Source organism: Pristis pectinata, chromosome 1 (assembly GCF_009764475.1).
Source record: "Pristis pectinata isolate sPriPec2 chromosome 1, sPriPec2.1.pri, whole genome shotgun sequence".
NCBI lineage: Eukaryota > Metazoa > Chordata > Chondrichthyes > Rhinopristiformes > Pristidae > Pristis > Pristis pectinata.
In genome coordinates this window covers 104,861,427-105,438,142 of record NC_067405.1, presented here as the reverse complement: position 1 = coordinate 105,438,142, position 576,716 = coordinate 104,861,427, and the positions used below count along the sequence as shown (strand labels likewise).

At 39.9% G+C, this 576,716-nt stretch overlaps 3 protein-coding genes across 6 annotated transcripts in view; all 3 read right to left on the bottom strand.

The window, feature by feature from the left end:
- The window catches only part of LOC127570143 (neuronal PAS domain-containing protein 3), an 886,300-nt gene extending 752,802 nt beyond the window's left edge, over nt 1-133,498 (bottom strand). The window contains exons 1-2 of the mRNA XM_052015421.1: nt 133,079-133,498; nt 129,200-129,238 (exon numbers count right to left, since the gene is read on the bottom strand). Of these exons, the coding sequence (XP_051871381.1) occupies nt 129,200-129,238; nt 133,079-133,248 (209 nt within the window). The 5' untranslated portion in view covers nt 133,249-133,498. The remainder of the gene's footprint in view (nt 1-129,199; nt 129,239-133,078) is intronic.
- A 6,411-nt stretch (nt 133,499-139,909) lies between these two features.
- Nucleotides 139,910-443,361, bottom strand: akap6 (A kinase (PRKA) anchor protein 6). Of its 4 annotated transcripts, XM_052027008.1 has the most exons (17): nt 443,299-443,361; nt 402,304-402,405; nt 399,353-399,666; nt 358,837-359,088; nt 352,132-354,135; nt 328,574-328,696; nt 324,973-325,069; nt 320,193-320,356; nt 254,072-254,220; nt 248,855-248,975; nt 224,996-225,142; nt 210,440-210,664; nt 178,329-178,544; nt 151,324-155,001; nt 144,024-144,173; nt 143,259-143,293; nt 142,339-142,368 (listed from the first exon to the last, which is right to left on the bottom strand). In XM_052027008.1, exons 3-15 carry the CDS (start codon nt 399,662-399,664, stop codon nt 144,027-144,029), a joined length of 7,635 nt encoding a protein of 2,544 aa, XP_051882968.1. In that variant the 5' UTR covers nt 399,665-399,666; nt 402,304-402,405; nt 443,299-443,361; the 3' UTR covers nt 142,339-142,368; nt 143,259-143,293; nt 144,024-144,026. The 4 variants fall into 4 exon arrangements, with proteins under 4 accessions (XP_051882959.1, XP_051882953.1, XP_051882950.1 ...); XM_052026999.1 differs by having other exon boundaries at nt 139,910-143,293; XM_052026993.1 differs by lacking the exon at nt 143,259-143,293 and having other exon boundaries at nt 139,910-142,368.
- Nucleotides 443,362-504,486: 61,125 nt separating this feature from the next.
- Nucleotides 504,487-553,482, bottom strand: arhgap5 (Rho GTPase activating protein 5). Its single transcript, XM_052020148.1, has 7 exons — nt 552,917-553,482; nt 547,630-551,540; nt 546,821-546,956; nt 522,541-522,618; nt 514,781-514,912; nt 514,093-514,198; nt 504,487-506,486 (listed from the first exon to the last, which is right to left on the bottom strand). Exons 2-7 carry the CDS (start codon nt 551,353-551,355, stop codon nt 506,174-506,176), a joined length of 4,491 nt encoding a protein of 1,496 aa, XP_051876108.1. The 5' UTR covers nt 551,356-551,540; nt 552,917-553,482; the 3' UTR covers nt 504,487-506,173.
- Nucleotides 553,483-576,716: the final 23,234 nt, after the last annotated feature.

Below are 576,716 nucleotides of genomic sequence, written 5' to 3'. Positions count from 1 at the left end.
TCTCTGCTGGCTCCAGTTAGCACAATGGCAGTTGTAAAACATCAATAATACAGCCATGCACAGATAAACTGGGCCATCAAAATCAAAGTCATAGCTGCACTATTTGCTGTGCCTCTATCTCCTTCCAGACTAGCAAAGCAATGAGATGCCTAGAGGCATATCAGTCCAGCAGACTGACACATAGGTGCGAAGTAATATTCAAGTGCCAGGCAATGACAATGAAAAGCGCCTGGCACACAAGTGCCAGGCAATGACAATATCCAATAAGAGAAAATCCAGCTATCGCCCTCTGACATTCAATGGCACTACCATCACTGAATACCCCACTATCAATATCCTGGATGTTACCATTGACCTAAAACTGAACTGGAGCAGCCATATACACAATGTGGCTACAAGAGAAGACCAAAGCTAGGAATCCTATGGTGAATAACTCATCTGCTAACTCCTAAAAGCATATCCACCATCTACAAGGCTCAAGTCAGGAGAGTGATGAAATACTCTCCAATCTGAAGCTACTTTGAGGATTTTTCAAGGATTTGCAGCATTGAGTCACTTCTATTTTTCTCGTTTCTCTCCTCATATGTTGCATCTCTCGAAATATGTTCTGTATCCATAGAGCAAGGTTTTGAACTTCCCCAAGCCATAACACTTAACCAGGGTGGATAGACTAGAATATTTTGGTTCCTGGAACAACTATCATCAAATTAAGTTAAATGTCAATGAATTTGGTCAATGTTTCTTTGTACACCGAATCTTTGCTTCCTGAAATGCTGCTGCCTGGCAGTAGATTTTCAGTCAATCTATGGTGGATTGTTATATATTCAAACTGCTCAATCACCCAGAATGTGGAGTAACAATTATGTGAGCTTTATTAGTACTGAATAACAGTGTGTCCAAAAATCTTCTCTTCGACCAGTGACATTGATAACACAGGATGATTGTAGTTAGAAAGAAAGTGGATGCATGATTTTCTTTAATTTGGTTATTCAAATAACATTAAAGAGAATAAAATGTTTATGTCTGCATTCTTGTGAAAATAAAGACCATCACTGACTTCATCACGACCTGCATGGACAAGTGTATCCTTTGAGAACATACCTAGTCTTCCCAAACTAGAAGCCCTGTAATAACTAGGAGATTCACAGCCTGCTGAGGGCTAGATCTGTGGCATTCAAGACTGGCGATTCAGAATCCTACAAGAAGTCCATGTATAACCAACAAAAGGCCATCGTGAGAGCGAAAAGACAATTCTGAATAAAGCTAGAGACACAATTGGATGCATGACAGCTGTGGCGGGGTTTGCATGCCATTACCTCCTATACGGTGAAACCTGACAGCAGTGATGCTTTGCTCCCCGACAAGTCAATACTTTTTATGACCTCTTTGAAAGGGAGAATAACACAACACCTGTGCGAATCACCGAGACAGAAATCACAGGGTCATGCTTCCAACTGACCCTGTGATTTCTGTCTCGGAGGCCGATGTCAGAACATCCTTCAAGAGGATGAACCCGCGCAAGGCGGCAGCCCTGACAGTATACCTGGCCAGGTACTGAAAACCTGTGTTAATTAACTGGCTGGAGTGTTCAAGCACATCTTCAACCTCTCACTGCTGCATCTGAGGTTCTCACCTGCTTCAAAAGAGCAGCAATCATACCAGTGCCCAAGTAGAACAGAGTGAGCTGCCTCAACAACTATCGACCGGTAGAACTCACATCTACTGTAATGAAGTGTTTTAAGAGATTGGTTATGACTAGAATTAACTCCTGCCTGAGTAATTACCTGCACCCACTGCAATTCGCCTACTGCCACAACAGGTCTACAGCAGATGCAATCTCAATGGCTCTCCACTCTGCTTTGGAGCACCTAGACAACTGCAAAACATATGTCAGGCTGATGTTTATGAATTACAGCTTGGCATTCAACATCATCATCCCTTCAGTACGAATTACCAAGCTTCAAAACCTGGGCCTCTGTACTTCCCTCTGCAACTGGATCCTCAACTTCTTTATTGGGACACCACAGTCAGTGCAGATCGGTGATAACATCTCCTCCTTGCTGACAACCAACACAGGCGCACTTCAAGGATGTGTGCTTAGCCCACTGCTCTACTCTCTCTACACTCATGACTGTGTGGCTAAGCACAGCTCAAACACCATCTATAAATTAGCCGATGACACCACTGTTGTTGGTAGAATCTCAGATGGCGTCGAGGCAGTGTACAGGAGTGAGAAAGATTAGCTGATTGAGTGGTGTCCCAACAACAACCTCATATTCAGCACCAGCAAGACAAAGGAATTGATTGTGGACTTCAGGAAGGGGAAGTCAGGAGAACACACACCAGTCCTCATTGAAGGGTCAGTGGTGGAAAAGGTGAGCAGCTTCAAGTTCTTGGGCGTCAACATCTCAGAGGATCTATCCTGGGCTCAATCACGAAGGAGGCACCACCAGTGGCTCTACTTCATTAGGAGTGTGAGGAGATTCAGAGGAGAGTCACCAAAGACTCTTAAAAGTTTCTATAGATGTACGGTGGAGGGCATTCTGACTGGTTGCATCACAGCCTGATATGGAGGCTCCAATGCACAGGATCGCAAAAGGCTGCAGAGGGTTATAGTCGCAGCCAGCTCCATCATGGGCACAACCCTCCCCACCATCGAGGACATCTTCAAGAGGTGGTGCCTCAAGAAAGCGGCATCACTAAGGACCCTCACCATCCCGGACGTGCCCTCTTCTCTTTACTTCCATTGGGGGACGAGGTATAGGAGCCTGAAGACCCACAATGATTCAGAAACAGCTTCTTCCCCTCCACCATCAGATTTCTGAACCCATGAACACTACCTCGTTATTCCTTTCTTTATACACTATTTATTTATTTTTGTAATTTATAGTAATTTAATGTCTTTGCACTGTACTGCTACAGTAAAACACTTCATCTAAGTCAGTATTAATAAATCTGATTCTGACTTGGAAAGAGATTTGTTGTTCATAGCAACAGTGCCATTCTTCATCCAACATTATCACATGGCCCCTCGCCAATTTAAATCCATGGATTTGCTTGTCATGTTCCGGTACTAAAAGCCATGACATTGTTCAGAGTTCATCCCAGTCATTTACCAATTTGACTTGGATATCTTCTGGCTTTCTTGGCATGTTGAGTTTTGCATTTCATCTACCAAATTAAACTCTAAAACATTCAACGGTTGCACTGGCTTTCCCAATGAGCATAACATTTTCCTGTGGATTAAGGCTAAGAAAGAGGAGTAACAGATGCAAGTGGCATCGTGATATACCAAGGCAAGACATCAGCAGTCTCAACCTTTCTTGGTAATGATGCATTCATACTTGATTTATGCCAACTCATTTCCTACTTCGGAGGAAATTTGGCTTTTCTGTGATTATATTTAGTACATTTTGGTGGAATTTTCAACCAATTGCAATCCAGGAATTTTCAGTTTTATTTTTATTAAACAGGGTAACATAAAGCAAATCAAATGGGAACAGGTAGAGAGAAAGTAGCAAGGACGTTGAGTTGGCAGAGGGAGAAATGAGTTCGAGAGAGAGAAGGGCATGAAACTACAATGTAAACAAGTTGGGGAAGAAGGAAAAGAAGGAGCAAGGATACCAGAATTGACATTGTGTATCAGAAAAGCATGATAGAGAAATGCAGAAATCAATTAGAATATATGTGACCTTGAAAATGTTAACTATAAAAGTTATATGAACTGCAAGAGAGAAAAAAGGACAGAAAAGGAGAGGAAAAAATTATATAAATAGGAAGGAAGAGAAAAGTATGATAACAAAAGACAATTTTAACTTTGTAACTTTACAACTTCTTTAACAGTTTACTTCATTAGCTTTTGGATCAAAGAAGCATTTATTGAGAACTACATCCAGAGTTCATATGCTGCATGAGAATCTGAGCAAAATCTACATACAATGGCCTAATGCAGCTTTCTTCTTGATACTTACTTGAGTAATATCACTTGTGCAAAATTCTACTTCACATACAAGGTTTGTGAACAGTGGAGGCCTCAAACCTTGAAGCAGGTTGGCTTCAGAGAGGAGTTGGCTCACTTTGCATTATTGAAAAGGTCCAATCCAACCTGAATTTCTGCCAGAAAGCCTTAAGATATGGATCTTTCTCCAGTATGATCTTTACCTTTTCTCCTCATTCTTTGTAAGCAAACAGTATAGAGCTATTGCAGTATAAATGTGATTTTCATTCAGGTTTATGACTCATTCTTGGTTTTACTCCATGTAGCTATGCTTGCCATGGAAAACTGAATGGGGGGGACTACATTGAAGTAGCAAAAGTGTTTATTTTTTTAATTGTGAATTTTGAAACACAATAATTAAATGTTAACAAGGTAAGGTATCTTTATTAGTCACATGTACATCGAAACACACAGTGAAATACATCTTTTGCGTAGAGTGTTCTGAAGCAGGTCACCTGTTGATGGCATTTATTTTTTAAAAGTTAATTACCATTTTATTCAAATTCAGGACCTGCTATTTTCAGGAAATGGAAAAGATGGGGAGGATGCAAGTATGCTTTAGTTGAGTCCAGATTCAAGGGATTAAACAGTTCTGTTACTTCCTCATGAGGGCCAAAAAAAAACAGACTTAAGTGTAATGTCTTCATATAACATCATGAAAACAAATATGCATCTTCAAGATGGCATAGACAGAATGTTCCAGACAGTGTGACGTTACATTAGGCAGAGCAGTACAATGCATAACTCTCCTTTCCAGTAGGATCACAAAATGAACACACAAGGATATAGAGCTAGTGGCCATGTTTACGGTTACAAGATAAACTAGATGAAGGGTCTGAGCAAATGAACCGATGAAGGATCAAGCTAAAAACTGTATTTGTACTTGGTCACAGAAAAAATTAATTGCAAAACAAAAATTAAAATAGATCCACTGTGTCATTATTAAATGGCATTGAATTGGAAAACAATAGCAGCATTTTAAGATCTTCCACAGAAGAAACACACAGCGTACCTCAACAAATTCCTAAAGCACAAACCAGCATTTAGAAAAACATCAATGCAACTGGCAGCAGTAAACTTCTATTTCTTGGGCTCTCATCAATTCTTTTATGTTTCTATTAAGCACTGGGTGTACACTTTTTCTTTATGGGAACTATCTAAATATAAGTTCTTGTTACTTCTGAACACAACAATATTAAAACAATTAAACTGTAAGCATTACCAGCTGAAACACCAGATAAAGGAAACAGAATATTAATTCACTGCTTGATGAATGCAGCTATTTCTTTAATAAGGTATTTTTTTTTATTTACAGCGCGGTAACAGGCCCTTTCGGCCCAACGAGTCCGCACCGCCCATTTTAAACCCCAAATTAACCTACCCATACGTCTTTAGAATGTGGGAGGAAACCGGAGCACCCGGAGGAAACCCACGCAGACACGGGAGAACGTACAAGCTCCTTACTTTAGTGTTTTAACTTATTACAACACAGAAAGAAGCCATTACAGTTCCCAGGATAACAATCCCATCAGTCCCTTTTCCCCTACAGTTTACCTGTAACCCTGCAATTTATTTTCTCTCACATGCCCATCAACTCCCCTTTGATTCTTTGCTATTTCCCTACTCCAGGGGTAATTTACAGTAGCAAATTATCTATCAGCAGATCTTTGGGATGAGGAAGGGAAATGGAGCACCTAGGAGAAACTTATGTGGTCGCTGGGAGAATGTGCAAACTCCACATGAAAAGCACCTGAGATCAGGATCACACCCGGATCAATGGAGCTGAAGGAGCAGCACTGACTGCTGCGCCACTGTGCACTTTCAGAAAATACATATCTATCCCTTTATGTATATATATTTATTTCTGTTTTATTTCATCTGTCATATTAATTGCTTCTGGTGCTTGGGTTCTCAGTGAAATTCCAAAGATAGTACAGACCTGAGACCTGCACAATTTGAATAAAGACTGAATAAACGGAACTAGTTTTTCATTAGGAGTAATATTATTTAAGAAATGCAATCTAACATTCTAAAATAGGGGGAGAAATAAATAACACACATGCAAATAAATAGTTTAACCTGGGCAAACACTGCAAGCTGCAAAGATAGTGTAAAGAACGACCCTAAAGCAATAATTATGTTGAGAAGGAATTTTCTTTTTCCCTGGCTGTAGATATACAGAGCAGCTGTAGATTTTGATTCATTTATCTTTTTATAATAATAAAACCAAGCTGGAAAAGAATAAACAAACAATTATGTAGGCAAATCCAAAGTGGCCAAAAGAACTAACTTTGTGAGCAGATAACTTAAGTACTGCTATTTTTGTTTGATGACTTTTAAGAAAAAAAGTAATGACAACCCCAGTTTCTGGTACTTGACATGATGCATCCAAATGCATGTTTCCTTTGCATTAGAGAAACAATCAGACATGTAAAGAATGTGGTTGAAGTAATACTCTCAACTTTATTACTTATTAAAATAGCTAAAGCTAGTTCAGAATTGACTACAAACAGACCTGTTGAAGAAGAAAAGTCCAGTTCTGACTTTTCTTTGGACCATGAGAAAATGAGAGCAGAGTGGAAATGGCAGCAAAGATAATGAAATTTTCAAATTCTGTACAAGTGTAGGAAGCAGCACCAATACAACAATTCTTCCATTTTAGTGTATTGTATTTGAGTTAAGGAAGATAGTTTGAATAGGACTGAAACATAAACTGTTCCACATATCCAGTAAAGAGACCAGAATGGCTTGGGCCCACGCGAGTTCACATAACTATACCTTTGTCTTGGAGAAAGTGAGTGAAGTCGAAGGAAAAGTTGCTCAATGTAAGAACCAGTTCAGCTAAGTGATGCAGAGTAGTGCTGGAAGGGCACTGGTCAGACCTCTGTTCACGGGAGAAGTGAAGGGCCCATAGAGTATCCAGATTTTGGCTGGAGGTAGAAAGAGATTGGATGTCCATGATGAAGGTTAGCCAGCTGAGACCAAGATACTGGGGACTGTTATAGTGGTGAAGAACATTACATGTGTTACAGATGTACATGAGAAGGGCTGGTCAGAGGAGAAAGGATGGAGCCATGGTAGGAAGAAAGGTTCAAAAAAACAACTCGCCAGCTCAAGCTTCATCTGTGGAAGCAAAAGGTGTAAGTTAACATTTCAGGCTGAGACCCTGCATCAGGACGAGGATGGTTAGCAACTGATATCCATTATAAGCCCACCAGCTCCCACAGCTAAGTCTCCCATATCTCCTCCTACCCTGTTTCCTGTAAAGCCTCCGTTCCATTCTGCTAGCTTCTCCCTCTCTGTCATATCTGCTTTGATGAGGAGACTTCTCATACTCATGCTTTTGAAGTGTTTTCCTTTGTCACAACTTCCCTACTATAGTTGATAGAATTCTCAAATGCTTCTCCTCTATTTGCAGCCCTTCTGCTCTCACCCCTCTCCTCCCAACCAGACCACAGATAGGGTTCCATCAACCCTATCTTCCACCTGACCAGTCTCCACATTCAAATCATAATCCTCCATAATTTCCACCACCTCCAATGGTATTCCACTACAGATGCATCTTCCACTTCCCCTTTCAGCACTCCAAAGGAGGCATTCCCCCCTCGGCTCCCTGGTCCATTCTTCTATTCCCACAAACCACTCAACTTTGCATGACACTTTCCCATGCAACTGTGGGAGATAAAGAACTTGCATTTTTAACCATTCCCTTCCCACTATCCAGTGACTCAAAGAGTTCTTCCAAGTGAAATAGCAATTCACTTGCACTTCTTCCATTTTGGAGTATTGCATTTGGTAGTCAGAATGTCGTCTCCACTTTGCAGAACTCTTCCATTCGGTCTGCCAGGTCAAACTTGAGCTTCCAGTTTCCTGTCACTTTAATTTTCTCTCCCAGTTGCACTCTGACCTTCCTTTTCCAGAGACTGTACAGACACTGTACAGCCCTCCAGCCGAGGGCTTCACCATCCATTGCATGGACCAGATGATGGCATCAGGTAAAGGCAGGCAGCGGCATTTGTTTCATAATTAACTCTTTCTGGTGCACAGACGTAGCAGTTATGTCTTCACCCTAGCTGGAACATTTGGTTGTCAAGTGTCGTCTGTTCTACCTGCCGAGGGAGTTCTCCACCATCATCCTGGTAGTGGTGCACATTCCACCTCTGGCAAACATCAAGCTGGCACTGGAGGAGCTGAGCACCATGATCAGCATTCATGAGACAACACACCCTTCCTGATCATTGCAGGGGACTTCAACCAGGCCAGCTTGAAGAAGTGTCTGACAAACGACCACCAACCTGTCTCTTGGGGAACCAGAGGACCCAACACACTCAATCACTGTTACACCACCATCAAGAATGCTTATCATACCATCCCGCGCCCGCACTTTGGCAAGTCCGATCACATAGCTGTACTTCTACTCCTGACATATAGGCAAAGACTGAGGACTGCAGTACCAGTGTGAGAACCACAAAGGTATGATCAAGAGAGATGGAGGAGTGTTTACAGGACTGCTTTGAATCAGTGGACTAGACCATATTCAGGGATTCATCTTCAGATCTGAATGAATATGCCACAGACGTCACCGATTTCATCAAGACCTGTGTGGACGAGTGCGAGCCTTCGAGAATATACCAAGTTTTCCCAAACCAAAAGCCCTGGATGAAGCAGGAGATTCACAGTCTACTGAGGACTAGATCTGTGGCCTTCAAAAGCGGCGATCCAGAATCCTACAAGAAGTACAGGTATGACCCCGGAAGGCCATCATGAGATTGAAAAGGCAATTCCATGTGAAATTAGAGACACAACCGGATGCACAATAGCTGTGGTAGGGTTTGCATGCCATTACTTCCTATAAGGCAAAACACAACAGCACAAATTGCAGTGATGCTTCACTCCCCGCTGAGCTCAGTGCCTTTTTTGCATGCTTTGAAAGGGAGAATAACACTACACCTGTGTGAATTCCCACATCCTTCGGCAACCCTGTGATCTCTGTCTCGGAGGCCAATGTCAGAACATCCTTCAAGAGGGTGAACCCTCGCAAGGAGTCAGGACCCGACTGTGTACCTGGCCAGGTACTGAAAACCTGTGCTGACCAACTGGCTGGAGTGTTCAAGAACATCTTCAACCTCTCACTGCTGTGGTCTGAGGTTCCCACCTGCTTTAAAAGGGCAGCAATCATACTGGTGCCCAAGTGAGCTGCCTCAACAACTATCTTGGAGGTGTTGGTTATCGCTAAAATAAACTTCTTGGAGGGGTTGGTTATGGCTAGAATAAACTACTGCCTGAGCAAGGACCTGGGCCCACTGCAATTCACCTACAGTCGCAACAGGTCTACAGCGGACACAATCTCACTGGCTCTCCACTCTGCTTTGGAGCACCTGGACAACAGCACAACATACAATAGGCTGCTGTTTATCAATTACAGCTTGGCGATCAATACCATCAGCCCCTCAGTATTAATCACCAAGCTTCTAAACCTGGGCCTGTACTTCCCTCTGCAACTGGATCTTCGACTTCCTCATTGGGAGACCACAGTCAGAATGGATCGGTGATAACATCTCCTCCTCGCTGACAATCAACATAGGTGCACCTCAAAGATGAGTGTTTAGCCCACTGCTCTACTATCTACACTCATAACTGTGTGGCTAAGCACAGCTCAACGCCATCTATAAATTTGCAGATGACACCACTGTTGGTAAAATAAATGGCAACGAGGAGGCGTACAGGAATGAGAAAGATTAACTGGTTGAGTGGTGTCCCAACAACAACCACGCACTCAACATCAGCAAGACCAAGGAACTGATTGTGGACATCAGGAAGGGGAATTCAGGAGAACCAGTCCTCATAGAGGGGTCAGAGGTGGAAAAGGTGAGCAGCTTTAAGTTCTTGGGTGTCAACATCTCTGAGGATCTATCTTAGGCCCAACACATTGATGCAATCATGAAGAAGGCACGCCAGCGACTATACCCCATTAAGAGTTTGAGGAGATTTGGTATGTCACCAAAGACTCTTGCAAATTTCTATAGATGTACGGTGGAGAGCATTCTGACTGGCTGCATCACAGCCTGGTATGGAGGCTCCAATGCACAGGATTCAAGAGGCTGCAGAGGGTTGTAGACTCAGCCAGTTCCATCATGGGCACAATCCTCCACACTATCGAGGATAACTTCAAGAGGCTGTGCCTCAAGAAGGCAGCATCCATCATTAAGGACCCTCACCATCCAGGACATGCCTTCTTCTTGTTACTACTGTCAGGGAGGAGGTACAGTAGCCTGAAGACCCACATTCAACAATTCAGGATCAGCTTCTTCCCCTCTGTCATCAGATTTCTAAATGGTCCATGAACCCATGAACACCACCTTATTGTTCCTTTTTTTTGCAAAATTTATTTATTTGGTAAGTTATAATAATTTTGTATCTTTGCACTGTACTGCTGCCTCAAAACAAGAAATTTCACATCATATGACATAGTGATAATAAACCTGATTCTGTTTCTGATTCTTACTTCGATCTACTACATTGCACCATTGGTGTTCAATGTAAGCTGAAGGAACAGCATCTCATCTTTCATCTGGGAAAATGAAAGTCCTCAGGATTTAATAGTGAATTTTAACAATTTTAGATAATCATCTCCCCTTTTTTTCTCTCTCCATAGATGAGACTGTATCTCTCTGTTTCAATTCATTTATTTTTTCTCTTCCGTCTCCAACCACCAGTTTATAATGTAAGTGTTATAATTTTGATCAACACCCTATCACAGACATTCCCTTTTTTCCGTCCAATATACCTCCTCTGTGTAACTTAAAACTTTTCTAAATTTTCTAGTTCTGATGCAGGTTGCTTGACCCAAAATGTCAACTCTGTTTCTGACCTGACTAAAGATGCTGTTTACCCTGCCAAATGGTTCCCATTTTTTTATGTTTTTGTTACTGGTTAAATACGGATGAACATATGGCTAAATATCTAAAAAAAATCAAACAGTAACTAATGTTATGAATATTACAACAAAAACAAAGCAAAGCCCTGAAAACGAGGATAGTCAATTTTTAGGTGATGTCTAATAAGTGGAAGGATATCAAATAACTAATAAAGCCATGGTAAAAAGAGACATTTCCAAAGAGAAAATTATGGATCAAAAAAATGCTGATTAGGTAAAGAAAGACAAGCCCAATATCAAGCACATTCAAAAACACTCAAGGATGAGGAAGGAATTCCCAATCTCAATAGAATTTTTCACTCTTCAGTTACCAAAAATGACAAAATCTGGGGTTTCATTCCATAGTTCGCAGCTTCAGCCTTCATTGTAGAAAAAGAAATACTGTGTTCAGTATGCACATGGATATTAAGAAGACTTCTGAGTTTTGACAAGATACCATGCAATAAAATTCATGCAGAACGTTACTCAGTATGTTATTAATAGGAGATAAGCAAATGGGACTTAAAATCTGATCAGAAAGAAAAAGTAGAAGTAACAGATGTTTTCCAGAATAGTTGGAAGCAAATAGTATTTTCCCAGAGAATTCAGTTTAAGTTGTATATGGACAAAGCATACAAGAGAGAATGGTATAAACATTTACGGATGAAACCAAATTAGGAAACATAATTAATTGTTTGGAATGCAGACGAACTTTCAAAAGAAAATTGAAAAGATTAGAGAATAAGCTACAAAGTGGCAGATAAAATTTGCTGTTTATTGTGATGTGATGCATTTTTATAAAAAGGAATGGCCTGCATTTTTCAGAAGTAGTGAAAACAAAGCAATGAGCATTAGCTACCAAACTGTCAGCAACTTTGCCATTTCTATGTTCATATAGTTCAACATGGAAATCCCAAAGTTGCCTTCAAAATTAACAGAGAGGTAAATGTGGCAGCATGAAGTTGCACCAACTGTGCTGTGCTTTGGAAGATAACTTCATCAAAGATTTTGCACTAGGTCTGAGGTGACGCAAGATGGTTTTTCTGCACAAAAAAATTTTAATGGAAGAGGATGGCTGACCAATCCAGATGTTAGACTTTAAAGAGACTGTTAATTTAAAGTGACATTTCAAAAATCTTTCAATAACTTGTGTTGGATTTGACTGTTTTTAGTCTTTCTTTAACATGTATAGTGTTTAACACGCCTGAAGTGGCTGTACAAGGTGTAACCGCTTTATAGCTTATTGGTTCGTCCATCAGGTGAATATGTGTTTTCTCATTGGTTGGTTTTGCCACAAGTATCTAATAGGTTTTCCAATTGGACTATTGTTAGCTAAGGAGTACCTCTTATCTCAGGTATAAAAGGTGTCATTTTTTTGTTAATCACTCTCTTGCTTCTCTTGCTCTCTTCCCCCTCCCCTTAGCTCATTTTAGTTCCTTTGTCTCGGCTCATCTCCTCGTAGTAAAGCTAGTGTCATGTGCTCTGTGACTTTCTTTGTTTTAAACTTTTCCAATAAAACCTTGTGAAGCACCAAGTTGTTTTCAACTCATCCTTGGACTCCTGAAAGGACCTGCGGATTCAAAAATAACCGGATCCAACACTTGTTAAGTTAAAAACTTTGAATTTTTGCAAGATTAATGGCTTGTTAATTTAAAGTTTCTAATGATTTTTATTAAAGCTTTCAAATGTTTTTCAATGGAATTCCTCTCCCAGCAATTCAGGATTTCAAGGTATCTTTTATCCTGTTGCCTTTATGTTTAGGGTCACGCTAATCAATGTGATATTACTTTTATTGCTGTACAAAACAGTCACATGGAAGGGCATGACAAGGAAAAATCTAGCAACAATTCATCCCAATACATTTTGGGAAGACTGCTTTAAGTATTTCTTTCCATTAAATTTAGTAACTGACCACAAAATTGCTCAGCCATCCTCAAATCCTCTAGAGCTAAATGATTGCAGGATCATCACATCATTCTGTCTGTAAGTCAAAATAAAGCTGTTGCCATATATCAATGTCATCTCCTCTCCTCAAAAGCATAAATGATTCTTTAACTCCCTCTGTTTTTATCCCGCTCCTAATTCGTCTGTAAACCTCATAGCCATGAATATTCAACTATCATTCCTTCTTCTTTTCAAGCCATATTTCAGAAATCATTAAGGTATCATTGTGTGCTTCAGTCCATCTTCTTTATTAACTATAAGTCTTGCATTCAAGTACATGCCATTGAGCACTGACAGTTAGGCACTCTTTTGTTATCTATTTTCCAACTTTGTTTGCTCCACCTTCTAAATTTTTAAAATAATTTTCTGACTTCCATTGGCAGCTCTGTTTATTGCCTTTCTGAATCTATGTGCAGTTTTCCATGGGGAATAAGGAAATAGCAGTGACATAAAACAAATATTTTGCACATGACTTTGCAGTGGGAGACATTAAAAACAAACCAAAAAAATAAGAAAGTGGGAGCAAAAGAAGGGAAGAACTTAAACCAATTATCACAAGAGAAAAATAAGTAAACTATTGGAACTGAAAACTGGCAAATCCCCAGGACTTCATGACCTTTGGGTTTGGAAAGCAGAGGCTGCAGATGTGGTGCATGCATTGGTTCTGAGCTTTCATACTTCTCTATATTCTAAGAACCCCTCGACAGATTTGAAAATCATGAATGTGACACTTCTTCAAGAAAGCGTGGAACTGCAGGCAAGTTAGCCTAACACCTGTCATTGGGAAAATGATGGAAATACCCAGCAAGTCAGGCTGCACCTGTGGGAAGAGAAACGCAGTCCATGTTTGAGGTCAGAGATCCTTCATCAAAAAATGCTGAGAATCTCCAGTATTTTTTGATTTTGATGTTATTTAGACATTAGGCTAATGAATTCTGATGTTCAGATAGATGTGGGTGTCCTTGCACAAGATTCACAAAGTCAATATGCAGTTATAACTGATAATCAGGAAGGCAAATGGAGTGTTTCCCCTTTACTGCAAGAGGGATAGGGTGCATCTGCATAGGTTTTGGTGAGACTATATATTGAGTATTGTACAGAGTATCTGATCTCTTTATCTACAGAAGGAAATATGTGCCTTAGAGGCCATGCATGGAGAAGGTTCACTAGATTTATTCCAACAATAAATGGGTTGTAATATGAAGAAATATTGAATAAACTGACCATTTTTTATACAGAACATAGAACAGTACAGCACTGGACAGGCTATTTGGCCCACGACGCTGTGTTGATATTGATGCCAATTTATACTATATGTCCTCCTCCTGTGTATCATCCATATCCTTCCATCCCCTTCATATTATTGTCTACCTAAAAGCCTCTTAAACTCCACCAAACTGTCTGCTTCCACCACTACCCCTGTAACCCATTCTAGGCACCTACCACTCTCTGCGTAAAAGACTTGCCCCTCACATTGCCTTTAAGATTCCCCCCTCTAACCTTAAATGTTTGACATTTCTACCCAGGGGAAAAGATTCTGACCGTCCACCCTATCTATGCCCCTCTTAATTTTAAAATCATCCGTCAGGTCTCCCCTCAGCCTCTGATGCTCTCAGGAGAACAATCCAAGTTTGTCTAACCATTCCTTATAGCTCATATCCTCTAATCCAAGCAGCATCCTGGTAAACCTCTTCTGCACCCTCTCCACAGTCTCCACATCCTTCCTATAAATGGGGCGATCAGAATTGCATGCAATACTCCAAGTACAGTCTGACTAAAGATTTATATAGCTGGAGCATGACTTCCTTACTCTTATACTCAACACCCCTACCAATGAAGGCAAGCATTCCATGTGCCTTCTTTACCACCTTAACCACTTGCGTAGCTACTTTCAGTGAACTATGGACCTGGACCCCAAGATCCCTCTGAACCTCAATGCTATTTAGGGGCCTACCATTAACTGTATATTTCCTCCTTTCATTTGACCTCCCAAAGCGCAAAAACCACACACTTGCCTGGATTAAACTCCATTTGCCACTTCTCCCCCCATATCTATAGCTGATCAATATCCCCCTGTACTCTTTAATAGTCCTTTACACTGTCCACAACTCCACCAATCTTGCTGTCATCTGCAAATTTGCTAATCCACCCATTGACATTTTCATCCAAATCACTGATACATATTGCAAATAACAGAAGTCCCAGCACCGATCCTTTCAGAACTCCACTGGTCGTGGACCTCCAGCCAGAGTAACAGCCTTCCACCCCTACTCTGTCTTCTAAGGGGAAGCCAGTTCTGAATCCAAACTTGCAATTTACCCTGGATCCTATGCATCTTTATCTTCTGAATCAATCTACCATGAGGGACCTTATCAAATGCCTTACTGAAGTCCATGTAGATACCATCCACTGCCTTATCCTCATCAAGCTCCTTTATCACCTCCCCAAAAAACTTGATCAAGTTTGTAAGGCATGACCTGCCCCACACAAAGCCATGCTTACTGTCCCTAAGCAGGCCATGCCTTTCCAAGTGTGCATAAATCCTATCCCTCAGTATCCTTTCCAATAGCTTCCCTACCACTGACATGAGGCTCACTGGCCTATAGTTACCTGGATTATCCCTATTTCCCTCCTTGAACGAAGGCACAACATTTGCTACCCTCCAGTCCTCTGGGACCTCACCTGTTGCTAGTGAGAACACAAAGATCTTTGTCAAAGCCCTACCAATCTCCTCACTTGCTTCTTTCAGTATTCTGGGATATGTATCATCAGGCCCTGGGGATTTATCCACCTTAATCGTTTTCAGAAGACCCAGCACTATCTTCCCCTTTATCTCAAAATGTCCCAGCACATTAGCATGCCTCATTCTGCTTTCACTATCCTCCAAATCCTTCTCCTCAGTAAATATCAACACAAAGTACTAATTTAGTACCTCAGCCACATGCTCTGACTCCAAGCACAAATTCCTTCTTTTTTTTATCCTTGAATGGACCTACCCTAAGTTATCTTCTTCTTAATAGAGGTATAAAATGCCTCGGGATTATCCTTGATCCTGCTCGCCAAGGACATTTCGTGGCCCCTTTTGGCCTTCCTAATCTCCTGCTTGAGCATTTTTCTGCTGTCTTTATATTCTACAAGGGCCCAGTCTGATTTTAGCTTCTTTTTCTTTCTGACTAAATTTAGAACCTCTGGGGTCATCATAGGTTGCCTTACCTTACCATCCTTGTCCTTACTCCTTACCAGAACATGCCAATCCTGAACTCTAATCAGCTGGTCTTTAAACAACTCCCAAATGTCAGACGTGGACTTGTCCGACAGCAGCTGCTCCCAATCAACACCCCTTAGCTCCTGTCTTATCCTGTCGTAATTTGACCTCCCCCAAATTAGTACCTTCCTGCAAGATCCGATTTTATCCTTGCTCATAACTATCCCAAAACATAATGAGTTGTGGTCACTATTCCCAAAATGTTCACCCACTATCAGGTCTGTCACTTGACCTGGCTCATATCCCAAAACAAGGTCCACTATGCTTTTGGAGATTAGAAGAATGAAAGGTAATTTTATTGAGCTATACAAGATTCTGTAGGGACTTGAAAGAGTAGATGCTGTGAGGATATTTCCCCACATAGAGGAATCTAGAACCAGGGGGCAGAGTTTCAATTACAGTGAGTGGCACAGTGGCACAACTGGTAGAGCTGCTGCCTCAGAGCTCCAGGAATCTGTGTTCAATATTGATCTCCAGTGCTGTCTGTGTGGAATTTCTCCCTGTGACCATGTGATTTCCTCCAAGTGCACCAGTTTCCTACTAAATCTCCAAAACGTGATTTGGTAGGTTAATTGGCTGCTGAAAACTGTTCCTAGTGTATAGCTTCATTGTAGAGTGGGGGGAGGGGGTGACGGGAGGAGGATTGGGAAGAGGGGGATTGGGGAGATGAAGTTGATCGGAATATGCATAGAATAAAATGGGTTTGGGTAGGATTAGTGTAAATGGGTACTTAAATGGTCACAGACATGGTGGGCTAAAGGGCCTGTTTCTGCGCTCTGTGACTCTATAAAGGATTGCCCATTTATGATTGAGATGAGGAGGAATTTCTTCTCTTGGAAAGTTATGATTTTCTCTGAGAGCTGTGGATGCTGGGTCATTAAGTTTATTCAAGACTAAAATAGTTTTGAATCATAAGTTTTATGAAAATCACCCAGGAAAGTGGAGTTATAGGCAACAATCAAATCACTATCAATCTCAAGGGATTGTGTAGCATACTACTGCTCTTATTTATTAAACAAGTTACATTAACAACTCTACATTGTTGATGTTAACATACCTGAGAAGTGAAGTTTGTTCACAACTGTTGGTTCTTGTAAGTCCCTTCTATCATCTCCAGATATTTCACTTTAGAAAGAAAGTTATTCTCAAAGCGCTGGTAGGTCTGTCTCAAAAATCCCTTCCCTCAGAGGCTAAATGCCTGAACGAAACTTCAGGATCGTTTTTCCTCATGTTTTCTTGAATAATCAGATATTTCACAAGTGTTCTAAAATGATCCTGAAGGTCCCAAGGGAATTAGTTTCCCAGGGATCCTTGCTGAGCCTAGAGATCCATTCGATTGGTCAGAAGAAAGTAACAATTGATAAGATTGGAGTTGACCATAGATCATTAGGTGCCCACAAACCGTTAGCTAGCATAAATAGTAACACATATTTTAACAGACTTCTCTTATAAAGATAAAACTGTGATTTCATATTTTAAGCATACAGACAAGATTCTACAAGGGTGTTTTAATACCTGATTGAGCAGGTGAATTGATGGAAGTGGATAGGAGCCCCACATAATACTACATTATTCGTTTCAGACTGAGAGCCTGCAAAGATTTAAGCATACATTAGTCACAGCTATAGCAAATCAACTGTTATGTGCTTTTTAGGGATCCTGTTAGGTAATTCATTCAGCCAAACCGTTTAACCAGGGAGTCTCCTTAGTGGCTATAAATCATGGGTACAAATTTAATAAACTTTTTCAAAGGGCCTTCTGGGCACAAGGCAGCTAATATGGCATACGGGTGATAATCATATGAAAGATTTGATGCGGTCAGAATTCCTTGAGCCATGAGGTAGATTTCACTCTCTCATCCCAATCATTATGTAAAGCATAACTTATCTGCAGGAAGCAACATGTAGGTGTTTTTAACTTTCAGCATTTCTCACATGAACATTGATAAATACAGAAGAAAATGTGCAGTGATCCTTACCAAGGCTTTTTTTTAAAAGAAGTGATGGATAATAGTTGTGCAGTCTACCCAGGAAAATCTTCTGACTTTTAAATCATGCCTGATGGCATGGCAGTTTTTGCTTGCTTCTGCAGAAAACAACATTACTTCAATGTTGCTCTTCCTTAGGCTCATCCTTGACCTCCTCCATGATTTTCTCCTGGTCTTCCTCTTGGTGTGGTGCCTCCTCTGGTGGCTATATTGCCTTTTGCATAGATTAAGCTCCCCACTGTAAAGCATACAACATACAATGACAAAGATCTGTTGGGTGTACATCCTGGACTGGTGGAGTTGGCAGAATCTCAGCTTGAGAAGGCCAATCGCATTCTTCACTGTTGCCCCAGTTCTGCTGCAGCATTCATCGGAGTGATTTCCAGAAGGAGTAGATGGAGTGTTTATGGTGTTAAAAGCAAGTTAAAGAATAGGTAGCCCTATTCACCCAAGATCCAGCTCTCAGGGGAATTTCATCTGCTAAGGTTGTCTGGTAAAGTGGATTCCCTTAGCATGAAGGAGCCACATGAGCTTCCAGAATAATGACGTGGACCATGAAAAAAATTCCATTCATAATCAAAGACACTTTAACACTGAGCAAGTAGAAGCATTCGAGAGCTTCTGAATTTTCAGGACAGCTTCCACCACTACAAATGCATTGGAAAAGCTGGCAAATCTGACACATCTGCCTGTGCAAAGCCATATTCTTATCACTGAAGGAAAAGTAGAGGAAGTCACTTTTCCTGGAGAATAAACCATCAGTAGCCTCCCTAAATCTGTGGTGTGCAAATTGTGAGACATGGCAGAGATCAGGCACAACGAAACAGTCTGATCCTGAAGCTCGGAAATTCAGAGGGATTGTGATCTCAACCTCCATCAACATGACTGGAAATCTGCCAGCAGAATGACACATAACTTGCATGTCTCAGTGATAACTGCTTTTATAAAACTGTACCTGCAGTGATATTCTATGTGACCACATGTTCATATCAGTGTCACATCTGTATCCCTTTGACTCAAAAAACACTACGAGAGCATGGCCACAGTAGTACCCTTGCTGAGCATTTAGCAAATATTAATTTTTTGAAACAGAGCACAAAGTAATTGTCTGAATGAGACTTTTGAAGCTATAGGAACATCCTTCTGAGAGATCTGCAGCTGCCTGCATGAGTTTCCTCATTATAATGTAAGAGGGCTTCAAATGATGTTGTAATGGAGCAAGCAAAGTATGGAGAACAGTTTTTTTTGAATGCCAAATTTCAGTCTTTGCCTGGACCTGGGAGCTCCAATATACGCCAGCAACAATGAGAAATGGCTGCACAGTTGATGTCAAAAATGTGTCTGTTGTGCTGGCAAAGATCCTGACCAGAAGCGCCCAGTCAAATTACCCAAAGAAGTTCAATGTAATCTGGAAATGGTGACAGTCTTGTTCTGCCTTGGGCAAAAACAATTTTCCATCATTGAGAAAACCAGTGCTGAGCAGTCCAATATCAAGGCCAACATATTTGGTTAGAATTAAAGAACAATTCAGCAGCTAATGGGCGACCAGAGGTATACAATATGCCACTGCAGAGCAGTGATCATCAGTTAGGTGAGGGAGGAATGGGTGGATAGGGAGATGGTGGTGCTTTAATTATCCTAATACAGACTAGATAGTCATTGTGTAGTGAACAAAGAGGGGAATGAATTCCTGAAACATAAACTTGGAACTTTCTTGATTTGTATGTTTCCAATCTAATGAGGAAGAAAGCAATTCTAGATCTATTTCTGGGCAATGAATGGAGGCAAAGGGATCCTGCACAGTAGTACAGCATTTGAGGAAGATCATAACTATCAGCAATTATGTTGAAGGGAAGTACAATCACGCATTAAAATACACATGAAAGAGGGGAATCTGGCCCAAGTGTATTCAAATGAAACATGATAAATTACTAGATACTGAACAATGAGAGCCTTCGAAAGGGAGATTGTTCACGCTTGGAGGGAACACATTCCTGTAAGAAGGAAAGGAAGGGCATTCAAAAGTTGAGTTCCCTAGATAGCTAAAGATACAGGAATTAAGATGAGACAGGTAAAGGAAGGCATATCACAATTGTAAGGTTCATAAATAAGTGGACAACATCAAGTTGACTGTGGAATATACAGAAAAGATCGAAAACAAGGAACAAGATAGGTGGAGATTATGAGAATAGAGAAGCAGCTAAATTAAAAGGAAGCCCAAAAGTCTTTTATAAAAAAATATAAGTAGGAAAACAGTAGATTATGATCCAAAATGGAGATAAGATTTCTTTATCAGTCACATGTACATCGAAACACACAGTGAAATGCATCTTTTGCGTGGGGTGTTCTGGGGGCAGTCCACAAATGTCGCCACGCTTCTGACGCCAACATAGCATCCTAACCTGTACGCCTTTGGAATGTGGGAGGAAACCAGAGCACCCGGAGGAAACCCATACAGACACAGGAGAATGTACAAACTCCTTACAGACAGTGGCCGGAATTGAACCTGGGTGTTTGGTGCTGTAATAGTGTTAGGCTAACCGCTACACTACAAGCAGAAGGCACGGCACAGGTATTAAAATAAGTACTTTATATCAGTGGAGGAAGGCTGATAATGCACCCAGTCAACACAGAGGCAATATTTGCAAAATCCGATGGAGCAAAAATGGATAAAGAAGATGTACTTAAAAGGTTAGCTGTGCTTAAAGTAGAAAAATACTTCATCTGGATATACTGCATCCTTGGATATCAAGTTAAGGATTTTGAAATTTCTTTCACCAGAGTCTTCCAATTCTTGGTGAACATGGGGTTGATGCTGGAGGATGGAAGCACTCTACACCTTAAACCCATGTTTAAGGGCCAATCAGCATATCATTGACAGTATTATCCAGGACATAATAAAGTGGCATTTGGAAAAGTAGAGGCTATTAAATGAAAATCAGCATTGATTTGTAAAGATAGATAGTGTTTTCTTTACTTGATTGAGCTCTTTGATTAATTAACGGAAATGGTTGTTGTGGGTAGTGTGATTAACGTTTTAACATAAACTTTCTGGGTGTTTGTCCAAATATCACACAAACGTCATAAAATTAAATTCCATGCTATTAAAGACCCAGTGGCAGCATAGATTCAAAATTAGATAGTTCATGATTATTGGCAATTTTCCAAACTGGAAGTTATCGTATTATATTTTCCATATATATTAAGATCATTCACTGATGTATATGGGCATGAAAACAATAGAAACAAGAGAGCACAAAAAGACTAGTAAAATAGATTGACACATGGGAGAAGAAATTTAATGCAGAGTAACCTGCTGATATATTTCTATTACACAGAATGTAATCTGGGATGCACAAAGAGAGAACTGGTAAGTAGATGTACACAAGTCTTTGAAGATGGGAGGATAAGTTGAGCAGGCTATTGAAAAAGTATTCTTTGATTTTATGTACTTAAAGGAAAGCTACATGAAGTAATAAGAGAAAAAGGTGTGGAGGGCCAGCTTAATGGGTTAGATTAAAGGAGGCTCATGTATTGACCTGTTGCATCAATAGACTATTACAATGATACAAATACAACTTTAAATTTTCAAATATCTGCTGAAAAGCTTGGATTGTATAGAAGCTGCACTATAGTTAAACTACATACATGATTTCTGATTTTTATAATAACATTTTACTAAAATGTTTATTTTTCAAAATTTAAGCACTGATTTTGAGAATGCTGATTAATATATCATGCATTTAATACACTTCCTATTTTGTTTCAGCTTTCCAGTATATACACTGTATTTATAGTATCTGCAGAAATGTTTAGTTTTGGTCATTGTGCACCATTGTATTAGTTAAAGAACATTCATAACATCTTAAAAGTCCTGTTGTTTTCTGTTCACCTATTTTTAAAAGTTATCCTGTACCTTGATCAAATAATGTGTCAAGATCTTGTTCAACTCAGTGACCAGAAAACAAACGGCTTACCAAGGCAAATCTATTCATAATATTTCTGAATAATGCTCACCACATTTTTAAAAATGCTCCAAAAATGCAGTACGCTTAAAGTACTGTTTGAACTTCACTTCTATCTTGGTAAAAGTAACATATATGCCCTGGTTTTTGTCCAATCATATTTTACTTATTCACTTTGTAACCGGTAAAAAATTACCACCTTAGTGAATTACTTCTCTAAAAAGTAAGGAAAGCTCTGCTGGTGCCTAACACTCAATTGGTATTGGTATTGGTTTATTATTGTCACTTGTACCAAAGTACAGTGAAAAGCTTGTCTTACAAACCGATCGTACAGGTCAATCCATTAGACAGTGCAGTTACATTGAGTTAGTACAAACTGCATTGAGGTAGTACAGGTAAAAACAGTAACAGTACAGAGTAAAGTGTCACAGCTACAGAGAAAGTGCAGTGCAATAAGGTGCAAGGTCACAACAAGGTAGATTGTGAGGTCATAGTCCATCTCATTGTATAAAGAAACCGTTCAATAGTCTTATCACAGTGGGGTAGAAGCTGTCCTTAAGTCTGGTGGTAAGTGCCCTCAGGCACCTGTATCTTCTACCCGATGGAAGAGGAGAGAAGCGAGAATGTCCCGGGTGGGTGGGGTCTTTGATTATGCTGGCTGCTACACCAAGACAACGAGAGGTAAAGACAGAGTCCAAGGAGGGGAGGCTGGTGTCCGTGATGCACTGGGCTGTGTCCACAACTCTCTGCAGTTTCTTGCAATATACACAATAATAAATAGAACCAACGAACAAAATAGCAAGCTGTAAATGCCAACAATCCCATGCAAGTAATGTGAGCGATTAATGCTGAGGTGTATCAAAGATGCAACACCAGGTATGAAAATGAGCTATACAATGCATTCACATACATATGAAATACGTGTGCTACAGTAACGTTAAACATACTGGCCAGACCTTAAATAATTAGTTACAAGGAGTCAAACCAATGAAAAGTGGGAAAGAGATAGTTTCAGGCAGTGTAGTAAATTGTTCCATTTTTGCAGGTAATCTAAATGCAAACTAGAAGCAACTTATCATGAGAATGGATTTTCCACCATCTGGTCAAATAACAGGGGATTTGTCTAGTGGCAAGCAAAGAATGGAATGATGTGAGAAAGATTAGCGGGCAAGTCTTACAGTTGGCTAAAATGTATTTTGTGCAAACAAGAACAGATGACGCCTCAACAATTACACCTGTCAAAAACTCCAGAAAGCAATCCATCTCTGAAGAGCCCAGTAAAAAACAGGCAAGTTCATAGGAAAATGAAATTTTTAACAATTGCCAAAGAACACTTTGATGCATGAAAAGCTAAAAATTCTGATAACAAGTACTGATAGCCTATTTCACTTTTACCCAATTCAGAAACAGAAAAATCCAGTTATATACATAGGATACTGCAACCAGGAAAAGTTTAAAACATATCGTCTTTGAACTGAATTAACACTACAAAAACAAATGTTTTTATATGGAATTTCAATTGTTTGCAAAGTGGCTGTAAAGAGTTTCTATTCATTGAACTGAATGAAAATTATCATGACAACAGTACAGATAAAAGATTCATTTTCTTGCTTGAAAAGCTCTCTTATTATGCCTGAAGAAAAAAGAGTAAGTTTCTTCTCCTGTTGCCCTTTCTCATTCAAATTCTTTTTTAAAGAATAAGTTTTTCAGAATAGAATAGATAAACTAGTCACCAAGTTTATAAAACAATGAATGACCCCCATGACTCAATAAAAAGAGATACCTCATGTATACCTTAAGTTTTGCAATGTTTTATAATGCAAAATAAATTCTCATTATAATTATTTTCATTGTTTATGTATTTAATACTTTCAGGCCATAACCGGGTTACGTATGCCCGACTCATGGACACCCCCTACATACAAGAGAGCTCCCGTGTTATTAAATTCAGAAGTCTGACGTACGTACATATGTTCATTCCTACAAATGGCGGAACAAGCTTCTGCTCTCTCTCCGCTTTTAACAATTGTTCTTTTTTATCAGTCTTTTGTGCTTTTGATGCCATTCATTACAATACCATGGAGGTACGATTATTATATCGAGTGATTTTTGTGTATTTTCCAACTTGTGAACAAAACCAACCTTAGACAGTTGTAAAAACAGAACCTGTTTGTGACCCAGGTACAGCTTGTTGTCACATAGTAACTGAACATTTCAAGTCAGTTTCATTGTTACAATTATATGATGGTATTTGGTACAATTTTGTAGTCTTTCAAAATGGAAATGCAAGGACTAAGACATGAAAAGATTGGTTGATTATAAGCGATCTATTGTGGTGTTCCCTGAGTTTTGAGGATTTCTTTGCATAAAGGGCTTGTGCTTGAGGGGAAAGTTGCTGCATTTAAAGCACTTTATCATGCCAATCACTGGCTCTGATTACTATACAGACAACCCCCGTATTATGGCTCTTTGGGTTACAGAAATTCACCCTTGCAAAATTCACAAATCACTACCCAAAAATTTCAGATACAGAGTAAAATTCAGTCTCATGGAATCTGTGTGTAAAAAAAAATAAATTAACACAATTTTCTTTCCAATTCACATTTCTTGACGCATGCACAGATGGCGCAGCCTCGTGTTTGCTTTTAATAGAGCATTTAGAGTGATAGAGTCGTAGAAACAGGTCCTTCGGTCCACCACATTTATGCCGACCATCTTGCCTATCAATACTAATCTGACTTGCCCGCATTAATTCCATGTCCTGTCATCTCTGTTCATTCAAGTACTCGTCAAGATGCCTCTTAAATGTTGTTACTATTCCTGCCTTCACCACCTCCTCTGGCAATTCATTCCAGATGCCAATACTCTTTGTATGAACAATTTACTCCTTAGATCTCCTTTTAACCTCCTCCCTCTCATCTTGAACTATACCCTCTGGTTTTAGACATCCTTGACAACGGAAACAGCTGGGCCTCCAGGGGCCCCCCTCTCTCCAGGCTTTGCCTTCTGTTGCCTCTGCTCTGTTTCTTCTCCCATCTACCTCTAATTCTGCAACCCACCTTGCACCTCCTCCAGACCACTCCCAACCCCCCTTATCCCCCTTACCCTGAGCTCTTCTCTTGCTTCCCCTCTTGTTCCCTCCCCTGCATCCACCTCTTATCATCATCCCACTCTTTATCCCTAAACCACTCCCAAACCCTCTCTCCTCTTTCCTCTCACCAGCCCAGACCCTCTACTCCCCCTCCCCCCACCCTTCCTCCTCTGGCCCCGAATCTAACCCCTGCCAGGTCTTTACCATCCCCACCCCCACAACCTCCCCCTCTCTGAGGCTGAGCAGTCTGTTCTCAGCAAAGACCTCACCTTTGTACCTCTACGCCCCCATTTCAGCGAATTCTGAGCCTGTCATGATGCTGAGCTCTTTTTCCACTGCCTCCGTGCCTTCTTCTTTGATAAGGAGTCCTCTCCCCCTTCCAATGACCCATTCTCCCACATCCAGCCTGCTTCTTCCAACTGGACTCCCCCACCCAGCCTGTTACCTTCCCTGGACCTATTCATAGCCACTGTCAGCGCGACATCAGCCGTCTTGACTTTTCTGCTCCCCTCACCCACTCCAACCTCACCCCTTATGAACGCTCTGCTCTGCACTCCCTTCGCACCAACTCTGACATAGTCATCAAACCAGCCAACAAAGGTGGTGCCATGGTAGTATGGCGTACTGATCTCTACCTTGCAGAGGCCAGACTCCAACTCTCAGACACTTCCTCCTACCAACCCCTGAACCATGACCCCACCGAGGCTCACCAGGACATTATCCCCTGCACCATCACAGACCTCATCAACTCGGGAGATCTCCCCCAAAAGCTACCAACCTGATAGCCCCACAACCTAGGACTGCCTGCTTCTATCTTCTCCCCAAAATCCACAAGAAGGATTGTCCCAGCAGACCTATTGTCTCTGCATGCTCTTGCCCCACTGAGCTCGTATCTTCGTACTTGGACACAATTCTGTCCCCCAGGTCCAATCCCTTTCCACTTACATCCCTGACATCTCCAACTCTTCCATAACTTTAAGTTCTCTGGCACGCACAACCTCATCTTCACCATGGACGTCCAGTCCCTATATACCTCCATTCCCCATCATGACGGCCTCACCACCCTCCACTTCTTTCTTGACCAGAGACAGAACCGGTCCCCTTCCACTAACACTCTCCTCCACCTGGCTGAACTCGTCCTCACTCTAAACAACTTCTCTTTCAATTCCTCGCACTTTCTACAGACCAAGGATGTAGCCATGGGCACTCCAATGGGCCCCAGCTATGCCTGCCTTTTCGTTGGCCACATTGAACAGTCTCTGTTCCAAGCCTACTCCGGCCCCATTCCCCAACTCTTTCTCCGTTATATTGATGACTGCATTGGTGCCACCTCTTGCACCTGTGTGGAACTCAATGGTTTCATAAATTTCGCCACTAATTTTCACCCGGCTCTCCAATTCACTTGGACTATCTCTGACACCTCTCTCTCCTTTCTCAATCTCTCTATCTCCATCTCAGGAGATTCTTTATCCACCAACATCTTCTACAAACCCTCTGACACCAACAGCTACCTTGATTACGGCTCCTCTCACCCTGTCTCTTGCAAGGACTCTATCCCTTTCTCTCAATTTCTCTGCCTCAGCCGTATCAGAGGACTGGAGAGATGGAGGACCAGCGGGTCCCTCACAGGTACGGGCTAACTGTTTAAAAAGCTTGTGTGTTTCCATGGGCTTTTTCTTGCAGAATCAGCCCGGAGAGATGGAGAAGCAGTGGGTCCCTCACAGGTACGGGCTAACTGTTTAAAAAGTTCATGTGTTTCGTGTGTTTTTGTGGGCTTTTTTTTGCAGAATTAAGAAGGGCCAATAAAAAGGAGGTCATGTAAAGCGGAGCGGCCATTGTCAGTGTGGTCTGAGTCAGAGTGGTAAGGCTTTGGCTCAACAGGCTTCGGTGAGAACAGGCAAGAGGTGAGGTAAGTGGGTAAGTTGACTTCTCTTTCCTTGTTATATTCTTTGTAGAATTAGGTGGCATGTCTGCAGGGTTAGTGCTTTGTTCAGAGTGTCAGATGTGGGAATCCTGGGAGACTTCCAGCCTCCCCGATCGCACATCTGCACCAGGTGCACCAAGATGCAGCTCCTTAGAGACCATGTTAGGGAACTGGAGCTGCAGCTTGATGACCTACGGTTTGTTAGGGAAAGTGAGGAGGTGATAGACAGGAGCTACAGGGAGGTAGTCATCCCTAGGCTACAGGAGTCAGATAACTGGGTGACTGTCAGGAGAGGGAAGGGAAATGCCCATATAGTGGAGAGCACCCCTGTGGCCGTCCCCCTCAGCAATCAGTATATCGTTCTGGATGCTGTCGAGGGGGATGACCTGACAGAGGACGGCCATGGTGACCGGGTCTTTGGCGCTGAGCCTGACTCTGTTGCACAGAAAGGAAGGAAGGAGAAGAGGAATGCAGTAGTCATAGGGGATTCCATAATGAGGGGAATGGACAGTAGATTTTGTGGGCCTGATAGACACCCACATGGTGTGTTGCCTCCCAGGTGCCAGGGTACGGAATGTCTCAGATCGGGTCCAGAGTATTTTGAAGGGAGAGGGCGAGCAGCCAGAAGTCTTGGTACATGTTGGTACCAATGACATAGGCAGAAACAGGGAGGAGGTCCTGAAGAGAGAATATGGGGAGTTAGGAAGGAAGCTGAGAAGCAGGACCTCCAGGGTAGTAATCTCAAGATTGCTGCCTGTGCCACATGCTAGCGAGGGCGAGAATAGCAGGATCAGGCAGATGAATGCGTGGCCGAGAGACTGGTGCAGGGGGCAGGGCTTCAGATTCTTGGATCACTGGAATCTCTTCTGGGGGAAGTATGACCTGTACAAAAAGGATGGTTTACACCTGAACCCGAAGGGGACCAATATCCTAGCAGGCAGGTTTAATAGAGCTGTTAGGGAGGGTTTAAACTAATTTGGCAGGGGGGTGGGAACCGGAGTTATAGGGCTGAGGAAGGGGAAAACAGCAATAAATCAAAGATGGCACGCAGTAAAGAGGACAGGAAGGACAGGCAGGTGGTGGGGCAAATTTGCAACCAGTGGGATAAGTTGCAGTGCAATAGAGTTGCAGTGAAATCAAAGCAAAATGTACCAAATACTGGACTTAAAGTATTATACTTAAATGCACACAGCATAAGAAATAATGTGGATGATCTTGAAATACAGCTACAGATTGGCAGATATGATGTTGTGGCCATCACTGAGACGTGGCTGAAGGATGGATGTCTTTGGGAGCTGAATGTCCAAGGATACACAGTGTATCGGAAGGATAGGCAGGTAGGCAGAGGGGGTGGCGTGGCTTTGCTGGTAAGAAATAATACTAAATCATTAGAAAGAGGTGACATAGGAACGGAAGGTGTAGAATCTTTATGGGTTGAGTTAAGAAATCGCAAGGGTAAAAGGACCCTGATGGCAATTATATACAGGCCTCCAAACAGCTGATGTGGACTACAAATTACGACAGGAAATAGAAAAAGGCTTGTCAGAGGGCAATGTTATGATAATCGTGGGGGATTTTAACATGCGAGTGGTTTGGGAAAATCAGGTTGGTACTGGATCTCAAGAGAGAGAATTTGTAGAATGTCTACAAGATGGCTTTTTAGAACAGCTTGTTGTTGAGCCCACTAGGGGATCAGCTGTACTGGACTGGGTATTGTGTAATGAACCAGAGGTGATTACAGAGCTTAAGGTGAAGGAACCCTTAGGAGGCAGTGATCACAACATGATTGAGCTCACTTTGAAATTTGAGAAGGAGAAGACGAAATCCAATGTGTCGATATTTCAGTGGAGTAAAGGAAATTACAGTGGCATGAGAGAGGAACTGGCCAAAGTTGACTGGAAAGGGACACTAGTGGGAAGGATGGCAGAGCAGAAATGGCTGGAGTTTCTGCGAGAAGTGAGGAAAGTGCAAGACAGATATATTCCAAAAAAGAAAAAATTTTCAAATGGAAAAAGGACACAACCGTGGCTGACAAGAGAAGTCAAAGCCAAAGTAAAATCAAAGGAGAGGGCATACAAGGAAGCAAAAATTAGTGGGAAGATAGAGGATTGGGAAGCTTTTAAAAACTTACAAAAGGCAACTAAGAAGTCATTAGGAAGGAAAAGATGAACTATAAAAGGAAGCTAGCAAATAATATCAAAGAGGATACTAAAAGCTTTTTCAAGCATATAAAGAGTAAAAGACAGGCGAGAGTAGATATAGGACCAATAGAAAAGAACGCTGGAGAAATTGTAATGGGAGACAAGGAGATGGCAGAGGAACTGAATGAGTATTTTGCATCAGTCTTCACTGAGGAAGACATCAGCAGCATACCAGACACTCAAGGGTGTCAGGGAAGTGTGTGCAGTCACAATTACAACAGAGAAGGTGCTCAGGAAGCTGAATGGTCTAAGGGTAGATAAATCTCCCGGACCAGATGGAATGCACCCTCATGTTCTGAAGGAAGTAGCTGTAGAGATTGCGGAGGCTTTAGTAATGATCTTTCAAGAATCAACAGATTCTGGCATGGTTCCGGAGGACTGGAAAATTGCGAATGTCACTCTATTTAAGAAGTGTGTGAGGCAGTAAAAAGGAAATTATAGATCTGTTAGCCTGACATCGGTGGTTGGGAAGTTGTTGGAGTTGATTGTCAAGGATGAGATTAAGGAGTACCTGGCGGCACATGACAAGATAGGCCAAACTCAGCATGGTTTCCTGCCTGACAAACCTATTGCAATTTTTTGAGGAAATTACAAGCAGGCTAGACAAAGGAGATGCAGTGGATGTTGTGTATTTGGATTTTCAGAAGGCCTTTGACAAGATGCCGCACATGAGGCTGCTAAACAAGATAAAAGCCCATGGAATTATAGGAAAGTTACAAGCATGGATAGAGCATTGGCTGATTGGCAGAAAACAGGGAGTGGGAATAAAGGGATCCCACTCTGGTTGGCTGCCGGTTACCAGTGGTGTTCCGCAGGGGTCCATGTTGGGGCCGCTTCTTTTTACATTGTATATCAACGATTTGGATTATGGAATAAATGGCTTTGTGGCTAAGTTTGCCGATGTTACAAAGATAGGTGGAGGGGTGGGTAGTGTTGAGGAAACAGAAAGTCTGCAGAGAGACTTGGATAGACTAGGAGAATGGGCAAAAAAGTGGCAAATGAAATACAATGTTGGAAAGTGTATGGTCCTGCACTTTGGTAGGAATGAGAGGGTTAACATATGAGGAACGCTGCACTCCTTGGAGTTCAGAAGAATGAGGGGGGATCTCATAGAAACATTTTGAATGTTAAAAGGCCTGGACAGAGTAGAAGTGGCAAAGTTGTTTCCCATGGGAGGGGAATCTAGTACAAGAGGGCATGACTTCAGGATTGAAGGGCGCCCATTCAGAACAGAGATGCGGAGAAATTTCTTTAGCCAGAAAGTGGTGAATCTGTGGAATTTGTTGCCACGGACAGCTGTGGAGGCAAAGTCATTGGGTGTATTTAAGGCAGAGATTGACAGGTATCTGAGTAGCCAGGGCATCAAAGGTTATGGTGAGAAGGCAGAGGAGTGGGGCTAAATGGGATAGAATTCATGATAGGATGTCGGAGCAGACTCGATGGGCTGAATGGCCAACTTCTGCTCCTTTGTCTTATGGTCTTATGGTATCTGTTCCACTTCAGGACATCTGAGATGTCCAACTTCTTTACTAACCGTGATCAAGAGAGCTCACACCACATCTCTGCCATTTCCCGCATCTCTGCTCTCACCCCCACCCCTCCCACACCCAACAGGGATAGGGCTCCCTTGTCCTCACATTTCATCCCACCAGCCTACGTATCCAACACATCATTCTCGTCACTTCTGCCATCTCCAACAGGTCCCCACCACCAAGCATATCTTCCCCTCCCCACGCCTTTCAGCCTTTCACAAGTACCATTCTCTCTGCGACTCCCTCGTTCACTCCCCACCCATCCCACTCCCATCCCAGGGACTTTCCACTGCCCCCGCCATAGGTGTGACACCTGCCCATACACGCCCTCCATCACCTCCATCCAGGGACCTAAACAGACCTTTCAGATGAGGCAGAGATTTACCTGCATCTGCCCTAATATCATCTACTGCATTTGGTGCTCCAAGTGTGGCCTCCTCTACATTGGCGAAACCAAATGCAGACTAGATGACTGTTTCGTAGAACAGCTGCACTCCGTCTGTAACCATGATCTGCATCTCCCCGTTGCCAGTAACTTCAACTCCCCCTCCCACTCCATCACTGATATGTCAGTCCTCGGCCTCTTCCACTGCCAGGAGAAGTCCCAACGCAAACCAGAGGAACAGCACCTCATTTTCCTTCTTGGGACCTTACAGCCTAACGGCATGAATATCAAATTTTCCCACTTTAAGTAACTCTACCCCCTCACACTATGCCTTTTTTCTTCCCTTTCCCAGCCTATCTTTTTTTCTCCTCGCCTATTTTTTTTCTCTCTTCCCATCCCCCCATCGGGTGACTGCCTCCTTACCTTTGACCCATCCCCTGGTGGATCTGCTCTCCCTCCTCCCCCCTGCATCAGCCTATCACTATCTCTGATCTGCATCTACCTATCACCACCTTGTGCCCACCCAACCTCCCCTCTTTTGTCCACCTAGCACTGCTCTGTTTCCCCCCTACATATTGGACTTCCCCTTTTTCTATCTTCAGTCCTGAAGAAGGATCCTGACCCAAAACGTTGACCCTCTGTTTTTCTCCATGGACGCTACCCAACCTGCTGAGTTCCTCCAGCATTTTATTTTCAAACAGTCATTGGCCATCTACCCAGCTATGCATCTCATAATTTTATATGCTTCTATCATGTCACCTCTCAGCCTCCTTCAATCCAGGGAAAACAGATCTATCCTACCCAATCTCTCCTAATAACTCAAGCCCTCCAATCCAGGTAGCATCCCTGTGAATCTTTCCTGAACCCTCTATAGCTTAATCACATCCTTCCTATCATGACCGTAATCTTACCTAGATAATGGTTGGTAAAGTATTGATCAGAAAGTAAATTCATTTCCAATCATTACAATTTTACCAGCAGCTGGAGTTTGTTGAGAAAAGCATTCTGAAGCCAATACTGAGAATACATGCAAAGTCCTGGCCAATACAATCTATGCATCCATGAAAAATTAATCATGTATTTCATTGTCAATTATGAGAACACTATGAGTGCAAACTGGACAGTGTGCTTCCCTACAAAACAATGGATACTGCACATGAATTACACAGGAATTAATTAGCTGTGAGAAGACACAAGAAACTACAGATGCTGGAAATCTGGAACAACACACAAAACGCTGGAGGAACTCAACAGGTCAAGCAGAATTTATGGAGGGAAATGGATAGTTGACGTTTCAGGTCGAGACCCTTCATCAGGAAAGAGGGGAGATAGCCAGTATAAAAAGTTGGGGGGAGGCGATGGAGCAAGAACTGGCAGGTGATAGGTGGATCCAGGTGATGGGAGATGATAGGCAGGTGAGGGAGGGGGAGAGTGGGAATGATGTAAGAAGTTGGGAGGTGCTACGTGGAAGTGACAAAAGGGCTAAAGAGATGGAATCTGATAGGAGAGGACAGTGGACCATATGACAAAGGGAAAGTGGTAAGGAGGGGAACCAGTGGGAGGAATGTGTGGGTGACTGGTCAATTGAGAAGGCAGTGAAGGGAAAAGAGATGGGGTGATGGGGCTGGTGGGATAAGGGAAAAAAAAGGGGTCAGAGGGAGGGGAGTGGTTACCGGAAGTTAGAGAAATCGATGTTCATGCCATCAGGTTGGAAATTACTAAGGCGGAATAGGAGGTGCTATTCCTCTAATCTGCGTCTAGCCTCAACTCAGCAGTAGAGGAGGCCGTGGACAGACATGTCGGTGTGGGAATGGGAAGTGGAATTAAAATGGCCAGCCACCGGAAAATCCCAACTGGTACAGTGGATGGACTGAAGGTACTCAATGAAGCAATCCGCAACCTGCATCAGGCCTCACCAATGTAGAGGAGGCCACACCGGGAGCACCGGATGCAATAAATGACACCGATGGATTCACATGTGAAGGACTGCCTCACCTTCTATTTAGGGCCCTAAATGGTGGTGAGGGAGGAGGTGTAGGCACAGGCGTAACACTTAGCATGGTTTCAGGGATAAGTGCTTGGAGAGGGATCAGTATGGAGGGAGAAGCGGACAAGGAAGTCATGAAGAGAGCCATCTCTGCAGAAAGGGTAGGGGAGGGGAGTGGAGGGGGAGAGGAAGATATGCCTGGTGGTGGGATCCCGTTGGAGATGGTGGAACTTGCGGAGAATGATATGTTGGATGTGTAGGCTTGTGGAGTGGTAGGTGAGGGCTAGGGGAACTCTATCCCTGTTATGTCTGGGGGCAAGGGACAGGGTAAGAGCAGACGTGTGGACAATAGAAAAGATGTGGATAAGGGCAGCATCGACAACAGTGGGGAGGGGGGGGATCCCCATTTTCTGAAAAGGGAGATAAAGGAGGACATCTCAGATTAGCTTTGAGGTTCTTTGGGACACTCGGTAAGCACTGAAGTCGCCATATAAATATGCTTGATCTTTCCATGTAGCTTTGATTTTAAGTCAAAGACTAGTGTTGTAGGAGTGGGTTCCAGCTCATGGGACACTGGTACTAATACTGAGGAAAGTGGGACCTGTTCCAATGCGATAGTCCACATCTGAATCATGCTCAGACAAGTATTCTAGCAAACTGCATAACTCAGGAGGCATATGATTTTTAACTAGATAGTGGGCAATGGATCAAAGTTGTGAAGATGTGATAAATCAACAAATAGAGACAAAAATGTAAAAAAGTTACTATTATGAGAAATGATGAACAGACTGTCACAGAAAGGGATAGAGAGTACAAATGTAAGAGTAACTGTACATAAAGTGAGAGATTACAATAATAAAAGAAGAACAAGACTGTTGTAAAAGTAACTGGAAATGTAAGGGTTAATAATGTACAGCTGTTATTGCTTCAACCATAGAACATACAACATTACAGCACAGTACAGGCCCTTCGGCCCACAATGTTGTGCCGACATTTTATCCTGCTCTAATATCTATCTAACCCTTCCCTCCCACATAGCCCTCCATTTCTCTATCATTCATGTGGCTATCTAAGAGTCTCTTAAATGTCCCTAACGTGGGCAATGTTATGTTGGCACCGGAAATGCGGTGATACCCGCGGGCCACCCCCAGAACACTCCACGCAAAAGGATGCACCCCACTGTGCGCCTCGATGCACATGTGACCAATAAAGATATCTCATCATCTCATCTCATCTCATCTCATCTAATGTACCTGCCCCCACAACCTCTGCTGGCAGTGCGTTCCACGCACCCACCACTCTCTGTGTAAAAAACTTACCCCTGACATCCCCTTTATACCTTCCTCCAATCACCTTAAAATTATGCTCCCTCGTGTTAGCCATTTTCGCCTTGGGAAAAAGTCTCTGACTGTCCACTCGATCTATGCCTCTTATCATCTTGTACACCAAGAAGCTCTTGTTCCATCTCCTGACTCCCCAAGGCCTTTCCTCCACCTTCGATTCCCAGGTCAAGAACATGAATGGATCACTCTCCACCTACCCTGGATAAGTGTGGGTCCAACAGCACTCAAGAACTCCACACTATGTAGGACCGAGCAGCCCACTTGAACGGATACCCCTCTGATCACTTCCCTCCACACCCTTGCTGCAATCGGTGGGGGTGCAATGCAACTGTACTTCCCAAAGCCACAACCTCTGCCATCTGAAGGACAAAGATGGCAGATGCATGGCGACACCTGCATCTTCCATGGAACGCACATCCTGGCTGTGGCATAGCCTGGCATTCATTGCCACAGGATCAAAATTCTGAAACTGCCTCTCTTTAAGGCTGAAAGATTCTTTTAGCTCAAGTCATTTCAAGAATCACTAGATTTAGGAATAGCTCTGGAGGACTGAAAAATCGCAAATCCACTGGAAAATCCACTCTTTAAGAAGGGAAGGAGGCAAAAGACAGGAAATTATAGGCCAGTTAGCCTGACTTGTGGTTCGTAAGATGATAGAGTCTGTTATTAAGGATGAGGTTTCAGGGTACTTGGAAGCACATGATAAAAAAGGCCGAAGTCAGCATGGTTTCCTTCATGGGAAATCTTGCCTGACAAATCTGTTGGATGGCATGACTATAGTTGTGCCTGCAAGATGTGCAAATACTTGGGTGAAACATTATTCAACAAGCTCAGATACCATCTTCCAAAGCACTCAGTTCTTCTTCATACTTCAGATCCATCACCAGGGATCAGAAATGTGGCCCCTTTTGCGCTGGACTCTGAGCTTCTGCTAACACTTGGATGAGGGGGTAGAAGGGTGGATTGGCAAGCTTGCAGACGACACAAAGGTTGGTGATATTGTGGATAGTGTGGAGGATTGTCGAAGATTGCAGAGGGACATTAATGGGATGCAGAGCTGAGCTGAGAGGTGGCAGATGGAGTTCAATCCAGAGAAGTGTGAGGTGGTACACTTTGGAAGGACAAACTCCAGGGTGGAGTACAAAGTTAATGGCAGGATTCTGGGTAGTGTGGAGGAGCAAAGGGATCTGGGGGTTCATATCCACAGATCCCTGAAAGTTGCCTCACAGGTGGATAGGGTAGTTAAGAAAGCTTATGGGATGTTAGCATTCATTAGTCGTGGGATCGAGTTTAAGAGCCGCGAGGTAGTGATGCAGCTCTATAAGACTGTAGTTAGACCACACTTAGAGTACTGTGTCCCATTCTGGTCGTCTCATTATAGGAAGGATGTGGAAGCGTTGGAAAGGGTGCAGAGGAGATTTACCAGGATGCTGCCTAGTTTAGAGAGTATGCATTATGAGAAGATACTAAGGGAGCTAGGGCTTTACTCTTTGAAGAGAAGGAGGATGAGAGGAGAAATGATAGAGGTGTACAAAACATTAAGAGGTATAGATAGAGTAGACAGCCAGCGCCTCTTTCCCAGGGCACCAATGCTCAATACAAGAGGGCATGGCTTTAAAGTAATGGGTGGAAAGTTCAAGGGAGATATCAGAGGAAGGTTTTTTACCCAGAGAGTGGTTGGGGCATGGAATGCGCTGCCTGGGGTGGTGGTGGAGACAGGTACATTGGTCAAATTCAAGAGATTGCTAGATAAGCATATGGAGGAATTTAAAATAGAGGGATATGTGGGAGGAAGGGGTTAGATAGCCTTATGCGAGGCTTAAAGGTCGGCACACCATTGTGGGCCGAAGGGCCTGTATTGTGCTGTACTGTTCTATGATTCTACGAAACAAAGAAGTGCTTATGGAATACCCTGTTTTGCTAAAGTTTGCTGGCTGAAAACAGTTAGAACTAGCTGAGCAGTTGTACTGCCGTTAACCACCTGGAACAAAGGATACGATAGCTAAAGTAAGCAACTGCCCAAGTATGTGCAACTCCGCATGTAGGCATCTTTAGATTAAGTATAAAAGGAGGGACACAAACATGTAAATCTCTGAGTGGGGATCAGTACAGAGCACGGATTACACTGTTTACTCTTTCTCTGTATCCCTCAGTCCCGCTAGCGTTAAATAATAAAGCACCTATTGTACGCTCCTTGGTTCTACTGTTGTCTATTTTATTACAGCGCGGATCGATCTTCACACTGTGTCCAAATGCATATATCATTTGAAACAAAGCAGATGAACTGAGAACACAAAGAGAAATAAATAACTATGATCTGATAGCCATTACAGAGAAATAGGTCCAGGTCCACAGAGCTTATGACCTGAATATTTAATGGTACATGACATTTACGGACAGGAATAATAGTGGTTCTGTTAATTAATGATGATCTTGCAGCAATAGAAAGGGATGACCTAAGTTCAGAAAATGAGGATACAGAAGAGGTTTGAATAGAGATATGAAATAATAAAGACAAGAAATTATCTTTCACACCTTTGCTTATCAGGAATCTATCTAACCCTGTCTTCAACATATTCAAAGCCTCTGCTTCCACTGCCCTTGAAGGAAGAGTTCCAAAAACTCATAATCTTCTCAGAGAAAAATGTTTACATTATCACTGTCTTAAAAGGGTGACCACTTATTTTTAAGCAGTGATCCTCAGTTCTAGATTCTCCCACAAGAGGAAACATCCTCTCCATATCTACCCATCAAGATCCCTCAAGACCTTGTATGTTTAAATCAAATCCTTTCTCACAATTCTAAACTCCAGAAGATAAAATCTAGTCTGTCTAACCTTTCCTCAGAAAGTAACCCACCCAATCCAGATATTACACAAGTAAACCTTCTTTGAACCGTTTCCAACACATTAACATCCTTCCTAAGTAAGGAGATTGATCTTGTATACAGTCCTCCAGATGTGGTCTCACCAAAGCCATGTACGACTTTCCTGCTTTTATATTCAGTTCCCTTAGCAATAAATAATAGCATTCTGTTAGCTTTCTTAATTACTTGAATACTAGGCTTTTCTGGGTGGATATGGAGAGTACGTTTCCTCTTGAAGGACCATCTAGAACTGGGAATCACTGTTTAAAAGAAAGCGGTCACCAATTTGTGACAAAGATAATGCAATTTTTTTCTACTCAGACAGTTGTAAGTCTTCAGAACTCTCTTCTCCAAAGGGCAGTGGAAGCAGAGCCTTTGAATATTTTGAAGGGATAGGTAGATAGATTCTTGATAAGTGAAGGGGGGAATATTACCACAGGTATATGGAAATGCAGAGATGAGGTTACCATAGATCAGACATGATCTTATTTAATGGCGGAGCAGTCTCAATAGTGGCCCATTTCTTCTCCTAATTCATACATTCATTACAAACTTCAATGGGACAATATAATGCAAATAGGTCAGCATTATAATTCCCCAAGAAATGAAAAATCACCTCGAGATGTGTTGGGTTACCTGTTTATCTAAAAAGAGGTTTGCTATCAACTACGAGTGAACATTTTGTATTGCAACGCCCAACCTGAAAGCAAGCAAGCTAAAGATTCTGCTTGTCATTATTGGTAATTGGTTTATTATTGTCACATGTACTGAGATGCAGTAGCAAACACAAGTACATCAAGGTAGTACAAAGGGAAAAGCAATAACAGAATGCAGAATCTAGTATTACAGTTACAGAGAAAGTGCAGTGCAGGTAGACAAATAAGGTGCAAAGGCCATGACGAGTTCATCTTTATCGTGCAAAGGTCTGTTCAAGAGTCTTATAACAGTAGAATAGAAGCTGTTCTTGAGCCTGGTGGTGTGAGTTTTCAAGATTTTGTATCTTCTGCCCAATGGAATGGGAGAGGGAGAATAACCAAGGTGGGAAGGGTCTTTGATTACGTTGGTTGCTTTCCCAAGGAAACGGGAAGTGTAGACAGAGTCAATGGAGGGGAGGCTGGTTTTCGTTTTTGTAATCCTTCCCAAATTATCAGAAAATATACTTCCAATTCAGGCGAGTAATGCCAGTCAAATCCACACTATGGCGTAAATGGAGCAAAGGACACGCAGATTTTAGTCAGGATTTTATCAAAACAATTCCAATTGAAGCTTTGCATACCAAGGAATTAGTACTACAGTAGATTACTGCTATAATGGAATATTAAAAATTGCATTCTATAAATAATCGACAAAAGCAAAATCCTGCTTTCCGAATTAAACACTGCATTCCTCTTTTAGACAAAAAAATCTGTTGACATGATATTGAATGTATCCTATTCATACTGCATTTCTTGTCTAAAACATGGACTGTAACAGAAGTCAAATCTTGATACCCATATTCCATTTCAATTCACATGCTAAGCGAACTTGCCAAAATTGATGGTGCTGGTTTTAGGGAAGGCATGTTGGATGACTTTTTTTTTGTTTGTGCATAACAGAGACACAGACAGCCCACCAGTTTTAATTAAGTGAAAGGTCTCCCTTGAAACACCCCTGAAAGCTTTGACAGTTGGTAAAGCCCTGTCTTAAGTTACGTCAGATGTCAAAGCTAATGGTCTTTAAATGTCTCTGAACTACTATTTAAAAGTTAAAACACTTGTAAATAATTAAAACTACTTTTAAAAGGGTACTTTTTCCTTTGTTTTCTTCTCCTCTGCCCTACAACGAATTTGAGGGAGAATTCTCGGCATAATTATATATGGAAGGTGTAAATGAATTGGAAGCAGTTCAAAGAGTAGGCGAGTATTATGTAAGTCCTGAGTATTGGCAGAATGAATGTGAAGAGGATAGCTCCTCTTGAAGGAAAACCTAAAACAAGCAGTCAATGTTTAAAAATGGACAATAAAAATTATTTTAGTCAGAAATGAGGCAAACTTTATTCCCTCTGAGGCCCATGAATCTTTGGAACTCTCTTCCTCAAAGAGCAGTGGAAGCAAAGTCTTTGAATATTTTTAAGGAATATGGATTCTTGAAAACAAGGGAGAGAAAGGTTACTATGTGTTAACTGGAATGCAGAGTGGAGGTTAAAATCAGATCAGCCATTATTTTATTAAATTGGGTAAATACTGTTTGCCCAATAGGAACAGTATTTAGTTACTGTTAACTAAATACTGTTACTACTATTGCTATCAATTTTAGAGTCAGCACTTGGACAGATTACTTCAGGCTAAAACAAACATTTAATCACTTCAGTATGGGTACCCTATATATATGATCCCCTCAATTTTCATTGAAATCTTGTATAGCTATATAAGGATGTCATTGCAGAAAGGATGGGATGTTCTGGAATATCACAAGAAACCAATTTATTTGTAAACTATATGTTGTACCAAACAACACATATGCAAAGTATTGTTGATCTCTAAAAATTACGTCCATCATTCTTCACTTAAAGAAGGGGAGTCTAGTGGTGAAATATCTTTACACATACAGCAGCTACTACTGCCAAGTTTGGAACTAAGTTATTTTATAACTGTCCATTTATAAACAGATAGGGTTGTTTTCCTAGATTATAAACAGGGATACATTAAAGTGAGTCAGGAGACAATTATACCCTTGTTCTTGCAAAGGCATCAGAATTAGATTTTTGCCAGCTTAAAACAAAAACAAGTCTGTGCTGATAGCGAGGAGAACTGGCTTCAGTGGATCTACAAGGTTATTTCTTCACCAATTTTAAATGTTAGCAATTATACAGAACATGAATGTAGAATGTTTTACCAGGAGAGCAATTTTTACAGCAGAACTTTTTGAAAGAGTTAAGAGTTACTCTTCTCAAAAAGGAGGGCTGTTTCTTTAATGTAAGTGGACAACAGCTATTAGAAAAAATTCCATAATATCTGCATCCAAAAATGCATGGGTGCACAACTTCTCCCTGTTATTGTGGTTGCCTTTGAGTTGCTATTGTGGGACAGGACAAAACAAAGGAATGTGGTCATCTCTGAATTAGAAAAGTGGGGCCAAAGCTGCTGATTAGTAGAACTGTTCATGCTAATAGTTTGCCACATTGATACCAATGCAATTTGCCTGGTATACACATTTATCCTCTCTAACTGACTTCCTCCTTCTTTAAATGCAAAAGTGTTTACATAATTTAGAGATCAACAATAGTTTGTGTATGTTTTATTTAGCACCACATCCTGAAAGCGCCATTCAAAGGGGATTGAGTATATATGCCAACAGTATCCTAAGAAGCTATGAAAAGCTTAAATGCTTGTTTCAGCCTGTAATAACCGGTCTGGAAGTGATGACTCTAAAATTGATAGCAACTGTATAAAAAACTGTTTACAATATTCGTCCAATTCAAATGGCAGAAACTACAACAGAAAGAATAAATTCCAGACAACCCATACATCCTCTAGATAGTAAAGATCTGGAAAAATGAAAACATAAAAGTGTGGCGACTCACCGTCCGAGCAGGTGAACCGGCTCGACGGTCGGGGCGCGCATCGTCGGAGCAACGAGGCCCAAGATGGCGCTGGGCCTTCGTCTTCCCTGAGCAATGGGGGAGAAACTGCGCGCGCGAAAAGACTCTAATGACGTAGCGCATACGTCATTTCCTCTCTCAGAAGGTGGGAACCGTTTCACTTAAAAGGCCTGCGCACGGCGGGAAATAAATCAGTCTTGTTCTACAACTCACAGACTCATGTCTTTATTTTCGCATCGCAGTAGCAGCCGCTACAAAAGAATAAATGTTAGATTTGCAGGAGGAATGTGTTGTCTATATTTATATTTTATTACAAGCCCAGTTCATACAGGTTAATTAAATTTGTCAGTTATTGCATCATTCCATGGCAGTAAGCAGACAGCCTTTTACTGTCTTCGGGGAAATAGAGCACTGAAACGTATAGATTTCACAACCACACTAAGAAGGAATTCTATTTAAAATCCACTCTAACACTTCCTTTCTTGCTACAAGATCATCCCAAGTACTTGGCAGTAGACAGAAAAGTAGCACTTCACAGCAGCAGACTTCACACTCTTCAGTAGCATTAAACCATCTATTCACTCAAGTTTCACCAGTTATACTGTAGATGTCCAACATTTAAACCATGATGTGAAAGGGACATTGGAGGTCCTTCAATTTGCGATTACCCTGAAGGCACAAACCTTTAATCACAAATCTATCTGATGCAGGAAAACCCCTCAAAAGGATTGATGTGCCAATTAACATACAGGTACTGGCTAGTAGTGCCTTGTTTTCCAAGACACCACTGTTCCAGAATTATCCAAAGGTAGCATACCTTCTGTCATGCATGGCCACCAATGAATTGGAGAGGGAATTCATAGAAAACCTACAGCACAGTTCAGGCCCTTCGGCCCACAAAGCTGTGCCGAACATGTCCCTACCTTAGAAATTACTAGGCTTACCCACAGCCCTCTATTTTTCTAAGCTCTATGTACCTATCCAAAAGTCTCTTAAAAGACCCTATCATATCTGTCTCCACCACCGTTGCCAGCAGCCCATTCCACGCACTCACCACTCTCTGAGTAAAAAACATCTGACATCCCTATACCTACTCCCCAGCATCTTAAACCTGTGTCCTCTTGTGGCAAGCATTTCAGCCCTCTATGAATTGTGCTGTAGGTTTTCTATGTTTCTATGAAAAGTGGAGAAGCACCTACTAAAGGGCAGTAAACGGATGTATTTATCACTGATTGTAACAAATTCAAAGATACCAACAAGCTTTCAAAACAGGAGCAAATGGCAAATGAACTTCATTGTAGATAAACAGGAAGTGGTGCAATTTGGTTGGGGAAATATGGAGACCATTAATCCCATGGAAAATGACAGTGTAAATGGGGTAGTGGTGCAAAAGCAACAGGGAATATGGATTCATAAATCATTATAAATAACAACTCATAAAATAACATTAAACCTCAGTTAGATTTACTTAAAGTATTATACACAGTTACTGTCTCGACATAATAAATAGAATATAAGAACCCTGGAGCAGTTTCAGAAGTTAATTTCCAAGAACAATACAAATGGATACTAAAATTGAGCAGGTACAACTTATCAGGATAGACTGAACAGGCTGAGTCTTTTCTGTCTGGAAAAGAGAAGATAGCAAGGTGACCTGAAATTATGAAGGGGTTTGATAAAATATACATAACGCTGATGTTTCCACTTATGGGGGAGGCAAAGATTGGGTACTTAAATGTAAGGAAGACCATAATAAATCAGTGCGAATTTCAGCAGGAACCTCTTTAATTATAAAGTGCTAAAAATGTGGAATATATAATCACAATCAGTGACTGAGCCGCTTAGCACAGAATCAGTAATGGGGAGGCTAAGTAAGTGAAACTAGTACAAAGGAATAGAAAGAAATGTTGATATGGTGAGAGGCAGTAGGGTGGGCATTGGAAATTAAATACTGGTACAGATCTGTAGAGCCAAATGATCAATTTCTGTGTAATAACTTTATATAATCTAAACAAACTAAGAAGTCACCAAGGGAAGCATGGTGACAAATATTAAGATACCCATAAGTAGTAATACATAGCAGCGGAGACTTAGGGGAGACCTGATAGAAATTTATAAGATTATGAGAGGCATTGATAAAGGACACAGCCAGTATCTTTCTCCCAGGGTCGAAATGTCTAATACTAGAGGGCATACATTTAAGGTGAGAGGGGGTAAGTTCAAAGGAGATGTGCGGGCAAGTTTTTGTTTTACACAGAGTGCAGTGATGAGAAATGGATACAATACTCCAAATGGATGTATGAAAAATGGAGGGTTATGGCTGTGTAGGAGGGAAAGGCACACAGGTGCCTGGAATGCACAGCCAGGGGTAATAGTGGAGGCAAACATGATAGAGGCACTCAAGAGGCTCTTAGATAGGGACATGAATGTACAGAGAATGGAGGAATATGGACATTGTGTCAACAAAAGGGATTAGTTTAGTTAGGTGTTTAATTACTCATTTAATTAGTTTGGCACAACATCGTGGGCCGAAGGGCCTATTCCTGTGCTGTACTGTTCTATGTTCTTTCCTCGTTTCCACTGTCCTCCTCTCTACTGTCAACCAGCTAGGTGGGACTCCATTCATTTGGCTCCATTCTTAGCTGCACAAAATGATCAGGATGTTGCCCTGAATGGAGGGCTTTAGTTACAAAGAAAGACTGGATTGGGTGGAGCAAAGGAGGCTGAGAGGTGACCTTCTTGAGGTTTATAAAATTATGAGGGGAATAGATAGGGTAGATTGTCAGAGTCTTTTTCCCAGGGTAGGGGAGTCTAAACCTACAGGGCACAGGCGTTATTAAAATAAGAAATTTAAAGGAGATCACGGGGCAAGTTTTTCCACACAGAGGGTAGTGCTTATATGAAACAAGCAGCCAAAGGAGGTGGTAGAGGCAGGTACAATTGCAATGCTTAAGAGGCAATTGTACAGATATTTGAATAGGAAAGGAGTAGAAGGAACAGACCTAATGCAGGCAAATAGGATTAGCATAGTTAGGCATCATGGAGTTGTGCCAAAGCTTGATCAGTGAGGTGCTCTATAGCTCTCTGACTCTAAGGGGAAATCATGCAGAAAAATTTGGGGATGGTGAAAGGGCAGTGCAGTGCTTAAGTTTTGGACAGAGGGTGGAAGTGGGTGGTTTACAGAATGATGAAGTGAGTTATTGCCAGACATCCCAATCCAGCACTGTTTTGGGAAGACCAGATTGCCTCAGGACTACCCAGGACAACAACTGAAGTCTCTGCATAAATACTGCAAAAGAGCATTACACATGGAATCATCCTGTCCACCTTGGAGCATAAATCATATCAGGGCTCAACAGTGATTCAAAAGTGACTTGTTGAATTTCATTGATGTGGAAAAATCCAATATAGACAATCTTACATTTTACGTTGTGGGGAAAAATACAATTTTTAATCACATATTCATGGACGTAAAAGCATTAATTGAATTTCTCGGCAATAGTTTGTATTTCAAAAACATTTCTGATAACAGAAATTTCTTAACTGTTGGGATTTCATAAAGGCAATCACACTAAGGCCAATACATTTTGCCCCTCTGAAGCCAATATTATAAAACAAAATGTTAAGAACAGTTAATACTTTATATTTATAGGCTAGCGTTAAGTTATAAAATCATAAAAATATGGTTTACAGATAACTGTACTAGAAAAATATCCATAAATTTATAAATGGTATAAATTAATTTGAAGTGTATCAAAAGAATGATTGATAAAAAAACTCTGAAGCTACTTTAGACAGTGTGCATTGCTAAACCTTGGCTGTTAATATCAAATACTGTTCAGCATGAATGGAGCAATCAAGGTCATTGAACAGTCCACAGGGAATGTTAGTACACTGATTTTAAACCAGGAATACAGCCTAAGCAAAGGCCCACTGCTCCTCTAGTTGATGTATTTCAGTTTACTTTCAGGTAGGTTGCATTTCAATTTAAGAGTGGAATCAAAGGGTGTATGGATTTCACACTCAGTAATGATGAATCCTGAACTGATACATTCTACTCATTCTTGACATCACAAATGCTCCTTCACAGAAAATTAGAACGTAACCAGACAGGTTGTAGAGACACCATTTGCAAATGGAAATAATCCAAATCAGTACAGTTGACTAAGATTAATTTGTGCTTTTAAAGCTAATGTGGAGTGATTTCTTAAGACTGTTTACTCTTAAGAACATGGTACTTTTAGTTACATCTTTGATCAGATAAATATATGTTTTATATATAAACAGACATTGTTAATATTTACTTCAGTTAGAAATAGTGCCAACAAAAGGCCACTTAGGAGTTGGCCCAACATTGCATAAACATAATAGAGTTTTGCTTTTCCATCTAAGGTACATATCTCAATCAATTTCAATTGTATGGAAACTAAATTACAAATCCTGCACTAGAAATCCTTCAATGTGAAATAACGTTAAAACAATGCTGTACAGGGTGCCCAAATGAATTTTGGTCAAGGATACAAGGGGAGCAAACTTCTAATGCCTTTGACATTGCTTGAACTGGTGGGAAAGTGTTGAGCAGATTTGTACTTCACTGGCAGAGGAGGTGGTGATGGTGGTAGTGTATGCGGGCAGGTACCATGCATCTCAGACAACAAACAGGACATTATTCAGTTGGTGGTGGCCACCTGTGTAAAGATTCTCACCAGAAGCAGAAAAGCTAACCTTTCAGAAAGTTGTACTTGGAAACATGCAAAAGGAGTGAAGGTGCAGCTAAATCAATCCATTAATTGATTTTGGAGCCAGTCTACAATCTCAGGGCAAGACCTGTGCCTACAGTAGGCGGCACTGCTCATGAAATGTAGAAATTTGTGACAGTATATCAATTATACATTGCACATTAGTCGATATCACTGCGCATGCCCAACACATTTCATATCTTAGTGCATCATAAACACAGAAGACTGCAATACAATTTCCCAAGGTTAACCACGTAGACAAGAGAACATAGGGTTTGGAATAAAATTCTGTTGTGTACCAGAAAAAATGCAATAGAATTTCTAGGTCCATATCTTTGTACAACTATTAAATGTACAACATTTATTCACATTTTAAAAATCAGAGAAATATTTGAAATTAATATAACTTGTCATAACTAGTTTATTCCAAATACTCTTCCCAAACTAACCTTTTTGATAATAGGTAAAGTAATCCCTCAAAACAAATACCTTCTAACATTCTAACAACTTTGAAATGATTGTGTTATTTCTGTTAATCATATGTAGGTCAAAGCTTACTTAATTCATTTACAGAAAAACAAATAAATTGGAATACACTGGGAATGCCTTTTCAGTAGCCTTCCACTTTTATTCAGAATTTATGGAAGAACTTTGGCTTGAATTACTTCTACTAGCAGAAGGTTATCTCAGATATAAAACAAGAAAAGTAGTAGTTGTGATTTTTTTTGATTAAAAATATTTTTTTCAACATTTCTATGTATGTAAGAGCAAGGTATTAAGTTCAGTTCCTAATCAGAACCGAGTTAGCTCATCAATGTTAAGTTGACAGTAAACAACTTCAGCATTTTCATTTAAGTCATCCTAATTACCATCAAGAAGCTTCTTGGAATCTGTGCACTCATCAACACCAAGTAAGAACAGCAAAGAACCATTACTCACCTCGCCCCTTTCCCACTATTTCAATGATAGAATAGACTGCTACTGCTGGAAAGGTCAATCATATTTTGTTTGCTAAAGTGCTCACTTGGGGCCAATGGCAAGATGGTTGCTCCTGTATGTGGAAATATAACCTCGCTGTAGAGGAAATGAGCAAAAAATTTTAAAAAATGAAAATTGTAAAAAAAAAATTCAAAAAAAATCTTTTTGCCAAGACTGGGAAATCAAAATCTACCTTTTTTTTCCAGTCAGCAATGCACGTGGCACACTTTCTGTTTCAACACTTAGAAAGTACAATTCTGTCACAATTGGATAAAACAGTTTCTTAAGTGGTAGATATACAGAGATGTGCAAACCTTTAAGTCTGAGGCACTGTTTCCAGTCTTCAGCCTTCAATTCTGAGGTTAATTCTGAGGCTAAAGAAATTTGGCATGTTCCCTTTAACCCTCACCAATTTTTATTGATACACCACAGAAAGCATGCTATTTGGATGCATCACAGCTTGGTCTGGCAACTGCTCTGCCTGAGACCACAAGAAACTGCAGAGAGTTGTAGACACAGCTCAGTACATCACGGAAACCAGCCTCCCTTCCATGGACTCTGTCTACATTTCTCACTGCTTCAGTATAGCAGCCAACATAGTCAAAGACCCCACCCACCCCGGACATTCTTTCGTCTCGCTCTTCCCATTGGGCAGAAGATACAAAAGCCTGAGAGCACATACCACCAGGCTCAAGGACAACTTCTATCCTTCTGTTATAGGACTATTGAATGGTCTCCTAGTACGATAAGATAGACTCTTGACTTCACAATCTACCTCATTATGGCCTGGCACCTTATTGTCTGCCTGCAATGCACTTTCTCTGTAACTGTAATACTTTATTCTGCATTCTGTTATTGTTTTCCCTTGTACTATCTCAATGCATTGCTCTAATGAAATGATCTGTATGAATGGCATGCAAAACAAAGTTTTTTCCACTGTACCTCGATAAATGTGACAATAATAAACCCATTTTATAGTGTCACAGGCCAATTTTATTTTAGTGCCTGTTTAACTTTATTTCCTGGACCACAAGTAAAACCAAATTGGAAGTTATTTGTTCAGTTGATTCTAACTCTCAAGTTTAAACCATTCATTATCACACCACCTATCCATTGGTCCATTCCACATGCCCACTTCACATGAGCTTTGACCAACTTAATCCAGCAGTGTTCACCCATGCGTAAGTTGTCCTGCTTTCTACTGCATTCGATTTTCCAACATCCAGTCATTAATAGACTACAAAAAATATAAGAACTTTGAAACTAAGTCAGCAGTTACCAGACATACAGAGGAAAACATCCAAGGCTAACTTCAAAGCCTCCTTGAATATATGCATTATTCCCATTGATTCCTTGTAATCTCTGGCCTATGACTGCTCAAAATGGAGAAGGAGCATTCAGGATGGTATTAAGAACCTTGAGTCCTTGCACTGGGAGCACACAGTAGCCCTGCATAACTGGCTAAGAGTGCACCACATCCAATGCCAGGCACCTCCTGCTCCATCTATGGAAATCTGCAGTCCTCAAACTGGCCGCACTAGCTACCTCGGAGCCCACAAAACCTGAGTGGAAGCAAGTCATCCTCAATCCCATGAGACTGCCCAGGAAAAAGAACAATATAACTGAAGCATAACCTCCCCATTGTTATTATTAACTCCCTGGCAATAGTTAATAACATTCTATAAAGTTTCCCAATGATTACTTGTTGTACCTGCATTTTGGCTTTTTGCAAACCGTGCACTGAAACACCTAGATCTCTCCGGCATCTCAGAGCTCTACAATCTTTCACTATGTAGACAAAATTCTTCTTCCTTAATTTTTCTACCAAAGAGATTCCACAATTTGGCAGGAAAAATAAAAAAGAAGTTTCCAAATGGCAAGAGGCTGTAGATCTCTGAAAAACTTAAGGACTGGATGTCCTCAATCATGATTCACAAGAGGTTATAACATCTTTAATAATAGCTTCTAACATTATATTCCATTTGCCAGACCTTTGCCAACTCACTTAACCTACCGACATCCCTCTGTAGCCTTTTATATCCTCTTCACAACTTACTTTCCATCATGTCCCCATCTCACCAATAAATTTATCAACCAGCTTTCGGTGCCATTTTTCAAGTCGTTTATATAAATTTTACAAAACCGAGGTCCATGCCAGTCAGTGTTGCCTCCTACACCATGGGCTTTTCTTTTCTGCAATAGCCTTTGAATTGGAACCTATCAAAAGTCTTCTGGAAATCCAAATTTACTACACTTTATTCACAACATATGTTACTTCTTCAAAGAACTTCATTAAATTGGTCAAATACAATTTTCCTTTTACAAAATCACATTGATTTAGCCTAATTATCTTGATTATTGTTATGTCCTCTGTTGTAACACATTGAATAACAGCCCCTGACATTTTCTCTTTCACTAGCTTGAGTTTCCTACTTTCTGTAACCCTCCCTTTTTGAATAAAGGAATTAAATTCACTATTTTCCAATCTGTTGGGGCCTTTCCCCCAATCTACGGAATCCTGGAAGACCAAGATACATCAGCTATTTTACTGGCCACTTCTTTTAAAACCCTAGGCTGTAGCCCAACAGAAACCAAGGACTTGTCAGTCCAAACAATTTCCAGCACTGGTACAAATGCCCCTTGAACTGGAACCCACAACAGCCTTTGAGCCAAACATTCACTACCTCAATTTTATTTTTCCTATGGTAATTTATATACGATTTAGGTTATAATCCATGGATTATTACCAGCACAATATGGATGGACCAAGTAAAGACACATTATTATCTTTTAGGATCTATGATGATCAGTCAGCCTTGGTTAACCTGATGATAGCCAGGTTTTTAAGCTTTTGAAAATGAATTCAAATCCAAACTGCCACAGTAGATTTTAGCTCTAGATTATTAGTCTAAATGCGAGGATTACTATTGCGGAACATAGCCACAATGCCACCCTATCTTGGTATTGGGAAGTCAGGCTTGCAGTCAGAACAGAGATGAGAAAATAAGTAGGAGAAAGGGAGAGAAGGAAGAGAGGAGGGAAAGACTGAGAGAAAAAGAGTGGGGAGGAAGAGGAAGAGAGAGAGGACAGACTGAAAGGAGAGAAGAATGAGGAAAGACAAGGAGAGTCAGCAGAAAGGGGAGAGGAAGAGAAAAGGGGGGAAAGGGAAGGAGAAAAAGGGAGGGAGGAGGGATGGAGTACAGAAAAGGAGTGGGAGAAGAGAGGGTATAGGAAAGAATGATAGAGGGGAAAAGAGAGAGAGGTTGAGAAAAGGGATAGGGAGAGAGAGATGAAATGGAAGAGAACGAAAAGGCAAGGGGAATAGGAGAAAGAGGAAAGTGGAAAAGAGGAAATGGGTAGCAGGCATAAGGGATGAGAAAGAGTTGACAAAAGGAGAGGAAAGCAGGCAAGAGAAGGCAAATAGCAAGATCAAGAGTTGAAAGGGGAGGCAAAAGAGGGAAATAGTATAAGGAAAGAGAGAAAAGACAAGAAAGAGAAAAGTGGAATCAAAAATTGCAATGCCTAAGGTATTGGCTCTCTGGCACATTTGAAGTATGCATCAGGGATCCAATAACTGAATCACTGAGCCATTGCACCTAAAAGGGTGTATAAGATTTTCTGGGCACATTACTTTTGTCATAAAAGCTCCAATGGAGGTGAGCAGTAGAGTACAGTTGAAGGGAACATGACAGCTGCCAGGATTCTAGCCACTGACCAGCATAATTCATTACATAGTCACACACCATATAGACATTGATCAAGTAGAACCCATGCACACACAAAATGTGATTTGGGTCCAATTAATGGTAATACTGTGATCCTCAGAAAACTATAACCAAACTGCATCTTTCTGACAAGGGAGAACAATGTTTATTCTGCATGCTTGGGATGAAGGTTGTGACTTTTCTTTTGCAAGAATGCAGCAAACTATACAATAATGCAGGTATCTCCAAGTCCAGCCCAAAGCTGAGCCTGACAATTAATTGTTGATGGCTACTATGACCTTAATAGCTACTGGTAAAGCAGTTCTTGTCCTGCTCTACTGTTCATCAGGGTGGTATGTGAATCACAGATGCTTCATGTATTGTTCCTCATTGAAACGTACACAGAAGAATCCCACCCTAAAATCCCTCTGTAGATATGATGTCCTGCTGGGAGCCCTTCTGCTCCTCCTCCTTCCACTCTGGCAACAGGTTTTGTTCTGTTCTGTTCTGCTCCAATGTCATTTCATGCTACACTCAATCAGGAACTTTGTCAAAATATGTTTCATGGTGTTGGCATATAAATGCAAGCCATAGAAGTGTTTCCCTTGGTTGTACAACAGCAATCCTTGCACTGCAGTTGCTAAATAAATTAGACATTTGGAGCTTTTAAAAACCAATTCAGAGGATCTATTTTTAAACAGCAAAACGTATATTAAGGGTTACAGCACAAAAAGTATTTCTTATTTTTGGTAGTAACAAAATATGGAAAAAAATTCTAATTAATGTAAATATATACTGCTCTTATTTCATAATCATTTAGAAGGAAACTATTCAACCCACTGGGTCTATGCCGTCTCTTAGCAATAGCCTTGAACACATGCCTTTTAACATTCCCCACCCACCGATTCTCCCATCAGCTACCTATACTAGGGGTAATTTACAATTGCCTATCAACTTGACAACTAGCACATCATTGAGATGTGAAAGGAAACTGGAGTACCTGGGGAAAACCCACTTGGTAAGAGAAAACATGCAAACTGCATGCAAACATACCAGAGGTTAGAATTGAACCCGGGCTGCTGGAGTTGGAAAGACACCTGCTGCATCACTGTGTCACAAATCTTAACTGTAAATTACCTCTAAGGTAGGTGAGTGGAAGAGAATCGTGGGTTTGTTGATGGATACAGGAGAGAGAATTGGTTGCAGGGAAATAAATGTAGGAATGGCATTGATGGGAAAGTTCCTAGAGCCTTCTCCTATGTCATAAGAATATGAGAATGAGAAGATATTGCTGCTACAAGCTGTATGGTCTTACCTGGCATATGAGCAATAAGGTTATCTATTGGTTTAAAACCTTGCTATGATTAACTCAAATATTTTCTTGTATGCTGGCATCAAACAATTACATTCAATAAGCTTGACTGCACTGATAAACTTTCTTTGTTCCACCTCAGAGTCTCGCTTCAAATTCACAGACCAGTGCACTCCAGTAAAATTTGTTTTGCTGACACAAATACAGTGGTTTGACTCTGCTATGACAAGCCATCCTGACAGGCTCATTATTACATGGAACACAGAACAGTACAGCACAGGAACAGGCTTTTCGGCCCATGATGCCTATGCCAACCATTATGCCAACCTAAACTAATCCCATATGCCTGCACGTAGTTTATATCCTTCCCTTCCCTGCCTGTTTATGTGCCTGTCTAAATGCTGCTTAAGCTTTGCTATCATATCTGCCTCCACCGCTTTCCGTGGCAGTGTGTTTCAGGCACCGAGTACTCTCTGCGTAAAAAAAATCTTGCCTCATAAATCTCCTTTGAACTTTTCCTCTCTCATCTTAAAGCTATGCCCTCTAGTATTTGACATTTCCACCCCTCTGACTATCAGCCCTAACTATGCCTCTCATTATTTTATATACTTCTATCAGGTCACCCCTCAGCCTTCACCTCTCCAGAAAAAGCAATCCAAATCTATATAACCTCTGTTTATAACTAATACTCTCTAATCTAGGTAACAGCTTGTTGAACCTCTTTGCACCCTATCCAATGCCTCCACTTTTTCCCGTAATGTGGCAACCTGAACTGCACACTGTAATGAGAGGGTTAAAAGCAGATCTTTTTACTCAAAATGGAGTTGTCAGCCCACTGTCTCCACAATCAGCAGGTATGTTAATCACAAAGATAAGTAAAACAAAAGGTTTTGATTCATAGTCCTTGAGGCCTTGTAGCATGCAGACGTTAGACATTAAGGAATGTGTGAAATGACAAGATAACTTGTTTTTTCTTTGAGACGAGCGAGACTGGTTCAGTTGACAATGTAAAATTCATTAAGAAATAATTAGTTTTAGAATTATAGCTGACTGAAATGCCCAGATTAGAAAAGAAGTGTGGGCTTTCCTGATTATACAGTATAAGTGTGAGTAGTGAACAAGCTCATAGGACTTGGTATTGGTATTGGTTTGTTATTGTCACTTGTACCAAGGCACAGTGAAAAACTTGTCCTGCGTACCGACCGTACAAGTCAATTCATTACACAGTGCAGTTACATTGGGTTAGTACAGAGTGCATTGATGTGGTACAGGTAAAAACAATAACAGTACAGAGTAAAGTATCACAGCTACAGAGAAAGTGCAATGCAATAAGGTGCAAGGTCACAACAAGGTAGATCGTGAGGTCATAGTCCATATCATTGTAAAAGGGAACCGTTCAATAGTCTTATCACAGTGGGGTAAAACCTGTCTTTAAGTCTGGTGGCACGTGCGCTCAGGCTCTTGTATCTTCTACCTGATGGAAGAGGAGAGAAGAGAGAATGTCCCGGGTGGGTGGGGTCTTTGATTATGCTGGCTGCTTCACCAAGACAGCGAGAGGTAAAGAGAGAGTCCAAGGAGGGGAGGCTGGTGTCCGTGATGCGCTGGGCTGTGTCTACAACTCTCTGCAGTTTCTTGCGGTCCTGGGCAGAGCAGTTGCCATACCAAGCCATGATGCATCCAGATAGGATGCTTTCTATGGTGCATCGATAAAAGTTGGTGAGAATTGAAGGGGACAAACCGAGTTTCTTCAGCCTCCTGAGGAAGTAGAGGCGCTGGTGAGCTTCCTTGGCTGTGGCTTCTACATGATTTGACCCTGGACAGGCTGTTGGTGATGTTCACTCCCAGGAAGTTGAAGCTCTCAACCCTCTCGACCTCAGCTTCGTTGATGTAGACGGGGGTATGTACATGCCCCCTTTCCTGAAGTCAATGACCAGCTCTTTCGTTTTGTTGACACTGAGGGAAAGGTTGTTGTCATGACATCATTCCACTAAGCTCTTTATCTCCTTCCTGTACTCCGACTCATCGCTGTTTGAGATACGGCCTACAACAGTGGTATCATCTGCAAACTTGTAGATGGAGTTAGAGCAGAATCTGGCCACACAGTCATGAGTGTATAGGGAGTAGAGGGCTGAGGACGCAGCCTTGCGGGGCGCCAGTGTTGAGAATAATCGTGCCTGAGGTATTGCTGCCTATCCTCACTGATTGCGGTCTGTTGGTTAGAAAGTCAAGGATCCAGTTACAGAGGGAGGTGTTGAATCCTAGGTCTCGGAGTTTGGTGACAAGTTTGCTTGGGATTATTGTATTGAAGGCAGAGCTGTAGTCAATAAACAATAGTCTAACGTAGGTGTCTTTACTGCCCAGATGTTCCAGAGCTGAGTGTAGAACCAGGGAGATGGCGTCCGCTGTAGACCTGTTTCGGCGATAGGCGAATTGCAGTGGGTCAAGGTTGTCTGGGAGGCTGGAGCTGATGCATGCCATGACCAGTCTCTCAAACCACTTCATGATGGTGGATGTCAGAGCCACTGGTCAGTAGGTATTGAGGCATGTTACCTTGCTTTTCTTTGGTACCGGGATGATAGTGGTCTTCTTAAAACAGGTGGTAACCTGAGATTGAAGCAGGGAGAGGTTAAATACTTCTGCCAGTTGATCAGCACAAGATCTGAGCACATGGCCAGGGACACCATCTGGGCCAGATGCTTTCCTCGTGTTCACTCTCCAGAAGACTGATCTTACATCCTCAACGGTGACCACAGGTTCAGTTGCATTGGAGTCTGTCAGGGTGGGTGGTGACAATCCGCTTCCCTTCTGTTCAAAACGCGCATAGAATGCGTTAAGTTCATCAGGAAGGGATGCGCTGTTGTTACCTATGCAGCCCGTCTTCATCTTGTAGCCTGTTATGGCATGTAAGCCCTGCCATAACTGACTGCTGGTCTGGGACTCTATTTTGAGTTGGTATTGCCTCTTGGCATCCCTGATAGCTTTTCAAAGGGTATATCTCGATTTCTTCTACACATCAGGATCACCAGATTTGTGTGCAGCAGTCCTCAACATCTGTCGGGAGTGGATCTCCCGGTTCATTCATGGACTTCTCCTTGGACCGGAGTCACGATCGGTGCCGAAGACCTCAGAGATTCTCCAGACCAGTCATCGTAACTAGGAGTGCCCGACAAGCAGAAGGGTATGAGATGTTCTTTCATCAATTATTTTACACTATGTTTTAGACTTCCTGTTTTATCTTTCTTATCTTTTATTATATCTTTCTTATCTCTTGTTATACTTTAATTAAATACCCTGTAGCAACCTTGAAGTGTTTTTTCTTCCTCATTGATTCGAATCATCAAAACCTGCTTACTTTCCATTACACACACAATATGCCAAAAGCAGCTAAACCAAAATTTTATACAGCTGCAACATGTCTTCCCCACTTTTATACTTAACATCCCAACTAATGAAGTATGCCGTACACCTTCTCTACCATCTATCTACCTGGGTTACCATTTTCAGGAAGCTATGGACTTGTACACCAAGATCGTAAGGGTCCTGCCATTTACTGTACACTTTCCTCATGAATTTGATCTCCAAAAGTGCAACACCTCACTCTTGTCTGGATTAAACTCCATCTGCCATTTCTCTACCCACACTTCCAGTTGGCCTATATCCTGCTGAATCTTTTGACAACCTTCCTGACTATCCACAACTCCACCAATTTTTGTGTCATCTACAAACTTATCAGTCTACCTACATTTTCATCCAAGTCACAAACAACAGAGTAAGGCTTGTTCTCTTTTGTTAGATGGAGCAGTTTTTCAAATTGTCATTTTGATCAAGTCGATCATTCACCCGATCTATAAAATACAGTCATTGACTTCTTGGTGTTAAACTAATATTTTTAACTGCATTATATACCATTTCAACATACAACCAATAACAAATAAGTAAGGGTGCAAAGTCCTCACTGCAATCAAATACATTCATACTGTGTTTTTCACCTTTCCCAATATTGATTGGGAAAGGTGAAAAACACACAAGGATATAATTTACAAATATATAAAATGCACAAGGATATAATTTGTAAATATGTTTATAGGGCACATGATGTCAGCTTACTGCAATGGTCAGTGATACATAAACTACTGTATTAGTACAATATGGTCAAGTTATTACAAATGTTTCAGAATTGCTTTCTCAAATTATGCAGCCAAAAGAAAACATTTCTCTTAATGCATTTATTCTAATGACCAAATAAATTTAAAAATAAAAGTTGTTGAGAGGTTTATTTGTGCATTAAAGCAGATATTTTGCTGATGTCCTTTATAAAATGAGCCTTCTTTATCCAGTCTTCAGTTCAGAAGGGAATACATGGCACCCTCACCAGTGGTGACCACATTGAATACCTATATAGAGAAGATAAATTGACCATGAGAATGTAGGATCTAATGGGTTAAGTTATGAGCACAAAATGCATAAACGTTCGTAAAAAAAAACTGATGCTGCTTGCAATATCATTGAACTTTGACAACCAAACACAGAGTCCTTTCTTCATTTTGTGGAGGAGCTCAGGTGGTCAGGTGGGATAAGGAGATACAGTGGAGTGAAGCTACGTGGTAGGATGAGTGGAAGAGGTTGAAGCATCAGTCATTTGGTGGTTGAAGCTGCAGAGAGTAGTGGATTCAGCCCAATACATCACAGGTATATCCCTCCCCACCATCAAAACTAACCACATGAAGCACTGGCTCAAAAAGGCAGCATCTATCATCAAAGATCCCCACTATCTGGGCCATGCCATCTTCTCGTCGCTACCATCGGGCAGAAGGTACAGGAGTCTGAAGTCCCATACCACCAGGGTCAAGAACAGCTACTTCCCTTCAACCATTCAGTCTTGAATTAACCTGCGCAACTCGAATCACTACCCCAGTATAGCAACACTGTGACCACTTGGCACTACAACGGACTTGTATTTTTGTTCTAATTGTGTTCTTTCTTGTGTAATTTATATTTATGACTTTCTTGTGAATGTTGTGTTTATAATGTTATGTGCCTGTGATGCTGCTGCAATTAAGTTTGTCATTGCACTTGTGCTTACTTGTATTTGTGCATATGACAATAAACGTGATTGTTTACTTGTATTTGTGCATATGACAATAAACGTGATTGTTTACGTGAATAAACGTGCAGTGGATTGGTTAGGGTGGCTGGAATGATGGTGTTGAGACTTCGAGGGTCAACTGGCTATGGGGGGTAGTCAGGGATTGCTACTCGATGATTATGGAGTGGTTAGGGTTTGGGATCAAGGTTTAGTGGTGGGGGATCCAATCGTGTAAGGAAGATCTCAGTGAAGGGTCATTACATAACTTTAAAGGGGATTCAACATCTGTGGGCCACATAAGGGTGACTGAATGTAACAGAAATGGCATTCAAGTATGCATTGTAGGCCTTTGGATGGCATTGCACTTGTCTGAGCAAGGCTATGTATCTGCACACCATATACGTAGTGAAAGCAGTTTGATGACCTGCAAGGAAGACGCAGTTAAGCATCCAATCACTACTCAGTTTCTGCTTAAATTTCTATCGCATAGAGCATGTAAATATTGCACTACATGGTTAAGAATCTCTATACCAAGGTACATGATATTAAGATAAAAGGAAAGCAGAGGAATGTGATAGTGAAAGCAGGAAGCAGGCCTTTATACCAGGACACCATTTAGCCAGCTGCTAGACTTTACATCTTCTAACTGCTTCCCTGGGCACTGTCGTTTCAAGTCCCATCCTATTTGAGCAAATCTACATCTAATACAAGGAAGATTTGGTACTGGCACTAGGCAAAGTCAGTCCACATTCTCTACAGCGTACAGTGCTTCAAACAATCTTGAAAATGACTGGACAGGAGGAAAGGTAATCTATCTCAATGATAAGAAAGGCAGAAAACTGTAGCCCTCTGCAGAACGAGAGACCAGATCGACCAATGTAACGGTGGTTGGAAGATTGGCATTTCAATAATTCACAAACAGTTCTGCCAATCCGGCCACTTTCCAAATGTAATTAAGTTTAAAAGTAGGCAGCTACTCAGCTTTAAGAGTGAAGATAAAATAATTTTAAAAATTACCAAAGATAAGTGACTTTCAATGTAAAGGTAGATTTCAAATTATCAAAAAGCTAGATATTTTCAAATACATCAAACTTATAGACTATAAGTTGAAGCAATCTCAAATACATAGTGATAATGGACAGATGAGGATGTTCAAAATGACAGCATTTGCCAAGACAAATCAAGAATTACATTTTTTTTTGTCAGGTGCCTTCTTTCGTAAGTTTCCCAAATGTCATACACATTAAGCTGCTTATTTCAGATATTTAAGAAATACTTCCTGCTTTTGAAATGTAATACAAGGTGCACAATTATTTGTTAGTTAAAAAGACTGAGAAAGACCACTCTGCACATTGGTATGATCAGAATATTTTAGAATATTTACCACTCATATCTCACCGATAGCAGTTACTGAGTACTAGTAATGAGCCTAGAGTTTGTCATCAGAGAGTTCAAGATGAAGCATATTAGAATTGATCTGTTCCGAAAGGAAAAAAAAATAAGAATAGCGGATGTTGAATGTTGCTGAGAGAAAGTAAAAAAATTGCAGGATCAGTATACTACTCATGTGGATGCAAAGGAGAGTGGGTGGTGTGGTGAAGGGAGGGTTCAGACCATGGAGAAAACTGCAGGGTGGAAGATAGGGAATTTCAGGGCCTTGGACCTAAGGTATTGTGGTTGTGGGTTCCAGGGGCAGCAAACTGAAGGGAGCATCTGCAGTGAGGTGGGTCAAAGATAAGTAATTGACTTAGCTAGCAGGCATCCCAGTACAGCTCTTGAAAGGCTAGATAGTCCTGAGAGTTCCAGATGATCCTGGGACATTCCCACTTTTAACAAAGGAGTGGTGCACAGGAAATGATATTATCCATCTGTCTCGAAGCAGAAATTTTGTCAGGGTGCACAGGATGAATCATGGCTGGAGGTGCTCAGTTGAATTTCCAGAATTGAGCAATGTGAACAAGGAGTGTTCATTTCACTCTGGAAAGTAAAAAAAGGAGTACAAAATTAAATTTCCAGACATAATTCTTTATCCTTATTAGGGTTTTATTGGTGGTCACTGAGTGCTTTAGGAATTTTGTCTTTAAACTGGCTATCCTGCTCACAAGGTTCGTTTGTATGGTATATTACTTTAATAGTATTGGATTTGGAGGCATCATCTCATCTCCTGCACATAATGGCAAAAAAATTCAAAGGCAGTTGTCCATGACCCAAACATCTTCAGCTGCATCCTTCATATTCTCTCCAAAATAAGGTCTGGAAAAAGGGATGTTTATTGATGTTGAATGTCCAAAAGACAATAAGACATTGGAGCAAAATTAGGCCATTCAGCTCATCGAGTCTGGTCCACCATTCAGTCATGGCCGATTTATTTTTCCCTCTCAACCCCATTCTCCTGCCTTCTCCCTGTAACCTTTGATGCCCTTACTAATCAAGAACCTATCAACCTTTAAATATACCCAATGACTTGGCCTCCACAGTCTGTGGCAATGAATTCCATAGATTCACCACCATCTAGCTAAAGAAGTTCCTCCTCATCTCTGTTCTAAAGGGACATCCTACTATTCTGAGGCTGTGCCCTCTGGTCCTAGACTCTACCACTACTGGAAACATCCTCTCTGCATCCACTCTATGCAGGCCTTTCAATATTCAGTAGGTTTAATGAGATCCCCCCTCATCCTTCTAAACTCCAGTGAGTACAGACCTAGAACCAAACACTCCTCATACGTTAACCCTTTCATTCCCAGGATCATTCTTGTAAACCTCCTCTGGACCCTCTACAATGCCAGCACATCCTTTCTTAGATATGGGGCCCAAAAATGCTCACAATACTCCAAATGTGGTCTGCCCAATGCCTTATAAAGCCTCAGCATTACATCCTTGCTTTTATATTCTAGTCCTCTCGAAATGAATGTGAACATTGCATTTGCCTTCCTTACTACCAACTCAACCTGCAAGTTAACCTTTAGGGAATCCTGCACTAGGACTCCCAAGTCCCTTTGCACTTCTGATTTCTGAATTTGTTCCCCATTTAGAAAACAGTCTACTCCTTTATTCCTTCTACCAAAGTACATGACTGTACACTTTCCTACACTGTATTCCATCTGCCACTTCTTTACCCATTCTCCCAATCTGTCCAAGTCCTTCTGCAGAATCCCTGCTTCCTCAACACTGACTGACCCTCCACCTGTCTTTGTATCATCCACAAACTTGGCCATAAAGCCATCAATTCTGTCATCCAGATCATTAACATATAACGTGAAAAGTAGCGGACCCAACACCGACCCCTACAGAACACCACTAGTTACCAGCAGCCAACCAGAAAAGGCCCCCTTTATTCCCACTCTTTGTCTTCTGCCAGTCAGCCAATCTTCTATTCATGCTAGTCCCTTTCTTGTAATACCATGGGCTCCTATCTTGTTCAGCAGCCTCATGTGCGGCACCTTGTCAAAGGCCTTCTGAAAATCCAAGTAAACAACATCCACTGACTCCCCTTTGTCTATCCTGCCTGTTACTTCCTCAAAGAATTCCAACAGATTTGTCAGGCAAGATCTCCCCTTAAGGAAACCATGCTGACTTAGACCTATTTTATCATGTGCTTCCAAGTACCCCAAAACCTCATCCTCAAGAATGGACTCTTTAACATCCTACCAACCACTGAAGTCAGGCCAACTGGCCTATAAATTCCTGTCTTTTGCCTCCCTCTCTTCTTAGAGTGGAGTGACATTTGCAATTTTCCAGTCCTCCGGAATCATTCCTCCCTCTAGTGATTCTTGAAAGATCACTACTAATGCCTCCACAATCTCTTCAGCAACCTCTTTCAGAACCCTGGGATGTAGTTCATCCAGTCCAGGTGACTTATTTACCTTTAGACCTTTCAGTTTCCCAAGCACCTACTCATTAGTAATAGCAACTACACTCACTTCTGCCCCCTGACCCTCTCAAATTTCTGGCATGTCGCTGCTGTCTTCCACAGTGAAGACTGACAATACTATCCCCAATCACAACCACATTTCTCTTCTCTGCCCCTTCTTGAGTGGCTCCACAGTGCCACAGTCCGGTTGCTCATCCTTCCTAAAGCTCCCATTCTCATCTGCACAGGAAGCAAGAATCTCAGACCTGTTGGACAAGCTGAAAGGCTGAGGCTCCTCCAGCACTACCTCTTGGATCCCCCTACCTGCCTCACTCACAGCCACACCCTCTTGTCCCTGACCACAGATCGAATTTGAAGTAGTTAATCTAATGGGTGTGACTGCCTCCCAAAACACAGCATCCAGGTACACTCTCCCCCTCCCTGATATGTCGCAGTGTTTGAAACTCAGATTCCAGGTTATCAACTTTGAGCCTGAGATCCTTGAGCAACCAACACTTGCTGCAGATGTGGTCACCAGGAACCATAAAGGAGTCCACCAGCTCTCTCATCATGCAGCTACAACACATCACTTGATCCTGCGTCCCTACTTTATTTAATTAGTTATAATTTTATATCTTTTTATTTAACTACCATAAAAAAACTTACTTGTTCTTACCTGCTACTCACCTGTGCCTCCTCACCAAAGCCTCTTGAGCCAAAGCCTCAGATTCCCACTCCTACACTGGCCCACTCTCATAATGGCCACTCCAAAATGTTATTTACAGCAGCTCAGATAATAAGGCAGGCTTGTGTCAGGCAATGACACCTCCAACAAGGAGTACCTAGCTACTTCCACTTTGCATTCAATGGCATTACCATTACTGAGACCCTGTTTCTAGCACACCAGTTGTGAGCAGTAACCATAAACAACCACAACAGATACAAATGCAATATGGCTACAGGACCAATTTGGAGGTGATGTATCCTATGGTAACTCACCAAAACACTTCCACCATTTGCAAGCTCCAAGGTCAGGAAAGTACTGGAATATTCATTACTTGCCGGGGCAGCAGCACCAACAAACTCAAGTAGATCTGCGCCATCCAGGACTATATAGCCAACATGATTGGCACGCAATTCTCTAGCCCACACATTTGCTGCCTCCATCATTGCTGTAAAGTGGCTGCAATGTTTACTATCTACAAAATGCACTTCAGCAAATTCTAAGGCTGCATCAATAGCATTCTACAAAACTACAACCTCTGCCATCTTTAAAAGTAATGGTCAACAATGGGTTGGCCCACTGAAAGATTGCACACCTGAAGATAAGGCCATGATTCTCCATTCAACTCAACACCCAAGGCATTGTGCATAACAGAGTAAGTCCTTCCTCCAAAATGTCCTACCTTTGCAGATAGTGGAGATTACGGAAGATGCATATTGCCGACAGGCTCACAAGGAGGGACCATGATCAGAGAGTGAATCAAGGCAGATGAATGTAAAAGCAGATATTGGGGATTGAGGAAAGGTCAGTTCAGACACATTGTGAAGGGAACTGAGGAGGCAAGTACAAAATTGTTGAGAAGAAGTGGTGAGGTTGCAGGCCATCAGTAATGATGCAAAATTAAAGATGACACTTAACTGCAGGATGATGGATACTTCTGTCCCTTACAACAGGGACAAATAGAAAGATCTCTTTAACTAACACCAAAGTTGCTCTCAATCCTCCAGTTAAGATCTGCTTCAGTTCTCTCATGAACCTGGTATATCAGCACCACCTTTTCAAGGGCATTTAGGGATAGGCAATAAATGCTGAACTTACAAGCAATACCAAAATGAAATAAATAAATACTGTTGGGTGATTATGTTTATTAGAGGTCATCACCTCAAGTAATATCAAATGAACATATTACACTGCACTGTGCAAGCCATAGCCTATGTACTTTATTCCAGTTCACAAATGGAAATGCCAGCAGCAATTTCAGCCCATGATCTTTTACTGCAGCCTGAAAATAGGCCTTCTAAAAATCCCACTGGACATCCCTAACCTTGAAGGTGAAGAGTAGTAAATGCCTTAGAATACCACAACTACAGGTTTTCCTTCAATTTACACATCATTCTGATTTGGAAATGTAACACAGTTTAATCATCACCATTGATTCTAAATAGTGGTACCACTCAATCAGTGGGACAACCATCACCACAAGGATTGCGGTAGGGCAAGGCAAGGAGGTGACCCATGGCTATGTCCTCAAGAACAATTAAAAATGGGAAACAAATACTGACCATATAAGTAAATAGCCACATCTCATAAGTGAGCAACAAACAAAAAGCACGGTGTTTGTATGGATGGTCCAATTAGATTTCTGGTCAATGATTTTAGGGTGTTAACTATGTGAGAATGGTGGCAATAACATTGACTGTCATGGGAAGATGGTTAGACACTCTCTTATTGGAGACGGTACTTTCCTGGGCACTTCGATGGAGCAAATGTTACTTGCCACTTATCATTTCATGCCTGAAGATTAAGTAGGCCTTGCCTCATGGAAGCATCAGCATTGATGTCACTCTTGATCAAATGCTGCCTTCACACATTCACACCTAAGGAATTCAGTTCTTTTGTCTATATTTACACCAAGGATGTAAGCCAAGTTTGAAGCCAAGTGGCCAGGCAAAAAGCAAACCTGGTGCCACCAAGCAGGTTATTGGGGGTAAAGGGATCCAGTAAGACACTGGGCACCTTGAGGCTCTACAGCATGAACACACAGAAGAAGTCTTGCACAAACAGTAAAAGGAGCCCACAAGATTCCAAACACCCTTACCAAAAAGCACAACCTTTGGCCTACTCTTCAGCTGCCTCAGAATTCATAGACCTGGAATGGAGTCAAGTCATAAGAACATAGGAAATAGGGGCTGTATAATCCTTTGAGCCTGTTCTGCCTTACAAGAAGACCATGGGTGATCTAATATTGCCCTTGGCTCCATATTTCTGCCTGTTCCTGTAACATTTGACTCTGCTGTAGATGAAAAATCTGTCTCAGTCCTGAAGATACTGAATGATTCGCCCTTCTCAGCTCTCAGGGTAGACAAGTCCAAAGGCACATGTACCTCAGAGAAGAAAGTCTGCCTCATCTGTCTTATTCAGAAATAATACTGGTAGATTTCCCCATGGGGGGAACATCCTCTCAGCATATTCATGCCCCTTCAGAATCTTGTGTCTTTCAATACAATCAACCCTAAATTCCATTGAGTATAGGCTTTACCAATGAACAGTAGTGTGAGTGTACCCTCAACACGCCAACAACCTGTACAGTTGGAACAAGATTTCTCTACCTTTATTCTCCATCTACAATGCAGTAAAGGCCAATGATACATTTGCCTCTCTAATTATTCTCTGTATTTCACACTAATTTGTTGTGTTTCATGTGCGAAAAAGCCCAGATCCCCCTCCACAACTGCATTCTGTAGTTTCTCTCCCCTTAAACAATCTGTTTATTCTATTCTTCCTACCAAAGTGGATAACCTCATATTTCCCAACAAAATACTTCCAGAACTATAATTCTGGCCCACCTACCAAACCTATCTCTATCTGGACTTTGACCCCACCTCACAACCTGCTTTCCCATCAACAAAACCTCATGTACTTAGCAAGCTCATCATTCTTTTTAGGACCTCTTCCTCCCAACAGGTATTTTGTTGTCCACCGCCATTCATGTCTGGACCTGACCGAACTGATCTGATCAGATCCATTGGTAGTGGGATCATTCATCTTTATCTATTCAATCTTTCTTTCTCGATTTAGCATGTATGAAGTCCTGTGCATGTTTTGCATATTCTGAAATGAAACAAAAATAAAATATTGCAGAAGTTGGAAAATCTAAATTTTAGACTGGGAGCTCTGAAAAGAGGTTTGTCTCTGTGCATGTGCTTGTGAGTTTCACCTTGCAGAGTCAGGAGTTGGAGCGAGCTTTGGGGCAGGAGCTTTGAAAAGACGTGAGTCTCTGTGCCTGTGCTTGTGAGTTTCACCTTGCAGAGTTGGGAGTTGGAGCGAGATTTGGAATGGGAGCTTTGAAAAGGGGTGAGTCTCTGTGCGTGTGCTTATGAGTTTCACCTTGCAGTGTCGGGAGTTAAAGCGAGGTTTGGAGCAGAAGCTTTGAAAAGAGGTGAGTCTCAGTGCATGTGCTTGTGAGTTTCACCTTGCAAGGGTCTAAAAGAGGCATATTTGCAAAATGTTAATCATTGGTTGGCTAATTAATATCAGCAAATAAAAGGAAGATAGGTATAAGCAGAGCTGCCATTGTGGGAGTGGGCCAGGGCACTCGAGATTTTGGCTCAAGAGGCTTCGGTGAGAGGAGGCGGAGGCTAAGGTAAATCTCTGGTAAATTTCTTTCTTTCTTTGATTTTTCCTTTAGTGCAAGACTATAGTAATTAGAATGGCTCCAGGGTCAGTGGTGTGTTCATCCTGTGAGATGTGTAAGTTCTGGGAGACGTCCAGTCTCCCTGATAGCTACATCTGCAAGAGGTGCATCCAGCTGCAGCTCCTTACAGACCGTATTCGGCAACTGGAGCTGCAGCTGGATGACCTTTGGTTCCTACAGGAGAATGAGGAGTTCACAGATAAGAGCTACAGCAAGGCAGTCACTCCTAAGCTGTAGAAGGCAGGTAGCTGGGTGATTGACAGAAGAATAGGCAAGTAGTGCAGAGTGCTCCTGTGGCCATTCCCCTGAAATAACAGGTGTACCACTTTGCATACAGTTGGAGGGGATGACCTATCAGGGGAAAGCCACAGTGACCAGGTCTCTGGCACTGAGCCTGGTTATATGGTGCAGAAGGGAAGGGAAGGGGGGAGAAGAGGATAGCAGTAGTGATAGGGCATTCATTAGTAAGGGGGACAGACAGGAGATTCTGAGTCCACAGCATTCTGAAGGGGGAGGGCAAACAGCCAGAAGTCATGGTACATTGGTACCAATGACATAGGTAGGAAAAGAGATGAGGTCCAGATGAGAGGGAATATAGGGAGCTAGTAGGAAACTGAAAAGCAGGACCCCAAGGGTAGTAATCTCTGGATTGCTGCCTGTGCCAGGCACCAGTGAAGGCAAGAACAGGTTGATTTGGTAGATGAATGCTTGGTACAGGGGGCAGGGTTTCAGATTTGTGGATCATCTCTTCTGGGGAAGGTAATGACCTGTACAAAAGGGACGGGTTACACCTGAAATGGAGGGAGATCAATATTCTCGCGGGCAGGTTTGCTAGAGCTGTCGGGGAGGGATTAAACTAGTTTGGCAGGGGAATGGGGAGGTCACAGGTTGGTGCATTTAGTGTACAAGTAGATGCAGCGTGTAGAAAGGCTGTGAGGAAGGATAGGCAGTTGAAAGGGCAAAATTGCAGTCAGTTGGATGGGCTGAAGTGTGTCCACTTTAATGCAAGAAGTATCAGGAACAAGGGTGATGAACTTAGAGCATGGGTAAATACATGGAACTACCACGTTGTGGCCATTGCAGAGACTTGGCTGTCACAAGGGCAGGAATGGCTGCTGGATATTCCAGGGTTTAGATGTTTCAAAAAGAACAGGGACGGAGGTAAAAGAGGTGTGGGAGTGGCTTTGCTAATCAGGGACAGTATCACAGCTGTAGAAAGAGAGGACATCCTGGAGGGATTATCTGCTGAGTCAGTGTGGGTTGAAGTCAGAAACAGGAAAGGAGATATCGCTCTATTGGGAGTATTCTACAAACCCCCTAATAGCAGCAGAGACACAGAGGGGATGATCGGGAGGCAGATTTTGTCAAGGTGCAAAAATAACAGGTTTGTTGTCATGGGTGATTTCAACTTCCCTAATATTGATTAGCACCTCCTTTGTGTAAAGGGGATACATGGAGCAGAGTTTGTTAGGTGTGTCCAGGAAGGATTCCTGACATAGTATGTAGACAGGTACTGGACCTGGTACCAGGTTATGAGCCTGATCAGGTTTCAGATCTCTCAGTGGGAGAGCATTTTGGAGACAGTGACCATATCTCCTTGACCTTGACCATAGCCTTGGAGAGGGATAGGAACAGACGATACGGAAAAGTATTTAATTGGGGGAGGGGGAATTATGATGCTATTAGGCAGGAACTTGGGAGCGTAAACTGGGAACAGATGTTCTTGGGGAAGTGCACAACAGAAATGTGGAGGTTGTTTAGGGAGTACTTGCATGGGCTTCTGGATAGGTTTGTCCCATTGAGGCAGGGTAAGGATGGTAGAGTGAAGGAACCCTGGTTGACAAGAGGTGTAGACAATCTTGTTAAGAGGAAGAAAGAAGCTTACCTAAGGTTTAGAAAGCAAAGATCAGACAGGGCTCTGGAGTTACAAGGTCGCCAGGAGGGAGCTTTAGAATGGACTTAGGAGAGCTCAGAGATATGAGAAGCCCTTGGCAAGTAGAATTAAGGAAAACCCCAAGGTGTTCTACACATGTGAAGAATAGGAGGATGACTAGAGTGAGGGTAGGACCGATCAGGGATAAAAGAGAAAACATGTGCCTGGAGTCGGAAGAGGTAGGGGCGGTCCCTAATGAATATTTTGCTTCAGTATTCACCAGAGAGAGAGACCTTGACGTTTGTCAGGATGGCGTACAACAGGCTGATACGCTAGGGCATGTCGACGTGAGGAAAGAGGATGTGCTGGAACTTTTGAAAAACATTAGGATAGATAAGTCACTGGGGCTGGGCAGGATATATCCAAGGTCATTACAGGAAATGAGTGAAGAGATTGCTGCACCTTTGGCAACAATCTTTGTATCCTCACTGGCCACAGGAGTAGTGCCAGATGATTGGAAGGTGGCAAATGTTGTTCCTTTATTCAAGAAAGGGAGTAGAGATAACCCTGTGAATTACAGACCAGTGAGTGTTACTTCAGTGATGGGCAATTACTGGAGAAGATTCTTAGAGACAGGATTGAGAGGCATTTGGAGAAACGTAGGCTGATTAGGGACAGTCAGCATAGCTTTGTGAGGGGCAGGTCGTACCTCACAAGCCTGATTAAATTCTTTGAGGATCTGATAAAGCACATTGATGAAGGTAGAGCAGTGGATGTGGTGTACATGGATTTCAGTGAGGCGTTTAATAAGGTTCCTCACAGAAGGCTCATTCAGAAAGTCAGAAGGCATGGGATCCAGGGAAACTTGGCTGTGTGGATGCGGAATTGGCTCGCCCATAGAAGACAGAGGGTAGTTGTAGATGGAGCATATTCTGCCTGGAGGTCGGTGACCAGTGGTGTTCCACAGGGATCTGTTCTGGGACCCCTGCTCTTTGTGATTTTTATAAATGACTTGGATGAGGATTTAGAAGGGTGGATTAGTAAGTGTGCAGATGACACGAAGGTTGATGGTGCAGAGGAGATTTACCAGGATGTTGCCTGGATTGAAGAGCACGTCTTATAAGGATAGGTTGAGCAAGCTAGGGCTTTTCTCTTTGGAGTGAAGGAGAATGAAAGGTGACTTGACGGAGGTGTACAAGATGATAAGCGGCATTGATCGAGTGAACAGTCAGAGACATTTTCCCAAGGGCAAAAATGGCTAACACGAGGGGGCATAATTTTAAGGTGATTGGAGGACAGTATGGGGGGGATACCAGAGGTAAGTTTTTTTTAAAGACAGAGTGGTGGGTGCATGGAACACACTGCCGGCAGAGGTGGTGGAGGCAGATACATCAGGGACATTTAAGAGACTCTTAGATAGGCATATGAATGACAAAAAAATGGAGGACTATGTGGGAGGGAAGGGTTAGATAGATCTTAGAGCAGGATAAAATGTCGGCATAACATTGTGGGCCGAAGGACCTGTACTGAGCTTTAATGTTCTATGTTCTATATTGTGGCAATGAGTACACAGTACTCAAGCTGTGGCCTAACCAAAGTTTTATAAGTTATATCGTAACCTCCCTACTCTTATATTCTATGCCCTGGCTAATGAAGGCAAGTAAACCATATGCAGTAAAGAGCTGGAGGAACTCAGCAGGCCAGGCAGCATCTATGGATGGAAATAGACAGTCGATGTTTTGGCAAATTAGAGGAACAGCACCGCATATTCCGCATGGGCAGTCTCCAACCTGACAGCAAGAATACTGAATTCTCAAACTTCCAGTAACAACTCCCCCTCTGTCCCTGTTCCCTTTTCTCTCTCCCCTGATCCATCTGACCCCCATCACCCTTTCCTTCGAGTCCACCATCCTTTCCATCTGCCTATGACCCACACACTCCTCCCACTTGTTCCCCTCCCCACCCCCCCCTCCCTTTATTTCATGCCTTTCCTATCAGATTCCATCATTTTCAGCCCTTCCATTCACTTCCAACTCCAGCTTCTGACATCATTCCAACTCTCCACCCTCCCTCACCTGTCTATCACATCCCTCACTTGGATCTACCTATCACCTGCCAGCTCTTGCTTCACCCCTTTCCTCCACTTTTTTTTTATACTGGCTATCTCCCCTCTTTCTTTCAATCCAGATGAAGGTTTTGACCTGAAACAGTGACTGTCCATTTCCCTCCATAGGTGCTGCCTGACCTGCTGAGTTCTTCCAGCACTTTATGTATTGCTCCAGATTCTAGCATCTGCAGTCTCTTGCACCTCCAAGTAAATCATATGTCTCCTTCACCACTTTGTGTAACAATATGACAACCTCTTCCAACAAGAATCTAACTGCCTCTCCTCTGTGATTTGCCGACTGTTTCCCAGCATATTATATCAAAGGACACACTGGGAAATTCAATCATGTATGAAGCTCAATGAAAAGACTTTCCTCTATATACTCTACACGATGTTACAGGAAATTGGGTTAAATGTGAAATCTAGTCCAGGGAATGTTGGAACAGCAGGAAAGCCCTGCCAATCCATAGACAGAGAAGTCAAGGCTCAGACTGATAAAGGAATCAGGCAGGTGGATGACAGTGGGGTTGAGATGAGGGTGCTGACCACTATTGTTGGATGGGGTTGTTGTATCAAGATGTCTTCTTGGGCAGTGGGGGTTAAAGGAATTATGTCCAGGGATACAAACTGATAGGAGATAGGGCTTTGAGTAACAGCAGTGCTGATTTGTATTAAGGTTGTTGTTGCAATGACAGCAAGAAAATAAAATTTATGGTTTACCACCTGAAGCTATAGAAAATTGATTTATTCAACAGCTGTAAACTTTAGCCAAGGTCAATATTTCTAAATATGAATTTAGCAAGGGACAGACTTGAAACTGTGTGCACAGCAGTTGAAGTCATATTTATGTTACACAAAAGAGAACCCTCAATAGTGCGAAGTTTCTCTCAACTCATTGACTAGTAACTTTTCAGGATAAGAAATACAATCTAACTTAACTCTACTGGTTGTAAGATTGTAACTCCTGTCTTTCTGTCCTCACTTAATCTGATGAAATGTCCTCTTCTCCAAGTAGGTGCCCACATTTCAGAATCCATACATTTGCAAATTTCTTTTTGAATAGTTCACAGGATTTTATTCCTTGAACAAGTAAAATTATTAAGAATTAAAAACATAGCTTGAAAAAATTGCAGTTGAACTTTCCCCGCACCTTTCCCTTTCCAGTTGTTTGCTAATAACGAGCAACACAACATTCCAATCCGGTAACCTGGTAAGGGATATTTCATGGCAAATATGATGTGCAATCTTTAACCTGAAGGTAATTATGTTAGAAAACCTAGAATTCCTTCTGAAAACATACTTCACCTTATTCCTTTGTGCAATGAATTCAAATAAATGATCATCGTTACTTGTCATATAAAATTAACTTGTTATTTTTACAAAATAACATTTCATTCTCTTCTTCAACATGAAATAAGATAATTAATTCCACCCCTTTTCATATTAGATCTATTTAGCTAATACCATAAAATAACAAGTCTGAAACAAAAAGTATTTTATAATAAAGAACAGTGGTGATGAACCTTTTCTTCATTTTTAGGAGTGAATGAGGCATGTGTTTGGACTAGAAATTTAGGCCAAGTAGTGGCATTTGTACTGATGTAACTCATTAGTTGTTAGACACTTCTCTCTAGCTGCCCTGCACTGCTTAAAATAAGTTATGAATGCTGTACTGTTTAGTTGTAGAAAGACTTGCTGAGGGGAAAGCTGCATGCATGGGTCTCTGCTATTGAGAACATGCCAGTCAAGGATGAAGACATCTTTTCATAAACCCTGCTTTACATTTGTCTTCAACTGTGCAGTATATCAAACTTTTTGCACTTGATTTCCATGCAGGAGAATTCCATTGTACTTTGACAATTATATTCCTTCACTTTTGAAAAAGCAGCTTTGTTTTAGTGTACTTTTTCTGAAATGACTACAGCACAATTTAAAAAGTTACATTATGAAAACGTTTGCATACCATCAATTTTAAACAGTACCCCAAAATGTTAGCGTTAAGCAAAACCAATGCTTTCAAAGAAGTTGTATAATAAACCAATCTGTCAAGTAATTTTGTTTCCAACTGCTATTTTATTTGAAAAGAGGTATGGATTTGTTTTGTGGACCAAAAAAAGCCTAGCAAATATATGTCCAAAGGATGGAGTTGCATCAAACGAAATCACATTGAAATTGTTTCCAGTTTTGCTATGCTTAGTTGTTGTAGTTAAATGGAGCATGAAAGAAAAGCTTAAATAATGGCACACATTTTGACTTAGCGAGATCACACCTGGAGTACCGTGTCATGTTTTGACATTTGTGCCAGAACTATGCACTTGTATGTTGGGTGTCACATACATTTTATCTCATATTTAAGAGGCAGAAAAAAAATAGAACTATTGATCTGCGAGACTAATATCAGTGGTAAAAAAAAGTGCTGGAAGAATATAACAGAATACCTTGAAAAGAAGAGGACTGAGCAGAACCATCCAAGATTTGTGAAACAAAACCTTGAAGATGGCTACAGGTAGGTAAAGTGGTGAAGAATGAATATAGTTTATTTTCCTTCATTAGCCCAGAATACAAGATCAGAGGTTAGGGTTCAACTTTATAAAACATGGGTTAGGCCACAGCTGGAGTACCATGGTACAGTTCCAGTCACCATACAATAGGAAAGACATGGTTACACTGGAGTTTAGACTGATTCACCATGTCTCCAGTGGAGCACTCCTTATGAAGATATACTGGATTGGCTTGGTTTATGTTCCTTGGAATGGAGAAGGCTGTGGGGTGACCTTACTGATGAGTACAAGTTATAAGGGCATAGATAGGGAAGAGAATAGGAAACTTTTCCCCCATAGCAGAGGTATCCAAAACAGAAGCACATAGGTTTAGGGTAAGGAGCAAGAGTCTTAGTGGGGATTTGAGAAATAACTTTTTCACCCAGAGGGTGATTGGAATCTGGAATATACTGCATGAGTGGGTGGCAGAGGAAAGTACTCAAAACATTTAAGTATCTAGATGAGCACTTGAAATGCCAGTGCATTGAAATTTATGGTCCATCTGCTGGTCAATGGAATTAGTATAGAAAGATAATTGATGGCCAGCAAAGACACAGTGGGCCAAAGGGCCTACAGTATATCTATGCTGTACAACAGCAGGACTGACATGGATTGAGCACTGATTACGAGACAGTAAGAGTAGAAATAAATGGATCATTCTCAGATCAGCAGGTTGTGACTAGTGAGATACTGCAGGAGTGAAGATTGGGTTCTTACTTTTAACAATCTATATCAACAATTTGGCTGAGGAGACCAATGTTATTTTTCCTTGTTTGATACCAATATTAAACTGGGTGGGATTGCAAGTATAGACTCAGAGTCAGAGCAATACAGCACAGATACAGGCCCTTCAGCCAACCAGTCCATGCCAACCACAGTGCCGTCCCAGCTAGTCCCAATTTCCTGCAATCAGCCCACATCCCTTGAAGCCCTGCCCCTCCATATGCCTATCCAAGTGCTTCTTAAATTATATTATTGTACCTGCCTCAACCACTTCCTCTGGCAGCTTGTTCCATAAACTCACCACCCTCTGTGTGGAAAAAGTTGCCCCTCAGGTCCCTTTTAATCTTTCCCTTCTCATCCTAAACCTATGCTCCCTAGTTTTGGAATCCCCTACCCTGGGGAAAAGACTTACCATCCACCTTATCTATGCCTCTCATAATCTTAAACATTTCTATAAGGTCACCCCTCATTCTCCTACATTCCAAGGAATAAAGACCCAGTCTGACCAATCCCTCCTTATAACTCAGGCCCTCTAGTCCTGGTGACATCCTAAAATCTTTTAAGATATCTTTATTAGTCACATGTACATCAAAACAGTGAAATGCATCTTTTGCAGTGTTCTGGGGGGCAGTCCACAAGTGTCACCATGCTTCCAGCACCAACATAGCATGCCTGCTGCTTCCTAAGCTGTAGGTCTTTGGAATGTGGGAGGAAACTGGGGCACCCAAAGGAAACCCACGCAGACAGGGGGAGAACATACAAACTCATTACAGGCAGTGGCTGGAATTGAACCTGGGTCACTAATGCTGTAAAGTGTTATGCTAACTGCTACACTACTGTGCCTCTTTCCAGTTTCACCACATCTTTCTTACAACAGGGTAACCAAAACTGTACACAGTACTCCAAGTGCAGCCTCATCAACGACTAATACAACTGCAACATAATATCCCAACTCCTATACTCAATGCCCTGGCTGATGAAGGCCAGAGTACTCCTAGGTCCCTGTTTCATTACACTCAGTGCTCTACCATTCATAATGCAAGTCCTACACTAGTTTGACTTTCCAAATTGCATTACCTCACCTGTCTGTATTGAAATCCATTTACCACTCCTCAGCCCACTTCCCTCGCTGATCACGATTCCCCATAATCTACGACAACCTTTTTCACTATCAATTACACCTCTTAATTTTATGTCATCTGCAAACTTCCTGAAGATGACTTGTGCTTTCACATCCAAATCATTTATAGAAATAATGAATAACAAAGATCCCACACTGACTCCTGTGGCACAACACTAGTAACTGGCCTCCATTCCGAGAAGTGACCTTCAACCACCACCCTCTGCTTCCTACCTCGGAGCCAATTTTGAATCCATGGAACCCAACCTTCCAGACCAGCTACCATATGGGACTTGGTCAAAGTCCAAACAGACATCTACTACCCTACCCACACCTGCCCTTTTGGTTACCTCTTCAAAAAACTAAACGATTCATCAAACATGACTTCCCACACATATTTGTTAAAATTTGTTAAAAATCCCACCTGTCTCCTGTGGCTTGAGACACAGGCAGCCCTGCTGATCTCTAAGGGGACTTGCTCTCTCCAGCCACCCTTTTGGTCTTAATATAGCTAAAGAACCTCTTGGGATTTTCCTTAACATTGCCTGCCAGATCCATCTCATATCCCCTCTTTGCCCCCCTAATTTCCCTCTTGTGTATTCTTAATCTTGTTCCCATCCTCCTAAACCCAGTGAATGCTTCCTTTTCTTGACCAGGGCTTCAATATCTCTCATCAGCCAGGTTCCCTAAACTTGCCAGTTTTATCCTTATAGGAACATGCTGCCCCTGGACTCTTAATATCACACTCTTAAAAGCATCCCACTTGCCATTCATTCCTTTCCCTTCAAACAGGCTCACCCAATCAACCTCTGCTAGATCCTGCCTAATTCCCCCAAGATTAGCCCTGCTCAAGTTTAGGACCCTAGCCCATGGACCTGTCCTATCCTTTTCCATCACTATCTTAATTAATGGAATTATGGCCACTAGAGCCAAAGAGCTCCCCGAGTGCCACTTCAGTTACTTACCCTGCCTCATTCCCCAAGAGGAGGTCCAGTATTGCACCCTCCCAAGTAAGGTCCTCTATATGTTGTGACTCAGGAAGCTTTCTGGGACACATTTCACAAATTCCATTCCATCCAGGCCCATAAAACTGTGGCTCAATCAAGACTGGGGAAATTAATCTCCCACTAATACAACCCTATTATTCTTACAACTATGAGCAATTTCTCTACACACCTGCTCCTCAAGTTCCCACTGACTATTTGAGGGTGGGGGGGGTCTATAATACAGCCTAACTAAAGTGATCCTCCCCTTTATTCTATGTTCTACCCATATGGCCACACTGGTCAATCCCCCAAGAATGTCATCTCGAAGCAATGCTGCTACATCCTTCCTTATCATAAAGGCAACAACCCCTCCTTGCCTACCTTACCTATTATTTCTGTAGCATCTGTATCCTGGAACATTGAGCTGCCAGTCCTGCCCTTCTCTAAGCCATGTTTTTTTTAAATGGCTATAATATCCCAGTCCCAATCCACACTGAGTTCATCCACCTTACTTGTTAAGCCTAGTGCATTGAAATAAATGTAGTTTAATAAGTATTCCTTTCCCACCCTTTACTGTGCCCTTGTCTATCCTGGTTACTACACTTGCTCTTGCTGGCTACTACTTTATCCCATGAATTGCTCCTGCTCAGAGATCCACCTCCCTGCCAACCTAGTTTAAACCCTCCCATGCAGCACTTGCACATTTCATTGCAAGGATATTGGTCCTTCTCTGGTTCAAGTGCAACCCATCCCTATTGTACAGGTCACCCTGACTTAAGAGATCCCAATGGTCCAAGAACCTGAATCCCTACCCCATGCACCAGCTCCTCAGCCACACATTCATCTGGCATTTCCTTCTATTTCTGACCTCACTGGCATGTGGCACTGGGAGTAATCTGGAGATCACTACCCTCAAGGTCCTGCTTCTTAACTTTTCACCTATTGCCCTATACTTATTCTGTAGGACATCATCCCATGTTCTATCCACATCATTTGTGCCAACAGATACCACAACCTCTAGCTGTTCACTCTCCCTCTCAAGAATGTTCTGCAACCACTCAGAGACATCCTTGACTTTGGCACCTGGGAGGCAGCACACCATCCTGGTATCTCTTCTGCAGCCAAAGAATCTCCTTTCTGTCTCCCTCACTATCAGGTCTCCTATCACTATCACCCTGTCCAACTACACCCTTTCCATCTGAGCCTCAGAGTTGCTGCTAGCCCCTCAAAAAAAAAAATCACCATCCCACCCCCAACAGTATCCAAAGTATACCTGTTAGTGAGGGAAATGGCCACAGGGGAACCTTGCACCTTGGGTGTGACCACCTCAGTGAAAGTCTCATCTATAATGCTCTCAGCATCCCAGATGACCCCAAGTACATCCAATCCAGCTCCCTGACCCAGTCTGCCAGGAGCTGCAGCTGGATGCACTCCCCAAATCTTGAAGGAGGAACATTCCACTGCTAAAACTGCCATCCTGCCTACAATGAGTCAAGTGCTAAGAATGAACAAGAAACTAAAACCTTATCCATTCTTACATGTATCTCCTTGCCAAAGCCTCTTGAGCCAAAAACCCCACTCTTACATTGGTCTTTTAAGCCAAAGACTCAATGGCCCACTCTCACAATGGCCACTCCACTTAACATTACCTTCCTTTTATTGGTTAAAGGGCCCTCCAATTAGCCAATCAATGAGACTTGCCTTTTTAAAGGATCCTGCTCTCGCTCCCAACTCCTGTAAAAGTGAAACTAATGAGCAATGAGACATGCCTTTTTAAAAGTTCCCACTTTAAAACTTTAAAAGTTTCATTCAACTTTATTTCAATCACTAAATTGGACAATGTTTTACATCATAATCTGCCTGCTGCCAACAGTCATTCAGTGCACATGTGCAAATCACTTTACCAAAATGCCATTTAATACACTTCCCATCAAAAGTTTGCATTCCCAACATAGTCACTATGTTCTCATATAAGGATGCCTTGTTGTACCCAATAGACTCTCACTGCCCAATATAGTCCAAAATATTTTAGAAAAGCTTAAGTGTACCTCCAGTGAACAAATTCTTGCTTTCTTGTGCAAGACAGCTGGACTGACATAAATGCATTTTATGTAGAATCTTTACAATTAGAATTTTAGCATGGTGCATCTTGCCAAATGTATGGCTCTTTTTATGACCAAGAAAAATAGCTACTTCAGGCAAGACAAAACACTGCACATCATTCTCCAACCTCTTCCATCTTAAGATCACCTTACAGTATGTTCCAGTAAGGACAAGGACGGCAAGGTAAGGGAACCTTGGATGACGAGAGAGGTTGTGAATTTAGTCAAGAAGAAAAAAGAAGCATATGTAAGCTGTAGGAAGCTAAAATCGAACAGGGTAATTGGTTTATTGTTGTCACATGTACCAAAGATACAGTTTTTATTATATAGTTCTTTTCTTCATAATATGCTGACTTGATTTTTTAAACATTGCCTGTATTTATCCCCAATGATAGTTCAAGACAGCATTCCAATATAATTGTTAGTGCACAAAAAATTACAGAAATTAGAGCTTTTGAGCATATATCACTCATTAACAGGGAACTCCAAAACACTCAAGTATTGTACATTAAGCAATACACCAGTAGCAAATGATCATAACTGAACTCGAAAGATAATGACAGGTTTTAAAGTAAATTCAACCAATCAATTTTCACACAGTGACCCTGAGCTTCCAGTTGCCTTTCACTTTAATTCTCCACCCCACTTCCACTATGACCTATCTGTCTGTGGCCTCTGGCACTGTTCCACCAAGGACCAACATAAGGTCAAGGAACCGTATATCTTCCATCTGGGCACATTGTAGCCTTCAGGACTCAATATCAAATTCAAAAATTTCAGGTAACTTGCTTTCTTTGTTCGTATCAATGTTGGTTTGTTCTGCTATAAGGTTATCCATTTGTAATATTTACTTTTTTTTCTCTCTCCACAGGCATTGACTGATCTACTGATCATCTCTTTCTGTGCCCTGCATTTCACAGCTCTGACATGTCCGTTTGTTTGTTTTCCTCCACTTGCCTCATTAACCAGAGGGCTCTTGAAAATTGCATATTGCCATGGTAACTCTGGCCTCACTAAATCAGAGATACTCCCTTTAACCTATCTATCTCACCTTCATCCTCTCTTCAATTTAAAACTAACTCGTTTTCTCACTTTTCCAGTTCTGATGAATAGTCTTTAACCTGAAATTTTAAATCTGTTTTTATTTCCACAGATACTGCCTAACCTGGTGTGTTTCCATCACTTTCTGTTTTAATTTTAGTTTCCTCATGATGCCTGACAATGCCATCTCTCTTTACTGTAAATACTGATGCCAAGTAATTATTTAATACATTTGTACTTTCTTTATTTTTGTTTTCAATCTAACCATTATAATTTGTAAGTTTTTTCTCACCATCCTCTTTTTCCTAATGTAACTGTAACAATTCTGGTGCTCCTTTTAATATCCCTCACATGTCTCTTTGGATTATAAAATTGGAAGATGCTGCAGATATTAAGGGAAATACAAAGAATAATAGAATGTAACAAAACAGGTAATAAGAACTACTTTACTTCTTTGCAATAGGATGATGAGGAAGTCTTGAAAACCATCATGGTGAAAACAGAAGTAGGCATGTTCCTGGTGATGTGGTGGTGGAAATAAATTATCCTGATGTTTATTCATTTTTAATATAATTATTTGAAATAATTATGAATTTTATCATTTCAACATATCATTAAGCTACCTATTTTCAAAGAGTACTTTTCACTAGTTATTGAAAACAGAAATGGAAATATATTGTGCAATAGCCCAGGATTTGGAAATATTTTCCCAGCTTAATTATTTGAAGGGGTTGCAAATTTGAATCATTCTCCTGTTTGTACTTTTTCTTCCAATCCTGTGCAAACTGAGCAGAAATAAACAACACTCTTAATAAATTCTTTTCACTAACTGGATTAGAAATTGAGAGCCTCACCATTCACTTAATGAATGCTTTGCATTCGCCAAAGAAACAAAAGATTCCCACCATGTAAAATAAAATATACTTCACTTTTCTTTTCAATTCACTTTTCCATTCAAATGCTTTTCTTAATATACAGAAATATTTTCACAATATTTTATTATATTGATCATCCATTTTTTTTTCATTTGCAGAACTGATAACCAAGTGGAGCAGGCACAAGGGCTCAACCACCAGTAACAAAGAAATACAAAGAGCAACCAATTCAAGCAGGCTTCTAAACAATTTACAACAGTTATATTTTCCTAGAGGATGTCCACTCTAGAATGTCTGGCCTGAATTTTACCAAACACGCTCTCCCATATCTCAGTGAGCCAATGGACATACATTAAAATAATGTAGATCCAACTTAGCCTACGAGATGACTGTTGCAGAATACATGTTACCCCCCAACCTTTCTTTCTCCATTTCTAAAAGGCTTCTGCCTCTATATCGATCTCATCCCTCCACTTCAGCTGCTCAAGCTAGAACATGCTGATGTTTGAACAAATATAATTTCTAATTATTTTCATGATACTGAATATGGAAATAAAACTAAGTCATTATAAGCAAACTGTCATCTTTATATTTGGATTTCCATAGAATTATGGAGTTATAAGACCAGACGTTTAAGTGAAACCAAGAACTGGGAATGAAACAAAGGTATTGCAAGTTCAAACTGGACATGGAATGGAATGCAGAAGGGCCTCTCAAGGGGAAGCCATCAGAGGAATACACACTGATTATAGTTCAGAGGCACTAATCTAAAAAAATTGTTTGAATATCTAACATTGGAAAATGATAGGTCATTATTTTATATTTGGTAGCCATCATCCTTCCCATTTGCTGAGGTCTATAATACGTTTTGATCTATGGTGGGTTGACTCTGTCAGATTCAATGTCTTATTTGTGAACTGTCTAGTTAATAAAAACTATTAGCCCCAACAAACTCATGTGCATGTTCTGTCACTTACAATTCATTGGTTAACATTCTACCAATTAAGGACAATGGAACATTAAAATCTAAAGAAAATGACTGACAAGATAAATGCTATTTTATTACAGGTGCAATATTTACTTATTTCAATTACATAACAGTAGCTATATTTTTTTGCTATTAAATCCATAATATGATCCAAATTCTTTTAAACATGCTGACATGTAGAATAATCACAGTCTGATGTGCATTTAGGCAATACAGTAGCGCTTCACAAATGTGCCTATTTACTATTTGCTTTCGTCATTAATTTTCAAAGACATCTAATCTGTGAATACACCCTTTTTATAAGGGAATAATAGATTACACTCTGGCTCTCTGGAGGTTAAGGTTTTCAAAGATAGTTGTAATGGACAGCTACAAACTCCTGGTGTTGGACAGATGAAGCTTGGCTGATTAGCTAGAGATCTAGCTGTGCAACCAAGCTTCGTCTATCCTGGGAAGGAAGTCATTTTTGCTGAACTTCCTCACCTCCAGATCATTTCAAGCAGCACCAGTTGACCTCTGCCAAATTTCCCAGTTTGTAGAATTTCTTAAGTTCAATATCACCCTGATTTTATGCGCAAGTTTCATTAAGAAAATTGGCCGATGAGATCAAGGGATGTGAGAATTGATCTGTGCAGTTAAAATAAATGTTTCAAACAATTTTAAAAAGAAAGACATTTATGTTTTGCTTTTCCAAGTCATTCATGTTTAAAATATTTGCTTTGTATTATTTAATTTCAGACTGTTTATTTTAAGGCCATCAAATTGTTTAAATGTAGACCTGTTAAAATAATTCAGTTGGAAAATACTTAAATTTTGGTTATTCTTCAGTTTGGTAACAAATGCATAGTAGAATTTTGCTTAACCCTTATTATCTCTACTGCTAGTTGAATGAAAATTGATATTAAGGATAAACTTTCTCAGTACAGATGTCTGTTCAATAAATATATATTCCACAAAGAGATCTTTTTATTTCTAAAAAAAAATTTCCGTGTAACATCTTGTATTCTGTTTCAATGCAATGTATAGTAACAGTGAAACAAATTTACTATCACGGAAATGCTGTTGGAGGTAAGGTGCTTACTATATTAGAATGCCTTCAACAGTCATTTTAAAGATAGACTAACCTAATGAGTTTGGGCAAACTCTGGAACATTTCTTAAAGTATCATCATCCTTATTAATTTTCAAAACTACTGACTGTGCCATGATACCTGTCACAGGCCTAAAACTACAATTATACCTTACTATTTTGCAGATATTTATGCTTTGTTGCACCACAAACAAATTTAACATTCAATGCATATAAAAATTAAATAACAAGAGTCTGCTGCTTTAAATAAAATGTATAATATCTTGTTTTTTTTCTATATTTTAAACCAATTTCCTTAGTTATAATTATTTAAATGTTTGTATATTTTTCATCTTTATGACAATCATTTTGTGCTACTCCCAGGGCACTGTTTTGTATGTTAATGTATTTGTGCAAGCAGAATCACAAAATAAATGACAACTCTTTAAAAAAGCTATTAATAAATTCATGCACACTTTCAGAAGATTTATTGGCTGTTGGAAATTCACAAAGGAATAATAAGTCAGAGAATGTTGCTGCATAAAAACAAATAAGATTACTAATGCATATATAAGGTGCCCTTGTTTACAGTCACCTACTTTCACTTAAGGCAATATAAACACTGAGTGTATACACTAAAGTTAAGATTAAATTTTCCTCACATAAATCTTAACAATTAGCAAGCTTAGCATAGCATAACTGCACAGCTGAATAATTTTCAAATAACGTGAGACAAAATTTAAACGTTCATTTTACTTTTTGAAAAAAAATGTTTGATGACAATATTGATGTGTGCTTCTAAATTTCTTGATCTGTGTAAGCCTGTGGTCCATCCCACCCCCACCCAAATCCTCTGCAACTCCTGGAAATTACAGCAGCTGTGACTGTCCAACTTGCAAACCTTCGCTTGTCACATTCCTGAACTAGCTGCAAAGAAAACTGCAAGAGCAACCTAGTGCCAATAGGAACATAAAATTGCAGAGTAATATTGGGAGATTAAATTTGAGTGGATAAAATTCTGGCACATGGTGTTCAATCCAGGTCAGCTGCAAGGTCATTCATTTTGGACCAATAAAGACATTTTAACGTAATTTTAAAATTATGAACAGTTAGGGACAGAAGTGATCTGAAGAAATTTGGGGACATGATGATAAATCACAAAAATGGAGCAGACACCAAAAATAATCACAGATACCAATGGAATGTTCATGTTTATGTCTAGAGAGTAACAGCTAAACAATGCCCTTGTAAAACTACATATGGAGTTGTGTGCACAGTTATGAGTAATGCACCTAAGAAAGAACATATTGGTTTTGGACAGAGTGCAGCACAAATATGACAATGTCAGATTGCTCCCTGTGTATTCTGTGGGACAACAGACAGATGTTTATCATATCAAAACCGCAAACTACAGAAGATAAACATGAAAAAGATGTTGTCCCTTTAGCACTTAGGAAAAATAAACCCCATGATGACACACAAAGAAAGTGAGAGAGGTCTAACTGCAAAGCAACTTTGCTGTTGCTGAAGATGATACTGTTTTCTTAATTCTTCTGTTGCTTTCAACTTCAACAATGTCTCTGCCTTTTATGGTGTCTTCCCAAGTGTCCACACATCATAGATATAAGTATTCTATTACACATTTATCTGTCCAGTCTCGTGAAGCAGTAACAATTAACCCTCCCTTCATAGTGATTGATACAGACTTTGCTTTCAATTTGTTCCACTACACAGATCATGAAATTTAGAAAGCACCTATCATTATTGACCTACAGTTTCACAGAGGACTATATGCAGCCAAAAATAATTATTAAATAAATGAGAAAACTATATCAGCATGAAACAATCCTCAGAAGCCACAGTGATATATGAATATATTTATTTAACTGAATATAATTAAGATGCATTTTATTAATGCAAGTACTTTGCTAAATTTCAAACAACAGTTTTCCTTCATGACAAATGAATGACTTTCTTTTAAACCCAAGCATCAAATGTTTAGTTTGGTAACCTGGAAATATATTTCAACACAACTGAAAGAAAATCAAAATGCATTATTTCTGTGCATACTAATGAGTATTCAAGTTTGTAGTAAGGAGAGCTGACAATCAGATTAAAAAAACACTAAACCAGAAATAGTTCTAGCTCTGCACAAAGTCATTATTCAGTCAAAGTAAGCAAGTTAATCGAAGAGTTCTCAAACATTCATTGCTAAAAGTCATTATTGTACATCCAGTGACTGCTGAAACATCAAAAGTTTTTTTAAATCACATATTCACACAATTGCAGTAACTATCATTTAATTAATGCACATTAATCACAAAATATTACACTACACAGCTAATCATGATCAAGTATTACAAACTAGACTGGCAGGAGAGTGGGACTCTAAGCAGGAGCAAGTCATGGGATAAAGCAGTAGCCAACCAGAGCAAGTTTAGTAATCATGATAGCCAGAGGGCACAGTAAAGGAAGGGAAAAGAATACTCAGTTAAACTGTATTTATTTCAATGTACAAAGTTTTAACAGGTAATGATGAACTCAAAGAGCGTGGATTGGCTCTGGCAACTGGGATGTTATAGCTATAACAGAAACATGGCTGAGAGAAGGGCAGGGCTGGCAGCTCAATGTTCCAGGATATAGATGCTACAGGCATGACAGACTTACAGGTAAGCACGGAGAGAGAGTTGCCTTTTTGATAAGGGAAGATGTAACAGCAGTGCTTAGAGACGACAGTCTTGAGGGATTGCCGAGTCAAGCCATATGGGTAGAACTTAGAAACAAGATGGGGAGGGTCACCCTAGTGAGTCTGTATTATAGACACGCCAATCGTCAGCAGGAACTTGAGGAGCAGGTGTGCAGAGAAATTGCTCATAGTTGTAAGAATAATAGGGTTGTATTAGTGGGAGATTTTAATTTCCCTGGTGTTGACTGGATCACTCAAAGTATTAAGGGCCTGGATGGGGTGGAATTTGTGAAACGTGTCCAGGAAAGTTTACTGAGTCAATACATAGAAGGCCCTACTCTGGAGGGTCCAATAATGGAGAATGAGGCAGCACAAGTGACTGAAGTGGCAGTCAGGGAGCACTTTGGCTCTAGTGACCATAATTCTATTAGTTTTAAGACTGTGATGGAAAAGGATTGGACAGGTCCACGGGTTAGGGTCCTAAACTTTAGCAGGACTAATCTTGGGGGAATGAGGCAAGATCTAGTAGAGGTGATATTAAGAGTCCAGGGGCAGCATGTTCCTATTAGGGTGAAGGATAAAACTGGCAAGTTTAGGGAACCCTGGCTGACAAGAGATATCAAAGCTCTTGGTCAAAAAAAAAAGTAAATATACACTGGGTTCAGGAGGTCGGGGACGTGAATCCCTTGATGACTTTAAAAAAGAATAAGAATACACTTAAGAGGGAAATCAGGAGGGCAAAGGGAGGGTGAGATGGATCTGGCAGGTAAGGTTAAGGAAAATCCAGAGAGGTTCTATAGCTATATTAAGTCTAAAAGGGTGGCTAGGGAGAGAGTATGTCCCCTTAGAGATCAGCAGGGCCACCTATGTCTCGAGCCACAAGAGATGGATTTTTAACAAATATTTCTCCTGTGTTTACTGAGGAGAAAATCATGGTTGCTCAAGAGATAAGGGAAACAAGTGGAGATGTTTGAGAGAACATTCATATTACCAGGGAAGAGGTATTTGTAGCCTTAAGGAGCATTAAGGAGGATAAATTGCCAGGGCCTGACCAAGTGCATCCTCAAACTTTGTGGGAGGCTAGAGAAGAAATTGTGGAGGCCTTTGCAGAGATATCTGATTCATCATTAGCCAGTGGTGAAGTTCCTGAAGAGTGGAAGGTAGCTAATGCTGTTCTGTTGTTTAAGAAGGGTAGCAAGCACATGGCAGGGAACTACAAGCCAGCCAGTCTGGCATCAGTGGTGGGGAAGTTACTAAAGGGAATTCTGAGGGACAGGATCTCCCAGCATTTGGATAGACAAAGGACAAGTCAGCATGGCTTTGTGCATGGAAAGTAGTGTTTGACAATTTTTTGAGTTTTTTTTGAAGAGGTAACCAAAAGGGTAGATGAGGGTAGGGCAGTGGATGTTACCTATTTGGACTTTAGCAAGGCCTCTGAAAAGGTCCCGCGTGGTAGGCTGGTCTCGAAGGTTAGGTTCCATGGGATCCTGGGAGAGCTAGTTGGGTGGATTCAAAGTTAGCTCGGAGGTAGGAAGCAGAAGGTGGTGGTTGAATGTTGTTACTCGGTTTGGAGGCTGGTGACTACTGGTATGCAGCTTGGGTCAGTGTTGGGACACTTGTTATTCGTCATTTATATAAATGATTTGGATGCAATTGCATAAGGTTTGATCAATAAGTTTGCGGATGACACGGAATTAGGGGGTGCTGTAGACAGTGAAGAAGGTTATTTTAGATTACAGAGAGATCTTGATCAGTTAGGGAAGTGGGCCAAAGAGTGCCAAATGAATTTCAATACAGATAAGTGTGAGGTAATGCATTTTGGAAAGTCAAACCAGCATAGGACTTGTACTATGAATGCTGGACCACTAGGGAGTGTAATGGAACAGGGGACTAGGAGTGTAAGTGCATACTTCGTTTAAAGTGGCGTTACAGGTAGATAGGGTGATGAGAAAGGCATTTGGCGCACTAGCCTTCCTCAGTCAGGGCATTAAAGATAGGAGTTGGGACATTATGTTGCAGTGTTATAAGTGGTTAGTGAGGCCAAGCTTGGAGTTCTATGGACAGGTTTGGTCACCCTGTTATAGGAATGATGTGGTTAAACTGGAAAGAGTGCAGAGAAGATTTACGAGGATGTTGCCAGGACTAGTGGGCCTCTGTTGTAGGGAGAGGTTGGCCGGTCTTTTTTCCTTGGACCGTAGAAGAATGAGGGATGCAGGATCAGGTGATGTGTTGTAGTTGCATGATGTGAGAGCTGGTGGACTCCAATGTGGTCCCTGGTGACCACATCTGCAGCAAGTGTTGGTTGCTTGAAGAACTTAGGCTCAAAGTTGATGACCTGGATTCTGAGCTACAAACATTGCGACACATCAGGGAGGGGGAGAGTAACCTGGACATTGTTTTCAGGAGGCAGTCATACTCATTGGATTAACTACTTCAAATTTGATCTGTGGTCAGGGACAAGAGGATGTGACTGTAAGTGAGGCAGGTAGGGGGATTCAAGAGGTAGTGCTGGAGAAGCCTCAACTCTTGAGCTTGTCAAATAGTTCTAAGATTCTTGCTCCGTGCAGATGAGAGTGGGGGCTGTCGGAAAGATGAACAACCGAACCATGGCACCGTGGTTCAGGAAGCCATTCAAGAGGGGGGAGAGAAGTGCAATGTAGTTGTAATTGGCGATAGTATAGTCAGGGGAATAGACACAATTCTCTATCGCAAGGATTGAGAGTCCTGAAGGCTGTGTTGCATGCCTGATTCCCAGGTTCAGGACATCTCATCTGACCTGCAGAGGAATTTGGAATGGGAGGGAAAAGATCCAGTTGTCATGGTCTATGTGGGTACCAGCAACATAAGTAGAACAAGGGAAGAGGTTCTGCTGAGGGAATTTGCACAGCTTGGGACTAAATTAAAAAGCAGTACCAAAAAAGTAATAATCTTTGGATTGCTACCTGAACCACATGCAAATTGGCACAGGGTCAATAAGATCAGAGAGTTAAATGTATGGCTCAAAGATTGGTGTGGGAGAAGTGGGTTTGAATTTGTGGGACATTGGCACCAGTATTGGGGAAGGAGGGAGGTGTTCCGATGGGATGGGCTCCACCTGAACCATGCTGGGACCAGGTTTCTGGGGAATTGCGTAACTTGGGCTCTGGATAGGGCTTTAAACTGAATAGTTGGGGGCAGGCTGCAGGTTCAACAGATTAGAAAACTATGAATAAAGTAAAAGGGAAGATGAATACAGGAGAGGTTACTGAAGTCTCCAGAATAAAGAATTAAGACAGAAAGTTTAGAAAGGGATAAGAATTTAATTTCAGGCAACATGGAGACAAATTTGAGAAGAGGAGTGGTGAATACAGGACAGAAAGTGTTGTATTTGAAAGCATGCAGTATACAAAATAAGGTAGATGAGCTCATAGTGCAGTTAGAAATTAGCAGGTATGACATTGTGGGCATCACAGAGTCGTGGTTGAAAGATGATCACAGCTGGGAGCTAAACATCCAAGGTTACACATCCTATTGAAAAGACAGACAGGTGGGCAGAGGGGGCGGGGGGCTCTGTTGGTAAAAAATGAAATCAAATCCTTAGCAAGCAGAAGGTGGTGGTTGAAGGTTGTTTCTTGGTTCAGAGGCCAATGACTACTGGTGTGTAGCATAGGGAAAAGGCAATTCTGGATTTGGTGTTGTGCAATGAACCAGATTTGATTAGGGACCTTAAGGTAAAGAAACCCTTAGGAGGCAGTGATCATAATATGATAGAATTCACCCTGCAGTTTGAGAGGGAGAAGCTAAAATTAGATGCATCGGTATTACAGTTGAGTAAAGGTAACTACAGAGGCATGAGAGAGGAGCTGGCCAAAGATGATTGGAAGGGGGCCCTAGCAGGGATGACAGTACAGCAGCAATGGCAGGAGTTTCTGGGAGCAATTGAGAAAATGCAGGATGAATTCATCCCAAAGAAGAAGAAGCATTCTAAAGGGAGGATGAGGCAACCGCGGCTGACAAGGGAAGTCAAAGACAGCATAAAAACAAAAGGGAGGGCATATAGTATTGCAAAAATTAATGGGAAGCTAGAGGATTGGGAAGCTTTTAAAAAACAACAGAAGGCAACTAAAAAAGCAATAAAGGGAGAAAAGATGAAATATGAAGGTAAGCTAAACAACAGTATAAAAGAGGATACCAAAAGTTTTTTCATTTATATATTAAGAGTAAAAGAGAGGAAAGAGTGGACATCGGACCGCTGGAAAATGTTGCTGGAGAGATTGTAATGGGGAACAAAGAAATGGTAGACGAACTGAATAAGTATTTTACATCAGTCATCAGCAACATGCCAGAAATTCAAGAGAATCGGGGGCAGAAGTGAGTGTAGCCGCTATTAGTAAAGAGAAGGTGCTTGTGAAACTGATAGGTCTAAAGGTAGATAAGTCACCTGGACCAGATGGACTACACCCCAGGGTATGAAAGAGGTCACTGAAGAGATTGTGGAGGCAGTGGTAGTGATCTTTCAAGAATCACTGGAGTCAGGAATGGTTCCAGAGGACTGGAAAATCGCAAATGTCACTCCACTCTTTAAGAAGCAAGGGAGGCAAAAGACAGGCAATTACAAGCCATTTAGCCTGACTTCAAAGGTTGGTAAGATGTTAAAGAGTCCATTCTTTAAGGATAAGGTTTCAGTGGTACTTTGAAGCACATGATAAAGTAGGCCAAAGTCAGTATGGTTTCCTTAAGGGGAGATCTTGCCTAACAAATCTGTTAGAATTCTTTGAGAAAGTAACAGGCAGGATAGACAAAGGAGAGTCAGTGGATGTTGCTTACTTGGATTTTCAGAAGGCCTTTGACAAGGTGCCGCACATGAGGCTGCTGAACAAGATAGGAGCCCATGGTATTACAGGAAAGGTACTAGCATGGATAGAAGATTGGCTGACTGGCAGAAGGCAAAGAGTGGGAATAAAGAGGGCCTTTTCTGGTTGGCTGCCGGTGACTAGTTGTGTTTTGTAGGGGTCGGTGTGGGGTCCGCTACATTTCACATTACAGTGGCATGCAAAAGTTTGGGCACCCCTGGTCAAAATTTCTGTTACTGTGAATAGCTAGGCGAGTATAAGATGACCTGATTTCCAAAAGGCATAAAGTTAAAGATGGCACATTTCTTTAATATTTTAAGCAAGATTACTTTTTTACTTCCATCTTTTACAGTTTCAAAATAACAAGAAAGGAAAAGGGCACGAAGCAAAAGTTTGGGCACCCTGCATGGTCAGTTCTTACTAACACCCCCTTTGGCAAGTATCACAGCTTGTAAACACTTTCTGTAGCCAGCTAAGAGTCTTTCAATTCTTGTTTGAGGGATTTTCGCCCATTGTTCCTTGCAAAAGGCTTCTAGTTCTGTGAGATCTTGGGCTGTCTTGCATGCACTGCTCTTTTGAGGTCTGTCCACAGATTTTCGATGATGCTTAGGTCGGGCAACTGTGAGGGCCATGGAAAAACCTTCAGCTTGTGCCTCTTGAGGTAGTCCATTGTGGATTTTGAGGTGTGCTTAGGATCGTTATCCTGTTGTAGAAGCCATCCTCTTTTCATCTTCAGCTTTTTAACAGACAGTGTGATGTTTGCTTCCAGAATTTGCTGTTATTTAATTGAATTCATTCTTCCCCCTACCAGTGAAATGTTCCCCGTGCCACTGGCTGCAACACAAGCCCAAAGCATGATCCATCAACCCCCGTGCTTAACAGTTGGAGAGGTGTTTTTTTCATGAAATTCTGCACCCTTTTTTCTCCAAACATACCTTTGCTCATTGTGGCCAAAAAGTTCTATTTTAACTTCATCAGTTCACAGGACTTGTTTCCAAAATGCATCAGGCTTGGTTAGATGTTCCTTTGCAAACTTCTGATGCTGAATTTTGTGGTGAGGATGCAGGAAAGTTTGGAGAAAAAAGAGTGCAGAATTTCATGAAAAGAACACCTCTCCAACTGTTAAGCACGGGGGTGGATCGATCATGCTTTGGGCTTGTTTTGCAGCCAGTGGCACAGGGAACACTTCATTGGTAGGGGGAAAATGAAATCAATTAAATAACAGCAAATTCTGGAAGCAAACATCACACCGTCCGTAAAAAAGCTGAAGATGAAATGAGGATGGCTTCTACAATAGGATAACGATCCTAAAAACACCTCAAAATCCACAATGGACTACCTCAAGAGGCACAAGCTGAAGGTTTTGCCATGGCCCTCACAGTTGCCCGACCTAAGCATCATCGAAAATCTGTGGATAGACCTCAAAAGAGCAGTGCATGCAAGACAGCCCAAGAATCTCACAGAACTAGAAGCCTTTTGCAAGGAACAATGGGCGAACATCCCTCAAATAAGAATTGAAAGACTCTTAGCTGGCTACAGAAGCATTTACAAGCTGTGATACTTGCCAAAGGGGGTATTACTAAGTACTGACCATGTAGGGTGCCCAAACTTTTGCTTCGGGCCCTTTTCCTTTTTTGTTATTTTGAAACTGTAAAAGATGGAAATAAAAAAGTAATCTTGCTTAAAATATTAAAGGAAATGTGTCATCTTTAACTTTATGCCTTTTGGAAATCAGGTCATCTTATACTCGCTTAGCTATTCACAGTAACAGAAATTTTGACCAGGGGTGCCCAAACTTTTGCATGCCACTGTATATGTTGATGATCTGGATGACGGAATTGATGGCTTTATGGCCAAGTTTATGGATGATACAAAGACAGGTGGAGGGTCAGTCAGTGTTGAGGAAGCAGGGAGTCTGCAGAAGGACTTGGGCAGATTGGGAGAATGGGTAAAGAAGTGGCAGATGGAATACAGTGTAGGGAAGTGTACAGTCATGTACTTTGGTGGAAGGAATAAAGGAGTAGACTGTTTTCTAAATGGGGAATGAATTCAGAAATCAGAAGTGCAAAGGGACTTGGGAGTCCTAGCGCAGGATTCCCTAAAGGTTAACTTGCAGGTTGAGTTGGTAGTAAGGAAGGCAAATGCAATGTTCGCATTCATTTCAAGAGGACTAGAATATAAAAGCAAGGATGTGATGCTGAGGCTTTATAAGGCATTGGTCAGACCACATTTGGAGTACTGTGAGCATTTTTGGGCCCCATATCTAAGGAAGAATGTGCTGGCATTGTAGAGGGTCCAGAGGAGGTTTACAGGAATGATCTCAGGAATGAAATGGTTAATGTATGAGGAGCATTTGATGGCTCTGGGCCTGTACTCGCTGGAGTTTAGAAGGATGATGGGGATCTCATTGAAACCTACTAAATATTGAAAGGCCTGGATGAAGTGGATGTGGAGAGGATGTTTCCAGTAGTGGGAGAGTCTAGGACCAGAGGGCACAGCCTCAGAATAGAAGGACGTCCCCTTAGAACAGAGATGAGGAGTAATTTCTTTCGCCAGAGGGTGGTGAATTTGTGGAGGCCGAGTCATTGGGTATATTTAAAGCAGAGATTGACAGGTTTTTGATTTGTATGGGTGTCAAAGGTTACAGGGAGAAGGCAGGAGAATGGAGTTGAGAGAGAAAAATAAATCAGCCATGATCGAATGGCAGAGCAGACTCGAAGGGCCAAATGGCCTAATTCTGCTCCTATGTCTTATGGTCTAATGGACCTTATAGAAATGTTTAAAATTATGAGAAACATAGATACAGTGGATGGTAACAGCCTTTTCCCCAGGGTAGGGGAATCCAAAACTAAGGGGCATAGGTTTAGGGTGAGAGGGGAAAGATTTAAAAGGGACCTGAAGGAAAACTTTTTCCACGCAGAGGGTGGAGAGTATACAGAATAAGCTGCCAGAGGAAGTGATTGAGACAGGTACAATAATATCATTTAAGAAGCACTTGGATAGGTACATGGAGGGGCAGGGCTTTGAGGGACATGGGCCGAACGCATGAAATTGGGACTTGCTGGGTGGGCACCATGGTCAGTATGGACTGGTGAGGCCGAAGGGCCTGTATCCATGCTGATTTTTTCTCTATTGACTCTAAGGAAACAACTGAGATAACAAAATGAAACATGTCACTTTAGAAGGTACCTGCAGTAAAACTCAATTCATGCAGCATGTTCAGGATTTTGGTAGTGTCGACTGCTGTATTTTCCGGACTACTTGACATTATTCTAAATTCACTTTCAATTCACATTTTTTAGATGTTACTCAGTAGCATAATAAACTTTCCAGAGAACCCAATGAGTTGCAAGGAAACATGGCAAACAGCCTCAGTGAGTTTAAAGGGAGAACAGGAAATGTGGCCCTGGTGAGTTTAAAGAACATGCAGGAAATACGACCTCGGTGAGTTTAAAGGGAGCGGTGGAAACATTGAGCCACATACCGAATCACTGGGATTCCAAACAATTGGACAGCCAGCAGATTATTGTAATTTTATTGTTCTGCCCTTTGATTATACAATGTTGAAGTTTTGCAAGTCAGCTGGTAAATGTAACAATAAAAATGCAGGCAAAAAAATTACTTGAAAAATAATCTCTGTGCAGGAACAACCTAACATCATACTCAGTAAAAATATGGTTAGAACAATAAACCAATACATTAGTTTGTTGCAAATCCACAATCCTAAATAGATGAGAAATACTTCAGTAAAACAGTAAAACCATACACAGTCCTATCTTTGCTGCTTCTGAAGCAAGATCTGAAATGCAAGAAACTTAAGCGTTTTTGGGTCTGGTAATTATTTAAAGCATAGCACTGATTGATTTCTAATTTATTCAAATGATTTGGTACCATTAGCATGGCCACTCAACATTGCTTATGCCTAAGTATTTGTGAAATGATCGCAGTCAGCAGCAATTTTTTTTTAAATTCATTTTTCAGGATGCAGGCATTGCCGTGATTATTGTTTATCCCTAAATGCCCTTCAGAATGCGACGTTGAACCATCTTCTTGAACCACTGTAGTCCTTCTGGTGAAGTGCTGGGGTTACAAGATTTAGATCCAGGAATGGTGAATGGTACATATTTTCCAGTCAGGATGGAGTGTAATTTGGAGAAGAACCTGCAGGTGGTGGAGGCAATGAAGGAGTTTTAATCAAGTAAGTTGCTTTCAATTGATGTTGAGCTTCTTGAGTGTTGGTGGACATGCACTCATCTTGAGAAGTGGAGAGAATTCAGCTTCTGGCTTGTGCCTTGTAAGTGGAGTTAAGGCTTTGAGATGTCAGGAAGCATGCCACTCTCTCCAGGATTCTCAGCCTCCAACATCCTTTTGTAGCCATTGGATGTATATGACTGGCCAGAGTTGTTTCTTGTCAATAGTGGCCCCTAAAATGTTGATGATATGGGGGTCAGCAGTGGTCAGATCATTGAATAGGTTGGTAGTTAGACTCATTTTAGAGATGGTCATTGGCTGGCACATTTGTAGTGTGAACATTACTTGTCAATTATCTGTACATGCTTGAATGCTGTCTAGCTTTTTCTGAGGAGTTGCAAATGGAATTGAACATTGTGCAAACATCAGCAAACATTTTAATTAAAGGTCATTATGAAGCAACAGAAGATGGTTGGGCCTAGTACATGGCCCTGAGTAATCCTAAAGCAATATCCTAATGCTCGGATGATTGACCTATAGCAACACAACCATATTCCTTTGTGTGGGACAGGATTCCATCCTTTGAAGTGCTTTCTCCTTGATACCAGTTCTACCAGGGCTCCTTGATGCTATTTGGTCAAATACCATCTTGATGTCATGGACAGTCATTTTCAGCTTCTATCTGGAATTCAGCTCTTTTGTTTGCATTTGGATAAGGTCCAGATAAATCTGAAAATGGGCATTGGTGAACAGTTTATTGCTACTTGCCATAAGAAAACATAGACAGTAACCTCTTCCATCACTTTGTTCTGGAACCATGTAGTGAAGGTAGTCCCAGAGTGCTGTTACAGAATTTCAGGACTTTCATCCAGCAACGATAATAAACTAACCCAGATAAAGGTGGAGTGTGATTGGAAGGGTGTTACGGACTAGGTTACTATTGGTGAATGTCCCTTTAAGACATAGCACAGTGTGCATGTGAGTGTGTGTGTGGGGCGTGGTGATGTCAACAGAAGGTAAGGACGTAATGACGTTTTTGGAACAGACAGTCGGAGTCAGTCAGGAGAGAGGGAGAGAGAGAGAGAGAGCGAGAGAGACCAGCCTGCTAGTCCCTATTGATGGATGAAAAACAATAACTGTGCCTGTCACTATAATCCACATATGGATTTTTGAAATAATCCAGTGGAGTCCACCTTGTCGTTAACCTGTAGAAGGAAACAGGTATTTGTGTGGACAGCCACGATTTGAGTGCCTTTCAGGGTGGCAGATACTTCGGAACAAAGCAGTGGAGTAGTCACTGCTGAGTAGACACTGCGGTGCCATATGGGTTCAATTGTGGAACATGTGGATTTCGTAATTACTCTCTATTTTCTCTCTACATTTCCTCTTCAGTCAATGGTGGTTTTGAAGAAGACTTTGCTCACGTTTCACCTTACGGCTTGCTGAACTGAACTTTGAGAACTATTCCTGGACTTGGAGTTTGGGAATTTGCCACACACACACTTCGAGTTTAGTTTTTGGGGTTAATGTTTAAGATCTAACATTTTTACTTTTATTTTTCTTATTATCGTAAGTAGTTATTAATAAAATAGTTTTAACACTTATACATGACTCAGTGTGTTTCTTTAGTTGCTGGTTCGTAACAAGGGGAACAAGCAAAGGTGTAGGCTGACAGAGTAAGGGAAGGATTAATCTTGGGCAGGAGGGAGTGAGTCCAATCAAACATACTGTTTTGTCTTGATGCTGTCAAACATTGTATGGCCTTGGAGATGCCTTGTTTTCAATGTTCCATCATACTTCAAGAAGTAAGGAGGAGGAGGTCACTCAACAGAATGTCCAGTCTCCAACCTGTCTTATAGCCACAATATTTATGCGGCCAGCTAATCATTGCACTAGTCAGCTACTTCTTGCTATCATATAGTGATTCAATTGACTAAATTCTGGCATCAGTGGAGGTGAGACTTCAGTTGGCGGCTGAGATGGATCAATCATTTGTCACCTCTAACAGAAGCTGGATGTAGACACTTCATTTTGGTGTTTTGCACTCAGATTTTGGGCCCCACCATAATTAAGAATGGAGCTATTAACGGAGCCTCTTCTCCCTTTTCGTTACTCTATTGTACACTACCATTCAAAACTTTGAAGAATTAGAAATGACTCACTTTGAACATACCGGAAAGTTAATTGAACTGCAATAGTACAATTAAACTTTGACTATCTGCCCTAAGTATTCAGAAATCCTAATGGTTCAGTATCTGGCTCACCAGGTGATGCTTATTGCGCTCCCTCCCAACACACTGAGGCCCCGGTTCCCACACTCCCTTTCAACTCGTCAGCATCCTTGTTCTCATATTCCCTTTTAATTCACCTGGGCACCAGTTCTCATGTTACCTTTAAATTTACCAGGTTCACTGAAAAATTTATTATAACGTTCAATCCCGGGTTCAATTCTGGCCACTGTCTGTAAGGAGTTTGTACGTTCTCCCCGTGTCTGCGTGGGTTTCCTCCAGGTGCTCCGATTTCCTCCCACATTCCAAAGATGTACAGGTTAGGAAGTTGTGGGCATGCTATGTTGGCGCTGGTGGCAACACTCTATGCAAAAGATGTATTTCACTGTGTGTTTCGATGTACATGTGACTAATAAAGATATCTTATCTTATATACAAAAACGTGAATTAAAAGTGTGTTTTAGGTATCCTCGACTTCCTCATCAGGAGACCAGTCATTAAGGATCAGTGATGAAGAAGGATCCTGACCCGAAACATTGACCATCTGTTTTTCTCCATGGATGTTGCCTGACCTGCTGAGTTCCTCCAACATCTTGTTTTTTCATCAATGATCCGTGATAACATCTCCTCCTCACTGACAATCAACACAGCCGTACCTCCAGGATGCGTGCTTAGCCTACTGCTCTACTCTCTCCACATTCATGATTGAATGGCTAAGCACAGCTCAAACGCCATGTATAAATTCGCAGATGACACCACTATTGTTGGTAAAATCTCAGATGGCAACGAGGAGGCGGACAGGAGTGAGATAGATCAGCTGGTTGAGTGGTGTCGCAACAACAACCTCACACTCAGCATCAGCAAGACCAAAGAATTGACTGTGGACTTCAGGAAGGGGAAGTTGAGAGAACACGCACCAGTCCTCATTGAGGGGTCAGTGGTGGAAAGGGTCGGCAGCTTTAAGTTTCTGGGTGCCAACATCTCCAAGGATCTGTTCTGGACCCAACACATTGATGCAATCATGAAGAAGGCACGCCAGCAGCTATACTTCATTTGGAGTTTAGGAAGATTTGGTATGTCACCAAAGACTTGTACATTTCTGTAGATATACAGTGGAGAGCATTCTGTCTGGTTGCATCACAGCCTGGTATGGAGGCTCCAATGCACTGGATTACAAAAGGCTGCAGAGCGTTGTCGACTCAACCAGCTCCATCATGGGCACAACCCTCCCCACCATCAAGAATATCTTCATGAGGCGGTGCCTCAAGAAGGCAGCATCCATCATTAAGGATCCTCACCATCCAGGACATGCCTTCTTCTCATTACTACCATTAGGGAGGAGGTTTAGAAGCCTGAAATCCCACACTCAACGATTCAGAAGCAGCTTCTTCCCCTCCGCCATCAGATTTCTGAACAGTCCATGAACATTACCTCACTGTTCCTTTTTTTCTTGCACTATTTATTTTGTAATTTAAAGTTTTTTATGGCTTTGCACTGCACTGCTGCCGCTAAGACAACAAATTTCACATCATATAAGACAGTGATAATAAACCTGATTCTGATTACATCCAAGAATCCAGAAAATTTGCTAGTCCAGCACCACTAAAGTCCCAAGCATACCAGATTTTCGGAGTTTTATTGTAAATCGCACCAGACCCATTTTTCAAATGCAAAATGGGCATGGCACAGCTCCTCATTAAGTATCAGAAGCACTCCACCTACATATTAGTAAAAGCAGGATACAAAGAATCCAGGGCCCTTGTCCCCATCGATAAAACTGGTCTGCACAGAACAAAGCCAATGCAGTGTTAGCGGCACTCACAAAGAAGTGACCAAGTGTCCTAACCAGTGGCCATTTAAGAAAAACAGTTGTTCCATTCTCAAAAATATAAAACAAAATTTGTCTGAAATGGAGCCAGGAAGTCCAGAAATGTTTGGAATATTGAAGGGGACCTTTTTTTAATCAAATCTCTACTTCACAAAAGAGATTTCTTTTGCCCCTGCTTCAGGTTAAAGTGCATGGTTCTTATCTTGCCAAAGAATACAGTTCCATCTTAGTTTATTGCTAGCTTCTGGAGCATTGGCACTGTTTATAGAAACTAAACAGTGTTCACAACTTGACAGGGATCACCTCAGCATTGACCCTCAAGTTCAACTATTTTTATTTACCCAAAAGAGTTATATGCTGGTTTTAAAGCAAGCTGTTCTTCAAAAAAACCACATTGCCCATTTTATGCAATCTTGTAGGAGACTTTACTCTGAATGACAACAAGTATTTTTAACCAAAGTTTTTGGATAGGCATGAAAAGTTTGATGAAGTATGAAAAGAGGCATGAAAACAAATAATAGCCCATATGCATTGGAAGCTTATTGACACCAGAAGCTAGACTGTTGATTTTATTTGAACTTCTGCTGGTATCATTGCCACAATCTGAGGTGGCTTACGGGTATGTCATGTACCACCTGTATTTGAATACGTACTTGCCAAAACTTACACAAAAGAAATATCTAGCCCATACTTTTCAAGCTTGGCCATGATTTGCTGCTCAATTCCAGGGGTTTCTTTCCTACCAAATGTCAATTATAGCTAAATGCTTGCAGCCACACCTGACTCCAAAGGTTGTGGTTTCAAGACTGAAGGTCATGATCTAGATTGACACTTCATTCCTGTTGAGGGAATGTTTCATCATTAAGGAAGTCATCTCTGAAGTAATAACACCATAGATGAGACATTAAACCACAGGCATTTGCCAGTTCAGATAAAAACAGGTCATTGACCTGAAGCTTTAATACTGCTTCTCTCACCACAAATATGACCTGACTTACTGAATCTCCCCAGCATTTATGTTTTTATTTCAGATTTTGAATATCTGTGCTTTATTTTTGCTTTCCATTTATAATTTGCTATATGAAAAATCACGTGACACTATTTGAAGACCAACAGGGGACTATTTGGACTGACATATTCCCCTCTACCAAGAACAGAATAGCTAATCATTGTTCATATAATGTTTGTGAGATTGTATGTCATATTTCACTACAAAATGGTTTAAAAATACATGTCATAATTTCCCATAAGCATGAAAAGTGCTAAATATAAGCAATTTCTTCCTTACTTAACCTTACCCTAGTTCCTCAATTGAATTTTTCAATTAATAAAACTGTCTTGAACTGTCTTTATCTTTACACTAAAAGACTTATTAGTTTATTCTTCCTTGCATTGTGAAAAAGATTAAAATATTCCAAATCACTGACAAAATCAGAATTGCAACACATGCTATATTTGTTGCACAAGATGAAGATGAAGCAAAATTTCACCTTGCAGTAAAACATTTTACTTCAATACGTTGGAAGAGTATTCTTTCTTTAACAGCATGCAACTTCACATGGACTGAAATTTCAAATATACAGAAATACTATTTGTGGAGATATGTTATTTTTCAGTAACCTGCTACAAATTGGGCTCCTGGAATTAGGTTTTAAACTTTTAAGACTGTCAAGGCATTGACTCCAACCTGCTAGTAAACTGTAGGCCTCAACCAACATCTTGCCTTAACTCACCTACTTCAGGCTCTGTGGTGGCAGGTGAGGGAGAGAAAAACTCAGGAGGAATCTTAAAGAGAGCAAGACCATAAATTCCACCCAGCAACACCTTGTTGCATTTTGATGGAGCGAGAAGGAACAACAAGCAGGATTTATGATACCCTGTTCCACCATTCAGTAAGATTGTGGCAGATCCCTGCCTGAACTTTCCTGCTCAATCCCTTGTAATTCCCTTCAAACTCAGCTTTTAAAACACTTAATAACAAAGCATCCACAGCCTCTGAAGAGAGAGAATTTCAAAGATTTACAAACATCTGCATGAAGAAATTTCTCCTCATCTACGTCCTAAATGATTCATCCCATATTCCGAGACTATTCCCACATACTGAAATGAAATTCAAATCTCCAGCAAGCAAGGGTGGTAGGGTTTTGGTGATTCCAATACCATATAGGAAATGCCTAGTACAGCATGTCTGTCAGTGGCTTTTTAACCAAGATATTATATGACTATATTAGTCCCATGTTTCCCAACCAATTAACTGAGCATGACAACCACCCATGAGGCAATTTCTGCTCCAGATTCCAGACAGCTCTGCAAACATAAATTTGACGAATGTTAAAAGGAGCACACAATTAATAGACATAAAAGTGCATATGCTCAAAGGCTGCATCTCATTTTTAATAAAGTTTTCTTGGAAGTGGCTACTAACAGGAGGATGAATCTTACTAGTGAAAGCAAAGTCCTGGCTAGAGGTAGCACATCCAGTTAACTGCTTCAGCTTTATGTCAAGTTCTTGTATCGACCAACCCACTCACTCTGATTCTGAAATCACTCCAGTGCATTAAGAAAATAACTGTCTTGAAAAGTTTTTATCTTCACAAAGAATTTTTACATTATTCTTGCTTGCATATAAATTTAACTTGCACACCAATGCATTCCTACTTATGCACTTTTTCATACTGGTCTGACCAACTACCATTGGCATTCACCTTCATCATTCCCTAATGTCATGCCTTCTATTGAATTCACCCTCAACGCTCATGTGATTACCCTCATTAATGTGTTGCTTCTTTCCCTCAACTTGCAAGAAAAGAGAACAAAAGCAAGGGAGATGCAGAAAACCAGAAGTGGCCCATCAGCCTAGAATCAAAACTGTAGATGATCCTGATTCCATGCCAGCTGACAGAATTAAGTACAACCCACCCATTGACTAATATTGACTTAATGTCTGCAGCTTGTGATGTGATAAATGAAATTTGAGAGTGAGGAGTTTGGCACAATGCACACATCAGGATCTATTTAAATATTCTCCTGTACTTGCCTTTCCTGCCCTATTTGTCACATAAAGCAATCAACTTTGGATATACAAATGCAGCTCAAAGCTCATGCTGCTGAACTAATGAGTTCCATCCGGCCATAAATCTGTTATTTCACTGGTCATGCTGATGATGTCAGCAGTAAGTAATAAATGAAGAGTAAAACTGTAAAGACATCCTTATCCTGATATTTCTAATTAATCTTTATGTTTTGTCTTGTTTCCCCTCCCATCGGGCAGAAGATACAAAAGCCTGCAAGCACATACCACCAGGCTCAAGGACAGCTTCTACCCTGCTGTTATAAGACTACTGAACGGTCCCCTAGGGCAATAAGATGGACTCTTGACCTCACAATCTACCTCATAACGGGCTTTCACCTTATTGTCTGTCTGCACTGTACTTTCTCTGTAACTGTAACACTTTATTCTGCATTCTGAAATTGTTTTCCCTTGTACTACCTCAATGCACTGCTGTAATGAAATGATCTGTATGGATGGCATGCAAAACAATGTTTTTCACTGTACCTCGGTACATGTGACAATGATAAACCAACTTATCAATTTACCATTAAGACATCCAATAGGAGGATGACAAGAACTCCTGAAGGTACCTTACTCTGAGGATGCATTATAGAACTTTTCAATACCACTGACCAGCTCAGACTTCAGTGAGACAGGTTTCAAATGGTCATTCATTCATCACAGCAAGAGCAGGAGGTAGAGGGGGATAGCAACAAAGAATCTGTGTCAAGAGGCAAAGAGCTATAGAAGCTATGATCAGCTGGATGTGGATGCCGGACCTCAGGCAGAGCCATCAATGAACAGCACATTTCATAAGAAGCAAAAAAGAATGTTAGATGCACTGGCAAGCACCCTACTGGCAAGCCACACAGTTGACACTTGTAAATTTGAAGAACTGTAAATCAAACATGAGTGATATGATGTCACAAACCATTACTTTTATATCTTTGCATATAGGCCCAACTTATGGACATCCCATACATATGATTGAGCTTCCATAAATATTAGTTAATTCAAACAAGAACCAGTCTTCAAGAAAAACTATTTATATGTAACCTCCCTGCAGTAATCAGACATCATTGTCTCTTAAGAACACAGGTTGCCTGTTTCACTGCAGGAGGCTACTTAAATTTGCTTTGGAAATTGACATGACAATCAATACTTGTGCAAAGATACTCTCTTAAACAATGTAACATCCACTAATACTTCATGGCCATTGAAATCAGCCATTGAGCATGGGACATCCTGATTCTATATCATTGTAAATAGGCAGGGGAAGATGTTAAATAAATGTTCATGTTAATTGGTCCTCACTGCAATCCCCAAGATGAGATCGGGGAAGGCATTAAATGGCCATCTCCTGTATTAACACATTTTTAAGACATATCCTTGCCACTTAATACACAGGTCATGACATGTCTGTTTTGTCACTTAATATTCTGGTTGTTTGTATATTCAGGGAGCCACCTCTCAACACTGTAACAGACATGCTCTCTCAAAGAGGTATATTTTGGGTGTCAGGGGTTTTGCAGTCAGAACCCCACAGACCAGCCAACAGTATTTGAATATTCAAAGGGATTCTGTCAGTTGAGATGTGCTCCCATTGTAAATATGTAATTCTGTAAAGTTAAATGTCCACACTCAAAATGTTAACGTAGGTAATTATATAACTATTGAAACTGCACTTAATTGCTTATTGTTATTTTTGTGTTTGAAAAGTTTAAAACCTCACTGTACTGAAGAGTGTGAGGAAAGGAGATATACATTTTCCAGGAGACCAGCTTGTACTGAATAAAGACCTTTTACATCTACCAGTTTCAATCTCCAGTGGTCACAACACAATTCATTTGAAAACTGTGGAAGTATGGTTACCATATCTGGTGATTTTGAGTATTTTCTGATTTATGGACGAAATTGACTATAAAAATTGAACCCATTTGCAACATGGGGATGGCCTGTATGCAACTCATGGCCTCCTGCATCAAACAGCAACCAAGTGAATGTATACAGGCCTTTACCAACTGCTTGCACACTTGAATGCTACCTTATAAAGGATACATGATACCCTTCGCAAAACACAAAGAGCCGGAGAAACTCACTGGGTCAGACAGTATCTATGGAGGGAAATGGACAGTTGACGTTTCGGGTCGACACCTTTTATCTGGCCCCTTTGTGAAGGCCATCTCCTGTGTTAGGCTATTCAGTCCAGATGAAGGGTCTTAACCCAAAATGTCAACTATCCATTTCCCTCCATAGATGCTGCTTGACTCCCTGAGTTCCTCCAGCTTTTTGTGTGTTGCTCCAGCCTTTTGTGTGTTGCTCCAGCCTTTTGTGTCTACATGATACACCTGCCTTAGGTTTTCATTATTCTATTTTTGGTCAACAAATACGAATTCTTCTATAACTCTCAAGTCTTCTTTCTTTGGTTGGTGCTTGGCAAGTGGCCTTCTACTTCTGATGAATTGTAAGACAAGTACTTTGTTCAGAAGTCAGTGGGGAGGGACTGTGGAAGACAAGCTTGAATATTTTCTGTAGGGCTTTGTGTGGGGAAAGGGATTGGAGGGGTGGATTTTTGCATGTGGGTGAATTTATGTAATTTAAGTGAACTTCACAATAATAAGTGCATTCTTTGCAGCAGCGTGCTAATGCACAGGCCACATCAAATTCTGCAACTTTCACCTCAAAAATATTCTCTGCACACGGTTCCTCTTGTAAATCCAAACCTTACTGGGCACTGATGTATAGAGAACAATATACTGCAGTTATTCTGGGGATCTTGCCAGTTGTCTATTGAAAGATACTTCTGTCCTGCCACCTGGAAATAGCCCACATCTGTAAAGGTACTTGGGGTTACCTTTAGCCTACCAGTAATTTACTCAATGACAATGAGAAAATTGATGAAGGCAGAGTGGTGGACATGGTTTACATGGAATTTAGTAATGCTTTTGACATGGTCCTGCATGGCAGACCACTCCATAAGGTTAAGGCACATGGGATCCAAACTGGATCTGAAATGGTGAGAGAAGACGGAGAGTAGTGGTGGATGAGTTTTTTTACTTATTGGAAATCTGTAATGAGTGGTGTACCACAGGGATCAGTGATGGGACTTGTCTTGTTTGTAATACATATAAATAACTTGGGTGAGAATGTAGGTGGTCTGATTTGTATGTTTGCAGACAACATGAAAATTTATTGAGTTGTAAAAAGAAAAGAAGATTGTTCACGGATACAGTGGGACATAGAGCAGGTGGAATGTTGCACGGAGTGATGGCAGATGAAATTTAATCCAGGTAAGTGTGAGGTACTGCACATTAGGAAGACAAATTCTGTTAGAACCTATAGAGTAAATGGCAGAGACCTTAGGATCAAGTCTATAGCTTCCTGTAAATGGAGAGACAGGTGCATAGGGTAGTGAAGAAGGCATTTGGATTAATTGGCCGAGGCACTGAGTAGGAGCTGGGACGTCATACTATAGCTGTACAAACTTTGCTTAGACCATGGAGTATTGTGTACAGCTCTGGTCACCACACTACAGGAAGGATGTGGTGGCAATAGCAGAGAGAGTGCAAAAGAGATTCACCAGGCCATTGCCTGGAATAGAGGGCTGTAGTTATAAGGAGAGATTGGATCTGCTGAGTTTGTTCCCACTGGAATGTAGGGGGCTGAGCGGTGACCTTACATTGGAATTGGTTTATTATTGTCACTTGACCCAAGGTACAATGAAAAACATGTCTTGCATGAAGTCCATACAGATCAATTCATTACACAGTGCATTGAGGTAGTACAAGGTAAAACAATACAGAATGCAGAGTAAAGTGTCACAGCTACAGAGAAAGTGCAGTGCAGGTAGACAATAAGGTGCAAGGTCATAACGAGATAGACTGAGGTCAAAAGTCCGTCTTGTCATACTAGAGAACTGTTCAATAGTCTTATAACAGTGGGATAAAAGCTATCTTTGAGCCTGGTGGTAAGTGCTTTCAGGCTTTTCTATCTTCTGCCTGATGGGGGAGGGGAGAAGAGAGAATGTCCCGGGTGGGTGGGGTCTTTGATTATGCTGGCTGCTTTACCGAGGCAAGTATAGACAGAGTCCATGGAGATTAGGCTGGTTTCCATGTGCTGAGCTATGTCCACAACTCTCTGCAGTTTCTTACGGTCTCAGGCAGAGCAGTTGTCATACCAAGCCGTGATGCATCCAGATAGGATGTTTTCTATGGTGCATCAATAAAAGTTTGTGACTGACAAGGGGGACACGCCAAACTTCTTTAGCCTGAGGAAGTAGAGGCACTGGTGAGCTTTCTTGGTCATGGTGTCTACATGATTGGACCAGGACAGGCTATTGATGATGTTCACTCCTAGGAACTTGAAGCTCTCAACCCTCTCGATCTCAGCACCGTTAATGTAGACAGGTGCATGTGCACCACCCCCCTTCCTGAAGTCAATGACCAGCTCTTTTGTTTTGCTGACATTGAAAGGTTGTTGTCATGACACCATGTCACTAAGCTCTCTATGTCTTTCCTGTACTCCGACTCATTATTATTTGAGGTATGGCCCACTAAGGTGGTATCATCTGCTAACATGTCGATGGAGTTAGAGCAGAATCTGGCCACACAGTCATGAGTGTACAGTAGAGTAGGGGGCTGAGGATGCAGCCTTGTGAGGCACCAGTGTTGAGAATAATCGTGCCAGAGGTGTTGCTGCCTATCCTTACTGATTGCAGTCTGTTGGTCAGGAAGTCAAGGATCCAGTTGCAAAGGGAGGTCTTGAGTCCCAAGTCTCAGAGTTTAGTGATGAGTTTGCTTGGAATTATAGTATTGAAGGCGGAGCTTTAGTCAATAAACAATTGTCTAATGTAGGTGTATTTACTGTCCAAATGCTCCAGAGATGAGCACAGGGCCAGGGAGATGGTGTCTACCATAGACCTGTTTTGACGGTAGGCAAATATAAAATCGTGAGGGGCATAGATAGGATAAATATTTAGAGTCTTTTTCCCAGGGCAATGAAATCTACTGATAGAGGGCACAGGTTTAAACTGAGAGGAGAGAAACTTAAAAGAGATCGGGGGGGGGGGGGGGGGGGGGGGGGGGGGCGGGGGTCCAGCTTTTCAAACAAAGGGTGGTGTTTATCTGGAATGAGCTGCCAGTGGAAGTGGTAGAGACAAAAACAGTTACAAAGATTAAAAGGCATTTGGACAGGTACTTGGATAGGAAAGGTGTAGATTGGTTCTGGGCCTAACACAGACAAATGGGATGAGGATTGATAGGTATCACGGTCAGCAGAGACAAGGTGGGCCAAAAGGGTTTGTTCCTATGTTGCAGAATTCTATGACATCTGACTGTCAATTGTATTTACTGTGTCACTCCTGGGGCTTAACAGTTGGGTTCCCCACAGATGTTATCAACCATATTTTAAAGGAATATTCCTTGTCACTGAGCAGTCAACCACTAAATTTGCTTCAAGGTACAAGGTGATCAGGAAGAGTAGATTACCACTTGACAAAAGCATTATGGCAGCTGCCTAGGAATTTTGTGCAGCAATGCATAAATATCCTTCAGTGCTTGCATAACAATGTACATTGATGTGGTGGAAGCCCTTCCGATTGTTAAAGTAATCCTTGGTGAGCTGGGGCACCTTAACACCATCTGCGGGAGGCCAGTTTAGGCTGTAAACCTGAGAGTCTGCTCATTAGGATTCGCATCATATCAGGAATAATGTGCATAAATGCCTCTGCCAACTGAAGATCGAAAAAATGTCTCTGACAGCTCTAAAGGATTCAGAGGAAAAAAGAAATTGAAAGTAATGGTGACCGTTACAGCCACCAATTTCATTAGGCAAAAGGTTTTGCAAATGCCAGCACCTGACACTCCTCTAAAAACACAAGTTCCTAATGTGGAGGAAACATCCACTGTCTTGATATCCTGTGTCAGGGCTATGGTCATAAGGGCTGCTGTTTTAATCTCTTCTGTGGAGCTGCAGATCTGTGAGCAATACATGGTTTATTTTCTTGCTGTGCTCGTCCTGCTCCTATTACTATTCACCTTTGTCCTCATCTAGAAATCCAAAGCAAAAGCAGTACCAAAGATGAACTAATAGATCCGAGCTCTAAAGTGGAGATGTGGTATGCAAACATCTTAAACTACCAATGCCATCACGAAATATTTTTGAAGTACTTTAACCAAAGATTTTTCTACAAGTAGTCAAAAAAAGCAGTTATGAGCTTTCACTATTGGGATCCTCTATTATTGTCTTGATTTCACTGGCAAGTTCCATGATGCCTGAGAAACTTGTGAATGTATTGTTAAATTGTAAAAGCTTTTTTAATATAGTTCTGATTAAGTTACAAATAACGCCTTCTGAGGAGGATGAATATTTGAACCTAACAAGCTGGACTTGCAGTCAAGAACTGATGCACTGCAATTTATCTGGATTTAAACCTCTTCCCTCCTACAACTTACGTGCTACTGGTCCTTAACAAGCTGTCCCACAAATGGTTTTGATCACCCAAACTGTGTCATATTAAGTCATGTACCATGTGACAGGATTTTAGTTAATCAATCCAACAAAATAGGGCAATCAAAGGAAGTGGAAAGCAGCAGCTAACCCCAATGCCTAAGAATGAAGCCACCAGTGTATCCAGATAAGGAATACTGGGAATCAAGGACAGGTGAATGATAGTTCCTATGGGACTCAGGATACAACATACTTAAGCTATGTCACTGCTGGAAATGTCTGGCCACACTGTGAATGTTAACATTACAATCATGCAATGGTAATCTGATAAAAATGAGGATCAGAGGAGAGGAGGAAGGAGAGGAGGAAGGAGAGGAGGATGCCACTGTCAATTATGTAAAATACTTCAGAGGGCAAAAGGATGAAGTAGCATTATCAGAATATTGAACTTGGGCATGAGTGGATGAAATAAAAAGGAAATATCATCCAGCAGTAATCAAACCCATCTGGTGACTGCAGGTAACCTTTGTTCCTACCTATCTTTTCAACTGTGTTGTTGTGGTATGCAGGAAATAAAATCAGAAAATGTTGGAAACCATCAGCAGGTCAGGCAGGATCTGCGGAAAGAGAAACAAAGGGTGATGAACATGGATCAGTACATGGAACTTTGATGTTCTGGCCATTACAGAGACTCAGTTGAGAGAAGGACAGGACTGAATGCTTAATGTTCCAGGGTTTCAATGTTTTCGAAAAGATAAAGAGGGGATGGGAAATGCACAATTAATCAATATCACAACTGCACTCAGAGGAGCATGATGGAGGGCTCATCCACAGAGTCTATATTAATAGAACTCAAAAATAAGGAAGGTGCAATCACTCTGACGGGATTATAATACAGACCCCCGCCCCCCCCCCCCCCCCAAATAGCCACTGGGACACTGAGGAACAGATATGCAGGCATATTAGGGAAAGGAGCAAAATCAACAGGGTTGCTGTCATGGTTAACTTCAACTCCCCAATATAGACTGGGACCTCCTTTGTGCAAAAGGATTAGATGTGGCAGAATTTGTTAGGTGCATCCAGGAGAGTTTCTTAAATTAGTATGCAAATAGTAAAACTACAGGAGGGACCATACTATACCTGGAATTGGGAAATCAGCCTGGCCAGTAACTGACCACTGAGTGGGAGAACATTTAGGGAACAGTAATCACAACTCCTTAAGTTTTAAAATAGCTATAATAAGGATATGTATGGACCTTGCAGGAGGGTATTAAATTGGGGCAGGGCAAATTACGAGAGTATTAGGTAGAAGCTAGGGAGACTTAATTGGGAACAACTGTTTCTGGGCAAGTCCACATCTGACATGTGGAGGGTGTTTAAAGACCAACTACACAGAGCACAGGACAGGTATGTTCCAGTTAAAAGGAGGGACACAGATAGGAAGGTAAGGAAACCTTCCACTGCGAGACAGGTGGTGAATTTAGTCGAGAAGAACAAGGAAGCATATGTAAGGTTTAGGAATCTAAAATCAAACAGGATTAGAAAGAAGCTAGAAAAGAACTCAAGAAGGGCATTAGGACTGCCAGTAGAGGTCATGAAAAGTCCTTGGCAAGTAGGATGAAAGAGAATCCCAAGGCATTCCATACATACATGAAGAGCAAGATGGTAACTTGGGAGAGGATAGGAAACTCAAGGATAAAGGAGGGAACATATGCTTGGAGGTGGAAGACAAGGGTGAGGTCTTAAATGCATCAGTATTTACCAAGGAGAAGGATGTGGAGGACAGTGAGATCAGTGTGGAGACTGCTAACATGCTGGGGTATTTTGAGATAAAGAAAGAGGTAATGTTGGGTCTCTTGAAGAACATTAAGGTGGATAAGTCCCCAGGGCCTGATGCGAGAGAGGCAAGAGATGAGAATGTTGGGGTCTTGACCAAGATCTTTGTGTTCTCTCTACCCTCAAGTGAGGTGCAGGAGGACTGGCGAGTATTTAATGTTGTTCTGTTGTTCACGAAGGGAAATAAGGATAATTCTAGAAACTATAGACCAGCGAGTCTCACATCAGTGGAAGGGAAGCTATTGGAGAGGATTCTTAGGGATGAGATTCATGAGCATTTGAAAAACAATGGCCTAATTATGGACACTCAGCATGGCTTTGTGCGGGACAAGTCATGAATGAGATATTCCAAGAGGTGATGAAGATGATTGATGAAGGTAGAGCTGTGGATGGTGTCTACATAGATTTTTAGTAAGGCATTTGACAAGGTCCCTCATGGTAGGCTCATCTAGAAGATTAAGGTGCATGGGACCAATGGTGACTTGACCATTTGGATTCAGAATTGGCTTGCCCATAGAAGACAGAAGGTAGTGCCCAATGAGACTTGTTCTGACTGGAGGTTTGTGACTAGTGGTGTTCCACAGAGATCCATACTGGGATCACTGCTGTTTGCGATATTTACTTGGATGAAAACGTGAATGGGTAGGTTAGTAAATTCGCAGACGATAAATTAGTAAATTGGTTTATTTTTGTCACATGTACCAAGGTACAGTGAAAAACTTGTCTTGCACACCATTCATACAGATCAATTCATTTCAACAGTGCATTGAGGTAGTACAAGGTAAAACAATAACAGAATGCAGAATAAAGTGTTACAGTTACAGAGAACAATACAGTGCAAGGTCATAACAAGGTAGATTGTGAGGTCAAGAGTCCATCTTATCATAGTAGGGGACCATTCAATAGTCTTATAACAGCGGGATAGAAGCTGTCCATGAGCCTGGTGGTACGTGCTTTCAGGCTTTTGTGTCTGCTGCCCAAAGGGAGCAGGGGAGGAGAGAGAATGTCCGGGGTGGGTGGGGTCTTTGATTACAATACAAAGATTGGTGGCATTGTGGATAGTATAGAAGTTTGCAAAAGGATACATCAGGATATAGATCAGTTGCAGATATGGGTGGAGAAATGGCAGATGGAGTTTAATCCGGCCAAGTGTGAGGTATTGCACTTTGGGAGATCAAATGCAAAGGGGCAGTACACAGCTAATGGCAGGACAGTGTTGATGTACAGAGGGATCTTGGGATCCTTGTCTGTAGCTCCTTTAAAACTGTTGCACAAGTTGACTGGGTGGTAAAGAAGGCATATGGTATGCTTACCTTTCTTATTTGAGGCATTGAATTCAAGAGTCAGGAACTGATGCTGCAGCTTTATAAAGCTCTGGTTAGGCCACATCTGGAGTACTGCATTCATTTCTGGTTGCCCCATTATAGGAAGGATGTAGAGGCTTTGGAGAGGGGAAGGGGATAACCAGGATGCTGCCTGGATTAGAGAGCATGTGATATAAGGAGAGGTTGGACAAACTTGGGTTGTTTTCTCTGAAGTGGCAGAAGCTGAGTGGAGACCTGATAGAAGTTTATAAGATTATGAGGGGCACAGATAAGGCAGACAGCCAATACCTTTATCCCAGGATCGAAATGTCTAATACTAGAGGGCATGCATTTAAGGTGAGGGGGTAAGTTCAAAGGAGATGTGCGGAGCAAGTTTTTTTTAAGTGCAGAGAGTGGTGGTGCTTGGAATGTGCTGCCAGGGGTGGGAGTGGATGCATTTAAAAGGCTCTTAGATAGGCACATGAACGTGCAGAGAATGGAGGGACTGGACTTGTGTAGGAAGAAGGGGCTAGTTTTGTTAGGCTTTTAATTACTAACTTAATTAGTTTCAGCACAACATCATGGGGTGGAAGGGCCTGTTCCTGTGCTGTACTGTTCTATGTTCTAAACAAGGTTAACTTTTTCATGTTGAAGATCCTTGGCAGAGTGGGAAAGTGAAAAAACAAGTTTGTTTCAAGTTATAGAAGGGGTGGGGGATGGCTCATATGGATAAAGGGAATTGCTTTGAGTGGTGAAGCCAGAATTTCCCAGGTGATCCAATTGTTTATGGAAATATCTTGCTAATGGATTAATAATGATGCTTGAGAAAGAGTGTGCTTGTCAGGGAGTTAAAACAACCACCACAGAATAGAAGAATGTAGAGTGTGTTTTGTCTTCATAGACATCTGGAGGTGACTACACATAGGGGTAGTTAATGGTCCATGAAGCTCTCTGATAATGTACAAGCAAGGAGATTGATAACAACCAATCAAAGAAGGAGTGAATCCCCACGACTGACTGATCGAAGTTAGCTTGCTTTATTAAGACCCATGGTCTCAGAGGCCTAATAAAGTGAAAGCAACGAGAAAGTGACCTTTCAGATAAGAAGCACTCAAAGTCATCTTCAATAGCATCTGGGGCCTCAGTGGGAGGCAGAAGAGCTTGCCATTACTATGTCCTAAGAACTAAGTAGAGGCCTAGTTTAAAATAGTGATGAGGCCTCGTCCTCATTTCCTCAGGAGATCTTCCCTCCAGAACCTCCAGCCTTATAGTTTCCTAACCCCACAATGCCAACTTCTAGTTCTTTCCCACAAGATCCATAAGTAACTGTTTCAGCCCACTCTTGCCCCACTAAGCAAGTTCTTCCTACCTTGACTCCACCCTTCCTTCCATGATCCAGTTCCTTCCCATTTATATCCGTGACACCTTTGAAGCATGCTGTGACTTTGACAGTTCCCAGCTAGCTCATCTTCACCATTCATCCTTCTACGCCTCCATCCCACCAGTATGGCCTGAGGGCCCTCTGCTTATTTCTTGAACAGAGGCGCAACCAGTTTTCCTCACCAATTTGCTCAATTTGAACTCTTTCTCACAATGAACAAGTTTTCCTTCAATGTCACTAACTTTCTTCAGATCAAATGTGTAACAATAGGAACTCACGAGGACTCAAGCTATGTCTATTTTTTTCTGTGGGATATGTGGAACTTTCCTTATTTCTGTTCCAGTCAGGATCCATACCCTAAATCTTTTTCTAGTACATTGACGACTGTTTTGATGTTGCTTCCTGCACTCATATAGAACTTGAAAGTTTCATTACTTTTGATGTCAATTTCCAACTTGCTTTCTCTTTCACTTGGTCCATCTCCATCTCTTCCCTTTCTCGATTTCTTTGTCTCTATCTCAGGGGACAGGTTAGCAACCAATGTCATTACAAGCTCACAGATTCCCACAGCTATCTTGACTATGCCTCCTACCCCCCTGTTTCCTGAATTCCCCCATTCCATTCACCCAGTTCCTCTGTCTTCATCATATCTCATATTTTCCTACAACATAAGAGGCCATTCAACCTACTGAGGCTATGCTGACATCCAAGGTATTCCCATCAATACCATTCCACCACCCATTTCCCAGTAACCTATTCTCTTTCACATTCTCTTTCATAAGAGGCATAGATTGAGTGGACAGTCAGAGACTTTTTCCCAGGGCAAAAATGGCTAACACGAGGGGACATAATTTTAAGGTGATTGGAGGAAGATACAAGGAGGATATCAGGGGTAAGTTTTTTTTACACAGAGTGGTGGGTGAGTGAAACGCACTGCTGACAGAGGTTGTGGGGGCAGATACAGTAGGGATAATTAAGAGACTCTTAGATAGACACATGAATGATAGAGAAATGGGGGGGTGCTATGTGGGAGGGAAGGGTTAGATAGATCTTAGAGCAGGATAAAATGTCGGCACAAATTTGGGGGATGAGGGGCCTGTACTGTGCTGTAATGTTCTATGTTCTATGCCCATCAACTCTCCCAAGACTCTCATCACCCCCAACATTTAGGGCAACTTACAGAAACCAATGTTGGATTTGACTGTTTTAAGTAGTTTTTTTAACGTGTATAGTGTTTAATACACCTCAAGTGGCTGCACAAGGAAAATGGCTGCTTCCTAGCTTAGTGGTTCGTCCATCAGGTGAATTTGTGTTTTCTCATTGGTTGGTTTTGCCACAGGTATCTAATAAATAGGTTTCCTGACTGGACTGTTGTTAGCTAAGGAGTTCCTCTTATCTCAGGTATAAAAGGTGTCATTTTTTGTTAATCACTCTCTTGCTCTCTTTCGCTCTCTCTTGCTTATCTCTCTCTCTCTTGCCACCCCCCCCCCTCCCCACCACCCAGCTCATCTTTAGTTCTTTTTGTCTTGGCTCATCTCCTAGTAGTAAAGGTAGTGTCATGTGCTCTGTGACTGTTTCTTTGTTTTAAATTTTTCCTATAAAACTTTGTGAATAACCAAGTTGTTTTCAACTCATTCTTAGACCCCTGAAAGAACCTGCAGATTCAAAAATAACCGGATCCAACACCAAGTAACTTACCAACAAGAATTTGGAATGTGGGAGTAAACCAGAGTACCTGACAGAAACCCACTCAGCACCAGTGAGAAATGCAACCTCACAGAAACCTCACAGCTTGAACCTGAGGAAATGCAACAGCAGAACTAACTGCTGCTCCAGTGTGCCAACTAGTTCTGCTAATGAGACTTTCCGCACAGGTGACTCAGAGATGTGTTCCAAGTTCCATAACTGTGACTTCCCCTCTTCCATTGTTGACAAAGCCCTCAACCACCTTACATCTGTTTCCCGGACCTCTGCTCTCAACCCTTCTCCTCCCAGCCAGAGAAAGGATAGGATGCCCCTGGTCCTGATCTTCCACCCTTCTGCCATCTACATGCAACAGATCATCCTTTACAATTTCTTTCTTCTTCAACAAGAATCCATCTCCAGACACATTTTCACCTTGTCTCCCTTTTCAGCATTCCATAAGAGACCTTTCTCTTTACAACTACCTGTTGTGCTCTTCCACCTCCATCACCAGTTTCCTTCTCATAACACTTTCCAATGTAACCAAAGGAGTTATCTCCTGTTATTCAAGCCATTTTTGATCATAATTCATTACTTTCAATGGGTGGTTACTAAATAATTAAACATTGGATATCCATGAAGTCTTTAAATAAGAGACAGCATTTAAAGGTATATTTAGTGTCATTTTAGTCCATCAATTTCAAACCCAATTGGATAAATGATTTCCTTCCTTCATTTCTTTCTTCTTAAAAGTTTAACATTTGACATCAGATTTTGACTCCTGGATCTGTAAATCTCAGTTCTAAATCAAATCGTTTGGAGACTTTCAAGCATAATGCCTCAATAGATTAATCTTTGAATATTTCCTCACAGTAAAGAATGAGAAAGTAAGTGCTTTCACTCATCATTTTAACAGGCCAGCTGAGATTGAGGACCTACCACTTAGTCAAATCACAGGCATAATCCCACATCATATATTAGACCATCAGTAAAACAAGGATGATCACTTTATACCCCTTCAAATCATAACTATGTAATAGAAGTATTATATGCAGTACAAATCCAATGCATATTTAAGAACAGAAAGTACATACATTCATTTGCTGAGAGAGGAAGTTACATAAATTATCAAAATCCTTGAAATAAAATCAAAAATGTTGGAATGAATTGAAACAAGCACACACTCAGTCAAGAAGGATTCTGCACATTTACTACATCTTTCCATACACACATACATACTATTAATAACGATAAAGTCCATTACCATATGTAACAGTACTCACCGTCTGCGGTTTTTATAGCTGCAAAATAATCAGGTCAAATATATAAGTTCTGAACTAGGTTCACAATAATATACTATTATCACAATGATACACAAGTTTTGAAGTTTGTAACTAATGTAGTCTCCCATTATTTGCCATTTCTAAGAACTGTTTGAAACATCCAGAAAGATATACTTTTATGCAGAGATGAGCTCAAGACACACAAATGATTTTTGCATTTTTTTCTCATTTTTTCCATTTCTATCAAAACACTGTGTCCAGATGACTTTTGTCAATAGCAATACAAAATAAATTAAGCAGAACATTATAAGAGCACTCTTTCATTTTGCTTTTAGTTCAGATGAACTTTCTAAAAGTCAAAACATAAATATTTTTATATTCTCTGATGGAGTTATATTCAATTGATCTGCTCATTTCAATATCTGCAAACTTTCTTAAGAAAGAATTGGTCAGCCTCATTAAAATGTCAAATACTTTAGTTATAATAATAAGCTTGTCTTTTTAGCTATTTTATTCAATTAAAGGAAGCAAATGACTTCCATTTGTACTGTGCCTTTCAGAACATTCCAAAGTGCTTTAAACAATGAAGTAGCTTTTTATGTGGACATGCTGAGTGACACCTTTGAGAAGAGTTACAACACTGCTCTCATGATGCCAAAATGTTCACACTGTGTTAGGTGTCATTTCGCACTTTTCAATGATGCAGCAGCTCTTAAGGATGTAAAGAAAGCTCTCAAAAGGTATTGTGCTGAGATATGCAGCAGGGTAAAGCTAGCAAGAAACATCCATACACTGGCTTGCTGGAAATATGAAAGATTCAAAGATAGTTACCCTAAACTAAAAGAGGCAGAGTAGATTGCCACAACTATCAACAAATATACTTGATCAGGGTAATAAGCAATGTGCTTTCAAGGGTCCAACTAAGAAGATTCCTAGTCTGCTGGAAGAATTGACGTTGAGAGCCACTGTGAATTCAGATCCAGATGCTCCATGACTGATGCTTGTTGCAACAAAAATGCTGCAAACAACATTTTACTGTGTGGCAGTTGTTGATCTGAAAAATACTACATAAGAAATAGGGGCAAGGGTAGGCCATTTGACCCATCAAACCTGCTGGGTCATTCAACAAGATCATGGCTGATGTTCTGTCTCATTACTATTTTCTTCCCCTTTTCCTGTCTCCCTTGATTTGTTTTCTTTCCATAAATCTTGTTTTCAATGCAAACAAATGACTCCACAGCATTTTGGGGATAGAGAATTCAAATGATTCACCACATTCTGAGTGAAGAAATTTCACCTCATCTCAGTTCTCAATGAATTATTCCTTATTTTAAGATCATGACCCCTAGTTCTAAACTCTACACCCAGAGCAAACATCCTCAATCTATTTACACTGTTGAGTCCTATAAGAATTTTGTAGGTTTCAATTAGGTCATCTGAACTCCAAAAAACAGAGGTCCACCCAATAATTATTTGCAATAAAATGAATGGCATCTACAAGATCCTGTTGGAAATTGATTGTCATCCCACTCAAGATTCTCTCCTTAATTCAGAAATCCCATTAAGGCAAATATTAACTATGAGAACGAAACATCATTTAAATTCAGCAATGATAATAAAGAGAAGCAAGACTGGATCCTAATGCTTATCAGCTTTGGCATTTTCTCTATTCTTCTCAAGTCTGCTTAATAAAATCATCAATCTGGCATTTTATTTGAATGAAGGATAGGTGCAAAAGACAACTTACTATTCATAATCGCTCTTTGCACATGACGCTCTATTTGTCTCCAACTTGCCTGACGAATCAGCAATCACAGTGAACAAGTTCTCTGATGCATACATCAAGATTATAATGGTAATCAGAAGAAAATAGTCGTCTCAAGGGGTACCAATATCCATCCAAAGTCCACATTGATAATAAGCTCTGGACAATATGGATCACCTCTGCTCTTCATCTATCAGACTTATGACTTAGCTTTCATAGTTAGAAGAAATAGGTTACTAAGAACTCCAAGCAGGAACAAAGATTGATCAACTTCAGCCTTCACTGTCTCAGAATATTCCTTGGTTCACTTGCGACCAATGATTCACTAACAATAAAATATTAGAGAGAAGCAGCCTTCAGACTATGAAGAATATGCTGGATGCTTACAGGCTTCACTGCCTGGGACAAGCCCTTGCCTTAAGATCAACTTCTAATTAATGCTTTACAACCAACTCAAAAACCAATTACAATGCAGGGAGGCAAAAACAACACAAATCAAGCAAGGTCTCAAGAAGTTCTACATTCCCTTTGACAACTGGGAGAACCCTGCCCACAACTACCCACTGAAAAGCTGGGTCAAGATTAACGCAGTCTTTTGCAGAGAGCACCAGAGAGCCCAGACTGAGGCCTGCAGGCTAGCCAATCAGTATACTCCAATCTTCATCAGCCAGGTGGACCTGCCAGAAGACTTGACACTTGTATATCAGCCTCTGCCACTGCCAAACACCATTGCCTAACCAACTTTGTAGCACCACCTTCCATTGTTAAGATGCTAAACACCCTTCCATTCCAGCAACGTACAGAATAGAACACATAATTTAGAGCACAGCAATTTGAGTTGCTGTTGACATACTGAATTTTGGCAAATATCAAAGTATTAGTTACAAAATTGTTTGTACTGCGCAAAGCTCTGGTTTGTAGAGCAATGTAAAAATACTTCACTGGAATTTCATGTTAATTAGTTATTTATGATACCCAAAAGGATAACAATCTTCTTGAAAGAGATAAACTTATTGCTGGACTATTAATCTGGAATCCTGGATTAAATTTCCAAATATATGAGTTCTAATATATCACGTCAGCTGCAAATAACAGCCAGGTTGGTTCTAGCTGCATTGGTAATGCTTCCTACACTCAAGCAAAACAGAAAATTTCATCACTTTTACAGTCAATTTCTACCCTATTCCCATGGTCTATTTCTGACTCTTCGCTTCCCTTTCTGGATTTCTCCATCTCCATCCACTACCACAGACTCCCACAGCTACCTTGATTATACTTCCTCCATGGCTGCCTCTTGTAAGGACTCCATTCCATTCTCTCACTTCCTCTGTCTTTGTCACATTTAATCTAACGATGAGACATTCTGCACAGGTGCTCGGAAATATCTTCCTTCTTTCTTAACTGTAGCTACCCCTCTACCATATTAAACAAATCCATTGACCGCATCTCATCTATTTCCTGAACCTATGGTTTCGCCACTTCTCCATCAGGACAGAGCAAGAACAAAGTTCCCCTGGTTCTCACCTTCTACCCCAGCAGCCTCCACATTCAATAGATCATCCTTTTCAATTTCTGTCAGCTCCAAGACCATCTTCAGACACATATTCCCCTCCTCTCCCCTTTCAGTATTTCAAAGGGATTGCTCCCTTCATGACTGCCTGGTCCGTTCTTCTGTTCTACCTACTACTGTTGTATGGCACTTTCCTGTGCAACCACAGGAAGTGCAATAACTATCTTTTCACCTGATCCCTTCCTACCATCCAGGGATTCAAACAGTCTGTCCAGGTAAGGCAGCAATTCACTTGCACTTCTTGCAATCTAGTGTACTGCCTTCCCAATTTGCATTTGGTTTCTTCAATGTAGAGAAGGCCTCATTGTGTACAGTGTTCACAATGAGGCCTCCTCTACATTGAAGAAACCAAATGCAAATTGGGTGACAGCTTTGCAGAACACCTGCGATCAGTTCGCAGGAGTGACCCCGAGCTCCCGGTTGCCCGCCACATTAATTCACCATCTCACTCCCATTCTGACCTCTCTGTCTGTAGCTTCTGGTACTACTACAATGAAACTCAATGCAAGCTTCAGGAACATTACCTCACCTTTTGCCTGGGCACACTGCAGCTCACAAGACTCCACATTAAATTTTTCAATTTTAGATAACCCATTCTTTCTTTCTGTTCTATAATGATTGATCATTTTTGTCTGCCATTCCCTTTTTTCTTTCCTTTATATAGTGTGGCCTGCAGGCTCACAAATGAAAGAAAAAGGGAAAAAGACTTTACAACATTAGCAACACGTTGCTCGAGCAAATGTCCATTAACATCTAATTATTTCACTCTATTAGACAAATTCCCTTTTCTCCCCCATTACCCTCCCCAATCTTTTCTGCTCCCTAGACTAACTTGTTCCTCTCATTCTCAGTTCTAATGAAGGGTCCTTGACCTGAATTATTAACATTTTTCTTACCATAGATGCTGCCTGACCTGCTGAGTTTTTTTTCCAGCATCTTCTGTTTTTACTTCAGATTTCCAGATAGATTCTGAAATTTGGAGACACAAGAGACTGCAGATGCTAGAATCTGGAACAAAAAAAAACTGCTAGAGGAACCCAGTTTTTTGCTCCGGATTCCAGCAAAGGAATGGAGGCAAATGAATGGTCAATGTTTCGGGTCTGGATAATTCTGAATGTTTCCAATTTCCTATCTTAATGATCTTGATTTAATTTTAATGTTCCACAATCTTGTCCTGGAATACCTTCCAAAGGAAAGAGCATTTGATCCTTTTGTCTTCCTTTATCATTGTGAATAGTTTAATCACAGTTTACAGCCCTTTGCAATTTCTCACTAACATTTCCACGAACTACTGAGCGCTTTATCTTAGAAACATCTGCAAAATTGGTTACACGTCTATTTCTTCATCCAAATAAAAAAAAGTGGTTAACGACAAAGCCCCAGAGAATTCCTGAGGTAGATGATATCAGCAAATAAACCCATTTCCCTAATATCTCCTATCTTGCAACTAATGGCTTTGTTTGTGGAAAGTTGTGCTTGACAAACCTTTTAGAGTTTTTTGAAAAGGTAACCAAAAGGGTAGACGAGGGTAGGACAATGGATATTGTCTATTAGCAAGGCAAGGCCCTATCTAGCAAGGCAAAGCCCTATTTAGCAAGGCCTTCGACAAGGTCCCGCATGCCAGGTTGGTCTGGAAGGTTAGGTCCCGTGGAATCCAGACAGAGCTAGTTTGGTGGATCCAAAATTGGCTCAGAGGTAGGAAACAGAGGATGGTGGTTGAAGGTTTTTTCTCGGAATGGAGGCTGGTGACTAAGAATGTGCCGCAGGGGTCGGTGTTGGGACCCTTGTTATTTGTTGTTTGTATAAATGATTTGGATGCGAATGCACAAGGCTTGATCAGTTGGTGAGGCCGCACATGGAGCACTGTGTACTCTTTTGGTCACCCTGTTAGAGGAAAGACGTGGTTAAACTCGAAAGAATGCAGAAAAGATTTACAAGGATGTTGCCAGAACTAGAGGGCCCGAGTTATAGGGAGAGGTTGGCCAGGCTAGGTCTTTATTCTTTGGAACATAGGAGAATGAGAGATGACCTTATAGAAGTGTTTAAAATTATGAGAGGCATAGATAAGGTGGATGGAAACAGTCTTTTCCCAGGGTAGGGGAGTCCATAACCAGGGGGCATAGGTTTAGGGTGAGAGGGGAAAGATTTTAAAGGGATCTGAAGGGCAATTTTTTCACGCAGAGGGTGGTGAGTATATGGAATGAGCTGCCATAGGAAGTGATTGAGGCAGGTACAATAGTATCATTTAAGGAGCACTTGGACAGGTACATGGAGAGGCGGGACTTATTCCTCTATGGGCCGAACTCAGAAAATTGGGACTAGCTGGGTGGATACCGTGGTTGGCATGGACTGGTTGGGCCAAAGGGTCTGCATCCATGCTGTATTGCTCTATGACTCTATAATGGCTCTTCAATTTTATACAACCTCATTTTTGAAACCTTCTCAAAGCCCACTGAGACAATGCAATTCATCCACCATGCTAAGAGCTTCCTTAAAAATAGCTCTATTACTTAAACATGATCTACCCTTAGAGTACATGCTGACTCTCTTCGATCAATGCGCGGCAATTTCTTCAGTTTCTCCATTTTTGAAGATAAATTCCAGTAACTGCATCACCCTTGATGTCAAACTGGTGGTGTAGTTACTGGAATTTATCACCAAAGATGGTGGACTTCCCCACTCTGGGGAAAAGACTGTTAGCATGCACCTTATCTATGCCTCTCATAATTTTAATGGTTACTCAATTTCACATTCCCTTGCTCAAAACATTGAGTTTTCTTATGCAGATCTTTGGAAAAATGTGACTGGTGACATCTGAAATTTCCTTACCTATTATGTTTAACACACCAATTCAATACACTACATTCAATGTTCATGAAATGGTCTCCTCTACAATGGGTAAACCAAAGGCAGATTGAGTGAATGCTTTGTAGAACACTTCCACTCAGACTCAAAAAATGACCTTATTTCTCCTTCCACTCCAACTCTGACATCTGTATAATTGTTCTTCTACATTGCTCCAACAAAGTCCAATGAGAATTTGAGGAATAGTACTTCATCAAGCATGTTTAGTATAGCTTTTTAAGGATTCAATGATTTCAAGAAATTGTCCATTTCAATAATTCATCTCACATGTCCAGCATTCAGATTAGATTAGGTTAGATTAGTTTATTGTCATATACTGTATACCAGGGTGCAATGAAATTCCTTGGTCTCACAGTTTGCGGTGTAAATAGTATACATCGTAATAATGAATAAAACAATAAATACAACAATGAGCACAAAACAGCATAATGGTGCAAAGATTGTAGTGCAATCTGAAGTAGTGTAACAAAAAACTAAGATGACAATAGTGGAATAACCAACAGAGGTAGAGTTAAGAGTACGAGAACATGGCAGCACTGCCGGGAAGAGAGTGTGAAAGAGGTAACTAGTTCAGGAGTCTGAGAGCAGTGGGGAAGAAGCTGTTCTTAAGTCTGGACATCTAGGCTTTCAAGCTCCTGTATCTTCTCGCAGAAGGTAGAAGAGAAAAAAGGGAATGGCCAGGGTGGCAGGCACCCTTGACGATATTACTAGCCTTCATGAAGCAACACTCCATGAAGATGGTCTGGATGGAAGGAAGTTACAAGCCTGTGATCGACTGGGCCATATTTACTACTCTCTGCAGGTTCAGTCTGTCAAGAGCAGAGCAGATGCCACACCAGGCTGAGTTGCAACCCGTCAGAATACTTTCTATTGTCCATCTGTATAAGTTCGAGAGAAACCTTATGGACACGCTGAAGAAAGTAAGAGTGTGCTTTCTTGATCACTGCATCAGTGTGAAGGGACCAGGTGAGATTGCTGGTAATATACATGCCAAGGAACTTGATGTCGTCGACTATCTCTATAGTAGTTCCACTGATGAGAACAGAATTTGTGTTCACCACCACTCTCTGCCCCCCACCCCCCAACCCCGCTTCCTAAGGCCAACAACCAACTCTTTCATCTTGCTAACATTAAAGGCTAGGTTGTTGTTCTGACACCATAAGGTTTGCGATCTCCTCCCAGCTGATAACAGAGGTATAATCGGCAAACTTAAAAATTGAATTGGCACTGGACCTAGTCACACAGTCATGTGTATACGGGAAACATAGCAGGGGACAGAGCACACAACCCTGGGAAGCACCAATGTTGAGGCTCAGGGTGGATGAAATGTTATGACCAATTCTAACCGACCAAGGTCTACTGGTCAGGAAGTCTAGAAGCTAGTTGCAGATGGGGCCACAAGGCCAAGGTCCAGGAATTTAGAGAACTTATTTGGTATTATGGTGTTGGAAGGCTGAGGAGTAGTCAATGAATAGCATCCTGACATAGGTATTCTTATTGTTGAGGCAATCCAGAGCTGAATGTAGTGCAAGGGAGATGGCATCCTCCATAGACCTATTTTCCCTGTATGCAAACTGCAAGAGGTTTAGATTGTCTGGGAGACCGGTGCTGATGTGGGCCATTACCAATCTTTCAAAACACTTCATTATGGTCAATGTTATAGCTACTAGTCAACACTTTATTTTTCTTGGGGACTGGAATGTTGGAAGTTTCCTTGAAGCACATGAGGATAGTAGACTGTTGAAGTGAGAAGCTGACGATGTCAGTGAAGACAGCTGCCAGTTGATTGGTGCACAATTACAGAATTCCCCCCAAGGGACTCCATCTGGGCCGACTGCTTTCCAAGAGTTTACTCTCGTGAAAGCACATGTAACTTCTGCCACCAAGATGTATTGGACAGAGTCAGCAGGGGATGGGAAGGTGGGGGGGCGGAGGGGGGGGGTTGGGGGGAGGTGGTGGGATGGAGGGATGGAGGTGTGGTGGTGATGCACCTTGATGGACCTTGTTTACTTTGTCTGCCTGCTCAAAACGAGCATAAAAGGCATTGAGTTCATCTGGTAGAGACGCATCGTTGCCAGTGATTGCCCAATTTTGGCTTATAGCCCACGATGATATTCAGGCCTTGCCACAGTTGTCTGGCATCTGCTCGATTGAATTGAGCCTTTAGCTTGTTCTGGAATTCTTTCTTGGTATTCGATAGCTATACAGGGATCATACTTGGCCTTCTTGTACAGTACAGAGTCATCCATCCTAAAGCCTCAGATCTGGACTTTAGCAGAGAGTGGATCTCCCTATTCATCCAAGGTTTCTGGTTAGGATAGACCCTAATTATGTTCATCAGAACACAGCTGCCAATGCATTTCTTGCTGAAACCAGTGATGACTGAGGTATACTCATTAAGGCTGGATCACCACTTCTGGCATTTCAGATTTCATTTGAATTCTCCTAGTTACAAGTCCTCCACACATAATTTTGCCACCCCTTTTTTACCTGGCACGATCACCATTTGTGTCATTCATTCTTTCCTGGTGTCCAACCTGTCATAGACCTTCCCCCACTTCTTCTTTCTTTGAAAACTTGTTTCATTTCTAAATTTTCCCTGTTGTACTAAAAGGCCAAGTATCTGAAATCTGAAATATCTGTCTCTCTCCACAGATACTGCCTGGCTTACTGAGTATTTCTAACATTTTCTATTTTAAAAGGCGGTTAAGTAATATTTGACTTTATAAATCAGAAAAATTGGAAGAGTTGGTCCATTAGAGCAAAGAAAGTTAACAGAAATACCCAATAGTATGAGGGTGTTTGAAAGAGAAAGCAGAAAAAGGCAGTTTCCACTGTTGGGTCTGCAATCAAGGGGCACAAATTTAGAATAATTGGCAAAAGATCTAGAAGGGGAAATGAGAAATTATTTCACATTTGGAATACATTACCTGAAAGGGTGGTATGATCAGATTTTCAAGAGAACTGTAAAAGGCAATTGAATAAGCATTTCAAGAGAACAAGTTTACAAAGTTAAGGAAAAAGGTAATCTATGGGACTACATGGCTTTTTCCTAAGATCAGTACAGGCAAAATGGACCATAGCACTTCTTTCTCTGCTTTTGTGAGGTGGAAATCATAAGCATTCATTATATTGGGTGCTATTATCTAAACTAACTGCATTTCACTGTGTCAAGGTGAGTTACAAGAAACACTGTTTTCTAACAGCCAAGTTGTGTTGGCATACAATGTAAGTTTACAGTGAATGAAGTCAAACTACTTTTTTTTAACATGGTATTTTGGGATTTTTAAGCAGTGTTTTGCAATAAATTTTGAATGCATTTTTCCATGTAAACCATACCATATTTTTCTTTATGTACAGAATATGTTCCTTCAGATTCTATATCCTTGGTGATATATGACAATCTCACAGAGCTTATAGCAAATTGGGATGAAGAATGTGTGGTTTATGGGAGGCGAGAAGAAAAGTAACAGTTTGCTGTAAGGTTTAAGGATTTAGGACCACCTGAAGAAAGGTTGTAAAATCTGAGGGAAATGGAAGGGCAGTGGTCTGTAAGAAATGATGTGGAAAATGATGAGACTGCAGGTGGTATTAAAAAATCCTGCCACAATCTAGGATCAACAGTTGTTCCAGGACCTAAAGGAAACAGATCAGAAAGCCAGGAACTTTTACTGAAGTAAGTGTGCTGGCATCAAAAAATATTGAGAAAGGCAAATCCCACATAGTTGGAGTGTCAATACCCAGGAAAAGAGCAAGTGACAGAGTGTAGAAATACTCACAGAGTCATTCTGCACAGAAACAAGCCCATCTGCACATCATGCTGATACGGACCATCAAGCACAATGTGAATGGAAAGGCAGTTGAATTAAGGAGTGATCATAGGCTCCGCGAGCCTGAATAGGTCAGTATGTCAATATTGAAAAGGAAGTAGTATCGTTGCCTGGCAAATTTTGAGAAATTTTGAGAAGGTGTAAGGTTTTCCAAAAAAATGGAAGTAGTCAGTCTTCATAGAATCATACAAGCCATCCTTCAGGAGTTTCACAACATTTGTACAACTGAAGTCCAAGTACCTGAACTGGTAGTGGCTGAACAAACTTCAACTATAATTTGATAATAACAGTGGTTTTATAATGGAAACAGCCAGTTTACATCATGTCAGGAAATGGACATTTTTAATATATCCTTGAAAATGAGTAAGGGCAGGACAGACAACTCCAGATTGTTGGATCAGGCTAGCACTAACCATGAGAGGAGAAACAAGAGAAACCAGAAGCAGTTGAATGAATCTTGGAATACGATACAGGCAGCAGCATGGGAAGATCTTGCATTTGTAGAAAGGTCATAAGAACATAAGAAATAGGAGCAGGAGGTGGCCACCTGGCCCATCAAGCCTGCCCCGCCATTCGATAAGATCAAGGCTGATCTGGCCATGGACTCGGATTCACCTACCTGCCTTTTCCCCATTACCCTTAATTCCCCTACTATGCAAAAATCTATCTGTGTCTTAAATATATTTAATGAGGTAGCCTCTACTGCTTCCCTGGGCATAGAATTCCACCAATTCACTGTTCTCTGGGAAAAGCAGTTTCTCCTCATCTCAGTCCTAAATCTATTCCCCTGAATCTTGAAGCTATGTTCCATAGTTCTAGTCTCACCTACTAGTGGAAACAACATTCCTGCCTCTTATCTATACCTTTCATAATTTTATATGTTTCTATAAAATCCCCTCTCATTCTTCTGAATTCCAGCGAGTATAGTACCAGGCTACTCAATCTCTCCTCACAGGCTAAACCCCGCATCTCCGGAATCAGCCTGGTGAACCTCCTCTGCACTGCCTCCAAAGCCAGTACATCTTTCCTCAAGCAAGGAGACCAGAACTGCATGCAGTACTCCAGGTGCAGCCTCACCAGTACCCTGTACAGTTGCAGCATAACCTCCCTGCTCTGCAATTCAATCCCTCTAGCAATGAAGGCCAACATTCCATTTGCTTTCTTGATACCCGTTGCACCTGCAAACCAACCTTTTACAATTCATGTACAAGCACTCCCAAGTCCCTCTGCACAACAGCATGCTACAATATTTCACCACTTAAATAATAATCTGATCTTCTATTTTTCCTTCCAAAATGGATGACCTCACCTTTACCAACATCATACTCCATCTGCCAGACCCTTGCCCACTCACTTATCTATACCTCTCTGCAGACTCTCTGCATCCTCTGCACAGGTTGTTTTTACACTCAATTTAGTGTCATCAGCAAATTTAGATACGCTACACTTGGTCTCCTCTTCCAAATCGTTAATGTATATCGTGAACAGTTACAGGCCCAGCACCGACCCCTGTGGCACCCTGTTCACCATTGATTGCCAACCAGAGAAATACAGAATTATCTCAACTCTCTGCCTTCTATTGGTTAACCAATCCTCTATCCACGCTAATACATTACTCCCATCTCCATGTATCCCCACCTTATGGATAAGTCTTTTATGCAGCACCTTATCGAACGCCTTCTGGAAATCCAAGTATACAACATCCATCTGTTCCCCTCTATCCACTGCACTCATAATATCCTCAAAGAACTCCAGTAAGTTTGTCAAACAGGACCTGCCCTTTCTGAATCCATGCTGCGTCTGCCTGATGGAACCACTTCTATCCAGATGTCTCGCTATTTCTTCCTTAATGATAGCTTCACTTTTACCACCGTTCAAGAGATTGGTATAATGAAAAAAATCTAACTTGGAACAAAAGCTTGAAAGAGCAAAGCAACAATAAATCAAATGAATATCTGCATCTAACAGTGACAGAGAAGTATGATGGGCAAGTGAAGGGTAGAAGGAGCACAAGAGTAGAAATCAGCCATTTAGCCCTGCAAACCCATTCCACCCTTCAATTACAGCACTAATATTTGGTATTTTATCTTCATCTACTGGCTTTTTTTGTCCTTTCATACACCTGCTGGAACATAAATTACCAATCTCAATGTAGCAGTCTCAGCCTCAACAATGTCCAATAACTTTTGTGTGAAGAGATACTCATTCTTCAATAATCTAACTATAATTTTAAAGTTTTATAACCTTCTTCTGTACTCCTCACCCAACCCCAGAAGAAAGAGGTCTTCATATATATATTTGTGTGTGTGTGTGTGTGTGTGTGTGTGTGTGTGTGTGTGTGTGTGTGTGTGTGTGTGTGTGTGTGTGTGTGTGTGTGTGTGTGTGTGTGTAATGAAAGTTCCTCAATTATAAGTCATGTACTTCTATACTTGATGGCAAATAAATGTAGTCTCAGAATTTGATGGAAGGACTGGAGACATCTTCCAGCTTCTCCTATTACTTTGATTTTTATTCTCAGCTTGCAATTCAAAATATTTACAGCTCAATTTGCTGAACACAAGCTCAATTGGGCGCCTGAGATGACGATAAAGAAGAAACTCTCTCTTTAACCTTTAAAGATTAAGAAAGTGGGAACAGCAGAGAATGAAACAGAGTGGATGTATCAGATCAACTATAGAAAGAGAAATAATGACAGAGAAAAGTGATTTAATTGAGAAAGATACAAATAAGAGAAAGGAAAAGAAAAAGTGTAAAGATTTCATGTGCTGAAAATCTACAATTTAGCATTGAGACTGCAGTTTCAATCTATCCTTTTCTACGCTGCAGAAAGTGACAGGTATTGAAGGTACATAATTCCCACCAATGTAAATCCTTGCATTTTTGATCTTAATCTTCTGCAATGAGTTTAATCAGTAATCAATACTTAAACAGCGATATTTTAAACAACAATTTTAAACAGAAAATCAAAGGGAAGTTGACAGCAAGTTAATACTTTCATAAGACGAACTGAGGTATAGCAAAAATTGGCAAACAAGTTTTGATGATTTGCAAATCATGGGTTATTTATTCCATGTTATAAATTGCTGGATAACTGTGTATGGTTTTAATGCAATTTTTCTGCCAGTTTATCCTCACTTACTAGATACTTATGGGAGATGAATTCATGTTTCTAACAATTAATCTAAACTTCACTAATTACGGCACTTGTCAAAAATAAACCACATCAAGCCCTTCTATTGTAATTGTTACCACATTTGCCTGTACAATGAGTTACCTTAGTTATATGCTGTTCCTGTTGATCAGTATAGAACAATCGATTCACTTACGCAAATCGGCAGACATTGCCACCTTAATTCCCAAATGTTAATGGCTGAAAATTTCAGCTGCTAATACTAAATATTTCAAAACTTATTAAAGAACAGTTGAAAAAAGATCTGTTCCTGTAAACATGGAAAGTTGTATGATCTATTTCCCCTCAGGACTACATGAGGATAGGAACATAGCAATAGTACATGCAGGAGAAAAGACTGCAGAACGAGGTTAATCTCAGTAAGACACAAAAGGAAAAAATATGAAATTTCCTGGCATGTGATAACAAAACACAATGTGGATATCAGCTAACATTACAAAACCAATGAAAAACACAGATGTTATTTTTTGACCTGTTGCATGTTGCTCAATCATTTCCTATATCACTATTTCCTCACAATGCTTTTAGAGTGTTTGGAGAAACAAAGCAAAGCACAAACGTATTTTCCATAGACTACTAGAAAATCATTTTAAAAATGTCCAACTGGGTGAAAGCTCTGACTTTGCAGTGCTTAAATGAATTAAAGCAACAAGTATTTATTTTTTATTTCAATTTTACTTTGTTGATCTGTTGTGTTGAAACATTTGAGTGATGTTTTATTATTCATTGCAAAAGCTTGCATTATTCTGAAATCCATAATACTAATATTTATTCATTTCACCCTCCCTTTCCCACCAAATTATATATATTTCCTGCGACTCACAACCCCTTCCAGTGCGCTGTTCTTAATCCATCTGTCAAGTATACAAGAGATACTTTAATTGTTAAGAACAAAAATTTCAGAAACCTTTCCCTTTAAGTGCACGTATTCTGCATCGTGCCTCCCTGACATAGCTGTGCCAAGCAAAGGATCCGCTTCTGGCATCTAATAATTGGTACGTGTTTATTTTCAAATTAAGGAAATATATTTTGCTTGTCAATTTAAATGTCAAAGATAATAGCATTAACCACACCAAATGTTTTCTGCAAAAGCATTAATGATCACAGGAAACAAATCTATATTTTAATTTAGATTCAACTTTCAGTACCAGACAGGCAACACTTCTTCTAATGTATTTATTTCAACAGAATATTAAAAATGAAAGAAAAGTTGACAAAAGATTTAAAATAAAATGTTGCAATAGTCCTCTTTCAAAGAAGCTGATATTTATCTGTGTGTCTGCTATTTTAAAACCCTTTTGTTATCTTTATATTGCATACTTTTGTAAAACAAAAGATAATGTTAAACTCTCATTGTTCAATATTTTCATATAGAACTTCATTAATCCTTCAATGACTGCAGTATTGTTGTGTAAAAAAATTGTTAGAAGTTTACTGTTTTGGTGATCCAAAGTATATGCAAGGGCTTTGAGTTCTTCTTGGGTTCTGTTCTATTGCAAAAGTTGTCATAAAAATACAAAAAAATAACAAATAATAATTAAACTACAAGAAGCATCTAGTGTTCAAAAATTAAACTAAAATATTTATCATATTATACTTGCTACTTTATGATTTAAAAACATAATAATTTTGCATGGAAGAATACTCACAGATAACAATTAAATGGTGAATTTCGATAAGATTATGAAAACACTCATGCCCCAATTACTATGCATGTCCCATCCAACTCTGATGAATTCAAGAATTAAAACTGAAGGCAAACTCCTCAAAATATGTCAGATACATTAATTCAATTTAAACACTGAAGGTAACAAAGGACATGAATACATTTTATCATTTTTTTCTCTTACTAAACTACATGATACAGACCAGCCTATTTCATTTTGAATAATTACATATCCCCAACTCGATGAGCAGAATCATTCAAACCAGCTTTTAAAATGACAGCATCAGTGCAAAGAAGAATATATTAAGAAGCATCAAATTAAATATATCCTCCTACAACTTCTATCAAAATTTCAAACCAAGTATTATTTAGTTCCACTCTCAAGTCGTGCAGAATAACAAATCACACTCTTTGATTTACCGTCTCAGAATACCAAATGGATACAGGTGATAAAAAAAGCACTTAGGCCAAAGCTATGAAGTTTCTCCTCTAAATTAATTCCATCTTGAAGATTCCAATCTCTGATAAATTCCCAGAATGGCATGAAAATTTACTTCTGTGCTCTAGTCTGGAAGATTACCAAGGTTGTCTTGCTATAAATGCACTTACTTTAATACTACTTCAGCAGAGGAAAAAAGGCACATTTAGAATAGGCACCTTCAAGCTTTACTGTCAACCTGAAGCTTTATTAGTCTCAATATTGCATTAAATAACACACAATTAACTGAAATTTACACATCAAAGGAGCACAAAATAATTTTGTAATGATGTATCAATCACAAAATTTTACCATTTTTATTGGCATAGATAAAATAAGCTTTCCCAAGGACTAACCATCTTTTCTCACTCCATGGTGATTATTCTGACTTTCAACCACATGTAAACTGCAAGTTAAGCCAATTCTATGCAGCGATAGTTGACTTTTCTATTAATGATGTCATTGTTGTTTTGAGCTATCGTTATCTAAAATGACAGTTTTTCAGTCCACTCTAGGGACCTAATTTATCCATTTATTTCTATGATGCTTTTTTTGTCTTAAACAAATCCTCCAATAACCAGACATTTCATACCTTGGCATGACTGAAGCTTGGTAGCAGAATGAAGGTCCTCTGAATAAAGCAGAAAAAATTAACAGAAAAACTTTGAGTTCTTCAGAAGGTCTACTGCCAGTACATTGTATGACATTATTTTTATGACTGAATGAATAATCCACGTCCACTAATCTTCTCTTGAAGCCAATTATTCTTCAGTTTTAGAGTTTACATCTATTTCAGAATGAGTTAAAATATTACTATTATTCATCTTAAATTAAAATTATCACATTAATTTGTGGACTTTTTTAAGATTTTATTTTTATGTTGGAAAATATGTACTTCAACTACATATTTTGTGTAAACTTTTCCTTTACCTCTTACACCACAATATAAAGAAATGAGAAGATAATTTGGAAAAGTTTAATACTATTTAAATACTAGGTTGTTAATATCCACCTTTAAATTCTATACATTTGTTATGTCTTTTTTGTTTTAAATGTGTCTGCTTGCTTGCCTGTTAATTTTGCAGTTTGTAACTATTTTCTGTTTGTTTATATAAATGTATATTAACCTTCGCCTCAGAATGTCCTATTACAATAGCAAGCTCCTGTCAAAAAAAAGCTTATTTCCAGTTTGGCCTAGTGAGCACCGAGCCGTAGAGCAATGGTGGCCTCTCTATACATAGTGTCATAGGCCCTGTCTCTGCAATATAAATGAGGAGAGCTGAGGAAATCAAAGAGTGCGCTTGCTTTCTTATACAAATTGAAGCGGAACAGGTAAAACTGTGAATAAGACTGTGGCTCCTTGCAAGGATGCGTCCTGTCGGTGACGGAAGAAAGGGGGGTGGTTACGAGCGGCTTTCAAGGCCGGCCACTTACCCCGGCTTTGGATAAAAGCGGGGGGAGGGGTGGAGAGGTCGTAGTGGCAGTCGGTAGCTGGTAGGTCAGAGCCAAACTCCTACCAAAGTAATATGGCATCCAAAAAAATAACCAGAATCACACCACAAAAACAACTGTCGTTACCGTTCACGTCTTGAAGGGTCGTGCTGGAAGCCTTGCTTGGTGGGCGCCATTTTTTTCGTCAGCCGCTACTTTGCTTTTTTTGTTGTTTGATTTTTGTTTTGCTTTGTCTAGCTGCGGCCCGGTGGTGCAGTGGGAAAGACACGGATACTATTTGAGGAAACCCATTGCAGAGTTACGGTTAAGTCCAGTCCAACTGTCTGGCTCCGGCACTACCAGCCATCAGAGAGAAGTGAGAAGCGCTGTGTACAGAGCACGAGTCGGGGCCAACCAGCATGCCAAGAAAAGTAAAGAGAGCCTTGGCTGCACCTCAAATAATCCGAAAAAGATTGCATGGCATTAAAGCTGCAAGTGCGGACTCACAAACAGCGATGGGCATCATCACACCACTGCACTTTCCCGTTGAACCTCGGTTCCCATTGCGAGAGAAAGTCTTACTGGATCTCTCCGTGCATTTTCCCTCCCCGTCTTTCGTTCGCTCTCTTTCCCAGGGACACATACTGTAACTGGCGCAACTACGCCACTCAGTTGCTGTTTCATTCACTTTATGGGGGAATAGCTGAGACCTGATACAATATCACCGCATATTGATGGGATCTTATCAACCAGATTTAAAACCTTTGTTTTTACTGTACAATATTAAAGCGATAAGTGACATTTAAAATATCCGTCGTTTTATTTAGAAAAACCGGTGTAATCTTTCATAATAAAAGCCCTATTCAGCCTGGAAATGTCACCTAAGCTTCTTGGCGTGCGCCCCAGAAATAATTGCTCGGTTCCAAAGGAACTTAGTGCCTGGCACGTAATTATTATTATTAGTTAAGCCTGTCTTTCCTCTTCTCTGTGATTTACAAAACTAAATAAAAACAATCGTTTCAATTGGAAGTACCAATGACTACTGTTGCTGCAAAATATTGATTTAAAGATGTTCTGCGACATGTTTGGTAACTTGCTTTGACATCACCCTGGCACTCCAGCTACTATAAATCTATGTGGGGAGTTTCATCACGCTTTTCATGGAAATGTATCCAAGCATTATATAAAGCATTTCAGTTAGTTGCGCAGCCAGAAATATTCTGATTTTTGGTTAAAACGTATCAATGCAGATTGGGGTTATTAGATGCATGCCATGTATCATATCTAACAGCTATTATTTTAGACTGTGATTTTCACAACGCCAACATTGCTTAACAAGCAGCAGAAAGCAACTAGCCATAGCGACAAAATATAGAAGTAACTTTCTTAATTGGATATTTGTAATGTTTGATTTCGAGTCATTTTTCCATCAGCCGCGACGCAAAACTGTACGCAGGTGGGTGGGAAAGTTGGTGGTAATTAAAAAAGATTTGTCCAAGTTCTCTTAATTGCATTCTGATAAATATTGGCGAATCGATTTATTCTCAAATTCACCAAATTTTATTTTTGAAACATTAAAATATATGTAGTCATATGACAATTTACTTCATTCTGTGAGCAGCGAAATGGAATCCAAGTTCATTTTGGAGTCCTCGGTGGTATACTGTGGCTTGCTTTTCACTGAGTACGAATTTTAAGGATGGTATGCTTAAATGCGAAAGTTCGGGATTTTACGTATTAAGGACAAAATCGCTGTTGCTAAACTTTTTATTTATTTATCTGATAATCGAATGTGTCGATTATTTGGTAAATAAGAAATTAATTGACAAGCCGCTAAACAAATTCGCCTATTTTAACTGTCAGGTACTGATCGCTTATAACAAAATGACTAAATGTTGTGGCCAGAATTCAAATGTTCTCCAAACCTTTCAGTTAATATTAAACCCTTAAAAGTAGTCTAGAAAAGTCTGCTGTTATGCGGATTTTTATAAACAAAACTTTTTAAACATGATTTTAAGCCTTAATCTCAGGAAGCTGTTATGTGCTTGTAATGGTCACATTATTTCAACATTTGTTTGCCCAGTGGCTAACTTATGATTCCAATATAGTCGCTAGTGAATGTTTAACAGATTTTATTGCACAAAAATTCTGCTAATGCATCGATAGTATTACACAGTATATAGCAAAACTGTATTCCCCAAAAGAAATGAAATCAATTCTATGATCTGCGAACACTTATATGACCAAAATAAAATTGCAGGGAAAAGATCTAGCTTTAAAACTTACGTTTTGTACTTTATATGCGAATAAATTATGGTGATCTTTGACAATAACAGAAATTTCTAGACGTGGAGTATTTCCGGCATTTTCAGTTTCAAATTATCAGAATCTTTTATTTTGGCTTTTGTTTAGAGTTCCTTGGATTTAAAACCAGTTGCTATAAAATGTCGGTGTTGCATTAAATGTGGCAAGGATACATAAATCAGCTTGACCCAGATCTCTGGTTTTACCAAGTGTACGTGAACTTATTAAAATTATGTTTCTGCTGGACCCTGGCTTCCGTGGTATTTTATGTGATATATCCCCGCGTGTTTGTTTTTCTTGCCTTCAATTGATGAAATTGGGGCATATTTACGAATTATTTCAATTCTCCCTCTCCCGTTGGCAGAACTGTCCGCGCTTCCTCGGGTTGCCGGTGTCAACCGCCAGATGCATAACCCGTTTCCACCACATGTTGGAAGTAGTATGTCAAAATTAACTTTTATGCACTGTTTATTATGGGAAACATGTGACAATTTAATCACGGGCGATCGTGCAAATACATGATGATTATTCCACCCACTCAGCGCGAAGGGGAATGGCAAATATTCCTGCAGACATGTGTGTGTGTGTGTGTGTGTGTGTATATATATATATATATATATATATATATATGAAATAAGATCGGAAGATTGAGATGGACGTGTATTTTTTAAGCAGCCGAAGACTTACTGCATGCTTTGAGACGCTGACAATGTGAGGATGTGTGAGAGACACTTACCGTTGCTGGTAAGATGTGAGCCCCACGTCCTGGGGTGTCCCATTAGCAGCGCTGGCGGCGGCGGCAGCGGCAGCAGCTCTTCCCACTCCAGGTGCTGCAGTAACCGCACCGCCTCCTCCACCAGTTGCTGCCGTTACTTGTACGCTGAAATCCGGGAAAATTCTGATCATCCCCGTACTCGAATCGCCGACGACCAGCTCCACGGTTGAGGCTGACTAAACTGCGGTTTTTCCTTGAGTAGCAAATTGAACTTCAATCCCATTAGTAATAACTTCCACGCCGTGAGGGTGTGCTGTCCTTTTATTTTTTTCCTTATTTATTTTCTACTTAAGCACTGCGGATGGCGAGACGGCGTGAGTCGGCATGCAGATTCCTCCACTGGGGGAGAAATAAATTAGGGAGGGACGGCGGGACGCTGGGGTTTACGGCTATCAAACTTGCTGCAATTTGCCCGGAGAAAGTGAAGACCAACTTGCCCCTCAACTGGAGACAAGCAGCTCGCTGCTGGTTCGCTGGCACCCAACAGCAATTCTGGCGCGCGGTGCCTCGCAGCCAATCGCATCGTTCGCTGGGCTTCGTGCCCTCCTCCTCCCGGGCAAGGTAGGCTGGAGTGCGTGGACGCGCGCGTGCGCGCAGTTTTCGACCGTTAGTTGTGGAACGTCGAGGGGGTGAATAAAAAATCTCGAGCGGGCGAGTTCGGAGGGGATGGCACGAGCTGCGCGGCGGGCGAAAACCGAGGCAAATCCTTCTAAATCCAGCCTGGCACTTTGATGCACAGATAGATAACCGATAATACCCTAGTTTTATTTTACTTTCCAGTGCAAATTTTTGTCAAACTGTTTTAACGCGTTTATTTGCACTGTCACGATGGACATCGAACAGAACCGTTGTCCGATGCAACCTTTGCTTGTGATTAAGCTGTACGCGGGAGTGTGCGCGTTCACTGGAACTAACGTGCATTCTTGATGCCTGCACAGGCACCACCTGTGAGAGCTGCTTCGGACAGTTGCAAACATTAACTTTTAATACTTGTTGGATGTCCCTAAAGGCCACAAAATGGCTTTCCGAGATCTGATTTCAGCTTTTTCCTTCATTAACACTGTCGGTATAGATATGTAACAATTTATGTATTCATAATAAAACTATTTATAGGCCAACGTGGACTGCATTGTATGACCAATTAATTGGGTTTATAAACGCTATCGAAATATTGGAGGAATGCGAATTAACTTTCCGTAGCTGGTTTATAGATTAGGGAATTAAACCATTCAAGTCAGAGCTACAGGAAAGGATGTCAGTGCCACGCGTCTGTGTGATCCCTGAATGGTTTTGTTACACTCTTTACCCCTACCACCCCCCTGGCTGGCCCACATTTCCATCACCCATTCAACACACATCTATCCTTCCCCATCTGGGTCCTCAAACGTGAACCCTCTGCTTCCCCCATGTCCAACCATTTTGACCGCTATTACATAAAATTACAAGAAATATGGATAAGGTAGATAATCAGTCTTTTTCCCAATGTCAAATACTTCAGGACACAGCTTTAGGGTGAGAGGAGAAAAGTTTAAAGGGGGTTTATGAGGCAAGCTTATTACACAGAGAGTGGTAGGTCCTGGAACGCGCTGCTAGAGGAGGTGGTAGAAGCAGATACGATAGCGCTGTTTAAGAAGCATTTAGACAGGCACACGAACCGGTAGGGAATAGAGACATATGGTCCTTGTGCGGGCAGATGGGATTAGTTTAGACTGGCGTCATGGTCGGTGCACGAAGATGGTTCTATGTTCTAAAAGTTTGGTGGCTGTCACCGTTTATTCATCACTCAGTACGGCCGAACCTGGCCGCTCCCGCATGCTTTACTTTCGTTTGGCAGTTGGATATCTGACTGCCCTTTTTCAGATTTCCGGCAAATCTTTCGTCTTTGCCTTATAAACGAGCAAACGAGAACACGCATTGGCCATTTCTTTCAAAGTATCGCATTCGTTCTGTATTCGCAATTGTCTTGGTCGTAATGTGGAATCTAATCAGCATACCGACCACTGACATATCTGTTCTGACAGTGGCTCCTCATTTTCTCCTTTTGGGCAACTGCGAGCTTCGTGTCCGCGGTAAACCGATACGTTTTGTGCATCAAAACATCAATTCAAGTGGCGGTATGCTTTGTTCCCCGAGGGAGGAGAATCTCTCTTTCAGTGAAAGTACTCGACTCTCAGAAAGTTTTAAACGGCCTGCTTGTAAACATGTTGTTGAAGAAGCTCGACTTTCAGTCTTTAACTAAGCATTTACTTAAGCATTTATTAGCTCAGTTAAATTGGAGAAAAAATACATGCTCCTATATGAATGTTTCAACACTATTTATTTGTAACATGATAACGATTAGCGGGTATCGGTTATGTATGCAAGTCTTCTTTTGGACTTGCATTAAAACTTAAAACAGTTAGAAAGAGGCAAATCTGCCAATCCGCGAAGAAAGAGTGTTTTAAATGAGATCGGAAACCCGTAGCACCAGAAACAAAAATACCTTGATTATTCCATAATGTTAGTCCAAGAAAATGAAATTATACTTGCGCAAATATAATTGTGGATCTGTTGTCATCCGTTTAATCCATTCGAATATTATGTGTCTGTGAAAATATATTAGCGCACTGGCAGACCGAAGGCAGACGAACGTTCAATAGGTTGGAGACCCCAGGCGAATAGGAAATAACGGTGTGTTTGCAGCATTAAAATTAATGACATTTTGGTTTGAACTCCCGCAGGAATTGAAAGTAACGGAACATCCTGAATGATCGGTTACGGACGATGCACATGAAAGCATGCACCCTATAAACTTTTATTTCATTAATTTCTGTATTTTAAATTATTGTAAATTATCTTGGCGTTTTGACTGATCTCCCAAAGCTTTGTATCTGCCTGTGCTCGCAATAAAAGATGGGCTGACTATATGCACAGCGAGAGCAACAGTGCGGGCTGCAAGAGTACAAGAGCCTCGTCAAATCAGAATCAAAAATCTTCATTTCATTAACATCAGCAATTTGTAGCAGAAGTTTTGTAGCATTAAGTAATGCAAGTATTTTGTGGAGTTCTAGGGAAGAAATATGCTAGCGGCGTCCGCAAACACAGAATGGCAATCACTGATGTAATGGGAATTGGATTAAGAGTGGGACATTCGATATGGAAGTTTGTGAGCCTCCAAATTCCCCATTTGCTACAGTAGTTCCCAAGAGCAGGTTTTGCTACCCTTGCAGTGTGAGAAGAGAAAATAAAGGATCTTTAACTCCATAGTTTTATATAGTCAATCAGGCAAACTTCCTTCACACCGTCAGTTCTTTTATTGATTAAAAATAACGCCTCATTTTTTCCAAATTTCTGCGTATGTCGCGATTCTATTTATTTTAATGTAGTTATCTTTATGTAATTGTCGATTCGGTCTACATTTTTGCCTGTCAATGAAAGAGCAACTTGCAATCAGCACCTGAGCAATTCATTCCATTCACATCGGGTTTACGCACTCACTGCTTCGCTGCAACTCACTGATTATTATTGGGTCGTCTCGTGAATGGCGCGACATACTTCAGTGTAAAGGATTCAAAATGGCACACCCTGCAACCAATTAAAGGTGACTACTTTGATAAATTCCTCGCATGTGGCCTTGAGGAGAACTGAGGATATCAAAGTGTCAAGACTAGAAAACACTGATCTTCGATCTCTATATATCCATTTTACTTTTGTGGTGGAATTACATTAGCTGCACAAACTAGCGAAGAGCATCACCCACAGATATCAAGAAATTGCAGTCATAAATTTAAAAATATTAAATATTGTTTCCAGTTATATGGCATCAGGAGTGGGATTCTGTGCCCTTATTAATGTATAAAGACACAAGAGACTGCAAATGTTGGAATCTGGAGCAACAAACAATCTACTGGAAGAACTCAGCAGGTGGAGCAGCATCTGTGGGAGGAAAGGAATTGTTGATGTTTGGGGCTGAAACCCTGTATCAGAGGAGGAAAACTTCTTCAAAGTTGGCAATACCTTGAAGAGACTTAGCAGTGGAGTGGTATAATGGAGGGTCCTACCAGGGTTAGTCCTGATGCAGGGTTTGGACCAGAAATGTCAACAATTCCTTTCTTCCCACAAATGCTGCTCAACCTGCTGAGTTCTTCCAGCAGATTGTTTGTTGCTCCTTATTAATGTGTAATGGATTGTGGCACCAAATTGGGATCAAAAACATGCAGATTATCAAGTACTATATCATTCCTTAACAAATAGTCCAAAAACATTTTTACTAATGTGGCAATAGTTTGTTAAATTTTTGATTGCTGATAACGTCAATGAAATGTTTCAACTATATACATGCATATATTTGGGTACACATTCAGGTAGTTTTTTATTAACTTAATTCATCTTCTTCACTTTGACCATCTCAGTAACTTTCCCAAGTGAAGAACCCTGCCCCCCGCCAATCATGTCACAAGCACTTATTGTTTGGAATTAACTAAGGAGGTGTATTAATTGGATTTCCCTCATCCTTTAGTTAGGTACCTCCTCAAGAAAGTCAAATATGAACATCAATTTAACTAATCTAAAATAATCTTGCAATTCCACTACCGAATATATTATTTTCTTTACATTTTGCTGAAGCCAGTTATATTTTTCAAGTCAATTACAAAATGGTAATGTTCACACTGTAGCAAATAAATTATTTTTGTTCTAAATTTGTAAACTATTATTGTTAGCATTGAAGTGAATGTCAACATGTAACAGCTGTGTCACTTCTACAAAAATGAAAAAACTTGAAAGTCGAATGCAGCTTTCTAATCTGAGAAACCAAATTGAAATCTCTTGATTTGGTGTCGTAATTACTTTTTGATAAATATTCTTATTTATAAATAAGTATCTATAGAGTACAATTTAAGTAGCTGGGATATTTATGTATCATGTTTAACAGAATTATTTTGATATAAAAACAGAATTGTATAATTACATTGTTCATCATCATATTGAAAACTATGATTGTAGAAAAATGAAAATGCTTCAAAGTCTCTGAGTTCAATACTTTGAAGCAAAGTGAAATATACAGTCAATTTTCAATTATTATTTTCAAAGTTTAATTTGTTGCACAAAAATGGTGCAATGATATACAAAGTACATTACACAAATGATTCTTATATTCCATTTTAGGGAATCAGTACTTTAGAGGTTTCAGGAGTGATAGCAAAACTGATCAGAAATCTGTAGGTCAATTATCTGATATTATTTTGATTCATGAATAATTGGCATAACAAGAAGCACCTCATCATTTGAGAAGGTAATTTTGTTGCTTAGGTATTTCATATATCAATAGAATCAATATATGAATGTGTGCATATTTTTACATAAACATGACTACTTTTAAATCATTCATTTTATTGCTCATGTTTATACTTATGGGTGTATTAAGAAATAAGTTGGATAATTTAAAATACATTTTGTGGTAACTGTATGGAGTTTTCATTTTCAACATACTAGGACTGAAGAATAAAGGCATAGTCTATAAATGCCAATGGATTCACAGTGTTGTGCCAACCAAAATGTCTTAAGAATGAAAAATGTAGTTAATTATTTTACGTAATATTATCTGATATAACTCAAGCATTCTATTTTTAAAAGTAAAAAGCTCAATTAAACAAAGTAACTTACATATCAATCGATGCAATTGCATCATTCATTGACTTTTACTGATTCATTGATGCTTAATAAACATATCAAGCTATATCAAGAATGAATGATGGAGAAATCCTATCAATAGTTTAATTGTGATGAAAGTGCAAATATCAACTATTCTGTTACAATACAAATACTAAAAAGATGTAGTTTAACATAGAAAATGTTGAGCTTAATTCAGAAACGTTATCTTTTTGAATTAAGCTCAACTATAAGCTTAATAATAATAGCGAGGATAACTTTCTACACAAGATGATATGATTCAGATCAAAAGAATCTACAAAGCAAGATCAGTTAGTACAATGCATTTTACCTATTAGATTGATGCTATGTACTCAATGTTTGTAAATGGTAAAAACACCTTTTGGGATGAAAAATAACAATTCCTTGCCAATTTTAAGGTCCTTTCACGCTACCCAGACATTTTTTAGACTGATTCTCAACCTCAAACTCTTTGATTTGTGTTTTTCTTTTCCACTCTATAGTATAGCTATCCCCCTTGCAATCAAAATTTTTAATATTTCTATGTATTATTTTGCACATCCATATTAAACATTAGTTGCTAGTTATTAAGTCAATTTCAGATCTGCCAGACCCTATGGACATTTCTTTCTGCTGTTACATATTATTTTGTTAGAATTTATGTTGCCAGGAAATCTATAAATACCGTTTTCTTAAAAAATGCCTTTCATCTTTTTTGACTTTGGTTTTGAAAAGCATGATATCTAAAATTCACCACTAATCATTTCATCCTGGAAATTGCTATGACTGAGGTGAACAGATGAATGTACAAGGGGGAACTTTATATATGTATACAGGTGAAAGGAATAGAAGGATTTGTTAATGGGGTATGATGGGTAAGGTGGGAGAAAGCTTGTATGAAGTTGAGAAACCCGTACAGACTGCCCTTTCATATTGTACGCTTTTTTTCTACAATCTCCTTTGATAAATTCTTTTGAGAGTCAGATTATACAATATGAATCAGACTGTCCTTCATCTGTAAGTTTAGACATGTTATCAAGGAAGTCAAATGTAAACATCAGTTTCACCAATTTAAAATGTCCAAGTCTATGCCATTTTTGAAATATCAAGTAGTTCACTAGTAGTAAATATTTCTGGCAAAAATCCTTTATTTTTTCACATTTCATGGCTTATAATGCAGCTCACAGCTTTAAGATTGTTCACAAAAGCTTCTATATTAAATATAGAATATTCTCAGGCACTAATGTAATACGCATTTCTTTTCATATGATATTTTCAGAGCTGTTTCACAAATTAGTATTTTACTTAATGGGCATGTCACATGGGGCATTTCTTGGAATGTACAATGTCTTTTGACTCAATTTTTTTTGCATTCTCAGTGCATTCTGTGGGTGCAGTGTAAAATACAATATATTTTGCAGAGGGATAATTTTTTTAATAACAACTTGTTGGTTCAGCATTCCTGTTCCAAGTCAAAGCCATTATGAAATAACATGTAATTAATTTTCAATTGAATTAAGAATTTACTACTTTAATTTCAAAATATTACAAAAATCTTCATCATATGCTAATTTCCACAGAAAGCCAAACCCTAACCAAAATGAAATAATTAATGATAATCAGTTCATCTTTATCTATTCAGCAGTCCACATGAAATCATTCAAGAGTGACAGATAGTCAACTTTCAGCAATTAATATTGCTAGGTATGCGATAACCTGCAGGCTGAGTATACCTTTCTATCTTGGCTCCCCAGAGGGATGCTTTTGATTTGCTTTTGAGAGCTTCTTCCTACTTCTCTATTGAGTAGACTATTAAAATACTAACTGTTCTCTTCCTTGAAGAAATGTAATATCCCCACTGACTAATGGGAATCTCTGACCCATTACTGTTCCAAGTGGAGAAGAAGCATTCAGGATGGTATTGAGAACATCAAGCTATGCATTGGGAGCACATATAGGCCCTGAATGAGTGGCAGAATCTACCCACCCACCTACCCCATCTGAGGAAGAATCTACAGTTCCTATACTGGCCTCGGACCCCACAAAACCAGAGTGAAAGTAAGTTATCCTCAATCCAAAGGGAATGCCCAAGAAGAAGATAGCTCATTGAGAATCCTTCTGAGTCAACCAGACAGATCCTGCTAATCTAAAATGGACCTAGTCGAGAATGGTATGAGAAACCTTTTGATAGTAAGTTTAAATGCCCCCATGTCATACCCAATGGATTGAATGAGTTAAAATTTCTTGCTCTAATTCCAATGTTAACACTGATCCTTGCTGATATGTAAAGCCCAAGAACATTACGGCACATTGTGGATGTCACATCATTGTTGAATCAAATGGCTTTTCAGCTTTATGAGAATTTGGCAGGTGATGTCATATCAATCTTAGTTGTTTCATGATTTTTAATTTTTGTGTTTCTGCACAAGATTTTTACTATAAACTGCAATATTATATTTTAAACTATGCAGGAAAATTTGCCTCTGAAAACCAATAACTCAGTCCATTTTGTTGTCTGATAAATTAATTTTTATTTGCCAACTTTAACTTTAACCCATGCAATCTAACAGCTTAAGGCTTAATATTTTCCACATCACTGGACGCATTAACACAATACAAGAAAGCATTGTATATCATTGTACATGAACATTAGCATTTTCTTGTACATATGTACAGAAATTATACACACAGCATAACCTTGCTACCACATTTCTTTAAGCCAGCTTTTTAACTGGGAAAAGCAGCTTTTTTAACAAAAGGTATAAGAAATACAGCAAGGCACACATTGTTAAAACATTTCTTCTCTTCCTTTTCTTAAGAAGCAGAAATAATAAAACTTGACTGTGTATTGAAATGAAATACATATAATTGCAATATACAGCACAGTAACATTGTTTTATAAGTTCCAGGGTTGCATAGATTGGATCTATGTATTCTATATTTATATTGGCTTAATATTAATTACAGAAAAAAAATCAAGATATGATAATTGAGATTCAACATGAAGTTCAAACTAATTCCTGTTATAAATATTATGCTCCTTCCCATCTATTAAGTTCAAATAATATTCATGGTTTCTCTTGGAATTAGCACATTTAACATAACAAGGCCCACTTTTCTGTGAAGGTGTTTGCTCCCAACAGATGATATGGATACATTCTCCCCTAAAATCCAAACGTTACTCCTGTAGGTTAATATGTGAAAGGGCATGACAAGAATTGACACAATATTATACCCCCGTACCTTTCCAAATGCTGTGGTTTCCCGTTCAATATCAAAAAGTACCTACACCAAGAGAATGAGGACATTTACAAGCTGTATATCAGAACGGAGGAGGTCCTTGGAGGTAGCTTAGGACAAGAGTCCATGAAGAACAAAAATGCCGGATTTTGCTGCAATCTGTTGGTATTACCAACAAGGGAGTAACTGCAACTGCCATACAAAGGATCAGCAAAAGCAACCAGATTACCACACCTGCATGAAAAACTCGCATTTGGAAGGAGCTTGTCTTCAAGATCAGTGAGGAAGAGGATGGTTCAATTAGATTAGATGCTACCTTGGGAATAGTTGGGCAAAAATGGAGCAAAGATATGGCCAGATTTCTGGAGGGAAAAAGAGGCAAATATACGTTTAGTCAGCAACAAAACAGTAGAAAATGCTTCCTTCGGTCAACATTCTAAATAGACAATATTACATCTACTTAATAAAAATGTAACATTATTAATTTGAACTGTAATTTTAATTGGACAGACTACTGAGCTGTTTCTGAACATCAATATCAAATAAAAATATTGAAAGTATGAAAGATTTTTTGTCAGCCACCAAAAATTTAATTACTATAACAGTAGTACAGTAAAATAAATTACAATGGCATTAAATCATTGTTGAGCTTTTATAAATTTTTTATAACAGCTTCACTAAAGGAGGTAAACTATCGTGTGTGACCTTTCTTTTCTTGCTTCATCCTCATCTGTGATCTTAAATATGCAGACAACACCCTCAGGTACATGTGTCAATATGCAAACAACATTGATTGAAGCAAAGCCCAGTGATAATGGATACATAAAGCAGCAATTGTTGGGCTTCACATGAATATAAAAACCTGAAGTCATGGCTATCCGTAATGCAAAAAGATGAAGATGGCACAGTTAAAAATATTCACTATAGATAGTCTTAAACCTAATTCATTCTATGTCTATTCTGCTTTACATATTTTAAACTTCAGGTTTTTCCTATATCTAACAGCATGAAAGCAATAACATCTGGCCAGCCATAGGGTTCGATTTTCACAGTGAAGACTCAGTCTGGGAATAATTAAACCATGCAGCAAAGAGCAGGAGCTTGTGATGAGGATTATGAAGAAATGACTCTCAGAATACAGTTGAAGAGATTAACGTAATGCGCATCCCTTGTACAGCTTCTAGGAGGCACTCCAGACATGCATTTATTCACCTTCTAAATTAGGCAGAAATATCTCGATCTAGCTAGTTACCTTTGCTTTTGATCTTGCTTTGTTGCTACTGACCTCTACATTTATATAGAAACATGACAGGTAAAAGAAAAAGAAAAGCAGTAAGCAGTGAATTCAGAAAGTAACAAGTGATACAGGAAGTTGTTTACAAAGACAATAGTATGTACTTCAGTGCATTAACTATATCTTTTTCAAAATAATTTTTCCAAAGGCACTTATTTATAAATGAAATTTGAACCAATAAAATTCAAGTCAAAGGTACAGTATTACAAAGCATATTCAGTTTGATGTCAAACAGAATAGTTCCTGGACGGAACTATTGAAAGATTTTGTTTTCTGTTGACTATTAGTAACTTTGCACACAATTGCAATGAATAGCTGGCAGTTATGCAGCAGATGCAAGTAATTGCTTATAGTTCAAGCCAGTTTATGGGATAGGAGGCAAGTGACTGATGTTGCAGCCCCAGAAACTTTCAAACTGAAATGCACTAAGGATAACAGCGGAGGAGGCAAGCCCATCAAGGAAACAGGAGCAGTGGACATTTTGTGCAAGCATAGTAATCTTATTCTCTATTTTGCAAAAAGATCTAAACTGAGTGAGGGTAGATCACAATCCAACAATCTCACAAGATTTTGAACCTTTTAGATCCAGTTTTTGCAAACACAAAATAGTACTGAAATGCTGCATAGTCTGCTGTACAGAGAGGGTTTTGCTATCTAAGGGCTAGTTTAAAGGATTTTAATCAGCCAAATATTTGCAAAGTAAAGAATATTTAATTGACTCACATCCTATACCTTGGGTACAGACTTGGCAGCGTGAGAGTCACTTGGAAGTTCACTGTGGTGGGATACACAAGCTGTAGATTTGGTTTCAATGGTTCTAGAGTTTTGATCTTTCCTGAGATTCCTTCCTACACTTTTTTGTGAGTTAGTGATCTGTAAATCAGAAAAAAAGTTTTCCACTTCAGTTATTAGCAGTTTTTGTTCAACTTCCATTTCCATCAAATTAAGTATAAAATGTAACATGTGACTAAGCCATGCCGCATTAAGACAATCATAACAAATCTCTGCATTTAATGTATCCTCCGCCTAACCTCTTGAAATTTCAGATGTCATAGGCATTACTGTTAATATCCAAATCTGATTATCAAGTTGAATTATCTTCACAATGTGAAAAATACCTTATATTTATTAATATTAAAAATATGCATGGAAGTTATGGCTAGTCTAGTCACAAACATTCTTCGTGAGCAAATGTGGAGTTTTACTGTTACATGTTCCTTATCAGCATTGAAAGCCAATGACCAAAGAACTGATCAACTGGGGAAAAAACAGATATAAACTGTTAACTGCTGCAATTTTCAATTTCGTATGAAATATTATTTATTTGTATTAAATGAAACAGGTGATTGATTTGTAAAAACAAATCCAATGGTAAAATACCAGGTTACAGGCAAACCTTCCCAATGATATTAAAAATGTCTGGTTATTATTTCAAATGTGTTAATTTAGGTCCATCTCCATGAAATCACTAGCAAAACACTAATGGATGCAAATGGACTGTCCCAAAGATCTATGCTTCAAATAAACAGTTTCTAAAGGGAACAGGAATAGAACAGTGCTACGAGAAAAAAGGGATTTGGCATTTGTAATTTTTTTTTGCCTTCTGTAATAACTTTCCAGGTTATGGTTATTGCTCACAAATCCAAGATTTACTGCCATCCTCTTGAAATTAAACCTTTAACTGCTGCGGTTCCTCTAGTGATGGTGCTCCCATAGTATTAGGAAGGGAGTACCAGGTGGGAGTACCAGGATCTAAATCCAGTTACATTGAAGGAACAGTGATCTACTTCTAAGCCGTGGGTGAAGTATAACTTGAAGTGGAACCTACAAGCAGCCCTTGTCCTGGTTGGTGGTAGAGGTTGCAGGTTTGGGAGGTGCTGTTGGAGTAGCATAAATGAGTTAACTGCAGTGTATTTTTTTAGATGGTGCACAGTACAGCCCTAATTTCAGAGATGGAAGTAGTACATGCATAGAACAGTGGATGGGATGCCAATCACGAAGGGTTCTTTGTCCTGAATGGTGTTGAGTTTCACAAGTGTTGTGAAAGCTGAAATCACCCAACCAAGTTCTATCACTGTTGATTTAGGTCTTGTAGTTGGTGGAAATTCGAGACGTTAAGAGATGAGCCACTGGCCACCACATCCAATCTCTGATCTGCTCTTGTATGGGTCTTTTTATGGGTTGGTCCTGTTAAGTTTTTGGTCACAATGATGCCTAGGATGCTCTTGGCTGGTGATTAAGCAATGGTAGGCCTTTGAATTTCAGGGTAAATGGTTAGAGATAGTCATTGCCTGGCATTTATGTGCTGGAAATGCTACTCGCCATTCATAAGCACATGTCTGAATGTTGTTTATAGTCTTGTGACAGACCGGGATAGCAACTTCTTCATTTACTTTAGAAGTTGCAAATGGATTCAAACATTGTGCAATAATTAGTGATCATCCCTTACTTTTCAAAGAAAGTAAGGTCATCTATGAAGCAGCTGAAGATGATTGAGCCCAGGGCACTGTCCAAAGGAACTCCAACAGCAATGCCCTGGAGCTGAGATGATTTACCTTCAACAACTAGAACTAACTTTCCTTTTACAAAGTATGAATACAACCAATTGAGAATTTTCCTCTTGATTTCCATTGTCTTCAGCTTTACTGGAGCCTCTTGACATCACACTTGCTGTATTTAATTCAAGGAAAGCCATTCTCGCCACACCTCTGGAATTCGGCTCTTTGGTGTGTGTTTGGACCAAAACTGGAATGAGTTCTGGAGTTAAATGGTCATGGCATAACCCAAAGTGAAGACCAAAAGTTGACAACACCTTCCATCATTTTGCTGATTATCGAAATTAAGTTGACTGGAAAATTATTAGCCTATTTTTACGGACAAGGCAAATCTGGGACATTTTCTACATTTAAGGGTTATCCTAGTGTTGAAACTGTGGAGGACCAGCTTGCCTAGAGCAATAAGTTCTTTTGCTATATAGCTAGAATGTGCTTGGTCCAATAGCCTTTGCTGATCTCATCTAATTCTCTCAGACATTTCTTGTCATGTGGATTGAATTGAATTAGCTGAAATCTGGCTTCAGTGATGGTGGGGATCTCAAGAGGAAACCGAAATGGATTGTCCATTTGATATTTCTGGATGAAGATGGTTACAAATGCTTCAGCATTATCTTTCAAAGTTGCCTCCTGGACTCTGCCTTGATGAAGATGGGGTTGTTCTTGGAACCTCTTCCTCCTGTTGGTTGTTTAACTATTTATTCATCACTATTCATAACCAGATGTGACAAGACTTCAGATCTTTTATCTGATCAGATAGCTACGTGGTTGCTTAATTACATCTCTTGCATGAAGCTTTTGTTGTTTGGCATGCATGTAGTCCTATATTGCAGCTTTGCTATGATGAGACCTCTTTTTTGGTTCTGTCTGTGCTGATCTTCTTCACAGATCATTGATTCCTGGCTTAATAGTAGTAGAAAGTTGAGGAATATGCTGGGCTGTGAGGTTACAGATTGTGACGGACTATAAATTTGCTGCTGCTGATGGCCTACAGTTTCCCATGGATCCCTGTCTTGAGCTGTTGAATTTATTTTAAACCTATCTCATTATCACACACAGCATGATAATAATGCAACACAACAGAGTGCATGGTGTCCTAAATAGGACTTTGTCTTGACAAGGATCGTGTGACAGAAATGTTGTTTAACATTAAAGAGTACTGACTCATCAGATGATGGTAATGATCAAAAGGCCGCTTCCTTGCCCATGTTGCCATGAAACATCATAGGGTCTGGAGTCAGCCATTTGTTTACCATTGTGCCACCATCTCTGTTGATCTGTCCTGCCAATGAAACAGAACATACTCATGATTTTTGATGGAGGAGTCTGACACACTGGCTGAAAGATACAATTGTGTGGAATAACTATGTCAAGCAGTTGCTTGACTTATCAATGGGATAATTTACATCTGGGATGTAAAATTTTTGGGGAGATGCCAGTGTTGTAACTGTACTGGAACAGCCTGGCGAGGTGCTCATGAAGAGGACTTACACATCTCTTGGACTGAGAGAGATTTTGTTGTATTTAGTTTCATTTATACTGTATTTCAATAGCAGTTCTAAGACAAGCAAATGGTTTACTGGGCCTTTTCAATGGCTATTTGAGAATCAACCAAATTTCTTTTGGCCTGAAGTCAAGTAGATCAGACTGGGTTAGGGCAGCAAGTTTTCTTTTCTGAGGGAAAGGAATTCAGTGAACTGTATGGGTCTTTATGACAATCTGGTAGTTTCTTGGTCACCGTTATCAGTTTTATTTTTAAGTCCTCAATTTTAATTTAATGAATTTAAATTCCCTGTTGACCATGGTGCAGTTTGCAGCTGGGGAATTTAAACTCAGTTAAGTAAATAAATAGTGCTCATATTTAATGCAATTAAATTTAAAAATATGTAATATATTAATATTATACAGGTGCACAGAACATCCCGGGGAGAGTGCAAATGCACAGTAAATACTTTGCCATTTGGTACTTGGGTATAAATATTATTAGTAGAAGGAACGAGGTGAAGTGTTTGTTTAAAACACAAGACTTCAGGGATTAATTAAAGTTGTTGTAATAAAGAAATAATTAAGCAAATTGGAGATGATTCAAGAGGAAGATGATACTTTCTATAGACTTAAGATCAATTATTTTGATGCATAAATTATTGATACTTTCATGCTGTTTTTAAGGTTTAGCCGACATCATCCATTTGCAAGTAGAACCATAGAACCATAGAAAACTACAGCATAGAAAACAGGCCATTCGGCCCTTCTAGTCTGTGCCAAAACATTATTCTGCTAGTCCCATTTACCTGCCCCCAGCCCATACCCCTCCAGACCTCTCTCGTCCACGTATCTATCCAATTTACTCTTAAAAGTTAAGAGCAAGCCCGCATTTACCACATCAGATGGCAGCCCATTCCACACTCCCACCACTCTTTGAGTGAAGAAGTTCCCTCTAATGTTCCCCCTAAACCTTTCCCCTTTCACCCTAAAGCCATGTCCTCTCGTACTTATCTCTCCTAATCTAGGTGGAAAGAGCCTACTTGCATTAACTCTGTCTATGCCGTTCATCATTTTGTAAACCTCTATCATATCTTCCCTCATTCTTCTCTGCTCCAAGGAATAAAGTCCTAACATGCTCAATCTTTCCCTGTAACTCAACTCCTGAAGACCCGGCAACATTCTAGTAAATCTCCTCTGCACTCTTTCAATCTTACTGACATCTTTCCTGTAGTTCGGCGACCAGAACTGCACACAATATTCCAAATTTGGTCTCACCAATGACTTATACAACCTCAACAAAACATTCCAACTCCTATACTCAATGCTTTGATTTATAAATTCCAGGATGCCAAAAGCCTTTTTTACAACCCTGTCTACCTGTGACTCTGCTTTCAGGGAATTATGTATCTGAACTCCCAGATCCCTTTGTTCCTCCGCACTCCTCAGTGCCCTACCATTTACTGTGTATGTCCTCCCTTGATTTGTCCTTCCAAAATGCAACACCTCACACTTGTCTGCATTAAGTTCCATCTGCCATTTTCTGGACCATTTTTCCATTTGGTCCAGATCCCTCTGCAAGCTTTGAAAGCCTTCCTCGCTGTCCACTACACCTCCAATCTTAGTGTCATCCGCAAACTTACTAATCCAATTTACCACATTATCGTCTAGATCATTGATATATACAACAAACAAAAATGGCCCCAACACATCCCTGAGACACACCACTAGTCACAGGCCTCCAATCGGAGAAACAACCATCCACAACCACTCTCTGTCTTCTCCCACTCAGCCAATTTCGAATCCAGTTTACAACCTTTCCATGGATAGTACTTACACAGGCTTAAAAGGTGCAAGTGTACTTCCACCTGCTAAAACAACCAACTAATTACTCTAAACGTCTGGTTATTAAAACACATTTTCTAGCTCAGCATAAAATTGGTAAAAGCATAGATGCAGATTTGTGGTGAGGATCCACATTATTAGCTATTTTTAATGACAAGTCTCACATCTAGAGCTTACTTCATTTTGACATCCACTTTCAACAGATTATTGTGCAAATGTTGGGTCTGTATTTTAGTGAGGCAAGGGCATCTACAAAAAGATGATTTAGAAAAGAATATCGATGCCCACATGGAAGAATTAGGATGAAAACTCAGATCATATTACTGATAAAATAGACTAAACATTTGTACAAAGAGCAACAAATTAAACATTTTATAGAATGTGTTGGGATTTGAAAGTACAATTTGCAATAAATAACAATTTCTTGAACATCTTCAGGTAGGATTACAATGGTATATCAAAACTTGATAATTCAAATTACTGGATGCCCTTACAGTAAAGAATTTTAATTCAAAGTCTCTAAAACTAGGTATAACAGTGGTTTGCTAACACAAGCAAACCTTTGTACATCAGCAGGAAAATAAGTTCATGTTTAGCAAAGTCATTTATTGAAAGCTCATACAAACAAAACAAAATGAAAAAGCAAGAGCAGTATCTCTTATAAAACAGCATGTTAAATAATTCCCAACAACATTGGGCAGCACAGTGGCACAGTTAGCGGAGCTATTCCCTCCCAACTCCAGCAACCCAGGTTCAATCCTGACTTCCAGTACTCTCAGGAGCTTGCATATTCTCCCTGTGACCACATGAGCTTCCTCCAGTGCTCTGGTTCCCTCCCAAAAATGTGCAGGTTGGTAGATTAAGTGTAAATTGCCCCTAGTGTGCAGAGGAGTGGTAGAATCTAGGGGGAGATGATGGGAATGTGGGAAGAATAAAGTGGCATTCATGTAAACGGTGTCTGATGGTCAAGATTGGACTCGGTAGACCAGAGATCTTGTTGTATCCCTCTCTGACACTGTGACCAACATTTATAAAACATTTACTTTCAACTAAATGTGGAGGATCTATCCCATTGACCTTTTGCACCCTAGACAGCAGTAACATGATCTGGATAACAATTAGGCCTTAGAGGATAGGGTGCAGAGGCCTCTCCCTGAAATGCCCCTGACGTGCGCAGGTTTCATGAGTGGGTGGTGGGCTTGATGGGATCAACTGGTCTTTTCCTCTCCATTACCATGAGTGAAGGTGGGGAGAGTAGGTGAAATGCTGACTTATTACCAAGAGGTACATTTGAAAGCCATGCTACATCTCCATTTTCCCTATAAACTGCATCTTCCAGGCTTGCATCCTGCTACAATTTGCTGCCCAATAGATCAACCCTACTAAAAGGCATGTGTGTCCAGACAAGGTCAATTACATTATTTACAGTGGAATTGAGGAGAGGATAATCTTGGTGGCATTGCCAAACATTATAATAATGAAGTTTAGAGGGAATTCTAGCTCCTTCTGTCCCCACAGAATAACTTCAAACATTTTGGTTGCTCTCTCTTCACTGCCTGGTTGAACTAGGCAGAAGGAGAATATGTGAGTTTCTCCTAGCTCTCTAAAAATATTGTTATAACACCCTGATATACATACAATAAGATGAGTAAACTGCCCCAATTGACATTCTGGCTGTCTAGTTCCTGTACTGTTGTAGTTTAATGCAGATTACAAACAAGTATGCATTGCTTCTTATACAGGGATTTTAACACCACTAACAATTCTTCTGTGCCAGATGGCCAAGAGGAAAATAGTTCTCTTTGTCCTGGGTCATTGAGCCAGAGGTCAGACATATTAATCACAGCAAAGACGGATAAATGAAATCTCCAACATTAATTCAAGTGACTTGTCAGTTATTTGAGATGAATTGAAAACTTATAAGTAAAGATCTGCTTTGAGAAGTTATATATAATTTTGTCACCACTAAAAAAATATGCATTTTCAGGAGGTGCTGATTTCAAAACTAAATTTTGTAAATGGCATGGGAATAAATAAAATGAATCTTTTATCTATCTATTTCAAAATAGAATATAGCTTGTATTATTATACAGTAGATTGAAATACAGTAAAATTATATAGTATTAATGCAGCAAGTAACCTACCTCTTTTTGAGACAAGTTAAAGATTCCATCACAATGATTTTCTTTCTTGTAAAGGATTTCTCTGACTTTGAAATCTGCACCTTGATAATCTTCATTAGCAGAATGTTCATTTTGTGAAAAATTTGTTTTAGTGCTAGGAGACAAATTGTCTTTTGGTTTCTCAAAATTAATGTTATTTGACTGTATGTCCTTCACTGGATTCATTTCCATACCATGGGATTGATTTCCTGAAATATTTTCATAATTCTCGCTGTTTAATGGTGATTCAATGGGCTCAACCATTTCAACATTTGACACAACAGAAAAGGACACATTATCTGATGAATATTTAGTTGTGTCTCTTTGTGCTATAGGCAGCAAAGAATTAAGGTAAGGATTTTCAACATCACATTCCACTGATTGAAATGTGTTGTCTTCTAATGTGATACTTGTCTGATTAATGGGAACAAAACATGTATCTTGATTCTTAGTAACTTTGTTTGTTGCACTTAAATTTCCACTACATGTATTTTGGTCAACTGGTGTCACGTGAATAGTGTTTGACACCACAATGTCTAGTCCATCATTTGGCAATGGTAATTCATCTGGAACAGGGTCCCTTTGTAAAACAGAATCAAATAAACAGGATCTATTGGATTGTTCTTTAAAATCTTCATTAAGAAAGTTATCATCTTCACCATTGTTTTCTAATCTAGCCTCTTCATTTACATCTAAAGGCAGTGGTGTGCTGCTTTTCTCATCTATGCAAGTGTTTACCTCACCACAGTCACTGTCATGTGAAGATATGGACAGGTAGGAGTAAAAGTCTCCTTTCCGAAGCTGCAAAGCTCGGTGAGAATGTTCCAACACTTTTTCCTTGATCTGGGCCACTGATGTTGGACTCACCATTTCAGAGTCATTCTGAGATATATTCTTCAAGGCTGAAGATGCCATATCAATTATTTCCTTCACAAAATTATGAACAGAACTATCTTCTTCTGCCTCACTTTGAGGAATATTAAACTGGCAGGTACAGTTTGAAAAATCTTTTGAACAATCCTTGTTAACTTCCTCCAACACTTTGTTTTCTGAAATATGATGAGATGAGCATACAACTGAATCTTTACTAGTAGTATCTTCATCACCATGGCAGTTAAACATCAATTCTGCTCTGGAATGATGTTGCTGGTTTCTCTCATATTCACTCGTGGAAGCTTTTTCCCCACCTAATATTTCAACATCATGAAACTTTTCATATCTTTTCATGCAAATAGGCTTCTCATCAATGTTAAAAGTAGGTGATAATAAATGTTTGTTTGCAATCCCATGGTCTTCCAAATATATAAGCTTTTTATCTTGTTGGGGTTGTGTCAGGGCCTGGGGAACTGGAATGTGTTGTGATTCTGTTTTTTGTTCAAATGGTCTATTAAATAATTTAGATTTCAAACATTCTGTCGTATGGGTTTTGCTAGTATTTTGCCCCTTTTCAAAAGAATTATGTTTTTTGCTGTCTAACACGCTATTTAGTTCCTTTTCATCTTTTAATACAGATTTTTCCACATTGCCATTTTCTACATCATCTTTTAAATGGTTAGTACAGTGTCTGAGAGTTTCCGTTCCAGTCTGCATGAAATGTCTTTCTTTTGGATGGAGAGAATTGCTTTTACAGTCTTTGGACTCAGACTGCTTCAACACTGAACTGTTTAAAAATGGATAAAGTGTGGAAGTATTTTTGAAAGCAGGCAATCTGATACTATTTGGATCTGTCCTGCACCGGTCCTTTTCTCTTGGATTCAATTTTGGATTCAGTTTTTTCTTTCCTTTCGGGGGGACAGAAAAGATTGGTTTAATCCAGTGATGGAATTCGTTCTTCATGTAGTCTCTATCTAAAAGACGATTACTTTCTTCATTAACATCATCATCTGTAGCAATACTGGAATCATCATCATCTTTAATGCACAGTTCCTCTTCAGTTAGCGTAAGGGTTGAACTGGAAAGCAAATCACTATCGTCTTCTTCATCCGTGCAAGCAGAAGTACAAGACACATTTACAATCATGCTTATATTGGTATCAGCTTCATCAGTCACTGAGTGATTAACACGTTTTTTGAATGATGCATTGGAATCCAAAATTCTGTTTTTATGCACAATTATGTCTTCAGAGCACAAGGAGAGATCATCACTGCTGCTTAGTTCTGTGAGAGAAGCAGCAGAATCTTCATTTGCTGATGACGTGGCATCAAATGATTGCTGGCCAGTGAATGACATTTTAAGAGAGTTACTCTGCAGTGTGATATCAGACACACTACGTTTCATTTTTGGGCTAATTGGATTCTGGATGTTTTCTAAACGTTTCAAAAGGTCTAATGTTCTCTTACTTAGCTCCCCCACTGCATCACTACTCATACTGATGTCCCCTGAACCTTGAAGGCTAAGTAGCTCCTCTGTGATTTTGCATGGATTACCCCAGCTGTCTAAGGAAGTACTGCGATGGAGATCACCATTTCTGTGATTGTTAGTTCCATGCCTAAATATGTCACCTGCAATTGAAAGTGACTCCACAGATGACCTCTGAGACAAAAGTGTGAGATCTGTGTCATTTATAATATCTGGAGATATTCCATTATCATCTATTTCACTATGACCATTTCCAAGGTTAACTCTACTTGATGATGCTGGCAGACATTCATCTGACATAGCACAATCTAGTTTGCCATCTGGAGATGAGAGTCCATTTTTACAAATAATTTCAGCATAATCTGGTTTCGGGCTCACATTCCCATCAGTAGTTTCCTTTCCTTTAGGCGAGTGAGTTACGCTTAACTCAAGCTCAGGGCCCTGCAGGTAAGAATAGTCATAAAATGTGAACACATCATATTGTGCCTCCAGATCATTTGAAAAATCCTTCGAACTGATTTTATTCATATGAAATGGCTGTAAATTGCCCTCATTACTCAGAGACAGTGATTGAAAATCTTTTGACAATTCTACTTCACTTTTTGTTCTTTGTATTTTTGCTATATTCTTTATTTCCTTTTTTCCAAATAAGTCTTGCCTTTTACAAATGCACGATTGAATTGGACAATCTTTATGTTTCAATTCTATCAGGGGGTGCAGAGGTTTGGTAGAAAGTTTAGTTTGTACTTGATCATCTTGATTTGACAGAGAAGTTGTTTCTGTATCACCCTCACTAACTATTCCACTCTCACTCTCAGGCCTCAGTGCTGATGGTTTGTCCTCTTTTACTGGAATCAAATCACCCAGTAAGTCTGGAAAAGAGTCATCAGATGAGAAAGAAGAATCTTTACTTGCACTCCTTCGTAAATTGGTTGGAAGCTTTGTGTTGGAAAAATTTGGTGCATTACTGAAGAATGATGAAAAATCTCTTCCAAGCAGCTGTAGATTATGTAGGCTATGATGCTGATGGGTATATGGACAAGAAGAAGAAGGTGGTTCACCAGGACTGTACAGTGATTCTCCAGGGCCACTGCTGTAATGGTCCAGCATAAGTTCATTCATGAGATTATTCATAGGCCCAGGCGAACATTTTGATGTTCCATCCTGCTCACATGCAAGATCAAGTGTTTCATCTTGGATACCAATCAAATTGTTACTCATGTCTGTTTCATCCCATTCCAGTGAATCTTCACCTGAGATATTTAAATCCATCAGGCCAGGTTCAATACAGCTTAAGGAGACCTAAAAGGGAACAAAAATGATTTTTAAACACTTTAGTTCTGTTTTAATGAGCACTGATCAGTTGATATGAGTAGCATTTTAAAATTATTTATTTATACTTATACAAGAAGGCTATCTGAAGTGGGATTCTTCAAGACCTAGCGCCATGTCCCTCATGTTTTATGATCTATATCAATTGTAGGTGATATGAAAATTGACTATAAAGCATAGAATAAGAACGGGGAAATTATTCTAGGACTTCATAAAACACTAGTTCAGCTACACTAGTGTATACTGCACAGTTCTGACCACTTTATTACAAAACTTTATTACAAAATGATATGACAGAAAGTTCAGACAAAGTTTACAGGGATTTTGTTTTAGTTATGGGAAAACATCATTTAGGTTGGTATTACTTTCCTTAAATCAGAGGAGGCTAAGGAGAGGTTCAATTTACGTCCTCAAAAATATGAGAAGGTGACCAGGAAGGGCCTATTTCCCTCGGCAATGAGGTTATTAATGGGGACGAGGGGCTAGAATCTGAAACCTACTGTCTGAATGGACAGTTGAGGCTGAAATATTTATCACATTTTAAAAAAATACCTGGATGAGCATCTATGTGTCATAATGTACAAGGCTCCAGACATTAGAGTGAAACTTCTGTAAATGACTAAATAATAAACTTGATTTGCCCATAATTGCATGATATTAAGTAGTGTGACTTCATTATATTTTACATAAATTTCTATAGACATAGTGTCATGAATATATAGGGGGATCACGAATTGACCATTGTTATTGGATAGGTTGTGATTAGTGCAGATAGCGCAATTGCTCAAAATCATCAAAGTGAAGTCTGGAACATTTTTACTTTTGGGCCTCAGTAAGAGTTGGATGGTGAGTTGGCCACCTGTTTATGTTGGTGTTTGGCATCCTGCTCATTTGGAGGGCAGGATTTCCCTGCAGCCTCCTGAAGACTATTTAAAATATGAAGTCACACATCTATTGAAGCTTGGTTGTGATTTTACTAGAAGCAATAAAATACTGAAGTCGGAAGCAAACCAAGAGGCTTGTAGGCACTTCCATTGTTTGTTGTTGAAGTCAGCACAAGAAAGGATGTTAACTTAGAAATTAGATTGGATAGGGCTATTTAAATAAAAATGTACTTATCATGGAGTGAAACACAATAACAGCCATTTCCAGGTTTTAATGCATCACTCTGGATGTTCAATTTGACACTTTCTAGCATGAGTCATGCTTATATGTCTGATGCGCATTGATTGCTATTCCTTTCTTGTTGGTGAAATCAATACACATTGTCCCAACAGCCACCATTGTTTGATGCTGCCTGGTCAACCAAGTCTTTGCTCCACTAAAAGTAAGTCCCACACCCACTGATCTCCCACTCAGCCAATGATGGCATGAGACAGAAACTTGCAAAGGTTGATTGAGAGAGTCTGTCAGCAGGTAAAGGGATGTCCAACAAGTGGAAGGCTTTTAAAAGTTATATAGGAAGAGTTCAGGGCCAACATGTTCCTGATAGAGTGAAGGGCAAGGCTGGCAGGATTAAGGAATGATTGTTGAGGGATATTGAGGCTTTGTTCAGGAAAAAGGAGGAGGCATATGTCAGTTATAGGCAACTGGGATCAAGATATTGATGAGACTGCATCCAGAATATTATGTGCAGTTCTGGTCACCCATACTGTAGGAAGAAAGTGATTAAGCTAAAGAGGCTGCAGAAAAGATTCATAAGATGTTGCTGGGACTGGAGGGCTTGAGCTATAAGGAACTATAAGGATAGGCTGGAACTGTTTTCCTTTGAGCAAAGGAGGCTAAGGAGTGACCTTATAGGTGTTCATAAAATCATGAGGGACATAAATAACGTGGGTGGTCATCGTCTTTTTCCCAGAGTAGAAGAGTCTAAAACTAGAGGGCATAGTTTAAAGCCAAAAGAGGAAAGATTTAAAGTGGACCTTAAGGGGCAAGTTTTTCACACAAGAGGATGGTGGTTATATTGCATGAGCTGTCAGAGAAAGTGTAGAGATGGGTTCAACTGCAACATTTGAAAGACATTTGATCAGGTTCGTGGAATGGATATGGGCCCAATACATCCAAATGGAACTAGCTCAGGTAGCCAACTTGATTGGTATGGACGAGTTCGGCCAAAGGGCCTGTTTCCATGCTGTATAACTCCATGACTCTATGACACTGTTATGGTGAATTTTATTGTGTTACAGGTGCTATATAACTAATTTTGCTGTTTGATAATTGGTGAATAGTTCCAATGTTCTTTGTTGAAAGCTTCAGTATAAAGGATGGTTGAACCATTAAACCTCCTATCCATTTAGAAGATGGAAAATACCACAGAATTAAATGATCTTAAAAAGATAAAATCACATAGCAGGATAGCATCCAATGATTGTGAACAGATTCAATAGGTTGGTTGTGGCCAGCAGTTCTGAACAGGACAACTTGAATGCACCCATTCAGATTGAAGTAAGTTCTGGACATACTGTGAAAATTTGGGAAAAGAGAGTTCAGCTGCAGGACTCAAGTGTTCAGGAAATCACCACTTAGATGTAGATGTCATTGATGTCAAAGGAGATTGTGGGGTGTACAATCCTAATGTAGGAGACAAAGAGGAAGATAGGTTACCTCTTTAAAATTATTTTGCTTTAGCATACTGCTCTTAATTATTTCTAGATCTCTTACGCATTTTGATTAATTTTATCATTTTTGAAATGTCAACTTTAAAACAAAATATTTAGCTTAATCTTAATGGATTTTAAATTTCTCTGAATGTTAGAGACTTTTAAAAATTATTAAAATGGCTTACAGATTTCACAGCTGATAAAGCTCCACCCCGTTAGCCTTTTCTCAGGAGCATTTCAGGGCTTCTGCACTATATTCCCTAAGTTCTCATCCAGGTCACATCACTGGAGTCCAGAGTGCAAATGGCCGATACAGGCCCTCCACATCCAGCCCAGTTAAGTGTGGTTGTGCAACAACTGTGGGCAGCAATTCCTGTCACTGGGCCCTGTCCAGCACAATCTAGCCCAGTGTACAAGCTTATTACAAAAATAATGATTCAAACAAAAACATGGGGAAGATTACAATCCAAATAAATCCATTATTTTCATAGCTTCTTGTCGCAAACTCTTAAAACTACATATTTCCTCATGAGAAGTGTGACTTTTGGAGCTCAACCAACTGTCACGTATATAACAGAGAAAATTAAAAGAAACTGATGAACAAAATCACTATATCTTCTCCTTTGAAGTTCAAAGAGTCACTTTGAAGATAGCATTGCCCGTCAATGTTTATTGCACTTTGTATCAAAGCAAATTGGAATCTTGCCCTATAACAATAATACCACTCATAAACTATATTTATAATGGTTTAATTTGCTGAGTAAGTTAAAAAATAAATGGCCATATGCTTCCAGCAGTAAATTCACAGGTGCTGCAGTATTTTTTTCTATTATTGACACACAATCCAAAAAAACCATAATTTGTCATAAATTAAAATGACAAATCCTTCAGTCTATTATTCAAATTTTAAAGTATCTGATTGGCACATGGTCTAAGAAATTGCACTACGAACTTATGTTTCTGAGAGACCACAGACAACACAAATCTTAAACTGATTTCTTTCTCAAATACCTTTGTTATATTATTTAAAACGCTTCTCTTTACATATGACTTTTACTTTGACCAACTTTTAATTAAAGACTTAAACAAAAACAGAGTAGCGCTTAAGCCTCAATGAAGCTGCACTGTCATTCAATATCAATGGCTCCAATTTTCCCTTATTCTAAAACAGCCAGTACCATATTTCTGAATTCTGGAGCTCAAAAAATGATCAACATTTGTCCTGAATTTACTCTTCACCTCATCACCCAAAGTAGAGAGTCCCAGAGATTCATGAGCATCTCACAGAAGGATCTTTTCCTCATCTCAGTCTTAAATAGCTGATTCTTTAATCTGAGACAATGATTCCCAGTTATAGATTCACCATCTATGCAAATCAATGTCTTGAATTTTATAGATTTTTTCTATTCATTCACAGAATGCTGCCATTATTGTCCATCCCTAATTGACCTAAAAGTGAGGAGGCATCTAAGAGTAAACAAGATCATCTGGGCTGGACGTGGAGAGCCTATCTCATCTGCACCATGAACTCCAGTTATGTGAACAACTGGGCCTCAGAGCATGTAGCGCAGAGGCCCTGCCTCTGAAATACCCCTGACAGAAGGCAAGCTGAGCCAGACCATTATCAACCATGAAATCTGACAGTTATTTTAATAATTTTCAAATGTTTCTAACGTTTAGTGACCTTTAAAGGCTGTAGGTCACACTGGGTAGAGATAGCTGAATTCCTTCCATGAGAGGAATTTATGAACCAGGTGAGTTCTTACAACAATCTGGTAGTTTCATTGATACCATTGATATGAGTTGTATTTTTGAAATTCCAGATTTACTTAATTACTTGAATTTAAACTCCCTAGCTGTCATGGTTGGACTTGAACCTGAATCCCTGGATCAAAGGTCAAGATCTCTGGCTGCTTGTGCAGTAACTTAACCAATATGCTTCTATAGTCCCAATCCAATGAAATCATCACTTATTCTTTGAACTCTTGAGAATGTAGATCTATTTCAACTCAATCACTATTCACAGTGCAACTCTTTCATCCCTGGAATCAATCAAATGAATCTTCATTACCAGGAAACCAAAACTACTCACAGTGCTCCAGGTCTGGTCTACATAAAGCTCTACATAATTGCAACAAGTCTTCCTTGATCTTATACTCTAACCCCCCTCACAATGAAGGTTAATATACCACTTGCTTTACTAATTGCTTGGCATATCAACTTGCTAGTTCTCTGAGATTCATGTGTAAGAATCCCCAGTCTCTCTATTGCTAACATTTACTAGCCTCTCACTATTTAAAAAGTACTCTGCTGTCTTTTTTTAATTTAAAAGTGGATAATTTCTCATCCCTTCCCACCATCCAGGGACCCAAAGTTTTTTTCCAGGTAAAGCAATGATTTGTTTGCATTTCCTCCAATTAGTGTACTACATTAGATGTTCATAATGTGGTCTTCTCTACATCGAGAAACCAATTGCAGATTGGGTGATCAGTTTGCGGGACACCTGTGTTCAGTCTGCAGGGGCAACCTTGAGCTTCCCATTACCTACCACTTCAGTTCTCCATCCCACTCTGACCTATTGGTCTGTGGCCTCCTGTACTGCTAAAATGAGAACCAATGCAAGCTTGAGGAACAGAACCTCATCTTCTGTTTGGACACATTGCAGCCTTCTGGACTTAACATTGAATTCTGCAACTTCAGGTAACTTGATTTCTGTCTGTATCAGTCATCTGTGATATTGGCTCAGCTTGTTTTTTTTCCCTTTTTACATTTTTTCTTCTAGGAAAGGAGCATATGTTCGGCCTGGTTAGCTGAGCATGCCTTCCTGCTCTGCATTTCACAACTCCCATATTATTTTGTCTACATTCTTTTGTTCCCACTCTCTAACTGCTCCCATTCACTCAGTAACGATAACATTGCTTACAGCTCATCTTCATGATCACCCAGGTTCTACCCTATCAGAGACCCTCCCCTACCCTCCCTGCAGCTTAACAAGCTTTTTATTCTCCTTCCCAGTTTTGACAAAGGATCTTCAACCCAAAACATTAACTCTGGTTTTCTTCGTACAGATATGACCTGACATGCTGAGTATTTCCAGCATTTTCTGTTTCCATTTTGGAAAATTTCTGAACTTCACAGAACCATGCTGCATCCACCACTATCTTGTCCAGTAATTGAACCAGTCTTGATACTTGGCAGCTTTTTGCAGCTCATATTCCATTTATCTTTGTGTCATCATCAAACTCAGATATATTACACTGTCCTCTCATCCTATCATTGATGTACATTGAAAATAGCTCTGTCCCAGGCATTGAACCTTGTAACACTCCACTTTTTACAAACTGCCATCCTGAAATGATTTTTTATTCCTTTTCTCTGTTTCCTGTCCATTAACCAAACTTCAATCCATGCAAATATATTAACTTCAAACCCAAAAATCTTAATTCCATGTATCAACCTCTGTGGCATTGTTGAATGTCTCCTGATAATCCATACACCAGTTCTTTCTTATCAAGACTACCAGCTATTTCTTCAAAACACTCTAACAGATTCGTCAAACACAATTTCCCTTTCTTACAACCTTATTAACTCTAATTATATTATGATTTTCATCATGTCTTGACATCATGTTCATAACAATGGATTTAGCATTTTCTCCAGTGATAATATCTGCCTAACTGTTGTCTTTTTCCCTCATTTAATGGACAATTGGGTTACATTTGCTATCTTGCAATTCCCTGGTACCATTTCCAAATCTAGGTAATTTTGGAACTTCCAAAAGATTATATACACTAACTTTGTGGATACCTCTTTTAATATCCTGAGATTTAAGCCATCTGGCCCTGGATACTTGACAGTCTTTTGTTCCATTAATATTTTCAGTAATTTTCTTTGCTAATTTTAATCGCTTTAAATTCCTCAATCTCATGAAAAAAACAAGATGCTGGAAGAACTCAGCAGGTCAGCCTGCATCCATGGAGAAAAGCAGACAGTCAAAGTTTTGTGTCAGGAGCCTTCTTTAGGACTGATGATAGGAAAAACGGAAGCCCAATATATAGCGGGGAGAAACAGAACAGTGATAGGTGGACAAAAAAGGGAAGGCAGGGTGGGCACAAGTTGGTGATAGATAGCAACAGGCAGATGTGGGGGGGGGAGGGGAGAGCAGATCCACCAGGGGATGGGTCAAAGGTATGGAGGCAGGTGGCATGGGGGGAGGGGAGGGGAGGAGAGAAAAAGGAGAGAGAGAAAAAAATGATGAGGAGAAAAAAGAGATAGGCTAGGGAAGGGAAGAAAAGAGGCAAGGTGGGGGGAGGGGGATTGGTTTACTTGAAGTGGGAGAATTCTATGTTCATCCCATTAGGCTGTAAGGTCCCAAGACGGAAAATGAGGTGCTGTTCCTCCAGTTTGCATTTGGATTTCTCCCGTCAGTGGAGGAGGCCGAGGACTGACCTCTCAGTGATGGAGTGGGAGGGGGAGTTGAAGTGACTGGCAATGGGGAGTTGCAAATTGCGGTTACAGACGGAGCGTAGATATTCTACGAAACGGTCACCTAGTCTGCGTTTGGTCTCGCCAATGTAGAGGAGGCCACACTTGGAGCACCAAATGCAGCAGATGATATTAGGGGAGGTGCAGGTAAATCTCTGCCTCACCTGAAAGGACTGTTTGGGTTCCTGGATGGAGGTGATGGAGGTGGTGTAGGGGCAGGTGCTTTTCTCCGTCTCTGCCGCATCTACTCCCATGATGAGGCTTTCCACTCCAGGACATCCAAGATGTCCAACTTCTTTACTCACCGTGGCTTCCCTCCGACTATAGTCAAGAGAGCTTGTACCGCATCTCTGCCATTTCACGCACCTCTGCTCTCACTCCCACCCCTTCCAGATCCAACAGGGATAGGGTCCCCCTTGTCCCCACATTTCATCCCAGCCTACATAACCAACACATCATTCTGCGCCACTTCTGCCATCTCCAACGGGATCCCACCACCAAGCATATCTTCCCCTCCACACCCCTTTCAGCCTTTCGCACGGACCGCTCTCTCCATGATTCCCTAGTTTTTTCAGCTAGATTCCAGCATCTGCAGTCCTTTGTTTCTCTCAATCTCGTAACTTGATGAATGTCTTTCCCTTTATTCCCCATTATAATTTCTCAAAGATGCATGCATTTATTGGATGTTGCCTAAGTTACTCATGCTCTATTCCTATTTTTAAATTTCTGTCGCTCATAATGCAACTTGATTTCACCAAATATGCTACTTCAGATCTTTAACTTGTTTCTTCAGATTTATTAATTTACTCTTACCTGGATATTACTTCTCCTGGATTAATATGCAGTCCAATCTTATGATGCAATAATCCATAAAACACCATAGTAGTTACCTTAGTTTAGCAGTGCTTTACAAAATTTCAGTGTATGTTGGTACCCTGCAAACTGCTTCCTGCTGACTGCTAATTTGTCATAGCACTTAGTGTCTTCCAGTCTGAACATCCCCTGTACTGTAAAGAAAGATACTTCCAGGCTGAGTAAAACTGTGCAGCCAAAGAGGGGGAGACAGCAGCTTCCATCACATCAAACAGGAGATGATGAGAGAGATTGTAGGATCCATACAGTCTGTCAACACATGGCACAAATGCTGCCAATCCCCAACAAGGGTCTTCACTCACCGTGCCAAGCAGCTGCCCTGAGCACCATATCTGAGCTCTGAGCACCTGCACCCAGTGCTGTCAGTAATAGATCTTGCTACATATAATGCTATAATGACCACTTTTAGCACTGATTCTGTTAGCACTCTTGTACCTAGGAACACATCCTGAGGGCTAAATAAGGTTTACAAAACAAAAATTAATGTTTTTATCTGACCCTCATCTTACTACATATGAATGTTTACGAAATATCCCATGATTATAGTTCATCAATCTTTTTAAAAGAAATGCAAATTATGTTTTTGGCAAGCTATTTTCTTTCTGGCTTTCTATATTTTGCTCCATTCACACACCTTAATGGAAATGTATAGAATAGAAAAGATGGAAGACAGCATTATGGAATACCTATTACATGTAGAATTATAGAAGAGAAATAATTGTAGACAACACATGGGACAGAATGTTAGTTCAATGAAACACAGGGCCAATGAATCAGCTATTAACCTGTCCTTATAATTATATAAAAGAACAAATTTGTATTGTCATAACAATAAAATTTGGAATCCTCAAGTGTACTTGGTAATTAATGTCTTCCATGTATTAATAAATGATTTGGCTGCGGTCTAAACATTTATCCAACACGCACATGCCATTTAACACCTCATAAAATGAGAAGTTTATCACTTAATTTTACATGGATTGAATGAAGAAGTGATAGATTGGTTTACAATTACATTATACAGTATAATCATAGCATTTATGTTTTAACCAACTTCAACCAATAAAATTTTTTGGGTCTTCCATGGTTTTCCAATTTGGAAGTTTTACTTTGTAAACCGATTAGCATTAGAATTTTCTGGTAAGCAGCTTATTCACAATTGGACCTGCACTTACAAAAGATTGATTCAATAGACCTTGTATATATATATCAGCTAATACTTTCTCTGGTAATATTGAGATAGAAAATGTGTCATCAAAAGGACTCAAATTTGAAAACCTGTACTTGATCTGGCCAAATGCCGAAACTCACTCCCATGCTAATCTTGCAGCCACACTAACCTTTTGTGATTACACGGATCATAACATTCTTGAGGCTGTCAGGGATTGAATGTCAATTTAAATCGGGAGTTGTGAGCATAGCAGCTAGTTAATACAAATGAGAATGAGTCTTCAGTCTAGGATAAAGATAGCTGCTTGAAAAAACACTATTTTCTGCAGAGAGAGCCATCTCTCAACACATTCCTAAAAGAAGACACAAAAGACTGCAGATGCTGGAATCTTGAGCAACACACAAAGCGATGGAGGAACTCAGTGGGTCAGGCAGCATTTATGGATGGAAATGGACAGTCAACATATCAGGTCAAGACACTTCATCTGGACTCAAAGATGCTGCCTGATCCGCTGAGTTCCTCCAACACTTTGTGCGTTGCTCCAGTCCTAAAAGGAGACACTTTTGGGTGTCTGGATTCCCAATAAAGTTGCCTGAATTTTCAGAGGTGTTCTTGTCTGTTGAGATGTACTCCCATCATTAAAGTGTAATTCCACACAGACACTTGGCTGCACCCAAAATATTGAAGTAAAATATATAGTTTTAACTACTAAAGCTGCATTTAATCACCTGATGTTATCTTTGTACTTAAAAAATGAAACCTCAATGTACTTTGAGTTCAGTGAGATTCTTCCAGAAGATTCTTCTGAGAGATTCTTCCAGAATGCTTACTTGTTGTGCTGAATAAAGACCCTTTACATCTACAGCTCAGGGCTCTGTGTGGCTCATTCAAAGCCACAACGTTTAGTGCATCTCCAGCAGTCTAAGGGAGTGTGTATTTTTAACTGTATAATCCCATAAATTAGATCTGTTTGGGCCAACAACCATGGATGTACAAATAAGAATAAGCCAGAGACTGGAGTAGCATGTGGGTTGGTGGCTGGAGCACCAGAAGGGGTGGGGAAGGGGGTGGGGGGCATGCGGCAGCTTTCAAAGCAATGTGTTTATTTGTAATGTGTGTGTGTGGAAGAAACCCTTCGCAAAGGTATAAAGGGGAAAACTCATAGAGTTTTCATAAACTCCATAAACTTGAGAAGGTTGAACGGGAGATGGACAATGCCAGGTGGGGTAAGACCTGGAGCCAGATGAATATTTACAGTGGTGGAAAAGGGAATCAAAGAATAAGGCAGATGAAGTGGTACTCATCTTACGTCATCATGTGTACTTGCAGGAGGGAACTAGTTGTAAGGTAGGCAAGAGGTACATTATGCATAAATAGCAGAGCTATTGAAGGAAATAGACAAATACAGTACACAGTTAGATGGTGTGCAAGCAGAACTGGATAGAAATGAGCAACAGCTTACAGAGAGAGAGATAGAGAGAGAGAGAGACAGGTGAGAAACAGGCAGAAGTATTGGAACAGTTTAAGGACAAATTAGTCAGGGATATGGGCAGACTGAGAGGTAAATAGGATAAGGCCTAGTGGGTGGGCACTTGCTGGGTAGCAGCAATGGGAATGGTCAAAGAGGAAGGTAAAGAGGTAGATTGGGAAGCGCTGGACTATTAAGTTGACAAGTGAGAATGTGCCAACAAACAAGAGAGGTTATACCCAGCACTGCCTGTCAGGATGGCACTTATTGAGACCAGGCAACAGCAGGCTCAGAACCTTGATCACCCGAGCCAGCCACTCACACTCACCTCCATCAATAAACCTTTCACCCCAGGGGAGAAGCAGAGCATTCTGTCTGAGCTGCCCTCACTTAGAGTTGCACGTAGGAAGACAATGCTTTGGCGTAAGTTAGAAGAAATGATTGAATTTCACCAGATGCACCCAAAGCTAAGTGCCCGAGGAAGATGTAGGACAGTGTGGCCCAGGGTGTGCGGGATGATAGTTGGAAAACTAATGGGAATAACAACTAACTGTTTATTCTAGATTTTTCAGTTATTTGCAAAGGCTCTGAAAAAAAGAAAAGAACAAGCATGGATTTTGTTTTCTCTTACCTTTTTTTAAAGTTGTGTTCTTTTATTTATTTTCTAATTGATATGGGAGAGAGATAAAGCCCTGGATTCTACACTGGCCATGTGCAATCCAAGTTAAGGTGACAGAAATGTGAGTGTCCCAATTCCAGATACAAGATTCTCATATTTCAGAAAGAAATTGTTATTTTGAGAAATCAATGATTATTGTGACAAACTGGAAATTTGAAACTGGTATTTTGAGTGATGGATTGGAACAATTGGGGATAATCTTAAAAGTTGCTTTCTTAACAAGAATGTTTTTTTCCCATAAGATTAAATAATATTGGGTACTGTTAACATACTGATGTTAAGGTTTAGAACTCTTTGGAAAGTTTGTTTTTTGATATATTTACAGTGTTTTGTCTTGTAAAATGCAAATATGAATTCAGCCCGGGTTGGGAACTGGGCCAAACAGCAGCAATCCACTCGTGACCATTGGGAACCAGAGAGAGAGAGAAGGAGAAAAATGGGAATCACTAACAATCTCAATGCTGGAAAATTGAACAATGAGCATCGGCCTCCCGTTTTTCATCTGACTGCTCCTGATAGAAGCAGACCCTTGAATACAAAGGATCAGGAACAGGAATGTGAAGGATTTAGCAGGAGCATGTCAGCTAACTGTGAAGGAAGCGCTAGAATGTAACTGTGACGTACAGGTTAGGAAGTTGTGGGCATGCTATGTTGGCGCTGGAAGCATGGCGACACTTGCGGGCTGCCCCCAGAACATTCTACTCAAAAGATGCATTTCACTGTGTGTTTCGATGTACATGTGACTAATAAAGATATCTTATCTTACTTTCAATAGTTGCATTTTGTTATGAAGGCTAATTGTGGGTGACAGATGTTTGGAGGAATAGATCAACATAGAAAGTATTGGGGTAGGGATCCAAATTACGGCAAGAGATACCAAGTTCCCCAACTTTGATGGCCAGCCAGACCAAGCCAAGAGAGAGGAGAAAAAATGTTACATTATATTAGCCTAGATGATGAAAAGAAAGCAAAAAATGGACCTACACTTGTGCAAGTTCAGGCACACTGCTATGACCAACCAACTCCAGCAAAACCGTAATGCAATTCATCACAGAATATCAGAAGCAGTTACTGCAACCGGATGAGAATGAAGACAAAAGTGTGGGGCACCAATCAGTAGTGGGGGCATCTGGCGACAAGAAACCAAGGAGTGCCATAAGGGTGAGATCCTTACAGCCACTTGGGTATAAGCCACCTCAAAATCCTCTGTAAACAGATTCAACAGAGTTATGGTAATCCTGACCTGGACATCTCTCTATCCTGGTATACAACACTAAATATTACCTGTGATCCTCAATCTCAGACAATTAACTTACTCAGTTGATGCTTCTTGCCCACACAGCAACTCTTGACAGCAATGTCTGAGAGACTCAAAGTCATACTGGGACCAAACAGGCGAAGATAAGAATTTTGATATATGCCACAATGAGCCAGCAGGGGAGAAGATGTCATGAATGAAACAGCTAACACTTTCAACAGCACGTATCTGGCAGGGATGGACTATGCCCTAAAGTACAGTCACAACATGTCAGGAAATACAGAAGAAGATGAAATGTATATAGGAAGAGGATCCAGAGGAGGATGTGTCAATGGTACATTCAAGTTATTTCCCCGTCTTCTTATAGATAGTCAGTTAGGAATAACAGGGAGTGTAGATGTAGATTCCACACAGGGACATGTTTTCAAAGTAGCCTTGGGATTTGGGAGGTGGGGGCATTTCCTTAGTGAAGGGCTTTTACAGCCCGATTTAACTAGAATCCCCTTAGACTTTGACCTCCATGGGACAGATTTCTGTCAGAAGCCAACAGGGGGTTGAATGTCAATTTAAATTGGGAATTGTGAGGGTAGCAGCCAGTTAATACAAATAAGAACCAATCTTCAATCTAGGAAAAGGATAACTGCTTGAATAAACACCACCTTGTGCAGAGAGAGCCAAATCTCAAAGCAATGGTAAAAGAAGGCTGTTTTGGTTGTCTGGATTCCCAACAAAGGTGCTTAAACATGCAGAGATGTCTTGTCAGTTGAAATGTGGTCTCATCATAAATATGTAATTCTACACAGCCACTTTCCTACATCCAAAATGTTAAAGTAAACTATGTAATTGTAACTAATGAAACTGTATTTAATCACCTGCTGTTATCTTTGTGCTTAAAGAATATAAAACCTCAATGTACTTTGAATTCAGGGAGATTCTGCTGAGAGACCTTCCAGAATGCTTGCTTGTTGTGCTGTATAAAGGTCTTTTAAGCCTACATCTTCTGTCTCCATGTGGTTCATTGAAAGTCACAACAAGGCCACTGTTCCACAAATAGCAACCAGGCCTCTAGACGGCACTTCCTGAGCCATTGTCCACTAGTATTGCTCTGACAGGCCTTGATAGCTCATTGTTGTGGTATGACAAAATTGTGAAGTACCACCACATATCTGGTAACAGTGCAATTACTGCTTCAGTCTTTTCAGAGATAGTCTTGGTTTAAGTGTAGGCCTGATTTTAATTTCTTCCTTATATAAATTTAAGTTGGCAACCTTATCACTAACTATATCTCAAATTGCTCCCCCTAGCCTCCAGCCAACCATCCTCAGACATTTTGACAGGAGCTGAATATGAAGGACAGGGAGAATGACCTAATGATAAATGCATCATGGGAGGTGTTCAATGATGCATCAGGGCCTTTAAAAGAGCTTGTTACCACTGCAGACACAGTCAGCTTTGCTCTCCACCTATCAGAAGCCTTACACAAGTAAGTTGTGGAAATTTGTCATTTTTATTGCAGCGGGCAAGGCTGTGCATGCTGTGTCAGAGTAGCACAACTCTAAAGTTCCATCTTCAGAGAAGTGCAGTCACCATACCCATTGCTGCTGTAAAAGCTTCAAGAAATTGATTCATCTTCTGAAGTCACATGTTGTGAAGGGAAACCAGCCACCCCTCTTCTTTCTGCATTTTTTTTTCAAATCCTCCAAGTACTCTGGTTTCCTCCCACTTTCCAAAAACATGCAGGTTGGTAGGTTAATTGACTGCTGTAAATTGCTCCTAGTGTGTAGATGAATGGTAGAATCTGGGGTGGTGGGGAGGGGGGTGTTGATGGGATATGGGGAGAATAAAATAGGTTAGGGCAAGATTATTATAATGATAGGTTATTGATGTTGGTGTGAACCAAGGGGCCTGTTTCCATGCTGTATCTCCCCACATCTATCACGATGACAAATACACAGCCCTTTTTGATGAGTTTTCTCCTTCTCCTCCAGACAAAGTGGTCACCCAACAACCACACCATGATATGAATCTGAGAGCTGGTAGAAGCCCTTTTTTCAGTGCATTAGACAATAGACAGAGTACCAACAATATCAAATGGTGCAGGAATAAATAGTTTTTTTTTCTCCATGAGTGCCAGCCTAGAATAGACCCCATCAAATTTAGCAGTTGGACCACTACCCACACAAATTAGCCACAAGTTGCCTACAGCTAAATTAGATTTGTTTGTACCTACTCTATTTTTGAAAAATGAGCATAATGCCCATTGACCTTGGAAATTCTAGAAATGATACCAGCAAGCTGCTGAAATTGGCCTGGAGTTTCTGCAGAAATAGTAGAACCCTTATTTGTGAATTGATGTGAGGCTCAGCCTGCAAGTAGGAGGAACGACTAATGTCTTAATTTGGGACTTTGTTTAAATTGTATCAGTTAGCTGTCTCTGAGCTTTGAAGGATGTGAGTCTCATCACTTTTAAAGCTGCTCTTACTTATTCTCAGAAATTGGAGTAAAAGAAAATTTATGTATGTTCAAATAAGTTTAATGATTATCTATGGCTACTGTTATGATTCAAATGCAAGACCAACAGTAAAAGGATTACTATAACTAAGTTTAAAATAGTGATGCCTTGAAATTGCACAATGCAACATTAGTAGTTCATGCATTTGTATAATAAAGACATTCACTTGTTTGTTTTAAAATAGACTATATCATGATGAAAATAGCAGCCAAGCAAATTTCATATGAATGTCTAAATGTGCATGAATGCTAATATTGCAAAGTACAATTTCACCCTATTTATGATTGAAACATATCATTGAAATGCAAGAGCTATGTGTATTTATTTTGTTCAATCTATAAGAGTTGATTTTATATGATCTTAAAGGTACAATGTTATATTTAAATTAGTGTTTAAATCACTACTAACACTATTAACTCATTTTCATTAAATATAGATTTCAAACTTAAAGTTACAATACGAATCCAATCTTTCGAAATTAATATGCACAGAGAATTTTGGATTGGTTCTGGAAATGGTTTAACAGATTATTTTATTTCTCACTTTATTCATGACAAAAAGGTCTGTCATAATGACCATGCAATGATTGTAAATCTAATGTAATGGCAAATCTAACACTTGCTTAGGTATGTTGATCATCTACTGTGATGGATTTTTATTAGATTGGATTTTATTATCTGCATGCTGATAAAGGAAACACTAATGACTAGCTTTGTTTGTTATTACATGATAAAAGCCACGACTGTTGGCTCAATCAATCAGTTTAATCAAATAAAACATTATTTTCTTCCAAAATGTTCATGCTGACCTTGCATTCTATCAGAATCGAGTAATAAATAATGTAACCAGTTTAGCTACTTCAACAAGCTTTTATGTTTCAACAACAATATACTGTTATAATGAAATTTGATAATAAATATGGATGACATTTTGTGATAGTTATTAGTGCACACCAGATTTAAAATATCTATCTGCTTTTGGTTGTTAGAAATGTTGGAAAAAAGTTGTTAGATCAGGGTAATTACAATTGCAAAATACATTAAAGAAGCAATATAACTGGAACATTAGTTTGACAGAAATTATAATCTGTCATCAATATATCTGTACGTGGAAAAATGGAGTTAAACTGCTATGACCTGATGGATTGTCACCTTCCTTTCAAATTACTTCTCCTTTTACAGATTCACATCATTAATTTTTCATGATATACGTTGTTTTCAGGTATTTCAGCATCAACAAAGAACAGTCTCAGACCACATCTGATCTGAAGTATTCATTTAGCAACATTCCCAAATCAAAGGTTGATAAACATGGAGTGAACCCCTGGAGGCAAGTGCATTCAAAGCACAGTGAATTAAAGATACTAGCTTCAACCACCAAAGAAAAAGACTAATTACCTGAGATTCAAGATCTCAAAATATATACAATGGGTGTGGAGGGGTGGGGATTTGATCTTCCACTAATCGGTGAGTTGCCAGAGACCACTCTTTCTTATGCAGTCTTCCACAGGACAGTTTATTCCCAACCGATTCACAAATGCTTGTGAATATCTTTGATATTCAGAAACATTTAAAAACACACAGGAACAATACATAAAAATACCAATAAAGTAATCAAAATAATTATTTATTTTCAAAAAAATTAAAACACTAAAAATTTCACTGGAATGAAATTAAAAGTAATGAATTATAATTAAATCAACTTAATGGAATCAAATAAAAAGGAAATTAAATTGTGCTTACCATTTTCTCATTTCTTCTCATTGAAGTCAATGACCCTTTGGATTTGCACCAGTTTAACTGGTACAGACTCAGCATGCCTGGGTGTGGGAAGTCTGCACTCTGTGTAAGAAAGTCTGCACTCCTCCACTGGACTCCATGAGGAGTCCAATATCGCATAGCAGGTGGAGATGGATTATTGAATAGCTAAGCGAGAGATTGGACTTCTACCTTGCTGCTCAAGCATCCTCAATTTCTGCCCCATTAAGTAGGTAAAAGCTGACAGATCCACTTAGAAGATCCAATCCAATTTAGCTTTTATATCAATTTTCTTTAAATTTATTTTAAAAAAATTATAATCAATATTATTCCAGAAATTTGCATGTTATGCACCAGCAACATTATCAACAATAAAGAATTTAATGTTTTCCAGGAAGCAACTAGATGTGATTTTCCACCTACACTATGTATAATGGTAAACCTGTTTACACCATTTAGTGCAAAGAGGAAATCTGCCTCATTCAGCCTGCAAGGTTGCTGTGGTGAATAGTACGAGAACAAGAGCGGGAAGCAGTTTCTTGTTGCTGTGGTGAGTTGATAGGCCTGTTGATTAGTTAATTGGATAATTAGGCAGCAGCTGCCAATAAAACGAAGTGAGGGTCAAGCAGGGCGGCTATTGTGGAGTGGCCATTGTGTGGGTGGACAGTGTTAGTGCGGGGAGCTGAGGCTTTGACTAAAGAGGCTTTGGCGTGAAGAGGCAGAGTAGGTGAGCGAAGGCTTCTGGTAGGTTCTCCTTCTTTCTGTTATTTATTATTTTCTTTGTATAGAACAGTGGGAATGGCAATCAGGGCAGAAGTATGCTGCTCCTGTAGGACGTGGGAAATCAGGGAGACCTCCAGTGTCCCTGATGACGACACCTGCAGGAAGTGCATCCAGCTGCAGCTCCTTACAGACCGCAGCAGGGAGCTGGATCTGCAGTTGGATGAACTCCAGCTCATTCAGGAAGCTGAGGAGATGATAGATAGGAGTTACCAGGAGGCAGTTACATCTAGGGTGCGGGATGTAGGTAGCTGGGTGACCATTAAGGAAGGGAAAAGGAATAGGCAGTTGGTTCAGGATACCCTGGTGACCATTTCCCTGGATAACAAGTATAGCATTTTGGATGCTGTTGGGGGGGGATGAATCACCGGTGGAGAGCCACAGCAGCTGGGTCCCTGGCGCGGAGTCTGGCTCTGTGGCTCAGGTGGGGGGGGAAGAGGAGTGCGATAGAGAAAGGAGATTTGTTGGTTATGGGGACAGACAAGAGATTCTGTGGACAAGAACCAGACTCCCGCATGGTATGTTGCCTCCCAGGTGCCAGGGTTAGGGTCGACTCAGATCAAGTGCACACCATTCTTAAGGGGGAGGGGGAGGAGCCAGAAGTCATGGTGCACATTGGCACCAATGACATAGGTAAGATATGGGATGAGGTCCTGAAGAGCAAGTATTGGGAGTTAGGAAGGAAGCTAAAAAGCAGAACCTCAAGGGTAGTAATCTCTGGATTGCTGCCTGTGCCACACACCAGGGAGGGAAAGAATAGGAAGATATGGTAGACTAATGAGTGTTTGAAGAGTTGGTGTAGGGGGCAGGGGTTCAGATTTGTGGATCATTGGGATCTCTTCTGGGGTAGATATGACCTGTCAGATTTGAGGATGGATCAGCTGGTGTAGAAGTAGATGCGATGTGTACAGAGAAGGTGAGGATGGACAGGCAAAGGACAAGGCATAAATGCAATCAGTTAGATGGGCTGAAATGTGTTCACTTTAATGCAAGAAGTGTTAAGAATAATGGTGATGAACTTAGAGCATGGATCAGTACACGGAATTATGATGTTGTGGCCATTACAGAGACTTGGCTGTCGCAAGGGCAGGAGTAACTGCTTGAGGTTCCAGGGTTTAGATGTTTCAAAAGGGATAGGGAGGGAGTAGAAGGGGTGGGGGGGGGTGGCTTTGCTAATCAGGGATAGTATCACAGCTGCAGGAAGTGAGGACATCAGAGAAGGATTGTCTATTGAGTCAGTGTGGGTGGAAGTCAGAAACAGGAAGGGAGCAATCACTCTATTGGAAGTATTCTACAGGCTCCCAAATAGCCATTGGAACACTGAGGAACAGAAAAGTAGGCTGATTTTGGAAAGGTGCAAAAATAACAGGGTTGTTGTCATGAGGGACTTCAACTTCCCTAATATTGAATGGCACATCCTTAGTGCAAAAGGTTTAGATGGGGCAGAATTTGTTAGGTGTGTACAGGAAGGATTCCTGACACAGTATGTAGACAGGCTGACTGGAGGAGGGGCCATGCTGGATCTGGTACTAGGCAATGAACCTGGTCAGGTGAAAGACCTCATGGTGGGTGAGCATTTCGGAGGTAGTGACTACAACTTGCTGACCTTTAGTATAGCCATGGACAAAGATAGGAGCAGCCATTATGGGAAAGTATTTAATTGGGGGAAGGCAAATTATGATGGTATTAGACAAGAACTTGGGAGCGTAAACTGGGAACAGATGTTCTTTGGTAAATGGACTGCAGAAATGTGGAGGGTGCTTAGGGACCACTGACATGGGGTTCTAGATAGGTTTGTCCCACTGAGACAAGGAAAGGATGGTAGGGTGAAGGAACCATGGTTAACAAGAGAGGTGGAAGGTTTAGTCAAGAGGAAGAAGGAAACATTTTTAAGGTTTACGAAGCAAAAATCAGATAGGGCTCTTAAGAGTTATCAGGTAGCCAGGAAGGAGCTTAAAAAGGGACTTGGGAGAGCTAGAAGGGGACATGAGAAGACCTTGGCAAGTAGGGTTAATGAAAACCCTAAGGTGTTCTGCACGTATATGAGGAACAAGAGGATGACTAGAGTGAAGGTAGAACCGCTCAGGGATGGGGGGGTGGGGGGGGACAGGGAATGTGTCTGGAGGTGAAGGAGGTAGGGGAGGTTCTAAATTAACAGTTTGCTTCAGTGTTCACCAGGGAGAGGGACTTAGACGAATGTGAGGTTAGTGTAGAACAGGCAAATGTGTTGGAGCATGTCAAGGTTATGAAAGCAGTGTTGGAGCTACTAAAAGGCATTAAGTCCCCGGGGTCAGACAGGATATACCCAAGGTTACTATGGGAAGCGAGAGAAGAGATTGCTGGAATGTTAATGATGGTCTTTAAGCCTTCTCTGGCCACAGGAGTGGTCCAGGAGCATTGAAGGAAGGCAAATGTTGTTCCATTGTTCAAGAAAGGTAAAAGGGATAATCCTGGGAATTACAGACCAGTGAGTCTTACATCAGTGGTAGGCAAACTCTCGGAGAGAATTCTTAGGGACAGGATTTATGAGCATTTGGAGAAGCACAGTCTTATTAGGGACAGTCAACATGGCTTTGTGAAGAGCAGGTTGCGCCTCACGAGCCTAATAGAGTTTTTTGAGGAAGTGATAAGACAAATTGATAAAGGTAGTGCAGTGGATATGGTATATATGGATTTTAGCAAGGCGTTTGACAAGGTTCCCCATGGCAGACTCATTCAAAGGTCATGAGGTATGGGATCCATGGAAAATTGTCTGCATGGATTCAAAATTGGCTTGCCCACAGAAGGCAGAGGGTGGTTGTAGAAGGGGAATACTCGACCTGGAGGTCTGTGACTAGCAGTGTTTTACAGGGATCTATTCTGGGATCCCTGGTCTTTGTGATTTTTATAAATGATTTGGGCGAGGAAGTGGAAGGATGGATTGTTAAGTTTGCAGATGACCCGAAGGTTGGTGGTGTAGTAGATAGTGAAGAAGGTTGTTGTAGGTTGCAACGGGATTTAGACAGGATGCAGAGCTGGGCGGAGAAGTGGCATATGGTGTTCAATCCTGAGAAGTGTGAAGTGATACACTTTGGAAGAACAAACTTGAAAGCAGAGTACATCGTTAATGGCAGGATTCTTAGCAGTGTGGAGGAACAGAGAGATCTTGGGGTCCAAATACAAAGATCCCTCAAAGTTGCCACACAAGTGGATAGGGCGGTTAAGAAGGCATATGGTGTGCTGGCCTTCATTAGCCTGGGGATTCAGTCAAGAGTCAAGAGGTAATGTTGCAGCTCTATAAGATTCTAGTTAGACCACATTTGGAATATTGTGTTCATTTCTGGTCACCACATTATAGGAAGGATATGGAAGCTTCGGAGAGGGTGTAGAGGAGATTTACAAGGACGCTTCCTGGGTTAGAGAGCATGTCTTTTGAGGAGAAGTTGAGCAAGTTTGGGCTTTTCTCTTTGGAGCGACGGAGGATGAGAGGAGACTTTAGATAGATATCTTTATTAGTCACATGCACATCAAAACACACAGTGAAATACATCTTTGCACAGTGTTCTGGGGGCAGCCCGCAAGTGTCACCACGCTTCTGGCGCCAACATAGCATGCCCACAACTTCCTAACCTGTACATCTTTAGAATGTGGGAGGAAACAGGAGCACCTGGGGAGTGGACAACCAGCATCTCTTCCCCAAGGCGGCAATGGCCAATACTAGAGGTCACCCATTTAAGATGTGTGAAGGAAAGTTCAGGGAAGATGTCAGAGGTAGGTTTTTTTTACACAGAGAGTAGTGGTGCCTGGAATGCACTGCCAGGGGTGGTGGTAGGGGCCGATACAATTGAGCCATTTAAGATACTATTGGGTAGGCACATGGACAAAAGAAAAAATAGAGGGTTATGGGAGGTGAAGTAGAGAGGGGGACAGATTGAATGGGGATAGGGTTTATGTAGGTCGACACAACATTGTGGGCCCGTACTGTGATGTACCGTTCTATGCTCTATGTTCTATGTTTAAAAGAACACAATGAGATTAATAAGATTTCTTAAATCTTTGGTGATGCTGAAACACTCAGAAATCAATTGCATTATGAAAAATTAGTGATTGAAATCTATAAAAAGAAAAGCAACTTAAAACTAATTAGACTGTTTCACAGCTTGCTGAGTAATTCAGATACTTCATATCACTGAGACTGTGTCATATACAGAAACATTGTTGTATATATCAGCCACCTTCTAATACTTGACTTTCTACTTGGTCCTAAAAAATTGTAATATTTCACAACATACCTTTAGTTGTTGAGTATTACTTGTTCACCATTTGATTATTTGTTTTACATTGTGCCAATGATACACAAATGTTAGAAATGCTTTTTCTTTTTTATGCTATCTACTCTTATTCTCTATCATTCCATACCTGTTCTTTAACATGTAAACACTATCAACTACTTCAGCCATAATACAACTTCTAAGACTGTTACAGGTCTTGGGAAGATGTCACATTACTTCAGTTGTTCAGAGTGAAAGAAGTTTAACATTAACACAGTGTAGAAAGAGACTTAAGTTTCTTTATCCAAATAGAAATTTCACACCTTCAATAGACACAAAAAATAGAATACTTGTGATGTTTCAAGTTCGTGTACAACAAAAACAACAGCTTCCATTTACCTATCACCTTTAATGTGGCAAAGTATCTCAAGGCATTTCACAAGAGCATTATCCAAATAAAAAAAATCTTGAACAACATGAGATGTTATTAAGCCGGATGACCATAGGCAGAGTCAAAGAAGTACATACTCAGGAGTATCTGAGAGGAAGAAAGAGAGACTGAGAATTCTAAGATTTCCACAAGTTCAGATCTTGTTGGTGGAAAACATGGATATCAATGACTGAGAGCTTATATCTGGAGATGATTAAGAAACCATAATCAGAGGAGCAGAGATAAACTCACCGTATTGTGGGGTTAGAGGAGATTTTACATATGAAGTGTCTTAAAGGAGGAAAGAGTGATGGAGAAGCAGAGAGGTAATGGGAGGGAACTCCAGAGCATTGGCCTTGGGAGCTGAAGTCAGAGCTGCTAATGGTGAAACAATTACATTCAGGAATTATCAGGGATGTGAATGGAGATGTACAAATATCTTGGTTGCTTGTGGGTTTGGCAGAGAAATAGTGATATGCAACAATCATTACAGAGATCAAGAGCTAATATCTAGATAACTTGATAGCCTGTAGCACTCACACGAGGCATTCAATTAGCAGGAACAAGATTTAAATCAAAGTCTTGATTGACATGCTCAGCCATGGACATCCTGTAGCTGTCCAGTTTGCTGCTTTGGGCAAGCTATCTGAGATAAGAAGTAGTGCATGTCACACTGTATCATTAAAGCAAATCTTCTCATCTACTGAACAAAGAGTAATAACTGTGGTATCAGTGGAACTGTTTGTAGATACTAAGCCAAGGCAGAGATGGGCTGAAGAAAAGACAATATAATATAAACGTTTCTCCCAGTTCTATTTTATATACTATGTAGCGCTCTGATATCGTCTACATTTCTGCTTAAATATTTGATCTCCTGTACAATGTTTAGAAATTGGTGTGGAGAATGTAAGGAAGAATGGCTGAATATTTGAGAAACAGAGAAATTTGATCTCAGTCAAATAGATTGCAGAATCTTTTACATTTCTGTATTTTGTAATATTTCATGTTATAGTTATCTTGTATCAAAATCTTACCTTTTCTTTTCCTAGTTGTTTTTGCAGTCTGTTCTGCCACTGGACAGTTTGCATTATTATGGCTTCCCACCTTCTCTCCAGGTTCACAATAACAAGTTGCATTGACTGACGATCAGCTTCCAAACAATTAGCATCTGTGTCATCGAGGAGACGTTGGCATAAGTGCAGTACAGAAATTATGCCACGCCGGCGTTGTTTAATTTCAGAGCATAGTGACTAAAAGCAAATTATTAAAATTAGTGACAAGTATTATCTTGTATAATTCATTCCAATATTGTTACAACAACTGACATAATATAAATGAGAAGAATGAAAATAAAACATGGCAATGGCCATCCAAAAAAATCAGACACAGGGTGCTTATTTAGAGAGCATGTTGCAGGATTAATAAAATTCATAGATTCTGACTAATTTATATTAGAAACAATTTACTTTAGTTGTAACTGAATAATATTTACGGGGCACTCTTCAAGTTTAAGTTTCTCCACGTAAAGACTGTTCTGTTAAATCAAGAACAAGTTATCATAATCTTTCTCAGGTGTGAAAGAACACCAGAATTTGCTGCCTTTGATTAAAGATTCCATAAGAGAGAGAATAATCTGTGGAAACTAAAGCAGATAGGTTTTATATTAATTCCAGAGAATACACGCTGTTGCTATCAACCGTGAAATAATGACTTGTCTGTGTATTGGGTTTATTTTTTCACTTGTGCAAATGATCACTCCATTGAACAGAATAATTATCACTCAAGATAATAGAATAAAACATTTAACTTTCCCAAATATCCAAGCAATCATCTGAAATTTAATCCTAATTTAAACAATAATCAGTATCAAATTCTCTTAATGTAGATTTTACTTAAAGCATGGAATAACTCATTTTAGTAAACTATAGCCTGCCTATGAGGTTATCCAGAGACCAGTGGAATTCCATGTGCATGCACAAAATGTTCCCTGTGTATTTATGTGTGGCCATCTTGTGATAATCTTGGACAGGAGAATAATAATAGTGCCAGCTTAATAACAAATAAACAATGACAGAGATGGGAACTCTCAGTTTTAGCATGAACATGAAAATCATGCAAGTGAATAATTTAAGTGTTCTACCTTCTAAATAAACTACTATCTCTTTTGATATAACACAAGAGAGCCTTTACCTTAGAGTATTGGGCTGGGTCAATTTGGACTCGGACCCTGCTTCACATTCACCTCTTGGTGATGTCTGCAGTCACACTGGTCCTTTAAGACCATGCAGCTGTCAATATCCTGCTGGTCTCACTGCTGCGGCCATTCCACAAAGGCAGGGTGACCTGCAAATGGTGACCTGTAAGTCCCATCTATGGTAGCCCTAATGACCTTCTCATATCTTGTGTTGTTAAAAGTCCTTTACCACTTTTTTTTAACAGTCTCTGATGATCTGAAGTATTTAGAAACAACTGAAATTCATGTGAGTCATCAAAAAGTAGGAAATATTAACAACAATTTTAAAAAATTAAACCACATTCAACTTATGTAAATTAATTCAAACAGTAAAATTAATTTCCCTTTTTAGTAAAGTTCAACAGCAACATTGAAATAAACAGGGCTGTGCTAGTTGCATCCCTGGACTCAGTAGTGAGTCTAAGCACAGAGTGTGGGTCAGATGCACCTGTATCTCACCCCCATGTGTGTTGTGTCATTCCGTGATGCAGTGTGCAGGCACATACGACCCAAATGTACTAACATTCAAGCTGCAGCTGGTCAATACTTCTGTTTGAAGCCGCCAGATTGCTATCATTACAATCCAGCCATGACAAATTGGCGATAAGGGTGAGATCTCTTCTAGTTTATCTTTGGGATTATTGAAGGACATTGATGGCTCTCACTTGATAGATTTCAGGTGATCTTTTTGCAACAAAACTGATTTTTTGTGGTGTTTACCTGTTGACACTCTCATTGAATCACATTTGTCTAAGGTCTCTGTGTGGACTAATACAAATGCACAGCACAGCAAGCCAAAATGGCAAGGTAAAGTGTTGCTGGGCATCACAGAATTATCACATGCACCAAATTTAGCCATATCCCTTTTGAATAGGACTGGAATAATACGGCTGCTCTGACACAATATCACAAGTCTCGGCGTGTAAGATAATTCAGCTTGTACATCAAACAAATAGGCATGTTCTTTAAAGCAAACAATCATGTGGAGGGTGAAGAAAAGGTGATATTGCCAGAGCCCTCGATGTGACATGCAAGCATAAAAATACACCTGACAGAAATTAGGCAAGAAGTATTATGGCATGCTTTCAAACCTTCTCGTGCCATGTAAGACAAAAAATGTCTTGTTTAAAGATGCTGTGCAGAAGCTGGAAGATTACTTTAATCTGAAGCTGTTAGGAACAGCTGAAGGCTATACATTTGGCATTAGGTACTAGAAATAGAGTGAAACATCATTGCATTGTAATTTTATTTTTACCTTTTTAGATTATACCTTATGTAGTAGGTGTATGTGTAGACTGTTAGATGAATTAATTCAGTTGAAGCTGTTGAACACACCAAACCTGACTTTTGAATTTACACGTTAAATTATTGAGTTGATGGAAATGGTATCCAAGAAATCTTGAGAACGTCATCCACCACATGCAACTGGTATAGCTGCAATTTATAGTTACAGAGGCGGAGCAAGGTCCAAAGCTATGAAACTAAATCTAAAGCACAGCGGTGAGACCAGTTCAGTCATTTGCTATTACTACCCTGGAGATCATGCCCCACAATCTTTTCATTCTGGAACAGCCAAGTTTTTCAGTGGCCGAAACAAAGTCACATTTCAGAAGCCTGCAGGTCCAAAGCCCAGACAAGGATCAAATGCAAATTCACTGGCAGTTCAAAGCAATAACAAAAGGAAGTACTTCATAATTTGGGACTTGTTTCAGACAATGAAGAACTGGAATTGCAGTATATAATATCTGTGTCATAACCAGTAACAGCAGCAAACAGATGGACTTTCAAGTAAAGGAGTTGATTAATGACCATGGACTGACATGGGAAATGATACTGCCACAGACTATTTGATAATGAATCAAGGACAGTTACTCTGGCAACTTCAGCCAGACATCATTGATAAAAGTAGAGCCACATGGAAAACCTGCTCTAGTGTGGTTTCACAGACATTAGGACAAATGGAGTGCACAGTGCAGCACAATGAACAGTAAGTACAGCTATCTGTCTCTATCGCAAACATTGAAAATAGGTTGATTTAAGTAGGGAAGGACTGGCTGACACAATTCAGGCTGGATTGGAAGTATGTTTTCAGTACTGACAAGTCTCATCTTGGCACATTTTTGGAAGGATGCAATATGTTTAAAGACAGCAAATGGCATAATAGGGCACAATGCACACATTTACATCAAACCAAAGCCAGTTTTTTGTAAGCCCAGACCAGTACCTTATGCTGTAAAGAATCAGAATGAGAATAAACTTGAGAGTCTGGAACAAAGTAGTGTACTTGTGAAAGCTCACCAGAATGAGTAAGCTAATAGTGGCTGAACCTCATGGCAGACAAAATGATACAACTGCATGGAAATTACAAGGTTACACTAAATCAAGCTGCAGATGACAAATAATATCCACTACCCACTTTACAGTGTTAGCAGGATCTCAGATATTCACAAAATTGGCCTTCTCCCATGCTTAGGCACAAAGGAAAGTTGACAAAGACAGAGTTCAAGAGATTACATAAGCCCCATGTAAAGCTGAACTGAAGAAAATGCATGTTTTTGCAATGAGATGTAGTATCCCTTGATTTGAAAGTTGATGCAAAAGCTTACAACCAGTGAAAGAAAAAATAGAGGCCGTCACCAATATGCCAAAGCCCAAAAATGGAGCAGAACTAAGTTAATTGTTAATGATGGTGCAGTACTGCATGCAATTCCTACCAGATCTTGTAGTTGGTAATTGGTTTACTATTGTAACAAGATATAGTGAAAAGCTTTTGTTCACATGCCATCCAGACATATCATTCCATATATAAGTAGATTGAGGTAGTACAAAAAGTAAACAATAACAGAATGCAGAATCTGGTGTTACAGTTACAGAGAAAGTGCAGTGCAGGCAGACAGTAAGGTGCAAGGATGACAAAGCTCAATATGATGAATATGACAAAAGCATAGAAAGTGAAGTTCTCCTCGTTCACTATAATTCCACGTGTGAGTTGAAGTTGGTATGTGATGCATCAAATGGTGGAGATGCAACGATAAGCCATGTGATAGATGATAGGCAAGAGAAATCTGTCATTTTCCCTTCTCACTCTCTCAAGAGCAAGCAGAAGTATGTACAAATTGAGAAGGTTGCACTTGGAACCAAGAAATTCCATCAGTGTGTACCCCAGCAACAGATTACAAACCACTATGAACAATATCAAATCAATGGGGGCACTAAGGATACAAAGATGGATAATCTTTTTGTGCCCCTGCTTTTATAATTTACCCCCTTTGTAATAAAGGCAATACTAATTTCCCCAACTAATTACTTGTTGTATCTGCATCCAACTTTGTTCTTTTTGATTGAGGGAAGTTGGATCTTTTAGAACATTAGCATTCACTAGTGTCACACTCCTCTATTTTCCTATCAAAATGGAGATGAAGTGAAGAAGGAGGTACAGCCGAGAGGGAATATGGGAATAGACCATAACTACACAATTGAGTACAGGAGTTCTAAGAAGGCTACTCCATCATGACTATCACATGAGAACTCTGATGCTGGAACTGAAAATGTGACTTACACATTAAATATAGTTAACCTCTTTGATGCCTTAACATATTTCTGAAAACATGACAATATAAGCCTAAATTATATGATTAAAATAATTTACAAGCACAACCATCATTATTGCAAAACATAAGAGTAATACGTCAATCATTGGTATACTGAGCTTACTTATTTTTTATTCATTGTTCGCAACGTGGACATCACAGATGAGGCCAACATTGATCACTGATTTCCCAAGGTGGTGAGACATCTTCTTGAAATGATACTGTCATTGTGGTTAAGGTAATCCCAAAGTGCTGTTGGGTGAGGTTTTTCAGGAAACAGATCCAGTGACAATGAAGGAACAGCAATATATTTCCAAGAGAGGATGGTATATGATTTGGATGGGAATCTCTAGCTGGTGGTATTCCAATATGCCTGCTGTCCTTGCCCTTCTAGGAGTCAGAGATTGCAGGTTTAGGAGATACCGTTGGAGTAGCGGAGGAAGTAAACATTATGCATTTTGTAGACGGTACACAATGCAGCAATAGTGGTTGAGGAAGTGAATGTTTAGGGTGGTGGATGGGACAGCCAAACAAGCAGACTGTTTGTTCTGGATAGTGTCAAACTTCCTGAGCATTATTGGAGCTAGCCTTATCCAGGCAAATGGAAAGTATTTCATTACACATCTGACTTGTGCCTTGTAAATGATGGAAATGCATTGGAGTTTGAGGAGGTGAGACATCTGTTCAGGATACCCTATCTCTGACTCATTCTTGTAGCCAAAGGTTATGTGGGACTGGTAAAGTTGAATTTCTGATCAATGGTAACACCAGGATGTTTACGATGGGGGACTCAGTGATGGTAATGCTATTGAAAGTAAGGGTGGGTGGTTAGACCCCTTCTTGTTGCAGGTGGTCATTACCTGGCATATTTTGTGAATGTTACATGTGACTTGTCAGCCCATGCCCGAATTTCTTGTTGCAGGCAGAATGGGCTGCTTTGTTTGCTGAGGAACTCCAAATAGAGTCATTAGTGAACATCTCCACTTCTGATCTGATGATTTCAAGAAGGTGCCTGATGAAGCAGCTGAAGATAGTTGTGCCAAGGAAGCTACCCTGAGAAACTCCTGTAGCAGTGTTCTGGCAGAGGGCTGAATGAGTTCCAGTTACCACAGCCATGTTCCTTTGTGTAAGGCATAACCCTAAACATTGGAGTGTTTTCCCCTTGAAGCTTCAGTTTTACCAGGGCCTCTTGATGATCTGTTTGGTTAAATGTTACCTGATTTCAAGGGCTGTCAGTCTCACCTCAAAGCTGGAAATCTTGATCCAGACTGTGATAAGGTCTGGAGCTGAATGGTCCCAGCAAAACTCAAAGTAGGCATTGGCATTCAAGTTATTGGTACTTGCTACTTGATAGCCCTGTTGAAGACTTCTCTCATTACTTTGCCAGATTTGCTTTGTGAGAACTGGGCATATGTGGACAATTTTCCATCTTGTTAGGTAGATGACTGTGTTGTAAACATACCGGAGCAGCTGGTTCTGGAGTGCAGCCCTTAAATAATACAGCCATGATGTTCTCTTGTCCCACTGTCTTTGCTTGATCCAGTGTTCCCTGCTGTTTCTTAATATCACATGGAGGGAATCAAATTAGCTTCTGTGATGGTGAGGATCTCAGGAAGACACCAAAATGGATCAGCAACTTTAGTCTGTCTTCATGCATGAACCCAACATAAAGATAAGGACATTTTTGGAGCCTCCTAATCATCTTAGCTACCATCTGCTAGATATAGGAGGACTACAGGACTGCACTGCTAGATATAGCAGGACTACAGAGCTTTGATTCTGATCTAATAATTATGGAATTGCTTTGCTATGTCTATTGCATGTTGTTTTTGTTGTTCAACATGCAGGTCATTCTGTATTTCAGCTTCACAAGTTAGCATATGTTTTTATGCTGACTGATGCAGCTCACGGTTACTCTTCTGTACTCTCCATTGAATCAGAGTTGACCCCTGACTCATTAATAATGGTAGAGTGAGGGATATGCCTGGTCACAAGGTTACAGATTGTGATGATATACATTTCTGATGCTGCCGATGGTCCATAATGCCTTGTGAATGCCAGTTTTCAGCTGCAGATTTTGAGTATATTCCATTTAGCATCATGGTATTGCCACAAGTCATGATAGGCAACCCCATGTCCTAGATAGGATTTTGCCTCCACAAGGACTATCTATACTGCTCTGGACGATGCATCTGCAACAGCAAGATTGATGAGGATGAGATCTATTAGGTTTATCCCTTGTGTTTGTTTACCCACCACCTGCTGCAGATCCAGTCTCAGGACTCTTCAGGAGTCCATCAGTTTGGTCAATGGTGGTGCTACAAAGCCATTTTGGTTAAGGACATTTAAGTTTCCCATCCAGTTACATTCTATATCCTTGCTACTTTCAGTGTTTCTTCCAAGGGTTGTTCAACATGGAGGAGCAATGATTCATGAGGAAGGCCGGTAGGTGATAATCGTGAAGAAGTTATCTTGGCCATGTCCAACCTGCTGCCATGAGACTTCATAGGATCTGGAGTCATAATTGAGGATTCCAGGGCTTGGCCCTTCTGTCTGTAAACCAATGTGTCACCACCTCTGGTGGGTCTGCCCTACTGGTGGGACAGGACAGGCTGTGGGATTATGCTGGAGGGGTTTGGGAATTATGATCCCGTAAGGTGTGATTCTGTGAGTATGGCCATGTCAGGATGTTGCTCAGTTAGTTTGTGGGACAACTCTCTCAATTTTGAAATCATTCCTCAGATATTTGTGAAGAGGAGTTGGCATTGGCACTTCAGTCAGTGCCAAGTATTCTGCCCATTTTTATTCCTTCTTTTGTTTTGACTTTGCGGTTTTAATACAATTGTGTGGCTTGTCAGGCCAATTCAAGGAGCATCACAGACTCAACCACATTATTGCAGGTCTGGAGTCACATAGAGGCCAGGCCACATAAGGGCAACAGATATCCTCCATTGATGAACATATTTCAATCAGATGGGGTTTTAAGGACAATTCGTAGTTTCCTGGTCATCATTGCTAAGACCTACTTTTTATTCATCTGGATTCTTAGACCAGATTGTTAGTCCTGTAACTTAAACACTGTGTCACTACTGAACTAGAATTAAATTTAATAGGGTGAGGATAGAGAAAAATTCAATGCATGTGTGCAGTGTTTATGTAAAAAATTAACAGAGCGCACTATAGGGCTAAAGCAAGGAATCTCAATCAGCAGTACGTATTTGGATTATTGGTGCAGTGTGTAAAGATTTATCTTGGCAACTAGCACTCAATCCGCATAAGCCAGCTGCAAAATGAAGGTTTACAGAACAATTATTTGACTCCTTTGCAGAATGTGTTGAGTTATACATCAGCAGGAAGATATTTACAGGGATATTCTACTTGTTGATATATTGCTTTTGTAATATTTCAAATTTCCATAAATTTATGATAGGTAGAATTTCATTATTTCTATAATAAGAGAATAGCGTACCTTTAACATTTCTGAATTTTAAATAAGATAGATGATAAATTCCCCATTTATTTATTGCCAAATATGGCTTTGTAGTGTATTATTCAATTTTAGACAGTAATGTATTTCCATCTACAATTCCTTAAGTTTCCTTAAAGGAGAAATATACTATTTTAATAGTGAGTTTAAATCATTTATTACAAGCACAATCATGGCCCATGAGTTTAGCCATGCACTGCTGTGCTAAAAGGAAATTTAGTTTGTAATATCTTTTTTACCACCTTGAAGACTGCTACATGCAATGCATTCTGGATAACATTACATTTTGGTGAACTACGTGTGCTGTGGAGGTGCCCTCTGATACTTTAAAATGGATCTGTACTGTACATTAAAAACAAATGCTCATTATTTTGTGAAAACAAAGACTCTGTACCAAAATCATTCCACAGTAATGCCATCGATGTGAAGAGAAATATTAGTTCAGTTAGCTTGGATTTTCTTAACGAGTAAGCACCTGAAATAAAGTTTTCTAAATGCTGTGCTTACTCTCCTTTACGTTCAAGTTGTCTGTGCACAGTCTTTATTTGCAAATGAGAATTTTCTTCCCACTGTAATGAAAACAAGAAATGCTTAAAGAATTCAGGAGCTCAGGCAGCATCTGTGAAAAGAGACACAAATTAACATTACTCTCTCCACAGATAATGTTCAACCTGCTGAGTACTTCACCATTTTCTGTTTTCAACACTGTTTTAGATTTCCAACTTCCACAGGCCTTTCCATCTCGTTGTAACTGACCAAAACAGATACCATTACATTGATGGCACAATGCACTCAGTATTTCTTTTATGACAGATTTTTAGAATTAGACCTTAGGATGTCACTTCCTTTTTAAATGTATTATTTTCATTGGTCTTCAATGGAATGTTATTTAAATCTATCCTTCTAACATATTTAATTTTAGTTTATTTTGGTGCATGAGAAAGCAGATGGAAACAAGGGATGGAAAGAGGCTGTTCTGACATTCAATAATTTCATGCTTGATCCTGCATTTTGAGTTCACTTTCCAGCCCGATCCCCATTTCCTCAGAACCCCCAGTTTCCAAAATACCTGGCAATCTCTGTCTTGAATATTACCAACAACTGCGTATCAACAATTCTGAGATCCCACATGGAAGGTTTGTCTGCAAGGTTAGACCACTAGGGAGCCAGGGAGAGCTAGCTAACTGGATTCATAATTGGCTCAATGGTAGGAAGCAGATGGTGATGGTGAAAGGTTGTTTCTCCGAATGGAGGCTTGTGACTAGTGGTGTGTAACAGGGATCGGTGCTGGGACTTTTGTTTTTCATTAGTTATACAAATGATTTGGATATTATTGGTTAGTAAATTTGCAGATGATACTAAAATAGGTGGTATTGTAGACAGTGAAGGAAGTTATCAAAAATTACAGCATGTCTTGATCAGCAAGGTAAGTGGGCCGAGGGTTGGAAATGGTGTTCAATCCAGATAAGTGCAAGGTGTTACATTTTGGGAAGTCAAACCAGGGTAGGACCTATATAGTGAATGGTCACACCCTGGGGAATATTGTGGAAGAGGGACTTAGGACTACAGGTACATCATTCGCTAAATGTGGTGTCACAAGTGGACAGGGTGGAGGAGAAGGCATTTGGCAAGCTGGCCTTCATCAGTCAGGGCATTGAGTATAGGAGTTGGGATGTTATGTTGCAGTTGTACAAGACGTTGGTGACACCACACTTAGAGCTTTGGTCACCCTGTCACCCTGAAGGACACCATTAAGCTGGAAAGAGTGCCAAGGAGGTTTACAAGGATGTTGCCAGGACTCAAGGGCCTGAGTTATAGGGAGATGTTAGGCAGGCAAGGACTTTGCAGATGTTCTTGTAACCTCTTTCTCCAGCTTTCTGTTTAATTGACCCACGTCATTCACAACTAGATGTGGCAGACTATAGAGCTTTGAACTGATCCATTGTTCACACGATTGGTTAGCTCATCTATTGCATGCTGTATTTGCTGTTTAGCACATAGGTAGTCCTATGTTGCTGATTCATCAGGGTGGAACATCATTATTTATCGTTATGCCTGATGCTACTCTCTAGTCAGTGGGACAGCTTTCTAAATTTAGAAAGCAAAGTCCAGATATTTGTGAGGAGGACTTTGCAAGGTTGACTGGTCAGGGAGTGACTTAGCAGTATCTGAATTTGGTGTCAAGTGTCCACACTGGGTGCTCTATCCAGTTTCATTCTTTCTCTGTTTCACCAGAGCAGTTGTGGTGCATTTGAGTGGCTCACTCATGCCATTCAAGAATCAACCACATTGATGGGTTTGGAGTAACATCTAGGCCAGACTAGGTAAGGACGGCAGATTTCCTCTCCTGAAGGACAGATGTGAACCAGCTGAGTTTTTATGATAACATGGTAAATTTTGTAGTAGTCATTACTCATGACTATATTTTTTTTAATTCTAGGTTAACTGAATTTAAATTCCATAGCTCCCATGCTGGCATACAAACTCAGGATTGTTAGATCAGGCCCCTGGATTACTAGTCCAGTAATTTAATCACTGTGCCATCGCCATGACTTGCACATTGTCACAGTACTCCAGCAATTTCTCCTCCAATGAGCTACTGGGATTGTTTACACATGAGCCAGAGATGTAGCAGGAGCTCTGTGAACCACACGGTAACTATTTTTTCTCAAGATGACATCATTTCTGATCTCATAAATCTGCTTGACCATTGCCTAGAAGGCTGTTGCTCAGTGCGAAAGGTTGCAGTTGAAAGTTGGGTTTCCAGGATCAGGGTTGCTCTGACTCATTGTCCTATTTCCTGGGTGGTTACTTCTCCTGAAGTCAGTGGCCTTCCATGGCCATGTGCAGCTTCTTTAAGCCAGCTCTGTAGGAGCAAATGTACATGGAAGCCAGCGCCTAGCAAATACACAAAGGTGATGAGTTGATATTTCTATGGTACTTTTAATGGTTTGATGTATAAATCTCATGTAGAATGTAGGCTCTATAGGAACATTTTTTTTCATTGTGGTCAAGTGGATATTGTAATAGACAGCAACAGAGGAATGGTGAAAATTAAAAAGTGTGATTGTGTTTACTGGGAGTGCATCCTGATGTGTTGTCTAACAACCCTGCCAAAAAGGGACTCTCTATATTGTCTCCTCCCTTCATTTTCCATTTCTGCCCTTCTGCTCTGAAGCTCCTGGTAAGGGATCAGATCCTTGTTTGTGAAATTGTACACAGTGAATTTTGAGATCTGCTTTATTCTTCCAGGTGACCCTTCACCGCATTATTTTTTGAGGTAGAACAGGAGAGATGTCCTGGTGCACGCTTATCCCATCAAACAACATCAATAAAACAGATTAATTGATCATATTTTTTTTGTTGTTCATGGCAGCCTGCTGTGCACACAATGACTGCCACATTTAGCAATCTCACAATCATAACTACATGTCAAAATACTCTTTTTAGACAGCAAGCATCCTGCATATGTGAAAAACACTGCAGAAATGCAGGTTATTTATTTTATTATTAAAGGCCATCAACATAATACACTTCAGAATTTAGGTAAATTATGTAATATTAATCATCTTTAAACACTAATCATCATGCCTTTGTCCATTGTAACCTTGAGAGGATTTGAACTGCCAAAGGGAAGCAAGTGTGACAAGAGAGAATGGCAATCCCATGCTGGAGTGCTGAATACAGGCCACTGGTTAGTTGCACAGCTTTATCTATTGGTAAGCAATAGCTGTCTATAGAACAGGATAAAACTTGGATGGCTTGGAGACTACCGATTGCCCTCTACCAAAAGCTTTCTATAGCAGGTTAGATCTTGGAGGAAGAGATTGGATGGTGGGTAAGGAGGGTGAAGGAAACCTTAATCATTATCAAAACCAACAGCATTAAAATCCCAGATTAGTGGGAAATGGAGTCTTCCCATTTTAACTTCTCTCCTGTTCCATTACCAGCAGGTAAGGAGAAGCAAAATCGCTCTTTGAACATCCAGCATGCCTTGTGAAAATCATATTTTAGGTTGTTAAACCCAGATTTAAATGAAAAACATGATTATGATTGCCTCTATTTCACCATACTTTTACTCCGATTATATCAAGGTTTGTTAAGGGGTTGGTTTAGTTTAGAAAATAAATCATTGAGCTGTAATTGCTCACAGCAAGTGCTCTTGTTCCATTTTATTTATTGCTGCCCTTTATAATCCTTTTGCTGACATGCGTTGGGAAATGTATCATTCTTAATAATAAGCAGAAGAAATGGAAACCTGGTTTGCATTTGAATTGCTCTCTGATCCTTTCATTTTCCAGTGGTGTCTCTATTTGGTAGACTGTCTGCTCAGATATGTCAGCAATACATTATGACCCACCATAACTGCAGATATTACAAATGGTTACCAGTGCAGCTATTTTTGGAGTTTTGCTTAACTTTGATTGTGACACTGTATGTGACAGGTTCCAATAATCATGATAATTTCACAATAAGTAAAAGTAACTTGAACAATGTAAGGAAATTTCAGTGAAGAAATTCAACAGACTGTTAAGCCGTCATTCTTGCAACTGAAAATATTATGCAAACAGAATCAAAGTTTTACTGGAAGAGTTCTTGTTTGAACAAGACTAACAAAAATATTAAAGATCAAGGAAACTGGACTCGGTTGCGATTCATTATCTGGTTATGGATCCAGGAAGCCTGCAAGAACTTAAGGTAGGCAAAAGGATTGGCTTCTCACAGAAAGGACTTCCAATAAAAGAAAATTGAGGAAGCAGGCAGTTGAGTGGAATTCTCTGCTGATATAGCCAGAGGAAATTATGTCAGCTGTACAAAATGAAAATAATCTCAAAACTGCGTAAACTGTATCTCCAGCTTAAAATGCAGCTTAATACACAAGACCACAAGAGGAATAAGTTTGCACATAGGTGGGGTGAAAAATCTCTGTCATTCATTGTTTTACAATCCTAATTTTCCCAATATATTGTACAAGTTATTTGAAAAATACACTCCAGTGAACTTTAGCCTCCTTTCAAATAATTAAAACTCCTTTGATCACCTTTGTACCGTTTAACGAACACCTTTGTACCGTTTAAAGAACAAGTAGAAATTGACCAGAAATATAAAAGCCATTTTTGATGTGTACCACGCTTTTGGAACCAGTATGTTATTTGTCTTCATTCTGACATAACTAACTCTTTCTTAATCGCAGGTCTATCCAATATTATCCCAAGATCTCTTTACTAGCACTACCAAGTTCTTTTGTTCCTATATTAATTATTTTATATTTATCTATGTTAAGTTGTCTCTACATTATTTAGTCTAATATCTAGAATATCTAAATCTTTCTGAATTTGATTTCATGACCATCATTACTTGTCCTTATAATTTCATCAGCACATTGGAAGTTTTGCTTATGACATCCTCATACAAATTGTTAATTTATGTTAAAAGTAGCATCACTAACATAAATGTCTGGCTTCCATCTTACTATCAAGACATTCTTGGTAAACGTCATATTGGATTAAAATAAAATTGCATGCATACCATGAAGTTGCATCTTATTTTGTCTATGTCATTCCTAAAATATGATACAGATGTAAAAAGTTATGATGAGATCATAAAAATAGCACCATAAATAAATCCATCTTGGAAGTATTTTTTCAAACAATACTTGGTATCTGTTTAAAATATGGAATCTGATGCCAGGAATACTTCTGAATTATGTGAAAGTGAAAATAGTGGTAAGTTTAACTGGAGATGCATACCAATTCCTGGGTACCAAATGGATTAATTGTCAGTCATTGCTTTCTACATCTTGCCTAAGATCTTAAAAGCTTCTGAACAAATTTACTGAAGATTTTTGGAATAGACAAACTTTTATACAAAAAGAAATGCACAATGATAGATAGCAAGTCAGTGCAAAATATAAAAAGAACTAAAATTGTTTATTCTTTGGACATGTAGTATGCGCAAAATATCCTAACTATTGGCATCTTGGATAGTACAAAGTTGGGAATGACAGAGGAAGTTTTGATTTTATTTGTATCTTTTTCTAGGGAATATTAATCAGTTCATACTTTGATGCACAAAATACATTATCCATTCTTAAAATATGCCACAGTAATCTTCATGGAGTGACAGTGTACCAAATAAATGAATGCTAAATGAAAATATGTGTATTTGTTTGATGATTTTTCTTTCCAATTACAGGTTGCATAGTAGAAATAAAACTTGTAAATATTGAAATGTATTTAAATAAATCATATCAACTATATTAGCTAATTATTTATTATATATATGTTCTACACTTAATTACATTAATTAACTGATTAATATTATACAAAATGAAAAAAATCTAAATATACATAAAATTTTATGAAATAGACTCTGCTCATTATTTTTAGGTTTTCCTGCATAAGTTCTTATTCATAACGTCAAGGAATGAGCAATATTAGAGAAATTGTTGTAAAAGAAAAAATGAAACTCAGCAAACGTTTGTACTAACAAAAGCTTATTGTTATGGGAACACCCAGAAATGATCAGAATGCTAGTCCAATGGAGGATATTTTATTTATTATTATATCGTCATAACTATCCCATCATAACTTGTTACTTTTGCAGCAAGACCAATAAGATCAATATTATTTTATAACATGTCTGTCTAAGGAACTGCTAATAAGAAGATTGACTGTGTACCTGATATATCATGCATCAGTATTTCCAACCTCCATTCAATAGTGCTGTTTTTTGACTTTACAAAGATTGTTAGCTTCCCTGCATCAGTGGAACAGGAAAAAGTAGGCCTGAGTGTAATATTATTCAGAAAATATTTATGCACAAACTGCATAAGATTCACTGATGGATGCCAGAGATTTTCCATAAATGCTGTTATGACATCTATATTGCTTCTATTAACTTAATGGAAACTAATAGTTTTTGTTAGTGGCACATTACACATGGTGCTGTATAAGCTTTAAAATAAGTAGCCCTGTATTCAAAACTCTGAAAGGGTAATCAAATGTATTAGTGAGAAGGGAGCAAATGCGCTGTTGGTGAGAAAAATAAATTTTCATAGTTAAGTAAAAAAGGTTGGAGACAGTTTTACGGAGAGATTTTAAAATCTTACTGAAGCAAGTCCACTTCCAGTTCTGTACTCTGTTATGCTAATGTGACAGTCTCATTAATAAAAGCACCAAAATGTACCTTATTTGAATGGTAGTTATGTATACTGTTCACTTCTGACATTAAAAGGAAAATTTATTCTTAAGCATAACCTAACACCAGACCAAGAGTTTTCATAATTTGTTTAATTAAGTAGCAACTGGGTTCTAGATTTTAAAAACTGACATAAAATGAGCAGCAGAGTGGAAATTTTTAAATGGGTGGCTTTGCTCATTGTTGATCATGTGATTTTCTGAATATTAATTGGAAAAAGTATGTCACCTCACCACAAGCAGCTTCTTTATTTACATATCTGGACATCGTTTAAATGCAAAATGGGAGTAAATACTTTGGGACAATTTCTCCTTCCAATAATAGCCTATTTGGTTTCACTATTTTGTTAATCACTGCTATAAAATATTTGTTTGTCTGCATCAAACCAAGAAGGTCACAGGTTTTAATCCACTGTTTTGAGGGTTTTTCCAGTATTAAGTTAATGCTATGAAACAAGTCTTCCAAATTTATACTATGCCATTTAAATTTTAGATTTGTGCTGCACTCTGAAAATGCACAGTTGCACTTCAGGCATCTGTAATCACTCACAGTTTGTTTGCTTCACCCTCGCATTTCTGGTTTCCATTATAGTATTAGTTAAGATGAAAGGAATAATTTTTTTTGCAATATTATGGTTAAAAGAAAGTTATTATAAAGGCACATTACAAAAATGATGCTCACAATTGCGAACCATACTCATGAAATTGCATTGATAATGGTAAATTAATAGGCCTCTAATTTGTATTTGTTAATGAACGAAATTCAATGCATTGCTTTTATTCCCTTGGTTATATTTTTCAGTAATAAACATGGTTCTGAAAGTTTATTAATTATGGATCCTTATGAATATTTCATCTGATTTTGTGCATTTTTTGTTGGGATACTATTCTCATCTTTTCAACATGTTGATGTCCTCTGTCTTGGTTCCTCTGATAATGAAAAAAGTCTGAGCCATAAAACTTCCCACAGATTACTAATGCCAGAACATACAGAACATTAACACAAGGGTGGGGCAGCAACTCCTGTACATGACAGACCAGATTTTTTGACATCGTACTGGCAATTACTCTCATACCTAAGCTGAAGCTGACCTTCTAATTTGCTTCATTCTGGTCCTGGAATGCCTACACTGTGATGCTAAGTTCTCCCCATCCCTTGATCATTTCAATCCCCTTGTGCCCATCAATCACAGCTGTGCTAACCTGCATTGGTCCTCCAGGTCCACGATTCACTGTTATTTCGACTGAGGTCACTGAATGATAACTTTAAGCACAGTAGTGACAGTTTTTCTATTAAGTGATTAGGTTGCCCACTCTCTTTTCCTCACCAACCTATATCAGCTCATAATGCACTGGCACCATGTGATATTAACCAAATCTCTGCTTACAAACCCAATGCTCGCTCTGAAGATAAACTGACAAGTCATCATTTGATTAAGTTAAAAAGCTGACTCACTCCATAGTGGAACACAATTTGAGTTCATATTCTGCCTGCACACTCTTATAAAATAAACATGCATGCATACTGTCTGCTTCAGAGAGCCCTTTACTGAACTTAAATTCACAAGAGAGTCAAATTATTTTGGAGGCAGAAGAGACTGCAGCAAAAAATCAAATTGCTGGAGCAACTCAGCGAGTCAGGCAGCATCTGCAGAGACAAAGGGATAGTTGATGTTTTGGGTCTGGACCCTGCATCAGGATTGAGAATGTAAAGGGGAGGTAGCCAGTATAGAGGTGAGGGGGAGGAGTGAGGCAGGAGCTGGCAGACTATAGGTGTAACCAGGTGAGGATGTGGTGATGGGCAGATGGAATCAGGTGGGCGAAGGGAAGGGTGGAGGCAGAGACTGGGAGGTGATGTGGAGACATCAAGGGCTGCAGATTCTGAAATCTGAGAAGTAAAGAGGGTGATGTGGAACCAGATGAGGGAGGGATGATGGACAGATGGGCAGATGGAACTTCAGTTTTCAGGTCAGAAATGGGCACAGGGCAGAAAGCGCATGCCACATCTATTTGAGCTGCTGGTATCCGTTGACCCTCCATGGGCAGCAGTCCTAATTCAAAAGATGAACCTCTGTCTACTTGCCTCAATGACAGTGGCCTGAAGACAAGTCCAAGCATCAGGGGGAGGTGAGGATATGCAGAAGGCTGGAACAGCAAAGTTGATAATGAACATCTGGAACAGCATTGACAGCTGATGTGTCTGGCAGTGGGGCCCCACCTTTCATGAAGGTCATTCATGGCAGAGCTGGCCACTTGTCGCTGGAAAGGCCAATGCTATCAGGGCCTTACCAATACACTGGGAACAAGCCTCCCATTGAAGGATGCACCAAGAAAAACACTGGTAGATAATGCATGCTCCAAAAGGTATGCAATTTGTGAATTTGGACAGCTGGCCAATTATCAGAAGTGCTCCACCACAGCAAAGCACTTCTATAGCCTGGTGAAACTTTCTTTGAAGTGCATAGAAACACAACAATTAAGTTTAAATAAAGGGCCTCAAATTTGGAACCTCCATTCAAGCTTCCAGTCTTCTTTTATTGAGATTCATGGAATACTTATCCGATGTGTTTTCCACTGCCTGTTTACAGTGTTAATTATTATTTCATCCGTGCCTTTGTCCTTTAAGAAGAGGCATGAGTGAGTGGAAATCAGGACTCCCTCAGAGCTCCAGTGCTGATATGGTTCACAGATGTGCTGGCAGGGGGTATGTGTTAAATTGGACCTCAGTGACAAGAGCGTTGAGGTTTACTTTCATCTCAAGAATTCATGTAATAAAAGCCAAATTCAAAAATCAAAACTGATGCACAATATTATTCACAATTTCTATATTTGAAACTATTTATTTGTGATGCTATGACATTCAAGTCCTTAGACAAGTCCACAACCTCAATTAAAGAGGGCCCTACTAGACAGGGTGAAACACTAGACCTCTTCTTAGGCAACAAGGTAGGGCAAGTGACTGAAGTGTCAATCGGGGAGCACTTTGGGTCCAGTAACCATAATTCTGTAAGTTTTAAAATAATTATGGAGGAGGATAGGACAGGTCCACATGCTAAGGTCCTAAACTGGGGCAGGGTCAATTTTGGAGGCATTTGGTAGGATCTTGCAGAAGTCGATTGAATGAGATTGTTTGCTGGTAAAGAGATGATTGGTAAGTTGGAAGCTTTTAAAAATGTGATAACAAGAATCCAGGGGCAGCATGTTCCTGCTAGGGTGAAGGGCAAGGCTGCCAAGCTTAGGGAACCCTTTTTGATGAGAGATATTGAGGCTCTGGTCAGCAAAATGAAGGAGGCATACATTGGGTTTAGGCAGTCAGGAACAAGGAAGCTAGGGAAGAAATTGCAGAGGTCATTGCAGAGATATTTACTTCATCTTTAGCCACAGAAGTTCCTAAAGACCGGAGGGTGGCTAATAATGTACCGTTGTTTAACAAGGGAAGCAAAGACAAGCCAGGGCACTACAGGCTGGTGACTCTGACATCAATCATGGGTAATTTACTGGAGGGGATTCTGAGGGACAGGATCTATCCACATTTGGATAGGCAAGATCTAATTTGGGATAGTCAGCACAGCTTTGCGCTTGGGAAGTCATGTCTGACAAACCTCCTAGAGTTCATCCAGAAGGTAACCAAGAGGTTAGATGAGGGTAGGGCAGTGGACATTGTCTATATGGACTTTAGCGAGGCCACTGGACAAGGTCCCGTATGGCAGGCTAGTCTGGAAGGTTAGATCGCATGGGATCCAGGGAGAGCCCTCTTTTCATTACTACCATCAGGGAGGAGGTACAGGAGCCTGAAGACCCATACTCAACACTTCAGGAACAGCTTCTTCCCCTCCACCATCAGATTTCTGAACTGTCCATGAATCCATGAACTCAACTTTGTCATTCCTCTTTTGAACTATTTTATTTATGTTTTGGTAACTTATTGTAATTTTTATGTCTTGCACTGTACTGCTGCTGCAAAACAACAAATTTCACGACATATGTCAGTGATAATAAACCTGCTTCTGATTCTGAGAAGGTTAATTGGATTCATAATTGGCTGATGGTAGGAAGCAGAGAGTGATAGGCAAAGGTTGTTTCTCAGACTGGAGGTCTGTGACTAATGGTGTGCCACAGAGATCGGTGCTGAGACCTTTGTTGTTCATTTTATAAATACATAAACGATTCAGATGCGAATGTACATGGCATGGTTAGTAAATTTGTGGATGATACTAAAATAGACGGTATCACAGACAGTGAAGAAGGTTATCAAAAATTACAGGGGATCTTGATCAGCTAGGTAAGTGGGCCGAAGATTGGCAAATGGCCTTCAATTCAGATAAGTGCAAAGTGTTGCCTTTTGGAAAGTCAACCAGCATAGGAATTATACAGTGAATGGTCGGGCCTTGGGGAGTGTTGTGGTACAGAGGGACCTAGGAGTACAAGTACGTAATTCATTGAAAACAGCATCACAGGTGGACAGGGTGGTGAAAAAGGAGGTTGGCACGCTGGCCTTCATCAGTCATGACATTGTGTATAGGAGTTGGGACGTTACGTTGTAGTTGTACTAGATGCTGGTGAGACTGCACTTGAAGTATTTGTCGTATAACTGCACTCTTTCCAGATTAATGATGTCTTTCCTATGACAGGTTTGGTCTCCCTCTTATATGAAAGATGTCACTAAGCTGCAAAGAATGCAGAAAAGATTTACGAGGGTGCCGCCAGGACTCGAGGGCCTGAGTTATAGGGAGAGGTTGGGCAGGCTAGGACTTCATTCCTTGGAATGAAGGAGATTGAGGGGTGACCTTATAGAGGTGTATAAAATCATGAGGTGTATAGATAAAGTGAATGGACATAGTCTTTTTCCCAGGGAAGGGGAACTAAAATCTAGAGGGCATTAGGTTTAAGGTGAGAGGTGAAAGATTTAAAAGGGACCTGAGGGGCAACTTCTTGTTCCACAAAAACAGCTGATTTTAAGTAGCACATCTGCCACTACTTTCCAAACCTCCAATCCAATCCCTTGGTTGACCTTATTACAGTAAGACATGAAGCTCTTTGCTTAATTGGAGCTGATGGATGTACCCCAGGTTGCTGTGGGAGGCAAGGGAGGAGATTGCGGAGCCTCTGACGATGATCTTTGTGTTGTTGATGGAGACGGGAGAGGTTCTGGACGATTGGAGGGTTGCGGATATTGTTCCCTTATTCAAGAAGGGGAGTAGGGATAGCCCAGGGTATTATAAACCAGTGAGTCTTACCTCAGTGGTTGGTAAGCTGATGGAGAAGATCCTGAGAGGCAGGATTTATGAACATTTGGAGAGGTATGATATGATTAGGAATAGTCAGCATGGCTTTGTCAAGGGCAGGTCCTACCTTACGAGCCTGATTGAATTTTTTGAGGATGTGACTAAACACATCGATGAAGGGAGAGCAGTAGATGTAGTGTATATGGATTTCAGCAAGGCATTTGATAAGGTACCCCATGCAAGGCTTATGGAGAAGGTGAGGAGACATGGGATCCAAGGGGACATTGCAGTGTGGATCCAGAACTGGCTGGCCCACAGAAGGCAAAGAGTGGTTGTTGAAGGGTCATATTCTGAATGGAGGTCGGTGACCAGTGGTGTACCTCAGGTATCTGTACTGGGACCCTTACTCTTTGTGATTTTTATAAACGACCTGGATGAGGAAGTGGAGGGGTGGGTTAGTAAGTTTGCGGATGACACGAAGGTTGGGGGTGTTGTGGATAGTTTGGAGGGCTGTCAGAGGTTACAGAGGGACATAGATAGGATGCCAAGTTGGGCTGAGAAGTGGCAGATGCAGTTCAACCCAGATAAGTGTGAAGTGGTTCATTTTGGTAGGTCAAATATGTTGGCGGAATATCGTATTAATGGTAGGACTCTTGGCAGTGTGGAGGATCAGAGGGATCTTGGGGTCTGAGTCCATAGGACGCTCAAAGCGGCTGCGCAGATTGACTCTGTGGTTAAGAAGGCATATGGTGTTTTGTCCTTCATCAATCAGGGAATTGAATTTAGGAGCCGAGAGGTATTGTTGCAGCTATATAGGTCCCTGGTCAGAACCCACTTGGAGTATTGTGCTCAGTTCTGGTCGCCTCACTACAGGAAAGATGTGGAAGCCATAGAGAAGGTACAGAGGAGATTTACAAGGATGCTGCCTGGAATGCGGAGCATACCTTATGAAAGCAGGTTGAGGGAACTCGGCCTTGTCTCCTTGGAGAGACGGAGGATGAGGGGGGACCTGATAGAGGTGTATAAGATGATGAGAGGTATTGATTGGGTAGATAGTCAGAGGCTTTTCCCCAGGGCTGAAATGGTGGCCACAAGAGGACATAGGTTTAAGGTGCTGGGGAGTAGATATAGAGGAGATGTCAGGGGTAAGTTTTTTACTCAGAGAGTGGTGAGTGCGTGGAATGGGCTGCCAGAAACGGTGGTGGAGACGGATACAATAGGGTCTTTCAAGAGACTGTTAGATAGGTACATGGAGCTGAATAAAATAGAGGGCTGTGGGTAAGCCTAGTAATTTCTAGGGTAGGGACATATTCAGCACAGCTTTGTGGGCAGAAGGGCTTGAATTGTGCTGTAGTTTTTCTATGTTTCTATGTTTCTATAATGATAGCCAAAGTCCATGAAGTAGAGAAAAAAATAATTCTAGACAATTCTGCTTGAGACTGCCTGACGATTAATTTGATTCTTACTTATCTAATGCATTTTTGTTTTAATATCTTTTTGGGACATCTGCGTCACTGCAAGGTCAACATTTATTGCCTCTCTCTAATTGGTCTTGAATTGAGTGACTGGCTTAGCCATTTCGGAGGGAAGTAAATGGTCAAATATGTTGCTGCAGCTCTGAAATTATATATGGGCCAGAAGGGATAAGGAAGACATATTTCCTATAGGGCATTAGTAAACCAGTTGGGTATTTATAATAATCTTGCAGTCTCATTGTCATCATTATTAAGACAAGCTTTAAGTTCCAAATTTATTTAATTAACTGAATTTTAATTATCCAGCTGGGATAGTAGTATTCAAACTCATGTCTTTAGATCATTAGAATAGATTTTTCTGAATTATTTGTTCACTAACAATCACTATGTGACCATAACAAGACACTTCACTCTTAAGATCATCAGTCAGACCAAGACCACAATTTCTCCTCTACAACTTGTAACTCTTCTGTACCTTGCATACCAATTTATTTCTACATTGACATCCAAAAAAAACCAATGGATTTAATGAAGTCAAAAACAAAATCGATAAATACTTGAAGGAAAAATAATTTTAGGGTAATTGGAAAGAGCACTGTGATAACCTCTTCCAAAGAGTCAATGGAGTCACAGTGGGCCAATTGACTTCTTTCCATTCCTAATTCTAGGATTTTGTTGTATTGTTTTCTGAACTTGAGAAAGTTACTATTAAACAAGATGAGTTCAGGCTTTGGCTGTTCAGGGTGTTTCTTGTCCTCGGGGTTACAGGATGATTCTTCTCCTAACCATTTATGGAGATTCCTATTATTTGCTCTGGTGCAGTGTTTAAAACAGGAAAAAAGACAGAGCCAGTCTAAGCTCCAATATGGGAGGTGGATCCAGAGGGTACCATTGCCTGTCCACACTGGCATTAAGCACTCTCCTGACCTTAACACTTCTTCAACAAAGATCAAACTGCTAAATTTCAGAGGTGAGGTAAGAATGACTGTCCTTAACATCAAGGTAGCATTTTACCAAGTGTTGCAATGAAAGGCTCGAGTCAAACTAAAGTCAGTATGAATCAAAAGAAAAACTTTTCATTGCCTAGAGTCATACCTCATGGAAAGGAAAGATCATAACCATTGTGCCTCTCAATGGACAGAATCCTCACTACAACTTGGGATGATTATTGAACAAGAGGAGGTTTAACCATACAATCTCAAATGCTCCTTCTCTACTTACACTGCTCATGGACCAGGGATTCCCATGATTGGTGGGGATGTTATACTTTCTCAATGGTGCTTTGAGAAAGTTGCTGTATCTTTTCCTCTGCTCATCCTGTAATCCTTTGCCATGAGAGAGTTCAGAATAATATGCTTCAGTAGTCTACTGTTGGGCAAGCAAATGATGTGGTGTGCCCATTCGATCCAACAAAATGGAACTAGGCCCCTTATGCTGGGGATGTTGTCCTCAGAGAGGATGCTCATGCTGACTTTTCAGAGACAGCATTGGTAGAGTCTCTCCAGTGCCAGCTGTAAATTGTCCATGTTTCAGAAGCATGCAAGATGCCAGTGATCACTGCTGTGCAACCTCACTTTGCATGTCTACAAAGAGGACATTCCACGGGCCCTCAGAGATGCTAGAAACATAATCATCTTCAATGAAGTTGTGGTAGCAACAGAGGGTATCCCTACAACCTGCCACAGGGAAAGACATTGCCAGAGACCTTCTCAGCTGCCTCTGGCTCCTCCCAAATTGTAGTACAGATTCTGTCCATTGAGAGGGACAATGAATATGATCTTTACTAAATAACAACTCCAAGAAAAATGAACCAAGTAACATTAAGCACTTTACATGGCCTGTTTTGACCTCTTAAAAACCCTTGCTTATATGAATGCAACTCTAACATCACTCAAGAATCTTGATACAATACATAAAACAGCCTTTTTGAAGGTAACCCATTCTTCAGCCTCTACCTTAAATATTCTCTCCCTCAAGCAGAGTGCATGAATGCTGTAAAGCAGCAACTCACCAAAGCCTCGCTGATTACAACTCCCAAACCTACAACCCTTACCACCAAAAAGAACAAGAGCTGCCGGACTATGTGGACACCACAGTTCTCCTTCAAGTCATAAAAGATTCAGATGTGGAAATCTATTACTATTCTTTTATTGTTCCTGGGCCAGATTCCCTATCCATCATGGAAAACCTTCACCACAAGAACTGAAATATTTCAAGAAGGCTGCTCACTACCTTCTCAAGCACAATAAGTCTGGCCTTGTCAGTGAAGCCCACAACCCGTGCATGAAAAAAAATTGTTCTTGCTCCTGTCCTCCAATTCAAATGTAAGAAGCTGTCTAGAGTGTACTGGAAATTTGTCAAGGCTATGCAAATAGCCCTGGCCAGGAACACACTGTCTGTTTCAACACCTATCAAGGACCCAGCAGGGTCCCAAAGAGAAAAATCACCTTAATGATTATTCAGAACTTCCTTCAGTTAAGCATTGGCAAAACCAAAATCATTCTATTCCTTTAAAGCATGAAATAATTTGCATTTATATAGCATCTTATTATGTCTTTCAGGATATCCTAAAACACTTCACAACAAATTACTTTGAAATGCTATGTATGTGAATGCAGTAACCATTTGCACACACCAAGGTCAAAAAGAACAATGAGATGAATTGATCAGTTAATCTATTTTTTTGGTGGTGTTACTTGAGGAAAGAATATTGGCTTGGACATCTGTTCATCTTCAAATAGTGCCATGGGATCTTAAATGTCCACTTGAATAGGCACACAAGATCTCATTTTAACATTTAATCTGCTGAATGCAGCTCAGACAAAAAATGCATGGAAGTTATAAAATGAAAACAGGGCCCTTGAACCAACCAGTTCATGTCAGTGTCCATTCACCAGGCAAGTAAACAGTTTTAATCACTTTTAATTTGCACATAACCTCAGCACCTTCTCCTTCATTGACTATCCAATCTAATTTTGAATGTTGGCAAAGCTTCTGCCTCAACCATTAACCCTGGAAATGAATTCTACAGCCTCACATTCTTCAAACTCTGTTAAATGTAATTTTGTACCAATAGCCCTTCAAATCTTGGCCAGTCTTCTTCTATCTATGCTGTCCCATCTTTGCATAATTTTCCATCCTTTTGTCAAAGTGCTTCATAATCTATATTAAACAGATCAAACTTTTCAAATCTTTCTTTGTGTTTTCTCATTGTTAGCAATATTCTGGCACCATCCTTCAGATCACTGGCCTGAAACGCTAACTGGTTTTCTCTCAATGGGTGTACTTTCTGTTTCTGTTTCAGACTTCCAGCATTCATACCATGCTTTTATTTTACAATATTCGAGATGTGTTCTCATCAAAGTCAAATGTAATTGCCAAAAAACTTCCTTACTCTTGCACTCCAATCTCTATTCAATAAAAGCCGGATCCCTGCAGAATACCACGATTCACAGACTTCCAGCCAGAATAAGTCCCATCAACCACTACCCTCTGTCTTCTATAGGCAAGCCAATTCTGAATCCAAATAGCCAATTCATTGTGGATCCCATGCATCTTAGTCTTCTGGATGGGCCTCCCATGAGGGACCTTGTCAAATGCCTCCATGTAGACAACAACCACAGCTCTACCTTCATCAATCACCTTCGTCACCTTCTCGAAAAACACATTCAGTAAGTAAGACACAACTTGCCCCACACAAAGCCATGCTGACTGTCACTAACTTGACCACAGTTTTCCAATTGCTCCTAAATCCTATCCTGAGGAATTCTCTTTCCCTACCACTAACATGAGACTCACCGGTCTATAGTTTCCAGGATTATCCCTATTTCCCTTCTTGAATAATGGAAGAACATTAGCAACTCGCCAGTCCTCCAGGACCTCACCTAGGGCTAGAGAGGACACGATAATATTGGTCAAGGCCCCAGCAATCTCATCTTTTGCCTCCCTTGGGGATTAATCCATCTTAATGCTCTTTAAGAGACCCAACACTACTTCCTTATCTATCTCGAAATGCCCTAGCAAATTAGCACACTGCATTCTGATGTCACTATCCTCCACATCCTTTTCCATGGTAAATACTGATGCAAAGTACTCATTTAGGACCTCATCCACATCTTCTGCCTGCAAACATATGTTCCCTCCTTTATTCCTCTGTGGTCTTACCTGCTCCCTAGTTATCTTCTTGCTCTTGATATATGTACAGAATGCTTTGGGATTCTCTTTAATCCACCTTGCCAAGGACTTTTCATGCCCTCTCCTGGCTTTCCTAATTCCCTTCTTGAGTTCTTTTCTGCTTCTTTATAATCCTAAAGGGCTCTGTTTGATTTTAGCTTCCTAAACCTTATATGTGCTTCCCTTTTCTTCTTGACTAAATTCACCACCTCTCTCAACATCCAAGGTTCCCTGACCTGGCCATCCTTGTCTTTTCTTCTTACTGGAACATACCTATCCTGCATTCTGTGCATTTGGTCTTTAAACAACCTCCACATGTCAGGTGTGGACTTCCCAAAAACAGCTGTTCCCAATTAACTCTCCCTAGTTCCTGCCTAATACTATCATAATTTGCCCTTCTCCAATTTAATACTCTCCCGCGAGGTCCATACTTATCCTCATATATAGCTATCTTAAAACTTAAGGAGTTGTGATCACTGTTCCCTAACTGTTCTCCCACTGAAAGGTCAGTCATTACCCAACACCAGGTCCAGTACAGCCCCTCTTCTTGTTGGACTATCTACATATTGATTTAAGAAACTCTCCTGGATGCACCTAACAAATTCTGCCCTGTCCAAACCTCTTGCACTAAGGAGGTCCCTGTCTATATTAAGGAAGTTGAAGTCACCCACGACAATAACTCCGTTGCTTTTACACCTTTTCCTAACCTGCCTGCATATCTGTTCCTTCATGTCCCGTTGCTATTGGGGGGTCTGTAGTATAATCCCATCAGAGTGATTGCACTTTTCTTATTCTTGAATTCTACCCATAATGGAGGACTCAGTGGATGAGCCCTCCATTATGTCCCCTCTGAGTGTAACTATGATATTGTCCCTGATTAATAGTGCAACTCCCCTCCCCCACCCACCCCACCCCACTTTTACCTCCTTCTCTATCTTTTCTAAAACATTGAAACCCTGGAATATTAAGCATCCATTCCTGTTCCTCTCTCAACCTAGTCTCTGTTATGGCCACAATATCATAGTTCAATGTACTGATCCATGCTCTAAGTTCATCACCCTTACCAATAATACTCCTAGCATTAAAATACACACACTTCAACCTGTCCATCCCATTGTGCCTATTACCTTGCTCCTGCCTGTCCTTCCTTACAGACTTACTAGTCATGATATCTTCCTTCCTCTTAATCCCTCCACTTTCCAACCTGATGTTCTGGTTCCCATCCCCCTGCCAAGCTAGTTTAAACCCTCCTGAGTAGCATTAGTGAACCTCCCAGCCAGGATATTAGTCCCCTCCAGTAAGGTGCAACCCATCCCTCTCGTACAGGTCACCTCTGCCTCATATGTGTAGCGGTTTTATTTTAGCACCAGGCACCCGAAAATCACTTGGAAATAAAGTGTAATACAGTTATGACCATTTCCTTTTCAAATTGCACCACTTTGGAATTTCACCCTTATGTACCTGTCAAATTTTGTGTGTGAGTCATGCATGGGACAACATTGTTCCAATGCATGGCTTGGGAATCGAGGCTGCATTGTACCAAGAAACATCCACCCAGTCCATTTTCCTGGAACAACCAGGTTTTCTGAAATGGGCCACTTTCAGCAGATCTTCCTGGCCCAGGGTTGGGAACCCAGTTAAGTTGACCTAGATTTTGTTTTAAATATTCCCTTTAACTCCATAGGCCATGTTATCAATTATTGTTCCAGCCCTACCCAAAATGCCAATCTCATGAACCTGGCACACATCCCAGAGCAACCCTTCCACACTCACTAGGCCCCTATCTCCAACTGGTCACCAGTCACCCATCCCTCACCAATTCTGATTGACCAATCCTCCATGCTTTTAATGTGCCTTCAACCACTCATCCTCTCCCCCCGATCTCCTGGTCTTCATTGCCTCAGGCACCACTGACTTCTCCAGAGGCAAGCTCTTGACCAAAACAGTCAGTGGCATACCTCACAATGACACATCAGCTTGCTTTTAGTGGCACATAACATTTTACAGGTCTCTGTCTTCACATCTAAGTTACTAATATAAATTGAAAATAATAAAGACCCAGTAACATCTCCTACTCCTAACAGTATGCCAACTTAAAAACTTAATTTTTATTCCTTGCTTCTTTTCTTTATCATTTTATTAATCTTCTATCCATGTTTATATGCTTCCCTCAATTCTATTAGCTCTTATTTCACATTACAACTTTTTGTGAGACACCCTATCAAGAGGTTTTTGAAAATATTCATGAACTACATCCAATGGGTCCCCTTTATCTATACTTCTAGTTGCATCCATATAAAAATCCTTTCAGATTTGTTGAACACAAAATATTTTATAAAACTTTGCTTATTCTGACTAATTATGTTACTTTCTAAGTGTTCTATTACTACTCACTAAAAAGTGACTCAAGCACTTTTTCAACAACTGATAGTGGTCAAGCTTGCTTCTCATTTTGCAAATTTCATATGTGTTTCTTGCTCCAGGTTCAAATCTAAGTTCAAATAACCTGGTCAGTGAGAGACCTGCTGTAAATTTGTCCACTGAATTATAAGGGTCATGTAGAGGAAGTATTTAAGATGGTTATAATGTGTAACTCATAACTTTGAACACCATTGCTTCTTCAAAGAACTGTGATACACTTGATTTCCTCAGAACTAAAACATTACATTTCAACATATTCTTCTGGGAATGATAGACTGATTGCTTTCAGAACTCCAGATACTAATAAAATTAAAAGTAAGGCCAAAGTGACAGCTCAGGCCATCATGAGAGACTTGCAGATTTCATGAAAGTGGGCAGAATCGGATTCCAGCAAGATTCCACCTTCTGCTTCTATCATTTTTTCTCAAGAATGCCATGGATAAACCTTCCATCTCCCCTAACCATAACCTATATTAAGGAGACAAATCAAGGAAATTTCTGGGTTACCTCAAGAACTTTGTCTGGTACATCCTTATAAAACCTTGGCTAATCTTATAGCTTTCTTCCTACAGGAGACCAGTTTATAAGAATTAGTCTTTCTAAAATTAAAGTTATATTATCATGCAAATATTTTTCATTTAATCAGTTAAAGTTATTTTATAAAGCATAAGTGAGTTTCACTAGTTCAGAGACACGAGATTCTGCAGATGCTGGAATCTTGAGCAACACACACAAAATGCTGGAGGAACTCAGCAAGTCAGGCAGCATCTATGGAGGGAAATAAACAGTCGATGTTCTGGGCCCAAAAACCTATCAATCTCTGAATTGCTAAAGTTATGTTTTTACCTCAATAAAATGACAAAACAAATTCCTGATCTGATTAGAACCCACTCCAATAAAATATTATCAATTTTGTAAATCATTCTTCAAGTTTCTCTCTTCCTTGCTACATGCACCAATTCCAGTCGTAGAGAAACAACTTCCTTCTTTTGCCAATACTGCTCAACAAGCTGCCAGGAGATTTGTAAAAGATGATTTACCCTATCATTCTGTTCTCAGGGAGAAACTACAAGCTTGTTTACCTTCTCCCTTGATGGTGTGGCTTAAACCAGCAACTCAAAATCCTACTTATAGTCTCTCACTTTAATATTTTATGATATGAATATTGTTTTTCCAAATATGCTGAAGCACAATGCTACCAGGACCAGTTTATAAGTACTTGGTAAGAAATAAAGAGATGTATGTTTACGTTTCCACTTTACCTGAATAAAAGGAATCGTAGGTGGTATATTGGTATTAGTGGAATAATAATGGGTCATAGATTAAAAAGTGGAATTATTTTAATAATCCACATTTCAGTTTTTCCAATAGAAATCACATATGCATAACAATTTAATAGGCAAATTGTCAGCTTGTCAAGTTCTTGATCAGTATAAAATTGGTAATAAGTAATTCTGGCATGATGTAGTTTTTTGAAAAAATCATCCTGATTTATTGGTATAAAATTATGAGGAGCCGAGGCAGTAAAAGGAACAACTTATTTCTCTTAGCTGAGGGATCCAAAGCCAGGGTGTACATATTTAAAGTAATTATTCAAAGAATTAGAGGGGAGATGAAGCTGAGGGGTGACCTGATAGAGGTTTATAACATCATGAGGGGCATAGATAATGTGGATGGTCACAGTCTTTTTCCCAGGGAGGGGAGTCTGAAACCAGAGGGCATATGTTTAAAGTGAGAGGGGAAAGATTTAAAGGGGTCCTGAGGGGCACGTTTTTCCCACAGAGGGTGCTGGATGTATGGAACAAGCTGCCAGAGGAAGTGGTAGAAGCAGGTACAACTACAACATTTAAAAGGCATTTGGACAGGTTCCTGGATGGGAAAGGTTTAGAGGCAAATGCACCAAATGCGGGTAAATGGAACTAGCTCAGAAAGGCACCTGGGTCAGCATGGACGACTTGGGCCTTAGGGCCTGTTTCCATGCTGTGTAACTCTGTGACACTATTGTAAATATAATTTGTATCTATAGTTCCTCTTGCATATTCCTTTATAATGACATGCTGGTTCATATGTTGTGAAATAACCACCAAGTTTTGAAGCTTGATTCTCACAATATATTCCATGTTTATAAAGATGTGAGAAAGTGTCAAAAATATTTACTTTTTCCTCCTCCCAGTTCCTCTTTTTCCATTGTCCTCCATTTTTCCTTGTTATTATGAAATATCCTAGTCAATAGAATAGGCAGGTAGCCCATCCCCTATGTTCTTCTGAATTTATAGTAAGAAAGTCTCCAGATCATGTGACCATTATCCATTCTGATGCATCCACGTCATTTTCACAATTTGTAGATGGTTAGTTTGTCTCCTAAAAATTTAACCAGCATGCACAGCATCTTTATTGGCTTAATCCAAACTATGAGAGGATAGGAAAATGAAAGAACTGCAGATGCTAGAATTCTAAAATACAAACAGTAGGCCAGGCAGCATCTGTGAAGAGAGAAACAGAGTAAATGTTTCAGGTCCATGACTATTCAACAGAACCTGAAACGTTAACTCTGTTTCACTCTCCACAGTTGCTGCCTGACCTGCTGAGTATTTCCAGCATTTTCTGCTTTTATTATAGAATCGCTGTGCTTCAGTTACGATTCTTTACCCAACCTACCCATCTCCTCCATACACAAATCTTGTTATTTCACCTAACATTTGTTTTGCCCTTCATATAAATGGATGTGCTTGATAGAATTTAATACTAAAATTTACAAGGTATGTCACCCAAAAGTATTGCCTCCATAATGTGTGTGACTAGAAATGAGACAAGTAGAAAGTTCAGGACTGTATTGGAATGCAAGCATTAAAAAAACGTTAGCCAACACTTGGGAAACCTAATGGTATCACTTGAATTTTCTGTGGTAAATATGGCACTACTATCATGCATGAGCTGAATTTCTAAACCTGATGTTCTCATTAGGATATTTTTATTTTTGCATGCATGCCTGATTAAAAAGTTTTAATGCAAACATTTTCACACATTACATGGATAATTTGAGATTTTGGTATATTATGAATCTTCAGAAAAGCAGGAAACTGGAATTTTACTGATGTACCTCCATTGTCATTTCTGCTTTTGTAACAAAAGAATCATTATAGGCAGCTTATCTCACAATTAGTTACGTGCAACTTGGCAGTGCTTCCTAAAATCCTCTAAGGTATCATGTTTGTTTTTTTCAAGTCCCAGTAACTATTTTTATTTTCCTACTATCTAGCTTTGATTGCCATAAAGCCTTCAGAAATTCCAAGTGTGCTTATCAAATAAGAGGCATTATAAAGTCAGCTATAATACTGCTACCTTAAAATGCTGAAGTTTTTTCTGAGTCTCTGCTGTTCCTTCTTTTTCTTGCAGAAGGCAGGAGTTAAAGATGAAAAGCTCTGTATCTCGCATCCAGCCTTTCAGTTCTTTGATCCTGACCTCCAGCTGCCTCACGAGGCTGCTGCTTTCAGGTGACAGGAGATTGCATGTTCCTGCCCCAGTTGGCCCCAATGCTGCATCCTGAGTCTTCTCTCCAAGTGTTCTCTGACACAACCAAAGGGAAACATCAATTAGCTTCATGCACTGTCCTCATTTTTAAGGTGACTATTGACAAGTCACCATCTTATTGATGTACATACTGGCTAGAATTGCCACTATCTTTAAAAGTCCAATTAAAATGATGTCCGAAACACAGTTCGGACTACTGCTGTGGAACCAACAAAAACATAGTATACCAAGAAATTACCAAATTACAAAATGCGGTATTAATTAATTACAATTATGATGCAAGTTTAAAAACAAAAAAAAGCATACTGAAGCCATCAATTGGACAGTAATCCCCATAACTAACTAGCCATTCAAAGCACAAGTTAATCTTTGGCAATATTCTGAGTAATAAATAGTTATTGTGTTGGTCGAAGGATGTGGGAACCATGGCATCCAGTCACAATTAAATCATTATATACAAATGATACCAGACTAATCTATTCAAGAAAAATGTTAGGTGAATAATTCTGGCAATTGAGTTTCTGCGATCACATGAATACTAATAATATAAAGCCTCACAGTGGAATTCAGGTTTAGCTATTGTTTTTTGCTGTGACAAATTTACCAGCACCATCAGACTCAATACCCTGAGAGAGTAGGTTGCAAAAAAGAATTTATTACCACTTTTTGTTCAGGAACACTTTGCAATCATAAATTCTTCATAAGCGGAATACTTCTGAGAATGGTCTGTCTTCATAAATATACGACAGAGCACATCAATTTCATTTAATTCACAATTTGTGGCAGCACAGCAGATGCCAATGCCTTTCTTGATAGGGTTGTTTAATATGCAATTGAGATGGAGTAATATGCAGCACAGGGGACAAAATTTCTTGGATTAAACTCTACGCACCACTGACATTTTATTTTATCATTTTCCGTTGTCAGACTGTTCATTCTAGATGAAAGCAACATTAAATTCTTTCTCATTTTAGTTTTAACTCTTTCTAAAGTATTTTTTGTTTCTTATTTATAATGTCAATTCAAATTAAATTGCAACAATGTTAAATACTTTTGTTTTGTGTTTGTAATATAATGCATCACTTTTAGCTATGACAGATACAAGCTGCGAAACATTTACAGCTACCCAGACTCCCTGCGTAATTTAAACCTTATAATAAAAGAAAAGGAATTAAATTCTGTTTCCTTCATATGAGTCAGATACAGCGCAAGTTACTAAAAGCATGCAATTCTCATTTTCATTTTTCTTCCATTATTTTGTTGAAGAGCAACTGGAACATTCTGGTACATTACTGTGAACTTATTTACTTAATTAAACAGTTTGTCTAATGTTGTAATAGAATGGGTAAATGAAAATAGAGTCAATGAGCAGAAAGTCTAATACTGCAGTGTTTTTCCTTTGTGCACAGTAATGATGTAATGACATGTTTGGATACAATCTGAGTATTTGATTATTATTCCTCTCTCTCTTCCTTTTCTTATCTATCACTGCTGCCTCCCTGTTACACACTCTGATTCAGCCAAGAGGCCAGGTTAGCATGAACTGTAGACTTTTTTGAACCTTCTGCCAGTGATTAAACCACAAAAGATGGTTCCCTTGCAGAACAAAGATGCACACGTTGGGTTTTCTTATGTGTGATTCACAGTGTTCTATTCAAGTTTCTGGGCAAGACTAGAAAACTCACTCAAAGATTATACATTTTCAGTTATGCAAAAATTCTAGCTTGTGCTTCTGGATTAGAAAACAATCAGTGTGTTAGGGACGAAGGAGCATAAGCATGGGAAGAATAATAATTATCGATGGGACCTCTTTTCTCACAAATCTGCAAAAGTATCCACACTATGTTGATTTGCTGAATATCAAATCTGCTGAACACTTCCAGCATTTCCTGATTTTCTTTCAAATTTCAAACATCTGCAAAACTGCTGCCTGATCTACTGAACATTTTCTGTATGTGATCATACGATATTCTTCATTGCATTAACCTCACACATTTGATCTGCTTGTTTTTTCTTCCATTATATTACAAGGAAGTTCAAACACAAAGATCATGACTTCTTCCAGAAGAAAATACAATAAAAGGTTTCCAAAATGGGCATTGTGCAATGCGTCAGGAGCTTATTAGCACTTCTTTACATTGTTGTGATTTAAATTGAGTGTGCAGCTCAAACAAATTCCATTCAGAGAAAGCATCCCACTGGAATGCAAATACACAAACCACTCAGCTGCAAGAATTCTAGGGTGAATTTGAGATATGGGAACATACATTGAACCATTCCTGATGGAAATTTGTAAACAAACTTCATATTTTATAAGGAGATACTTGTTAACATCAGTTGTGCACTAAACAAGTTGCAACTAACCTTAGAGACCACTGTACCTTTACTCTGAAAATTCTAAAGCCCTGAATTTTCTTAGCTTTGATGCATCCTTTGGTGACAATGAGTTGTATGAACACATGAATTCAGAGCTGGAGTAGGCCACTCAGTCCCTCAAGATTGTTCTACCACTTAATAAGATCATGGGTGCTTGCTTATAATTTCGACCCTACATTTCCCTCTGTACCACCTTGCTATTCAAGAAAATAAGAAACAGCAGTAGCAGTAGGCCAATGGGCCACTCAAATCTGCTCCGCCATGGCTGATCTAATCCTGGCCTCAACATCCCTTTCCCACTCTCTCCCCATACTCCCTGACTCCCCCTAATTCAAATGTCTGTCAACCTTTGCAAGGAACACATTCAATGTCTATGTTTCCACAGCTCCTTAGTTAGAGAATTCCTAAGATTCATGACCCTCTGAGAGAAGAAATTCCTTCTTGTCTTAGATTTAAGTGGGCAACCCCTTATTCTGAAACAACGTCCCCGGGTCAAAGCAACTCCACTAGGTAAGATGTCCTCACAGAATCCAACCTGTCAAGCGCCTCAGAGTTTTCAATAAGATCACCTCTCATTCTTCTAAACTCCAGTGCCCAACCTGCTTAACTTTCCTTCATAATTCATCCCAGGAGTCAACCCAGTGATCCTTCTTTCCACTGCCTCCAATGAAAGAATATCATGCCTTAAATATGGAAACTAAAACTGTAACAGTTCTCCAGGTACGGTCTTATCAGAGCACTGTGAAGTTACATTAAAACTTTCCTACTTTTATACCCCATCCCCCTTACATCAAGCACCAATTCCAGCATCAAGAATCGAGCTACCTCTGCCTTAAAAATATTCAAAGACTCAGCTTCTACCATTCTTTGAGGAAAAGGGTTCCAAAGGCTCATGACTCTTTGAGAGAAAATAATCTAAAAAACCTTAAAAACTGTTGTGAGGATTGTGATGTGTGGTTATTTTGTGTTCATTCAGTGAAACAAAAGTCACTTGCCACGTTTGAATTATCTGATCCTTTTCATGTCTATGACATCTGACAGGCACCAAATGTGCTATTTATGGCTAGAGGCTTGATCACTGATCTAGAGTGGATAGTTCCAGTTAAAACTTAGAGCTCACCTGCACCTCCTAGGAAGGACATGCAATTTGATTTCAGTAAGTGGCACATTTTAGTCTTTACATCTTAATTGAAGTGCAGATATCACAAACATTTCCTTATCGTGGTCCAGGTGGGAGAATTACTCTCTAAAAACTTCATGCTTATTTAGCCTGTGCTGGGTGCCCCTCTGCCCTTCCTCCTCCTTCCTCTTTCAGCAGTCCAGCACTCTGTCTCCAAGGAAGATGCCCACTAATGCACCAAGGCTGTTTTATGCATGTTCAGCCACCTACACTTAAGAAAGAGTGCATGCTTTAATGCTGAGCTCCAAAATGGTAGCTCAAATGTCAAATCAGTGTGACATTATGGTCTTCTTTTCCATAGTTCCAACTGGCATTCACCACAGGGTCAGAGTGGCACAGCCCAGAATGTCCATGCTGAACTTTTTGCCCATTCAAAAAAATCCCATTTGCCCACATTAGATCATTATCCTTCCACGTCTTCCCTATTCAAGTGCCTGTCTAAATGTGTCTTAAATGAAGTGATTATATCTAATTCCAAAACCTCCTCTAGCAGTGAGTTCCAGATATCAACCACTCTCTTTGTAAAAATCTTTCCCTGAAATCCCTGTTAAAACTCCTTCCTTTCACTTTAAACATATGTACCCCTTCCATGGGGAAAAAAAGTTCTGATTATCTTTGCCTCTTATATACCTCTCTCAAGTCACCCCTCAACCACTTTTGCTTCAGGGAAACAAGCCCAGCCTATCCAATCTCTTCTGATAACCAAAATCTTCTGATCTAGGCAAGATCCTGGTAAATCTCCTCTCTGCACATCCTTCTTATTGTATGGTGACCAGAACTGCAGACAATATTCCAAGTGCGTCTAACCAGTGTTTTGTAAGGCTGCAACATAATGTCCCAGCTTTTATGAAGGCAAACATGCCACATACCTTCTCCACCATCCTACCTACCTGTGTTGTCACTTTCAGGGAACTATGGAATTGAATCCCAAGGTCCCTCTGTTCATCAATATTCCTTAGTGTCCAACCATTTAGTATTATGTCCTAACCCAATTTAACTTTGCAAAATGCATCACCTAGCAGTTGCCAGGATTAGTGATAAGTTCCATCTGCCAACTCTCTACCCAACTTTCCACCTGATCTATATCCTGCTGTAGCCTTCTTTGCTATTCACAACACCACCAATTTTCATGTCATCCACAAACTTACTGGTCAAATCTCCTACATTCACATAAAAGATATCATAAACGAGGGTCCCAGCACTGATCACTGTGGTACACCAGTGGTTACAGACCAAGTTAGAAAAGCATCCTTCTACTACTACCCCCTGCCTCCTATCACAAAGCCAGGTTTGGAACCAATTAGCCAGCTCGCCTTGGATCCCATGTGCCTTAGCCTTCTGGACCAACCTACCATGCAGGACATTGTCAAGTGCTTTACTGAAATCCACATAGGCAACGTCTACCACTCTGCCTTCATCAATCTTCTCAGTTATCTCAAAAAATTTGTTCAAATTAGTGAGAAAGGATTTCCCCTTCACAAAGCCATGCTGACTATCCCTGATCAGCCCCCTGTCTTTCCATTTTTACATAAATCCTATCCCTTAGGATTTTACCCAATAATTTCCCTATCACTGACATAAGGCTCACTGGTCTATAGTTATCTGGCTTACATCTACTGTCCTTCTTAAATAAAGGAACAACATTAGCTATACTCCAGTCTTCTAGCAACTCATCCGTGGCTAATGAAGCTGCAATAATCTCCATCAGAGCTCCAGCTATCTCTTTCCTTGCTTCCCAAAGAGACTTGGGATAGATCTCAACCAGGTATTTACCAACCTTTATGCATCCCATGATATCTAATACCTCCTCCTTCTTAATATTGACCTGCTCCAGATTATCTACATATTCCTCCATGAACTCACTATCTTCCATGTCCTTCTTGGTGAATACAAATGAGGATTATTCATTTAGGACCTTGCCCACATTGCCCAGCTCCACACAAAGATTACAACCTTGGTCCCAAAGGTTCTTTCCCTGGCTACCATTTTGATCCCAATATACTTGTAGAATGTCCATATATCCAATAATGCCATCACAATGTACAACACATTTTGCACCAACTGAGCTCACAGACACCAAGGGCATTATTTTGGACTCTTGCAGAACCTAAAAATAAGTGAGTCCAGAACTATGTCCTTCTGCAAATTAGTACAAACCATGCCAAAGTATCAGTGTGAAAACTTTGCCATAAGGCATATTAATATCTAAGGTTCTGCAGATCCATATGGATTTTAAGAAAGATGGCCTTTGAATTCCATGAGAAATATAGTCAGCCAAATCAAGTGACAAAGATGGAGCAATACCATAATGCAGCGAAGCTGAAGTGTCAATGGCTATAAGTTACCTAATAAATCTCTGTTTTAAAAACAAATGGCACTTCTTAATAAATGGTAACATCATTATCAGATTGCCAGCAAGAAGTGGCTAAGAGGACCTGAATACTGAATGCTGCCTATTGAATGACCTTAATAATCAGTGTTGGTTCCTATGATTTGGGTGGGGCAACTTAATGGTGCTAGTGCCAGTTCGTGACAATGGTAAAGACTGGTTCACATGCCAGTGAAACAGTGCTATGTTGCTAAAAATCTGGTTAATGCAAAGCAGAGCAATTTTGCAGATATTTCTAGGAGCCCTTCATCTCCTCAGCCTTTGGTAGGATTTGTGTTCTCTCCAACAATTCTTCTCTGGTGTAAAACTTACCGAAATAACATCAGTAGTATAACACACAAAATTCATCTGCAGGGAAGCTTTCAACCTCACTGGTCTGAAAAACACCAGTTCTATTTCCCCTGACACTGTGCCAATTAAACAGCTGACACTTAATCTGCATTCATTATCCTCACAGATCCCTGAGTTTAAACACAATCTCACATGTACCTGGATACTTCTAGCCATGAAATTTTTCACCTTGGTTGGTTTTCTAGCCTCGGGATCGTTTCAGGCTGCTGTTGCTGATCTCTGACATGCTTTACATTTTCCTGCTCAATGCTGCATTAGAAAGGTCTTACTCATGCCCCATACTCAAATAGAGGAGACTTAATCTACTTTTCCTGGGAGGTAGCTTTCTCTCCCAGAGTTTTGAGCACCTGGAATGCACTGCTGGAGAGAGTGGTGGAAGCAGAGTTGCTGACAACATCAAAAGAAGTGTCTAGACAAGCTACGGCCTGTGGAAGTCAGTCCGCGCTGTAATAAAGTAGACAACTGCAGAACCAAGGAGCGTACAATTAGTGCTTTATTATATAACGCTAGTGGCAGTGAGGGACACAGAGAAAGAGTAAACAGTGTAACCCAAGCTCTGTACTGATCCCCACTCAATGATTTATATGTTTGTGTCCCTCCTTTTATACTTAATCTAAAGATGCCTACGTGGGGAGCTGCACATGCTTGGGCAGTTGCTTCCAGCAAACTTTAGCAAAACAAGATATGCCTTAAGCCCTTCTTTGTTTCACCCAAGCATCTGCACATCTTGCAGTCATAACTATAGTCACGCCATGGTTGAAGCAATAACAGCTGCACACCATTAACCCTTACATTTCCAGTTACTTTTTACAGGCCAAGTGTTGGAAGATGAGATTAATACGAATGGATGCCCACTGATCAGCGTGGATGTGTCATCGAGTCATAGAGTAATACAGCATGGATACGGCCCAACCAATCCCTGACGACCACGGTGCCCACACAGCAAATCCCAATTTCCTGCTTTCAGCCCATATCTCTCTAAGCCCCGCCCCTCCATGTACCTATCCAAGTGCTTCTTAAATGATACTATTGTACCTGCCTCAACCACTTCCTCTGGCAGCTTATTCCATATACTCACCACCCTCTGCGTGAAAAAGTTGCCCCTCAGGTCCCTTTTAAATCTTTCCCCTCTCACCCTAAAACTACGCCCCTTAGTTTTGGACTCCCCTACCCTGGCAAAAAGACTGCTACCGTCCACCTTATCTATGCCTCTCATAATTTTAGACACTTCTATAAGGTCGCCCATCTTCTCCTACATTCCAAGGAATAAAGCCTGGCCAACCTCTCCCTATAATTCAGGCCTTCCAGTCCTGGCAACATCCTCATAAATCTCTGTACTCTTCCCAGTTTAACCATATCTTTCCTATAACAGGCTGACCAAATCGGTGCACAGTATTCCAAGTTCAGCCTCACCAATGACTTATACAACTGCAACATAATGTCCCAACTCCTGTACTCAGAGCCCTGACAAATGAAGGCCAGTGTGCTAAACACCTTTCTCACCACCCTATCTATTGTGTTGCTGCTTTCAATGAACTATGCACCTGTACCCCTTGGTCACTCTGTTCCATTACACTCCCTGGTCCTCTATTATTCATGGTGTAAGTCCTACGCTGGTTTGACTTTCCAAAATGTATCACCTCACACTTCTCTGTATTGAAATCCATTTGCCACTCCTCAGCCCTCTCCCCTCACTGATCAAGATCCCCCTGTAATCTATGATAACCTTCTTCACTATCAACAACACCTCCCAATTTAGTGTCATCCGCAAACTTACTGATCAAGCCTTGCGCATTTGCATCCAAATCATTGATATAAATAACAAATAACAAGGGTCCCAACACCAACCCCTGCGGCACACCATTAGTCACCGGCCTCCATTCTGAGAAACAACCTTCAACCACCATCCTCTGCTTCCTACCTCTGAGCCAATTTTTAATTCACCTAACTAGCTCTCCCTGGATTCTATGGGACCTAACCTTCCAGACCAGCCGACCATGCAGGACCTTGTTGAAGGCCTTGCTGAAGTCCAAATGGACAACATCTGCTGCTCTACCCTAATCTATCCTTTTAGTTACCTCTTCAAAAAACTCTAAAAGATTCATCAAACTCAATTTACCATGCACAAATCTATGCTGGCTCCTCCTAATCAGACACGATCTATCCAAATGCTGGTAGATCCTGCCCCTCAGAATTCCCTCCAATAACTTCCCACCACTGATTTCAGGCTGATCAGCCTGTAGTTCCCTTCTTAAATAACGGAACAAAATTAGCCACCTTCCAGTTTTTGGGAACTTCACCAGGGGCTAACGATGAAGCAAATATCTCCACAAGGGCCTCCATAATTTCTTCTCTAGCCTCCCACAAAGTCCGAGGATGCACTTGGTCAGGCCCAGGGGATTTACCCACCTTAATGCACTGTAAGGCTGCACATAACTCTTCCCTGGTAATATGAATGTCCTCCAAAACATCTCCACTTTCTTAAGTTATCTCTTGAGCAACCATGATTTTCTCCTCAGTAAACTCTGAGGAGAAATATTCGTTAAAAATCCCACCCACCTCCTGCGGCTCAAGACATAGGTGGCCTGCTGATCTCTAAGGGGCTTCTCTTCCCTAGCCGCTTTTTTGCTCTTAATGTAGCTATAGAACCTCTTGGGACTGTTCTATAAATCATTGGTAGGGGCCAATACGATAGGATCATTTGAGAGACTATTAGATAGGCACATGGACGAAAGAAAAATAGAGGGATATGGGAGGTGAAGTAGAGAGGGGGATAGATTGAATGGGGATAAGGTTTATATAGGTTGGCACAACATCTTGGGCTGAAGGGCCGGTACTGTGCTGTACTGTTCTATGTTAACCTTACTTGCTAGATCCATCCCATACCCTCTCTTTGCCCTCCTGATTACCCTCTCAAGTGTATTCTTAATCTTTTTATAGTCATAAAGGGATTCACTCATCTCCAACCTCCTAAACCCAATGTATGCACCATGTGGTGGGCCAAATGGCCTTTTTCCATGTTGTATGACCCTGTGACTCTAATCCATTAAGTAACAATATATCTTCTTGAGCAAAACATGGAACAATCATATAAATTGGAAAGAGAAGATCAACTCAAGTCCTTATGTGCATTCATAACGGTTTTCTAGAACAAGGCACTCCAGAACCAGCGAGACAGCTAGCTATTCTTTCATTGGTAATGAATAACAAGTCATGAGACCACCTGAGTTAATACTTTAGCAGCTGGAGAGCATTTATCTAACAACGATCATGATATTATTCAAACATTGGGATGAATCAGTTGACCTTGGCAGCTCAGCATGTCTTGGACCTCCACATGTATGTGGTGAAGGACAGAAGTCCAAGAGAAGCTAGAAGCTAGATGCTTTTGATTGTCCATTCCGCTCTTGGACTCACTAAAGAGTCCAGTGGTGGAGTGGTGATTCCCTGAAAAGAGGGTTCAACTGCTCTTTGCATCCCTCCCTCAGCTTTACACCAGGGAGTGATGACACACAAACAGTGACCGGACTTATTTTAAAGGGATCACCAACCCCTGTGGAAAAAGGTAGGGTACAGGTAGGAGTTCAAATTAATTTTACTTGAATGTGTTCAATTATGTTATCGGTATTTTAATGCTTTTAACAATATTTTTGTATTAATTAACATCATTTTAATTATTTAAATCTACTTGGGTACTTTTTAAGTTTGACTGAGAATCAGGTTTAAAAATAGTGAACAAGCCTTTGACAGGTGGCAGATGGCTTCAGGATGATCCAAATCAATGTTAAGTTTGACAAAGAGAAACTTATCAAAGTGACCAAGAGTCTAGGTTTTGGTAATGCTGACTTTTACAAGACTAGAAAGATTCTGAAGGCACCAAACTTATTGGAATAGCTGATGGGTTATTATTACATTATATGTAGGAGATAGTCAGAAAAAAAAACTTTATGCTGGATTTGTGTCTATCTTAAGGGCAAGACTTCTACTTACCAAATAAATCAGCCACAATTGGAAATAGAAATAGCCAATAATGCAAAAAGAAAAGTGCGTGAAAAAGAGCAAAAAAATGTGTTGATCCAAAGTGCGTACTAGGATTGATGAAAAACCAGCAAACACTGACAATAAAAGAACTATAAAAAGGAAAATGAAAAGAAATTTCTGACATACATCAATATTAATTCAAAAGGTTTTTACAATTATGTTGAAAGAGAAAGATAGCTAAAGGTAATGTGAGCCCTTTAAAAACAGATGCAAATAATTTGGCAAATCAAAATAAGGAAATGGCAGACACTGAACATTATACTTAAGAATATAACTGCATTAGAAATAAGGCCCCTGAATAGGCCAATGTAACCCTTCAGGCCTGCACTGCCATTCAACAAGATCATAGCTACTCTTATATTTCAACTCCATTTTCCTGCCCTATTCATATATTGCTTGCCCAAAAAATCTATTAATATGAGTCTTGGATTTACTTTCTGATTGGGGTTGAGAATTCTATAGATTCACAATCTTCTGAATGAAGAATTTTCACCTCAACTCAGAATAAATGGCTAATGGTCCTCATGGGACAGCTCTTTCATCCCAGGAATCAATCTAGTGATTTTTTTTTACTGCAGCTCCCATGAGGCAAGTTTGTCCTTTTTTTTTAAACAAAGGGGGTAAAACTGGATAAAGTACTCCTGCTATAATCTCACCAAAGGCCCATATAACTACAAAACTTCTTTACCTGCAATATCCAACCACATTAAAAGACAAATAACATATTATTTCTCTCCCTAATTGTTTCTTTTACCTGCATGTTAATTTTCTGTGAATCACGTACAAGAACACATAAATCCCTCTGAATACCAATCCATTTGGCCTTTCACCATTAAACAAATATCCTGCTCTTCTATCCTTGGCTCATTGTTGATATTTTCACACCTGACGCACTTTGTATTCCACCTTCCATGTTCTTGACAAATCACTTAACAGAATCTCAGAAAGATTAGATCATGGAGAAGATCATTCATCCCACTGAATCCTTGCTGGCTCCATGCAAGAGAAATCCAGTTCCCCCACCTCTTCCCACACACTGTATTTTTTTTCCTCTCAAGTATCTGTCCAGTTTTATTTTCCACTACCATCCTTAACAGTGCATTCCAGATCCTAATCACTCGTTACATAAAATGATTCACTTATGTCACCTCTGGTTCTTTTGCCAATTACCTTCATTCTATGTCATCTGGTTCTTGACCTCTCCACCAGTGGGAACAGTTTCTCTCCACTTACTCTAGCTACACCCTTCTTGATTTTAAATGCCTCATCCAATTCCCTTGCATCTTCCTTTGTTTCAAGGAGAACAACCTAGATTCTTACATCTATACATACATATAAAGTCTCTCATCCATGGAATTATTTTAGTAAATCTCCTACACATCTTTCCTAAAGTGTGGTAACTAGAACTGGACACAACACTCCAGTTTTGGCCAAATTAGTGTTTTACACTAGCACTAACTTGGCACAAAATTTGGAGCACATTCTTTCCAAGATAGAAGCCAATATGATGTTGTATCAGACAGCCAGTCTCACTGCTTCTTTTGCAACAGTGACAGCTCTCATCAGGTGTAAGAGCTGCAGTGGAAGCTGTGACTCCTTCCTTGCAAGTTCAGTCTGCTGGTATGACTCTGGACATCAGGACTTCCAGGGTTTTACAGCAGTTCAGCAATCTGTTCTCCAACCAGTCAGTAAAATTATTAAGGTGCAATCCCAAGGGAGAGGTGGAGGTAGCAAGCAGCAAAACCCTGCTGTCCTCTCTCAGGACATCAGGATTTCTACTTCCACCACTGCCACTCTGCTGATATTCTTCATAGTGTCAGCCAACCAGCCCAGACTGCTACTGCCACTCATGCCAAGATAGTTCAATCTGAAGTAAGAGACTCAGAGTTACTTACAAGACCATTTGCAGACTCATGAAAATCTGCAGCCTTCTATCAACCATGCTGCAACTACTGAGTTAGAGACACCATGAGGGGCAAGAGCACATGGAAGACAGGCACTAAGTGAGTGTGAAAATTTGGACAGCGATGTTTACATTCTGGTGGTGTTTTTGTGTTGTCAGAAAGAGGATAATGTGATGTCAATGATGGGGCAGAAACACGTGGGACTTTTAGTGGCTGTGGAAGTGCGATCAAGGTTACATACTGTTCATGATTTATTTGATCGCATAAAGCCCAGGCAGGAAGCAGCTGCCTATAGTGTCATACTTCATTTTCTGCCAAATTCCTGTCACTTTTGCTCCTTTTCCACTTATGGTCTTCCTTTTCTGGTAATCCAGCTCCACAGTTCCTAACCGGACAGGTGGCGGCAAGAATTAGAGCCTCACAATGACTGACGTGTGTAGTGTGTAGGATACCACATTACATCTTGGTATCTGCTCAGCTGAGACTGCAGAGCTCCTTCAGGGTGATATAGGACATGGAAGCACAATGTTAGGGCTCTGATGGGATGCTCTATCATGTGCACTGTATGCAGCAGGCTTGTTGAATAGAAGGCTATGAATGTATAGATTCCCACAACTTTTTTTTCTTATCAACAGATTTGCCGGATACTCAGTGGTTAAAGTTGCCCATGGTACAAAAGTATAGAGTTTGGACTATTCATCCTCTTTTTTCATTCCAGCTTTACCAAACCAAACAGGATGATGGGGCTCAAATGAAAATTTGGGGAAAGATATTGGCCCAGACTTTGCAGCTAAAAGCCAATTGTTCCACACACGTCCTGGCCTTCCACATAACCGATTGCCGCTAACAGGACTTTGGATTCCTCATGGAGTTCTGTGAGGGAGTGCAAGCTTCCACAGATCTTCCAGTGATTCAGCTGGGATTTCTGCCCACTGAACCTACACAAAGTGCAGAGGGACCAATCATTTTAATGGAGAAAATTACTTTTTGAGTACACTTATTTCCTTTATTTAAAGAATTGAGTTGACCTAAACATATTTAATAATTTTAATTGCATCTTAGTGTTCTTCATATTTTTTAATTCTTTTATGAATTCCCTTTTTTCATACTTTATTTGACGGCAATTAACCCTGCAGTTGGGGTTTTAGTACAATTCTGGGACAGAGCCTGTCAGTTTCAATCAGAAAGACTGAGCCTTGCCAATCAACTAGAACCGCCTTCCCAATGGAATATTGTGCCTGGGGAGTTTGGATTAAAATCTATTAGTTTAGCAATAAATAACTTTTGGTAGAAGTTATCAAGGAATCTAAGCATTTGCCAAAACAAAGCTTTTCACAAGTAGATAGCAGATTCGTTCAACTACAGTCTACTTAGAAGACCAGTAAAATGATGCATTTAGTTGTCTTTGAAAGGTTAGTCTAAGTTTTGGACTTATAACCAGTTATAACCTGTAAGATTTTTAGCATTATCTGGAGTATACAGTACAATTAGGCCTGACAGACTGACATCAAATCATTAAATTACTTGTCTCAATGAGCTTTTTGATGTGACTAGAAAGGAACAGAATATTTTGAATGTGCACCTATTCTCTTATTCACTGGTTTATTTCAAATTAAACTGTGAAGCATTCCTGATAAAGAGTTGAACTATCAAATAAAGATTTTATTATGCAACATTTGTGCAGTTTAAAGTGAGAATAGTAATGTTGTTTGTTTAACTTCTTTTCCAGTTGATTCTGCAAAAATAGTGAATATGGATAACCACCATCATTACATCATTACATCCATTAACAAAGTGATAAAAATCATTCCTAATTATGGAAGACAAATTACCCTCAATTTAAAATTATTACCAGCTTCCAAACTCTACAGTGCTACCATGACTGCCTATTTATACAATAAGCAAACTTAACATATGCATTTTGAGAACTATGATTAGTCCTTTTCACCTGCAGAGTAAGAAAATTAAATATTGCCACAATGTTTTTGAAATATTGGAAATAGGCTACTTCCATAATAAAAAATAATATGGTCAATTGCTTAGAGAAATGAAGTTGGGAAATTTTAATTTATATGTATCAACAGTATTAAAATGAAAATGTATTGTAATCATTAAAAAGCACATACCTCTAACAGATTCCATTTGTCTTTAATTCCCTCTACTTTTTCAAAGATATCACAGGGTAATGAGCTACCAGATTGTCTCAGCGATTCAACCTTCTTTAATAAATGTATTTTCTTTGGAAGCCACATTGACATTTCTGTGCTGTATCCCTGTAAAGTAAAATAACCATAGCTTTGTATTTTCATTTAAAGTGCACACTTTTAAATCACAGGTAAACTGGAACTCAAACACAAACACTAAATCATTTATAGGACATAGCCCAACTTAAACTAACTTTTATTTATTTATAAAAGTGAACCAATATAACATGCCTCATAATGTGAATCTTGTTGGGAAACACGATAGGGAGAACAAGCAAAAGAAGTATTTATATAATGTTTATAAACAGTAAACACCTTTTTGGCATTTCTCTGACATTTTAGAAAAAGCTAAATTTGCTTAAGTTTACAGTGTGTTGGAGTGAATACTACACTGGAGATGCAGATGAAATACTGATCTTCACTGCACAACAACTCCAAGAAAAATTTAGGCAGCAGTACCAGTCACTATACATAGCCTTCTTTTACCTAACCAAAGCCTTAGACTCCATTAATCAGGAGGGACTGTGGATCATCCTCTTCAAATTTGACTGCCTGCAGAGACTGCACAAATGTGTAAACCATGGTATTAACCAACAAGTCTGTAACAGAAGCAATCTCAGTGAAGACCGGTGTCAAACAAGGCCACATCATTGCCCCAACACTTTTCTCAATCTTTCTTACCACAACATTGCACCTCACCTGCAACAAATTTCCTGTGGGAGTGGCGCTAATGAGAAACTACTCAACCTACAGCGACTACTCTCCAGAACTAAGGTCACTTAATCTTCAGCGGTTGACTGCAGTTTGTTGATGACGCATGCTTTTGGGCATGCTTAGAGGCCAAGCTGTAAGATATTGACCCATTAACGGAAACATGTTAGAGGATGTGTCTTTACATCAACATCCACAAGACCAAGGTCCTTTACCAACCTGCTCCTGGTCCACCATACTTTTTCAACAGTGAAGGTTCATCGTACTGTAACCCTAGAGAACATGGACCACTTTCTAGATCTCAGGAGGCACCTTTCAGCAAAGGCAGACATCAATGATGAAATTCACCACCACTTTCAATGTGCCTGCAGAGGCTTTGGGTTAATTGAGCGAAATGGTATTTGAATATCAAGACCTGGGATCTGCTACAAACCTCAGTATCCACCAGACAACAATGATCCCTGCCTTTCAATATGTCCAAATGCCCAGAATACCTCCAGCAAGCACATGAAGTACTGAAAAGATTCACTGGAAGGGTAATTGACCGATATCAGCATCCTCTTCCAAGGCAACATCTTCAACATTAAGTCCCGAATTTCTCTCAGTCAGCTGCTTTGTGGAGGCCATATCGTTCATATGCCCAGACTCCTGAAATAAGCTCCTTATTACTTGGTGGACAGGAAAAATGATTAAAGAACATGCTCAAAGCTCCTTGAAGATGTACAACATCTGAACAGACTCCAAGAATCTCTAGTTCATGACCACTCATACTAAACGATGAATACCTTTGGGATGGTATTGAGAACCTCAAGGCCATGCGTTGGGAGCATACAGAACTCTGCATAAGCAGTGGAAATAGCACACCACCAGCCACCCCAGCAGACACCCCTGTTGCAGAGTCTGAGATTCTTACATTGGCCTCATCAGTCACCTCAGAACCCACAGACCAGAGTGGAACCAAGTTATCCTTGATCCCAAGGGACTGCCTAACACGAAGAAAACGTTTTAAGAAAATTACTTTATTGAAATACCATTGCCCTTGACAGCAACTGGTTGCACAGAACAAATTATAAACAGTCAATTTGATTGATTTTAGATCTTATAGCATTATTTTTATAATAATTCATTCATGTGTCTGCCTAAATTGAGATGACTGGCTGGTGCTAACCAGCACATTATTCCTGCTTTAGTTAATCTGGTGATATTATAATTCACCTCTGATGTAATTCTAAACAACCTATTCTCAGCTAATTATTTTATTTAATAATTTGTATTTTGATCAATGACTAACTACTCTCCAGAATCAAGACTATTGACTGTGTACAGAAGAGATTTATAAAGATGATAGTAGAATGAGAGACTTCATTTACAATGAGAAACTAATGAAACTGGAGGAATTTCATTAGAATAAATAAAGATGTGGGAATTTAATAGCCTTCAAGAGAAGTGAAGGGGGTTTCAATAAAATCAATGGGAAGAAACCATTTTCACCAGTTTGTGAGTTAGGGACTGGAGGGCACATCATTAAAGTAATCACTGAAAGAAGACAAGGAGCTGTTAAGAGATTTCCTCCATCTAAAGATTGAAAACGGAATGTCCTAACAGAAACAATTGTGGAAGTAGATTCTGTAATTGCCTTTTACATGGAAGTGACTTAATATCTGACAAATAAAAACAAATGTTAAAAAGATATGGATAAAAACAGGTGAATGGAATCAAGTGGATAACCTCTTCAGAGAACGTACAGAAGTGCAGTGGGCTGACAGGCTTCCTCCTGTGCTGCAAAATTCTATATTATGTGAGTCTGAACAGGTCTATCCATGTTTCATAGAGACCATATTCAGACATAATGGGAAATTGAATTTGAAACATGCCAACTTTGTGGTGGGTATGAATCAAGTGGTGGGCCCTGTTTTTGCTGGAGCTTTGTGTCATTCAAATAGTGCCGGTATTTCCTGACGAGGGGTGGGACAGAAAGAGCCAGTGATCATTCCCTTGCTGTGCAACACCTAGGTGGAGGCAAGATCGTCTGATGATCTCACTTGCCAGCATTACCAAAAGCTCCAGTTTCTGTGCTCCCCGCATCCCACCACAGACATACTGAAAGGAGGAAATGTACAATATTTTGGTTGCCTAATAACTCAGAAAAACCTTATATGTGTGGTATGTTATAAAGTAAAATTCTTCCCCTGTTCTAACTGCAGAAAAGAATCATACAGTTCTGGATTGCACACTTCAACTCTCTGTTTAAAGGAAATTATATTCTTATAAATTTTGATAAAACATCATGCATTGTCCATTCTTTGGCTCAATTTTAACCTTATTTTTCACAGTATGCCACGGTCATTTGCTGAGATTGTGCATGTGACGTAACCCATGACTTAAAAGGTCTTTAATTGGTAGCCAAGAACCAAAGATTAGAGGGCACCATTCAGTCTTCTTATTTATGTGGTCCTTTACTCATAGAGATCATGTTAGGTGTAGACCCAGGTTCCTTACCACTCTAAGGTTACCCTATCAAAGAACACTGAATCTCATAAAGAATCTTACATAAGAACAGAGAATATTGTGCAGATGAGCAAACTGACCAAAGTGTTGTGGTTATGTGAATGCACACAGCATATGTTATAAGAGAGGTAAAATAATGGCACACATAGACATAAATGGTTACAATATACTAACCATTACAGGTTGCAAAGTGATGAAGATTTGTAATTAAATATTCCAGAAAACTGAACAGTTAGAAGAGATAATAAACCAATACCAATACATAAAACAGAAAAGTAGGCAGAGGTAGCTCCCTTATTAAAGAATGGATAAAGACATTTGAGGGAAAGGTTTATAGCTTAGAAAATCATGAAGTTTTGGTGAAGCTGAGAAACAAAAAGGAGTTGTATATAGATATCCAAACAGTAGTGACAATGTAAGACATGGTGTAATATCGAATATTACAGATGCATTTAACAAGGGTAATACAATATTCATGGGAGACTTTAATCTAAAGAAAGACGAGGCAAACCAAATTAGCAGTAATAGTATGGAGGATGAATTCATGGAGTGTGCAAGAATTGCTTTTTCGAGATCAGTATGTTAAGGCACCAATGAGGGAACAGGCTATTTTAGATCTAGTATTGTGTAACAAGAAAGGGTTAATTGATAAATCAGTAATTAAGGGAACAGTCATCTCTAAATAATAGAATTTTATATAAAAATTAAAAGTAAGTTAGTTAAATCTGAAACCAGATTCTGAAATCTGAATCAAGTAGGAAGGCAGATGGTATGGGTTGGCTATAGTAGATTTAAAAGGTATGACAATAAACTAGTAGTGCCTAACGTTCAAAGAATTAACACATAGTTTACAAGTGATATAAATCCTTTTTAGGTTAAAAATATCTAACAATAAAAGTGGTGCTAAATGGCTCTCAAGAGAAATTAATGATAGTATTAGAGAAATGGAAAAAACAGCACTAAATCAGAAGTTTGGATGAATTTCAGAGTTCACCAAGGTATCGATAAAGAAGGGAAAGTAGAATGAGAAAATAGTGCAGTAAGCAACATAAAATGCAATTGTAAAAATTTCCAGATATATATGTAAAAAGGAGAAGATTAGTTAAGCTTCAGGTGGATTCCTTCACAGATTAAGACAAGAGAAACTATGCTGGGGAATGATAGTGAATGGGCAAAGGCATGGCAGATGTAACATGAAGTGGAAAAGGTCATCCACCTTGGTAAATAGAGAATTGGAGTTTTTTTTAAATGATTAGGGAATGAAAGGTGTTCAGAGGACCTGGGCATTTTTGCACCTGAACCCCTGTAAGCTAACATACAGGTGTAACAAGTAATTAGAAAGGCAATATAACCTTTATTACATTAAGATTTGAGTACAAGAGATATCTTCCTCTAATTATATACAGCCCTGGCTAGACTGTCCTTAGAATACTGTGTACAGGTCTAGTCTCCCTACCCAGGGAGGGACATATGTGTAATAGAGGGAATGAAATGAAGGATTACCAGATTGAATCCTGAGATGGTGGGCTTGTCTTATGAAGAGACATTAAGCAGATTGGCAGATACCCTTACTGAGTTTAGGAGAATGAAGAGTAATCTCATTGAAACATATAAAATTCATATTAGGCTTGACAGGACAGATGCAGAGATGATATTTCTAGAATCAGGGATTACAGATTCAAAGTAAGGGGTCAGCCATTCAGGACCAATGAGAAGAAATTTCTTCAATCAGAAGATGATGAATCTTTATAATTCTCTACTCATTGGAGCTGCAGGGTCAATTCCTCAGTAGATTGAAGACAGAGATTGTTAGATGTTTAAATATTAAGGGAATTAAGGTATTGGGCATTACTGGAGGAAAGTGATGGAGAGGTGAGAGATCAACCATGAGCAGGTACAAGGGGCTAAATGGCCTACTCTTGCATTTAGTTCTTATATTCTGTATCACTACTACTTTGACTATTATTACTATTTAAATGCCAGAAGTGGATGGATTCCTTTTTTTTATTATGTGGACTAAGTGTGTTGTTATTAAGAAACAGTCCTTAATTACTTCAGTGAGGTGTGTCACTGATTGGTAGAATACATGTCTATGTCATGATGTGTAATGATTGAACTAATTGAGCAGCCATTACAAATTAGTTGTTAAGTAATTAGCTGTACTATCTTGGTTTCACACTTGTTATGTATATAAATGACCAGTGTGACAACTATAAGAGTGAATAGATTGAAACTCCTAATTATGTAGATTCATAAATGCTACAGTTTAAGTCCACAATTTTTCACATGGTGAGCTGTCAGACATATTTTTTTCCAAAGAAGGCAAATAGCAAGTCTGGAATTTCCCATAAGGTAAGCATAAAAACAAATCATGGAAAAAAATATCACCCTGAGAAATGTTCCTGCATTTTGGGCTTCACAGCACCATTGGCAGATGGCATTTAGCAGGTCAATTGCCCTGTTGTCATGCACAGTGTATTCAAGAGGCAAAATCAAATTAAAGAATTAAGGGAGCATGTTGATATTGTTTATGCTTAATAATCACTAAATTATTTAAAGATCAAAAACTACTGAAAGAAAACACAATAATTAAATACAAGAAAAAGTATTTGCCATTTGATACAAAGTGAATGTAGAAATACAGCATTCAATATTTTTTAAATCTAAACACTGATGGAAATGCTTGCATTATTTCTGATAGTCTCCTATAGCCCACACACTGTGTCATTAATTTGCAGTAAATTGCATAAAGTACAGGGCACATTCCAGGCACTCTTGAGTGAACATCAGTTCATTTGGGGGGGGGGGGGTGGAACTTTTATGTGCATTTGATCATTTATCCAATTGTCTCCAATCTGTTTGAAAATTCTCTGGACAATGCTGAGATTGTTTTACACATTCACACTTGTAATAAAACATGGATAAAATTATTATAACACACAGAATCTTTATTTTCAAATGTTGTGAATGTAATTAACATACCACCTTCTTCTCCTCAGGCTAAATACATGCTTTTGTATAGCAATTTTGTTGAAAATTGCACCAGGCAAAGCTGGAGAATCAGACAAAGCCCTGAAACACTGTTAATTGTCACCATGGTGACCAGAAGAATAAGCCATTTTCAAACTCTTACAGAAGACTCACTTTGACAGATTTGGGCACTTCTAAGTCTCCTTCAATGTTAAAAGAATATGGTGTCTACCCATATTTGAGTCAGAGAAGAAAACTATCATGGAGGTTTTCAAAATGAGTCTGACCTTGAACACGTGAAAAAAAGTCTACACATGTAAAATCTATTATAGTGAAAACTGCGTGAGATGACTGAACGTTATGAAGCAATACTAAGCAAGTCAAAAAGATTTTTAAATATCTGGTCTGTCAGGATAGAGACTGCATAGTTATTTTATATGAACTATGCCCCAAAGTTCCCCAAGAATTCAGCTGCTGTAATAAACTTCAGAGCAGGAGGATAAAAGGCTGAATGATGGTATTCAAAGTAATGCTTTAAAAGCACACATTGAAGCAAAAGTCCTTTCATAATTTCTCTGCTGGTCTGAAAGAAAGGCCATTTGATCGAGTAAATACATAGTGAAACTATAGTTACCTTACAGCGGTTAAAAAAAAACAAATTGCAGGTTATTTGAAACCTGTTGTAAACAGTAAATAAAAATAATTCAACAGAAATTAATGTAAAGAATACAACATAAATTGAATTACAAATTCTAAGAAAAACACCATCGATTTATCTGCAAACATTAAAAAAAATTGTAACCAGTTTTTATTATTTACAGCTTGTCTGCCATGTTGACTTCATAGGAAACCCGTGTTTGATGTCATTCAGTGACAAAGACATTTGGTTGGTCATGGTTCTAAGTACTGCTGCAAATAAATAAATATATATATGTGTGTGTGTGTGTGTGTGTGTGTGTGTGTGTGTGTGTGTGTGTGTGTGTGTGTGTGTGTGTGTGTGTGTGTGTGTTACTAATTTATTCAAGGCCAGTGTGTCACTTTCTGCAATCAATTTATAGGCCAGGATGACCATTTACAAAATTTTGTAAGTACTGTATGTACAGTTCTATCCAAAACTCTTATTGTATATAGCTGGTTGCTAGACAAAGATCTTCAGATACAAAATTTAGAAACAACTCAAGTTCTTTTTTTTGGAAAACAGAGAAATACGTCCATAAATTTTGAAAATGAGAACAACAGCACAAGATCCTACACATTTTCTTTTGTAAAGTAGTAATAGAATAACTTGATTCTGAATATATTTTCTTCATGATCTTTGAAAAGATTAAAGAACTGCAATGTCATTTAAAATTGCTAGAACTCACCAAGCAAATTACATTTGAAGCTCTGAATCAGTTTTTTTCTTCAAGCTGATTCCATTTACACGCATTGAAAATCACATTACATAGCCCATGCATTGTTAATTGGACATAGATTGCATTATCATCATTATAAATCAAACTCCAAATATCAAAATGAATTGCAAATTCACTAATAGGAGATCATGAAGCAATCTTTTTTAAATATCTTCCATTAATAATTAAATTCAAATTATATTACTTTGAAATTCTCTTATGAGGGCAGTCAGCTTATTCATTTTGACCCTGCTTTTAAACTGCAGAAATTTTTCAACCAAGTTGTTGTTCTGCACTTGTATTTATTTGAAAAGATCCGCAGTTGAATGCAGGAGTTAAAAAATAAAGTAATGAGCTCATTTACCTGAAACACAAACATCTAATTTGTTGAAGACAAGTACTGGTGGCAGTTAAGAGGTCAAAAGAGCACCTTCTTTACCTACTGTGAATGAAGAAAGCACATTGCAATGACAAGTACGTCATTTTTTTTTCCTGAGTCTTTAAAGCATGCTGTCCGTATATAAAAGTATTTAGAAGGTGACAGTAATTTGACAAATCAGAAGCTCTTTAAAGACTTTTGATAATATGGATTGCTGAAGACATGCAGGGTTATTTAACTTGTTGGAATTTTTCTCTGCGAAGATTACATTATGGTAGATTAATATTGCATTATAGCCATTTATCATTAGAAGAAACCTTCCTGTTGATTCATGTTACACAGCCAACAGTAAAAGAGTTTAGATATTAGACTGGAGTGTTCCCACTGCTCTGGATTCATAGAATGAAAAGAAGCAGTTGGAAAAAATAGCTGCAATCTTTTAATGCTGATGACCTCTGACAGGCTCACAGCTCTTCTATCTGCACAGAATTTGCATGGGGTCTGTGTGCATATGAACAATGTAACCTAAATGGTAGACAATCTTTATTCTAATGAAGTGGGTGTCAAGGTCAATGTAAAACCGCGATGATAAATGGAGCGCTACTAGGCATGAGGAGTCGCACATACAGAGTACTGGTTTCACTTAATTGTTGCCTGAAACACATTGAGTTAATAAAACATAGAAAACACTTTATGCCAATTAGTTTCACTTTAATGTGCTAATGTATTAGAAAAGGAATCTTATAGATGGATGACAGCATTTTAGTTCTGAGAAGCCTGATTACATAAAATTCCATTTTCAATATTGCTAGATGGAAGAGAGTAGGTTTCTGATAGTAATAGGTAGCAAAACTGAATTCATAACTTGAGCAAATTTTACAATTATGATGTAGTTTTCCTGTATTTCACTACTTCATTTTTAGATTCAAATTTTAGTTTACCTGAAAATACAATTCCAAGTACCAATTACAGGACAAAATAGCTGTCATTAAAGATGGTTTGACTCTCCCATAACCTCTTTTATTCAATAGGCTGCCCAGCAAGTGGTAATAAGGATCTGGAGGAGTGACAAGTTGGAAATATCATCTGTTGTTAATTTTCCTACAATTGGTTTATTAACCTTAATTTTTGGGGTGAATGGATGATTACAAACAGTAATGACTATGCATGTAAGACAATGCTCCTATCTTAATTATCTGAAAGTCAAACACACATTTTACTTTTGTAGACCTATTGTTTGAGCAGAAAATAATGAGCATAGCTGAGAACAATAGTTGCCAGGATGGGGGTTCATGCAGCAATGCAGAAAGCCACGGATTGATAAAAGACAAATGGACACATTTTCAATCCTATGCATTCTTAATGTTAGATTTTTCATTAAGGAAGGTGCATAGTGTAGGTGAAATGCTTTTTAGAGAGAACCTTCAGCCACATCATGCAAAGACTCCTTGCAAATTGACAAAAATCACGTCACTACATTCTTCAAACAATGAAGAATGTAGTGACGTGGAGCAGTGATTAGTGGTGATGAGACTGGCAGGGATAGGAAGAATTTAAATAAATTGCAAATTGCCAAGAAAATATAACTATTGATAAATGTAGGAATCAAAGGCAATGATAAGTTAAAACAATAGGCATATCCACAGGATAGAATAATGCACCACCTTGGGCCTCTAAGCACCTTCATGAAAATTGGTCAACAATCATATTGACAAAGAAAAAGGAGAAATCATATTCATAAAATAGAATCCAAAAACAAAATCAAATGTCATCAGACATAACTAATTAAACTTCTGGAAGAAAAACAGAATAATTTTAAAAAATACTATATGTTAATTAATTGACAAATTTGTTGCAAGAGGGTTTAGAGAAGAAAATATACATTGATAAACATTTTGATTAGAAACTGTGATATTTCCAAAGAAGTTTTATTGATTTTGTAGGAGTTGCACAATCCATATATTGTCATGTTATTCATCCCAGCATATAATGTAAAGAGTTTAGAGTCTGTACATGAGATAAAATAATTTCAATCCTGTCTTTAATTAATGTTAGAATTTTTTCATACTTTTAACATCAACAATGTGACCCACAGAATTTATAGCAACACAAGTCAAATAAGAAGTGCACTTTCACACTGGTACATTTCACCAACAAACACAAAAAAACTTGTCCACTTAAAAACTCGATTAATTAAAATATTTATTTGATAATCATGGTAGGAAAAGCTAGATACAGACTCGTCTGCATGCGATTTGTCAGGTCTGAAGTATTGACGTGCCCATGAGGCAGACCCCAGTGGGGTGTAGGCTGCAAAATTAAATAGCTGTAAAAGAAGTCTTAATGTGGGATGGAATTCAATCTAACCTTGACATGACCTTAGGAAAAATATGCATGAAGTAAAATTAATGCTCTCTATAAGACGCATCCAAATTTTGTAACCAAACAGGTTCGCAAGGGGAAAAATGTGAAACTACTTGATAAATCTTGGTGAGGTCAAAGTAAACAGCAAACTCTGGAAAAGAGTGGAGGCTTCAACAGACCAGATCTGTTACTGTGGAGGCATCTGAAGCATTTGGAAATGATCCAAGCAAAAACAGACACCAAGCAATATTGTTAGCTTGATTATTCATAGAAAATTGTTTTTATAGTGTGGCTATGGGTGGGAGAAACTGCTAATTGCTTGATTATTACTGCAAAGAAAAATTTAAAACTATTTATTTGTTCCATTGAATTACTGAAAGCTGTAAGCTAGCTCTGCCTCTGTAGACTAAGACAAGGTACACTTAGTAAGTTTTGGAAGTTGATAAAATTAACCATTTGTTTAATCTTTCCACATTTTCACTTAAAAAGTAACACTACCCTGATATACATGCAAGAATCACGTTTCAGTTTTCCACAGGCATGGGTTAGCAATTTAAATACTGAGTGTACTGATAAAAGTAATGATGAAGTGATGATGAAATAATGATGACTGAGCTGCACTGTTTGACAGTAAAACTGCCATTTACAGCTTTTGAACAGTCTATCTGCATCAAGATAAATCATTCCTACAGCAGAGGCTGGTTTTTTCTTCCTTGTGAACACGTTAACTTTGTAATAAGTAAACAAGTTCAACAAAATGTTTTTAACAGCAATATAACATGCTATATTATAAATAATAAAACTACTTATTAAAAGCACTAATAATCCTGTCTGAGATCATAATACATAACTATTTAACTATTTCCAGTATTTGTACTGCAGTCCAGTTTGGAAATAAGGCCATCTGGTGGACAATATAGGTAAGTCTAAATAATTCAAAGGACCATCAGGGAACTTCAAAGAATATTATGGACAGATATTTGTTAAGACTACTCCCAAAAACTGGTACTGTGCAGTTAAAATCAAGGTTAAACTAGTCTAGGGCAACCTTGTGCACATTTCAGGGTGCCTTAGCAAATGTTGAAAAATTTGTCTCCAAATTCTCTGTGAGAATTTTCTGTTGTAAAACTTGCCCAAATGATGTCAACAATGGTGCAAAATTCACAAAATGCATCTGCTGTGAGAGTTTCAACTTCACTGCACCGTACAACAACAATTCTTACTTACTCAAGGAACAGGTTTCACTAACCCCATTTCCCCTGAAACTGGGCCATTTAAAGGCACAACATTCAAACTGTATTCCTTGTTCACACTGAAATCTGTGAGCTCCTACAGCCTCAAATGCAACCTCATGTGTGTGCCTGGAATGCTCTGCTCAGGGTTGTCAGGGTCACAGTCATTTTCAGCTTAGGACCATTCCAAGCAGCAGCTGCTGCCACCTTTTACAGTTGTATTGGAGCTCCAGGGTGAGGGGTGTTCATCAAATTCCATTCACATGCAGAAAGAACTTCATCCACTTTTCCTTCAACCATTGAAGCAGGGAGAATGGGCTCGGCCATTTACCTGCATTTCAATCATCACCGAAGTGTTGACATTCAGAGATTGCACTCACTCCTTAGAAACCTCCCAGGCAAATTCCTGCCAGGAGTGCCTCAGCGTAGAGCACCATGGCCTTCCCACAGAACAAACACACTTCCTGCAGGCACTGTTTATCACCAGCCTCTGCAGGTCCTTCTGACCTTCCGGCAGCACTGTCCCATAAACATCCCCATCCCACCTTTGCGGCATCCATTCACTTATTGGCGACACTCTCCTGTAATTAGAAGAGTGCTGCTTATCCCTTTATGTGTTACCTGCAAGATCACACTGTAACAACCACCTGAATTTGCACTGAAACTGTTGGATGAGAAAAAAAGCACAGAGCAATTTCTAAGTGCATGGCAACACAACACAGTAGCAAAATGTTAAGGGTAACATCAAAAGTCTTCTAGTCTTAAGTATATCAAAGTAATATTAAGCTTCGTACTATAACAAACAATGTCAAATAACACAAATTAATATTTTTAAGTTACAATGTGCATCATGAAATGGCCTACAAAACCTAGTCATTTTACTTTTGGAATTGCACAATGATCAAATGTATTTATTTGAGAAACAAAGGACTGCAGATGCTGGAATCTAGATGAAAAAACAACAAGATGCTGGAGGAACTCAGCAGGTCAGGCAACATCCGTGGAGAAAAGCAGGCAGTCAATGTTTTGGTTCAGGACCCTTCTTCAGGACGGAAGATAGGAAAAGGGGAAGCCCAATATATAGAGGGTAGAGGAGATCCACCAGGGGATGGGTCTAAGATATGGAGGCAGGTGGCATGGAGGGAGGGGAGGAGAGGAAAAGGAGAGGATAGGCCTCTCCTCCTCCCCCACACCTGCCTATCACTATCTCTTACCTGCATCTACCTATCACCACTTTGTACCCACCCTGTCTCCCCTCTTTCATCCACCTACCATTGCTCTGTTCCCCCCCCCCCCCCCCCCGCCAATATATTGGGCTTCCCCTTTTCCTATCTTCAGTCCTGAAGGAGGGTCCTGACCCAAAACGTTGACCATCTGCTTTTCTCCACGGATGGTGCCTGACCTGCTGAGTTCCTCCAGCATCTTGTTGTTTTTTCAGATGTATTTATTTGCTTTTTTTAAGCAGATCTTTGCCCTTCACAATTAAAAACTTATTCCTCATCTGACAAAAAGTACAACTGACACTGTGAAACTGCTACTGCAATGGAAACAACCTGAAGAAAGAGTAACTTGTAGAGTGAGATTCTCAATGATTTACCATCAGAACATTGTTGTGTTCAGCACTATTTCAATGATAATTTTAATTTTGGACTTTATGTATAATACTAATGTCAAATAAAGAAAAAAACGAGCTGAGAGACAATAAGCAAAAATAACCAGAATTAAGTTCCTGAACAATAGATACAAAAGCCTTAGAACACTGGGATTTTTGCATGATTTCTCTGTAAGGTATTTAAAAATAGCAACAACAAATTAGACTGATAAGGAATTGAAAAATTATTCAAATTTTATTACCCAAAACATTCCAGTAATCAGCGTATTTGTGAATTTTCTGAAGTATATTTCAAGTAAATGGAGAAGATTAGAATTTGGTTAACTATAAGCAAAACACCATTATACTAAGAACCATAGCCAAATGAAATCACCCCAGACTCAATATCCACTCTCAGTTGAACCAACTGAAGAAATAAATGGAACCTTAACACACTGCTCCATATGATCAGAACTAAATAAACAAAAACATTTGCACAATATTTCTTCTGTAACCAATACACAATACCCTGCTGACAGCTAATTATCTTGAGACACATGATACATGTTATTTTTATTTGATTGATCACTCAGTCATTATATCAATGCTCACTACAGTTTTACACAGATTACACAGAAATACTAAATACTACAATCTTCCACAACCCACCTATTTTGACTTTTCTTTACAAAGACACCCTGAATAAATTATTGATGATGTTTTTTCTTTAGTTTGGGTGTTCTCAGATGTGTTACATTAATGTAACTTTTACCATATTGTGATATTAATAGGTTTTCCTGTTGCCAACTCACTTACTTGTAAGCATACCAAGAGAATCAGTTGATTGTCAGCCTGATCCAATAAGAAATTTAGTTAGAAGCAGAAGACAAACATGACAATATTTAAATGATAAAAGAAAAAATATCCAAAATATATATGGTAGATTCAAAAACAATATTTTTCTTTTATATATCACATGCCTGACAAGTTTAAAATATGTTGCTGAATTGGAAGTTATCAATCACTATTAATATTTATGCCAATACTGATATTACATAATATTTATGTAATCAGTTGCTATATCTAAGCAAGTAAAATTATTGTGCTTTTCTTAAGATTTTTAGTTCTTGGGAATTAACTCTTCTAATATAGTATTATTTACGCTTGCAGGACATACCATATTTTTAAACTTTCTAACTGCATGGGTAAAGCACAATGGATTTTGTAGTTATTTACTGTAGATACTTTAGACATCTGGTAGTTTACATAACTTTGATAAACTAGTTTTAGTAACCTTGCTAAATTATCTAATTTCAATGTTTGATATTTCCAAAGTTAAAGAAAGTCAAGCATATATTTTACTGAAATAGTAAAGTGGTTTCAAGATCCCAGTTTCAGTGTTTTTCCCAGTCCCAGCAAACACTCTTCAGTGCTTAGCACAAATTATACTGACTAAATTAAGAAAATTAAGATTTTGCAATAAAGGCCACTGGTCAGAAGATTATGCCATCTTAAACACATTAAAAAGGTTGTGGGGGTAGCAATAATGTAAGCATCATGGATCTAAAACATCATGGATTAATATATTCTTAGGAATAAATGGAATTGGTAATTTATTTTTCTTGCAAACTTTTTTTGGAAAGTAAATCTTGTTTTCAGAAGTATACTTCTATCTCCAAGGAAACCACTCTTGGCCTGCCACATTGGAGAAAAACCAACAGCTGCTTTTGTTTCTAGTGTAAAGCTTCCCCTTCATCTGAGCTCTTGCTTTTCAAAGTGTCTAGACCACACTGTGGTGTTTATATATCTGCACCTGTCTTTCAAAAAGCAGATAATTTTTATTCCTTCAGTATTCTGAGTTTTAATATGCCCAACTCTTTACAGAACATATTATCACATTAATACAAATGAAGTCATTATGTGGACATGGACACATTCTTGATAAGAGCAAGAATCCTGAAGAAACACAGCTGTGTGATGGATTACATTCTCGCACGTAATATATTAAGAGCTATACTTTGACTTTTCAAATGTAATATTGCATTCTAGCATTCATTCACATCAGTTTTCAAATCTTCTTTACCTTGTGATTCAAAGCTTTGTCTTTTCCATAAATGATTTGGGGGTTTAAAAGAAATGTCAGAGGGAGTTATGTCTTAACTGTTGCCGGGATTATTCCCAGTCACATGGCCACTCTGTGCCACAAGTAGAGCACAAAAAGGTGACAAAGGCAGTGATTTCCTGTCAGCAAAGAGCAGGACAGGGCTGTCTAGAAGTGATGCAAATGAGGGAAAGTTTCACCATGGTTTGTTTGATTCACTCAGGGTCAAAGCATGCCGAGCTGAGACACAGAGCAGGAAGAGACCCAAAGGAAATATAACCAAAGCCTCTCAAGAAAATACAGTAGGTCTTCAGAAACTGCACTCCAGTATCTTTTATGTATCCTTTTGCTAAATAGAACTGCACAAGTGCGATCCCAATAAAATATTGTTTTAACTGTAAAAAAGGTTTTAAATAATACTTGAAGTTCCTAGCCATGAAATCAATGTTAGACAGAATTGGTTTCACTCTTATGATCCACTAAAAGGAGACTTATACCAATTGTTCAAATAGAATAGGTATAATTTTTTTAGTAATTTGTCATTTGGAAAAATGCTCCATCACTGATACTCAGTTACTGTTTTGTAATTCAGTGCCTGATTTCTTAAAAGATACAGTAATTATTTTTCATGCAAATTTTTTTGAAAACATTTGTTTTGCTTTGAAATGATTTGGCAAATTACACACGGGGAAACAGACCTTCAAAATCTGTGCAGCAAATACAGAAAATATGATTATGCAATTATTCAATGACGACCATGGCAGGTTGTTGAATGATCAGAAACAGCATTAAACTGCTTTGTTGAAGCAGATTATGATCTGAACTATAAAATATAATTAGCATTAAACTGCTGGTCATGACTACCACACCTGTGAGTGCAATTTCACAAATTAGGGCCTTCTCTGTGAAAGCCTGAATTAGGTTTGAGAGATAAAACAATCCCAGAAACAACTTCCTGAAAATGAAGACCTGAATAAGATGGATGGAAGTTAAAAAAAACAAGCATTTGGTCCACGTATAGGTTATCAATTAATATCTGTCAGGGCTCAGAAATCACTTCCAGCTATATTTTTGGCATTAAAACAGAGGTTTGAGTCACCCCAGTACAGTGTGTGAAACTCACATTGCCTCAGTTGTGAGGTTCAATCACTGCGTAATGCCATGCTGAAACCAGCAGTGTTGGTTTCAGCATGGTATTCCTTGTTAATATGTTTAAAGTTCTTGCATTTCTAAATATATAGCTCAGCAGGTCAGATGTTTGCAGCCAGCTTTTAAAGAGACATACCACAATACAAAGAAGACTCTTCCAACTGCAGGGAGTGAATGAATGGATACTCCAATAATTGGAGGGGGATGGGAGAGTGCTCCCATTGATTTAGAGGAACTTGGACAGGCTGCTGAGAAATAATGTCTGGAAGAGGCATGTCCTTTGTGCAAGGGTGTCATCAAGACGCTCCGGGACTACAGTCAGGTATTCCGAGCAGAAACTTACCTAAGAGGCTTCTCTCTGTAAGGATATGAGCGCAGACTACAAATGGCTACACTTTAGAGAAGGCTGAGATGCAGTCAAATGACCTGTCAGCTGTGTCTGCGCCTTGGACAGAAGGGAAATTAGAGGAAAACTCCTCTCTTGAGTATGGAGTGGGAGAGTGCTCCCAGTGGAGTCAAAGGGACCTCAACTAGCTTGGGAAGAATAGTGTTCATCTCCATTTTGCAGGCAAGCCATGGAGATCCACAGCCAAGCGTTCCGGGCAAGAATTTGCTAGGGAGATCCAAGGAATGAATGCAATCACTGAGGCAAAGCTTGTGATGTAGGTATATACCCTTGCCCATACCACATTTTCAATGAGTTGCAATCTCCTAATATACAAGTTGACAGGAATGATCCTGAGACTAGGGAGCCAAGAGTGATTTTGACCTTGACATCCAAGAGTTAAGTATTCAAGGTACACAAGAGGCTCCATGGAGGTTACAGGAAGTGCAAGATCTGACTCTGGATAGAGAATACAGATGGCCCTTTAAATTGCACAGTTTCAGGGAAAATGGTGACAGTAAAATCTGCTTTTTTTCTGTGAGAAAATAAGAACTGTAATTTTTCCAACCAATGAGGTTGAAAATCTCACCACAGAAACTAAATGTTTCACTATGTATAAGGGTGAGTTTTATACAGAAAAGAAAGTCAGAGGGAGAATGAAAATTCTGTCAAAAAATGAATAGATAAATTTTCTGACGGGCACTCAGGCACCCTGAAATGTGTGTGATATTGCTCTACTCTGGATTAATCCAATTTTCAGCAGTATATCTCCTTTTTTTTGGGAACAACTGTGAATAAATTTCTCGCCCACAGTCTCAGCATCGAAAGGACTTGTCATAAAAGTTATCTGATCAACTGTCTTACTGTAATAAGTATGGCATAGTTTGTACTTCTGCTCAAACACTTGCACATTCTGCGAGGTTCATGGTGAATAGGGGACAGGATAGACAATTGTTTTATGTGTGTGACCATGTGCTGAGTTTTAATGTGCTTTTATGGCTGATGAAAATCTTTGAAAATACCTGGAATTTGCATTTAATTCACACCTCCAACGTAGCAAAATGATGGTGCACAGGAATAAACCCTCAGAACCCTAAAGATAGCCACAATAATGAAATAATGTCTTCCGGCTCAGAGTGTCCAAGTTTTAATTACAGTCTACAGTGAGCCTCAGTTGATCTGGGGCAGATTTCAAGCAGCAATATTGTAATTGATTTAAATGCTCCTGGGCTAGAGGGGAAAAATTCAGGCTGAGTACCCAGACCTGACTGATATCCATTTACTTTCCATGCACATTAAATATTGAGTAATGGTAGGATTTATGTTGTGATTCTTCCACTGCCACCCACCACACAACACCCACTTGCCCCCTCCCCACATCTCCCTGAAGATTAAATAAACTGTTAATGTACACCACATTCTCCATGTGAAAAATGGCTACTTGGTCAAAGCACCTAAAGATGATGTCACTGATATATGCCAAACAGGAATTAACATTGTCAAGAGGAGAGGAAAACAAAACTATAGAGGTTTTAAATCTTCATAATTAACTCTCCCTCCCCAGCATAAGACTCCGACCCAATATATTATGTTAAGAAGTGAATGTTTGGAATTTACAATCAATTCACTCAAACACTGACTATTTTTTAAAAATAAGGCAGATGGCTAACACATCTGGAATTCTACAAGATGCATGCTCATTTTTATTCTAGAATGAACAGGAGTCACATCAGTTACTAATGACAGCCATTGTTACATCCACAGGAAAAAATGCAATAATGTGGTTCAGTAGCTTGATGTGCGAAGGTTGGATCCTCAAGTCCAAACATCTAGTAGCATTCACGGTGAAGTTTCTGTTATGGGCAGAATTGATCATCTCAGTTGTTCCATCTGGATGCACCCATCTTTCGGTTAATGAACAAAGGAGCAACATTGGAAGGGTATTGTAAGTGTCCATCAACAAGAATGCACCAACTACCTGACCAAGATGTTTGAGGTGGTATGGGGTAACCTAGATTTCCATAAAATAGGCTGGATAAGCAGAGTCTAATGTAGTCATTAACACAAATTTAATAATTAAGGCACTCAAAAGTAGAAATGGCTGCTATAGCATGAGGCACCACCATGATAAATACATGGCTCCTCGAATGCCTGAGACACTTTATCCAGTTGTTTACTGAGACAAGAACTTTTTCACCCAGAGGTGGTTGCAATCTAGAACACAATGCCTGAACAGATAGTGGAGACAGGTGCTCTCAAAGCATTTAAGTATCAAGACAAGCACTTGAAATGCTAATGAATAGAAGGCTGCTGACCAAGAACAGCTAAATGGGACTAGTATAGATAGGTATTTGATGGTCAACATGGATATGGTGGGACAAAGGGCCTGTTTCTGTGCTGTATGACTCTATGCCTCTAAAAGTAGACCAGGAATATCACAGATTCAGTCATTTAGTCTTTAGTTAGCTTATCTCAGTCAATTGTCCTTACTTCCATAGGTTCGGAAGAGCTCTTTCCTTACTGCTATTCAGGAGTGAACTGCAAGACTGTTTTTTTAAGACATCAGCTGGGAAACTGGACAAAATAACCTGCTTACTGCTAAGGTTCGCACATAGCAGTTGGCTACCAGGTAAGATAACAAGAAAGGGAGAATGATAAGAGCCACATTCCAGTCAGGAATTAGAGACTTCAAAAGAGAGAAAGCAAGAATACCTGCAATGAAATTAAGAGGAAACATGAATCGCAGTGGCATCTGAGAACTGACCTCAGGTATTAAAAAGAAAAAGTAGATTCCACTCAATTTTAAATGTATGATTACAGTTAGATATGTATCATCTTCTAAAACATCCATTGATCAAAGCTGTAGTTGCAGATTACACATTAAAAATACATGTTGTTGTACATTCTGCAGTAATGAGATAACTGTTTATTATTGTGATCTCAATCGAATCAGGTTCTAAGAACTGCAATACTGTGACATCGAGCTTAAAAACACTCAGTTTTAAACGAATCAGAGCTAAATACTTGGAAATCTGAAATTAAAAAAAACAGGGAATACAGAGCAGACCAATCAGCATCTGCAACTGAAATGTAGGTTAATGTTTCAGACTGAACCCTAAACCACTGAATATTTCCAGCATTTCTGTCCAAGAATATGGACACAATAGCACACTAGAAATAGAGTAACTGGAAGGTTGCAGATAATATCTAATATGAAGTTTGGATATGATTAGACCTGTGCACTTGGTTTCCTCTCTCATTTCTTCCACAATGATTATTATATCTCTTGCCAAGAGATTATACTTTAATCCTTTTACTAGAGATGAGAAACTAATTAATATTGTTTTTTTTAACCTTTGACAGAATACTACCAACAGAAGTGCCAACTTTAGTGAAAAGCAAAATATTTCACAAATATACTTACTTGTGTCTGAATGTGTTTTGCCTGGCTTCAACCAAGCTCTTCCAACTGATGACACAAATCAAAGCTAACTCGTAACTAGGACTACATTTCTAATGTATTGGAATGTAATACATTGCAGAACATGAAACTGCACGGCAACTGTGTTGGATGTTAATGTAATAGTGAATACCAGAGGAGAAAATCTAGCTGCAGCTGGATCAGACTGCAGGAAATTGAGTGAAGTCAGAGTTAGTGGAGTTGCAGCAATATCACGCATTTGGAAATGACAATAAATTCACACAGCTGATAATAGCTGACGCTCTGAAAAGCATCAAAAACTGCATTAAACAAGCTGCTGAAACTGCAGAATTAGACAATGGAAACATTAGGCTTAAATACAATAAGTGAATAAATCATTGCATCAAACTATGCAAATATTTCTTCGGTGAAAGTCAAGCTGTTGGAGGGAAACACATAATCTGGAAATAGTTTTAAACCTGCTTCTAAAATCTGGCAAAGTAGCATGATAAGTGCTGGCCCACACCTTGACAAAACAAAATCAGATAAATAACAGCAGAGACTGGCAAAAGCTGGCAACTCAGTGAAGGTTTGGAGCCAGAGGAATTGTTCCCAGAGGCAGAGAAAATTTCCAAAAGTTTCAGACTAGCCTTTTGGTGACATATCAAAGATGACAGGAAACTTGGGGAAAACATGGCAGCAGAGCTATACTTCAGAGCTACTTAACTTTGAATGGATATGCTTCACTGAAACCGTAAAATGGAGGCAGGGCCCATTTTCAATAGGAATAAAGCCACTTGGGATTGGTGGTGACACAAACATCATTAAGAATGCAATATACAACACTGTCATTAGATCATATTGTAAAAACAAATCTATATCACAATTTTGCATCAAGATAAACAAAACAGCATCTTGCAAACACCATGGAAATTAAACAAACAAGTATATACGTTTATTTTGAAAAGGCTATGTTTTTTTCCATGAGCCTTGTCTTCAATTTGCTGTGGAGTATGAATTCAAAGGTTTACTATTAAGTGGATAGCTCAAGGATCTCATTCCAAAACAAAACCTTTGTTTTCTTACAATAAACCCATTAGTAGATGGGTCAATGCATGATTTCTTTGAGAATGTGGATGTTGGTGCATCTAAAATTCAAATGACAGCCTCAGAACACGGCACTATGCTATAGAATAATACCCCTCAACAGCCAATCACATTACATTATTTCAATAAACAAATCAACCTTTTATACACAGATGCAAGGCAACATCAGAATGGCATATCCTTAGGGGAAGTAAATTAGAAGTCTGAATTTTTTTTAAGATTCTCCCACCCCTCCCCCTTCAGCAGCACCACAAAATACCACAGGAAAAAAAATGTTGCTCTTTCTGGATTTGTCACAGATGGAAATGTAGTTTGAAAAGATATGACAACAGAGGGTTCTTAATGTTTGATGGAAAAAAAATACAGCCACAAAATGGTGGCTTTGTTTTAATATCACTGTAAACTTTAAGACTTATGTAGAAATAATTCAGTTGGAAACACAAAGGAATGGTGTAATATTCCTTTAAATTACAGAATTGTAATGTCAAAACACAGAGCTACATATCATTAGAGGTGAGCAGGATAGTTGTTGGTCAGCTGCTTTGAACTCCAGATTAGTTGAGCATGCTTTCATCGTTTGCAAGGAAGAACATGGATTAAAAGACTGCTTGTTACAAAGCTGATGTTAAAGCTAAATCTAGTCTTTATTGTTTTGCCAACATTCTGCATGTTATCAACTTGCAGAATTTCCGAACAAAATTTACTGATAAATAAGTTTTGTTCAACAAAACTTTCATCCACAAGGGATATAATACTGTAGGAGAAAATGTTCTGTCTTCTTAGAAAAAAGGGGAAAAATTACCTTTATATCAGCAGTTAACAAAAACAAGAACTAAGTGAAGGAGATTCTAAGGATAAAGTTCAGTGGAGGTGAAGAACGAAGCTGTGAGTAGATAGTGACAGCAAATGAAGCAGTGTGCTTGATTCTTCTGAACAAGCCCTCCTCTGCTAAGGGCTACTTTGAAGTTTAAAGAAATTGCTTCTTTCAGGAGTGTGTTTGTGCCTCACTGCCCACCACTAATTAGCAGCATGCCAGTTTCATCCAGGTAAAGGAAGGACCCCAAATGTGGTGCATTCAAATAAAAATCAAAGAATACACAAACTCCTTTGTGCTTACTACTGTGCTTCAAAAATTCTCTTTTCATGTATGTAGTTATGCCCCTGGAGAATGCATGTGTGATTTGCTCTCACAGCTACCCTTGCTTCTCTCCCAGGGCTGTTCCTGCATGTGGTCTGCTTTCTTTCCTCACGGTTTCTCGAAAATACAAAATCTTATTGCCCCTTATCTATCACCCACGTACACCAGCTATGGATTAGTGGCATTCACCCCCCACTGGCTGTGTGACAAACAATGCCCCTAGCTGCTTCTATTACTTTAGCTGATAATGCACAAACCTGGACTTGAGACATTTCTCCTGGTGCCACTCTTTAAAATGATAGTAAGTTTTGATGAAGCCACTAAGATAAGAGATACGCTCCTGTTTGACCTTGAATTTCCATTCCTTGTATAAAAATGAAAAATTACTAGAAGAGCCAGAGGGTGGTTGTTTCTTGTCATTATCCTGTTGTCAATTCTGATGGTGGTTATTAATTTTTTCCTTTACGATTCACAATCTGCTCTTTGAAATGTGCCATATGTTCAAAGCAATTCAGGGATGACAACTGTCAGAATTACAACAATAAAAAATAGCCTAAACGAGGCAGATTTACTGCTGTGGAGATTTGTCTGAAAATAACCCCAGAAATGCTCCAAGATATTACTCCTTCTCTGTTTTAAAATACCATCATATCTATAGTATAAGCTTTGAGATTTTTTATCAGTAAAAGAATAAAGTAATATTGTACAAAATAGAGAATTTAATAGATTATATAACTGAAAGGTGCTGAAATATACATTCCTCATTTCTCTCTTTGAAGGAATTTAAATTAATATTAGAGTCAAAAATATTTGTTTTAATCTTGTGTAAAATAACAACTCAAAGCAATAGAGGCTGCCCTATTTATAACTGATAAAAATTCATTGAAAGCTGACTGGTATCGATGCAGTGATAAACCATACTCCTGGCAAATTTTGTTCTTACAGCTTCTGAAGGGCAGACTAATCTGTCTGAAGCCTCAAATAAAAACACATGCTGTAAAGTAAAGCCCCTACTTGCATTGACTATTCATTTTGTTTCAGTCTATTTATTAATCCTGTCTCCTTTATTTCTGCTCCTCTATGGGAAGGATTCTTCATTCCTTTATAAAATTAAACTTAATAGAATGTGATAAAGGGAACTCTTTGGCAATTATGATGTCTGCACTCTCTGCTGGCATGCAGGAGATGGAAATGAAGTTGGGGACAGGGAAGGGAATTCTAATAGGCACCATGATATATACAATGAACGTCAAGATGTCCTCCGAGAGAAAGACTTGTCAGGATAATCAGATTTTCCATATCCACGTAAAGACAGTAACATAGGCTCTAACCTTGTAAAGATGCTGCTGCTGCTCTTCTGACATCATCAGGTCATGGCTGTCCATCACTATGGATTCCATGTCAATCAGCCAATCCCAGAGCTCTTGGTATTCTGATTCAAAGTCCAAAAGGCTGGAAAGCAGAATTAAAAATGCATTATGCATTATATAAATAAAATATATATTCCTGAATGAATACTGACTGGAAAACGTAATTGCTTGTTATAGAGAAAATTAAAACTTAGAACTAGTCAGCAAGATTTCATTAAATTCGATTATAAGTAGATAGCACAACATGATTAATAAAATAAGGTAATAATGCATTAGAGAGAAATACTAAACAACAGATTATTTGATTTCAACACTGATAACACAAGCAGTAATTTTTCACTATATCAACATGCAGGAAATAAATATAACAAAATATATTCTGCAGAAATGATTGACAAAGTTAGTCAATACCTATTTCATGTTTTAACTAGTTTAAAATTCTTCATTTCAATTTAGTCTTCTTCAGCATCATTTCAACAAAACAGATGAATATCAGGTATGCAAGAGAGACAATAGCACTGAAGGCAAACCTGCAGCCAAAGGTTTTATGAGAAGATGAAAGTATATCAGACAGACATTTTAGTTGGGCATGAGTGAGTATGCCAAAGCACTCAAAAGGCTGGATGCAGCACTAGACAGGTGATCCCTATAGACATGTCCAATGCAAAGGTGAGGCCAAAAAGTCAAAACAAGAAATTCTCAAAAAGGCAGTAATCGTTAAAATTCAATAGGAGTTCATTAGATTTCAGCTAAATAAATCATTAGAATGAGGAGCTTAGAGGGATTAAAGCCATGTTCAGTTCAAAGCCGAGTGCCTGAGCTAAGTCTTGAGTTTACAACTCAGCTCCAGCACTCTAATGCAGCAGAAAGTGATAATTGTGAGAAGTTCATACAGCAACAAGATAATGCATAATTCTCAAAATGTACTAAAATGTAACTCCTGACACTGTTTACTTATACCCCAGAATATTGAATAATCCTTGACACAAATCAACGATTATATTATGCTTGGTTTTAGAATGATGTCATTCAATGACAGTTAATGGAAAGAAAATATCTCCTTGAGGAGGATTTGCTGCCACTGGGTTCCAAAATCCGGCTCAATAAAAGTAGATCTAAGTTTAGAAGGAAATAAAGAAATTATACTCTGCAATTGCAATTTTTTTGCTAAGACTTCAAAGAGCTATTCATTGGGCAAGAGAATTATTTCTCTAAAATTTTGCATCAATATATAGATCCTTGACAATTGAAATCACGAATTTCATAGTTTTGCATTCAGATTCTATCTGAATAAACTAAAGCAGAATATTGGATTTATTAAGACATTTACTTATTAAAAATATTTAAATGCAAATACTTCTATAATTCCTGAATGAATTGATTTTCTCTTCAAGAATGTTCAAAAGTACAAATTGGTCTCTACTCCATGTATGTAGCTTAACTGCACATATATTAAATGCCCTCTTTCTGTTACACAATAAATTCAAATAAATTCAATTTATTTTGCTTGGTTAATACATAAACTGATGTATTATAAATGACTGATAATTTAAAAATTGAAGTACATAATTTTCTAAAGAAAAATAATGTAATTGAAAACAAATCTCAAATCAGATATATCATGTAATATTATTGTGTGCAATTCTGGTTGCTCCATTACAGGAAGGATGTGAAGGCTTTGGAAAGGGTACAGAAGAGGTTTACCAGGATATTGCCTGGATTAGAGGGTATGAGCTATAAGGAGAGTTTGGACAATTTGTGTTATTTTCTCTGGAGTGACGAAGGCTGAGGGGAGACCTGATAGAAGTTTATAAAGTTGTGGGAGATATAGATAGACAGTCAGAATATTTTTCCAAGGGTAGAAATGTGAAATACCAGAGGACATGCATTTAAGGTGAGAAGGGGAAAGTTTAAAGGAGAGATGCCAGGCAAGGTTTTTTTTACACAGAGAGTGGTTGGTACCTGGAAAGGGCTGTCAGGAGTAGTGGTGGAAGCAAATTTGATAGTGGTGCTTAAGAAGTTTTTCGATAGACACATGAATATGCAGGGGATGGAGGTATATGGATCATGTGCAGGTAGAAGAGATTTAGTTCAATTTGGCATCATGTTCAGCACAGACACCATGGGCTGAAGGGCCTATGTTCCATGTTATTTTAAAAATGTGTTCTTCTTTGATAAGTTTCTGCACCTCTTAGATCAATTTACATGCCTTAGATTCTTCACTGATGGCTTAGCTGGTTAAAGAGAGAGCAGCTGAGCCAGCCGATTTTGAACATCATGGTTGAATGGGAGCTGGTTAGTTTCACATTTCCTGGGATAGTGAGGAGATTTTTAAAATGTTCTCTCCCTTGACTAGTGTTTACTGACAGATTCATGACTAGACTTAGCTGTGTTAGACACTATAATGTATTGGCTACCTGCCACTGTCTATGCTCACAATAAGGAATGGGCAAGGTGCTGGAGGGAAAATGTAATTCCCTTCCTTGCAAGTTCTCAGCTGAGCAACCCTGCTGTGGCAGCTGACAAATTGGAGAAAATAACTCCACCACAAGACAAAGAGAAAATTTTAGTCACCTTGACCATTGTTTACAGATCTTCTTGTGGCTAGTTTAGGAAAAGTTGGATCAGTTGGTAGGGAGTTTTTCAGTTCTTGGGGAATTGTGCAGCAGATAAATGGTCCATTGCTCTAGAGCTTGCCATTTGGAGGCTGGTTTGCAGTAGCTAAGAGTTCCTAGTTTGCTTCCTTAATGAACCATTGCCACATTCAGCTAATCTCTTCTGATGATCCCGAGGGATAGTGCGAAATGTGGACTCTTGGATATATGCCAATAGTTGTTTTACTTCTTTTGTACAACCTTATCCTGCTTCCCTTCAACTTCTACTTACTCCTGTTCCATTTTCAATGTAAGGACACAGGGGAGACGCCCACAGAAATGTCTCTTGCTAAATGTCTGCAGTCAAGTTACATCTTCCATGTCTTCAGAACAGTCCCAAAGCATTTCACACCTGGCAGATTACATTTTAAGTGTAGTGCATTGAGATATTAATGAAGATTAAGAATTCTGGAATGATCTTGAATCTATGACCTGTTGAAGAATGGGAATGATTTTCCTGCTTTGAATTGTTGAATGGAAGTTTGAAAAATCCTTTCTCAGCCGTGTTGCTAAAATAATAGATTAGTTGATTGGTTCAAACAAAATTTGAAGAGTTTCAAAGGCTGGGCACTTAATCACTTCCTAGTTTGATAATTTATATAATTAATGTATTTCTTTTCTATATAGAATTTACACAAATGTGTTAATGTTAGGAACAACATAGAACCATACAGCACAAAACAGGCCCTTCGGCCCACCATGTTGTGCCGTCCATCAAACCACCCTCACACTATCTAACCCTTTCCTCCCGCATATCCCTCTATCTCACATTCCTCCATATGCCTATCCAACAAACTCTTGAACCTGTCCTATGTATCTGCCTCCACCACCACCCCAGGCAGTGCATTCCATGCACCAACCACTCTCTGGGTGAAAAACCTCCCCCTGACGTCTCCCCTGAACCTCCCACCCATAACCTTAAAGCCATGCCCTCTTGTCTTGAGCATTGGTGCCCTGGGAAAGAGGCGCTGATTGTCTACTCTATCTATTCCTCTCAATATTTTATATACCTCTATCATGTCTCCTCTCATCCTCCTCCTTTCCAGTGAATAAAGCCCTAGCACCTTAAGCCTCTCCTCATATTCCATATGCTCTAATCCAGGCAGCATCCTGGTAAATCTCCTCTGCACCCTCTCCAACGCCTCCACATCCTTCCTATAATGCAACAACCAGAACTGAACACAGTACTCTAAGTGTGGTCTAACTAGAGTTTTGTAAAGCTGCCCTTGTTTCCTTGTCATGCATATTGACACCACATCTGAGGTGGACATATCTTTCCTCAACACTGAGCTCCACTGGAATTTAATGCACATTATAAAGTAATAATTGGCATATCTGACCTCAATCTAAAATACAGCTCCTACAATTATCCATAAATTTAGGGTGTTGGCTATGATTGAGTCATAAGATTGTGAGTTTAAGACTCGTTCCAGAGAGTTGATCACTGGCTGACACTCCAATGCAGCACTGACTGTCCATCTTTTGGATGAGATATTTGACTCAGGGATAAAGGATAAAGGATCTCATACCACTGTTCAAAGACGAGCAAGGGAGTTCTGTCCGTTGTCCTGTCTAAAGTGTATCTCAATCAACTTCACTAAAGCACACTTTCTGGTTGTGATCATTTTCGCATTTTGTGGGAGCTTGCTCTGCACAAAATTGGAGATCGTGATTCCTGCCTAACAATAGCAACTACACTTCGAAAGCACCAAATTAGCTGTAAAATGTTTTGGGACACCCAGAAATGATGAAAAAGACAATATACATGAAAGCATGCTTTTTTTTTTACAACTTTTCTGCCTCCCAAAGTATTAAAACATTCAAACCCTATCTAATTTTCTTGTTGGCATAATCTAATAAGCTATTAAAAAAAGAGAAAATAACAGAGGCACATGGGAGGAGGAGCAAAATTATTTCTTTTCAACACATTTATGATGTTGCAACATAAACACCAGAGGAATAGGAATTCTTTCTGCAAGTGTGCACAGAATATGTGATAACACATACATGTTTTTATAGTTTTTTTAATCAATTCATTAATGAAGCTACATAACATGTAAGGCAGATCCTTTGGAAATGTTTATAATGTGATTGGGTTGCACAACCCGTGTTTCTCTCTCCTGTTGTTGAAACACACTGAATTATGAATCACTGAGGGTGACAACATTGAAATTCTCAAAACATACAAATAACAGCTATTTTTGGGTTACTATAGCATGTTGAAGTTGTTAACATATACAAATTAAATAGAAAGTGCAAATAAAGGTAAACCTAGCAAAGTTTTGTATTGATCAACAATTCAAAAGCTTTGGGTCCAGGAGCTAAGCTTGTCATCTGTTTTAACATCATGGGCAAGTTTTGATAATGAATTTGACCTGACGTGGGTCACTGATGAAATATACTGTACAGTTTAGTCATAAAAATTGATATATGTGTAGTTAAGTACAATGACATCGTGTTCACAAAATATTTAATCCAGTTAAACATAGATTAAATAAAAAGAAAAACTGAGCAATTGTGATACCTGTAAGTATCTACCCGATTGACTTTTGACATTGCAGCAAATTCTTGTTTCCGTTTGTTGCTGCTTGTATACTGTTCACTATAAAGCTTCAGTGACATCTGCTCCACAGCATCTCTTCTGGTTTCCAAGTTGATAAGCTGTATCTCTCCCTAGAAACAGTGCATGTAACCGGTAAACATAAATAGTTTAGCATTCATCAAACAATTCAGGATTTTCTCTGCAATCTTAGTCTCCAAACCTGGGAATTCAGATGCCATCCTTTGAGGCTCTTGCTAGCATGTGGGTATTGCATCAATAAAAGGGCACAGATAGATTTTTCACAAAATGAGTAATGAATTCTCTCTCCTTTGTGTGCTATTCAACTGTATAATTTTACAGAATGCAGGCTCAAATTTAGCAAGATTCAAATGAAATGCAGTACTCAGTGGGTTAACAATTAAGGTTGCTTACAATTTCTTGTCTCCAAGGCCAAGTCAGGGCAAAGTGTGGGAGTGATTTTACAATGTTCAGTAGGCTGGTATTACAATACTATTCATTCAACTTTATGTCACCAGAGTTTCAAGGGTTTAGATCACTTAATTCCATCAGCACAGCTCTGTTGCATAGCACTGATTGTTGCAAATTATAGGCAGAAGCAATTTACAACAATCACCTTGTAGTCTATGACAGATTTTTTTCAGGTAATCCCAGGCGTTTCCTCCGTTATTAATATTTTACCTGCAATGTTTTCCATTCTGTTTCAATTCTGTACTTTTTAAATCTGGCTTCAGACCAGAAACCTTTTCCCAATAGCATTCATTAGCATTTTCAATTCAAACTGCATTCCATAACCTCTGTTCACAATGCAATTAATTTATCCATATCCTAGGGTAATTCAGGACTTCTATCCCAAGACATACAGTAGGTACAATGGTTTCCAGCGTGAAGGCAAAACAAACTGCAGTTAAAATAATCAAGGTTAAACCTTCTTAAAAATCTCAGATCTGGTTTACCTAACGTGAAAATGCAGCTGCTCAGACTTTCTAATATAACTTGGCCAGCTTTTAAGCTCAATTTCTCTCCCCAACTTTGTGAGATTTTATGTCCTAATTTTTTCTGGATTTCTTTTCAATTGCCAAACATTCTTCCAACTGAAACAGTGGGGAGACAAAGTTACTTCCAGATAGCTTCCAGACATGATTGCATGTCACTTCATAAAATTCATTATGACACAGGAGATCATCATTAAGCCCAATGAGTACATGCAGGATTTCTGTACAGCAATCCAGACTGTCACTGACATCTCCCCCCTTCCCCATCCCTACCTTTCCCTGTGACCCTGCAAATTATTTTCTCTCAATTGCTATCTAATTCTCTTTTAAAAACCATGGTTGATTCTGCTTCTACCACCACTTTGAGCAGGGACTTCCAGACCATAACCACTGACTACTGAAAAAAGGCTTTACCTCACACTTGCCTGTCTCTTCTGCCCATCATTTTGAATCTATGTCACCTAGTCCTTGAACCATCCACTAACAGGAACAACTTCTAGCAATTTATCCCACCTAAATCCATTGCGATCTTGTACGTCGTTATCAAACTTGTTCTCAACCTTTTTTGCTCCAAGGAGGACAACCCCAAATATTGCAATCTCACCTTGTAATGAAATGCCTCATCCATGAAACCTTTCCAATAAACCTCTTCTTAATCTTCTCTGACTGTTATATTCTTCCTAAAGTGTGGTGACCAGAACTAGACACAATTCTCCAGTTGTGACCTAACTATTATTTTAAAAAGGTTCAACATAAATTTCCAAGTTTTTGCCCTCTATATCTCCATTAATGATCCCCAGGATTCCATGTGCTTTATTATCCACCCTCGCAACATGCCCTGCCGCTATAAAGGATCTATGTACATACAAACACAAATATTTCCGTTCCTATGCACCCTTTAGAAATGTGCTATTTAGTCTATGTTGTCTCTTCTAATTCTCTATGCCAAAATGTTTCAGTTGATACTTTTCTGTATTAAATTTCATCTATCACTTATCTGCTCATTCTGTTAACCCATTTATGTCATCTTGCAGTCCACAACTCTCCTCTTTTCTGTTTAGCACACCTCCAAGTTTGGTGTCATCTGCAAATGTTGACAAGCACAGCAGCTATTTTGGGCTCAACAAAGCCTTATCTGCAGCAAATAAAGTTAATCTGTTTTATTTGCTGATGTGGTTAAGGACATTGGCTAGACTACCAGGGCTTACAATGTTCTCTTGCAGCTAATGGGGCCCTAGTTTAGCATTTCTTCCATTGCATTCTGACAATGCATCATTCCCTCATTATACACACATACTGGTCCAGATCACATACAAGTCGTGGAGTGGACCTTTGAGGCATAACCTGTTGACTCAAAGCTGAGAGGGCAATCATTCAGGCGAGTGAGTAGATAATAACTGATAATGATAATTGTGGCAGTGCATACAGCAAACTGGAATCATAGACCATCAAACTGCAGTTAATGCTTGTGGTGCTTCATAGTTTAAAATTTCACTCAGAACACTGAGAAAAACTATTCTAAAAAAAGTAGGGAACATTGGGAAAAGAACCACATATTAGGACTGGATAATAGGGTTCACTTTGTGCTTGCCTACATTTAAAAAAATTATGAATTGTCCCTGATGCACAAAATTGAAATTTTTCTGACATAATATATTTAATAATAGAATTACATTTGTTCATTGTATCATATTGGGTACATATGATTTCATCATATGCACTCATCTTATTGTAAGCATTCACAAAGTGTGGGATTTGATGTCAAATAAAGAATTTATTTCCATTATTTCAGAAAATGTAAAAAATTTGCTTTCACCAAACACAAAGCTAATTCATGTATTAAAGTCTATTTATACCAAAATAATCCATGCAGAAATACTTAGCTCTAAAATGTGTGTTTTTTTTTGCCTGGAACCAGGTAGATTAACTGTTTGACAGATCAGCTTTTGCAATGTGAGAGCTGGGAAGTTTGAATGACATGAATCTCTCAAAGTAGTGACTTAAATGTAAAAATATATAGTGTTACAGCTCAAGTTTTGACTAAAGACTTTTGCTTTCTGGTCACACTGGAGAGGCACATCTCATACTTTTATGAAATAAATATTTACCAGCTGGTAAGACAATATGATGGAAATAGTATGATGGAATTCTCTCCACTTGCCCAGATGAGTGTAGCTCTACCATTACTCAAGAAGCTCATCATTGCTCAGAATCAATCATGCTTCATTAACACCATGTTCAGCACCCTGAAAATTTACTCCTCCACTAGCATTCCACTGTGGCTGTAGTGTGCGCCATTCACATGCACTGTTGCATCAAGCCAAGATTTTCCAACAGCACCTCTAATATGGACATAACCACCCAGATGGACAAAGACAAAAGGTGCATAGGAATACTACCACCTGCATGTTCTGCTCCAAATCACACAACATCCTGAATTGGAAATCATCCATATTCTTACTTTATCACTGGGTCAAAACCTGGAACTCCCTACTTAATTGGAACGTAGCAGTACCTTCACCACAAGGATTGCAGTATCAAGGAGCCATAGACATACAGCACCACGTTGAATGTCAATTCATTACACAGTGCAGTTACATTGAGTTAGCACAGAGTGCATTGAGGTAGTACAGGTAAAAACAATAACAGTACAAAGTAAAGTGTCACAGCTACAGAGCAAGTGCAGTGCAGGTAGATAATAAGGTGCAAGATCACAACAAGGTAGATTGTGAGGTCAATAGTCCATCTCATCATATAAGGGAACCATTCAATAGTCTTATCACAGTGGGATAGAAGCTGTCCTTGAGCCTGGTGGTATGTGCCCTCAGGTTCCTGTATCTTCTGCTTGATGGGAGAGGAGAGAAGAGAGAATGACCTGGGTGGGTGGGGTCTTTAATTGTGCTGGCTACTTCACCAAGACTGCGAGAGGTAAAGACAGAGTCCATGGAGCGGAAGATGGTTTCTGTGACACACTGGGCTGTATCCACAACTCTCTGCAGTTTCCTGCGGTCCTGGGCAGAGCAGTTGCCATACCAAGCTGTGATACATCCAGGTAGGATGCTTTCTGGTATTGGTATTGGTTTATTATTGTCACTTGTACTGAGGTACAGTGAAAATCTTGTCTTGTATGCTGATCGTACAGGTCAGTTCATTACACAGTGCAGTTACATTGAGTTAGTACAGAGTGCATTGAGGTAGTGCAGGTAAAAACAATAACAGTACAGAGTAGTGTCACAGCTACAGAGAAAGTGCATTGCAATAAGGTGCAAGGTCACAACAAGGTAGATCGTGAGGTCATAGTCCATCTCATTGTATAAGGGAATCGTTCAACAGTCTTATCACAGAAGCTGTCCTTAAGTCTGGTGGTACGTGCCCTCAGGCTCCTGTATCTTCTACCCAATGGAAGAGGAGAGAAGAGAGAATGTCCTGGGTGGGTGGGGTCTTTGATATGCTGGCTACTTCACCAAGACAACGAGAGGTAAAGACAGAGTCCAAGGAGGGGAGGCTGGTGTCCGTGATGTGCTGGGCCATGTCCACAACTCTCTGCAGTTTCTTGCGGTCCTGAGCAGAGCAGTTGCCATACCAAGTCGTGATACATCCAGATAGGATGCTTTCTATGGTGCATTGGTAAAAGTTGGTGAAAGTCAAAGGGGACAAACCGAATTTCTTTAGCCTCCTGAGGAAGTAGAGGCACTGGTGAGCTTTCTTGGCCGTGGCATCTACGTGATTTGACCAGGACAGGCTGTTGGTGATGTTCACTCCCAGGAGCTTGAAGCTCTCAACCCTCTCGACCTCAGCACCATTGATGTAGACAGGTGCATGTACACCGCCCCCTTTCCTGAGGTCAACATTGCTCTGCCCATTTATCAACTGATCAATATCATCCTATAACCTAAAATTCTCCCCTTCACTATCAACAGCACAACTAATTTTCATGTCATCTGCAAACTTACTAATCATACCTCCTGCATTCATATTCAAATCATTAATGTGTATACAAACAGTGAGGGTCCCAGAACTGACTCAATGGAACACCACTGTTCACAGGCTTCCAATCACAAGAACAATCTTCCCCGTTGTCTTTTATTACCAAGCCAATCTTGGATCCAATTTGCCAGCTTGCCTTAGATTCCATGGATTCCAACTTTTTGGACCAGTTCTCACGTGGGACCTTGTCAGAAGGTCATACTGAAGTTCATGTGAACCACATTAACCACACTACCCCCATCAGCACTCTTCCATCAACTCCTTGAAAAACCCAATCGAATTGTTCAGACACGATCCCACTCTAACAAAGCCTTAGACAGAATCACTTCCTAACAAAGCCAAGGATTTCAAGAAGGTTGTACCCTATAATATTCTCAAAGAAATTTACAGATAACTATTAAGTGTTGTTCTTGTCGGTGAAACCTACATCCAATATTTGCAAAAAATAAAGGTAAATATATTCTCCATTCCACCACAATGCCTGTCTTATCTTCTCTCTGTTACTGAGCATCCTCACATATGTCACAAGAGGAAGGTGTCTGAATGTTATCCAGGTTATGCTGCATAAAGGCACAGATTGCTTGTTAATCTGAAGAACTGAACAAATTACAGATCTCTTCATTGAAATTTCAGTATCATCAGTCATTCCCTGACCATCCTCCTAGAAAGCAGCTCCAGTTACTGCATCATCACCTCCATAAATCCCTCTTCATCATCCTGTTCCAGCACCTCATGCTCCCCAGCTGCTAGCAAGGGCTGATCCCACATAATTGCCAATTGGGAATGGTCATAAAATAGCTGTGCAACGAGGAGAAGATTTAATTGGCAGTTCTTGTACTTCTCAAAATTTTAGTACTGTGCCTTCAAAAAAAATGTGTGAGCAGGTCATGACTCCTTGGACCACTGGGCAGACTACTATCTTTCAGAATCCTGAAATCATGAATGCCATCTGCTGCTCTCTAGCTAAGGAAGAGGAAATGAACTTTCTGAATGGGGTGGACACCAGGAATCACGCCAAAAGAAATCTAGCTAAACTCCTTACTCTAGAAACTCAAGACAAATTGGCACTTGTATTCACAAAATCATGTGATCCAAACATAGCAGATGTGAGGCTGAAATGGAAGTCTGCCATTAGGTAATTACTATTTTATAGTTATGAAAATTTAAACCAAAATATGAGGCATTTATTCCTCTGTAGAACTCCTTACTCCTCCCACCAGCACCAATCTCAACAAAATAAATGAGTTCCTTACATTTCCATTCCATATGCAAGATACTGAATGTCCTGACCTATAGAACCTGCATGTAATATATAAATTCATGCCAGGCTAGCTAGTTTAAATTTTCCAGTCCAAAAGAATGGCTACCCAAAGTGAGTCTGTACGGCATCAAAGTCCCTGCTTCAAAGGCAACTGCATCCACAAAAAAGAGAGAAAAACGCACAACACATATGGGTCACATCCACTGCACTGAGATCCCTGCTTTCTGAGGTTGGCTTAAAACTAACACAGTGCGCTGATGCAGAATAAAATCAATCTTAAGTTCAACTGTTTGATGAATATTTACTTCTGTCTCCAGAGTTTTGGGTTCAGATTTGAAATCTGCTGAATCATGTCATTTATTTTCTGTGTATGCCAACACCAATTTACTATCTGCAAGAAAGTTCCTGAACTGGAAGTCCCTTGTGGATTCTCTGTTGGGTATTCTGTCAATCAGAAAAGGTATGTAAAGCACTGCCTGTAGGAACCATTATCATTTACTATTCATACCCTGTTCTGTATGCTCACAATGAATTTTCTGATTGCTGTAAGCTCTACATGTACTCTAGTGATAGCATATGTAAACATCAATCATTCATACATCATTGAAGATTACAGTGATATGTCAGTCAATTGTATAGTTAAGTATACTCTTATAAGATCTGTCAATAATTACAATTATTCTGCCTAATATTAAAGAATTGAATTTTAAAAGTTTATGGCAGGAAGTAGAGGTGCATCTGCCTTGCAAAATCAACACAAAAAGAATATTATATGAAATTACAGTTTTAGAAATAAGTAAAAAGCTTTTAAATCAAATCAATTAAATTAAACCTTTCATGGTTTATAAAGGCACAACAGCAACTCCTTCCTGGGCATTGTAACAGACAGATACAGTTTAAGAGGATTTTCCTGCTCAAGTGTTTTGAATAAAACTGTAATAAATTTCTAAATGTTTTCAGCCTTTGTACAGTTTGAAACAATGAATAATAAATCTTCAAGTGTACTTTAAAGCTAACAGAAAAAGGATTTGAAGAAAAACTCACCAGGAGTTAAGCAAGCAGGAAAGGACTATATCAGAAACAGATGGTCAGTGTATCATATATTTTTCAGGGAAAGAACAAAAAATTCAGTGCCTCCAGTGACAAGCATTAATAAACTCTTCAGAATTTTAAAATTACATGCTTGCATTTAATATATGCATTAGAAACATATGCAAAAGATGATTGAGAAACAATATGGTTGAATGTTGAATTCAAATTATAGAAAACTCATAACAACAGCAGCCTCAATTGAGATATTTGGAAGATTAAAGGCCATCGCTTTAGGCAGGTGTTACACAAGATTCCATTAATATATGTAATTAACATTGGCCTAAGCTTTAATGAACATGCAAACCTTAATTAGCAATGTATTAGATGACACGTAAAAAGCTGATCATAATGTCAGAGCTAAAATTTGTAAGCTGAGATTGTACCGAGAATAAAAATAAGTTCTGTTTCCCAATTATATCTTAAATTGGCAACAAGATTTGTTATGGCTACTGAGAAGTGAACACTGTTTTTGAAACATTTAGCAGGAATCCATAATCCTAACCAGTGTCACTCTTTATGAATTCATGATATGACTGCAAGACACATTGAAATTAATTTTGCACAAGGTACATATAAAATCCAGCCATTTTGGTATATTGAAAATATTTAATACCTTATAAAATATACTATTTTTTCAAACGAAAAATTGGCACCATTAATGAAGTACTCTTAGCACTGAACCACACTGTACTATTTAACTGTTACCAGAAACGTAAATTATACTGTTTTACACATTAATGCCTGCACATTCTTGAAGTCTACCAAAGGTAGTGACAACCTTTTTCTTTCCATAATAGGCTAAATCTATCAGGTTATTGCAGAATAAATTAATGGCTACGGGGAAAGAGGACTATAACAAAGATAGTGAAAATTATTGATTTTAAACAGTTCCAGTACATTAATAGGGATAGTAATTGTAGGAAATTGATGTTAATATCCGGTAATAAATTACAAAATAACTATTGTGAAAGATCAGTGTAAGAATCTGAATAAACGGATATACTTCACTGACTAGGAAGAATGAATAATGAAGTTAAGCAAGATAAAAGACAACAGAAAATTGTTTTAAAAACATCAAACCGACTTCAAGTAGCACACACTACAAGCCTCCAACAGCATACTGAACACAATGATTTTATACAATGGAAAATTACATATTTCTGACAGTACCAAGATCAGTTTTATTGAAATTCTATTCTATTGAAAAATGTTTTGGTTAATATTCTGAAACAAGGAGATGTTATATTAGTAATAAAGATATTCTGTGATCTATATGTGATGTATCAGGATCCTTTTTGATACATTTGTTATAATACAGGGTAACCTACATCTCCTGAAAACCTCATCTTCAATAGCATAAAAATCAAGAATTTTTGCTTATGTTATCAAACTATGAAAAACTTACATAATAAATCCATTAATTGATGTGTTATCTGTATTTACCATTGCCCTGAATTCAGAAATGAAAAATGGAAAATCCCTCCTAAATTGTTGAAATCCTAAAGTTTCTTTTAACTTTGCATCTGTCAGCAGCTAAATGGTCTTGACATGCAGTTTGTTTCCTTTTTTTTCTGCCTAATAATCTACCTTCAAAGTTCCTGTCAGGTAAATGACCTTGTATTTCATTAACGGATAATTAAATGGATTTATTCCACTAACAGCTTTAATTAAAATGCTAGAAATATTGATTACCCCTATCATCCTTATTCCCAAGGATGAAAAAGGTTTTAAGAGTGTTTATTTAGAAACAGCAAAGAATTAAATTAGATTGAATCTCTGGGAGACCAAAAGAAATGTAATACCTTCCTGCACTTCAAGCAGAAAATGAGATTTTGCTTCTTTGTTGAAACATATAATTTCCTTTAACAACAAGTACTGTTTATCTTAATATCATCGGGGAGCTATTTTAAATAAAAATAAATAAGATGTCATGGTAACAAAGCAAGCACCTTGATATACAGGTATGAACATTACAAATCTGTAAGTCCTGTCCCACAGCAATAAAGCTGTACAAATCAAACAAAGCAGTATATCAACACTGGTGCTCTTTCCTGTCCAGTGTCCAGATTTAGAACAAATAGCCCATTAATGTGGCCATAAAATGCACCATTTTTTTAAAGCTGAATACTTATGACTTCTTTATTTGGTTCCTGACAAATGCATGAGTAATGTTGCAACAAGAGAAGCCTTTCACAAGAGCATATATTGCTTCCACTCGCTCATCATCACACTGCAGCATCTTCTGAACAATAGACTAGCTGCGTTATAAAGAAAATGTAACTAGAGGGCACACATTAGAATTTTTAGATTGGTTGAGGTAGGGAAACAAAGATGTATGGAGCTATCATGTCATTCCCATAAGGTCCCCTAAGGAGGGTTAACACATGTGTTTTCTTTAAATCTTCTTCAGCCTGCTGGGCATGTTCCATCTGGGTAATGCTGGACTATTTTAAGGGAAACATTTTGTGACAATCAGATCATTTTCCCTTTTAGGGGTGAGGTTGGCTTAATGCCCTAATTGTGTGTCTGCCTGAGGAAGCATACACAATGTTTTGTAACTTTCATTAAAAACATAATTGACTCTTAACCCTTGAAGCTTCACTCACAGAATTTGTTGCAATAACCATAGGGTGTTTGGTTTACTCTACACAGTAAGAATTAAAACCTTTTTTGCTAAAGCTACTATAAAAGCATTCACTTTCTGAAACTTAATTTGATGAGCAGTTAAAAGGAACTGTCAGGTTTGAGTGTGAACTCTCAAGAATCTGGCAAGTTCCAAAATGTATGACAATTAAAGAATTATTTGGAAAGTTAAAGTAATCTGTTGGCACATTCCATAAATCAATAAGACTATTCAGATAATGACATAGCAACTTGATGCCAGTTTCTATCTAATATAGTGGAAAGAAATATGATCCTGAGTAACTTACACTCTCACTCATTTTCTTATCCTTCTGAAAGCAAAATCTGGCTACTGCAGAGTGCACCATCCCACCCCCACTCTTCCCATTCCCACTCCTTGGAACCATAGTTAAAATCAGGTGCCATTCACATGAGGATACAGCAATTGCATATTCATGTCCCGTCACTCCATGGCACAGTGCGTTCAAGGTTCCATCACATTACTAAAACATCAGCATTACTCATAAATAAGGGCAAAGCTTACTGCTCAGAGTGCTAAATGAAAATATTTTTTTGTGTTTATGAAATAATTCTCAAATCAAAACTGATCTGTTTTCTTTCTGGAAGAACTGATGCAGCAGTGTACTGTGGTATCATATATTGGTCAGGTTGCAGGTGTACAGAAACTTACAGTTGCAGTCCATTCAGCTGGAAGAAATATTGATGTTGTCCTTGATTGTGTATGAGAAATGCTAGTGGAATTTGAATTATTATTGTAATTCAAATTTTTATTTTAAATAGTATTAATTTTGACATTGACTGGGAGTTGTGTCATATCAATCCTGACAGTGTGAAAGATCATTAAGGCAAATATTCCATTGAATAATTACAAAGCAAGATTATTGAGAAACAAGAATGAAGGGTCTTGTTCATAAGTTGACCCCTTTTGGAAGTTAAACATTCTAAAGAAGGTAGCAAGGAAAATCAGGGAGGAATGATGAGACGATATCTTGCCTAGATTTTACAGAATTGATGAACCAAAAAGATAAGTGGATGAGGAAAAGAATTAAAGCTTTGTAATTTGAAGTGATTCCATCCAATATCAATAACAGATGGATTCCTAAATTAGGTCACCAAAATAACAAGGACTAATTTTGTAAAACCAGACTAAAATCTCCTGAGAATTGTCACCAAACTTGCTGACGAAAGTGGTGTTGTTGTTTGGCAAACCATCCTTTACCTCCCAGAGTTCTCTGACACTTCCTCATGTCTCATTCTGGACTAGAATGCCACCACTGACATCAGGCCACCTTCTCCCAATCAGTCACTGACCTCAGTTTCTCTGAAGATCTCTACTCATAGTTCCCAAAACCCCAAAGTTTGCTTACCTTCTCCCCAAGATCCACAAGCAGGATTGTCATGGTATATCCACAATTTCAACTGTTCTTGTCTCACAGAACATATTTCTTCCTACTTTGGTTCTATTCATTCTCTCCTTTCTCCTGTCTTGCTACTTACACCTGAGTCACTTCTGATGCCTTTTACCAAAGTTTTCAGTTTCCTGGACCTGCTTAACTTTGACCATGGATGTCCAATCCCTCCACACCTCCAACCATACCAGGATGGCCTAAGTGCACATCACTTCATCAAACCAATTCCAGCCAGCCGTCCTTCACCGCTACCCTACTTCACCTGGCTAAACTCATTCTCACATTGAACAACTTCTCCAAATCAAAGCTGTAGCCAAAGGAACGTGTGAACCTGGAAGCTATGTCTATCCCTTGGCGGGATATGTGGAATAGTCTTTGTCTCAATCATATTCAGGCTCCCTTCCTCACCACTTTTACAGTACACTAAAGGCCATACTGGCTTTGCTTCTGCTTCCATGCGGAACTCAAAAGTTTCATCACCTTTGCTGTCAATTTCTACCCTGCTCTCAAGTTCACATGATCCATCCCTGATTCCTCCCTTCCCTTTCTCAACATCTATCATGTCAATTCAAGGATTAGGTTGGTAACTAATACCCATTACAAGTCCACAGACTCTCACAGCTTTCTTACCTCATCTTCTCCCATGCTGCTTCCTGCAAGAACCACATGCCGTTCTCCCAATTTCTCCATACCTGTTCTGATGAGACACCTTTCATATCAGTTGCTTCCGAGATGTCTGCAATTTTCCTCAATTATGGTTTCCCATTTACCACAGTTGACAAGGCTCTCAACCATATCTGTTCCATTTCCCACATTTCTGCTCTCAATCCCTCTTGTCCCACAGAAATCAAGGATAGGGTTCTCCTTGAAGTCAACTTCTACCCCATTAGCCCCCTCTTTCACCAGACCATTTTCTATAATTTTTCAACCTTTAACATGATGTCAGCAGCAGACATATCTTCCTCTCCCCTTCCCTTCCAGTCTTCCAAAGGGATTGGTGGACCTTGCAACAAAGATTCATCAGATCAATTCCTAGGCTCATGGCTTTGTTGTTTGAGGAGAGATTAAACAGATTAGCTCTATATTCTCTTGGGTTTAGAAAAGTGAGAGATGATCTCATTAAAAGTACAAAGTTGTTAAGGGGTTTGATAGGATGGACACAGAATTGATGTTTCCCCAAGTTAGAATGTCTAGAACCAGGAGTTAGAGTCTCATAATAAGGGCTCAGCCTTTCAAGACAGGGATGAGAAGAAATTTCTTCACACAGAGGGTAGTGAAATTCATTACCCAAAAGGGCTGCAGAGCCCTTTTTGCTGATATTTAAGAATTTTAGATACTAAGGCAATCAAGAAATATGGGATTAGTTCAGGAATGGTAGAGCAGATATAAAGGGCTGAATGGCCTAATGCTTCTACTATTTCCTACGTTATATTCTTATGTTCCCTTCACAACTCTCTGGTTCACTCATCCATCTCCACCAACACTTATTCCCCTAATCACAGCACCTTCCCATGTCACACCTGTCTATTATCTTTTCCCTTCCCATCATCCAGAGACCCAAACACACCTTCCACATGAAGCAATGATTCACTTACACCGACTCCAATTTAGTGCACAGCAGTCAGTGCTCACAAAGTGACTCTCCCATGGCGGAGAAACCAAATGCAGATTCGGTGACTGCTTTACAGAACAACTCATTCAGAATCTGAACATCCAGTTGCCTGTCACTCTAATTCTCCATCCCATTCCCACTCTGACCTCTCTGTCTTTGCACTTCTGACAATTCTGCTTCAATGGAAGTTTCCAGTTTCCTGCTTCATCTTCACCATGGATGCCCAATCCCCCTACACCTGAAGCCTTACATAAACTCGAGGAACAGCACCATCTTGTGAATGGTATATTACAGCCCTCAGGACTCAACAATGAGCTGTTCTTTATTCTTCTTCTCCTCTTCTGTTTTCATTCTTCTTTTACTTATATTTCCTCCTAACAGATCATCTGCAGTTAACATTTTTCTTAGTATTCTGTATCTGAAAGCTCCAGAGCAGATTCTATGTCAACCATGAGGCTAATTGGCTAAATTGATAACACCTTTGGCAAATTTAACTTTTGCTGACTGATTTACCGCGGCTACCACTGCACGTGTTCCAATGTTTACTCTCCACATTTTAACTTTCTGGCAGGGTCCTCTGTTGATTTCACTCTTACATATCAGACATTATTATATGTCTATATAGGTCCAAAGGATTTGTCTAAACATGTGGAACCACTGAATACTACTGTTGGTCAATGCCTGGCATGTGGCCTTTTAAATTGTATGGATTCATGAGCAACAAATAGATGCTAATCAATGAGAGGACCATGCATGGCTGCTGGTAACTGAAAATGGAATAGTAGGGAAGGGGATAGATACAGAATCTCAATGTAAGATATCAAATAAGGTGACCTGTCACCCATCTTACACTCTTCCATGCCATCAACTGACTAAGAGATTGAGGGCCTTGGACAGTCAGCAGCAAGTTATGATCACCAGCAGGTAGCAAATTTTACTCTATTAGGGTGCAAGTCTGCCTCCACGTTTCTTATTATCCACCCTATCTGGGCAACTCATAATACTATACACTTCTATTGGGTACCATCTGCTCCAAGGAAAACAAACCCAGCCCTCGACTACACCTCCTCCCATTCTGCTTCTTGTAAGGACACCATTCCTTTTTCTCAGTTTCTCTGTCTCAGCTGCATCTGATCTCAAAATGAGACTTTCTGCTCAAGGACTTACAAATTGTCTTGGGTTACAGAATGATATTGATCAGCTGGAAGGTTGGGCAGATGATTGGCAGATAGAATATAATCCCAATAAGTGCAAAATGATGCTTTTTGAAGGTCTAATCAGGACCCATGAATGGTAATGCTCCAGGACAAAGAACAAAGAGACGTTCATGTACAAGTCCATAGTTCCCAAAAGGTGGTAAACACAGACAGATCAGCTGGTGATGAAGGGATCCCCTCTGCCATTGCTGAGGGAGCCCTCACACATATTTCCTCCATTTGCCACACACCTGCTGTAACAATGCTCCCCCCACCCCCATCCCACTCCAGTTAGAAGAGAGATAGAGTTCCCTTGGTCCCCACCTTTCACCCCACTAGCATCCACATTCAGTTTATTATCCTTCATCACTTCCCAAAGCTCCATAGGGATCCCACCACAAATCACATTCTCCCCTCTCCCACCCCTTTCTGCTTTCTACAGGAAGCACTCTCTCCATGACTCCCTGGTCCACTCATCCCTTCCCACTCAACCATCTCCATCCCATGGAACTTACCCCTACAACCGCAGGAGGTGCAACACTTGTCCCCCTTTAACTCCTCCCTCACAACCATTCAGGGACCTAAACAGCCCTTCCAGGTGAGGCAGAGATTCACCTACACCACATTGAACCTTGACTACTCCATTCAGTGTACGTGATGTGGCCTCCTCTACATCGGCGAGATGAAGCATAGATGAGGGAGCCATTTTGCAGAGCACCTGCACTCTGTCTGCAATGGCCATCTTAAGCTTCTGGTTGCATGTAATTTCTACACACTTCTCATTCCCACAACGATCTGTCTGTCCTTGGCCTTCTCCACTGCCACAGTGAGGCCAAACACAAACTAGAAGAACAATACCTCATATTCCACTTGGCTGGTTTACAATCCAATGGTATGAATATTGAATTTTCCAATTTCAGGTACCCACACCTCCTATGTTCCTTACCCATCTCCACCAGTCCACCCAAGTTCTCTGTTTATCTTTTCTGTCCCTCCTTCTTCCCCACCTGGCTCCTTTTGCCCATCATCCCCCCACCAATCTGGTTCCACTTATCACATACCAGCATCTGTCCCACCCCTCCCCCATACTTCTATAAACTGGCCATTTTTCTTCTCTCCCCCACCCTCCCCCCCACTCCTGATATGCGGTCTCAACCTAAAATGTTGACACATCCCATTTGCCTCCACAGATGCTGCCTGATCCACTGAATTCTTCCAGAAGTTTATTGTTTGATCTTCTCTATCCAGTCCTTCCCCATAACTGAACTATTCCATTCCAGGCAACATCAGTGTGAATCTTCTCTGCACCCTTTCTAGTGCAATCAAGCCCTTTCTAGTGCAATGGGCACACAACACCCCAGCTGTGGCCTAACAAAAGTTTTATGAAGACACAAGAGACTGCAGATGCTGGAATCTCGAGCAATGCACAAAACACTGGAGGAACTCAGCAGGTCAGGCAGCATCTATTGGAGAGAAATGGACAGTTAACATTTCGGGTCAAGACCCTTCATCTGGACTGATGAAGGTTTTCGGCCCAAAACGTTGACTATCCATTTCTCTCCATAGGTGCTGCCTGACCTGAAAAGTTTTATCAAGTTGTACCTGGACCTTAGCCTCGACTAATAAAGGGCAGCATTCTATATCCCTTCTTCACCAGTTTATCTACCTGTGTTGCCATCTTTAGCGATCTATGGATTTGTACACCAAGGTCTCTCTGTTCTTTCATACTTCCTGGAGCCTCCCAATATTAGACCTCCCAAAATGTATCATTTTGCACTTATTGGTGTTATATTCCATCTGCCAATGGTGTGCCCAACCTACCAGCTATCAGTATCATTCTGTAACAGTTTTGAAATATGGGAACACACAATTACATAGGCTTTGTACCTGAAGAGTGGTATGTGCAGAAGATTCTTCCATTTTTAAAGGAAGGAAATACACAAGTACTTAAAAGCCTGAAAGGAAAATCTAATTAAAATAGCAAAATTGTATCATTATTTCTTAAGTGTCGGAAATATCCAAGCACGTGTTCCCTAGAAAAAAATTAAACTAAACTTTTATATTAAGGATGGAGCAATCTGATTTATTTTGTACTTTTACATTTCATAGTTGATAGAATTGGAATCTTTAAAACAGTAGCAACAATAATAACTGGTTAATGGATAGAAAACAGAGATTAGGAATGAACGAATCATAACTAGTGGGGTGCTGCAGAGATTTGTGTTAGGGCCCCAGCTGCTTATGGTCTATTTCAATGACTTGGATGAGGAAATTGGATAATATCTTTAACTTTGCTGATGATATAAAGCTAGGTGGAAGTTGAGCTGTGAAGAGGATACAAAGGCCACAGGGGAATATGGACAGCTTAAATGAATGTCAACTGGAATGTGATGTGAAAAGTGAGATAATTCACTTTCGTAGAAAATAGAAAGGCGGAGTGTTTTTAAATGGTGAGAAATTGAAAGTTGTTGATGTTCAGAGGCACTTGGGTACACACAAATCACTGAAAATTAACATACAAGTACAGCAAGCATTAGGAAAGCAAATGTGAGCCTTCAATGCAGGAGGATTTGAATACAAGATTTGGGAACATCTTGTTCCAATCATATTAGGTCCCTGATGAGACCGTATCTGCAACATTGTGTATGAGTCTTTCACCCTACCTAAGGAGTGATATACTTGCATTTAGGGGAGCACGGCAAAGGTTTACCAGATTCATTCCATGGTGGTGGGTTTGTTGTTTGAGAAGAGATTAAGCAGGCTGAGTCTAAACTGACTTTCAAAGAATTAAGGTGATCTCTGCAGAGGTAGATTAGCAGTGATTAGATTAGAGATATTTAAGCAGATATTTAGGGAGGTATTTGGAAAAGCTCAGCAAAGGTACTATATATTACAGTGAGAAAGAAAGGATGCACCTACTGGGACGAACTAAGAAAGTCAAGAATGGTATTAAATTGAAAGAAAAGGGCATAAAATGTGAAGATTAGTGGTAGGGCAGAGGGTTATGAAACGTTTAGAAACCAGCAAAGGATGATTACAAAAATTATAAAGAGGGAGAGAACAGACTATGAGAGTGAGCTACCAAATAATATAAAGTAAGAGCTTCTACAGGTATATAAATGGAATAGAGTAACTGAAATAAATTTTGGTCCCTTATAGTATCAGACTGGGGAACTGATAAAAGAAGTAGAGAAAGGGCAGATATTCTCGATAACATTTTTGGTCAATCTTCAAATGGAAGACACTAAAAACATTCCATTATTAATAGATAATTGAGGGGCTATAGGGAGAGAGGATGTTAAAACTCGAGAAAAATTACAGGGCAAACTAATGGTATAAACTTAATAAATCCTGTGGACTTAATAGCCTGCATCCCTGCATCTTAAAGGAAGTGATGCAAAGACAGTGGATTGGTGGTAACTGACCAAGATTTCCTGGATTCTGGTGGGGTCCACAGGACAGGAAAACTGCAAGTGAAATGGTTCCATTACAGAAAGGAAGGAGATAGCAGGAACCTACAGGCCAGTTAGCCTGATGTCTGCCACTGGAAAATGCTGGAATCCATTATCAAGGAGGAATTTAGAAAATCATAAGACAATCGAGCAGAGCCAACGTGGTTTTATGAAAAGGAAATTGTGTTTGACAAATTTATTAGAGTTCTTTGAAGATGTAACAAACAGGTGCCACATAAAAGATTACAAGACAAGAGTGCATGGGGTTGAGGGTGTTTTGGCATGAATAAAAGGATTTGCTGAATAGCCACAGGGATCAGTGCTGAGGCCTTAACTATTTATAACCTATATTGGTGAGTTGGATGGAGGAACTAAATGCACTATAGCCAAATGTGCTGATGATACAAAAGGCAGGTGGGTTAGCAAGTACCTGGGGAGAATTCAAAGAGCCTTTCAAGGGATATACGTAGATTGAGTGAATGGCCAAGAAATCAGCAGATGGAATAAAGTACGAGAAAATGTGATGTTATCCATTTTGGAAGGAAGAATGAAAATATATATTATTATTTAAATGGAGTCAGACTATAAAACGTTGCAAAACAAATGGATCTAATACAAAATGTTAGCATGCAGAGGCAGCAAGTAATGAGGAAGGTTAATAGAATGTTGGCTTTTATTGCAATGGAGTAAAAAATAGGGATGTGTTAGTGTCTTTACAGGCTGCCGTGTACAGCTTTGTTCCCTGTAGTTAATGAATGGTGTACCTGTATTCGTGCAGTGAAAAGAGAGTACACTAGATTGATTCCCAGGATAAAGGGGATACCACATGATGGTTGAACAGCTTGGGCCTGCACACATTAGAGTTTACAAAAATGTGAGATAGTCTTATCGAAACCTACATGAGTAGATGCTGAGTGGAAAATTTCCTTGTGGGGTTATCTTGAACTAGGGGGCATAATTTTTCAGAATAAGAATCCATCCATTTAAGGTGGAGATGAGAAGGAATTTCCTCTCAAAAGGTCACGAATCTCTGGAATTCTCAATCCCAGAGAGCTATGGAGGTGGAGTCAGTGAATATATCCAAGGCAGACATTGACAATTAAGCTACAAGGGTGTCAGGGATATTTAAAGAGGGAGAGAGAGAAAGTGACGTCGAGTCAAGATTGGATCAGCCATAATCTTTCTGAATGCAGTGCAAGCTCAAAGGATCAATTGGCCCACTCCTATTCCTGTCTCCTACATTTTTGTGTTCTTATGAAAGGTAAACAATTCTCAGAAGGCTCACAGGATGTATCCCATGACTGGGGCATGAGATATATCCCAGAACCAGGGGTCACAGCCATTCAGGACAGAGATGGGAATCTTAGGAGTTCTTTACCCAAAGGAACTGGAATCTCAATCACCTGGTATATTTGTTAAAGAGATCAATAGATTTTAGATATTTAGAAAATCAAGAATGCAGGGAAGTGGCACAGAGATAAAAGATCAGCTATGTTCTTACTGAATAAGAAGCTGATTGGCCTACCCCAAAAAGGGGCAGGAAGGGGAGCATGCTGGTCAGGAGGATATGTTCAGCAAGAGTTTTCGGGGAGAAACATCCCACTGACTGAGGAACAATATTCTTCTGAGAATCTGCTCTTATAGAATACTATTTTAAACAGACCAGGAAACCATCACTTTTCCCAACTGCCATGTCACAGACCACTCTCTCATATTCAAAGCACTCACTGCTCACAGAGACATTGAAGCCATCCAATCTGCCATCCTATCAGTGTCACATCACATTCTTTAGTCTCTTCAGTTCAGGCTGGCATACTTCTTCCTCTCTTGATGGGATACTGCTTTCTCTCCATTAATTCAACCTGACAATTTTCTCTTCTCTTGACTCAGTTAAACAACACTCCTTCCTCCTGGATTTCAACACAGCATAAACAGAAGCCACACAGTGCCTAAGTTCTTAAATGGCAGTTCAAAACTTTTGTCACAAAAGCTACCTCCATGGTTATGGGTATTAGTGTGCCAGGGTTTTACAGTTTGCTGCGATGTTTCTTGTGCACAATGAATTGGTTATCCTTTCATGAAGAGAGCATCTATGATCCCACCACTGTTAATCCACCAGTGTTGGCTCACCCAGACTGATACGGGGCAGTTCAAAGCTGGGCTACTTATGTGCAGAGCCACTCAAGGTCATCAAGCATAACATAAGTGTGGCATGTGAGATCCCAGAATGTCTGCCACTGACCTTCCAGCATGGTCACAGAGATTTCAAGTCTTGTGGTTCCAGTATGATTCTATGCTATGCCTTAAACTTATGTGATTACAGTCAATTACCCTCTCACCTGTGGGAATACCACAATTTTTGTGGAAATTGTGGAAATTTTTGAGCACTGCTTGCTGCTCTCTACCTAACCAGGAGATAACACTTGAACTCAAGGGGGACCAATGTCCTTGCGGGCAGGTTTGCGAGAGCTGATGGGGAGGGTTTAAACTAGGTTGGCAGGGGGATGGGAACCAGACTGTTAGATTAGTTGATGGATCAGTTGGTGTAGAAGTAAATGTGATGTGTACAGATGATGTGAGGAAGGATAGGCAGGAGATAGGACATAAATGCCGTTAGTTGGATGGGTTGAAATGTGTTTACTTTAATGCAAGAAGTGTTAAGATTAAGGGTGATGAACATAGAGCATGGATCAGAATGTGGAATTATGATGTTGTGGTCTTTACAGAGACTTGGCTGTCACAAGGGCAGGAGTGGCTGCTTGAGGTTCTGAGGTTTAGATGTTTCAAAAGAGATAGGGAGGGAGGTAGAAGGAGTGGGGAGGGTAGCATTGTTAATTAGGGACAGTATCACAGCTGTAGGAAGGGAAGACATCATAGAGGGATTGTCTATTTAGTCAGCGTGGGGTGGAAGTCAGAAATGGGAAGGGAGCAATCACTCTATTGGGAGTATTCTATTGGCCCCAAAATAGCCATCGGGACACTGAGGAGCAGATAAGTAGGCAGATTTTGGAAAGGTGCAAAAATAACAGGGTTGTTGTCATGGGTGACTTCAACCTTCTTCATGTTGATTGGCACCTCCTTAGTGCAAAAGGGTTAGATGGGACGGAGTTTGTTAGGTGTGTCCAGGAAGGATTCCTGACACAGTATGTGGACAGGCCAAGCAGAGGAGAGGCTATGCTGGATCTGGTACTAGGCAATGAACCTGATCAGGTGACAGACTTCTTGGTGGGCAAGCATTTCGGGGATAGTGACCTCAACTCCCTGACCTTTAGCATAGCCATGGACAAGCACAGGAGCAGACATTATGGGAAAGTATTTAATTGGGGGAGAGCAAATTATGATGGTACTAGGTAGGAACTTGAATGGTTCTGAATGAATACTTTGCTTTAGTGTCCACTGAGGAGGGGGACTTAGACGAATGTGAGGTTAGCGTAAAACATGCAAATGTGTTGGACATGTCAAGGTTAAGAAAGCAGTGTCGGAGTTACTAAATAGCATTAGGATAGATAAGTCCCCAGGGTCAGATAGGATATACCCCAGGGAACCATGGGAAGTGAGAGAAAATATTGCTGGAACGTTAACAATGATCTTTGAGTCCTCCCTGGCCACAGGAGTGGTACCAGAGGATTGGAGGATGGCAAATGTCGTTCCACTGTTCAAGAAAGGTAAAAAGGATGTTCCTGGGAATTGTAGACCACTTAGTCTTACATGAGTGGTGGGCAAGCTATTGGAGAGGATTCTAAGGGACAAGGTTTATGAGCATTTGGAGATGCATTGTCTTATTAGGGATAGTCAATGTGGCTTTGTGAAGGGCAGGTCATGCCTCACAAGCCTAATAGAGTTTTTCAAGTAAGTGACAAGACAGATTGATGAAGGTAGAGTGGTGGATGTGGTATATATGGATTTTAGCAAGGCATTTGACAAGGTTCTCCATGGTAGGCTCATCCAGAAGGTCATGAGGTATGGGATCCATGGAAAATTGGCTGTGTGGATTCAGAATTAGTTTGCCCACAGAGGCAGAGGGTAGTTATAGAAGTGGAGTGTTCGACCTGGAGTTTGGTGACTAGTGGTGTTCTGCAGGGGTCAGTTCTGGGACCCTGCTCTTTGTGATTTTTGCAAATGACTTGGATGAGGATGTGGGTTGGTAAGTTTGCAGATGATAAGAAGGTTGGTGGTGTAGTAGATAGTGAAGAAGGTTGTCGTAGGTTACAGCAGGATATTGATAGAATGCAGAGCTGGGCAGAGAAGTGGCAGATGGAGTTCAATCTGGATAAGTGTGAAGTGACACACTTTGGAAGATCTAACTTGAAGGCATGGTACATGGTTAATGACAGGATTCTTAGCAGTGTGGAGGAACAGAAAGATCTTGGGGTTCTAGTACACAGATCCCTCAAAGTTGCCATGCAAGTTGATAGGGTGGTTAAAAAGGCATATGGTGTGCTGGCCTTTATTAGCCGGGGGATTGAGTTCAAGAGCAGAGAGGTAATGTTGCAGAGAAACAAAGGACTGCAGATGCTGGAACTGTGATGAGAAACACGAAGATGCTGAACATCTTCTACAAACCCACTGATGCCCACAGCTACCTCGACTACAGCTCCTACCACCCTGTTTCTTGCAAGGACACTATCCCTTTTTCTCAATTTCTCTGCCTCTGCTGCATCTGCTCCCATGATGAGGCTTTCCACTCCAGGACATCTGAGATGTCCAACTTCTTTTCTAACCGGGGCTTCCCCCTGACTGTGGTCGAGAGAGCTCACACCCACATCTCTGCCATTTCCCACACCTCCACTCTCACCCCTACCCCCTCCCATCCCAGACCCAACAGGGATAGGGTCCCCCTTGTCCTCACATTTCATCCCACCAGCCTAAGTGTCCAACACATCATTCTCTGCCACTTCTGCCATCTCCAATGGGACCCCACCACCAAGCATATCATCTCCTCCCCACCCCTTTCTGCCTTTCACAGGGACCACTCTCTCCGTGACTCCCTCATTCAGTCCTCCCCCCACACCCATCCAGCTCCCACCCCAGGAACTTTCCACTGCCCCCATCATAGGTGCAAAACCTGCCCCTACACCACCTCCATCCAGGGACCCAAACAGCCCTTTCAGTTGAGACAGAGATTCACCTGCACCTCCATTAGTATCACCTACTGCATTCGGTGCTCCAAGTGTGGCCTCCTCTACATTGGTGAGACCAAACGCAGACTAGGTGACCGTTTTGCAGAACACCTGCGCTCTGTCCATAACTGTGATCTGCATCTTCCAGTTGCCAGTCACTTCAACTCCCCCTCCCACACTATCACTGATATGTCAGTCCTCGGCCTCCTCCACTGCCAGGAGAATTCCAAGCGCAAACTGAAGGAACAGTACCTCATTTTCCATCTTGAAACCTTGCAGCCTAATGTCATGAGCATTGAATTCTCCCACTTCAAGAAATCCCCACACCCCTTCCCCACAACGCCCCCCCTCACCATGCTTCTTCTTTTCTTTCCTCTCTTAGCCTCTTTTTTGCTACCTTTTTTTCCTTTCTCTCCTTACCTTTGACCCATCCCCCAGTGGATCTGCTCTCCCTTCCTCCCCCGCACATGCCTATCATTATCTCTTACCTGCATCTACCTATCACCACTTTGTGCCCACCCTGCCTCCCCTCTTTTGTCCACCCATCACTGCTCTGCTTTTCCCTCCTATACAGTATATTGGGCTTCACTTTTCCTATCTTCAGTCCTGAAGAAGGAGCCTGACATGAAACGTTGACCGCCTGCTTTTCTCTACAGATGCTGCCTGGCCTGCTGAGTTGTTCCAGCATCATCGAGGTAATGTTGCAGCTCTGTAAGACCCTGATTAGACCACATTTGGAATATTGTGTTCAGTTCTGGTCACCACATTATAGAAAGGATGTGGAAGCTTTGGAGAGGGTGCAGAGGAGATCTACAAGAATGCTGCCTGGATTGGAGAACATCTCTTATGAGGAGAAGCTGAGGAAGTAAGGGCTTTTCTCCTTGGAGAGATGGAGGATGAGAGGAGACTTGATAGAGGTATATAAGATTATGAGAGGCATAGACAAAGTGGACAGCCAGTACCTTTTCTCCAGGGTGGTAATGGCCAATACTAAAGGTCACCTGTTTAACGTGCGTGAAGGAAAGTTCAGGGGGGATGTCAGAGGTAGGTTTTTTTTACACAGAGAGTGGGTGCCTGGAATGCACTGCCGGGGGCGGGGGGTGTGGTGGGGGTGGTAGGGGCTGATACGATTGGGTCATTTAAGAGACTCTTAGATAGGCACATGGATGAAAGAAAAGTAGAGGGTTATGGGAGGTGAAGTAGAGAGGGGGATAGATAGAATGTGGATAAGGTTTATATAGGTCAGCACAACATCATGGGCTGAAGGGCCCGTACTGTGCTGTACTGTTCTATGAGGTTATGTCTTCTTCAGTAAAAATCTTCCACCATCTCCCTGATGTAATGGTAGGTAGCATATTGATGCATGTTGCTGATATCTCCATAACCAGCTTGGAATGGCCTGTTAGTAATATTTAGGACAACTGTGAGCTTTACAGCTACAGTTAGAATAGTTCAGGTTGCACTTGTGGCTGCAGCATGTGACTGATCTCTGTTACCATCTCTTTGCAGAAGCAGAGTCTCTGAAGACATTGCTCCTCAGTCAGATTAGTATGAAAAATTTTGTGAACATACTGAACATACTCTCCTGACTGAAAACCTCCCCGTTCTATATTTCTGTCAGTACTCTCTACCTCCTCCTCCCTCTTAGGCTGATGGCCAAGCAGAGAAGGCATCATACACTCACTTGTGCCAACTTGAGGAGATCAATGAAGTGATAACTGATTTATAGCACAATCCAGCCACAGCACATTCTGTAAAGGTAACAGAATGCTACCTCCTCACTCCAATGAATAAATATAGTTCACTTGAACAAACTTAATCCAATCATTGACAAACCTTTACATCCTTGGGATGCTTTTATATAGCGCAGGTGGGATCATAGAGTACAGCAAGAAAACAGTCACTTTGGCCCAACTCATTCATGCCAACCAAGATGTCTATCCAAGCTAGTACCATTTGCCTGCATTTGGCCCAGATCCTTCTAAACCTTTTCTGTCCATGCACCTATCTAAATGTCTCTTAAACACTGTAATTGTCCCTGCCTCTACAGCTTCCTCTAATACCCACCACCCTCTGTGTGAAAAAGTTTCCCCTCAGGTCCCTTTTAAACCTTTCACCTCTCACCTTAAAACTATGCCCTCTAGTTTTAAGTTTCACTTCCCTAGGAAAAAGATCATGTGCATTCACCCTGTCTATGCCCCTCATGATTTTATATACCTCTATAAGGTCACCCCTCAGCCTCCTACACTCCAGGGATAAAAGTTCCAGCCTATCCAGTATCCAGCCTGTCATAACTCAAGCTCTTCAGTCTCAGTAACATTCTTGTGAATCTTCTCTGTACCTCTTCCATCTTGATGACATCCTTCCTATAGCTGAGCAACCATACTCACCAACGACTTGTACAGTTGCAACATGACATCCCAGCTCCTGTATTCAATGCCCTTACCAATGAAGACAAGCAAACACCTTCTTCATCACCCTATCTACCTGTGTCTCCACTTTCAGGGAACTGTACACCTATAGCCCTAGGTCTCTCTGTTCTGCACCTCTCTCCAGGACCCTTCCATTTACTGTTAAAGTCCTGCCCTGTTTTAACTTATCAAAATGCAACACCACGCACTTGTCCAAGTCAAATTCCATTTGCCATTCCTTGACCCACTTTCTCAGTTCATCTAGATCCCATTGTAGTCTCAGATAATCTTCTTTAATGTCCACTACACCATCACTTTTGGTGTCATCTGCAAATTTACTAACCATGCCAACTACATTCTCATTCAAATTGTTCATACAGATGACAGACAGTGGACCCAGCACCAATCCCTGCAGCACACCACTGGTCACAGGCCTCCAATTTGAATAACAACCCTCCACTACCACCCTCTGTCCTTCCACCAAGCTAATTTTGTATTGAATTGGCTAGCTTACCCTGGATCCCATCTGATCTAATCTTCCTGACAAGCCTACCATGTGGGACCTTGTCAAAGGGTCGAGTTCTTTCTGCTCTATGATCAATACATGACATTAGCTGGTTTTATGGGGCCCAGTTTGGCCAAATTGGACTTCAAACTGGCAATGCAGAAGGACTGACATCATCAGCTGTCCAACCTGCAACTTCCAGCACACACAATCTACTGTGATATTCAATTTGTTAAGTATGCTGCATTACACTAAAAATGTGCACTTGCAGTTTGTAAACGAAATTGGAAACAAATCAGCACCTATAACATCAAAGAAAACTTCAAATAAGCCCATTTCACTGCCTCCAATTATAATCCAAACTGCTTGCCATAAACAAAACTCTACTGGGCAAAGGGATATGGAAACGCCATTTGGATTCAATAACAAATACGGTGTTGCAGAAATTGAATTCCTTTTCACCTAATCCAGTTGATTTATGTGATTTTGTGACCCTGGCCTTCTGGTTAAAGCACTGCAGAGAGCTGATATTGTTTTGATCCAAAATGGAAAGGTTAAAGTTAGAAGATCCTGACTCACAAAATGTGCTTGTTTTGCTGCCAGATTTTCTGGAAAATGTATTCCTGTTCACAGATAAACCAATCACAGCACCTCTCATTTCGAGGGTTTTGCACTTTTACTGTCCCCATTCTTATTCAGGCCCCTGAGGAAACAGTTGCACCAGGAAACCTGTCAAGGAGAAAGGTAAGTACTTCTCCATTTTGATTCCCTTGTTGTGAGACAGGTAACAGAAGGTAATGTCACTTTTACTGCTTTAGCTGAGAGTCTTGGATTGAATACAAGCCTCAGTTATCAAGATTGCATCTTTCTACTGCCAAATGTTTCCTTGGGAATGCCAGACTGATGCATTAAACACCTTGGGCATCATTATCACATTAATACTCAGTCTCTGACTGGTGGCTTAAATAAATGCTTGCAGCTGTGCAGAGTGTAAGTGAGCTGAACAAAGTCAACTTGGCTTTTCCAATCCCAAGTTATTCCTGTTGTTGTCTTAATAATAATTAAAGCAACATTCAGACAGTGCCTTTAAGGTATAAAAGTACTTGCATATTTCAAAATGGGAGGGGGTTGCGGGAAAAATACATCCAGGAGAAAATAAACATCAGCAATGGTTAGGAGTTAATCCAACACTGATATTGTTATATTTAAAGTATGAGAGAGAATGGGACAGTAAGGTTGAGGTTTGATTAACACAGCATTAATTGGATTGTCAAGACACAATCTGGCAAGGCTGGACTTCAAGTGAACAACACAGAAGAAATGATGTCACCAGCTTCCTAATCTGCAATTTCCATCATGCACAATCTACTGCAATATTCAATGTGTGAACTATGCCGAGTTGCACTCTAATGTGCGTTTGCAATTTGCAAATGAAATTGGAAACATATTAAAGGTATTGACTTAAAGCAATCCAGGTGCCAGCTACCATTACTTGGACTTTGGGAAAGCATTACTTAGTTTAAACTGGTGGCCTTATTTTGGTGCTGCTTTGCTTTGCTGTCAAATTTGTTGAATATTCTGACTCTCCTGACTTATCACAAAAGTCTGAATAACAGCTATTTTGCCTGCATTTTCAAGGATCTACATACAATTAATTCCTACTCTGTATTCTCTTCCACGATATTGGCATGTTTAAGTGGGCCCATAGGCAAAGGCATACCTGATCCTGAAAAGCCCTCCTGTACATGGAGAGTGGCAGAGGATGGTGAATGAGACCACTGAGCTCAAAGTACCTTAGTGATCTCACTTCTACTGGCAGCCTGAAGCAAGTCCATGTATGTTTCGGTTAAATCCAAAAAGTAAATTGTTCCAGAAAACTATTTCAATTGCAATGATCATTACTCAGATTTTCAGTTGGCTTTAGGCTTTAAACCTTTCCATTATCCAGTCTCTGCTACTCCTGACAACCACTGTGCTTTGTATTTTTCAACCTAACCTCTCATTATAAGGGGAAGGTAAAGATGGCAAACCCTGGGATACAAAACTATTAGATTTCATTTAACGTACTTAAATTTGGTATATGACAACTCAGCAGGTGAATCATACAAATTAGAAAAAAGTAAATACCTTTAATTTATATAGATCTATAGATGCCACTATTTGAAGTGTTGTCATTTTTGCAATATAACAACTATAGCACTTCTGTACACCAGATCACTTTTGTTAGTGGTACTGATATTGTTTATGAATAAGTATTTATAAACTTACCTTTAAGGTGAAAATTGAAATGAAATGTTGACCAGAATCTGCTGGGAAATGCAGGCTGAACTGTGCCTACCTACCAGCATTTCTCTTTGTAAGTGCCACACAGTTTGGGATTCTGACACAAATGCATAAATCCCAAACTTGCTGCAGCACTTTGCCACTAATTCCCCAATCATGTTCTGACATCAGGCTCCTCCTGGAGTCCACAGGCAGGGCAAAAACTTGCCGCAATTTTTCGGTAATAATACAGTACTGGGGAACCATTGTTCATGCAGGAACAGCAAGTCCATTCATTTAAATGGAGAGGCACAGTAGTGAAGGATCCAGGTGAATCTAAACAAATGTATGTATTTTTACACAACTGAGTTTGGTTAAATGTTTTTAATTGTTTGAAAGTTTTTATGTGTTTTGATTTTAATTTTTTACCTCTTTAATAATTGTTTCAAATTTTCATTGATTTTTTACAGTTTTTGTATGTTTCTAATTTTCGGAGATATTCGGAAATATTCAAAGCTCTTAATAGGTTTCATAACTAGCGAAGTCTGTAGTTGTCAAAAATTCTGCTGATATTTCAGGGACAGAGCTTGATCTGGCTCACCCAGGTGACAGCATTAAGGGACGTAAGGCACTATGCTACGCAGAACCTTGTAGACTTGGGGAAGCAAATGTCAATACTATTAGATGCACAAAGGGATAATCCACATTTATCACGTGGGTTGAGAGCAACAAGGATACCTGGCAAAAATTCTGACCAAATGTCTCATTAATCCACTATGACTATGACATTATGTGAAATCTGTAAGATGGAGGCTGGATCTGCATGATAGCTACAAATGGCTAATGGCTAATTATGTATCTGCACCATGAGAGCGCACAATCTGCGTACAAGACACAAACAGCTTCCTGAACATTTAACACAAGATGTACAATCCATAATAATTTTAATTAAAGTAAAAAAGAAATAAAATATATGTGTAAAAATGGAAAGACTCTCTATAGAAACTAGAGTGAATTCAGTTTTGTTTAAATGAGAGCAATTTAAACCCCATTGCACCTTTAATAGCTGGAAGTTATCCCAGGAGAGGTAAAATAACTTTATAACGGATCTTTTCTTTATTGCAATATTTCTTGTTTAATATCATAAAATACCTTGAGCCCAAGTATGGCAAGCATGACATTAATTAGACATGTTCCTTTTTGGCGACTGCAATATTTTGTCATCAGTCCCAGATAGGTGCAGTTTATGCAAAGTAAAGGTGCAGTTTATGCAAAGCAAGTAAAAGAGAGAGGATAGTGGCTGTTGCAATATTTCAACAAGGTTATTTCCATCAGACCTTTGTAATCTAATTCACTCAGTGGATTCATTAAACAGCAGCAGTTCTGCCAACCAGACACTCAGCTAACCACAGAGGAAATAAAGCTAATAACTGAAGATGGAGGAAAGCCTCAGATATGGCAGGCTCCTTCAGGGGCATTTAATCTTGGCATTATTTTTATGTTTCACATATTGTTCATGCCTCAGAATCGTATGCTTTGATAATTTAGGAATTTTCCTTCTGATTCCCTGAAAAATACTTTACTAAAAATGAATCAAATTAGTGTTACAGAAATTATATCTTCAGAAACAGATACACAACACAGGAGAGCTTTACAACTGATATTTAGCACTAATTGACTTCTACTGTTGAATAAGCTTATGCCTAAAAGGGAGTGGAATAAAATTGTAACCCCATATTAGTCACTCAGTGGAGTACAAAATCATGGAAATGTTCCACATGAAGTATGCCATTGAGGACTTGTGCACAATGCAGCTGAGGAACAATACCTACCCTAATCCCATATTCCAAGTCTAGATTGGTCGCACTGTAGGCTATAGCACTTCAGGGGGATATGGAATTACCTTTTAAAATACAATGAGGATTTCTGTTTCTGTTGCCCCTTCAGACAGCGAGTCCAGTCATTCACAACACTTTGACAAAAAAATGAATTTCAATTCCTCCCTCATCCTTCTGCTAATTGATTTACTAATCTCTTTCTAAAAAGTAAATGGGCCCTTCTTTCCTACCCTCTCTGGGTACATCTGAATTTATCTTTAAATTTCTTATATTCAAAATATTCACTGAGTGATGTTACAGAGGTATTTTTATCCAATTATTGAAACTCTTTGCAAATTTGAGGGAAAACACCATTGGTGCTTATTCTAATCATGGAGCTTTCTGGACACTTCCTGGTTGTAGAACGTCAAACATCTTTGAGGTAAGGAACAGAAAACCAGATGCCCATAAATAGGAAGCAATGAAACCTACAAACTTAATTGTGTTTAGATCCAATTGTGCTGCTGTTGTGGTTAACTCCTTTGAGTTATTATGCCCCCTTTATCAATCCAATGTGGAATGTAAGAAAACAAGTGCTGTCAGAAACAGTATAGTGCTGTTGAAGATGGACTTAACAAGGAGTGGAACAATTTTGCAGACATTTCTGAATGTCTTATTGCCTGTTGGGAAATTGATCTCCTCATTACTCAGCAGTACTTTTGCTCTCCTGTGTAACAGTGGTGCAACTAGCAAAATTCATCTACAGCGATATTTTCAATCTCACTCGTCTGAAAAACAAAATTCTCACATGACAATCAGGTTTTACTAACTCTGCTTTCCTGTTTACTAAACCTAACCGTGCAAAAGGACCAACACTCAAACTGCATTCTTTCTTTGTCCTCATTGAGACCTGTGATTTCTTGTGTCCTCAGATGCAAGTTCATATTGATCCGGGTCTGATCGATCGTCACTTGTCATAGATTCAGAGCGGTACAGCACAGTAACAGACCCTTCAGCCCAACATTTTCATGCCCACGACCAATTAGCCAGCTGCACTGATCTCATTTACCAGCATTTGATCCATAGCCTTCTATGCCTTGGCAATTCAGGTGCTTTATATACTGTATCTTGACAGCTTTGAAGTGAGGGTCATTGTCACTTTCAGCTTCCTAGCCTGATGATCATTCCACTGGCTGCTGCTGATTTCTGCCATATACAGAACCATAGAAACCTACAGTGCAGAACAAGCCCATTCAGCCCATCATATCCTGTGTCGGTCTTGTGGGTTATTGCTCTTCACACTTCTTCTTCATCCCACACTCTCCTCTGCCTTATAAAATTAAGATGGTTGAACCCCATCCACTTCTCATGACCATCCTCCTGTGCCTTTGTTATTTCATAAATCTAAAAAATACGACCTACCAAGATCCTGGCTGATAAACTACCAGCAACTTAAAAAGACTCCATATCACTCCACCAAACACTCATATCCACCAGCTCAGAACTGGAACTTCATGAGCAGTGTTGTTAAGAGATAGTACCTACATGTGGTGAGTCCTAGGACCAAGAAGCATCTCTTCTCCCAGTGCACCATCATGATATTTTCAAATCTTTCACCAAATGTTTTTGTGATATCTCTGTTAGATTGGCAATTTAATGCCATTTGCATAGAAATCACTTGGAATGTGTACAGTGGACTCACCCTCACAGAAAATGGGTTGAGATTAGACAATTTAGCATAATTACCTAACAAACAGAGAGAAAATTTAGTTCAATCAGGTGAGCTCAATGTAAACTCTGTGCCCAGAGACAAAAGCATTGTGATCTAATTCATTGCATCGCTCCATCACACAGAATCACAGAATGGTTGCTCCATGGAAGGAGCCCATTCAGCCCATCAAGCCTATACTGCATCTATGCAAGAAAATCCAGCTAGTCCCACTCCCCCACTTTGGCCAATAATCCTGCAAATTGCTTCCAATCAAATATTTATCCATTTTATTTTTTAACACTACATTTGAATTGGCCTTCACTACTACCTCTGACAGTACATTTCAGACCTTAACCACTTGCTGTGCAACAAAAATATCCTCGTGTCACTTTTGGTTCTTTTACCAATCATCCCAAGTTTTTGACTTCTCCACCAATGGAAACATTTATCTTTATCTACTCTGTCTACACCCTACATGCTTTAAAATACCTTTATTAGATTTCCTTGCAAGTCCTGCTGTTCCAAGGAGAACAAAACCAACTTCTCCAATCTATCCACATATCTAAAGTCCCTAATTACAGGAATAATTTAAGTAAATCTTTTATGAACCCTCTCTAAAGTCTTCGTATTCTTCCGAAAGTGTGGTACTCAGAAATGAACACTGTACTCCATTTGTGGCCACGATTGACAATGATTTCCTTGCTTTTGTACTCTGCTTCTGTTTATAAAGCCCAAGATGCCTTGTTCTCAACTTTCCCTTACACTTTCAATGATCTATGTGCATATTCTCTCAGAATTCTCTGTTGTTGTACCCAATTTAGAACTATCTGTCTTATATTGCCTCTTTGCATTCTTCCTACCAAAATATAAAGTTTTGCATTTCCCAGAATTACATTTCATTTGCTACATGTTCACTTGTTCCACCAGGCTGGACATATCCTCTTGATGTCTCATACCGTCCTCTTCACGGTTCACAATGCAAACAAGTTTTGTCATCTGCAAATCTGGAAAATGTGCCCTGCATAGCAAGTCCAAACCATTAAGAAAATCAGTAGTCCTAATACTGACCCTGGGGATAGCCTCTGTTCACTTCCCTGCAGTCTGAAAAACAACCTTTCATTGCTACTCTATGCTTCCTGCTACTTTGCCTATTTTCTATCCCTGATGCCACAGCCCCTTTTATTTCATCGCCTTCAATCTTGATGACATGTCCATTATGACACACCTGATCAGTGTTTTCTGGAAGTCCATATGGATCACATTAAATACATTTCCCTCATCAACCCTCTCTGATGAGCTAATTAGAAATGATTTGGCTTTAAAAAATCCATGCTGGCTTTCTCTATCAATCTACACTTGCCCGAGTAACTATTAAATACGTCCCTGATTATTTCTTCATGGAATTTCCCCATCTCTAAAGTTAAATTGACTATTTTGTAGTTACTGCGAATATCCCTGCACCCTTTTTGTGAACAAGATGTAACATTTGTAACCTTCTCATCCTTGGTACCGCCCCTTGGAACATCCATGAAGTTCCAGCTTTAATTTCCCTGCTCTTCATTGCTGAAACATCTCCACCTTGAAGGCCTTTATTTTGCCTGCCAAGTTTTGACTTCAAAGTACCCTTTGCCAGATTTTTCTCATCCCATTAAAATTGGTTCTTCTCCAATTGATTATTTTTGCCTTACAGCAGTCCACAGCATTTCCGACAGCTCGTCTGAAGGTTATGATATTATGATCACTGTTTCTCAGATGTTCCCCCACTTCCCAGTCTTCTTGGCCTGACACACTTCCCAGATCCACATCCAATGCTGACTTCCTTGTTGGGCCAGAAATATACCGATCAAGAAAGTTCCCTTGAAGACACTTGAGAAATTCCTCCCCCCTTTGCCCCTTATGTTATTGCTATCCAAGTCAAAATTTGGATACTTGAAGTCCCCACTATTATAACTGATGGTTCATGCACATCTCTGCAATTTCCTTGTAAATTTGCTCTTCACTATTCTTTCCACTAGTTGACAAGCTGTAAAATAGTCCCAGTGGTGTAGCTGAACCTCCATTATTTCTTATTTCTGAAAGGACATCATCTCTCTACATTGCTGCAATATTCTCCTTCAGTAGTAATGGCACTCCCCCTCCTTTCTTCCCTTCCAATCTTTCCTGAACATTTTTATCCAGGAATATTTGGAACCCATTCCTGCCCTTTATATAACCAGGTCTCTATTACTTCCACAGAATCATAATCCCATATGGTTAATTTTGCCTGCAGCTCACCAAACTTTGTTTAATACACTTCTTGTTTATTTAGGTGCACTGTTAACTGCTTTAGACCTTGTTGCACTCTCTCTTAGTTTAATGCGCAGAAAAGTAAGAAGCTACAGAGAATAGTGGACACCGCCCAATACATCACAGGCACATCCCTGCCCAATATTGACAGTATCTATATGAGGCACTGCCTCAGGAAGACAACACCTATCTTCAAAAGTCACCACCACCCTGACCAGGTCACCTTCTCGCAGATGGTACAAAAGGTACAGAACTTCAAGTTTCTGTACCATTTGGCAGGAAGTACAGAAACGAAGTTCCACACCACTAGGTTCAAGAACAACTACTTCCCTTGAACCATCTGGTTCTTGAACCAACCTGCACAACCCTAATCACTACTTCAATATAGCAACACTATGACCACTTTGCTCTGCAATGGACTTTGGGTTTTTTTGTCCTAATTGTGTTCTTTCTTGTATAACATTGTATAACTTATGTTGTTAATACATGTTTTTCTTATGAATGCTGCTTATGTGGTGCTATGTGCCTGTGATGCTGCTACACGTAAGTTTTTCATTGCACCTGTGCATACATGTACTTGTGCATATGACAATAAACTTGACTTTAACTTTGTCTTTGACACTATCTAAAAATTTTCTATTTCTTATTCTGGTACAACTTATCTCCTTATTTTTATGCTGTTTTTGTCATTTTCAACATCTTTCCATTTCTTGTGCAAATCCTCCACTAAATTAGTTTAAATCTCCCCCACTGCCCCAGCGAACCTTCCCATGAGGACACTGGTTCTAGCACTGTTGAGGAGCAAAATGTCCAGCCTGTCCAGATATCACTTCCCCGCAACTACCCCCAATGCCCCAGAAGTATAAAGCCCTCCCACATGCACCACCTCTCCAGACAGATGCCATCCTCCTATTTTCATAGGGAGATTATTAACCCTGGCACCAAGGACGCAATGTATCGTCCTGAAACTCCTGTTTATTCCCTTAGCAATACAATCCCCTATAACCCTTGTTTTCTTGACCTTTCTCCTTCCTCCCTGTACAGCTGAAACACCTAAGATGCTATGGTCAAGCACCAGGAAAACCCACTTCCCCATCAGCACTCAGAACTGACAGACAAACAGAAAATTCCTGAATCATTTAGCATGTCAGAACTGAATCCGGGTTCCAGAATAAGATGCCCTCAGGATTCTCCTGATCCATCTGCCTGCTCCTTTTCGTCTGTCTGGCAATCACTCCCTGCCACCCTGCTTGAACTCTCTTCATTTGTGGGGTGACCACCTCCTGGAACATGCTATCCAGGAAACATTGAGCCTCACCATGGACTGCAGTGACATGGGCACGGTCTTAGCAATGCCTTCACAAATGAAAAGTAACATCCTTACTTTTGTATTCTGTTCCCCTTGCAATAAATTATATCATTCTATTAGCTTTCTTAATTCATCACTGCAGAAATTAGGTTGTTTCCTCATAGATGCACAGTGTTCAGCTCCATTCACAATTCCTGAGATAATGGTACAATCCTTTCCCAACAACAACATGTTGGTTTGGACATATACTTAACATGTAACATTTGTGTTTTGCAACTGCAAGGTCTGGTCATCTTGAACAGGAGAGAACTTAACTGCTTCTTCTTGACACTCAATGGCATTATCATTGCTGAGACCTCCATTCTTATGGATCACCATAGGCCAGAAATTCAACTGCAACAGCTGCATAAATGAGATTGCTACTTGAGGAAATGGAAAGTCTCCTGCAAGTGAGCTCACCTCATAACTTCCCAGATCCTCACTACCTCCTATAAGGCACAAATTAGAAGTGTCATGGAATACTTATCACTTGCTTGAATGGCTGAAAGTATACCAAACGATGTACTAAGCATTACCATCCTTCCTTATTCAGTAAAAATTAGAGCTCCTGATTGGCATTTCACCCTCCAGACTGAATGTCCACACACTCCATAATTGGTTTACTGTGTGATAAAAATAATATGCACTGTAGTAACTCAGCCAAAACTTCCTTTCCAGCATCTCTCAAGCCTTAACAAAGAAGGAAACACAAAGGATACAGGTGGGAGAGGGATGAGAACACAATCGCCTCAAAGTTGACTTCCATAATAAAGATATAAAATCATTGGACAAGGCACAAAAAATATTTACAACGATGACCCCAGAACTGAAAGGATACATCTCCCGAGAAAGACAGTGGAAGTTGGGATCTTTTCCCTGGAAAAGATGAACCCAAGGAGTGACCTAAGATACTTTAAAATAATGCAGCAGATTGCTCAGATCAATTGAAGAAAAATCTAGGGACCACAAATATGGTCAACTATAAAATCAGTATGGAAATCAGGCAAAGCCTCTTTGCTCAGTGAATGTTGGGATTTGAAACTCATGGTCACTTGATTAATTGAGAAAATTAGCATAAATAAACTTGAAAAGTGCATGAAGGCGAAATTAATGCAAGTGTATAGTGATGGGAAGATGAAATAAAGTGATGGGAAGATGAAATAAAGTGAGAGGAGGCTTGTGTGGAGAATAAACACAAGCATAGACTTGGTGGGCCAGCAGCTATTTCTGTGCAATAAAGCTCCAAGTAAGTTTGTATATCTTCCTGTATATCATATGTAACCATTCCTTCATTGTTGTAACGCTGGAAATAAACCATTCAAGCAATATTGCAGTTTAAAGCAGCATTCACCAATGCTTGTTCCAAGTACAATGAGGAATGGTCAAACAATATGTGCATTTAACAGCAACAGCTGACTCATCATCACATGAGTAATTGAGGAAATTAGCATAAATAAGGCTGAGAATGAATTTTTGAAAAGAGCTTTAGAGATGCATTGCTGGCTGATTCACTCAGAAACTCTCACATAGGATCCCATTAGTTTCTGTTATTCCTATATAATTTCAGTTTTGAATTTATTTCCCTGTCAAGGTTATTGATAGTCAACTAACATGGCATATGATTTGAGTCCACAGTATTTCTTGTCAAGTATTGATTATTTATATTGCCACACTGCAAAGCAGGAAAAACTGAATAAAATCATATATTTCAAAACAAAATGTTGGGTCCTTTTGTCTTCTCAAGTAGATTCATAGAGTAAGCTGAACTTAATTGATTATTCCAATTTTCTTTATTTTAGCTGTCAAAAAATACAGCTGGTCCCACTTGCAATGTACATTTGTTCTCATAACAGGTAATACTCCCTGTAGCATTGATGGCATCTTGCCATTATAATAAGGCACAATTTCCATGAAAAGGAACTATGGGTACCATGTCTCCCTCCCTGGATCTTACAATTTCAGTTCTAAGCTACATAATGCAGGTGGAATTATTAAAAGTTGTTGGGTTAACTTTTCTTTTGGAAGTTGTTACAAATCTCATTGGGAAAGGATAAGTTTGCTGATGATGAATGATTTTCTTTGGTTATTCTCCTCTGTACATTAAGATGATTAGCAGTATACGCCTGCTATTATCTTCACATCAAATACATTAAATTAACCAATAAAACTTCTCAAAATAAAAATTATTCTTTGCCACAGACCCGTTATGCAATAAATGGTCTTTGACAGTTGAACTCAGTATATGTCACCACTGAACTGCATTTGATTCTTCTTGGTAAACTACAATCTTCTGTGTTAAGTATCCAAGTTCAAACTGAAACAAAATCTTTGGATTTATTATTTTAACAGAATTCAGATTGCAGCTTCTGAAATGATCAGTTCCCTTTTAAATCACAAGGACTGCTCTCTCATATGTTGTCTTAAATACTTTGAAGGGGAAAAAAATAATTCAAGTTCCAATGATTTAAAAAAAATCTCCACTAAAGGAAAAGCCTGCCGAGCTCATGTGTAAAGAAAGGCCAATTTGACAAGTTCCCAGATGTTGACAACAATCCTACTGCTGGCAAATTCCCAATCCACCAATGTTGACTGGGCCTGGTGCCATGCAGAGACGCAGCCTTTGCCACAGTCAGGGAGACATAGCGGCATCTGGATCCATACTTCTGGAGGGAATCAACCACTTCAGGAGGATGGAGGGAACATGTCCCTGGAAACCCTTTTATTCCTAAAAGTTGAAAATGCATGCAAAACAGATAATTTACCAGCTCCAGTACTGAATGTATCATTTGACAAGAGTTACACAGTTAATTACGACTAGTCAAGTCAATTTTATGGAATAAAAACAAACAGCTTCCTTTTTATGAGTGCAACTAAATTGCCCAAGATCAGATATTGTGACTGAAATAAATATAATTAGCTGTTTCCCTTCAATGTCTAAGTCGTTTAAAATACTCCGGATTGCTTTAAAGTGATTGTCTCAATACCAATGCTCAATTTGAAAATCAGAGTCACCAGTAATCATAATGATTCTTTTTGTTGATTTGGAACGTTCAGTTATAATAGCTTGATATTTACAAGAAGACTGCAAAGGAGGCCATAACAGGCAAAGAACCTGGCTGGGCCAAACATGTGGAGGCCTTGTCAAAGTTAGCCACACAACCCCATCATTATTTCTTGAATCTGTTTACTGCAAGGCAGTCAGCCAAACTGAAAGTCCAGGCAGTGGATAGGAAAGAAAATTAACAGCGAAAGATTATACTTGGACACCATTGGGCCTGAACCACATGTAGTGCTGTAAAAAGCACTTTCCCATTAGTCTTGCAAAGCTAGCAGCTCCCACTTCCTTTTCAATGCTGCATTCTCCAATCCCTGGGAAAACTGCAGTGGTAAATTTTAAATCATGCTCACAGTTGCATGATGAGACCCTACCTCTCCAAGATGGGACTTAGCTCCCACAATATCTCCTGCCTTGCAAATGGCAACAGACATGTGCCTGGTAGGTTAAAGTCATATTTTGCCTTTGTGGCAATCTTCCTCCACCCTCTTCTCCCTCCTGTCATGGAGGATAAACATCAAGGCTACTGTTTCTCAGATATGAGTTACACTTATGTTGCCCTTGTTAAAACTGTTCCTATCACAAGTACCCTCTTAGCAGGAGTTATACAAAGTTTCCCGAGTTTACACTTTTGCATTGAGGATTGGTGTAAAGTTAGCGTAAGCAGTAGAACTATCCATGTAGATTTAAAAAATTAAACTGAGACAATAATCTTCAACAATAAGCTAAGTCCCAAACAAGTATAAATTCCAAAGTACTTGGCTGTTTCACTTTAGTTTCTAATAACCTCACTGTATGTCTTACCAATACTTGTATGGTTTTTGTGCAGGAGAGTGTTAATCAAGCATCATCTGTGCTCAGACAAGAAGAGGATACAACTTATCATTCCGATCTCCAAGCTAGCCTGTTGGACAATGAAACCATAATGACATGCTCCTGCTCGTGAGTGCCATTAAGTCAGATAGAATTATAACTTGCATCATCTGAACAGTGATAGCATGACCAACGAATGCCAATTCTCTCATCCTCAAGATTGTGCAATGGTTTTCCAAATAATTCCTGATGTTCAACAGCACAAGCAAGGTAATACTTTGCACATTTTTAATCCTCTCACAATAGACACTTTACCTTCTTAAAGTAAACTTGTTTAACTAATCCTTCACCATGCTCTCCAAGTCGATACCATGCCAACACAGCTTTTCTCACAGTAATTACTTCTATTTGGTACCTTGTACATCCATTTAGTTCCTTTAACAGTCTCAAATCTCAAATCACCTTCTTCACACCATTTAATGGACCTCATCTGCTCACCTTACTCTCATTTGTTCAATCTCCTTGGTTAAGTAGGGCATCAAAGTTGCATATTTCACCACTTTGGGACAAGGCTACAATGGGTTGGAAGGTGAGAAAAAGGCATAAAACTCTTGACATGAGCAAGATGTCAAGTTCACTATGACAGTCCTGCTGACACCAGGTTAATTGAATGAATATCTGCACTGTTGCCCAGGCATCTGTGAAGTACCACACAGCCACAATCTTCAATCCTTTTCCATGTCTCCTGAAGCTCAAGAGAATATTGTACAATTTTTAGCTTCTATAGTATTCTACAGATCTACATGTTTCACGGGAGGAGCAAGATGATGTTGATGGATGAAGAAGATAAGGATCCAATCATGATATCGCCTCATGATATCGCCATCTCTCAAGAAAGAAGTACATATCAGGCCCACAGTCATTGTCCTTATCATCCCATATCAGGAAAGGGAGAGCTGACAAAGATGAGAGCCCCAAGCTCCTTGTGTCTTCCAAGGTCAGAGGTTAGCATGTGTTGGAGGAATACCACATTTTAGGCTTGTAGTCAGCTCAAAGACATCTTATAGCAAGACTAAACAAGAACCCATAGAATGTGACAAAGAGTACTTTGTCAAAAGAAAAAGCAATAAACTACTGGGGAGAGAATTACACAACATGGTGTCAGAAAGTGATCTGAACATATTATATCAACTTTAAGTGCACTTATGCTTGGAACAGACTTGCTGTAGGAGAAAGAGGATATATGATGAGCATTAAAAGATTTGGATTCATCTCCTATAATAGGGTACTGATAGCTGAGAAACAAACCACCAGATAGAAATAATTCTACTGGAATATCACACATTGAATACATGTCTGAGTGACACTGAAAGGACAATTACCTGTGTGTTGGAGAATGGAGCAAATAAAGCCAGCTCAGCAGCTGGATTTTCAGGCAAACAACTTGCCAAATGAGTGGAAGCAATGGAAGAAGGAATTTTCTCTCTTTATCAAATTGTTCAATGGCTGATGATGGGAAAAAAGTGTCGAAGTTGTTGTATCTTGTGTGATGCCAGCACAGACACATCATTCCCTCCCCTCACCTTTCAGTGTTCTGAAGAGACCATTTCCCCCTGGACACTGTTGCTCAGACATATCGCCACCAATACAGACTCTCCTCTTTTCATAGCATCTTCCTGTGCAATGCAGGTTATGCAACACCTCCCCTTTTATCTCCTCCCTTCCTCCCATCCAGAGAACCAAATACTCCTTCTACATGAAGCACTGATTTAAATGTATATCTTCCAATTCAGCAATGTGGTCTCCACTACACAGGGAAAACCAAACATTGATTGGGTGACTGGTTTGCTGACATCTCCATTCAGTCTTCAAGGTTTGACCTTGATCTTCCAGTTGCCTGTCAATGTAATTCCCCACCCTCCTCCCAGTCTGACTTCTGCCTTTGGCCTCCGACACTGTTCCAACAAAGCTCAACCTCAGCTCAAAGAATACTTCATTTTCACATGGGCACCTACAACCTTGTGGACTCAACAATGAATTCAATAATTTCAGGTAATCAAATATTCCTGCTTTTGATTCACATTTCCTGCATTAAATTTTCTTTCTCTCCTCTACTGGTAATTTCAGATTTTATTCCTCTCTGCTTATTTACACCTCTCCTTGGCTCATCTTTTGCTATTCTTCAGCCTTTGCCACTGTTTCAGCTAGCACGGCCACTACTTGTACCATTTACTCTCTCCTGGCATCTGCAGCATCACAGACACCACCCCCCCCCCCCGCCCCTTTCACTCCTTCCACCCTTCTTCCCTTTCTCTTAAAACTTACTTCATTTCTAAATTTTTCCAGTTTCCATTGAAGAACATCAACCTGCAATGTTAATTCTGTTTCTCTCTCCACATTTGCTGCCTGACCTGCTGAACAGTTCTTCCAGTTTTTTTTCATTTCAGATTTTGAGCATCTACAGTATTTTGCTTTTAATTATTGTTGTACCTTGTTGGTCAATGAAGCAGAAAGATCTGCCAAACAATCAGACCTACCAATGACACACAGGAAGAGGTTTTCAAAGCCTTTAAGAATTACTGTGACCCTCCAGGCAACAAGACAGTGGACAGACTCAAGTTTCTGGATGTCAAATAAACAGGAAGTCATTTGACACATATTTGATTTAACTGAAGTTGCTGTCTGCAAACTGTAACTTCAGCAATCTGGGAGATTCTTTGATGCATGACAGAATTGTATGTGGAATTTGAGATGTGGAATTGAGGGAGAGTCTATTGAGAGAAACGTACTGAGATCTAGCAAGATGTGTTAATTCCTGCAAGGTCTCAGAGTTATCCAAAGCCACAGTTGATGAGTTGAACAGCAGGCAACAAAATTCTGTCCATGCAGCCAAACAGAAGCATAGGGTGAAAGAACAACAACAACTAAATTATGCAAGTATTATGGCAAATGGTATGAATGATGGAAGGAGAAATGCCCAGCTAACAGGGAGGGATGCCACAAATGCAGTGTGAATCACTCTGCACCACAATGCAGAGGGAGGGAGACAAGCTTCAAGCAGAATAGTATCAATAATTGGACAAGGCCAGTTTGCAATACCAAACATGCTGACTACTATCAGATTTCTGAGGGAGAATACAAGATCAAAGCCATGACACTGAACTCAGGCAGAGAGAAAATGGAACAAGTGAACAAGGTGAAGGAAGCTAAGAACTAACAAGGCCTTTGCTACAATGGAAATAGAAGGAAGAGTTTGAAGAACATAGAAATATGGAGGAAAATACCATCTGGCACTAGATGGACTGTGCAGCCTAGTCAGTTTTTTAAAGGGAAGAGAGCAGTGGTACACCCTTCAAGGTGTGTTCTGGTCACTGTCAAAGAGAAACTGAAAGCTGAGGCTGGAAGTCTTATGGAGGTAGAAATCATTTACTGTTTGATTCCAGCAAAAAAAAAGTCTGCTGTTCATTTTATCGCCATGAATTCCAAAGTACATGCAATCAACCATCTATTTTACTAAAGCACTGCTTCCTCAGGTACCTGCATTCTTATGCTTCACCTGAGTTCCTGAGGGTTAAAGCATTTTGCTAACACCAGTACCTTGTTCTAGGTTTTCAAAGAGTGTTCCTGTCACATTCTATGAGTTCTTAGTGAGTCATGTTATAATATGTGAGAACTACTTCCAAATCTAGAATGTGGCCATTCTCCATCTTGGCAAAACACTGTGGTCTCTGACCTCAAGATGTTCTAATGCAATAACATGCACTTCATTTCAACCAGTTCTTTACATTTGTTTATAAATCTCATGATTTTAATTTTCAATACAACTCCTAGTATTCCAATAAACACATGTATTAATGGCCATGTAATTAAAGTATTTCGTAAAATACACCATAAAATTTCAACACATGTCCAATCCAACATTTATACTCCAGCACAAAGATTTTGTTGGTGCACAGTTCTCCCAGATCTGGTATTGAGGTAGATCATCAGCCATGATCATACGGAATAGTGGATCAAATCCAAAGGGTCAAGTGACCTACTCTTGCTGTTTTTTTCTGTGTTTCTGTATTTTCACCAAACTTATTTGCTAAAGAAACTTCCGGACCTTTTTCTGAATACTATCTGCAGTGAAAATAGTGATTAAATTCACTATCAATTGCTGATGGTATTACTGTGAGAATTACTTTAGAAGATTCGGAAAGTCTGACTGTGTGAAACACCTGAGTTAACAAAATCATCAAAACATCACACTATCTCTGATGAAGTCAACTCCCTCAGACAACAATGCTAGAAGATTAATTTAAGGGATACTTTTCACACAGCAACCAGTCAAACAAATATAATAAGCTGAGAAAGCCAGCAAAAGAAATAAAGAGTGTTCTAATTCACACAGCAAAGACACCCTTTATAACTGGTGTTTACATTAAAAGCCTGTCAATATTCCCTCAAACAACAATAATGAACAGATTGTCAAAAGTATACATCTAAACAGTCAGAAATTCAAAGTAACATCAAACAAAATGTGCTTGCATTTAAAATATGATTACAGAATCAGCTGAATAACTTTTAATTTGGATCCATGTCGTTTTGCTTCTTATTATAAAATGATGGCAGGCTTGGAAACATGAATGATTCATTTTATTAGCTATATGGACAAATGGAACAACAATTGTCACTATTATTATACATCGGGTTTCCAGACACTATCCTTGCTTCTGACGCAGGAACTCATGTGTAAAGAATAATGTCTGAGTGCAGTTATAAGACCAACAGAAAGCACGAAATTCAGCCTATCCTAGTTCATCCATCCAGAAAAACCCACAGTCCTCTATCACAGCATTTAGCTGTTGCTTAAATGATTCCAGGGGTAGAGTACTGACTGTTCCACAGCATGTTATTAGTCTTCACTAGAAACTCTTAGTGTGTCATAAATAATGCAGAACGAAGAGAATCACATTGGTATTAATTCACTCACAAAAATATTTTGTGGGGACTATGTTAAAAAGATAGTTCTTGCTCAATTTCTGAAGAGAAGAAATTGCAGGAGCCCTGGATGAGATATATGCATCATCATTAGCGACGGGCATCCAGAAAATGGCCCAATTGTCCCAATTCTTTTTTTCTCTTACAGTTAATTAATCCTCTATCAATGCTAGTATATTTCCCTTAGCACAAGACCTTATCTTGTACAAGAACCATTTATGTGGCAACTCAGTGTATATCTGTGGAAATCTAAACTTATTTTATCCACTGCCTCTGGCAACCATCCAACTTTTTCAAACCTACTGGTTACATCCTTAATAAACTTGATTTAATTTGTTAAACGATATTCCTTTTCATAAAATCATGCTAACTCTTCCAAATCATACTGTGATTTTCTGTCCAATTTTATAATTTCTTAATAGTGGCTTCAGCACTTTCCCAATGACCAAGTGTTATATTTGCCACTTCTCAAAATCTTGCAAACTTCTTGCAAAATCTAGGGAATTTTGGCATCTCCTACCTAGTACATTCATTTTCTCTGCAGCTACCTCTTCTAAAATTCTTGGCTGCATCCATTAGGTCCAGGGGATTTGTTAGCCTTCTGTGCTAGTATCATGCATAGGACATCTTTTTTTACTGTAACTAATGGTATAGTTTCTCCCGAATTGGTGTGCTCTTTATGTGTTCTACTGTGAAGGTTGATATAAAATATTTTTTAATGTTTCTGTCATTAACTTATTACTCATTATCAATCTTCTGGAAGCTTCCAAGGGGCTAACATTTACTTCTGCTTCTCTGTTCCATTATACAAATTTGTAGAAACACTTAAAATCTAATTTTATATTTTTTTGATAGATGGCATTGCTTTACTATTTTCTCCCTGTTCATCAATACTTTAGTCATTCTTTGCTGATTTCTGAAATGCTCCCCATTCCCAGGCCTATTGCCATTCTTTGAAAAACTTTATAAACATTTTCTTTTTCAGTCTAATACCATTCTTAACTTCTTTAGTTTGCAATGGATGAACTAGTTTTCCATGGATTTTATATCAGATTATCATTGTTAAGAATGATTACATATTTATTTAAATGTCTTCCATTGCTTATCTACCATTTTATATTTAAATTCCATTTCTCAATCAAGCCTAATTATCTTTCCTCTCATACCTATGTAACTGCATTTATTTAAATTTAAGACACAAGTTTCAACTACATTTATCTAACTCAAAATTAATGTAAAATTGTATCATGTAATGCTCACATTTTCCCCAAAGGGTTCTATGCTATCACTTTATTAATTAATCCCATCCTATTTTAGGTTACAGACCTAAAATAGCTTGTTCCTGGTTACTCTGGGAAACTGTTGTGTGAAATGCATTCTATGAACTTGTCTTCAAGGCTACCTTTGAAAGTTTCCCATGATTATTGCGTTATCTTTCTTACAAGCCTTCATTATTTCATGATTGATAATCTATCGAACAACTATTCTTGGGGAACCAACAGAGGATTCCCACCATTTTTTTCTTATCCTTGTTATTCCTGATTTCCATCTAAATTGATATCCTGAGGAAAGATCCTATTTGTCTGTTGTCCTAAAGTCATTCTTTATCATCAGAGTAATCTCCATCCCTTTCTGTTTTATTCTTCTGAACTCAGTTCTAATCAGATTGGTAAATTAGTAAATTGGTTTATTATTGTCACATGTACTGAGGTACAGTAAAAAACTTGTCTTGCATACCGTCCATACAGATCAATTCATTACAACAGTGCATTGAGGTTGTACAAGGTAAGACAATAACAGAGTGCAGAATAAAGTGTTACAGTACAGAGAAAGTGCAGTGCAGGCAGACAGTAAGGTGCATGGTCACAACGAGGTAGATTGTGAAGTCAACAGCCCATCTTATCGAAATAGGGAACCATTCAATAGTCTTATAACAGCAGGATAGAAGCTGTCCTTGAGCCTGGTGGTCATGCTTTCAGGCTTTTGTATCTTCTGCCCAATGGGAGGGAGGAGAAGAAAGAATGTCTGGGGTGGGTGGGATCTTTGATTATGCTGGCTACTTTATCAAGGCAGCGAGAAGTGTAGGCAGAGTCCATGGAGGGGAGGCTGGTTTCCGTGATGTGCTGAGCTGTGCCCACAACTCTCTGCAGTTTCATGTGGTCACAGGCAGAGCAGTTGCCATACCAAGCCCTGGTGCATCCAGATAGGAGGGTCAAAGGGGACATGCCAAATTTCTTTAGCTTCCTGAGGAAGTAGAGGTACTGGTGAGCTTTCTTGGCCATGGCGCCAATGTGGTTGGACCAGGACCAGCTATTGGTGATGTTCACTCCTAGGAAAGTGAAACTCTCAACCCTCTCAACCTCAACACCATTGATATAAACAGGAGCATGTGTACCACCCCCCCTTCCTGAAGTCAATGACCAGCTCTTTTGTTTTACTGACATTTAGGGAAACGTTGTTGTCACGATACCATGTTACGAGGCTCTCTATCTCCTTCCTGTACTCTGACTCATCATTAGTTGAGATACATCACACTACGGTGGTATCATCTGCAAACTTGTAGAGGGAGTTAGAGCAGAATCTGGCCATACAGTCATGAGTATATAGGGAGTAGAGTAGAGAGCTGAGGACACAGATTTTACTGTGTTAACCAGGGCCAGTTCTGGCAGAATTCAAGGAACTTGCAACTAAACATTCCCCTAATCCATTGAAATACAATAACTGTGATGGGCAGGAGGGCAGCCAGCACACCATTTTTCTCATTACTTAATTATTTGGAAAACTTTGGCCTGCTCCAAATATGATCATTCCTAGCTGTAGCCAGTATTCAGCCAGTTCCATCACAGGTACAGCTCTCCTCAGCATTGAGGACATCTACAAGAGACGATGTCTCAGAAAGGTGGCATCCATCATCGGGGACACCCACCATCTGGGTTATGCCCTCTTCCCAAGCTGCCATCAGGCAAGGAGGTACAGGAGCCTGAGCCTCAAGGTTCAACAACGTCTTCTCTCCCACTGCCATCAGGTCCTTGAACCAACCTGAAAAACCTTAACATCACCTCGGACTATTCTTTTTCTCTCTCAATCTTGCACTAGTGTTGTTATGTTTATTTTGCATACATTATGTATGATTTATGTTCATTTAAATTTTATGTTAACTTATGTTTGTCCTCGTCCTGTAATGTACTGTGCTGCTGCTGCAAAAAGCTAATTTTCATGGCATTTATACCCTGTATATGTATGCCCATGACAACAATAAACCTGAACTTGAAGTGTAGTCACAGCGCTGATGCAGGAACATAATCATGTGATGAACAGCAGTAACAACTTAATCAATGGTTAAGTTCAAGATTTTAAAGCTTAAGTAGTGAAATTAAAAAAGAGGAAGATCTAGGTTTAGAACAAAGCATACCAAGTCAGTCACACAAATAGCATGTTAATAGTGCTGGTTTACTGCTGGCATGGTCCAGTATGATCTTCTTCTTTCCAGTGATAAAGCTTTCAGAGGAACTTTGTGGCTTGACTTTGAACCTAAGTTACTTTAAGACTGTGGGCTAAATTGTGTATGATACATGAGGACCAAAAGACCCATCCATCTTACTGCTTCAAGTGTGCAAGCATATACTTGAAACAGCTGGTATGCTCTTCAGTTAACTCTTATTAAAGCTACAGCTGAATTAAAGAACATAAACATTAGCCTAGTGAAACATGACCAAATAGGACTGCTTGAATATCTCAAATTACTTCAGAAGCATTCAATCATATCAGACAAATTAAATCCAAGACAAAAATTTTCAAACAAAAATCTGTTACTTTCTCATTCAGATTAGAGATCAACCCAATATTAGCACAACAAAATTCTAACAGCACAGAGCATAAAGTCTTAACAACAAGAGATGTGGCAATCTGGAAATCAGGACAGAGACATGCTTAACACATTATTATTAAAAAGCAAAAGCTATCAGAAGGAGAGTCAAATTTATTCATATCCAATTGCTTTCAGGGAGACAGGGGCAATATTTTACAAAGTCATATCATCAACATGCCTGAAATTCTTTGTCTTTTGAGTTTTGTTTCTATATACATTGCATAAAAGTAATTTGATATTTAACAGTGGAATTTATTTCTGGATGCAACCATTTTACTTTGTATGGAATAACGTTTTATTGATTAATGGAAGAATAAAACATTATACAAGACAAAATGTCTATATTTAATCTCTAAGAGATTTGTCTCAGCATGACTTAGGGTTAAGGATGTCCTCAAATTTCCCAGATTAGTTCAAATTTCTTCCAGTATGTAGTTACAACTTATCAATCAAGAAGGCTACATGTTTCATCTGCAATCTGTACTACATTAACTGACCTCAGCTAAGGCAGCAGTTGAGGCGATGTAGCTGGCTTCAGTATTTTTGATTGGAGGACAGGGTAACTGTGTTTCCTATCCAACAACCACCAGAGAAAGCACACACAGGTGGGGTCATATCAGAAATTTAATGACATCCTTAATCTTCGGTCATGCTGTGATCCTGCTTGCAGCTGAATAATCTGCTGACATGGGTGTTTAGTTGTCATTTGAATTAAAACTCTGCCTTTTCTAAGCCTCCAGTGCTGACCTCAACTAGTTTGGTGAGCTGGGGCAATATTCCTGTTTCACTTTCCCCAACTTGAACTCCAAATTTGGCCCTAACTGAAATCACCACAAGAGTAGCGGCTTTATGTGGTGTACAGCAATAACCCAGAGATGGATCGTGCATTCAGCAGGCAATTTGTTTGCTGGAGCTGAACAGTATCATTACTTATCCTGCATATTGATTCTAACTAGTTGGTGATCTTCAGGGTCTAATAGCACTTTGCCTGCACTGTTTAATAAGCACTGCAAAAAGCACATTTGTGGACTGGAGACCTGGATTTCCCGATAGGAATCCTTCTACATCTATATTTTGACAGCATCACAGATGGTGCCTCTTTCCTCCTCTGCATGTAGATTCAGACTTCATAAAGCTTACAGATCTAGACAGTTTTCCTTAGCTTTTACCAATTCAATGCCCTGAGAAGTAGCTTTCCACATGCAACCCACGTAAACCCACCCCTCCACCCCATCAACCACTGATGACCTAGAGCCCACTACCATAAGAACAGCCTTGTCTGCACCAGTCAAAGTCACCATTGCCTTGAATTTCTTTATCACAGGACCTTTGTCAAATTAGATATGCAACAGCTCACCATTGTGCAAGGAAGGTGACTTATGCTGTCTCTGGCAGGTTTCACAGTTCATTTCTTTCTCAATGGGACCAGTTAAACAAAATGGGAAAGCTATCCAATTTCTCTGAATTTCATGAACATGAAAGGCTTTCATTTGATTAATGTGCAGATTGTGTGCAACACCAATCATTTCATTCTGAACCTAATGCCTGTGCATAGAACGCTGTCATAATACTTTCATCTTCTGCCAACTCACCAAACTAACACTGATGATTCAAAGCCAAGTATCTGGATGATTGATTGGTAATTAGGGCTTTGTCCTGAAGTCAAGGCTGATGGTCCCATTAAAACCTCTGAGACAGAAGTGGACAACCTCTGTCTGGTTATATAACGGGGCCCATGGGACTGCAAGAAGAGGGATAGAGCAGACTATAAACATTCTGAAGTCTCTGCTGTTGTACAATTACAAAATGCTATAAACATACTGAAGTGATTTCTGAATGCTATATGATTAAATCATGCTTATTTGGCAGGTAACATTCACCTAACAGTACTGACAAATGCACCAACCCTATCTGTAAATTAATCCGTACCATTGCCTCCATCTTTTGTGCTCGCTGCTTCAAGTGTTTCTACATGATTTTACCTGAATGGGTATTTGGGAAGGTTCTCCTGGAGCCTTAGAGCCTAACTATTATCTTAGAGAAGCAGCTATCCTGTGGGATCACCTTCCAGTAGCCATTCTGCTATCAAAGGCCAAGCACGAAGCTCCTTCTTGCACAGGCACCCGTGATGGTTTCAAAATGAAGATTCTCCAGAGAGACAGCAACATACATGGCAACTCCTCACAGCCAACAGGTGCAGAACACAGTTTCAGAAGTGCCACTGACTGGTTCACTGAAGACCAATTGTCCAAATCAAGTGTGTAAAAATGGATGAAAGCACCATCTTCAGACTGACCCTCAAAGCATGCACTGAAGCAGTGAATGGTAGCTGTCGCTTTGAAAACAATCATTGATTGTAGAAGCTTTTCGCACTTCTATCATAAAAATATTGTGGACAATCTATCTCTACAGAGTATTCTGCAGGTCACAAGAAACATCACGCACTGTTTTGAAGATAAGGTCAACGCTCCCAAAACACTATTCTCTTGAAGGCATGTCCTTGGGATTAGGCCGATAGCTGTTTCTTCATCTTTTTCCTGCAGTTTGGAAATTCTTCTGCTCTTCACTTGTTCACACAATGAGCTCACAAGCATTCAATGATTCACCAAATGAAAGCTCTTTTAGATCCTTGAATACTCCTTTGTGGGTGAGTATCAATGGGCTGGTGCTTGACAAGTTAAGATGCCCTAACAGAATTAATGGTAAAGTATCAGAAATTCTAAGTTTGGAAGTGGCAATGGCTCTGATTCTGGAAAGGCCTGAGCAATCATTGGAATGTCCAAACTCTTTCTTCAAGATAGCCCTTGTGCTGTCAAAAGCAGGAGAATTTGCTTGAGTGTGTAAGCCACATTTCACCCTTCAGATAAAGCAACTGGAAAAGGACAATGCAATGCTTTCAGAGTGCACATAAAAATGACATGACACATGATGAACCTCACTGAACTTCACCAATCTTCTTCCATCACCTCATAACAACCTCAGAACCTCCCACATATTATAGTATCCTGTCCACCTCCTTGTAATTATGACAGCTTGCTTTCATGTAAACTCGAGCTGTTCAATCGCTTTCCCCTCCTGGTTATACTTTGGCAATGCTGGTTTGCTCAACATTTTCTTTCACATGAAACAAACAAAATGCTTAAAGAAGCTGAGTGTGATGGTATTCTTTCTCCCATATATGGTGTATAAATTCCATGTTACTGAGAGCATTGTTCCTTTTTAAATCAATTGTACTTTAAGATTGATAGGTAATTGCAAAAAGGATAACCAAAGATGACGACTCCCTGTTTCCAAAGACTCTGCATTGCATGTCTGTTTCTCTGACATCAAGGTAATGGCACAAAGACAGCATGAGAGGTAATGAATCCTCCATCATCTGTAAAGTACGTGATCCAAAAATGAGGCCTTGGTTTGGCTTGACCATTCTGATGAAATTGTTCCTCCATCATACAGGAATTGTTGAGATGGCAAAGATTGGACTCATTCCCTCCAAAAGGTTTGGATCAATCTTTAGAGTCAGAGTGATACAGCATGGAAACAGGCCCTTCAGCCCAACTTGTCCATGCCGACCAAAGCATCTTCCTGAGCTAGTCCCATTTGTTTGCATTTAGCCCATGTCCCTCTAAACCTTTCCTATCCATGTACCTGTCCAAATTCTTTTAAACACTGTAATTGTACCTGCCTCTACCAATTCCTCTGGCAGCTTGTTCCATATACCTACCACCCTCTGTGTGAAAAACCTTTCTCTCAGGTCCCCTTTAAATCCTTTCCCTCTCACCTTAAACCTATGCCCTCATTTTAGACACCCCTACCAAGGGAAAAAGACTGTGACAATCCATCTTATCGATACCTTTCATAATTCTATATTCCTCTCTCTCACCCCCTCAGCCTCCTTCGCTCCAGGGAAAATAATTCCAGCCTATCCAGTACCTCCACATAACTCAAACACCCCAGTCCGAGCAACATCCTTGTGAATCTTTTCTGCATCCTCCCTAGCTAATCACATCCTTCCTGTAGAATGGCCACCAGAACTGCACACAATATTCCAGGTGCAATCTCACAAACATCGTTTACAGCCGTAAAATGACATCCCAACTTTAGCTGAGCTTCCAGCCTTCACTCTTCAGGAGTAGAAAGTGTTATGAATCTCTGGAATTCTCTACCTCTCCTCAGAGAGTTGTTGAAGCTGAGTGATGGAATAATTCACAGCTGAGATGGATCGATTTTTGGATTATCAGAGAATCAAGGGCTATGAAGATCAGACAGGAAAGTGGTGCTAAGGCATAGATTAGATCAGCCATGATCTTATTGAAAGGTGGAGCATACTCTAGGGGCCGTAGAGCCTTCTCCTTCTTCTATTTCCTATGTTCTTATGTTAAACTGGTAAATATCTGTAGAATCTGGGAACCTGCTGCAAGTGGCCCCTGAGACTGCAACTTCTTCAGATGTTCTCCCACTTCTGGCTCAGCTGCTGAAAACAAAATGGTTCTCCTATTAAGCAGTGAGGCACTCAATCCATCACTTTCTCTATACTGTATTTGGTAAACTGACAAGGAACGATGTTCTTGTTCCTAATCTGATTGTCTATATACTATTGGCCCCCAGAGGGATCAACAGCAGGTTGATGATGATGTGTTTTGGTTGGGCAGATGTCCTACTTCATCATGTGAGCTGCCAGCCCCCAAAAAAAGAACACTTTTGGGGTTCATATGTGAATAGTCACTGCTTGGGGTAAATACTGGATGACAAATAGTATACGTAGATTGGTTTTACAGGGCAAATGGCATCACTGTTGAGCACCAAGTATTTTCAATGAGCAAATTTATCACTCATACAGAGACCAGCAATTCAATTTGCTTTTTTAAAGAACTTGTTTCTGAAGGCTTCTTTTGTCACCAAGCAATAGGTATTTTATTGCATCATGAAGTAAATATGACTTTCAGTGACCTGCAAGAGACGTAAAGCTGCTTCACTGAGCAACCATTCAAGTAACTTTGAGGAAAGCAATCATTGCTTCATCCTTGTAACTTTTTCATTTGGCCATTAAATGAGGAAACATTCCTTTTTAAAGCCAGGTTCCTCCCTCACCACCTATTTGTTATAATTCCCCATCTTGCAGAATCTTTTCAAGGATGCAGATATATATTTCAAATGAACACAGAAATATTTTGTGCTTGAAGCCAATTTCTCTGGAGCAGTAAATGTTCAAATACAATTTACTTGACAAACACAACAGGCTTTCTAAGTATATTTGGGATATATTCAAGAGTTTAATCTTCAAGCTAACATGTTTAACCATAACTGGCCACTGAGCAATTGGAGTAAACAAAGAAATGCTGTTGCAAAGAAATACGTGACAATGACATCAAAGACCATGAGTGATCATTGCATCATTTTGAGATATGTAATAAACAAAAACATCAGAGTCAATTAGCCACATCATAGAACAGTCTAGGTAAATAAACTTCTTTTGGTAGGAACCAAAAGCAGAAAAGTCATGGAGTCTTGCCTACAAAATAGTCAGATGTAAGCACCCAAAATTATTTATGTAAAAAAGCTGTTACTGAAAAGGTCAGAGAAAAATCATGAGATTTCTTCTTTTGAAGCAGGCAAAATGGGTTGTATAAAAATGGGAATTGAAGACTCAAGACTAACTGTTTGTATTGTACAGATTGTTCATTTATGCTGTAAATAAATAGTCTGTTCGGCATACTCCACCATCAAGTGTCTCATGTTTACTCAAAACCTTGTCAATCTGAACCACTGAAGGAAAGAGGACAACTTGCAGTTGACCCAATGGTAGAGAGCAACCATTCAGAGTAAAGTAACACCTGAAAAGTACTTATGTCTAACAACGCACTTTTATTTTTTTTATTTTCAGCTGATAAGCATATAATAACACATCTATCATCATCATCATGAATGTAACAAGAACCACCCATGTAGTCAATTTCTCCGTGTATAAACGGAAGTTTTAGCTCCAAGCCAGTTATCTGTGCTTTGGTAAAGATATAAATTACAATGAACTTCATGTGCCATGTGATTAATCCAACACACAGACACCTGAACAGAACACACCAGTGAGCACTGCACAATTATTTTCTTCATGTTTGCTTAACTGCAAAACATCACTCATTGTGGTCCATAATGTATATTAGAAGATGTTGTACATCAAAAGAATACCAGAATTACATGATTTAGAGTGCCCCACTGCATGAGATGTTGTGCTGCCCTGACACATGCTGGTTATGATTTCTCTTCTTGGTAACATGTTAATTGACCAAAGCAGCCTGATTCAATTCCATTAGCTCAGACTAGTTGAACAAACTAAATTCTAAATACCTGGAATTATCATGGTCTCTGCAGCTCAAGTACTTCATGGATGCTTAATGAGCTGCAGAACATCTCAAACAAGAAAGCCTAACCACCTCCCCTTGACATTCAATGTCATTACCATCATTGAGTCCTCCACCATCAATATTCAGGGGCCCACCACTGACCAGAAACTGTGGACCAGTCACATGAACCAATTACTAAAAAAAGTCAGAGGATGCGTATCCTGTGGCAAGTGACTAACATCTTGACAACTCAAGGCTCTTCCACCATCAACATGGCACAAATGAGGACTGTGATGGAATATGCTCCACTTGCAGTTCCAACAAATCTCAAGAAGCTCAAAACTATTCAAGACAATGCAGCTTGCTTAATTGGCACCCAACTAACTACCTCAAAATATTCATTCTAAGGACAAGACTGACCTACCAAAGAGAACTGAGGGACTGCTGTGTGCTATGTCTCACCGAGGCGTGGCTTACACCTGCTTCACCTGACTGTGCCATACAACCTGAGGGCTTCTCAATCCACTGAATGGACCGTACAGTGGTCCTTGGGCAAATTTTAGAGGCGGAGGGTTCTGCTTCTCAATCAATAACTCGTGGTGCTCGGACATGACGGTCCTGGTGAGCTCCTGCTCACCCAGCCTGGAATATCTAACGGTGAAGTGTCAACCATACTACCTGCCATGGGAGTTTACATCCCAAACCAGACAGACATGAAGCCTGCACTCAATGAACTATAGTCTGTGGTCAACAACCTTGAGACAGGATAGCCTGAGGCCCTCTTCATTACTGCAGGTGACTTCAACCATGCCAATCTCAAGAGTGTGTTACACCAAAGTACTACCAGCATGTCTCCTGCCCACCAGGGGCCCTAACACCCTTGACCATTGCAATATAACCATCAAAGATGCCTTCCGAGCCATCCCTCGCCCTCATTTGGTAAATCAGACAACCAGACTGTGCTCCTCCTCGCTGCATACAAACAGAAACTGAAATAGGAGGATCCAGTACAGAGAGTCGTGCAGTGCTGGTCTGAGGAAATAGATGAGCTTCTATGTGACTGCTTTGAGTCAGTGGAGTGGTCCATGTTCAAAGACTCAGCTGCCAGCCTTGATGACTACGTCACCATCATCACAAGTGTATTGACGACTGTGTTCCCAAACTGGAAACCATGGATGAACCGGGAGATCCACTCCTTACTGAAGTCGAGGACTGCTGCAGTCCAATAAAGTGACCCTGACCTTTACAAGAAATGAAGATATGACCTCCATAAAGCTATCAGGAAGGTCAAGAGACAATACCAGTTCAAAATAGAGTCCCAGACCAGCCGTCAGTTGTGGCAGGGCTTACATGCTATAACAGGCTACAAAGCAAAGTCGGGCAACATAGTCAACAACAGCTCATCCCTTCACGATGAGCTTAACACATTCTATGCATGTTTTGAACAGAAGGGGACTGGTTATTCACCACCCACCCTGATAGCCTCCACTGCAACTGAACCCGTGGTCACTGTCAAGGACGTAAGATCAATCTTCCGGAGAGTGAACCCAAGGAAAGCATCTGGCCCAGGTGGTGTCCCTGGCCATGTGCTCAGATATTGTTCTGATCAGCTGGTGGGGGTATTTGCAGACATATTTAACCTCTCCCTGCTTCAATTTCAGGTTCCCACCTGTTTTAAGAAGACCACTATCATCCTGGTACCTAAGGAAAACAAGGTAACATGCCTTAATGCCTACCGACCAGTGGCTCTGACATCCGCCATCATGAAGTGCTTCGAGAGGCTGGTCATGGCACACATTAACTCCAACCTCCCGGAAAACCTCGACCTACTGCAATTCGCCTACTGCCAAAACAGGTCTACAGTGGACGCCATCTCCCTGGCCCTACACTCATCTCTGGAGCATCTGGACAGTAAAGGCACCTACTTTAGGCTATTGTTTATTGACTACAGGTCCGCCTTCAATACTATAATTCCAAGCAAACTCATCACCAAACTCCAAGATCTGGGACTCAATACCTCCCTCTGCAACTGGATCCTTGACTTTCTGACTAACAGACCGCAATCAGTGAGGATAGGCAGCAACACCTCCAGCACGATTATTCTCAACACTAGTGCCCCACGAGGCTGCGTCCTCAGCCCTCTACTCCCTATATACTCATGACTGCGTGGCCAGATTCTGCTCTAACTCCATCTACAAGTTTGTAGATGATACCACCATAGTAGGCTGTACCTCAAATAACGATGAGTCGGAGTACAGGAAGGAGATAGAGAGCTTAGTGACATGGTGTCATGGCAACCTTTCTCTCAATGTCAGCAAAACAAAAGAGCTGGTCATTGACTTCAGGAAAGGGAGCGGTGTACATGCACCTGTCTCCATTAATGGTGCTGAGGTCGAGAGGGTTAAGAGCTTCAAGTTCTTTGGAGTGACCATAGCCTGTCCTGGTCAAACCACGTAGACGCCACGGCCAAGAAAGCTCACCAGTGCCTCTACTTCCTCAGGAGGCTAAAGAAATTCAGTATGTCCCCTTTGACACTCACCAACTTTTATCAATGCACCATAGAGAGCATCCTATCTGGATGCATCATAGCTTGGTATGGCAACCGCTCTGCCCAGGACCACAAGAAACTCTAGCCTCCCCTCCATGGACTCTGTCTTTACCTCTTGCTGCCTTGGTGAAGCAGCCAGCATAATCAAAGACCCCACCCACCCGGGTTATTCTCTCTTCTCCCCTCTCCCATCAGGCAGAAGATACAGGAGCCTGAGGGCACATACCACCAGGCTCTAGGACAGCTTCTATCCCACTGTTATAAGACTATTGCATGGTTCCCCTTTACGATGAGATGGACTCTTGACCTCACAATCTACCTTGTTATGACCTTGCACCTTATTGTCTACCTGCAATGCACTTCCCTGCATCTGTGACACTTTACTCTGTATGCTGCTATTGTTTTTACCTGTACTATCTCAATGCACTGTTGTAATGAATTGATCTGTATGAACGGTATGCAAGTCAAGTTTTTCACTGCACCTCAGTACAAGTGACAATAATAAACCAATACCAATTCTCACCATCACTGTCGCACGGTGGCAACTATGTGCACTATTTACAAAATGCACTGTAGCTAATCACCCAGGCAACTCCGACAACACCTTACAAAGCCATGACCTCTATTGCCAAAGGCAACAGGCACATGGATACATCACCACCTGGAGGTTCCTCTCCAAGTCACACACATTCCTGACTTGGAAATACATTGCCAGTCCTTCATTGTCACTGGATCTAAAACCTGCAACTCACTACTCAATAGCTCTGTGGGAGGACCTTCACCAGAAGGACGGCAGCAGTTAAAGAAGATGGCTCAAAGGAACTGGGGACGGGCAGTAAATACTGGCTTTGCCAGCATTGTCCGGAGTCTAAAAATGAATTAAAAAAAGACAAACTATTTGTCTTCATCATTTGTTTCAGATTGTTTCTTTATATTCTGACATTTACTTTTATCAGAATTTAACGATTGTTATGAACAGAAGAAACATTTCAAAGACTTGTATAAAAGTTAGATTTTTTGGTGTTTCTGGCCCACCACATCCATGCCAACCATCAAGTATTCATCAGCACTAATCCCATTTACAGGCACTCGTCCTCAGCCTTCAATGCCCAGGTCATTCAAATGGTCACCCAGATACTTTTTAAATGTTGCAAGAACACCTGCCTTCATGATCTCCCTCGGTAGTGCATTCCAGATTGCAATCACCCCTATGGGTGACAAAAAAAATATGCTTGCATCCCCCCAACCTTCTGGTTTTAGACACTTCTATTATGAGGAAAAGTTTCGCATTATCCACTCGATTTATGCCTGCCATAATTTTGTTTTCCATATTTTGTATACAGAAAACCCTGGAAGTACTCAGCAAGTCAGGCCTGTTATGTTAAAAACATAACCTTCATGTTAAAAACAAAGTAAAATGTTACTTTATGTTTTTAATCAGTTTCCAGTTCATGAAGATATTTTAACATAAATTTATTATATTTTAGTTGTTAATTTTTAATTTTTTTTATTCTTACTTTTATAATTATCTAAATGTTTTAAATGATCATCAAGTTCATTTAAAAGTAGCTCAAAGGCCTTTGACAGCAAGCAGTCTGAGGAGGGGGCCTCAGCATTCACTCTGCCTAAGGCCTATTGCTGCTTCCTCCACTTTGCAGTATGTTCCATGCAGCAAATCCTCCTTCCTGCTCAAACAATCTTGTAGGGCCTCAAGAGTAGTCAGACCACAAGAAAAGGATGGAGAAATGGGGGTGGAGTGGGGGGGGTTTGAGGAGGGGAGGGGGGTTTTGGCAGGTGAGAGCAGACAGCAGACTACATTGACCATGTTCTGACCTACTGTATTTGCTTCAGCTCTTTGACAGCACTCTTGGCACTGTCAGAAGATTACAAGGTCGAGACCCCCTCAGTGATTTGAGCATGCAATCTTTGCTGACACTTTGGTGCCAAGCAAAGGCTTTGTTCTATGTGAGGCCTTAAGACAACCACAATGACAGAGGTAAAAGGTGCTGTCATGCTATTCGAGAGGCGTCCAATGTCCTGGTCAATACCTGTCCTGCTTCCAACAGCATCTGAACAGATGTGGCAACACAATGGCATTGCACATAGTCCAGCTGTCTCACATATTCAATGTCCCAGTTTAATTTGGACCCCCAGTGCTCATTGTGAGCTTTGCACATTCTCCCTGTGACTGTGTAAGTTTCCACTGGATACTGTAGCTTTCTCCCACATCCCAAAGATGTACTGGTTGGTAGATTAATTGGCCACTGTAAATTACCCCCAAAGGAGTTGGCTGGTGGGAGAATCAGGAGTCATTAATGGACATATGTGAGAGAATAGGTTACAGGGCAAAAATGGTATACTTCCTGAGAATGTCACATTTTATTTGTTTTATTTTATCCTGTTCATTGTGATAAATATCCTGCCCACAACTGCTGTATTTACTAATTTGATGTTAGTTCATGAATCTGAATGTTATGATTTAAAGATATTTTGAAGTTATTATTTTATTGTCTTAAAGTTGGCCTTTACTCGTTATAATGAACTCAAAGGCATGCATCTATTAAAGTTCTTATCACTCCAGTGGCTGCATTAGCACTTGGCTTCACTTCATAGCATGGTAATCAAAAGTAAAGCTCCCAAAAGACAAATATCTTTGATTTTCTGCTGTCTATTTTATCCTATTCCACCATTACCATACTCACAAGAGAGCCAGGCCAAAATCCAAACTTTCAATTTGGTACATTACAGAAATGATGTTTCTCTAGTTGCAAGTTATCTAGTTACAATCATTAAATGGAGATATTTGATTTTGATTCTGCCAATAATGTCAAATGCATTATTCTAAAACATTCTGAAAAGAAGAACTAACATCCTTGAGCATGAAAATGTGTGGGTTACTGAAAACCTGTGACATTGAGCAGGACCTGCTAATAAGACAATGGGAACTAAATTGGAAAGCTTCCAAAAATGAGCACAGAAATTGTGATGGGCAATTAACCAGCTCCCCTTGATGTAATGTAGGCAGCATACCAGTTTTAGGTTGTCTGTTTATTATAATGATTTCTGCTTGCAGCCAGCACTTACTGAATGTTTGATTGGCTGTACACATCAGCAGGAGGCTCAATATCATAATTTGGTAGCAGCAATTAAAGCTAGCCTGCATTGCTTAAAGCTATATTACACTTCTGGAAAGGCAGGTGCATTGCAACTGAAGGAAGACTTGACAGTTTGCAGAAATTTAATCTGGCCTGGGAATCAATGAAGTATATCAAACCAAGGAGAGTGCAAGCTTCAAAGTTCGGACCGCACCAGAGGGCTTGAAGATGTAAGTGGACCATTGAAATTCCTCAGCTTCCGCCAGCCATGCTGTAGCTGCTGAAGCTGCATTTCCTTGGAGAAATTAAAGAGGCAAACGCACATGGAAGATGAGTATTTATATTTTTTATGTAATATGGCATGATTTCACTTATAAAGCTGGTTTACTTTGAAGTGGTGATCTTTTATTCAAACAGGCAAAGAGGAGGCAACAATGGGCTCCTTTACTCAACGTCTATTATTGGAAAAATATTAGAATCAATTGGTAAGGAAGTTATCACAGAACCACATGGAAAGTCATAATCCAATCAAGTAGAGTAAGCATGGCTTCATAAAGGAGGGAATCAAGTCTCACAAATTGATTAGAGTTCGGTGAGGAAGTATCAGCATGAATAAAGATGCACCAGTACATGTAATTTATTGTATTTTCAAAAGGCATTCAACAAAGTACCACACAAAAGGTTACTTCGCAAGAACACAGCTCATGTAGTTGGAGGTAATATATTACTGTAAATAGCGTTCTAGCTAACTGGCAGGAAACAGCGAAATGGGATAAGGGGATCATTTTCAGGTTGGCAAAATGTAAGCAGTGGGCTGCAGCAGAAAATGCAGCTGTTTACAATACGTTACAATAATTTAGAGGAAAAAAATAAATGTACTGTAGCCAGATTTGAAGATGAAGGGAAAGGCCAGCTGTGAGAAAGATACAAACCCTTCATAGAGAGAAATTGATAGATTAAGTGAGGAGACAAAAAGTTGGCAAATGAAGTATAATGTGAGAAAATGAGAAGTTGTTGAATTTAGGAGAAAGGATGATAAAACCGGTTAATATTTAAATGGAGGAGGAACTGCAGAAAGCTGCCGCACAAATGTGTTGTGGGACCTTGTACATAAAACACAGAAATCTAGCATAAGGGTGCAGCAAGTAATCTGGAAAGTTGATGGTATGCTGGCTTTTATTTCAAGGAGGCTGTGGTATACAATCAGGGGCCTTACTACAACCATACAATGCACTAGTGAAATGATATCTGGTGCAGTGTGCACATTTTTGGTCTCCTTGTTTAAGGAAAGATATATCATCATTGGAGGCGCTTAGAGAATGTTCACGAAGATGATCCTAAGATGAAGGAATTGTTTGAAAGGGAAAGATTGAACAGAGTGGGTCTATATTTAACAGAGTGCTCAATGTTTCTCATTGAAGCATAACATTTGTAGGGGCCTTGACAGAGTAAATGCCACGAGGAACTTCTCCCTCATGGTAGAGTCTAGGATCAGATGGGGGGCATCCATTTATGACTGAGATGTGGACAAATTTCTTCACTCACAGGTTTCTAAGAAATCACCAACTAACCTGTAAGTTCATGTGCATTCAGCAGAACAAATTAAAAGGTTGATAGGTGAATTGGCCATGTAAATTGCCATGTAAGTGGATGGCAGGAGATTTGGCAGAGTGGGAGCAGGGTGGCAGTAGTAGGAGCTGATAAAGATGCAAGAGGAAAACGGTATCACTGTCAAAAGGTGCTAGATGGTTGGTGTGCACATGCTGGTCGAAAGGGCCTGTTTCCACATTGCAAGGTCCTATGACTCTAAGATAGTGCCACTTGGAGTGTTGAACTCCAAAATGTGGTGTCAAATCAACATTGCATACTGCATGATCTGCCAATTCTGCATATTGCTAATGAGTGTTAGCTGAGGTCATGATAATGGGCTCGCAAACATGGCAACCGGCCAAGCACGGGCATGTGTGTGTGTACACATGCATCAAATGCCACTTTGGCCCTTGAATGGCAGATCCAATTTCTCACCCACAAATAATATTCACGATACTATATAACAGTGTCCTGTCATTCTTCTTAGTTAATTTTCTGCAACTAACCATATAATGGATACAACTACTGAATAATTTTGCAAATTAGGGTGATTTGTGGTAGTTAAAGATATTTTTAAAAATAAAATTAACCGTTCACATTTAAACATTATATTGCAGGGGTTGATTAAAGACACAATTATGTTTTCAGTTATGGAAACATTAAGTAGTATCAATAAATTTTCTGTGGGTTCCTCTATTGCCTTTAATTTATAATCATTAGTGTGTCAGCTGAATGTTTGTTTGGAAGATGGATTTGTTCCACAAAATCATTGGCAGATTTAAAGGTAACAGTGAAAACATTATTACATTTACCTTATCTGAAAAAAAACGTGACAGAGTAAAGGGAAAAGCTAAATCATGATGAAGTGGTGAGTGATTACAGCAATTAATGCAATCTATTGGTTTGGGGGGAGGGGGAAAGTCAACCATTTAGATGAATGCTTCATCTTCCCTCCCAAGTGGCCCTGTAAATACTATTATCAATTCATAGAGTAATTACAGGCAAACTAATTCTGAATTTATAAAGGGTTGGGAATTACATTGGACCAAATTCAGCTCACTCCCTGCACTTGCTTGCCATGTTCTTCCCTTGCCTGTACTAATCTGGTACAGATGTGAGGGTCCAATCAGCCTGGAGTGGATCCTGGAGGCATACTGAGGCCTCAGCTGAGACTGGACATGAGACAAAGCCAGCATACCACTTGAGGCCCCAGCCCTGGATCAACCTGATAGCCTTTGACAGGAGACAAGTAAAGGACAGGTCCTTGTCTCTTGTCAAAGTCTGAGAGACAAAGAGCTTTAAGATGTCTCTGACCATTAAAACGGTTTGAAGTGATTTTAAAGGGGTTAAATTAAAAATAAATATATTTATTAACAGATTTTAAAAATTACAAATATTAAAATTAAAGAAAAAATAAATAGCTGAACTTATCTTTTTCTTGTCAACCTTCATGTTAGGAATCCGCATTCGGGTACCTCGATATATGTCACTGAACTCAGTCTGGACAGATGGCAGGGCCACAAAATACTGGGATGTTTTGAACTCACAATGGCTGAATGCTAGCAGTTCTCTTCAGAACCACCAGGCATGCCCATCTTGATTCAACCAATTGGATAACATCAGTTCAGAAATATTTATTGCATTGGTATGAAATTGTTTTTCCAGCTATTTTAATAGCCTATTAACTCAGATATTTTAAATAGGTTAGCATCTCTGCCACTGCAGCATCTGTATGTTCTTCTGCATTGTTGTTCAGTGAAGCAAGTAACAAAGCTAAATCTCCAATCAACAACTTCATTGAAGGAAAACAAGAGTGACAGCAGTGGCTGATACAGCAATGAATCAGGAGTCATACCTCTATGACTCTCTGGAAATCATAGCTCTTTAAACTATATACACACCCAATATACAACAGCTTCCAAAATAACTTTGATCTCAAGCTCAAAGATCATGTTACGTATACCTGGTACTTTACAACTTTTGCACTTGGAAGTCAATTTACCATTTCAGCTCTGTAAAATGAACTGTTGTGAAGTGTTAATTATACCAGTTATTTATGGCAATCTTGTTTTTTTTAATGCTGTTCCCAATAAACCTTTGTACAATGCCTACTTTTAGAGCCAGTAGCTTGTATTTGATGTAACAGAGAGCTGACAAATAACTGGGGAGATAAAAATTCCACAGAAGGCAATTAAAATAACTGCGTAGTGGTGTCTGAATATGTTGGCACACTAACATTTGATCCCGGTTTGGAGTTAATAAAGAAGGCTGAGCAGATGAAAAGAAAAAAAAATCACTTGCAACCTGTATAAAGACTAACCCTATAACAGAATTTGATTTATAATTAAAACAGATGGAAGAGGATAGAAGAGAGAGCTTGACATGAAGGCCATGCAACAAAGGTTTACTAGAATAATTTCTAGGAAGAGGGGATAGTCCTACAAGGAGAGACTGAGGAAACTAGGCTGATAATTCTGAAAAGTTTTAAGAAAAGAGGTAATCTTGTTGAAGTATATAGAGTTTCATATGAGCTTTGACCAGGTAAACTCGAGGAGATTGTTTCCAGGGACCAGAAAATCTGGAATTAAAAGCCAGAATAAGGGATGTGTGATTCAGGGCTGAGATGAAGACTCATTTTTCATTCAGAGACCTGTGAATGAAGAGGAACATATCTGACGAGATCAGTATCATAGTCAACAATTAACGAAGTAACATTTTGGTAGGAAGTTTGAACAATAAGTGGATCATCAACAATGGTGAATGAGGTCCAGACTGATAGCAACAAATATGACAGAAATAGAAATACTAGTATCTTTAATAAGGAGTGTTCAGCATTTATATAAGCAAGTTAAAATGGCTGATTCATAAAACAATCTGCTACTTTTATAATAACTTTAATTCATCAACCATAAGAAGTGACCACAGAAACTGGTGGAAGGCTTCAGGATAGAAAAAAACAAATTAAGAAAGCTCTGTTGCTTCTTTTTTGACAGTTCTTCTGGCTTCAGCTAGCACTGCTAAAAAAGATACTATTAAGAGGAATTGGTTACTGCTTTTCAAAAGATTACCTATGTTTGGTCATACCTTTAAAGGCACAAAAGAAAATTATAAAAATGACCTCTGATTCCTCAGGGAAGTGAACTCAGTCTAATAATAAATGTGGCCATCTCCCTGACAGTGGTCAAATGGATAGCTCGGGTTAAAAATTATACCCCGTTAGATTATGTACCAATTTTTTTTGAATGCTGGGTTTATCACATAAACGTAGCATACTTCAAGACTCATCAGAGTCAATACATTTCTCTCATGAAAAGAACACATTTCTCTTATGGTAACTTTGTGATAATTAAACAGCATTCTTCAGAAGGAAAACTGGGAAATTTCTCACCAACAGTACTTGTCACTGATTATATTACCAGTATTAACAGTTATTAAAGACCTTAAAATCACTCAGAATTGCCACAGTTTCTTTTTTACTTTACTGTAAGTTATCTGGCTTTGAACACCAAAGAGATAATATATAAACAGGAAACAAGAAAGTAGTGGTGTCACACTTTAAGGACATAAAAACATTTAAAAAAAGAAGCAGAAGTAAGCTGCTCGGCTCCTCAAGTCTCCTCTGCCATTCAATATGATGATTGATCTGATCCAGGGCCAATCTTCTTTTCTCTACCAGTTCCCCAAAGCCCACAATTCCCAAGTCTTTCAAAAACTTACCTACCCCAATGATCTAGCCTCTACAACCCTCAGGGGTAGGAAGTCACCACCCTCTGATTAAGATGTTCCTATGCACCTCAGCTTTAAATGACTGCCCCCTAACCTTGTATCTACATTCCCTTGTTTGAGATTCTCCCACCAGTAGAAACATTTTGACCTCTATCCTGTCATACTCCCTTAGGATCCTAAATGTTTCAATGAAATCACCTGTCATTTTTTTAAACTTCAATGAATATAGATCTAATTTCTTTAGCCACTCATGACAGGGCAATTGTCCTTCATTTGTAGATGACCAGTAATTAGCCAGTAATCTCTTTTGGACTGCCTCCAATGCCAGAATATCTTTTAAATAAGGGGACCAAAACTGTACACAGTACTCCAGATGTAGCCTCACCAGTACCCTGTGCAATTTTAACAATACCTTCCTGTTTCTAAACCCCAACCCTCTGGCAATAAAGGTCAAAATGCCATTTGCATTCCTAGCCACTTGCACCTTTTGCAATTCAGGCACATGAACAAGAACCACTAAAGTCATAAAAGTTGGGGTAAAAATATTTTTTTTAAATTCACACCCATTTCTTTTCATAAGAGTAGGGAATAAGGGGAAAATAAATCAACTGATGTGCACAATACAAAATCATATGATAATACACCTGGACGATGATGGAGAAATAATGACTCTCATAAATTAAGTCTGAAATTTGTTAAATTTTGGTCTGTTACCTTGTGACATCAAAGCCTTTGAATAGTATCTCTACAATTTTTCACGTTCAATTTACATCTTGTGTGGAACAGCTACAGTTAATGATTATACATGTCTTTGTATGTGGAAATTGTCTTGCAACATTGCTTCTTTTTCTGAAATGTTATAACCTTCTGCTCTTACTAGAGAGCTAAAATGTAACAAGCTGCTATACAGTTGAAGTCTTCCAGAAATTGTTTTATGTAATTGACAAATTGAACTGACTTACCTTGGGGCTCACAGAACCTTCTAAACCATGTGCAGTCACATCAGTTGCCAATATCTCTGCTTTGATTATGTCCAGGGCTCGAAGAATCCAACTGTGCTGGCGTTTGATTTGTCTCTGTAGTTCCTGCCATTGACTTGCAATAATCTGCAGCATGTCTTTCAATCCTTCAAAGCAAAGCAACTAGATATCAGCACACAACAGGAACAACACAAAAGCTAATAATATTCAATTAACAAATGTCACAGTAGTGACAATATTTTGCAATTTGTATTCATGCATGAATATTTCATCAAGCTGTATAAAACATCTGCAGGAAAACACTTCTTCTGAACTTACTGCCATTATAAATCAAGGCAGCTACTTTTCACAAATACCGTCATCTCATATATGTAAATAAAGTTGAAATTTGTTGAATTCCAGAAAGTGTGGCATCTAATGCTAATAACTACAAAGACATCCTTATTTTTAACAATGATGTTTCCAGTTGAAAACTAACATCATTTTGTTCATTGCTCTGCTTCAGTGATTTGCCTCAACACAAACTTCTGAACGGCATCCTGCTGTACTAATCAATACAGCATTTCAGCCTCTTGAAGCTAGGTCTTTGGGGTCTTACACTATCAAGTCAGCTACAATGCTTTGGATTGATAGAAGCTATGCTGACTTAGAAGATTGTGACTATCAAAAATAAATTAATTTATAGCCATCAGAATCATCTGAGTGCTGGAAGAAAACATTTTCATCTTCTGTTCTGGGTTGAACTCAAATTGGTTCTCAGCAGGGACGAGTGCAATAGAACTGTATCTCCAATCATGTTTCATCTTAATATAACGATAGATGAACAGTGGACAAGAATACATTGTCAGCTTTTAAAACATAGTTCTGAACAGTCTGGTTTTTGCAATGAAATTTTATGTAACCTTGAAATGATAGAAGAGTGAAGTAGTTGAGTTTCTGCAATCGTGAAGCATTAATTTAACCTACCTTGCTGGTGGGAAAGTATGGGGTAACTGAAATGCTGGGATTTATATCTCACCTAGTATTATTCTCCATTGATTTTACTGACGGACTAAATCAGGTTGGATGTAAAACCAATATTGTACCAGGTCCTGACTGCTGCACAATAGCCAGGTTAAGTTAATATTGCCCATCTTTAATTAGTTAAAATAATTACTAAGCTTCATTTAATTGTTTGCTTCACTAATCTATCAACATTAGCACGATGTATTTATTAGTGCTCCTTCTAGTTGCAAGGAATTCATTCCAATTTCCAATTAACTACAACATTTGTAAAATTATTTCTCCTCTTTTGATCTTAGGTTGCAATTACATCTGGATGAATCTGAATACCCCTTTTTTTGTGTAGTATGAGAGTGGACACAAATGTACAGCGATGTCATTTATTTTCTTTATTTTTATTAACTTACCTAAAGGTAAATCAACAAAGACTAAATCTTACATAGTTAAATAAAATATTATGGTAATTAATATCTCTGTAACTGCTCATTCTATTAATTTCCATAATTATTTTACAACAGTCCTGATTCTCATAAACATATTCTGATATCTAATTTCACAGCATGGCAATTTTTCTCTGAATGTTAATCTTAAAATCCCTTTGCATTTTGTGAAAAACATTTTCTCCAATTACCTAACTCTGCAGCACATTACTGCTGAGGCAAATCATTGCCCTGCCCAATTTAATCCCTTTTTCTCACTGTCGCTCTGCACGGTCTCCTCCCTATCAGCACTCAACTGTGAAAATAATCTCATCCTCCTTTTCCCGTTTCCAGCTTCCTTCAGATTCTAAACTGTTAAGTTTTGCTAAATTTGCTGTTTCATGGAAGGACAGCTTGAGTACCTTCATCTTTACACCAATTATCATAACTTATTTAATTAAGTTCATTTTTAAAAAATCATTTGGCAATACATTAAGCTCATAATCTGGGATATTATGTTAGTTCTTATAAGTTCATTCAGACAATAACTTGCACTTCCAAAGTTCATGAGATACATCTGGTTCAACCACTCTTGTGATGGTTATGTGTAGAATATATCACACTTCATCTTATCTGTATAATATTTTAAAATTATATACATCCTTGTCTAATTATTCAATGTCTGCTTGCATTAATGCTTCATGTTTAAGGGAATGCTACTATTTTTGTTCATGGTAGTTTAAATATTTGACTACTTTCAAGTCTCTCCAGCTCTACCCTGAAAGACCCAAGACATTTAGCTTTCTCTTTGACTACAACCACGATGCATCTATTTCCCTCCACAATTTTTCTGCAGCTTTTGGCAAAGTCCACCATTCTCCTCCAATCCCTTCCTGTTGTCCAGTTCACTGTGGCATCTTGATTTTGTAATCATAATTTTCCATTTCTACTCCAGAACCAATACCTTGGGCTTTTCCCAAAGGTCTGTCTGTGGCCTCCTTCTCTTCTTCATCTCTGTGCTGCTTCCTTTTGACTTCATCCAAAGACATGGTATCAGGTTTCACATGTACACTGATTTCAACTAGCCAGTTCTTTATACTACATCCCCCAAACCTTCTTCTATCTCTGCAATATCTTATTGTTTTTTCAACATCTAATTTTGAAATGAGCTGTTGTAAGGAAAGAATTAAATTTTCTAAAAGTGATATTTGATTCCTCCTTAGTATGTGTAAAAGCGTGGATAGAAAAGTAGCTTCTGAAATGGATTGCTATATCTGCTTGTCCCAGCTGGATGTTGAATAATTAGTCAGACTTATACCGTGCTGTATGCATTGTGGCATTTTCCTTCCCTCTCCGTCCCCTCATCCTGCTATATGCTTGCTTAAGAAATTTACAAGCTGTGCGGACAAATTGGCTACCCAATAAAGGTGGAAAATGTGCTTCACTCCAAAACATGCTGTCTTTGTTCTTAAATTGTGTCTAGGCTGAAAGGGCATAGAGATAAGAAGGTACCACCTGGAACCATGGAAAAGTACTGGGATAAGGGGTTTTATGGATATAAAAAAGGGCAGGGGTACCCTTGCTTTAGGCTGGTGTCGCAACCAGACCTGAGTGGTAGACTTACAGAGATAAAGAGGGAAACAAAGAGAGGGAGACAGAGAGAAAACGAAAACAGCAGAAGTGGCTATCGGACATCTGGGATTCCCTCCAGCACTGTGTAGATCAGTTCACTGAGTGCTTGATAAGTATTCTTTGTGTTCTACTGTAGTTTTTTGAAATGGTTAATAAGTAGTTCTTATATAATTTTAATAAAGTAGTTTTTGTAACCTTTAATGCATGTATAATTGCCTCCTCTGTTTGCAAATACTTCTTGCTGCTGAATCAGAAGAACAAGGAAGGAATTTTAAAATATTTTCATTGCAGCTGCACATGAACCTTTTAAATGCTGGGAAGACCAAAAGCCCAGAAATTGCAATGTACCTGGGAGCCCACAAAATTTTTTTTAAGGTCGCAAGGCAGTGATATTCCATCACACACAAACCCCAAGACAAAAACACATACAAAAAGGTGTTCTCTTGCTCCTGTCATTGTGGAAATTGGAGCTCTCCAAAGGAAGTGAGTGCAGAAGTAGATTGAGCTCAGTGAGGGAAGGGAATCACAAGAGCAGAAGACAACTGTGGCTGGAGATGATTGCAGAAAGAGGATGATACAGGGAAGGGTAGAGGGGAGATACTTGGATTGGTAGTTAGATGGGAGGGTGTTTGCAGGAGATGATTGGGGGATTCTGTGGAGGATAGCAGTGACAGTTATTCAGGAAGATGATCGAGGGGTGTCTTTTCTGGAGTGGGAAGGCTCAACCAAGGGAGTGATCAGAGATGCCGAGGGCATTGTCAGCAAGAAAGAATAAGAAATGTTGGGAGCAATCACTAAGGAAAAAATATAGAAAAGATACGACCTAATCTTGACTTAGAAGTTTAACCACACCCCACCCCACCCCTCACTTATCCAGTTCAGGCCTACTCCAGTGTACATAGCATGATCTCTTCACAGGCCTTGCCTACATAATGCAATTGGTGCAAGTAATGTCAAAACAAGCATTATGTGCTCTATGCCATCACTATGCATGTTCAGCAGCCTCTATGCATTTGTGTGTCACATAGATCAAGGACCTAAACCTGATTTAAGTAAGTGTGTATTACCACAAAAACATTGCACCATTTGAATCAAATTTCTTGGCAAGTGTTTGACATTTAACACAAACTCTGGTTACAAGTGAACCATCCTCCACCCTGCCCATTGAAGTAGGTTGAAATTGACTGTTTGCCATGTTGGTGCCCTGAGCTATGTGCCCTGTCCAAATTCATTTTCTTGTTTTGGAAAAAAATGAATAAGTGCTGGCTGCAGTTCATTCTGCAGTAGCTGTTCATGTGAAGTAGATACAGGTCTTCTCTGACATGAATATGGAGAGTTCTATAACTGTAGGCTCCAGTGATGGAAATATGTACCACTCAACTTTTATTCTGGTTTATATGAACTCTTCTTAATGATCTGAATTATGTGGCTGCACTCATCCTCAACAATTGCCCTCAGTGATTTTTATTCTATCAGTGACAGTTAAAACATTGACAGGAAAAATAACCAATTGAAAAGAAAAACACATGCCATGCAAAATTGGAAGAGACCTGATTTTCACATCATCAGAGATTCAAAAACACAGAAGTGGCCTCAGTGAACTATCAAAGCACATGCACATTATCACCAAATTAAATGGTACTTGTATAAATACTGTAAGTAAATTATAGCAAGCTGTTCTGACATCTTTTCTTGTTTTAGCAACTCACCTGATTTGTGAGATTCAATGAGCTCCAGAAGCTGCTGTCCCTCTTCCACCACGGCATCTTTAAGTGCACAGTGACTGTCTACATTAAGTTTAAAACTCTGCAAAAATGAGTATATTTGAAATTAATAATATTTTTCCCCACATTGTTCTATCCTGCAATAAAAGAAAATATTCATGTCAGTTGTGGATGTAAGATTCTTATATTCAAGACAAAGCAAGTAAAAAGACTCTGATCCTCATCCAGTGTCAACACACATGTACACTCCAAGGACAAGGGCTGAAAAGCAGGGCACTGGACAGAAATCAGGAGCAGGAAATTTTGCCATTTCTGAGCACGCAGACACCAGCTGTCCCACTTCTGCCCTAGTGCAAATTTGTTAACTCAAAAGAGGCTGATTGAAGTCTTTCAGACAATACCAAAGTATAAGGCACATTTATTCAGCAAACCATCACAGATTACAAACCAATAAACTAAATCTTGCATTGACAGCACATTGCTGCACATTATTTGGATGGCATGGGAAATGGAAGCAAACCTTGGTCACGCCTGGTCTCTATTTTATTCTTGAATTCTCCTCTTCTGCGTTCAGTTATGATGTAGGAGAGGTTTGTTGAAATGATATTGGTCAATATAAAGGATATTGGTTATCTCCCTTATCAAAATGAGGAACCATAAAATTAAATAAATCTGAACTCACATGAACATAACTCTGCTCATTAATTCCCAAGGAGAGCATGTTGGCATATTGGGAGATAGCTTGGCCGTTGAAGGTACCAGGACTTATGTATTGAATTAGGGTATTGTTACCTGCTCCTCATGACAAGTTTCCTTGCATGCAGCAAGTGACCTTGGAATATTTAGTTGCAGATAACTGAAGAGCAATATTAATAGGCATGTGACCACACTCTCAATCAAGAACTGGTCATCAAGAATCCAATTCCAAAATCAAAAAAGATTAAAAAATATATTTACAAAATTTATATGCTTAAACTTTATATATCCATGTTAGTTAATGTGTTTGTCATTCTATCAATTGAAATAAAATTTCATAATACTGGATCCAAATCTCATGTCTTGAATGTATGACAACAGGTTTTTAGTTTATGATTATAATTAGATACATAAATATGATGCCTGCACTGATGATTAATTTAATTAAGCACCAAAGCAATTAATTATAGCTTGACTCGTGATCTAGTCAGCAAATCCAGAGAAGGACAGCATGAAATAATAAGTAAATGACTTGCGCACTGACTTCATAATAAAGTGGTCCTAAGCATTCTTAGCAGTGCAGAGTTCAATTGTGAAGTAAACCCTTTAACAACAAGAATCAATTTACAAGACATTTCTGAAGTTTCCATTCATCATAACTGTGTCCATACCCATGATCAGATATGAAGCATATAGTAATTAAAGTCCAATTGTATTCACTAGAAGAAAATGTAACATTCAGGTGAAGAAGAACTCCTGCAAAATTTATTTCAGAATTTTGGCTTTAATCTGTCTTATGATTATACCATAAGAGACTTCTTAGTTTTTTTCAAATGTTTTATTCATATTCCTCTCTTCTAAGTTGCACTAAATGCCTCCACTACTCTATAATCAAACAGCTGGCTAAGCAACCTGTTCCCAGGCCTCTGTCATTCTCATTCAATTTGTCTAATCTCCCCATACTTGCACGCAATAATGATCAAGAATGGAACCGTCATGAAGTTAATACTGTTGAGGCAAATTAAAGCCCATCCTGAATGATGCCCGCATAGACCAGGAAGTGAATATAGAATAAATGCAGAAAATGTCTGAAATCTTCAGCATGTGTGGCATTTCATCAAAACTGTAAAAACGAGAATACGAACAGAAGAATGATTGTGATATGGTGCAGACCAAGGGACAGTAAATGACACAAGTGATGATGGTGTCATCTGCAATAGGATAGTAAAGGCTTGTTAGCAACAGCTGATCTGTCTGGTGGAGATGTAAGTAAAAGGAGCTGAGTACAAAAAGAGATGAGAAAGGAAGAATGCTGGAACTATGAAATCACTGCAGATGATGGAAGTTTGAAATAAAGCCAGATACTGCTGGAAATATACACCAGGTCAAGCAGCATCTGTGGAAAGAGAAAAGCAGAGTTAATGTTCTGTGTTGATGGCTTTTCATCAGAATTGGCCAGTTCTGATACAAATTGGAAAGGATGGTCTGTTGAAATTGTTCTATTCAATTTCCTTAAGGTTACAATATGCTAAATGATCTGATGAGATCCTCTTCCTTGAGCTAAGGTTGGAATGGTGTAAAAGGCCAAAGACAGATAGATCAGAATAGGACTGGAATGGAGAGTTAAAGTAACAGGAAACTAAAATTTCAGGGTCACTCTTGTTGAATGAGTGAAATGAATATGGACTTTTCTAATACTCATGACTCACTGAATGAATTCCAACAAGGAACCAGCTCATGATGAACATATTGCACAATTATGTAAATTTACTGAAGTTAGTGGAGTTATTTATAGTGACACTACCTTGCCTCCTTTGCAAGAATGTCACCACTTTTTTTTATTATTTCTTAGTGGGATATGGACATCCCTGTTAAGACCAGATTATATTGATTATTCATGACTGCTCATTATCAAAGAATCTTAGAATCACTACCACACTGATACCAACCAAGTCATCTGACTTGTAATGGAGCAATTCCATCAGTCTCATTCCCCTGCTCCTTCCTTGTAGCTGCTGCAAATTATTTTCCCTCAGCTGCCCATTCAATTCCTTCTGAAACCCCTGTTTGACTCAGGCAGGAAGTAAATTACAGATCATAACCACACTGCACTCATATACTCCCTGTACCTTTTGCCCATTATTTTGATTTTATGCCATCTTAGTTCTCAAACCATCTATCAATGTGAACAGCTTATCTCTATTTGCCCTATCTGAACACATCATAATCTTGTACAAGTCTATCAAATCTTTTCTCAATTTTCTTTGCACTAAGGAAAACAACTCCATCTTCTATAGTCCAACCAATCCCTCATGCCTGAAACAATCCTGGTAAGTTTTTTTCTGCACCCTCTTTAGGACCTTCACACTCTAAAGTGTGGTGACTAGAACAGGACATGAAATTCCAGTTGTAGCCAATCCAATGTTTAATAAAGGTTTCATGTGAGCCTCCTGGTCTAAATAGCTTACTTTCAGAGAACCCTTAGAGTCATGAAATTTTTAGGCCTGGAGTCACATACTGACTGGGTAAGGATAGCAGATTTCCTTTCACGAAGAAGATTAGTGAACTAAATGTATTTTTATGACAGTTCTGAACTCTCATCATCACTATTCATTTGCTAGCTTTTTAATTCCAAATTTCTTCAATAAACTGAATAGAAATTCTCCATCTATTCTGGAGAAAATGCTTGTTCATAAAAGTCAATTTTGTACAGCAGCTAAAAATCAATGCATGGGTAACCTTTTAACCAAAATGAAGTTTTAAAGTTTATTTTTACACAAATGAGTATTATATTACAAGATATTCTAAAGCCATTGAGTTAAATCTTGTATATGCTTGATAATTCTGCACTAAATTCTATCAAATGACCAGTTGGGAGTTTATTTCATACCAGATGGGTCTCCAGGTAAAGTTTCAGGCTGTTTGTATCAGCTTTTGGAGGTGTCCAGTTTTCTGTTGTTTCCATGGCTTCAAACAACCAACAAATCAATTCATCGAGTTTATTTACAAAGCCCTGGAAGAAAAGGTGAAAATGTTAAGAAGCAATAGCAGTTATTAAAGTGAATTAAACTTTATCTTCTTTGCGGACAGCAATAATTACAAGTATGCTGACTGAATAGGAATTTACTTATTTGTGATGTCAGCCATTGAACCATTCCCCTTCTGGTTGGCTTTCTATGATTAAAGGCCTCTGCACAAGTGCCTCCATGTGTGACCAAAGTTGATGAAGCCATTTGTGAAGTTATAACATTGTGCAAAAAATAGGAAGCAGTGCAAGCCACAATAACAACTGAATAAGTTACAAAAGTCACTTAATATGTAGCACACATTAATATGTACCACTGGTAACTTTGCAAATGATAGCAAATGGTTGGAGTGTGCTGAATATGCAATTTCTTTCATTGCTCATCCCATTCATTATCATTTTGCAATGATGCTCTTGCCCTTTAAAGAATTCTCATTATTTTTTGAACTAATATCAATATGTATTATTGCTGCTTCCTCTTTTAAACTTAAAGTTACACTTGCCATTAATCACATTTAGACCAACCAGGTGCAAGTGACCCTCAAATGTTGGTTGATTCAATTTGCTTGTTCTTAAAGCAATCAGGACCTACTCCCTGACCACAAGCACATAATCTATGCTGACAATCCAATGAAGAAGAAAGCCTGCATTGTCAGAAATATGATTAAATAGCTATAGGTACCATTTTAGTGAACAATATGAACTTTTGGATAAAATATACCATTTCTAAATCACTGAACAATTCAAAATTGGGAGAGATGGTAAACACTGAGGGAGACAACAATAATTTTTGGTAATCTGTGTACTTGTAATCCCAGATCATTTTTCCTCTATGCCCTGGGTTTTATTGTATCTTACCTCATTTTCCTTACCATGAATCTAATACTTCATACTTATTTAACTATATTAAAATTCATTTGGCAATTACAGGCTCCTTTGCAGGCTTAATGCCTTCTTTCAATGTGTTTCATCCTCAGTGTTATTATCTCTCCCAATCACAAATTTAGGAATTCAGCATTTTATCCTAAAATCTAGACTCTTAATGTGAAGTCTTAAGAGTTGTAGGCCTGGCACTTCACATCTTTCTTCAACAGATACAATAAGCATGATCAGAATCAGGCAGAAATAGTATCAATCTGCACTAGCTTTTGAGCTTTATACTTCGATATTTCAGCTCAAATTCATTTGTATAGCACCAGCTAAGCATGTATTCAACTGAAGGATTTTTTTTTCATCTGTATCCAATTACACGTGAGCATCCCAATTTAAACAACTGAAAATTAGGTTATAAAAATTTACACTGGTACCTTACTTAGCACTATCCCATGGAGTGCAGATTCCTCATAGCACTCTTAGTCCTGCAGTCCAAACACAAAGAGGCATGTACCCTCTTGTACCTTGAAAAAGACATTTGCTTGACCATGCACTGCTGTAGCAGGAACCTGGTATGAATACTCGCCCATCTTTGGCACTACTGCAGCAAGGAAACAGTGATCTCAACACTACATGGTTTGGTGTGGAGTGAACCACCAAGGCAATGTGCAGAGGCCACCAGTGAAAGCTGTTGAGCTCGTTACCACACAAAAACCTCTGGGCCAGGGAGAATTGTTCAGCCAAGTAGAGCGGGGGAGACAGCAGCTTTGAAAACATCCAATAGGAAGCGATAACAGAGACCACTGGATCCGGGTGGTCTGTCAACACACACAGCAGCTGCTGCCACTCCTCAGCAATGGACCACACTCACCATGCCAGTCAGGAGGCAGCTCTGAGCCTGCATCTCAGCAATGAGTGGCTACACCACTTACTGCAACTCACCCAACACCAATTCTCACAGATAGCCCTACGCGCATCAGGAGATGAGATCATTTTAGCTGTTGCACTGCTATGGGAGTACTTGCCGAAGACTGAGCCCTCAATCAGGTTCCTAACACAGCAGCACTGTCAGTAATGCAACTCATTAAATACAATGACATAATGAGCCCTTTTAGCGCTGATTCCTTTCGTGTTCTTATTCCTGGGATTGTATTGTTTTCCTGTGAATGTATCCTCAGTGAAGTACCAGTGTACAGGGATTCACTCGTTATGTTGTTGTACGGTATTCAGTGAATTTAAAAAATATATAGGCAGAAGCTTTTACAATGTGCCTATTAGAGTTCTTACTTGTATTCAAAGTTTAATTTTAACCATCTCTTGGATGGCCTGTGAATGGCTGCACAATGGAAACTTGTCCACTCAGAAGCAGTTTCGAACTGTGCATGATCATTTTACATTGGAGAGCAACATCCATCTTGAGGAGCAGTGATCCATCTTACCCAAAGCTGAACTTAGACCTTGAGGATAAATAACTATCTACTAAATTGTTGAGTCATCCAGTGCCATAAAGAACTCCTTTCAAGAATGGTTTGATGCTCTTTATCGGTGAACACTTCTTATTTGACACTTAACAATGCTTTTGGTTGATCTACATCAGTCTCCCTGAATGTCCTTTGAGCCTAAACCCACTGATGGAAAATCTTGCTTTCTGTTAGCTCAGAGTTAAACTTATGTTGGAAATCACGTCTACCTGTGTGTACAACTGCCGATGTACTGTCTATTAAAGTCTCCTTCCATACTTCCACCTCAAGGATTGATTTTGCTGTTGGTTCCCACCTCCATTCTTCACAAACTTCAGCTATTCCAGAATTTGGGGCTGATGTCAACATCAAAACACATATCAATAAATGTCATTCTTGTCAAATGCCGTTGCTTTCAAAATTTAAATATGTCTGTATCCTTGAACCTGAAATGCATTGCCTGCCGATGTGGTGCAGACAGGTTGCACTGTGGCTTTCAATAAATATATGGTGAAGAAAAATCTTTAAGGCATCAGAGAAAGTGGGCAGGGAGTGGAACTGGAGAGTTGATCTGGAAGAAAGCCAATGTGGACACAATGGGCTGAATGTTCTCCTCCTGCGCTATAACCATTCTATGATTCTATGTGATTGATGCATCCATAATCTGCATTCACCATCTTTCTCTGCTTTGGAATTTGCTCCCCATCGTACTGTAAGAGGTTATTTTTCATTTAATATGCCATTGTTTTTCCAGAATTCTCTTCCCAAGCTGTCCTGATGCTGCTCTCACACTCTTCAACAACTTACCAAAGATATATTGCCTCAGTCGTGCCTTCCTTTTCTCCCATTCCCAAAAATTTCCTTCATTTCCTGCTTGGTATCCACTGATACCCATTGGAAGGCATTCTGACATTCTATTATATGGACAGTCATTATATGTTGATTATTGCTATTAGTTTTAACAAACCCCAGGATTAAAAGTTGGAAATAATAATGACATCATATACAATGATGTGATTATAATTGTAGATGTCTCAGACACTTGGAAGAGAAACCTCCCATAAAAGAGAGTTGAAGCATCAATACGTCTTTCAAAATTTAAGCTGAACAGTTTTATTCTGTACATTTCCTATGCATTTGAAGATATTATTAAATAGTGATATCATTGGGGCGGGGAGGTAACAGCTGAGCTGAGCAATATGAAAGCTAAATTATGGTGAGACTCCCACTTCAATCAAGAGCTGTACCTCCATAATATTTCACTTTGTGCCACGTTGCATAGCCAAAGCATATGTTGAAACTAACTTTCTGGCTCAGTGAGTCTTAATTTGTAAAGCAAATTAAAAAAATGAAATGTTCAGAAATCCATGACTTTGTTAAATTTGATTAAAATAACAAATACAGCATATGTGTGGTTCACACACTGGTAAAGCTCTTTCACACTGATTGTATCTAACTCTTATATTGAGATGATAGTGAAGATTAAGTTTGAACTATCATCTTTAGGCCTAGTCTCAACTCATTTTTGTCCATGGGTTACAGTTGGCCTTTAAAATGTACACCCATAGTGTATAATGCAAATACTTGGGAGTTCATTGATAACTCTACAGAACTGCAATTAAAAAAAAAACAGGCAGTACAGGCTTTTTTTTTGTTTTAAATTAGCATTAACACAAAGCAGAAATAGAATTCTCTTTTCTTCTGGAAATACATTACTATTGTTTTTTATATTGCTTCCACTAGAGAACTGAAACATTAACACCATTTCTCTTTCCACAGATGCTGTTTGGCCTGCTGAGTGTTTCCAGCATTCTTTTAAATTTTGGATTTCCAGCATCTGCAGAATTTTTGATTTCCAGGATAATGTAATTTAACAAGTACTCTTGCCCTTATTAATTTATTTATTTCCCAACATTTGAGTGTCAGAAGTATAATTTTCTCAGAAGTCTAACAATTCAATACATTTCAAAGATGGATTACAGATGAACTACTAATAATGCCATCAATCTGAATTACTGAGAGAGGGACTGCAATCATGATTTGTTATTGTTCAGAACAGCCCCAGTATAATTCAGGTTCCCCAAGTGACTTGCTGAAATTCTAGAATTCTATTTTTGACCATAATTAAGTTAGGAAGTAATGCCCATATCGTACAAAGTGGAAAAGAAATTTAGTGCTCAATAGTTAGGTGGTTCATGTTTTATATTTCAATTGATACAATTTATTTATGATGCACGTCAGAAGCCTTGAACAAAAAAAGCAAGTCTTCTCATTGCAGATTGATTCCCTCAATAATAACCCAATCTGTATGTAAAAAGGTACAAAACAATACAATTGTGTAGATGGTGATACGACTGATGCATGCTTTTAATACAAGAAAAAAATTACACTTTCATTGTCCTTGAAAGGACAATTATTCTCCAAAGCTGTCACACATTTCCTTCCAAAATTAAATAATAGTAGAAGCAGCAACAAGACAAACTGCAAGAAAACAATTATTAACCGATAAACTGTCAACGTAATTGGCAAAGGCATCTTGTAAATATGAAGACAACTTGTAGAAAACAAAGTAGTTTTCAAATCGTTTTGGCCATCATCATTGAACAATAAATACAATGGAATCTGACATCACTAGAACTCTTTTTACATGCATTTTGTGTATCTGTTTGATGAAGAAAATAGCATCTATTTCTGCTGTTTAATAAACAGCAAAGAAAATCTGAATCTCACTGAAAATACCAATTTGTGAAGTTTCACTCAAACTCAAGTATATATTAGATTGGAAGTACAACAAAACCAGCAACTGATTCAGTTCAGTGCTGAAACAACAAGAAGGCTCCTTATACATTGAGTTAAGCCTTTTTATAGAATCACAGAAAGGTACAGCAAGGAAGAAGCCCATCTGATTCATCATGCCGATGATGGATCTTTGAAAGAGCCATCCATTTATTCCTACTGACTTACTCTTTCCACATAACTGCATCTTTCCCTTCAAGTACTTATCCAATTTGCTTTTGAATGTTACAAGTAAATCCACTTCCCTTGCTTTTTTTGGGCAGTGACTTCCAAATCACAATAACTCTTACAGTGCAAAAAAAATTCTCATGATGCCTCTGATTATTTTGCCAATAACCTTATAGAGTCTTCTGTTCTTCTTATCACTGATCTCTCAGCTACACCTTTTGACACAGGATGACATGGTGAAGTAAATGTGTGCATAATGCCATTTTGCTTCATGAAGTGCTTGAATGGGTTGATTATCTGAGGCTAGTTCTTCTAGTAAACTATGACATAAGAAAAAGGATTTCAATTCTTTGGTGGTATGCTTCATTGTACCACTGGATGCAACATGTTTCACCTCAGGTGGCTGACAATGAGTACAAAAAAGTTATAAATAACCCTCTCAAAATAATCAATGTGCACACTTTCAACTGGTCTTGTTGGTCATTTCCATCCATGTAAAGGTGTGTTCACTAGCTTGGCTCTGCAATCTTAACAAATGGTACGCTTCTAAAATGTCTTCTTGATACACTTGGTATAATAAGTCTGTGTCCCCATTTGTAAGAATATTGTTCTATTGAAAACTCATATATTCAGTTATAATACAGTACAAATGTCTTCATTTGGGAAATTCTGTGATTCAGTCCATCCTTTTAAAGCTTTTTCAGGTACATCTGATTTGGAACGACATCTTTCCGTGCTGCTTAAGTATCTCCATTGCTGTAGCTGTCAAATAATCTTATACTACTTTCATTGTGTAGATCATGTTTTCACTCCTTATATCAGAATTTTCAAATGGTAGCCTTGATAATCCATCTGCAACATCATTTAACCTTGAACTTTAAACTCAACCTTATAATCTTAAAATAATAGAATAATCCAATTTAGAACAAAGAATTTCCAACAAAGGCACAAGGACTGTGAGCTGATATAAAGTTTGCCCAGTAGGAACTGGTAAAGTTTTTTCACTCCAGTGATGAGTCTCAGTTTCTCATTTTCAGGATAGTGTCTCTCATTGGTCAATGTACATGATGATGATCGTCTTTTCTTGGCCATTGTGCACTACATGATTAATTACAGCATAATTCAAATCAACATGCACAGGTTTCAATGTATGTGTTATGTCAAAGTGGCCAAACAAAAGGCTCAACTCGCTGACTCTCCTTACATAAGTCATATGCCCTAAGCTGTTCATTGCCTCAGTTCCATGTCTTGCTTCAGTAACAGCATAGTCATGTGCATAATCCTGGCACATTACTGTACTGTGATTCAGAACATGTTCATATTTATTCATATTTCCTTATGACAGAAGGAAGCCAAGTGGCCCATGGAATCTATACCTAGTCTCAGAGCAATCCCATTCCCCTACTTACTTACTTTCTCACGTGTTCATTAACTTCTGATTTAACCTAGCCACTTAACCTACCAACTAGTACCTCTTTGATGCACAAAGTCAGGAACGAATCTGGGATGTTGGAGCAACAGCATTATTTGCTATGCCACTGTGCCACTCCTATGTTCTGCAACATTTTAGGTGTCCTTGCTTTCATAAATGCTGACATATTTTTTCATTGATTGGTTGCAATCACTTTGTATCTACTTTTATCTCAAAAAAACTGCTTCTTTCTATCCAAGTGTACCTTATTCCTTCTGAATTTTATTTGTTGCCTTTAAGTAGTAGCGTGAACACTTCAAATATTTAAAGATTTTCTTCTCCAGTCCTTCTGGCTGTTAGTACATGTAGATCATGTGGTACAGAGAGTGATCCATACATTGTAGTATATTGTCCACAGGATCTTTAATCCCTATAGGTCTTCATTTTCTTACGTCTAATAAGCTAACAAGCATATTTTGTGGTATTTTGGCCATGCCTTCTAAAAAATTTTTATGCACATCAAATACACTACCTTCATTACCCTCTTCACTATTTCATAAAATTACTCAATTAATTTCAGCCAGACACAACAAACCTACAACAAACCAATGGTGAATTTCATTTATTTACTCATAGCTTTCCAAAAGCCAACTAATTTTGGCCTGGATTGTTGACTCTAAACATACCCCCACCACGACCATTTGGCAGACTAGTTTTATGCTTTTTCCTTTTCTTAAGCGGGTGTGTACAATTTGGAATCATCTGGTCAACAGCAATCATGGCCATGTCCAAGGATGATTGTGGGAAAAACCTTTATGATTTCTCTCCTCTCTTCCATCAGCAGCCTCAGACATATCCCTTTTGGGTGACTTTACAACTCTGGAGACTGCCATCCTTCTAAGTGTATTTTCATCATTTTCATCATTCAGTATTGCTATTGTCCCTTCCTATGCAACTAAATTGACAGTATTTGCCTGGATCTTCTGCTAATCCACCTGCATGAGTTTAATGGTCAGCTGCCCTCAAAGCTGATCATAGCTAGAAATGGTAACCAAATGGTAATCTTCTGCTGATCAATGAGGTGCATAAGGTGGGGATGGGGGTTCAGGAAATGACAGGGACTTTGAAAATGTCAGTTGTGAGAGAAAAGTGGGGAAAGGAGGTTATGTGAAACTGATAATTATAGAAAGTTACAAAAGGAACTTATTGGATTGATACTTTGGACTCCTCGACAGTGGCCCAGGCAGAGTCAGGCCCTTTAACTAATACCAAAGCAGTCCTAGGCACACTGGCTTAAGATCTAAGTCAGTGTTTGGAGCCCGTGACTGCAGCACATCCATCTTATTTGCCACAATGCATGTGCACGTGCAGTTAATTGACAACAAACCTATCCTGGACTGCCTCATAGAAAGATACAGCATAGAAACAGGCCTTTTGGCCCATCAAGTCTGCATTGACCACCCATACACGAACCCCCATATCATTCCCATCTTTTATTCTCCTCACATTCTCATCAACTCCCCAGATACAACCACTCACCTACACACTAGGGGCAATTTACTGTGACCAATTAACCTACCAGCTGCATGTCTTTGGGATGTGGGAGGAAACCAGAGCACCTGGAGGAAATCCATGCAGCCACGGGGAGAATGTGCAAAATTCACACAGACAGTACCCAAGGTCAGGATTGAACATAGATCTCTAGTGCTGAAATGTAGTGGCTCTACCAGCAATGCCACTGTCCTGCTCCTAAATTTGCCTTGTCCAATCCTTCATATTTCTGACTCATTCACTTCTCCCAGTTTTCTACAAACTTTACATCTCCAAACAAATCTTTCACCTTGGTCCCAACCCTATATCAAGGCATTTAATTCCTCCTTCACTTTCAGATAAAGACTCCCATAAGGACATTGGTCCTGTGTCTTTTAGGTGCAATCTGGTAATGCTGAATGGATCCTTTTGGCCCCAAAATTGCTCCCAAAGTCTCAGAAGTAAGAAGCCCTTCCTCCTGCATCTTTAATCCAACCATACTTCATGTTATCAGTCCTATACTCATCAGCAGGTGGAATCAGATTACCACCTTTAAGGTCCCACTCTTCAATTTCCTCCATGGCTCACAAATTCTAGCTAAAGAACCTCAAGCATTTCCATTCCCAAGTCATTTGCCTCAACTTTGATCATGCGAACAGGCTGTTCCTTTCACCACCCACTCCTCCAAAATATTTCAGACCCTCCCTCTATGTCCTTTGCCTTGGCACTAAGAAGGCAACATCAAGCCATTGAGTCAGACAGCATGGAAACCAGCCCTTCAGCCCAACTTGTCCATGCCAACCAAGGTGCTCGTCTATTCTAGTCCCATTTGCCCACATTTGGCCCATATCCCTCTAAACCTTTCTATCCACATACCTGTCCAAATGTCTTTTAAATGTTGGTTACTGTACCTGCCTGAACCACTTCATCTGGCAGCTTGTTTCGTACACGTACCACTCTCTGTGTGAAAAATTTGCCCTCAGGTATCTATTAAATTTTTCCCCTCTCACCTCAAACATGCCCTCCAGTTCTTGATTCCACAACTCTGGGGGGGAAAAAACTGTGTGCATTCACCCTATCTTTGCCCCTCATAATTTTATACACCTCTATAAGATCATCCCTCAGTCTCCTATGCTCCAAGGAATAAAGTCCTAACCTGCCCAATCTCTCATGTCATCTGGCACCCCTGCTGGCAACTACAGAAATGGTTAACCATTCCTTTACTATTGAATACCCAACATTTGGCCATACCCTTGTCCCTACTTCCCCACAGTGCTATGGGGAAATGAATGTGGTCATGACTGAACTCTACCCAAATATTGTCACACAATTTCTAAATCATTGCCTAAGCTATAAAGAAAGCCTTTACACAAAATAGTATTGATTTCCATCATCAAGTGGGGCAGGAGGTGGGGGAGAGCAACATATCTGGAGAGGATATAGCGATAGTGTGACTGATTTCCCTCTCCCTGAGATGAGAATATTGAGGCGAATGGTAGTTCGCTCCTTACTGCGATAACTGAGATGAGCTAATTCAGCACAGACTGGAGTTTAACTTGGGACTTCGTAGGGCTCTAAGCCTTCACACCAAACAAGACAAAGAATTTATTCATTGACCCAAATGGGGTTCCCATCAAAAGTGAAAATGTTGTTTAGTAGCAAGAGTGGCTTCGTATATTGTCCATTGTAATCCTCAGTAGAAATATAACCATTTTAGCCAAATATTGAACAATACTGTTGGTGATTGTTAAGAAATCCATAGCAAAGATTCCAAAAAGCCAGCAGTGAGAATGTGAAGGGTGGTGATGATTATTAAAAGTGAATGCTATCCAGCAGGGATTTTGATCTAACCTGTGTGTAGATTTAAATCAATAAAAAAATGCGTATATGCTAACAGTAACCACATTTCAAATTTAATTCACTGGATGTGAAGTGCTTTAGAATGTCCTGAGGACGGAGAGGTACATTATAAAAATGTTTTTCTTTCTCCTTTCAATAAATTCAAATTCTTAATACGGTCATTTTTTCCAGCGGAATGCCAAACCATCAATTTGAAGACTTCTAATTGAATTTGACAACTAGTTAATTCATTCCACCTACTCATCTTATAGGTTTCATTTTTCCATTGTCATTAAAAACCTGTAGTCTTTCTATTTTCCTCACTGCACCATGGTTAACTCTGGTGTAAGTTCAATGGAAGGCCACCTATGTGGGAAACTAGAAAACAAAACAATGTAATTCACCCCCAAAATCTCTAGCCTACATTACCGTGCAATTACTAATCTTTCATGCAGAGGCTGACCAACATTCTGAGTGATGCTTTGCTAACATGGTTTAAACTATCTGCATTCAAGTAATGGCAGAGTCACATTTTCCACAGCAACATTTGTTTGGTTTAATTAGGATCATCATCTCTGTGAAATATGTAACCTGACATTTTAATTACTATTCCAATGACACTAACATATGAACTAAGCAATGTTTCAAAAACATTCAGCTGCCAATAAAAGTATAAGGGCAACAAACTTTTTCTTTGTTAGTAACAAAATAGCTAATTCTGTTTTCTTTATGCCCACTTGCATTCCGATTGATGTATTCTTCAGCTGCTTCCCACTGTATAAGCAGACAGAATGTGCCGCTCCAGAAAATATAATGGTTTTATTTGTGCAATAAAAGTTTTAATTAATCCCTCACACAAACAGATGATGGCTATAAGCACTCCTTAGAGGGTGACAAACAGTATCAGAGGGACAATTTATTCAATATAGACACTGAATAGCAATATGGCACAACATCCAAAATACAGCATTTGTAGCAATTGTCTTTCAGAAACATATTTCATTCTCCTATAAGACAATTTAGCATCAATGAGGTCTATAAATAGTGCCTATATTTTACTTATTGACATTGCATAGGATTATTTTATTATTTACGGTCATTTTTATATTGGTACTTAGAAACACATTTCCTAGTTCCAGAACCTCTCCAACAAACATTCATTAGATTTTTTCAGTCTCATGTTAACCTGTTTCCAATTATTTTCTAGATCTTTATCATCTATGTTATTGATTATCTTTTTTTAAAAATTTTATTACAGCATGGTAACAGGCCCTTCCGGCCCAACGAGTCCATGCCGCCCATTTCAAACCCAAATTAACCTACCCGTACGTCTTTGGAATGTGGGAGGAAACCGGAGCACCCAGAGGAAACCCACGCAGACACAGGAGAACGTACAAACTCCTTACAGACAGCGACGGGAATCGAATCCCGATCGCTGGCGCTGTAATAGCGTCGCGCTAACTGCTACGCTACTGTGCCACCCCATAACTAAAACTAGTGTGCTAAAAGTAAAACTAGTGTGCCCTAAAACTAGTATGGAGGCAAAGCCAAATTATAAAGCATATAGATTATTTTGAACACTGTTACAAGCAAAGATTTTGGTGAAGAGAAAAGAGGTTGAGATTAGTATTTGCGTTCATTTGAAATAACTTCAGTATCTTGACACAACTAAGCAAAGAGAAACACAATTAAGGAAAGTTATTGGCCTTCAAGGAACAACACCCGCTAAATAACATCTAAAAGTGATTTGCACAGAGTATACTCTGCTCAGTTTGAGGAGGGAGCCCAGACTCTTAGCTAGTGCCTCAGGACATTTTGTTTTGCATGAAAATCAAAAACAGATGAAAAAAATGTAAGTTGTTCCACCAGTTCATCTGGTAGAGGAATGGAATCAGGTGGTACTACATTTATAAACATGTAAGGATATTTTCTAAAATGACCTTCACAGCGATGTCCAACCATTGCTAATTCTAAACAGTTTGCCACAAGGTCACACAAATTTATTTAACAAGCAAACATCTGTCAATTTTTCTATTTGCTTTCTGGACCAGTAGTTGACTGGGGCAAAGATTGCATCATAAAGAATTCCTCTGCTGCAGGTGTGATTAGAATTGAAAATGTACTTAATTGGGTGTAAAGTGCTTTGGGATGTCTAGAGGTTGTGAACGGAGCTCAGTAATTAGCAACTTGTTCTTTCTTTTTCCCCTCTTTAGCACATCGTCCTGTGACGATGACGGCAGTTGAGCCTCCCTTGCAGGAGACTTTGAAAGCAATAATAATCTATCAGAGATTCCTTCTCTGATGCATGTTGATTTAGGATTCAAGTATCTTCTTCATAACGGACAGTCTGGGAGAATAAGTACATCACAATGGCAAGGGCATTTCCTGATCTGTTTTGTCCACCTGATGTGTCCAGGCATCTGAACATGTCTGGTATTTCGATAAGTGGTCTGCTTTACAAGGGCATTATTTCACTTACAGAGACAAAATTGTCCTCCATTTACATCATATAGAGAGGTTGAAATTTATGTTTGGTCACATGCATAATGATAGTACATGTGCATGGTTCCACACTTCCAAAATTCAGGCCCACACAATTATCCACTTACATTTGCATTCTCTGTTCCTCCAGCTATATGGTAGTTCCAATTCTTTATCAGATTCCTGTGCCTTCTCCCTCCATTAAGACCCCTTCAAGTAAGTACTAGAACGTTTCAGAACCCACTACAGCAACAAATTGCTTTCAAATGCTTTAACTTCAAAAAATCCACATCCAGATTCAAAACTAATATCCCAAAAAATTCCAATCTGCTTCATCCAAGCATAGTTCAGGGCCTCTTTAGATAATGTTTATGAAGTGACCCCCACACCCTTAAGAGTTGCATGGACTAAGGGTGGGAACAGAAGGTGTCATTAATAGCTGGGTGAAGTCAGAAAATGATGTCACCGTCTAAATAATATGACATGATCTCAATCTGAAGGCAATTATGAGACTCTGATCTGTTTCAGATGGCTCCAGGATCAGCATTCCCCCAAGAAAATTTACAAGAAATTGAGATACAACCTCTGTAAAGCTATCAGGAATGCCAAGAGACAATACTGGTTCAAAATAGAGTCCCAGACCAGCCATCAGTTGTGGCAGGGCTTACACGCTATAACAGGCGACAAAACAAACTGGGGCAGCAGAGTCAACAAGAGCACATCCCTTCATGATGAGCTTAACACATTCTATGCACGTTTTGAACAGAAGGGGAGTGGTTTGTCACCACCCACCCTGACAGCCCCCAATGCAACTGAAACCGTGGTCACTGTCAAGGATGCAAGATCAGTCTTCCGGAGAGTGAACCCAAGGAAAGCATCTGGCCCAGATGGTGTCCCTGATCGTGCTGATCAGCTGGTGGTGGTATTTGCAGATATATTTAACCTCTCCCTGGTTCAATTTGAGGTTCCCACCTGTTTTAAGAAGACCACTATCATCCTGATACCTAAGATAAACAAGGTAACATGCCTTAATGACTACCGACCAGTAGCTCTGACATCCAGCATAATGAAGTGCTTCAAGAAGCTGGTCATGGCACACATTAACTCCAGCCTCCCAGAAAACCTTGACCCACTGCAATTCGCCTAGCACACCATCTCCCTGGCCCTACACTCATCTCTGGAGCATCTGGACAGTAAAGACACCTACATTAGACTATTGTTTATTGACTACAGCTCCGTCTTCAGTACTATAATTCCAAGCAAACTCATCACCAAACTTCAAGACCTGGGACTCAACACCTCCCTCTGCAACTGGATCCTTGACTTTCTGACCAACAGAGTAATCAGTAAGGATAGGCAGCAACACCTCCAGCACGACTATTCTCAACACTGGTGCCCCACAAGGCTGCGTCTTCAGCCCTCTACTCTACTCCCTTTATACTCATGACTGTGTGGCCAGATTCTGCTCTAATTCCATCTACAAGTTTGCAGATGATACCACCGTAGGGGGCCGTATCTCAAATAACAGTGAGTCAGAGTACAGGAAGGAGATAGAGAGCTTAGTGACATGGTGTCATGACAACAACCTTTCTCTCAATGTCAGCAAAACAAAAGAGCTGGTCATTGACTTCAGGAAAGGGGACAGTGTATGTGCACCTGTCTACATCAGTGGTGTTGAGGTCAAGAGGGTTGAGAGCTTCAGGTTCTCAGGAGGGAACATCACCAATAGACTGTCCTGGTCTAACCATGTAGATGCCATGGCCAAGAAAGCTCACCAGTGCCTCTACTTCCTCAGGAGGCTAAAGAAATTTGGCATGTCCCCTTTGACACTCACCAACTTTTATCGATGCACCATACAAAGCATCCTATCTGGATGTATCATGGCTTGGTATGGCAATCGCTTTGCCCGGGACCACAAGAAACTGCAGAGAGTTGTGGACACAGCCCAGCACATCATGGAAACCAGCTTCTCCTCCATGAAATCTGTCTATACCTCTCACTGCCTTGGTGAAGCAGCCAGCATAATCAAAGGCCCCACCCACCTGGGTCATTCTCTCTTCTCCCCTCTCCATCAGGCAGAAGATACAGGAGCCTGAGGGCACATACCACCAGGCTCAAGGACAGCTTCTATCCCACTGTTATAGGACTATTGAATGGTTCCCTTATATGATGAGATGGACTCTTGACCTCACAATCTACCTTGTTATGACCTTGCACCTTATTGTCTACCGGCAATGCACTCCCTGTAGCTGTGACACTTTAAGATCAGGTCAGATCTTTATTAGTCACATGTACATCAAAACACACAGTGAAATACATCTTTTGCATACAGTGTTCTGGGGGCAGCCCGCAAGTGTCACTATGCTTCTGGCACCAACATAGCATGCCCACAGCTTCCTAACCTGTACGTCTTTGGAATGTGGGAGAAAACCAGAGCACCTGGAGGAAACCCACGCAGACACATGGTTTCTGTATTCTGTTATTGTTTTTACCTGTACCTCAATACACTGTTTAAATAATTGATCTGTATGAACGGTATGCATGACAAGTTTTTCCACTGTACCTCTGTACAACTGACAATAATAAACCAATACCAATACCAAATTATATCAGTTTGAAAACAGTGCTAAATGAACAGGACAAATCAATGTTTCATTGCCTGTCCACTAGCAACCTTTTGGAAGTGACAAAGTAATAAAAAAAATCCACAATGTGTTTTACGAAATAGTATAATATATAAGTGGGAAGATTTTAATAGAATTTACTCAGACAGAAAAATATCTCACAAATGAAACAGCCATAAGAGAAAAATGAAAATATTTGTCTATGAACAACTGCACAAAAAATCTAGTAGCAGATAAAGTAACAGATAACAGAGAAGCATGCTCAAAGTTCTAACCAGGATTTTGAAATTGTTATACCACTGTGTAAAAGGGTTGCAAGGAATAAACAAATTAATTTAGGCCAGTTAAGTTTAACTGGATGGGCAAATTATTGGAAACAACTCTGAGGAAAAGTATAAACCTTCATTTAGAGAGGCACAGATAATCAGGGGCAGATAGCATGGAATTGTTAAGGGAAGGTCATGTCTAATTAACGATATCATTTTTTGAGGAGATAACAAGAAGGGCCAATGAGGCAAGTGCATTTGATATAGTACCATTGGAATTTACTGAGGCTGTTGACAAAGTTTCAAATTGCATGCTGGTCAGAAAAATAAAAAAAACAAAGGGATCCAAATGAGAGTAGTAAACTTGATTCAAAATTGAAGGAAAGCAAAAGATAGTGGTTGACAGTGGTAATGCATTTGCAACTTGGAGGTTGCTACCAGTGATGTTTCACAAAGCCCAATACTTCGTCCTTTTTTTCCTACTTGTTAATGGTTTAGACATAAATGTAGGAGGCATGATAAAGAAGTTCACAGATGATATATGTGGTTGCCAGTGAGGCAGAAAGCTTTCAACTGTGGTTAAATATAGATGATCTGTTCTGCTGGGCAGAAAAAAAATAGCAAATGAAATTTAACCGAGGGAATTGTTAGGTAATATATTTGGGGAGGTGTACAAAGACAAGGGAATGTACAATAATTAAATGATACTCAGAGATATTTTGGAACAGAGGAACATTCAAGTATATAGCCACAGATGCTTAAAGGAACCAAGACAGATCAATAAGGTAGTTAAAAAGCATTGGGGATGCTTTCCTTTATTAAGTAAGGCATGGAATAAGAACAGGAAAGAGAACTGTATGCAACACTAATTAGATCGCAGCTTGTGTACTGCATACATTTCTGCTCACCACTTTACAGGAGATATGTGATGACAATGTAAAAGGTGCAGAGGAGATTAACGAGGGCACTGCCTAACACTGAAAAACTTTAGCTTTGAGGAAAGATTGGCTAGGCTTGGATGTGGAACGGAGCAAGCTGAGGGAGACTTAATTGAAATATATAAAATTAGGAAAGGTCTAGATACAGTCCTGATGAAGGGCCTCAGCCCGAAATGTCGACTGTTTATTTCTGTTTTATGGATGCTGCCTGACCTGCTGAGTTCCTCCAGCACTTTTTGTGTATTGCCTGGAAACAGTAAACAGGAAGAGCCTATTTCTTTTACCAAAGGGGCTTAAAAGCCAGGGATATGGATTTTAAGATTTTTAAGATATCTTTATTAGTCACATGTACATCGAAACACACAGTGAAATACATCTTTTTATGTAGTATTCTGGGGGGCAGCCCGCAAGTGTCGCCACACTTTTGGTGCCAACATAGCATGCCCACAACTTCCTAACCTGTACGTCTTTAGAACGTGGGAGGAAACCCACGCAGACACGGGGAGAACATACAAACTCCTTACAGACAGTGGTTGGATTTGAACCCGGTAACATAAATGGTAGATGGATTAGGGGAGGTGAGAAAATATTTTTACATCCAGGGGGTGGTAGGGGTCTGGATCTCACTGCCTGAAGGAATGTAGAGGCAGAAACCCTCATCATATTTAAGCCATATTTGGATTTATGCTTTAAGAGCCATGATCTGCAGGGCTACAGACCAAGTGCTGGAAGGTGGGATTAGGCTGGGTACCACTTTTTCAACCTGCACAATCAGAATAGGCTAAATGGTGACTCAAGGTACTGCAGGTGCTGGAATTTGGAGCAAAAAAAATAAACTGCTGGAGAAACTCAGTGGGCTGAGCAGCATCTGTAGAGGCAACGGAATGGTCATCATTTTGGGTCAGGACCCTGTATCAGGACTGAGAATGTAGAGGGAAGGTAGCCAGTATAAAGAGCTGAGAAAATGGGGTGAGGCCAGCACTGGTTGCTGATAGGTGAAACCAGATAAAGGTGGGTTGATGGGCAGATGAAATCAGTTGGTCTCATTGATGTAGAGGAGACTAAATAGTCTCCTTCTAAAATAAGATAAGATAAGATCTTTTATTAGTCACATGTACATCAAAACACACAGTGAAATGCATTTTTTGCGAAGTGTTCTGGGGGGCAGCCCGCAAGTGTCGCCACGCTTCTGGCGCTAATTTGCATTGCAAGTCTTCTATCTTTCTCTGATATAAGGAGTGAGATACAATGCACCTTCTTTACAAAGTACTTAGGGTGTGCAGGAAATATCTGCAGGGACTTCATCGGAGTGTGAGACATGTGACTGCCAAACCAAGTGGAGTCATTAGGAATAGGGAACCAATTGCAACTGAAGGAGGTTTGTCGGAGAAGGTGTCAGGAGAAAGAAAGTAGATTTAGAAAGGAAGAGGAAGTTAATGGCGGGGACTGGGGGTGACTGCCTCAATCTCAATTGTCAAAACCGGATGGCAGACAACATGGAAGCAGAGTCCAAAAAAGGTGCTGAAGAGGCAGAGCCAGGAGTCATCAAGGAATGCATGGAAACTGGGCTCCTGTGTGGCGGCCACTGATGCCAAAGGGGAAGTGCACCTGAGAAGGAGAAATCTAGGAATAAATTCTGGGGGAACTCCACCATTGGCAGAACAGGAGCAGAAAGCACAGGAATTGCTGAAGGTGCTCACGCTATAATCAGAGAGGCAAGAATGGATAGTCTCAAAGTGCTGGTAAATGGAGAAAAGGCACTGTAGGAGGACAGCATGATTGTTCATGCCAAAGGAAGTCTTCAGAGAAGTTCAGAAAGATCATGATGGACACACAATTTGGGCTGTTTTTCTGCTATGTGAGGGGAAGAAACCTGACTGCAGCATACAAGCAGGGACGTATAATGAATATGTTATAAAGCTGGAATATGACAAGGTCCTGTTGATTGCAAGATGCAAGTCATGATTAAGAATCAGTTTTGTAATAATTTTGAAAGCTGATCAATCCTTTTCTTTCCGCTTGTGCTGTTAAGTCACGCTTCAGACAGTTCCTTGAGGGACCTTTATGAATTCCTTAGCAGACAGCCAAAATCAATATACTGAGGATACTGCGGGTAACAGTGAGAGAAAGAAATTTATCTTTGTAAACAGGAGGGGAATCAATTATTGATTATGCCTGAGCCTGAAACACAAAATCTATTAATGATCCCTCCAGCTCACACAGAACTTCCCAATACCACAGAGGAAAATGGATAGCCTCTACAGTGTACATTCCTCTCTCTTCACAACAAATGAGCACTGTACAAGAATGAACACATGAAGCCCATCTCCATTCCCCCCCCCCACCACATACCTCACACACTGTGGAGCATTAGATAAATTCACCTTCCCTTCTCTTCATGCTATAGAAAACATGCAGATTACACATGCAATACAAGAACAAGTACATTCTTTCTTCTTTGTATTCTGTACAAAGCAAATTAATTTGTTTCCAATTTCCAGTCAAGGGAAAAACTGATATAGCACTCACTCTCATACACACTTTGATAAGCAAACACTACAAGGAAAGGATATGTCTGCATTCCCTACACAGGTCCTTCTCAACCTTTCTGCAGCCTTAAACACAGTTGATCACACCATCCTCCTCCAACATCTCCCCAATATTGTCCTGTTGGTTAGGAACTCACTCACCTAGTAAAGACAAAAATCCTCATCATTCTTAAAAAGGTATATGAGGATCTGTGACCTGCATGGCATTGACCTAATGGGAAAAGGATGGTTTACAGTGGGTGGCTTTCTTCCACTGGCATATGTATGTTGAATTGAATGGCCTTTTTCTGTATTGTGAAGTTTCTGTGGCTCCCAGTACCAGCCTGGAGACATGAAAATTCATAACAATAGACTTTTGTGATTCTGCTCTGGCTTACAAGCGTGGCTGCAGGATGTGGAACATGTCTCTAAGGATCTCCATGAAGAAGCAAAGCATTGTTCCGCAATCACGTAGGAGTTCAACCACACAAGCTTGAAGAAATCTCTTCCTAACTCCATCAACATGTCACTTTCAACACCAGACCACCAACTACACTTGAATACTGCTATACCACCATTAGGAGCACCTACTGCTCCATCCCTCACCCGCACTTTGGTAAATTGGACCACCTGGCTGTGCTTCTTCTTCCTACGTACAGACAAAGACTGAAACGCACGGCAATGGGGGTGAGGACCACGAAGAGCTGGTCAAGGGAGGCAGACAAGTGACTGCTCTGAATCAGTGGACTGGTCACGTTCAAACGTTCATCAGTGGACCTGAATGAATATGCCACAGTCTCAATGTCTTCATGAAAAAACAGCATGATCAAATACCCACAAGAACATTCATGGATGAACCAGGAGATTTGCAATCTGCTGAAGACTATATCTGTGAGGTTTAGGATGAGCAATCCAGAGTCATACAAGAAGTCCAGGCATGACCTCCATAAGGCCATCACGAGCACGCAGAGACAATTCTGGACTAAACTGGAGTCATGGCAGGACGCTCAACAACTGTGGCAGGGTTTGTACGTTATTACTTGCTACAAGGCGAAAACAGGCTGTATAAGTGGCAATGACACATCACTTCTGGATGAGTTCAATGCCTTTTATGCATGAAAGGGAGAATAACGACACTCTGAGCCCCCACAGCTCCTAACAACCCTGTGATCTCAGTCTCTGAGGCCAATGTCAGAGCAAATACATTTGATCACTGCTATACCACCATTACTTGGCCTCACAAATGGCTTGGTCCCCTTCAATTTGCCTATCGCCACAGCAGGTCAACGGCAGATGTTATTTCCCTGGCTCTCCACTCTGTGCTGGATCATCTGGCCAACCGTAATGCATGCATCAGGCTACAGCTCGGGGTTATCACTACCATCCCCTCCAAACTTATCACCAAGCTCCAAGACCTGGGCCTCTGTACCTCCCCTTATAACTGGACCCGCAACTTCCTCTTTGGCAGACCTCAATCAGTACGGACCAGTAACAACATCTCCTTGCTGACCATCAACACAGGTGCACCACAAGGCTGTGTGCTTAGCCCCCTGCTCTTCTCTCTTTACACCTACAACTGTGTTGCTAAGCACAACTCCAATACCATCTGTAAATTCGCCGAGGACACCACTGTTGTTGGCCGAATCACAGGTGGTGATGAGTCAGAGTACAAGAGAGAGATAGAACATCTGGTTGAGTGGTGCTGCAGTATCAACAATGTCAGCTGAATGTCAACAAAACCAATCATTGACTTCAGAAAGGGGAAGTTGGGAGACCATGCGCCAGTTCTCATTGGTGGGTCAGAGGTGGAAAGAGTAAGCAGCTTCAAATTCCTGGCATTAACACCTTGGATGACCTATCTTGGCCCCAACATACAGATGCAATCACAAAGGTGGTGTGCCAGTGCCTCTACTTTCTTAGAAGCTTGAGGAGATTTGGCATATCACCAAATACTCTAACAAACTTCCGCAGATGCACTGTTGAAAGTATCTTGACTGGTTGCATCATGGCCTGGTACGGCAATTCCAACACACCGGAACAAAAGAGGCCGCAGGGAGTAGTGGACACAGCTCAGTCCACCAGACGCACAGCCCTCCCCACCATTGACAGCATCTACAGGAGGCAATGCCTCAAGAAGGTGGCATCTATCATCAAGGATTCCCTCCATCCAGGTCATGTCCTCTTCTCACTGCTACTGTCAGGCAGGGGGTACAGAAGCCTGAAGTCCCATACCACCAGGTTCAGGAACAGCTAATTTTCTGCAACAATCAGGTTCCTGAACCAACCTGCACAACCCTAACCTTACTTCAGCAATGGACCACCACGGACCACTTCTTGCACCACCACGGATTTGTCTTTGGTTGTGTTTTTTTTGCACTAAGGTCTTGTTTTTGCACACTTTTTCTCTCTCTCTTCACTGTCTTGTACAATTTATGTATAATTTATATTCTGTGTGTTGTCTATACTTACGTGCCTATGATGCTGCTGCAAATTTTTCACTGTACCTATACCTCACCATAATTGTGCACATGACAATAAAGTCAACTTGACGTGATATATACATCAACCACCCTGCCTTCATTAATTTTCTTCATTACCTCCTCAAAAAACTCAATCAGATTTGTGAGACATGACCTTCCCTGCACAAAACCATGCTGACTCCTGCCCAAAACCATTCCTGCCTTTCCAAGTGAACATAAATCCTGAACCCCAGAACCTTCTCCAACAAATTCCCTATCTCTGATGTAAGGCTCACTGGCCTGTAGTTTCCAGGGTTATACCTACTGCCCTTTCTGAATAAGGGGATAACAACAATATTTTTGTCGAAGTCTGAGGATATTGCAATGAGACATCCTGCCAGAGTGAAATGACATGTCTCTTTGAAACTGGCTTAGTGGGCTTTGGCAAAGCTCCAGGAACATGTCTTATATATGTGTGCTCTCTTCATAGCAGATTACTGGAATGAAGATTACTATTTCTTTCTTGGGCCAATTCCCCTAACATTTACTATTCAACCATTAAGCTGAAACTAAAATACACATCACACTGAGACACAAAAGCATAAAGCTTGTTTATTATATCAACATGAAGCATGGATAAGATGATTTACTTGTGACCTATTCTACTGAAATTATTCACATGAAGAACTTGTTTTATGTAAAATGATCATTAAGCTCACATTTCAAAAAACAATCAACTGAATAACATTTTCAAAAAATATTTCCAACAAAATACTTTCTTTTACAGGTTAAATTTTAAAAATATAGAAGCATAATTTATGTTCTTTATCAGTTCAATATTAATTTTTGTATAACATAGTCACACAAGACAAAGAGCGATAAGAAGACTCTTAAAGCCTATTTGATAACCCCTGCCAGAATTCAACCATGCTGTCTACCTATAGCAGAATCCAGCTGCTCCTTAAATAAACTCAGAAGTCTTGGCTGCAAACTCACTTTCTGACCACCCATTACAGATGTTTGTCAACTCCAGGATAAAGAAACACTGCCTGATATCTACCCTGACACAAAAAATTCTGCCGATGCTGGAATCTGGAGCAATAGAATGTGGAGCAGCAAAACGGAGATATCTACCCTGATTTTTTTCTCATAACCTTCGAATGCAGTCAAAATCCATTTTTCAGCCAACTGGGCATATTAGCCATGTGACATCGGGATTCATAATACTTATAGAATAAATATTAACCTAGAAGAAATAAGAGCTTCTGTATCAGGTGCATTTGCTAACTGAGGCCACATGATGGAGCTGAAAACCCTCTAACCTTACATCAGTTTTCCTTGCAATGCAGCTCCAGAATATGCATATTTCAGCAAGTTGCAATTGATATTTAATTCTGCAGACTTTGCACTGTCTCACTTTACATGGGCAGAAATTTTACAAAAATAAAAGGAATGTACACCAAAGATTTTCTTTGCAGAAGACATGCATATTCAGGAGTCTACCTGTGATACAAAACTGTTTTATCATGCTTTGTGTACACATGAAAAGTAATTTATAAATCCTTCAAAGCTCAAACCAGAAATTAAGGTTGTAACATACTGCTTATTTTACATCTGAAAAAAAGTATCTATTAACATCCTGCCCAAAACAGCCAGGAGAATAATTGTTGAGATTCTTACTTGGTTAGGCTTATCTCACTAAGAATAGACCCATGCACAAATCTGACATAGGACTGACAATTCTGGCGTAAAAAGAAGCTGGTAAAATAGTAGTTTGCCTCTAACGGTGGAGTAAAGTTACACTGCAGGGCACTGTTTTTTGTTCTCTTATTCTAATAGAAGCAATAGAAAGACCATTACCCTTTGCACGATGAGAAATGGTATGACACAGATGAATGGGTCAAAATGAAAGATATCATTTGCCAGTAGTAATACTTATTCACCACGGAGCCCATAAAAGTTCATGAGAACAAAAGGAACAAAAGTACTTATTGTGAGAAGAGTAATTTTATGTCTAAAATTATAAAATGGAGATAAATTATTGCTTTACCTCAATTTTTTCCCACACAATGCTGTTATTCTGTTTCTGCTGAATATCTTCCTGTAGCTGTTGAACTAGACTTGTTTTAGAAGAAGCAACATTCAAGGCATTTTTTGGCATCTTTGTTAACCAATGTTGTGAGAGCTGGCGTATCGTGTGATGTTTAGCCCTTGTTTCTGCTACAGATGACTCATCATCTGACAGGATGTCACTAAGTGGACCTGATTCAATGCTGTCCTCCAAGGAAGGAGCTATATCACTTGAGGAAGTTGGAGAAATAGTTCCAGTTACAGGGACCCATTTTTTGTTCTCTCTCCCAGTGGAAATAGGTGGATTTACCTCAGTCACTGAATTTGCTTCTGAAAGCTCCCAATCATCAATGTTCTGAAGTGCTTCACCTTCAGGTGAATGTGACAACAGCTTTGTCAAGTTCTCCAGCTTTAAAGCCAACACTTCAGTTTCCTTCAGATGGGATGGAAGAGCCAGATACTCATTTGATCCAAACCAAGTGTCAACTTTATCATTTTCAGCCATTTGACTTTGGTTTGAGCTGTTCTCTGTCTGTGTTTCCTGTTGTAGCAAAGATAGAGTGGGGCTACAAGAAGCAGAATCTGCCCTGAGCAAATTATCTGAAGTTTGAAGAGGGAACTGTGCAGGTACTGCTTCATACAAACTTTGTCTGACGGGTGACTTATTTTGATATTTGTTACCAATCTCCTGATTCTGATACCCAGAGGACACAGGAACAGATTCATTTCTGTCCTTGTACTTATCAGTCAATGTGTCTGAATTAAAGGGTTCAGAACTATTATTATTTTCACCACCTGGAGTTTTGGTATGTGGAGCACAACATGGCTGGAAATTTCTTATTGAATATGTGGCTTCCGGTTGCTTTTGATTTGGGGAGGTCTGTTTGGATGAAACAGAAATGTCATTCTGTTGTTTGTGCACAGGAGAAGTGATATTTTGAGATAAAGGTTTGCTGGACTGCTGTTTGGGGCTTCTCAGAGATATATTGTTGGATTGTCTGAAATCATGAAGGTCACATGACTTACTAACTGGTGAAGGCTTTCTTTGATGCTGGGCATGCAATTTATTTGGGCCTAAAGTTGTCTTCCTTAAATTACATTGCGAATGCGTACTCAGGTATCCATTGTCTGTGCTGCCTGTTTTGTTTAATTCATCAAATGAGTGACTGACAGCAGCATTGGAAGTGCTTGGATAGGATGAAGGCAAATCCAGCCAAAGCTTGGACCTGTCTGGATGATCAAGAAGAGTAGGTGTACTTCTGCTCATTTCCGCTTTGTGCAAGAGATCAGAAGCTAAAATTCTGCAACAACTAACCTCCAAGTCATCTTTAGAAATTTCATCTAGATATAAAGCTCTCTTAGGTAAGGAAGGTTGTGTTGGAGATTCCTCATTATAATTGAAACAATCTTTAATTGTTCTTTTTGGTGTTGCGTTTTCACAGTGGATACTATTTGCACTGGTGGAACGCATTTGGACAATGTTCTTGGTCTCCAAATCATCGATATTACTGTCAGAAATTATCTTGGAGTCCTTATTAATTCCAGTTTGGATTGTAGTACACTCTGCAGGTGGAGTCTGAGACAAGGCTGGATGTTTTTTTGATACAGGTGATGTTTTGGAGTTTGCTGCATCGTTCTTGTCCTGCGCAGGAGTCTGGTGATCTGTGATGGTCAACTGATGTTCATCTCTTGCCTTCACTTCCTCTTGATTGGAAGTGGAACGTTCATTTGGCACAGAAAGTAAACCCAACTCTGGAGAGCCTCTTTTGAGATCAGAGTTCCAAGGCCCAAAGGGTTTTGACTTACCCTTGGAGGTTGAACACGAGGTCATATTGGCCTCTGAGTCACAGGGCACGTCTTCACTTGGACTGTAGTCGGACAGTTCAAAGGCAGTGATACCACAATCCAAAGAAAAATAGTCCTTTGAACATTTAATGGTCAGCTGACCTGCATCATCAACCTCGGTCAGTGAGTCCAGGCGGGTCTGCAAAAACAAAATACTTTGTAAAACAAACGCACCTTCTGAATTACATTACCAGTAAACTATACCTTGTGATTTTATATCTGAGTTATAGAGTATGACAGCAACTAAAAAAAATGTGATGTGAAGGCTCCATGCCTTAAAAAAATTGTGGATGACCACAGAGCAAACAAATAGGAATTCAAAAATTGATGTTTAGCCATTCGAGCGCAGACCGTAAAGATGTATCTAAATCTTGTGACAATAACATTTCCAACTACACCATGTCCACTTAGGAACATGAGGAATATATTTAAAGTGTGGAAGTTTTCATCACCTGAGTATCCCTGTTATACATAGCCAGTGGCTGAGAACACGACTAAGTCCTGGGTCACAATTTGTTGCATAGTTTAATGATACTAACTGGAATTACCCTTTGATAGTAATCAGAGTTAATAGAATTTGCAGCCAGTGACAAAGCAGCAGTGTTCACTGCTGTCCTCAAAGAAAGGTCCTCAGAAGGTTTCAGAAATATCAGTGGCAAGAACTTCTGCTTTGATGACACCTGCTGATGGCCATTTTGTCTCAGTATTAAGCAACTGTGATGTCACACAGCTGGCTTAGCAGCCAATCATAGTGCAGAATTCTCAGAGACATCATACCAGGAAGCAAAAAGCTGAACATGATTGCGAATGCTTCAACCTTGCCTGCCGCACAAACATGCAAGGCCCTGCCACCTTTGAGTATGGGGATGTTCTTAGAATCTCCATCTCTCATTAGCTGTTGTTATCCATCACCATTTATGACTAGATGTGACAATATTGCACAGCTTTGAACTGACAGCTTAGCTCACACTGTTTTGTTTTGCTGTTCAGCACACATAGTGTCCTGTGTTGCAACTGCACAACGTTGACACTTCACTTTTAGGTATGGTTGTGATACTCCCCACATGTCCTTCTACACTCCCCATTGAACCAAGGTTGATCCCCGAGCTTGATTTTAATGCCTCACCACTAACTTCTCAAGGGCATTTAGAAATGGGAAATAAACACTGGCCTTGCCACAGAAATCCTACAGAACAAAAATTATTAGAAAAAAACTCATTCAGTCTTCTTTAGGTGCCTGGAAGCAGTGTAAAGGAGCTGGGAAGCATTTAATTGAATCCCAGTGGTTCAAATTACCATGGCTGCAGCTGGCTCTGGAGCATGGGAAATTATTTACCAGAATGATTTCCCACCAGAAATATCTCCCTCATCTTTTAAAATAACCAGTATCACATAAGTGAGATATTCTCTGCAGTGAAATAATGGCAGAGTTGCTTTACTGAAAAACACATATTTTGATACTAAGCTTCTGCAATCTTAATCACATGCTCTCAAATCTCACTACAAAGTGTAATTATACAAAGATTAAGGAATGTATTTGCAATCAAGCAAGATCTAGGGTTTTCTGTTCTTTCGTTACATATTTTTTCAGACTTTCCTAAAATGTTTTCAGTAAATTGATTACAATCAGTTATCTGATTTAAACAAGTGTGTAACACATTTAATTAATTTCACATCACTAATTGGAAGTATATGTTTATGATGAGCAGCAGATTTGCTTTCCAGAAGTGTCCTTTCCAGTGTCGTGCCTGATTTATAGAGTACAGTGATGACAGGGAGAAACACATATAGATCACATGTCTGTATTAAAATTCACTGTGTTTCATGTCTTTCACTTTTTGCTTTTTATTAAGCTCAGTTTAAGACAACCATTGCTGAAATAGTGATAATTTTTTTTCTTCCTCCGTTCTTTATCCTAATTCTTACATGCATCATCACAAAATATGTGAAGCTGTTATTCCATGGCAGAAACAGTAAAAATATCTATTAAAGGAATATGTCAGAGGAAATTTAGGCCCATTAGCATGACATCCTTAATGGGAAAAATGCTTAATAAAATCATTAGAGTTGTAATGCGTGACCACTTACACAGAGAATGGCACTTAACCAACAGATCATTTTACTTCAGAGAACTGAGTCTTCTTCAAATTTGATTAAACTTTTTGAAGAGGTCATCAAAATAGTGGATAAGGTGCACCTGGTAGATATTTCCCAGCTCAGGCAACAGCCTCATAAATCTACTCCACACCTTCTTTACTGCAATCACATCTTTCCCATTAGGTGGTGACTAGAACTGTACTCAAACTGTGGCCTAAACATAAAAAAGTTCCCTATCAGATTTCCTCAAGGATTTGGGCAATCTTCTGCCTTGAATTGAAAACTTGCTGAAATCCTGTGGGGAGAAAGTAGTGCAGAAATGTTGTACTTAATTCAAGACAAGTCAGCAGTGGCGTTTTGCAGGGATTGATTCCGTGCTAGTTTATGCCTCTCAAAAACTGATTCACTGGATTTGATCCATATCCGTTTCTCAGTACTCAGTCCCTTGCTGTTGGTTAATGATTCAGACAAATGTAAAGGTCATGATGAAGATATCTGCAGATGTTAAAAAATATGGTCAAGGGGAGGAAAGATTCAGATTGCGGGAAGATATTGATGCACTGGGTCAGTTGGGCAGAAGAGTGGCAAATGGAATTCAATCTGGAGGGAGGGCCAATATATATGGGTGGTGCAACAGTGAAGAGAATATATAATAAATGGGAGCATATTGCAAGGGGCAGAGGTCCTGAGGGAACTTGTATTTCCACAGATGCTGAAAGGTAGCAGTCCCAGCAGATATGCCAGATAAAAAGTCACATGGGATGCTTTTTTTTAATTAGCCAAGTCATAAAACATAAAAGCAGGGAGATTGTGCTAGAATGGCACAGAACCAAAGTTAGGCCACAGTTCAAGTACTGTTCTGGTCACCACATGACAAGAAAGATGTGATTGCACCAGAGAAGGTGTGGAGGCAATTCATGAGGATGTTGCCAGGGCTGGAAGATTTTATCTATGTCAAAATATTGGATAACCTGGGGTTGTTTTTTTAAATCGCAAACCAAGAAGAGAGATTTAATTGAGGTGATTAGATCAAGAGGGGTCTAGAAAGAGTAAATAGGAGAGAACTAATTCCCTTAGCTGAGGAGTGGTGGGGGGCGGGTGGGGGGGGGGGGTGGGTGGTGGGTTGCATTAAAATGAAGTAACCAGTAGAAAGATGAGGAGATGAGGAAAACTTTTTTCGCTCAGGAGGTTGGTAGGAATCTGGAACTCACTGCCTGAGAGAGGCAGAAACGCTCATCTTAACACCTGGAAGTATCTTTGAAGAACTGTGATCTGCTGAACACTTGGATTAGGTATTGTTGAGCCAAATGGCCTCTTTCGGCACTGTAAATATTCTACGATTCTGTGATTCTCAGTGGGGATATATTTTCAAGATAAAAAATTCCATTGAAAATGTTCCCAGCTTGTTATACTAGCATCTCAGTTCTGTATTGAGTTTGCTAATGAGCAATTTCAATACTACTGACTAACTTGATTGAGTTTTTCCTAAGATGTAACAAAGTCTATGGATGATGGCAGTGTCATTGATGTAGAATTGGTATGGATGGGTACTTGATGGTCAGCATGGACAGGGTGGGCCAAAGGGCCTGTTTCTGTGCTACATGACTCTGTAACTCTATTTCAATCAACTTATCTTCAAAATGAATAATTAACAGTCATTTGGTAACACCAAGGTGATGATGCAGTTTGCACTCATGTCTGTGAGAACAGAAGTGCCTTGAAAACAGGTTACTAGGGAAATGTAACTGTGCAGGCTTTTATGGAATCCACACAGGTGGGCAATGATGGCACAGGGCAGAGTTCCTCAGAAATGGACATCACGCCTTGATGAACTCTTCTTGCCCTTCAGCTTTCTGAGAGCAAAAGAAATCCCACGGAAAATTTTTATACTGCGTACTTAGATCATAAAAATTGACACTTAATAACACTGCAATGGTTTGAAACAAAAAAGCAACAAAAAAAAACAAATAACAAGGCTGGATTGACAAAAGGATGGAGATGCACAACAGGTTAGACAACATCTGTGAAGAGAGAAACAGAGCTAGCAGTTCAGGTTAATGATGAATGGTTGACTCTCTCTCTCCCCCCCCCCCCCCCCCCCCCAACTAATGCTAGTTAATCTGCTGAAATTTCCAACATTTTCTGTGCATTTTAGATTTTCAGTACCTGCCATATATTTTTTATTTTGAAGTGATGTAAAGCTAACTGAGTAACATTAACTCATATAACAAAGGAAATCTATCACAATCCAAACAATCAACACAATGTTATGAAATTTCACTGCATAGCTCCACCACCCTCAGCAGTATCTTTGCCAGGTCCCACACCATTAACATCCTGAACCAGCCACGTAAGCACAATGGTTGCAAGGGTAGGCTGGAGGCTGAGTACCCAACTGTGACTCAGTTCCTGACTCCCCAAACCATCCACATGGCATAAGTCCAGAACACAATGGAATACTCTTCACTTGACTGGATAAGTGCAGCACCAACATCTCTCAAGAAATTAAAGTAGTCACCAGGAATAATATTCACCTTTACCGTTACTGGGATAGGGAACTCATCTATTGTGCAAACTGCCTGATGGGTTGTTGATTAATAGCCCAAAATTTCATGTTTTCTAGTTGAGATGTTAAATGTCTGCTGGATAAAAGGGTTCTGGAGATCTCCTAAAGCATAGGTAATATGTTATAATTTCCAACACAACAAATAAAGTATCCAATATCATTTTCTTGATGTGATACCTCTTTTCTGTCTTCACTGAAAGCCTGAAGAATGTCAGTCTGCCTTGTATAGTTTCCGTTCGAATCCTGAAGACCCTGTAAGATTCTCTCACGGAGCACAAGGACTGAAACACGGAGCTGATGCCACAGAAGTTGAACTGTATGGATGTCCACCAGAATATTGACTGAGTAAGATAGAAGCTTCAATGAAATTTCCGTCTCTAGCAGGGCATGGATGAGCTCCACATGATCAGAAATATCTTCACAAATATCCTGCAGTGATGGAAAGAAAATAAGTTACAGTATCATTAATCCCAATTATGGGCCTTTTTCACAAAGGTCCACTTACATGATCATTTGTATGGAAAACACTCTAATTGATTTGCAGCTAGATTCAGTGCAAGCATTTTTTACATTCCTACAACGTGCTGGTCTCCTTATGCTTGGATCTTGCGCAGTTAATGAACATTGCAAATATACACAATGTCTGCCCTCCACACATAATCTCCCAGACTGCTGTTGCATTTTTTTTTGCTTTGAAAACACTTTGATTCAATTCAGTGCATCAAATTATTTCATGTGCCACATGGCATTCTAGGACAGTTATGTATGTTTATAGTGAATAACAGCTCAGCAATTTAATACTAAACACAGGAAGCATTTACATTATCCTTGGCTTTTGTATTTCAGAAGCACCAAGGATATAAATTCAAAACAATGAAAAGATTGTTTTCCACAAATATAGGAAACACTAATGTTTAGAAATTCACCCCAGATCAGTGGCACTAAATTATTTCGGAGGCAGAGTACAATGGGTTAACACCCAACATATGCAACGTTTAGTGCTGCCAACCAGGAATGAATTCCTTGATATATATTGCCCATTTTCCAAATCAGTCTTCTCTGAATTTAAAGAAGAATAGAGGCTTTCAGAAGATTGACTGCAAGGATGAATTGCACCTTTGCAGGTGATGGGATATCACCTGTATTGCAAGCTACTGCCGTGCAGCTTAATAGCTTCAGATTAAATATATTTTAGAGAAAACTTTGTTATATGCAAACATATGCAGATAATCATGGGAACCACTTTGACAGATTGTATTGCTTACAAAAACCTAACAGAATGTTTGGTCCCCTGGTGACCTCATATACAAAGGAGTGAAATGTTTCCTGGCACACAGCATAAAAAGGTTGTTCTAACTGCAAAATGAGAGAACTTCAATTTTTATACTTTTAAATGAAAAATGAAAAGATGCCAAATACTAAGAACACAAGACAATGGCTTTTGTATATAGACATTTTTACAGATATATATTTGTGTCAGAAAGGAGCAAGTGTTCAAGGAATTGGCACACATTAAGGTCCCCAGGGCCTGATGGGATCTACCGCAGGATACTATGGAAGCAAGGCAGGAGATTGCTTGTGCTCTAACCAAGACTCTTGCATTTGTGTTTGTCACGGGTGTGGTACCAGAAATCTGGAGGATAACTAATGTTGTTTCCTTATTCAAAAAGGGCAGTAGGGTTGAGCCAGAAGACTGCAGGCTGGTGAGTCTTACAGAAACTAGGGTGGGGGAGTCTAAAACTGAGTCCTGATGCAGCATTTCGACCCAACACATCAACAATTCCTTTCTTCCCACAGATGCTGCTTGACCTACTAAGTTCTTCCAGCAGATTGTTTGTTGCTCCAGATTCCAGCGTCTGCAGTCTCTTGTGTCTCCTAAAACTGGAGGGCATAGGTTTTAAAGTGAGAGAGGAGAAATTTAAAGGAGTTTTGAGGGGCATGTTTTCCACACAGAGGGTGGTGGTTATATGGAATCAGCTGCTTCAGGAAGTGGTAGAGGCATATACAATTACAACATTTAAAAGGCATTTGGCGAGGTACTTGAATAGGAAAATAGAGGGATACAGACCTAATGCAGGCAAATAGGATTAGCATAGATAGGCATCACAGTCTGCATGGAAGAGTTGGGCCAAAGGGCCCAATTCTGTGCTGTACAACTCAATGACTCTACGATTCTAATAACTGAGTCCCTGACACTTCAGGTTCACCTCTTAGTAAAACATGTTTTAAACAATTATCAGAAATTCCATGTTGATGTTTTGTATATACTTATTCTCACCATCTGTGAAGAATTTAAATGTGTCTTCTCAAGACAGCAACAATGCTTCTTATGGTCTGGTTAACTGCTCTTAATTCTCAGAACACTGATTTCACCCATTTTAAATTAAGTCACATCTTGCTATGTGAAGTTAACGCACAATTTTTTTTCCTTTTAAGTCACATTATCTCAGGGTACTCTTGTCATTCTCCCTGTAAATTCAGACTTTAACTTCACACAACAGTGATACAACAAAGGAAATTTATATTTGCTTTCAAATAACTTCTTAAATCTAATTTTCTTCTCTTCCTTCCGTTTTCCTAACCGCAAGCCTATTGTCACCAATATCTATCATTTAACTATTCTCAAATGACCATGCTTTATCTGAAAACTCAAAGGCTAGAAATTTTTCTATGCAAGAACATGCAAGTTAAACTGGTGATGCTAAACTGGCATGTTCTGTGTGGATCCACTGCTGTAAAATTACTCTACATGTGCAATCCAACAGAAGAGGCCTTGCGCGACAAACATACAGAAAAGACTTTGCTCCGCACTCTCTGCCACTGTCTAGGAAACAGAAGGTTCAGAACATTGACCATTAGGGTTGGGGGAAGAGGGGAGTGGTTGGAGATGTTCAGGACCTAGAAGATCAGTTCAATGTATTGGGAGGAGGGGAAGAGCTGTGATCAGCTGAAGTGAATGGGGCATGGTTGTGGTTTGGTGGTGAAGGAGTTGGGCTTGAGATTTGGTGAGTAGGCATGGTCAGGTCACAACAGGGTCAGGAATCAGAGGGCAGATGAGGGTAGGGCAGTGGATGTTGTCTATATGGACTTTAGCAAAGCCTTTGTCAAGGTCTCTCATGGCAGGCCAGACTGGAGGGTTAGATCGGATAGGATACATAATTGGCTCAGTGGAAGGAGGTCGAGGATTGTTTCTCAGACTGGAGGCCTGTGTCTGGTGGTGTGCCACAGGGTTGGCGCTGGGACCTTTGTTGTTTGTAATTTATATCAACAATTCGGATGTGAATATTCAACGCATGGTTAGTAAGTTTGCAGATGATTCTAAAATAGGTGGTGTTGTAGATAGTGTAGAAGGTTATGAAAAGTCTCAGGGGGATCAGCTAGGTATGTGGACTGAGGATTGGCAAATGGCTTTCAATCCAGATAATGTGAGGTATTTCATTTTGGGAGATCAAACCAGAGTAGGACTTATATGGTGAATGGTAGGGCCTTGGGGAGTGCTATGGAACAGCAGGTGCATAGTTCGCTGAAAGTGGCACCACAGTAGATATGGTGGTAAAGGAGGCATTTGGCCCACTGGCCTTCATCAGTTAGGGCACTGAATACAGGAGTTGTAAAGTTATGTTGCAGTTATATAAGACGTTGGTGAGGCAGCACTTGGAGTATTGCGTACAGTTTTGGTCACCCTGTTATAGGAAAGATGTTATTAACCTAGAAAGTGCGGAAAAGATTTACAGGATGTTGCCTGGACTTGGGGGCCTGAGTTACAAGGAGAGGTTGCGTGGACTAGGACTTTATTCCCCAGAACGTAGGAGATGAGGGGTACCTGATAGAGGTGTATGAGATCATGGGGGGCATAGACAGGGTGAAAGCACAAGGTCTTTTTCCCAGGGAGGGGGTGCTAAAAACAAGAGGGCATAGGTTTAAGATCAGAGGCGAGAGATTTAAAAGGGACATCAGGGGCAGCTTCTTCACACAAAGGGAGGTCCGTATTTGGAATGAGCTGCCAGAATAGTGGTTGAGGGGGGCACATTAGCAACATTTAAAGCCATCTAGGTAAGTAATAGATAGGAGAGGTTTAGAGGGCTATGGGCCAAATACAGCAGATGGGACTAGCTCACTGGGCAACAAAGTCAGCATGGACGAGTTGGGCCGAAGGGCCTGTTTCCATGCTTTATGACTCTTATCAATGGAGGGAGGACTCAAGGGAGACCCAATGTGAGAGATAAGTATATAATTTAAAGGGGACCTACCAGTATTTAGTTTAAGCACCATATTCAAATGCCTTCACCCTGGTCAGGCAGGTTCCCTTTAAACAATGCTGAACCATGCGGCATATTTTCTGATAAACGTCTTTCTCTGCATGAATGGCTTGCATGCATAATTGAATTTAGCAGAGGTGGCATCCAAATGTGCATTACATGCTAGTGGACACCACTGCACACATTTGGGTAGCTCAATGGCCTCAGTAATGGAGGCCTGGAAGCAATATGACAAACATGACAAAACACAAAGCCAATAAAAGCACATGGTTCTCCCATTAGATTTTATTTTATAGTGTATGTAAGCAACATGCTATACAATAGAATTTCTAGGCCCTCATTCCTCCTCTGCCAGTTTTAGATCAGTTTATCCGATGTAACCATTTGGAAAACTACTTGAGCTCAGTTGATTCTACACCTTTTAATCTCTGCCATGTTAAGGTTGATGTAGCTTCCTCTTAAACTTAAGTTTGCTGGAGAAAGAGAAAGAATTTGTAAGTATTTAGTGCCTTTCATGACCTAAGGAAGCACTAAAATGCTTTAGAGCCACTGAAGCAGTTTTAAATTGTTGTCCCTTTTGTAAAGTAGGGAAACACAGCAGCCAATCTGTACACGTTAATTCTCCACAAGCAGTGATGAAAAAGAAGACTAGATAATCAATTTTTAAAGGATATTGGTTAAGGAATAACTATAGGACAGGAAACCAAATATGACTAGGGGACCAGAGAGGGGAAAGTGAGGCCTTGGTTTAATATCCCACTAAAAGTCAGCATCGCTATTAATGCTCATTCCTTCAATGCTGTCTGAGGCATTTTGTGCTCACATCTCTGGAGTGGGGCTCAAATCTTCTGAATCAATCACTTTCAGTTTCCAATAATGCACTGGCCAAACCATCCCTAATTAGAGAAATAAAATGGAACCAACCCTCATTATTAATGGGAGCACTTAGCACATGCAGCATAATTTGAGGTAGTATAGTCCATACATCTAACAAATCTGAATGCACACTCGCCCTTCCAAAAAGGGAAATGATACAATGTTCAAGTTATTCTTTTGGAAAAGCATTCTGCATTTACTTCACTAATTTTACCCTTAGCTGAGCTGCTGAGCTCAGTTAATAGCTACGTATAGTTCCATCAGCTGCAATTTCCTAGGTTATTAAAGTTTATAAACACTACCATTCCTCAGGTTAGTAACAATGTTTTTTTCAGCTCCACCATGCTGAATGTCCCCTGCATGTTTGCTGCCAACTGAATTCCAACTCTGGAAACTCAGAAAATTTTCCAAACAATACTGAAGGGCTGTGGCCCTGACAGCAGATGAAAGATCCCTACCCTCAGACTTGGATCACTTGATACACAAGCCAGCAGCAAAATAAACAAAATCTGGACTAAAACACATTCATAAAGTTCAATATAGATATTACAACTATTCATCTTAGGTTTCAAAAGTTGACCAAAGGAGTTTTTAAGCAAAGTTTAACATTGCAATTCACATCAAGCTAGAAATCCAAACAGGAGCTCAGATCGCAACACAAATTTAATATCTGAAAGGGTTAAATATATTATACTTATTTTAGAACCACATTTGATCAAACAGCTCATAAAACATGTATGAACATATTTTGCTTTACATGATTGAAATATTTCACTCAAAATATGCAAACACGTGCATTAAATACATTTTATGTTTTGCCACAAACATGCCCAAAACCTTCTTGCTGACGGACTTATCATTCATTCTTTCCATAAGTTAACTTCATGTTTTCTTTTTCTCACCTCATTGTTGATCATCAAAGTTCCTTCAGCACTAAAGTTACAAATTTAGCCCTGAACTTGGTGAAAGTTTGAAGTTACTCATAACACTGCTGTAACAACTTTGACTCCTCAACATTGTTTGCTACGCACTAACTAGATTCATATGATCAGAAAGAACTACATAGACCTTTAAAGATTTACATTAATCATATTCATCTAGCAGAAAATTCCACATTTAAAAATCAAATAATAATTGATTACTCGTATTTCACATAAATACCTTGCCAGCAGAGTAAAATTGAGCCATATTTTACTCCACAATTTGCAATGATCTTCTGTCATTCATTTGCAGAAAATTGTTCATCAAATATGACATACGAGTCTATATTCACCAGCCACACTATCACCTCCTGCTTCACACAACTGCCTTCCTCAGTGGAGTAATAATGGCAGTTGCACTCACTAACACACAGCTGTTGCAGGGCATCAAATGGACTATGTGCAGATAAGACACAGCAAATCATACATACCCAAAATAACTGAAGTAGATCACCATGGTTTGACAAAGTACACATCAAACTACGGTAAATGCTTGCTCAGCCTTACTGTGGTTGAGGTACAATGAAGTACAAAAAAAATGCCTTATAAAAATAAATTACGAACTCGAGGAAAATAACTACCAGGAAGATTGTGCTGTTCTTAATTGCTGAGCAGTTCCTTTAGTTATTTGACATTGGGAGTGTACAGTCATCCATTGGATAGATTAAACATGTGGTAGCCAGCTATTCATACTTGCATGCTATTACCACCAATACCACTGCATGCATCTGGTTTAAACTATTGGTGCAAAAATACCTGCAGCTCTTTATTAAAGACTTGAAAAGTCAAATGATTCCGGGATCTTGAGCTTACATATAAAGTAAAACACATATTCTGTTCATAAATCAATTGTATAAACTCCTTCCAACTGAACAATTGCTGACAGATCTAATTGAAAATTGGAAAATTGACCACTGGACTTTCCATAGCACATGGAACAGTACAGCACAGGAACAGGCCCTCTGGCCCATGATGTTATCCCTAACTAATTAAACTAATGACACCTAATTAAACTAATTACACCTAATTAAACTAATCCCTTCTGACTGCATATGGTCCATATCCCCTCCATTCTCTGCATATTATTGTACCTATTTCAGAGCCTCTTAAATGCCTCCATTATATCTGCCTTCACTACCACCCCGGTAGAACATTCCAGGCACCCACCATTCTCTGTCAAAAAAACTTGCCACACACATTTCCTTTGAACTTTCCCCCTCTCACCTTAAATACATGCCCTCTAGATTTAGACATTCTGACCCTGGGAAAAAGATACCGGCTGTCTACCCTATCTATGCCCCTCATAATTTTATAAATTTCCATCAGGTTTCTCCTCAGCTTCTACCATTCCAGAGGAAACAACCCAAGTTTGTCCAACCTCTCCTTACAGCACATGCTCTCTAATCCAGGCAGTATCCTGGTAAACCTCTTCTGCACACTCTCCAAAGCCTCCACATCCTTATAATGGGGGACCAGAAATGAATGCAATACTCCAGATGCAGCCTAACCAGAGTTTTACGAAGCTGCAATATAACTTCCCGACTCTTGAACTCAGTGCCTTGACTAATAAAGGCAAGTATGCCATATGTCTTCTTTACCACCCTATCAACTTGTGCGGCCACTTTCAAGATCCCTCTGTCCATCAATGCCATTAATTGTGTACTTTCCCTTTACGTTGGACCTCCCAAAGTGCAACACCTCACACTTGCCCGGATTAAACTCCATCTCAATTGGAATTTACAGACTCAATTGGAAATTAGCAGATGTATTCTCTCAAAAAGGGCGGACACACCACCACCAGGTTAGGTATGATATGACCAGTCTTTTGTTAACCATACATAATCTTGGTTTACTGGTAATGACATGAAGTATAAATAGAGATCACTGTGCTGTTATTCCATTGTTTCCAGTATCTGCTGTAAATTTTAGCCCAGGGCTAAATATAAATCCCTTACCCATCAATTCCATTGGCCTTGCTGAGTAAAATTCTACAGGTTACAAGGGCAAAGAAAAGGGTTTCAACAGCAAATGAGCTGCAGCAGGAGCATAAATGGCCAATATTGTGGAGGGGAATATTGTGGTCAACACAATGCTTTTTTTTCCAAAGGAGGTTTATTCAGTGATTACACCAAACATCATTACGACACTACAGTATTCCCCGACTCACACTATTTACAGTCAATTGTTTCAAATTACGACACAGTCATCTCTATCCAGAATGCACTCAAGCCCCTGTGGCACCCACTGGTTCCAGAAAGCCCCCAATATGCCCATGGACACTACATGTTCCTTCTCCAAGGACACACAGGGACGGACATACCCCTGGAAGAGGGTAGGCAATCAGCTCTTACTGAACCCTCGACTGCCTAGTGTCTGAACCCCTGAATGGCCACTTTGGCCAGGCCCAGGAGCAAACCGACCAGCAGACTCCCGACCGACCCACCCCCACACCCCACCCCACACTGGGTGACCAAAGATCAGGAGCATGGGGCTGAAGTGTAGCCAAAACTTGAGGAGCAGGCCCCTCAGATACTCAAATAGAGGTTACAACCTCTCACACTCCATAAATACACAATACACCGACTCCTCCCAGCTGCAGAAATGGCAGGTGGATGGGGATTCTGTAAACCAACTTAGGAATCTGTTACACGGTACAGCTCTGTGCAACACCCTCCACCCCAGGTCCCCAATATAAAGGGGGAGGACTCCCACATAAAGAGACCTCCACTGGGGACCTCCCTCATTGCTAGATGACAAAACGGACTGCCATGGCATGTCTAGACAGCAGATGAGGGCAAGGTAATGATAAGATACCTTTATTAGTCACATGTACATCGAAACACACAGTGAAATGCATCTTTTGCGTAGAGTGTTCTGGGGGCAGCCCGCAAGTGTTGCCATGCTTCTGGCACCAATGTAGTGTACCCACAACTTCCTAACCCATAAGCCTTTGGAATGTGAGAGGAAACCGGAGCACCCGGAGGAAACCCACACAGACACGGGGAGAACATAGAAACTCCTTACAGACAGTGGGTCGCTGGCTCTGTAAAGCATTACGCTAACCGCTACACTACCGTGCCTGCAGGAGCAGCCCATACAAGAACTGCCTATGCGCATCATGAAACAGCACAGTTGGCATCTCTGAAAGGCGACTCATGTTATGTGGGACTGACTCCCGAGAGAGATTTCGGACCTCGGGTGCAATGAATAATTCCGGCTGAGCCGGGGTTAGCACAGTCAGGATCACTCCACACTCATGAGCCCCCTCAACACCCACTGCAACAGGATGGGGACTGGCCTGTCTCACAGCCAAAACACCACTCTCCGCTGGCAGAGGAGCACTCTGTCCGGAGGCGACCATGTCCTGGACTTTTAATAGCTCATGATAAAAGCTGGGCAGCTCCCACAGAGCAGCATGGTTGATGTTCACTGCTGGTCCTCCTGTAGGAAAAAATATGTGTCAATTCAACACTGGTCACAGCCTATGCTGGTAAGTCAGCCAATTTCAGACAGCATACTTACTAAATTCCAATTCTCCAGATTTTGGCCATTGTTTACTTTCTCTCCCTGGCTGCAAACTATGGATAAACTACACTGTCTTAGAATTCTATTTGACCCTGGACTGAATCTTTGAGCCACATCCTTTCCACCACCACAGCTTATTTACACTCCACAATATTAGTCCTGCTGCACTTCATCTACTGCAGAAAGCTCCTCCTTAGCTCTGTTGCCTCCAGATGACTACTCCAATGGTTTCCTAATCAGCTTCCCACCTTGCACACTTTGCAGACTTGGGCTCATCCACAGCACTGCCACCTGCATGCTGACTCAACCAAAGTCATGGTCACACAAACTGCTGGTGCATGCTAATCACATTGGCTCTGAGTCTGGCAATGCCTTGATTTTAAGGGTTTTAGAAATTCTATCTTGTAGGTGCTTGCTTTTGTAAGCTTTGAGGCAAACTTTAAAAAATTCCCTTTCAGTGCACTTCCTATTGTAAAATCTGTGTGTTCCATTCATCTGACGTGATTATATAGGGTGGCTACAGGATGTGCATAATGGTGCCAAACAGAATGCAATGCACATTTTGACAACAGTTGGGTGAAACTGCACTGCTCAGGCTTAAACACCAAATCAACTCTTAGCCAGAGGTTTGAAACACTTAAGAGGCCAACCCTACACAGGGCACTGGTGGTACTGAGAGTCATCGATATTTTTCCAGGTAAATGGTCCTTTGAGATATTGTAGCACCAACTCCCACTCCCTATCTGCCCAGGTTCCTCCACGATCATCTTCCTGACTGATTCCTCCAGACCAATCATCTCCCCAAAACTGTGCTTCCATCCCTGATCATTTTGTAAGCCATCATATTCCTGACTGGCTCCAGCCTTGATTATCTCCAAAGCTGAACCCTTTTGCTATATGTCTCCACAACCAAAACCATCTTACCCACCACATTCCTTACATTGTTACAGTTCTCTCCACCAAGTGACCTGCAGAGCAGGATCCTGTCCTCAACCACCGCTCCGCAGTCTCTCCCATTGAGTACTATACTCTCCCTCAGATCCCCTTCAAACCAGCCCCCCGCCCCAGTCATCCTACTTCCAATCCACACCAAATCTAGCCACTGACTCACTTCCTCTGCCACCTCAACTGTCCACAATGTTGGGTGATTGCAGAGAAAAGGCGTTTGTGCGAGGTTAGTCATGCAAGGTGTAGCTTACTACAAAGTCTTAGGCACACGTTCACAATATCCAAGCCTTTGACTCAAAACTGATACGGGGTCCCATGCAGCTCCACTTTTATGTGCAACTTTTGGCATGTTACAATTTCTACATCCTCATCTTTGACCTCCAAGCCGACATCTTGGCTACTCCCTGTAGTTTCCTCTAGTCCTCTGAACCTCTGACATTTCTGCAGTCATCCATTTCTGGTCTTTCATGCATCCCATGTCTTTGCCTGCCAAGACACCAAGATTTGGAATTCTTCCCACATCAATAAATTCAATGCTTTCATGTAAATCCTACAGATTAAGCTTGTTTGTATTATAATCTGTAACAATATTTGTTTAAATATGATTATAGAAACAATGAAAGGAGCGATTAGGAACACAGAAGTTACAGATCTATCAGTGTTCAGACTAGTCCATGAAGAACTTGAACTTTATTCTGAACTGATGATGTCAGCAAGCCCTACCGCCTCCCAATTCCATTGATATACATCACATCACCATGAAAACAACAAACACACCAGCTGCCACATTATAAAACTCTGATATTTTCAATATGAATCTTTGTTTGAGATTTACATACTTTCCTCAACTTGCCTCGTATTTTACCTTCCTTCACTTCTGTGCTTCTAAAGTAACTCAATGGTTGTAACAAGTTTGGGATATTTTGAAGAGATATGAGTGTTCCATAAATGCAAATATTTACATTTTTATCTCTAAAAATAGACATTTTGTTTTATTTATGTATGTACTTGTGAAGGCAAGTCACAGAGACATATATATCAATCAAATGGTAATAGTTACTCATATCTTGATGTAAAATGCTTTCATCTTTGCGCCAAAGAAACATAGACCTGGTAAAATTCCTAGCACTCACACACCATATTACACATCCCCAAACTAACAACCAGCAGATTTCTGCTTCCCTATACGACAGGGCTTATTCCAAAATGTTGACACAAATGTGGTTCATGAGTTTTTTCAACTCATCATCTGGCTGAAATTTCTTCTTGACACATTAGAAAAATTGGATACAAGGCACAAGAAGTTATTCTATAAAGCACTGGTTAGGCTGTAGTTTCTGAATTGTACTAGGGTAATAGAAATCTTAAACTTTTTTTTCACAAAAGGCAATTGATGCTAAATCAATAGTTAACACTAAATCTCATATGGATAGATCCAAAATGTAGTGTCTGTGGGTTTCTTGTTATGCAAGTACTATCACCCCTCCCCCAAACAGAGGAACCACAGAATATTCTTTGTGGTAGCCATTCTCAAGTGAAACAGCAATGCCTGATACAACAATGTTCCAAGATCACACAGTACACTCACACTCAAAAATACTGCTCAAAAATATTAAGGCATATGGGTAAAATGTGGACATATGGAGTGAGGTGACATGTCAGCCATGTTTTCATCGAATGGTGGAACAGGATTGACGAACGAAAAATTTAATCCTGTTCCTGTCTTCCTATAAGACAAATTTAAAACCAGAGCAATAAATCAGAGTAAAATTAGCAGAAAGCTGGACTACAAATCAGATTTATATCTTATTTATCTACATCTCTTCAATTTAGAACATATTCAGCATAATCCCACCACTTGACACATTGTCCACTTCCCTTTCAGAATTCTGAAGGGATTGTTCCCTCCATCAGCACCCACACCCCTTCTCACAACACCTCCCCATGCAACAGCAGAAGCTGCAACTTTTCACCTCTTCCCTTCCCACCATCCAGAAAACCAAATGCTCCTTCTGGATGAAACAGCAATTCACTTGCAATTCAGCATACAGGTGACACCTGCGTAACAGCCGTTCAAGTTACAGAAGTACGTCCTTACAGAATTCACAATCACTACCCAAAAATTTGAGATACAGAATAAAATTTGCTCTCATGGAATTTATGCGAATGATAAGTAAATAAATAAAGTAAATTAAGTAATAAATAAAGACAAAATTTATTCTTTTTAACTCGCATTTCTTGACATATACGCAGATGAGCAGCTTTGCATTGCAGAAAATCACACTATGGACCGTTTTTCAGAAATGCAACCACCTCCACCACCCACCCGCATCCCCCCCACCATAACACAGAGATTGCCTGTACTGCATTCAGTCCTCACAATGTAGTCTCCTGCATGTTGCAGGATGCCAATGCACTTTGGGTATTTGCTTTCATTTGCATGTCACTTGAATCGTCTGTCCCACTCCCACTTTGATATCCTGGTCCTCAGCCATTCATACTCTTTTACTGATGCCAAGGTAAGCTCAAGGAATGGCCCTTGCCTTCCAACTAGGACATTACCGCCTCCAGACTCAACTTTGAATTCAACACTTTCACATATCAGATAATGAGTATTTCCAGTGTTTCCATTTCACGTTCCTTTGGCATTTTCTGATACTTATTCTGAATTTACACCTCTGTTATTTGACATTTAAAGTCTCCTGTAATCCTCCTTGTCACAGGCCTTCCATTCATTTCTTTCCTCATTTCCATTTCTCTGCATCTTAAAACTTGTTTTACTCTAGCTTTTCCCAACTCCTTTGAAAAGCCATCGACCTGGAATGTTAATTCTTTCTCTCTCCAAAGTTGTAACCTGACCTGCTGAGTATTTCCAACAACTTCCATATTTATTTTAAATATAGTTCTGATATCCTCTTGGTCACAAAAAAATGTGTCCAATTCTTGTTGATTTGGCTGGAGAAGGTAACATTATTTTTTCTAAAACTTGATTCAGATCCTTTCTGCACCAGCTCACTTAGATGCTCGTCACAGTGAAACTGTCTACCTCCATGGATGCACAATTACAATCCTAACAACAGTGACATTCGCCCAGGACCATTTCCATGTACAGTCCTGGGCAGTGAATGACAAAATGCAATGATGATGGAAAGTCTTGCTTCAGATTAGAGAAATTGGTCTAGAAATTTAAATAAAGTGCTCTACTTTTTCAATGCTAAATGCATGAAAAGCAATTTTTTGTGGAGTTCATAGTTACAGTTATTTCCAGATCAAACATAACACAGTGGGGATCCCACTGGTCATGGATTGCACATCCACCAATGTTACGTTTTCCGCAACAAACTTAATGAAGCCATTCCTTGTGCAACGCTCCTTTGCTGTGGAAATTAGGTCACGTTATTCTTGTCACAAAGCACTCTCAGAAACAATAGCTTTTAACGGCGCTAGTAGCTCAACAATACTGTTTAAAGGGGGACACAAGAGACGGCAGATGCTGGGATCCAGAGCAAAAAACATACGAGTGCCGATGGCTACACCTTTGATTTGTAGAAAGTGAGAGGAACCAAAAGAGTTGTTCAGGGTGTGAACAAGTTCAGTCACCTCCCAGCCTCTGTCGCTACCTCCACCCCTCCTCACCTGGATCTACCTGTCATTTGCCTGCTCCTGCTATAACCCTTCCCCTTACCTCTTTATACTGGCTATCTCTCCTTTACACTCTCAGTCCTGATGCAGGGTCTCAAAACTGATTCATTCACTATCCTTTTGTCTCTACAGATGCTGGCTGAGCCACTGAGTTGCTCCAGCAGCTTGTTTTTTTGCTACAGTTTAAAAGGGGCCTTCCTGAGCAAGTCCTTGCCACAGGCTGGAAACTTAACTCTCTGGTAGATCCCTTCTCTCTCCAAAGCCCAACCCCACCAGACCCACTTTATTGGTTCCCAACCCTCTGCTCATGTCCCAGGGAGATGTCTTCCCAGATCCCAATCCTTACCCCCAGCCTCTCCTCTCCTTTGATCCTACACCCCAATCCTCCATCTTCTTCCCCTTCATATGCTCTGAGTGAGGCAAGCAACTAAGAGTCATTCAATAGTACCTAACAACATATACCTCAGACCATACTCAACCTTTAAGGAGCAGGCCCTTGACTAAAACCATCTTTGGGGTGCTGCACAGCCGCAGAGTAATATGTCCCTGTGGGCACCGGAGAACCTCTAGGCCACCTTGTTTCAGTTTGCTCATTCCATTACATAGAATGGCATAGAAATAAATAGAATAAACCCAGCTAGATCTCTTCATCATATTAATATAGGCAGAAAGCATAAATGGGGCTCAGAAACAGAGAACTCTAGGTGCATATGCACAAACCTTTGAGGGAGACAAAGCACAGATACATTGGGCTTTATTAACAGAGAAGCAGTAAAAGAGAAATTTCTCCACTCAGAAAGTAGTAATTGTCTGGACCAGGGAGTGGTGATCGCATGGCCTATGAATGACATATGTCACACACAGTGCAGGTCCAAACAAGACAGCTGAGGCCTGTTTCTACTTGACTTCAAATGCAGCAGCCTTGCTTGGTCTACGGCCACTGAGCTCCTCCAGCTGTGCAAAATTGATACAGTTTCGGACATAAACAGAATCAAGCTATCACAATTCACCCTCAGTTGATGAAACAGTAGTTAAGAGGACTAAGGCATGCACAAATTATCATTTAAATGCAAGACAATGGCTCAATGATTGTCTGACTTATTGGACCTGTGTGGTTTCAAGGTAAAGAATGGTTACATCAGCTGGACAGTAGAGGACACTGGCAAGCATTGAACTGCACCTCAGCCAAGATCAATGGGCCAAATGGAGCTGGTTAACAGCCAGAAACGTCCAGACATTGCAGCTCAGCTCATTCTGGCCATCTGTGCACGCTCGGCCAAACATGGAAGACCAAAATGACCTAGAAATCAGACGTCAGTGCATCTGAGCTCCTGATTTGCCACTGAACTCAACATTTGAATGAGTCATTATTCCTGTGGAAAAAGGTAAGTGCAGGGATATGTTTGAACTATTTTACTTTATTACATCTTTTTAATTATATTTTAGTCATTTATGGTTATTTTAATTCATTTTAAAAACATTTGTACTTGATTATTATTTAAATTTATTTGAGTAGTTTTTTAACTTATTCTGACTATGCGGTACAAAAGTCTTTCACTAGGCGATGGAGGTTGAGGTAGATGCCACAGGATACACTGCTTGAGGCCCTCTTGTCTCTCAGAGTTCACTCCACCCTGTGGGACCCCTCTCAGATGCAGGGTGTCAGATTGTTCAGCTCTCCAGTTGAGGGTAGGTAAATGTGGTTGGGTTGGTGGGGCAGGCAGCAGATCTGGAAGGTAGACTGGGTCCAGCACGATCTGGCCCAACACTTTCAGAAGACTGTGGCATGTTTATACAAATAAAAGTTTATATTCCTGAAAGACAGTATCACTGGAAGGGGAACTGAAATGCAATTTCTTGCATATTTCAGTGATTGACATGTACTTTCCCCATTCCTCATTCAGGAATTTGCAAGGATCCATTCAGAGGCCCCAAGTATATTAAACCATACCATTTTGTCCATGTAAATTATTTGTTTATTTTTATAACAATTATCAGGGCATGAAAATGCATCCAGAACACAATAAATAGAATTCAAAAGTTTTTCTTGCACTCTGAAAAATGTGAAGCAGAGAACATTAAAGAACTCTGCCTTCTCTTCCATTAACAAGAAAGCTGCAGAAGCTTGCAACCCGTTGGCAGAAAAGCCAAATGCAATGTAACCCAACCCCTTCTGAATGTTGCCAGCAATTAAATGGCGACTGTAGTGCACTCAAAAGCTTGTGATTGGGAAAATAAAGTAGACTTACAGTAATGTTCATGTATCACTACCAGTACCCATGGCACTCTAGCAGAACTAGTCCTGGATTTGTACAACTGAGGTCTGGATGTAATATCCTGAGTTCTACTCTGTAGGCTGCGTATTCCGTCCTCCTGACTGACATTCCATTAGCAGTCCAGCGACTGTAGTTAGCAGGGATATTTTCAGCAGTGACCTAACTACCAGGAGAATGTTAGCTGAACTTTGAGCCAGCAAGTGGGAGTCTCAGCTACTGTTTCCATCAGCAGAAGTTTTAAATTCATATTTTTGAATTTGCTGGTACAAAAGAATATCAAGAAATTATTTGTGATACATTAAAGTTAGAAATTTCCCCAAAGTCAAAATAGTGACTTCTTCTTTTGCTATTGTGTTGCTTTTATAGTATACAAAGGCACTTAAAACTCCATGCCTCCTAAAATAATATTAATTAATGTCTATATCCTAATTTGAGATTGTGAAGATTATGTTCTGAGCAATTTTACACCGTTGCAAACAATAATTCCAAATCCTTCATCAGAATAATCTTTGCAATTAGTTCAATCACATGAGGCTGGTTAGTCCTCATGAGTGAAAAGCTGTTCAACCTTATCCAGAGAAGTACTGGAGACTTATGATTGTTTGCACCCATAAATGTGAGTTGCTTAGTGACTTATGTTGTACTGGTAGAGTCCCAAGCAAGTGAGTGACCATGTTCACCTCTGGTTCACCTCAAGATCATTCCACTTGTTCCTATGTGGTACACAATTTCCTTTCATCAAACTTGTAATGGAGTGTAGCGGCTAGCTACACACTACGAAATGAAGACACAGAGTCGCTGGTTTCGAAATCAGAGGTCGAATGCTGACAGGGGCATGGTGCGCCTTTAATATCCGAAAACTTCCCGCGCTACAGTTCCCGCGCTGACGTCACAGGCGGGTCACCTGACCTTCCCACGCGCGGGCTTTCCCAGCCCAATGCTGGGGAAGAAGGAGGGTCCCGCACCATCTTGGATCGGGGCCTCCGACAACATCGCGATGTCGGGAGCCGGTTCAATGTCGGTGCGGTGAGTCGCTACAGGAGCATCATTTTCCACAAACCACTGCAATCCTTACTTAAGATTCAATCAACAGCTGAAGCAGCATCAATGTACAGTAACTAAGTAATCTCAGCTCATATTGCAACAGTCACATATGTATGACAGATCGAAATATCAAGCAGTGTCTGCCCACCTTAAACCTATTTTTGTTACTTTTTGCATAAACATTAAGAAAAATTAATTCCACCATATCATGAGTATATCACCATAAATTATTTTTGATGAAAGCAGTTGTTAGCTTACGTCTCAGGTTCCTGACATTTTTATGGAATATTAGTAAGCACCTCAGCTGTTGCTTTATAAATGCCAAGTTAGCAGCCTGAGCATGTCTGGATTAAAGCAAGTAAAACTAGATCTATGGGGCAGTTACTCCAGGATGAACAAAAGGATTTAATATGAGAAAGGGAATCAATTGTTTATTTGTTGCAATGCCGCGATTAGCATTTAATTAAATGGAGTAAGGGTGAGAATTTCATTCAGCAGAATCCAAAATAGTAAACTGAACTCTTGTTTACCTTTGACCTCATAATTTTACCTCTTTTTTTTAATAATCATTTGCTAATTATACAAATGTAAGTAGGAAAGTAAGTACTCAGGTATGTGGAAAGGAATACAAAAAGGTTAAGTGAACATAAGAAATAGAAGGTGGAGTAGGTGAATCAACCTCTCAGACCTGCTCCCCATTCAATACAATCATGGCTGATCTTTTTCCTCAGTAACCCAATACACTTGATTCCTTAAAACGTGTCAATCTCTATATCAACTGAGCATTTCCAATATAACCAATTGGGAAGTGAAATTCCAAAATTCACCACTTTCTAGGTGAAGAAGTTTCTTCTAATCTCAATTCAGAATGGATGATCCCTTATGTTGAGACTTGACTTTGCTTCTGGACACCTTCATCCATGTTATTGCTGCACTCGCTTGAGCATGTGGGGAAAATGATAACGTAGTATAAAGTGGGAAAAAAAATTAGACTGCCCACTTTATCACATTATTTAAATAGAGAAAGACTTTTTAAGGATGTTGTTCAGAAACAAATGGGTGCACAAAAAACACAGAAATTGCAGGTACAGCAAGTAATTCAGAAAGTAATCAAGGTCTTACTGAATGGCAGAGCAGGCTTGAGAGGTTGCATGGCTTATTCCTGCTCCTACTTCTTTCTTTTTACAGATTGTACAGTGCAGCATGAGGATAGCCAATTAGATTGTAGGCCAATTCTGGTGATCACATGCTGGGAGGAAGGGAAGGTCCTGGTGAGGTGGAGAAAGAGTTTCCTAGAAAGTGATGAGGTGAAACCAGAGAAGCTGGAGTTGTTCTCTTCAGAGCAAAGATATTTGAGAGGAGATTTGACGAACTGTAGAAGAACATGAAGGGCTGAGACAGGTGAAAAACAGAGAAGTTATTCCCATTAACAAATGCTTCAAGAATCATGGGGAGGGAGAGAATGAAGGGACACTGGTTCAAAGTAATAAGAAAAAGATACAAGGAAAACATGACAATAAAAGGTTTTCTTTAAGCAGAGTGCTTATGAATTGGAATTCAGTCTAAAAGAAAGAGTTAATTAGGGCTTCAACTGGATAGGCACGAAGAAAAATGATTGGCAGGTTATCAGGAAAGAGTGGGTGATTGGTTCTGCTGGGATTAGAACATAGAACATTACAGCACAGTACAGGCCCTTTGGCCCACAATGTTGTGCCGACATTTTATCCTGCTCTAAGATCTATCTAACCCTTTCCTCCCACGTAGCCCTCCATTTCTCTATCATTCATGTGTCTATCTAAGAGTCTCTTAAATGTCCCTAATGTATCTGCCTCCACTACGTCTACAGGCAGTGTGTTCCATGCACCCACCACTGTCTGTGTAAAAAACTTACCCATGACATCCCCCTTATATCTTCCTCCAATCACCTTATAATTATGTTCCCTCGTGTAAGCCATTTTCGCCCTGGGAAAAAGTCTCTGGCTCTCCACTCGATCTATGTCTCTTATCATCTTGTACACCTCTATCAAGTCACCTCCCATCCTCCTCCTCTCCAGCAATCTCTTCCTTCGCTTCCCGTAATAACCTTGGATATGTCCCTTCTGGCCCTGGTGACTTATCTATCCTAATATTTTTCAAAAGTTCCAGCATATCCTTTTCCCTCATGTCGACATACCCTAGCATATCAGCCTGTCGTATGCCATCCTCACAAGTGTCAAGGTCTCTCTCTCTCTCTCTTTGGTGAATACCGAAGCAAAGTATTCATTAAGGACCTCCCCTACCTCTTCCGACTCCAGGTACATGTTTCCTCTTTTATCCCTGATCGGTCTTACCCTCACTCTAGTCATCCTCCTATTCTTCACATACGTGTAGAATGCCTTGGGGCTTTCCTTGATCCTACTCACCAAGAACTTCTCATGCCCCCTTCTAGCTCTCCTAAGTCCATTCTTAAACTCCCTCATGGCTACTTTGTAACTCTCCAGAGCCCTGTCTGATCCATGCTTTCTAAACCTCAGGTAAGCTTCGTTCTTCCTCTTGACACGATATTCTACATCTCTTGTCAACCACGGTTCTTCCACTCCACCATCCTTACCCTGCATCAGTGGGACAAACCTATCCAGAACCCCATGCAAGTATTCCTTAAAACCTACACATTTCCACTGTGCACTTCCCCAAAAACATGTTCCCAATTTACGGTCCTAAGTTCCTGCCTAATAGCATGATAATTCCCCCTCCCCCAGTTAAATACTTTCCCATATTATCTGTTCCTATCCCTCTCCAAGGTTATGCTAAAGGTCATGGAGTTATGATCACTATCTCCAAAATGCTCTCCCACCGAGAGATCTGAAACCTGATCAGGCTCATTACCTAGTACCAGGTCCAGTACGACCTTTCCTCTATTCGGCCTGTCGACATACTGTGTCAGGAATCCTTCCTGTACACACCTAACAAACTCCGTCCCATCTATCCCCTTTACACTAAGGAGGTGCCAGTCAATATCAGTCAATATTAGGGAAGTTGAAATCACCCATGACAACAACCCTGTTATTTTTGCACCTCTCAAAAATCTGCCTCCTGATCTGTTCCTCAGTGTCTCTGATGCTATTGGGGGGGGGGGGGGGGTCTGTAGAATACTCCCAATAGAGTGATCACTCCCTTCCTGTCTCTGACTTCCACCCACACTGACTCAGTGGACGATCCCTCCAGATCATCCTCTCTTTCTACAGCTGTGACACTATCCCTGATCAGCAAAGTCACTCCCCCACCTCTTTTACCTCCATCCCTGTCCCTTTTCAAACATGTCAACTCCGGAATATCCAGCAGCCATTCCTGCCCTTGCGACAGACAAGTCTCTGTAATGGCCACCACGTCATAGTTCCATGTACTTACCCTGCTTCAAGTTCATCAACCTTGTTCCTGATACTTCTCACATTAAAGTAGACACACTTTAGCCCATCCAACAGACTGCAATTTTTCCCTTTCAACTGCCTTTCCTTCCTCACAGTCTTTCTACACTCTGCATCTACTTGTAAACTAAATGAACCAACCTCTGACCTATCACTCTGGTTCCCATCCCCCTGCAAACTAGTTTAAACCCTCCCCAACAGTTCTAGTAAACCTGCCCACAAGAATATTGGTCCCCCTCCAGTTCAGGTGTAACCCGTCCCTTTTGTACAGGCCGTACCTTCCCCAGAAGAGATCCCAATGATCAACAAATCTGAAACCCTGCCCCCTGCACCAATTTCTCAGCCATGCATTCATCTGCCAAATCATCCTATTCTTACCTTCACTGGCGCGTGGCATAGGCAGCAATCCAGAGATTACTACCCTTGAGATCCTGCTTCTCAGCTTCCTACCTAACTCCCTATATTCCGTCTTCAGGACCTCATCTCTTTTCCTACCTATGTCATTGGTGCCAATATGTACCACGACCTCTGGCTGTTCACCCTCCCCCTTCAGAATGATCAAGAGGCAGCACAGACTCGATGGATCAAACAGTCTCCTTCTGTGCCACAATGATCATATTATTCTAGGCAGCAAAACTGTAGGGAACCAGCTAAACTCAGGTTTATTTCCAGCTGCACATCTCTAATAAGATAATCACTCAATACAGGTCCTCCTCAGGTTATGACACAGTTCCATTCCTGTGAACTGTTCATAACTCAAACAGTTTGCAAGTTGGAAATGTGGCTGCGAACCGAGTTCATACACAGCAGATGATGCCTGAGGTCCCACCGATCTCCCAAACGCCCACACAATAGGCATTTGTAAGCTAGGAAGAACCTGTATATTTCAGTGCTTAACATTACACTGTCATCAAAAAAATGACAGGAATAGCAAGTAGTGAAGAAGTGAGAATAACATTTCAAAGAGATGAATAGAGTGAGTGGGAGAAAATGTGGTAGCTAGATTTCTATGCAGGTAAATGCAAAGTCAGCAAATTTGGGTCAATAAAGGATTCAGCCAAGTATTTTTATGCAGTTTAGTAACAGAGGATGTCTAAAGCACAAATATATAAAAAGACAGTTTTGCTTCAGCTGTATTTAGCCCATATATGGAGTACTGTGCATAATTCTAGGCATTGTACTGAGAAAGGATCCATTAGCGGAAGGAATACAGTGCAGCATAACCAGAGTGATACCAAAACCCTAAGGATTAGATAATAAACCAAAATTATATAAACTGGGTATATTCCTGGAGCATAGTATGTCAAGGGTTGACTTGGATGTGTCTTTTTAGGATTTTGAAAGGAAATGATGGAGAGGAACTCTTCCCATTGATGGAGAAGCCAGGATAAAGCAATATAACAAAATCAGAGCCAAGTCACTCAGGGTTGGGGTGAGATGTTAGGAAAGAATTTTTCATGCAAAGGTGATAAAAGATAAAAACAAACATTCCTGCCACATGCAGTAAATGCTAACTCAATTCATAATTTCCATCAAGGATCAGTAAATATTAATTAGCCAAAGGTAATAAAGAATATGAAATAAGGATTTGATCAGCACAATCTCCCTGTATGCCAAAACAGAATCAAAGGACAAAAATAGCTATGTTCCTAGCAAGTAGATCAAACACTGAAGCTACTTCTAAGCCATGGTTTCATGCTGTTTGTAAATTATAAAAGCACATTACTTCGTGGCTTCCTACAGATGATGATCACACCATGGACTTTGCACTGACATAAAACAGAACCAACTTAGTTTAATTACAATAATGATAATTTGTTTGGTTTAACTCAAACTCAACAAGCTTCAAAGAATCATAAAAGCTGTTCTCAGTGTAATTTGAATGCTTCTAATCTGAATCTGTATTTTGGAGCCTCTTGCATAACTTTGAAATTCATAAAATTACTGGACTAGTTTCATTAAATAAAAGATTGAAATAATAAAGGTAGGTTCACCATAATCTGTTGCCTAGCTAATCTTGCATTTATTGTTGCTTTCTTATTCAATCTTGCTGTGATCACTTTATATAGCCTCTTGTCCTCCAATATGAGAAGGTTTTCACTGCCTCTCTGTCAATCAGGTAACACATTTGTCTTAGTCACTACTTCAACTAACATACCTTTAGTTACAGAGCTACAGATAGCATTCCTTGCATTCCCAACATTGCTTCTCAATTTAGTGTCATCCCGTAGTTTGGACTGCATGATCATTACATTACTGTATTTGTTCCTAAAGTGCCTTCCAGAAGAGAGAAATCCGTTTGATCAATGACCTTGCTATTCAGTTCAGTATCTACCTCCTTGCACTGAGGTTGCTGCATGCACATTTGAACTCCAGGTCCCCTTCAAGTCACACACTAGCCTAAATTGAGCATATATCTATTTCTTCATCATTGCATCATCAATATTTTAGAATTCACTACTAAAATAGAAAGATACAACAAACTATATTTATCACAACAGGATGTCCTAAGGCAGTGTATAATTAATGAAATACTGTTGAGGTGTACTTGCTGCAGTAATGCAGGATTCGTGGCAAACAATTTGTGTACTCCCAAGGCCCGACAAATAGCAACAGAATAAATGATTAGATTGCATGGTATAAAAACCATGGTTAAAGAATAACTACAGGCCAGTACACCAGCCCCCTTGTCTCTCCTTGCAATGTCATAACATCTTTTATGTCCTCTTCAGCAGGTTTATATCTAAAGTCCCATCCAAAGGACAGCACTTCCAACACGGTCTCAGCATTGATTTGAGATGTCAGCCTACGTTTAGCCCTCAAGTCTTTGGAGTGGAACATCAAATTCCAAACAACAGCATGGGAATTTCATCAGCACCTCTGGACAACAGACTTGCCAGTATCTTCCAACTCACAAGAACAAAAGAGTAATGGATAATTTTAGTCAAAAACAAGGTGATCATTTTGCTAGGAAGAGCAATGAAGCTTAATCAGAAAAGTTTTAGTAGTCACCAGAAAAACTTGACGGGGAAGGTAAAATATGAGGAAACTAGAAAGAAATATAAAAAAAAACAATTATAAAAGCTTCAACAACTGTGTGAAAAGAGAGAAGGAAAAAGTAAATGTGAATCCTTCAGAGGCAGAGGCAAGAGCACATAATGGGAAATGGACTTGCATTAAACTATTAATTTGTATCTGTCTTCACAGCAGAACAAACAATGTAGAGAACTAAAGGCCTAATGAAAAATGAAGTTAACCTATTTTGTATTTATGAAAAGGAAGCATTGAAGAAGTTAAGGGGATTAAAAGCTGATAAAAGGGTGATTTGCCTTGGCATAAGTGGATCGGCACTCAGGAATGAAAGGAGAAGAAATGTTTATACTAAGGGGATTGTTATTCATTAAAAATTCCCTACTCCAGAGAGTTGTGGATGATCAGTCGCTGGATATACTCAAGAGTGAGACTGAGAATTCTGAGACAAAAGGGAGTCATAAAACAGGAGGATTGAGATCGGGTATCAGCTGTGATCTTATTGAATCATAGAACAGGCTCGAAGATTTGAACACATTTTCATTTCCTGTGTTCTTATGATTTAAATAATTAAAAACACATCTAAAATTTGTATATAATTTGCAAATAAAAGTTTATAATATATATACCAATTATGATTTCTGTGCTGCACCTGCTGCAAAAAGTGATTATCATATTATCTACCAAATGCACTTTGTGTCATTGAATACCAAATCTGACATTTTTTTGTCTGTGTTCACTTATTGTCATTGAGTGACCAGTTTAATGCAGGCTCAGGTATCCTGGGAACTTACTTTACATGAATCTTTGTCACCAAAGGATTATTTTGAAAATTATTTTGGATTGGATTGCAATACTACTCTTTCTGACATATGGTTTTGAAACTCCAGCCTTCGTGAATGAAAAAGACAGCATGAATCTGGGGGAAGGATAGGAACCCATGAATGAAGGAGGTTGCACTGAAAAATCACAATTCAACAACACAAAACTATAATGTAGAAATTACTTTTTAAGTGATGACTTCAGAATATCCATAGGACCCATACAACCTATCAACCCAAATGTATGTTAAAACCATTTTCTGGGTCATAATAATTAATTTCAAATTACATTGAATACTGTTAAAGTCAGGATCCTGCAAAATGAAAAGCATTTATTTATGTTTAAAAGACTTAATTGCAGTACCAACTTTATCTGCAGGTGGTGCTGCGACTCAATTCCACACCCACTCTAAATCCCCAGTCGTTAAATGTAGTGACATGGTTTCCAAAACAATCTGCTGTCAGTGTTGAGACTGAACACCAAAAATAGTGAATCAGTATGCAACTTCCTTCTATGACCACTGAGTGTCACTGTGGAACAGCTTAAGTTCATATCAGTGTACAACCAAACACGTTGATAGGGTTAAGGAGCCAGTGAAGTTATACACACTGGACTTCAAATTAAAACATTTTTGACCCAGAAGATCTTTTGCACATATAACTCACATTGTGGCAATCTTGCCATTACATGCAGACTTAAGTCTTTATTGTGTGCCCAGCAGCCTCAGTGTTAAAAGCAGAGAGATTCATTCTACAATTTTTTAGAATGAGCAATGCACTAGGGACCTGTAGCCATTTTGTGCGAGGCGTGGGGATGTGACACATCCTTCTGGGATAGAATTGCAAATCCCGGGCATTCTGCAAGCAATCACACACAAGATGCGCAATACTTCCAAAGGCATGTGAGAAGTACAAACTTTCCTGTCCGATATTTCACCCCGGCAGGAGCTCTTTCCAAACATGAACCATTGCTTCAAGTTCTAGGACTGCTTTTCGGCAGATGTGCCAGTAAGTGTCAGATATGTAATGGGAATGGGCACCATGTCTCTCAGACCACTGATGGTGCCCAAATTGTGCTGTCAAATGTGAACAGCTAGAGCAGAGATTGTCATCATCCAGGCCCCATCACGAAATAAGAAAGACTCAGTCGCAAGGTGGATGATGTCCGGACTGCCTCTGAAGATTTGAAGATCCAGTCATACAGCAGCTCAAGTAGGAATGCACCAATTAACTAAAGCTTCTCCCACTGGTTAAGTGTATGTGACTTTGTTCAAAATCCATCCCACTTTCAAAGCCCATATTCATGTTGGAGTTTTGCAACAGTACTACTAATCATGCGTTGCCTTATCAATTTCAATGCCCAGCTTCCCTGGAGCAAGCTCTGTGCCCACAAGTGTGCTCATTGTGTTGAGCGACAAGTTATCAGACAAGAACAGCACAAGAAAACTGCAGTACAGGAGAAAATTTCTACCTCTGTACATTTTTCTTTGGTCCACGTCAGAACCCTTGGACCATCGGGTCACCATTTCTGTTTACCTAGGCTTCTTTTTTCCTGCCACAAGCTCTTACGATTCTGAGAACCAACAGCAATCCACATATCCCTCAAGGACCATGCACTCAGCTCTTCAACCTGAAACATTAGCGTTTATTTCTCTTCCCTCCAACTGACCCGCAATGCCTTGCCACAGTAAGCTCATTCGCAAACTGCCTATTCCAAGCCTTGGTTGTTTCAGACTGTCTAATTGCACACTTTGTTGTTTGCCCATTGTGCTGCCATTTCCATCTTCCCCATAGCAACACTCCAAATACAATAGCCATCCAGAAGACTACTCTTTCCCCAGTCAGCAACTTATACCCTCCACTCCTCCCACACCCTAATAGGCATAAGTCACTTCACACCAAGAAATATTTTATCCACCAATCAATCCTTTTCAAGCAGGTCCCCACCTTCAGCACTTTTCAGCTGCAATATTCCTTCCCCAATAATGCGTAGAGTGAGAAGTACTTTCATATCCACATACATTAGATTTGTGAAGAGGGTATGAAGAGTGGATGTCATGTGAAGCAATACAAAAACAAAATGACTTCCTACCAAGCAAGACTCACCGAGGAGCCAGCAACATTGGTGACCACTGCGGTAGTTTGAGACAGTGACAGCAATGCTGAGATTGGCAGCGGCGAACTGCAAAAGAACTCTGAATGAGCACAGAACTCTGAATGAGAAAGTGGAGAGGCACTGCTTGAGAGGCTCCTGTCTGAGTATTTTAAACCAAGACTTGCACATTTCTTGTGGCGAAGAGAGGGACAGAAGCAGTGCGTCCATCAGATTGACTTTGGGTGTGAGTCTACTGGGATAAGAAACTTCTAGTTCTGACAAAGGGTCCCAGATATGAAATTTTAATTGTTTCTGTTTCTGCCTGACTTGCTGAGTGCTTCCAGCATTTTCTGTTTTTATTGCAGACTTCCAGCATCTACATTTTTTTTGATTTTCCTTTACTAGGGAACTTCCTGATCGTTTCAGGAGTCATGAAGAACAAAAGTAGATGTAGTTTGCCCATGAATTAACTATACAGGCACTGGAAAGGCAAGGGAACAGCAGACATTCTAGCGTGATTTCATCAGTTTTGGTGAGAACTGCATCAGTAGAAGAGGACAAGACACCTGTTACATTAGAAGTCTTGGTGTATACAATCAGGTGCACGGGCTTTTCAGTTCATACACAGAATGCATGGAAATATATGCTAGAGCACATAACAGCATGGTAATTGTTGGTATTAGTAAGAATGATGCTCTCAAAGCTACCCTTTTAATAGAAATGGGTTCCAGTACATACGGTAAGTTAGCACATTTTTAATGACGTAGAGAGCAAAAGCTGTTATAAAGCAGTACAAATGTTTGGAATCGCTAGGAATCAGAATTCAAATGAGACAATCAGAAAGTAATCATATTGCTCAAGGACCCATTTTGGTACTGCAGCTCTAGCGCCTTTTTAGCAACATGCACTGCTTGACCTTTACTTTTGGGTTAAACAAAGAGGAAATTCATTCAAGTTTCATCCAATGCAAGGGACAAATATGGCTGCAACTTGAAGTCATAGATTGGCTTTCAAATCAGAATCTGAGGCACGTAGCTGAGGCAAGTAGAAATTGCTGTTACTGATGTAATGGAAGCCATCCATCACAAGTATGTCAATTCAAAACAGCATTACTGATTCTCTCTGGAGTGAAGTATCACCTATTCCTATTGGACAGACCTTTTACTTAAGTCAGATCACAAGCCTTTGTTGATAGTTCTTGATCCTCAGTCAGCAATACTGTCAATGGCTATGTTGAGAAATGCAAAGGTAGGCCCTTCTCTTACTTCAATGAGATCACAAAATCAAATACATATGTTCAGAACTAAATATTATTGCAGAAATGTTGTCATGGTTACCTTATGAGAATTCTGATATAAGGAGTGAAGCATAATCTTCAGAATGAAAAGGGTAGATAATGATTTCTGGCTAAAGCAATGGAGACAGACAAGAAGAAACAAAAATACGTTGATCTAAAAGAATGATGTGAAAAAACTGTAAAAGAATGGACAGATTTAGACACATGTTCAGATAATAACATGAGACTATACTATGACTGATGACAGAAGTTATTGACAGAACAGAGTAATGTTAAATGGGGACACCAAGTTTTTGAGAAGACAAATCTTAGAAGAGCTTCACACTGAACAATCTAGTATTATGAGCAGGAAGGCAATAGCCAGATGTTTTATGGATGGGATTTGATAAGGATCTTGAAGAGCGGTGGACAAGTGTACAACTGGTTAAGATTGTACAGCCATCCCAGTGAAGACACCTTTACACCTTCACTCTTCCCCAGAGTACACATTGATTGAGAGGATCAATAACCTCTTAGTATTCATAGACTGTCATTCAAAACAGATCAAGGTGAAACAATGAAGAAGTGAATCAATGAAGATTTAAGATCCAATTTTTCATGTCATGGCCTACTTGAACAAACTAGTCTCATCCTGTTTTGTTCATTTCTGTTTCAGCACTTCATGAAACAAAATAGTATTAAAACATATTTATTTCAGCCTTTCATTCAATGCCAAATGAATCAGTGAAAATTACATTACAGTAAGAAACAAGGAATAAAGGGGTATTCAGATTTAACAAGAAGACATAAATTACAAGATTTTACTAAATTAAAGACCAATGCCAAGTTACTAATGTGTCGAAGACTCAGAACACAAATGAGCTTAATCTTGCCAGGATTTGAGGAGAATGGAAGAGAAACAGCTGATTTAGAAAGAAAATTATGACTTAAGTTGTGGAGAGAAATAACTTACAGAGTTTTTATATAAACACCAACTAGTAAACCCAACACTTAGAAATGGGATGATGGAATGGTTGTTTAAGTAGGAAGGACAAAAAGAAATCTTGTGAAAATACAAGATAAAATTAGAAGCATGGAAGTACATCACTTAATTCTTACTGGAGAGACAGAAAGAATATTGAAGAGTTCTATGATTATGAGCATATGCTGGAAACCAAGAAAACAGTGGATTCTACTGAAATGAGTCAGGATGTGACATCTTCCTTGTCAAGGAGTGGATATAAAACCAAACAGACAAAATTCTTTAAGATGAAAGAGACTAAAAAGTCTGTCAATAATGTGAACATGTGAATCACTCATTTCAAAAAGAGGAAAGCATGTAGTATATGCGATGCATGCGATATGCACAGGGTAGTTAGTGGAATAAACAATACATGTTCTAACAGTGCATCCTCTGTGATTCTTTATCTTCCCTGAAGCATTCAGTTATAATAAGCATGTACACATACATCAGAAGCAGAGAATTCACTTCTGACCCAAAACTGAGAATATTAAAATGGACCCTGAGCTACCATTCCTCTGCCACCAAATTTCAGCCAAACATCCTCCCCCCTCTGCATCCCCAATCATATACACTGCCCTTACTACATTTCCCTCACCCTTCCCATCATATTCACCTACCTCCAATCTATAATAAGAACACAAAATGTTGGAAGGTAGCATCTGTGGAAAGAGATAATGTTTCAGGTCGAAGGCCTTTCATCAGAATTCTACAATCCTGTCTTTGATTATCTTCCTGTTCCTGTAACACTTCCTGACCTGAATAATGTATGGTGCAAGTGTGCAGGAGAATGGATCACAACTATGTATCTGAAAAAATGTAAATTGATTACATTAGAATTTCTCAATGGAGAACAAAAAAAAGTGTAATTGGAACTTGATTCAATTTGGGAGTTGGAGAAGAATTTTCTACAGAGGAATGTTGGACTCATCCTATCACAGACATTCTCTTTGTTCTACATATCCCTCCCCTACCATCCCTCCTACTAAAAACCTACTTGCATCTCTCTTTACCTGTTCTGACAACGGGTCACAGAGCCATGACATTGACTGTTTCTCTTTCCACAGATGCTGCCTGACTTGCTGAGTTTTTCCAGAATTTTCTGTTTTTGTTTCAGATTTTGAGATCTGCAGTTTTTTGATTTCTATTTTCTATGGGTTTCTTCTAAATTCACCTGACGTGTTTTCATTGTGTTTTGCACCGGCCACAAGATTGCTGATAGTTATGGTGCAGTGTAGGGGTTAACAGTGTGTGTGCACAATTTTCACCACATGAAACAAAGCCAATGATCTTTTCTTCTCTCTTTTCATTTCTCACTTTGACTTGGACAATGTTAGATCTGGATATGGCATTTAAAAGGTTGCACATTACTAAAATAAAAATATCACATGTAAGTTGGAAAAGTCAAGCTGTTACTGTAAGCCAGTTAATATTTTTGGCACACCTTTGGTGAGGTTACAGCTACAATTTTGCTGTAAACCCTAAGTTTGAATAAAATTCATACTTAAAGTTTTCTTGTCATTGAAATCCATTTTTCCCATAACAAATGAAGTTGAAAAGAGGTAAAAATGACGCCACTTTGCAGTTCAACCGCTTTTCGAATTTTGGACCAATGCTTGAATTCCCTACAATGACAGGAAACTATCAAAAGACCTCTCCTGCTGGCACAGAGCTTAACGAACTTCCAATAAAGAAGAAACATGCAATTTAAAAAATAGCATTGTTTGATTCCACAACACCCCCTACATGTGCACCAGCGCCTCTACTTCCTCAACAGGCTCAAGAAATTTGGCATGTCCCCTTTGACCCTCACCAATTTTTATCAATGCACCATAGAACGCATCCTATCAAGATGCATCACAGCTTGGTATGGCAACCGCTCTGCCCATGACCGCAAAAAAATGCAGAGAGTTGTGGACACAGCCCAGCACATCACGGAAACCAGCCTCCCTTCCATGGACTCTGTCCACACTTCCTGCTGCCTCAGTAAAGCAGCCAGCATAATCAAAGACCCCACCCACCCTGGACATTCTGTCTTCTCCCATCAGGCAGAAGATACAAAAGTCTGAAAGCATGTATCAACAGGCTCAAGGACAGCTTCTATCCTGCTGTTAAAAGACTCTTGAATGGTTCCCTAGTACAGTAAGATGAACTCTGGACCTCACAATCTACCTCATTATGACCTTGCACCTTATTGTCTACCTGCACTACACTTTCTCTGTAACTGTAACACTTTATTCTGCACTCTTACTATTTTACCTTGTACCTCAATGCACTGTTGTAATGAATTGATGTGTATGAACATTATGCAAGACAAGTTTTTCACTGTACCTCAATATATATGACAATAATAAACCAATTTATCACGGCTTGGTATGGCAACTGCTCTGCCTGAGACTACAAGAAACTGGAGAGAGTTGTGGACACAGCTTAACACATTACACAAACCAGCCTCCCCTCCTTGGACTCCATCCACATTTCTCGCTGCCTTGGTAAAGCAGCCAGCATAATCAAAGACCCCACCCACCCCAGACATTTTCTCTTCTTGCCCCCTCCCATCAGGCAGAAGATACAAAAGCCTGAAAGCACGTACCACCAGGCTCAAGGACAGCTTCTATCCCGTTGTTATAAGACCATTGAACTGTCCCCCAGTACAATAAGGTGGACTCTTGACCTCACAATCTACCTCATTATGGCCTTGCTCCTTATCATCTGCCTGCACTGCATTTTCTCTGTATCTGTAAAACTTTATTCTGCATTCTGCTATTGTCTTCCTTTGTACTACCTCAATGCACCGTTGTAATGAAATGATCTGTATGGATGCTATGCAAGACCAAGCTTTTCACTGTACACATAACAATAATAAACCAATTTACCAATTTATTTACTTGCAGCTAATTTAAATTTGCACAGTGGCATCGTGCTTGCACTAAGAAATACTGGATCAGCGAGGCACAGGAAAAGATGTCAATCATTGAAACTTTACAATGCAGTATTTTATAAGCCTTGATATCTGGCAACACATGTCAGAAACGTAGGTGTTTGCTGTCTACAATTTTCAATGACTTACAACAGAATCAAAAGGTCTGGCATTCCCTTTCTAAATCCTTCAGCTCACTTCTCACCTCTTTTAAGGTGCTCATTGACCAAGCTTTCAATCAGTCATCCTAACTGTACCTCTGTGTGGCTTAATATCAAACTGCTCCCTCTCCTGACTTGACCAAGCTGGTGTCCAACCTCTCCTCTTGTTTGACGACACTGCTTTGGTCTTGACCTTTTTTATCTGGAGCTCAATGGAGATTAACTGGTATAATGCGGTATTTTAAGATGTACCTGTCACCTGGCAACATGTATCAGAAATGCAGGTATCTTCTTTCCAGAAATTATACTTACACATGTAACCAATTGTATTAATCTGTAGTTTAAAGTGGACACCATTTTCAAGTCATCCAAACAAGTTACATTATGGGGATAACATGGAAATAAGATACATTTATCCTTGCATATTAAATGCCTTGTAAATGTTCAAAGATCGTTATCAGCACTGACTGGAGAAGATAATTTCTCCCATGTCACTGCAATTGGGCTTTGTTTTGAATCATATTTCTGCCCAACAACTGAATGAAATTCTGCAACATCTAACTGCAAAATACTTTTGTCCACTGGATGGAGCATAACCAATATTTCAGCAGATTCAGCAAACATCACTTCTCTGAATAGATTCTTATTCCACTATTAGAAGCAGTTTACATGGCAGAAGATCCCACTTTGCAAATATTTTTCAAACAAAGTCTGAAATTAACCAATGTTGAAAGTCATGGCAGATGGCAATAATGGCAATTTATTTCTAGTTGCAGGAAATCAAATAGAAAGTGACATAACAGGAATCATTTCCTCATCCTGAATGCGAGACAGAAAAATGATGATCCATTGCTGCAAGTAGACATTTAGTTTGTTAATATCCATTAAATCCATAGAACCATAGAACAATACAGCACAATACAGGCCCTTTGGCCCACCATGTTGTGCTGACCTTTAAACCACACCTAAGACTATCTAACCCCTTCCTCCCACATATCCCCCTATTTTAAATTCCTCCATATGCTTATCTAACAATCTCTTGAACTCGATCAACGTATCTGCCTCCACCACTACCCCAGGCAGCGCATTCCATGCACCAACCACTCTCTGGGTGAAAAACCTCCCTCTGATATCTCCCTTGAACTTCCCACCCATTACTTTAAAGCCATGCCCTCTTGTATTGAGCATTGGTGCCATGGGAAAGAGGCGCTGGCTGTCTACCTATTCCTCTTAATATTTTGTATACCTCTATCATGTCTCCCCTCATCCTCCTCTCCAAAGAGTAAAGCCCTAGCTCCCTTAGTCTCTCTTTATAATCCATACTCTCCAATCCAGGCAGCATCCTCGTAAATCTCTTCTGCACCCTTTCCAATGCTTCCACATCCTTCCTATAATATCCTTCCTAAAATCATACAATGTTAGGATGGCTTCAAACTAAAAAACAATTCTTTTCAATCTTCATAAACCAACCTAATTCACACATTTTGCTTCAAATCAAACATCCTATTCCTCAACAATCTTCAGTATCACTGCAACAGAATAGGTGAATCATTCCACCTCCATGCCATTTGGTACTTTTAACTGTTCAAAGACATGGTTCCATTGTATTAGCTACCACTTCATCATTGGTGGCTCTGCCTTTAAATACTCTCAACCAATATTTCTGATCTTTATCACTCTTGGTTTCAACAGGAAACCTCACACCTAAGAATTGGTTTTCCATCCAGATTTACTCCTCTTACCCCCTTCAATGTCCAAATGTGTTGAAGGTTTGAACTTTGACGAAAGGCTAAGTTTGCAGATGACATGAAAAGTAGTTGCGTTGATGATAGTGAAAAGGGGAGTCTAAGGTTACAGAACGATATCCATCAGCTGGTAGTAAGGGTAGGGCATATACCATGAATTGTAAGGCCCAAGGCAGTATTAAGGAACAAAGGAGTGTAAAATCCAGGAGAATGACAGTGCTTTGGGAAGGCTGCTCCAACCCAATGACCTCTGCATTTTACTGAGGTAAGATAAGGCGTGAACATCCAACCTATTCCAGGAGATATTAACGCCTCCCCCTTTTTTATTTTTTCCTCTCTCCTCCTCCCTTAATCCTCTCCCTCCTGATCCTACAGTCCTCCCCTTTTTTTGTCCCCCTTCCCACCCTCCCTCCAGCCCCCTTCACCCACCCTTGTCCCCTTCCCCCTCCTGGCTCCATCCACCCACCACACACTTCCACCCCTCCTCCACCCCACCTGGTTCTGACTGTCATTCACCTCTCCCTTCTCCTCTAATTGTTCCCATTCTCACCTCCTTTACTTATCCAAATCCAGCACCGGTAGCCCTTTGTATTCCTGCTTATCTCCCTCCAGCAGCTGTCTCCCATCTTCATCCTCCCCTCCCCTTTCCCCATCTGTTTTTTTTCTTTTTCCTCTCTCTCTCTCTCTCTCTCTCTCTCTCTCTCTCTCTCTCTCTCTCTCTCTCTCTCTCTCTCTCTCTTTGTCTGCCTCCATTCTATCATTCCCCTGCCAGTCTTCCAATTCCACCCCCGCTCACTTCCTACCTGTCATCTTACACCCCTCCTCAGTCCACCAATCATCTCAAAATCTTTTCTCGCCACTCCCCTTCTCCTCTCTAAGTTGGCCATCTTGCCTCTCCACTCTCAGGCCTGATGCAGGATTTCGACCTGAAACATTGACTATTTCTTTCCTCCCACAGATGCTGCTCGAGCCACTGAGTTCCTCCAGCAGACTGTTTGTTGCTTAACATTTTAAATATGTTAACAAGGCAGAAATCTCCAATTCACTCAATCCCCAGAAATCCCAACAGCTGCAGCAGGCTGTCAACATGTCTTCTTTGTAATCCTTGAGGGCCAGGAGGAGCAGGAGTGCCTTCTTCTTACAACCCAAGCTCACCCACCATCCATCTCCAACCCACCATAAAAAGCATCCCACCCACCTCCCCCCACACCCCGCCCCTCAGGTCAGTGATTGGAACCCACCTACCCCACACCAACATTTGTAATCACTGACTCCCTTTGGAACGAAGGTCAGGGCCATATGGTCTTGCAGTCTGCCTCACAGTACTGTCTGACCCATTGGAAGCCAAGCCTGCCGATTAAGCTGACCTCCTGAAGGAGGACCATCAGGCCCAAAAGGTGTGCATCGTGCAGTAAAAACTCCACAACATGACAGGAAGACCCCAACTTATGGGCTTTCAGCTTGAAATTCCACACCCCCTATGTAATCAACCGAGCCAATGACACCACTGTTCTATAACAGAAGGATAAATTAAAGGTTGTTGGACAGCAGCAAGCATCACAAATCCATTAAAATCTAGATATAGTAAAAACAATCCAAAGTTGAAAACAGATTTTGGGTAAGAAGCCAAATGACAAAGGATCACAGGAAGCATTTCTACCATAAATAGCACCTACAGTCAAACAAAATAAGAAACAGGATAATTAATTTGATCATGGAGCATTAAATGGTTCACATTCCTGAAGACAATTCATTCAGGACATCATGCAGTATCTGGAAAATAATCGAGGAAATACTCAGCAAACCTTGCCAGTCCAGGAACATCACTGCGAATAACCTTCAATAAATGAGCAATAAGACATTTTGCTTTATCTTTATTGCAGTCTCCTTCTGCATTGTGTTCTGACACAGTCATTCTTGCAAGACTGGGTGCTGTTTTATGTTTGATGTGTGAAATTTCTGCACAATTTTCAAAACAGTCTTTATGCAAAATGAACAGATGGTAGAACAAAATAGGCTAGTAACGTAATGACACATTACTCATTAGAATGAAACACTTTGCTTGGTTGTTGGAGTTTTTCACTCTTACAGGGTTGCTTATAATTTGTACCTGTTGAAAAAAGCCAGCCATTGAAAGTTTTTTTCAATTCATTGGTTCATAGGAAAGGTCAATCCAGTTGAAATAATGTCCCTGTATGTGTTCAGTTCACACACTGATTGGTAAGCTGTGATATTTTGGCCATTGGCTATTCTATCAAAGTAACATTTTTTAAACATTTTTTGCACCACTTTGAATCATACCTTTTCAAAAGATTTTTTTCTTAAGTCAAAAACCAAGTAGATGACAAAAAAAAGACTTGCGTTCATGTAGTATCTTTCTCAGCCCCATCAGGGGATCCCAAAGGATTTTACAGCAATTAAATAATTTTGAAGATTTGACACTATGGTAATATAAACATTGCAATAGCCAATATTCACATAGCAAACCCTCACAAACAGCAATATGACAATCTGTTTGATATGAAAAATAAAACAGAATATTTTGTCATTTTCCCTTTGGATAAATATTACACAAGAGATAGCTCTCCCACTCTTCTTTCAAGGATTCCAAGGGCATCTTTTAAATCCACCTGAGTGAACAGATGAGGCTTTGGTTAGTCTCATCCAACACATAGTATCTCTCCAGTGCACTGCTTCCTCAGTACCACACAGGAATGTCAGCCTTATTCTTTGTACCAGTCTCTGGAATGGGATTTGAACCTAAAACCGTCTGACTTAAAGGCAAAAGTGCTTCCTTCTGAGACACACAGATACCAATCTTAACTGTACATAAGATAACAAAAAATGTATTTTCCTTGTAAGGGATGATGTTTAATTATATACAGCTCTAACATGACAAAGCTGATGTCAAATCCATCTGAGCCATCTGCAACACCATGCTTAATTTTGAATTCCAATTATATACTGGTGCTGTGCTTTAAAATGGTCTCCTTTCACAATATCATATTATTTCCATTTTACAATGACTTAGGCATCTGAGCATTTTTTTCTGATATATACAGAAAACATATGAATGCATACAATTTTAGAATTTTGTGGGATATCCATTAGAAGAGCAAAAATCCATACAATTATGTAACTACAGGTCAAAAACTGTGTGTTAATTTAGGTATTCAATATAACTTCTTATTCTATCAATATGTAATAATAATCCAGCATTCACTTCAGCTCATCAAGATATTTAGGACAGGCATTATAGGAAAATAGTTTCAATGGAACTTCATGTTACACTTAGCCCAAATTCTGTATTGATTGCCAAGATGACAAGGATACTCTGACTGCCCCAGTGTAACACTGATAATTAAAAAAATAATAGAAAATGCTGGAAATACTCTGTAGGTCAAGTGGCATATTAGAAACAGAATTAAAATTTCAGGTCAGGTCAATGACCTTTCATTGGAACGAGGAAAAACTTATAAATTAAACATATCTTGCAGATAAGGAGAAAGGGAGTGGGGTCAAGAGACTGAATAACCCAAAAAGGTAGTGGTGCCAAGTGAGAGAGGATGGTAAGTTTGTTACTTGCAAATGAACTGTCCAGAGGCTGTAAACAGAAACTGAGCAGAAAGAGAAAAATACCAATGCTAGAACTATGAAATACAAACTACTGTGGCTGCTGAAAATCTTAAATATAAGAAAATAGAATACTAGAAATATTCAGTATGTCAAACATCATCCATGGAGAGAAAAAACTGTTAACATTACAGATTAATGACTTTCATCAAAATTGGCGAGTCCTTGCACAAGTTGGAAAGACTGGTTATTTGAAATTGTTGAATTCAGTGCTGACTCTTGAGGGCTGCAGTGTGCCTACTCTCCCTAGGACCAAGTTTCTCTGGTTCCTTTGATTCACAATACACAATACACAATTCCTGAGATGCCTTTGGTATTCCTTAGCGGAGGCTACTCCTCCACCATATTTGGCAGAGTTCACAACCACATCAGTTCCAATTCTGCCACTTCTACTCTCTCTATATCCTTCGACCCAGAACAAGGTAGATTCCCCTAACCTCACTTTCCCCCGACCAATCTTCTAATTTCTTTGTAATCTTTCCCTCCCTTCCCCTTTCCAACATTATGAAAGAACCATTCCCTCTGCCGCTCTGATTCACTCTTCCATCTCCACCAACTTCTCCCCTTCTCATAGCACCTTCCCATTCAACCATCCGACATGCAACACCTGTCATTTCATATCTTCCCTTCAGGGACCCTGTCATTCCAGGTTAAGCAGTAATTAACTTGTACTTCCAATTTAGTATACTGTATTCAGTGCTCACAACATGGTCTCTTCTGGCTTAAGGAAACCAACTCAGTCAAGGGATTGAGTACAAAAGTTGGGATGTCATGTTACAGCTGTACAAAATGTTGGGGATACCACACTTGGAGTATTGTGTGCATTTCTAGTCACCATACTACAAGAAGAAGGTTAATCAGGTAGAGAGGGTGCAGAAAAGATTCACGAAGATGTTACCAGGACTGGACGGCTTTTGTTATAAGGAGAGAATGGATAGGTTGGGACTATTTTTCTTGGAACAAAGGAGGCTGAGTGGTGACCTCACAGACCTTTATAAAATCATGAGGAGCATCAATAAGGTGGATGGTCACAGTCTTTTACCCAAGGTAGGGGAGTCTAAAATTAGAGGCATAGGTTTAAGGTGAGAGGTGCGAGCTGCCAGATGAAGTGGTAGAGATTGGTACAATTACAACATTTAAAAGATATTTGGACAGGTGCACGGATAGGAAAGATACAGAGGGATATGGGCCAAAATTGGGCAAATGGGACTAGCTCAGAGAGACATCTTGGTCGACACGGACAAGTTGAGCTGAAGGGTCATTTCCATGCTGTTATTCAATCTCTCTTGGTCTCTACCATATCAGAGACAATCTTCTTGTTCTCTTCACCTCTTCCATGACTTAATGAGGTACAGTACAAGAACAACTGGCATGTTCGTTGAAACCAATCCTGCGCTTTTAGACTGTGTCACTGAGAGGCATTTGGGTTGGCAAATGATTTAGTATATTGCTAGAGGTTTCATCATATATCCTGCACCATTCCCATACTCCCAACCCAGTGAAACTGTCCATTTCCCATCTTCTAACACTTTTTGTGACTAATTAAAAATGATTCAAAATATTCTTGCACAACATTTTAACTTTTCTTCTTAATTGCCTGCACCAGAATCCAAGATGGTCCTTGGCATTCTACAGATCAAAAAGAGAGAGCGGGCAGAAGGCTCAAATGTAGAGCCATAGAGCATATCAGAGCTTAAAATGCTGGCAGAAAAGAAGAAGCCACTGCAGTGCAGGTAAATGGGATTAGTATCATGGGTATTTGATGGTCAGCATGGGCATAATGGGCTGAAGTGCCTGTTTCTGTGCTGTATGACTCCATGACATTCACACTGGACTGAACTTTCCAACAGTGGGGGTGTGTTTTACTGTCTGAAAGTCTGTATGTTAAATAGGCTCCAATTATCAAAATCCATTGTCTTCCAAAGTGCTTGAGAAAATATTCATAATTAATGCAAAGCACTGAGAACGTAACAGTTTGCATTTGCTGACATACCAAATATCGTTGTTCTTTTTCTGATGTTGATATTGGAAAGAATATCATTAATGCAAACTGCTAATCAGTTTTATGATCAGACCGAAATAAACATCTAAAACTTTCTCAGTCACTCCTAAGCTGAACTTGGACAGAAAGGCTAGGATAAAAGATCAGGATCCCTAGCTTTGATTGCTGTTATGCAAACTGCTAAAGAGCGTGCCAGCGTGAAGCCTGGGTGGCAGAAGGCTGGGCTTAAGTGTGATGCACTTCATGATCAAATATCTGCTGATGCCAACTTATCTAGATGTACGCTTGAAGAATGGTGTCATCATTAGTCCCTGATATTTGTGTCCCAGGGAATGTGATTATCTTCAAGAGAAATTATTGGTGAAATATGTCCTCCAGGGCAATGACAGATCATAAAAGTTGATCATCAAAACATTGGACAAATTCTATTTCAATAGATATACTTCAGAAATAAATGCTAAGAGGCTAGTTTCTATTGTTCTAGATGTGGTGAAAGTATAATCTGCCCTTTATTTTTCTTTCCAATTCCAGTGGAGCTAAGGTGTAGCAGAAATTCCCCACCAGATTTGATGAAATTTTAGTATTAATTTTCATGTAATATTCCTTCACAACTTTTTATTTGTCAAAACACATTCTTAAACACGAGTTAGGTAGAATGGACCAGGAGCTAAAGGATGCCCAAAGGTTTCTGTGAAATCTAAGATTCTTGGTAGAAATAGTTTAAAATAACACGTTTTGGATTATATGGATTTCTATTATCAAGTCAGACCGGTGCAAATTACAATATCTCGATGTATCCCAACTGGTCTTTCCAAAAAGTAGTGCTACACAAATAATGGCTAATCTGATTCCAATCTCATCTGCTGTCATGCACCTCTACCGCCAAATTATGTGAAACAGTATCTGAATGCAGAAAGTTCAACCAAGAATCTATTTTAATTCTAGTTAGGAGCTTACATTAAATGGTATGAATTACTTTTAATTCATGTGTTAATTCATTAGTATTGTGGGCAAAGCATCCTCCCCTGTTCTTACCTTTAGCTGGACCAGGTGGACATCAACATGCTTATTCTCAGTATCCTGCTGCACAGAATAGGTGAGGTCTCTAACTCGCTCTGACGTCATCCGAAGCCAGTTTTCAATTTCTGGCAGATGTAAGACAACTTTCCAGTCTGCACCAGTGTGAAGTGGAGGAGGCTTCTCATAGCGCTGGATAGCATCAAATTCTTTTATCCTTCTCTCATCCTCTGGTTCTTCTAAAGGGGTCATGTTTGTGATCATGGGAGACGAGTCGGTTCCCGTGGCATCCAGCTGTTGGCTCCTCATGGGGGACAGTATGATACTCATGGCTGTTTGGGTAAAAGCCACATGAGAATCCTTATGAGTTCAGATGAGATGTAAGGTAAGATATTTATTTACTTGTCACATGTACATCGAAACACACAGTGAAATGCGCCTTTTTGCATTACTGAGAATGTGCTGAGGGAAGCTCGTAAGTGTCGCCTCTCTTCCGGCGCCAACATATCAATGCCACAGCTCCTAACTTGTACGTCTTTGGAATGTGGGAAGAAACCAGAGCACCCAGAGGAAACCCACGCAGACAGGGAGAACGTACAAACACCTTACAGACAGTGGCGGGAATTGAACCCAGGTCGCTGGCACTGTTATAGTGTTATGCTAACCGCTACACTAACTGCACAGACCAAAGAAAATAAATGCAAATGTTAGAAAAAGCTAAATCAAAATCTAAGTAAATTTGATCTGATTCTTAGCTCTCTGGATCAATTTAGTTCAATTCCTTTCCATCTTAAGACAGATTTTTAATGCTTTCTGAGAAATATTTAATGGCACAAAACATGCCAGGATGTGTCACACAGGATCTGATTAATGGAACATATTGTTAATGTGTTTTGCAATTTATCTTAAAAGGAAAGAGGAAGGGCACTTAAGTAAAAAAAAGGAATTCTACATCTCTGTGGTCCTAAATAATTTACTGTGAATGCATGACATACAAATTCATTGCAACTTGACCCTTTGAATGTGGGAACCTCACAAAAATTATTTCGAAAAGAGATTAGAGAACCCAGGAATGTTATTATCCATTATCGGACTCCCAAGATAATACAATGTAGTGCTTATGAAAGTAAAATAATACAATACCAATGGAATGCAACCATGCAGTTCTAAGCCATGTTGTATTTCTAAGCTGCATTGAGTGATACGATCTCAGTCAGATTGACAGGAGAAGCACTGCAGTTGAAAGTAGAACACGTGAGTTGGAGGAAAGATCAGACAGTGTTTCCATCCTCAATCACAATCCAGCAATTCCGCACAACAAAATGCATTGTTGGCAAAGGAACAACAGACAGAGGTGTGCCTGACTCTCATCTCTCCTCAAACCCAATGGTCACAAACTACTGAAAATCACTTTGACAGAATAATTAAAGAACAAAAGATTATGCTCCTCCAACGAAGTCAAATGGTAGGTGATATGGAAGTTCAGCTGTGATCTTATTGAATGGCAGGTCAAACAATTGCATCTCCTACTACTACTTCTTCTGTATCATAAATCTTAGCTCATTAACTTTATGGTTCATTATAAATAATCTATTTCACCTGGTTTCGTTATTATCCTTGCTGTCCTTTTTTATCAAAATAATTGGGTTTTAGGGCATTGACAAGACTACCTTCATTGCAAACCTCGGTTGTTCTGACCAGATGGTGGTAGATAACATTAAGATCATATTGAGATTATAAGGTGACCTCAACCAGTGACAATGAAGAATGACAACAGCTATCCATATCAGACTTGGATCTCTTTTGCTTGATAAACCAGTTAAAAAATAATACATGGAAAACGCATAATTTCATAACATTAAAGGTAAACTGCAACTTTGTTCACTACATGTTATTTATGTTTCATATCATTTATATTTCAGTATATTTTATTCTGATATAAACAGTGGAAAAGCTATGTGGTAGTAATTTTAGTATTTTCCACTTAGCAAGATATGATGCCAAATGTAATTTATGTTGAAACTTTTGCCTTTGTGAGTCACATAAATTTGTACGATGGAACATCAGAGACTATGCAGGAAGTTTAGTTTCATGCTGCAAATAATTTGCAAATGTCCCAAGTTTCTGACACTGTTCAGACTGAGGATTTGAAAACAAAACAAAAACTTTTCTCTTGTCTTATTCTGGAACAAATCACTGTTGAAGCAGAATCCATGATTCGTTTGAAAGGAAATTATTTCCTTGCAAAAGAGCACTCTAGGGTACTGGAACAAATGAGGAAATGGATTAGATAACAGAGAAGCTGTTGACTGTGTTCAGAAAAGTATGTGATTTATAGGCCATTTTTGTTACCTAAACATTCGCAATGGGATCCTTGAGTTCCAGGGAATCCCTAAGGTTATCAAATTTCCATTTGCCTGTCATTGGACTTATGCATTTGCATCTGTTGACTTATCGGGTGGCTGGCATTTCTGAGAATGTGTCCATATTTTTTTGGAACTGCCTGGGAGTGTCTCAGAATTTCAAGACAGTATCTGGAAATATTTTTTGCAGGAGATTCCACAGAGCATGTCATTATTTACACGTTACCACAGAGTTTTTCTACTTCTCCCTGAGAATCTGTCTCAATCCCAACCACAGACATCAACATATTTTAAATACTTTACTTCATTCTGGATTCCCTTTAGAAATGACCTACCTAGCAATTCTCCTTAAAGGAGATCATCAGTTGGTAAATAGGTAGGAACAGACTAATGCAAGATATAAACCAGGTAATACAGCCCTCAAGCTTGTTCCACCATTCAGTAAGAACATGGCTGATCTAATATTAGCCTCCATTTCACTTTTGCCCTGTTCATTCATGTTCAATGCACCATCCTGGCTATATATTCACACTTAGATCTCCTTAGGTCTCTTTTACCATGCTTTTTAAATCCACTTACCTTCAACCTTTTCTCTCTTTAACTTACCTGTGGATTTTTATTGATACTGATGATCAGTATTGACCTGGAATATTAACTTATTCCTGAAGATCTCTACAGATTGCCAGGGTGATCTTGATGTTTTTCTACCTGCAATGAAAGAACAATAAATAAGTACATATTGAAAGCAGTGATGTGAGGATGAGTTCAATTTAATACCCTCTGATTTACATATAAACAACAGCTTCAACCTATTGACAGCCACTTTTGGAAATGGATTGGATGAGCTTAAACTATGTTTTATACTTTTCTTAAACTACAATTCATTCAACATACAAAGAATTTCTCACAGAACTGCTTAGATATTACTTAATACAACAGGACAATTTCAAGATGGGACAAAGGCAATTTATTTCCCTCTTGTCACTCCAAAGCAAATATCTATATACGATTTTTGTGGAATCATTTAACTGCCTTTCAAATATAGATTAATTCAATATCTTTATAGAACAGTACAGCACAGAACAGGCCCTTCGGCCCACAATGTTGTGCCGACATAGCTATTCCCTCCTATGTACAGAATGCCCATATCCCTCTATTTTCCTCTCATTCATGTGCCCATCCAAGCCCCTCTTAAAAGTCCCCAATGAATTTGTCTCCACCACCCTATCAGGCAACACATTCCAGGCACATTCAGTAAAAAATGTACCCCTCACGTCTGTTCTGAACCTACACCCTCTCACTTTAAATGCATGCCCTCTGGTATTGGATCGCTCAATAATGGGGAAAAAGTTATTGCTTGTCCACCCTTTCTACGCCCCTCATAATTTTATACACTTCCAACAGATCACCGCTCAGCCTCTGCCGCTCCAAGGAAAAGAGCCCAAGTTTGTCCAGCCTCTCCTGATAGCACATGAATCAGTCAGCTTCAGTAATCATTTTGAGAGCATATTTTTACAAAGATTATTATTTGGAACAAATATTTAAGCAAATATTTGCTGAATTTTCAATGTGGATAGGTTCATTGCCTATCATTCTTTGCTTGGAGGCCTTAAGGAGGACAGAATGCAAAACTAAACTAAAAATGTGAGCCGTGGTTCAGTTAATAGCATTTTCCTTTTGAGTCAAAAGATCATGGCCTCAAATGTTAATCCTAATATTTGGGCACAAAAATGTAAACGAACACTCCAGTGAAGCACTGACGAAGCAGCACACTACCTGAGATTCTATCTTTCAGATGAGATGTTAAGCCATCTGCTCTTTCAGATGACTGTAATAATTCCCATGACACTATTTTGAAGAAGGGTTTATCCCACAACCACATCTTAAAAACATATTATCTGACCCTGCACTCATGTTGGAAGCTTGCTCTGTGCAAATTAGCTGCTGTGTTTCCTATCTTACAATAATAAGACAGGAAACACTGGAAGTACTCATTGGGGCATCCTGATAGGGAGATAAACATGAAACATTAGTTTTTTGAAACTCAACAAACCTTATTTTCGTCAATCAAAAGATTTCATATCTAGAGTTCAAACTGCTGCAAACCAAGATCCAAAGGTCATGAGGCAATAAGAGATGTGGGAAGACAAATGGATATAAGAAAAAGAGGAAAAGGTAACTACAAGGGAAGCCAAGTGGTAGTGGAAAGGCAAACCACATTTCTAATGAAAGTGTCCTTAGCATCTGTGTTCTGAACAGTGCTGTTCTTGTGTACATAAATAACTTGATAGTAAATGAAATCTAATGTCAAAAGCAGGCCATACAATTTTGGTCATTGAGATGCAAGGAATCAGTCAAATCCTGGCAACAGCACAGAAGACTGGACCATGATACGGTGTTATGCTCTTGTTAGAGTTCAAGAGGGGAACTCAAGAGCATAGTCCGAAGATCCAAGGAACATCTTATTGCATTTATTGATTCATAAGTGTATGCCAACTCCATCCTCAACACAGCTTTCTGGGAGAGCCATAAAAAGCTCTTCATGGATCAGATGTCTTTCATCATGCAACAACACGACTGCATGTGACAACGAGGCAAAATTCAAGTATCTGGGAGACCCATAGCTCCTTTGGAGGAAGGAATCAGTCTCATGGTATATGTATCTCACTCTGTGAAAAGACATTAATTAAACAATTGATGAGGAACAATGGTGGTTCATGCCAGTGGATTTGGATGTCTATAATATCAGTCTAACAGCTCGCATCTACCTTTCTACCATGATTGATTAATTAACTCATGATAAAACTGATTTTATTTTTATTCATTTGTTTTTGGGATATGGCTGCTGCTGGCAAGGCCAGCATTTATTGCCCATTAATAATTGTCCTTGAAAAGGTACTCTCACCATGCCACTCAGGAGGAAGTTCAAGTATATAGACCCAGTGATAATGAAAGAACAGAGATATATTTTTAAATCAGAATGTGTGCGACTTCAAGAGAACCTGCAAGCATCAGTTTTCCTATTCACTTTCCGCCATAGTCCTTTTGGGTCACAGTGATCATAGATTTGAGGGATGGTGTTGATGTAGCCTGGGTAACAATTTGTAGATGGTTGTGTCGGTGATAGACGGAATGAATGTTTAAGGTGGTGCGTGGGATGGCAATCAAGTGGGCTGTATTGTTTTGTATCATATTGAGTTTCCTGAGAACTGTCAGAGCTTCACTCAACCATCGAGATTGAGAATATTCCATTACTCTCCTGACTTATGCCTTGTAGATTGTGGAAAGGCTTTGGAATGTCAGGAGGTGAGATACTTGCCATTGGATACTCAGCCTCCCACCTGTACTTGCAGCCACAGCATTTATGTGGCTGGTCCACTTCCGCTTCTGGTCAATGGAGACATCCAGAATAAAGGTGGTGGGAGACTTGATGATGGTAATGTCACTGAATGTCAAGGATGAGTGGTTAAACTATCCCTTATTGGAGATAATGATTGCTTGGCACTTATATGGCACAGATGTTTCTTACCACTTATCAATCCATGCCTGAATGTTGTCAAAGTCCTGATGCTTGCAGGCATGGACTGATTTATTTTATTTGGAATTGTGAATGGAATTGAACACTGCATGATTATCAGTATACATCCCCACTTCTGATCTTATGATGGAAAGATGGTCATGAATGGAACAGTTGAAGATGTTTGTGCATGTTCCCTGAAGAACTCCTACAATAATGTCCTTGGGCTGGAATGATTAACTTCCAATGCATGAAGGATGACTCCAATCATTAGATGGTTTCTCCCTTGATACCCATTCTCTTCAGCTTTACCAGGGTTCCATGATGCCACACTCGGTCAATTGTTGCCTTGATGTCAAGGGTAGTAACTCTCACCTTGCCTCTGAAATTCAGCCCTTTGTTCCATGTTTGGATCAAGACTGTGATGAGGTCTGGAGTCCGGTGATCCAACCAAGTGGACATTGGTGAACAGGTTACTGATGAGTAATTGCTACTTTACAGCACTATTAACAACACCTTTCATCCTTAGTTTATGATTGAGAGCAAAGTCATTGGAAACGAATTAGCCAGGTTGGATCATAATGGAAGTCATTATCTGGAGTCTGGGAATGAGATCACTTAAAATTAATGGTTTATGTCAAACGTAATTGAAACAGGGAGATAACCAGCTGTTTTTGAAACTCTACAACGGATATAACCACCATTCACTTGAGTATGAAAGTATCCATGTTGATATCAAAAGTATGTTGGCACAGCTCACATGTTGACCTGTGCTTCTATTCAAGATGCTTTTATTCAAGATGTGATTCCATCTGTCAGGAGCCTGAATCTTTGTTTAGTTGTCTCATGACAAATTATTAATCATTATGAGGAGAGACTAAGGGACCTAGGGCTTTACTCTTTGGAGAGAAGGATGATGAGAGGAGACTTGATAGAGGTATACAAAATATTAAGAGGAATAGATAGAGTAGACAGCCAGCGCCTCTTTCCCAGGGCACCATTACTCAATACAAGAGGGCATGGCTTTAAAGTAATGGGTTTAAGGGAGATATCAGAGGAAGGTTTTTCACCCAGAGAGTGGTTGGTGCATGGAAAGCGCTGCCTGGGGTAGTGGTGGAGGCAGATACATTGGTCAAGTTCAAGAGATTGTTAGATAAGCATATGGAGGAATTTAAAATAGGGGGATATGTGGGAGGAAGGGGTTAGATAGACTTAGGCGTGGTTTAAAGGTCGGCACAACATGGTGGTCTGAAGGGCCTGTATTGTGCTGTATTTTTCTATGATTCTATTTATCTGAAACATGAGCCAACTGTCACGCAGATCTCCAGGCCAATGTAAATGATGTATCAGCCTAAATAATGCAGCATGGAGGGGGGGATAAGCCACTGCAGCTTTGTGTGCAATTCTTACTACATGGATCCTGATAATACGTCAAGGAAAATCCTTAATGACAGTCATGGATCACATGTAATCTTATCTATCATTCACCACAGTCAGCCACATTGTTTTTAGCTGGATGAATTCCATCCTCACTCCAATGTACACTTGGAGGTTCCTGAGTTTAGGCTCTGACCTTCTGTGCTTAAGCTCCCTAAATTTATGTAAACAAAATGTGTGATTGTTGGAGAAAAAGAGCAGGAATTTACGTTAAACAAGTAGAAACTCAACTGGTGGATGCATAATTCTCATTGACTTGAAATAAATCTTTATCATGGTTTCAGTGAAGGTCAGACACACAAATGGTGGGCAAAACTGCCAGAGAAAAAAAGAGTTCTGTGCAGGTTTAAGTTGTGGCTCGTCAGTTTTGAAATGTACAATAGTAAAATAAAGAGGTATAGAATGTCCATAATTATACAGAAAATAAACCTAGAACAAAGATCTCAATTAAAGCTGGGAACAAAAAGAAAGTATGTCCACAATTGTGAGAACCAAGCAAAGAATGGACATCTGGAGGTATTTCTTTCAGAGAGAAGAGGATCAACAGCTGGAGTGGATTCTGGAAGGATGGCTGAGTCCTCTTAATTTGCTGTATTGGATAAATCTTGCTTCAGATAACTGCGCCATGTATTAGCAAAATGTATCCTAGGCCAAAAGTTCATGCAAATATCTCCCTTGAAAAATTTAATTACACAAGTATTGTTCTATTTTGTACATAAATGGGAACACAACAAATGACAGCAAATATTTATAGATCATTGGAGAAAGAAAAATAATGCAATGGGATTCAAATAATTTGATGTTGATTAAAATGATATACTTTAAAAATATATCAACATGCAGAAAATGCTTGCAGGCATGATTAAAAAAATGAAATAATGAGATAACTGATTATTTCATTAATAATGAGGTCATGTAAATGTTAAAATCCTAAAACTAACATAAACATCTAGAAATCCAGATTATGTTTTCACCACGATGGAGCAAATTATAATTCACTGGAATTGAGGCAAGAAGACAGGCGAACCCCGTCCTGCACATACAGACTTGGTCTTTACATTGTACAGACCATTTTACTCAATGGTCCCATCCTTTTAACAGGTATGAATATTATGTCCATAACACTGGCCTTTTCTTTAAGTCATCCATGGCAGCAACTGCCAGTCTCACCCAAGTAACTAATTTTAAACAAAAGATTTTAAAATATATTAATTTACTTTGTGCCTCTTTCATTGTTGATGGATTTCTAGTGGATTTTCTGCTTTTATTTCAGTCACATAACTCCTGAGGATCTATAACTAGTTAAGCTGATGAAAAATTTTGCAGCATATACCTGCCCTTGAATATTGATGCAGAGTAGATGGAAAAGGTTGGCTTGGATTGTGTGGCATAGCAAAAATAAAAATGTGATATTCAGCAACACCACACTGTACCATTTGCAACTATTTCTTCAGTGTGCACACAAACATGCACATGAGCAATTTAATGAAGGAAATCCATGCTTTTCACAAGTGCTTATTTCTCCAAAAGAGTATGCCTATACTTAAGAAACAGGGGCAGGACCAGGCCAATCAGCTTCTTCAGCTGCTCTGTCATTCAGTCTGATTAAAGCTGATCTGATCTTGGCCTCAACACCACTTGCCCACATTCTCCCCATATTTCTTGAATCTTCACCTTGAATACACACAATAACCACCACCACCACAGTTCTCTGGAGCAGAGAATTCCTAAGCTTCACAATGCTTTGAGAGAAGAAATTCCTCTGCATCTTTATCTTAAATGGGCAAACCCTTATTCTGAAACTCTGCCCCTCATTCTCGGTTCCCCCAATAGTAGAAATATCCTCCCTGTATCCAACCTGCTAATCCTCCTCAGACTCTTCCATGTTTCGATAAGGTTATCTCTCATTCTTCTGTACTCCAATGAAGACAGCTCATATCTGCTCAATCTTTCATCATACATCAACCCCCTTCATCCCAGGAACCAATTCCTCATTTTCTTTAAATATGACGACCAAAACTGTGGATGACACTCCGGGTGCAGTCTCACCATCTCCCTGTGAAGTTGCATTAAAACCTCCCTGCATACATTTCTGTAGAATAGAGGCCAACATTCTATTAGCCTTGCTAATTTCTTGCTGTAGCCGCATGCTAGCCTTTTGTATCTCACATAATGAGATCTCAAGACCTCCTTATAGTGTAACATTTTGTAGTCTTACTTTATTTAAATAATAAATTGTTTTATGGTTTTTCCTTCCGAAGTGAATAACCTCATATTTTCCCACATTATACTCCATTTACCAACTTCTTGCTTACTTACTTAACCTGCCTATGTCCCTTAATAAGTTCCTTGCATCCTTTCCTCAACCTGTCTAGCCACTTGTTTTTGTGGCTGCAGTACACTGGTGATCTTTTATGTCTCATCTTATCATGTACTTTCTGGAAATCCAAATATACTACATCTGCTGGTTCCCCTTTATCCACTCTGCCATTACATCCTCAAAAAGCTCCAGCAAATTTGTTAAACGTTATTTCCCTTTCATAAGACCATGGTATGCCACCATGTTTTCACCAGGAATGAGGGAAATAACAAAAACTTCAGACATTTACAAACTTATTGCACTGAAAAATACCTTGAAAATACATTATGCTTTGAAGTATGTGCTGCAAGTAAGTTGTAATTAGCTTAAAGCCATCAGTACTAGCTAGAGAAATCTCAGTCATAAAAAACTAATTTCATTTTAGGTCTTTTATTCCCTTGGACAACTATTTTTGTTTATGATGCTTCAGCCTCCACTGTAATCTATGTTCCAAATCTTACTTTCAATTCTATAACATGATAGATACTTGCTAGTTTGCTGCGTAAAATATATTCGATGTGATTGGTTGCTCAGCCAACTCGATGGCATCATGGTTGTTGGGCACCAGGGATTCTGTTGAACTGACATGAGAAAAGTGTCTTTTTATTATCTGTACTCATAACTCTCTTCAATATCATTGGTGAGCACTGTTGCTTCACCTTTGACGATAAAATCCAGACCTGTATAGCTTGTTCTGGACAAAGAAATGGCCTGTATCAGGTGGTGTCACCATTAATATTAGCCAATTATTGGAATTTAAAGCTCTGTTTCTTTTGGATTGAATTGTTGCTGCATGCACAGTGAATCCATTACATACAGAACCTAGGTACTTGTGCAGAAAACCAACAGTTTCAATCACACATCAGCTGTCAGTTCCATATATAGAGATTCAAAGGCATTCCAATCATCAACCCACAAAGGAAGCAAATTAACTAAAATGAGAGCCATTTGCAATTAAATGTAATTAGTCAAGTGGGTCAAAAACATACCAGCAATATTTTGGAAGCAGCAACATATCCTCCAAAACAATTAATCCTACTGAAAAGATTAAACTAAACTGATTTACTTGTGCATACACTTCCCAAGAACAGCATCTATATGTATAAAAACAATGAACAATTTTCATTGCACTGCATAACTACCAGGCTACAATCAAAATCCCGATAAACTGTGCTGTGCTAGCATGTTAGATAGGTGTAAAACAGAACAGTTTTAAATCATTCAGAAAATTTAATGCACAAATTTAGTCAAATAACAAGATTAATGTTTGAAACAACAACAGCAATTAAATGCTCTAAAGAAATGACACAGAATGGGTTTCCACTAAAATGTGAGTTTTGGAATTATCATAGTAGATATTTAAAAATAGAGGTACAAAACACATGCTTAATTGGGGTAGGCATTTAATAATTTAATTAGGCACTAAAGATTTGTTTAATCAGGTCACACTGAAAAGGCTACCAGAGTTATGATCTCTTATTGTTTCCTTTTCCAAAATGATGTACCTTAAGAACACACATTTTAAAATAAATTCCTTATAAAGACTTGTTATATTTCATAGCACAACATTTACCTAAAAACAGCAAGGCTGATTCTCTCTGACTTGCAATAAGCAGATGTACAGTACAGCAGTCAGTTTCCCCGGTGACGTTCAATTCATTGGCCTAATGGATAAAAAAATCTAGTTACCAGAGCAGCAGCTCTGTAACTGATTTTATTTCCCAACACTGCTGTTCTTATCGCAACAGCAATGTTCAGTTGATTGCCATCCGGGATTTGCAGAGTTCTGACCTTTACAACCCACTGACCTGTGTCATGTCATTGGTTCCCGGAAACTGCAGATCCACTCTAACAGCACACATTTAAAAATGCACCCTCGGCTGCCTGCCTTAGCAAGCTGCATAATTTTACATTAATAAACAACAAATGCAGCAAAAGCATAGAGTGAAGTAACATTCCATAATCAGATATTATATCAGGTAAATTACAGAAAATTAATGAACTGTCATGCACTACTCTCATTGTGGAAACTGAAATTCACACCTCTGATGCTCATTTGGAATTATTGGAGGTATTATTCAGAAATCCATCACAGCATAAAGTCCCATACATTACAATTCCATTGTAATTCATCAGTGAATCTTCTCAAAGCTCATTTATCTTGTGAAACAAAATGCTAATTCCATCAGCAAAAAGAAAATAGCAGGTAGATGAGCCCTTATTTTCTTACCCTCTCTCTCTGAGGAAATGGACATTATCCGTTAGAGACTCCATCAGGAATGTTAAATTCCTCCTTCTAATTCTCCTCCTTCCTCCTTTCCCACCCTCTTTCTCTCTTGCCCCACCCCATTCTTTTCTTGCCATTACAACCTTGTAAGATAATAAATACATCATTATTTATTTTTTTAACATGTCTAAGGCAATATGTCAAAATAAATTGTAAACAGTGTCTTTATTCTTGGATTTATGGTTACTGAAAGAAAATTCAAACCAGAAGTACTAATTGCTTCTCTATAAAAAAATGTTTACCTAATTTTTCGATGCAGTTACTCAAATGCAAATTCATTCTTCATACACTGAAAATTATTCTTCAACACTGTCCATTTACTCAAATCATGACAGATGCAATTGCAAGCCAACAGGAACCTTTCTCAGGAAGCAGCTGACCTTCTTTACCAGGCCGATTACAGCAGCATAATGCAGTGAAAGATGGATCCATTAAGCCAGTAAATCTCAGTGTCCCAGCTTTCCTCACTCCTGTCACTTGAGTGATGATTGTTAATCAGCCTGAACCTTTTCAACTGGAAGGAAGAGCTAATCTGTATGACTGACTGTGGCATCATGGAGAGAACTGCCCATCCACACTAGGTTGGTTTGTTTTCAATACTCAGTAGGGCTGTGGTTAATAAGAACAATGGAACAAACTCTTTTGCAATAGCTTTCATTCAATTACAGCAACAACTACAAAAACCCAACTTTAATCCACATCGAGGTTTTCAAAAGGCCATATTGCAAAAATGGTAGGAAACTGGGAACTCCTTTTGTAACCACAAACCACTGTAATGACCTTTGATTAAATTCAGCAAGCTTATTTGTCTTTTGAATTTAAAATAAAGATTTTACTCCAAGAAAATTAAGATGGTCTGTTGAACGTATTAATGAGATTAACAAAGTATAAACAAAATAACTAAATTATAGATTGAGAGTTATCAGGGAGCCTCAGCATTGCAATAATGTACAATGTCCTTTCAGATCGTTAGTTTTCATAACTCATTGATGTAGACAAGATTTTGTTGAGTTGAGGAGTGGGACAGTATGGAGGAAATGTATGGCTGTCTCCATGAACTAACAGCCTGTACCTATCAATTAAAACAATTCACAGAAAATAGGCATCGTTATGTCTGTATATTCAGGTTTCCTATTACGACATCTGTCTTGATTGACAATCTTAAACTTTGATCGACTGAGATCAACATATTATCGAAATGCTTTTTGCTGTGTATTGGAAGAATAAATAATGAATATTGTTAAGTATAGAAACAGTTTAGATGGGTACTTGATGGTTGACATGGAAATGGTGGTTTCTGTATGTATGACTCTAATACTATTTTATCATTGTCATCGTCGTGGCTATCCCTCGAGATCGAGGATGATGGTCTTCGTTCCGCTGATCTATTTATGGGCTCTCAAGTGGCTTATGAGTCCAATCTTGGCTCTGAAAGTCCTTCCGCATTCAGGACAGGTAGTTCCAGATGGCAGATTGGGCTTTGGTTGTTGCTGCCTCTCTTTTCATCTTCTCTTTTTCTCTAATTCTGCACATCTGTTGGCTTCAAAAGTTGCTGTTCCTTCTCGGATGATGGTTTGCCAGAGTTTCCTGTCCTTGACATTGGTTTCCCAATTGTTGATGTTGATGTTACATTTCTTCATGTTGGCTTTTAAGACATCTTTGAATCCCTTCTGTTGTCCGCCTCTTTTACGTTTGCCTACTTTAAGCTGGGAGTAGAAGATTTGTTTCGGCAGACGTTCGTCTTTCATCTGAACAACATGACCGCTCCATCTTAGTTGGTTCTTGATAACGTAGGCTTCAATGCTTGTTGTTTTTGCTTCATTTAGCACGCTGATGTTGGTTCTTCTATCTTCCCAGCTGATATTTAAGATATTTCGAAGACAGCATTGATGGAACTTTTCAAGTGCCTTCAGATGTCGTCGGTATGTTGTCCAAGTTTCTGATGCATACTGGAGCGTTGGGATCACCACTGCTTTGTACACTAACACTTTAGTGTCTGTTCGGATGTCACGATCATGAAAGATTCTTGTTCGGAGATGTCCAAAAGCTGTTCCAGCGCATTTAAGATGATGTTGGATCTCATCATCAAGGTCGACATTGGAGGAGAGGTGACTTCCAAGATATGGAAAGTGGTCCACGTTTTCCAGGGTTGTTTCGCCAAGTTGAGTTGACGGTTCTATCCGATTTGTCTCAGTTGGTGACGGTTGGTAGATGATCTGAGTCTTCTTGGAATTGATGGTAAGTCCAAGTTTCATGTACGCATGGTTGAAGGCAGTCAGAATCTGTTGTAGGTGGTTTTCTGAGAGAGCTGCAACACAGTTGTCATCTGCGTATTGGAATTCGATGAGGGAACTCGTGGATGTCTTGTTTTTGAACTTTATACATCACTCACAAGTGCACTATATTTTATATTAGGAGATTATATGGTGTGAAACTAAAAGAATAAACACAATGTTGAACCACAGATCTTAATCTTAAAATCTAATTCACCAGTGCTGTGGAAAACAAACATGAAAGTACACAAAGTCTCATTGGCTAAACTCAGGATCATTCTTTTCAAATGTCGACAGAATATTGGATGCAAAGTAGGATGCTGCAAACTGGCGGCATGAACATTGAATTATTCAACCTGCGGTAACTGCTCCCCCGTCCCCTTTCTCTCTCCTCCTGATCCACCTGACCCCCATCACCATAACTCTTTCCCCTCCCCCACCCTCTCCATCTGCCAATCACACACACACTCCGCCCACTTGTTTCTCCCCCCCTTACTCCCCTCTGCTCTCCCCATCTCCCTCCCTCTATTCCATGCTCCATCTTCCTCTCCTATCAGATTCCATCATCTTCAGCCCTTTTGTCACTCCCACCTATCACCTTCCAGTTTCTGACTCCATCCCCACTCTCCCCTCTCCATCAGACTTTCACCCCCCCTCCTCACCTGGATCTATCACCCCCTCAACTATCACCTGCCAGCTCTTGCTTCACCCCTTCCCTCCACCTTTTTATACTGGCTACCTCCCCTCTATCTTTCAGTCCAGATGAAGGGCTGCGACCTGAAATGTCGACTGTCCATTTCAGTCCATAGACGCCGCCTGACCTGCTGCATTCCTCCAGTGTCTTGTGTGTTATATTACATCAGGACTTCCTAACCAAGCAATCCTTCTCCACCTCAAAAAGCGCATTAAACAAGCACAGTGCAGAACCTGGGGATATTTTTGTGTCAGTAACATTCTATCACACATAAGGGTCCAGACTTAGAAAGGCCTTTGTACTTTTCTCTGCTCAATTTGCCTCTCTGGATCAGCCATAGATGATCATAGAACTAAGAAAGTCTCAAAGCTGGTGGAGTATAAGGTGGGTTAAGCTTGGAGTCAAGAGGTGGGTCAGGGTTTCCAAGGTTGGGGAATACAATCAGGTGGGAGTGGTCGGGATTTCAAAAGACAGAATCAGGGTCCAGTCGAGCGGAAGTTCTAGAAAAGCCATCAGGTTGAAGTCCAGTGGTGAGGTAGAGGTGTGGGAAGCAGGGAGCAGGATAGGTGCGGGAAACATGATTTCCTAGGGTCTGTCATTGGAGTGTAGGGATTGTTAGAGATGGGGGCTCAATCGACCAGGAGAAGAAGGGAGAATCCTCAGCCTCAGTGGGCAAAGACCAAGTAAGGCTTTCAGTTACACAGAATTTGGCCTCAACTAGCTAGATAACACCAGTTTCAATGTGTACACCTCATTTGACATACCTCCACATCTGCACTGGCATACTTCAGGTACTAAGTTAAGTTTCTTTATACAGCACCATAAACATAACACTACGTTGAAGAATGTTGAGGCGTCTGGTTGCATCAGCACCCAAAATTTCTCAATGTCCTTGGACAATAGCTGGGCATCACTTTCCAACCATTTTCAGAAGTTGGGTCCTTTCAGGCATTAAACCATAGCAGGTTTTCACCAGATCTTGTAAATGACACAGAAACCCAAAGGTCCCTATCCAAGCCAGGACAGAAAAATATATTGTTGTTAATATTCCCCCTATTTAGAAGTTGTAGGATCAAGGTGAATCCATGGAAATGGGAATACAGTAGAAAAATGGAATCCTGATAGAAATTTAACCATGACCTGATTACAGGGCAGGCCAGGCTTGAGGAGTCTGTTCTTGCTCTTTAATTTTTTATATGCTCAGATGCACATCTTACAGCCACACACAGCAGCTCAGATTCATTATACAGCTGTCTGCTTTGTGCATGGATAAGCAACAGATAATAAATTCAAATCCTGGAGCTCCTCAGCCATTGGCATATTCATAGTGGCTTGTCAACACGCAAACACATCTACTGGTTAAACTATGTAAATCAGTTGTTAAATAACCATTGCAAAACCTGGGCACAAATTTTACCAGATATTACGTGGCCTTCACAGAGATCCTTGGTGTTTCCACAAAGGTCTATAGGTAGCCAAGGGATGTTCCAGTCAAACTTGCAGAGGGCAGTGGAATTATGCCAGGAGACAAACAATGAGAACTTTGAAGTCATGACACATCAGATTCAAGGACTTTACAATGTATGGTGCAGGCCAGTAAACAGAGCTTCAAATGATATTACCCAGCAACTGCAGCTGTATACTCACACACAACTCAAGGCACCTTTCCTCCCAACAATCACCTACTGATAATATCCATCAGTTAGGGCTCATCCCTGATATGTTTCGGGCTCATTCCATGCTTTCATTAAAAAAACCACTGAACTGAAATGTTGTCTCTTGATTCTCCTGCCACACATGCTACCTTATCTATTGACTATTTCTGGCATTTTCTATTTTTGTTACAGAGTTCCAGCATCTGCAGTTTTTTTATTCAATTACTATGCAAGTCCCTATTGGACTAACAAGTGGTTATTAAATTATCCTATTTAGTTTTTTTTGTATGTGCTGCATCCTACAATTATTCGATTACATCTTATGTTATTTTCTGCCTCTATTTGGTCCAGCTCAATTTTTGTTTCTGGGTTAATTTCTGCAAATCCTTGGTCATCTAATTTTGACATTACCTGTCCATTTTGAAAGCTTGTTCGTGCATAAGTTCTCTAACAAGTTTTGATCATTTTCTACCTTCAAATCAATCCTTAAATAAGAACATTTTTTTCTTGATCCCAACAAATGTAAACTCAACTAATGCCCATTTCACAGCTCACTTGGAATATGCCTTTGCTTATATGGTTGCCTAGAGCAGGAAGAAAGTTAACATTGGAGGCTAAAGAAGTGCACATATGGCCTGTAGGTTCTTAGACAAAGTAAAATTTAGAATTATTGAATTGTTACAATATGTAAGAAGGCCATTTGGTACATGAGTCTACACTTGCTCCCAGTAATCTGATCAATCTCAATCCCATGCTATTTCTACATAATCCTTCATTCCCCTCATGTCCAACCCATTCCATCTTGAAAGTCCAGACAGATTCTGTTTTGTTCAAAAGTTAAAACTGAGCCCCCAGTCCTTGAACCATCTAATAATGGGAAAAGCTTCCTTTATTATTATATCTATGTCATAATCTTATACACCTCCATCAAATCTCCTCTCACTTTTCTTTGCTCCAAGGGGAACAAAACCAGATTCCCTGGTTTCATCCAATAAAGGTCTTCAACCTAAAATATTAATTCTATTTCTCTTGCCAAATACGCTGCCTGACTTGCTAAGTGTTTCCAGCATCTTCTATTTTTACTTCTTAAGTCTCAACTTGATGCTGAAACCCCTCATCCATGGAACTATTCCAGGAAGTCTTTCCTGCACCTTCTCTGGAACATTCACATCCTTTCTACAGAATTGTAACCAGGCATTCATACTCTACTTCTCTACATATGCCTTACTAATTACTCTCTCTACATGCCCTGGCATTTCCCAGGATTTGTGCACATATCCATCCTGGTCCCTCTGCCTCGGCAAATCTGTTATAACTGTGCCATTTAATCTATGTTGTCTTTCCTTATTCTTTTTGTCAATATGTATCACTTCACACTTTGGTGTATTAAATTTCATCTGTCACTTATCCATGCATTCAGCCAGATTACCTGTATCTTCTGAAAATCTATTGCTATCCTCCTCAGTTTACCACAAAAGGCAAAACAGGAAAAGTGGTCCAATAAGAAAAATTAAAAATAAAGCAACATTTAAGGAAAAGCCTTATAGTTGCCAGAAAAAAAGCCAAGCCTGAGGTTTGGGAGCATTTTAGATTTCTTTAAAGGAATGACCAACAAATTGATGAAGTGGAAATAGAATGTGAAAGTAAACCATCAAGAAACATAAAAACAGACTAAGAGCTTCTGTAAATACTGTAAATGGGAAAAGACAACTGAGAGCAAATGTACGTGTGTTACAGAGACCGGAGAACTTATAATGGGGAAGAAGGAAATAGCAGAAGAACTAAACACATGTTTTGTATCTGTTTTCATGGAAGACACAAAAAACCTGAGAAATCCTGGAGACCCAAGGATCCAGTGCAAATGATGAAAAGAAATTAGCATTAGTTATAAAAGAATCTACCAGAGAAATTAATGAGCCTGAAAACCAATAAATCCCAAGGATTTGATAATCTACATCCTAGTGTTTAGAAAGAAGTGGCTCTGGAGACACTGTATACTCTATCATCTTCCAAAATTCTACAGTTTCTGGAATAAGATCCCACAGATTGGAGGGGAGCAAATGTGACCTGACTATTTAAGAAAGGAGAGAAAAAGTAACTGACCTGTCACTCTGACAACAGTAGTTGGGAAAATGCTGGAAATTAAAATAAGATATGGAACATCAAGACATTGAGATAATAATGATTGATTGGAGTAAACATGTAGTAACACATGGGGAATCATGTTTGACCAATCGATTGAAGTTCTTTGTGGTTGTACCTTGCACAGAAGATGAGGAGTAACCAGCGGATGTGGCAGATTGGATTTTGGAACTGGTCCCACCCAGGAGATTGGTGAACAAGTTGGAGCACATGGAATTGTGTGCAATATACAAGTGTGGATTGAGAATTGGTTAACAGATAGATAGAAAACAACAAGGAAGAATAAACAGGTCCTTCTTGGGTTGACAAGCTATTACTAATGGGTTCTGCAGGAATTGATACTTGGACCTCAACTATTCAACAATTTCATAAAGGAACCAAATATAATAGTTCCAAATTTGTTGATGAAGTAGGAATGTGAGAGATGACAAAACGCAAATAGGCTCCACGTGGACATAGACAAGAAGGCTATGTCTCTATTTGCTAAAAATTTACAAGAATGAGAACTGATCTCATTGAGACATACAAAATATAGTTGGCTTGACAAGATAGATGTGAGGAGGATGTTGCCCCAGTTGAAGAGTGTAGAACTGGGGATCGCAGTGTCAAAGTAACAGAAAGGTCACATAGGAGTGAAATAAGGTGAAATTTCTTTACTCAGAGGGTGGAGAATCTAGAGAGTTGTGGAGGCTCAGTCACTGACTGCATTCAAAACAGAGATTGATAGATTTCAGGATACAAGAGGAATTAGTGAATCTGGGGATAGGTAAAAACAAAAACAGTACTGAAATGTAAGATCAACATGATCTTCTTGAATGGTGGAGCAAGCTCAGGAGGGCAAATGGCCAATTCCTGCTCTCATGTACTTAGAGCTTTGTGCCATCTACAAATTTGGAAATTTTATGCCGCACATACACGTCACACTCTTTAGTAGTATCGAAAAGAGCTCCAGCACAGCCCCTGGTAAATACCATTGCCCACCATCCTTCATTATGGAAAACAACCATTTGCCCCAGTCTCCACTTTGTTTTTTTTAAGCAAACTTCCTTTATATGTTGATAAATATCTTTAAATATATGGACTTCAAATACGCCGATGAAAATATTGCAGATGCTTGGAATTTGAAATTAAAATAAAAATGCTGGAAACATGCAGGAGGCAAGGCAGTGCCTATGGAAGGAGGAATAGTCAGAAAGGCCCTCAACTTGAAACATTAACTGTTTCTCTTTGCACATATCTCCTTCCGAGATTCGTGTAGTATCTTTCTCATAATAAAGGTATCATAGGGCTTTTTACAACAGCATATTCAGATTGATGCTGAGCTAATATTGTGGAATCTGAGGTGGATCTTAGAGATTCTTAAAGGACGAGAGAATAGGGTGGATGGGCAGAGAGATATATTAAGGGCACCCCAGGGCTTAGGGAAAAGATATCAGAAGGAAAAGGACATGGATGCTGCAGGTGAATAGGTTATCCCTTTGACTCTCACCAACTTTTACCGATGCACCATAGAAAGCATCCTATCTGGATGTATCACGGCTTGGTACGGCAACTGCTCTGCCCAGGACTGCAAGAAGCTGCAGAGAGTTGTGGACACAGCCCAGCGCATCATGTACACCAGCCTCCCCTCCTTGGACTCTGTCTTTACCTCTCATTGTCTTGGTGAAGCAGCCAGCATAATCAAAGACCCCACCCACCTGGGCGCAGTATGAAAGGCCAGGGGTCAGATGACAGTGACAACACTACTGACCCCCATGGTCAGATGATAGCATTGCCTATCAGGTCGGAAGCTATACCACTGTCAATCAGGGGTCCGGCTCCGCCCCATTAGGTAAACACCTTTGTCTTGCTGGACCACTCGGATTGGTCTGTGCGAGCACCTTTGTTCCTGGGCACATCTACTATTGGCCTGTTTAAAACACCTTTGTCCTTGCTGGGCCACCCAGCCCCCCCAGCAGTATAAAAGTGCTGCATGTTTGGTTTTTCTTCCTCCTTCTGTGTCCGAGGATGTTGAGGTGAGCTGTGCACTACCTCAGGGCAGTTAGTTAAGGACTCCCGAGACCAAAGAGCCAATGTTTGTCCAGAATCAGGGTGTTCAAACATTGTATTGTTTATTCCTTGATCATTTGTACCTAGTTTTTGTGTGTGTGTGTGTGTGTGTGTGTGTGTGTGTGTGTGTGTGTGTGTGTGTGTGTGCACCTCACCCTCTGTAGCGATTTTCCTCCACATTTGTGATCTGCTTGAGAGTGTGTGAGTGTGCATCTGTTCCCATTCATTCTGTCCCCGCGTTTGTCTTTGTTAATACCTCATTCTGTCCCCGCGTTTGTCTTTGTTAATAAACCATTTTTAAATTATGAAGACTGTGTCCAGACCTTTACCTTTAAGATACCAAAAGAACCTTTCTCTGCAGAGAGTTGTGGACACAGCCCAGCGCATCACAGACACCAGCCTCCCCTCCTTGGACTCTGTCTTTACCTCTCATTGTCTTGGTGAAGCAGCCAGCATAATCAAAGACCCCACCCACCCAGGTCACTCTCTCTTCTCTCCTCTTCCATCGGGTAGAAGATATAGGTGCCTGAGGGCAAGTACCACCAGTCTTAAGGACAGCTTCTACCCCACTGTGATAAGACTATTGAACGGTTCCCTTATACAATGAGATGGACTATGACCTCACGATCTATCTTGTTGTGACCTTGCACCTCATTGCATTGCACTTTCTCTGTAGCTGTGACACTTTACTCTGTACTGTTATCGTTTTTACCTGTACTACATCAATGCACTCTGTACTAATTCAATGTAACTGTACAGTGTAATGAATTGACCTGTACAATCGGTTTGTAAGACAAGCTTTTCACTGTACCTCAGTACGAGTGACAATAATAATCTCCCCATATTTTGCTTGTATCCAATAAAGACTTTTAATTTCTCCCACACACATCATGTCAGTACAGTAATAAACTGACATTAACATGAGGAATTCATTCCACACTATCATATTATTAAATTTCTCTGTACAGTTATCAAGAATGTAACCAAATTGCATTTAGTAATTTTTCAGTGATTTCACAAACAATAAAAATGCCATCATAACATAGTTTGTGAAAAATTCATGGAGCTATACTTAATGCTTTGAAAATAAGTATTTTAAATGTAATAATTTACTGTTCTTTGGAAAAGCACTTGAAGCAATGATTGAAACTTGATGTGATTGTCACTGAAATGATGTGCAGTTCTTTTGCCTCTTTCTTTGTCAAAAGTGTTAAATTTGACACTCAATCAGAATTATCATCACTGACTTATATGACATGAAATTTGTTGTTTTGTGGCAACAGTACAATGCAAAGACATAAAAGTTACTATAAATTACAGAAACAAATAAATAGTGCAAAAACAGGAATAACGCGGTAACATTTGTGGGTTCATGGTCCATTCATAAATCTTTTGGTGGAAGGGAAGAAGCTGTTTCTGAATCATTGAGTGTGGGTCTTCAGGCTCCTGTATCTCCTCCCCAATGCTGAGAATAAGAAGAGGGCATGTCCCGGAGGGTGAGGGTCCTTAGTGATGGATGTCACCTTCTTGAGGCACTGCCTCTTGAAGATGTCCACGATGGTGGGGAGAGTTGTGCCACCTCCATGGACTTAACTATGCACATTTATTAACTGTATGAGAGAAAGCTAGAGATGTATGTTTTACCTGCTAGAAGTGTACATTATTTGGTCATGACAATTTGATGGTTTGGATGTCCTAGTCTGGAGTTGGACTGTACCCTTATTAATTTCTTCCATAATATTCATAAATTCTGGAACTCATTTACATACATGCCATTTTGACAAGGACACCTGCAATTTTAAATGTTACCATTTCAATGTTGCATGTTTTCATACATATCTTCCCTACAGTGTGTTGTTGGGTAAAGAGACCATAAGACAGAGGAGCAGAATTAGCCCATTCGGCCCATCGAGTCTGCTCTGCCATTCGATCATGGCTGGCTGATATTTCCCTCTCAACCCCATTCTCCTGTCCTTTCCCCATAACCTTTGATGCCCTCACTAATCAAGGACCTATCAACCTCCATACACTCAATGACTTGGCCTTCACAGCCATCTGTGGCAATGAATTCCACAGATTCACCACCCTCTGGCTGAAGAAATTCCTCCTCATCTCTGTTCTAAAGGGACATCCTTCTATTCTGAGGCTGTACCCTCTGGTCCTGGAAATGTCCTCTCCATGTCCACTATATCCAGACCTTTCAATATTCAGTAGGTTTCAATGAGATGATTCCCCCCTCACCCTTCTAAACTCCAGCGAGTACAGGCTCAGAGGCATCAAATGCTTCTCTTATGTTAAGCCTTTCATTTTTGGGATCATTCTTGTAAACCTCTTCTGGACCCTCTCCAATGCCAGCACATACTTCCTTAGATATAGGGCCCAAAACTGCTCACAATATTCCAAATGTGGTCTGACCAACGCCTTATAAAGCCTCAGCATTACATCCTTGCTTTTATATTCTAGTCCTCTCGAAATGAATACTAACATTGCATTTGCCTTCCTTACTACCGACTCAACCTGCAAGTTAACCTTTAGGGAATCCTGCACTAGGACTCCCAAGTCCCTTTGCATCTCCGATTTCTGAATTTGTTCCCCATTTAGAAAATAGTCTACTCCTTCATTCCTTCTACCAAAGTGCATGACCATACACTTCCCTACACTGTATTCCATCTGCCACTTCTTTGCCCATTCTCCCAACCTGTCCCAGTTGTTCTGTAGACTCCCTGCTTCCTCAACACTAACTGCCCCTCCACACCTCTGTATCATGCACAAACTTGGCCACAAAGCCATCAACTACATTATCCAGATCATTAACATATAACGTGAAAAGTAGGAGACCCAACACCGACCCCTGCAGAACACCACTGGTCACCACCAGCCAACCAGAAAAGGCCCTCTTTATTCCCACTCTTTGCCTTCTGCCAGTCAGCCAATCTTCTATCAATGATAGTACCTTTCCTGTAATACCATGGGCTCCTGTCTTGTTTAGCAGCCTCATGTGCAGCACTTTGTCAAAGGCCTTCTGAAAATCCAAGTAAACAACATTCACTGACACTCCTTTGTCTATCCTGCCCGTTATTTCCTCAAAGAATTCCAACAGATTTGTCAGGCAAGATCTCCACTTAAGGAAACCATGCTGACTTCGGCCTATTTTATCATGAGCTTCCAAGTACCCCGAAAGCTCACCCTTAATAATGGATTCTAACATCTTACCAACCACTGAAGTCAGGCTCTGGCCTATAATTTCCTGTCTTTTGCCTCCCTCCCTTCTTAAGGAGTGGAGTGACATTTGTGATTTTCCAGTCCTCTGGAACCATTCCTGACTCTAATGATTCTTGAAAGATCCACAATCTCTTCAGCTACCTCTTTCAGAACCCTGGGGTGTAGTCCATCCAGTTCAGGTGACTTATTTACCTTCAGATCTTTAGGCTTCCCAAGCACCTTCTCTTTAGTAATAACAACTATATTCACTTCTGTCCCCTGACTCTCGAACTTCGGGCATGTTGCTGGTGTCTTCCACAGTGAAGACTGAGACAAAATACTTATTCAGTTCATCTGCCATTTCTTTGTTCCCCATTACCTCTCCAGTGTCATTTTCCAGCAGTCCGATGTCTGCTCTTGCCTCTTTTATTCTTTACATATCTGAGAAAACTTTTGGTATCCTATTTTATATTATTGTTTAGTTTAACTTCATATTTCATCTTTTCTCCCCTTATTGCTTTTTTTATTTGCCTTCTGTTGGTTTTTAAAAGCATCCCAATCCTCTAGCTTCCCACTGATTTTTGCAATATTGTATGCCCTCTCTTTTGCTTTTATGCTGTCTTTGACTTCCCTTGTCAGCCACGGTTGCCTCATCCTCCCTTTAGAATGCTGCTTCTTCTTTGGGATGAACTGATCCTGCATCTTCCATATTACTCCCAGAAACTCGTGCCATTGCTGCTCTACCTTCATGCCTGCTGGGGTCCCATTGCAATCACTTCTTCTCTTCTCTCATGCCTCTCCAGTTACCTTTACTCAACTATAATATTGATACGTCTGATTTTAGCTTCTCCCTCTCAAACTGCAGGTTGAATTCCATCATATTATGATCACTGCCTCCTAAGGGTTCCTTTACTTTAAGGTCCCTAATTCAAATTTGGTTCATTGCACAACACCAAATCCAGAATTGCCTTTTCCCTGGTAGCTCAACCACAAGCTGCTCTAAAAAGCCATCTCTTAGGCATTCTACAAATTCCCTCTTGGGATCCAGTACCAACCTAATTTTCCCAATCTACCTGCATATTGAAATCCCCATGACCACTGTAACATTGCCCTTTTTACACGCCTTTGTAATCTCCTGTTGTAACTTGTACCCAACATACTGGCTACTATTCAGAGGTTTGTTTGTAACTCTCAGCAGGGTCTTCTTACCCTTGCAGTTACTTAACTCTACCCACGAGGATTCTATATCTTTTGATCCTGTGTCAGTAAGATTTGATTTCATTTTTTACTAACAGAGCCACCCCACTCCCTCTGCCCACCTGCCTATCTTTTCGAATAGAATGCGCATCCTTGGATATTTAGCTCCCAGCTGTGATCTCCTTTCAAACACGACTGTGTAATGCCCACAACGTCATACCTGCAAATTTCTAACTGCACTATAAACTCATCTACCTTATTTTATATACCACATGCATTCAAATATAACACCTTCAGTCCTATATTCCCCACCCTTCTTCTCAAATTTTTCTCCATGTTGCCCAAAGTTAAATTTTTATCCCTTTCTAAACTTTGTCTTATTCTTTATTCTGGAGACTTCAGTAACCTCTCCTGCACTCTCCTTCCCTTTTACTTTATCCATACTTTTCCAATCTGTTGAACTCACCCCCTTATTATTTAGTTTAAAGCCCTATCTACAGCCCTAATTATGTAATTCACCGGGACCCTGGTCCCAGTATGGTCAGGTGGAGCCCGTCCCATCGGGAACAGCTCCCTCCTTCCCCAATACTGGGGCCAATGTCCCACGAATTCTAACCCACTTCTCCCATATCAATCTTTGAGCCACTCATTTAACTCTCTGATCTTATTGACCCTGTCCCAATTTGCACGTAGCTCTGGTAGCAATCCAGACACAATTCTTTTTCTCTCAGATTTGAGACATCATCATAAATCAGACACGGTATTCCCACATGCTATTCCTGTAATTGCCTTCTTTCCACAGAAGATCATTGAACAAGCTTTGTGTTTTTTGCCAATTTTCTGAGCAGTCCCCCAACAAACTAGCAGAGCTTCCTTAAAGGTATTTTCATCTCATATATCACGTGCTTGTTTGAAAAAAAAAGTATGAGGTGCATAAAAATACAATGGTGGTAAACAAATGCTCTCACACACACCAAATAAAATTGTGTCCCATATTTTAGATTTGACAGCTTAAATTAATAAAGTTAATAAGAAAGTGGATTCCAGTTCTCCAGCTTCCTAATGAATGACTGGAGACAAAATGGTTATGGAGTTGAATCATCCACAGCAGGAACAATCCACCAACAAGAGGGCTGGTCAATTCTGCTGGGTTTACATTACATCAGACTCGTTTCCCCATGCTGTTCCTGAGTGCTATGTGTAGCAGGTAGCCGGGGAAGGGATTGGGTTGGGACAGTGGGGGGGGGGGGGGGGGGGGGGGGGAAACACACATGACCAATATACAACAGATGCATAGTTTGAGGGGTCTGGATGAACACGTATTCTTCTGTTCTTTTCAATCACTCCAATCTTGTTTCTCCCCTCCAGCCCCACTCCAACATTCCCATGTCTCCTCACTACTTACACCTGCTCCATCCCTCCTTACTGCCTCCAGGTATGGACTGTTTCATTTGCTGAGTAGCAGCAAATGGAATTGAACATTGTGCAATCATCAGTGAACATCGTTTAATGGAAAGAAGGTCATTGATGAAATAGCTGAAAATTACTGAACAGAAGTCATTGTCCTGAGGCTGGGATAATTGATCTCCAACAATCACAGTCTTCCCCCCTTTGTGAGATATGACTCCAACCACATTCATCTTGACTTCAGTTTTACCAGGATTTCTTGATGCCACGCTCAGTTGAATGCTGCCTTGAAGTCAAGAGCATTCAATTTAACCTCACCTCTGGAACTTAGCTCTTTGGTCCATATCTAGAGCAAGGCTGTGATGCCATCTGGAGCTCAGTGATCCTAGCAAAATCTGAACTGGACAGGTTATTGGTGAGCAAGTGCTCTTCACAGGACTAATGAAAAAACTTTCATCACTTTGCTGTTGATTAAGGCCAGACTGATTTTGCAGTAGAAAGCTGGATCGGATTTGTCCTGCCTTTTGTGAATGGGTCACATATGACAAATTTTCTAAATTTTCTAAATTTTCAGGTGGACACCAGTGTTGTAACTGTTCCGGAACAGCTTAGCCTGAGTTGGGTCTAGTTCTGGAGCAAAGGTCTTCAATGATGCAGATGGGATGTTGTCTGGTCCCACAATCTTTGCTGTATGCACTTCTCTTGATATCATGTGGAATGAATCCAACTGGTTGAAGTCTGCCTTCTGTGATGGTAGGGTTCACAGAAGAAAGGCAAGATGGATCATCCATTTGACATTTCTGGCTCAACATCAGATTTTTGACATTGAATATAATCTAACAGCTATTAATAGATGGTCAGATATATCTTTTCTCCCCCCAATGACTAGGACACTTGATTCTAAACAAACATCTGTGAATAAAACCATAATTTAAAATTCCATTTCTTTTAATTTTGATAATTAAGTTGTTAATTTTATTCAATAAAGTGATTTTTTTTTGTATCTCTGACATTTTGTTCTGCCTCATTTCAGAAACCTACTGTGCCACTGAAATCTCTCCAAGCAACTGTCTCACATCAGTTCAAGCATCCATATCACAACTTCTGGGTTCACTATTAGCATAGGATAATACCTCATCTTGAAGACTACATTGCATTCACTTGGAAAATTCCTAATGTAAATGTCAGCCATGGTTCATCTGATAGCATCATAACCTGAATCAGGTAGTTTTGCTTCAGGTCCACTTCAGAGATGTGAATACAAAAGTTTTGGTTGACTTTCTCTTTCCACTGCAGAAGTGAAGGAGTGCTATTCTGCCAGCAGTGGTGTCTTGCAGATGAAATGTAAAACTAAAGCCCCATCTCATGTTAGCCTAATATAAAAGATCCTGCAATAATCTTTCAAAGATCAGGGGAATTATCTTGAGTATCCTGGCCATTATTTATCCCCCACATATCATTAAAACTGATTAAATCTTCATTACTTTGCAATTTATGGGAACTAAGTTTGTGCAAATTGGCTGCTCCATCCCTGCATTAGCAAACAATGATTTTATTAAAAACAAAATTATTCCATTGGCTATAAAATGCTTTGTGACAATGGAATTTAAAAGGAAATCTTTCAATGTTTGCACAGGTTCCTCAGTGATCACTTTATTTGTTAAGACACAAGAAAATAGGAGCAAGAGTAGGCCACCAGACCCCTGAAGCCTATCCCAGCACTCAATATGACCATGGCTGATCCATGCTGGTCTCCACTCCTCTTCTGTGCCAAAAATTCCAGTAATTTTATATTCTTAGTGCTCAATCAATTAACTGGTGGAGCCCAGAGGTTCCCTTTCTAGGGTCCTCACCCTCTCTCGGATCTTTTTAGGTGGGTCATTCCAGCAGTGAAAGACAGTGTAATTAGCCAGGTTTCCAACTCCTGTCTTCCCACTCTTGCTTATTCGTGGTAGGGAAATAGATGAAAAGTCAGTTGCTTTCCCCTCTGGTAACAGCTGATTGGGATTACGCAAACATGGGCTGTATTTCCTGGAATTTAGAAGACTGAGCACTTGTTTGATCAAAGTTTTTATGATACTAAGGACATAAGAAACTGAGTCAGGGATAATCCAGACAACCATTCAATGTCATGGCTACTCCTGTGCCTTGACAATTTTTGCTGCCCTATCACCAGACAACATCTGTGGAGGGAAATGCACAGTCGATGTTCTGGGTCAAGACCCTCCATCTGCCCAGTCCAGATGCAGGATATTATTTCTGTTAGTTGGCGAGTCTGGAAGCTTGTTCTAGAAATTAGAACCAGATCCTTTAAGTGTAAAGTTAAAATTTCATAGGAAAAATTTTGTGGAAGAGGATAATAAAAGTTTGGAATTTCTTTCTACCAGTAGCAACTGATCCTTGATTACTTGTTAATTTTTAATCTGAGGATGAAATAGTTTTATTAACCAACAGTCTTAAGGAATATAGGCAATGGCAGATACATGGAGTCAGATCACAGATCAACTATTAATTGGTTGAATGGCCAGATGGGTTTGTGAATTAATCCAGGTTGGAGCAGGAATGCTTGATTTTCCTTCATGATGCTAGCTAGTTCTGACCAGGTTAGTAGTGGAAAATCTAATCCACAAACTCACGATTAAACTGTATAAATACAAATTTCCTCACATCAAAAATAAGAAAGACGTCACCGACAACTCACAATCCTTAAAAAAATGCAAATCAAAATAAGGTGGATGCTGGAAATCTGAAATAGAAATAGAAAATGCTGAAAACACTCACCAGGTAAGGCAGCATCTGTGGAGAGTGTGGATAGGGAAACAGAGTTGATGGTTCAGGTCAAAGATCCTTCATCAGAACATGTGACCCTTCTAATGAAGGTCTTCTACCTGAAATATTAACCCCTTCTCTTTCTACATATGTGGCCCAACCTGCTGAGTGTTTCCAACATTCTATTTTTATCCTTAAAAACTGATTTTATTGAAACTGCAAAAGAAATGTACAAAAATAAAACAAAGGATCATCTTGGCTCAAAGCATGCTGCCTAGCTTGTTTCTTTGAAGGAATATCTAGAACTATCAAGACCAAATTTATTCATACACAAGTACAAGTAAAATATTTGATCAAGTGCATGCCATAAATATTGTGTTTCGTTGAATAAAAACGAACAGTTCTCCTTCAATTTAAATGGGTCTGCCTCAGAGGATTCCATTAGCCATAGAACACTGATCATCTATCAGCTGCAGCAGTTCATTGCAAGATAAATGAACTCGAACAGGCAGCTTATATTACTTCAACTGACTGATTACAAGTTGTACCTCACTGCTCAAAACCCAGCTCTAAAATGTCATTCACATATCTTTGTTGTGAGCCTACGTAACACCTGGATGTGAAATTATTACTGTGCACCTTTGAAAAGGATATCAGCTAATAAATAAATGGCACCAGTGTTAATTTTTTGTGTGACAGAATTGGAATCAATAATTAAGAGAGTGACTGAACACTTGGAAAAATGTGAGCACATTAAAGACAGCCTGCACGGATTGTTAAAAGGTAGATCAAGTTCAATAAACCCAAATGAATTTTTGAAGTAATTGAAATTGTAGATAAGGACATTTCTATGGTCATAGTACAAACAGACTTCTAGAAGAACCCAATAAGATTCCACACAAGAGATTATTAGTTAAAATTAGCCCTTGGATTAAAAATTATTGACCCAGCTAGGTGATAAATTAGGCAACCTAAACTAGAAATAGCGTTAATGGGTACTTATTCAAAATGGAAGAAAATGATTAATGGGAGTCTCACAGGGATGCTGGGAACAAAACCGTTGTTTACTTATTAATAACTTAGATAACACAACAAAGCGCCATGCATCCAATTTTATCAATGCCACATGGATTGATGGCATGATAAGTATTGTGGACAGATACAAAATTACGAAGAGACATTGACAGATTAAACAGGTGACCAAAACAGGTTTGATGGATTTCAATGCAGATAGGTGTAATAGGGTAAATGCATGCACTCAAATGGTGCAACACCAGGTACAAAGAGATTCAAAAACTAATCTAAAAAGCCGCAGGTGCTAGAAACAGAAATGAGTTCTGACAAATGGTCTTCAACCTGAAACATTAATTTTGTTTCTCTTTCCACAGATGCTGCCTGACCTGTGGAGTGTTTCCAGTATTTTCTGATTTTATTCTAAAGAGCTTTATGTGTCCGTGTGCATGGATTATGGAAATAAAGTAGTCAGGTACAAAGAAAAAAAGACCAAAAAGGTGAATCAGATTATTGCCTTCAGAACTTGATGATCTTTGCTTGAGCTGTACAAAGCCTTGATTAAGGCAAGTCTGGAGTACTCTTGTCAGTTCTGGCCACTAGACCTTAGAAGTGATAGACTGCAGATTCACCAGAATGGTTCTAGTGTTCCAAAGACCAGAGTAGTAGGTGGTACAACTGAATGGACTGCTTTTCCTGGATGGTTGATAGTTTTTGGAAATACGTTCATCCATGCAAGTGTAAACAAGAGCATGGGATCTCAGGAGGAGAGTCACTCACTACAGAACATCCAGTCTCTGACCTGCTCCATCAGCCATGCTATTTACACAGTTGATCCAATTTAATTTCTAGTCAATGATCTGGAATAGGCCAGAAACTCAAGTGGACCATCTATGTAAATACTATGAATGGTCCAATGGAGGATGTTGATGATGAGGGAATCAATGGTGGCGAATTATTGAGTTTCAAGGGTAGATATTCTCTTGATGAAGATGGTTATTGTCTGGCTCTTTTGTGGCATAAATATTACTTGCCACCTGTAAGTCCATGCCTGAATGTTGTCAAGATTGTACTGCATGCAAGCATGGACTGTCTGTGGAGTTGCAAATGGAATGAACATTGTGCATCATCTGTGAACATCTCTGCCTCTGAACTTATAATGGAAGGAAGGTCATTGATCAAGCAGCCAGAGATGATTGGTCCTAAGTTACTCCTGCAGTGATGCTCTTGGGTTGGGATGATTGATCTCCGACAACCAGAACCACCTGCCTTTGTGAAAGGTGTGGCACTAATCACTGGAGTGCTTGCCAGCCATGAGAGTGTGCATTGATTCTGAGCATCTAGGATGTTAGAATAGATTCAACTGACTTAGTTTAAAATATATTTGGACAAGTACATGGACAGGAAGAGTTTAGATGGAAATGGGCCAAACGGGACTAGCTTGGTGGGCACCAAGGTCAGCATGGACGAGTTGGGCCAAAGGGCCTGTTTCCATGCTGTATGACTGATTCTAGTTGGGTGCAATTGTTATCAACTGCTCAGAGTATACCTGTGACTGAAGCAAGTCAGTCACAACCTTGGTATTGCACTTGATACCAAAGTGATCTTCTTCCCACACCATAAACAAGACTACCTACTTCCAGCTCAGCAACATTAACTGACTCCAGTCATGCCTCGTTCACCTGTTGCTATTACCCTCAAACAAGCCTACTCATTTGTTCTTTTTGTCTGACATTCTATTTCCCAGTGAGAAAACTGGAGCTCAAAGTCTGCTGGCTGTATACCAATGCATCAGTCTCATTCAGCAGTCACTTATCGTCTACATTGGCTCTTGATCAGGAACTGAGGCACTGCCTATGCATTTTCAAATTCTCCTATGACCTCTCACTTTGCACAAGCTGTGTAATTTCCTTCAGGCCTACAGTTCTTTGAGATTTTTCCATTCCTTCAAATATAGCCTCTTTCTCACCCTAATTTTAATCTTTCCACCAATAAGAACCAAGTCTTCATCTTGATAGCCTTAAATTCTGGAATTCTCTCAATGATCTCTATTCTTCTACCTGTGTTTTTATATGAGACAATCCCATTGCTCACAAGGCACTCCATAAAACCCATCAATCAAATTAGTAAACAGAAGTTTTCAAAACCAAGCTTTTGGTATTCAGTCCTGATATCTCCCGTAGTATTTAGGGCCAAAACACTTGTTATGAGGTGGTTTGCTCATCTGCATTAGCCTAGCCCACCAGAAAAAGGGGGGAAAAAAATGGACACTTAGCTGTAGCAATGCTAATAGAACTCTCCTTGTCAGGGTTTGAAGGCGATGGCACTGCACAGCCAGCAAGGATCACAGATCATAGCCAGGAGCTGGAACATTCATCTCAATATTTTAATAAACCTGTATTGTTTAGATTTCTTTTCTATTCTTCATGAGCTACTACTTCATAAGGTTCTGAAACCTACACGTTAAAGCAACAGAAGGCCAGCTGGATGGAGCAGAGAAGTACTTCTGCAGCACTGGCTGTGGTGGAGGGGTGTATGGTGGTGGTAATGATGGTTGGGGGGGGGGCGAGAGATGAAGGAATTCCTCACTCTGGATCTGCAGGAAATTTGTTACCTCATTTTTCTTTGCTTTTGCAATGTATGCCCTCATAATATTCTCTGCAGCTTGCAACATTTAACCCTCTTCCATGATCACCCTTTTTGCCACCTCATGACCTTCTTTCCCTGGTCTCTCTACATCTCACAAATCACCCCTCTTCCCCCAATGTCTACTACTTCTACAATCTTCACCCTCCCTTGCTTAAACTACTCTACATCATCCATCAGTCGTTCTTCCCAATCTCTCCCTCCTCTTCTCCACTCCCTGCCCTTCTATATAGCTAACCAATCTCAACACAACATGTTGAATCCAGGAAGCAGACCCCTAAAAGTCCCTCCACTCCCTGCCCATATCCTGAATACTCAGGCCAAATATCTAATGTGGCTTTTAGAAAATTATACACATTTATGGAAATCTTGCCTTAAATTGAGAAAATTGTGCTGTCCAACAAGTTAATCTGATGAATTTCAAATTTTATCTCCTCATACTTTTCTCACCTGCAGTCTCAAATAGAGCTATGCTCCTTGCCTTCTCAAGTTCTCCAACCTGGTCCATAACTTGCCCCATCCTTGCACCAAGTACTCTTACTAATTAAATATTTTGCATTAGCTACTAATCTACTCATCTTATCTCTTTACCCCTCCTATTTCTTTATCAATTTTCCTTATACTATCTCATTCTCTACTCTTATGAGCTTGACATTTGTAAAGCTCATTTCCTGTTACATTTTAATTTCTATATCCTTAATAATCCATGGAGCTCGAGCTTTAGAAGCCCCTTTCTTGTAGGAATGTGTCTGGTCTGCACCTGCAACATCTTTTTGAAAGCCTTCCATTGCTTAATTATTGTATTACCATTCTTTAAGTCCAGTTCACATGACCCCAATGCTTCAACTTATTAATATTAGCTCTCCTCCAATGAGGTATTTATATGCATGAATATTCATTTCCATTTCTCACTGTTCCTCCTCCCTGTCATAAAAGTTATTTATCCCACCTCAGTCAAACTAAAACAATCAATAATTCCTTTAGTTTTTTGGCCAAGAGGCATTCTGATCTTGGAAACAATCTTTGATGTATTCCAGCAAGTATTCAGTTTGCCAACACATGTATCATCTCCAATCCAGTCCAATATGAACAGTTAGAAGCAACCAGAATAGTTGCTCTATTAATATTGTATTTCTCTAATTATCTACAATGGTGCTTTCACCACTGATGACCTCTAATATACATACATATTAATATACATACTTTTGCACGTTTATATATTCTATCCATATAGACGCTGTATTGTCACAATCCTTGGAGATCCTCACATCTGAGGTTTTTTTTTCCTTCTTATTCCCTGCTTCCTTATAATGTTCTAACTGAGAATACTGGGTGCCCAGTCATATTCAAACATAATCCAAGTCTTCCCTACAGTTACTGCATACTATCCCTCAATGGCTATTAATGCTTTCAGTTTCCTGAGTGTATTTTCATTGCTTTCTACATTACTTCTTAACCTGAACTCCAACCTTACCTAAAAATGCATTGGGAAAACAGTTAGGATCTTGTGGTCATCAGCAAAGCAATAGTGCTTGAAGAAATCTCCCAAAGATCAAGCAAGTTTCACGATGGGGACTTCTTTTACGACTGTTCGTTGCAGTCAGACATCAGTTCAGTGGTAAAAGAGAAGTCCTCATCGTAATACTTGCTTGATCTTTGGAGTCCAACAACAGTATTTCCATACTGGCTGATCATCCATTTAAATATGAAAATAATATGTTTTCAACATTTCAGAATATATGAAGACTAACATATATACAAGGTAGAACTATTAGAAATAAACTCTTAAAACAAAGTATATTATTTTAAGAACAATGTACTTTTAAATATTTAACTTCTGTCCTTGGGCATATTTGGTCTGGAGGTTGTTTGGAACAATACATTGAAAGGTAAGACAGTGGATTGGCATTTCAGGAAATAATGCACAAGTTGCAAAAAAAATCCCTTTAAGACAAAGCCCAAAAGGAAACATGATTCATCCCTGGCTGACAGGAGAAATTAAAAGTAGTATTTAATCAAAATGAGGGGTTATAACATTGTCAGAAATAGCAGCAGATCTGAGGATTGAGAGCATTTCAGATATCAGGAAAGGAAGACACAGAAAATGAAGATAGAACGCAAGTGTCGAACATAAAAACAGGCAGCAGGAGCTTTTGTAGGTTTGTAAAAAGGAATAAAAACTAGCAAGGCAAATGTTGGCCACTTACAGACAAAAACAAAGTCCAGTGAGAATGAGGAAATGAAGGAATTGTCAAAAAATATTAGAGAAGTTGTTGAGCTTGAAAGCTGATAGATCCCAATGACCTCATGATCTACAGCCAGAATTTGAAAAGAGGTGGCTTTAGAGGTGGTGGATGCTCATGTCATCAGCTTCCAAGGTTCAACAGATTCTGGAATGGAAGGGTAGCAAATGTGATCCCTATATTTAAAGGAGGAAGGAATGAGAAAATAAGGAACTACTGTTAGTCTAATGTCAGTGGTGGGGGAAATGCTGGAATCTATAATGAAGGATGTAATAGCAGAACATTTTGAAAAGAATAATAAGATTAAGTATTAAGATGGATTTCTGAAAGTACAGTCTGCTGTAGTTCTTTGAGGATGTGTCTTGTAGAATGGATAAGCGGAAACCAATGGATGTAGTAATCCTGGATTTTCAAAAGGCTTTCAATAACACAGGAGGTTGGTCAACAAGGTTAATGCACATGGAATTGGGTGTCATATTTCTGACATGGATTGAGAATTGGTTATGGGATAGAAAACAGAGTGGGAATAAAGGGATCCTTCTTGGGTTGGCAGGCTATGACCAGTGAGGTATTACAGAGATCAGTACTTGGGCCCAATCTATTTACAATCTATGTCAATGATTTAACTGAGGACACCAAATGTCAGGTTTCCAAGTTTACTGACAATACTAAACTAAGTGGATTGCGAGTATGGAGGAGGATATCAAGAGGCTTTAAGGGGATGAGTGAGTGAGTGGGGTAAATTGTGGACAAATGTGGATTTATCAACTTTGGTGCATGTAACAGAAAAACAGTACTTGTTAAATGATAAGATATTGGGGATTGCCGATTTTCAAGGGGACATGGGAGTGCTTGCACACAAGTCACTGAAGGCCAGCAAGCAATTAAGAGAGCAAATGGAAGGTTAGCCTTTATTACGAGAGGATTTGATTACAGGAATAAGAGTGTACAAGGCCTTAGTGAGACCGCACCCAGAGTTATGTTTACTGTTTTGGGCTTCTTATCCAAGAAAGAAGTTCAGTGACGATTTGCTAGAGGGTGGACTGGGTCTGTATTCTCTAGAGCTTAGAAAAATGAGAGGAGATCTCATCGAAACTTACAAAATTCTTAAAGGACTTGACAGGCTAGAGTCAGGGAGAATGTTTCACTTAACAGAAATCTAGGATCACTGGGTACAGTTTCAGAACAAAGGGTGGGCCATTTAGGACAGAAGTGGAGTAAATTCTTCACTCAGAGGGTGGTGAACCTTTGGAATTCTCTACCGCAGAGGTCACTGGGGGGTATTCATTCAAAAAAAAGAGATTGATACATTTCTTGACATTGAGGGAATTAATAGATACAAGAGCTAGAAATGGCACTGAGATTGAAGATCTGTCATGATCCTGATGAATGGCAGATCAGGCTTGAAGGGCCTGCTCGTTCTTGTGTTCTCATGTTCCACCCCTCAGTTGCTTCCCTAAGCTACACTCCTTCTCTGGTTCACATGCCCCTCACATCCTGTCTTATGCCCCCAGCCTCACCTCTTGCCCAGTGTCCCCACCTCAAAGCACTTTGTGGCCTCTCCCTCTGGCCTTTGGCACACACAGGCATAAAGAGCCAGAGTGATATACAGCATGGAAACAGGACCTTCAGCCCAACTTTGTCCATGTACCTGTCCAAATGTCTCTTAAATACTGTAATTGTACCCAGCTCTACAGCTTCTGGCAGCTTGTTCCATATACCCACCTCCATCTATGTGAAGTTGTTGTCCCTCAGGTCCCTTTTAAATCTTTCCCCTCTCACCTTAAACTTATGCCTTCTAGTTTTAAACTCCCCTACCCTGGAAAAAAGACCAACCATTCACTTCATCTATGCCCCTCATGATTTTATACACCTCAATAAGGTCAACCCTCAGCTGCCTACACTCCAGGGAATAAAGTCCCAGCTTATCCAGCCTCTCCCTATAACTCAAGCCCTCCAGTCTTGGAAACATCCTCATGATTTTGTTTGTATAACATGTTTAATAACATCCTTCCTGTTGCTGGGCAACCAGAACTACCCACAATACTCCATGTGGTCTCACCAACAACCTGTACAGTTGTAACACAATGTCTCAACTCCTGTTCTCAATGCCCTGACCGATGAAAGCAAGCTATATACCTATACCCCTGGGTCTCTGTTCTGCAACAATTTTCATGGCCCTGCCCTTTACTGTGCAAGTCCTGCCCTGGTTTAACTTGACTGCATCACCTCACACTTAAAAATCCATCTGCTATTCTTAGGTCCACTTCCCCAGTTGATCAAGATCCCATTATAATCTTAGATAACTCTTCACTGTCCACTATGCCACCAGTTTTAGTGTCATCTGCAAACTTATTAACCATGCCAACTACATTCTCATCCAAATCATTAATACCATTGACAAACAATAGTGGATCCACTACCAATCCCTGTGGAACACTACTGATCACAGGCCTCCAATCTGAAAAACAACCCTCCACTACCACCCTCTGACTCCTTCCACAAAGTCAATTTTGTATCCAATTGACGAGCTCAGCCTGGATCCCATGTGATCTAATCTTCCAGATTTGCCTACCAAGTGGGACCTTGTCAAAGGCATTGCTAAAGTTCACGAAGACAACTTCCACTGCCTTGCCCTCGTCAATCCTCTTAGTCACCTGTTCAAAAAACTAAATCAAATTTGTAAGACATGATTTCCCATGCCAAGCTGACTATCCCTTTTCTGACTCTGTCTTTCCAAATACTGGGAGATCCTGTCCCTCAGAATCCCCTCCAGTAACTTTCCTACCAGTGATGTTAGGCTCACTGATCTATAGTTCCCTGACTTGTCCTTGCAGCCCTTTTTAAAAAAGGCAAAACAAGAGCCACCCTCTAGTCTTCTGATACCTTAGCCAAGGCTAAAGATGATGTAAATTTCTCTGCCAAGCCCCTGCAATTTCTTCCCAAGCTTCCCACAATATCCTTGGATACACTTGGTCAGGCCCCGGGGATTTATCAATGTTAATATGTTTTAAGACTACAAGCACGTCCTCTTTTGTAATGTAGATCAAACTGTGTCCCCACCCTTGCTCTAATGCCCACAGGTGCTCGCATGACATTGTGAAAGTGTTGTATTTATAGTGGGCAGCCATTTGTCCTTTATTGCCTGGAAAACCTTGAGTTATGGAAAAGAACTGAAGTATCCTCATTACAGCATGCACAACGTGCAGCCACTCAGATCTGCTGTCAATGACAAAGTAGACTCAATAACCCTACTTTCAATTGTCTCTGCAAAAGGTAACAAGAAGCAGTTAAGCTTTACAGCTTTTTGCTTGGTCTCAAATGCAAGGCAGGCCCTTTATCTCAGTTTATCGATTATTTCATCCCCTTTCATTCTTATATGCTCAGAAAATCCCTTGTTATTTTCCTATTTTTAGTGCCTCCTCCTACTCTTCCTAATTGCTCTTTTTGTTTCTGCAGATCTAATTACAAGCTTTTTAAAAAGTCTCAATTTTTGTTTTAAGCATTTAATTTTGTACAGGGAACCCTTGCCCTTTGTCAGAATAAATTTGAGTGGGACCAGATTTTTAATTCCTAGTTAAATAGACTCCACTACTGCAATGATATTGGCCTGCCATTTCTTTTAAAACAATTAATCTGGGATGGTCCCAATCCATGTGACAGAAATAAGCTAAATTCCACTCCAACATCTTAATTTTCAATTCTATCATCTTTATTTTCAAATTTAAGCATCATTGGGTTATACCTGAATATTCTCAATGTTAAGCTATTTGCCACTGTAGAACATTCAGCACGATGTTGTCCTTGTTGCATGTTCAACATGCTGATAAGGAAATAGCCTTCCCCACTTCGACCAGAACCAGGATTATCCTCCACATGTGAACAGCAATCCACTGGTTACTGGGGGGGCAGGATTATAGATTAAATGCAGGTGATGGCACAGTTAAAATTTCCTAGAGATGTTACCATTACAATAAATGGTAATAGATTATCTACAAGTCTGTCCTACCAATTCCAACACTTGCTCCATATTTACCTAACAGGAGTCAAAATAAGTCATTTGGATTAGCACTTGATTATACATTCCAGACTGAGTTTTTTTTCAATAAAAGTCAGAAATGGAACTGTACATATATGGGAGCCCTTCATGTAATTTTAACTCTTACACAGATCCAAATGTACCACCTGCACAGTTCACTGTTACCAAAAGCATTTCAAACTAAAAGTGTCAAACGCACGGAAGTTACATTATGTTTGACAAAACAGGTGTTCAAACCCAAAAACAGACCCCTAATAAGTAATTTCACTGGAATATTTAATAATGAATAATCCTACACCAGTCCTTATACTTCAAAAGAAAAGGAATCTTTTGTCAATATTCGGTAATGTATAACTGGGGCCCAGTCCCAGTACAGGGTTACACATTTGAGAGTTTCTTCTGCAACTAATTGTTATGAGTTGGAATACAAAGAAGATAATTAGGGTCTCTTCTTAATAAGAGGAGGTGGACTGACAGTGCATGAAGATTGCACTCCAGACAGACAGGTCAAGCCAGATTAAATAGTTGCTTCTTTCCTGTCCTTTTTATACAGGAAGTTAAAAGTAAGCACTGTTAGACAGGCAAATACTTTTTGGATAAATATTAAATTTTGCAAATCTTAAATGAGTAACCCATAATTTCAGCAGATTTAATTTATTTACTTATCTGTCCCTACCTCTAAAACATCATGGGATATTTCCTATTTTAGAGATCATATGCAAGGTCACATTTCTGGCATCATACCTTCAGAGCTAAATAGAAGATAATTCAGCTGCAGAATCAAGGTGTTGGTTCACCCCTTACTTCCTGAATTTGAGGAGACATTAAAATAGTTCCAATGGTCACAGCTAATAAGTGGAAGAGCCATTTTTATAGTGAAGGAATAGTATGCCACCCAAGTCATGACATTCCCCTTTACCACACCCCAAGTTATCAATAAGATATTATCACTAAGACAAACATTAAATATTCAAAACAATATAACAGACCATGAGATCCCAAATAAATTCACTAAACGTGCCTCGTATTCTCCAATAAGCTGTAGGGGATGTAGTCTGTTAATAAGCAGTAGGATTGCAAAACTGCAGTGGAGTAGGCTGTCGAGAGCAGGCCATGTTCTACATATATACACCACCAGGCTTTACTTGCATTGTCACTTGGGAGCTACAACTCACATTAGGTAAGGTAATAACAAGCCTAGGAGTGCTTTAGATGCATTAATCTGGTCAGCACCAAATTATGGAAAATCATAACTCAAAGAGTGAGATACAAATTGCATTGCTGCACTGCTTTCTGGCAATTCATTCACTGTTGTGACTCAGCAGCAACATCAGTATTGATAACTGGACCTCTGAATGTACCTACACAGATTTTCAGCATGATCATATCTTGTAGCCCAGCTTCTTGTTAAAATATCTATGTAACATAAAAATCTACCGAAACAGACACTATTCCAAGCACTGGTCTTCATGGGCCAAGGTTACTAGGTGGACAGAGGAAACAAGCCTCCTTGCAGAGATGCAACATCCTATTGAATCCTCAATCTTTGGCCCATGATCACTCAAAGCGGAGGGAAATATTTGGGATTGTATTAAGAATCTCAAGGCATGCATGAGGAGAACACACAAGTAGCGGAAGGAGCAGGCCATTTCACAAACTATCCATCCCTCATCCCATTGGTCATCACTGGCCCCATCTGTGGAAGAATCTGTGGTTCCCACATTGGCCTCATTAGCCACCTCAGAAACCTCAAAAACCAGAGTGAAAATAAGTCATCCTCGATTCCAAGAGAAGGTGCACATCCAAGATGGGAAGCAATTCCATTTTTTTTTAAAACCCAACAATAAACTACTAAATCAACAGGTTGCCTTTGAGTGAAAGTATTTAGCAAATCTGAAGACCAAAATCTGCTGCTCTCTACTTCCTTCCGAGCTATGACCAGTTCTATCAAGGACCTTTCCCTGCCTACATTTCCTGTTCCTGATAGAAAGCAAACTAAAATGTTAATCTATACTTTTCAAAAGTTTATAATCTGATGTAAAATTTGAACACTTTTTGCTTTATTTCACATTACCAGATCTATTAGTACATCTTTTTAAACTTTAAAGATTTTTTCATTTGTAATTTTTCCAAATGGATTTTTTCCAACCACCCCTTTTTCCATCTTGTTGATTTTCCTTTCACTTTCTTGAGCACTCCTTGCAATTGCTATTATAATAAAACATGGCCACTTTAATTCAGGTCCTTGTGCTTGTCATAACAATAAAAAATGCTGGAAATACTCAGGAGGTCGGGCAGCATCCGAGGAAGAAAAATACAACTAATGTTTCAGGACCTTTCATCAGAACCTCAGCATTCACAGCCTTTTGCATTTCAATTTGAAATTCCCTTTTTCCACCCAAACACAGAGCAGATTCTTTTCTCAACAGGTCAGATAATTAATACAACAAAATTATTACCAGGAAATGCAAGCAGAAACAATCACTTTTGAACTTCAGAGAGTCTATTGACTGCCAGATCATGAAGCCTTAAACTATTGTCATTTAAAAAGGTATAAGGAATCATTATTTTCTATCAAGAAATAATTGATGTAGATTTGGAGAAACAAGAGATGGTTGGATCTTATGAGGAACTGGAAGGTACAACCAAGATCAACCAATAATAATAGAAGACTAGTTGGCTTCTTTTATTCCTAAAGTTGTTTTGGTTTGTTTCCAAATATTTAATTAAATACATCCCTTACGCACTCATCTCACCTGAAGTATCAACTTTGAACAAGAGCACGCACTTTACATTATACACCCATCCACTACCAGGTCTTCAATCCAGTGTACATTGCCCGACACGAACAACAAATGCAGATGATAATATCAACTAAATTTTACTGAATCATTCAGGCTAAGGAAGATGTAATTGCAATGCCAAAATTGGGTTTTGATAATTTTCAAAATAAGTCTCAACATAATGTGCTGAATTAATTGAACTGTAAATTAGAATTTCACTACTTTGTAAATACACAAGCCTCCTCCAAAAGTAAATGCACGCATTTCATATTCTGGTTATCCATTTTAGCCCCATTTACTGTACACAGTACAAAAGTTATATCAGTAATCTACATTTAAAAGTTAATGTACACACACTTGAATAAGCTAATAATTTTCTTCATTAAAAAGTATAAATACACTGTCAAGTCCATTGGGAATGTATTTGTTCCACTAAAAAGGTATTTTTTAAAATAAAGCTTAATTGCTATATTGAATTTTATTCTGACTAATTTATAGTTCTCTTTAACAAGTTATCCATTTTAATGAGGCCATCTGCAAATTTCCCATAATCTCCACAAGAAACTGCCCAACCCAGCATAAGCAAACAGTTTGACAAATGAGGCAGTCCAGATCAAAGCACAGCAGCAAGTCCCTAGTGGTTAACCCACAGACTGCATTTGCAGCACAGTGCCCCAGCTGTCTCCTCAGACGTCGCGCCCTTCCCAGCAGCCACCGCATCACAACCACTGTCTCAGATTGAGGCCAGCTACTCTTAAATTACTACTCCTACAATATTTACAACCAACCAGAAATGAAAGGAAGGACCATCCGTCAGTAAACACAATGCACTTTAAAAAGATTTCAAAGACAAAAATCCACTTTGTTTCTGTTTTCATTGTCACAAATGCAAAATGGTCTGTTGTCTATGTTGAGGTGGATAACAGATGCATAATCAGAATGACTAAAAATGTCATCACAACACCCAAGGCACAGATGAAAGGGAAAATGATTAACGCACTCAAGCATCTCCCCAGCCGGATGAGACCAAACAAGCCAGTAAAATATTTATATGTGCTCATTTACAATGAGTCTTTATATGCCTTTCATTTCACAAAATGCCACCATTTTGTCTGGATGTGCTTCCTCCTCACATTAAATATTAACAATATACTGAAGATATATCCATGAAAATACAGCTCTAGGTGTAGCACAGAAAGGAACCTTTGCCTTACTGTAGTAGAAAATCTTAAGTATGTATTTCTTACATTTGAACAAAGGTACTTCAGCAGAGAACTATAATGAGAATTTTTAATCCCTTAAAATCAGTTCAACACTTAATTTAAATTATATTAACCTGCATCAACTAATGTGGAAATTAATGCCATGGAAAAGCAGTTGAAGGTAGAAGCAAATTAAAATTAAGCTCTTGGCAAAAGGATAAATTTACAACTAATGATAGAGATCGCAATCAAATAGTAGGCCCTTTGGTATGTGGAAAGCTTATGCCTACGCTACTCCCCTAGAATGAACAATACACGATTCTGCAAGTGTGTGAAAATACTGTCTTAATTATATGTGTCATTAATAATGCATTATTACATTGTTCAACATATGGAGCCTTATTATGTCATTTGCAAATTCTGTTCAGGCATATTTTCTAAAAACTAAAAGTTAAAACAAAAATAAAATGCTGGAGCCTGTGCACCAGAAGCCTAGGCCTTCATCTTATTTCGATCTGCAGAGTACAATGTATTGATGCGGCAGCCCCCTCGTAAGATTTGAATACTGCCAAACACAAAGAAGAAAGTCTGTGTAGGCGTTTTCTCCGCACCACAGAGTTTAATTCTGAGATCTATGTCTATCACCAATTGTTGTTTTTAAAAAGAAAGTCTAAATGGTAAAGAACTCACCCTTTCCCTTTATGCCATCTTCCTTCTGGTTTGTTCACATCTGTAGGATGCGCTAGGAGGTGCCTCGTTTGACCTGCTGCATGCTGCTATGACATCAGTCAGATGATACAGCTCATTATGGGACAGACTGTTGCTATAGAAACTGAGATGTGCTGCGAATTTCTACTGCAGGCCCATTGGCACTTAGAACAAGGTGGTCCCTCAACGGGCTGTCTGAATTTGGCTGCAAACGGCAGTTTTCTATAAAAAGAGAACTGAGTAGGATCTGCTTCACAGCACCAGGCTTTCGGCAAGCTGGAACATTTCATTTGGAACGTATGCAGAAAAAGGGCAGCACTGAACTAAGCACTGAGGAAAGGATTCTCATATGTCAAAAGGAACATTGTTAATTAACAAAAACATCAAGTTAGTCTCCAAGATATTAGGGGCTACATATTAACTTTTGACTCCGTTCAATATATCAGCAGGAGCACATCAGCTGCTTCTTATACACAATGGAAAAGAAAATCAGGTGGGTGAATAACAAGCAACAGAAGGGTGGTGGCCTGAAAGTGGCTTTATCACTACAAGTACACAGGTGATTTCATACTGTCATGCTGCAAGGAAATGGGGGTGCCCGTCAGCTGCAGACAGTCAGCCATCTTTATATACAAACCAATATCCCATGACACACATGGGATATTGGAACATATGCAGACGTGGGGTACTCTGTGCTGCCTCTATTCAGATTTACGGAATGGCACTGCAGAAGACATACCTAAAAAGTACGTTTTACAATACTGTAGGTCAGGAGGAGCAGGGAAATCAGTCACTGTGATACAACCCACTAACTCCAGCACATCAGTCTGTCAGCCTGGATACTTCCAAGGCCTCTAAATATTTCACGAATCAGGGCAGGTAAGCTGTATCAAGGTCCACGCAGCATCCAGGGTCTGCCCTACAGCACAATAGTCAGTGGCAGTCCACAAATAACAGCTCAGTGGTTACTGCTAGAAAATGATATTCAAGGACTCTTCAGAAAACCCTACATCAATCATAGCAATGAGATTTGCCAAAGGAAGAATAGAAGGGTATTTCTGCAAGTTTCTCTGAACATATTTCGTATAATTGATTAACTTTGTAATTTATTATTAAATTCAATAGTTTCTACCCTCATGTCTACTTTTCTTGGTATTCACAGTTTATTTGGACACCACACAGTATGCTTTGTTCAGCAGTGTGCTCATTTTTTGAAGGAGGAAGTGACTCACTTGATTGGATTTTTTTGGAAACATAATGTCTAACAAAAATCATACAAAAATTATGATCACTTGTCATATAGTCAGAATCCACAAAGGTGATCATTTGCTGGCATCACAAGATTTCCAACTTAACAACTAACATTCTCGGAATAAAATACAATGCAGCCAATAATGCTGGGTGATTTGTTCAGTCATATTCATAAATTGCCTGTGTACTTGTAGTGATAAAGCCACTTTCAGGCCACTACCCTTCTGTTGCTTGTTATTCACCCACCTGACTTTCTTTTCCTTTGTGTACAACATGTAATGATTATCAATGTATTGTTGTACATATTGCAAATATATCTGCTCACAGTCATGAGTCCAAGCACTCAAGCCAGGAAACTGAAACTAGAAGCAAGTGACATCTTTCTTACAAAAAATGTTATTCTGCTTCCAGGAAACAATGGCTCAGATTTTGCGATGGGTGGTGTTTGACTTTCCATCGGATTTTATACAGAAAAATGTCAAACATTCAAAAAGGCCAAACATCTAAACATTACAGATCATCTGGAACCCATGTGAATGAGGCAACCAACTGTGTAGCTCCTTAACCAAATCAGACTGAAGAACCAGTGATGAACAATGCAGTGTCTAAATCAAGTGACAAAGCTGTAAATACAATGTCAAATCAGGTTCAGGAAGCAAAATAAAGAGGGGAAAAAAGATTAAGAAATAGTGATAAATGATTAAGAAAAAGATTACGAAGTATCTTTTTAAATGTCCGAAAATAATAAAAGTCCAAAAGAAAAAGACTTCACCCATGTAAAAACTATTTCTCAGTTCAGGAAGCTTGTTAGATATGAAATAAGTCTTATCACATCATCTGAATGTACAGACAGGACTGAAGCAGTCCCAAGCATCATTTTATGATGCACTTGGTCTGTTTCTACAGCATTGGTACAGGATCCTCATGGTACTTACATTCAAAAGGGCAGCGAAGCAATGTCACTGCAGTTTATGGAGGCGCAGTTCATCATGGACAGCCACTTCCAGAACCATGGGTACTACCATTTGGTGTGTGCCATCAAGTTCAGCTATTTTACAGAAAAATCTGAATTAATGTACTCTCAACAGGTCAGGTGTTTTTAACCTAACGGTTAACATCTTTAAACTGGCATTTCAATAAAAATACCTATACACCGAACAAACCCTAAAGACCTAGAAATTGAATCAGATCCCAAAAATCAATGCACCAGGGAACCAGTAGTGCATCACTGATACCTGTTAACCTGCAAGAACATTGACCATGTGAGGATACTGCTGGGCCCTCATTACAATGGGTCAGGGGTGTAAGATAAACCTTCTTTCATAACTATTTGTCTGTTTGGGAATGCCTGGAATCTAATATCTCCAGCTCTGACTTAAAGGCAGCCACCACCACTTAAAAAAAAGGTGCAATCTTCTGTCGACGGAAGGACTGGTGCAGGTCAGCTTGCAGATTCTCAGGAAAAGTTTAAGGCTTGTTACTGTGAAAAAGGTACGAGATAAAACATTTAATTACTCCCCAGGAGCCAAAAAGGCTTTTGTTAATATATCAGTCACTAATGGGAAGAGACCACTAAGAAGATCGATGCAAGAAGCACACATCCAGACACATGACTTCAACACAAGATAAAAGTTTCAAAATCCAAAGTTCTCAAGCTATGGTTCCGACTTCTCATCTAAACTCCTCACACCTACAGTTTAATTCCTCACACCACTCCCAATTTCAGGTTTCTTTCACTCTCCCACTGACAGTGGTCCACCTGCACCTTATCTCACTTTTTCCACTTTGGTACACTCCACAGCACCATCTGACCACGGCCAGCACTTTCTCCAAGCAGTTCAGAAAGCTGTCATAAGCAGATTTTCCTTCATGAGAGATCACAAATAACATGTGGAAGCAGACAATCGGCACAGAAACCAGAGGCCACCCAGTAAAACCTCTCCCCACGCAAGAAGAATACCCTGGAGATGGCAGGTAGAGAGCGAGTCTTTAGTTTGGAGCAGTCCTATAGGGTACCATCACACTTTATCCTCTTTTCCTTGCTCACTTCTGCACAGCAAACTGCTCATCATTCTTTACTTCAGAGCTGGCCTTTGCCCCTTTCTCATCAGGTGCTTACAATGTCAAGGCCCTGTGCTGGTACAGGAAGGAGAGGGCAGCTGTGATGAAAATGTAGGCTGATCCTAACTTCTCCAGCTCTGAGGGAGAGTAAGCCAGAGAAGCCATTACAAAGTGAATCACCAAGCAGGAAGGAAAAGACCATGGGAGGTAATGTGCTAGTTTGCAGCAGAACAAAAACGTTTCTACCCCTGTTGCAGAGGTCCCAGTCCACATTTACAAGTAAAGAAGATTGATGGGCAGAGACAGCCTGAGAGAAAACCGACCAAGTGGCTGAGTTCATACAGAAGTCCAGCTCAGACTTGTGTCAGTCTTTGCATGAAGCATGAAAAACATTGTGTGGCATGGAGTTTCTTCTGAGAGCTTTGGTAACTTTCACGGGTGATCCCACAAAAACTCAAAGCTCCCATCTTATCTTCCAGATCTGTTGGCAGGGGCCTGCACATTGCTTCTGGACACTATCCTGTGCAGCTACGTAAATATGCTCAGGTGCTGTCTTCATGGGATTCCTGCATCTCCTGCCACCTTTCCTTACAATTTCCTTGCCCATCCACACAGCCCAACCCAAGTTACAGTCAGTGTCCAGGCTTTCAGGCTGTTTGAGGTTGGCCATCATACTCATCAGCAGTATCCTCAAATAGAAGCTCTGCAATCCCCACCTCCCAAGCTGTATCCACCTGGGCAACGTCTCACAGGAACATTGGGACAAGTCAACAAACACATATGATAGGCCCTAGAGGATTGCACAATTGTGGTTCTTAATTATTCCTGTCAACTGCTAATTAAATCTGAAGCACTGTTGAAATAAGGTTACTATTCATGGATATGTCAATGATGTTTCAAACAAGAGATTGTTGAGTGCAGTTCCTAAGTGGTGGAATGAAGAAAGGCAGCTTGGCTGTGGCAGTGAGGACCTTGCTTATACAAAGTGCAGGACTGTTGATGTTTTTGAGATAAGAGTGATTCAGATAAGGCATTCTCAGATCACATGTTCGCCAAAACTTCTGGCCCCAAGGGTCGTTCATGGTTGATACCAAAACTGATCTTCTTCCTCTTTGTGCTGCGCTTCCCCACCTCCCATCTATATTTTGCTGCCTGGTAATCAAAAAGGAGGTCCTGAAATGGCAGTAGGAACTGGTCCCTCAATATAACAAGGTTACAGTACATGCAGCACAATACCATAATTCTGGAAACATTCAGGTATGCTATTTTCAAATGGTAAATTGGTATTGGTATATTATTGTCACCTGTACCGAGGTACAGTGAAAAACTTGTCTTACAAACCGATCTTACAGGTCAATTCATTACACAGTGCAGTTACATCGAGTTAGTACAGAGTGCATTGATGTACTACAGGTAAAACTAATAACAATAGAGTAAAGTGTCACAGCTACAGAGAAACTGTAGTGCAATAAGGTGCAAGGTCACAACAAGGTAGATCGTGAGGTCATAGGTCATAGTCCATCTCATTGTATAAGGGAACTGTTCAATAGTCTCATCACTGTGGGGTAGAAGCTGTCCTTAAGTCTGGTGGTACGTGCCCTCAGGCACCTGTATCTTCTCCCCGATGGAAGAGGAGAGAAGAGAGAATGTCCCGGCTGGGTGGGGTCTTTGATTATTCTGGCTGCTTCACCAAGACAACGAGAGGTAAAGACAGAGTCCAAGGAGGGGAGACTGGTGTCCGTAATGCACTGTGACCTTTGATGTAAATTGGTTTATTGTCACATGTACTGAGGTACAGTGAAAAACATCTTGCATGCCCTCTATGCCAATCAATTCATTACAACACTGCATTGAGGTTGTACAAGGTAAAAACAATAACAGAATGCTGAATAAAGTGTTATAATTACAGGGAAAGTGCGGTGTAGGTAGACAATAAGGCGCAAGGCCATAACAAGGTAGATTGCAAGGTCAGGAGTCCATCTTATCATACTAGGGGACCATTCAATAGTCTTATAACAGCAGGATAGAAGCTGTCCTTGAGCCTGGTGGTACGTGCTTTCAGGTTCTTGTATCTTCTGCCCGATGGGAGGGGGCAGAGGAGAGAATGTCTGTGGTGGATGGGTCTTTGATTATGTTGGCTGCTTTACCAAGGCAGCAAAAAGTATAGACAGAGTCCACGGAGGCTGGTTTCCATAATGTGCTGAGCTGTGTCCACAACTCGCTGCAGTTTCTTGCAGTCACAGACAGAACAGTTGCCATACCAAGCCGTGATGCATCCAGAAAGGATGCTTTCTATGATGCATCGATAAAAATTGGTGAGGGTCAAAGGGGATATGCCTCTGAGGAAGCAGAGGTGCTGGTGAGATTTCTTGGCCATGGCATCGATGTTGTTGGATGAGGACAGGCTATTTGTGATGTTCACTCCTGAGAACTTGAAGCTCTCAACCCTCTCCCTCTCGGCCCTGTTGATGTAAACAGTAGCATGTACACCACCCCCTTCCTGAAGGGAATGACCAGCTCTTTTGTTTTGCTGGCACTGAGGGAAAGGTTGTTGTCATAACACCACGTCACTAGGCGCTCTATCTCCTTGTATTCCAACTCATCGTTATTTGAGATTCAGCCCACTACAGTGGTATCATCTGCAAAACTTGTAGATGGAGTTACAGCAGAATCTGACCACAGTCGTGAGTATATAGGGAGTAGAGTAGAGGGTGAGGACGCAGCCTTGTTGGGGCACCAGTGTTGAGAATAATCGTGGTGGAGGTGTTGTTGCCTATCCTTACTGAATGCGGTCTGTTGGTCAGGAAGTCAAGGATCCAGTTGCAAAGGGAGGTGTTGAGTCCCAGGTCTTCGAGTTTGGAGACAAGTTTGCTTGGAATTATAGTATTGAAAGCAGAGCTGTAGTCAATAAACAATTGTCTAATGCAGGTGTCTTTACTGTCCAGATGCTCCAGAGATGAGTGTAGGGCCAGGGAGATGGCATTGCCATAGACCTGTTTCGGCGGTAAGCAAACTGCAGTGGGTCGAGGTTATCAGGGAGGCTGGAGTTAATGTGTGTCATGACCAGCCTCTCAAAGCAGTTCATGATGGTGGATGTCAGAGCCACCCAGCAGTACTCATTAAGACACGTTACCTTGTTTTTCTTTGGTACCGGGATGATAGTGGTCTTCTTAAAGCAGGTGGGAACCTCAGATTGAAGCAGGGAGAGGATAAAAATGTCTGCCATTACCCCCACCAGCTGATCTGCACAGGATCCAAGGACACAGCCAGGGACACCATCTGGGGCAGATGTTTTCTGTGGGTTCACTCTCTGGAAGACTGACGTTCCGTCTGCAATGGTGACTGTGGGTTCAGGTGCTTTAGAGTGTCAGGCAGGTGGTGACATTCCAATCCCCTTCTGTTCAAAACGTACATCGAATGCGTTGACCTCATCAGGAAGGGATGTGCTGTTGTCACCGATGCTGCCCAACCTTCATTTTGCAGCCCATTATGGCATGTAAGCCCTGCCACAACAGATAACTGGCCTGGCACTCAATTTTGGACTGGTATTGTCTCTTAGCATCCCTGATAGCTTTATGGAGGTCATATATCAATTTCTTGAAAAGATCAGGGTCACCTGATTTGAACATTGCAATCCTGGACTTCAGTAGGGTGTGGATCTCCTAGTTCATCCATGGTTTCCAGGTTGGGAACACCTGTACCGTCCTCTTTGGTACACAGTCCTCAACACACTTGCTGATAAAGTCCGTGACAGTGGTGACATATTTATTGAGGCTGACTGCTGAGTCTTTGAACATGGACCAGCCTACCAACTCAAGGCAGTCCGTAGAAGCTCATCTATTTCCTCAGACCAGCACTGTATGGCAGGCACGGTAGTGTAGCAGTTAGTGTAACGCTTTATAGTGCCAGCAACCCAGGTTCAAATCCGGCCACTGTCTGTAAGGAGTTTGTACCTTCTCCGTGTCTGCATGGGTTTCCTCTGGGTGCTCCGGTTTCCTCCCACATTCCAAAGACGTTCAGATTAGGAAGTCGTGGGCATGCTATGTTGGCACCAGAAGCACGGCGACACTTGCAGGCTGCCTCCAGAACACTACGCAAAAAGATGTATTTCACTGTGCGTTTTGATGTACATGTGACTAATAAAGATCTTAATCTTCCTGTACTGGATTTTCAAGTTTCAACTTCCGTTTGTTCACGGGGAGAAGCAGCACAGCCTGGCGGTCTGATTTACCAAAGTGTGGGTGGGTTGTGGCTCAGTGGGCATCTTTAATGCTGTGTAGCAATGGTCAAGGGGGTTTGGGCCCCGGTGGGACAGGAGACATGCTGGTAGTATTTTGGTAACACACCCTTGAAGTTGGCCTGGTTGAAGTCACCAGCAATGATGAAGAGGACCTCAAGGTATCCTGTTCCAAGGCTGTTGACCACAGAGTATAGTTCATTGACAGCAGGCTTCACATCAGCCTGGGGTGGGATGTAGATTACTGTCAGGATAGCTGAAATGAACTTCCGTGGAAAGTAGTATGGGTGGCACTTCACCGTTAGATATTCCAAATTGGGTGAGCAGGAACTTGACAGGACCGTCACTCTGAGCACCACGAGTAGTTGATTAGAAAGCAGACCCCTCCAGCTCTAACTTTGCCTGAGGATGCTGTACCATCCATCTAGTGAATTGAGAAGCCCTCAGGTTATATGGTGCAGTCAGGTGAAGGCCACGTTTCGGTGAGACATAGCACACAGCAATCCCTCAGTTGTCTTTGATAGGTCAATCTTGCTCTTAGTTCATCAACTTTGTCCTTAATGGCCTGGACGTTAGCTAGTAGTATGTAGGGGACGGGGGACTTGAACCCATTCTGTTTCAGTCTCACCTGCAGCCCAGCCTTCTTACCACACTTCCAAGTTTAGTTGATGCATCTGGTCAGTCCTGGAGTGGAGCCACCTGGACTGGAAGTTAAGTCATTGCTTAAGGTCAAACCTGGAAGAGCTGGAGTGGATTCATCTGGCCTGGAATGCAAGTTATTGTTCCCATATGGATCTGAAAGTCCTGAAGAGGAGTGGGCTGCTCTAGCAGATAAATGGGGACACCCAGGGGAACCTCGGCATCAGGACTCAGCCCTGGGTGCTCCATAGGGTCAGGCTGTCGATCCAGAAGGGGCTTGGCATCAGGCACCCCTGCAGGTTGGGCATTCAGTTGGGCTGGGCCTCAGGACTCAGCCCCTGCTGCCTCCGTGGGTCGGGCCTCCTGCTATTCAGGTCTTCACTCCGGTAAGTCCTTGGCACCGGGTCTCTGTGTTGGGTGCTCTTGTGGGGTTCAGGAGTTAGGTCTCAGTGGCAGGGGCTCCATGGGGTCAGCTCTTCACCCTGCACAGGCTTCCATGTGGATGGGCCCATCCTAGGCCTCGCTGGTCATTTTCATTTGGGTCCAGGAGCCAGGTCGGTAGATCAGTTGTGCCTGGAGGCCAGAAGATTGCCAGACCAATAAATAGCTTTAAAAGAACATTATTAGTAATTCTTGGAGACACAAAAATTAGTATTAAGAGAGTAGAACAATTCTACAGATGTAATGAGCGGATCTGCAGAGAGCAGCTTGCAACGAGTCACCATGCTCTGGAGCCATCTTGGTCCAGGCAACAAAGTCATTGTCCAAATACCCTCATGTTTTGATTACTTAAATTTCTTTGCACAGAAATGTAGGCCTACTCTGCATCTCTCCCAGATTCTTGACAGGAGTCATGAGCGACATCTGGAGGGAATATCATTCATTGTCAAAGGGCCATCCTGCAACGTAATGGGTTGGTAAGGGGCAAGCTGAAGAGGTAAAGTGGAGGAGAAATCTTTTCCACATAGAGTGCGATGGGGATCCAGAACTCTGCCTCAGTTCATTGAATTTAAACAAGCACCTGGATGAGCATTTGAAAAGTTATTGCGATTTACAAGGCAATGGACCAAGAGCTAAGAAAAGGGATTAAGCTGGATGGCTCAGTGTGGGCCAGCATGTACACAAAGGACCAAGCGAACCCCTTCTGTCCTGTGAACATCCATGATTTTATGGAAGTGCCACATAGAGCATTGGCACAGGATGAATGATTCAAGACTGTGCAAGGGATCAGGGCACAGAGCTGCATGATGGGTGGCCTGTGGCCACACACAATGCAGAACAGAATCACCTACTACTGAAAAGTAGCCCAGCCAGTGATGGGACCCTCGTACAGTCAGTGGTGGCCTGGGGAAGCCTGCAATGTGGGCAATGCCTGATGTTCTCTCATCCTGCTTCACTCTTACTCATGGGAATGTAATAGAGTTCCCCGGCGCAGATAGCCCAAGTTACGTCCCAAATGTAGTTGCGCACAATGAACAGTTAAATCACATCTGCTGCAAATTAGAACTCAGAATCCACTTCAAGAAAATCAAAGTTCAGAAATTAACAACGCAGGAGGATAGGATCCTTCAGTGGAGCTCCTGCAGGCACCTTTATGACTGTCACACCAAGCTTTACAAAGCACATTTATCAAAATTCTCCTGCCAATCTCACACCAAGTCTTGTTCACCCGATGTCCCTCGGCTCAATCCATTTCAATTCTCAGATAAACAACACCTCACTTTTTAAATTCTTGCAACTGAACCCTTGGTCACCGTCAAGGACACAAGATCCGTCTTCCAGAGAGTGAACACAAGGAAAGCATCTGGCCCAGATGGTGTCCCTGGCCGAGTGCTCAGATCTTGTGTTGATCAGCTGGCAGGAGTCTTTGCAGACATATCTAACCTCTCCCTGCTTCAATCTCAGATTCCTACCCATTTTAAAAAGACCACTATCATCCTGGTACTGAAGAAAAGCAAGGTAACATGCCTCAATGACTACTGACTGGTGGCTCTGACATCCACCATCACCAAGTGCTTTGAGAGACTGGTCATGGCACACATCAGCTCCAGCTTCCCAGACAACCTCGACCCACTGCAATTCGCCTATCGCCGAAACAGGTCTACAGTGGATGCCATCTCACTTCTCCTACACTCAGTTCTGTAGCATCTGGACAGTAAGGTCACCTACATTAGACTATTGTTTATTGACTACAGCTCTGCCTTCAATGCTATAATTCCAAGCAAACTCATCACCAAACTCAGAAACTTGGGACTCAACACCTCCCTCTGTAACTGGATCCTTGACTTTCTGACCAACAGACTACAATCAGTGAGGATAGGCAGCAATACCTCCAGCACAACTATTCTCAACACTGGTGCCCCACAAGGCTGCTTCCTCAGCCCTCTACTCCCTATACTGTACACTCATGACTGTATGGCCATATTCTGCTCTAACTCCATCTACAAGCTTGCAGATGATACCATCGTAGTAGGCCATATCTCAAATAATGATGAGTTGGGGTACAGGAAAGAGATAGAGAGCTTAGTGGAATGGTGTCATGACAACAACCTTTCCCTCCATGTCAACAAAAGAGCTGGCCATTGACTTCAGGAAAGGGGGCGGTGTACATACACCCGTCTACATCAACGAAGCTGAGGTAGAGAGGATCAGGAGCTAGGAGTGAACATTACCAATAGCCTGTCCTGGTCAACTCACGTAGATGCCACAGCCAAGAAAGCATACCAGCACCTCTACTTCCTCAGGAGGCTAAAGAAATTTGGTATGTCCCCTTTGACACTCACCAACTTTTAGCGATGCGCCACAGAAAGCATCCTATCTGGATGCATCACAGCTTGGTATGGCAACCGCTCTGCCTAGGACCACAAGAAACTCTAGCCTCCCCTCCATGGACTGTCTTTACCTCTCACTACCTTGGTGAAGCACCCAGCATAATCAAAGACCCCATCCATCCAGGTCATTCTCTCATCTCCCCTCTCCCATCAGGCAGAAGATACAGGAGCCTGAGGGCACATACCACCACTACAAGACTATTGAACAGTTCCCTTATATGATGAGATGGACTCTGACCTCACAATCTACTTTGTTGTGACCTTGCACCTTATTGTCTACCTGCACTGCACTCTCTGTGGCTGTGACACTTTACTCTGTATTGTTACTGGTTTTACCTGTACTACCTCAATGCACTCTGTACTAACTCAATGTAACTGCACCGTGTAATGAATTGACCTGTACGATCGGTATGCAAGACAAGTTTTTCCACTGTACCTCGGTACAAGTGACAATAATAAACCAATACCCTTTTTCTCCAAAACTGTTCTATGGTCGCAACTTCCCTATGTCTGTGATCTCCTTCAGCTCTGAGGTACTGGAGCTCCTCCAGTTCTAAATTTTTAAATTTTTAAAATTTTATTTACAGCATGGTAACAGGCCCTTCCAGCCCATCAGGTCAGCGCCGCCCATTTTAAACCCAATTAACCTACCCGTACGTCTTTGCAATGTGGGAGGAAACCGGAGCACCCGGACGAAACCCACGCAGACACGGGAGAACGTTCAAACTTCTTACAGACAGCAACGGGAATCAAACCCCGATCGCTGGCGCTGTAATAGTGTTGCGCTAACTACTACGCTACCATGCCGCTGATGGTCTCCCTAACATGCCTAAAATTATTCACTGCACCATTGGTGGAGCTGCCTTCAGATGCCAGGCACCCCCACCCCCCCCCCACCCCCACCCCCAAGCTTTAATTTTATTCTCCAAAAGCCTCTACCTACCCATATCTCTCTATCTTCCTTTAAGATGCTCCCTGCAACCTACCTCTTCATCCCAGCTATTAGTCATCTGCCCTAATACTTCATGTGGCTCACAGTCAGTTTTTTTTTTGCTCCTGTGAAGTATTAGACATACTTCATAAAAGGAAGTTGTTTTGCTGTTGTTGGGAGGCAAGGCAGGCAGAACAATTTAATAAAATGTACTACAATGTCCAAACATTTTTTAACATTATAATGTCCTCTCTGAGGAGTGTTGGCAGACAGCCCAGATACTTGCAGAGTAATGCATTCCAATATGGATGGTGTGTATTTTCAGTGGGAGTTGGGTGTGTGCACACTGCCATAGGCTCAGATTTTATGCCTGAAAATAAATGTGACACTGGAATTTTTAGGCTACTGTCCCCTGATCATAGTAAAAGCTTGAAAAAACTGAAGCAAGCTGATCTTTACTGATAATTTAAGACTGGCAATTGAAGTGCATACTCCTTGCATTAAACAAGGCACAATGCAAGTTAAAAGAACGTGAAACTGCTTTGGGGATTTTCTCACCTTTCCTTCTGAGGATTGTTTTTCAGTGAGTCTTCAGTCAGCAAAAAATTCCACCCCCCCCCCCCACCCCACCCCAAAATCAGCATTGACAATAGGACAAGTGCCTCTTAATCCCATATTTCCAGTTTTACGAACTGAGGCATGGAAGTGACAATTTAATCCAATTACAATTCATCACAAATGAAGCACAATATTTAACCATTCAAAACGTAAAATGCTTTCAGCTTTCAAAATGTGGATCTACTTTACAAAAACTCTTCAGTGTTGTAAAACAAAAAAAGAGCAGAGAGAATTATATTTATACCTTAAAGCTGCCAAAGTATAAAATGATAGACTACAGTTCTTACCATTTATATTTAAAGTGAGAACAGTAATGTATTCTAAAATCCAGACTTAAATTTACAGAGCAAACAGCAGTTCTGGCAGCAGTTCCATGATGAGCAATGCACTGAGATTATATCATTTTGTCTATGATATTTTGTCTAAAATCTACATTTCATTTTGTCTTTCACTACTTTTTCTGTGACCCTAAAAGAATTCACTTCTGCTCCTGAGTTTCAATCTCCAGCCTCTGACATTTAGGGAAACAGTACAGCTTATTGGCCTAGGAATTAATTAAAATAATTTAGGATTGTTTCCCAGAATCCAAGTGATGTTGAAGGACAAGCAGGTTAAAAGCACGATTGATTTAGGAAGAAGGCAACAAGATATTTATAACCAGCAAACCTTGCCAGCACTGAAGAGTGAGGAGTTGAAAATATCCCCCCTCCCCCCGGCCACCACAGATTCTTAACAGTGCACTGAGATACATCTCCTTCTGAATCAGTTCAATCATTATACAGCCTAACTATCCCACCCCAAATTATCTGTAAGCACAGCATACTTACCTGGCAGGGGAGAGACTGTGATCAGGAGGGTGGTTCTCCCAGGACGAATTTGTGGTGGATCGTGGCAGATCTCTGCAGACACCAATATTGAGGAGAAGATATCAAGGACTCTTCGCGATCAAGCAGCCGCCTGATGAGAGCTTAACCTGCTGACAGAGAGGAGGATCCTAATGCTGACTGGGAAACCAGTCTAACTCCTCTGTTCAGCAACCACATCAGAATGGCGGCAGCAATGAGCACCTCAGGAGGAGGAATCCGCAATACCATCAGAGTGACGGTAGAGGACCTCAGCGATGGGAACCCTTTCACAAGGGACCTCTTCATCAGGAAGGTCTTGCTGGATACGTGCAAGTTTGAGGCAAAGGATATCTACTGCCTCCAGGACTTCACGGGTAACAGGTACTTCGACATTACCTTCAAGTACCCGATGGGATGGCAGAAGCTGCTGGAGGACTTTCGGGAGAAGGGGAATGAAGCTCCGCTGTCACTGCTGAAGGTGCAGCCTCTCTTCACCCTCCCCACCCAGAAGGAACGTGTGGTAACGGTGCACATGTTTAACCCACATGTGCCCGTGGTGGATGTCCTCACCTTCCTGGCTCGGTACGTTGACGGAGCAGGAAGCTGCGTCGACATCAAGGACCTGTTTGGGATCTGGACCAGCAAGTGCCAGGTGAAGGTCAAGTTGAGAGTTGACGCAAATGGATCCACCATCCACCCCCCCTCAGTGTTTGCCATCAGAGGGAACCATGGATACATGGTGTACAGGGGACAACCAAGGGTATGTCGCAACTGCAACAAACCCGGACACGTGGCGGCCCAGTGCAGCGCAGTCATCCACAAGAACTGCAAGCAGGAAGGTCACCAGACAAAGGACTGTCAAGAAAGCAAACGTTGCAACCTGTGCAGGGAAGCAGGCCACCTCTACAAGGCCTGCCCAAAATGGGCCTGTACCTACGCACAGGCAATAAGAGGGGGTGTCAGCACCAACACCCCAGGGGACACTGACACACCCCCCACCAGCACGGGGGCCTCAAAGGAGACCGACCGGGGGTGAGGGGGGGGGGGGGCGAGGACAGCCCGACCGCCTCGAGCTCCCAACCCCCAGCCATGAACTCCCAGCCCCCTCCCCAAGAGGAGCAGTCAATGGAATAGGGAGTGGGGGAGGGACAGGAAAGGGAATGGCAGACTATGAAGAGGAAGAAGGCACAAAAGGCACCACCCAAGAGACAATGGGCCACAGAAAACAAGGGTACTGGAAAGAAAAGAGTAATGCAACAGGTGGACACCAGCAACCTCTCCTCGTCGGAGGATGAAGGCAACAGCAGAAGCCGACGACAGAGGCAGAGGAAGTGGCAAAATGGAGGAGAGAACACGGAAGAGAACCAACAGAGAGGAACAAGTGAGGGAACAACCCTGCCTGCCGACCCCCAGCTCCGGGAGACTGGGAGCAGCACTGCATCTGATGCAACCCAGCACCGGGAGAGGAAAGATTCTGGACCACCAGCGAAAGGAACAGGGGCACAGGCAGATCCCCCCCCCCCAGCGGCACCACCAGCCTCGCCACAAGGGGCCCCACACCCAGGGGGAGACCACTCCCAATATCTGAGCCTGGAATCGGTGAGGCAGTTCACCAAAGCTGTGGGCATGAGGGTCCAGGACAAATGAAAATGGACTGTGTAACTGGAACTGAACTCCAAAAGAGCCATGGAGATAAAACTAGCATCTCTAAACGTGCGCACTGTGAAGAGCACCGCGCGATGTGTTAATGCCTTGCAGTTCCTCGCCAAGGTAAAGGCAGATGTGACTTTCTTACAAGAGTGCAGGCTACCACACCTCCGCAGCTATCGGAAGTGGTCGCAATGGTGGTCCCACGGACTGTCGGTATGGTCGGGGAGCAATGATTGTCGCGCTTCCGGCCTGGGGATTCTGATGCGGGGGTGCAACTTCTCAATCACCGGGGTCAGAGAGGTGGTGGGGGGGCGGCTCCTCGTGGCAGATGTGATGTATCGGAACACTCCACTCCGGCTAATTAATGTGTACGCCTCACCCGTGCGGAGCGAGTGGCTGGCTGTCCTCCAGCAGCTCCCACTACTGCTGGCGACGTCCCAGCTGGTCATTCTGGCCGGTGACTTCAATTGCATCATCGATGTGGCTGGACGATCCAGCAGTGCCGACAGCAGACTAGATGGCACCTCCAGACTCCTGATGGAAACGGTAAAGGATGCCAAGTTGCGCAACGCCTTCAGCATCCCTGCAGGCGGAGCACAGTTGCAACACACCTGGTCGAGTTCAGACGGCTCAGCCTGGTCCCGGATCGACTTCCTGTTCGTGTCGGAGCCAATCACGGTCAGATCCACCGATGTCACGCCGGTGTTCTTCTCTGACCACTGTCTCCTTCGGGCCTCCTGTCACCTACAGGAGGACCAGAAGGCAGGCAGGGGGACATGGAAGTTGAACGTCAAGCTGCTGACCCCAGAGAGCATGGAGGAACTAAAGAGGGATTACGCAGGTTGGAGAACCGTGAAACCCCTCTTTGACTCCCCTGTGCACTGGTGGGAAGTGACAAAGGAGAACATCAAGAGGTTCTTCATCTATAGGGGGGTCCAGAAAGCAAGACAGAGTCAGAGGGAACTGTGCCAACTCCAGATAGACTTGCAGCAACTCCTCCTTCTGCAGTCGAGGGGGGTGGATGTGAGGGAGGAACTCCAAGAGGCAAAGAGCCGGCAAGTCCAGCTCCATGCCTCCAAATCCTCCAAGATTATCTTCCGATCCAGGTTCGCTCCGTGGAGCAGGATGAGACGTGCTCATGTTTCTTCTTCCAAAAGGTGCACAGGGGGAGCTCTGTGATCCACAGCCGCAAGGAAGAGGACGGCTCAGTAGCATCCTCACAGACGGACATGTTAAGGATCTGCAGATCCTTCTATGCCAGTCTATATGACAAAAAGGCCACAGACAAGCACCGCCTCCCAGAACTTCCTGTCCTCTATCACGGAGGTCTTAGATGACAGCAAGCGGGAGAGTCTGGACCAACCACTGACCCTGGAGGAGCTGACTGGCTCTGTCCATTCCTTTGATTTGAATAAAACTCCTGGAAGCGACAGCTTACCGGTGGAGTTGTACTCGGCTCTGTGGGACTGGATGGGCCTGGACCTGCGGGAAGTGTACAATGCTATGCTTCGGTCTGGCAGTATGTCAGAGTCTATGAGGAAGGGCACCATTACCCTCACCTACAAGCAGAAGGGGGAAGAGGGTGGACATCAAAAATTGGAGACCCATCTCACTGTTGAATGTGGACTATAAGATCCTGTCCAAGGCCATCACCAACAGGGTCAGGTCGAGATGTCCATAGGGGAATGCTGCCGGCTGGCACATTCCAGGCTGCAGGAGTACGTACTGAGGGACGCACTGAAGCTGGGCGCAGCCAACGCAAAGGCTCGGTGGGTAAGGACTACAGTTTAGGATTCTTCTGCCACTGGAGGGGGAGGGGCAGGGAGAAAGCCCCTAAATATCGTAAATATGGGACCGGGTAGCTCCAAGGGAGCCACACGTGTGGCATCGGTGCTGTTTTTTTCTATATAAAAAGGTAACACTAATGAATGATTAGTACATGAATGTTAAGATTTGCACTGTTTTGTAATTGTATATAGTTTGTCTTTTATTATGAATGAAGTTTATTTTGTAAAAAAAAAAGTCAGGTCTGCTCTGGGACAGGTGATCCACCCAGACCAAACCTGTGCTGTACCTGGCAGGAAGATCTTTGACAGCCTTGTGCTGCTCAGGGATACTATCGCCTACATGCAGGACGGAGGGGTGAACACCTCCCTGGTCAGCTTGGACCAGGAGAAGGCCTTCAACAGGGTATCACACACATACATGTTGGACGTGCTGTCCAAAATGGGCTTTGGGGAGGGAATCAGGAACTGGATCCAACTGCTCTGCACAGACATCTGTAGCGCAGTCCAAATCATTGGGTGGGAAATAGACAGCTTCCCCATCAAGTCTGGAGTCAGGCAGAGCTGCCCTCTCTCCCCTGTCTTGTTCATGTGCTGTATAGAACCCTTTGCTGAAGTCATCAGGAAGGACGAGAGCATCAGAGGGGTGACGTTGCCAGGCAGTGAGGTCACCCAGGTGAAAACCTCCCTGTACATGGATGACGTCACTGTCTTCTGCTCAGACCCAAGGTTAGTTCACAGATTGGCCAGCATCTGCAACCAGTTTGAGTTGGCATCAGGGGCCAGAATCAATCGCGTGAAGAGCAAGGCTATGCTCTTTGGCAACTGGCCCGACCGATTCATCATCCCCTCCACCGTCAGGCCCGACTATCTGAAGGTGCTGGGGATCTGGTTTGGAGGGGCTGGGGCGTGCAACAAAAATTGACAGGAGTGGATTGGGAAGGTGAAACAGAAACTGGGACTGTGGGAACGGCACTCCCTATCGATAACTGGGAAGAACTTGGTCATCAGGGGTGAGGTGCTCTCAGGGCTGCTAATACATGGCACAGGTGTGGCCTGTTCCTCACTCCTCTGGCTTGGGAATCACCCATGCCATCTTGCGGTTCACCTGGGGATCCAAGATGGAGCGGGTCCGATGGGCCACCATGCACAAGTCTCTGGACAATGGGGGTAAAGGGTCCCCAATGTCACCCTCCTCCTGATGACCACCTTCGTCTGTGGCTGCATCAGGCTGTGCGTGGAACCCAAGTATGTGAGCACCAAGTGTCACTACGTACTGAGGTTCTACCTGTCCCTGCCGTTGCGAAGGATAGGCCTGGCCCCATGGCCACACAGCGTCCCAGTTAGCTCGATGCTGCCACGCTACCCGTCCTTCGTGGAAAAGTTCTTCCAGGCCAATACCTTTGACCACAAGTCCATCAGGCAGTGGTCAGCAGGGAACATCCTGCAGGCATTGCAGAAGGACTCAATAGATACTGTGGGGTGGTTCCCTGAGCAGACTGTCCAGACCATCTGGCAGAATGTCTCATCGCCAGAACTCACCAACAAGCACCAAGACCTCGCTTGGCTGGCAGTGAGAGGGACCATCCCAGTCAGATACTTCCTGCATGGTTGGAACCTCATTCCCAGTGTACGCTGCCCCCGGGACGAGACGGTCACCCACCTCCTTGCGGGCTGTAGGTTTGCAAGGAGGGTGTGGCGAAAGATGCAAGGGTCCTTGTCACAGTTCATCCCCAGCAGCAGCGTAACAGAGGATTCTCTGATCTACGAGCTATTCCCAGGGACACACAGAGACAGACATCAACTGCTGCTGGAAGGTCATCAACTCAGTGAAGGACACTCTTTGGTCTGCCCAAAACTTGTTGGTCTTCCAGCACTGTGAGATGTCCGGAGGTGAATGCGGCCAGCTGGCACATTCCAGGCTGCAGGAGTACGTGCTGAGGGACGCACCAAAGCTGGGTGCAGCCAACGCAAAGGCTCAGTGGGGAAGGACTACAGTTTAGGGTTCTTCTGCCACTGGGGAGGGAGGGGCAGGGACAGACAAGAAAGCCCCTAAATATTGTAAATAGTGGACTGGGTAGCTTCCAGGGAGCCACACGTGTGGCATCAGTGTGTTTTTTTTATATATATAAAAAAATAGTATCACTAATGAATGAGCTGTACAAGAATGTAAAGACTTGCACTATTTTGTAATTGTATATAGTTTGTCTTTTATTATGAATAAAGTTTATTTTGTATAAAAATCCAGATATATACATGCCTCTTATACAACCTGTTATGCATCTGTTATATTATGGCTCAATATGATATCTTCTAAGATACTACCAGCCAGAGTTGACCAACAGCATCAAATAAATCAGCCTTAGTCTTCAAAAATGTGACAATCGACAGGTTTCTGATGTACAATAAAACATGGTTTTGGGTGCCACTTATAACTTTGTGGGCATGTGTACCAATCCTTCTGCCTCAGGAGAAAAAAATAAAAACACAGAAGCATGAATGGTAAATCAAAATGCTGAAGACTTAGAACTGGTGAAAAGCACCCTGAATTAACATGAACTTTTGACCAACTCTAAATCATTAATATTCCATAATTTAGGGCTTAAGTGTTAAAATAGTCATGCCAGGTATCTTAGATTTTCAGCCAATCAACCAGATCACCAAGAGTTACACCGTTTTCCATCATTCACCCTTGAGTTTATTTTTACAACATTCCACTCTGAACCCTGACCACAGGGTCACAGCAACACTGGGAACTAATGTAAACTGATTTAGAAAGAGCACTACAGCAAAGAAACAGGCCCTTTGGCCCATCTAGTCCATGCCAGCCTGGTTTTCTGCCAAGTCCCATCTACCTGCACCTGGACCATAGCCCTCCATACCTCTCTCATCCATGCCCCTATCCAAACTTCTCTTAAATGTTACAAGTGAACCCACATCCACCACTTCCTCTGGCAGCTCGTTCCACACTCGCACCACCCTTTGAGTGAAGAAGTTCCCCCTCAGATTCCCCTTAAATTTTTCATCTTTCACCCTAAACCTAGTCTCACCTAATATTCGGGGGGGGGGGGGGTGGGGGGAGAAGCCTGCATGCTTTCACCCTATCGATACCCCTCAATTTTGTGTACCTCTATAAAGATCTCCCCTCATTCTCCTGCACTCCAGGGAATAAAGTCCTCACCTATTCAACCATTCTCTATAACTCAAGTCCCAACAATATCCATGTAAATTTTCTCTGCACTCTTTCAAGCTTATTGATATCTTTCCTGTAGGTAGTGACCAGAACTGTACACAATACTCCAAATTTGGCCTCACCAACATCTTATACTACTTCAACATAACATCCCTACTCCTGTACTCAATGCTCTGATTTATGAGGGCCAAAGTGCTAGAAGCTCTCTTTATAACCCTATCTACCTGTGATGCCACTTTCAAGGAATTATAGATCTGTATTCTCAAGTCCCTTTGTTCTACTGCACACCTCTGAGCCCTACCATTCACTGTGCAAGTCTTACCCTGGTTTGTCATCACAAAGTGCAACACCTCACTTTTCTGCATTAAATTCCATCTGCCATTTTTGAGCCCTTTTCCCAGCTGGTCCAGATCACTTTGCAAGCTTTGATAGCCTTCCTCACTGTCCACTACACCCCCAGTCTTGGTGTTATCCGCAAATTTGCTAATCCAGTTCACCACATGATCATCTAAATCATTAGTATAGATGATAAACAATGGGCCCAGCACCAATCCCTGCAGCACACCACTAGTCACATGCTTCCAATCAGAGATACAACCATCTACTACCACTCTCTGGCTTCTCCTGCTAAGCCAACGTTGAAACCAATTGACTACTTCATCCTCAATGCCAAGTGACTTGACCTTAAAGGCCTTGCTAAAGTCCATGTAGATAACATCCACCACCTTCCCCGATCAACCTTCCTGGTAACCTCCTCAAAAAAAAACTGAGATTGGTTAGACGTGCCTGCCATGCGCAAAGCCATGTTGACTATCCCTAATCAGGCCATGTCTATCCAAAAACTTATATCTTGTCCCTCAGAATACCTTCCAATAATTTACCCACGACTGATGTCAGGCTCACCTGCCTATAATTCCCTGGATTATTCTTAAAGCCTTTCTTAAACAACTGAACAACATTAGCTATCCTCCAGTCCTCCGGCACCTCACCCATGGCCAAGGACGTTCTAAATATCTCTTCCAAGGCCCCTGCAATTTCTACATTAGCCTCTCACAAGGTCCGAGGGGATACCTCATCAGGCCCTGGGGATTTATCCACCCTAATTCACCTCAAGACAGCAAGCACCTCCTCTTCCGTAATCTGGATATGGTTCATGACCTCACTACCCTTTTTCCTCAGCTCTATAGACCATATCTGTCTCTCAAGTAAATACAAACAAAAAAAAAATTCATTTAAGAGCTCCCCCATCTCTTTTGGTTCCATGCATAGATGGCTATGCCGATCTTCAGGAGGACCAATTTTGTCCCTTGTTATCCTTTTGCTCTTAATATAGCTATAGAAACCCTTTGGATTCTCTTTCACCTTGTCTGCCAGAGCAACCTCATGTCCTCTTTTGGCCCTCCTGATTTGTGTTCTCTTACATTTCTCATACTCCTCAAGCGCCTCATTTGATCCTGACTGCCTATATCTGATAGGCACCTCCTTTTTCTTTAAAGAGGGCCTCAATATCCCTTGATAACCAAGGTTCCCCAAACCCCTTAGCCTTGCCTTTTATTTTAACAGCAACAGACAGATTCTGTACTCTCAATATTTCACTTTTGAAGGCCTCCCACTTACCAAGTATCTCTTTGCCAGAAAACAACCTATCCCATTGCACACCTGCCAGATCCCTTCTGATGCCCTCAAATGCTATGAACTTGATCAGAGACATCTCTGACCCTGACCCCGACCCCTGGGAGGCAACATACCATCCAAGAGTCGCATTCTTGTCCATAGACCCTCCTGTCTGCTCCCCTGACCAATGAATCCCCTATCACTACTGCTTGCCTCTTCTCCTCCTTCCCTTCTTAGCCACAGAGCCTGACTCAGTGCCTGACTGCTGTGGCTTTCCCCTGGTAGGTCATCCCACCCAACACTACCTAAAATGACATTGAGACAAGTGACCACAGGGGTACCCTGCACTGACTGCATTATTCCCTTTCCCACTCCTGACAGTCACACAGCTACCTGCCCCCTGCAATTAAGGTGTGACTACTTCCCTGTAACTGCTGTCTATCAATCCCTCAGTATCCTGAATGATCTGAAGGTCAACCAGCTCCCTAACACTAGCTGTAAGGAGCGGCAGCCAGATGTACTTCTCACAGGTGTAGTCATCAGGGACACTGGAGGTCTCCCTGACTTCCCACATCATGCAGCAAGAGGAGCATACCACTGCCCTGGGTGTCATTCCCACTGCTCTACCTGTGGGATAAGAAAGTAAGCGAGAGAACGTGACAGAACCTCACCTTAGCCACCACCTCTTGAACCAAAGCCACAGGTAACCACTCTCACAATGGCCACTCCACTTAACCCTAACTTCTTTTTATTGGCTGCTGCCAATTAGCTAATTAGCCAATCAATTATTACTAACAATATGCAAGTGTGCCTCCTTAAGGGTCCTGCTCACTGAAAATGTACACAAAGCCCAGAGACTCACCTTCTTTGAAATCTCCCGCCTCACATTCCAAGTCCTGGCTCCTGCTCACTGAACAGCAGAATCTGTTTGGTGGACAGTTACACCATCCAAGTTACTTAACTGTCAGAATGCCACCTGGATCTTCCCAACCACAATTTTTAATTAGGCTTCTGGGTGGATGGCAAAGCCACTGCTCCATGATGGTGGGCTTCTTCTTAAATATACAGATCGGGATCCATTGACATCTTTGGCCCTTTAAGAGGCTCTTAGATAGGTACATGAATATTGCAGAGAATGGAGGGATATGGACTAGTGTAGGCAGAAAGGACTGGTTTAGTTCGGCTTTTAATTACTAGTTTAATTAGTTTGGCATAACATTGTAGGCCGAAGGGCCTGTTCCTGTGCTGTATTGTTCTGTGTTCTGATTGCTCAAAAAAGATTACTGTACATCACAGCCTTCTATGCATAAAAATAAGTTGCCAAACTATATATCATCTCCTTACCCTTTCAAATAACTAAGTTTTACACTGCAATCCTATATTTTAAGGCTAATCAGTTTTAATGTAAAATGCAGCAAAAATAAATAAATGACTGTGCTCACCATCACTTGAAGTGCCAAAACTTCAAAGATGATGTTGCTTTTAATCAGCCTACAACTGTACTGCACTTATGTATGGACATATATAAAATGTTTTTTCCACTTAATTGGCATAACACTTGAAATAAAATTCACTGTTTGAGCTTATTTTCATAAAAACAAAACAATTTTATGTCTGCAATGCATGGCTTTGGCTACTGCTTAAACTAAAATTATTTAATTCTAAATGTCAAAAGGGCCATGCAATTTATTTGCTGTGTCTGGATACTCTTATGGCACTTTATTAGATTCAACAAAACTTCCATGGGTTGTAGTCAAAGGCTGAGGAGACTTATGTTACGGACTAGGTTACTACTGGTGAATGTCCCTTTAAGATAAAGCATAGTGGTGTGTGTGTGTGTGTGTGTGTGTGTGTGTGTGTGTGTGTGTGTGTGTGTGTGTGTGTGTGTGTGTGTGTGTGTGTGTGTGTGTGTGTGTGTGTGTGTGTGTGCTGTGATGACGTCAACAGAAGATAAGGATGTAATGACGTTTTTGGAGCAGACAGTCAGTCAGTCAGAGGAGAGGGAGAGAGTGGGAGAGAGCGAGAGAGGGGGGGGAGAGAGAGAGAGAGAGAGAGAAAGAGAGAGCAGCCTGCTAATCTCTATTGATAGATGAAAAACAGTAACTGTGTCTTTCACTACAATCCACGTATGGATTTTTGGAATAATCTGGTGGAGTCCACTTTGTCATTAACCTGTAGAGGGAAACAGGTATTTGTATCGACAGCCACAATTCGAGTGCCTTTCGGGGTGGCAGATGCTTTGGAATAAAAAGGTGGAGGAGTCATTGCTGAGTAGACACCGAGGTGTTGTATGAGTTCCAAAGTGGAACATTTGGATTTCGTAATATCTCTACTTTCTCTCTACGTTTTGTCTTCAGTCAACAGTGGTTGTTGAAGAAGCCTTTGCTCATGTTTCACCTTATGGCTTGCTGAACTGAACATTGAGAACTATTCCTGGACTTGGACTTTGAGAATTTGCCACACACACACTTCGAGTTTAGTTTTTGGGGTTAATGTTTAAGATCTAACATTTTTACTTCTAACATTCTAACATTTTTCTTACTGTTATTTTTCTTATTATCATAAGTAGTTATTAATAAAATAGTTTTAACACTTATACATGACTTGGTGTGTTTCTTTTGTTGCTGGTTCGTAACACTTAGGCTTCCTAGTCTTCCTGAATATATCCCTTATGTCTGCTTGTTTGCATGCCTTCCGGTATGCAAGACAAGTTTTTCACTGTACCTCGGTACAAGTGACAATAATAAACCAATACCAGTACCAATACCATGCAAACACTGTGAATGAAGGTGGTGAAACTGCATTACAGTTTGAGCAGAACAGCAATTTCATTGGTCAACAAATTTCAAGACATTTTCGAATCCTTCAGCAGCAGTTTTCCAAGAGACTTTTTCCTCTGGCTCCCCTTCATTATCATTTTCTTCTTCTTGAACATTAAGTTTGTTACAATTCAAAACATCTTCCATGACTTTATCAGTATTCAATGTCATTGTAACAGGAGCATCCTTGTTAGATCATTCCTACCACTCATTTAGTTCATCTCCCAAAAGTTTTTTCACTGGATTTTTAGAACCCACAGTCCACTAATTTCATGATTTAATCAGACAAAGTCACCATCTGCTTGCCTGTAAGCAACAAAATCCTTCAAAACTTCTTCATCAGATGACCCTCCTTCAAACACGACAAAAGACCAGTTTTCACCAACATCTTCGCAGTGTTTCCCTCTTCACCTGTTTCCATGCACAAGTCACATTAAAAACTGCATCTTTGATGGAATATTTTGACTGAAACTCTTGAATTTTCCCTTTGTAGTTTGTCAGCATTCTCATAAAGTCATACCAGTACAACATTTTTACATATTGCATTATGTCCTGGCCGATATGCTGAATTAAACTTGTCACAGTGGCAGGGACAAAAATAACAAAAATATTTCCATCCACAAGTTCTTCTGCAGGAGGATGAGTGCAGCAGTTATCGAACAAAAGTATAACTTTGTGATCTTCAAGCAGACACTTTCTCATAAACATCGTTTTATGCTTAGTGCAAAAACATGAAGTCACCAAATAAAAGTTTCTGCGTCCATCCAGACATTACTTTGAGATTTAAAGTATTTTAAACTATACCTTTGAAAAAAATCCTAGCTTTGAATACTTCCCAATAAAAAGCAACTTCACTTGATGGGTTCCTGCAGCATCTGCATTCAAAAGCATGGTTAACCTATCTTTGTTTTATTTAAAACCATGCACAGCTTTTTCGTTCGCACCAGCTAAGATTGTATTTGGAAGACAGCACCATATTAACCTAGTTTCGTCAGCATTATAGATTTTCTCTGCAGTCAGATCATGTTCAATAACTAACTTCTTAGAACTTCCACAAATTTCCTCTGCTGCTTTTGTACTGGCAGATTTCTGTTTGCCAGAAATGTCTAGTCTTCAAATCCTGTGCTGAATCTTGAAGCAAGTGAACAATCCTTGAGAAAAGGCACATGGCTCTGTCATTTTCATTTTTACATAAAATTCCTTTGCTTTTTCCACTAGCAATGGTCCTAAAATACATGTGCCTCCTGAACTCGAAAGAAAACCAGTCACAAAAAGCAGGATCAAGATCATTAAGCTTTGTTGTATGCACAGCATATTTCAACACTTTTATCACTCTCTGAGTTCAGGAAGAACTCTTTAAGCTTTACACTTTGCAATTTAATGTCATAAATCATTGATGAACATTGAATTCATTCATACGAACATTGCAGTGTTCACCTTTTTCCAGTCTTTTACACGTTTCCATTTTTTGTTTTAATGTTTAGAACTTTGCTTCTGCTTCATACCTTTGCTGGGAGCATTCTTATCTGACATAGTGGATGAATAGGAGAGATACAGTTCAGTTTAAGAAATACAATTGGAAGCAACCACGACTTGTAAACACACGTTAAGGGTCTGAGGGTGGGCTGCTGTGCTATAGACTGATGTGAGACAGTGCATGAACGAAATCACATCAGAGCTCAGTGCATCGAATTCAAATTCACATTTTTGAAAAAATTTTATCAAATTGCTAAATATTCTTAGAAATTTTAGCCGGTTGCATGAGAATTTCAGGTGAATAAATATTGAATAAACAAGAGCTTACTGTAAATGTTTTTGTTGTCATAGTTGCCCTCTCTCAGGGCAACATGGTCTTCCTGGAGGTGCAAGGCCCAAAATTATCACAATTCTTTGCGACTGGGTCTGACTTTCTCCTCTTTGTATTCCAGATGCCAGACAAAAGTCAATGTTCAATTGACCTTTTTGATTACATTTGGTATCTGTGTGCAGCTTTTAATAATTTGCCTCTTTAATTCCTACTCTGCAGTTCTTAATCTCACAGTTTTCAACTTTTCTTCCTTGAATCTTCAGTGGATGATCTCACAACTTACCCCACTGAACTTTAGCTGTCAGGTTTGCCTCTTCACTAATTGGTCGATATCCCTTTGTGACTTTCCATCCTGAACAAAGTATTTATTTAAAAAGACGGTCTTTACTTTTTATTTATTACACCAGATCCTGCACCTGATTTTGAAAGGCCTATATTTGCCTTCCCACGGACAGTGGCCTCTCAATTCGTACTTTTGGGTGCTCTTGATGCCAGTTTGCTTCCAATATGGCAACTGGTGCACATCCTTGTGCAGGTCAAACCAGTCACCATGTGAGGAACATCCAACGGCACCCTTGGAAATAAACATCCTAACATTAATCAGTGTTCTGCCTCTATATTCCTCATCAACACCCACTGGAAGGAACACTTCAAAGACCTCCTCAACCTCGAATCTGAGAGTATCCCAGACTCCACTCCACAGGAATGTACTTCCACCAGCCTTGCTACCGCTCCTAACTGACAAGAAGACAAGAAAGCCATATTGCAACTCAAAAATAACAAGGCATTGGAAGCAGACGATATCCCCAAAGAAGTCCTGAAATTTGGCAGTGAAAAGATTCCATCACAGATCCACAACTTAATTGTCCACATCTGGGCAGCGTGGGATAAACCAGGGGACCTCCAAGATGCTGAAATCTTGATCATCTTCAGGTAACTACAGAGGGGAATGTCCTTGCTGTCTCTCAATGAGAAAGTCATCACCAGGGTCCTCCTCAACGTCCTCCTGCTGGCTGAGGAGCTGCTCCCCAAATCACACTGGAATCTGTCCATCCAGATGCACAGTGAAGATGTTCACTGCAATACACCTGCAGTGAGGGATGAAGGGAGCAGCACCAGCCACTATACTTGGCCTTCTCTGACCTAACTAAAGCTTTTGAGTCCAACAATCAAGCCTCCTCAAATTTGACTGCCAACAGAAAATTGTCTCATTTTACATTTGATCCATGACAGCTTGCAAGCCATGGTACCAACCAATGGGTTTACAAAAGAAGCAATCTCAATGAAGATTGATGTCAAGCAAGACTATATCATTATGCCAACACTTTTCTCAATCTTTCTTACTGCAATGCCCCGTCTCACTTCCAACAGACTTTGGGGGAATGGAGCTGATATTCAGTATCAATGGGAAACTGCTCGACCTATGGCGACAACACTCCAGAACCAAGATGACCTAAACCTCAGAAGTCAAGCTGCGGTATGCAGAAGAAGTTCAATGTACATACATTGAGGGCAGGGCTCCAAGACTCATTCACCAAACCACACAAGATTTATATAAACTCAAGGTCTTCTACCAATTTGCCTCCAGTACACCACAATGACGTCCAACACTAAATGTTTATGATGAGCCCCTGAAAAACATGGACCACTACCCACATCTCGTAGCCACCTTTGGTTAAGGCAGATTTTGATGATAAAATTCACCAATGTATTCAATGCATCAACACAGTTTTGATTGATTGAAGGAAAGGATATCTGAAGACCAAGACCAAGATCTATCACAAAACTCATCACCTATTGGACCACAAGGACCCCTTCCCTCCAATATCATCTGAGACCTGAACTACCTACAGCAGACAACTCCAGGTACTGGAGAAGAACCACCAACTCTGCCTCTGCAAAATCCTCCATATTTGCTGGAAGTTACACTCAGTTGGCTACATCGGACAGACCACATCACTCATATGCTCAACAGCAGTCTCCAGAAACAGACACACTACTCTGACCTCAGTCATGGGAGGAGAACAACAGAAGGAGAAAGAAGAAAAATTCAAGGACATGTTCAAAGTTTTCTTGAAGAAGTGCAACGTCACCACTGAATCCGAGAAATCTCCGGGCCACTGCCACCCAAAGGAACATTCTGGACAATATAGAGAACCTCAAGGCTACGCTTTGAGAGCACAAAGAAGCCTCTGTAGACTGAAGGAGTGCATCACCTCATAAACTACCTGCATTAGTGCTGTCATTTGTGCCAAGATCATTTGTGCCATGATTCTACGGGTAGAAATTTGTCTCATTTGCATGTGTTAATCATGCAATAGTAACATGCAAACATGCGCCAGTCTATATTAGGGGATCAGTGGTGGAGAGAGTCAGCAGCTTTAAACTCCTGGTGTTAACATATCGGATGACCTGTATATACATGCAATCATAAGGAAAGCATGTCAGCTTTACTTTCTTAGGAGGCTAAGGAGGTTCAGCTTGTCATTGAACACTCTATCAAATTTCTACAGATGTACTGCTGAAAGTATCCTGACTGATCGTATTATGGTCTGGTACAGCAATTCAAATGCGCAGAAATGTAAGAAGCTGCAGAGAGTAGTGGACTGCCCAATACATCATGGGCATATCCCTTCCCACTATCAGTAGTACCTACAGGAGGCACTGCCTCAAGAAGGCAACATCTATCATCAAAGATCCCCACCATCCAGGCCATGTCATCTTTTCACAGCTATCTTCAGGCAGGAGGTACAGAAGCCTGAAGTCTCACACCACCAGGTTCAAGAACAGCTACTTCCCTTCAACCACTCGGTTCTTGAACCAACCAGCAAAACCCTAATTACTACAGTTTATCAACTCTATGACCTCTTTGACCACTTTGCACTAAAATGAACTTTGTTTTTTTTTGTCCTAATCGTGTTTTCTTGTAAAAATTGTGTAAAATTTATGTTTAATTTGTTTTTCTTCTGATTGCTGCTTATATGATACTGTGTGCCTGTGATGCTGCTGCAAGTAAGTTTTTAATTGCACCTGTGCATACATGTACTTGTGTATATGACAGTAAACTCAACTTTGAAAATAAAGCAGCAGTGCAGTGAAATTCAATTCCTGTCATAGCAGAGTATAATACCCTGCAGCTACTATATTGTGTGGTTTGCTGATGGAATCAAGGACAATTTTCTATATCTATGGAGTTCAATGCTTCATCTAATGATCTCTCTTAACCTGTCACTGATGGACGTAGGATGAACAGAAGGAAAGACCATAGGCCTCCACCACATGCCAAACCTATTGAAGGGTATCATCCACATCCTGAAAGTTTACTTGCATTGTGTTTTTTTTCCTCTGTTGTCATGTTTCTATGATTGTTTACTCCATTCTGGATTTCTTTAAAATAGCTATGTTGCTGAAGGTGCCTAGGCTGTGGGGTCTGTCTGTACTTCAAGGCTGCTGCACCAGCTAAAGCTGACAGACATTGGTGCTTTGCTCACTTTTCTCTGTCATTCAACATGATTGGCTGAATGAGAAGAAGGCACTTGGATCGAATCTCCAACCTGAACCTGAGAGAGAAATAATATACAAACATGCGTACATGTGAATTAAGAGCAGGAGTAAGTCACTTGTTCCCTCAAGCCTGTTCCACCAGTTAATAAGGTCATGACTGATCTGAGTGTAATGTCAACTTTGTATTCCTGTCTACCATAGTGACACTTCACCCCTTGCTTATCATGTATCCATTTCTCTATGTCTTAAATATATTCAAAGACTCTGCTTCCACTACCCTCTGAGGAAGAGAGTTCCAAAGATTCATGATCATTTCAGAGAACATATTTTGTCTCACCTCTACCTTAAATGGTCAACCCCTATTTTTAAAGGGTGACCCCTAGTTCTAGATTCTCTCACAAGAAGAAACATCCTCTTCATGTCCACCCTGTCAAGACCTCATCAGGATCTCCAATCAAATCGCTTCATCCTTCTGAACTGCAGCAATACAAACATAGCCTGTCCAGCATTTCCACATTTGACAACCCATCCATTTCAGGATGTAAACCTTTTCTGAACTGCTTTTAATGCATTAACATGCTTCCTTAAATAGGGAGAGCAATACTGTACACAATACTCCAGATGTTGTCTCTTCATTGCCCTATATAACTGAAGGATAACCTCCATACTCTTGTCTTCAATATCCCTAGCAATAAACAATAGCATTTTGTTAGTTTTCCAAATATATTTGCACTCTAGCCCTTTGCCAATGATGCACTGGGATACACAGATCCCTCTGCATCTCAGGGCTCTGCCATGTCTCCCAATTTACATAATAAGCTTTTCCTTATTTTTCCTGCCAAAATGGATCATTTCATATTTGCCCACATTATTCTCCATTTGATAGGTCTTTGCCCACTTACTTAACCTGTCTCTATATCCCTTCAAAACCTCTTTATATTCTCTTCACAACTTTCTGTCATTAACAAATTTAGCAGCTATACCTTTGGTACCTTCATCCAAATATGAATTGTAAAAATTTGAGGCATGTGCACTGATCCCTAAGGCACACCATTCATTGCATCTTGCCAACCAGTAGAAGACCAGTTTATACCTACCCTTCATTACCTTTTCGCTCATTGATCTATCTGTGCAAACATGTTACCACCTACACCATAAGTTTCTATTTTCTGAAATGTGGCACCTTTTTAAATGCTTTTTAGAAATATTTGTATTGTATACCCACTAGTCCCCTTTAACCACAGCACAAGAAGTGAAAATAGGACATTCTCACTGAAATATGCCCACAGGTCCAGTCACACAGCAACCGGGTGAGGAATCCCAGTACCTGCCAATGCTACCATGGCCATGATGGTGCTGGAGCAGGAGAAATTTGCCAAATTTCACAATTTGGAAACCATTGATGTTCTTATTTCATCCAATTCTTCCCAAGCAACCAGAGTGAGCACGACACATCCTAAATATTGACTTCAGGAGGATGAAACGTGATCTCACTGAAACATCCAAAATTCTTAAAAGGCTTGGCAGGGTTAATGCAGGGTTGATGTGTACCCTGTCTGGAACCATGGGTCACAGTTTCAAAACCATTCAGAACAGAGATGACAAAGAAATCCTCACCGGGTCTTGATTCTTTAGAATTTTCTACCCAAGAGGCTGTAAAGATTCAGACAGTGAGTATATTCAAGAGTGATTTTTTGCGCTGGGGTGAAAGATCAGCCGTGACCTTATTGCTTGGCAGAGCAGACATGTGGGGCTGAATGGACTACACCTGTTTCTATTACACTCTTATAACTGCAGCCTTACCCAAGACAAGGAATACCACTGGCTGCAGATGTGGCTTTGCTGACACCACATTTTGAACATGAGATATACTGCAACCAAAAGGCATTCCACTCCTTAATATCTGGGAAGCATGTAATCTGAAGTCGAACTGTTTCCATACAGAATCTCCGACACACAGTCTAATCCCAATGTGTGAAGTGCACTGTGCATTGAACTGGACTCTGATTACTTTTCCTCCTTTGGAAACCTTGAGTCAACTCAGTCCAAGGTAGCTCGTGGTTTAAATTTAACTCTGACCACTCTGCAAGTCAATGCTTTGGAATGCCCGTGCTGTGCTAAGAATCAGCTTAGAAGTTTCTATCAATAAAATGTGTGAGGCATTGTCTTGGTGTACAGGGACCATCATAATTTCTGATTCAGCAAGTTTAGCCTGATGCTAGGTTTTGTTGACGTTTCTGCTGCATAAATCTCTCCCATCAGTGTGAAATTGCTCTGAATCAGCTGACACTGCATAAAGTGTAGAGCTGAGCAAGTACGATTCAGCTGCAATATACAGAACTTATTATCAGATAGCATCAATTATCAATATTAAGCAGTTGATCTCAACAATTTCCTCAATCCACACACTAATTCAAGTGGGTTTGAATAAAAGCATTGTACAGAACCAGTTTAGAGTATTTGCTTAAGCATGTGTAACTATGGTGATATGTTAATGTTTGTCGTCAAAACTATTTGACTACAATTCCTATTGACATGAGTGAATCAACAGTGCAGATGTCAGAGAACACCCAGATTCCAATGCGATTACACTGCCAAAACTGAGCTTTGCAAACTTGGACTTCTCTTTTTGTTAAAAAAACAACAATTTTGTTTATTCAACTAGAGCACTGTAATTCATGTCAATTATATGAGTGTAAACACACTATGTACATGGTTCATACCTTTACTCCTGACAGCTGTTGCATGCAAAACCCTGCAGTTATATTCACTAAATGGCAATAAAAACCATTATACTTTTAATCATAAAGAAGAATCCAATGAGTTATCCAGAAGTTAAACACTGACTGACAAGCTGCAATCATCAATCTACACTGATGTTGAAAATGGATAAACAGAAAAGAGGACTCAGGCTTTTCCTCTCTCCCGGGACTCAGGTTTACCCTGCTGAAGAAGACTAATTGAGACAAAGGCTTCCAGAATGGATACAGATATTTTCTGATGATTGCTTTCATGAAATAGCCACAGTAACAAAAATAATTGCACTTAGGTGCTGGTTAAAGCTATTCACTGTGTTCTGAAAGGCTCCCAGTGCTGGAGGATAAAAGCACCAGCAAACAGTAACTATAGCTAGATAGATGCAGATGTGAACAAAAGTGGATTACCTGACTGTGCAATAAGGCTTTGATTTTTATGCATCCTTAAATTAGGCACAGAAAAGGTAAGAGATTTTCAGTGGACGGCAGTAAGTTGTCATTGGCATTACTTACTTCGAATAGTTGTTATCAGTGTTCAAGTATCACAATATCTTGCCATCATTTGCCTTCCGAATGCCTTCATGGGTTATCTTTGATATAAATCAGTAGCAGTTCCTGCAAATCACAGAATGGTAAAGTTAGAATTATTGTTAGCGCATGTTAAATAAAATGGTGGCACTGATTTTGCTGAAGAGCTCATTTGATTCTGAGCAGTGAGTTAGACAGTCAAACAACTAATTCTCCAGTGAGGAATTTATGGCAAAATCTGCTGGAGAGAATATTAAACTAAGGAATGCAGGAACTCAGAAGCCTCAATATCTGCTTCCATACTCGAAATGCACTCTTGTGAATAATATAATCTGCTTTTACTTCTACTTCATATTTGACCTGTAGTTATTCAGAAGTTATCAAGATTCTGATAGGTTATATTTTTCCTGGGTGTCATGTGAAAGCAAATAGCTGCAGGTGACTGAATTAACGGAAGGCTTCTGAATGAGAATATTCTTCAGTTGGTCAGCAAATTAATTTCACATAACCTGTTCTAAATTTCTCATGGAGAAATACATCAAGTACTCACTGCGATATCTAAGGGAAATAATTATGCAATAACTCACTTCTTTTAATGCAGCTTTTAAAACCAGACTAGCTGAAATAATTGTCAGTTCTTTAGAAAATTGATTTTCTAAATTAGCAATTGACAATATTAACGAACTAGAGTTCTCCCAGTAAATGGATGCAAACATCAAATCACTTTCAAAAATTCAGTTCCATTTATCAGGAAATTTATAACCAGCTTGAGCTGTATGTCCAAAAGCTAATTCCTTTTGCATTACCAAACTATATTCAGCAAAGTGCAGTGAACAGACACCATGAATAGATACTTATACTTAAGCAAAATTGATCTCAGAAAAATTAATCACATTGTTCCCATGTCACTGGTGTCATTCTGGTTCAGTCTCAGTGACAGCAGTGTTAAAGGAGCAAATTGGACATTGCAATTGATTTTGTAGAGTGGTACAAAGTTATGGAAATAGAATTCTCCATGTTATTACAAAATTCATGTTGTAGAAGGTCGTAGAGAATTTTGATTTAACACAGATGGTCAGAAAGAATGTGAGCCAATCTAAAACAAACAATGATATTGTAAATGAAATTAAGAAAATGATGCATATGTTGAATGTTCCCTTTGTGTCTGTGCTAACAGTAGAGAACAAATGTGATATCATTGCCATCCTGGGGATACTATTAGTAAAGTGGGGACAGGGACTTAGCATAAAATTAATATAAGCAAAAGAAATGGTGACAAAGAAAATAAAGTAATCAATAAGTGACAGATCCCCAGGGCCAGCTTGTTTCCATCATAAGGTTTTTAAGGAAGAACATTACAGAGGTGCTTACTACTATTTTCTAAAGTTCTTATAATTTGGAACTTTATATCAGAAAATTGTATGCCTCTCCACTATTTAAGAAAGGTGAGAGAAAGAAAGTGGTGAACCTAACATCTATTGGGGGAAACTAGCAGCATCCATAATTAACCTCATCTATGTGCTGGTGAAGATTGCTCTGTAACAGGACCATAAAGATGCAAGGTATTGGAGAAAAAACTAATACTGGATTTAAGATCCAGCATTAATTTGAAACTATAGTAATATGTGTGAATATATTCATGACATAAAGCTTAGTAAAAGATCTCACAGCATACTTAAAATGCAATCAAATGCTTCCTGAGCAAAAGGCATCGAGAGTGATCTTCTTCATTGGTGCAAAAAGCCCCCAATGCAACATTTGTCTTGCCAAGAGGAAGCAATGGCTGATTTTGTAAATGCCGGGATATGGCTACAATGCAAAAGAATTACAGTGATATCACCTGCTGTGTCAAAATAACTGCACTGCTCTCTCCAACCTCCCCACTCATAATACTCCCTTCATTCTTCCATAATTCATGACATCTTCACTAAATTGCAGGCTGCACTTCATGCTCTCACCATTATTCAATCCCTCACTTCCCCACACCTCACACCTGACACCTCAGGGTGTTCAACCATGACACTCATATCCTTTAAGTACTTCTTAAGGACGTCACTTTCCCTTAAATGGAAGATAGTCCACGATCTGAGCCAAGAAGAAACAGAGCAGACTCTTTCCCTCCAGGGAGATACATGTCCTCCTTATCACAATAAGGAGCAGTATTATGTCTGTATTGACTAATAATACTGAAATAGATATCGTACAGGATTTGTTTGCAACTTATTTTTCTTTCTTACTTTTATCTCACCCTCTCCTCTCTGAGTGACCAACTGCAGTCACTTCTTTCTTTTTCCCTTCGCACCATGTTAACACATGTGGCTCTTTAACTTAAAGTTCAGGGTAGATGAGAGCCCCAGCACCACATCAGGAAGAGTAGAGCTGACGATGTACCATCAGTCAGAGTCATAGTGTTGTGCAGCAAAGAAACAGACCCTCCAGCCCACCACATCTATGGCAGCCTTTTTGCTCATCTACACTAATCGCATTTGCCCACATTAGGTCTGTATTCTTCTGTGCTTTGCCTATTTAAGTGACTGTAAACATAGAGATTGTATCTGATTCCACCACCTCCTCAGCAAGTTTAGATATCAACTGGTCTCTGTGTAAAAAACTTCCCCCTCAGTACCTCTTTAAAACTCCTTCCTCTCACCTTAAAACTATACCCTCTTGTTTCTGATACCCCTGCCATGGAAAGATGATTTTGATGATCTACCTATCTATGCCTTTCATAATCTTTTATACTTTTATCACGTCACCCCTCAAGGGAAAACAAGCCCAGCCCATCCAATCTCCTTTGATAACAAACGCTGAACTTCCTGCTGCCCAGGTGAAGGCAGAGATTGGTACCTCGTGATAGCAAAATTGTGAAGCAATGCCAAATCTGCAAGCGTGCTCAGGGGTGCACTGCTCAGCTCCTCCTGCATGTTCAGAGCACAGGACTTGTGTTGGAGGGTGTTGACAACCTGCTCTGTGTCTGTCCAGAATTGATGACCACAGTCAGTTGCCATGTCTGAAGGAGATGACCCACATCCCCCACGATACAGCCTGAGGCCTGATTGCTGAGTGGAATTAGGGACCCACTGGCAACTGGAAAAAGATGAAAGAGTCATAACTACAGCCAGGAAGCCATGCAGAACCTGTGGCAGCAAAGCAGCTGGATATCGCTAATGCAAATCAAATCCCTTCCGATCGGGGATTCTGAAGTACAACCAAACCAAGGCCTCATGTTCGCTCAACTCTCTTCACTCTAGGAAAAGGTAAGCATTCCTCTGATTGTAAGAAACTTTGGTGGCCACCCTGACTCAAAAGTGAACTGGACATTGGGAGATGTTGCTGATATTCTCTGCTATAGCAGGAGAGGAGACCAAGCAAACTATGGCAGCCAGAGGTATTGATGTCCATGACCTGGTTTGAGACTGGAGATTTGATGATAGCAGGGAAATCAAACAGTGACAACATCAATTGTGAAGCAGAATGATCACATTTCTAAATTGTTCAAAACTGTTTCTCGTCTATATCTGGGAGAAGCAAAGTGAAAAAGGAAATAAGCAATTAATGGGAGATTATTAAACCAGCTGGGCAATTTAATAACTTCTTGGCTGATTGAGAATCAGTGTCAGTGGAGTGGAGGGGCTGTCTTAACAAAATAAAGGCTGACATCAGGAAGGAGAAATATTCGGGGTAGGGAATTTGGGGCTCACGGTAAAGAAACAGAACCAAGGAGGGCAAGGATCAAGACCGAGGATTTGGGCCTTTGGCTGGGGAGGGGTATCTTGATTGGGTCCATGGCCGCATCCATTCTTTCCACCAACCACATCTCAAGCTCAAACTGCGTAGTGCAGTTCAGTTTCCCACAGGGCCAGCCTTTCCTTTTAGGTGCACTAGAATTTCTTGACAACTGTCCTTAAAAGTGCCCTCTTGCATTTTTCTGGATAGAATGCCTGAAAAATAAAAGGGGAAATAAAAATCTTCAGGCCTCTGCTATCTCTAGTAAGGTACGGAGAGGCTCATTTGAAGATTGAGGACTTGAGATGTGGATGGGTGGGGCGGGAGATGAAATTACACACTGTTTAAAAGGCAACATTTGATTGAATTTCTGGCACTAGACTCTAATAAGTTGCTGCTGCACCCAAAGCTGGGGCATAACCAAAAGTGTCCTTCAACTGAGAGGGTTTGGAATCAAAAAACGAGTAAAATGAAAGCCAACTCAAACATTATTACCCCTGTGTAAGGTCTGCTCAGTCACATCCAGGTCATGAACTTAGTCAACTGAAAACTCTTGAACCTTTCAGATATCTGCCTTTGAGGAAAGGAAGGAGACAAAATCCACAGCTGTTTGCAAGGATGACGTTGCGTCAGATGTGAACATTATTTGTCACTCATTTGAAATGGAGCTATTTAATAGACTGGCTAAAAACAAAGCTGCCAAATTATATACAATCTAAGTAACAACACTGAAAGAAATTTCTTCAATTTTTGTTCCCAACTCAGGTCACTGCCCTGGTTGAAATGCAGCCTATTCACAGCCTGCTGTTTCACAGAAATCAATTGAATGACTGATGCAACCTTTGCTGATCAATGTGTTAAGTTTAATGATTTGCTGTTCAGCTGCTTGGTAACTATGACTACATTTGAGAATTTGCATTCTTTTTAAAATTAATTTTAATTCTTGTTTGTGATTTATAAATAATCAATGGCATTTACTGTACAGCCTATGGTCAGGATTCCTCCTTGATGATTTGGTCAGAAGGAATTAATTCTATCACTCAACAGCTTAGAAGTAAATTACATTTATATTGATCCACACTGGCTAGTGTAAGACAGCCTACTGAGTCAAGTCTACCGTCATTCATCGTTGGACTTGCATTAGTGGGCAAAAATGCAGGCAATTCTTTAGCATGGAGTTAAAAGAGAGAATTAAGAATTACATTACTTTTTGAAAATATGTCTGGATCCTAAAGTTCAATGTTATAACATTGGCACCACAGTATCAGAAAAGGGGAAATCTTTGCTTGTTGTCATATTGCCTCACAAACTGCCAATGAAATGTTCTGTTCTCCTCTAAGAGCAGTCACTCCCCTGTAGTTTTCATCATTGTTTGGTTATCAGGTTTCAAGCTCAGCTCCCAGTCACTGGAATCAGAATCAGATTTATTATCACTGTCTCAAATAACATGAAATGTGTTGATTTGCGGCAGCAGTACCGTACAAAGACATAAAAAAAACTATAAATTAATTAATTAATTAATTAGCTAAATAGATACATAGGGCAAGAAAAAAAGGAATAATGAGATAGTGGTCATTGGTTCATGGATCATTCAGAAATCTGATGGTGGAGGGGAAGAAGCTGTTCCTGAACCGCTGTTGTTATGTTTGGTCTTCATCAAAAGACAACCTTCGCGTGGGTTTAACATCTGATCATTTTATTAAACAACAACAGACGAGCTTGCTTTCCCTCTCTTTTTACAGCGACTTCCTGTTCCCCACGTGACACCTTGCATTGCCCAATGGGAACTGTAGTTCTTTATTATAACTACATAATAACACATAATAACACATCTTCCCCCTTTAAAGAAAAACAAACACAATATTTTGTCCTTATAAACCTGCCAAGAACCCTTGTCCACTAAGCAGCTTTCAGTCGGTCTCTGAGGTGGTTTAATGATCCTTTTTGGTCTGGTACTTGTTTTCGCAGGTGTGTTGCTTTCATTTGCTGCATTACTATTGGTGTTTTCCTGGGAATTCTGGTCCACATGTTCATTTTCTCCATATGCTGGCCCCTTTGGTGTACTGACAGGGGACGGGTCACAGCCATGGGTTGGAGCTTGTGGTCATAGATCCACGCGGTTCCTCCTCAGAGGTGTGCCTTGCTCCGTCTGGATCTGGTATGAATGTGGATTTACTTCGTCTTGCACAACTCCTTGCACGGATCATGTGCCAGAATCATGATCTCGGATTCGCACTTGATCCCCAGGCTTCAGGATTGGTAAGCTTTTCGCTGTCTTGTCGTGATTCTGTTTCTGTTTTTCTTTCCCTTCCTCTTTAGCCTGTTTGACCTTGTGTGCTCCTTTAGGTGTGAACAGGTTTTCATGTATTGGAAGGTTAATGTGTATGTGTCGACCCATCAGCATTTGGGCTGGTTGAAAGGCCATTCTGCAGTGGCGCACTTCTGTAAATCATTAGACTTCTGTGGAAATCCTCTTGTCCATCTTGAGCTTTCTTCATGAGGCCCTTCACCACCTTAACTGAACTCTCTGCTAGGCCATTAGATTTTGGGTGATGTGGGCTTGAGGTTATATGTTGAAACCCCCAAACATTGGCAAAGGATTCAAATTCACAGCTTGAAAATTGTGGACCATTGTCTGATACTACTTCACATGGAACTCCATGCCTCGCAAACACAGCTTTCAGGAATGTGATAACTGCTTTGCCGGACGTTGTTTGCAGTGTCGCAACCTCTGGGTAATTGGAAAAGTAGTCTGTAACAACGATATGGCTCTTCCCATTACAGTCAAACAAATCCACTCCAACTTTGAACTACTGCCTGTCTGGTACAGGGTGTGGGGTAAGTGGTTCTGCTTGCTGCTTTGGTCTGTAGGTAAGGCATATTTCACATGAAGCAGTGGTCCGGCTGATGTCTTGGTTCATTCTTGGCCAGTACATCATTTACGTGCTCTATGTTTACATTTTTCCTCCCCAAGATGCCCTTTGTGTATCTTCTGGAGCATCTCCTTGCATAGTGACACTGGAATCACAAACCTGTTCCCTTTGAAGACCATATCTTTCACTACTGACAGTTCAGCTCTACATGCCCAATAGTCCTGAATACACATTGGACAGTCATCCTTTGCTGCTGGCCATCCTTTCCATATTGTATCATTGAGTACTTTCATTGTTTCATCTGCCTCTGCTGCTTTCCTAATCTGCTCTGTTCTATCCGGAGATACTGGAAGAGAGGTGACAATCGTGTCAACATAGACCTGTATATCTGCATTAACCTGTTGGTCACTCTTTTCTATCTTGTCGACTGCTCGAGACAGCACATCAACTGCAAACATACATTTCCCGGTGTGTAGATCATCTTCACATCATATTTCTGCAGCCTTATCAACATGCGCTGTATCCTCATGGGACAGTCATTCAGTGGTTTGGACATAATTGAGACCAATGGTTTATGGTCTGTCTTCACTTCAATAGCTTGCCCATAGATGTACTGATGGAACCTTTCACATACATATGTACTGGCGAGAAGCTCTTTCTCTATCTGTGCAGAGTTGGCTTCCGCACTTGTTAAAGCCCTTGATGCCACGTGCCATCATGCTGCTGCAGTAGTACTGATCCAAGGCCGTGCTGGAATGCATCGGCTGATATCCTGATACACCTTTCCAGATCATAAAACTTCAGCACGGGCTCTTCAGTTAGGAACCCTTTCAATGTCTGGAAATACTCTTCTTGCTCATGAGACCAAATCCATTCATTTTGTTACTCAAGGAGTGACCTAAGTGGTGCTGACACTGTTGACAGTCGAGAGATGAACTTAGCCAGATAAGTCACCATCCCTAAGAAATGTCTCACCTCCTCTTTGTTTTGGGGCCTCTCCATGTTTTTGATGGCTGACGTCTTTCTTGGGTCAGGCTTCAGATATGACATCTCCTATGAAGATCAGTGTCTTAACACCAAATCCACCTTTCTCTTTATTTAATTTCAAATTGACATTCCTTGTCACGTCAAGCACTTGTCTCAGTCGAGTATCATGTTCCTCCTTGGTGGACCCTCAGACGATGATGTCATCCATCATGGTCTCGACACCCTCAAAAATCATGTAGATGGTTTTATGGTAGACTTCTGGTGCGGACAGGATCCCATATGGCAGCCAAAGATAGCGACATCTTCCCTGTGGTGTGTTAAAAGTACACAGACTCGAACTTGCCTCATCAAGCTTCATCTGCCAAAACCCAGACGATGCGTCAAGCTTGCTAAACCATTTAGCACCTGAAAACTGGGACATGATCTCCTCCCATGTTGGCAATATAAAATGCTCTCTCTTGATGGCTTTATTGAGATCTCTTGGGTCTAGACATATCCGCAATGCTCCATTTTTCTTTTGCACAATGACCAGTGAACTCACTCAATCTGCTTGTTCTTCAATTTTCTGTATGCCATTCATCCATTCCATGCGTGCTAGTTTCTGCTTAAGTTTATCTCCAAGTTGAAATGAAACTTTCCTACATGCATGGACAACAGGTGCCACTGCCTCATCTACGTGAATTTTGTGTACACCAGGTAACAATCCGAGCCCCTCAAAGATATCTGCATACTATTCCATGAGTGTTGTATGGTCATCTTTGGTATGTGAAGCTACTATGAAAACTCTTTTCACTAGGTTGAGCTTTCCACATGCACTCAGACCTAATATTGGTTGTACTCTCTTTTCTACAATCAGTAGCTGTGATTTTAAGTGCTGCCCCTTGTGCTTAAAGGTCACCATACAACCCCCTTTTACTGTAACTTTCTTTCCAGTGTAGTCTGTCACTTTTAACTTCACAGGGTAAATCTTACTCTTTACTGTGAGAGTCTTATAATCATCCATGGATAACAGATTCACTTGAGCTCAGGTGTCAAGCTCGAATGAAATTACTGTCTATTTATAGTTACTGGAGCAATCCATTCTGTTTTACCAGCAGCCACAGTCTGTACAGAATCCACAAAGAATTCCTCCATTTCCTCATCAACTGTGTGCACCTTTCTCTTCTTAGCCCCAGCTTTGCAGCACCTTGCAAATTGTTTCTTCTTCCTACAGCTATTGCATGACTTCCCATAAGCAGGACACATCTTTGGAATGTGTCTACCTCCACATCTGCTGCATTTGCTGTTTGAGCCTTCCTCTTTGCTTTGCTGTTGCTTTCGGAAATGCCTTGTGTGCTGCTTCTCTGTTTTCACAGCATGCACTGTTGTGTCTGCCCTGTGCAGCTCCTTAGCTTGTACTCGTGTGGTTTCTGCTGACCTACACATATTCACCACCTTTTCCAGGGTCAAATCTTTTTCACGCAACAGTCTTTCTCTGAGTCCATTATCTGGAATTCCACAAACTATTCTGTCTTTAACTAGTGAGTTTCTCAAATCTCCAAAGTCACAAGACTTACTCAGTGTGTGAAGCTCAGCTAAGTATTGGTCAAGGCTAACACCTTATTTCTGGTCACAGGAAAAAAAATTATATCTTTCAAATGTGATGTTTTTACTTGGGATAAAATACTCCTCAAATTTTTTCATCAAAGTGCCCAACTCAAAAGCTGTCTCATCAATTTGAAAGCTGTTATAGATGTCTAAAGCATCTTCGCCAATCACATGCAGAAAAATAGACGCTTTCAATTTTTCATCGTTCCCTCCCACTCCACTAGCATTTAAATATATGTTGAATCGCTGTTTGAAGCATTTCCAATTATCAGTTAGATTGCCAGTAAACTGCATAGGCGTGGGAGGACTTAGCTTATCCATAACAGGAAGTGTCAGCCTCTCACCTGAATCTCTCTTGGCAAATCCGGCGACTGCTGAACTTCAGGAACAATGTGCTCCCTCGCCACACCGGCCAGCTTTTTCTCCGTCTTATTACAGCTTTTCTTTCGTACTCACTGAGTCTCTTTCTCAATTGCACACAGTATTCATCTACTCTCCCTGTTCAGACTTCACTCCAACTTCTGATACCATGTTATGTTTGTTCTTCATCAAGAGACAAACTTCGCGTGGGTTTAACATCTGAACATTTTATTAACCAACACCAGTCTGCTTGCTTTCCCTCCTTTTTTACAGCCACTTCCTGTTCCCCCATGTGACCCCTTGTATTGCCTACTGGGAACTGTAGTTCTTTATTATCACTACATAATAACACATAACAACACAGCTGTGTGTGGGTCTTCAGGCTCCTGTACCTCTTCCCCGATTGTAGTAAAGAGAAGAGGGCATGTTCTGAATAGTGAGAGTCCTTAAATGATGGATGCTGCCTTCTTGAGGCACCACCTCTTGAAGATGCCCTCAATGGTGGGGAGGGTTGTACTCGTGATGGAGCTGGCTGAGTCTATAACCCTCTGCAGCCTCTTGTGATCCTGTGCATTGGAGGCTCCATATCAAGCTGTGACGCAACCCATCAGAATGCTCTCCACCGTACATCTGTAGAAACTTGATAAGAGTCTTTGGTGACATACTGAATCTCTTCAAACTCCTAACGAAGTAGAGCCACTGGCATGCCTTCTTCATGATCGCATCCTGGGCCCAGGATAAATTCTCTATGATGTTAACGCCAAGGAACTTGAAGCTGCTCACCCCTTCCACTGCTGACCCCTCAATAAAGACTGGTGTGTGTTCTCCTGACTTCCCTTTCCTGAAGTCCACAATCAGTTCCTTGGTCTTGCTGACGTTGAGTCCGAGGTTGTTGTTGACACACCACTCAACCAGACAATCTATCTCACTCCTGTAAGCCTCCTCATTACCATCTGAGATTCTACCAACAACAGTGGTGTCAATGGCAAATTTATATATGGCGCTTGAGTTGTGCTGAGCCACACAGTCATGAGCATAGAGAGAGTACAGCAGTGGGCTAAGCACACATCCTTCAGGTGTGCCTGTTTTGATAGTCAATGAGGAGGAGATGATATTACCGATCCACGCTGACTGTGGACTCCCAATGAGGAAGTCAAGGATCCAATTGCAGAAGGAGGTACAGATGCCCAGGTTTTGAAGCTTTGTTTTTAGTACTGAGGGAATAATGGTGTTGAACGCCAAGCTGTAATCGATAAATAGCAGCCTGACGTATGTTTTGCTGTTGTCCAGGTGCTCCAAAACAGAGTGGAGAGCCAGTGAGATTGCACCTGCTGTAGACCTGTTGTGGCAATAGGCGAAGTGCAATGGGTCCAGGTCCTTGCTCAGGAAGGAGTTAATTCTGGCCATAACCAACCTCTCCAAGCACTTCATTGTGGTAGATGCAAGTGTTACTGGGCAGTAGTTATTGAAGCAGCTCACCCTGCTCCTCTTGGGCACCAGAACGATTGCTGCCCTTTTGAAGCAGGTGGGAACCTCAGACCGCAGCAGTGAAAGATTGAAGATGTCCTTGAACACTCCAGCCAGTTGGTCGGCACAGATTTTCAGTACCCTGCCAGGTACACCATCGGGACCTGAGACCTTGCCAGGGTTCACCCTCTTGAAGGATGTTCTGACATCAGCCTCTGAGACAGAGATCACAGGCATGCCAGATGTTGTGGAGATTTGCACAGTTGTTGTGGTATTCTACCTATTATTCTCCCAGAGAGCCCACGTCCTGCACAGACTGGCTCAACCTTATCACATAACTGATGGGGGGGGGGGGGTTAAGAAAGAAAGGTATAAAGAAATCTGGTATTTTTTGCATGTATCTTCTCTTCAGAGCCTCCAAGTGGCTGGGTCAAACTAAAACAGCATTAAGAACTGACATTTGTCTGGCATTTAAGAATCAGACAGCTCCAGAGTTTTCTAACATCATGAGCAGCATCTTATTGTAAGACCTGACAAACACTGGAAATACGTATCTACCTTGATGTTACCCTACTTGTTAAATTTGCTGATCTCTCTGTCCCTCTACCAGAAAGCTCGCTGTGCACTGGAAACCTTACAAAGAAGACATGGTGGGGAGAAGTCCATCTTTGATCTCCGACGCCAAAAACATGGGAAAACATCGGCCACCGATTCTACTCACTTCTGTTCCATTGAAGTCGCCGTATTTCCAATTGTAAGTAATTTATAATATTTCTAAAAATATGGGATTTAAATCCAGAATAATAAAAGTTGGGCTACAATTATGCTTGAAACATAAGTATTAGTTCAGTACAACTGTTTAAATTTAATCGAGACATTTGGAAAACGCAAGTGCCATTAAACAAAAATTATGATGTAAAACATATTTCATACTTATCAGGTGTTTGGTTGAGCACGCAGTGGACAACCTCTCCATTCTCCCGCCTATTCGGAGTCCTCGGTGAGAATTGGCTGGCGCACCACGTGCAGTCGGCACACCCACCGACTGGGCGCCTTTCTGCCTGCGGCACAACCTGGCCTGGAATTCATCTGGAACCCGCGAAGCTCCGGTACCTTTTTTTTCACACATTACTGGAGACGTTAGGTCAAGTCCTGAGGGCTTCTAGTTATGAATGCAGATCCCATTGCAAAGATAATTCTCACCCATAGTACAGGGTGTATATATTGGAAGCAGTATGCTGAATCCCCGCCTCCCGAACGCACTGAAGAGCTTTTGACAGGAGCCAATACTGAGGGCTTTTGGTTTTGAAGTTTTTAAATGTATTTATGTTTGTAGACAAATAAAATATCTTTGCTTCGTTTTTACATAGCGATAGAAAATAAGAATGTACGTTTCAATTTAAAATACATTGAAACTTCAGAAATAAATTAAAATAATATAAATTACATGTAAAAAAAAACTGACCATTTCTCTCCTCATTCTAGGTCGGGAAACCCCATTCAAATCAGTGGGGTCATCGCTCCCAAGCCAAGTGTGAGCGGCATGGAATCGGAGAGGTGTATTCCCCAGCGTGATGCTGGGCTGTCCCAGTAAGACAGCGCTCCACCGTTGGATTTCATGTGGAGTCAGGTGGAGGAGAATGGCAGATGGAGACATACAGCACGGAAACAGGCCCTTCAGCCCACAGATACTATCCCGATCATCAGGCCCTCTTTACACTAATCTTACGCGAATCCCATCTGTCGGTATCTCACACTCTGCATTTCCCCGGGCTTACTTACCTGGGAGTGAATGGCTGAAAACCATTTCGGCATCAGAACCGTGATTTGGCCCATTACTGGCCTTTGAGCTTGCAGTGTTGGTTTTGCATGCCAAACCCCGTTTACTGCTTCGGCCGAAGTTATCAGGCATAACATAGTCCCTAAAATGATCCCTGTGTCTGCACTGGAAATTGTTTCTGTTGATAATCAATTTTACTGGTGTTGACCAACAATGGTCGAAAAAATAAAATGAAAGTTGTGCATACTCCAGTTCCTGCAATATGCTGAACGTCTGTACTTGAAATAGCTGAAAGGTCTCCCAGCAAGTGAAGATAATGACCATGGTTGGCTGAAATAAGTAAGCTTACAAAATATACCCGTTCCAAAATCCGACGCTACCTTCAGTCTACAAGGAACATAATTTTTATCATGCAACTGAAGTTCTACTGCATCAAGAGGAAGTGAAAGATTTGATATCACTTCCAGATGTTACGAATGGAAGGAAAGTGGTGAAGATTAAACATGCCTGATTTGTAAAAACAGCTGCTGAAGGAATCGAAAAACAACTTACTGATCGCACGTTTTGACAACTCATTTCTGCTGGAGAGAAAAAACTTTTGCCCAGAAGTTCATCATCGGACATGGTCGGCGCATTGTGCTTGGTTTCCGAAATTCATTGCATTAACAACAATGGAATGAGTTTCGGAGGCAGAGCACATCGCGCTCACTCGACTGGTTGTGATTCGAGACTGATTCTGAAAACAGAATCAATGGGGCTTTCAAATGGGTATTGGATAAGCACCAGGGGGAGAATAGTTTGCTGGAATTTATCGGGCAAGGACTGGGAAATAAGAAGGGGTGGGACACAGGCACAGTTTATAGAGCTGCTGTCTCAGTGACCTGGGTTCAGTCTTGACTTTGGGTGCTCTCTCTTGTGTGAGTTTGCACATTCTTCCTGTGACCGCGTGAGTTTCTTCCCACATCCTAAAGACGTGCGGGTCGGCAGGTTACTTGGGCAATGTAATTTCCTACAGTTGTGTAAGAGAGTGGAAAAAATATGGGGGAGTTGATGGGAATGTGGGAGAATAATATCGGATTAGTGTTAAATGCTTCTTGTTGTTTGACACGAACTCTGAGGGCCGAAGGGCCTGCTCTCCGGACAGTATCACTCTACGACTCTAAAAAGGACAGAGTTGCTCCACAAGAAATCGTCGAAAACCTAATGGGTTAAACGGACTCTTTCTCTGCTGCAACAGTTCCGTGATTCTATAATTACATTTATGCTTTAATTCAGCATATAATTTCCCTTAAACTCTGTGTTTGCTGCGTAGTCATCAGTTGAAAAGAATGCTACTTGAAGTTAGCATTTACCTTATCTTTCCACTTCGAAGAAGTACGGCATGTAAAATAATTATTTTCTACATTCTCAGCAAAGACTGTCAGCTATCGAAAGGCGATTTACGTTAAAAAAAAAGACATCGAGCATCAAACCAAAGCAAGTTCGTCAAAGAGTTTCTTTCTGAAAAGCATGTAAAGAAGGAGAGAGGTTAGAGGAAGGAATCCCACAACTTGAGGTTTAGACAACTAAAGGTATCACCACCCAAAAGAAGTGCAAAACCAGAGAACAGCTCAGGACCTTGACGCTACCGGGGATTTATGAGCAAGTTATCCAATTCAGAAGAGTGAGCGAGGGTCAGTACAACTGCCGTCCAGCAGATATCACGAATGCCACGCACGGGAAAAACAGGTGAAAGAATGGATACACACTCAACGCTGGAGGAACTCAACGGGTCAGGCAGCATCTATGGAAGGAAATGGACAGTCGACGTTTCTTGCACAAGAGGCCCAAAGCATGTAGATTGTAGGAGATTATGGGACGAAAGAATACAGAAAGGGGGTCATAGACGTGGAAGGAGCTAAACATCTTAAATTGTTTAGTTAATTTATTCAGTTATGTGATTTCTATTGGTTCTACGTGATATCATTCGTACATGTTTCTTTCTGAATCAGATTTCATTATTTGTAATACATTTATTTGCCAGCAGAGGCCTCCATCCCCTCACCATTGCATAGCTCACAAGACCGGGATCTTGTCCTCAGGCTGCAAATGAATTGAATGTGTCTGCATCCGTCCAATGGCAGCCAAGGAGTGGCACCTTCGTGGGAAAATGAAGCGTTTCTCGTGTGACTGCATCATTTACCTTCTGTGCCCCAGCAGTTCCAGCATTGGAACACGCCAGTTAGGCAGTTCCACTTCGAGGAGAGGTTCTCATTTTCACTATGGAATACTGCAGTTCCCTGCTCCTCTACCCCAGCCGGCAACCCAGTGCCGCTTCTCTCAGCGGGCTCTCTCTCTAAGAAAAAACATTTTGGAGAACGCGGATATTTATCCAAAAATTCTAACAAATAAAATTTCTATATAAAACTACCTCATGTTTCACTACTGCAGCTTTTAGACAATTTTTATCATATAAAGTGTACTGTATTTCCCGAGGGTCACGTTTTAATCCCTTTGTGTCTACTTGCTCGTCTAGATAGCATGAGTACGTTTGGAGGACAGACAAGGAAAACCCAGGTCACGTAACCGTCATTCCCTTCTTGAGTTTTAATGCAGAGCTCTGCACTCTCTGAACATGCTCTCCAACAATGTTCGACTCCAATCAGTTTGTCACACGAAGGTTTTTAGTGCGGGGAAAGGCTGAGTGTTGAAGGAGAAATAAAGCTCTTCATTTTGGCTGTGCATAAACGTAGAAAGGCAAGGGAGATAAGAATAGAGCTATATTTTAATTAAGGACTCAAATATTTCTACCGACAATTTCCGGTGCTGATCAAACGGTGACCTGCACTGTGAGATCTGCGCATGCTCTGATTCGACTGAGGGGAGTTTATGGGAATCTTATCGTCTCCCAGTAAGGTTTTGGCAGTGGGCGAACCAGAGATTCAGAAACGGTCCAACTGATAGATATGAGGAAAAAAACACTATTGTACTCATTTTTTTTTTACACAACAACTTGAAATAAATAAGGCAAAGAAATGGGTTCACCCAAATTCCTCACTACAAGCAAATATGTTTTACACCCAGTTAAAATGTTTTAATATATTCAACTATTAGTTATGATTGCACAACCAATGATTGATACATTTAATTAAAAAGATGAAAAAATAAAATGCTCAGAATTTAGAGTAGAAACAATAACATGCAATAATGAGATATAGTTAAAATTGCAATTAAATTAGACTTCAAAAACATTTTGGAGTTCAAGCATAATTGAACAATATCAAAAACTGTAATTTCACTGTGGAAGTGTTTCTCTCATTTACAGTTAAGACGTAGGGACAAAAACAAAAACGTTAGCAGCTATGATTCTAAAACTGGTTCATTTTTATGGAATAGTTGTCTCTTCAATTTAAAACTTGAATTTAAACAAGGAATTAGGAGGGTTGAAAGGTGCCATGAAATGTCCTTGGCAAGAAAGATTAAGGATAATCCCAAGGCATTTAACACATTTATTAGGATCAAGAGGGTAGCCACAGGAAAAGGTATGCCCACTCAAGGACAAAGGAGGGAATTTATGTATGGAGCCCAGAGGAAGTGGATGAGGTCCTAAATGAGAGCTTCGCACAGGTATCCACCAAGGAGAAGGATAGGAATGATGGTGAGATCAGGGAGGGGGATGTTCATATTTTAGAGTATATCAATATCAAGGAGGTGTTGGATATCTTGAAAAACGTTAAGGTGGATAAGTCCCCAAGGCTGGATGGAATCTATCCCAAAGTGAGGCAAGGGAGGAGACTGCTGGGGCCTTGGCAGAAATCTTTGTTTCCTCTTTAACCTCAGGTGAGATCACAGAAAACTATAGAATAGCCAATTTTGTTCCTTTGTTTACAAAGGACAATTGAGATAATCCAGAAAATTATAGGCTGGCAAGCTTTACATCAGTGATAGGGAAATTATTGAAGATTTATAGGGATAGGATTTATTCTCATTTGGAAAAGCTTAGACCTATTAGGAATAGTCAGCATGGCTTTGTGAGGTCCAATCTCAAAAAATTGATTGAGTTTTTTTGTGAGGTGACAAAGATAGAGCAATGGATGTTGTCTACATGGACTTTAGTAAAGCATCAGACAAGGTTCCTCATGGTAGGCTGGTCCAAAAGATCAAGTAACATAGGATCCATGGTGAATTGGTAACTTGGATACAAAATTGGCTTGGTCATAGAAGACAGAAGGTAATGGTAGAGGGGTGGTGTTCTGCAAGGATCAGTGCTGGGACCTCTGTTGTTTGTAATATATCTTAATGTTTTGGATAAAAATGTAGGTAATCTGATTAGTAAATTTGCCAATGACATTGGTGGAGTTGTGCATAGTGAAAGTTGTGGATAATGGCTGTCAAAGGATGTAGCAGCATGCAAATCAGTTGGAAATTTGACAAGTGTTACAGACTCAGTGAAAGTCCCTTTAAGATAGAGAGTGTGTGTGTATGTGTGTGTGGGACGTGCTTACGTCAATAGAAGATAAAGGACATAATGATGTTGTTGAAGAAGTTAGAAGAAGAAGAAAGAAGGGGAGAGAGAGAGAAGGGAGAGAGACACCAGCCTGCTTGTTTTCTCTATCGATGGATGAGAAACAATAACTGTGTTTGCTACTGAAATCCATATATGGAAGTTGGAAGTAATCCGGTGGAGTTCACTTTGTTGCTGACCTGTAGAAGGAAACAGGTATTTGTGTGTGGACGACCACGATTCGGATGCTTTTCGGGGTGAGGAAGTCACTACCGAATAAACGCTGGAGTGTCGTTTGGGTTCCATCGTGGAACATTTGGATTTTGTATTTACTCTCCCTATGTTTCTCTACGTCTACGTCTTATCTTCAGACAACGGTGGTTGTTGAAGAAGCCCTTGCTCACGTTTCACCTTATGGCTTGCGGAACTGAACTTTAAGAACCATTCCGGAACTGGGAGTTTTGGACTTTGTCACACACACACACGACGAGTTTGGTTTTGGGGTTAACGTTCGAGGTTTAACATTTTTGAATTCTAACATACTAACATTTTTACTTTTATTTTACGTATTATCATAAGTAGTGATTAATAAAATAGTTTTTAACACTGAATCATGCTCAGTGTGTTTCTTTTGTTGCTGGTTCGTGACACAAGGGAAATGCAAAAGCAATTTAATCCACACAACTGTGAGGTGATGCATTTTTGGAGATCAATTGCAAGAGAAAATAAAACAGTAAATGGCAAGACCCTCAGGAGCATTCATGTAGAGAGATCTCAAATCCATAGCTCCCCGAATGTGGCAACACAAGTGGAAAGGGTGGTAAAGGTGGCATACAGCATGCTTGCCTTCACCAGCTGGGGCACTGAATACACAAGTTGGGAAATCATGTTGCAGCTACATAGAAGTTCGGTTTGGCTACATTTGGAGTATTGTGTGCAGTTCCGATTGCCACACTATGAGGAGGAATGTGGAGGCTTTGTAGAAGAGGTTCACCAAAATATTGCCTGGTTTAGCCATCAGGCGGTTGGACAAACTTGGATTTTCCCTGGAGGCGGAGGGGTGGCCGAATCGGAGTATATAAAATTATGAGAGGCATAGATAGGGTAGATTGAGTCTTTTTTCCAGGATGGAAATGTCAAATACTAGAGGGAGGAAAAAAATAACAAGGTGCTGGAGAAACTCAGCAAGTCAGGCAGCATCCATGGAGAAAAACAGTCAACGTTTCAGGTCAGAACCCTTCTTCAGGACCGAAGATAGGAAAAGGGGAAGCCCAATATATTGGGTGGGGGGGGGGGAATAGAGCAGTGATAGGTGGGCAAAAGAGGGGGGGGGGTGGAGTGGGCACAAGGTGGTGATAGGTAGATGTGGGTAAGAGATAGCGATAGGCAGGTGTAGGGGAAGGAAGGGAGAGCAGATCCACCAGAGGATGGGTCAAAGGTATGGAGGCAGGCAGCATGGGGAGAGGGGAGGAGAGGAAAAGGAGAAAAAAAATGGCAGAAAAGAGATAGGCTAGGAAAGAGGAGAAGAGGCAAGGTGGGGTGGGGGGGGGGGGGGAAGAGGTTGATTTACTTAAAATCAGAGAATTCAATGTTCATGCTGTTAGGCTTTAAGGTCTAAAGACGGAAAATGAGATGCTGTTCCTCCAGTTTGGATTTCTCCCAGCAGTGAAGGAGGCCAAGGACTAACATATCAGTGATGGAATGAGAGGGGGAATTGAAGTGACTGGCAACAGAGAGGTGCAGATCACAGTTACATTCAGAGCATAGGTGTTCTACGAAATGGTAGAGGGCATAGGTTTAAGGTGAGAGGGGGAAGTTTAAAAGGAGGAGATGTGCAAGGCAAGTTTTTTTTTAAGTACAGAGTGTGGTAGGTACTTGGAACACTCTGCCAGGGAGGTGGTAAAAGGAGATAATGACAGCAACATTTCAGAGGCATTTCGGCAGAGATATGAACAAGCAAGAGAGTAGAGGAATACGCACCACGTGCAGGCATTTGGGATTAGTTTAGATTGGCATAGTGATTGGCACAAACATGGTGGGCCAAAGGGCCTGTTCTTGTGCTGTACTGTTACCTGTAAAAATGTTGCACACATTCTGGAAGTGTATGCTTTTCATGGATTAGAATGAAACTTATATTTAATTGCCAATTCTTTGAATATTGAATTGAGGTAGCCAAAAAAAAACTCAACTGAACTTTAGAACTGAGCCAGCAGAACCTGCCATCCTTTATGTCAAATCAAGTAATTACATCACAAAGCTACTTCCCAAAGCAGGCCTGATTTCTTTGCAGGAAATCAAAAATATAATCCTTAACATTATAAAATGAGAAAGAAATGAATTGTCTGACATCTGAAGTTATTCACAATTACCTGGATGAGGGGCATTAAGTTATTTATTTTGAATTGTGATTGTGCAAGTTTAACCATATAGATTAATAGAATCATAAAATGAATTAACACCTTGTACTTGGAAGCTTTAAGGTTATAAAGATCAGCAGCTCTGACAACTCTTATCATTACTTCAGCTCTGGCATTTGAAAAATTAGTTCTTTCAATCAAAGCAAGACAGAAATAAAGAAATGAACTTAGTTTTTCTTCAAATTGAGCTGTAATCCACCCCATTGCTCAATCACCAAGGGCTGGTGACCCTATTACTAAAGTTCAAATAGTAGTGTTGATGAGATTTACTTGAAAAATTCATGATCACCATTAATTTTAATGGAAGTGGAACTATGATTGTCTTAACAAGGACTTACAAAAGAACAATGCTACTACTATTTCTAGAACAAATAACACAGGAGCAAAGGAACTATCCCAGGAAATATTTTTGGAGCAGTGCATTCACCACAGAAACAGGTGCAAGGGGAGTTGTGATGTTGCAGGCATGAGTGAGAGAGCTGCAGTGCAGCTGTTCAAGGATGAAGTAACAAAAGAGCATAAGAAAACAGCAGGAGCAGGCCTTGAATGGTTATGTGCTCACCTGCGTCAAAGAATGCAGATAGGCTGAGTGGTGAGGGTGCATTATAACAACAGATCCAGTGAACATAAATAACTTGTATTAAGGTTTGTTGTTACAGAATGGGTCGAAGCCTATTAGAAGAATTCAAGCAGGGAGTTGTAGAAGAAATGGATGTGTATCTGAGAAGTGAGAATGACTGAAGAACTTTGAAAAAGAATGTTTTATTGGGATTAGATAATTCACAGAAAAGTTGAGATGTTTTATGGAGAAGGGAGATGGGGATAGTGATTTTTGAAAGGGAAGGAATTAGTGCCCGAGAAAAGGGAATATTTACAAAGGCAATTGGTATGGAGCTCCTGAAAAGAAAACAGCAATTGCTAGTTTAGTGGTAATGTAATTTTTCAGAGAATTGGAAGAAAGGGGATTTATGGGATAGTTGAGCCATTCAGACCACATTTAGAAGACAGTCCAATCACACGTTTACCCAACTCATGGATGTGCATTTCCAATGAAGCAGCTCAAATGGAATCTCTTCTTCAGAAATAGAAACCCCAATTATTTATTTGCATTGCTAAGGTATGTTGTTTTAAATGCAGTACTTTCACCACCTTCTATATAAGGAATGGCTATTCAGCATAAGTCAGTTCCACTGAGGACCTTCCTCATTCTTGTGTATCAGTACCACATTAAACAGTACACTCACCTACTGAGATATTGGGAAAGCTGAAGGAGTAGAAATTCAGTCACTGCTGAAGTGACTTCCCAGGTTTGTGTATCACATAGTTTGAAGTGGTAGCATATTTAACATTGAACAAGACAAGCAAATATTGGAAGTGGTTCATTATTGTCAATTGTACCGAGGTACAGTGAAAAGCTCATCACATACCGTTCATACAGGTCAACTGACGGCTGGTGTGGGACTTAATTTTGGACTGGTGTTGTCTCTTGGCCTCCCTGATAGCTTTACGGAGGTCATATCTCGATTTCTTGTAACGGTCAGGGTCACCTGATTTGAATGCTCGCAGCCCTGGACTTCAGTGAGGTGTGGATCTCCCGGTTCATCCATGGTTTCCAGTTTGGGAACACCTGATTGTCCTCTTTGGTCCACAGTCCTCAACATACTCACTGATAAAGTCTGCGACGGTAGTGACGTACCCATCTAGGCTGGCAGCTGAGTCTTTGAACATGGACCAGTCCACTGACTCGAGGCAGTCACGTAGAAATCATCTATTTCCTCAGACCCGCACTGTACAACTTTTTGTACTGGATCCTCCCGTTTCAGCTTCTGTTTGTATGCAGGGAGAAGCAGCACAGCCTGGTGATCTGACACCAAAGTGGGGGCAGGGGGTGGCTTGGTAGGCATCTTTGATGGTGGTTTAGCAATGGTCAAGGGTGTTTGGGCCCCTGGGACAGGAGGGGTGCTGGTAGTATTTTGGTAACACACTTCTGAAGTCAGCCTGGTTGAAGTCACTGGCAACGATGAAGAGGGCCTCGGGGGTAACCCGTTTCAAGGCTGTTGACCACAGCGTATAGTTCATCGAGTGCAGGCTTCACATCCGTCTGGGGTGGGATGTAGACCACTGTCAGGATAGCTGAAGTGAACTCCCTTGACAGGTAATGTGGGCGACACTAAGTAACTACTGAATAATAAAACTATGTGCTGAGCAACATGATCAATTTAAATTACACATATTGCTTCCTTTCATCACCATCCAGAATTCCAGATTCTGAAATTGTTTGTGGATTGGAGGGTAGTAAATATTACCCCACTATTTAAAAAAAAGAGGGAGACAAAAATGGAAACAACCATCCAGCCGTACATCAATGGTAGGGAAAATTCAGGAGTCAATAATTAAGATGTTATTTTAATACATCCTTAAGATAAATAAAAGGATTGAGCAGAGTCAACTTATCTGGAGTTCTTTGAGGATATGATAGAAGAATAGGTTGGGGGGGGGGAGGGGAGAAAAAAAATGACTGGATGTGGGGGACTTGGATTTTTGAAAAGCTTTTGAAAGGTTCCACACAGGATATTGGTCAACAAGGATAGAGCATATAGAAATGGGGGTAGTAAATAAATTTAAATTGGTTTATTGTCACATGTACTGAGGTACAGTAGAAAAACTTTTGCATGCCATCCATACAGATCATTTCATTACAACAGTGCATTGAGGTAGTACAAGAGAAAACAATAGCAGAATGGTGTTTCAGTTACAGAAGTTAAAGGGCAGGCAGACAATACAGTGCAAGGCCATAACAAGGTAGATTGTGAGGTCAAGAGTCCATCTTATCATACTTGGGGTCCGTTAAATAGTCCTATAATAGCATGAATTGAAAATTGGTTATCAGGCAGAAAGCAGTGTGACTAGTTGGCGACCAGTGTTTGGGCCCTGGTTATTCACAAGCTACATCAACAACTTGGCTGAGGGGACCAGGTATCATAGTTTCACATTTGTTAATGCAACTTAATCACAAGGGAATCTGAATATGGGGGTGAATACAAAGAAGCTTCGGAGGACTATGGAACAAGTTGAATGAGTGGGCAAGAGACTATTTGGAAAATTGTGTGGTTATTCACTGAAGAACGATGTATTTGTTAAATGATGAGACTAGGTGGTGTTGATGTTCAAACATGTGCTTGTACCCAAGTCAGAGACAAAGTGCATCAGAAAAGTAAATGGTATATTAGCCTTTATCACAAGAGGATTTGAATGCAGGAGTAAGGCAGTCTAACTGCAATTGTATAGGACTTTGATGAAATAGCTAATGAGGGGTATTGTGCACAATTTTGGTTTCCTTAGACAAAGTGCACCTGCCACAGAGTGAGTTCAGTGAAGATTCACTAGATTGGCTCCAAAAACGTCTGTTCACTGTATGAGGAAAGATTGGGTAGCCAAGGCCTGTATCCTTCAAATTGAGAAGAATGACTGGAGATCTCACTGAAACTTACAAAATTCTTGCAGGTTGGATGCGAGGTGGCTATTTCCCCTGGACGAGTCTAGAACCAAAGGGACACATTCTCAAAATAAGATATAGGTGATTTAGGACTGAGAGGAGAAATTTATTCAATTAGAGGGTATCAGTATAGGTTTATTATTGTCACATGTACCAAGGTAAAGGAGGGGGAAATGGGCTGTGTATGGTTGAGTAATCTGAGAAATCATGGCCTGATAATCATTAGTAGGGTTATAACTCAGGGGATGGTAGGTGGTTATATTGGGGAGTTTACTATCAACCTCTTCAGCTGGTTTAATAACACAAGTTTAGTGGGATAGAGATTTATGAGGAAATGGGGAAAAACAGCAGTTGCCAATGAAAACATCTAATGAGGTTAAGAGGCCAGAGGTTGTGTCCTGATGCACTGAGAATTTGGAAACAGGGAAAGACTCCTGACCAATGAACTGATGGAACAGAACAAATTGGAAGAGTTGAACAATGTATTAAACTCTAAATTCTGTTTGGCATGGAAGGACATCAAGTAAATGTAAATTAAGCCCTTTGTTTGGTATCAGAAAAGGGAAGGTCAGAAGAGATTGTGAAAAATAGGCATAAGCAGAGATCTAATTTGGATTTCTTTGCTTGAACCCCTCCTGTCAGCAAAACTTCTAATGTGACTCACTTACAATTTCTACTTACAACCAAATGAAAAAAAATACCCTAGGTGATCGAACACGAGATCTTTGTATATGGCATAAGCAGTACAGACTACTCAGATAATAGCAGAAAATGGGTTCAGAGATTGTTTTTTTAAAAATTGATTTGAGGTAGTTAGGAAACTCTTCTACAATTGGTTTCTGGGATTAACCTTGAGTAACAGATGCAATTTTTAACCAATGCATAGTCTGTAACTGTCTTCATAAATGCAAATTTACTTGTTTAATGTTAATGTTTCTCCAAAAGGGTAATCAATAATTTTTATCGGGAAGATTACTTAACAGGTGGGAAGTGTCTGGGCCTCATGGGTTACAAAAATAGTTGCCTTTTTCCACATATGTAACAAAGAGCTCTGTACTCCCTTGGGTCATCTAATGCTGAAATCTCATTCATCACTTTACTCATTCTGGACTTGATTCAAAACTCTGCTGATAATTCATACCAAGTCCCATTCGCTCATCACCCTTATGCTTGCTGATCAAAACACCCAGAAGAGCAAAACTTTGATTTTAAAACTTGTCCTTTTTCAAAACCTTGGATTTGTCCCACACTGTTCTGTGTAATCTCCATCAGCTCTATGATATTCCAAGATATTATAGGGCTGATAGATTTTTTCAATCCACCTGAATTTAAATTGCTCCACCATTGGTGGTTATTACTTTAGTTGCCAAGGATCTAAACTCAAATTCCCTCCATGAACCTTTCAACCCTCAACCTTTTTAAGATGCTCCTTAAAATCAAACGCATTAGCTTCAGCTTGCAGACAGCTGCCAAATAGCTTGTTTTGTGGCTTAGTATAATTTTTTTTGCTTGATAACATTCCTGCAAAGCATTGTGGGACACTTTTGCTCCTTAAGAGTGCTGCACAAATGGAAGTTGTTGACCTCATAACTAGAAGTACAATTCTAGAGATTATTTTTAACGCCAAATGATAGCTGTACTGAATGATGAAAAGGCATTCTTAATATTCTTTAGTATCAGATTGTATTTTCTTTTTAAAGAAAGAGTGGGCATAATCATTGTACTAATCTAACCACAGTAGATGTGTGCTTTGCTGGACACTTAACAATCTGCTGTTCGTGAATAGATTCTGAATATCCAATTTCCTTAGAAAATTTGCATTTCAGATACTGCTCTACTGTGTTACCATAGAGAACCTCCAGGACTTTGAACCACAGTTCATGTGAGCTGTGAAATGTTTTGTGATTCAGTGACATCTGCTTATTTTTGATTCTATTTAATTTAATTTCTGGGAAAGTCTTTATCTGAGTTCATTGTTTGAATGATGTAGTCTGTCATTGTTATTTGTCCATCTGTCAATGAAAGCCAGAGAATATACTCAATCATTCATACATCAAGGACCTTTGTCCATGACCTTTCTTCTTTGTTCCTTCACTGGAAATATGGATAACTCTTACTGATGGGACACTTGACAAGTCCCCACAAATCTTTTAAATGAAATGTTGCAATATTTCTGCAATGGATAACAATGAACTAATTTTTTCCTGTTTTTTTATTGGATTTTGAAGGAAAATATCCTTCATGTGAAATAACACTTATGGAGGCCACTTACCTCCACATTGCTTCAGGATTGCTGACAAATCATAATCAAGTAACAGAAGACTGACTCAATGTAGGTTCAAGTAGATTGTCAAATTAGTTTTTCTTCCTCTCCATTCTATGCAAGGTTGCATTCACCAGATGAATAGTATTGTAGCAAGAAACAATTCGTAGGTTTATAATTTGCAAAGGCATTCAGCTCTCTTGGTTTGTGAGGAGACTAGTTCCTCTTCAAACACCCCCAACATTCATGACCAGCTATTTTAGTTATGTCAGCAATGGTACTGGAAGGTGCAGTTTGTAATTCTTTACAAGATATGGTGAAACTGGGACATATGCTAGAAAACAGGGCTTGGCATAGCAGGGCAGAATTTAGACCCTTTTATTTAACTGACTTTCCTTCAGAAATCAACAATATACCTGATGCAGTTTCCTAGACAAAAAAGTTGTCCTGCTTGCTACCCATCTTCTTACAACCACATTGATGAGTTGAGAGCTATGTCTAAATCAGTGATTAATTTGGAGGTATCCCTTGCCCTGAAAATCAAACAATAAAAACAAAAAGTACAGAGCAGGATTGAGAAGGCACCAGACAAAGCTTTTCAATGTGGTGCCCATGCGAGCCTGGGTTTGTCACTTAGGCCACTTCAAGATGATGACAAAGAACAAGACTACAACAACCTGTAACGATCGTTATTCACCTTGCCTCATCCATTTTAGATACAAGTATCCTGATATTCACAGTAGCTGTTAGCCAAGTCAATAAACCATTCTTTAGCTAGTCCTAATACAAAGACATTTCCCTCATTGGGTGACCCACTGTTTTCCAACATTCATTCCATTTTTTTTTCTCTGCTGCTAAAGGCACCATTTTACCATGTTTGAGTTCACCTGATGCCATTGAATGGTTTAGATTATGCAAAGAATAATTTTCACGACAGAAAGCAAGCTGCCTACAAAATTCTATCAAGGTGTGTGATGGAGATTTCACCTTATGATAGGGATTAGCTGGAGGGATGTCTGGCATCCAGCAACAATTAGCCTAAGTAACCAATCTTGTTAAAATGTCCTTACCAAAAGCAAACAGGAAATCAAAACCTCCAGTCCTTAACTAAATTTTAAAAAATGTTTTTGCAGAAAATCATTAATGCATTAGGTTAGAATCTGAAATAATAATCAAAACTAATTGTTAAAATACTGGATTTAAGTACTTGTTTAGAAATTTGATCATGCATAAAATTGCCAAATTTAAAAATATAGAATATTTGGTCCATCATTTCAGATTCAAATGGGCTTTTTTTTTTAAATACTCTGAATTTACAATATGGAAGCAGCCATCTGATCTACACCAGCGTTTAAACTCTGCATAAGCAATTTCTAATACAAAATTCCTCTTTATACCTGATATTCTTTCCTTTTATTCCCTGCTAGTGATATCCATATCCCATAAAATGAATAAAAGATTACAGCTTATGAGAACACATAGCTTTTAAAACAATCAAGGAAAAAGATCATTAAAATTTAGAAGACTTGACATAGTAACACACAAACACAGCAATTTTCCATTTTAAATTTACAAGAAAAGTGAAAGTTTACTCTGATTACCATGTTATTTTGTCCAGTCAAAAATTCTAGCAGTCATTTGCACCTTGTATTGAGTCCCTTATCTTTAACAGGGTTAGATAAAAACAGAAAACATTAGTAGAAGAGTCAAGAGAATAAATAAGGTAAAATGTCATGACATAATAAGCAGTTGCAAATATGTTCCGAGTGCATTAATTTCTGAGAATGATTATGTTCATATGGGGGAAAATACATTCCATTTTGTGTATGCTGAACTCAGAAAAGAAGCTTTAGTTATATTATCATAAATTGACCTGCATTTCTTCTATTTCCTAAACACATATTTTAGATCATGTTTTTCCTTCAGTATGATCGTAGTTTCTGGAAAAGAATTATCATCGAATAATTTCAAGGATTTTAACTCTGAATTGAAGGTGTGTTCCGTTCAGATCTTTGCTTTACATTTCAGCTGAATAAATACCTTCCGAGTGAAAGATCTTTCACTGTTCACAATACTTGCCAATTAATTTACTGTCATGAGTTTAATCAATGTCTAAGAAATACCACTTAGTGTGTTATAGGGACACCGAGTTTGAGTGATATGACATTTAATATATAACACTAACTGTTATTGTCCACTATCTAACTCAAATGAATCTATCCAGAAGGCACTGAACTTACCATACTCAAATTAAAAAAAAGGTTGTTATTTCGTGGTGAATTTTGATTCTAAAACAAAGCATTTAAATGAAGCTAAATTCCAGCTGTTTATTTTCACTTACACCACTGAAAATAGTAAATTGCTCTAATAATTGCCAATGGTTGACACAGCAGATTAAAAAATAGGATTCAATCTCTTCTAAATTAGCAATTCGAACCAACGAATATCAAGCAATGATAAAACATGAGTTTTCTTTTTTGAAAAAGTAACAGACATATCTCTCTAGACAAAAATAAGAACGTACATTTCCTATTATTTGAGTAGACAATTAAAATAGTTGCCAGCAATCCAGGAACTGGTATTACTTCGACATTGCAAGGAGTTGTTTGTCAATGTTATAGTTTAGAAAACAATCAAGGAAAATGGATCACAAACTCTTAAGATTTGCTTCTCAAATGATTTATTTACTATAATACATTGTAGATGATGTCAAAATCTTAAGAGTTTTCAAACCAGTTCCACTGAGCAAATAACAACACAAAGCAATCGAGTTATTTTCATTGTTAACTAGCACCCAACCCTACACAAAACAAATACTAGCAGCAGAATGTGTACCGACTGATTAATAATTCTCTGAAAGGAAACATAAAATCTGCAACTTTTAACTGACAGTTTATGAACTGAAGTAGAATTGATGCTCTTCATACAGCCAGCTTCCCCACCAAGTTCTAAGCTCACACCATTCAGCTCACCAATTTATTTTACATTAATTTATGAAAACTTACAACACTTAATGAAATAAACAAAATTTCTACTAAAGCAGAATCATTTTACATCATATAGGTACCGATTCAAAAGAAAATGTGGCTTTTAAAGTAAGATATTGCTCCACATATGTAGTTTGCACAATAAAAGCTAAAACAAATCTAAATAAGTTTTAGTACAAGGTACCACAAAAAGTAATATGAATACAAGTTTGACAAAATTATATATAAACTGTCGTGTGTAATTGGCAATACCCAAAATATTTATTGCTATGTTAGCAATATTTAACAGGTTACTTGTTAGGGTCACATTAAAATGAGTTAACAGAAAAAAGTCATACTTAAAGCTATTTAATACACCATCTTTATTGCAAACACAACATGTGAAAGCTGTATAATTGAAAATTATGGAAAGATTTACAATCTCTTATGAAAAATGACTTTTATATACACCAGATATTCTTCCCCTCCATCCCAAAGTGGAAATGAATTTCTAAAAATGCATAAGGATAAGGTACAAGACCAACCAGGAATTAAACACATGCATTACTTTCCAACAATTAAGGATACTATAAAATGTCTACATTTTATCCTTTAAATGAAACAAATGTAATAAGACATCGGATAAAACTGCAGTAATTTTAAGCTCAGTTTCTTTTTTCTCCTGAACTGATCCTTGTGCTGTTGGTCATTAAAATAAGTGGATTCTTCCCATAACAAAGAACTACCACAGCTCTATTACCAGTAAACAGAAGGTGCAGGAGACATCATGTCTTTTACGGGCACCTGGCAATTTTTCTTAAAACTACATTTTCAGAAGCAGTGCAAATGTTGGGAGGCTGCTATAATGACAGCATGTCCATCTACCCACCCACACAAATATGTCAGGACACAAACACAATGACTTTCAAAACAGCACAAATAAAAAGTCAAATCCAGTCAAACAGATGAGTTTTTTTTTAAACATTGTTGGCTGAGAAATATATTTGACTTCATTTTGTACAATTTAGTGTATACATAAACTCTGTTATTCACAACTGTCAAAAAGTTTGTGAAGAAAACAACCACTAAAGAATCCACAGAAACTGTCAAGATTGCTTTTCTTTCATGCAGCAAGTGGAATGTATTTATTGCAGCCAGTTTGTTTTGTACACAGGTAATTTTAGAAATTCCATTAATATGCACACTTACATTTGTTTCCTTTGGAAAGTGAGGAAAGGAATGCTAGACTGATTTTTAAAGCAATGCTGCTGTTATAGCTTGCAAATGCAAAACCTTTTTAGGTTTTCCAGACATTAAAAACAGGACTTGAAGTACCCAGTTCAGTCATAATGTCTTATGGTAATAAGGTCTGTTCCTATTTCGCTCATATAACATCAAGTTGATCTGTCTGCATCTCCGATGGAAACGATTGAGATGTTGGCTGTGGAGGCGGTGGCAACGATGGCAGTGGTAACAATGGTTCCACCAACTGACCTGTACAAGGTGCCCCAGGAGGGATGAATGTCTCTACAATATCCCCACTGTAAAAGAGGAACTGATATTGCTGAATAAATGTCTCAATTGCAGATTGATTGACTGCAGCATTGGTAAGGGCATCTGGTCTCAAGAACGTAGGCCAAAAACAAATGGCTAGATTATCTGCCACCATACGATTTGTTTTGCTCTGTTGACTAACTCTGCAACGTAACAGATGCACAAGTAAAAGTCAGAATAGTTTCTAGATTAAACAGATAAACATTCAGGTATCATGACTAATACTTCAGCCTCAGATTTCCTGTTCTGGCATGCTTCTGGCTCAGTTAACATACTTTCTAAAGGTCACCATTTTGAACAAACAAACTTATAAAAATGCTTCTACTTCAGAATTAATTTGCTTTAAAAGTCACATGTTAGATTGCACAACCATGAATACAGAAAGCTTCACTTCAAATTCCAACATGATATTCATACATTCAAGCTGATCAGTTAATACCATTGTTTCATAATATTCTGTGAAAAGTACATGTCAGTAATGTTTGGTTTCTTTCTAAGGTGCATCAACCTAATGTTCATTGTTTATTTCTTCATCTTTTGGACATTAACGTTAATACACCAAATTACCTTTCTTTTGTACTGAATGGTACTGTATATAGAATTGCAAAAGCATTACAGCATACTGTTTTGGTCAAAACTCCAGCACTCACATATTTGAGTAGAGTTTTTAAACATTTCACATGTGCTACCTTCCAACCCTGCAGGCTACTAAAAAATAAATTGAATAAAATATTTATACACACGAAAACAAATTTTTTGTTCAGAGTAAAGCAAGTTATAACTTTCAACTTGCACTAAGTTCCATGAAAAATTAAGTTCTGATGTCAATATGAAATCTTAAATAGACAATACATTTGAAGAATTGGAAAATACCAATTTTGCCAGTATTTTTAATCTTCAAGAAACATAAAAAAATGAGTTATGAGTTGAAATGTTTGCCTGAAAGTTGAACAGTAAAGCGATAATAATTATGCAGTTATCACAAAAATCTGAAAACAAAGTATTGAATGCAGAAACCAGCAAATTAAAATTTCAATTTTTGGGCTTTTCCTGATTTAATAATATATTACAGCTTGTTATTGAGGTAAAATGATTTTTATAAAAAACTGCTTACTATTCATAACCCAAAAAAACATATGCGTTTCATTGGCAATCTGGGAACAGTTACAGACAAAGTGGCTGACATTTTTTTTAAACTTCACAATTTATATAACTAAATTCAAATTCATTAATTGCTAGGCAGGACCTGAACCCCAGAAAAATGGCCCAGTGTTCTGGATTACTAGTCCACAATTATGACTGGTGCAGCTGACTCATTTAAACACTAAAAAAAAATCAGGTGAAAAGAAATTTAAAGCAACAATCAATCTGCTGGAGGAACTCGGCAGGTCGAGCAGCATCTGTGAGGAAAGGGATTGTCAACGTTTTGGATCAAAACCCTGGATCAGAACACAATTGACAATTCCTTTCCTCTCATGAATGCCGCTCAAACCACTAAGTTCCTCCAGCAGATTGTTTGTTGCTCCAGATTCCAGCATCTACAGTCTCGTGTCTTGAAAATAAATTTAGGTTTCCAACAGCAATCGCATTTGCCTTTGTATTGGTTTTCAACAATCAACATTAGTGATTCATTCTCTAAGCATTCTGCATGATTTCAATGATTTTGGTATTTTATAAAGGATTCAGTAAATTTCATATTAAAGGCCATTTTTAAAAAAATGGTAACTAAATCCAAGAATTGTACAGGCCAACAAAAACGTAAATGCTATTCTGTAACACCCTGTTAGGTCCTTTCTATGGATCAGCAGCCAGTCTTTTTTTTATTCATTTACTTAAGATTTTCTGGATTTTATTTTTACTCTATTCCAAATGCAAATTACACAAACTGTAGTAAAGATACTATTCAAATACATTGGTTCTGGAATAAAAATAAAACTTTGGAACACTAAGGTGAACAGGCACTTGGTTAGCACTCATGTCATCAAATAAAACACAAAAGCAGAAAAGCCTGTCTAGATAAATCCATTTAGAATGTATAGTCCATGTAAATACGGAAGTAGCTCCAGCATCTGTGCCGTCACCATTACCACTAGTATCCAATAAATCATTGCTGAATTTTCACATAATAAATTTAAACTCCAGGGAAGGCAAAACTTTGTTTTTTTTATTGTATTTATTATTACCAAGCAAGGAATTACATTGCACTCTGGTGTATATGACAACAGGCTGATCTGAATCTGAACTGCAGAGATGTAGCAAGAAATTAATTTATGAAAAATTAAAATGTTCTGAATCTTCAGATTAGCGAGTTCTACCTCAGCACCAAATTATTCAAAACCTTCTTTTCAAGTCCAGTCCTGGAAACAAGTTTGTTTCTATTACTTTGCTGTTAAAGAATTTCATTCAGTTTTCTGAAGCTACAACCTACTTGTTTTGAGCAGTCACCTTCATATTTCATGATTATCCAAGTCACTTCAGTTGAAATTTCCTGCAACATTGGTCCATCAAAGATTGAGCACAAGATTCTCATGCAGATTTTCTCTTTAGTTGGAATTAAAACCACAAGAAATAAGAGGCTAATGGCAGTTTGTAAGATACTTGACAGATTAGGGGTAATACATTTTGTAAGGATGGAGTGAGCTGCAGAACGAATGAGTTATGAAAGACTACATTCAGAATATACTCTCTTCTTGGGGTTTCTACCCTTTTAGTATTGGGAGCCAAAAGAATTACTGTATTTTGGATTTGGAGAAAAAGGGTCATGCAGTTTTGTGGATGTTTTATATCACTGAATTATCTGCACTGCAAAGGACTCACAGTTTGGGGTGAAAGAAATGAAATTCAATTAAAATGCAGCTGTGGTGACTGGCTACATCAACAAGTGCATTGACGATGGCATTGTCACCAAAACCATCACCAGACACGCCAACCAGAAGCCATGGCTGACAGCAGAGATACATGAACTGTTGAAAACCCGAGATGCTGCCTTCAGATCAGATGATGTGGCAGCCCTCAGGACAGCTAGGGCCAACCTGGAGTTTGGCTAGGGCCAAAGAGGAGTTGTGCCCAGAAGAGCCAGGGCTACTTTTCTGATACCAAAGATACAAGACGTTTGTGGCAGGGCATCCAGGCCATCACAGACTACAAGCCCCCACCTTGCACTTGTGACAATAACCCCCCCCCCCCACCACAGATGCACTGAGCAACTTCTATGCTCGGTTTGATGCAACGAACCTGCGAGCAAGATACCTCCACCACTCAATGACCAGGAACTTTGTCTGTCCTCAGACAGTGAGAGGAAAATATTATCCAGGGTTGACCCTTGGAAATCAGCAGGACCTGATAACATACCCGGCCATGTGCTCAGGGACTGCACAGACCAGCTGGCAGATGTACTCACCGACATCTTCAAAGTCTCTCTGAGCCAAGCAGTTGTCCCTGTATATTTCAAATCTACCACCAGCATACCAGTGCCTAAAAAGACACCTGTAACCTGTCTAAATGACTACCACCCTGTGGCACTGACACCAATCATCACGAAGTGCTTCGAGAGGCTAGTCCTGCAACACATCACTAAACCCCCTTCAGTTTGCATACCACCCCAATCGGTCAACCAAAGATGCAGTGTCCTCTGCCCTCCACCTGGCCCTGTCTCACCTAGATCAAAAGGACACTTACGTTAGGATGGTCTTCATAGACTTCAGCTCTGCCCTCAACACTATCATCCCACAGAACCTCATAAGGAAGCTACACCTACTGGGCCTTAGCACCTCCACCTGCAACTGGATTCTGGACTTCCTCTCTGAAAGGTCACAGTTCGCATTGGAAATACCATCTCAAATATCACCAGGCTGAGCACTGGAGCCCCCCAGGGCTGTGTCCTCAGTCCACTGCTGTTCAGCCAACTCAAGCTCCAGCCATATCATCAAGTTTGCTGATGATACAACACTGGTGGGCCTCGTCAGCACGAACGATGAAATAGCTTACAGAGAGGAGGTGGAGAGGCTGGCGGATTGGTGCTCAGTCAACAATCTCTCCTTGAACGTGGACAAAACAAGGGAGATGATTGTGGATTTTTAGAAAGGCCCAGGCTGACCACTCACCCCTGTGTATTAATGGCATCACTGTACAGAAAGTCAGCTGTTATAAGTTCTTGGGAATACATATAGCAGACGACCTGTCCTGGTCAACCAACATCTCCTCCCTTGCCAAGGCGGCACAGCAGTGTCTCCACTTTATAAGGCGGCTGAAGGGAGCTAACCTGCCCTCCCCCACCACATTCTACAGGGATACCATTGAGAGTGTCCTGACCAGCTGCATTTCTGCCTGCTACGGTAACGGTAACATCTCCCACTGTAAGACTTTGCAGAGAATTGCGAGTACAGCTGGAAAGATCACTGGAGTACCTCTTCCCTCCATCCTGGACATCTATAACACATGATGCGCACGCAAGGTCTGCAGAAGCAGAGATGACCCTTCTCATCCCTCCCACTGCCGTCTGGCAAGCGGTCCCGGAGCATCTGGGCCAGAACCACTAGACTGTACAACAGTTTTCTCCCCCCAGGCTGTCAGGCTCCTGAATACCCTGGAGGCAGTTTCAGACAAATGCTGCGTCAAAAGCCCTGGTTTACACAACAGCGTATAAGAACTTTGACTGCTGTTCAACATGTTTATACATTTAGTGCAACACACAGTTCTGTATTTTCTTTGTCCAAATTGGTTTTGCACTAATCCTGCACTAATTTTGTATTCTGTATATACTGTTTTTTTGCACTATTTGTACTTGCACAATTTTTTGTCTGTTTATTGTATGTCCTCTGTTGTGAGAGTCTGGGGGAAACAACATTTTGTTCCTCCATGTGTTTTTATAGCATATGGGTGAATGACAAAGCATAACCTGAGTTTAAAATAATACCTGCTATTCCAGGTATAAGATTTTGCTCATGTCCTGGTTGAGAGCCTAAAACCTATTAGATAGACATGTGTTCTTCTAATTCATAAACTAAACCAGCTCCTCCAACTGCAAAAGAACAGTATTCTGTCAGCATGCAAAATAAACTAATTAGGCCATTGGCTACAGCTCACTGTCCTCCGCTGGCACCCAAGGTTAAAGGGTGGTTCCCTTTGCAAAGGGATTATAACAGATTTCAAACAACTGCTGGGATACAAATTATTAGGATCAATTCCTTTTCTAAATTTATGCAAGATCATTTAACCTGTTGCCAGACACTCAATGTGATGAAATTGTAATGTCTTTCACATTCATTCATTTAAATAACAATAGGACACGCATAAGAAGTTTACCTTGATTCTCTATTGGGAAAGCATAGTTATTATCAGTTATTTGATGACGGTGGTGGTGTCAGAGAAATGCAGTGGGCAAGACTGTATTACATTATATGTACCATTACCATTTTCAAACTGATGCTTCCTTATTACTACCTGCAGATATTACTGTTCTGATAGAAATCAGAATTTCTGGTTGAAGATTTTTGTCACCTTTGAAATGTTAACTTTCTCTCAGTTTGATAGAGAGGAAAGCAAAGTCTTTCTGTCACTCATCTCAATTAAATAAACTAGCTCCAACTACTTAAATACTGTTTGGAAGTTAGGTGCTGTGTTGATTTTTACTTTTAAGGCAGGAAGCATCCTACGAATGCTTATCCAGCAGCAGTAGCAGAGAGCCTCATTAATACCTCAAAAATAAGAGCTCAGCAACCAAATTGATACCGATAATCAGATGGCTTTGAGACTATTCCCAGTGGCCAAGTCATTCTTTAGCACAAGCAGATGTGCACTGGCTGGTTTTGGAGAAAGAAATGCAGTTAGGAGAGAGTGACAAGTCTGGTGTTTGAGTCCTATGCTCAATGTCCAGAGGAACACTCCTGGTTGTTCTGACCCACAAGTAAAACCTACAATATATAGGTATAATTACCTGCCTCTTTCCAGCCCTGGATTCCAACAGCTTTCACCTAGCTGGAAAGCCATCACTGCAACCTCACTCAGGGCTTATGTAAAAGCAGCAAACTGGATCAAATTTTATATTCATATTTGGAGGACCACATAAGCTTTGGACAGATGTTCTCACTATCTGCTGTTGACAAGATAAATGCCAAAATAGTGTAAGATCCATACACAATATTAAACATTCCTGCCTGCCCATCCCAACCTTATTTTTGCCAAACCAGCAGAGATACTACTACCAAGGAAGATCAATGAGAAGCAAGACTCCAGAATTCAACAAAAGCAAAACACACAAGATCAGACAGCATCTGTGGAAAGAGAAATAGCATTAATGTTTCAGGTAGAGAGTCTTCATTAGGACTGAGTTCTGAGAGTGTCTCAGACCTGAAATATTAACTCCATTTTCACCTGCATGGTGTTTCCAGTATTTTCTGTTTTTACTTCAGATTTCTAGTATCTGCAGTTTTTTTTTAAAAAGTTTTTAATTAACAGAAAAACCTTGGGTAATGGTAGTGCTTTCACCTCATTTGATGTGTTAATTGACTCGTTTTCACTAAAGCACATAATCAGTTAACATTTTAGTGCAGTATTGAGTGCATCCTGCACCAACGAAAGAGTTATCATTCAAATGAGATTATTACTGAAGACATATTTGCTCTCTTGATGTAAATGGTCCTATGGTATAATATGAAAATTTTGCTCAGTACCCGAGTCAATATTTTTCCTATTAACCAACAATGCAGTGATTATTTGAGCTGTTCTTCAGTGCTGTGTGCACACATGCTGCCATGCTTCCTTCATTGCAACAATAACAAAACTTAAAAAAAAATAAGGACACTTCTTTGGCGTGAAGTGCCTGGGGATGTTCAGAGGTAGTTCTCCCCTTAACTTTGCTGAACTATGCATTCTCCACTACATGCTGGAGGAAAAAAAATACCTCGTAATATTTCCTCCCAACTTCCCAATTCAGCCATATTAGTCAATTTACCATCAGAAAACCACAGACATGTCATGGATGGAGTTGAGTCCAGGACATTCATCCAGAACACTGGTACTGTATCCTTGGTACATTATTTATGGATAATATAGATCTTCCAATCAAATTGATGACAAGCAATAGGAGAAAAATAATTACTCCCTACTCCATTAAGCAAATTGAGAGCCAACACCTGATAATTTTTTTTGCTACATCTTTGTGAAGGACAAATCATATAATCATAGAACAGTACAGCACAATACAGGCCCTTCTGCCCACAATATTGTGCCGACCTTTAAACCTCACCTAAGACTATCTAACCTCTACCTCCCCCATATCTCTCTATTTTAAATTCCTCCATATGCTTACCAAGCAATCTCTTGAATTTGACCAATGTACCTGCCTCCACCACCGCCCCAGGCAGCGCATTCCATGCCCCAACCACTCTCTGGGTAAAAAAACCCCTCCAAACTGGAGCGTCTTTCCTGAAGTGCTATTAACGATGCTTACTTCGGAGCACCCAATTAGTTCCATCATGTCTGTCACAGCCACGAGTCCATCATCTTCATGATTTCTTCCTTAAAAAAGAGATTATGTGGAAGCGCACAACTGTCTTCTCATGTTAATTTATACTCAGAATGCAGCTGCAGTGATAATTCTTACCATGCCCCAAAGATAAGGACATATTTTAAATCTCGAACACAGGCAAGTTAAATGATTGTAAGGGTCATATATCAAAAAGAGATTCTGACAGCCACACTACAAAACTTACTTTAATGATCATTATTTCAGTAGATTTTTTGACCTACCTGTTGAGATGGGTAATGATATATTTGAAAACCTCATAATTTACTGCAGGAAACTTTTTCAACAATTCCTTAAAAGCATTCAGCTTTTCTGACAAATCAACCAGTCCTGCAAGATAATAAAAAAATATTTATTTTTTTTTAAACATGGCTTTACCATTTACCACTAACTTCTCCAGCGCACATAATAAATATCCAACCAGCTGATTCTAACAAAGTTTTATTAGTGCTTTGAATTTTCAGGCAAAATGTAGATAACCAACTAGCTATACAACTCTGTGCCTTGCAGAATTTTTATCCCATCAATATATTCATGCACCAGAACAATTTACATGCAGGGTGTAAAAAAAAAATCACAGGAGCAATAAATCCCAAGAACATAAATATTTGCATCATGTCAATTCCTGCCCTATCTTGCATCTCAATAGCGCACCCTATGAGGTATATTCCAAGCTTCTTTTCTGCCCAAAGATGACAATGCTGGAATTGGAATAAGGTAATTTAGATGCCAGAAAGGATGCCCTGTACATGGAGGATGACTTGACAAGGTTGAGGAAAAACCTCACTACTTAAAAAGGTGGACAATACATAACGACTACAATGTGGAATTTCAGTGTACAACAATTACATTATTTAAAATAAATCAATTTCATTTGCTTAAAAGGTTAATAGAAACTAGTATGTTACTTACTGGCTGCCTCCAACAGCTCTGAATGCAAATTATAAGGAATTAGTGGTTCAGGCAAATCAGAAAAGAAAGCTTTAAGGGCTCCTGCCACGGCATTAACAGTCACATCCATTGCTACAAGGTCAATGTTGTGATCTAAAAGACAGAGAAAAAAAGTAAAAACGGCACGTTATTATACATTGGTATCTTAAATGGCACAAGTAAATGGAAACATAAATGTGCGGTTTCGCATTATAGTAGCATTAAACCAAATCAACTACATCTTCATGAGATTCACTCCAAGTTTAAAATAAAGACACAATAAAAAGTTGCTTAGTGAATTATCCTTTTGGTAAAATTCTCATTTTCTGAGAATCTGATATTTAAGGAAGATGTAAGCAACATGACCTGTAAGCAAGTTAGAATGAAATATTGGAATGAAATATGTAGAAAAGTGATAAACTTCATTGAAGGTGGAGATCAGCAAGGCAAGTAACAATGTTGCAGAATTCAAAATCAACCCAAGTTTTCCAAAAACCAATATTTCAATTAATGAATAACAAAAAGCTCATGGAAGTCCCTTATTGAGACATCTAAACTGAGATTAAAGTAATAGATTTAATAGGAAGCATGGTACCAAAGATGTATACAAGGATGTGGTTTTGGAGATTACTAATTGAGAAACGTTGTGGTAATAGAAAACCCAAGGTTAGACTTCCTTTCAGCATAACCACATTTAAGCACCGGAAATTTTTCACAATCCCAAAACAATGCTAGTATTAAATCAGTTACCACGCCAAGTGAGAAAAAAAGAAAAAGCAAACTAAAATTACATCATCAAGCGTCTTTGCAACCCCAAAGTGGATGACAACCCCATGATTGAAAACCACTGAGCTAATTTCTTTGAATTTTGATAGTGTGAATTTGTGCAATAATTAGGAGAGATTTGTTTTCTGGGGAAAACACAGAAGGAAAGAGTTTTGGGTCTGAAAACAGTAATGAAGGGTAGGGATTGATAAAAAGGATGTAATAAGAAATTAACTTAATTGTAGCCTCAGATGTGCAGAATCTATTATGGGACACAAGTATGTAGTTATACTCTTGCTTGAATGAAATTGTACTGATGTTTACAATCAGTTATGACAAATATAAGATGTGCCTCCAGGAATTAATGCTTACATTCACATCCATGCAAGGCATCCCTGCTCCTGACAAGTACTGTTTTTATTACATCTTGCAGACTAGCTGCTGTAACAGTGGCTATTGAAAGTGTGTATTATTTGTACACATTTTATGCAAATCACAAAAGTGGCATAACTGATCCACTGGGACTGAATTTAACTTCACTGCTAAGTAATCTTGCCTTTTATATAATCTGCCCACTTAACTTTAATTTAATTAAAACTGAGGCAAGTTCTATAAATGACAAACTGACAACTAACAAACTGACAGATTAACACTTAATTGACAGATTTTTTTAATCTTTGTCATATGTTCTCACATGGTCTATAGAATTATCAAGTATTTAAGCACATTGTGTCTGAAATAATTCTTTCTCGATCTTTTTATTAGTTTTCAAATTAATACAGATTTTTGTACATGTAATACAAAGAGATCAGGAGAACAATCATGGCATGAATAATCATAAAAACAATAAAGTATATAAAAAATCTGTAGATCCAACGATCTCTTAGTGAATGAATATAATATAAAAGAAAAAGATTTATTATAAAATATAAAAGAAAGAAAAAAATCCCCAAAACAATAAGAAAATTTATAAACAGTATATCAAACCAAACTAAGCTAAGGAAAAAAAAATTCAAAAAAAACAAACAAAAAAAAACTGGACTAAGATTTCTCAGTAGAAACAGAACAATATTATGTCGTCAACTCCATTCCTCTAAATTGAAAGGTTATTACAAGGGGATCTACATCATGTGAAAATATTGAATAAATGGACTCCAAACTTCCTCAAATTTAAGCAAAGGATCAACAGTACCACTCCTAATTTTTTCCAAGTTTAAACATGATATAGTTTGAGTGTGTCTAAAATAATTCTACAGATGAATTTAAGGTAGGCTGTGCCATTAAAGTTGGTTTAATTATAAATTTGATAATTCACTCATGTAAAATCTTTTCACAACATCAAATCTAATTTCTGAAATGTTTCAACAAAAGATATTCTTTCAGTTATGTAAAATTCAACCCAACAATCATGAAAATGGTTAGAAAGGTGATGCTAACAGCATAAATTAAACATGAAATGTTCAAACACTCTTGTATTCCAATGTGTTTTATTCTTCTGTTTATAGAATGCTTGGGGAAAAATAATAAATTGGAGTTTTAAGAGCTCTGCATTATGGAGTGGTTATGAGTTGGATTGCCACTTGTCAAAATTTCCAATTTCAACTACACAAAAGAAACACAAGCAGAATTACCCCTGCCAAGGGGAGGGATTGGGGGGGGGGGGGGGCAAAAAAGGGGCAAAAAATTGAAACAACATTCTTACCCATTTAAACTTGAGATTCCAAAAGCAGATTTATAGTTATAATCAACCTGACAATTGACATTCCAAATCTTTTTCATGGTACTGTGTTTGTAATTTTCATCTTTTAACATGTATTAAGCTCTTGTTCACAACAATGGCATGAAAAGTCACCTTGCATGTAGGTTCCATAAAAAGTGACGGGTGGCCAAGATTTAATTGGTTTATTAATGTCATGTGTACAATAATAAACAAGATACAGTGGAAAAACTTTTGCATGCCATCCATACAGATAATTTCAAAACATAAGTATATCAAGGTTGAACAAGGGAAAAGCAATAACAGAATGCAGAATATAGAATTACAGAGAAAGTGCAATGCAGGTAGACAATAAGGTGCAAAGGCCATGACGAGGTAGATCATGAGGTCAAGAGTTCATCTGTATCGTACAAGAAGTCTATTCAATAGCCTTATAACTAAATTAGGGTTGCTCATGCCCATGACACCGATTTTGTTTTCTCACTTTCCCCCAGATGATGACAAAACTAGGATATATAGAAAAATCCAAGATTATCCATTTGATATGTGTCCCATTTTAATTGTATAATTTGCAATAAAAGCAAGGAAAATACAAAGTGATATATTTACCTGCCAAAATACAAAGTTGCACTAACTCTTGTTCTTCCAATTTGGTTATAAAATGTGCTCATCAAAAGTTCCTTCACATTAGATACATTTCAAATATCTTCAGGCTATTTTTTAGGCCAGGCAAGAACTGTGTCCAGAGTGAAATTGGAGTAACCTGCCTCCCCAAGACCATGCTCTCAACAACCCTAAAGCCGTGCTGCTGCGACCACTTTGTAAAATATGGTGAGCCACAAATGGCAATTAGGCATCAGGGAGCTCATGAACCACCTTGATTCCTTTCTGAGAATTTGTACTGTCAGAAGACCTTTTCACTGCTTCCAAATGTGTCTGATGATCAGATATTGAGCAACAATTGAAGTAAAGTTAAAACATTTAAAATAAATGTTGGAGTCATCAGCTAAGCTGATGTATGCGTAGCTGATTTGTCACTCAGACCCACATTCACTTGAGTGTGCAGGGGAGAGGGCGACAGATTGGTTGCATCATACCTACTTCCAGTGCTTTCCTTGATTCTGCAAAAGTTATTAATACACTAATGTGCATACTGTAGCTAACTGCAGGGCCTAGTCAGTGTTCCAGCAAGCAGTATTCAAGCAAAAAGAATACGTTCCTTAAGACTGAATAAACAACACGAGGAGAAGGTCATATGCCATTTAATATGATTATGGCTGATCTAACTTTGGTTTCAATTCAACTTTCCTGCCCGTCCCCATCATACCCAAATCCCCTACGATTTTAAAAGCCACAAGCCCCAAATGCAACTCTTTCCCTGCAGCTGTCCATGCAGGGAATTTCAGAGATAGACAATCTTCAGAGAAGCAATTCCTCCTCATCCCAGTCTCAAATGAGAAATCCCTTATGCTGAAACTTATTCTGCCTCACAAATCCCCCCCCCCAGCCAGTTGTAGCATGGATACCCCAATAAGGGGAAGCATCACCTCAGCATCCACCTGTTGAGTCCCCTTGCAATTGCTTGCTTCAATAATATCAGCTCTTATTCTCCTAAACTCCAATGAATAGTCTCCAAGTGCTCATCCTTTCCTCATCAGACATCCTTTTCATCCAAGGAGTCAACCAAATGATCCTTCCCTGAACAACATCTAATGAGAGTCATACAGCATGGAAACAGGCCCTTTGGGCTAAACTCCATTCTGACCAAGGTGCATATCCGAGCTTGTCCCCCTTGCCTGCATTTGGCCCATATCCACCTAAACCTTTCCTAACCATGAGCCTGTCCTAATCTCTTTTAAATGTTGTAATTATACCCACCTCTACAATTTCCTCTGGCAGTTTGTTCCATATACCCATCACCCTCTGTGTGGAACAACTTGCCTCCTCAGGTCCCCTTTAAATTTTCCCCTATTACCTTAAATAAGAGATTATAGTTTTAGACCCCCTATCCTGGGGGGGGGGGGGGGGGAAGGAGAAAAACTGACTGTCCACCTTATCCAAGCCCTTCATGATACACACACATATATATATATATATATATATATATATATATACACACACATATACACACACACACACATATATATATACACATACATATCAAAAGTGTCTTTAAGTTCACCCCTCAACTTCCTTCACTCCAGGAAATATAGTCCCCGCCTATCCAGTCTTTCCTCATTACTCAAGCTCTCTGGTCCCAGCAACATCCTTGTAAATCTTTTGTGCATCCTCTTGAACTTAATGACATCCTTCCTATTGTACGGCGACCAAAACTGTGTACAGTGTTCCAGGTTAGGTCTCACCACTGTGCTATACAACTGTAACATGATGTCCAAACTCTCGTACTCAAAGCCCTGCCCAATGAAGGAAAGCATGCCATATGCCTTCTTCACCACCTTATCTCCTTGTACCACTACTTTCAGGGAACTATGTACTCATACTCTCAGCGTATCCTTGCTGAAACAGATGACCAAAACTGTATGTTGTCCTCCAAGTTGGCAGCACAGCAGTGTAGTGGTTAGCATAATGTGATTACAGCGCTAGCAACCCAGGTTCAATTCCCGCTGCTGTCTGTAAGGAGTTTGTACATTCTCCCGTGTCTGCGTGGGTTTCCTCCAGTTTCCTCCCACATTCTAACGTTAGGAGTTGTGACTATGCATGCTATGTTGGCACCAGAAAAGTGGCAACACTTGTGGGCTGCCCCAGAACACTCCACGCAAAAAGATGTATTTCACTGTTTTGATGTACATGTGACCAATAAAAGATATCTTAAGTGTGATTTAATTCCTTTTGTCTATTTTCTCACTCTCTAACTGCTTCCATTCACTCACTGGTCAGATTACCTCATTTACATCTTATTCCCATGGTCACCATGGTTGTATTCGAGAGACAGCCCCACTCCCCCACCCTTCCTGCACCTTAAACTTTTGTCTCCTTCCCAGTTCTGATGAAGGATCTTCAACCTGAAATATTCACTATTTCTCTTCCAAAGATGCTGCCTGACCTGCTGAGTATTTCCATCACTTTGTTTTTAATTTAGATTTCCAGCAGCTTGTCGTGTTTTTGATTTTCACATGATAGTATACCAGTTGGCTTACTAAAGGTATTTCATGAATTCAAGGTGATGTTGCAGAAATAACTGCAGTGACATCATTAAACTCTGGTGGTGCCAGACTAGCAGATTTTTCAGACTATCCAATGTTATACCTATTAATACTCCAACGCAGTTTTAATTCTTTTTTTTAAAAAAGATGTTATGCAGCTATAATCACAAATTTTCCAATGAACCTGTTAAGTTTAAAGGGGGAAAACAGGAATCAGTGCCCTCCTGGAGTTTAAAGGAAACTCCAGAATCAGCAACCGCTGAGCCAGATGCCAAACCATTGCAATTTCCAAACCATCACATAATGCACTTCCTGACAAGTCCAGCTTACTTCTTTGCTTTGGTCAACCTGAACTCCATCCCCTCCCCCTCCCCCTCCCCCCCCCCCCCCCCCCCCCCCCCCCCCCCCCCCCCCCCCCCCCCCCCCCCCCCCCACCCATGCATTTTGACTCTTCAACCTTAGTTTGTTATTTTAAAAATGTAAACCAGTTGTATTATTCTGCAATAGGCAGCATTTTAGGACATTTGTTTGTTACAGTCAGCACTGCAATCATTTCACCTTTTCTTTGAGCGACAGCAGATCAATGCCATTACAAAATCTGGGAAACAGGGGTCTATTTGCGGATAAGACTTTAAACAAACACACACTATATGTCTGATCTCTTCAGTTAGATTTTAAACTAACTTGCATCAAAAATAAAGATGATGTTTTCATTGCCAGTACTGTACCAGCAATCAGAGTTCACAGGTGAAGATCATCCTCTTGTAGTTCACCTTTATGGCCATCTTTTATGTTTCAGCCTGGAAGGAATTGCTGGCAAACTATTTAACTGTGCAGAACAAGCAGCTTTAACCAACATTCACAAACATTTTCCAGTAAAAACACGGTGTAAAATCATTATTTCTTTTTCTCTGTCACTCCAGTTCAACAGTGCTGGAACCAATGTGTTTTTTTGTTAGTCCAGGTTTAATACTTACCCTTAGCAGAGCTCTGATTAATTTTTCTGATTAAAATTAAATTAACACATTAAATACTAATTATAACTGCATGCATTTTAAAAGCTTTACACGCCAAAATAACAATTTATGCAATTAAAAACAATTAAAATTGTCTCAGCAATGGAAATGCTTTCAAGCATGTTAACCTAAATCTAGATGGAATAATTGTGTAAGTGTACCTGTTAATTACAAGAAAAACTAGTCAAATAAGCTGATAAATATTTTTGCAGGTAAGCAAATGATCTATGATGCTGAGCTGCAATTGGCTCTTTATTATTCTAAATATATCTGGTTTAGAGACACCAAACACATCTGGGAACAAAAAATGAATTGCTGGAGGAATTCAGCAGGTCAGGCAAAGGGATAGTCAACATTTTGGGTCAAGGCCCTGCATCAAGTCTGTAGGAAAACACTTCCTCCCAAAGACACAGAATGAGTCTTTAACTAGCAGATTTGTCAAACATCAACCACGTATGCATGAAACTCTCCTCAATGATTTTCAATACATCATCTTCCTTCACTGTAAAAATAGTACTCTAGAATATGACCATGTCACTGGGCTGTGGGTTAGGCTAAGACAAGTGCCTAATGGATATTTTATTAAACTGGAAATGTTCAATAATGTAGAATTATAAATTAACAGACTGTGCAAGTAAAGCAGAAATAGAAATACTCAAAAGTGTAACCCAAAAAAGAATGAGACACAGGAGTCCAATGCAATACCTTTCTTGTGTCCTTGCCAGCTAACCACCCATCTCTTCAGCTTCAACAGACTTCTCAATATTAAAAAAAACTGAGAAATATTTCATATAAAGCATAACAACTGAGGTTAAAGAGATTATATTTTTGGCTCAGAACACCAAAATAATCACAATTAAATAAAACAAATGAATTGCATTCGTCTAAAATGAATTACCTGGCTTTCCCCTTGGACACCTGGCTATGTGTATCAAGAATCTGAACATTTATAACACCAAAATAAACTACAACATTAGCTTTTTAACCTTGTATGGAGTTACAGAAAGGTGCCAATACCATAATATATTATTTAAAATAAACAGCTATTCATGCAATTTAGAAAATACTGCTAAATGGTACCTTGATCAAACTGCCTTTGAATATTGTCTTGATCAGTTCTGTTTCCACTGACACGATACAGTCCTTCAGTGTTCAAACCTAAAGTGGGAATAGAAGTTTGTCAACAAATTATGCAAATAATAGGCAGAAAACAGTAAAACAAAATCACAATTACTTTGCACTTGATAAATGCAAGTTTTTTTCTGCTGAGGAAAGATGGCATACCAATCATCCCAAAGAAAATAATTTTGAATCATGAAAAAATGTAATGGTATCTAGCAATGGCACATTCCAGCAAATGAGGTTTTAATCCCAGGATTTTAGAGAAAGGGCAAAGAACAATGCAGATACCCCAATTAACCTTCAACAGGTTTCTTTATTTGGGAACTGTTTATTTAGACTAAAAAGAATTGAACATCTTTCAGCAATTTAAGAGGGGGAGAAACTTGTAATATTACAGACAAATCACTGAGCCTGTTCGGAAACAAGTTAAGCAGCAGGAGACAATTTTGGGATAAAGGGTTAGCATGTGACAGAACTGTGTTTATTAGTGAACCAAAGATATGTGACATTGTAAGTGGTGCGGATGGAAGCACTAAATTACAAAGAGATATTTATTGAGTAAACAAATGAATTAAACTGCAGCAAGAGATCTCAATGGAAAAAAATGTGAAGTCACCCATTTCTTACTTTCTTATGATGAAAAACAAATAACTGGAGGCTGAAGAGACCATGGCAAACATACATATCTTCATAATGTCATTTGACATTGATAAAATAATTGAAGATCAGTGTTACTTTTATACTAATCAAGTAGATTAGTTTGCACGTTACAGCCACGCAAAGCCCTGGTTAGACTACATCAGGACCATGTGGTTCTTAGCACCATACTTAGTAAAAATGTATTGCCCTTGAACAGAGAGCAGCACAGATTTGTACAGAATGACACTGTGAGCGAAATGACTAAATTACATGACTACGCAAACTGAAGATGAGACACCCAGGAAATTAGTTTAAGTTTACAAGATAAAAAGGGGAATTAAGATGATAGTGGAAAGAGAAAGCTAGTGAAACACAAGGACCCATTCGCATTGCTTTAAAATTATATCTGACTTTTTAAGAAGTCACATGCATACAAAGATATTTGGAGCCTGCTTCTACAAACTTCAATTATTAATCTTAAATCTAAACTTTTAGTTAACATAACTTAAGGATTGGGTCGTACAAACAACAGCCCAGAATAAGGTTACAGAGCAGCTATGATCAGTGGAACATGTTTCAAGGCCTAAATATCCTGTTCCTAAGAAGGCACCATATTCATTTCCCAAATCTGCATTCAATTAGCTCATGACAACTTTTAGAAAAGTTGAAGTATTGCAATCATCTTCCAAAGACAACTTGGGTGATACATAAACCCAAAGATTCACAATTCCTTTCTTCAGTGTATCTGTTCTTCTACCATTTTTTCCTTCTTTAGTTCTTTCTTCAATCCATCTTTTGGTCACTTATCCTGTTACTAACAATTTTAATGTGGCACTAAGCCGCTCAAAGTCAAAATTATTTGTCCATTATATCAAACTGGCAGGGTGAACCTAACACAAAAGAATGCAATCTAACCTACGACACTATAAAACTCATACACTAAGCATTTATATGGGATGTGAAGATAAATTTGAGATGGTAAGAAAAGCAGAACATTACCCACAAAAGCAAAGACATCTAGAAATATAGGTCACTAAGTAGTATTCACTAATCAGTAAAGCAAGTAAAAACGTAAAAGGTTTGGGATTTTTTCCTCAGGGGATAGGAATCAAAAGATGAAATGTCAAATTTGCATAGTAACTGATTGACCCACAGCAGTAATTAGTAAACATGGTTCTGGTCTCCACTCTAGACAGAGGACATGGAAACAAAAAGCACACTGAAAGTACTGGAGAATGCAACTATCAGGGTGAAACTGAATAAGTTAGGGCTTCTTTCTCTAGAATACAGGAAGACTTGGAGGCAATCTGAATTAGGTATTTAAAATTATGAATGGGTTAGAAATGCATGATGTGGAGAAAAAATTCTTCCACATGCAAGTATTGAACCTCAATTACACTTTCCCATGCCAAGAGTCCAGCAGCATCATCTTCCCTTGAAGACTGATGCAAAGTAATGATTTATTATCTCTGCCATACCCTGTCTCCATGAGGAAAATTCCTGATCAGCACCATTTCTCCTTTTGCCTGCGGTATCTTTTTGAATTCCTTAAGTTTTCTGCCAGTCTTTTCTCACACTCCCTCTTATTGCCTTTTTCGTTATCCCTCTGAACTTTCTGTAATCAGCTGAGCTTTCATTTTTGTTAACAACTAGGCATTTCTTCCATGCTTTGTCTTCTTCTCGGTTTTACTCTCAACCTATTTAGTCATCCAGTTTCCATAGCTATTTTAAAACTTACAATATTATGACAGTTATTTCATAAATGTTCCATATATCTATATAGTTATGTTTTGAAAAACAGTAAAAAAAAATTATCGCAAGGCATAGCAATAAGAGTAGAAAGTAGGCAACGCATGTAAAGAATACAGTGATGAGGATGGATGAAACAAAGTAGCGCATCAGAGAGTTGAAGAATGTGGGATCAATACGGTCGAAGGCTATGATAGTTTAGCATGATCAAAACAGAGATGAAAGAGTTGAAAACAAGATCAATGTTATTGGTCTGGAAGAGGTTGCAAATTACCAAGATTCTTGAAAGACGTACAAAAGAAGCCTTGCATTCATATCCTGCCTTTCATAAGCGCAGTCTTCCAAAGCACATAACAGCCAATGAAGTACTTTTTTTAAAAAAAGGTGTAGCCACCAGTGAAATGTGGGAACCATGGTAGCAAGTAAGCAGATACCGAGGTCTCACAAACAGCAACATGAAAAGGACTTGATGATCCTTTTATTGTAATGCTGACCAAGAAAAAAAATACTTTCAAAAGCGCTTCACTCCCCTGCACGTCTTTGAAAAAAAATCCATCTGGGAGAACAGATAGGGCTCCAGTTTTGCACATCATCTGAAAGATGGCACCACTAGCATTCTTGTACTTCTTCGGTCCTATACCAGGTCAAAAACTTGTGTTCCAACTGCTGGAATGTGACTTGAACCCTCAGCTTTTTGACTTGGATCAGAGTACTTCCAACTAAGCCTATCATCAAGGCTTCCGAAGACAATGTTTCTCAATATTTGTATCAATAATGCTTGCATCGAACAGGATTCCTGTTGCCATAATAATTGAATTTGATGTGGACTGATAATGTACATAATAACAAGGTAACAAGGTAATTCCATCAATCTTAATTAAAATATTTACTTAGACAATTTGCAGGCTTCAGTGCATCAAATAATTGTGTGTTGGAAATTCCATTCCAAAACAGGAAAATTTTACACACTTGTCATAGATAGTTCTTGTGTTACAAACAATGCTACCCTCAATAAATTTTTTATTTCAATCATAATGGATGGCTAAACCAAACTGATCAATGCGATTGATTAATTTAAACAAATATTTATCAAACTAATTCCTTTTTAAGAGGTGAGCACGTGTAAGTACTTAATAGTCTTCCCACATCAAAGCCAATTAATCTAGAAAACCGTAACAAAAAATTATATATTACAATAAGGAATTCTTCATTCTGACAAAAAGCACAATAATTTCAGCATTGTGTACTTGCACAAGTAAATATATCTAATGATCAGAATAAATCTAATAGTGATAAGATGGCCAATATAATCATTCCACAGCCAAGCGGAAAACATTTTATTAAAGAACTGAATCCAGAAAAGGCATTTTTTATTTATCTCAATAAAGTGATGGAGAGTGTTGATAGGAATAAAATAGTTAACATGTACAGTGGCATGCAAAAGTTTGGGCACCCCTGGTCAAAATTTCTGTTACTGTGAATAGTTAAGTGAGTAGAAGATGAACTGATCTCCAAAAGTCAAAGTTAAAGATGAAACATTCTTTTCAACATTTTTAAGCAAGATTAGTGTATTATTTTGGCATGGAGCACCATGCAAAAGTTTGGGCACCCCAAGAGATTTGAGCTCTCAGATAACTTTTACCAAGGTCTCAGACCTTCATTAACTTGTTAGGGCTATGGCTTGTTCACAGTCATCATTAGGAAAGGCCAGGTAATGCAAATTTCAAAGCTTTATAAATACCCTGACTCCTCAAACCTTGTCCCAACAATCAGCAGCCATGGGCTCCTCTAAGCAGCTGCCTAGCACTATGAAAATTAAAATAAATGATGCCCACAAAGCAGGAGAAGGCTATAAGAAGATAGCAAAGCATTTTCAGGTAGCCGTTTCCTCAGTTCATAATGTAATTAAGAAACAGCAGTTAACAGAAATGGAGGTGGTCTGGAAGGCCAAGAAAACTTCCCGAGAGAACTGCTCGTAGGATTGCTAGAAAGGCAAATCAAAACCCCCGTTTGACTGCAAAAGACCTTCAGGAAGATTTAGCAGACTCTGGAGTGGTGGTGCACTGTTCTATTGTGCAGCGACACCTGCACAAATATGACCTTCATGGAAGATTCATCAGAAGAAAACCTTTCCTGCGTCCTCACCACAAAATTCAGCCTCACAAGTCTGCAAAGGAACATCTAAACAAGCCTGATGCACTTTGGAAACAAGTCCTGTGGACTGATGAAGTTAAAATAGAACTTTTTGGCCACAATGAGCAAAGGTATGTTTGGAGAAAAAAGGGTGCAGAATTTCATGAAAAGAACACCTCTCCAACTGTTAAGCACGGGGGTGTATCGATCATGCTTTGGGCTTGTGTTGCAGCCAGTGGCACGGGGAACATTTCACTGGTAGAGGGAAGAATGAATTCAATTAAATACCAGCAAATTCTGGAAGCAAACATCACACCGTCTGTAAAAAAGCTGAAGATGAAAAAGAGGATGGCTTCTACAACAGGATAATGATCCTAAACACACCTCAAAATCTACAATGGACTACTCAAGAGGCACAAGCTGAAGGTTTTGCCATGGCCCTCACAGTTCCCCAACCTAAGCATCATTGAAAATCTGTGGATAGACCTCAAAAGAGTAGTGCATACAAGACGGCCCAAGAATCTCACAGAACTAGAAGCCTTTTGCAAGGAAGAATGGGTGAAAATCCCCCAAACAAGAATTGAAAGACTCTTAGCTGGCTACAGAAAGCATTTACAAGCAGTGATACTTGCCAAAGGGGATGTTACTAAGCACTGACCATGCAGGGTGCCCAAACTTTTGCTTCGGGCCCTTTTCCTTTTTTGTTATTTTGAAACTGTAAAAGATGATAATAGAAAAGTAATCTTGCTTAAAATATTAACAAAATGTGTCATCTTTAACTTTACGCCTTTTGGAAATCAGGTCATCTTTTACTCGCTAAGCTATTCACAGTAACAGAAATTTTGACCAGGGGTGCCCAAACTTTTGCATGCCACTGTGTATATTTTTAACAAAATATTACATAATAGATGTTATCTTAAATTAAGTGTGTAGTTTCAAAGGAACAGTGGTGGCACGTACAAGGAAATTGCCCCTGCACAAAATGCAAATGTTTGTGGTGATGGCAATTCTTGCAGAAAAATATATAGGATTGACTTTACACAGCAATTACACCCTGACATAAATCAAAGGTGAATTACTGACCTTCAAAGTATCAGATATTAAAAGATTCAAATGTAGTAAAAATGAGGACAAGGATAATTTTCAAGAAAAAGGGACTGATGAAATAGCAGACAATGACTGCAGATGTAATTTAGTTCTGAAAAATTCTTATTAGTAAAATTTGGAGAGGCAACATAATATACCTGATACAATTTTAAAGGAACAAGGATGATTTGAGAAGACTGCTTGAATAAAAGAAATGCACTGAATCCGTGGTTCTAAAATGAGGAACAGAATATAAAAAATTATGTGAAACCTTTTACAAAGCACTGGTTAAACCTCAGTTGAAGAACTGTGCTCAATCCTGAGTACCATTCTTGGTGAAAGTGTCAAAGCCTCAGCCCACAGAGGTTCACTAGAAGGAATAAGGGACTTCATTTACATGTACAATGATAAAGTTGGGATTATTTTCATTAGACCTACAACCAAAAAAATGAATTGAGAAAATTGTTCAAAATCCTGAATAATCTCGAGAGAATACATAAAGGAAAAACTATTTTCAGTGGTGGAAGCGTTGTAAAGCAAATGAACGGATCTCCTGAGGTTGACAAAAATACTGTGTGACATAAGGAATCTGATCCTGAAAAGTGAGTTTTTAGGATTTGGAATATACTGCCTGAAAAGCTGGTGTAAGAGCAGTGGTATTGTTGAAAAAGAAAGGTGATTAAAAACCTAAAGGGTAAAACTTACACAGCTATGACTTTGGGTAAAGAGTAGCCAAATGGGAGAAATTGGACAGCTCAACCATAGAACTGGCACATGCTTGAAGGAAAATTGAATTCAAGTACCTATTACTCAGTTTATTTGAAGCCCAGCAGTTGACTTCAATTTATTGGTGCAGGAGCCTTGTTAACCTGAAAGCAGTTGACTTAAGCTTCATAGGATGTATATAAAAACTACAGAAATCTTAAGATCTTTTGCAATTTTTCCATTTTAATGACTGGATTTTTCAAATTACTTGTCTAAAATTGCAACATGATCTTCAATTTGTAGCAAAAGGAATTGCAAATACAATAGGGAATAAAGGTGGCACAGTAGTGTAGCGGTTAGCGCAACGCTGTTGCAGCGCCAGCGATCAGGGCTCGATTCCCTTCGCTGTCTGTAAGGAGTTTGTATGTTCTCCCGTGTCTGCGTGGGTTTCCTCCCACATTCCAAAGACGGACAGGTAGGTTAATTTGGGTTGAAAAAGGGCGGCGCGGACTCGTTGGGCCGGAAGGGCCTGTTACCACACTGTAAATAAAATTTACAAAAGTTTTCCTCTTCAGCTATTGGCCACCTGCAGGAAATAATGAAAGAGTACAAGTGGAAAAAAAAGCACTCCTAATACATTTCCACATAGTTCTGGCTTGTGACAGAAGTCTATTATCAATTTGGATACTTGCTACCAATCTAAACATCAGATGTTTAAATACTATTCTCCAGTGAAAGAAGTTTAAAATAAAAATACTACCTATAAAACAGAACTCTACATTAATTGAAATAAATATTCTGTTACTTCATCAAGAAAATGTAGGGACTGTGATAATTTTGGACACTCATATATAAATATGCAAGAGCATGGCTGAAGCACAAGTCTTAACTTGATTTTGAATCAGAATCACGGGATCAACTATATTTACTGGGATCAAAGACAGGCTACGTTTAAATTCCAGACTGGATAATGATCTTAATGTCGCAACACACACACACACAAAATGCTGGAGGAACTCAGCGGATCAGACAGCATCTATGGAAGGAAATAAACAGTTGAAGTTTCCGATTGAGACCCTTCATCAGGACTGGAAAGGAAGCAGGCAGAAGCCAGAATAAGAAGCTCGGGGGAGGAGTAAAGGCTGGCACATGATAGGTGAGTCCAGGTGAGAGGGGGAAGTTAGATGGTTTGGGGGGGAGATGAAAGTGACTGATGTCAGAAGCTGAGAGGTGATAGGTAGAAGAGGCAAAGGGCTGAAGGAGGAATCAGTAGGACAGGGCATCGGTAGGAGAGGGTCGTAGACCATGGAAATAAAGGTAAGGAGGTGGGGAATAGATGGGCAGGTCATGAGAGCAGGGGAGGGGAAATAGAAGGGGTGAGTGAGCCACAGCAATAAGGGAAAACGGGGGGGGGGGGGAAGGGGAGTTAGAGAAATTGATTTTGAGGTCATTAGGATGCAGAGTACCAAAGCAGAATGAGGTGTTGTTCCTCCAACCTGCATCTGACCTCAACACAGCAGTAGAGGAGGCCGTGGATAGATATGTCAGTATGGGAGTGGGATGTGGAATTAAAGTGGCTGTCCACCGGGAGATCCTAGCTTTTGCAGCGGATGGAGTGAAGGTGCTAGACAAAGCAGTCACCCAATCTGTGTCGGGTCTCACCTATGTAGAGGAGGCCACACTGGGAGCACCAGATGCAATAAATAATAACCTCACATTCACAAGAGAAGTGCTGCCTCACCTGGAAGGACTGTCTTGGGCCCTGAATGGTGGTGAGGGAGGTGGTGTAGGGACAGGTATATCACTTTGCATGGTTGCAGGGATAAGTGCTAGGAAAGTGAGATGATTAGAGTAGATGATCCTATTGTAGAGTTTTTTCTTTAATTTTATTGCTTGTTTTAGTATGTTTAATTTGTTTTTGAAAATTTGTACATGCTCTCCCAAAATATTGGCTCTATAGGCAATATCCACTCACTCTTGTTCCTGTCAGTCCCCAATCTAATCACATCTGGACCACCATTACTGACATTCAACTGACCTCTGTGGAAAATGAACAAATGAAGTGTGGATTTCAGGTATGAACCACCAAGCACTTCAGTACTGCATTCCAGCAGCTGAAGAATAGGCCTATAGTTTGTCTCAAAGTTTAACTATTCTAAAATAACTATTCGGCTATGTATCAGAAGACTGACTGCTTCAGTGAAGTTGTACCCCAGTTCTAAATTGGTAAGAGAAAAAAAATTAACGAGGATAACAATGAATACCCCCATGTAAAATTCCAAACAGAGACCTTGGGACACATCAGGGTGCGCAAGACTATGAATCCCATTATTACTCTTAATTGTCTGAAGGACTTTGCAAGAAGTGGAAAATCACAAATTCCAAGATCAAATAATTTTTTTCCTCTTCAGGAAGGGGATTATGAGAAGAATTGACATCCTTTAGATAAAGGATTGTCAATCTGAATTTACGTAGAAGATAATTGGTAAATCACAGAATCACATGGTTCTCGTCAGCATGGCTTTGTTCATGGGAAATAGTGTCTCACAAATTTGGTTGCCAAGAGGTGACTGACGAGGGCAGAGCAGTAGACATTGTCTACATGGACTTCTGCAAGGCCCTGCATGGTAGGCTAGTCTGGAAGGTTAGATCACGTATGATCCAAGGTGATCTAGCCTAGCCAATTGGATACAAAAATCAGCATAATGGAAAGGGACAGAGGGTGATAGTGGAGGATTGGAATCTTGTGACTAGTGATGTGCTGCAAGGATCGGTGCTGGGTCCACTATAAGATATTTATTTGTTAGTCACATGTACATCGAAACCCACAGTGAAATGCCACTTTCTGCGTTACTGAGAATGTGCTGGGGGCAGCCTGCAAGTGTTGCCACTCTTCCGGCACCAACAGAGCATGCCCACAGCTCCTAACCTAAACGTCTTTGGAATGCGGGAGGAAACCAGAGCACCAGGAGGAAACCCACGCAGACACGGGGAGAACGTACAAACTCCTTACAGACAGCGGCAGGAATTGAACCCAGGTCACTGGCGCTGTAATAGCATTACGCTAACCACTACGCTGTGCCATACAGTACCTATTGTTTGTCATCTGTATTAACGATTAATAAGTTTGCAGATGACACCAAAATTGGTGGCATGGTGGACAGTGAAGAGGGTTATCTCAGATTACAATGGTATCTAGATCAATTGGGGAAGTGGACCAAAGAATAACAGATGGATTTTAACTCAGACAAGTGTGAGGTGTTGCACTTTGGTAACTTTAACCAGGGGAGGACTTGCACAGTAAATGGCAGACCGTGAAAGTTGTTGTAGAACAGAGACCTAGGGATATAGGTACATAGCTTGCCTTCATTGGTCAGGGCATTGAGAACAGGAGTTGAGACATCACGCTACAACTGTACAGGTTATTGGCGAGATCACACGGAGCATTGTATACAGTTCTGGTTGCCCAGCTATAGGAAGGTTGTTATTAAGCTGGAAAGAATGCAGAAAAATTCATGAGAATGTTACCAAGACTGGAGGGTTTGAGTTATAAGGAGAGGCTGGGACCTTCTTCCCACACCGCTTCCCCCCCCTCCCAGGACTGTAGGCAGCTGAGGGGTGGTCTCAATACAGAACAAAAAAAAACCTGTATACTTACAGAAGTCTGAAAAACAAACCATCTATCACTACTGTTTGCTTTTCTCCTTCAGCCAACTTTGTACCCAGGCTTCTACACTCCCTTTAATTCTTTTGTTGGCTATAATTTTACTTCAGTTATATTAAAGTAATATATTGAAAACAGACCATAGGCAGGAAGAAGCTAAAAATGAATTTGTCTATTTGGAGGCTTCAAGATTCTTAAGGTCCAGAAACAATGTTGTGAAGCAATCATTACAGTAAGTAGAGTGATGAATTGCATTTAAAAGGTCAACCTGCATTTATTAGATAGACAACAATACTTTGCTCTTCTGCAAGACCTTGATCAGGCCTCAATTATAACACTCGCTCTCCTCATATTTTGGATATGAATGAGGATTTGGAAAGGGCACAAAGGAACACCAATGTATACTCATTTTTAATCATCTTAATTCATGCCAATATGGATTTAAAAGTAGGATTCTTCACTTTCGTGAAATTTTGATTTGTGGTTGATCAAATTGAGACTTATGATGATGCAGTGTGTTGCACGGTACGGAAGATAGAGTTCAAAATTTTGAAGTTGTACAAGATCAATTCCAGATTTGACATTAGCTAGCAGATCACCAAATCAGCAGAATAGATTTCTCCACCAGACTGCCAGCTTCAATTTGACACTGATTCACTGAATTTCTTCAATGGAGAGCTGGACCTGCTACAGGCTATAATCTGATGAGAAAAAATAAAGAACACTACAAAATTTCCAGGGCTAGAATAATGTGATGGTCCAGTTTTGATCACCTCAGGCATCAGTTAAATTGGCTTGGGTTTGTTTTTAAATCTGACTTCACATTTCCCAGGATTTCATCTGTGTGCGCGCATCTGTGGGCAAGGGAGTTTCTGCATGCGAAGCCGGATATGCCATAGGGTTTTCTGTCATTATTAATCTGTTCCGATCATTCTCAGTAAAATTAAGGTTTAAATAAAAGTTTATAAATTGAAACTGCATCCTATTGCATTTCTTTGGTTGAATGTTACAAGATTTCATGATTGAAGGGTTTTACAGTTTAATAGATTTAATTTGGTTTGGTGAAATAAATAAGTTCAAATTCTCATGCTGTCAACTTCCTTTTGAAAAACTACCCTGAGTTAGTCAGCTTAAACAGAATACTACTAATAATAGCAAGTGGATATGTTGAATTTAATATAAATAAAAAATATGTTAAAAAATATTTCGAGAATAATCAGGGATTATACCTTAATTATAGGGGGAAGGTAAATAAGAACCAATGAACCCCTTTAAATTTGAACTTGTTTCACAACATCCTGTAACATCAATTTTCTTTTTCAGCTTATTGCCATGGACAGGTTGCTTAATCCAGATTGCTCAGTGAACAACTGAACCATAGACCATTCAGCCTATAATAAAACTGCAATAATCCAACACCCTCTGGACTTGGTGGTGCCAGCAGATTTTCTGAACTATTGGATCATATTCCTCTTGATATCCTAAAACACTTTCAACTCACTTTCTTAAAAAACAAGTTACTCATGCCAGAATAATAATAAACTTTCCAATGAACCAGGTGAGTTGAATGAAGCACAGGAAACTGGGCCCTGCTGAGTTTAGTGCAGGAAATATTACCCATTGAGCCAGATGCCAAACTAAAGATTTTCAAATAATTGGATAGCAGATTGTTGGTGTTTTACTGCATTAAGTAATGCTACACATATTCTAAAAATCTGCACTAAAAGCATTCTGCAGCATGTTAAAATTATACACATCCAAGTAAATTGAAAGAAAATGATTCCACTCTGCCAAACATCAGACTTTGTCAATACCCAAGAACTCAATTCCAAAGCCTTAAATCGATTACCAGTTTGGCCCACCATGATTAAGATAAAGTTTCCTTAACAAAGATGGGTACATTTCATCTTTAACATAACATAAAAGTGAGAAATGAGAGAGACTGCAGATGCTGGAAATCTGGAGCAACACACAATATGCTGTAGGAACTCTGAGTCAGGCAGCAACTAGGAGGGGAAATGGACAGTCGATGCTTCAGATCTAGAAAGAGGGAAGATAGCTAGTATAAAAAGGTGGGGGGGGGGGTGGAGCAAGAGCTGGAGTGTGATAGGTGGATCCAGGTGGGGGTGGGGGGGGGGTGGTGGTGATGATAGGCAAGTGAGGGAGGGGGAGAGTGGGAATGATGTAAGGAGCTGAGAGGTGATAGGTGGAAGTGACAAAAGGCTAAAGAAGATGGAATCTGCTAGGAGAGGACAGTGGATCATGGAATAAATCAAAGGTGAGTACAGGAACCAAAAGGAGGAATGTGTGGGTGACGGGCAGATCGGGGAGGGGAAAGAGATGGGGTGATGGGGCTGGTGGAACAAGGAGAAAAAAAAAGAGGGCAGAGGTGAGTGGTTACCAGAAATTTGAGAAATCGATGTTCATGCCATCAGTTGGAGACTACCAAGGCAGAATATGAGGCGCTGTTCCTCTAATCTGCATCTAGCCTCAACTTGGTAGCAGAGGAGGCCATAGACAGACATGTCAGTGTGGGAATAGGAAGTGGAATTAAAATGACTGGCTGCCAGGAAATCCCGGCTGGTACAGCAGACGGAGCAAAGGTGCTCACTGAAGCGATCCCCCAGTCTGTGGCGGGTCTCACTGATGTGAAGGCCACTGCACCGGGAGTGCCTGATGCAATAAATGACACTGATGGATTCACATATGTGAGGGACTGTTTAGGGGCCGGAATGGTGATGAGGGAGGAGGTGTAGGGGCAGGTGTAACACAGTGCAGTTGCAGGTTTAAGTGCCTGGAGGGGGATCAGCATGGAGGGATGAGTGTGCAAGGGAGTCACAGAGAGCAATCCCTGTGGAAAGCAGAGAGGGGAAGATGTGCCCGATGGTGGGATCCTGTTGGAAATGGCGGAAGTTGTGGAGAATGACATATTGGATGTGGGGTGGTTGGCGAGGATGGGGGGGGGGAACTCTATCCCTGTTTTAGCTGGGGGAGGGGATGGGCTGAGGGCAGACATATGTGAAACAGAAGAGATAAAAGACGTAAGTGATTTCTCTTTTAGAGCACATTAAAGGTGGTAGGGCAAATGGCAGATTGATCCAATCTTCATGTCAGACTATGAAACCACAGCACCTGATAGTTCCAGATCTCACACTGATGGTGAGCCAAAAGTTCAGCAGTCCCAAGAAGAAAATTCTTTTTACTAGTATCTGTTACTTTTTTTTTTCTACACTTACATTGTTTTTCCTGAGTCAAAGTTAATAATCATCTAAAATTAACTTTTAAGAGTGCATTCAATGTGACAGCAAGACATCATCCAAATACCTCAAAAACTGAGAGAGTTCATTTTGGAAGTTCGAGTACTACCACGCTCTTAAAAGCAAAGTGAATTTGTAAATAAATTATGTGGCATTTCAGTGTGCTGTAATAAAGATAAAGTTTACCCCATTAATCTGTCCTTTATTCTGTTAGAAAAAATTCACTTACACTAAACGCAGAGGGACTATTTTTGTTTGTAGTCAAAAAGAATTGAGTAAAATCAAAATAAGACTGCATAGCATTTTTACAGTAACTCTCCACAGAGCAGCAACAAAGACAATCATTAACCCAAAAAGGCAGTTCCAAGTCAGCTGATCACAACATCACATACTTAAAGCCTAGACCATTGCAATTCTGCCTAAAAATAGTACGGCCATGATATCTGGCAGCATAATGATGAACACCTCACCAGGCCTGCCCCTCTCTCCAAAATCATTGCCAATTTTCAAAGATAGTGCAAAGATGCATGATTCATGTTCAAAGTTTCTCTTTACAGAATTTATCATTTCTAGCATACTGAATGCTGAATAAGAAAAAAATAATTAAGATCATATTCTACATTTCTAGCAGTTGGCAGAGAGTGGAAATGGAAGGCAAACAGTCTGATTCACCCTGTGACATTGACAGGGATAGTCAAAAGAATGAATGGCATCGGTGCATGCATGAGGGGCAAAAATTATGTCCAGTCTTACAAATGTAAGAATGCAGAAATAGTGTCCCCTCCAAAACCAATCACAAACTAGTCTAATAAAAAAATACAGTGGAAAGTCTTGAGGATAGTGCTAGAATGATGCTTTTAACAGATCTGTGGAAAATAACTTTACATCTGCAAATGAATATTCCAAGGAAGGGATGGCCAAAGTCAGATATTTAATGGGCTGCAATGGAAATGACATGGTGTGAGAAGCTGGAAATACCCTGGTTAAAATTAGATAGATAAAAGTGAAACCGCCTGGGGCTGTTTCATTGAGCTGAGTAACAAAGGAGAGGTATAAAAGCAGATTAGTGTACTGACCTTATCAAAGATTGCAGTAAGTTAACACAGACAGAGAATGATGTATGGTCACATACACCAAGGACTGCATTTGACTTTAGTTAAGGTGATTTTTGTGCTGTACCAGTTGCAAAAATTCAGAAGAAGTTGCCCGAAAGAAGTGCTGTCAGCCTCACGCTTGGGCTCAGTGTGCAAATACTCAACGTGATTCTTCAAGCCTACGTATTCCACTATTGCCACCTCTGGGACGTCATTTCTGCAACTACCACAGATGACATGTTTCTCTTTGAAGTTTTTTTTGTGTTGCTACAAAATTTCCTGTGTATATGATAGAATTCTGCCGACACATGGAATGATAATAATTGACGGGGGAAATCTGGGTTCAAAGTTAGTTTAAGAAGGGCCAAATGGAAGGCTTGGTTTGGTGAGCACAGGGAAGTTAGAGAAATCAATAAAACATAGCTAAACAGTAGAAAGTCCTAAAAGTTGCATTTTTGCCACAACCATTCCATTTTAAAGCACAAAAGTTTGAACAGGCAAAAACATCTACTTAAAGCATAATGACAAGAGATGTAGAATATCTTGTCAAGAGGAAGAAAGAAGCTTACCTAAGGTTTAGAAAGCATGGATCAGACAGGGCTCTGGAGAGTTACAAAGTAGCCAGGAGGGAGTTTTAGAATGGACTTAGGAGAGCTAGAAGGGGGCATGAGAAGTCCTTGGCAAGTAGGATCAAGGAAAACCCCAAGGTGTTCTACGTATATGTGAAGAATAAGAGGATGACTAGAGTGAGGGTGGGACCGATCAGGGATAAAAGATGAAACGTGCCTGGAGTCCGAAGAGGTAGGGGAGGTCCTTAATGAATACTTTGCTTCAGTATTCACCAGAGAGAGAGACCTTGGCGTTTGTGAAGATGGTGTACTACAGGCTGATACGCTAGGGCATGTCGATATGAGGAAAGAGGATGTGCTGGAACTTTTGAAAAACATTAGGATAGATAAGTCACTGGGGCTGGATAGGATGGATATATCCAAGGTTATTACAGGAAGCGAGGGAAGAGATTGCTGCGCCTTTGGCAATGATCTTTGCGCCCTCACTGGCCACAGGAGTAGTGCCAGATGATTGGAGGGTGACAAATGTTGTTCCTTTGATTCAGAAAGGGAGTAGGGATAACCCTGGGAATTACAGACTAGTGAGTCTTACCTCAGTGGTGGGTAAATTACTGAAGATTCTTAGAGACAGGATTTATGGGCATTTGGAGAAGCATAGGCTGATTAGGGACAGTCAGCATGGCTTTGTGAGGAACAGGTCAGGCCTCACAAGCCTGATTGAATTCTTTGAGGATGTGACAAAGCACATTGATGAACATAGAGCAGTGGATGTGGTGTACGTGGATTTTAGTAAGGCGTTTGATAAGGTTCCTCATGGAAGGCTTATTCAGAAAGTCCGGAGGCATGGGATCCAGGGAAACTTGGCTGTGGGATTCAGAATTGGCTCGCCCATTGAAGGCAGAGGGTGGTGGTAGATGGAGCGTATTCTGCCTGGAGCTCAGAGACCAGTGGTATTCCACAGGGATCTGTTCTGTGACTCCTGCTCTTTGTGATTTTTAAAAATGACTTGGATGAGGATGTGGAAGGGTGGGTTAGTAAGTTTGCTGATGATACAATGGTTGGTGGTGTGGATAGTGTAAAAGGTTGCTGCAGGTTACAACAGGATATTGATAGAACGCAGAGGTGGGCTGAGAAGTGGCAGATGGAGTTCAACCCGGATCAGTGTGAAGTGATACACTTTGGGAGACCAAATTCAAAGACAGAATAAAAGGTTAATCGCAGGACTCTTAGCAGTGTGGAGGAGCAGAGGGATCTTGGAGTCCACATCCATAGATCCCTCAAGGTTGCCACACAGGTTGATAGTTTTGTTAAGAAGGCATATGGAGTGTTGGCCTTCATTAGTCAGGAAGCTTTAGAGAGGGTGCAGGAGACTTACCAGGATGCTGCCTGGATTAGAAAGCATGTCTTAGGAGGATAGGTTGAGTGAGCTAGGGATTTTCTCTTTGGAGAGGAGGAGGATTAGAGGTGTACAAGTTGATAAGAGGCATTGATCAAGTGGACAGACAGAGACTTTTTCCCAGGGCGACATTGGCTAACACGAGGTGACATAATTTTAAGGTGAATGGAGGAAAATACAAGGGGGATGTCAGGGGTAAGTTTTTTTTAAAATACAGAGTGGTGGGTGTGTGAAACACATTGCCAGCAGAGGTTGTGGGGGAAGATACATTGGGGACATTTAAGAGACTCTTAGATTGACACATGCATGATAGAGAAATTGGGGGGGGGGGGGGGGGGGGTTGCTATGTTGGAGGGAAAGGTTAGATAGATCTTCGAGCAGGATAAAATGTCGGCACAATACTGTGGGCCGAAGGGCCTGCACTGTGCTGTTATGTTCTATAAGGCTAACAAAATACCAGTTATAATGGGTATTTTTAATTAGTAAACAATAAAAAGCTGATCAGGTTCATAAAAAGCTGATCAGGTTCACAAAAAGCAAATGCCATACATGTAAATTCCCCAGAAGATAATTACATTTTTTCCCTCTCAGTATACAAGATAGTCAATATATTTCTTCAAAAAATATTAATTTTGGAATGGCATCCTGTAAGCCAACTGTGGTACTTCATAAAGCCTTACTGACACAGGACAGGGTCTGATCATCTTCTATTTTTCTTGATGCTATTCCACTGGTCAATTAATGTACAATGATAAGTGTGCTATTTTAGTTTAGTTGGAAACATTCACATTGAGAGGATGTGGGTTCAAGCCAAATGTTAACTCCTCCAGTTCAGCAAATAAAAGCTACTGCAGATATCTAATTATACTGAAGCCATCTTGTCCAAATGAATACAAAAAAAACTTCCAAAGCATAATTTGAACAGCAGAGAATCTTGGCCAACACTTCATACATTATTTAGACCACAGAGATGAATACAATTCTTTTTTTTAAAAAAGTTGCTAACTCCATTCTCATTCCTGTTAATATGCCCCAACTACAACTCAGTATTTTTGAACTGTAGTCACTGTAATGTAGAAAAATCAAGTCAATTTGTACACAGGAAGCTGACAAACAGCAACAGATAATGCCTTGATCTGCTCCAGTAAAATTGCCTGAAGAATTAGTGTTGGCCAGGACAATCAAGACAACTCTGCTACTCTTCCTTAATGTAATACTCTGGAATCTTTCACATCACTTGGGAAATTACATTCTTCGCATATCTTAGAGTCATAGAATCATCAAGCAATACAGCATAGATACAGGCCCTTTGGCCAACCAATCTATGCCGACCACAGTGTCCACCCAGTTAGTCCCAATTTCTTGCATTCGGCCCATATCCCTCCAAGCCCCACATCTCCATGTATCTAACCAAGTGCTTCTTAAATGACACTACTGCACCTGCCTCAACCACTTCCTCTTGCAGCTTATTCCATATACTCACGACTCTAAAAAGACCTAGCCTGGCCAACCTTTCCCTATAACTCAGGCCCTCTAGTTCTGGCAACATCCTCGTAAATCTTTTCTGCACTCCTTCCAGTTTAACCACATCTTTCCTATAACGGTAACCAAAACTGTACACAGTACTCCAAGAGCAGCCTCACCAACAACTTATACAACTGCATCATAATGTCCCAACTCCTGTACTCAATGCTCTAACTGATGAAGGCCAGCGTGCTAAACACCTTTTTCACCACCTTGTCTACTTGTGATGCCGCTTTCAACAAACTATGCACTTGTACTCTGAGGTCCCTCTGTTCCATTAGATTCCCTGATCCTCTACCATTCATAGTACGAGTCCTATTCTGGTTTGACTTTCCAAAATGCATCACCTCACACTTATCCATATTGAAATCCATTTGCCACTCCTTGGTCCACTTCCCTGACTGATGAAGATCCCCTTCTTCACTATCAACAACACCTCCTAATTTTATGTCATCTACAAACTTGCTGATCAAGCCTTGTGGATTCACATCCAAATCATTTATATAATGAATGAATAACAAGAATCCCAAATCCGACCTCTGTGGCATACCACTACTCGTCAGTCTCCTTTCTGAGAAAGGAACTTCAACCACCATCCTCTGCTTCCCACCTCCAAACCAATTTTGAATCCATCTAACGAGCTCTCTCTGGATCGCATGGGACCCAGCTTTCCAGACTAACCTGCCATGCGGGACCTTGTCAAAAGCCTTGCTAAATAACATCCACTGCCCTTCCCTCATCTACCCTTTTGGTTAACTCTTCAAAGAACTCAAAAAGATTTGACAAACATGACTTCCCACACACAAAGCTTTGCTGACTCCTCCTAATCTGACTCTGTCTATCCAAATGCTGGTAGATCCTGTCCCTCAGAATTTCCTCCAGTATCTTTCCCATCTTAAATGAAGTGGCAAAAAAAATGAAAGGCCTTACTCTAATGTTTTATGCTAGTGCAGATGACAGAAATCAGGCAAATTGTAATGTGTCAAATATGTGGTTAAAATTATAAAAAACTTGAAGGAAAAATGTTAGTTTCTCATTTTCATAAATTTTGTACTTTGAGGGGGAAAATATTGGAAACTCTCTCCACTTCATCATCTTGCCTCATGTTTTCTTTCCTCACTATAACATTTCAACCGTCAAGACAACAGAGTGGAAAGCTGACATCATAAACTTGCATTTTAGCTGCTGGGCTTTAACTACAAATGGCTTCATATTTTTTCCCCCACATTGTGCGACCATTCTTTTGGCCCTTAATCCTCATCAGGAAATCCTTCAGTGAACAAAATTTAATTCATGTAATTAACTGTTGCAATTCCAAATGAGAATGAGAGGAGAAAAGGATGGCAAAGGATTTGAGAAAAGAGAATTTCTTGAATCTCATTTTAATTTTAATCACACAGTTAAGGTTCTGAAGATAAAAGCCTCTCATTGAATAAAGATACTCAGATTAATTCTAGAGGCCAGCTACTGTTTTGTTACATTTTAAACTTTAGTCATGTACATGTAGCACATCAAATAAAGCACAGCAAATTGTAATAAGTGTTTCAGATAACAGACATCAAGAAAACTGAACTAGGTTTCTCAATATCCCAGAAAGAGCAAACATTACTGATCTTGTGCTTTACTGCCAGTTTCCTGTATTAACTCCATATCCCTTGAATTCCTTATTCTCAATGGCTAATCCCCTATTCTGAAACTGTGACCACTGGTTCAGCCATAAGGAACATCATGCCTGCATCAACCCTGTCAAATTCCATAATGAGTTGGTATATTTCAATAAGATTGTTAAAATGTGACAAATAGGAGGAGATAATTTGACCCCTCAAGCCTGTTCTGCCATTCAACAAAATCATGGTTGATCTCCCTAAACACCATTTTCCTTCACTATACCAACATTACTGATTTTTTTTAAATATCCATAAATATATTGATAATTGTTTTGGATGCAACCAATGAATGAGCCTCCACAGCACTTGTGTGTAGAATTCCAAAGATTCAATACACAAAGTAATTATGCATCATGTCAGTACTGAATGGGCCATTCTTTACTTTGAGACTATGACTCCTAGTTCTCGACTACCTAACCAAAGGAAGCATCCTCCCCATAGGTACTCTGTTGAGCCCTCCAAGTATTTTGTATGCTTCTAAAGAAGAGGCATAACTACTTACTCTCTCATCTTACAATAGACCCACCAATCCAGGAATCAATCTGCACTCACTCCAATCGCAAGTGTAACCTTCCCAATTAAGCAGTCCAAAACTGTACTCCAGGTATGTGTCGTCTCAAGGAGCCCCTTTGATAGCAAATATTTCCCAATTTCTTTTATTAAAAAATACTCAGGATTTGTTTTCTCCATCAAAATGGATGAACTCAAAATACATCTCTGCCAGTTCCCACTCATCTATTTTACGAGATACATCCTCAATCTCCAACACATCCGTAAAACGTCATTTCCCTTCCATAAATTCATTCCAACTCTGCTCAATCATGTTCTGACCATCTCAATTGTCTACACACTCCAGTATTTTCCTGACAACGTCAGATCAACAAATTGGTTTACTGTTTTCTCTCTCTTTCCATTTTTAAAATAGAGATTAATCTCATCAAAACCCCTCTAAGATTTTTGAAGCTTATTCAACCTTACTGGGTTTTGGAATTTAAGTAATCCAGACAGTTTATAAGTATAATAAATACCCCAGAACTGTACCGTTTCTCACATTGCAGCCCTTGTGTTGAGACATTGTTTATGTTGAGCAACACGCTGCCACATCCTTGAATGACAAACTATTTCTATGAATGCAGATAAATACTAGAAAAAAGGCAAGCCAATCAGTAAAACAAACATGCCTTTTTAGTGTGTTTTATGTTACCCATGGAGGCAAGCCCCTCCCTCATCCTGAATAATTGAGAGTCAACCGCCAACAATTATCTGTTTATGTTGAGCAACACGCTGCCACATCCTTGAATGACAAACTATTTCTATGAATGCAGATAAATACTAGAAAAAAGGCAAGCCAATCAGTAAAACAAACATGCCTTTTTAGTGTGTTTTATGTTACCCATGGAGGCAAGCCCCTCCCTCATCCTGAATAATTGAGAGTCAACCGCCAACAATTATCAGTTGAAAAGTTTCTTAAACCAGACTTTTGTTAGTCATCTTGCAAGAAAATTGCTATGAAAACCAAAACATTATGGTAATAACCAACTATGTAGAAAGTAAAATTGGTCATTCCAAAAGGGTTTGAATTTCTAAGAGTGGAACTAAAATTTGAACTAATATTACAAGAGATGCAATAAATATCTTGGTTAAAATATACTCTGAGGTGAGAATACAGGTTCGCATCAGATCAATGCATTTCTGGTAGTTTAAAGCATTTCTATTAAGTCAGATAGTGGCACTATCAGTATTTTTATTATTAATGTTGATTTGATCTGGAGACAATTTTCAATGCGTGTTATTTGTTCTATGAATGATCTGTATTAATGTCACACCCTTAACATATTAAAACATCCCTAGCTGTCCCAAGGGAGGAATTACAAATGGAGCCGGTATTGGTCCTATCAGCCAACTGACCTAATTCTGACCATATGATTGGAACACTAGGGGATGTGAGAGAAGCAGCATTACTTACAAGTGATACTATGTTGGTGAAAATAGGTAATCTTTTGTTCTTGGAGTGAATCTTGCTCACTGTTCCAAACAAAACTGCCAGCTTTAAGTTCTAGACTTAAACAGTCCTATTTTAATTCCCAGACTGACCAAGAGATGCTGCCACATCCATCCAAAAATAAAGATGAATCTTGCTGGGATTCTGGCAAAGTCTAACCTGAAGACATTATTCAATCCTATGGGGATTCTTGGCTTTTGAAATGGGCTTATGAAATTGATACTTTGCTTTCATTTATTAATTTGGAATTATTTCCGAGTGCTTTAAAGTACTACATCTTTTTCAATTTTTCAGAACTTATCTGAACAATTTAAATACTCTCACAATATCACTGACACTTAAACTATGAAAAGCCTAGCTGCTTTATAAGACAAAGCTGCACCCTCAGCTTCACCTTCTTTTAATGCTCATCAGGGGTGCTCCAGGCTGAAACAGTTTACCGCAAAAGCCCTTTTTACCAGCAGTTCCACACTGCAGAAGGCCAATGAGATCAGCACAGGGGGAGGCAGACAAGTACCACAAGCAGTGATTCAGGTAAGAAGCCACTGGAAATTTAGCATTAAATAGGATGCTAACATTATACAAAGTCTGGTTCAGTACAAGATAATGGGAAGAGAGCTCTGAAGTATCTTGTAAACTCTCCAGTAATGCATTACCCCTTCCATATGAAATAAACTTGGGACCTAAAGTGTCTGGAAATTTGTTTCATCTCCAATTCTCAATCTACTATGCAAATGCACTCAAACTTTTCCTTTTGCAGTTTACTCTCCATAAGTTGTGTTCATTTTAATGAACTAAAATTAAGCAAAGTAGCACAAAGTGGGTTTTAAGTGTCAAACAACTGCCTCAAGATCATTTGAATTGAAAAAGAATCTGACAATATTGCTTTTTGAGGAGTAATTATGTACTTTTTCTAAACTTAGTTGCACAATCTTTTAAACCACAGATCCATCTGTCCCTTCATCTGATCATCAGTCCTACCCATGATATTCTTTCAATTTCAGAAAGGGAACAACTTCATTCAAAAATTGCCTCTTTACAAAGCCATGGCTTCACTGGTAGGATCTCATACAACCCTTTTGCACAGGATAATGGGTAAACTAAGAAAAAAAGAATCCCAATGAGTCCATGGGCCAGTATTATGAACAATAATAATAAACCCTCCACAAGCTCTGCAGCTGCAGGTATCCTCATGAACCTGCCCACAAGCCTTTTGTTCTTGGGTAGGGTGACAGATGCACTCAGTTCCAGGTCATTCTAATATGATTTACACTTTTATAAATACTGCACTTTGTTACAGTAACTAAATCAAATTTTATTTTCCATACATTAAACAATGGCTGCAGTTGTTAAATCGCAAGTCCTTTCAACTTGTGGTAGTGCATATAAACTTTAACATTTTGTCAGAGTCCTCTCAAATAAATTTACATACCTTATGTAAATTTTCTATTACACTTGCATTCATTTTACATAATAATTGCTCTAATCCTTTAAGGATTAAATAAATGTAAAGTTCAAAGAAACAATATGCTTTTATATTTTGCATGAAAAATGTTAACCTATCCAGACACAACTCTTGCTTAAGCTATAAACTTCCACAATTATTAGCTGATAAATTATTGCTTTCTAGATTTGGTGCCATGGCAGCAAACAAATTCACGATGAATTTCACTTTTAGAGCCTTAACAGATAGTTTCTTTCCAGCTTTCTGCAACATTTTCATTTTGGGCCAAAACTTCCTGAACACAATACATTTTTTTTTACTCAAATCTTCCATCCAGAAAAAGAACCAAATAACAATTTTGTTTCACAGTAATCGACTTCATCACACTAGTTAATATCTCAAGGCTTAAATTTTGAGTTCACCTAAACAAATGACTTAAAACAGTGCATTGTTTGAACTCTTTAGCAGATACTTTTCATCCGAAGTGGCATGTATATGGGATTTTGAAAGGATATTCAATGAAGTTGTACATGATAAACTGCATAGCAAAGTTAAAGCCAATGGAATTAGAGGTAGAGGTAACCAAGGTACAAGCAGACAGTCATCTTGAACGGTTATTTTTCAGACTGCATTAGTATACAATGGAAAGTTAACAATGAAAGCAAGTTGATAGACCATTATTTAGAGAGTCTAAAAACCTGTAGGTTGTTATCCTTCAGAAGAGGTTCAAGGAATATTAAATGGTGTGCAAAATTATGAGCTAGAGTGCACGAGACAAACCTGATTTCACAAGTGGGTGGGTATCAGAGAACACAAATTTAAGATAATTAAGACAAGAATCAGGAGAGATATTTTGACTTCTGTAGCAAGCAATGATATGGATTGTGTTGACCTGCAAATACAATAGTAACTTTCAAAAGGGAACTGGATATACTTAATTTGCAGAGCTTTCTTGATTTATGAAAAGAGAAAATGTATTCAAGGAACATATTCAAGTTAAAATTTCATAAACTGAAAATGCAGTATATTCCTATGTTCTGAGAGTAGCATTTTATTCAGCACAGCAAAAATAACTCCATAAATTGAGGCTACATGCCACAAAGAGTCAATGGCATCACACAGAAAATTAATAAATTGAGTGCTCATCAAGAGAGGAATTACTGAATTGGAACGATAATTTGACAATTCTTTCAGAAACTCAACACAGATTCGATAAATACATTAGATTCCTCTGCCATTTAGATTCTAGGATTTTACAAACATTGTCAGTGCATTTAGATTTCAGCTCCAGTATAATGTGCATTCCTACCTGTAGATTCAATGTACTCCACACATCGTTCAATAAAAGCTGGTACAGGATTATCAGGAGTAACCACATCTTCAAGGGGAACCCCAAAGTAATTACTCTCCCAATTTCTTCTTGCAGGTAGTACAGGTTTCGGCCCCTTTGAAAGGTAATTCAATTAGGTTTCAACTGTGTTTATGAGCATAAATATTAAACTAAGGTATAATTTCACAAGCTTTCATTCTTAGCATTACATGCTAGTGTGGCACTTGAAAACTATTGCTACTTTTTCAGTAAAGAAGGAATTTCCACAAATTTATTGCACTTTTCACAAAAGCAAATTTGAAGAATATGCTGAAATAAACAATCATATCTGGCTGACGTCAACCATTCTTCACTATTTGAAATAATCTTCAAGACCTTAAAACTTACATACATATATACTACCCAATCCTCTAAAATTTTGCAGTAAGTTTTTGGAAATACTTAATTAAAAACAATGCAGAATACAAAGAAATAACAAATTTGTTCAATAAAACAAACAAGATGTTGGTACAAAGTAAGATTTTGATACCTGAATCAAAGTCAGACCACACGGATCAACTGATAAAACAATCCACAGTACAACATTGACAGAGCTCTGGGTCTATTTTGTAATTACTTTCTAACTATCAATTAAGATTGCTCTTTCTTTAATAAAAGCAATTTAGAGTGCGCAACAGTGATCATGATAGTAATAATCATTTGGAAGAAACATTAAACTATCCAAATCATGTCAGCCCACAAATTAAAACAATTCTGTAAGCAAAGTAAATTTCCAATTAAAAACTTGCCTTTTTGTTTGGCTTTTGTGGCTTTGGTTTTGCTGGTTTCTTATCTCTCCTATTCCTCCTCACATCATCAACTTCTGGATCAGATGCAATAGCAGGATTATCAATCCCCGCCTTCCCACAACTTTCTGGGGATAGTAAAGGATCCTCTTCACTCCCACGATGAGTTTTTCCCTTCTTTGGCTTGCGTGAAGATGATGGCACAGTTTCATCATCACTAACATCAAAGCGTTCTCTCCTTCTATAGTACAATCTGGCCTTTCTAAATAGTGTCTTGGATTTGTATTTGTACTTTGAAGGCTTCCGTATTATGGGTTGCTTTGACGATCGATCAATTAAGCCATTTTCTTCTTCACCTTGAGAATTATTTCCTCCAATCAAGGTTGGCTTTCGTATGATCTTAGTTTTTGAATCTTGGGGAATAGAGTATATTTCATCATCCACTTTGGGTTTTAACAGAGAATCTCTTGGGACTGAGTAATTGTCAGTTGGATCTTGGTCATCTGGATGGCCAAAAGGTGCTCGATTGTTTCTCTTTGGATTTTTACCAATTACTTGTTCAATGGTTTTCACAAGATTTGGATCAAGTTTTCTCACATCATGCCTCGAAATAGCAGGTTTGGGTTTAATGGGTGGAGGCACTTTATGGTTCTCATGATTAACAATTGGACTGCTGTGAACTGGATATTCAGTCCCTTCAAAATCTGATCGATGTTTGGAACGATCATTGGATGATGGAAGCAATTGCACCTCATCCCCAATAGGGCTGTATGGTGGAGGTGCTTCATTGTCATCTTCTGAGTCAGGATAATAATTGTAAGCTGGAGAGCTTGCCCGAGGAGACAAGGAAAAGTCCTCACTTACATTAGTGGATTCTCTGGTGCTGTCATACATATAAGAATTTTCAATACTATTTTTCTTCTCTAGAACTTCACTGAAGAATGGTGTGAAGACCTCCGTCTGTCTATGATACTGCGATAAAGAATATATAGCAGTGAACTTTGCAGATATCTCTGTTGCTATATGTTCGCCCTCAGTCATCAATTCTTTAATTGCTTCATTTTCAAAAAAATCAGCTTGACTGTCAGTAACTGCCACCAGCTGAACAGGAATGACGTCTTGCACTTCTGCCAAAAAAGCACGGAGCATTGCCATGGAGGCTTTTCGTTTTGCTGAATAAACTAGGATATACCCATGGACTAACTCATCTTTTCTTACACAAATAGATGAGTGGTATGAAAGTATTGTAATCTGGATTCGTTTACGCTTTTCACCAATAATCTTCTCAAGCAGGAGTGAATTACTGTGACCAGGCTGAGCAGCACTGCAAAACTGAGATTCCAGGAATGGCGAAAGAATTATGTCAACATTAAACGGATCCCCACACATGGCACACATTACAATTCTCAAATCAGCTTCTGACAGATCCTTAATACTGGGCAAAGGACTAACAACATTCAAATTGTTTTTCAATGCTTCCAAAAGTCCTCTAAGAGCTTGTTTTATTTGGAATTCATGAAATTTGCGAGTATAAGTTCCAGAGGGTACATCGACAAAAGGACATTGCAACTTATTGGCAAGTTGCTGTCCCTGAAGTCTTAAAATTGGCAAGTTCTTGCTACCAATGTCTCTCTGGTTTGCTAATATAACTGTGAATGGAAGATTGGCTGTAAACTTGCCTTTCCTGTTTGGGGTAGTTTCACTTCTTATTCGTTCTATGCAATCTGCCATACAACTAAGCGACTCCATTGAGTTATAAACACAGAAATAGCCATGAGGTTGATGTGTTGTAGTCAGACCAGACGATACAAAAGTGTTGAGATCCACTGGTTGAAGATCCAGTTCATAAATCTTACCATCTAAAGTGTACTCATCATCAGTACACTGAACTCGAATTTCATTGGCTAGTTCCTGTGCAAGCCCATCCCTCCCTAAGAGAACAAGTATAAGCTTATCAATATTGGCACTATCCTGATACATGTTTGGCCGATTGTTATCAAACTGTATAAGACTGGTAGAAAGTAATTGTTCCACCTTAATGTCCATGCAATTCTGACTACTTAGACAAGTTTCTTTCGTCGGGTGGTAGACAAATCCTATGTGTTTTAATAGAAGAGATTCCCGATCTGGTGCAAGTTTTTGTAAAGCCCTGTATCTTGGTTCTTCACTTAGAACAGTGTTAATTTCATTCATTTTGGGTGTCGCATTAAGATCTAGATCATAAAAAAGTTCAGAATGTTCAAAAAGCATTTCCTGAAATTCCTCTTTTGCTTTTTCGACTATTTCTCGTTGATGTCTACTATAAACCTCTCTACGATCAGCATCAGTTATAAACTTGCAAGCTTCATTGTCCATGACAAAACATAACACATCTTCCCAGGGCTTCCCAGGAGTTATGAACTGTACCTTTTCAAGGTGCTTCTTAAACTTTTCTTTCATTTCAAGCCTTCGCCTCTCAGAAATCAAATGTTGCACGTGATTGTGGTAAACTTTTTCTCCTTCCGATGTACTGAGAAGGTCAAAAGGAAGTCTCTTATCATTCATGTTATCTATGTGGTCAGTTTCATCCCAGGGTGTTTTTTCTAACACAACAAACCAGAGGGGAAAGTCAGGTCTCTGTTCCAAAACATTTTGAGCTTCTGACCAGTTCAACTGTTCAATTTCTTCAAGCTCAGGAAGCAATGTATTAAGGGCTTTTGGTAACAAAGCAATATATTCTTCCCGTCGTTTTCTAACATGTTCCTGTTTGAGCTGTTCTATGTGCTTAGAAAATGTGTTTTTTGCCTTCTTTGTCCCTTCCAACGTTACATACTCTTCATAATCAGGGTGATTTTTCAGTTTATTACTAACAGTTTTCCACTCTGCATGATAATCTTTCACAGCCTGGACAATCAACTTTTCAAACTTGTCTGTTGCTGAAGCAACAAGTTGTCTCTGTTGTTTATAAGCATCCAAATATGGAATAATCTTCGGCTTTCCCCGTGTTTTATCCAACAACTGAATTAAAGTAGCAAAACACAAGTCCACATTCACATGAAACCGTGCTGAAGTCTCTACAACAGGCATATTTTTTTTGTTGGTTGCAAAAGCCTGCACTTCCCGCAGGTAGTGATCGACACATTCATCACATTTTGTTGCTGCTATAACAATTGGTTTTTTTGTTTTAGCCAGTTGAGCAACAAGGTTATTTACAAACTTCAACTGATCATCAAATTTCCTATTGCACCCTTTGCTCACATCGATGCACAAGAGAAAACCATCGATGGTTAGCTTACCATCTGGCATCTGCTTCTGCTCAAAGTCTTGCTCTAAACCCAGCTGATCAGTGCAGATGTACATTAACTTTTCAGCTGACTGTAATTTTGATACAGCTGCTCGTTTTATATATAGTTGCAAGTTTGTGCTTCGATGAGGCAGAAAGGTTTGGTCATCAATAAACTCAGTTTGTTCAATAACTTGTACTTTATATTCAGTTCCTTCCTCACTTGTGTGGTTTACGTCACCCCAGAACAAAAAATGGTCATTATTGACAACACGGCCTCCAAAATCAATCGTGCTGAGTACTGAGGTATGCTCTGGGTAATAATCATCAGCTTTTGGGTGCACGTATCGATTGCACAAACAGGACTTTCCAACACCACTTGTACCTTTCTCCTTCTCTGTCCCCGATAATCCCACCACACTAATACTGTATGTTGGAGGACGCAGTTCTTTATTTTTTGCCATCATATTTTGCCAGTCATCCCTTTACATTTGAAGACAACATTGGAATGTGCTCCTTTATTCTGTAGTAAACCCACATACAGTGGGTCACTGCTTCTCTTTGACGCAATCCATAATGAGTTCCATTTTCATTGAAAATGCACTTTTCTTCTGAATTTTATTTCTATCCATAGCTCCTCAACATTTAAGTTCTGTTTAAAACAAACAAACAAAATCAGTTGAAAGATTCAAATATCTAGAAAAAAAAATCATCTCAAATATCAAATTGATCACAAACTGGCAATTTTCATTCAATTGTGGCAAATGCAAGTGAAGCTGAGCAGATAATTCAGGAAGAGTTTGTTGATCATCCTTATACCTCAAAACACTATTGAAATTAAATGAATATAACACAGTCAAACTGAAATTTGAAAGTGACATGGAAGTAGAACTTATGATAAGAAGCACAATAGGAGAGAAAAATTAGATTTATAACTGAACTACTCAATAGCAAGAATCTACTGTAGTTTTTTTTACTCAAAGGCAACTGTAATCATTTATTACAAGAATTTTAAATATTAAACCATTTTATTAATGTTTATCTGAATATATCTGATTTTAAACTGTTGACTTAAAAACAGTTTTTATTACTTTGTCATGGCCACCTCAATGAAGACGTATGGTTCTCAATTACTTGATTTTAATAATATTTTCAGTGAATCAGCTAAAATTTTCCCTTTTAATTTTGCACGAATAAGACAATTTTCAAAAATCATCACTTAAATGCTATTTGATAGATTCAGATTCCAAACAAGTAATAGAAAAAAAACGAGTCTTGTGCACACTTACGAAGCCTCAGATTATAAATTACACGCACAGCTGCGGCAATTTCACCGCAGCCAAAACGTATAAATTGCCGAGCCTCACTCAGTGCGCTATGGCAGGTTTATAAAGTACCATTCCGCTGTACACATTTTTTTAAAAATCCCACACCTTTCATGGGGCTGAAACTGACGATATGTGATTAAAGCAAACCAATAAAAGATTAAATTAAAACAGGGTACATAAATTAACAGTGACAATTTTCACAGCTTCCCTTTACCAGGCACTTTTAAAACACGCAAAAAATTGGAATTTAACAAGTAATGGACACTCCAATGTCATCATCTACAGACACCTTCAATAGGCCCAATACCCTCCCCCACTACGAGCAAGAATCCGGAATCTGTATTTTTTTACATATATGTACATACAAATACTTGTGAATCGAATAAACATTAATCCCAATTCGGTTACATCATCACTTTACCATTACACATTTTATGGATTCTTTAAAATCTGTTTCCCGACGCAGTCGCCTGGACAGGTCAAGGAAAGATTGCCTCTCATGACCAACCACCTTCCTCCCCAAATTAAAACATCGCCCCCCCCTCACAAAAAAACCCACACGGAGAAATTATACATCAAACAATCGCAGCCCTCGAAGAGCGAGGCTAGATAGAGGCCGGTTGCCTAATACTCCGCGTTAAATTCCCTCGCCGGCCCAGGTTCACCATCACCCTCCATTGTATCCGGATTTTCCCCTTACCCAACATGGTCGCTGCCAAGCTGTTCTCCGCTTCCCTCAGCGGCCTGCTCCGGCCCGGCCCGGCTTATCCTGCCGCCTCCTCGCACCGGGATTAACACGGCGTTTCGTTGTAGCTGCAACTGACGTGGTCATCCGCCACCGCTTCTACCTTATTTTTTTCCAACTCTCCTCCTCCCGCGGTTCATTTTTTCTTAAAATACATTTTTAATGGCTTTTTTTTAAAATAAAAATAAGCAGCGCCCGTCAGCTATAACACTCAGCTCGCGAAACAAGTTTCTTTCGCCCACACCCCCTTCGCTCTCCTTGGCCGAGCGGGCAAATCAAAGCGACGTATGGACTGAAATGGCGGATACCGACAGCACAACTTTTCCAGCTATTTGGGCTCCCCCAGCAAACTCGTCTCGCCGCGTCGCCCCCTCTTCTACCACCCCCCCCCGCCCCGCCCCCCCCTGCAAACAACGACAGGAGCAGCAGCAGCAGCAGCACCGCGGCGGAGGCGGTGACGGAGACGGCGTCCTTCCAACGGCAACCTGGCTCCACGCACACTCGCGTCCTCACGCACGCACGCACGAGACGGGCACGATCCGGGAGATGTTCTCTGGCGTCACAATGGCAAGGGTGGGGGCGGTGGACGACGGCGGTTGGAGGAAGAGTGGAGGCTCCGGCGAAAGGAATGTCTGCGCCTCTTCCCGCCCTCACTGCGCGGAGGGGGGAGGGAGAGACAGAGAGGGAAGGAAGGTGGGCCGCCGCCAATGTTTGTTGGGATTCCTGGGGTGCCTCGCATCCTTGGAAATGTGAGGAATGTTCGTCCCCGTGGAGGAGGAGGGGCTCGACGAGAACATGGGAACCAAGGCACGGCTGTGGACCCGCTCCCGCTTTTGTGCGGTACGGAAGAGAGATTTGGGGAGGGAGAGAGCCCATCGGTACGGAATGCTGTGTTATTTTAGCAGCTCCAAACCCAAACATGAACGTTGATGAGTGGCCCTCGGGCTTCTTGTCTGCCGCGGATTTGCAGAAGATTTTATTTGGGAATATCGGTTTATAACGCGGAAGTTATAGTAATATTACTTAAAGTCAAATACTACAGGTGGTAGTCTATTTGTTCATTCTGTTAGCTAAATAACACTGTTGTTTGGAACTTTTGCGTCAATGTAAAGTTATCTTACATTGTACGAGAAGCAGAGTACTGCAGACACAAAACGGAAAATGTAGACAGTGTTTTGCAGGTAAAGTCGCGCCTGTTGGAAGAGTTAATCTTTCATCCGACAAAGAGATTGGTTTTCGTTCTGCTGAATATTGATTTCACTCAATGACGCTACTCTTCAGCGTTGAAATCTAAATCTCATCCTTTTATTCCGACAATGAACTCTAACATATGACACGATCTACCATTTGTAAACGTGCCCGTGAGGGTAAACAATTGAAAATAAACTTAATATTGAGCATTTAAACAAAAGCTGTCCAAATAAAATACCGATTTGAAAAATGAAATTTACTGACACATTTCTTGACCAATTGTTTAAGAATATGATATTATTTTCAATTCAGATTCAAACAAGCAAATATTAAAGTTGTAATTTGCTATATTTTCAAACCTCTGTGAAACCAATCCTTCATCTTGTGTTTCTAAAATTGTAAGGATTTTTTAAATTGTCAAAACAAATTGTGAATTTTCAAATAATTTTATGTAAAAATAGGACTTCAATTATTGATTGTTCTCATGGCTTTGAATCTGAGATTGTGGGTTAAAATCTCCAAAAATTTGAGCACACCTGTAATTTGGAGTGAAGGGATGTTGCAGTTTAATCCTATGGATATCGGTTAAATATCAGATTCAGTGGAAGTATGTAATTTTAGGGTCTATTCAGACCACACTGTAAAGTGACTGAGGAAAAAAAACAAATCAGATGGGAAATTTGAGCAATTTCAAAGAATGAGAGAAACGGTTCTTTATCTTATTAACCCAAGAATAGAAAAGGTGTTCAAAAAAACTCAAGAAAGAGTCTTGAAACATGGAATATATGACCAAAAATGTATAAGACCAGCTTGGCTCGGAACCTTGCTCAAATCAAACATTGTGACATTGCTCAGTTTCTATGTTCATTCAATAGGTAAACTATTGCCCAATAGAATAAATTGCCAGAACTTTCTACATTCAGTGGAGCCATACAACAGCAATTACATCTTTTGTCATCCCTTTAGTATAGTCACTAAATAAAATGCAACTGAAAGGAAGAGATATTAGAAGGGATAACCATAGCTTGTCAAATCAGCAGATTAGATGGCATCTGTGGAAAGAGTTAATGTTTAAGGTCAAAGATCCTTCATCAGTACAGGATCTTTGAACAGAACTGTGAAGCCTGTCTCTCTTTCCTCAGATGCTGCCTGACTTGCTGAGTGTTGACAGCGATTTCTGGTTTTATTCCTGATTTCCAGCATTTCAAGTTTTTTGATTTTTTTTTCCAATAGTTGGTCAAATGTCTGTCCTAAATGAAGCCGAGGAGTTTCTGATGCAATTTTGGAGCATGAAGACCAACAGAAAGCCAGAATCATAACAACATATAATTGGGAATGGATTTTAATTTTAAGGTTGGATGAGGAGCTTGGCAAATGAATGCAAACATTTAAACAGAAGGAAAAGAATTTTACATTGGAAATGTTGGGGGATCTGCAGCCAGTGTATGTTAGCAATGATAGTGAATTGGCAGGACAGAAACTGTGTACGAAGACAGAAACCACAAAATTTAGGGACGGTAGAAAATGGATGGCAATCAAGGAGGGCATTCAAATAGTCAAGTTTGAGTGTCACAAAGGGGATTGTGATTGAAATTGCAACAGTCTGGTTCATCCTGAGGAATAAAATGAGTGGCAAGTCTTTCAAAATTGAGGCAGGGGCTATTGACGATAACTTCATGATTTAACTGATTGACGATCACACAATAATTAAATATTGGACAGGGCCTCTGGACAGTCAGGAAGGCTATTGGAGAGTTAGTAATGGATACCAGAGGAGAAGATCTTTCAGCAAAACCTGCACCAAAAAGTCAGGGGAACCCACATAGATGTATTAATATAGAATTTGACTCCACCACAATTTAAGTGGTATATTGAGATCTTAACAACACTCCCGTTTACAAAAAAAACTATCTCTTCATTTTTCCCCTGGTTCTCTCACTAAATATCTTCAAATCTATTACCTTTGATTTCAGTCTTTTGCCAGATTACTACTATTCCTAAATAAAATATATTTGTTTGATTTCTCCCCTAATTTTTCTTTCGTCAGAGGCATAGTGTCTAACAGTCCACTTGCCCCAATCTTTCCACACAACTTGACTTCCCCATTGTATGAGGTCCTTCATGAAGATTCGTCAGCATATGGATGGAAGCTGACCTAATGTTTGTGAATGATGTTACATAATGGTACTATGTGGATGAAGAAGTGAAAGCACCTAAGATCAGATTTTAGAGGGTCTATGGTAATGATGTAGAAGTGTTAAACAAGTCACTGCAAGAAATGGTCTGACTATGATCAGACAGAGAGTGAGCTTTAAGGAGAAAATTGGTAGTGGAGAAAAGATGGAAGTGATCTTGCAATAATTGTTTTGTCACAGGAGAATGGGATCTCAAATTTAGAATTGGAGCACAGTTGAACAAAAGAAGGGCTACAAAATTATTAAAACAAATGGACAGGGAGAGGGCAAGTGGCTAAGCAGCTGGGATCAAGAAAGTGCAGTTAAACATGGCTCAGGGAAAAAGTTATTCCAGTGACACATAAAAGGAAGTGAAATTGGAAGAGACCAGCATAAATCATTGCCTTCAGAAGAGCAAGGGAAAATATTTGCATTTTATCTCCTTTCACAATCTCAGACCATTAAGTTAGGTATGCTCTCCGTTTAAGGTGTGTGGAATTGTAGGAGCACAATTCTTCATGTTTGTCAGGAGATGGAGTTGATAGGATTATAGAGAGAATAAGAGAGGTTAGGGTAGGATTAATACAAAAATAGTTGCTTAAAGGTCTGTGTGGACTCACTGGGCCAGTTTCTGTGCTGTATCTCTCCATGATTCTAACCTTTTCTTTGGTTACAAAAAAAAATACATCCATGCCAATGACTTATTTTCTTTGCAAGCAAGGAGTGTGTGGTCAGCATTTTCTGTTAAATCAAGAGCTGCTAACTAAGTGTGAATTTTTCACTTTCCACTCAATTTCAAAATGTATTTTCCAAATTAGTCTGGTAATTTCAAACAGCTTTTTGTTGGGGATCTATGTCTATTTTGAGAAAACTCTGACTGATTTAACAAAAACTTCTGTGAGTGCCACAACTAACAAATAAGCATAGGAATTACAGCAAGAGTAGGCCACTTCAGTCTGCTCTGCTGTTCAGTAAGATAATGGCTGATCTGATTGCTACCTGCGCCCAGTAAATCTTTTAATCCTTTCTTTATCTATAATCTATCCATCTCTGCTTTAGAAATATTCAGACTTTGCTTCAGTCTACCTCCTTTCTTTAAAGAAGCATGGAAGCACTGGTGAGATATTGGCGGTTGGAAGTACCGAGGGATGAAAAGGGGCACAAATTCTGGATGCATTCAGGTTAGATTCCAGATTCTCTTTATACTTGGAGAGAAAGGAGATGAATGGGAACGAGAGTCCCTGGGTATATCTGGAAGGGAAAGGTTTGGGTTGTGGCAATATGAGAGCAGGGAGAGTTTGTAATTTTATAGGAAGTGGAATTTGGGATTATTCAGGAGGCAAATATGGTAACGTCAATGAGTTTCCCAGAATATTCTGGCACCATAAGTATATTTCAGTGTGTGGGTTTTTAAAGAGGTAGGTTCTGGTGTCAGAGAATACAGGTGCAGTGACAGGAAGTGAGTATCTATGTACAGTGGAGTTTCACTGATTAAAAATGTGACCCAACCCAATCTCAATTCAACTATTTCTGAATTTTCCAAGCCCTAAATTCTGTTCCTGGGCTGACAGCCAGAATGATGGCTTGAAGCCTGTTTTTAAAGCACATTTTGCACTGACATTGTGTTTGTTGACCTGTATGTCAGATAAAATTAGCAAATATACTGTTAAAGTATGAAAACTTTCTCCTGAGTTTAACTTGCAATCTATAAAAAATTTTGCAAAACCTGATTCAAAAGGTATGTTAACCTACAAAACATTCATTTATTTTTAAATTAGATGTTTCAGAAAGAGAAACATTGAGGGTGAATTATTCCTGAATATCACCCCGTGCGGTTCTTAAAAGCGACCACGTCAAAACTGCAATTAAATCTGCACCTGAATTATTTCACACAAAAAAAATTATCCATTCAAGTTCCACTAGTTCTGCAACCCGTCATATGTAGGTAGAGCTGAAGAGACATCGAATGCTTCTGATCCATTCCTCCAAATTTTGCCTCAAAGTTACCTAAGCAACATAATGCTTCTATATTTTAGTGGCAAAAGCTGCAGGAAACTTTACCTGAAGTTAACAGCATCTTGTGGAATACAGGTCTTCACCAGCTTATGAATGCCCACCTTATGTACAGCCCAACGAGTGTTTGGGCCACTGTTATTTGAAAAGGCCATTGGTGATATGTAACAACTCCATCCAAATGCCTTTGCTTTCACCACAAGTTCAATTGCCCTAGCCGCAACAGCTTTTGGAAGGAAAAGAGTTCAGCATTTCTGTAACCCTTTGCCAGTGCCAATGCTTTCTGACATAACCAAAATTGGCCATACTGCTTTGATGAAATAGTCTTTGTTTGCTCTTAAAATTTAACTTGATCATTCTAATTTGATTTAATTAAAAAAAATAAAAATTATCTGCCTCTCTCTGCCTGAGACTTTTGCCTTCCCCCCCATCTCTTGTGAGAAATGAGAATCTTTGTCTTGCATGTCTTTGCGATTAGCATTGATCTTCGCTGCCAGTAAAATGAATATTAAATAAAAAATCCCTCCAGGATTTTACTTTTTCTTTCCTCGTAGGTTCACATGACTATAAGTTAAAGAACGTGACTCTGATGTATGTTGTCAGAACAAAATGTTACTTTTTACAAATAAAGCTTTTGAAATTGGTTTTATTCTCTTTTTGAAATCATTTTAGGTAGAAAAGTAACTAACATATTAGCCTTGTATTTTGTGTTTACTGTCAGCATTTGCAATAATTATGCTATGAAACTGACATCAGCTTCTGGTGTATGTGTATGAGCAGTTAAATGTAGAAATCCAGAAGTTATTAGTGTTTATTATTGTTTTTACCTGTACTACATTAATGCACTCTGTACTAACTCAATGTAACTGCACTGCGTAGTGAATAGACCTGTACGATCAGTATGCAAGACAAGTTTTTCACTGTGCCTCGGTACAAGTGACAATAATAAACTAATACCAATACCAATATGATTTGCAAGTTTCTCCAGCTTAACACTGACGAATCAGTGATGAGAAGTTCAAGTGTTTACAACTATTGTACCTGTAAAAATACCAGTTGTTATGCTGGACCTGCTCCATAGACTGGCTGGAACATTACAATGAAACACCTTCACCCTACATCTTGACACCCAAACAGCTCCCAGCATTCATGACCATGTAATCTCTGGAAAGAGTAAAAAAAAGAACAAGGGAAAAATATTCGAGAAAATCTTTGATTGCCCTGGGTCAGGATGGCACGGTGAAGCAATTAGGAGAACTGCTGTCTCACAGCACCAGAGACCCAGCTTCAGTCCTGACCTCAGATGCTCATGTAGGTGACTGTTAGAATCTGTGGGGTTGTGGGGCGGGGGTGGGTGGGGGGGGGGGGGGGGTGTGTTGGAGATGAGAATGTGGGGAGAATTGGAAAAAGAAAGGATTCATGTGGGATATACCTAAATGGGCAGCTGATGGTCGGTGTGGACTCAGTGGGCTGAAGGGCCTGTTTCCATATTGTATCTCTGACTCTGTGCCCTCAGGCATGGTAACAGACTTTGCATGGACCAAATCTTGGTGAGACAGGCCCTTATTCGAAATGATGGATTCCCTACATCAATGATGATACCATTTGCCTGTTACTTGTGTACTAAGTCCCTGGAGTACACCGTGAGAAGAAGGATCTCCTTTCTTCAGGATTATGCTCTACAGACAAATTGTATGTTTTGTATTGGTCCAACATGCATGAGGTAAGATTTATCCAACTTAAATTGGAAGGTATGCACACTTGAGGAAACCTATCATGTAGAGATGAATGTTATACAAGTAAGATCATAAGTATAAAATATTGATTGCATTTTGGTAAATATATAATGTAGTTTTACCTAAACCTGTATCAAAATAAAGTTCATCTTTTACTCAGCATATCAAAAATAATATCTAGTGACTTGAACCTTATTTGGAGCAGTTTCACTGTAAGTACCTGGTCAGTACTATGTGGTGGAGGGAAACAGGTGATTTCTGGGAGTGTAAAAATTTTGCTTTAATATCCACAATGGTGAACTAATTCTACACACATTCACTCTCACCTATTTGACGTCATTGTATCAAACTAAATGGAGTGAAGTGTATCTTACAGAGAACTTTTTCAAATAGTTTTTGTTCAATTTAAACTCCCAAACCTACATTACAATAACAATGAGCATACAATAGTTCTAGAAATGAACTCATCACATGGAAGAACATTTCCTCTCTAACCAATTTTCTTCACTCCCATTTTAAAAACTGTGAAAAAGCTTGGGCATTCTCCCAGATCTCGTTGATAGAAACATGTTTTATTTGCTAACTATCCTACTGTGAATATAATCATAAACAAGATGATCTTGTAGCTAAGCACACTGTTTAAAGCAGGAATCACTCCATAAGCTTAAACAGTTTCACTTTACAAATATAATTTTTTGACAAGTAAGGATTTTTTTTTGGAAACCCTGGTTTTCATCTTACTTCTACATAGTTAGAACTTAAATGAGTTACGGTTGGGCAGGAGCTATTTTTGATAATTTTCCAATATAAAATAATGTCAGCAATGGTGTCAAGGCCAAATACCAAGTGAAACAAAGGGGCCCCCAAAGGAGAAAGAATAAGTGAGTCATTCCAGGCTGATGTCCCACATCCATTATTACTTCCACACTGCAGTGTAAGAGGACCTTAAGAATTGAGTATGAACAGTATTAACATTGTTTGAAACAATCCAGAGATGCAGGATATCAATAAAGCACAAGCTCTTTCTCCCAATGTCCCAATTGTTCATTTGGGGTTGGTCCTGTTCCCTCAAAAGAGTAATTTGACATGATTCACAGGAAGTTTCAAGTAACCAGCTCCAAAGTACAAAATCTAGAATCCAGTAAAGACACCTAATTTCATAGACCTTTTGTTTGGGACATTGGTACATGGGCATTGCAAAGAGGAAAATATTAATATTGGCCCAAAAAGGTCAAAATATAAATAGTATTATCTAAAGATCATCTCAGGAAATGATGAGGTAGCTTTTCATCTTTACCTCCTGGACAATAATCTGGCAGAGCAGATAATCTGCCTTTTAGAGAATCTGCATGAATTTTATTATATTAAAAAATCTACCATTTAAATTCTCACTAGCCAGTGAAAGTCTTTTGGCTTTACCACTGATGTACGCTGAGTAAACCCAGTAATTTGCTAATTATTTACTGTACCATTGCAACATACATAATTCAGTACAGGCTTTCAGAAAGACATCTGGCCTGTAGAGGTAGCAGAGTTAACATTCAACTGAATGATAAATGAACATCAACAGTTACATTTTGAAAAGGGAATGCATAAAACTAGGGTTGTATTACGTGGAATTTAGAAATTTAAAGGATGATTTGATTTAAGTTTTCTGGATATTAAGGGAAACTGATGGGACAGATAAAGAACTATTTCCACTGGTTGGGGAGTTGAGGATGAGGGGACAAAGTCCAAATATAAGAACCAGGAATGACGTTTTAAAAAAAAATCTGTCCGCAAAGGGTGGTAGGAATTTAGAACTCAACTGCAACTTATTGTTGAGCTGAGCCAATTGTTAATTTTAAATCTGAAATTGAGATTTCTGTTAATCAAAAATATTTGAGGGAAATGGGACAAATTCAGGTGAATAAAGTTCTTTTACAAATTATCTATGATCTTATCAAATGACAGAAGATGTTTGAGCTCTCTGATCTGTTCTTGTGTTCCAATTAAGGTATTTACAATTTCCGGCACAGGACAGATGGGTTAGTCATTCAACAGGAAATGCTTGTACCTGCAGGGTGTGTTCATACTTTTCACTGAATCTGGGTGGAGTAACAAACAAATCAAAAAGAGTCAGAGCTAACAAATGCTTTCCTGTTTAACCATCTTTTAATCTCAATCTCTGTTTTATTTTGCACATGAAACCTTGACACTTCACCATGATATCTTATCTTTGGAAAAAAAAACTACAAGCAGTTTACTATCTGTTCCAATTTCCGAAATATTCAAAGTACTCTGAATGAGGGTTTCAATCTCTTGTAAATAGTTGACCTTTTTCATTAAAATGTTAACGGAATATACTAAATATTCCAACATATGTAATGAATTTTAAAAATGGCTTTAGGCAAGTTGATTCACTACCTTGTTTAGTAACCATTCCTATCATGTCCAAATAATACTCCAATATAATTAGGTAATAGAGAATCATTGTTTATTTATGTATGAAATTCTTTGTTCTATTGAGATAAAGAATATTTGTCTCCAGTAACAATGGGATTCAATAAAATTGGTATATTTTTCAATGAGTAGTTTGGTGATCTTGTCTCACAATAGAGTGAATAGATTCAGAAATTGAGAAGATATAAAGTGATTTACATTAAAAAAAAACTGAGCTGCAAGATGAATAAATCTTAGTCAACCTACAACTTTAATCTGTCCAAAGTGCAAGCCTAATTGGGGTAGAATCCTTTTTCAGTCATGTAATCTACAGTATGCTTGTTCATGAATGTACATGGTACGGTTTATTCTAACCTTTGAACTTGCTTTGATTGCTGCGGTGTGCTTTTGGTTCATTCACATATGTTTGTATTTTTGAGAAATAAAAAAAGACAATGTACAATTAAAAAGAAGTTTCCAAATTTTAAAAAGTTCTTGGTTTTGTTCTGACAAATTGCAATCCAGGCTTCATGCACTGCTATGGGGCATCATTCATAACTAGCCAATGCCCGTACATAGCACTGCTTTTAACATGCACATTATATCGAGTTATTGGCCTAGATTTCTTTTATAATTTTCAGGAAGCTCAGGACTCCAAGGCAAGCGTGTAGAACTCCTGAGGGATACTCGGGTTCATTTTTCCAAGTGTATTCCAGCATTGGACATCTCAGCACTTCAACTCCAGAATCTGGCCCCTGAGGCTTTGCCAGGTTAGGTCTGGCGCAGATTCAGCAACTCCATTTTATGGAGGGAAAAAGTAACAAAGGAAAGAGACACGTTTTAGGTAATTAACAATTTTTGAATGAATTGAACTAACTTAAGTATTTCCGAATGTGTTTTATGTTTTAATTTTTAAGTAATCTTTGACATTAAAACAAAATTTAGTTTTTGAGGGTTTATATATTGCAGTAAATTCATAAACACCCCATTGCTTAACAGCCGGTTTAGCTGGCTCTCCATGGAATTCTCTACGTGGGGCTTGAATTAGACCTGCCACACAATACAGGTAGATAAAGATACTTACCTTCATTAGCCGGACAGAGAGGTTATAGTACGACCATATAAAACATTAGTAGGGTTACAGCTGGAGTAATGTTTGCATTTCTGGTGATCACATATCGGAAGTATGTGATTACACAAGAGAGGTTGCAGAGGATATTCACCAGGATGTTGCCTGGTATGGAGTATTTAAGCTTTGAGGAGAGAATGGATAGGCTGGGTTTGTTTTCTTTGGAGCAGAAAAGGTTGGGGTGGGGGTGGGGGGAAACACCTGATTTAAGTATACAAAACTATGAGCATAAATAGGGTCAATAGCGAGAAACTTGTCTCCTCAGCAGAAGTGTCTGTATCCAGAGGGCAAACATTTAAGATAAAGGGTAGGAGATTTAGAGCAGATTTGAGGAAGAAGCCCTTCAGCCAAAGTGTGGGTGAAGTCTGGAATGCACTGAGGGAATGGTGTGTGCAGGTGCTTTCACAACATTTAAGAAGTATTTAGATAAGGACTTGAAATGCCATGGCACAGAAGGCTACTGTGTTCTGGAAAATGAGATTAATATAGACAGGTACTTAGTGGCCAGCACAGACACTGTGGGCCAAAGATTGTGCTGTATGACTCTCTATGACTCTATATGAATCACTGTCTGAAAAAATTAAAATACTATGTACAGAATTCACATCACTTGAACATACCAAATTGCTTGCAAAATTACATTTTCTATTTAAAATTAAAGAATTTATAATTAAAGAAAGCTCACATTTAGCCATGCCAGTATTTATTTGACTGGATGCTACAGAATGTACAATTTTCTTTCTTACTAGCCATATTTATGTTTAACTTGGAATGTTATTAATTAAACATAGGCCAAGAAATTCATCAGTATCCATATTGATAGTTCAGTGCAGGGTACTAATGACTGTTTTGGTTGTGAACACATCTCTTGAAAATTCAGTTTTGCTTAAGGCCCATGTCATCAGGCTTTATATGGAGGCAAAGCCTATCCTTCATGCACTGCAACAGTGTAGAGCACACATAGGAAAACAAGTAACTCAGGGACCAAGGCTGAAGCTGGAAGTTTGAGAAAAGGGAGTGAGGATTGTTTAATGGATGGAGGATCAGGACAAAGGTCAGATGCTGGGGATCGATGTACAGCTGGCCTGTGGCTGGCTGCAGTGGGGAGTCCGGGAGTTGAGGTGGTGAGGGGGTATGGTCAATGGGTGATGGTGACCATCCTTTCGGAGCCTAGGGTGTGGAGAGATTGCTGAGTGACGGTTGGACAAGCGTCAACTGGGAGTCTTTCCTGTCAGGGGATGGAATGGAGAGCCTAGAGGAGAGAAAGTACTTAAATAACTTAAAGAGAACCTGTCTTGGTCAGGTGCAGGCCTGCTTAGGAAAGCTCCTTTTAAATGGCACTGCTGCAAAAAACAAACAGTGCCATTAAACTCGAGCTGGGATGGGAGTGCAAGGGGAATGATGTTCCTTTGAATATTGACAAATATCTGCACAAGTGCAACTCATGATAGCAGATGTGCAGCTGAAGATCCAGAGCAGTGAAATTTGACCTGGCACGGCGACACAGCAACTATTGCTGCTGCTACACAGCTTCAGGGACCCAGGTTCAATCCCAGTCTCGGCTGCCATCAGTACAGAGAATGTTTACATTCGTTCTGTGACCTCATAAGTTTCCTCTGGCTGCCCTAATTTCTTCTCACAGACCCAAAGCAGCACTGGTAGGTAAATTGGCTACTGTAAGTGTAGGTTAATGGCAAAAAGAATCGAATGTGAATTGATGGAGAAGTGAGAGACAAAATAACTTACTGGGGTACAGAGAAATAAGTAGAGGAGGAATGAAACTAATAGAATTGCTCCACTGGGAGCTAGCCTGGATTCTGTATCATTATAATAAAACAAGGAAACCATCCTAATATCACTCAACGCTGGGAGAAAAAACAATTAAAATAGTTATAGTGCTGAAAAAAAAACACTTTCTTAGATTACACTATTTTTTCCAAAATAGCCGAGTTTTGTTTTGTATTAGCCTTAGATTTAGCTCAATGAGTCTCCTTTTGATACAAAGTCAGGAAGACTTGAGTTCAAGTCTCTTCCTTACCCCGTCGTAAATAAAGCGTGATAAGCTAGAAATGTGTTTTGGTGCTCTGATCAACATTAATCCTTCAACAAATATTAAAACAAAAGAAAATCTAGTCATCTTATTCATATTGCATTTTATAAAATGCTGTGTTAAGTCAACCTTTGCACACAGCTGCATTACAACACTGACTACACTACAGAAGTACATAATAAAAACAGAAATTTCCTGGAAAATCAGCAGGTCAGGCAGCATCTGTGGAAAGAGAAAGAGCTAGTATTTAAGGTCAAAAACCTTTCATCAGAACTGGAAAAGAGAGAAAACAAATCAGTCTTAAGTTGCAGCGAAGGTGGGGAAGAGATGGACAGAACAAAGAATAATTTGGATAGAGTGAGGCCAAGGTTGCTGAGGTGGTAAAGCCATGTGGTTGATAGGTCAATGAGGGCCGTTAAAGAGAACACAAACAAAGGAACATATAAAAGCTGCAAGATGCATATCGCAGCTGTTCGAAATGTCCAACAGATCAGGAAGTATCAGTGGAGGGAAAAAAATCTGAGTTAATATTACAAATGGATAACCTATAGCAGAACTGGCAAGTTCTGATACAAATAGAGCAAGCAAGTTATCAGACATTGTTGAATTTGATACTGAGTCCAGAAGGCTGCAATGTGCCCCAACGGAATTTGAGGTATTGTTACTGAAGCTTAAGTTAGGCATTGTTAGAGCCGTTAATGAGGTCACAGAGATAGGTCAGAATGCGAATGGAATGGAGAAAGTAACGGGCAAGTGGAAGCTCAGGGTCACACCCACTGACTGAATGCAGATGTCCCGTAGAGTGGTCATAGATCTCAAGTGTAGAGGTAACCACATACTGAGCACCGAATGTATGGCACTAGATTGGAAGAAGTGCAAATGAATCACCGGCTTTCTGGATGGTCGGAAGGGAAAAGGTAACCAGGTATTTCATGAGAAAGTTCTATGAGAAAGAGAGCCATGAAGAGGTTGCGTCTGGGGCTGGAATCTTGTTGAAGGTGGTAGAAATCACTAAAGGTGATCCTTTGAATGTGGAGGAGGCTGGTGGAGTAGAAATCCAGTGGAACTTATCTTTTCCATGTCCAGAACCTTTCTGCTCCAGACCTTATCATAGCCTTGGCCCAAACATGACCAAGGAGCTGAATTTCATTAATGAAATGAGAGCCACTGGTCTTGAGATGAAGGTAGCATTTGACCCAGTTTCACGTTAGAGGTACGCTGGTACAACTGGAGTCAATGGTGTCAAAGGGAAAGTATTCTGGTAGCTGAAGTCACATCTCAAACGAAAGAAGATTGCTGGAGGTCTTTCATTACATTCCCAGGATATCACTGCGAGAGTTCCTCAGGACAGTGTCCTTGCTCCAATCATCTTCACTGCTTTATCACTGACCTCTTTTCATCACATGGTCAGTACTGAGGATGTTAGCAGATAGTTGTATAACATTCAATTATATTTATAACTCCTCAGCAAATGAAGCAGTCCATGCTTAGTTGCAACAAGACCTAGACAGCATTCAGCCATGGACTAACAAATGGCAGTTAACATTTGCATCATAAAGCAGCCAGGCAATGACTATCTCTTTCTTTTTCAATCTTTTTATAAGTTTTCAAATTAATACAGATTGATATGTAGCATCAATATTTATACATGTAATACAAAATCAGGATAACCATCATAGCATAGATAATAATAAAGAACAATAAAATATAAAAAAATCTGTAGATTCAACGATCTCTTAGTAAATGAATATAATATAAAAGAAAGAAAAGAAAAAGATTTATTATATCAATTAAAAAAACCAAATTAATAAGAAAAATTGTAAACAATATAAACTAAACTAAACAAAAAAAATTTCAAAAAAAAAACAAACAACAAAAAAAAAGAAAAAAAAGAAAAAAAAACTGGGCTAAAATTTCTCAGTAGAAACAGAGCAATATTGTGTCGTCAGCTCCGTTCCTCTAAGTTGGAAAGTTATTGAAAGGGGATCTACATCATGTGAAAATATTGAATAAATGGACTCCAAATATGACTATCTCCAACAAGAGAGAATCTAACTACTGACCCTCAACAATCAATGGCATTATCAAACCAAGCCCCTCACTAACAACATCCTGAGGGTCATCACTAATCATAAACTAAATTGGACCATCCACATAGTTACTATGTCTCTGAGATCAGGTCAGAGGCCTGATATCCTGTGGTGAGTGACTCACTTCCTGACACATTAAAACTGCTCCACCATTGATAAGGCACAATTCAGGAGTGAAATGGAATGCTCTTCACTTGCCTAGATGAGTAGAGCTCCAACAGATCTCAAGAAGTTCGACATCATCCAGGACAAGGCAGTCCACTCGATTGGCACCCCATTCATCACCCTAAACATTCAATTCCTCTATCATCATGCACAGTCTGTGTAGTATGAACCATCCACAAAATATACTGCTCTTATATCCCCAGACTACTCCGATAGCAATTCCCAAATATGGATTCCACACCAACAAGGGCACGAGGCACATTAGGAATACCACCATCTACAGATTCCCCTCCTAATCACATATAAGCTTAACCTAGTGATATATCGCCAGTCCTTCATTGTTTCTGGGTCTAAATCCTTAAATCCCTCCCAACAGCACTGTCTGATTAACTTCACTAGAAAGACTGCAGCAGTTCAAGATGGTGGCTCCTCACAACCTTCTTAGGGATGGGCAATATATGCTGGCCTTGCTAACAATGCCAAGATCTGAGAAAATGAATAAATAAAAAAAGGTATGGAGTAGTTGAGTAAAAACATAGCAGTCGTAGTGGAGTTAATATTGAAGGGGACAAAAAGCATCCTCTTGCAGCTATGATCAATTAAGGGTGAGTTGTGTACTTAGTCCAAGGTAGCTGGCCTCTCAATGTGATTGGAAAAGGAGGGAAATCCAATTGTGTAGAACCTTGTTGGGACCAATGATGTGGCAAACAATAGAGAGAAAGCCTAATGAAGGAGGGTTAGGAATTAGGAAATAAATTGAAAAGGAAGTTCTCAAGTCAGAATTATTATGTAAATGATGTAATAATTGACATGGAAACAAACAGACCAAGAACATCAACATGACCCTAAAGGAGTGGTTTAAGGAGGAGGCTTCCTTTTCATGGGAGATTGTCATTGGAAGTAGGGAAATGCAGCATTGTTATGGACTCCACCTGAACCTAACTGGGACCAACATCCTAACTGAAAACTGGTAAAAAGGACTCTTTAGCTAATAAAGTTAGTTAAGGTCAGAAAGAAGCAACATTGAAAATGATAGTTTAGAGATTTTTTTTAAATGGGGAATAGAATGGTGGTCCTGATCATAATCCTAAAATTATCAATTGATGACATGCTTTTCAATGATTTTCAGAAGAACTGTAGAAGCAGTGAATATTTAAAAATAAAACTGAAGTAGTTAAATTAGCATTGATAATGCTGTGAGGAAGACAGGTCATTCTCTTTCCTAAATAAGAGATTTATGTACCAAGTAGGAGTATCAGATATAAAGTGAATAAATTAGGGGAACAAACACATCTTGGAGACTATGACGTGGTAGCCACTCCAGTACGTGTCAGTGAACTGACTATGACTGGGAGTTGAACATTCCAGATTGTAATCTGAAAGAGTAGAAGGGATAATCTTGTTATTTAAAGTGCTATTACGATACTATTTTAAGCAGTTATAAATAAGGGAAAGTAATCAGAGGAAACTCTTTGGTTACGGTTGAATAAGAGAGGACTTAAAACTGTGAAGGGCATTTTCATTGGATAACAGCAACAGAGTGACAATATATATTGATTAGAAAGGCTTCGAACACAAGCACCATTGTTTTACTGGTAAACTGTAATTTCCATACAGTTCAGTAGCTCATGACAGAATATTCCTGAACTTCTTGAATACATTTCTGATGGTTTTCTAAGGATATATGTCCCAGAACTCACCCAAGGGCAACATTAGATTTTGTACTGACCCTGAGTTAGTTAAGAAGAGAATATTTATCTGATAGTGAGAAAAGGATGATCAAATTAAATGTCAGATTTGTTAAGAAGCTTAACTAAGTTGCAAATACTGCAGATTTTGCTAGGTTTAGGTGGTCACAACTTTACTATGTAAAAATATGGTTGAACACCGGGAGGTGTTCAAGAAAGAATTTAGCTCAATACAGGATTGCAACCATAGACTGCAGATGAACTCTGCTTACCAATGGAAAAAGACATGATCATAAGAGAGGTGAATGATTACATAAGGATAGAGCATACAAAAGTGTTTAAGAGTTATGTTTATCCAGATATGATGAACAAATATACAAAAACATTTTGAGGGACATCAAATATGTGGAGAGAATGAAGGTGGGAAATGTTCTCTTTAGAAGTTAACGTGAGACCTCTTAGAGATATTCAGAATTACAATGACCTTTGATGGAGCAAGTAGGGTGAAATTATTTCTTTGGCTGCAAGCAAATAATTAGAAGTACAAAACAACCAGCAAAGAATGAGAGGGAAATGGGGATTTCTTTTTCCCCACAAAGAGGCTTTCAAGATCTGGAAATCACTACCTGATAAAAGGTGGCATAGCAACTTTCCAGAGAAAATTGAATGTATACTTGAAGACAACTATTTTACAGGTTTTGGGGATACAGGACTATGTTGGGGACCTCTTTCAAAGTTCCAGCACATGCATATTGGGTAGAATGGCTGCCTTGTATGCAGTTGAATTCTATAATCAATAAATGAAGACAAAAACATTGGCAAGAGCTAGAAAGGGGAATAAGAACTTTGGGAGAGATCTATTCATGAAGATTTTAAAGTTATTTTTAACCAGAAGAATAGACCAGGCTTATGCAGACTCTTCATAAATAGATATCAACAATATTGTGCAATGAAATGAGGAAATAGCAGACATTGAATAATTACATCATATTGGTCTTCACAGTCAATAAAAAGGAAAATGTACCTGAATCCAAGGGAGACTGATTGATGGCTTAGATATTCCATTGACCGGTGAGCCTCCTGAGCATGGTTGAGGCATAGTTTTCCATTAGGATGTTGGCTCCCAGTCAATCAGTGAGGCCCTGCATGTATACAGCACAGGACCTCTGAGCAGCTTCACTCCTGGAAAGACTTCAACATTCAGTGACAGCCTATCCCCGGTTCCCTGGCTGTCAAAGCTGATATTTTCATATGTTTAGTAGAATCTTTAATAACCATAATTTAAGAAGATTGGTGCAATATATTTTTTAAATATTAAAAGAAAATTAAATATGTAAGATTTAAAACAATCATACCACTAAAATACACTAAAACATTTAAAGAAGTAGATATAATTAAACTAATACAATTAAATGAAATAAAACGGTCTACTCACCGTTTCCTCCCTCCACAGCCGTTTCTCTCCAATCATTTCAAGGCAACAACAGGTGTGTACTGGGGCTGATGGTTAACTGGAGCATAGGTTGCACTTCAGTCTGAACTAAGGAGTCCCAAGTTTCCACTTAATTAAATGCTTAAAAGGTGTTAAATCTGAGCCAATCTGCTGACTTCAAGAAAAAAATCTGCCCGAACAAATCAAGGTCTGAAACTCCTGTTTCAGTTCTTGATTTGTTCGGGCAGATCTTTTTCTTGAAGTTAAACTTTTTCTTGAAGTTAAACAAGCTAAACACCACATTAGCCCATTGAAATGAATGGGAAGAAACTGCTATTGGTAGAATAGTAAAGAAACTTTTTTATTTAAATCAGTTTGCTTCACTGTATCTTTTTTCAACTGTGCAATAGTATTTTTCATTGTTTTTATTTTTATAAAACAGCTCAGAAAAAAATAAAAGACTAAAACTGACAAATCCCCAGTGCTAAAAGAAGTAGGCAAGAAATTTGCAGATGCCTTAGCTAAAATATTTCAAAGCTTTACCTGTTTGAGAATTGGATCTTTCCATTGCAAAGACAATTCCATTATTTCAAAAAGGTGAGAAAGATTAGAACAGAAACAAAAAACCTGTTAGTCCAACATCTGTAATAAAGAAACTGTTAATTACAAGTAAGGATAGGGTGGCTGAGTACTTAGAGAATTGTGAGCTGATTAGAAAGAATCAGCATAGATTTTAAAAAGTCGGCCATGTCTGACAAATAAATTTGAATTTTTGAAGAAGTAACTGAAGCAGTAAAATGTGGAATAACTGTGCATATCATCAGATTCCACAAAAGAAACAGTTAGCTAAAATGATCAAGGAATTGAAAGGAAATTATTAGCCTGGTTAGGCAACCATCTGTATGTTATGCATATACAGATGGATGCTTAAAAATTGTTCATCCTGATTTGAGGCCCTGAATAGGTGCTCCATTTTGTATCAATACCCCATTGGTCACTGCCACCAACCCCCCCCCCCCCCCCCCCCCCTCACCACACACACACAAACACAATTAAAAGAAAAAACAATTAGAAGATTTAGCTTTGAAATACTGTTAGGATGGATTTCACTGTTATGCTAAAATATGACCTGCATAATTTGTGACAGCAGCTGTCTGGTCTTTACTGCCAGAAATGATGGGAAGGGGGTTTCAGCTTTATTGAACCCCCTTATAATTATAATTGCCATTATAATGGCAAACACAGGAGAGCAACATATAATGTTTCTATAGAGGTATAGAAAAATGCAGAGTAGGAGGAAATGTATCTACAGTGCAATTATTGGTGCAGACTTAATTCAATGCAACAAGTGGCCTCAAGGTACTGTGAGATACCTTGAGGCATGCATCTTGTCATGCATAGCTATGAAAAACAATATGAGACCTAACATTGACATGCAAATTATGTCAAACATTGTAAACTGGCAGGCAGATGCAGACCCTCATTTCAGGTCTCCTTGCATACTGGCTGGAGAGTTTGCTCACCATTTCACTGTTGATTAAAACAATGGTCAAAGGTTGTACCTCACTGCTCCAATTTCTGTTGGTCGGTAGAAATGAGTATCTTGCACATAGATCATTTTATTCTATGTGTGAATAGCTTTGGAGAAAGATCCAAAGTAATCCAAAGGTTATGATGGCCATGAAGTTTTAGCAGAATCATTGTATGATTTGTGAATTTCTTTGTGTTGCTGCAAACATAGACAAATAGACAGATCTAGAATAATAAATGGAATATATTTTATTGAAAGTACAATTTCTCAACTAATCAGCAACCTCTGAGTACAACAATGTATCAAGAGTCATACCAAAGGTACCATACACGTATATTACACCACACCACACAAAGTTCAGCTTAGGCTGCATCCACAGTATTGTGTACTTTTCTGGCTTTCATAACTAACAGAATATTTTGGCCTTGGGAAGTGTACAAAGAATGTTACCAGGCCTTGAAGGGTTAAATTATGAGAGTTGATTACATAACAGCTGATTACATAACAGCTTGGTATTCCCAAGGTACAGAAGAGTAAAACATGATATAATTGTACTTGTTAGGATTTTAATTCAAAAGTCGCTTTATTTTCTCTCTTGCTCTTAGCGTTCTGGACTAACAGAAGAAACATTAAATGCTTGAGGTACTGACCAGATCAGGCAGTATCTCTTAAGAGAAACAGTATTAATGGGCTTTGAATTGAAAACTTTTCAAAAAAATGTTAATGATGTAAAAAAGTTTTAGTAAATACTGGAGTAGAAGGTATGAACTAGCCATGTTTGGCTATGTTTGGACCAGAGCAGTAGGCAGCTGTGGCCAACAGCCCTAATGCACCATGCAGGACTTCACCAGTTCCTGAAACTACAGATGTGAAGACACCATTAATTTCTGAGACTGTGCTGTGTGCTTGTCACATTCAGTCTGGAATGCTCCATGGCTACTTTCCACCATGATTGCTCTGGTTATTCCAGTCTTTCAGTTCCTTGTGACCCAGGGATCACCAGCTGAAGACAGTTTACCTTACCATATAGCATGACACTATGGGCAAAGATGGAGATGCTCTCTTCCATGTGGCCAACACCCACACTCCAGAATCATGTCTCACATGAAACTGCCTCACATTATTTTAGGTCATTTCCATGGAGGAGGCCATCTGACATGCCCTCTAAAATGTAAAGCTCATCTGAATTCTTGCATCAGTTACTTCACATATCAACCAACCAGACTGAAATAAAAAGATCTTGAGGTTGCACTCCTTCACCAGCACTTGTTGTCTGATCAAGAATCACTAACCGTTTTTGCTGGACTCCAGATGGACTTGCCAAATGTATAACTCACAGAAGTATCCGAGGACTCTGGATTAAAATGTCACTTCAAAGTCCTTAGAAAATCCTCAAAAGAGACTGCATCCCTAAGGCAATTTATACTATTAATAAACTCCTGAGCGCAAACTGAAATCAGAAAAGAAATGCTGTAATGAAAATTCGAAGGGAGGATTCTGAGAAATGATTACATAATCCTTCTTGCTTGTGACCAGTATTCTGACCAGCACTGCTGTTTTGTTTCATGTAAAGAGACTAATCATTTTGTTGTTGTCTGCTAACCTGGTGTAAATGGACATTGATTTATAAAGAAATGAAATCATTCAAAATTCAATTGCTGTCATAAAAAATTCATCTTTCCTAAAAGCAAAACAATTGAATTGGATTACTCTAGTTGTCATTACAAAAATCTATTGCAGATTAATGTTGTTGGAGAAAATGATGACAGTAATGGTGAAGATCAATCAATTGATAATTGGTGGCAAAATACTCAGTATTATAAATCAGGAGTGAATATACAGCCAATTTTTCTCTTGGACTTTTACATCATCAGGCTCCAAAAGAACAAACTGCTTGTGTATTTAAGACAACTTAAGAGATGAAGTAGCCCCTCATTAGTGTTTGGATGCAAACTTCTCCACAATATGATGAAATCATATGGCTTGACTCAGTACAAAGATTACACCCTTGAGACATTGCAGCAAGATTACATTTTTACAGCTCTACATCAACTTCAATTAAAATATCCCTAAAATTCCTTGATGAGTTATATTAACTTAAAACCCAAAACATAAATTATGAGCCATAATTTTATTTCCTGCGCAGGTGAAATTAATTAGTTTGGTATCAAGGAACTCACAAGGGTCTCAGAATTATATAATGTTTCTGCAATTTGTGAAAACTGCAGCATTGTGTTAGAACTGTCACTGCTGTTTCTCCTGCTATTCATTCACAGTAAAAGTCAGGAACAAAAATAAATCAAAAGGGTGAGTACAAATAAAATTATGTCCAACGGTGTTGCATTATCCAACAGAGGCTGGAAAACATAATGGATTAGATATTCTTCCACAGCAAGAAAGGAATCTTAAAGCAGCACTGTGCTTGGGGCCTGCACCTGCTTTGTGCCAAGTGCCCCACTCCAAAATCCTATTGTGCAAGAAGCCTAAAGTGTCACACTTGTCGGACAGACCTTACAATAGGAGCTGTGCATAAAGTCCTTCCACCTGCTGGTATGCTGTTGGAGGTGGGGAGGAGGATGTTGGGAGTAAATCAGATTGGGCTTTAAATTAGTTGGGGTGATAGGGAGGCTAGAGTACTGATGGATGTGGCAGGGGATGGGGTCTTTGGGATTGGAACTCAAAGGACTGGATATTGAAGAATAGAGCATCAAGTGACTGGAACACTGGAGGATAGTATGTTGGACTAATGATGAGGGAGTAAAGCGGAGTTAGACACATACTCAAATACACAATTGGGTAGTGGTGGGGAGGTGGGGGGGGGAAGATAATCAAACACTCAATCAGGTAGTGAGAAGGATCTGTCAAATGATCCACTGGTTGAGAAAGGCGGAGAAGGGGGGCTTCAGTGGTTGGACTGTGGGATGATGGTTAATTATATGATTGGGTGATGTGGTGGAGTCAGAGAAATGAATAGGTGTTGGGTTCAGGGAGTGTGATTAGCCATGTAATTAGGACGGCGATCGTAGATTATTCAGATTCATGCTGATGCTAGTTGGGAAAGAGCTGTAATTGAAATAAAAAAAAATCAGGGAAGCAAAAATGATATGTTTAATTCTCTTCAATTTACTTTAATTCTCAAGTTGACCCAAAAAGCCATGCAATTAGTAAAAACAATTTTGTTAAAATAATCTAACAGATTTTTTTTAAGCACAATATATTTTAATACCACAACAACACAGCCATTCTTAGTTTACCAATGAGTATTGCACAACATTTGGTTCAGAACTCATTTTTAAATAATGAACAGGGCTTCATTTTGTACAAAAGCAGAATATGCTGGGAACACTCAGCAGGTCAGGCACCATCTGTAAAGACTGAAAGTGAGTCAATGTTTTAGGTCTATAACCCTTCATCAGAAGTGGAAAAATGACAAAACAAATGTGCATTTCAGTTGCAGAACTTAGACGGGGTAGAGAGAACAGAAGAAGTATCTGTGATAGGGTGGAGACCAGGGTAGTCCAGGTAACACAATTTTTCTTCAGTGATAACGCAGGAGATTGCAGGTGCTGGAATCTGGACCGGCAAACAACTTGCAGGAGGAACTCAGCAGCTTGATCAGCATCTGTGGGAGGAAAGAAATTGTCAATGTTTTTGGTCGAAACCCTGCAATGTCCTCCTCCCCACCTTGAACAACATGCCTAGTTAATAGATTAATAAGGGCAGTTTGGAAGAGAGAAAAAGAAACAATAGAATATGTTGGAACTGTGAGCTGTAGAACACAGCTGTTGTTGGAAATCTGAAACAAAAGATAATGCTGGAAATACCCATTAAATGAGAAAGCATCTGAGGAGAGAGAAAAACTGAGTTAATAATCCTATATCAGAACTGGTCAATTCTGATGCAAACAGAAATGATTGGTTATATGATGTTGCCAAATTCAATATTGAGTCCCAAGGTATGCAACATATTTGGGGAGTGCAAGGATAGTCACAAACTTATGTTTGAACTTCCATAAACTTCAGAGATAGGAACTAAATTAACAGCAATGCATTGGGTAGAACTATTAATGAGTAAGACACAGAAAAACATTCAGAAGTATTTCAAAGATGTTTTTGGAACATTGCAAAACTAGTAA

Coding starts and splice junctions, on each gene's coding strand:
- akap6 (XM_052026990.1), bottom strand. CDS start 399,664: ATGAGTATCATACTGTCCCCCATGAGGAGCCAACAGCTGGATGCCACG. Junction 328,697..352,131: donor TTGTGTGGGAAAAAATTGAG/GTAAAGCAATAA, acceptor CTTTTCTTCCAG/GGCTTTGTAAATAAACTCGA. Junction 178,545..210,439: donor AAAAACTTCAGCATTTTAAG/GTAGCAGTATTA, acceptor ATTTGCTTTTAG/TCACTATGCTCTGAAATTAA.
- arhgap5 (XM_052020148.1), bottom strand. CDS start 551,355: ATGATGGCAAAAAATAAAGAACTGCGTCCTCCAACATACAGTATTAGT. Junction 546,957..547,629: donor CACAAAAGCCAAACAAAAAG/GCAAGTTTTTAA, acceptor TACCTTTCAAAG/GGGCCGAAACCTGTACTACC. Junction 522,619..546,820: donor GGAGTACATTGAATCTACAG/GTAGGAATGCAC, acceptor TTCCCACTTTAG/GTTTGAACACTGAAGGACTG.